Here is a 576,716-nt window from a genome sequence, read left to right as displayed (position 1 = left end):
TGGTCCATCCTCCACAAGGCTGTCAGCATCACTGTTCTAGAACAAATCACTCCTGTTTAAAAACTGTCTAAGACAATAATAACAACTAACATTTATTGCGAGTTCCCTGTGCTAAAACAGTATAGGTGTCATTTCATGAATTCTGTAAGAAATGTGAGGAAACAGACGGTCTCAGGAGTTAGGTGGCCTCCCAAGAGCCACACAGTAAATTTGCAGATCCAAGGGGCAACGCAGACCCACCTTATCCTTGGTGTCTCACGGACACTCAACGGCTCCTTGGACAGTGGGGCTCCCCTACAGACACAGCCAGGAAGGGAATCAGATGACAATTCATGGAGGTCTTGGAGGCAATGGAGAATCTTTGGCGGTCTTTCAGCAAGGGAGTGGCTTAGACGGACATGGATACCATGGGACACATTGGCTGGGGCCATCCTGGAGGGAAGGAGGCTGCTGGCACCATCCAGGAGAAAGGTGAGGGTGCCCTGGCGGAGCAATGGAGGGGAAGGGGAGAGCACAGCTGTGAAGGGTAATGCAGTGGCACCATCAGCAAGACAGAAGGCAGAACCCACAAGAAGCTGAGCATCAGATGGCTTTAGCCATCTGTCAACTTCACACAGCTCTGAAGTAATGGAGCCCTAACTTGAGCTCAGCTCCTCCCAATCTAAGTTCCCTGGAGCTTCTCTCTCCTAAGTAGGTTTCCATGTACTGTGGCAGGTACAGCCCTTCTAGGACCACAGTCTTCACCTAGAGCAAAAGCAGGAATGAATGGCACCACAAGTTCAATTTTGTGAATATGTAAAAATATAATAAATAAGCTACATTGCACATCAGCAGTTTATTGGACATTGCACATAATACCCAGTACTTTATACTCTTTATGACATCCTTACTCTGAGGTAGGTATTAGGACCCCTGCTTTACAGATGAGGAGACTGAGGTTCAGAGTGGTAAAATGACTTGCTCTGAAGTTGTGGAGACAGGATTACAACCTGACCTACCTGATTCCAGAGGAACAGGCTTTCACCAACCTGTCTTCCATGTTTCTCATGCAGTGAGTTTATAAAAAGTAAACTAAAATTTATTCTTTCTCTGTGTGTTAACATAGGGAGTTATTAGGTTCAAATGGTGTATTTTGAACAGTGTGGGCACCTCCTGTTGTTGCTAATAGCCTCTTCAATTAGCCTTCAGCCCATAATTTTGAGCTATTTTTTTAAATCCTTGTGTGCAATCTACTTTCAACCATGCATAATTCCAGCAGAGCCCTTGTGGAAGCAGGAAATTATTAGAAAGGTAGATAAGTCACCTTCAAGGAGTAGAAAAGGACAAAGATGTGGCCGGTCCATACCACCACCAAACGCTCATAAATCCAGTTTCATCTAATCCTCACAACAAGGGATTTTTATCATCATTTTGTTGATAAAGAACATGAGGCTTAGAAAAGTTAAGGGATTTTCCCAAGGACACACAGCTCCAAACAGCAGGGGAGGATCTGAACTCAAGGCCTCTTACATCAAAGATCATGCATTTTCCACTCCACTAGGCTGGGTGTGAAAATAACTGCTTCCTGACCTCTCTGCTCACTGAAGCTTCTGATGGGGAAACTTCTCTCCCACATTTGAGCTGCTTACTTGTGGATATGCACTAATGCAGTGGTGACCACGGTGCAGCTCACTATGATGGTACACAGCGCACCCCCTTCCCCCCACTGAGGAAGTACAAGCCCCAGCAAAGGTCCCCTTCACCATGCTGCATGCACACTGCTGGGAAACTGCAAGGACTGGGCCTGCAGCTTGCCAGCAGAAACAGAATGTCTCGTGGCAGATGAGGGTTTGAAAGTTAGGAGGCCTAGTTACTAAACCAGGATTCCTTTCTTATAGGTGCTCTGATCACAGTCAAACTCCTTAAGCTCTCTCAGTTTCAGCTTCTTGGCTGTCAAATGGGAGTAGTGATATCTTGCTGGGGTATTAGTGAGAATTTAGAAGTAGGTTAAAGCAGCTAGAAACGCCTATCAGCAACTTTCATGTAACAGATGTTTCATCAGGATCCCTCTTCTTACCCTGTGAGTGACAGGACTCCCCTCCCTGTATTTCCTACCCTCAAGAAAGCCCCATTGCAACTGTGCGCTCTGCCTGGCTCTCAGAGAAGCTCATACAAGGATCTGGCCCGACTTCAATGAGACCTCACTGGCTCAGTCCCTGCTGTGAGGATGGGGAGGATCAAGCATATAAAGCACGTTGTGGACACAAGGACCTGTGTGCAGGTGTGACAGCCACTGTGAGCAGGATAGAAGATAGGATCTGGGGCCATGAGGAGTGTGAATCCTGATTTTGCTCCTTATTGGCTTTATGCTCCTGTAAAAATCACCCCACCTTCTAAAGCCCCTGAATTTCCTCACTTGCAAAAAGAGAAAATGCCTCTGAGACGGACTGGAGATAGTACACTCCAGTGGCTGGCAGCTCCTCTGGCCACTGCAACAACAGAGGGCAAATCTCTGTTGAACACCACGATATGCACCCAAAACATGGCAAGCAATGAAAAATAAATGGTTCCTTTATAAAGCAAAAATGAGTTCCATTGAGAAGAGCACTGTGGAAAATGCATTTATTTTCTGAAGTTCCCTTGATAAAAATAGAATATGTAACAAAGACAGAAGGTAAGAACAGAGAGCCCTGCTCTGGACACACAGGCCACAGTGCAGCCAGGTGTGGCAGGGATGTGAGCTGGGGGCCGGGGTCTCCTCCAGACTGTGGGGAGGTGGGACTGAGAGCAACAGGTGCTCAGGGGCTGGACCTGTGTGCCCTCATGATGGTGACGCTGGAGAGAGGGCCATTGGGGAATTCATGAGACCAGACTAAACCGAGCCCCTGAAAGTCACAGGCGTGGGTGTCGGGGATGTCTGCATCTTCTGCAGGTGCAGTTTGTGTCTGTGAGCTTTATAAACACACACACACACTCACACACACACGTCATGGCCTTCAGACTCGCTAGAGCTTTCCTTTGGGTTAGTCCATGCCCAAGGCCCAAGTGGCCTTTTTGGCATTCAGAAAGTTCTTCTTTTTCCTGGAAGGAATATGCAATGAGATCTCCGGCTCCTTTGGATTTCTGAATATAAAGAGCTTCTCGCCTGTGTTTAATACATCCATGGCTTCTGCCCCTACAACTGGCACAGCGGCCAGCTCACCGACGGACTCCAGGGACAGGTGTGGCCAACTTCCTTTTCCAGAGAACTTCAGCCTCTCTCTGAGAGGGGGGCATGTCTTCTTTAATATGCTAAAGAAAAAACAGAACGTCAGATTTGATGTTTTGGCAACTGCCCCCCTGAGTATCCTGATAGAATTCTCCAGAAGAAACCCCATCTTGGCTCCTGAGGTCCCCGAACAAGTGTCATTTTAAAGGAAGCCTTTTTCTCTGTGGTCACCAGATTGCCTCTAAAATTAGCTGAAGCCTGTGGCAGTGGTGTGCGCCAGACAACTCTTACCGACTCATGACTGCTAAATTCTTAGGATTTTTGCAAGCCTGTTGTCCTCATGTTGTTAGCCTGAAATCAGCCACGGTCAGAGTGAGCATATGAATCTGGGCAAAAATGTTTCGGTCTCCCATATTTCCACCATAGATCCAGTGCTTCCAGGCAGAGCACAGGCTGGCACAGTGGCCAGGAGAGTGGGGCCAGCACATCTTCTGATCTGTCTGTACTTGACTTACATTAGTGCAGGCTTGGAAAGCCATTGCTCCCCCACTCTCATCGTGAGGAACTGACTTCTGCTCCTTAGTGGAGCACTTTACAGTTCTATACCTTGAATTTAGTTTTCTTCCTTTGGGCTCAATATCCTGATCTAACTTCTTTGGGACTAAATGCTGATATCCAGCCTACTATCGATGGCTGCAAGATTTTTATCATGGATAATCCCTAAAGCTTGGTCTCAGGACCCCTTCACCTGAGCTCTGAGAAATTACGCAAGGGGCAGGAGTCAGTGTGGACACTTCCCTTGGGCATCTGCTGTCTCTAGAGCACACACTGAATATCACTTTTTAACCCACTATGAATCTACCAGACATCATTCTTTCTCCAAATCTTTTCTACTGGGAAGCTCTGCACACACTTGGTCAACTGTTCATAGCAATCTTAAACTACTCTGCCCCTAACTTTCCTCCGGTCTCCAGGTATGCAAAAACCACAGCTAAAACAGTGAGAAGAACACTGGCCTGGAATTCTGGGGAAATAAAAGGGTTGGTCAAATGGTCCCAAATCCCAAGGCCACTATATATCAGCTGCAGGCTCGGCGCCTCTACACCTGACCTCCCCGAGTGCCAGTTTGATCAGCCCCCCTTTCTAGAAGGCTGACAGGCTCATTGCAACAAGACAGGGCAGGGTTTTGTAAACTATAAAGTCTGAACGGCTGTATGGAAATAGTCTCCTTTTAATGATAGCCCATAAAATAGCCACTAGTCAAAAGAAATCATTAAAATGCTAATAAATAATAAGAGTACATTCTCCCACTGATAGCTACAGATTTATCTGGAGTTTTTAAACCAAGACTGCCTTGAATCAAGATTGCATTTTTCAGGGAAGGAAGGATGGTATGTTGCAGTGACCCTCCGGTCCCCCCACCCCCCATCTTGGCCCACAGGTTTGGCTGACCTCCCCCAGCCCCCCTGAGCAGGAGCCCAGCATTACCTCTCCTTCCTCTGGTGAGCCCAGAGCATCTTTTCCAATCCTCTGCTTATCAGTTCTGTACGCAGTCTGCTTTCTAAGGCTTGCCACCAGCTCTGGTGCTTCCTGAACACAAGAAGGGAATATCTCATATTTCCAAAAAGAACAGACTCTTTAAGAGATCCATAATCCTAAAGGGCCTCCTGGGGCTCCACCCCTCTATGATCCTTCTATGATCAGTGCATACTGATCAGCCACCTTCTCTGGTCAAGACACAATCTCTGCCCTCAAGTAGCCCCAGCCCAAGGGTCACAAAGGGTAACAGGTGACATCAGAGGGGCCAGTTGCCCAGACGTGGGGACTCCGGAGCTGGTCTTGGCCTCCCAGCAGAGGGTGCACATGGAGACTCACATGTTGGCTTGGGACTGCCCACCTCCCCTACTGGAGGGGCCTCCACGCAGGCGGGCTCTGTCTCTTACTCACTGGCACATTAGTGCCGAAGAGGGTGCACATGCTAGCCCAGCAGTGTTTTATGAATATATTGAGAATGCTGGAAAAGCAGTGGAAGCTTGGAAAGGGGGCTAGGCAGGGAGCCCTAATGCCCTGGAGAGCGTGGTTCTGGACAGGCTGGGTGCCATGCGGAACAGTGAGAGGATGTCCCCGGGCTTGGGGCTCAAGGGAAGTCAACAAAGACAGCTGGGACCTGCTCTGGCCCAGCTCATGCTTGGCCTCAGCTGGTTCACACTGCCTGGCTGCGGCTGGAGCTGGATCCTCCGGCGCTGGGCCAGGCCCTCTCCCCCAGGGCCTAACTCCCGGGCAGAGACTGATGTTCCTGAGGGCAACACCCCAGAGAGGATGCCCTTTACTCCCCTCCCATCCCGGAAACTGGGCATTCAGCTCTTCTGGATTCTGACAGGTCCCTCGCCCACCCTTTCTTGCTGAGATAAGTCAATTTGTTTTTTGAAACCCAAAACCCCATACTGTTTATCTGACCAGACACCTGGCTCTTGGGACAAACAAATAGTGACTGCCCTGCTCTCAGCGTTTACGGCAAGTGGCCTGGGACTCCAGAAACCTCCTGTCCTCTTGGCCACGGGGCCAGGCAGAGAAGGGGCTGCTCCTGCCCCACACTCATGGTGACAGCCACCCTGAGAGCTCTTGCCTCGACCCACATCGGCCCGCCCATCTCTGGCCACCACACCAACCCGGCAGGAGGTGCAGCCCCATAAACGAGGTCTCATGGGTGGCCCGCAGGCAGACGCAGCTCCCCTGCGGCCATGCACATTCCTGCTCCAGGGTCACCTCCTACACCTGCCCTCTGCAGGTCCCTCCCTGGCTGTGACATGCGCTCTCTGACCCTGTCCACACCAAGGCCTCTAGCCCCGCCCATATCCAGCCATGACCACACCCACACCTGGCACTCTAGCCACGCAGCCTGCGCTCCACGATGGACTTATTCTAGCCTCTGCGGACCCCACCCGACTCCATCGCGTAGGCCCCACGCTCCCACCCTGCGGCTCACCCCAGCAGGCCTTCTTAGCTTTCTGCACCAGGATCCTCTTTACAACTCCGACAAAGGACACTGCCCTTTTCTCAGGAAAATGATGCACGTGCACACTGCTCGCACAGGCCTGAGGTCCTCCGCTCTGCCCGCCCTCCCCGGACCCTGGCTTCCAGCCTGCTGCTCACCACCCTCAGGTGCGCGTGGATGGCTAGTCCTCAGCATCGTCCCCCACAAACTATTGTCACGTGGCCCTGCAGGCTGCCCCCAACCCGCGTCACTCCTCACTCCCACTCAGTGCCTGTGGCTTTGCCGACCAAATTCACACCTGGAACCAGATCCTAAAGAAAAGTGTCTACGCTGCATCACCCACAGTTGGGGAAAGAATGCGTCCAAACGAACAAACAGCCTGGTAGGCCACGCACACCGGGCTGCACAGCCCACTGGACTCTCAGTCATCGGAGTAAATCTAGGAAGGTGTTTCAATGACTGCAAAAAGGATGGGTTTTAATTGATAATAAAAGTTAACAGGTAAGATGGTCTAAATGGTGTGATAATTACTGTGGGGAAAGACTTCTGCACATGGACAGGAGATGAAAGGAAATAAGCGAACCTGCTTCTGCTAAAAGGCTCTCAAAAAAACGTAAGGCTGTTTATACTGGAACTACTGCACACACACATATTCCTCCAGATTCTCTCTCCCTCTCTCACACACACACACACACACACACACACACACACACACACACACCACACTCACAAAATCCAACCAAGAAACACATTCTGGATGAAGAAGTAACAAAATGCTGACAGCCATTTTCTGGAACTACTGCACACACACATATTCCTCCAGATTCTCTCTCCCTCTCACACACACACACACACACACACACACACACACACACACACACTACTGCACACACACATATTCCTCCAGATTCTCTCTCCCTCTCACACACACACACACACACACACACACACACACACACACACACACACACACACACACACACACACACACACCACACTCACAAAATCCAACCAAGAAACACATTCTGGATGAAGAAGTAACAAAATGATGACAGCCATTTTCTCCAGGTGGTAGACCATGGATATTTCTTCCTCTTCTTTTTCTTTTTAGGTATTTTTAACATTTTCTTTGATGTGTGTGTATGACATGTTTATGGCCTGGGGAAATGTATTTTAAGATTCTACTAGAAAAATTACTTGATGACAAAAAATCACCAGTCTGGACAGAACACTTAGGCCTGACACGACTTGACAAGGGTCACGGTGGCTCTGCCGATGCCTCCTGCCAGTGAGAACGTTTCTGCACCTGCAGGGGTCCTGCCTCCCTGCACCTGCGCACTCCAGGGGATCTTGCTCCTCGCTGCTTCCAAAGCAGCAGCCCCGACCGCGCACACTCACCCCCTCCTGCCCAGGTCAGCCTGCTCCCCGCCACCGTCACTCTCCACCGCATGGTCCGGATGCTTCTGGCTGAGGGAGTCCAGCACGGCCAGGAGCTCAGGCTGCGAGACTGCAGGCAGAGCCACGCTCAGGAGCCGGCGCAGTGTGCCCCCGGGCACCATGGTCAGCCGGGCCAGGTAGGATGCCAGTCTCAGCTCCTGGGGGGACAAGGCAGCAAGCTCAGGCCCTCGCGCTCCACCCTTGCTGCACAAGTTTCAATGCACTACGGTACGAGGGCCTTTTGTCCCAGGGAGAGAAGTATCTTAGTCGCTCAGTCTGAACCATGCTCCCAAGGTTCACAGAGCTTTTTCCAAAAAAACCTGTTTGGTCAGCAACGCTTGCTCCCCAGGATGCTTCCAAAGACTCACCCACCCCTCCGAGCTACTCCCGACCCCCTGGCCACCGCTAAGGCTCTGGCCTGCAGCAGGGCCCAGCACAGGCTCGGCAATGTCCCCAGCCTAGGGGTGGTTAAGGAAATGATGCTATGGCCACACTGCGGAATTCTGCTGTGCAACAAAAAGGAAGAACTGGGTGGATTTCAAGGGCGTTATGTCACGTGGGAAGAGCCCATCTCCATACAGTCACACCCTGTGTGGTTTCATGTATGTAACATTCCAGAAGTGACTAAATGGAGAGATGGAGAAGTGTCATGGTTGCCAGGCTGCGGGGGAGAGAGGAGTGGGCGTAACTGTAAAGGGTCTCACAGGGCAGATCTTTGTGGTGACAAAATAGTTCTACATCTTGATGGCAGTGCTGCCTACATGAGTCTGCACATGATAAAATGACATAAAACTACACATTTGTTTCTTATCAATGTCACTTCCCTGCTTTTGATACTGTTCTAGTTTTGTAAAATGCAACCATGGAGGAAACTGAGAAAAACATGGGGTAGGGTGCTGGAACTCTCTATCCTAGCTTTGCAAATTCTTGTGAACCTGAAATTATTTGAAAATTAAAGATTGAAGAGAGAGAGAGTACAGGCTATACACCAGAAAACCTGTGTTGACTTCCCAGCCCCACTGCATAGACGGGTCACTGTGTCCTTGGGCAACGTCCTTATTCTTCCTTGTGCCTCAGCTTCCTCGTCTGTAAAATGGGGCAACAATAATACCTCATCCAAGAGGTCTGTGGGTACAAAATGAGCTGGGTATGTAAACCCGTTCTGAGTTGGGAGGCCAGCAGCAATGGGGGGGTGCGGGCGGCAGGCCTGGCCAATCTGAGCTCCTTCCGGGGATTCTATGCAGCAAAGCTGGGGGGGGAGAAGCACTTCCTACAGCAAAGCCAGGACAGACGGATGCCAAAAGGCCACCGGCTCAGGGCTGCTGGGTGCCATGTCCCTCCCTTCTGTGGGCAAAGCTAGCAGTGGTCACAAAGAAATGGGAGAGATGGAGAAGCAGAGACCCAGCAAGGTCTTTCGCTGCTCAAGCCCTTGGAGCTCGGCCTTGTCGTTCAGGGAACAGCCAGGGTCTTGCAGTTTCCTTTTCCATTCATTCTAGTTTGAGATGAATTCCTGTTACCTCCTCTTACAAAGAATTCTGACTTTCCAAAACCTCTAAGTGCAGCGCAGGATGAACACTGGGCACCCGGCTAGGGCCACATGCTGCTGCTGTTATGGTATTTCTGAGTTTCTGGTTGTGGCTGTGACGCATCACCACGAACTCGGCGGCTTCAACAGCACACGTTTATCCCTCCGTGCCGGAGGACGGGAGTCTGCAGGCAGCCTCGCTGGGCTGGGGAGCAGTCGTCAGCAGGGCCGGCTCCTCCCGAGGGCTCAGAGAAGGACACATCCCGGCGCTCCCGGCTTCCAGCTGCCGCCTGCGGTCCTGGGCTCTGGCCCCTCCTCCTTCACCAGAGCGCGTCCCTTCAGTCTCTGCGGGTCACTGTCGCGTGGCCTTCTCTTCCCACTGTGACTCCTCCTACCTCCCTCCATCCTGCTCTGCTTCACCACAGCTGCACTTGGCGTGGATTTCTGTTGTCTGGGTGTTCTTGACATATTTCATCCTTGTCTTTATTTTTAAGAAATATTGCTTAGTTTAAGGAATTTAAGCAATGCAGAACACAAAGATTAATGTTACAATGACTTTTCCAAATGCCATTATCCAGAAAAGATTTCAGTAACATCAGGTAAACACCACTCCAAGCATCCTGCTAGGCATACCAGTGGGTGGATGGATGGATGGATGGAGGGACTGACGGGTGGGTAGGTGGACGGACAATGGATGGTGGGTGGTTAGATGTGTCGACTTGTCTGGGCCCTGAGGCCAAATTATTTGGTCAAACACTATTCTGGATGTTTCTGTCATGCTTTTGGATGAGATTAACAATTAAACTGGGGGACTCTGAGTAAAGCAGATGACCTTCCACAATGTGGTGGGCCTCATCCAGTCAGGTGAAGGCCTAAATGGACTAAATGACTGACCCTGTCAAGGCAAAGAGGGTGCCCTGCCAGCAGACGGCCTTCAGCCTTAAAAGCACACCAGCTCTTCCCAGGTCTGCAGACAGCTGACCTGCCCTGCCAGCCTCCATCATCACGTGAGCTGATTCCTTAAGGTAAATCTCTCACTCACTCTCTATGCACACACACCTTACAGGTTCTGTTTCTCAGGGGCACCCTCCCTAACACACAGGGGCTGTTAAGAAAGAAATGCAGTTGAGTAGATATTCTTGGGGGGTGTCTACAAGGTCTGGGGTGGAGGGCAAGAGCCGCAACACCCCTGACTGGCCCCTGATGCCCAGGCCTTCCACTCCAGCAGCAATTACTCCTCAGGGTGAACTCTGAGCTCACGATTTAAATGAACCAAGCGTGCAGAAGTGAACTGGGATGGAATTCCGCATGTGACACTCTAGCCTTCTGTTAAGTCTCTGAGTGACAAAGAAGAAAAAGGATCAGAGTGCGGGTAGGAGACCTGGCCAGGCATTGGCTGCTCTGCAGGGAAACACCGGCGTGCAGCCGGTGTGGCCCCCAGCTCTGAGCTGAGTCCCAAACCCCCAGGAGCAGCGGCGTGCCTCGTGCCCTCCTGCCACCGCCACCTCTGTGACTCGCCTCAGCTCCTCAATTCATAAGACGGAGAGGACGCTCCCCACTGCCCAGCTTTCTGCAAGGATTGAATGAGTAGCAGAGAGAAGCGCCCAGGATAATCCTTGGTGCACAGAGGACCTGATGATGATTCAGCTCCTCCCCCATCCCCGGCCAGAGCTCAGGCAATTCTCCGAGAAGTGCAGGGTAGGAAGAAAGTGGGCTCCGATCCTAGCTCCCCATAGGTCCTCAGAACCTGGGCAAGACTTTCGCCTCTGTCCTTAAGGGGGATGATGACAGACCCTGCCTGACACTGAGATGACAAGTACTTTGCCTGGGTCCTGCCACAGAGCACGTGTTCTTTTGCTGTATCTAGCAAGCCCAGGTCAGCTCTCACGCCAAGCGGGAGAGAGCACAATAGATTCACCACTGACCTTGAGCCTGCTAATACTAACCTTGACTTCTTTTTTAGTGAAGTGGGCAGAAAAATGAGCCACCACTATTTCTATGCCCTGGTCCCAGAATGTGCGAATGTCACCTGATACAACAAAGGGATTTTGCAGATGGGATTAAAGCTAAGGATCTTGACTGAGATTGTCCCAGATTATCCAGATTACCCAGATTATTACCTCATCATCATATGGGTCCTTAAAAGCAGAGCAGCTTTCCTGGAAGGCAACCACAAGCCAAGGAATGCAGGTACCTCTAGAAGCTGCGACCAGCCAGCAAAGAAACAGGGACCTCAGGTCTATAGTGCAGTGAACCAAATTCAGCCAGTCACAAGAATGAGCAGGAACCCTTCTCCCCAGAGCCTCCAGAAGGAACGCAAAGCTGCCTTGCACTTCCTGTGGGACTTCTGACTACTGAACTACACGGTAATAAACGTGTGCTCTTGGGGGATCACTGTGTCTGTGGTCTGTTAGAGCAGCAGGAAGAAACGACTGCCATCTGGGAAGCCGTGTGTGCCTGTGGACACTGTGGCCAATTCTGCTGGCTGGACACATCAAAGGACTCCTTTGTGCCTGCTGACCCCGTTCTTGGAGGCTGAGGAAGCACCGGACTTGGAGCCGCGGCGCACAGGCCAGTTCTCCCGCGGGCATGAGTAGAATCCGCAGTGCGACCAGGGGGCGTTTACTTTCTTGGAAAGAAAAAGCAGGTGGAGATTGTGTTCTTTTCCTTCTTCACCTCAACACAGACACAGCGCTGGGTCTGCAGGAGGAGAGGCGGGAGGACCCGCAGAGCATGACCCCGACATCACTCAACTCCCGAAGCAAAGTCAGCAAGCCCCTCCCGCCAGGTGTGTGACTGCCGTCAGCCACCGTCATAAGCCATGCTTCCTGGTAGGTACAGACGCGGGGAAGCCCACCTCAGGATGCATATAAAACACAACAACAGACTTGGAAGTCACTCTGCACATGGCAACCTGCACACAGCCTGGGAGCTCCACCTCGGAAAGGGAGGTGGGAGCTGCCAACTGGCCACGAACGAGACGATCAGCCCATCTCAACTCAGAGAAGCTGAAACGTGGGGTGTGATCTCACTGGCCCCTTCGTGCGGCCGATTTCCATGGCCAGCTTTGTTCCTGGTGGAACCTACTCTGTGCCTATTGAACTTACTGAGGGTTGGGAAGAGGAGGCGCTTTTGGGTTCCTGTAGAATCACAAAAAAACTGACCAGGGCAAAAATTACTGTGGTCATTGTTGCTGTCGTTAACGCCTGATCGAATGTCCCCCCTCTGCCTGCCTGTGCCAGGGCCTTTCTATAAACCCTTTCTGCAGTCCCTGAGGTCTGCGTTATCCCCATCGTACGGGCCAGGAAGTGTGGACTCTGAGAAGAAGGTGAGGCGACGTGCTGGCGAGGGCTGGAGCAGAACCGGCTAAGGTGCTCTCACCTGGCCATACAGGGTCACAAAGGTGTCGTTCTCCATTTTCTCCAGCAGGTCTTCAAGCACAGCACTGGCCTCTTGCTCCTCTCTCAAACTAGAGTGAAAATAAACTCTACGTGAGTCCAGTTGTGTTATAAAGTGATACTATGAGAAGATCATCCAGTTATTTAAGTAACAAAGCATCACAAATCCAATCTACACTACTGTTTTAAAAATCCATTGAAAGCGAGGCCAGAAGAGGCTTACCTCTTCGTGCCTAGATTACTTGGCAAATAATGTATCACAGAAGGCCCAAGCAGGCCAGAGGGCTCCTCAAAGCAAGAAGTTTCGTGGGAGCTGTATGGAGACTTTCTGTGGCTTTGCAGGGTGATCTGGGATCCTGATTTGAAAACTCAGGATGGGCTGTCACAGCCGTGCTCAAGAAGACTACAGTCTGGGGGCTTCGTCCACCACGTGCTCATGCACAGAACCGTTGAACCATTTTCTGAGCATCGCCCTGGGGCTGACCACACAGGCTTGGGGCACCTTTTCCAGCGAGGGTCTCCATCAGGCTTCCTGAGTTCCACAGCGGGGGTCTTATCCCTTAACTGATAAAGGTGACATCATGGATTATCCGCCCTGCATTCTTGCTGGTCTATACACCCAAACTCCTATCAAAAGCTTGATCCCATCAACAATTTCCTTCAGGAAGCACAGAGCACACAGGGGTAGCATATACCCTGAACTCCTGGCCTAAATCAAGCCAACATCTCTGATCACATGATTAAACCTCTCATACAATTATTTCCATGGAACTGAATTGTACTTTGATGTTATGTTTACCCAGGAAACCATAATCAAATAAATTAAAATCACCCATAATCTCACCATCCAGAAATCACATCCATTACAGTTTAGTCCATTTCCTTCCAATTAAATGTGCTTGTGTGTTTTAAAAAATGGAATCACACTGTGTATATAGTTGGCACCCTATCCTTTCCACAGCAACGTTATATTCACAGTGGAAAATTATGAAGCTATTGAAAATTAATTATGTTTTCCCACAGTTCTTAATGCCATCGGCAAAGGCTCATTGTCTGTTAATTGGAAAAATTGCAAAAAATTACCCAAAAAGAAGATGGGGGTTCTGTTTTATAATTTTGTCAAAGCAGGACATAAAATACTACATTTATGGTGAGGTCTCAGAAGGCTTGTCGTCATTACATTGCGCCAATGTCAGTCCCTGGTTGGACAGTGAGGTGTGATTCCGTAAGACGTAGCTTTGGGGGAAGCTGGGTAAAGGGCACGCGCAACTTCTGTGCACTATTTTGCAACTCCTTGTGAATCTGCAATTATTTCAAAATAAAAAGTTTGAAAGTACTATGCTCATTAACCTTCAATGATACTCAAAAGAAAAAAAGTGAAGCATAGAAAGATGTCAGGGAAAATGTATGCTCCAAAGTTAGCGGTTTGGGCTGGGCGCTGAGAGGCCCCTCAGACAGGAGCGTGGGAGCCCCAGGGGGCCACGTCCAGATGAATCTGAGAGGCTGCCTGCCTCCAGGCCTGCAGGGGCCTGACACCACGCTGCCCCCGGGCGCTCTGCTCACCTCTGCTGGCGGTGCTCCAGCAGCCTCTGGCGCTTGCTCAGGGCTCGCTGCAGGATGGCAGAGACCTGCCTTTCAGAATCCGTCTCCTCTGGCTCGTCCAGAAGCCCGGGCCCATCGCCCGCCCCCGGCTGCCGACCTGCCAGAGCCCGCTGCAGCTGGGCTGCCTCCTGGTGTGCCAGCTCCTCCTCCAGCTTCCTCTCCAGCTCCTGGAGCTCCTGCACACAGGGGGAAGGCAATGAGCACAGAGCAAATGGGCTGCAGGAGGGAGTCTGGCCCCTGGGCATGGCCCTGAAGCCTGGCACCACCTGCTCTTGCCTGCCTTCCCCACCCAGCCAGGCCAAGCAGAGCTCCCGGGCTCCACCAGCACCTCTCCTGCCTCTGTGCCTCCACACGCCCTGCTCCCCCCGCCAGCCGTACCTTTCCCTATCCTGCTGGAGTGTGAGCTCCTGGGGGCAGGGCCGCATCTCCCTGCTGCCGTCTGCAGCCCTCAGCTCTGTGCCTGGCAGCCGGCGCCTGTCCCTGACACGTGGGGATCTGCATGCCTCCAGCACGGACAGAGGCTGCTCTGGAGCACAGCGACGTGGCTGACACGAACTCACTCAGGGCCTGCCAGCACGAGTCTGAGTGCTTTACAATGTTAATCTCACTGAATCCCTGTAACAATCCTATGGAATATGTAGTCTTATTTCCCATTTCAGATAAGAATTTAGAGACAGAGGGAGTTGAAGTAATTTGCCACCTTCCGCAGTTTTTAAGTGGCAGAGTCAGAATTCGAGACCAGGCCAGCTGGCTCCACGGTTTACCTTTAGCCATCAGCCTATCCTGCCTCTTCTTGGTCAAAGAGAAGAAATCTGCATTCTTAGGCCACCAGAATCAGATAAGCAGTATCCACAGCCTGCTCAGGTGGGTAAGAGGCAGGCAGCAGTTCGTAGCATGCAAACACTGAATCCTTTATTTGCCAGATTGGCCAGTGTTCTAAGTGTGCGTGAGGGTCTGGGTGGGGTTTAGCTTGGCTGGGCTCCATGCGGGGATGGTGGTCCCTGATCCTCCTACGATATGTGCAACATGGGCTGACTTTTCACAGAGGAGCCAAAGCTTGCATGAATTTCTCAAAGGGGTCCCAAAGCCCCCCCAAGGCTCAGAAAGAGCCAAGATAGAAGGGAAGATGGACAGAGAGGTGAACCAAGATCATAGTGTGGGGAGAGCATCTGGAAGCCTTTGAACAGCCCCAAGCACGGGCATCTCACACGCTGAGATCTCTCATTTTGACCATGGGTCTGGCTGCAGCATCCCAAATGGAAACAACCACACACACAGGTTGTACCAGTGCTAATGAGTTTCCGACAGTGTGACCTGTCAGCACTCTGGGGGCCTGGTCACAGACCAGACTTCCACTGAGGTGCCAGTCCCAGCCCACTGCACAGGGAAGGCTCGAACCCCCTCCTGCCAGCATTTCCCAAACTGAGGCAGAGCACAGAGGGCTGGCGTGTCGCTTTCCTCTTCCTAGACGGGGTGAGCCTGGGCTGGGAAGAGAAAATGAGGTGGAAATGCGTCCTGCAGGTTAGCTGGTGATGGTAAGTTCTCCCAGACGTCAGCTTACCACTTAACACATGTGGAATTCAAGACGTGGTTCTGGAATTGTCTCCCTTAATGCCTGCTCTCCTCATTGGACTTTACACGCTGAGGGCAGGGACCCTGGGACTGCAGCTGGCGTGTCCACCCCTCTGCCCAGCAGGGACCAGCGCCTGGCTGTGGAAGAGGAAACAGCTGCCGACATCATCAGCATCTTGGCCCTCATGAGGATGAGGATGAGCCTAGTAATGGCAGCCGGCAGGTACTGCATGCCTGCGCTGAGCAAGGTTCGATTCCCAGTGTCTCTACGTGAATTAATTTATTTAATCTTCACAAAGCAGCAGAAGGGAGGAATTTGTTACCATCACGTTTTATAGATAAGATAGCTGAGACACAGAGAATAGCAGTAAATCTCCTGAAATCAAGGTGCTGGGCAAGAGCCACAGCGAGGAGTGACTTCAGGTTTCTCTGACTCGGGGCCCCACCTCCCAGATCTCTCGCCTCCAGGAAGCACTCCAGAGGCGCTGTGGGATGGGGGGATAGACGGGTAGATAATGGAGACAGACAGACAGACAGACAGATAGATAGATATAGATATAGATAGATGACAGACAATAGATAGACAGATGATAGATAGATAGATAGATAGATAGATAGATAGATAGAGATAAACTAGATAGATTGACCAACAGACAGACAGTCCCAGCTTTTTATTGGGCACAGGGACTAAGGGCTGAATGGGACAGGGCCCCTAGACTCTGGAAACTTACTCTGGTGTGGAAGACAGCTGTGCAAATAGTCCTGTGATGGGTAATGACCATCATCCACTATGGCAGAGGCTGCAGGTGGGAGGCTGTTGAGAGCAAAACTGGCAGATACCAACTCTGCCCAGAGGAACCACAATGGCTTCACAGAGGCAACTTCTGACTTGTCTTAGAATATGGATGGGAATTTGAAGGGGTGCGGCAGAAACTTACTAGGCAGAGGTCCCTCAGAGGCCGCAATGTCTCATGTTCAGGAGTAGCGAGAAAGTTGGGGGGCTAACCCGCAGGGTCTGAGAGTGGTGGTGGTGAGATTTTTAAATACGGACCTGGGAATAGGACTGTCTGTGATCCTTCTTATTTTTTAGAAAGATTCCGCTGGCTGCATTTTGGAGGGGACCACAGTAGGGAGAGGGACGAGGCAGGAAGCGACGTGAGGAGAGGAGCTGGGCTCTGCCGGCAGGAGGAGAAGGCTCGCTCTGCTTTCCAGCTCTGGGGCCTTGGTGCACTGACCTGTCCTTTCTAGGCCTCACCCCTTCATCTGTAGAATGGGTATAAAAATATCATGGGACTGGTGGAAGGCTTGAACCTTATGCAACATGATGCTTTGAACTTAATGAGAGCTGAACTGCTGCGAGCGACTTACTTTTAGTGTTTTCTTTATTTTTCGGGTCTAGATTCATCACAGCAGTGAAGCTGGGCAGCAAAAATCAGAAGTGAGGAAATTTAGGCAGAATCCAGACTGGATGACTAGCGGCAGGTGGGCCGTAAGCAGGAGTTAAAAGCGAGGAAGACGCCCGTTCAGGCCTGGAAAAGTGGAACAGGCCTTGGAAAAGGATGCAAAGCAATTTAAATGGAAATGCAAATACAGTGCGTGCAGTTAGTTTGGGGTCACCCTGTCTGCTATGGGTAAGTCCGTACTATTTAAATTTGCCCATCACTGTCACTTGGCACTGTGATTCACTTATGCCTTATCTATGTTCCAATTTCACAAAGTGAGTCTAAATCTTTCAACAAATGAGGTGCATTTGATAGAGTTTTCTTAAGAGTCATTTCTTCCAAAGCATTTCATTTCATGCTTTTTTAACTCTCCTGAATGCTTAACAGCTTCAAAGCCTGTTCCCAACGGAAAAGCGGTTTTCACAGAACACGTTTGTCTTCCTTCCAAATGTAAATCAAGAAAAAAATGGCATCATATCCATCACTTTACCACCGATTTAATAATACAGAATCATGTGATTTATTATTAGTTGCTTCCAATTCCAGACACCTTAATGCTTCTATTCTAAACACACTTGACAATAAGGAAGCTTTGACTATACTCAAAACGACTCTCAGGTAAAACTGACATGCCAGTGCTACACTACCCAGTTACTAATAGAAATCAGGGTGGCTCAAGGAAAAGGGGCCCTTAGGCTTTTCAGGGTGGACCTGAGGGTGTTCCTCAGGGCACTTACCCCGAAGGGCTCCTACTGTCTTCACTTCACACCTGGCCTTGGACCCACCCCTCTGAAGGCCCCATCTCTTCACCTATGATTCAGGGCAGTGGCCCACCCCCATGCCAGTCACCCTGCAGAGTGACCCCTGCTGTAGGGTTTGGGTAAATATCCTGGAGAGGTTTCCTCCTGTTATAAACTTACTAAGAGTTTCATCTTGGATGGGTGTTGATTTGATAAAATATTTGTTCTGTTACACTGAAATGATCATGAGTTTTTCTCTTTTCTTCTTTGATCTGTTAATCTGGTGACTTCTGTAGGATATTCTAATGTCAAACCAACTTTATATTCCTAGGGTAAATCTAACCTGGCCATGTTGCATTAACTTTTTTAATCATGTATGGCTGGATTATGTTAGTAATGTTTTGTTTATGGATTGTATATAGATATTCAAGGGCTGGAATGTAATCGTTCTTTCTCACACTACTCATGTCTGGTTTTGGTGTGAAGGTTATCTGAGTTTCATAAAATGAGAAACAGTCCCTATTTTTTGTAACATCAGGAATAATTTATATGTGAAATTGGAAAAATTTGCTACCTTAAAGTTTGGTGGGGATCACCTATACGAAACTACCGGGGTTAGGTGTTTTCTGTGTGTGTCAGCAGATTTTTAACTACTAAACCAATTTCTTCCATGGTAATATGATTATATAGACTGCTTTTTTGCTTGAGTTGATTTCGGCAATTTATATTTTTCTACAAAAATTTCCCTTTCATTCCAGTTCTCAAATTCATCTGCATAAACTTGATCACAGAATTTAACTTTTTAAAACCCAACTGTATAGTTCTGTTGTTTTATACTTCTGGTGTTATTTGCTTATCCCGTCTCACTTTTTAAAATGTCTTTTCTTTTTTTTAAAGGCCAGATATTTGTTATTTAAGAAAATTCAACTTTTTACTTTATTCTTTCTTTGGTAGTTTTGTTTTTTGGGTTTTTTTTTTTTGGCAATTTTGCGGTTTTTATTTTATTTATCCTATCTTCCTTCCCTCTACTTTCTACAGGCTCAATGCTGTTTTTCTCCTAACTTTTTAATGTGAACTTAATTGTCAGAATTTCTACTTGTCTAATATATATTAGTTTAGGGCACAAACTGTCCTCTAAACACTGCTTTAGCTGAATGCTGCAAATTTTAATGTATATTTCAAATTTTACATTATGATTTCTTTGACCCATGAATTATTCAGAAGGATGCTTTAAGACTTCCAAAGAAAGGGCTTTTGGTAATAATCTTTTTAAACCCTGACTTAAACTTAATTACCCTTTTACAAAAAGGTGGTCAAAATGATACTGTGTAATCAATTACTTTTAACTGTTCCAATGTGGGCTGAAGGAAAATATATATTTATTAACTGTTGGCTGTGAGATTCTGTAGATGTACATTAAATACAGGTTGTTCAGTGTGGTATTCAATTCACTTATATCTCTACTTGTGTTTCAGTTGATTAGCCAATCAACCATGGAAAGAGATGTGCTGCAATTTCCCTCTACAATGACAGACTTACCAATTTCTCCTTGCAATTTTTCTTCTGTTATTTTGGATCTTTTATTACCTATATGCGAGTTTAGAATGGCTCTGCTCTCTGGGTGAATGAAATTTTAAAATCATTTTGGTATTATCTTTAATCATTTCTTAAATCATTATTTTATATTCCATACTGATAATTCAGGCATCTCGAGTCTTTGGGGGATTTTAATCTGTTATTTTTCTGTTGTTCCTGTAATAGGTCCTCTCACCCTGCTTCTTTATGTGTTCAATAACTTTTTCTAATTTTAACTGTGAACTCCTATTTGGCTGAACCTCACTGGTAGAAATCCAGAGCTGCCCAGACTGAGAATATTTTTCTCTGGAGAGAATTTGCTTTTGTTGTGGCCGTGCACCAGGGCAGCTGTCCAACCTGGAACCATGGTAATTTATCATTCTGGATATTTCCTGACTTAATGGCCAAAGTACTTTTGGATTCCTTCCTCACCAGCAGAAGCTTCTGAATACCAGTTCTCAAGGAAGACATCCCCCTCCTGAGTCACTTCCTTCCCCTTCTCCCGCACCCCTGCCTGCAGCAGGGCAAGAGAGAGCCGGCTTTCCCTCGTGGTGCCTTCTGGCAGCAGGTAGCTTTCTGGGTGTTCTGCACCCTCAGAACATCCCACATGTCCTGCGTTCCAGGTTGCAGCCTCTGGCCCTGGATTTCGGCCTCTGCATCTGCTTTCATGTCCCTCTGAAGTCAGCTTTCTCTGGGATATCCTTGGCCCTTGGGGATTTTCCACATTCTCTTGTGAACTCACAAAGCATTAAAAAGTATTTATCTAGCATATGGGTGCTCTGTGCTGGAATACCCACTTCCTTTCTATCCCCCAAAACAGCTGTCATAGTGCAAGGGGCATAATGTTCATGGGGAAAACAGTCTTAGACTCGTCAGCATCTAATGTTATTTATGACTTTTAAAAAGAAATTATGGGAAACCCTGCTGGCAAGATCCGCTGGGATAGTCCACGAATGTGATGTAGCAGGTTGACGTCACAAACACATTGCACTTCTGGCTCCTGGCATTTATTAGCTACATGGACTTCACAAAGAACTTGACCTGCACCTTGACCTGCCCGAACCTCCATTTCTTTACTGAGAATTAAGCAATTATGTGCCTACTTCACAGAATGGCTCAATAATTAAGTAGTATGGGGCATGACAACAAACACATTGTGAAGCAGTGTAAAATTGTGCTTAATATTAATCACAGGCAATTGATCATCTTCTGATGCATGATTATGAGTTATTAGTGCTTCAGGGAGAGCGCAGCCATTCCCAGCTTGTCAGTGCTTGCCTGCAACATACTTGGCACTCAGTGAATGGGAGTTCCTCTTTCTTACTATAAGTATTATAATAATAATAATGATGTGTGAAATTCTAAAATCTACACAGAAGGGACCTAAAGTTAGTCCTCAAAAACACTTACTTTCAAAGCTTTTGTTTTATGACTATACCTCTCAAGCCTTGAAAAAAATGCACCATGTAGGAATAATGGTAATAATTAGAATTGTAACAATTAACAACAATCTGATATTTCATTGCATCTAAAGTAGCATTAATTGAATGATACACTCTTACTTTCCGTAGCACTATGACAGAAACCACTGTTGTTCACGTGCATGTAGGATGCACATTCCAGTTTCAGAGATGTTAAAAGTGTTTAAATTCAAAAGGTTTGCCTCTGAGAGAATGAAATCGAGCAGCCTCAGGTGGCAAGGGTGGCCGCGTGCTCCCGGTACCTCCCTTAGGCGTCACCACGACCCTGAGGACAGACGGGACGGGTGACCACCTACCTGAAGAACAGAGGCGGCCACAGAAGGAGCCACCGGGTGCGGTGTGGGCTCCTACCCACCCTCCTTCCCGCCGACCCTGCACTCACCGGGCTGTGGGACTCCAGGATCCGTGCGCAGGCCGACTTCGTCAGGGTCCCCGACTCGCCCAGCTCCTGCAGGAGCAGGTCCTGGACGCTCAGGAGGGCGGTGTACGCCCACAGGGTCTTGACTGTCCTGGCTGCTTTCTGGAACTGCAGGGAGACAAGGGCCTCCACAAAGCGTCCCTCCTGGGCCTCCAGCTGCTGCCGTCTCTCCCGTAGCAATTCTCCCCGAACCTGGATGTGGGGCGGCAGCCAGGAGCCAGAAAGTGTGAGTGGAGGGCAGCCTGCGCCTTATAGGCAGCACCTGTCAGACATGGTTGTCATGAATTCAGGACTTGGTGACAAGCGGTCATGCACTCAGGACTCTGGATTCATGAAGGCCTCACCCATTTGCAAAGAGGCGGCGCGGCGCTGGCCTCTACAGCAGGCAGCTGAAGCCCGCAGGGGGCAGCTCTACTTAGAAAGATGCTACAGGTCTATGGCTGTTTTGTTTTGTTCTTAGATTCCACTTCTAAGTGAAATGATATGGTATTTGTCCACTCAATAATAATATAAGTTAGTCATGGGGATAAAAAGTACAACATAGAGAATACAGTCAATAAATAGTTCTTTAACATCTTTCTGTGTTGACAGAACTGTGCTACTGAGGGTGAGCATTTAATAAAGTATGTAACTGCTGAATCACTATGTTGTATACCTGAAAGCAATATAATACTGTGTATCAACTACACTTTCATGCAAAAAAAGACCACGGGGCTTTTGGAGTCAAGCTGTTCATTCCGCATTTATCACTCTCAAAGGTAAATGGGACCGTGTTGCTATTCAGTGCAAAATTCTTCAAGGCCCTCACCCTAGAGGAAGTTCACGCTTCCTAAAACAGGCCCTGGGGCCCTGATCCCAGCTAGGTGTTGCCTGGAAAGGTTCTCCTGCCCCCTCTCCACCCACCCACACAGCTGCCTGCTCAAAGCCTGGAAGCTCTTTGGGGCAGGATGGTGGGGCAATCACAGGGCTCCATGCCTGTCTTCCCGCTCCTCAGGGACCACGTCTGACTGCTGTCCGCTGTCCTGAAGACCACTGCTTCGTGTAGTTCGTTCATTTTTTTGTTTCAGGTGATGTGGGTGATTTGAGCCTTTCTATTCTGTCCTGGCCAAGAGCAGGAGTCCCTCACAGGGACACTGTGATCACTGTAGCATCTACTGCTTTTGTCTAGAACAGTGACACACTGGAGTGTTCAATACATGCTAGCTCTTGTGGTATTTTTGTTGGCATTAACATTACTATTACAGGCAGAACCACTGGTGCTGTGAGGGTGGTCTGTAAACGTGCTAGGCGTGGTTGAGAGGACGGAGGGGGCGGAGGGCTCCGGGAAGCTGGTGGGGACACTGGCATCTGAACTGGGTGTTGAAGGACCCAGGCATGCAGGGCGGGAGTGGTGCCACCTGAGGCCTTGAGGCAGGAGTGCCTGGGGCCTGAAGGGATGAGAGGGTGGATTAGACCAAAGCTGGGAGGGAGCGGGGGAGATGAGGCCCTGCGGGACGGAGAAACCAGGTTGCGGGACGGAGAAACCAGGTTGCGGTCCTGGTGTCGGCTGCAGGAAGGGAGTCTCTCCCCCGAGGCAGTGGGAAGGGCCATGGCAAAACTCCAGAAAGTCCTGGAAGCGGGAAAACACAGGTGATGGGCAGGTGGACCAGGAACGGATGAGAGGCTCCCTTAATACACCCCTGCCACGAGCTCTCCTCCTGTTACCCCCTGTGGTCTCACGCTTCCCACCTTTGGATGCGAGGTGGCCCAAATATCCTACAGTGCAGAGGTGCAGGGCAGATGAGGTAGCATGGGGGATACCTCAAGTTTTATTTATGCAAATTCACACCTAAATTCGGGGGTAAGGGTAAATCCTTTTGTATGTGTTGTAAGAACAACGTAGGCAGTGAGTTTAGGAAAAGAAAGATTCTCCAAAATCCTTTCCTCCTCTTCTTTGGAGCTTAATTTGTTAACTGCAGCACCATAAGACTGTGTCTCTAGAGAGGCTTCTCATCCTTGCCTGAAAGAACTCCTGGGAAAGGAAACAGATCTGCATTTCTATGCAATATTAATGACAGGCTTCATTAAATATTCAAGCCAGCTAAATTAATAAAAATTCATTTTCAAAATAATATGCTGCTAAATACTCTTATGTTAAATGGGAATTTCAAACAACTTCCTTATTCCCTGACAAGCATGCGTGTTTCAAAGGTGTAATTTCTTCCACGTAGTGTGATGTCCTTAAAATGCAAAATAAAACGAACTCCTGTCGACTAGCAGAGTTACTGGGATTCTTAGGAGTTCAAGATGTCTCAACTGTCGGGGTTTGGAAACAAATACAACCAGATGTATGGGTGAGCCACAGACATGCCAAATGATGGCTTTAAAATTGATGAAAACTAGATCGGACAATGTGGCTCAGATGTTTGCCCAAAAGAATGCACACTCCCCCAACTAGCAGGCCTCCTCATCAAACTCAGCACATCACGGAGGGAGCCGGGTGCTCCCTGCAGGCAGGCTGGCTTCGAGAGAGGAGGGACCGCACTGGGCATGCCCAGTTCCTTCTGCAAACCCACCAATCAGAGAACACCCTCCTTAGAGAAAAGTGGGCAACGGAGGGAGAGAGGCCGGGATGTCACTAGCGACGGCCCTCCAAGCGGAAAGAGAGTGGTCACATTAAGAACCTTATATCCAAATGCTGGGAAGAGAAGGCTGAGGCAACGCTCTTTAGATGTAAGTATGTGTGTGTGTTCCTGCCAAAAAGCAGATCAGTTTAACCCATGCTTTGCTGGATGGGTTCAAAATTTAAGACTTTCTCCACCACCTTCCATCAGTAAAGTGTATTATTTGTTAAATGAAATATATCACTCTGGTAAATAAACATCATTAGTGCTTAAATTTAGAGAGAAAAATTTAATTCTATGTCTGGAAGGACATTGTTATCTACAAAGTGCAAAAATCTCTGGTTTAAGGATGCCTGCCTTAAACCAGTCAGCACAGTTTTGTCTGTTTTTTTTATGGTTATCTGTTGTCTCTGATATACAGGCTTACCACTTAACTAGGTTGTGTGACCTAGACAAGTTACTTAACCTCTCTGAGTCTGTTTTGTGTGTGAAAAAGAAACAATAAAACAACAGGAAATAATGGCTAGTCTCTGGTACCTAATGAGCCCGTAATGAAGAGCAGCTGCCATATTATTACCACTATTACTACTTTTATTAGCAGTATTATAATTAGCTAAGTAGAGTCTCCTTTGGCTGCAGGAAAAGGTAAAAATAATGGTTTGTAATGCTGGGGGGTTTTCTTTCCTACTTTAAAAAAGTTTCTTCATTTCTAATCATAAAATACATGTACAATGTAAAATATTAATGAATAATTCTGGTGAAAGATTGCAGATTTCTAACACATATTTCCATTTTCTTTAAGGCAGAAGGGAAAGATGGGGGAAAATGAGAGAGAAAACAAAATGTGCAACAAAATATGAAAAGCTGGAAAGTAGATGATGGAGTAGCAAAGCACTTAGTAGTTCCCCAAAAGCTGGATTCTGAGCCAGCAAGGGAGAACGCCAAGAGACAGCATCATTTATACTGCGGGGTCCCCACGTCTCAGAGAAGGCAGGCAGATCCGGAGCCGGGGGTAAAAGCCAAAGGGAACCAAGAAGAAAGGCTGCACATCTCACTAAAAGCTCTCCCAGAACTCCCCCAACCCAGCCTTCTGCCCAGCAGACAACTGCTCCTCCCTCAGCCTAGCAGGTAACTGGGGATTTATTCTCTGGAAAAGTCTCTGCACTTAGAGAAACCAGGTTCCCAACTGCAAACAGAGAGCTCAAGTAAAATTTTATATACTAACTACTAGAAGCCCAGCTTTCCCCCAGTTTAGCTCCTCAAATGTGAGCAGCCAGGCCTTTATCTTCAGAGCAGGAGCCTGGTCGTCCCTGGAGACTCAGACCAGCCTCCAGGAAAGACCTGAAGATACTAGCATTGCCTTCTGCTCCTCTCCCCAGTAAACGGTCCAGCCCAGTCACACCAGAAGGAAGGTCACAGGCTACAGGTTCCATCTACAGGCTCAGACCCTGCAAGCAGCTTTTAAGTATCCCACTACCAAACATGAGGAGACCGCCACGGATGACCACTCACTTGGGAAAACCTCTAATGAACGCAGAGGTAACAGTAAAAATGCAGGAATTTTTTAGCAAATAACTTTAAAAGACATTAATGTTCTCAGAGATCCAAGAAGTTACTGTAGCCTTAAAACAACAAGAGAATGTTAATTCCTTAAGAAAAGAGCATTCAGAAAGAAAAAAACTCTCTTGAAAAATTAGAAAAAAAAAATAAAAACTCAAGGATCTGGAAGATAAAACTTAGGATATTCTCCAGAAAGTAAAACAAAAGAACAGAGAGAAGGAAAATAGTAAAAAGAAAAAGGGGAAACAGAAAACAAATGTACAGAAGGTCTAACATCTGATTAATTATATATCTAGGAACAGAGATAAGAGGAGTTAATCATCAAAATAACTCAAGAAGATTTTTCCAAATTCTAAGACTGGTCAAACTATCCAACAGTAATTAAAACATTTTCAATCATGCACAATTTCAAAATATTAAATCCCCCATGGCTCTTTCCTGGGAAACTAATAGAGGAAGTATCTCACTGAAAAAAAGAACAAATCACAAAAGAGAAAGGTGAAGGAAATTCATAGCATGAACCCAGGATGGCCCTGTGTATAAGGCATAGAGGACAACATCTAGATTGGGGCACACCAGAGGCGCAAAGAAAGACATCCTCAAAAGATGGAATTATTAGAAAGCATGAGTCATGTTGTGGTCCTGATAGGATATTTGGTCAACTGTCAAGATGTAGACTGAACTAGTGGTAAGTACATAGAAAAAGTAATCAAAAAGAAACCAAAGGACAATATTAAGTCTAGGAAAAACAAAAAGTTATACAGGAAAGTAAATCTCAGTTTTTATATGGTTCAGATGTGAATAACATTTAAATACTCATAATAACAGAAACCTATTGTGCCTGAAAGAAGAAAGACAGCTAAATCTTATCTTCCGTAAAGAAAAGTGAGTAGGTAACACCCTAAGTAGAGAAATCAAGAGACTGCAAGACAAGCATATTATTAGAGATACAGAGGTAGACACCAAAAGATCAAGCTGAAAAATTAAATCATCACTCCTGGGGATTCGAAAATGTGTGCATGTGTGTGCATGCATGTGTGTGTGTGTGTGTGTCTACAAGGAGCTGCATTTTTTTCAGCACAAATCATATAGAATTATTTTACTCTTTAAAAGAATGCATATGTAAGTTTGATAAAAATGGAAAGTAAAATATTTAAGTGAATAATGTAGGAAAAAGTTACTACATTCAAGCCATCCAAAGATAACTATGCTAACACTTTAGCATGTGAAAGATAGAGTGGAACAGAAGACTAGACGGTAAGCTGAAGACTGTGAGGCCTTTGAATGCGTGCTCAGGAATCAGGATTTGGTTTCGGGGAAGAGGGAAGCAATGAAATTTCCCTCAGAATGGCGCTTCAGTAAGATGACTTTGACAGAGACTGTCTCCAGGGATAAAAAAGGGGTGAGAGCAGACGTGAAGTGAAACATCTAGAGGTTGCCCCAGTCTTTGTGGACAGATGGATTTTCTCTCCCCTTCCTGAAGTGCATTCCCTTTCAATACACCTATTGTTTAAGCTTTGTAAGGACCCGTGCCATCATTTTCTTTCGTTAGGTCATCTGAAAATGAGCACATTATTCTCATGCTTAAAATCTAGTCACTTATGAAATGACAGTAGTGTGAAGAGCTGTTCCTGACAGGAGTGCCAGCCACCTCTGCATAATTGCTGAGGCAGCTGCAGAGACACAATAGGACGTGTAGCCAATTGCAGGGCAGGAGTTCCGCTCCAGAACGAGGGGACTGCTAATGAACTGGGCATGCAGAGTGTAGCGTGAAACCTGGCTAGTGAATGCATAATGAATGGGTGAATGGCTACTTGGTAGATGTGCCATCCAGACAGAGGGCAGCATCACTAAAACACCAGAATAGAAGTAAAATACCAGAAATGGCAGGTGAGCAGAAAATACAATCATGTCATTTTCATTTATATTTAAATGTTCCTAGGAATTTATGTATACTCTGCAAAACCAGCAGCAGAACAGGCCAAGGATAAACTGAGACGTTCCTTTCATTTTTGGATTCACCGGATACGTCTGCCGCTAGGACACAGGGACCTGCGCTCAGGCTCCACTCCACCACCTGCCGGCTGAGCGACCTTGGACAGGCCTCTCGACCTTTCTGAGTCTCAGTATTCCCATCTCTTAAGTGGAAACAGTAATAGTTGCTCCACCTGTTTCCCTACAGAGGTTATAGGATATATACAGAGATTCCAAGATTTCTCGAAATATCAAGGGATTGAAAAGAACCTAAATGTCCATTAATTGAGAGCTGGTTATATAATGTAAGGTTCACAGCACCTTGAAATGCTGCTACCATAAAAAGCAAGGCAAAAGCTCTTATGAACGAATAGGGGAACTCTTCAAGCCTTAGTGTGGGGTAAAGAGCAGAGATAGATGGTAGATAGGTAGGTAGGTAGGTAGGTAGGTAGGTAGGTAGATAGATAGATAGACAGATAGACAGACAGACAGACAAGTAGGTAGGTAGATAGATAGATAGACAAGTAGATAGATAGATAGATAGATAGATAGATAGATAGATAGATAGATAGATAGATAGATAGATAGATAGATAGATAGATAGACAGATAGATAGATAGATAGATAGACAAGTAGGTAGGTAGGTAGATAGATAGATAGATAGATAGATAGATAGATAGATAGATAGATAGATAGATAGATAGATAGAAAGATAGATAGATAGACAGATAGACAGACAAGTAGGTAGGTAGGTAGGTAGATAGATAGATAGACAAGTAGATAGATAGATAGATAGATAGATAGATAGATAGATAGATAGATAGATAGATAGATAGATAGACAGACAAGTAGGTAGATAGATAGATAGATAGATAGATAGATAGATAGATAGATAGATAGATAGATAGATAGATAGATGGGTAGATAGGTAGATAGACAAGCAGACAGATAGATAGATGACAGATAGATAGATAGATTATAGATAGACAAGTAGATAGATAGATAGATAGATAGATAGACAGATAGACAAGTAGGTAGGTAGATAGATAGATAGATAGACAGACATTTCTAAAAACTGGAAAGTAAAAATGAGGCACATAATTTGTGCTGTGTATTCACTGTTTGTGGGTTGGTCTAGGCTTCGGGACAAGAGGAAAACACATTCTCTGTCCTGATCAACATTAAGTAAGTCAGACCCTGGCCAGGTGCCATTTGCAGTGGCAGCCTTCCAGTCCTACAGGCCCCAAGCTGGTGAGTGTCCTGGAGGTCAGGGAAGGGGCCCAAATGTCCTTCACCAACAGGCACCCACCTCCAGGCTGCCCTCCTTGGTTGTTCTGTCTCTTTCTTGCCAAGCCCACAAGGGAACCTTAGCCTGGCTGAGGAGTCTGGTCTCAGGGAACCTCAGGGATCAAGCCATTTCTTAGGAGGGGCTGGGACTGCTACCCTATATTCCACGTCCCACTTGCAAACAGAAGGGAAAGAACAGGCCAGCCTGTCACAAGACCCCGATCCCCTGCAGCCAAGGAGGGCGAGCTCAGGAGAGGAGCACTGCCTCATGGAGCCTCCTTACAGAGCTCCTGATGAATACACACCCAAGCTGCTCACAACAGAGTGCCTCAGTCTTCCCAGTGTTGCCTCAGAGGTCTGAGCCCCTTAGGGCAGCCTTCCAGGCCTCTGTGACCTGGCTCCGACCTGCCTCCAAGCACTCCCTTCTCCATACCCAACAGAAAATACTCAGCCTTTTTGAAGACAAATGAAATACCTTTCAAACCAGACCTAGTATAAAGCCACAAGGTTAGCTTCAGGAAATTCCAAAGCATCATTACCATGTACACTTTATTTTCTAACTAAAATGTAACAAAATAAAAAGTCAATACAAAACACTAGATTAAATATTTCCACTTCTGGTCGTGATGGAAGTACAGAGGGGTGATTACTCTCTTACCAGACTGACTCTCCTATAATTAGAAAACCAGATAAGGTATATGATCCCATAGTTTTCAGACAGTGGGACTCTTGAGAAAAAGGAAATAAATAGACAAGTGGAGCCCCCCAGCTGCCCTCCCTTCCTGCCTGGATGCAGTTCCCAGGACACACGTGCGGTGGAGGACCCAGGAGGAACCGGCAGGCTCAGCAGGTTAAGAAAACAAAGTCAGAGTTTGGAAGGCCACTCTGTCCAGAATTTGTGGGGCCGAGTCTGAAAGAGAGGAAGCAGAGAAAGAGATACAGAAAGAGACGGAGCTCCAGAGATGTGCAGGGCTGTCCTCGAGTCTTTGGGTGAGTTTTGTGCATGCTTGGGGAAAAAAAAACTACACTAGGCCAGGGGAAGAACCACCAGAAACAACAGGCAGAACAATTTCCAGAGCTCACAGAGAGCCGGGAGAGTCTGTGCCCCAATGAGCCAGAGAGAAAAGACGCCGTGGCACACAAGGAAGCAGGGGCCGTCCTCGGGACGGCCCCACCTCAGCAGTGGGCGTGAGCTAGCCCTCTGCTACAGGTGCTCATGACTGAACCTACCAAGGCTTAAAAGCAAGTCTGGGAAGGATAAAACTAAACCCAAGTAACATACTTACATGTCAGAGCTCCAGCACTATTAAAGGAAAAAACAACAAAATCTAGTTCTCAATATGTGAAATCTACAATGCCTAGTATCCAAGCAAAAATTACCACACATGCAAAGAAGGAGGAAAATAGGACCCATACCCAGAGGAAAATCAATCAATAGAAATGAGAGATGATGATGAAACAAGCAGGTGAGGACACGGAAACGGCAGTAAGAACAAGAAAAGAGGCATAAGGATTGAGGGGAGGCTGTAAGCTGTGATTATCTGCAGACATTATGACCCTATGCAGAAAACCAAGAGAATCAACAGACAGGCCTGTGTAACAGTCCTAAGAGGTAGGTCCTCCATTATCCACACTTAAAGGATGAGTATCCTAGGCCACATAGCAGTTAGTAACCTGCTCAAGGTCACACAGTTAGAAACTGGCAGAGCTAGGACTTGGAACTAGTGGTCAGCTCCTGAGCTAGAATAAGGGAGTCTAGAAAGACTTAAAAAGTTAGTAACATTCCCTTATACCAGTACTGAATAAGTAAAAAAAGAATTGAACAGGTTATCATTTATAACTGCAGCGAAATCTATCACGTAACTGGAATCACCACAAAGAATACACAAGACCTATGTGTAAAGTGACCATGTGATTTATCCCTCAAGTTGAGAGTGAAAGGGAGATCTAATGGGAAAGGACATGGGGATGACAGGGGAGACTGGGCAGTTTCAAGCAAACCAAGATGTATGGTCACCCCACATACAGAAACAATTGCAGAAGTCTATTAAAGATCCTAAAACCAGATCCAAATAAGATAGGAAACCTCCCATCTTTTTGGATGGGTGGACATTCTCAAGTTAACCTGTAAGTTTCATGCCATCACAACACAAATTTATTTAGGAACCTGATCACCTTATTCTAAGACATATATGCCCTCTAAAGTCTTCCAAGTTTAAAACTGTGAATCTGTGAGTTTATAGTGAGCCCATCAGAAGGCCTGGATGTCTGTGGCTACGGATCCCATTTCGATCACAGGCACACTCCAGCCTTGCAGGACAGCTGCCGGTGACTGGAGCTGACACCCTGCTACATTAACCCATCGCTGCACGGACAGAGCGGGCAGGCAAGAAGCCCACGACTTTCAGTCCGTCTCTCTGTCCCTGAATCAGTCATACTGTTTCTGAATGAGTCACATGACCATTCATTCCCGGGGGAGCTCAGATGAGTCAGGTGGCCATCCAGCTGAAACAGGATGCGAACCTCCAAATGGCTGATGCATAAATTGGCGGCTCATCCAAAACAGGGTAACACCTCAAGGGCAGAAACCTACAAGAGTGCCTGGCCCAGAGGAAACATGCCACACAATGTTCCTTAAAGGAGGGAGTGGACAGAGAATGGGAGAAAGGAGAGGGATGGGGGAAGTGCACCCGAGACCCACTGTCACAGCTCACTGGGGTCACCATGTGACAGAAAGGGCATGGGCGACAGGGGCAGGCGCGTCCTGTCCAACTCCCACTCCAGCACTCACTGCCCCTGAGCCCAGCCTCTTCAGGTGGGTAAGTCCAGACAAGGCATATGTCAACCTGGGGTTGAGGGCTGGGGGCATATCTGACAGATTGTAGTAAAGAGAGGAGGCACCCAGGCAGGTGTTCCGGGCATGCTCCACAGCCCAGCTGTGAAGCCAGAGTTCCTTTGGTGACACTGCATTGTCTGCCAGTCTGGGGCATTCCAGTGGCCTTTGATTCCGTCCACCTTTACAGCTGCATGAGCCCTGAGGGACTCCCAGTCCCCACACAAATTGCACAACTCACGGTTGCTAGCACTCAAACTGACGGCTGTCATTTCTCTCTGCAATTACCCTGCAAATAAAGAATCTTCACAACTGCCACTCAGATGCTAAGAGGCAATCGATCAGTTTTGGGAGGAACATCAAAGCTGATGACTCACGAATGCCTATTCACTCAGTGAAATGGCCAGTTGTGAAGATGGCCTGTCATTAAAAGGTCACAGCCGACAAATGCCTCTTGTCTGCCCTTCTCCAGGTTATGGTGCATATGGACCTGCTCTGTTATTGGGAAAATCTAGCATTGCAGCCGGCTCCAAACTCAAAAAGAGCCTTCCCACCCATTTGCTCCTCCTAAAACCCTGCGACTAGAGGGTTATCATCACCCCAGCCCTCCTTTTACGGGCGTGGGAGCCACGGCATGTTTGTCCCACACTGTAAATTGCAGGAAACAATCAGTCCATGAGAACGTTCCCTGTCAATCCTATAAGGGCGTTTGGTCAGGACAAAGAGGGACAGAGAGAGAGAATGCTTTAGGATCAATGCTGGACCCACCACTGCCTGGCTGCAAGAACCTGGGGAAATTCCCTCACCTCTCTGGGACTCAGTTTCTGCCTCTGTAAAACAGGGATATTCTTTTTAAGGAAGCTGGCAGCATTAAAGCACATAATGGGTTGAATGAGAGACAGGCTAGTGTGGTGGCAAAAACAGTCAGAGGCCAGAACGCCTGCCTGTGACCCTGGAGCCACGTCAGCCTCTGTGTCTCAGATTCCTTGCCTCTAGTACAGGCGCAGCCATGGGGCTTATATTATGGGATGCATGATGATGAAAGAACACGTAGGAACTTAGCTCTGAAATCACATTAGCTTTTATAAAGATACTGCACACATCTGATACATGTACATGCTGTGTGTACCTACTACATGCACGTAATATATATGTATATATACAGGGTTTAGCAAGGTGCCTGGCATGCCACAGGCACTCAAAACCTAACACCAAAGGAACACTATTCCCATGAAAATGTTACATCTTTGAGGGGAGTTAAGTTCTTAAATCAGTACACAGCACAAAGATAAAACACAGAGCACCTTGTACATAGTTCTCCTCCAGAGCTGGGCAGATGGCTGCGTCTTCCCTCAACAGCAAGAGTCTGACTTGTGCTTAGGGACAAATGCACGTCTCACATGCAAGTGACAGAAGTGAACTCAAGGTGGGGCAGGCTGCTGAGTCTAACTCAGGGAGCTGCAGGGACAGGACGTCACTGTCCCCAGTCACCCAGTTTCTCCCTGTCCCCCTCCCATATCGATGAGGTGCCAGTGAGACGGCTCATCTTCTCGGCCTGGCAGCCGAGACCCTGCACCCCAGGTCTGCTCTCCCAGCCCCTCGGGAGCCCCACACTCCAGCAGGCAGCCTTTCCGTGGGGCTGCAGACTCCCTGAGCTCCCCCACACCTGTACCATGTCCCTGACAATGGCTCAGGCCACCCCCCAAACTGAATCCCAGCTTCCCCTTCTCCAACAGCCTCCCCTAAGGTCCTGCCACTCACAGAGGGTCGCGAGCCAGCCTGTGTTGCAGGAAAGCCGCCCTGCTGCTCTCCCTCCCACGCGGTCCCTGCCTCTCCCCAGCTGTCTCCTCCCTCTCCCCGGGGACCTGAGCACGCTGGGCATGCCTGACTCGGCACAGCTCTGGGAGCTCCCTTCTGCCCTGCTGCTCAGGGGGGCGGCCCCCAGGCCCCCAGGAGTACGCGACTGGGTGGCGCGTCTGTTGTATTCTGGGGTTGTCAGCAAGCCCAGCTGGCTCTCACGTGAATTCTTATCTCCAGAATGTGCCTTTAACAATAAGAAAGATGCTGTGTTCGCCTCTACCTGCCTTAGTCTTTGTCTTATTTCTCAATTTTATAGAGAACACTTGTGGGCATAGGGGTGCTACTTCTTGAATCCCTTAAGACATCAAGCACCTGGATACCCCTGTCAGGAGCCACTGATCTTGCCCAGAGCAAGTTCTATGGCTCTTTGCCAGATTTGTGATTGTGTCTGGAGAAATACACCTACATAAAAAGAAATAATAAAAAAACTAGACAAAGGACAAGGGCAGGAGGTAGGAAGAAACATCAGCAGCTCTCAGTTATGGTTTGATCTATCCATTCCCTGAACATACGCCCCTCGGGACCTACGCTTTGCTGATGCTGGGGGAGCAGCAGGCCGCCAGCCGTGAGAACACGGGCCCAACTCCTCAATGTCACCTCCTCAGAAAGGCCGAGACTGACTCTCCTACCTGCAGGTGGTCCCGCCGCCCCTGCCCTGGGCACGATCACGCCGCCCTATTCATTTCCTTAACAGCATGGATCACCGTCTATAATTCTAAGTGCTTTTTGTCCCTCCCCCATTAGAATGTGTGCCCCACGGCATGGGGACAAGGACTGCCTCTGTCACTGCGGCAGCCCTGGGTTTGTTCACACAATGTCTGGGACATGGTTGCCTCCTCAGAAGGCTGGTGGAATGGACAGTGTGATGCGTGACCCAGTAAGAGGGGGAGCTGGGGTGGGGAATAAGGATAAGCCAGGAAGGCTTCTTGGAAGAGGCAACACCCAAGGACAGCTAAGGAGAAAGTTCATTTATTCATTTATTGGGGTGGGGGCGTCTTGAGGGGAGCACAGGGCAGGCTCCATGTGCTCGTGCATGGTGTGCAGGGGAGCATAATGTGTAAGTGGGGAGTGAGGAGTTGGGGGGTGTGGAGGGGGCGTGCAAGATAAACAGCGAGACAGGAGCCAAGCCAGGCCTGCGAGTGCCTCGGTGCAGGCATGCAGTAACCACGGGGCGGAGGAGGCACGCAGGTGAGGCCCGAGGACAAATGGGAGGTCTCGGTGGAGGAGGGGGGGTCCCACACAGAGGGACCAGGTGGAAAGGCAAGGGAGGGGGTGGTCCATGCAGGACCACAGCTTGAAAACACGGCGCTTGGGCAAGTTGGACAGCAGCTCCCGCCACATGGGGCAGCTGCCAGCCCTGCCGCACACAGTGACAAAGGACAGACGAGGCAGATGCACTGACCTTTTCAACCAGGTCTTCGGGGGCCTGTTCCTCAAAGAGCTGGATCTTATCTTCAATGCACTTCTTCAAAAGGTCTATCTTGCTTTTATTCCTGGAGCGTGGCTTTTTCGCCTTGGACTGCTGCTGGAGAGACGTGAGAGAAAACGTCGGCAAGGAAGTGACACCAGCGGTTCTCGCAGCCCCCAGTCTCCCGAGCTCGCAGGGCTGCACAGCTGTCTCAGGCTGGAAGAAAGATGGACAGTGTCCTGGAACGGGCTCAGTTCTCAGGCCACCGAAGGGAACAGAGGGAGCCTGATGGGCAGAGCAGAGCTTTGCAATCAAGCCAACAGTGGAATCGACCTGGGGGTCCGCCTCCTTCCCAGCGGCGGGACCTCAACCTGTCGGCCTCTCTGAGCACAGAACAGCCCGCAGGAGGCCCTGTCCTTGGGAAGCCAACGCAACAGTGAATAAAGTATCAGCAAACACCAAACAAACAACTAACAGAGATGCTCCCAGATGGCAATGGCACTACGTAAGATGGGGACACAATGAGAGCGCCTGGGGGTTGTCTGCGTTGGTGGACAGGGGAAACGTTTGCAGAGGGGGATGCTGGGCAGCAGAGCTGCACATGTCCGTTCAAGGAAGCGCTGTGCACACGATGACCACAGAGGCACCCGCCCTGGATAACAGTGTGCACCACACACATGTGCTTCCTCACAGATGCGAGGGACCAACACTGCAGCTCAGACCCAAACGACAAGGTGGTGTCAGGAGTGTGCCGATCTGGGAGCACAGCACTCTACACCATGAAGACCTGAAGCCTGCAGCAAGGGTGAGAGTGGTGGCAGACAAGGTCAGGGGTGCTCAGCAGACTGTCATTCAATGAATGGACGAAGCAGATGCTACAACCTGAGCCTCCATTTGCACACCTGGAAAATGGGGATAATCGCACCCACCTCGTGGGATTACTACAAGAACAGAACACATGTAACATAAACAGGACAACATAACAAAACAAACAGAAGGACACAGCACAGCACAGCACACCCGGTCACATCACAGGTCACACCAGCTCAGCAGAATGTGATGGGACATGACAGGGTGTGACAGCATGTGACATGGCAGAGCAATGAGAACACAGCACAGCACAGCCTAAAGGAACACAATTAGCACAGCACAGCGCCCCCGAGACGCCCAGTGCAGAGGGTGGCAGGTCACTCTGAGCTCCCCATGGAGAGCTAGTGTCCTTCCCTTCGCAGCCTGCCCGCCACCCTCTCCTCCATGTCACATCCCTTGAGGTCCCACAGCATCCGAGAGCCTACTGTGGACGTGGCCTTGGGCCCAGACTCTAACCTAGGCTCCCAAGCGATCCCTCAGACTGGCCACGGGGATAACACGAGAGAGGACCCACATCCTCAGTGTCTGCCCGGCGCACTCAGAAGAAGCATGCACCCACAGTGACCCACTATGCCCGACATCCCCATCGACAGAGTGGAGACAGGACGGCAGCGCAGGAACGGTGGCCTAAAGCCACATCACGGGAGCCCCTAGGACTTGACCTCAAGTTTGCTGACTCCTGAGCTCAGTATCTTTAAATACTCAGGGCTCAGCTAACACCATGAATTAACTAGTTTTCATCTCCTGATCTAACAGGGATAATACCAAAAAGAGGGAAATTGTTGGTCAATGCTGCTTAGGAAAGAGCCAGGCTGGTGGGCACGACCCTCAAGCCCAGAACCAGGACTGGGACTGGGAGAGGACAACGCTAAGAGGGCAGGGGCAGGGGCAGGGGCGACTGTGCACATGTGCTGATGTCAAACTGGTAGCCCAACACAGGCCTTGGAAGGAGCCCTTACACCAGGGAAACGGGCAAACGATGCAGATCAGGGCTTCTCACCTCCCTGAACCCAGCGAGGGTCAGCTGCCAGCATGTGTGGCCAGGGGCCAGGCCGTGTGGGGCCCCGAGGTCACGGAGGATGTGAAGAACTGAAGAAAGAGGGCGGCAAACCCGACCTGGACATCTCTTAGTGATTACGAGGGCCTTTGAAAGGCATTTGCATACATGGCCTGAGAGCCCTGGGAGCCACTGGCAGATCTGTCAGCCGTGAGATACTCCCCCTGTTCAGGGTCCTGGATCCAAACAGGCCAACAGGCAGGAAACTGAGGGGTTACCTAGTGGGAGGAGAAAGACGGGTGGGGAAGGCCCAAGGGAATGGTGACAGACTGAGCACTGCTAATTCTGCTTTGCATGTGACACCACCAATTCCCACAATAAACTCCCACCCCACCTGCACTATCTCAGAGCAGTACTTGGGAAGGGAGCCAGGCTCAGTCACTCGCAGGAGCCCACCCCTGCCAGTTGTGCACTCCTGCCAAAGGGCACTGAGCTTACACACTTCACGCCACGGCAGACACCCCTGCCCCTCCGAGGCACCTGTTCTCTTTCACACCAAGCCCTGGAACAACTTTAGAGTCAAATACTTAATTCCTGCCAAGACAGGTCCTTGTCAGCTCAAAAGCAGAGGAAACGCCTCACTTCGATTATGTGAAAACATCGTTATTCATTGTTCCAAAACCTTTTAAAACTCTTTTGATAAAGATCCCTTACTATTTATCTACCACCATGTTATACATTCTGCACCCTTCTAAGGACAGAGATGAAAAAATAGAATGTGAAAGAATTTTTTTAGAATGTGAAAGAATGTAAAAGCTCCTGAAAGTACCCACTGTTTTTTAATTCAGAAAGCATATGTCTGCATTTCTTTTTCTTCCCCTATGGGAAAAGCAGCAGGTTTAAAGTCAGAAAACACCAGCCCCCCCCGCAGTTCTCCCACCCCCTGCCTGCCTTGGTCAATTCACCTTTCCTCTGCTGGTCATTTTTCTCATCTGAAGAATGGGTGTATAATACTGACCTCTCAGCACTACTGGGATCTTCAGGTGAGAAAATGTGAGCTAAAGTGTTCCGAATGTTTTCAGTCTCAACATACCACCTCAAGAGAAGCCCCACCATTTTGCACACATCCAGGGGTTGGCTGCTTGGGTCACATGGATTGCATGCTTATTATGTGCTGGGCCCTTTCTAGGTGCTGGGGGTGGAAGGCAGAACAGGTCAGGGAGCTGGTAGTGGGGGCATGGAAATGAACAAGTCCAGAAACCAGGACGTTTCAGACAGTGACCAACTACAGCAAGGCATGGAGCGCAGCACATGCTGGAGATGACCGGGAAGGGATTATATGGGAGGGGCGCTTGGAGCATCTCGGCACAGGTGACACCATGCTGAGATGTCACTGGGCCACCAAGAGCTGGATCTGTGCTGTTCTGGGGAAAGCATGCACTTGGCAGAAGAAAGAGCAAGTTCAACGGCCTGCTTGGGTGGGAGTCCCCAGGGGCAGAGCTGGAGACGGGGACTGGGGTGCACACAACTTCCTGAGAGAGGAACTCAGAGCATTGTGTAGGCAGTGAGGGAATCAGACCAGGAGGGGGAAGGGCCATGCCATGCAGGGGCCTCAGGTAAGGCCTCGGGCCAACTGGTCTGCAGGTGGCTCTGGAGCACACACAGCGTCTGAGAGTTGTCAGCCTGAGGCACCAGAGAGGTGCCCAAGAAAGGCAGCTGTCAATCACCACCCTGTAAGGCCCATGTGAGTGCCTTTTCTGACCCTCCTGAGCTGACGGGAGCATTCTCCTGGTGCCACGCAAGGACCAGCCTCTGTGCCCCGAGACCCTGGCTTTGGGAGCAGCTGAGGAAGCAGGAGGCACAGGCACCTCTCAGGCCAGGTGGCCCCCGTCACTGAGGTTGATGCCCCGGAGAGGGTGTGGCTCTGAACCATGAGCAGCAGACATGCATGGCCACCAGGGACAGTCACAGGACCTGGGTAACAGGACTTAGGCTGGGCACTGGTGTGTCTGTCACCAGGGGCCTTCAGAGGTTGGGTTAACAAGCCTGACAGTTCTGGAAACAGCCAGATGCCGACACGGCTAGGGAGGAGAGGACAGGGGCGGGAGATGAGATGGGCCCCGGCCGGGCAGTGGGGCAGGAGCCTATGGGATCAGCAGCTGGCAGGTGCCCCACCTCTGCAGCCAGGAGGCCACGGAGACGTCCATCCTACCTGCAGCTCAGGGGCAGTCAGGGCCTGGTCCAGTCTCAGGAACTCTGCTTCTCTCCAAGCAGTCTGAAATCGCTGCAGCAGGACGCGGGCCCGGATCTTGGGGAGGGCCAGGCTCCTGTCCATCTGAGCAAAGCAGCCCTGAACCTCCTGCCTCATGTGGAGCAGCTCCTCTTCAGACAGGGAGAAGGCTGAGGAGCAGAGCTTCCTGGAAAGGCAAGGAGGGCGATGTGGGTGAGCTCGCATCAAGAGGAAGCAGTGGGTGCTGGGGAGCAGGAGAGCTGGGCAGCTCTCATCTTCAAAGAGCAGCCCCATCAGTGAGATCCACGTCTGGGAAAACACACACCCTCTGCCCATCGCACATTCTCTCCACGAGCAGCCCTTGAGCACCAGATGCAGGTCGTCTTAGATGACGTCTCATGGGAGCTGAGACTGGGTGTGTCTGTGGGCAGGTTTCCAGCATTTGTGACCTTGAGGACAACCTGGTCTTGCTTTAGAAATAGACATGGAAACAAGGAACTGTCTGCTCAGCCTGGCCAGCAGCAAGCAGAGACCGGTGGCCCAGAGGACAGATGCCCAGCTCAGCTCAGGTGCACAGGGACACGGGCAGCCTTGCACCCAGTCTTCGAGGAGGATGACAGGCAACTCTCAGGTAGAGAAATCCTGTTCACACTGGAAACCATGATTTGCTCTTAAGGGTTGACTTGTACCCCCTCAAAAGGATGTCCAAGTCTGGACCCTGGGTACCTGTGCAAATGGTCTTATGTGGAAATGGGGTCTTTGCACATGCAGTTAAGAAGTAAGCTAAGATGAAGTCCTCTTGAAGTAGGGGGCCCTTAATCCACTCTGACTGGTGTCCTGGTAAGAGAAGAAAGACGCCCAGGGAGGAGGCCAGGTGACAGCGTGGACAGGGTCTGGGATGTCCTTCTCATTCTTCCCGCTGTGAATGAGGTGTGTCTGTTCATGTGTTCATTTACAAATATCCTCTGCAATGTCTGATCGACAGTGTACAAAATAAGCATTGTGGATGCTTTACATGCAGAAATATCTGCAGTCTACTACTGCGGGGGGCCAGGGCCAGCCCCACCATGCCCAAATCTCAGTGGGAGAGGGCCGTGCTGTGGCTCAGCGAGGAAGTTCTCCCATGGAAATAGAACAGGCCCTTCAGGGCTGACGGGGCCCCAAACACCAAGAGTCTGAAGGTGCCCGGCCCATGTTGCTGACACCTGCCTTGGGTTTCTCACTTCACGGGGTCCCCCAACTTTTTTAAAGGGACCTCAGGAAGGTGCAGCTCCTCTCTCGTACCTCATCTCTTGGGGAACTTTTGGCCCCCGTCTGCTAGGTGCGTGGGATCCGAGTGAAAGTGACTCTGAAATGGATCTGGGCTGTTACTCCTGCCCACCTTCGAACTGAATCAGCCCTGGGTGTCTCGCCTTAAGTCTCTATTAGGAGCCAGGAGGACACAGAAATATGGGAGACAGGATCTTTACCCTATAGTAGTTTAAAACCCATCTAGGAGTTTTGGAAAGAAGTCTCAAAGGGATGCTCCCCTCCTGGCAAAAATCTGCATCCTTATTAATTGCTACTTAATCTGACCAGGTGTACGGCAACTTTATGCTGCTTGAAATCAGGACGCTTACACAGATATGTTTCAAAACTACTGTTCAAAGCTATTTTTACACAATGCCTCAGAAATAAAGCCGCCACCTTTTAAAACCTTAGGTCAGCAAAGTATATAAGCATATTCACATCATGTGCTTCACCAGTTGACCCACTTTAACCCACAGAAAAATCAAAAAGAGTTTTCTGACAGCAAAGTGAGATTCCTCCTCCTCTGCTGACTAAGTCAGCAGCAGAGTTAGTAACACTCTGCAAAATGGACCCAAATGCAATTGAAGAAAACACCATCTGGCAACGGGAATGTCAAGTCTAATTCATATGCTTCAACGAGTCCAAAGCAGGTTGGAACGTGTAAAGTGACAATGGTTGAATGTAGATTGAGCTGAATCACTCCTGTTGAGAGCAATTCATGGGAAAAGGAACTGATGTTTAAATATCTGATTTTTTCAGGCTTAGAGAAGACAGCATCTTGTGTGTTCAAGAAAATAAACACTAACAGAGATTGGGAAACACACGAGCACAGAAACATGAGAGAGAGAAAAGGAAGAGCTGAGAGCTCGCCGTCCAAACCGAGACAACACTGCTCTCTGCAAACCCCCGGGGACCTATTGTCCCCGGGTCCCTGCCGCAAGTCAGTCCCCGGGAAGAGCCTCTGTAGGAAGAGGCGTGAAATCCTTGAGGCCAAGAAGATCCTGGTCCAGGGGAGGTACTGCCTCCAACACCAGGCGGGCACTGCACAAAGATGCTCTGCTGTGATGCCCAGCACAGGGCTCAAGGTCGCGCAGGCCTCCCGACCACGGACGCTGAGCAGAGCCTTCGGGATCCACGGGGAAGAGACGGACAGGCTGACCAGATGCCCTGGAGAGCTCTCCCTCCCTCCCTCCTCTGCTCCTGGCCACCACGCCCCCTCCACCATCCTGTCAGTGCAACTGCTTCTAATAAAAGGGCTTAGATTCAGAATTTAAATTATCATGAGATTGGACTTAAACTGTGGAGTGTCTACACCAGAAAAGAATACTGAAAGGGCCTGGGTTTGGTTTGGTTACTGGCATGAATGGGGTTTTCTGGGTGGCCAGTTGGTTTGTTGAAAGAAAAAACAACTGTATGGAATATTGGTTGAAGGGCAGAGAGGCCCTGTGTTACTGCCAAATGGGCACCATCCTGTCCTCTGTGTAAATGCTTATGTAGTGACTCTGAACCATCTATTGGGGGTATTGCTTATCTCCACTGTGCCGCTGTTGGTTTGATCTGTCCCACACCAGTCAGACCCGTCTCCCCGCGTCACACCCACAGAGGACCAGGATCTCCTACCAGGCTGCTCCCCCCACATCTTGCTGCCTCTCAGCAAAGTGCAGTGGCCCCCTGCCCACTCATCTCTGGCTCCCAGTCCCACGTCGGTGGCTGGCACACAAAACGTGCCTCCTCCGGAGTCTGGCAAAGATCTCAACGCTCCACTATGGACCCAATTCAGTGAACTGCTTATGCCCTGCTTACCATAACCACCTAATTATGTGACTCCCTTCCTCCCGACAATCTGAGCTCTTCCAGCACAGGAATGACAGAATTAATGGCAGCAACTACCACTTACTATCCACTTATTGTGGACCAGGGACTGGGTTAGAAGATTTAAATGTGTTAACTCAGGTAATCCTTCATCGATGCTAGGAAGGTGGCATCTTGCTAGACAGCGTGGTGACCTAACCTACAGTCACTTCCTTACACCTTGTCAACTCAGCTTCTGTTCAGAGGGGCTGCCCTCCAACAACGTGGGGAAAGGAACACCGCTCACAGCCCTGGGGAGGGACTCTTCATTGGTGCAAGGCTGGAACTGGCAACGGTGGCTCATGGACCAACTCCAGCCCCCTGCCTGCTTTCATTAGTAAGGTTCTACTGGAATTCAGTCACATTCACAAGTTTACAGACTGTCTACTGCTGCTTTCTCACTACCACGGTAGAGATGACTAGTTTTAACCAAAACTATATAGCCCTCAGAGCCCAAGATCTTTAATGTCTGGCACTCAATAGATAAAGTTCACAGACAATCATAGGTATTTCAGTTTCCTTGTCAGCGGATGGTTTGGACCTGGGCTTGTAATGTAGTCCTGTCCAGTGGGATCAGAAGGATCAATGCCTCAGACATTAAAATGATGAATGTGACACCAGGAGCCACAGCAGCCATACTGAAACCATGAGGAGATGGACCCAAAGACCAAGGAAGCACAGTGACAACAGAGCACAAAGATGGCAGGAGCTGGGTCCCTGACCAAAGCACGAGCCACTGAATCTAACTTGGAAACATGTACCTCCAGACTTTTTCATATAAAATATTTCTTAATAATCTGATATCATGTGCTGTTAAAGGCACCCTAAATGATTTAGTACTGTCATCCCATCTTACAAGCAAGATGAGGCTCAGAGAGGTTAAGTAACATTCTTGCACTCAGACAGCTGGTGGTGGGACTTCACCCAGGCTTTTTGGTTCATGCTGTACACACCTCATTCCTCCCTATAACATCATACTGGCCATGTTTGGAACATCTGAAATTTCCAATCTGACGTGCCAGCCTCAAACAATTGCCAAAAGCTCTGTTGTCACTCTTACACCACATTTTGAGCCACATCTCAGTCTGCACAAAGACTTGGCAAATGTTGCAGGGAAGTAAAGGCCTGTGGAGCACTGGTCCCTCTGCAATTGGCTTCACCTAGTCCTCACGGCTTCCACAGCTCTCCCACGCCTTTTAAAACATCACTGTGCAATTTATCTGTTATTTTCTAGTTATCACTGTAGGAGTGCTGGCTATCTCGAGAAGTGAGTGTCATCACATGGTTCCTGGATTAGTAATTGAAATAAATAGCCCAGTGACTGACTGACTGACTGAATGAATGAATGAATGAGTGAAGAGGCCAGGTGAAGACATGCGGCAGGAAGGGGTAACCCCAACACTAAGTGCTGCCTGACATATGATGAAACTGGGAGGGCTGTGAATGGCCTCGTGGCAAGTTTGCCTTCCCACTCTGCTCCGCGGATAAGGTCCCCTTATCAAACCACACTTGTCACTGCAGGGACCAGAGGCAGTTCCTGCTCATTCCTGCCAGCCCGTGGAATTATCCAACAAACCAATCATATCCTCCCTTGAGAACCAGGGGGCACCCTGCCCTTTTGTTACTACAAGCCTGCCTCCCGCTGGCCCTGGCTGTTACTGCTGAGTGGCCCTAGGTGGCCTGCAGTGTCCTCCCTGGGCTGTGAGGACACGTGACCAATAGGCTGCCACCCATCTCATCTGTGCAGCAGTCGGTGCTGTCTGTTCGGCTACCCCCGTGACCACAGGGCAGGACCTGCCCTCACGGTGGGTGGAGGGAGGTGGTGAAAACGCCCGGGGAAACTCACATAAAGATCAGGTGCTCCCAGCGTCTCAGCTCCGCCTGCTCCTCCGTGGAGGCCTCCAGAGCGCCGTCCTTCAGCCTCTGCCTCACGCTCTGGACGCCCTCCCGGTCCCGGTCCCGCTCCTCGCCCTCGAGCTGCTCAGCCCGGGTAGCCATCTCCTTGCCGTGCTCCTCCAGGATCTGCTGCAGGAAGAGCCAGGGCACGCTGCGCTTGAGCAGCTCCTGCGTCATCCCCGAGTTCTGGAGGCGCCGCAGCTCCTCGGTGGCCCTCTCGGACAGCAGCAGGGTCAGGGCCCTGAAGTCGTCCCGGGCGGCCTGGTCCAGGCGCTCCTGCAGCTCCTCCAGGGCGGCACTGTGGTCCAGCATCAGGCTCTTCCACTGGCCCAGGTACTGGCCCACATCCTCAGCAGCTCGGAGGGCTTCCCCGAGGGACAGCTGCTCCTTGCGCTGCTCCCTGTGCTAGGGGGGATTTCAGAACAGAAAATTCAGCGGGGACGGGGCTTTCTCCTAGGAGAAGGAACGCAGGTATAAAGGCCCTGTGGTGGAGAGAAAGCCGACATACATAAAGATGTCCGTCTTGGTGTTATTTGTAACAGTGGGCCTGCAGACAGCCTTGGTTCTACTTTGCGAGGACATGGGACAGTCTGCCTTTTGTTGGTGGGTCCTGGTGACCAGAGTATCAATTCCTTCATTCTACAAATATTTGTTGAGCGCTTATTATATTCATAGCACTGGGGATACAACTTAAACCTTTGCCTTTATGGAGCTATATCCAAACTGCTGCTCACAAGATTTATCAAAAACAGCAGCAAGAAAAGGTATCTCTGGAGAATGGCTGGAATCTGCAGTTCTCATCCTTCTGGACCCCAACTTTGAATCACGCCAGATCATCAGAGAAATATGGTCTCTGATAAAAAACAGTTTCCACTGATAAAATTAAAAGGTTGTTCTGTGTCCCCTTCCCTCCCTCCTGAATGGTACCAGACAATCACCACATGTAGGTATCATGCTGCATTTCCCATATACCCCCCTAAATCCGTCCAGATGGGCTCTTGTCAGCTCCTACCTGGCCACGTGCTAGAGCCTCCCCGGGGTTTGTAACTCCAGCCCCCTCCGGCTCTGACACGCTCCTCACATGAGCTTCCTAAACCCCAAATCTGATCATGTCCTTCTCTTCTCAAAAACCATTTCATGTTCCCGACCGTCCTGGGATGAAGGGTGAACCCTGTGCCTGGCACACCTGGCTCTCGCTGATGTGGCACAGCCCCCTGGGCAAGCCCCCAGCTCCTACCCTCGTGTCCCTGCCCGCTCCACCTGCACTCTCACACCTCTCAAACACGGCTGTGCCACCTACTCGAGTGCTCCCCCTTAGAACAAGACGCCTCCCACCACCCGCAATGTCCTTCCTGGCCTTGTACACACCAAACACACATTTGCCCTCCTGGACTCAGTTCACCTGCACTTGCTCTGCAAAGCCACCTCCAGCAGGAAGAGTAGCCTCCTCTTGGCATTACTGGCTTGCACTGCATGTGGCGTGAAGTGAGTACCACGTGATGCATTTATGTGTTTACCTGTTGGTCGTTTCTCCCTCAAGGTGAGCAAACAGCTGAGCAGCTTAGTGTCAAGAATGAGGGTTAGGCCCTAAGTCAGCCACAGGTTCAGGCCCATGTCGGCCACTTATTACATATTTGACCTTGGCGACATTACTTAATACTGTGATCGGATTATCCATGGCCCAGACATTCCTCTGTGGAAATCTAATGCCTGACGTGGGCGGATGGAGGTGGGCCTTCAGGAGGCACACAGGTCATGAGGACAGGGCCTCCATGCTGGAACTTCACCCTTATGAATGAGGCCCCACAGAGCTCCCCTGGCCCTCGCACCAGGTGCAGACACAGCAGGGAGTCAGCAGTCTGCAACCCAGAGAGGGTCCTCCCAAGAACCCCCACACTGGCACCCCAATCTCAGACCTCCAGCCTCTAGTACTGTGAGCTATAAATGTCTGTTGTGTATATGCCCCCAGTCTGTGGGATTTTGTTATAGCAGCCCGACCAGATGAAGACACCTATGCTCTCTAATCTTCAGAGTTTTCATTAAAAAAAAAACAAAAACATTAGTATCTACCTTATAGGGTCAGTGTAAGGATTAGATACGGTACCTTATGAAACACACTCAGCACAGTGCTAAGTAAGCTCAATAAATGTGACAGCACCTATTGCTGTCATTACTCACTCACCCACAATCCTATGCCCTCACCAGGCAGACACAACTAATCTACCTCGACCCCCTGCTTTGCTGAGGCCAGGGGGGACCCTCGACACAGAATTCCAGGAAGTGACTGCCAACTGATCGTTGGTGGCCCATCGTGATGCCTGAACACCTCAGCTCTCTGACAGCAATGCCTGGCCTGGGACTTGTGTACGTTCAAAATGGTTATGCCAAGAATAAATAGCATGATTCCTTATATACCTTTTGCAGCAACTCTCGTCTTCTCTTAATAATTAATTTTTGGTGGAGTTTTCTCTTTTCATGCTTTAAGTCGTTGTCCAGCTTCTGTTTTATGGAAAAAACTTCTGTCTGAGCCCGCTCCAATAGCACTTCCATCTGATCTTCATCCAGGTATCCGGCTCTAGACGCAAAAGCAGCAGTTAGTCAGTGTGCCCCCCACACTCACCTCTGGCTTGACTGGCATGTGGCTTGAATCAGAAAAGCCTTTACTCTGAAGAAGGAGGGCAGAACGGGCAGCTAAGACCCTGCTGAGATGCAAGAAGGGAAGGGTCGGCACCATTCGAGATGCACAGAGGAGGCTCAGCATCAGGAGAGAAATCACCTCTTCGGGCAGAGAGCGGCCAAGGTCTGAGAGAAAGTAACATTCAAAAGACCACAGTGGTACAGAAAGGATTTTCCAGGAGGAGATGGTAGATTAGGAATTCTTGGTGACAAAATGGCCCAAGCAAAGTCCAGGAGGCAAACGCAGGGAACACCGTGTGAAGGCTGGTTCTGTGGGTCCATGTGGCTGGCCAAGCATGCCCAGATCTGAACAGTATTTCTGAGGGTGTCTGTGAGGCTGTTTCCAGCTGAGATTATCGTTTCGATGGGTGGGCTCAGGAGAGCAGACAGCCCTCTTCGATGTGGGTGGGCATCATGCAAGTTGTTGAGGGCTTAAACAGAAGAAAAGGCAGAGAAAGGAGGAATTCACCCCCTTTTCTCTGCCTCTGTGTTGGAATTGGGGTGACTCTCCTCATCTCCTGTTGTCAGACTGGGATTGCCCTGTTCTCAGGCCCACAGACTCAGACTGAATCACCACACAGGCTCTCCTGGGCCTCCGACTTGCAGACGGCAGACTGTGGCTCTTCTCAGCCTCCACAGCCACATGAGCCAACTCTTCATTCATACCTTAGTGGTTCCGTTTGCCTGGAGAATCCTGACTGCCGCGCTGTGTACTGCCACTATTAGCACCACCCTTCCCAGTCTGTCAGCATCACTGTGCCAGGCCCCCTGCTTGGCAAAGGTAGATTCTCCATGGAATCTTCTTAGAGGAATGAACAGGTGAATGAAAGCATGGCATATACATATTTTAGAAATACAAGTCTGTGCCAGCCTTTCAACATAAAATTCAAAAATCAGAGGTCAAACACATTTCCCTGGTGACTGCTCACTCGGTACAACCATCTGTCAGGCAATACAGCTCCAGGCAAGGAACTGTTTCTTTTACTTGAGTGAAAATTGATCAGGAAGGTCAAGCCAATTGCAGTGACAAACTCATCAGCATCTCTGGGTGGGGAGCAGCCACACAGTTCACACCTTACCGAATCCTCCTTATACAGAACAAGTGGCGAAGTCCTAATGAAACTACCTAGGAATTAGAACCAATTCATAAAACCGTGGATCATGATTTTTAAAAAACAACAGCTTTAGAGTCATGTCCCTATTCATGTTAGAACTTCTCATCACCTAACAAGAATAAATTTGATGGTTTATGATTAAAAGTCTCAAAGGCTAGCTGACCTCTGTGGTGGTGGGGTGGGCTGTACTGATGAAAACCTGCATCTCTATCACTTACCCGACAGGCTGTGACCCGGGTGCTGCTGAGGAAGCCCATTCGGAATCCAAGACAGGCAACTACGTATTTCTACTTCACCCCAAAGGAGAACCCCGAGTCGGCAGAGCACCACAGCTCAGAGGAGCGGGTGTGACCAGCACATGTTCCCGTAAGCCTCCACCGCTCATTTCCCAGTGAAGTGCTGGGGATTGCTTTAAAATAACTCAGGTGGGGATGGGCTACATCACGATCAGCCAGCAGTTGGTACCGACTGAAGTTGAGTGGCAAGCACCTGGGGGTTCACTGTGTGGCTGCCTCCACTATCGTGTGTGTTTCTGTGATTCTACAATGCAGAGGAGTCTTACAACTGGAGAATTCTCCTTAAGAAATAAGCAAGGAGCAGCCAGGGCACCCAATGAACGAACAGCGGTGGATGGTCTTTGATGAGGGATGTTGGGGTGAAGCAATAGGTCTGCATCATGCTGCAGTTCTGGGGCTTTACCTCTCATGTTTCTGGATGAGGAGGGTCAGCTGGGCAGCAGCCGTGCTCAGAAGGCCTTGCACACGGGTTTCTGATGACTGTATATTCTGGACCAGGTACTCCCTGTGGCCAAATCTTTTACTTAGATGGTATCTCTTATTAGCCTGGAAAAAGTCCATTAACTCTTCTACATTCTCCTGTTAAAAAAAATTTAAGTACATTTATGAAAATGAAATTAATTAAAATCTAGAGAAAATTCTTTCTAGACATTTCAAGTACTGCATTTCCTTTCCGAAGAAATGCACAGGAATAGAAGCACTGGGATTAACACCTTAACCTCCCTGCCCTTGACAGAGGCTTAGAAAAAAATTACAGACTGGTGAGAAGTGAGGGCTTTGGAAAGTGTGTGTTATCAAAACACCTCCACTGCTCCAAGAAATGGAACGTCCCCTCTATCCGTGCACACATGCACACCCGTGGAGTTCCCAAAATACAACCGCAGATGGGCTGAAGTTCTGGGATAAATCAGCCACCAGCCGTTTCCCACGGGACCCCCACACTCCCCGAGGAGATGAGGCGGTCACACTCACAAAGAGCGGCAGGAAGTTTTCTCGGCCTACAAAGCGAACAAAACCCAACCCAACACCGAGAGCAGTAGTAACCTAGCGCATGCCGGCTGTTTTATCACGTCCACTGGGCCCAGAGTGTTTCTTAACTTACCTAATCCAGTCTAGGGAGCAAATACTATTATTCCCCTTTCACAGAGGAGGGAAGTGAGTCCACATCGCACAACCGGTAAGGGACGGAGCAGGGATTTGAACTCAATCTGACTGAAGGACCTGTGCTCTGACTTCCTAGTAGGTTGTCCCTCAAATCCAGTTTTAACCAGTGGCACTGTCATTAGATCAGCTGTAATTAAAATACTGGCCTCCGCGGTATTATCCCGGCCAATTAAGATGGGCTGTGCTGTCTCTTTTCTGTCGGTGGAAACACCGTCCATGCAGGTTACCAAAAAGATCAACACTTCGTTCAACCGGAAGCGGCTGACGCACAGCCTCCTTTCCACACATAAGCGAAAACCTCTCTAGTTCCTGACACCTGAGAATTCGCACTGTCCAGACAGTGACAGCTGGTTGGTCAGATGCGGCTGACCTCTGCCACGTCTCCCTGAGAGTTACGGGCAGCGGAATCAGTATGACAGGAATACTGTGGCAATACTGCTCTTCTGCGTGGAGCTGGATCCGTGCTGGCTGACCCGAGCCCGTCACGTAAGGCGACCCATCACTGGCACCCTCGAGCACTCACGCAGCTGGGGTCAGACAAGTCTGTGTCATGGCCCTATTATCACCCATGGCAGCTATTTCTCTGACTCCAGCATTATGAGTAACAACATGCATTCTTTCTAACCTGGATGCCCTAGTGCTGAGTCATCCATTACCCACCGGAAGTCGAAAAATGACTGTGAAATCTGTTAATACTTAAGTGGTGCCATGGGGTCTGAAAACCTTACTAGGGAAACAACAGAATTTTTAATCTACTCTCACTGATACTTTAGTGGGAAAAATCTAGAGCAAAATGGAGAGGCTGGCTGGTTCTCTCCAGGCCCAAGGCTCACCCTGGTCTCCTCCTGGCATGGCCCTGCCCCATTGCAGCCCTCACTCCCTGGGCCTGGGTCAGGACCAAAAGCTGCCGTGTGACTGCACTGTGTGTGTGTGTGTGTGTGTGTGTGTGTGTGTGTGTGTCTCCACTTGCATAAGAAATTCTGCAGCAGTGTTGACTGTTTCCTATAAACTATTTTCACTATCATCTAGAATTTATTCAGATTAGTAACATTCACACCCAAGCTTACATGCAAGAACATACACAAATTCTCTCAGGCATATTGAGACACATCACAAACTCTAGCTATACATCACACACACATGCACACACACACACACATCTATACATATGTTTATACATTTTTAATTACCATATACATCAAATATGTATTGTGCTAAACACTGGCTTTCCAGGAATCAGCTCGTTAAACTTTCATCACACCCTGTGTGGATTCTATTGGCCCCATTTTACAGGTGAGGAAACTGAGGCTCAGAGAAGTTAGGCAAGGTGCTTAAATTCACACAGCTGATGGGGGATGGGACTGGAATTCGAGTCGAAGGCCTGTGCTTCAAGACACCTCTGCCCCGCTTACTAGAAACTCACTCACACATCAAGTAGAAGGAAGAGCCTAGCTCACTCGTTCATGGCACTAAAGAAGAGACAGGATTTAATTCTGGGAGAGGAGAAATTTACAGCTAAGGGGAATTACTCTCCCTTCAGAGCAATTTGAATCATTACCTGTATTTTAGAGTAATCTTGCAGTAGCACTTTAGCCGCCTCTGGCTTCAGTTCCCCTTTGAAAATAGCACTTTTTATCTGGGTAAAAAAGATATTGTGCAGCTCGCTTCTCTGGAAAATGGCCAGCTGCCTGTGGGCCTTGGCAAAGTCCTCCTCTTGCTGCAGGCTGAGCGAGCCCCTCAGGTGCTCCTGCTCTAGGCCGTGGAGGGTCCGCAGGAGGTCACTGCACTCAACAGCCAGCTACAGGGAGAAGAGCAGACGTGAGACTGACGCACTGAGCAGGCATGTGCACATGGCATATACACACACACATGATGCACAGAATGCATACACATACACACAACACACAGGGCATGTGCACACACACTCACATGAAACACATATGTACACACACACACACAATGTCCCAAATTGATAATGATGAAGCTGCTAAGCTCTGGGAAATGCTATCACAACCTGTCCATCTCTGTCATCGTAATGTTTTCCAGAGCGACCTCAAAGCACAAAATTCACAAGGGTGGAATTTTGCAAATCAAACTGCCTAAAAATAGCCTGCAAAATGGAAGCATCAGTGGACTGTGCTGTCAGCTCTCAGGCTTACGTCCATCATCTTTCATTCTTAAATTAGTTGAAGAGAAAAGTATCAGCCATCAGGCCCAAGTTGAGATCATTTAGGTAAAAAGGGAGGCAAAGAGGAGTTAAGAGATGGCTACCTGGATGCCTGCACTTCACATGGTGCCCATGAGGGAAGGAGGGGAGGCACACCTTTGCTGGCTCCTGACGCCTTCACACCACTACCCCAAAGGCCCACGCCCCAGGAGAGGAGTGGCACCGATTCCACAGGCAGAGGCAGAATTCTAGGATGGTCTCCCAGAGCCCCAGCTCCCAGTGTGCTCAGCACAGAAACCCTCCCTGTGGGAGTGGATGTAAACTTAATGCAATGGACCGTCATTCAGGATCGGCTATTACACACCCAAGGCGAAGGGGTCTTGATGATGTGATCAGGTCCCTAATGAGCTGACCCTGAGTTACTGGAAGGGAAATTATCCTGGGTGGGCCTGACTTAATGAGATGAGTGTGCAGGGGAGAGAGGTGCTGTCCTGCAACAGCTGGCAGCACGCTGGGAGCCGAGGTGGAGGCGGCACGCCTGGAGGAGCCGAGGGCCTCGGTCCTACAACTGCAAAGAAGTGAATTCTGCCGACAACCCCGGGCTCCAAGAGTGGGAGGGAAGGCAGCCTGGATGGGACCCGGAGGGCAAGCGTGCACAGAGACCCGGCTGAGCCACGCCCAGACCCCGGACCAAGGAAACGGTGACGATAAGCGGTGTTGAGTTGCTAGATATGGGGGCTTTTGCCGTGCAGCTGTAGCAATCAACACACACCGCCTCCCAAGTGAAGGATCACAACTCAGGGAAGCCAGGTCTTTTCCTGGTTCTTGGCAGGGCTCGGGGGAGGAGAGAGGCAGCTGCAGCCCCAGCTTCAGGCTCCAAGTTCTGGGACCACTCAGACGTCAGGCAGTGCCACACGCTGGAGCAGAGTCGGGGCAAAGGGTACGAGGCAGAGGGCTCTAGCCCAGCAGACAAGGTCAAGAGGACACAGGCTCGGGTGCAGGGGACACGGCGTGGTGGCTGTGACTAGGCTGAGGCAGAAGGGTGGTGATTCAGCAGCGGGAAGGCCCGTACCTCCTCCCACTGGACATGATGGGAACGAGCCACCCTCACAGGCGCAGCGCCACGTCCCCAGTCCCCCAAGTCACAGACCTGCCCACCTCCTCCTCCAGTCACTCACAAAGGCCTATGAAGGGGACATACGCCCATCTTTCCAGCAACTTTTACTTTTCAATCTGTTCAGAATCGGGCTCAGAAAGGGGAGTGTTATGTACATACCCTCCCCACCAAGAAGCCCAGCAGGCACCTAAGGGTGCTCCCAGGTCCATGGCCCAGAAGCCAAAGGACATTGCTGGCATCCTCCTGGCCCCATCTCCAGAATCCATCCCAATATTAACGGTTTGCCTCAGCCACCAGAAAACACCATCTTTTCTAAAAGCTGGTTTTATAAAAATGACCAGATTAGACTTTTCTGAGTCACCCTTCCAGAGAACAGTGGTCATTCACAGCTACTTTCTCTAAATTAGAGGCTGTACCTCACCCCCGACTCAGTACGGCAGGGACGTTTGCTCGAGAGAGCAGCTGCTGCCCTGTTGGGGCGATTCGTCCGTCAAAGTGACCTTCCTTTCGGGCAGTATGAAATTTGACAAACCCAAACCTCAATTTATTTTAATGAATAGGAATGAAATCTGGGGTGAAATACATTCAGCTTTTCACAGCGAGGACAAAATGCACATGTGAACACACACATGCAAATCCTAAAATGACATGACCTGCCCTTGTTTAGAGCACAAGGGAACGATATGTTTGTACCATAATGAGACACACTCTGAAATACAGTTTGATGGGAGCCTTCCACTTCCATGTCCAAGGCCCCTCAGAGGGGGTCCAGAAACCTGCAGAAATGCATTCAACCACTGACCTGGGTCAGTCCTCCCCTGAGAAGCCTAAACCCTAAAGCACGGGACACCCCCACTCACCTTGCCAAGCATGGGAGGATATGTACGGAAATGAGTGATGGCCTGGTATGAGAGGCACTAGGGAGTGGTGAGGACTGGGGCAAAGTGGAGAACAAGCTCTGCCTACAAGGCCAGTATTGTTCAGCCCCCCAGTGGGGGCTCTGCAGTTATGTGGACCCAGTGCGGCCACATTTTCCCACTTTTTAGAGAAACTGGAAGTCTGGATTTTTATATGAAATGTTGTATTTTAAATAGTGACAATTATGTGCAACTTAAAAGGTATATTAAAGTAATGGTCACTGACTCCCAAGTCCCTATTGAACTTTCCACTAAAATGGACATTTCAGGGAAACAAGACAAGTTTATCCTGTGACTTCAAGTGTTCCTAAAACAGCAACTTGTCCTGCAGAGGGGTCAGGGGTAGACCAGAAGGGGACTTCCATTATGGTTTGAGAACCAGAGGCTGTGCCAGGCTGCTCCGGAGCAACAGCAGTTCATAACACTGACTCTGCGACGTCGAAAATGTGAAATCATGGCTGTACTGAGTTATAGAACCTGTACTCAGTTTAAGAAGACCAGCAAATTGTAAAAATGGTTTTATAGAAATAAATGGATCAGAGATGGTTACAGCCTCTGATTGTTAAGCTTAAGAGTAAGAGTTCTGGCTCTGAAGGAATCTTTGCCTTTAAGACACTCACAAAGGTATCAGGGAGCCTCGGGGGGCCCAGGGCTGGACGCGCTCCTTGCTGCCTCTTCCTCGGGTGGCTGCGAAGCACCTGGGTCTAGCAGAGTTCCCACACAGAGGACGCACCCCGGACCGCCTGCCGGCAGCTGCCTGCAGGAAGTGGGGCACACCGCTTCCCCTGGGCCTGGGCTTCCCCAACTCAAAGTGGAAACACTTCACTTTCTCTGGCTGTTCCGTGTCACGGGCTTCTTTGAGGACTACACTAAGCGACGACTCATCGTAAACTCTAGCGCAGGGCCGGCACTGCCAGGCACTGGTCTAAGGGCTACACAAGTATTAACAGCCCTAGAATACGGGCATCATTATTATCCCAAATTTAAGGAAGGGGAAACTGAGGCCTGGGGAGACTGATCAATGTACCTCTGGAAGAACAGAGTGAGGGTCTAAACCCAAGCCATCTGCCAGCAGAATCTAGAGCCATCACCACTCTCCCAGGGCCTTTCGAGGGAGAAATGCTTTGAAAACTAAAGGATTACATAGGCATTTAAATGTGAATAGCTTTCATCTCTAATTACTGGACTTCCTAAACTCTGCTCCAAAAAATAGTGATACTGCCCATTTTGCTTTTTTTAAAACGAATTCTTGGTGGAATAACATGTCCAAAATATTTCCATGCATTTTACTTAAAGATGACCACAATAAATGTGTAGCTAAATATAAAGCCATTGGCAGTTTTGTAAAACGGGGTGGCCGGCACAGCTTGGAAGGGAAATACCTCTATTAACTTTTACAATTCAGATGCCGTTTTTGGAAGCAGATCAGCTCACATACTTCGACTTGTCTCTGAACAGGACCGCTATGGGATTCAGAGCCATGGTGATGTCCCCACTGCACGCCAGCAGGCACGGGGGTGAGGGCAGGCACAGGGGCACAGCAGGACCCCTGTCCTGTCACCCCTGCTCCATGCCCCCAAATCAATGTAAATAATGAGGATACACTGAAAATGCATGCCCCAGGCAGTCTGTTGGGAGCAAAAGCGTGGACCGGTGGAAGCCCACCAGGATGGGTTAACCTGGCACCCAGCAGGAAGGGGACATAATGCCCACTGCACCAGGGAGGCAGAGGCGCAGCGGTTGAGGGGCCCTGACAGGGCATGTGTCTTGGCCCCACCTATGTGCTCTCGGACAGGTGACCTTTGCATCTGTTTTCTCACCTGTAAAACTGGGATCCTATCAGCTTCGACCTCACTGACTTGGTGTGAACATTTGATGAGAAGGTCCATGTGATGTGCTTAGAACAGTGCCTGGCATGTGGTGAATGCTAAATAAGCGTAGGAGCGTTTAATTCAATCAGAAAGTGTGTATACTGTGATGGTAAGTGAAAACAAACAAGATATACAATCTATGAACTGTATAAACCTAACTTTGTTAATAAAAAATGCATAAAGCAAAAGACTAAAATGTATGCCGAAACCCAAGGACAGCAGCGGGGCCACCTGAGCATCAGTCCCTCCAGAGTCGGGTGCACAGTGGGAACTCTGTAAATAGGCTGGTTGGGTGCTCGTCTGACTTTGGCGGGATGGCTTCCACTTTTTCCCTGAGGTTTTTCTTTGTATGCTTTGGAGCTGAATCAGCAAACTTCTCCATAAAGGACCAGATAGATATTTTAGGCTTTGTAGGCCCCATAAGGCCTCTGCCACATATTCTTCTACTTTCTTTTTTTGCTTTATTTTTGTTCTGTACAATCCTTTAAAAATATAAACACTTCTCAACCCATGGGCTATACAAAAACAGGCCAGGCAGGGGTGGGCTGATGGATCTAGTTTGCTGACCCTGCTTTCTAGTACTTTCCAAGTCTCCCTCAATTGAATGTGTATTATTTTTACAGGAACAAAAATTATAACTCATTTAGGAAAGAAGAGAAAGACGGAGACCATGAGATTATTTAGGGGCTGGATCACTGAACAGTGAGTTCAACGCACTCTTCTTAGGTGGACATGTTATTCCACCAAGAATTCGTTTTAAAAGTACCTATGGGCACAAAAAACTACAGTGTTATGATCACAATCACGGACAGAGATGAGACAATGGGGTGGGCTAGTGGAACTGTGCCTGAACAGTGTCCCCAAATGATATGACTATAGCCTAATCCCAGAACCTGGTCATGCGCCCTTATTTGGAAGAGGATATGTGCAGGTGTAATTAAGTTAATATCTCATGAGATCATCCCAGATTATTTGGGTGATCCCTAACTTCAAAGACAAGTGTCCTTATAAGGACCAGAAGAGGAAATGACAGAGCCACGGGAGAGCTGATCACAGGAAGACGGAAGTCAAGACTGGAGCAAAGTGGCCACAAGCCCAGGAACGTCGGAGCCACCCGGAGCTGGAGGAGACGGGAAAGGACCCTCCCCTGGAGCAGAGGGAACAGGCCCGCCCGACACCTTAATTTTCGACTTCTGGCCTCCACATCCTGAAAGAATACATACCTGTTGTTTTAAGTCTCCAGGTCTGCGGTCATTTGTTACAGCGGCCACAGGTAATTCACACAGGAACCAAACAGAAAATAAGCCACACCCTAAATTGACATGCATGTCAAGGCAAGGGGGGGCCCCAGCTGCAAGGAAGCAGGTGGGGGTGAGAGTGTGAATCTCGCCTCCATTCTTACTGCCCAGCCCGAGGTCTGACCACAGGTGACCGCCTAAGAGCCACAGCCATCATCCTAGGAGCTATTTACTCACTTGCAGGGAATTCTGTGGATGGCAGAATGGAAGTCAGGGGAATGGAAAGTGAGCATTCAGAAGCCTGTTCCTCAGCAGATATTGGACTTCCCTAGGATGACAGATTCTCCAAATAGCGTATGTGGGCTCACGGGGACTGAGCAAGTCATCTCCTCCACAGAGGAAGATGGAATCAGCTCGATGTGGTTATGCTCAGAAAAATCTCTGGCATGATTCCTTCCAAGACAGCAACTGACACAACTTCCAGAAAAATGAGAGTTGATCTCAGACCCACACGGGCCAGCCCTGGGAAGGCGGAGGGGTCAGAACCCGGAGCGGGGCACTGCATGCACCGAGAGCCTGCTGCAGCCGCACTCGGCAGCTGGCCCCCGGCAGTACGTCTCCCAGGCTGAGCCCTGCTTCACAGACCTACAGAGGCCAGTTAAGCCCTGAGGAGCAGAGCTGGAACCTGCCAGAATGTGAGTCCAGGCTTGACTGTCTCCAGAGCCCACACTGGAGAGAACTGTGATCTAGCACAGTGCAGTCCAGACAGACAGACGTGTGTGTGGACGTCACAGCCGCCCGAGCCATGTGTTCTGCGGGTGTGTGCTCTGTGAATGAAGCCATTCTACTCACCCCCTGACCTTCCATGACACTGTGAACATGGCTCTATTATAGTCGAACGAGGTCACTTTTTTTATATGTTAGGATCCTTCACTAGACTATGAACTTCTTGAATGCAAGAACCATGTCTCATATTCCTTGGTACCTTCAGTGCCCAGTCCAGTGCCTGGGAAACAATAAATGCTTTCCAAATGAATTCTGGATGGATGGATAGATGGATGTGTAAATGGTGGACAGGTTTTGAGGAGGGAGGGAGGGATGGATGGATGGGTGGATGGATGGATGGATGGGTGGGTGGGTGGATGAATGGATGACGGACAAACAGGTGGGTGGATGGGTGAGTGGACGGGTGAGTAGATGGATGGGTGGGTGGGTGGATGAAGGGATGGATGGGTGGGTGGATGAAGGGATGGGCGGGTGGGTGGGTGGGTGGGTGGATGAATGGATGACGGACAAACAGGTGGGTGGATGGGTGAGTGGACGGGTGAGTAGATGGATGGGTGGGTGGGTGGATGAAGGGATGGGCGGGTGGGTGGGTGGATGAAGGGGTGGGTGGGTGGGTGGATGGGTAGATGAAGGGATGGGTGGGTGGGTGGATGGATAAAGGGCACATCTTGGAGAGAAAGGAGAGAGGCAACACAAAGCCTCCCTTTCAGAGCTGCCTCACCCTCTCACTAACACGCTTCAGGAACTCTTCCGCTCCCTCCACTGCTGCCATCTCCCGCTGGTACTGGTTTTCTGTCTTCTTCCTTGCTTCTAGGTCGCATTCAGCCGTCAGTGCCACCATCTTCCGATCGTATTCCTCCCGTATCTCCTTCTCCAGCAACAGGAACTGCTTTTTGAAGGCAGCGCCCATCCTCCGCTCCGCCTCGGGGGAGAGGTGGCCACAGCTGGTCAGATTCCTCAGCAGAAGGGCAATGATGTCTTTGCTGATCTGGGTCCGACAGGCCTCCAGGTCTGAGTCTGCACGGCTCAGGGTCGCCACCTCCAGCCTGGGAGACACAGAGATCAAGAGGATCCACTACATAAAGTCCCCACAGAAACTGCAGGTCTCTCAAAGCTCTCAGGCTTTAAATTATCCTTTTCTTTTTCTTTCCCCTTTTCCCTCATTCTCTTCCTTTCCTCCAGCCAGTTTTTGATGGCCAGCAACTAAATTCACAGATTCTTATTTACTTAATTCACAGGGGACCATGCTGGCTACTGTAAGGGATATAACCACAGTCTTCGTCAACAATAGGTCAACAACAAGGAGAGCAAAGGAAAAGTGAATAGTTAATATATTTGGAGGATTTTTAAATAAAATGTATTTTACTTTTTTTCTTATTAAAAATGTATGAACATGACAACTAAACACAATGTGCTAGGACAGAAAAAGGACATTAGATAAAAAAGTAGGGAAATCCAAATCAAGCGTGGGCTTCTAGTAACTATCAATATTGATTCATGAATTGTAACAAATTTCCAAAGTAATGTAAAGTTAGTAGTGATAGGGGAAATCGGGTACAGGGCATGTGGGAATTCTCTGTGTCATCTTAGCCATTTTCTGTAAATGTAAAACTGCTCAAAAACACAAGGTCTACTCAAGAAGATCTTTCACAGGATCCCAGGTTCAAAACGTGATTGGGATGGTACTGTATGTTGGCAGTAACATACCAGACTGTACTTGGAAGTGGGTGAGTTTTATGGTATGTTAACCACACCTCTTATAAAGCTGTGAAAAAGATGCACAGGAAAAAGTAACTTGTGTTCATTGTAGAAAATATGGAAAACAACAATAAATAGAAAAACACCCCATTCTTTGTAGGTCCGACATTCCTGCAGAACCAACAAAGGCATTTTGTTCTATTTGCTCCCAGTTTTTTCCTCTATGCGTGCTTTTTTCATAGATGTCCACCATTTACATAGACACAAGTACAATTCTGTCCTTTTGTTTCTCAACTAACATTGTCACAGGCATCTTCCAGTGGTGTTTAAAAATCATGACAGTTTCCTGTATAATGGCTGCAAAATACTTCATGATGACATACGCCATGATTCAATTAACCATTGTCTTAGTGCTGCACATTTGGGTTACTTGCAAAATTCGAAATCTAAAATAACCCTGAAGTAAACATCTTTGCAAAGAGTTTTTGATATTCGCAATGATTTCCTCAGTAGGATTCACACAGGGTCATGACAGGAAATGTTAGCGACACTTTGAGGCCTCCTAGAATGTCCTACCACACCACTTTCCAGAAAAGTTCCCCCAGAAATGCAATAGGATCCTTATTTCACCCCTCCCTCTACAAGGTTTACAACTATTTTATGAGAAAATGGCATCAGTTTGTAAAAATGTAAGTCTTAAGCAAACTATTATGGAAATTTTCAAGCATTTAAAAGTAGAGAGAATAGTATGACTCATGTGACCATGACTCAACTTCAAAATCTGTCGACATTTACCAAGCTTGTTTCAGTTACTCCCTTCAACTTTCGCCTGGTCATCGTAAAGCGAATCCCAGATTTTTCATTTTAGCTATAAATTCCCTAGTGAGCTTCTCTAACTGTCAAGGACATATAGATATGCGTGTGCATGTGTATATCTATATGTGTAGACATGTATTTACCTAGCTTTGATGCCACCATCACATTAAGTATCATATTATCATATCACATTTAAAATATGAACAGTACTTCCAATAATTAATACCAGTCATTATTCAAACTATCTCAAAGGGTCCCGAATCATTTTTACTGTTGAAGGTTTAATTCAAGATTTAAACAAAATCCCACAATGTTGGCTAGTTCACATTCTTCCGTAACATTCCACCCTCCCCATTTTTCTCTTCTGTCATTGATTTGTTGGGAAAACCAGGTTACTCATCCTGCAGGGTGTCCCACATTCTGGATTTGGCTGCTTGCTTCCAAGTGGTTTCATTGTTCCTCCATCCCATGTATTTCCTGTAAACTACTAGTTAGGTCTTAGGACTTGATTAGTGGCAGACTGAACTAGTTCTCCAAAATACCCCATATGCGGTGCCATGCGCTTCCTACAGGATCACACTTCAGGTGTGGTGTCATAGGTACAGGATGCTGAGGGGGCAATAGGTTCCGTTGGTCAAGGTGATCCCTGCTCTATACAACTTCCTATCGACTTTTCACCCAATGGCTTTAGCATCCATGTGTAACTGGGTTGAAAAATGTACCTTTCCTACTTCTATCACTTCTGCATTTTTAAAGCTGGGATTCTTCAAAAAGAAGAACTTTCTGTCCGCAATAATCTAGTTACTCTGACATAAAGTTCATAGACAAAACAGATGTTTCATTCCTTGCAAATTAAAGAGTTTGTGTCACCGTACCTTCCAATGGTGACAAATGAATTTGGATCTGTTTGTTTAGTTGCTGGTATTTATTGTTTTCTTTTGTTTTAGTATGAGGGCAAAAGGTTAATAGAACCCTTCCCAAGACTCCTGAGAATCTGAGCTTTGGCTCACTTCTGCCAGGGAACCTCGTAAGAGGAAAAACATCACATATTGCTACCAGGCAACATGGCCAGTTACACCCAGGCGGCAGGACTGTCAATGAACCATAACTTCTAACGGGGAAGCCAAACTTCGAACTTCCTGGGGTGACTCTTGGAACTGGACATGTCCCTTGTCACACAGGATACAGGTCCCTGTGGGGTACAATGCTCTTAGGCCAGAAAGGCTCCCACACCTGCCTGAGGTGTGAGGATCACATCTCCCTGCACTTGGGCTGTGTCTCCTGGGGAGAAAATACCCCCCAGAGAGCATGTGGGCTGCAGTGCGACCTGCAGCAAGGTCACCCACTGAACACCTGACGTCCTCAGCAAGCAGAATGTTTCCGCCCTCCAGCCTTTTGTACACGTGGGCTCCAGAGTGGCCAATGGGAGTCTTGTGAGGCCCAGGAAGACCCCCTCCCTATGCACAACATCACCCTGAAATCACAGATTTCAATATATATTTGGTGGGCTGCAATCACATGCAGTCATTATCCATTTTGATGCTCAAATTTTACCATCTTACACCAAAATGGCTCCTGTGTCCTTTAAACACAGCCCATTATGTCTAGTTTTAGATAACTCATTCGTTTTGTCCCTCCATTTTTCTCTGGATATGGACACAAGCAGAGAGAAGAACAAGAGAGCCTCTCGGCACAGCATGCAGGTTAAACATCTGGTGAAACAAGTTATATTCCACAGTCAGGAAAAAAAGTACTTCTCCACTAAGACAAAGTAATTTCACACCTTTAATGAAGCTCTTAGTGGTAGGGAAGACAATGCCCCACCCGCCAAATGTCCAAATCCTAGTTAATCCCCAGAACTTGTGAATATGTATGTTACACAGCAAAGGAGAAATAAGGTGGAATTAAGGTTGCTAATCAGCTGACCTTATGGCAGAGACATTAGTATCAAGGATCATTAAAAGTGGAGAAGGGAACAGAAGAGGAACGGGAATCAAGGGGTTGGCATTATAGCATCACTGGCTTTGGGGATGGAGGAGGGGCCCTGAGCCAGGGAAGGCGAGGAGCCTCAAGAAGCTGCACAAGAAAGGAAGTGGGTCCCCCCTACTGCTGGCATCTTGATTTTTCCTGAAGTCCCATTTTGGACCCTGACCTCCAGAACTATAATATATTTGCATTGTTTTAAGCCACCAAATTTACGGTAATTTGTTACAGCTAAATATGAAGCTCATACACCTTACCTAACCACTCCATCCATCACTGATTCATTCACTCATTCATTAACTTATCAGAAACTGCTGTAGCCATTGGTTGGGTAAACTGCAAGTGCTTTACCACATACACAGGGATTAAAATGCACAAGAGGACATCTCTGTAGATCTTTGCTGCCAAACTACATACTAGCTAAGGGGCCTGGGGGAAGGACTTCATTTCTGTGGATAAAGTGAAGGTTCCTGTGGCCAGGATTCTCACCTGGCCCTGGTCGGCTAGCTCACTACACACGTGTGGGCAATGCATTGTTATTCACTCTATATATAAAGAGCTCCGCCCAGTGCTCTGGGCGACACTGTGGCACAGCTGCTGGCACCGCAACAGGAGAGCAGAGGCGGGAGTGGTGGCAGCGCCGAGGACAGAGACTGAGATGGCTGCGGGGGTGGAGAGGCCCAGAGGCAGAGACCGCTTGCTGCCTGCAGACTTGCTCTGAGTGGACAGGATTCTAGTGACTGACCTGCCACCATGGAAATAAAGTTGGGTATAAACTCTTTCACCCCAAGAATGTTCTACTGTCATTTCTTAGGTCTCATTGAATGCATAGTGAACTTGCCCGGGGCTGAAGCCCACTGGCACGACAGTTTCTGAGCAGCATTATGGGAACTGCCCTCAGAGGTTCAAAGAAGTAAGTGATATAAAATGCATGGCATAGAGCCTGGCATTTTGTTAGTTCTAAATAATTACAGTTTCCTTATTCTTTGCTATTCTCTCTCCTAGGAGACAGGCTGCAGAACAGAGCCAGTGCCCACAGCTCACCCTTTCCAATTACCTGGAAGACAACTTCATAGGCACTTTGTGTTTTAACAGTTTTAGTGTTAATCACCATGGATAAACTGTCAGAAGGGGCAACAATAAAAACGGCTAGGGTGTTCCAAAGCCACGAAGAAAGAAAAATGTCCCTTGAAGCCAATTAAAATACCATGCAATTAATGAAGCTAACTCTCATCTATTAATTTCCCAAATGGCCACAGGAGAGGAAAATAAATATTAAGAACTGTCTATATACAGGCTTGGGTCTGCTGAAGAAGTCAATGCCCACCACCCGCCATGGCATTTGAAATCATTCAGACAACAATGAAGTACATAGATTTCCCCATCCTCCAAGACAGGCCCTAACGGTTCCATGAGACAAAGACATTTGAGTTACACCTGCTGGGCTGGGATTCTTAAACTTCTTGACTACTTTGACACGTTGACAAGGTTGGCAGGATTCAAACACTGCTTTCTCAGGGAACATTCACGTTTCTGAGGTCACAGAAATGTCCCCTTGTCACTAGACTTTAATGAATGTATTTGCTCAGGCCAGTTTGTCTGCACTGTACACACGATACCCCACCTGTAAAGCAGCGACTTCACCCAGGAGTTTGTAACAATGTGTAGCACACAGGAAGCCCTTAATAAACGTGAGCCACTGCAATGTACCAACAGGCTTACCCATGAAAATATCTTCTAAAAAGAAACTGCACAGCTTCGATCATCCCAGAACTGATCGTAGTTTGATTGGCTACTGATGATAAAGAGAGCGAGAATGACATTGGTCTTCTTTCCCCATTTATTTCATATAAAAATCAATCAAGTTCTCTGAAAATGGCAGACAAGGTGTCAGAACAAATCAGGATAGAATTTCATGCACAGGCAGTAAATGTTCTCCTGAATGTGAACGACGACTCGTTGACATAGAGGATAACTGACTCAGAAGGAAAACGAAATGGCCACGGCCATTTTTTACAACATAAAATGGTTGTCGTCAAGTCAGCTGGTGTAAGCATAACAGATGTACAAGGACAGTTCAGCATTGGTGAAACTCACATTTTCCTCATAGGAGCCCATTTCCAGGGACAGATAATACTGCAGCAAGATCCCATGTCGGGACCATAAATCATGTTTGTATATCATCCATTTGAGGGCCCGGACAATGCCAATTTAGGGGGGGAAATGTCTGATTATCTTCAGTGTCAGAATTCTAATGGGAGGTTAGATTGGAGTAAAAATAGTGCATGTGAGCAAAACATCAGTGAAAGTTATGAGAAACCATGTTTTTGGTTTGGCACAAACTCAGACAGACCGTAAGATACAAGGGCTCAGCAGTCTGCATCCCTCCTATGGGACATTTCTCCTCTTAAAGATCTGTTTACAGGTCGGACTGGGCCTCCTCTGCGTGTCTGGAGCTGCTCCCTGAAGGGTGTGTGGGTGCAGAGATGCTGGAGCTCCCCTCTCCTGCAGCTTTCCCCCCGCCACCCACTCCTCTCCCCACCCGACTCCTTGAGGAACCTTCTTCCCAGCTCCCCTCTGAAGTGCACACTGATGACCTTTTCCCGGGAGGTGGCAGGTATTTCATTATGTCTGACTGCATAACGAACTTGTGTGTCACACCAACTTAGCTGCCAGTCTCGGCTTCACTCCTTCACAACTGGGAGACTCGTGACTTATCTGGTGCCTCTGAGCCTAGTTGCCTGCCTGGTTAATGGAATATTACCATCTGCGTCAAATGAAGGTCATCGAGAGGATTAATAACAGTGCCCCGGTGTATCAGTTTGTATCGGTCACTTTACAAATATTAAACATTTGATCCTCACAACCATCTTAGAAGGTAAGTGGTAATTCCTTTTTTACACGTGAAGAAACTGATGCACAGCTGGTTCCTTCTGAGCACTCTGAGGAGACTCCAGCCAGGGTCTCTCTCCTGGCTTCTGGTGTTGCCAGGAACTGACAGGTGCTCAGCCTGGGGCCCAGCATCACATTTGTCTCCATGTCATCCTCTGATGAACGCCTATCTCCCCACTAGACTACGAGCTGCAGGGGGCCAGGACTCTGCCTGTGAGGCCCACAGTTGCATTTCCAGCCTTGCTACCCCTGTGGGTGTCACGCCCAAGCAGAGCGATGAATAAAAAGCTGGGAGTCACCAAGTTACTGCCGTCCTGTTCTGAAAAATCTACAAAGCTGAGCCACAGAAAGAAACCATGGGGTTCAATGTGCAGAAGAGAGCCAAGAGCCGGCAGGGCTAGACACAGGTGAATCGCTTCCTAGGAGCGGGGCACCCCCTGTTCTCAGCCCTGAGCTCATTTACCCTCACCTCCCATGGGGCTGTAGCCATCCCTGTGTTCAGATGAGGACATTGAGGCACAGGGGGGTGACAGATTGTACTCACGGTCCTCAAATGACTAAGTGGCAGAGCCAAGAGTTGGGGATGAGCATTGCAACTCAAGCAGTCCAGCGCTAAGTCCAGGCCACCTCCTCTGGTCACCAGACAAGGAAACACAAGCCCGTTTAACCTTCGGAAAAATGTCCAGCCTCGTGTACTATGAGAGAAGTGCCGGTGGAAGTTGCAGGGACGGGCCATGGCTTCTGTACAAGGGTACAAAGGCCAGCCCCTATGACTAGAGAGTATGTTACAGGGACTTCCCTGTGCTGGGATGGTCAACTGGTCTGGCCTCTATGGTGGGCAACCTGACAACACCTATTAAAAACACATATATACACAATAATGCAACAATTCCACTTCGAAGGACTCATGCTACAGATAACCTTGCACACGTGCATAAAGATGTGCCTGGATGTGCACTTCAGTTCTGCCTCAGAGCGCAGACAGCCAGGATCAACTGCACAGCCTTCAGTGGGGAGTGGCTAAGACTCCCATCACTGGGGGCTTGGGAGCACAGTGGTTAAGACCCCCTGGGCTCACATCATCTTACCAGCCTTGTGATTTGGGGCAAATGACTTCAATTTTTTGTGCTTTTAATTCCTCATCCATAAATAACACTTATCTCAGAGGCTGCTCTGAGCAGTAAATCAGTTAATGTACATAAAACATCAGAGCTCTGTCTCATTCATACTAAATTCTCAAAAAATTCAGTAATCACTACTGTTATTGGAACATTATGCAGCCTCTTAAACAAACAGGTAGTTCTATAGATATGGATATTGAATAATCTCCAAGATTGTTACAAAGTGGGAGAAAAGGGAATAAAACAGTGTGTAAAGTATGCTGTTTTGCATTTCAAAAAAGGAGTTTATGTGTAAATATGCACATAGCCACAGTCTCCCAAGGATACATGACATGGGTAATGGACTGACTTCAGGGATGACAAGTCAATATGATTTTCAGGGCATGGCCTTCTATGATATTCTAATTCTTTGCCATGTTCATTATTTATTATTCAAAAAATTAACTGAGTAAAGAGAAAGAAAATGGAATCATGGACATTATCAGAGTCAGGGACTCTGTGCATCACCTGGTCAGGACAGCTTGAGTTTCTGGGTTGCTTTTGACAACCTCTTGTTTGACTCTGCTCCATGGCTGGTGCCAGACCTACCATGTACAGTGAAGGTCAAGGTTGTGGCCCAGGGCAGGACCCCAGAGGTCTGCTGGTAGCACCACCGTCCTCAGAAAAGTTGGCTCTCCCCCTGCCAGCATGCAGTGACTTCTGGTTTGTGGAAGTGTCCCTTGGCTGAAAGTGCCTAGCCTACGCAGGCAGTGCTGGGGAAGGGCTGTGTGCCTCTCTCCCTCTCCTACGGCCCCTCCAGGTAGGGGAGCTCTGAGAGTGACATTGACACTGGGTGGGTGGCTGGGACTCTGCAGGGGCAGCCTGGGCCCTGCTGACCAGGAGCATGAGCCACCTGCAGTGTCTCACTGTGGAGCTTGTTACGCCTGCAGATAAAAGCTGCATCCTCCACCCTCACTTTTCTAAATAAAGGTGATGGGTGATTTTGGGGGCTAGGCTGGAAACATGTTTGATGCATATGTTACTTCCCAATTGGTTCAGAACCCAAGGCTGGGGTAGGGTGCATGGGAGCTCTGTACAGACCCCCTCAGACACTCCCAACAGTCGAGATGCTTCCTCTCGTCTCTAAGATTCCCTAAGAGGATGCATGCGCGTCGTGGTCTAGAGGGGTGGCTTGGAGAGGGTGGGATGCTGAGTCACAAAGTCTCAGCAAACCCCATGCAGATCACTGGCACACCGTGGAGGTGGAGTTCGGTAAGGGCGGTGACGGGGAAGCCAGCGTGCGTGTCTTACTGGACTGGCCTCATCCGCCGGCAAGCTGTTTCTCCGTGTTGATGGCGGGCACCTTGGGGACCCTGCCTTTCCTCTCAGCTTCCTCTCCAGCACCTCACCAGCTCAGGGCCAGCCGCTCAGCAGGAGCTCTGCAAACACTCACTGAAAGGAGGGAGTATTTGTTGCACACAGGGGCCCTGGAGGAAAGCTTCGCCTTGCTGGGAAGATGACAGAGAAGGTTACCAGGGAAACCAGATGGGCGGTGCCGCCGCTCTGCTCTGCAGCGGTCCCCATTACGGCCCCCATGGAAATCCGGCTCTGGCTCGGCGGGCACTGCCGGGAACCCAGCGCCTCACAGGAGCCCCACCATGGGGCACAGTGTGAGGGCAGGGCTGCTTTCTACCCCAGTTGGCCTGTGCAGCAAGGATGCTCTGCCCGTCGCCTGGTGCTCTAGGGGAACTCTGACATCCATCCTTCTGGAAATACAGGAAGAGAGGACATGGGTTATCTGAATCACCTGTGGGCCAGGGCTGGGGGGGGTATTCAGGGTCTGGGTGCCCTCCTTAAGAGACGAAGGGCCCTTCCCCAACACCCTCCTGAAGACCCTCTGCACCTGTGGGCACAGCAGGCCCTCTCACACCCCCAGGCCCACACACACAGGTTCCCTCTGCTGAGAAACCCCCCACTCACTTCCTGGAGATGTCCCAAAGACCCTTCAAGGCCCAGTGCAAATTTCAGCCCCTCATTCTTTCACAGGACACCTCCTGATGCTCTCCTAGTGCCACCAGACTGGTTTCACCCAAGGGCTCGGGGTGTAATGTGGGAAACGGACACACACTGAGCACGGCGAGGCCCCGGTGGGTGGGGGCCCAAAGTAGGGAGCACGTGACTCTTGTTTGTATCCCTACAATGCTGGACAGAGCCTGGCATATACTAGGTGCTTAATCAATACAGGAAGAAAAAACGAGAGAGCGCGGGGAGGGGTGGGGGGAAAGTATCTTTAAAGTAGTTTGGAACTTGGGAAGAAAAGAGAAGGGCATTATTTATTGGCCTCTGAAGGCCACCGCCACCCGACAAGAAGCTCAGTGGAATATCGGGCCACAGGTCATGAAGCAAATGTATTCAATGCCACAGTTTTTTTTGAACCCTGCCACGTGCACAGAAGCACAGTGGGACGTGATCCGTTCACACCCAGGGAAGAGGACAGCACCCTGGCCCCGGAAAGAGCAGCCGCCTGTGGAAAGGGCCCCTTCCCGAGCTTCCTCTTGCCCAGCCTGAGATGAATCTCCGTCAGACGGTCTGCAGACAGCGAGGAAGCACCAGAGGGCCCCCACCTTGGCGAAAGAAGACTCGGGTGTGAGCCCCAACCAACCACTTACTAATGGAGAGCTGGCCATTTCCAAGGGCTCCTGTCTGAAAAGAACCCTCAGGAACATTCCAGAAACAATTCTATGGCCCACTTCATTGAACCCTGCACCCCAAAGTCTCCCCTCAAGTCTCCACCTGCCCTCCTCAGCCTCTTGAGATTTTCTGGTCGCTTCCTGGAAAAGCAGCCACCCAAGGAGATCAGGTCCTAATCCCTGGAATCTGTAAACTGCAGCCTTGTAACAAAAAAGGCCTCTGCAGATGTAAAGAAGTGAAGGATCAGGACAAAGGAAAGTTATTCCTGGATTATCTGGTGGGTCCTACTAAATCCAGTCACGAGCGTCTTCCCAAAACACAGGCAGAGGGAGATTCGACACAAACAGAGGAGGAGCCCCGTGGGGGCCAGGCTGACATGGGGGCCAGGCTGACGCGGCCGCCAGCCAAGGGCTGTGGGCAGGCAGCCCCAGGGGCAGGAAGGTCAGCAAGGGCTCTCCCCTGAGTATCCGAGGGCATTCGGCCCTGCTGACACTTCAGTTTTAGCGCAGTGACACTGGCTCTGGACGTCTGGCCTCCAGCACCATGCGAGAATAGATTGCTGCTGTCTGGAGCCACCCAGCTTGTGGCTGTTTGTCACAGCGGCCTGCCCCTCCTTGTGTCTCTCCTGCTCACCAAGAAAAGCCCTTGTCATGCAGGGCATGGGGCCAGCTACTGCCCTAGCACCCCAGGAGGTGGCCACGGCCGTCCCAGTTTTATAGATAAGGCAGTTAGAGTCACCCAACAGTAAGCGGCAGTGCTGGGACTCAAACTACGCAGTCTTGTACTCAGCCTGATTTTTCTCAGCCACCATCTGATCTTCAGCCGCCTCTGAACCCCCATGCGGAGCAGAGCGGGAGGGGGTCCCTCATCCGGGCAGGCTGGGCACTGGCCTCAAACAAGCACTCCCCTGCCCGGCAATTCTTTTGGGTCTCACTAATGAGCCACTTCCCCACCCTGGCAGGAGAATTCCTTACTTGTCTATGGTTTTACCCTCTACCGCCCCACGTCCTCACCTTGTACTCCACCGAGAAGCGTCAGACAGGCGTGTGTTCGCACCTCCATGCACACACCTCACGCCCCTACACGTGGTCTGGGCCTTCCTTCCCGAGGTGCTTCCACAGGGGCCTGGCTCTCACTCCACCTCCCTAGTGCCCTCTCTTCTGCACTAGTCCCTGGTCCCTCCTGCACCGTTGCTCGTTCCTTCCCTGTACCAGACAACCCCCACCAGAGGGCTCAGATACTCCGGGGTCACTGTAAACATCCCTCTCGGGGCCCCTGAAGCTACTGCTCCGTACCTCCGCTCCCCTTCACAGCAAAGAGCCCTGAAAAGAGTTGTCTATTTATAGTCACCGTTCTGCACACCCTGTTCCTGCTTTCTGCCCCCACCCTTGCCCAAACCTGCTCTTGTCATTAGTGACATCTTGGTAGCAAAAAAGCAAGCCGCTTCTCAGTCCTCATTGGACTCGTGGTTGGCCACCTGCTCTTCCAGGCCCCCTCTGCCCTGGGCTTTCCTGACCTCGGTCTCCCGGTTTCCTCCTGCTTCTCTGACCTCTAAGTGCTGGGACCCCCTCAGGCTCGTCCTGGCTGCCCTTCCCGATCTGTCCTCTCTCCACGGGTTCCTCTCACTGACCACCCCCAGACCGACTTCATCTCAGAGCAGACCTGTGGCCCCGACGGCCCTCGGACATCTCCATGGGGGTGTCAAAAGCATCTTTAAGCCTCTGAGTCCACAAACAAGTCCCGATCTTTTCCTCAAAGCCCGCTCCTCCCCTCTTTCCGCATCTTAGGGAACGGTACCACAATCTCCCCACCGCTCAGCCTGGAACGTGACATTGTCCCTCACGGTTTTTCCCTCAAACCCCTGCCCTCCCAGCCCATCAGCACGATTCTCTCTCATTCATCCTGGATCCCACAGACACATATGGAGCCTGCAGGATGGAAGCCAGACAGACCGAGGTCCTGGGGGTCCTCCCGAGAAACTGGCCTTCACGTGGCCCTGAGCGCCCAGCCCGACAGGATGGATGGGAGGGAGTGGAAATGGCTCTGAGCCGACGGCAAAGAGCCTGTGGCTCCCAGTGGAATGTGACTCTACAGGGGTGTCCCAGCGGCGGCTGGGTGTCCTCAGGGACTCTGGGCACCTGTGAGGCCAGGTCATGTCTGGGAACACGCCTTGCTATCTTCCGCTTTGAGTAACGTTGAACCTTCCTGTGATCTTCGCTATCACATTACCCAAAGAGCCTTGAACTTTCCTGCCGGCGACTCTCTGTCCAGCACATCACAGTAGTGTCACATCAACCTCACAAGCACCTACTGTGTGCCACGCATTGTTGGAGGCACTGGAGAGAAACCAGTAAACAGGACTAAAACACCCCAACCCTGTGAACTTACTATCCAGAAGGGGAAGACAGAACACGGCAACACTAAAAAATAAAAATAAATAAAAAAATTTAAAAAAAAGTAAAAATAAGGTGGCTTCCAAAAGCCTTGTGTGATATGAAGCAAATCAGGGTCTTCGTGTAAACAGTGGAGGTGGTGCTGCCCTAGTCACACTTCCCGCCGGCCTGGCCTGACCCTTTAGTCCACCTCCACATGCTCCTGTCACCCTGGCATGCCCTTTTCCAGATCCCCCAACACCTGTGTCCCTTCACGGGCTCCCCCCACGGAGTGCCAGTTCACTGAACCTCCCTTTGAGGGACCTCCCAGGGTCCCCAGGGCTAATGCGGGCCTGCTTACTACTTACTGGGGCCTGGGCTCCTGCAGCCCTTGCCCCAGGGTGCAGCTGCATCTTCATGGATGGATTTGTTTGTATTCTGCTTGTGTGAGCTCCAGCCAGGACCTACCACAGTGCCTGGCACAGGACAGGCCCTCAGCAAGCATCTGCTGGAATAATCCATTTTTTTCAGTTATTGCATGCATGAATAGACAACGCATAAAAGAACAAATGAACAAAAGAAACTTGGACAAGTTGCTCAACTTCCCTGGGCTTCAGGGTATTAGGGATGAGGAACAAAATCATATCTCTTCAGCATGTAGAATAAAAAGGATGGTAGTTGTAAGAAACATTTCATACGGTTGGCACATAAAAACCACTCGATACGCGTATTTTTAAAACCCTCACTGTAACAAATACTTGTTGAACCTACTTTGTACAAAACATAATTCTGAGACGGTTCAGAAGGTGATCGAGGTTGCATCAAAAGATGGTGACAAGTTTCCTTCTAGTAACAGGAAATAAACACAAGCCTGGACTTTTTATCTTTTGTCTTTGCTTCTTCAAAAATACCTGACCTCAGTCTTTTTTTTAAAAAAGCTATTATGTCAGCAGAGCAGTGGATTTGAAAGCACAAAGGCCTGGGCCCAAATCCATTAGCACTTTTGTGACCTGGGGCAGAACCAATAAACTATTCTGAACACCAGCTTCCTTGTGAGTTGCTGTGAGAATTAGGAGATCACGGGAGAGATGCGCGGGCAGTGGGCAGGGCCAGGGCAAGGCCCTGTCAGTGCGGGCACTCCGTGCCTTTAGAAGCCTCTGGGGCCAGCCACGCCCTCCTCCTCCTTCCTCCTGTGCCAGCGCACCTGGGGCTGAGCCACCTCCATTTTGAGCCACCTCCATTATGACAAGAGTCAAGGAGCCTGACAAAAATCAAAGGAAATATCCCTTCCTCAGATCCTCTCTGCAAGAGGCAGCTTATGAATAAACAATGTAAAAGATAACCAAGTAAACTAAAGAAATGCCCTTTGTCAGAAGTAAATCAGCAAAAGAGAGCAAAACCATGGCTCTGATGGGCCTTGGAAATGAGGTGGCAATCAAGTCATCTAATGGTATATTTAGAATCCCAGCTAAAGCTCATGTAAGAATTACAAATGGGATAAACTATTTGCTAGAGAAATAAGCTATTTTTAGTGGAGAGACCATCACAGATTTCCATGCTTACTAAACGCTGACATTCTGAGCGACATTTTCTTTCAGGGAGCTCCTAAGCCTGATATAAGTCAAGATGGAAAGATTAAAAGTAAGTGACAAGGCTACGATTAAAAAAAAAATCACCAGGTCCCTCCGACGACCAGCCTGCCACAGTTCCCGAAATGAGATTGGGGTTCAATAAATATTGAATGTCAGCATGTGGAGAGAGAATGGAAAACGGAGAGGGGAGGGAGGAATAATGAATTCGGGTCTCAAGACGCGCCCCAAGTCATGCCTGATAATCAACGTTCAACACTCTTCAGGTAAAATCAAGGAGAAACAAATATTAAATTCCAGAGTTACTAGGTGACTTACAGGAATATAACATCCCGGTAGACCTCAGCGTCCCTCCTGCATGCACACACCAGGCCCAGCACACTGCAGCGGTGGCCGCGCTGCCACAGAATGTAGGGATAAAAGAAGCCTGTGCTTCTTACACGCCGTCACTTCTTGACTCAAAAACAAAGACAGGATGACGAACGCTTTTGTTTGGTGGTACTAATTACTCCGCTCAGAAGGTCACACAGTACTACCTACTTGCAAATTAAATATGCAGGTGCTGATCACACAAATCAAATCATTTCACTCTACTTTCCATTTTCATGTTTCGGAAGAAAAGACGTTTGCTAGGAAATATTTTGATAATCACCTGCTTATACCGCTTAATGTAATTACAGACATTTATGCATCTCTGCCAGTAACCAGCTCCCTTCCTCCCCACGGCCCACCCATTCCTCGTCATGTGGCAAATTTTAATTAGTCTCTCTTGGCATTCTGATTAGGAAAACTAAGCTAAAGTGAAAGATCACTTCTGAACAGCGGCACAAAGTTCCGTTAGCCAAGCAGCCCGTGCAGGAGCAGAGATGGACGAACAAGGCCTGATGCCCAGTGCAGGGCAAGGTCAGCCCTACACTCATGGAGCTGAAGGTCTGCAGGGGGCGAGGGCAGTCCGCTGGGAAGGGGCACCCTGTCACGCAGGATGAACGTCCCTCTCAGCCTAGAACACCCACTCGGCTCACAGGGTGCCATGAGTCAGACGCACAGGGCTCTTCTCGCAGGCCAGCAGCAGTCAGGCCTACGTAAGAGGTCGCCACGCCCTCTGTCTCTGCTCTATCTTGGGTCCATCTCTATTTGCCACAGGACATTGTTTCCAGGTTCCGGGGAGACAGGGTCAGAGAGCTACTCAATTTTGCTTCCAAGCTCTCCCATTTCAGCTGCTGTTTGCACTGCTTTTGAGAAAGACCCAAAAGTACTGATCACCTTGAACCTTCTCATTAGAATCTGTTCATCTCCCTTCAAATCAGACCCGGGTTCAGAGGCAACATGAGGGCATATGTCTGGCCCATATCATTAACATCTGTGGTATCCCAATGTAGTAGTTCATAGTTTCCCCAGGAAAGAGATGAGGAAACTGAGGCTCAGAGAATATTGGTAAAATATAATATGCCTGGGATTGAACACTGAGAGAGCTCAATCCTATTTCCTCCCTTACCAGATGTGTGACTAGGGATAAACCTCTTTACCTAGCTGAGCACCCATGTGCTCAGGGGCCTTACTGCTCTACGCTATTCTGAGCCAGGTCTGTTTCCATGTCTATCTGCCCCACAGGCTACCTGTGCTGGCAGGGGCTTGTCTGGTTCGTCACCTAGAATATGGTTACACAGGGATGGGTTCTGGTTCTATTAAGGGTTGTCTAGGCAATTTGGGCAAACTACCCCATCAAAAAATCAGTTGGAGAGCATCTGAGAAGTAGCAAGGAGTGAGAAAAACGTGAGGTTAAGATCTAGGAAAACAAAGGAATTCAGAGGGGGGAGTTCCACATTTGGGGCCACTCTTTTCCTGAGGGTATTTGCTAATCCTAGAAGAGGCAGCCCAGAGGCTGCTACATTCAGCAGAATTTTCAAAAAACTTGTGCAACCAGGGAGATGAAAACTGCAGTCTGAAAAGTCCAAGGGCAGGTTACCCTGATAAGAATCCCTTGGCCTTTCAGCCGGTACAAACCCCTCAGAAGTAAAGATACACCAGAAATAGACCGGCCTTGGAAGGAACTGAAGCCCCACTTTGAATGATTTCAATCTCAATTGGATTGAGGTGATCCATACTCACACCCCTGCCTGCCTGGGAGAAAATAACATCAGCTTAGTCCTCAACTGTCTTCTCAGTTTTTACATCCGATGTCTGCCATGTCTGGCATGGGGCCAGACGGCCTGGGTTTAAAACCTGGCTCTCTCATTTCCTAGTGTGTGGGCTGGGGCAAGCTCCTCCACCTCTCAAATGCTCCCCCACGAGGTGGTAAAGACAGCAATACGTGGTTCCTGGGGTGGTTAAGATACTGTGATAGTGTTTATTAAGTTCTTAGAAACATGTCTGGCTCTGCATTTGATTGTACGTAAGTGGCACATTATAAGTATTTGCTATATAAATAAAAAGAACAGAATTCAGTTCAGCAATCACATTGCCTGGTCTGGCCTCTCTCTCGGGCTGCCTCTTCCTTTATTAGTACTGTACTCAACACCCCGATCCACACATCAACCGCACTGAGCTACTTACCCTTCATTAAAGGCATCCTGCCCATTTCCCATCCTTGAAGCTGCCTCAGGAGCCTTTCTTCCCCTAATCAACTTAGGAAACTTCTACCCATGCTTCAAAAATTAGTTAAAATATCATCTCCTCTGGAAAGCATTTCTGTGACCCTCTCAGAGGTCATTACTTCCTCTTCTGGGCTCGGCTACCCCGCTCTTCCCCTTAGCATGGCGCTCACCAAGCTTTTACAGTCACTTCTGTTGGTGTTTGTCTCCCCCACAAGATGAGGCAGCCTTACCGCATGAACTATGTCTTATTCATCCCTTTTCCAGAATACCAAGCATAGCAGTTGTTCCATTATGACTACCGAGAGACGAATGAGTAACTGAATAAATGAATGAATGAAATATACTCAGTGTTCGCTGTCATGCCACTGTAGTTAAAGCATTGGAATCTGAGGAATTATGATGGGATTTAGAATGCTTACTCTTCTAAGGCCTGAAGCATGCTCCCGGGGTCCTCTGAAGAGAGAATGTCAATCATCTGGTCATTCAGAGCAAGATCCTCGTTCACGCCATCGGCCGAGGTGAACTGAGGGTGCTCCGGCTTGCTCTCGTGATGCCGAACCTTCAGGAGAATTTCAGAAACAACAACTGAGTGGCTTTCTTGTGAATGTTACGTGCTAGAAAAGCCATGATGGAAGGTGTGGACCTGAAGTCAGAGAACCTGGCTGACTCCACCACTTGTGAGCACGGTAAACTCAGGCAAAATAATGGATTTCCCTGAGCCTCCATTTTCCCATTAAAGAAATGGGATCATAATTCCAGTAGCCCTGCACTAGGTTGTTTTGTGGACAAAATGAAACAATGAGTGCCAAGTCCTTTGCAACCTGTAAAGACCTATAGAAATTCTGCACCACTATCATCATCACCATAATAATCACCATCACCACCAGCATCATTACCACCACAATCATCATCACCATAATAATCATCACCACCAGCATCATCTCCACCATCACCACCACCACCATCACCACAAGCATCATCACCACCAGCATCATCACTACCACCATCACATCACCACCATCACCACCATCATCATCACCATCACCACCATCACCATCATCACCACCAGCAGCATCACCACGACCACCACCACTATCATCACCATCAAAATCATCCTCACCATCACCACCACCACCATCAGCACAATCAACACCATCACCACAAGCATCATCACCTTGTACTATTGGCAGATGGACTTCAACATCATAGTTAAGTCTGTCTGGTTTCTAATTAGAATATAGAATTGTAAAATGGAAGAGACATCAATAATTAAGCCCAACCGTCTGATCGGATAATGATGTATTTGTTTTGTCCCTAATATTAATTGTGCAGAAATGGGTGGTAATGATAGCTAACATTTAAGAAGTCCTGTCCCTGTGCCTTGTGTGATTATATTATAAAACTATCACAACAAAATAAGTGTTGTTCCCTCTACTTTACATATAAAGAAACTGCAGCTCAGGGAGGTAACATAACATTACCTAAGTCCACACAGTTCATAAAGAGTCGGGCTGGTGTTTGATCCTGAGCTGATCTAACTCTGAGCGCTCTCTCCTGTTTTACAGCATTTTGTCTCACTGGTTGCCACCACACAGGCAAAAATAAAGAAAAATGTGAAGAGTTCATTCTGTGATGTAGGAAGAAAATACTGAGAGGGTCTTCAGACCGTAAATCAAATTAATACTTTGCTTTTGTCTCTGCAGTTGTGATGATCAGCTTTTAATCTCCAGGGAATGATTCCTCGTCTTTCATCAAAGCAACAGGGTAAATTTTGCTCTTCTGTGATTGATAACAGCTTTGGGAAAGGAAGTAGAATGTCTGTTTATATGGGCCATTTTTCGTTTCCTCACTTCAGCCTGCCAAGGAGATTGAGGGCTGATCTCAGTTTGAAATGACAATCCTCCGCTCTGGGAAGCTGGAACAAAATGAGCCACGGGACAGGATTTATAGCCTCCAGGGAGGGGGCCCCAGGCCAGGGCCCTGCACTTGGCCCCTGGAAGCAAGCTATCTAACTCCATGGGCCTGCTTCCAGGGGGAAGGGGGACAGATGTCCAAGGCGCTGGACCTCTGCGTGACACTGAGTCACAGGGGCTCTGGCCCTCTGGGACCCGAGAGAAATGACCCGCAAGGGCACTCAGTCTCGGCAGTGCCTTCTGGAAGCAGCTCCACAGGGCTCGTCTCACCCTGCGAACTGCCACCCTGTCTTCTTTCCTCTGTCTGTCCACCCACTGATCAGCCAGGGGCTCATTTCTTCCTTCGCACACTTACTGAGTGCCCTGTAAGTGCCAGGCTCCATACCAGGCCATGGAGGCTATAGCAGACACCATCCATTTCTGCCCATGTCCCCTCACTCTGGCCTCTTCAGCGCCCCGTAGCCCAGATCCACCAGCCAATACCTACGCTTCCTTCCCTGAAGGCTTTTGCGGGCCCCGCATGACCCATTAGAGCCCATGACCGGGAACTAATGTCACCTTTGTCCTGGCCCTCTTGCCCCTTGTCCTCAACTGATGACCAGTGGGACTTGCTGGATAAATACCCCAGCTCCTGCTCCCCTGAGGCAGGATGACTTTGAAGCTAGCCCTACAGTGTCCCCGGAGCTCCTGCGCAAGGCCGAGCCCAAGGTGCCCACGGTGGCAACTAACCGGCTGCCTTCCCTTCTGGCCCACTTCCTGCCCCTGGGATCACTTCCACTCCAAATTACTTGCTTCTGGATCCTGGTCTCAGGAACCCAGAACAAGACAGGAATTCAGGGCCTGGGGAGTTCACCGACGGGCCTCACAGACTAGGGTAAGTGCCGGGGGGTGTACAGAAGCTAGTGTAGGAACCCAAAGAGAGGGCCCCACCTAGCCAGAAAGCGGTGGGGAGAGAAGGCCCGAGCTGAGCATCACAGGACGGGTAAGAACCACACTCCCTGAGGAGCGGGCAGAGGACGGAGGCGCATCCAGCGTGCGTGCGGAGTGCTCGGCGCTCCGGGGGAAATGCCGTTACCGGGTGGAGTGGACGCTGAGCTGCGAGGCAGGAAGGGGCCGGAGAGGGGGCAGAAAATGGACCTCGGGGGCTTATAAGCCATTCCAAGGAGTCCAGCCTTCCCCAAGGGAAAGGGAGTGAGCCCCCAGAGACTTCTCAGCAGAGGGTACACGAGGACCTGATTTGGGGTGTGGCATGAACACAAAGCTGGCCGTGCAGGGGGTGCTCAGCTGTCCAGCTAGACTGCAGGGGTTCTCAGCTCTGGCCGTTCGCCAGAATGACTAATGATGGGGACACATCCCGGGCAATCTAATCAGACTCTCTGCAGATGGGTCTGGACATGAGCGTTGGAGCACAGCTCCCCAGGGGAGTCTGACATCCACCCAGGGTTGAGGCCATCGCAGTGAGGGATAAACTTCCACCTCACATCTCCCTCCAGCCACACTACCCTCTGGGAAGAAGACGGGACGAGGACACTCACCTGACATCCGGCGAGCATGTTTCCCTTCAAACACTCGTACCGAACAAGCAAGAAAAGTGAGACCCAGGTGAGCCCGAGGGAGCCGATGAAGGCCGTGCAGAACCCTGCAGCATGAAGACCATGGTCTGGCAGAACCTACGGGGACAGGAGAGAGGGATTCGCCCGTGGTCACACTTTCCACCTTTCAAGTCAAGTTACAACTAAGCGTTACAGAGGAACAAGCCCAGAGTCCGTGAGATGCTACCTGGGTTTGGCCCCAGTGCTGCCACCTTCTGGCTGCCTTGAGACAGGCCCTGGACCTCCCCAGCCTGCTTCCTTACAGTGTGGCTTCCACAGAGCACATTTATAAATGTTAAATGGGACAATACTTCAAGGAGCTGAGCACGGCGGCTTTCATCACAGCAGGGCCATCGCCCCAAGCCTGCCACATCACAGGCACTCAAGAATGTGACATTCCCAGACCAGACATGTGACAAATATAAGGCAGCACCTGGGACCCAAGAAAAGTCCCGAGTTGGGGGCAGTTCTGCAGAGGCCGGAGGAGGGAAGGGGGGTGCTCTGGCCCTCCCTTGATGCTGCCTGCTCCCCCTGCCCTGGAACCCTTCCCGTGCGAGGTGAGCCCACCCTGGACTTCAGGATGACGTTGGGGGACGCACATGTCAGGGAAGCATCACGATGGGAGGCAGGCCAGCTGCTGGGCAATGGAGGGACCCGGCCGCGGACCTTAGAGCCCGTGGGCTTCACGTGCCCAGTCTGCACCTCTCTACCCCAAGGCTCCTCAGGACTCAGCCAGCCACAGCCCGGAGCATCTGGCCTTAAACAACTGTGAGAAGCAGGTGAGTTCTAGACACTCCACGTTTTGCTCCACCTCCATCATTTCTTTGGCATCCAGAAAGTGATGGCAGCAGCAGCAGGTGCTGTGCAGGCTGTCTGTGTGGGGCAGGCTTTGGGCAAGGCTGTGCTCTCATATCTGAGCAGGCATCACAACTCCCCGGAGGGGCTCCCCCTGAGAGAATGGATTGCTGGGCCCCACCCTCTGAGTTTCTGCCTCTCTAGACCTGGGCCAGGGCCTGAGAAGTGGCATTTCTAACAAGTTCCCAGGGGATCCTGCCGTACTGCTTGTACAGGGGCCATACTCTGAGAACCTGTGGGCTGCGAAGGGTTTCACAAACATTAACTCTAGAATCTCCCCACAACACTCTGAGCAAAATAAAGAGCTCTGGATTTCAAATCCTACAGGCCTGAAATGAATACCGCCTGTGTCAAAACAACTCTGATACCTTGGGAAAATGGCTTGACCTTTGGAAACCTCAGTTGTCTTGTCTGAAAAATGGGGATAAAAATACTTCACAGCATGATGATTAAATAAAATGATAGAGAGGCGCTTAGTGCAAAGCTTGGGGCATCTATTTAACCAACAAATATTTACTGGGTGTCTACCGCGTACCAGGCTATGAGCTCGAAGTTAATCAGAAAGGGATTCTCTCTCCAGTAATGTGAGTATACCCTTCATGTGGGCAGTGACTGGGTCTGACCCAGGTCCATTTCCTTTTCACAGGTAAGGGAGGACTCTGGACCCCCACGTATGTGTGGTACCCATCTCTGCCCCTCACTGGGCATGGGGCATTGGGCAAATTGCTTCATCTCTCTTTGCCTCCGCTCCTTCCCTTGTAAGACGTACAGGAGTCCTCCAAGGATTGTACTAAGGAATAGAAGCACAGAATCAAGTCGGATGAAATTGTTGAAAGATGTCGGGCCCAAATACTTGCTCCCTAAATTCGAGTGAATCTGGCCCTGCCTTCCTTTGGGGCTTGGAATTGAGGGCAAACCCTCTGGTATGGTAACAGAGAAGTCGTGTGGAGGCCATTAATCCATTATGCTGTCAGAAGGTGGCCTCAAAAAAAGGTCTGGACTAGGACCCACACTTGTGATCATACTTTCATCCTATGGAGTGTTTACACCAAAATGTCTACACCTGAAAATAAAAGGGAAAAAATGCCTCTGTCCCTAACAAGAAGCCTTAACGTGGCCAACCCTTCAGCCCAGCAATTTCATATCTAGGATTTTCTCCTCAGGAAACAATTCAAACTATGCAGAGGGATTTATAGACAAGGTTGGTTTGATCCAAAAATATGCACAAGGATGTATTTATATATAAAGCTGTTTTACAGAGGATTACATAAAGTAACAGACATGTGTATGTATCCTAAATGCCCCATGATAGGGAAAATGGTTAAATATTTTAAGCTTCTATAAATTACTCCATCCATATAATGGGCAATAATGCAGCCATTTTATTAGAGTTAAGAAGCAGAATAATGTCTGCACACTAGGGGGAGAAAGTTTTTAACAGAAGCCAAGGGTTTAAAAAGCAAAGCAAATTTCCTGGGTTATGCTCTCCTATTGACTTCTAATCCTGCTCCCAGAGGCATCTTAAACCCGTACTGTTTTTCGTTTCTATGGCTTAATTAACCAGACGGGCTAGTTAACTTAAATACTCTAAAAACTGCGCATGTGTCTTTATTTCTTGATTTACCAACATTACACATTACTTGCTGAATTCCTGCTATGACAGGTATGGATTTAAGTCACAAATTTTTTGCCCTACAAATTTGTAGTTTATAACCTATATATATCCCTCCCCATATTTCCTACCAATTTTATTGGTTATTTTTCATTTTTCCATTAGCTACTTTTGTAACTGTAAATTAAAAAGTAAACCAGTATTTACAGCATTAAGTTTGCAGAGTATCTATCTATCTTCTTGTCTTTTTTGCTAACAAAGATGCTGAAATTAGTGCCCCACACCTGGCTCACCTCTCTTTCCCCAACTCTTCCTTCTGGAATTTATTAGGTTTTTTTTAGCAAGTATGTTTTGTTCTGCTACCACAATAAAGTCTTTGAGGTCTTTATAGATTAATTCTAAAAACTAAAAATAAAAAGTGTAAGAAGGCAGTATTCTTATTATGAATAGGCAAATGTTATTCACTGCAGAACAAAGTAATTGGATGTAACCCTATGTTATGTTTGTAAATATCTGCCCCTCAAAGTGGTCTAATTCTAATGCAGTCCCTTTTTCATACTTCATCAGTTATTCAAAATCATACCATGTCTTTAGTGCCCTTCAATTTGGACCAACACTTCTTTTTGTGTAGCTTTTTCTTTTTCCTGAGGTTTCTCATTCCCTTTCTCTTCTCTTCTGATTTATACCCATTTCCTTAATGATATTATTTGTTGTAGGGAATGAATTTTTTTTTTTCCTTAAAGTCATCATTCCTGGAGTTCTTTGACATTCTGATCTAATCAGGGCTGGTTACTTCCTGGGCTTGCTGACTGCTGTCACTTGGAGCTCTCTCTCTCTTTATAGCTTTCTATATTGTCACAACATTGTGGATTCAAGTAAAGCTATGTTTCTTGGATCATATTCTTTTTTTTTTTCCAATTTGATGGAATATTCTCAGTATTTATTTGTTCTCAATTAAATTTGTTTAGAAAATACTTTTTATCTGTCATGTCTTAAAATACTGCTGCTTTGACCTCGTCTGACTGATAGCTTGGCTAGATCTATAACTCAGGTCCATAATCATTTTCCTTCAGAACACTGGAAGCACCACTCCAGGGTCTTGTGTCATAAGTGTGCCTGATGAGCTCTCAGAAGGATCTGTTTTTGCTTTCTAGGAGTTTCAAGTTTTCCCTGTTCCCTTGGAGTTCTGAATATTCAACCATTTAAATGAAGATTTATAATATTTTTTAAATGTAGTAAAATACGTGTAACACAACATTTACCCTCTTAACCATTTTTAGGTGACCAGTTCAGTTGTAGTAAGTACAACCATATTGTTCTGCAACCATCACCACCAACCATCTTCAGTTTTTATCTTGCAAAACTGAAACACTGTCCCCATTAAACAACTCCCCATTCCACCTTTCCCTCCCCCCAGGCCCTGGCAATACCATTCACTTTCTGTCTCATGAATTTGACTATTCTAAGGACCTCATATAAATGAAGTCATTCAGTATTCATCTTTTTTGACTCACTTACATAACTAATACCCTGAAGGTTCATCCATGTTGTAGCCTATGTTAGAATGTCTTTCCTTTTTTAGACTGAATAATATTCCATTGTATGAACAGACCACATTTTGCTTATATTCTCATCCATCAATGGACACTTGGGTTGTTACCACCTTCTACCTATTGTGAATAATGCTGAAGACAGTGTGTCAACTTTGGGGTATATATACTCAAAAGTGGAATTGTGGATCACCTAGTAATTTTATCTTTAATATTTTGAGAAACAGCTATACTGTTTCCTTATTGGCTGCACCATTTTACATTCCAACTAACAGTGCACAAGGATGCTAATTTTTCCACATTTCATCAATGCTTACATTCTGGTTTTGTTTTGTTTTCTTTTGTTTGATGGCAGCCATCTTAATAGGTATGAGGTGGTATCTCATTGTAGCTTTTATTTGCATTTCCCTAATTAGTGATGTTGAGCATCTTTTCATGTGCTTACTGGACATTTGTATGTCTTCTTTGGAGACATGTCTATTCAAGTCCTCTGCCCATTTTGTAATGAAGTTGCTTTTTATTATTGTTGAGTCGATGACATTATGGGCTGAATGTTTTGTGTTCCTCCAAAATTCATAGGATGAAATCCTAACCCCCAATGTGCTGTTATTAGGAGGTGGGGCCTTTGGAAAGGTAATCAGGTCAAGAAGGTAGTGCCCTCATGGATGGAATTAGTCTTCTTACAAGGGAATAAAAAGGCCAGAGCTCTTTCTGCTCTCTGCTGTGTGAGGGTACAATGATAAGATGGCCATCTACAAACCAGGAAGTGGGCTCTCACCAGAAACCGTATCTGCCGGCACTTCGATCTTGGACTTACCAGCCTAAAGAACTGTGAAAATAAGTGTATGTTGCTTAAGCCACCCAGTCTATGGTAGTTTGCTATAGCAGACTAAACCGACTAAGACATAGGAGTATTTTATGTGGTATAAATGTTAACCCATTGTCAGTTGCACAATTTGTAAATATCTTCTCCTATTCCATGGGTTGCCTTTTCACTCTGCTGACTCTATCTTGTAATGCACAGTTTGTAACTTTGATGTAGTCCAACTTCTCTTTTTTTTCTTTTGTGGCAGTGCTATTGGTGTCATATCCAAGAATCATGCCAAATCCAGTGTCATGAAAGTTTGCCCCTAAGTTTTCTTCTAAGAGTTTTATAGTGTCAGCTCTTACATTTAAGTTTTTGATCCATTTTGGTTAATTTTTTGTATATGCTGAAAGGTAAGGGCCCAGCTTCATTCTTATGTGTATAGCCAGTTTCCCCAACATCATTTGTTGAAATGACTGTCCCTTCCACATTGAATTGTCTTGCCATTCTTGTTGAAAATCATTTGACTTTCATGCAAGGTTTTTTTTCCTGGGCACTTGATTCTGTTCCATTGGTCTATTTGTCTGTCTTGATGCCAGTACCACACTGTTTTGATTATTGTAACTTTGTAGTACGTTTTGAAGTCTGGAGGTGTGAGACCACCTCTTTGTCCTTTTCTAAGACTGTGTTTGCTATTCAGGTTCCCTTGAGATTCTATATTTATGTTAGAATAGGTTTTTCTATTTTCACAAAAAATGCCACTGGGATTCTGACAGATATTGTACTGAATCTGTAGATCATACCCTATGAAATCTTCCAGTTGATGTACCTGGGATGACTCCCATTTATTTGTGTCTTCTTTAATTTCTCTCAGCAGTGCTTGGTAGTTTTTAGTGTATAAGTCTTTGGCCTCCTGGTTAATTCCAAGTATTTCATTCTCTTTGATGCTGCTATAAATGAAATTGTCTTAATTTCCTTTTTGGATTGTTCACTATTAGTGTGTATAAACACAACTGATCTTTGTGTGTTGAATTTTTAATAGTATTTTTAATGCTTATATCTTAATGTTAAATTTTTAAAGAAGATACAAAACTGTATACACAATAAAATCCTAATTTCATTAAAATAAAAATAATCAGTGTGCTGACAATCATACCACCTATTGTGGTAAGCATTTAGCGATGTATACAACTGTTGAATCACTATGTTATACACTTGAAACCAATATAACATTATGATTCAGCCATATTTTAATTAAAAAAATAAAGAGAATCTGGGGGAAAATAAATAAAATGAAATAAAAATAATACATATGCACACATATACATATGTAACCTATGAGGAAAATCCTCCAGAATTGTGTTGAGTGTGATTACTTGACAAATTTTTCTTTATGTTTCTGTGTTTTCTAAGCTCTCTACAATGGGCATGTATTACTAGGAGGACTCACAAAACTCAGCATACAATCATTCTCATAGCTATGGTTTATCACACCCAGAATATACAAAGCAAAATGGGCAAAGGGAAAAGAGATGTGAGGTGAAATCCTGAGGAAACCTGGAGAGAGCTTCCAGAGCCCTCTCCCAGTGGAATCACATAGGACATGCTTAATTCCTCCAGCAATGGGTGTGACATCTCATGTGAAATGTCCATCACGGAAGCACATCAGAGACTCACTGCTGTGCTTTTTATTCAGGACTGATCACTTAGACATCCTCTGCCTGGCAGGTACCAAAATTTCCAACTGCAGAAGGAAAGCAGCTGTTTAGCATAAAAACACTGTTTATAACAACAGCTCAGGCACAGTGAGCCCGTCTTACAGTTTGGGGAATGGTGTCAACCCTCCTAAAATCCAAATTCCCAGATGCCAACCAAGCTTGCAAGCAGATCTTTTCAAAGATAGCAGTCTCAGGCCAGAGAAAGTAACTGTTAAGCATTTTACATCCCAAACTCTGTCTCAGCATCTGCTTTCAAAGAAGCCAACCTGTGACAAGTTTAATTAAAAATTTCTGCAGATTATTAAATGTATTATTTAGGAGCTGGAGAACAACAACTCATTTCTCACTGGTAATGATGCAGGCTGTAGTCAAGATTAAGTCTTTCTGACAGAACAACAAGGCCAACCTGACCTTCCAGACAGTCAAAGCCAAGTTAGGGCAGAAACAGGAGCTTTGGTGACATGTATTGGAATCTGAATCAATGTGATGCCACATAATGACTTGCCTTTGATGCATCAGTCTCTGTTCACAGAGGCTGTTATCAGAGACGGTCAGAGAACCAAGTCGGTTCCCTTATTTAACATCCTCCTGATTCTAAAAATCTTATATTTTGATAAGTACCAAAATGAAACGCAAGGTCTCCACTGTGCTGGAAATAATCCTCTGCATCCTGATTTGTGTACCTACTAGATAAGGAAAAAACATCAATAAACCAGATAAATATGAACAGCACTGCAAAGAGGTTGCATTAAAATATTGATGGAAAGGAGACAAAAAATCTGTGTCTAAAGAGAAAAATGGGGTTATAGATCAGAGATCTACTTTCAAGGTTGCTCTTTCACAGAAGGCTTTTTTTAGCTTTAGAAAGAATGGGGAGGTAATGGGAATTATTGGGTCACCAACAACATGCCCGTCCCTGGGGTAGGTGCACATAGTTGGTTGAACTGTGTTCTCCAAAAAGATATATGCTGAAGTCTTAAACTCCAGTTCCAATCAATGTGACCATATTTGTAAATAAGATCTTTATAGACATAATTAACTTAAGATGAGGTCATACTGGACTAGGGTGGGTCCTAAATCCAATGACTGTGTCCTTAGAAGGATGGGGAGATGTGAAGACAGACACACAAGGAAGGCTGTACAACCACGGGGGCAGAGCCTGGAGTGATGTAGCTAGAAGCAAGGATTTCCAGGAACCACCACAAGCTAGGAGAGACCCAGAAGGACTCTTCTCTAGAGCCAAAGGGAGCGTGGCCCTGCCCACACCTTGATTCCAGACTTCCAGCCTCCAGAACTGTGACAGAATAACTTTTTGTTATTCTAAGCTCCCCAGTTTGTGATCATTTGTTACGGCAGCCCCAGGAAACTCATGAAGCGTTTTACATGCTTCTTACCATTCAATCTCCATCAGTCCCACCGGGGATGTATTATCCCCACTCTACTGACACATGGATATGCAGAGAGATTAAATAATCAATCGAAGTCCACAGCTAAAAAATGAGAGCTAGCTCTGCTTGACTCCAAAGAGTGTGTGTTTCCCCACTAGATCACACTGCTTACTGTCCGGAGGGCTGTGTAGTTTTCTAAAACCATTTCAGTCGCAACCTCTCACGCCATGGTAGAAGTTACATGCCTGATTGATGAGAACCAGAAACAAGGACTGGGACAGAGTCAGAGGCAGGCAGGGTCAGTGTACCAAGAACAGCTCTGTGTCTCTGTCTGCCTCTCTCTTTCTCTCATTCCTCCCTATTTCATGAAGTAGAACTGGCTAGCTGCATGAGGCCACTTCACTTCTCTTCCTCGTCCCACCTCCATCTTCTCTGAACCTCCACCTAGAGGGCTGGCCTTCCACCCTGCCAGTCACATGACCAAGAGAATGTGAAAAGTAGAGGCAGTGTGGCAGGGCAGGGGAGCAGGGCCTAGCTTAAGTTAGCCACACAGATGCGGGAATGAATGCTTATATCTAGGAGACGGCAAGGCCGGGACCAGCTCTGCAGACCCCAGGGTCTCTGTCCACTTCCTCTCTGCAATCCCTGCTTCCACTGGTGCTAAGCGACAAGCAAATCGAGGTGGGGACTGCCTCCTATGGGCACCCACTGACAACTCTCATTTGCTTTTTCTCAACCTTACTGATCAGTGTTGCTACATTAAGCTAGATCCTTGCTCCCTTGACTTGCACAAAATGCCTCCACTCTTCAACTTTCTTCCTCCATGAAGATGGCTAAAGAAGAGTAAGATCTCAAGTTGTAGTTTTATGGGAAGGAGGAGGCTCCACATTATCCCTACCACCTTTATCACCATCATCACTGTCACCATCACCATCCCCAACACCACCACTGCCGCCACCACCACCGCTGCCACCACCACCACCACCACCATCACCATCACTGTAGCTAACATGTGTTGAGAAGACACTGAGCACCAGAGATGGTTCCAAGCGCTTTACACACATGAATCCATTTACTTCCCACAATACTATTAACTGAGCACTGTTTGGGTCTATATTTTATCAAACCAGCTAGAATGCCAAAGTACAGGTAAGTCACATAAATAGCCCGAGCTCACACAGCCAGCCCATAGTGGACCTGGGATTCACACCCAGCAGTCGGGGCCAGTGGCCCTCCTCCCACAGCCGCCTCTGTGGGGCTCAGGTTCCAGCCCGGCCTGTCACCAGGAGTCCCGCACTGGGTCACGAGGGGCCTGAGCCACTCTGAACATTGTGATTCCCACTCTGCATATACAGCTCACCCTTTTGGAGTGAGTGACTCGCAGGGTAGGATTTTAGAATCCCTGAGTCTCCAGACAAAAGCCTTCACAACCCCTTCAAAACTATTCTTGACCACCGAATCTTTATTGAATTTTCACCAGAGGCCACATCTTACTCCCTTTTTAGTCTTTCAAGCAACACTCTAAACTCAGAATTCTTACCTGCATTTCATTTATGTGCAAAAACCAAGCTCTACGATAATCCTGTTTGCCTGAAACTCTCACTTAAGTGGGTACATCACAACGGGCTGCCGAGCTTGATAGTGTTTGGACGCAGTGGTGAACTTCCCTGACGTGTAGTTAATTCAGATTTGATGACCCCCATGCTGGATGCTGGAAGGACTAGAAGAAGCCAGAGCCAGGCCCTGCTCCAGGGAGTTCACAGTCTACAGAGGAGCTGACAGGCAAGCCGGCCACATGACACAGTGGAACTGGGGCAGAGCTGGGGGCGCCTGGAAGCCTGGGGGTGGGGGAGCGGAGGCCCCTAACCTTCTCAAAGGACAAAGAAGGCTTTCCATGAGGTGGTGCCTGGGCAGAGGATAGTGAGCCAGGCCAGGAGGAGGGTGACCAGGCAGAGGAAATGGCATGAGCAGGATCACAGGTGGCAAAAGACACAGCCCGGGTTCTGAAAGGCCTGCAAGAGCAGGCTAGCGACTTGCAACATCATCCGAAAGGCTTAGGGGGCCATCACCACAGGGTTTTAAGCCAGGAAGTAACAAGGCCAGATGGGTATTTTTCAAAGATAAATCTGACTACTGTGTGACTTCAGCCTGGAGGAGGATAAACCTGGCCACCACAGCCAAGGAACCCTGGGTCCCCACTCACAGTTCCCCCCCTATGAAGTGAAGATAAGAAAAGTGCCTATGGTTCCTCAGTAAGTTCAACATAGAATGTCTACACAACCAGCGACTACACTTCTGGGTACCCACCCAGAAGAACTAAAAACAGGTGTTCAAACAAAAACCTGTACTCAAACTTTCACAGCAGCACTGTTCCCAAGAGCTAAACGACGGGAGAAGTCCAATGTCCACCAGCTGATGAACAGACAAACAAAATGTGGTGCACCCAGCCAAGGAGTATCACTCAGCCAGAAAGCGAATGGAGTAGTGCCGCATGATGCAACGTGGACGGACCTTGAAAACAGTAGCGAAGTGAAGGAAGCCAGACACAGGAGGCCACAAACTGTGTGACCCCATTATCTGAAATGCTCAGAACAGGCAAATCTATAGGGACAGCACACAGCTTGGTGGTTGCCAGGAGCTGGTGGGGAGAGAAGAATGGAGAGCAACGGCTTAATGGGAGAAGTTTCATTCTGGGGTGGTGACAATGTTCTAGAACTAGATAGTGGTGAAGGTTGTATAGCACACTGAATGTCAATAGTGGTAAATTTTACGTTAGTTTACTGAACTGCACACAAAAAATACAGCCTACTGCCTAGGGTTATAGCACATAGAAACCAATCAATCTGAGCTGCCATTACTATTCCTACTCTCAGGCTTAGGGAAAGACTCAGATTAGAGGAATATTTAGAGGACAAGAGTCAAAAGGGCATATAGTGACTGAGTCACAGGATGGACGCACAGGGAGCCAGAAATGGGCGAAGCAAGAACGTCCCCAGATGTCTTGTTGGGGAAGCTGGGTGCTGGTGGGACCCACCATCACAGTGACAATTGCAGAAATCAAAGCAGCTGAGAGCACTAGACATCAGCCCAAGTTAGTCATGCTTTTAAGATTTCCCCTAAAAACCCTGCAGTGCAGCCAAATTCTGCTGATAATCATTATCACCACAGGCTTCAAGGAGCCTATTTACTGAAACTTCATTATCTAAGGACAAAGAATAACAAGTGGCTCGGCGATCCCAGCTTCCCAATCCCCAGCGCTCCCACTTTCTTTCTTATCTCTGGAAAAGAATCTTAGGTTATTAGTACCCCTTTAATCACATGTGGGCTGATCGCAGACTCCTTTGATGAGTCTCATCACTGCATTTATGAAAAGCGGTGCTAAACGCAAAGGCCTTTCAAGAGGAATGCTTTCATGCTTCAAATACAACACTGAGTTACAAAAGCATGAGGAAGACTTGTTTATATAGTTTGACTTAAATTATGTAATAAATACATCCACAGACTTGCAGAAGACCAGAAGCTAAGATGCTAGTAATGGTTCTCTCTGGTGGTGGGATTCTAAGGTAATGCTATTTTATTCTTCAAACTTTCTTGCTCTGTGTGTGTGTGTGTGTGTGTGTGTGTGTGTGTGTAGCGGGGTGTTCCATCAAAATGTCCACAATAGGCATGTATTAATCCCACTCACCCCCTAAAAAACAGAAAAAGTTTGAAGAAAACTGGAGGCACTTTGAGCTAAAGATCCAAGGAACAGAGCAGGTCGGTGACTTACTGACCCCTGTCCCACAGCCCTTGAGAGGCAACTCTGAGGGCGAAGAAACTCTTAGCTTCCAGGCGAATTCAGGCAGGAGTGAGAGCTTGAAAGCAATCACAGGTAGAGACAATCACACTTATTGACAGAGCTTTTGCTAAGGCACCAGTCTAGTGAATACGTGGATTCAAAAAACATTTGCACAGCATGATTCTGTCCCTGAAGCTTCAGGACCTCGGCCAGTTCTCAGGGTCAACATACAGGTGCTTTTTACTCTCAAAGGAGGAAGTGAAACTGGATCATCTTTACTCTCCTCCAGGGCAAAAAGTCATTTCTGATGTCAACAGAAATGTACTAAGTGCCAACCAGAGGAATAATCTCAATGTCACAGTAGTAAAGCAATGCTGAGAACACAGGGACTGAGCAGTACTGGGAGAGCGAAGAGGCCAACTTCCCTGATGGATCCTGAATACTAACCAAATTGAGGGAATTGAGCTTAACGTAGTAGGCAACAGGGAGTCCTCCAGAACAAAGTGAGCAGGTCTGTGTCTTAAGATCACTACAGTGAGGACAACGGGCTGGACGGGAGTAGGACTGGACAGGCAGGAGGCTGTAATTCAAACAAGAGGTGACACAGAGAAGACAGACGTGATAGTATGGATTGCACACCTCTAGTCCTCTGAGTGCAACTCAAAGCCACGGGATTTTGCCAACACAGATACACGCTCCCTCTACTGTGCACACATTGGAAATCCTTGTGACTGAAAGATTCTCATGCTGTATACAACTATCTACTGAGGCATTCTTCTCCTTATTAATAGGGGCTCTTTATGTATTATAGACATTCATCTTTTTTGTGTATGTTTGTTATAAGTTTTTCCCCAAGTTTGTCACTTAGCCTTCTTAATACTATTTTTAAATGTAATGTTTCAACTCTTTTGTACTCAAATCCATAGTTTCCTTCATGGTTTTCTTGTAACATAGTATTAACCTATATTTGCTTTTTACAAGTTGTTTTTAGCATTTAGATTTTCCTTTGATGGGGGAATTTATCTTTATTTTTCTTCCCAAAGGTCCAGCCAGTTGCCCCCAAATTTATGAGTGGTACATTCTTTTCCCATTGACTTGAAATACCGTTAGGCACACGTATGTGTGGATGTTCTAATTTGCCCCACGGGTCTGACTTTTCTTGCAGTAGTTGCACAGTGCATTCATGTAGCTTTATGATTTTTTGTATCTGCTAGGACAAATTCTCCCATATTACTTTTCATTTTCAAAATGCTTTTATCTAGTTTCATAAATTTATATCTTCAGTATCTTCAGGTGGAATTCAGATTGATTTGACCGCATTCCTCCACTGCCCCCAATTCCACTGGAGTTATTATTGGAACTGCCCTCTAGATGAACGTGGGCAACAGAGCAATCGACCTAAATGCCTCTCGTCATTAGATCTGAGGTCCTTGTTCTCCCGTTGCCTGGCAGAGTGAGCAACCCTGTCCTGGGTGCATGTGATTAACTCACAAAGCTGCAGTGACATCTAGCGCATCTCAACACTGGCACTCAATGTCCAACACAGGGCACAGCAATTTTTTTCCTCTCAAAGAGACGCACTGTTCACTTAGGAGACAGAAAGCCCAAGAGGACTTCTTGAGACAAAACGGGAACAATGTCTTGGGGTCCCTCTCTTTGGCTAACATATGTCAGTTTTGCCCTCAGGAAAGTAACAAGAAATGAAGGAGTGTTTCAGAATCCCAGCTTACACAATGGATGACTCAGGTTCTTCGTATTTTTTAAGTGCACGGGGAAAACATCGCCTCTGTCCTCACTGCAGAGCTCCTCCTGTTCATCACCAGCACGCTTTTCTAGTTTAATCAAGTTGTCTCAGCAGATGCCCAGGTCGGCCCTGCCAGGCACACACTACAGTTGTTCTGGGCCCTGTCTCATCCTTACGTGCATCTCAAAGGTGCCAGGCACTGTGCCTGCACCCAGCAAACCTCCATCACATCCACCCGACAGTCAAGCTGGCTTAACCTTGATGTCAAATCTTCAGCTTCATATTTTAGAACACTTTTCTTCCACCTTTAACTAAATCTTTCCTTTAAGGTCCAGCTGAATTCCTACCTCCTCCAAGAAGCCTGCCATCCACCCAGGTCTCTTTCCTGTCAGTATCCACAGAGTCTATGACCTTTATCTTGGGTCACAACATCACAAATGCAGTCACAGCAGTTGTACATTACTTGACCTTTTGTTTTTCATTTCACGTCTCGGTGTGGGTAGGGGGACAGTGGCTGATGGGTGATGAGTCTCCAGGCTATGCCAGACTCCACTACCCCCTGGACTCTGGTGCTGGGCCTGACTCACACACTGCTAGCCCCTGTGTGGGCTCCGTGGGCATCTGAGCTTGAGGTCCTGAGACATAACATTCATTCACGAGTATCACAGAACACGTAGAGCGGTGTGGTCTGCATGCGTGCGGAGTCATCCGGACGGCAGCCTCAGCGGATGCCAGGCACCATGCTGACTGCTTTACACGCACTGACCCACTGACTCTGACAACCACCCTATGCAGCATCGTCACCGATTCTCATTTCACAGCGAGGAAACCGAGGCCCAGGAAAGCAAGCAATGTGCCCAAGGTCACATACAATTAGTAGAGGGACAGGGGTTTAAAGCCAGGTCTCTGGTCCAAGGCCCTGCTGTCCCCACACTGCAGGGCCATCACGTTCGTGTGCCCCTCTCCCCACTCATGGTGACCTCCTCGAACGTGGCCCACAGCTCACACACCTGGACCAGGGTTGCTAGGGCTGACGTCCAACCCACTGCCGAGCCTTGCACTCTTGGGTCTGCAGCCCAGAGTGGGCACCTATTCCTGTTTCTCCTGAAGGCAGTGTGGGGGCCAGAGGCAGCCGCGAAGACCTGGGTAGGTTATCTCCATCCACAAGAGAGGGCCTGGGCCATGCCGGAGGGCTCATGAATATGGATTAAAGGAACATTCTCTGAGTTTTTACAATCACACGGCAACCAGACACCTCCTCCGCTGAGCAGCTATCGCTAGCATTGATAACAATCAGCTCAATGGAGGGATATTTGCCCACTGAGTGCCATCCACAATGCACAATGCAAGGCCCAGTGGGGACTCAGGAGCAGGGCACACAGGGCACCACCCTCCAGGAGCTCATAGAGTAGCCAAAGAATTGTTTGCCCCTGTGTTTCTGACCCGGCTGTCAGCTTGGTGTAGCTGGACTCAGACAGTGTGGCCCACGGCCCTAAGCAGGCCTCTCAAGCCAGGGGCCTGGTTCATGTCCTGGTTCTGACACCCACCAGCCGTGCAGAGAAGAGCTTGCACACCTGGCCCAAGACTGCTGCCCTCTGAGAGGTCTCTGCACTTGGATTTCAGGAGGGCCCCCACCATTCCCTGAGAAGGGGGCTCCCTCTGCCTAAATTGTGCAAGGGGTGTGGTTTAGGCTGAACACCAGCCTTCCTTCTGGGAGTCTGGGCTCTCGGTGCGTGCCAGGCAGAGGGTGCCCATGTGACTGACCCCTGCAAAACCTGGCACTGGGTCTCTAACCAGCTTCCCCAGCAGACAGCAGATCAGACGTGCTGTTACTCGACGCTGTGGGAATTAAAGGTGTCCCATGTGACTCCACGGGAGAGGCCTCCAGAAGCTTGGGCCTGGTGGCCTCTGGACTTCGCCCCATATGCCTTCTCCCCTTGGAGTTCTGGTTTGCACCCCTCTCTCTAGCAAATCAGCCCTGAGTACGACAGTATGTGGGGTCCCGTGTGTCCTCCCAGTGAATCACTGAACCAGGGAGTGGTCCTGGAAACCTTGACACACTAGCCATTTTCTCTTGGGCAAATCACTAGACCCAGCTGTGCCTCAGTTTCCCTATCTACAAAGTGGGGGTGATTTAAAAATAGATTTCATCATCTCCCAAGATTACAGTGAAGGTTACCTGATTCAGCATGGGTGATTTACTTAGAATGCCTGGCACCTAGCAGGTGCTTAAGAAACATGAAGTGTGGTTACGTGGTAAGTAAACATGAACAAGTGAACATGTGAGCTGTGAGTGATCAAACTCACAGATGGACAAAAAAGGAATAATAGTAATGGTGAACAGCAGAAGCAGGGAAACCTGCCCATGGGCTGCAGTTTTCTGGAAAGATCCAAGAAGGTAAAACAAGACCACCTGCTGGCCCCCGCAGCCAGCCCTGCAGGCAGGCGTGAGTGTGGCTGAAAAAATGCACAGACGGGTGGGTGGCCTCAGCCTGTCCAGTGACTAAGCCATCTGGGAAACCAGCCAGACAGCCTCAGGCCACACTGGGGACCCCAGGCTGCTCAAAGGCCCCAGCCTCAGTGCATATCTAGGCCACCAAGGCCCCTCCCCTTGGCTCTGAGGCATGCAAAGACCCCCTGGGGGCACAAGGAGGGGGTCCAGGTCAAATATTTTCTCTTACCTTTATATTTTCTTCTGTTGTTATGGTGAAGAGAGCTTTTAGCTGTGTTCTGTTCTAGAAAAAGAGAATAGCAAACATTTTCATTAACAGGTTTTGGAGTCTAACACACAGGGTAACATTTGGGACATTCCCAACTCACAGCGCCTAGAGCTACAGTGGGCCCCTGACTGTGGGGGTCAGTCCCTTTCAGGGGCAAGGTCTGTGGAGCTATGACCCTTCCCTCCCAAAGGCTTGTGGGAAATCCACACACCTGCTTCCCTAATTGCCCAGAAAAGCACTAGCAGTTTCGTTCTGGTGGAGCCTCCGGGGTTGGGGTTGGACTGGACTGGGTTTGAGGGCTGACCCCAAAGCCTAGCAGCCCTGGCCTGGTGCAGCTGTTCGCCCTCTCCTGTCTGCCTCTCTAGGCAAAGCGGGGCTATGCTAGGACTGCTGAGCGCCCCTCTCATTCTAATGTGCCCAACCCAGCAAACCCGCCTCCCTTTGGGTCTAATCCGGATGCCTTCTGACATTCCTCTGCTCAGAAGACACAGGAAACAGAAACACGAGGGGCGAGCGCACAACAGCCATTTGTCTGTCCAACCACGGGAACACTTCTTCCCCGGGATAGAGGAAGAATACCTTGCAGCTGAAAGGGGGCACAGGGTAGTGGAGAGCCCTGTGCCAGACTGCCCGGCATTCACTCCACCACTCAGCAGCAGTCTGACTTTAGGCAAGGGATTGACCTCTCTGTGCCTCAGTTTTCTCACCCGTGCAATGGGAATCACATGCAGCTCACAATGTTGCTGTGGGATTCACTTAGCTAGCATAGGCTCTGGTAGCGTGGCCGGCACACAGGGAGAGCTCTAACAGTGTTACTTCTAGTGGCTGCAGTTGGTGGGGTGGGGGTGGGGGGCTACTGTACTTAACCCAGTCCAGGGAGCAAGGTAACCCCGCGTGATTCTATCATGGTCAGGACTGAGGCATTTCCCCCAACCTGCACTGCGGTCCACACGAGGGAGAAACCCCCCGATCCAAGCTCCACAGCTCTTAGAGCAGCAGCCCTGGGGGGCACAACGGCATCCCCAGACCATGCGGGCTACAGGCGACCGAGTGCAGGTTTGGAGAGGAAGTCAAAACATGCCAGGTTCTCTTTTCCGGGGGGAAATAGAATTTTTTTTTAAATGTGAATCTTTAAAGAAGAGACAGCTATGAAGCCACCACTTGGCCCTGTCCATTCCTCGATTGCCTCTGCTTCAGGATATTCATGGTGGCTGTGAGTTTCGGGGTTCCCCGAGCTGGATGCATGAGGCTGTGTCCAGAGGCCACATTCAGTTACGTTTTCCATACTCTTTGCTCCCTCCGGCCCCTCCTTCCCTGTGTTTTCTGACATCCGAGATCTAAGCAAAGAGGAGCTTGAAGTGTGTAACGGGGCTTGTCTTCATCTCGCTGCAAAATGTCAATCCTCAGCCCTGTGCTTCCTGCACAAAGGTCAGGGCCTGAGCAACATGTGACAGAGCAGGGCATGAAGCCAGAAGCACGAGCCCAGACAGCATGACGCATCAAGTGGGATGTAGCGACGGTTTTATAAGGTGGGCACGATGTTTGTACAATACACTGTAAGGAACTTGAAATGAATATTCTAGGCTTTTCCCTCCTGACCTCTCTTCATCTAGGTCCTGTTTCATTTAACTCTGTATGAATTTGGGATGTGTGTGTGTGTGAGATTAGAAATGACTTTCCAGACCCCAACACTGCATTTCTGACTATGCCCACCTCTTGCTCTGAGGATAAATGAGCAGGAAGTTTAGTCGCCCCCATTTATCCATGGGGCATACATTCTAAGGCCGCCAAGGAATGCCTGAAACTAGACAGTACTGAACCCTATATATGCTGTTTATTCCTAGACACACATACCTATGATAAAGTTTAATTTATAAATTAGACATATTAAGATTATCAACAATAATAAAATAGAGCAATTAAAACCATATGTTGTAATAAGTTATGTGGATGTGGTATCTTTCTCCCCCAAAACATCGTACTGGGCTGCACTCACCCCTCTTGTGATGATGCGAGTTGATAAACCCCCCTGCGAGGAGATGAAGGGAGGTGACGATGCAGGTATTGCGCCCAGCGTTAGGCTGCACTGACATCCTCAGCATGGGCAGGACAAGCATCTGCTTCCAGACCACGTATAACCGTGAGTAACTGAAATCGCGGTTACGGGCTTTCCGCAGTGGGTATGGCCTCTCCCATTACACTCACGCAATTCTAAAATGTCACAACCAGAGGGATTGGGGGAGATTCTTCCTAACCGCTCTTTCCTGGAAGGGTAACTGACGCCCAGAGGAGCTGCCCCCTGCTTCTGACCACTACCTGGTAGGGCAGGGAATCCCAGCAGGGCAGCAGACGCCACCTCCACACAGGAAGGAATGCATGCCATCGAGCACTTGCATTTTTAAATAATTCCAGTTTCCTACTTGCAAGCGTAAGGTTTATGACTGAGAAGCAGAGCAAACCAGTGCCCTCCTGCAGAGTCGATGGAAGTCTCACTCATACTTTAGGCCTGATCACTTTCAGCCCCAAATATACTTGGCACATCACTAGGTAGCCCCAGTGGCCCCTCCAGGGACTGTGAAGCCCAACTCAAGTGAAGTGAAGCAATTTGAGAGCCAGGCAACACTTATTCGCTCATCAAATACTGGGCTTCCATGAGTCATTTCCATGGCAGGGTCTAGGCAGGGGAGATGCTGATGGTCTGACAGGACAGCAGGCGGCCCCCCAGAACGCAGCCAGCGAAGCCTGGAACTCTGGAATCTTCAGGTGGACGTGGGCTCACCCTCTGCCCCAGAACTGCCCTGAAGGGTTGGAAGGGGAAGGAAACTGCAGGCCGTCTGCATGTTCACATCATCCCATTTATCCCCAGCAAACACTGGAGACGTTCCCAGAACAATCTTTTTGTGGATGAGAAACCCTAGGCTCAGAGAGGTTAAAAAATAAAATAAAACTTGCCCAAGATCCATTGGTTTCTTCATTTGTTTATTCCTTTATTCAGTGAATATTCACGAAGTTCCTGGTGTGTGCAGGGGGCAGGTGGGTGGGTTGGGGGGGCTCTATTTTCAGCACTGAGGACGCAGGCATGAATAGGAAAGAAAAGGTCCCCGCTCTCCTGGAGCTACTAGGGGCTGGGGGCTTCCTGGGGGGACAGAGTCCATGTGACAACAGCAGAGTAACAGACAGGACCTTTCGGGGCTGCCGGCTGGGAGGTGGCCCTGCAGAGAGGGCACCCCCCGCCCTGCCCAGGCACTTCCAGACCCAAGCTCCTGGGCTCCAGCACTAGGAGGTGGAGGCTCCCAGAGGCCTCACTGAGTTCCTGAGGTTCTCAGCGTCGGTCTGTCTTAAATTCTGATTTTAACTTGGTTTCCCGCCCTGAGACTGGGATGGCACTTCTTCTGGGCCCTGTTATCTCCATTGCTGGTCCTTCTCAGTCTTCTGCTCTTGGCTCTCTCCCTAACTATTTTCGGAGATGTGTCTTTTCTGCCAGTTTTATACCATTTTCTTCTATCTGGTCTTATCTTCTTGGAATCTTCCATTTTATCTCATTTTATCTAGGATTTTTTTTTCTTACTGCTACAGCTGTGTCACACACAGGCCCTGCAGCTTCAGGGTGCACAGAGCAGGCAGCCATGGGTCCTATGCTGATTCTGCCACATGCCTGGGATAATCATGCTCTGGGCCTCAGTTCCCTCACCTTTTAAAAGGTACTTTCTCCTGGGGCAGAAGTCAGAACAAAATGACTACAGTAATTCGAGCAAAGGGTCCTTGAGGACAAGGCTGAATCCCTTCCTCCTGTATCCCCAGGGTGTGCACAGCACCTGGACCATGACATGAAACCAGCCATTCACTGCGTATGTGGATTACAGAAGGTGAATGAAAAATGAAGATAACACCGGTGTTACAGACTGAATCATGTCCCTCCCAAAATCCATATGTTAAAGCCCTAACCCCCAATACCTCCAGATGTGACTGTATTTGGAAGAATGGGCTTTAAAAAAGGTAATCTGGGTAAAATGAAGCCATTAGGGTAGTCTTAATCCAATCTGATTGGTGTCCTTATAAGAAAAGGAGATTAGGACACAGACGTGCACAGAGGGACGACCATGTGAAGACCAGGGAGAAGACCTTGGCTGTCTACAACCTAAGGAGAGAGGCCTCAGGAGAAACCGGCCCTGCCCACACCTTGATCTTGGACATCCAGCCTCCGGGACTGGGAGACGATACACGTCTGTTGTTTTTAAGCCTCTGGTCTACAGCGCTTTGTCACGGCAGCTCTAGCCAATGAATACAAACGCAGCTAGAGGTTGACTGCTTATAGCGCAAGACACGGTGATGAGAAGTTAACACCCACTGCTTACTTGTCCTTATAATAACCCCATGTTAGGCCAACAGAGGTTAAGTAACACTCAAGATCACAATGAGCTGCTAAGGGAGCGAGGTGCGTGCAGCGGCTGACACTCCAGGCCCGCGCACTTACCCAGAGCTCGGTATCAAGGAAGCAAGGATGGAAAAAGTGAACTAAAAAGGACACTGTGCCCTAGGTGTTCATGTTTCTAGAACAACAGTGATAAAACGGAAATGAAAGCAACAAGAAAGTACCGCTGATGAAGTCTGGAAGGTGAGCAGTGCAGGAAGCATCAGGACCTCTCCACTCCCGACGGCTCCGGCCTTGAGCGAGGCTGTGTAGCTGACTGAGAAGGAGTCCCCAGCTGCTCAGAGAGAAAAGGCACGTGTGAGTCACCAGAGGCCCCAGCCACGCCGGAGAGCTACGCACCAGAAGGAGGCTGACGGCTCCAGCAGGGAGCCTTTGGGATTTCACATACCTGTTAGGGCAAAACTTGTGGCCTCGGATTTTAATTCCTTTTGGACTTGAATATATTTGGATTTCAATTTGCAGGAGATTCATTCCTAAGATTTTCATTTCTCCCTGAGAATTTGCAAAAGGGAAGTGTTGGCAGGTCATGTTGGAAGGTCTTCATGTGAATGAACTCAGGGCTGTCCTTTAATCCCACTGCAAAATCCCTGATGTACCTTGATAAGTGGCATGGCTGGACGTGAGTTCCAAGGGTTTAGAGCTGTGGGGAGAATTCCCAGCCGGGGGGAACATAGCAGTGTTTGAGTTTATTTCAGTAACTTAATACTCTGAGTCATTTCCAAAGCCTTCACAGGGCAGGGAGAGTAAAATCTCTTCTAACCACAAGCAGTCCCAGAGGGACACACACAGGGGCAGCGGGGAGGGGGCTTGAGTTCTTCCCCCAGGGGCCAGCCACACCCCAACAGTCTTCAGATTAACAAGAGGCCCAGGGGGTTTGTTGAACAAAATGATAGATATCATCAGGGAGGCCATGCTCATCACCCCTGATGCTCCTTCCCGTGAGCATGGCACCTTCCTGACTCAGGGCTGGCCTCTCCCACCCCTCCTCCCTAGGGGGCACACCTCATCTGATCCCAGGTTTGGGTGCACATTGCCAGTCAGCCCTCCTTACGCATGGGAGGAGGCTGCCAGCAAGAAGAACAGCCCAGCCCCCATGGGACTGGGGGCACTGGCCGGACACGGCCGGTGGGTGACTGGCCCATCCAACTTTGCCAGTCAGTCAGTTGGACCACATGACCCCAACCAAGCGTGTTCTCCAACTTTGCCTTCATCCGTAATGGGGGTTATGACATGATAATAAGCTACAATTTGCTTCATTTCTCAATGCATTGAGAGCGCAAAAAATTAAAAAAAAAAAAAAACACAGGCAAAAAGAGCACCGAGCTTATGGAATCATTAGGACTTTTGTTGTAAAAGTCCTCAACATCTTCATTTTATTTTTACATAATGAGAAAAGCTAGGATCATAAAGATAAGGTGATAGGAATAATCCTGGTGGCGGTCATTATCAGACTTTACCCTGGCACAATGATTTTATTACCCGCACAGTGTCTGCATGTGTGCCAACCCAGTTGAACCCCCAGGGGTGCCCTGAGATAGATGGAGGAACGTTATTTTCTGCAACATACAGAAGAGGAAAGTGAGATGGACGTGAAGTGATTTGTTTAGATTCACCCCCGGTTAATAAGCAGGAAGCCACCTACCCTCTAGGGCCCATTGTCATTTCTCTAAATGGCAGTGGCTTTGATAAAAGAAAAGCACCAAATAACGATGATGATGACAGTACACAGGGTCAAGGGCTGGGGTCTGCTGGTCATCTGATTTTATAGGTATATACTTATTCTTTGGAAAGAAGTGTCCTGTCCGTTTAGTTGAAAACCATGTCAGTCACATCCCTCAACTAAGTGGGGGGGTTCCCAGACAAACACATTCCGATGCTGCCGTCAGGGCCTGTGGAGGTCCGCGGCAGAGGTGAAGCATGCAAATACCTGACCATGAAGACGCAGCAGCAAGAATGACAGTAGTTGCAAGGGGCTGGGAGGAGTGGGGAATGGAGAGCTGCGTCCAATAGGTACAGAGTTTCGGTTACACAGGGTGAAAAAGTTCTAGAGGTCTGCTGTGCAACATGGATACAATTCACAATACTGTAGTGTGTATTTAGTATATTTAATAGATACACTGTATCCTTAAAAGTTTAAGAAGGCAGGTTGTGTGTGATTCTTAGCACACACACACAAAAAGGATAAAAATAATCCCAATAAAAGAACTACTGACACAGGCTGCGTGGGGGGCACTGGCAGGGAACCAGCCAGAGCTCCGGGTCACGTCACCTTGTTCAGTCTCTGCCGTGGCTCTGTAGCAGTTGTAACATGACACCTGAAGCTCAGAGAAAGTCAGTACTTTCCGGAGGCCATGCGGCTCCTAAGTGGTCAAGCTAGGGGTCAAATCTAGGTCTGCCTGTGCTCTGCTCGTGACCCCATGCTCCGTTCTCTGAACACTAGCTTAAGAACTGGGAGCACTTCTCCTACATCTTTGAAGTAAGGTACTGAAGATCACTTAGCTGGGATGTATCATAAATGTTTCTATGACATTGCTAAACCATAGCCAGCAAAGAAAGGGGTCAGCACTTGTGGGCCAGCTCCACCGGTAGCTTGTCAATAGTACGGTGTTAAGAAGGATTCTGAGGTCTCACCTAGGCTCAGACAGGAGTGGCATGATCTCTGAGCAATGGGGGCCATGCATACAGAACGGGGAAGGTCAGTAAGGGTCCTCGGCCTGTGAGAGGAGCTACAGCAACATGGTTACAGGGAGGGCAGAGGGGCCAGACTGCCTGCGTGTGAATCTCAGCCCTGACCACTAGCCCTACAGCCGTGGGCAAGGTCCTCACCACCTCAGCCTCTGCCTGTGTAACTAACACAGCTCCTCAGAATAAAAGAAGCCTCCCCCTCCCGGGAAAACTGACAGTTCTGAAGCCACAGCAACAACTGAATCCCAGCATTACCTTAAACCCACTTAATTAACCAATGGCAACTCGCCTTAGGAAACACACCTCTGAAAGCCAGCCAATCAGCAGTGGAGGTGCTCCAACTTAACACGTGTGAACAGCATGAACACACATGAACATCTCATGAGCACCCTTCCAGGGCTAATACTGCACCACTTCCCCCTCTATCCAGCATACCCCAAAACTAACTGCATTTTACTGAGATTACTGAAATTTTATTACTAATAATTTTGGTCATCTGGAGATGGATACACTGGGATTCACTATAAACTCCGTTTTTATAGTATCTGCTTGAAACTGTTGTAAGAAAAACTGAATGTGTCTATTTGTAAAACACTTTCTCTGAATTCCACCTCTAACTTCAGTAACAAATCCAGCTTTTTGGTGGCAGGTATTGAGTGCTGGCTTCCCTCCGTGACACCCCAGGAGTAAAATCCCCTGTGAGGGGGAGCCTACTGGGCACACGTAACATGGTTATGAATGCACCTGTTATGCATCATGTGCTCTGCAAGTATGTGAGCGTCTCCATAGTCGTCCATCCGGACAGCACACTCTGCTATTACCTGGCAGAAAGTCCTTTCGGAAAGCCTGGAATCCCCCAGAGGTCTCGCCTCCGGCCGACTCCCTGATGATGAGGCCCGTAACATTGTCAAGAAGGAGCAGGTCTGATAGGTTGGCCGCCCCGGGAGTCCTGGGGTTGTTCACAAGCAGTCGCACCTGGGCCGTCTGCCAGTCGCTCTGCCCGGAGACCTGGGACAGGGATGAAATGAGGGTGCACTTCCCACATCTGAAAACGAGGCCCCAGTTCCACTTTGCACATCAGGGCAGAGAGGGCACTACGGTCTCAGGAGGGTTCCGAGCATTTCTCAGGTCTGACTTCAAAGGCCCCAGGGGAGCTCTGACTCGTGTTTGCCAAGCTGCTGCTTGGTGACAGTTTCAAAGTAACTGGGACCTAAAAAGCAGTGAAATCATTCCTGCAGAGAAACTTAGAAGAAAACCTATCCAAGCACAGAACCACAGTCAGGGTGGGAGACTGTGACAACTGGTGTCACCAGGAAGAGCAGAGCAGGGCTGTTTCTTACTTCGTTATCTTAAGACTCAGCCCAGGCCCCAAGCCCTTCTCAGGGCTCCTGACTGCCATCTGTCTCCAAGATCTCCCCGAACTGGTCTCCTGCCCCGGCCATCTGCCCCTCCAGGTTCTGCCTGGCCACAGGTCTGAACGGCTTTGCTATTGGAAGCCACCCAGTGGCCCAGGTCGCTTGGCTCCCCACCTTGTCCTGCCCCCTCTGATCTCCCACCAGCCTGCCCCTCCTTCACCCCAGCTCTGCTGGAAGAGATGCAGCAGCTGAGCAAAGAGAGGGAAGCACTGTGTGTGCAAAGGAGAGTGAGCACAGGGTCATAGTTGGTAAAAAATAAATAAATAAATAAATAAGCAAGTTACAGAACTCTGCATATAGTACACTACCACCTATGCACAAAGGGGAAGAAAGAAGGCACACGTATGTATACATGCAGGTATACACACATGCACACACTCATAATTAAATGCATATGACAGAAAACAGGAAGACATGAAAAACTAGTAGCACCCACTGGACCCAGGCGAGGGGACAAGAGAGCTGAGGCATGAGACAGGAAGAGGGTTGGGCAGTAAAGGGTTAACTCAGCAGGCTTGGGCTGCCCACACCTGCACGTGCCAAAGGGAGGACTGGCCTTTGATGAGCTCCTTGACCAGAGGGAGATTAACCTCTAAAGTCCTTGGATTATCCTGCCTGGTACACGTGTCTTTACATCCCCGAGGCCTGGTGGGCTATGCTAACACCGTGATTCACAGGAGGGCCCTGGGGCCAGGCTGTGTCGGGGTGACCCCTGGAGGGGCTGGAGAGTGAATGACTGCGGTCAGCTCTGTGGGTGCTCCACGCCTCCGTGACTGCCCGTAATAAATATCCTGGACACCAAAGCTTGGCTAAGTGTCCCTGGTTGACAAGACTTCGTACATGATGTCACACATCTTACTGGGAAAAGGAAACACTGTCCATTTTCCTTCATCAGGAGTGGACAGCGGGAAGCTGGCGCCTGGTCTCCCCACACTGGCCTTTTGTGGCTTTGGCTTTGCTGACTGGAATCTGTATCCTTTCACTGCAGCTTTTCTGAGTTCTGTGAGTCCTTCCAGTGAATCATGGAACCCGAGGCCCTCCAACAGAGATAATATGAAAAGCCCTCTCATGGGATTAGTAAGGGCCAAAAACTTAAAAGACATTAAATAAAATTTTTAAACTATCATGCACTGTATTAATGTTAAAATCTGAAAGAAAATATATTTTCTTTCCCATTCTAAATGGCCACAGTGGATTTTCACTAACAGTAACCTGTTACCAAGAAAATCTTAGTCCTGATACTATGATACAAAATACAGGATCCCTTTCAGGGCACCTCACCACTAATATGTCCTGATGTGGGTAGACACCTCAGACATTTCCACCCTTGCCAGCTCTTAAATATGTAACTCTACTAATACAGGATTTGGGCAAATCCAATTATTTTCTCCTCAAGTGCCTATGGACACTTACCACTGCACATTTCTGAAAAATTACTCCAGTCTCAGAAGTTCCTTGTACGTCCCTTAAAATGTCTCCATACTACAATAAAATAAATAAATCGTTAGAAAACAAAAAACAGTGCATGCTACATATGTTTAATACAAGTAAAAGACAAATTTTTAAAAGGGGGATAGATGATCCCTTCTGCTAGGCAGTCCAGTAACTGCCGCCTTAACTAATTTTGGAGATTTTTCCTTTTTAAGTATTAAAGGATTGGAACTTAACACCTACAAGGAATGAGGAATGTGGCCGTGGTCACACGGTGGCTTTTTTCCAGTCTGGAGGTACGCGTGAATGACACTTGTAAAGGGGACACAGCAAACCAGGGCTGACGCTTCAGCAAAAGGAATGTGAGCAGGGGTATGGGGAAATCCTCTGCCGGCTGTGTGCTCTGTATGCCACCTGCAGCATGACAGGGGGAACGTGGATCACAGGGAGCTGCGGCAGCCTCCCCAGGGCGGGACCCACCAGCAGTGTGGACAGTTCCCCCAGCTCTGGCCTCCTCCAGCCCTGCAGTGGTTCCCCCGGAAAAATTCCAAAGGACAGCCAGGGCTCACCCACCAGAGGCCAGGCCTCACTGCCTCTCAAAATCACAACCAATATCTGTTCACTTACGCCCTCACCACATCCCCTCTGACCCCAGGACCCAGACCCCACAGTATGAACACATCTTTTAATGTGAACCGGACTCTGACCTCACTGAGAATGCTTTCCTTGGCCACACCTCCCCAGTGTCTGCCCCGCCCACCAATCTCCTGGTCAGCCTATGGCATCTCTCAGTGTTATTAATAATATTAACAATAGCTATTGTTTCCAAGGGCAGGTGTACGTCTACCACTTCACATACTTGAATTCTATTTCTCCCATTTTACAGATGAGAAAGCTAAGGCTCATGAAGGCTGACTCACTTTCCCAAGGTCGCAGAGGAAGGAAGCAAGAACTCTCTCCTGGCCTCCATATCTTATGATTCTCCCACAAAGCACATCCCCTCTCCAGAGCGTGACTTTCTTGTTGTACAGAAACACAGACGCAGACAGGGGAAGTGAGAATGTGCTGACAACAGGCAGCAGCAGCAGCCTGCCCGGGACGCTGACTCCGGCCGAGCTTTCTGTCTACCACCTCCCCTAATGTTGCTTTGACATGCCAGGGCTCCAAGGAGTTTCTGAGAACCCTTTGGCAGGCACCTGGCTTTCCATTCTTCTGACCCTCATGTAGCATCAATGCACACAGCTTTTAAGCACTTACAGGCAGGAGCAGCAGCTAAGCACATGGGTGCTGCTGGGAGAGCCCAGGGTCATGTCACCACTAACAGAGGAGAGTGAGAACAATGGTGGCCACTGTCGGGGTTGAACAACAGCTCCCAAAAGGAGGTGTCCACTCCCTGGGACCCATAACCCAGGGGCAGGGCCTTATTTGGAAAAGGGGCTTTGAAGATGTAATTAAGCTAGGATCTCAAGAGGAGATCACACTGGATTTAGGCAGATTGGGTTGCAGTGACAAATGCCCTTACTAGCAATAGAAAAGGAGAAGACACAGATGCAGAGAAAAAAGCCATGGGAAGATGAAAGCAGTGTGACAGTAAACCTGACGTGTCCCTTTGGCTAGGCTGGGATACCCAGGTATTTAGTCAAAGACATCCAGGTGTCACATGAAGGTGTTTCTTGGATGAGATTAACACTTTAATCAGTGGGCTGTGAGTGACACAGACAGCATCATTTATAATGGGGGTGCGCCTCCCCCATGAACAAAACGACTGCCCTCCCCCGGGGCAGAGGGCCTCGGCAGCAGATGCCTTTCTCACCTGAGCTGCAACGCCAGCTCCTCCCTGGGGCTGCAGCCCGCCCTGCGGATTCTGGACTTGCCAGGCCCCACAATCACAGGAGCCAACTCCTTAAAGTAATCTCTCTCCCCTGTGTCTTTCTCTCTCGGTACATATACATTCTGCTCTGTTTTTCTGGAGAATCCTAATACAGAGCTTGGACTGATGTGGCCACAGGCCAAAGACCGTTACCAGAAGCTCGAACAGAGAAGCAAGCAAGGATCCTCCCCTACAGCCTCCGGGGGGGTGTGTGGCTCTGCCAAAACCTTGATTTTGAACTTCTGTTCTCCACAACTGTCACGGAATACATCCCACTGTTTTAAGTTAAGTTTGTGGTAATGTTTCTCAGTGCTAGGAAACTGGTTCAACCACTCAGCAGGGGGCAAAAGGGGGCTTGTGGCCATGGAAGCCCATTGGCCAAGCTAAATGGTCTTCACACGATTTTAAGTACTGGTCTGTGTGAAGCCAACACATAGAAGACAATATAAAGAACAGCAGGGCAAGAACAGAGGCTAAGGGCAGTGGCTCTGATTTCTGGCTCTGCCACGTCTACCTCTCGGACCCTGACCAAATTTCTTAATCTCTCTAATCCTGAAGTTCCTGTCTGTGAAATGGGAATAAAAATAGTAGCTGTTTAAGGAACTTGTAATGAGGTTCCAGTGAGATGATGCACAGAAGTGCTAAGCCCAGTGCCTGGTATGTAGTACAGATTTCCTAGATGCTCACCATTATTATCAGTAATAGCATTTTTATAAAAGCTAGAAGTGAATCAGTCTGGTTAAAGCAGAACCCAGAGCCCCAAAGCTTTAGAACCAACAGACAAGGCAGTACAATGCTCAGATTCAAACATCCTATTCATCTAAATACTTGATATTGTACAAAAGAAACAGTTCTTCAGAAAGATAGATATGCTCCTCCATGATAACTATATTTAGTCAAAGAGAAGGAATAGGCTTTTTTAAGGAAGAAGAGCTGTGACATTTTATATACAGTTGACCCCAAACTGGTTTCTTTCCAATTTCTGGTATTTCAGTTAAAGTACTGAATGTGTTACTTACCAGGTGGTGTGTTATAGGAGATTCTCTTTTAAACAAGGTCTTCTTGGGTCCTGAGGGTAGAAAAGCAAACATGGATTGGGTCCACAGCCCACCAGAGGCTGCAGAAGTTGGGAGTGCATTAAAGACTTCAATTGTCCTGTTTGAATTTCATTCCAAGAGGCGCTTCCAGGACAGAAGAGCAATGCACATGGCTTACATGACGCAGAAAGCCAGTGAGATGCAGAAGCTAAGCCCTGGAGGAGAACACGTGGTATGTGGAAGGTACTTGAAAAACATTCGCTGAATAAATGAGTAAATGAATGAATGGATGGATGGATGACGTATAATCTATTTGGCAGGAAAATGAGACGTGCTCACTTGGGGGTCTATAGAGCTTAAGGAGGGTGTCTCTCAAAGTGTGTGACCCAGATCTTGGCTGGGTCATCACAGCCATTCCTGGGCCCACCCCAGACCCTGGGCCCACCCCAGACCTCCAGTCAGAACCACCAGGCAAAGGAAATGCCCCAGTGATTCTTAAACACACAGCATCAGATAGCCCTGGGTTCAAATCCCATCTCCACCACTAACCTCTTTGTGCCTCAGTTTCCCTAACTCCACAATGTAAAGAACAGTAATTCTTACCCCACGGCGTCCCTCTGATGACCTGTCTCCTGCAGAACAAGCCCTCAAGAGCACCCATGATCGCCATGATCAAGGAGGATCAGGCCATCACCAGACACAGGGTCTGCCAGGCCATCCAACGTGGGTCGACTCCCTCTAGGATTTGCAGTATAATTTGAAAATGCATGAGGACCACGTATAACAGAAATATCCCATAAAAGGTACTGACTGGGTGTCAGGAGTGGTCCTGAGTGGGTGCTGCTCTGTCGCTGATCAGCTGGGTGACCCACAAAGGTCAGCTGAGTGTCCCTCACTTGGCAATGTGGTTAAATATATTAATTAGACAGGATTGCCTAAGGAGCAAATTAAATGACATGCTCTACGTGAAAGGGCTTATGACTAATAAATGCTTGGAGTTATAAATTTGTATTTTTGAAATACAAATTGACCTGGGTTGCAGGGTTGTGCCTTTTCCACCATCTATTTATATCCAAATACAAACTGTATTTTGACTAAAGATGAATTTATTTTCAGACTTTCTTACACAGTGTACTGACAGAAAAGCCTTTAGAAGTGCTCCTGGAAGCTCTCATAGAATTCTAAAATACATGTAGAAAGGAATTAGAACTTGGGGAAAAAAGGTGTGAAACCGGATCCCAGATAAATTTGGTATCTTCTTCCCTGGAATAGTATCTGTGGTTGGTTCAGTTCATGAAGCTGGAACGGGGACAAAGGTGAGCACCAGGGAACTGATGGCCCTCAGCATGGAAACAGGAAGGCCTGTTCCCTGGCCAGCTGCTGACTCAGTCAGACAGGAAGTGGGACTGGACCCCCGCCCAGCCCCTCGGGCAAGGGACAAATGCTTTTCAGCAGGGCTGGGTGCACGTGAAATCGCACAGCCACGCCGGGGCACGTATTTATGCCCCACAGCGCTCCTCTTGGCCCTCAGAAAACCTGGCCACGGGCTTGGGTGAAGGCCAGAAAGGCAGGCCTACTGGTGCTGGTGGACAGTATAGAAGGAATCAAGCCATAAAGTGACTGTCACCACCCCACCCACATTGCAGGAGGGGCCTCCCCACTACTGCCACCAGCACAGGGGTCACCTGCACCATTTGTGCATGTCTTTGGATGTATCCACGTTTTCTCACCTCTGGGCAGCCAAATGCCTGGAAGCCTCTCCCTCCATCCCCTGTCCTGCTAACTGCCACTCCTCAGGACTCAGCTGAGGGGCACCTCCTCCAGGAAGTCCTCCCTGAAGCCCCTCCCAGTGGCCTTACTCCTACATCCCTTGTTTTTACTACAATCACAGCCCTTAGAAAGCTGTGTTCCCTTTGACCAACAAGTTTGCTTCCTCAGTGCATAAAAGGTCTCCATGACTGTGCTTCTATCACTTCAATCTATCTTAAGTGAAAACACATGATTTCGTAAAATGTAAATACTGCAGAGAGTAAAAGACACAGGAAATACTATTAACTCCAGAGGTAAATGAAATACGTTTATCTGTGGTATAAAACAGGATCCTTGAGGCAAGCATATTCATAATCTGTGCCGAGTAGACTCTGGATGGAAAGGCTTGGCTGTCTGCCCTGCATCCCCCTTCAAAGAGGCCCTGCCTCTAGCCAGCACGAATCCTGCTTGGTCTATACAGACAAGCAGGGCCAACCTGGGCCTCAGCCCATCCTGGTCCCCAGGAGGCAGAATCAGGCACAGGACCCAGACACTCCACTCCCAGCCCAAGTGACGGAGTCAGGGCACCAGGCTGAGCCCTGGTCTTCCCTGGAACTTTGGCTGAGCTACTGGGAAGTCTTCAGATCTGCCCATGCCAGCCGTGAGGCTCCTGGAAGCCGGATGCCAGCAGCTGTCCTCCACACCACACGGGCAGAAAGTGCGTGGGAACGACATGACCAGAGAGCAGGGGCCGAGGGGGAGAGGGAAGGCCAAGCCCCAAGAGCACACGCTCCTGCATCAGGCAGGGCCCGGGCTGGCATAGCTTGGTCACCGTGCCACCAAAGTCCCTTCTGCTTAGGTTAGTTTTGGTTGAATTTCTGTGACCTGGGATGGTGGGCTGAATAATGGCCCCAAAGATACCCAGGTACAAGTCTCGGGAACCTGTGAATATGTTACCTTGTATGGGAACAGGGCCTTTGCAGGTGTGACTAAATTAAGGGCCTTGAGATCGGGAGCTGACGGGGACTACCAGGTGGCCATCAATGTCCTCCCAGGAGCCTTTCTTAGAGGGGAGTGGTGGGGAGCTATGGCAGGTTTGACGAAACAAGATGCCACAGTGAAGGCTCTGCAGATGAAGGAGGGGCCAGGACCTAGGGGACACAAGGAAAGCAGCTCTAGACACTAGAAAAGGGTGAAAGGTAGTCTCCCCAGGCCCCTGGGGGCGCAGCCCCACCAACACCGTGACGTCAGCCCAGCTCGACTGATTTCAGGCTTAGGCCTTCAGAGACATGAGAGAATAAACCTGTGCTGCTTTAAGCCACTCAGTTTGTGACAATTTGTAGAGCAGCCCTAGGAAACTCATACCTGGGGCTCATGTGCATCTTCTGTATGTTATTAATCAGGCTCTTTAGGAGAGAAGCAAGACAGGCCTCCCCCTGCAGCCTGTTCTGGGCACCCAAGCTCCCGCTGCCGCGGGGGAGGAGCAGCATGCTGCCCTCGCTCTGTCACATCAGGGGTGACCGACCTGCCCGAGCTCCGCAGACCTCGGGTGGAAAGAGGTGGAAGGAGGCTGGAGGCAGAAGGGCTGCAGCTTTAGGGCCGGATTCTCTTTCTTGGTCAAAGCAACGAAAAATCAACCAAAAGAAAAACTTACCTGCAGTCTTAAAGTGAGAGCTTTCCACATTGGGCCAGATCCTTCGGGGCAAGTCCTAAAAAATTCAAAAGGCGCAACATCATGAACTGAAGAACACACAGCTTTTTAAGTGAGATGCGGCCCACTAAGAAGGGGCTGAAAGTCATTTGCATAAATGGCTCCCACGGAGATGAGCAGCATTTTAAGTCTGAAGGACATTTTTCTAAGTCAACCAACTCCACCAGATTTGAGTGCAAGATTATATCTTCTCTTTCCCACACAGACCTTCTACTCAGTCAACCTGCACTTCCGGGAGCTGTCTAGGGAGGCAGCTCCCATGTGGTCAAAACTTCACTGAGTCAGACAGCCCTGGGTTCAAATCCCAGCTCTGCTTTTCACTAAACCCTGTGATGCAGCTGAGCCTTGATCCTCTGAATTCCCAAGACCCTGCAAGTTTTCAGAGTGACACATAAAATACTGGATAAGGAGTCCAGAGGACTGAGTTCTAGCTGGAACCGTGAACTTGCTGTGTGTCCTTGGCAAGGTCCCTTAGCCTCTCTGAGCCTCAGATCCCGACTCTAAAAAGTGAAGACCTCAAAGCCTCTTCCCAGCTTGCTTCACCTCATTCAGTGGTGAAATTTGTCCACATGGAGGGCCCAGTCGACTTCTTCACCTTTGTAAGATCCTGGGCCCTGGAAACGTCCAGGCCTCCCTACAGTAAAGCACCACTGACAGTAAAGCTGTCCCAGCTGGAGACCTTGAAACAGGCCTGGTCCCATGCTGTGCATGCCAAGTGAATTAGCCACAGTCTTCATAATCACCCAGCGAAGTGACACCCTCCAGTTTACAGTAAAATCCCCAGGCCCAAGGTCACTAGGTAGCTCACTCCAGGTCCCACAGGTGGGAAGCGCTGGAGACCAGCTTTGAACCCAGATGGCCTGGCTCTGGACACACTGGTTTCTCCGTGATGGAAGGAGAAGGATGTGCCAGGCAGCAGAGACCAGGAGCTGAGAGGGATGCTCGGGCCCGGCTCAGAGCCCAGTTCCCAGGGCTGTTCCCATGGCTGATGTTTACAGTGCCCTCAAGTGGGCAGGACACCATGGAAAGCAGGCCATTCAGTGGGACAGAGAGGGAACTGCTGTGCCTTCTGTCTTTGCCTTCTTGGAAAGCTTTCCCCGTGTCCTTGCTCATAATCAGAGTAGGCCTGTCCTCTTGGCCACAGAGTGCCACATATGTTGGGCCTAGTCCCTATAGGCAAAGCGGCTTTACTGGGATGACATAAGCCAGCCCCTCCAGCTGCACAGATGAGGCCCATCCAAGGGCTGGGACAAGAGGCACAAAGACTGGGCAATGGGAAATGCAGGGAGGACAGAGACAAGCTGGACCCAGCCAGCCTCATACCAAACCCACCCCAGAACCACCCATTCCTCTTGCCCTCCCCGACTGTGACCTCACAGCGTTCAAATGCACGAGTGAGACCCCCTCCTTCTGCATGTGTGCTCTCCCCAAATTCCCCATGGAGACAACTTGCCCAAGGTCCTCTCTCTCTGCTCCCCATCTGTTGGTGGGGCCTGATCCCTAGGCACTCCCCCCACAGGCCCCCTGCGCGGTGGGCCTCCTCCTCCAGGACCTGGGGGTCTAATCCATCACTTTCATTCCATACACCCCTCCATGGTGTCAGTATGTGTCCATACATACTGAGCGTCAGAAAACCCCATATCCAGTTGTACAATAATTCCTCACAACACGGGGGGCGTACCCAAGAGGACTGGAGTGGGCTCACAGAGATATCCACATGCCCGTGTTCATGACAGCCATACCCACAAGTCACATGTGGAAGCGGCCCACGAGTCCACGGACAGGAGATGGGGAAAGACAGCGTGCTCTACCCATGCAGTGCGGTGTGACGCAGCCCTCACAAGGAAGGACATCTGACACCCGCTGCCCTGTGGACCAGCCTGGAGGACATGATGCTCAGTGAGCTAAGCCAGTCGCAAAAGGACAAACACCATGTGATGCCACTTTCCTAAGGTCCCCAGGGCAGGCACATTCTCGGAGCAGGGAAGCAGAAGGGTGGGGGCTCAGGGAGGGAGCACAGGGAGCTGCTGTTAATAGTTGCTACTGATGTTTAACAGAGTTTCAGCTTTGCAAGATAGAGGTCTGGAGACCCGTGGTGGTGACCACCATACCACAGTGTGAACGCACTGAATGCCACTGAACTGCACAATGAAAAATGGTTAAGATGGTAAATTTTGTTAGGTGTATTTTATCGCAATTATAAATGTGATTGAATAAATAAAGCAGATCTATGTTTACCTAGAAATAATGTTAAGATACATCAAGTGAAATCACTAGATCACAATATCATGAGTATGATCCCATTTAATAAAAATGGGATTTTTTAAACACTTAATATATTATTTTATATTTAATAACATTTACATGCTTATTTTAATAAGAGCATATTTATATATATATTTATTTTATTTATACATATATTCATATATGTATATTTATTGATATGTTTAATAATTTAAAAACTATGGGGGTACTTAGTATATTTATTTCATATTAATTATTGATGAAGTTAACAGTATAACACATGGCACATCATATCCACGGACTACTCTGAAAAGCCTGGGAAGGGCTGTGCTGCCTGCTGGCCTTGGCGACCTGGGGAAATGAGGGGTGTCAGAGCCACCAGTGGAGGGAGGCTCCCTTTTCTCCATGTCACTGGTTTTAATTTCTTGTAACACGGAGCACACGCTCATGTGTCATTGCAACAGCAGGAAAACCATGAACAGAGATGAAGTGACAGGTGCCATGCACAGGGCGGCTCTACAAGCCTGCCCCTTGGTGTCCTCCAGGACCCCCCCACCTGACACAAACGTTGTCGCCAAAGCCTCCTTGGACAGATGTGTGTGAGCAGCATGGCCCCAAGTCCATGAAGAGCTGATGAGGGTGAAGTAAGCCTTTACTACCATCTGGCAGGAGAAAAACCTCCTGACGAAAACATCCTTCCAGGCTGTGCACAGGGACCTCCTCTACAAGCACAGGCAGAAAGTGGGGAGAAAGCTGACCAGCGTGACCACAGCAGGAGGTCACAGCCAGCACCAACGCCACGAGGGCCCACAGCTAGGATGCACCTGCACAAATCCCAAGAGACCAGGCATGAAACACCGACCAGCGCCGCCCAGAACCGCCGAGGCCATCAGAAACACGGGACGTCTGCAGGACTGCCACAGTCAGGAGGAGCCCTGATGAGTCACACCCAAGGGAAGTGTCGCAACTAAATGTACTATGGCGCCCTGGATGCAATCCCAGAGCAGAAATAGGGCATTAGGTTAAAAAAAAGTGAGGAAATCTGAATTAACTACGGACTTTAATAAAAATCTACCACTATGAGTTCATTGATCATAAAAATGCACCACACTAATGTAAGCTGTTAATAAGGGGGGAAGCTGTGTTGGTGGGGGGTGATGCCCAGGTTCTTGTTCAGGGTCGAAGAATGAACTTCACAAACACTCAAAGCAGGAGAGCAAGTGAGGGGCTTTTTAAATTTAGAGATAAAGTAAGAGGGAAAAGCCCCTGGCTTGCACCAGGAAGACAAGAGAGCAAGACAGCCCCGGGGTGGTACATGTCTGGGGATTTACAGACAGTTGAGAGACAAAGGGCTAGGGATGCAGACCTGCCAGATGGTCCCAAAATGCTTATCTTTGAAGAGGTACTAAGTTTCTTATCAGTGGGTCATTTTTCAAAATTAGCTTAACACAAGAAATTTACTGCTTTGATTTTTTTTTTTTTTTAGGATATCAGCTTCTGTCTGGAAGCGTATTAATCAAGACTGTCTGCCTTGCCTCCAGTGTGAGCTGAGCCCCTGTCCCATTTGATTCAAATACAATCTCAGCTATAAGATAGAATTCTTCCTGAATAAGCTGGGCCTTTGAGCAGGTGCTTAAGTAAATTTTACAGTGGTATGTTTTAACTGACACAGTGAAAATATAGGCTATGCTGAGATGCTTTTTTATTATCTGGGGAGTATTCAAACTTCTAGGTCAAGTTGCTCTTGGCTTTTTAGTTTTAACTAATTTCATTGAAGAATGCTTATGTTTCTAGTTTGATATTTTACTTTAGAGAATTAATGTGACTCTGACTGCTTCATTATTTAACATGGAGTTTTGGGAGGGGTCTTCTTCCCGAGGCCCTCACCTAACTCTGTCTAAGCCCATGGTCCCTGTCTCAGGGGAGGCGATATATAGGAACGTTCTGTACTTTGTTCTACCTTTTTCTAAAATCTAAAACTACTTTGAAAAATAAAACCTATTAAGTAAAAAAAGAAAACATTCACGAGGTCTCAAGTGAACAGAGGCTCCACGGTGCACCCAGCAGACACACAACCGCACGTCTGTACAATGCCACCCCTGGAACTTTCCACCCACTCTTTCCATCAGCATTGCTACCCGGCAGCTCTGTGCCAGGCGCCTCGTGGAGAGCAAAGCAGACCTGGCCCCTGACCTCTCAGAGGGACAAAGAACTCCTTACCGACTAACATTTCCTCCTGGGAGGGAGGGGCAGGTGTGAAGGGAGCAAAAAACCCAGGAAGGCCTCCGGGATGGCCCTGGGGGCCAGGGACCCTTGGCGGTGGCCCCCAGGCTCTGGCTGGCTTCTGGCCAACACCAGCCTGGGGGCTGCCTCTCTGGGGCTCCATGGTGGCTGAGGGCAGCCGTGCTTTCACAGACCATGCCCAGGGCCACCTTCCAATGCCCTGCCTTCCCCTCCCCGCTCATCCCTCTCTCCAGGATGACACAGCCCTCGACAAGGTCACCATGACCTCTACAAGGCCCTGTTCAACGACTTCTCCATTCTTACCACATACAACTTAGCAGCAGCATTTGATCTACAGTGAGAGTATTAGCTTCCTATTGCTGCTGTAACAAATCGCCACAGACTTAGTAGCTTAAAACAACACACATTTATTACCTTACTGGTCTGGAGGCCAAAAGTCTGACATGGGCCTCACCCCGCTAAAATCAGTGTCAGCAGGGCTGCCTTCTTTTCTGGAGGCTCTAGTGGGTAATCCACGCCTTGCCTTTCCAGCATCTAGAGGTGCCCACGTGCCTAGGCGCATGGCCCCTCCTGCACCTTCTCACCGGCAGCAGCAGGCTGAGTCCTTCTCACACGGCGGCCCTCCAGCCTTCCTCCAATGCCACATCTCCTTCCAAACTCTCTCTTCCGCCCCCCTCTTCCATTCTTAAGGGCCCCTGCGATTACACTGGGACCCCCGGGATAATCCAGGATAGCCTCTTTTTAAGATCAGCTGATTAGAACCTGAATTCCATCTGCAAGGCTAATTCCCACCGGCAGGCCACCTACCCTACTCGCAAGTCCTGGGGGCCAGAACGTGGACCTTCTGGGGGTGGGGGGAAGCATCATTCTGCCTACAGGGAGCCCTCCCTCCCTGAAGGGCTCTCCTCCCTTGGCTTCCAGGTCACATTCTTGGTTCCCTTCCTGTCACACCAGCCGCACTTTCTCATCTCCTCTGCTGGATGCCCCCCCTTCCCAGCCTCTGGCCCTAGCACTGCTCCAGGGCTCTGGCCTAGGGCCTCACTTCCCATTCCAGACACACTCCCAAGGCGAGCTCAGCCAGGCTCTCTGCAGCTGAAGGCACTTACACCCTGACCTCCGCGGTGTAAATCCCCAGCTCAGATTTCTCCCCCAAATCCAGTCCTACCCAACCAGCACGCTACCCTACATCCCTACCTGGACGCCTCCCGGGCACGTCAAACTCAACAAGACCAAAACAGAGTCCCCGGTCGCCTCCCCGAGGCTTCTGCATATTAGCTCTTGGCATCTCTCTTTGCTCAAGCGGGAAATCCTTGGTCCCATCCTTGACTCCTCTCTCTCTCTCTCTCTCTCTCTCTCTCTCTGTCCAATCCAATCGCAGCAGGCCCCACAGCTCTACCTTCAAAATATATCTGAAATCTCACAACTTCTCAGCAGCCCTCCATGAGCCCTCGTGGTCCAGCTCACCCCCTCGTTTCCCTGGCCTCCCCCCCACCTCCCTTGCTCTACCTCCATTCTCACCCCTGCCACAGGGACGCTTTAAAAAGATGGCTCAGCACGTTGCCTCCCTGCTCAAAGCCCGGCCACAGCTTCCACGCACTCTGAGTAAGAGCCGGAGTCCCGACCACGGCCACGGGGTCTTTCCTGACCCGCCTTTTATGGCCTCACCTCCTCCCGCCTCCCCCACCCAGCTCCTGGCTGGCTGTGGACCACACCGAGCACACCCTGCCTCTGGCCTTTCCTGTCATCGCAGGGAAAGCTCTTCCAGGCAAGCCCTGGCCCTCCCTCACTCCACTCAGGCCCCACTCAACTGCCACCCATCTCCACAGGGCTCACCTCCGCCTCGCTCGCTCCACCTCACCCACTGCTTTTCTCTCTACAAGCCTAAGCCACCAACCGCTGCATCACAGACTGACGTCATTATTTCGTGTCTTGCTGTTTGGTTCTCTTGCATCCCAGGCCCCCAGAACAGAGCCTGGCTCCCAGAGGGCCCTCCATACACACCGGGCACAAGTGGTCTACCAGAAGCCTCTTGTCCACTCAGCGCTTTACTGCTCTCTCTCCTTCCAATGAACTCCCAACAGAACTTTCCACAGGGACGGGATGTTCTACAGTGTGAGCCATCCATTAGCACATGGGGCCACTGAGCACTTAAAATATTTAAATTTAAATAGCCACATGTCACTGATGGACAGTGACTGAAATGGGGCATGGGGGGGGACTCGATATGGGAGAATGTAGTATCTACATTGTTTTTCATGTGAAACCTTCATTAAGAGTGTGTATGTATCAACAATACCTTAATAAAAAATAAATAAGTAAATAAGTCCAATAAATAAATAAATAGCCGCACGCGGCTAGTGGCTACTGTATTAGACAGAACACCTTTAGGCCATCTGGGAAATGACCCTAACTGCCTGTAAGTTTACCCTCCAAGAGGGGATAAATAATATGTTAACACTGAGCATTTATGTTCCAGTTTTAAAGCACTTTCTTGCAGAGCATAACAACGTTCACCAGAATGTTTAGCACTGGCTTCTCAGAGAGAAAAGTAAGTGCAAAGCAGGTAAGGCTGAGTGAGTGGACTCTGAACATGGGGGCCAGGGAGAGAACACAGAACAGACCTGAGGGTGGGGCTCCCTGGGCCTCAGTTTTCTCATCTGCAAAACGGGCCAGATACTGCCATCCGTGCACAGGCACAGGTGAGAGGACCTTGTGAACATGTTCAGTCAAGGGATTTTCTAAGGGCTCAGTAAATTGACCCAGTATTATTATTTCTTCTTTGGTGAAAACCTAAGAACTAGTAATCGAAAGTGAACAGAACCTCCTTTAAGAGACCTAAAAATCTGTCACTGGGGTAACATGCACCCTGAGGCCTGCAGGCAGAGAACTCAACAGGCCTAGGGGAGGGGAGCTGGGCGGATCTCAAGACAGCCAGAGGCCAGGCCACGGGTCAGGGAGGGCAGTCCAGGGAACAGAAGCCTGGGTCAGCAGGGGAGGAGTGGAAAGGGTGGGAGCAAGGGAGGGAAGTGGTCAGAGGTACACAGGGACCAATCACCCCCCTAGAGGGCTGGGGGAAATGGATGGGAAAGAGCACGCAGTAGGAGGGTGGGGGAGACCCAGAGGAAACGGTCACCGAGGCCGGAGGACGAGGGTGCAGACTGAACCGAGGCTGGAGGTGGGGATGGGGGAGGTGGAGACAATTAGGAGACAAAGGCAGTGCGACTGGTGACCAGCTTTTGGAGAGTTGTCGGGGGACCTAGGGTGGCAGCCAGGGCTCCCTGCCTTCCCAAGTTTGGGACCACAGAGGGAGGGGCAGGTGAAGTGGAAAGTGGCTAAATTCATCAGCCAGGAGAGTACAGTCACGTGAACTCCAGCCAACAATTCCAAACTGTTCTATCAGCCGCTACCCTCGGGCAGAATGCTCGCCAAAGCGAACGCTCTGCGGACAGACTACCTGCCTCACGTCGAGCCCTGGGGGGACCCCGCACGGGGCTACAGAGCAGGAAACGGAGGCACAGCAGGGAAGCGACCTGCCCTAGGTCACGGGGCTCTTACGCTGCAGGCGGCATGCGACCCGGGCCGCGGGCGAAGGTCCAAGCCCTGGGCCGCCACGAGGCTCCCCCAGGCCCGGGAGCGCTCCCACCGCAGGCGAGCGGCACGGAGGAGCACCGAGGCACCGACTCTGATCCCGCGCTTTCCAATCAATCTCCGGATCGGAAGGGCCTCCCCGCCGCCGGTGTGGGCGGTGCCCAGCCGCGGGGTCCCGCCTGAGCCTGGGCGCGGGCCTCCTTACCTGTGCCGGGCGCTGGGGCCCCGCCCCGGGAGGATCCCCGAGAGGCTGCGCGCCGAGGGAGCCCAGGAGCGGACGCGGGCCCGCAGGGGGCCAGCCTCGGCCCCCAGGCCCAGCGGGCAGCGCCAGGGCGGCAGCCAGGATGGCCCCGGCCAGAACCCACGTGACTCGCCCGGGTTCTCCAGCCGAACCCATCGCCGGCAGGAGCCCGCGACCCCAGAGGGGCGGCCCCAGGGAGTCGCCGGAGCTTCCGGACCCCGGGCCCGCCCTGCCCCTCCCGCCCCCGAGCATGCTCAGTGCGAGCCGCCACGGAAAGTTTTCTGGAGCAAACTCGGCCCCTGGAGCTGGGCGGCGGGGAGGCGGCTGACGCGGCGAAGGGGGAGGGAGCAAGGGGGCGTGGCAGGCCGCCCCACGCAAGGGCTCCCTCTACCCCAGTTATACGGGGTCACTCCCTGCTCCCAAAGATTTCAGGAGCTCCAAGTGCCCCTACATAATGCCTGCTCGGCTCTCTTGAGTCTCAGCTCAGACCCACCGCCTCCAGGCAGCCTTCCCTGACACACACACTTGACCGAATCAGGAACCTGCCTCAGATTCACCATCCCCCTATTGGGTAACTGAGATGCATTTGGAGGGCACAGTAAATAGAGGGGCTGGGAGGGAGTCTGGCAGCCCAGGGGCCAGAGGGAAAGGCCACTCCCATTTCCTGTTGGGTTCAGTTCAGCACAGTTGGGTTCCCACTGCCTGAGTACTTGCTGCGGATTAACCCTTGGACCTGCCCAGGTACCCACGGGGGTGCGGGTGGAGGGGCTAGTCAGGCCCGCTGCTGTGCACGTCAGTGAGGAGACAGGGGAGTTGGTTTGGGAGCCAGGAGGCAGCAACTGAGCAAAGGCCCGGAACTCTCCAGGCAGGCAGGGCTGTTTCGTGCCCTGGGGGAAGGAGGGGTGGGAAGAGACTGGGAAGAGCTTGGTAGGGTAGTGTCTTGGCTTTCTCCTGCTTCCCCTGGGCCCTCAGTGACAGCTCACACCTATTCATGGGAAGAGGGCCCTCTTCTGTGCCTTCCTGCACGAAAGTGATGTGGCCTCAGGCCAGGAAGCCCGGCACCTGTCAGCCCCTTCCCCTGCCCCTCCAAGGCTAGGCCTTCCCTGACTTGACATGGTTAAGGCAGTGGGGTTTGGTAACCTGAGAATATATTAGCCAAGTTTCCCACATGGGGTACGCTGCCCTTGGGGGTAGCCGGCAGCGTGCTAGAAGTGAGAAGAGGTCAAAGGGTAAATGCTAACATACTGTGGGAGCATCAATTCTATTTGACAGTGAGTAATTTAAAGGATAATTTTAATATTCAAACAACTTTATAATGAAGTACAATGCAAAGAACACTATACTCTTTAAAACTGAAGACTGAGTATCCAAGGAAATAGCCAGCATAACGCAAGAACTGGGTTATTGCCCCCAACGCATTTCCAAGAGCCTTGGAGATGCTGCTATGGGAACATTTAAGAAGCACCGCGTACAGAGAGTGTGAGCCCCGAAGCCAGACAGGCACAGCTGTTAATTTATCTGTCATTTCCTAGTTGCAAGACCTTGATCGAGCCACTTCTTTCTGGCTGTCAGTTTCTTCACCCATAAGAAGTAAATCTGAATAATAGTTCTCATGTTGCCCACCTGGAAGGACTGATGAGTAAATGATGCAACAACTAGAAACTTACCTGGTCGTCCAGGTAAAGCACAGAGAAGCCCTTTTCTGTTGAAGTGGATCCCCATGGTACCCTTGCCCTGACCCTTATGGGAGATGGTAAACTCCAAAGGGCAGGAGGGTGCGGATGTGTGTGTGTTCACTGCTGTATCCCTGCTCCCAGGAAACAACCTAGCATCTAGTAGCTGCTCAGGAAATGTTTGCTTCAAGAAAGATGTTGAAGTCATGTGGTTGTTTAGGACCCTACACGGCCTTGAGACCCTCAGTGCATGCCCCTTTTGTGGTTCCTTGCTGGGCTGGTGCTGGCCCCCTCAGCAGGCTCTATGTAAATGCCAAGTGAATGAATGACTCCAGTGTCTGGTTCCTTGACGGCGGCTGGGTGAAACATTCTCTCTGCACACTTAGAACCCAGAATTGACTATCAGTGGAAGCAAGTAGAATCAAAACAGGAGTCTTCAGGTGAACAAGTTCAGAGGCAGAGCTGCACTATGTGGCCCAAGGGTGACCAGTTGGTAGAGGTTAGGAGCAAGGCTGGAGTCCAGCTTGCACTGGGTCACTTAATGGCTCTGATCCTGAGCTTCCTCATCAGGAGGAGAGGCAATGATGGTGCCCATCTCCGAGGGTTGCTGAGAAATTACTTAAATCATCGGACTAAATGCTTAGCATATCCGAAGCCCTCAACTTAACCCAGCAACACCCTCCTCCGTGGCTGGGGGCCCCCTTCTCTCCTAGGACGTCGGGAGTCCCCGGGTAAATCACTGCTCCTCCGAAATGTCCCCTGGCTGCCAGCGCGCCTCTCGCGGGGCATGCTCAGTACAGACGCAGGGCCGGCCCGGGCGGAGAGGCTGGAAGTTTTGGGCGGACGGTCCAGGCTCCTCCCCACGGCGAAGGGTCGCGCTGGGGAGCCGAGAGGAGCGGGAGGAAGGAGGCTGCACAGGCCGCGCGCCCGGGATCGGAGTCCGCACCGCCGGTCTGGCGGGGACAGTGCCCCGGGCAGCGGGCCGGGGCCGCGCGCGGCGGCAGGAGGGATGCGGCCAGCCCGCCGCCTGAGCGCCCGCGATGGCCCGCGAGGCGGCGGCCTGCGGGGGCGACGCGCGTCTGCAGCTGAGCCGGGACGCGGTGCGGCCGGCCCCCGCCCTGCTGGTCCCCGCCGTGCTGCTGGGCGCCGCGCTCGGCCTGAGCCTCGGCCTCTGGCTGGGCTGCCGCGCCGCCCGCCGGCGTCCGCGGCACCAGGTGGGTCGGCCGCGCGGCAGCGGGGTTGTCGGAGCTCGGGGCGCGGTCCCCCTCGGCCTGCATCAAGGCCTGGGCTGTGCGTCCACTTGAGCGTAATCCAGGGCGCACCGGGTTCCCCTTCTACTCCGGGAGCGGGCTGGAGACAATGGTTTCAGAGGGAGGCGGCAGAGTGAGCGAAGGGCCCTGGCCTGGGGTCCCCCAGGAAGGCCTGCGCCATCCGACTCCGCGGTGTGATCACAGACAGCAGCTAGAGCCTCCGTCCCCTCCTCTGTAGCACCAGGGCTTTGGACCCGAAGCTGGCAGAGGTCCCTGCTCCGCGTGGTGGATAGAAGGGCTGTGGCTGGCCACCCCTGGGGGTGTCCATTGCTGTGTGGATTATCTAGCTAGCCTCTCATGAGTCCCAACTGCCCCACTGGCACTCATTCATTCATTCATTCGTTCATTCATTCATTCACCCCAGCAGCATGTTTGATAAACATCTTATACTGCCAGCCACTGGTCTGGGGTTTTAGACGCCACTTCAGTGTGCAGGATAGACCCTGCCCTTCCTGAATGCTGCTCACAACATTCAGAAGACAAGCAGATTACACGTAAACATTGTTTATAACAGCCTGACGAGTTCTGTGATGGGGAGATGATAATGCTAGTGCTTACTGATTGCTGATGAGTGCAGAGCCTGAGCTGGACCCGCTACCTGTATTGTCTCACTGAATCCCCAAAACAGCTTTGTGAGTTTGTTCTATGCATGTCCTCATTTTGCAGATGAGAAAACTGAGGCACAGACAGGCTAAGTTGCCAAAATGACAGTCATGTGTCTAAGCCCAAAGTCACTATATTCTATGGCAGGGGCAGTGGTCACGGGTGGCTGTCAGAAGAGCATCACATGACAGTTGTTATTATGTTGTGTGGCAATGTCTGGCATACAGCCGGCATTTGCTCTGTGGTGGTGTGATCAGTATCTTTGGTCGTTGCAGCCTTGACCTCTTTAAAGGATGAGGTCTGGGAGAATCTGAGATTAGGTGGCAGGGTCTTGTTGTCCCCTACCCCCGGCCCTCCATTCCTGCCCACACACAGAAAAGACAAGTCCAGCAGAAGTAGGCAGGGCTCCTTCACACTGCAGGTGACTTCTGGGAGTGCCGTGCTGTAGAGCGGTGAGTAAGGCGGAAACTAAAATAGTGCAAGATGCTTGCGGGTTAAGTGTCAGGTTGTCACATCCCGCTGGTGACTGGGAGAGACTGAGAGACGCTGGCTTCCTGTGTGAATGCACTGGTCCAGGCCCCTGCTGAGTGTGTTCATTTGGTTCTGCATCCTTACTCCAAGCCTGGGAGTGGGGTGACTGTCCTTGTCCTCACTTTCCTCTGCAAGATTGTTCTTTGTACAGGGCAATGAATCAGCACGATGGATAAACAACAGGGCTGGATTTCAGCCCTGGTCTGTCCGAACCCCTACCGGTCTGCTACCTGGTGAGGTGGCAGTTAGTACCTGTCTTTGTCTGTTCAGGCTGCTTTTACAAAAGTACGTAGACTGGGTGGCTTATAAACAACAGAAATTATTTCTCTAAGTTCTGGAGGGTGGAAATCCTTTTTTTTTTAACTTGGAAAATAACTTTATTTTGTTTGAGGGAGTGGTCAGGTGTCCTGCCTCAGAACTGCTGAAATTGCTTCTCGGTGTCTGAAGCCTTGGTGACCTTGAGCGTGGGTGCACGCTCTGGCGAAGGCCCCCCTTCTAAGTTGCAGAGTGCCGACTTCCTGCTGTGTCCTTGGAGACTGGAAGAGGAGAGGGAGCTCTCTGGAATCTCTTTTCTGAGAGCACTCCTCACCTCCCAAAGGCCCCAACTCCAAATACCATCATGTGGGGAGCTGGGATTTCAACATACAAATTGGGGGAACACAAACTTTCAGACCCATTTCATCGCTGAGTAGGCTGAGGCTCACAGGGGTTAACCAAGCTGTCTGTGTTTGCACAGCTCCAGGGTAGGGCTGAGGGGATTTTCTCGTGGCTTGAATGTGATCCTTGCAGCAACCTCCTTTGTAACTCCTTTCTTCTGTCCCCTCCCTCTAGTCTGTTTCTAAAATGCACATCTGACGGTATGACTCTCCTGGCTAAAAACCTCCAGTGACTCCTGATTACCTACGAAAGATGATGTGCAATTTCCTAGCTTGGGCCACTGGACCTGCTCCAAGGCATCCCGACAACACACCGGGGCCCATGCATACGGCACATCCTGCTCTCTAGCCTTCTGGAACTCCTCGATCCCCGGATGCCTCTGTGCTTCTGCGCATCTGTTCTCTCTGCCTGTGGCAGCCTTTCTCTACCTCTGGTCCCGCTCATCCTTCAGGACTCACAGGAGACCAGGCGAGACCACGCACTTGCTCCCTCATGTTTCCTGGGCACTTTGTGCTCCTCGGGTCCAAGTCAGGCAGCTGATAATTTTATCTTGCACCACTTTCCTTTCTCATTTTTGTTTGAGTTTTATTTATTTCATCATTATGTTTTATTTGCATCAAGTTATGCATGCACATGATTTAAAGTGTTCATTTACAAGCAGCCACACCCCACCTATTTCCCAGTTCTCAGAATCCACCATGTCCAATTCTTTTTTTGGCTGTTTTGGTGATGTACTTCCCATTTCTAAATAACTTGCCTACATGGCTGCTTCTTGCATTTGGGGCTCTAGGCAATAGCCACTGACCTCCCATGCTGCAGAGGGGGGTCATTCAGCCCTCTCCTCTCCTTCCTCATATGCACCACTGCCCAAACACCGCCCCCACCCCCTCTGAGTGGTTAGACGGTAATTTTGGTTAAATGAGCATTCATTCTTTCTGTTATGACTCTATAAACATGTTTCACTGTAACTCAAGGATCTGCTGTGATCATGACTACTTTCCCGTTTGGCACAATATGTTGTTTTCCCTAAAATGGATAATAGTCATCCAGATTTTTTCCACTTGCTTAGATTCTATGTGCTTATCAATCACTTAACACTAAGGTCTCCCCCATTTATGTACATTTCCCTTCTGGACATTTAAATACATTAAGTATTTAATCAATTTTATCTTCTCAAAAATCGTCTCTCCCAGAAAACCAGTCTCTGCCGCTCCAGTCTGAGCTGGTTGCTCCTTAGACCACGGCTGCTCTCAGTGTGGACCAAACCAGCTGCAGCAGAGGCGTCTGGGAGCTCGATAGTAAGGCCAGTTCTTGGGCCCCACACGGGACTCACTGATGAGAACCTCCGGAGGGGGCCCAACCGGCTGTGTTTTGCAAGCCGTCCCAGTGATCTCTTTGTTCCGGAAGTCCAAGCAGCAGCTGCTCTAGGCTTTTACTGCCGCCTTTGGGACCTCTCCGGGCCATCGTGCCGGAGGTCCTTCACCTCTCTCCTGGGCTGGATGCCCTTTCTGGGATCCCCGGCACTGTCCCTCTTGGCTAATTCCCTCATTTGGGTGGAAGTTCTTTTGAGAATGTCTATGTCTGAAAATACCTACATTCTTCTATCTTGTTCTTACTTGGGTTAGAGTAGTTAGGTTATAGAATTCCAAGATGGAAATAATTTTCCAGAATTTTAAGGCATTTTTTTCTGATTATCTTCGAACTTCCATTGTTGAAGTTGAGAAATTGGATTCTATTCTGATCCTTGACATTTTGCATGGAAACTTTTTCTCTTTGGCTCCTCTTTTCTGTGCTCCCAGTTTGTGAAATGCACCGGGTGGGTCTCGGCAGCTGGCTGATTGCCGTCCATTATGCTGTGTGTTCAGAAGGCCCTTTCAACCTAGAAACTCATTTTCTTGGTATCTTTGATGATTCTTTTCTTTTTATGTGTTTCGTTGTTTCTTTCAGGAACTCCTGTCCTTTTTTGGTTGAATTGGGTCTCTGATTATCTGCCTTCTCTCTTATTTTCATCTCTTTGTCTTTTTATGATGCTTTCTGCAAGACCTTTCTTTCTCACCTTTATGCTTGTATTGAGTTTTCAATATTTTTAATTTTCAACAGTTCTTTTTTGTCCTCAGAATATTCTGTGCTTATACTATCCTGTTCTTATTTTGTGAATGTAGTATCTTCTTGTATTTCTCTGAGGATATTATACTTATTTGTTGTAAGTTCTCTTCCCCATGCAGCATCTATCTCCTGCTTGCTTTATCCTTTTGTTTGTTTTAGGGTTTGTCTGTCCTCCAGTGACTATTGATCCTTGGCCTCCTGGTCATTTTTAACTGGGGAGCAAAAAAACTGATGGTCCCTCACCGGGTAGGTGAGATTTTTCTCCTGGAGTCTCTATTGTAGCATGATCTGACTCGGTCCTTCCCCACAGAGCCCTTGTACTGGTCAGCTACGATGCTAAACAAACAACACCCAAAGGGCTGGCTTCATAACCACCCCTGACTGCTCCAGCCATGTGAGCTTCCCTGGATATTCTGAGCATGCTCCTGCCTCAGGGCCTTTGCACATGCTGTGCCTTCTCGTTGGAATGCTTGTCCTTGAAATATCTGAATGGCTTACCCTCTCACTTCCTTAAGTTTCTTCTCAAATGCCACCTTGTCTAAGAGGCCTTCCCCTCCCATTGCTTTGCCATTTTTCCCCTGCCTCTGCCATTTTTCTCTATAGCACTATTGCATCTGATGTACCATGTCTTTATTTATTTGTTTGTTTGTGGCTTTCTTCTGTCACTAGAATGTAAACTCCACAAAGGCAGGGACATGTTTTTTTTTTCAGTACTGAATGCCCAGTGACTAGCATAAGGTGTGACTCTTAGTTGATGCTCTGTAATGGTTGCTAACTCAGTGACAAACTTGTAATATTTCTTTAGTTCTTCAGTTAAAAGTTTATATCCATGAGCAGCCAGCAGGCAAAGAGAGGCTCCGTAAGTGTCTCTGGCATACAATCGATCATTTTAAATGCAGTTGATAATTATGTTCTAGAAAATTACTGCAAACACAGAATCAGCAAATACTGAACCATTGCTCCTGGGGAAATATGGGGTTAGGCTTTCGCAAGACTCTGGTCCCAACATTTGCATTCGCTGATCAACACCTAACCTTGCTTTATGTGGGTCTCTGTTTAAAGACACCTTATTTCATGTACATCATTGATTCATTACCAGTGAACTCCCAGCCTCCAGCACTGTAACTCATACCAGAATGAAGTGCATCTGACACGTGCATTTTCTCCATCAGGCACATCCCAGCTTTCTCGTGCTTAGGAACACAGGACAGGACTTCAGTACTGCACCTAGGGGTCATTTTAAACAACTAGCTCACCAACAAAAAGGACAAAGATATGAAAAAGAATGGCACTAAATAAAACACGAAAAGGATGTGTTTACAGTTTGAGCCCTGGAACCAGAGGGCAGAGCGTCGCCTTGTTCAATCTCAGTTGGGCGACTCAAATTTCTCACTGTTACTGCACGTGGTCCAGGAATGACCACAGAGGCACCAAAAGTGTTGGTCTTGGTGTTGCAAATACATTTCAGCAAGTAGGCAACTTTGCAAATACAGAATCCACAAATGATGAGGATCAGTTGTAGTTCACATCTTATAATTTAAGTGTCCCTGTAGTAGTTCCTTAAAAAAATCATCTAATGCCATCATTGGAAATCATAGGAAATGTACTGTTTATGTGCCATGTCCCATGTTAAGCTGTTATCCCCAAGGAGCTCACAGGTTGTCAGGGACCACCAAGCCAGAGGATAGAAGGAGCTTTGGTTCAGATGTTGCCTCTGAGTCCTGAGGACATACTGAGATGGGGTTTCAGGGGGTCTTCTCAGGAAGGCGGCATCTGGACAGTCATGAAGGATGTGTAGCTGACCCCAGGTGGGTGGGGGAGGGCCAGGCAGAAGCACAGAGATGAACAGACAGGACTGCCGGGGTGGGGGTTGATGGCCAAAGTCAGAAGGCACCGGGCTGACCCACTTCAATGTGTTTTCTGCCTCTCCACCAACCACCACCACCTTTGGATTTTAGAAAGATGATGCTCAAAGTCTGCTCAAGAATTTGGAGTGTAACGTACAGACCCCCTCAGAAACCGGTTCCCCACCCAGGAGGCGGAAGAGAGAAGCACAGACATCGAAGGACGAGGAGGCCCTGGATGTACGTAAGCTGGGCGTTTGGGTTGATTGACCGGGGCACACTCTGGGTGTTGTAGGCCCCACCTGGCAGCACAGATGTCACCTAGCCAAGCTTCAGACAGCTGTCATTTACCAATAGCTTCTTTTTTGTAGTATAATTTACATACAGCAAAATGTACAGATTTTAAGTTTACAGTGCGATGAGTGACAAGCGTATGTGCCCTTGTAATCGATACCCCGATCGGGAGCGTTGCATCACCCCACAAGTCCTCCAGCGCCCCTCTCTGCTGAGATTCGCATCAGCGTGGTTGATTTTGCTGTTCTAGAATCTTACGTAAGTGGAATCACATGCTTTCTTGTGTCTGTGTTCAGCCCCTCAGCACATGGCTTGGGATTTACCCATGTCATTGCCCTGACCGATAATCCATCCTTTTAATTGCTGGGTCTGTTTTGGGGATACGCCACCATGTGGGCTGTTTCCGGTGTGTGGCTCTTCTGAATAAGGCTTCTGTGAATGTTCATGTGTAAGTTTGCTTGTTTATTTGTTTTCATTTCATTCTATTTTTTTTAAGTGAGTATTAAGTAAATACCCAGGAGTGGGAATTCCGGGCCTCTGACCACAGTGCTAACAGATGGGTCCTCCCCGTTCCTTCCTTCCTGGCCCCCGCTCTGTCCAGCCCGAGCCTGCTCATGGGGCGCTGCTTCCTGTCTGAGCTCCATGGATGGAGGCGGTGTTTCTTCCAAAGATGTGATATTTCTAGACACTTCCTGGTCCCCAGAAAGTACAGCAGACTCCAGTCATTCAGCCTCAGTTGCCCAAAAGTGAATATAGATATTTAGACAGGTAGATAGGTAAATCGAGACAGATCCTGGGGAACGGGGAGAACTGAAGTAAGCATTTTTTTGTGGCCACTGAGTGCCAGACATGTTCACATATATCAGTTTGAGTGATGTGAACATGCAAGTGAATCATGCCATGCAGTTCTCTCAGCAGCCCATGATGTAGATCCTAGTTATGTCCCCGTTTTCCAAATGAGGGAGCTGAGGCTTAGGGACACAGGTCACTGTCCTGAGCCGCACAGCTGAGGTTTGGGTCTGTTTGGCCTCCACTTGGGGAGGGCCGCCTCCCGCCCACCCTGCTGCCCTGCACCCTCGTGGCCAGGTTCAGCAGGGGTGGGTGTTTCAAGTGTATAACAAATTTTACCAAGAATTTTGAAATCAGTAGGAGGAAGTTTCTAGTTAAGATGAAAAATCAGTTTCTAAGTCTCCCAAGGATTCTGGAGACAGAGCTTCCCTTCCCCATGCTGGGTGGGACCCCATGGGAAGGTTAGCTGCCCTCCCCAGGGCTGACCCAGGAGCTGGGGGGAGAGAGTCACGGCCATCCCAGGGGCAGTGGCTTGCCCAGGATAGGTCGGCACTTGCTCATATGTGCTGTGCATCTCCAGCACCTGCTCCCCGTCTCCCTGTTACAGGTGCTCTCTGTGTGTGCATGTGTAGGGGTGCACCCTCTGTATGTCCATCTCTCTTTTTCTGTGCTTCTCTCCACGTGTATCTCTGAGGGCCTGTGTGTGTGTGTATGTGTGTGTGTGTGGTGTCTCTCTGTCCCAATTCTCTCTTTCCTTCACTTCTCTCTATCCTTGTATCCCGCTCACTGCATATCGTGGAGACCCTGATCACAGAAATGAAAACGTATATCCCTGCAAAAATGTGTACACAGATACTCATAACAGCCCTACATATGCGAGGCAAAATGAGGGGACCCAAATGTGTGTCAGGGGTGGATGACTAAACAAAGCGTGGTCTGGCCATGCAGCGTAGTACGGGTCAGCATTAAAAAGGAATGGAGTCCTGACATCACAGCTAACTGGAAAGAAGCCCAAAGGCCACATATTGTAGGATTCCCCTCAAATGAAATGTCTGAAACAGGTACATTTATAGACAAAAAGTAGACTGGTGTTTACTTAGGGTGGGGACAGGGAATGGGAGGGATAAAGGGCACTGGGTTTCTTTTTGAGATGGTAAAAATGTTCTAAAATTCACTGTGGTAATGGCCGCACATATCTGGGAATACACTGATAATTATTAAATTGTACACTTTGCATGGTTCAGTTGCATGGTGTGTGAGTTATATCTCAATACAACTATTTAGAAAGACAAAAAATCTGCTCCCACAGTGGACAGCCTTGGTGGTGATAAAAACAACACTGGCTTTGGTATCCAGAATCTTGGACCCTGTCCCAGCTCTGCCACCTTTTGCTGTGTAATGTTGAGCAAGAAACATAACCTCTCTGAGCCTTAGTTTCCCCAGCTTTGCAATAACAGGAATGATGATGGCCCCCCAGGGTCACCCATGAGTCAACTCCGAACATTCCAGTCCCGGAAGAAGTGCTCGATCACTGTTTGCAGGAGAGCTAAGTCTTCCTACCTCCCCAAATGGCCCACTCATTTTTTCTATCTAGTAATGTTTTACCTGTTAACTATTTACCCATGCCTAGTTGATTCCCTTTTTCAAGCTAATGATTGCCATGAGTGAAGTTAAAGATCTGCCTGTCCCAGGGACTGGCTTGTCAAAAAGCCCCTCCCTGCCTTCTGCAGGCTGAGCTTGTCCAGGACTGTGGACAAGACTGATTTTGTCAGGGGGAGTTGAGCTCTCACCCCGATGTCTTTGAATGCATAGAAATCAAAGCGTTTGTGGTTCACGCCACTCCTTGCAAGAGTTCAGTTTTGACTGAATAGCTCATGTTGGCCAAACACAAACAAAATTCCAGAAGACTCTGAAACGTGCCACTGCCCAGCCCTGGCCTCTCTCCATCCTTTCCTTTTGCTTTGCTTTGGAGGACGGAGAGGGGATAGCGTTTTAATGGATGCGTTTGTGCACCCACTGGTAGAACACCTTTGTGTCGGTGAGGGAAATGGCTTTTCTTTTCCTACAATTATGCTTTCACTAATTTTCTGAATAATTGCATTGCTTCAGCTGAAGAAGTTTTACATTGTAAATGTGGGCTACAACCAATTTTCTGAATAATTGTATTGCTACGGTTGGGGAGATGATCGGAATTCAAAGGACATCTGAACTTACTAAGAAAAGCTTTCAAAATTAAACACAGCACATCCTGTTCAGGTAGCAGAAGCCTGCTGCCTACTTGATTCCATTGGCCAAGTGCTTCTTCGTCCCCCGACAAACACCAGGACTGCGATGTGCCCTGCCCTGGAGGGGACTGCAGTCTGCAGGCAGGTGGGTTGGAAAGCCACGGCACTGCCGGGTTCCCAGACAGCTAGGTAATGCCGTCAGCTAGCATTGTGTTTTAATGCACAATCCAGGCTCCCGTGCCCAGCTCCTGCTTCCAAATTGCTCAGGTGGGTCCTGGTATCTACATCCCTTTCTTCTTCTGTTTTTTGCATTAAATGCAATTTTTGTTTTGTGTTTTCTCTTTGGAAGATGAACTCCAGAAGGCAGAAACGCCTCCTCTCATTTTTCACCCCTTAAACTCTGTCCTTTCTTTTCACCTCCATTTGTAAGAAGCAGAGTACTTAAAAAAGCACAGTGTCCTTTGTGTTTTTGCATCTTTCCCTGAGCAAGTGTGTCTCTGCTTCAAAATCAGCCAGGGCTGGTCTCCTCAGCATGCAGCCTGTGCCATCACACAGGACCCATGCTCAACCAGGCTCCACCCCTAGTTTCTGGAGTTTGTTGTCCTGCGATGTGTAATTGTTTTCAATAAGGACCTCCCCATTTTCATTTTGCACTGGGCCCCACAAATTATGTAACCAGTTGTGAAATCAGCCCTTTAAATCTTACTGCCATTCTTCACTATTGTACCAAGATAGCTTCAAGCAGAGAGTTGGACTGGGGGCTGGGGGCTGAGGGTGGGAGGCTAGGCCCTGGGGCCTGGGGGCTGGGGGTTGGAGGCTAGGCCCTGGGGGCTGGCCATGCTCTGCCTTGGGGTCAAAGAGAGGCAGGAGGGGTTTTAAGCTGGGCAATGATGGGAAGTGCATGTTTAAAAGATCATAGGATTGTCATGTGCAGAGTGGATGGGAAGATGTTGACCTCTGAGCCTTGCTTTGCCTCTGCATAAAGTCAGGATGGTCATAATAGTACTGACCTCCCCAAGCTGACTGTTGTATCATAATTAAATGAGAAAATGTGCATAAGGTGCCTAGCACATAGTAGGCCCTCAGAACATGGATTTGGAGCAGGTTAGGAGGATTTTGTAGCCCTTAGAGTAACTATGGCAGTGGCTTTGGCCAGGGCTCTGGATTTGAGAGCTATTTGAAGGTTAAGCTGGGGGATCTGTGGTTGATTAGAGTGGCAGGTGGGAGTGTGGGTGTGACAGAGCAGCTGAGGGTCCATCTCATGTGCCTGAGCCATGGTGAGGCCTTGTCCAGGGCCCTTTCTACCGAACTCCACGCCCCTTTTAATTCCGTGGCTCTTACTTGTATCATGTTGAAGGAGACAGAATGGTTTCCACCCAAAAGGAGGACTCTGAGCCAGGAAATCTGAGTTCAAGTCCTAGTTGTGGCATTTATTAGCTGTGTGGCTTGGGCACACAGCTTAACGTCTCTGTGTCTCATCTTCCCCATGTGGAAACAGAGGCAGTAGCCTCCATGGCAGGGCCCTTGGAAGCTAAAGGAGGTGCCGCATGGTGGTGGTCATCCCCACCCCCATCATCTCAGTCCATTTTGAGTCCTAAGGTATAGATACAGATGACGAGGACCAGGGCCCTCCCCACGGCACTTCTGTCCCTGCCCTGCTCGACAGACTCCACGGTGAAACCCTCTCTGGACGCACCTTTGGGCCAGGTTGCTGGCTGGGTCAGGTGCTGCTTCAATGCTCCACCTCCTGAGGAAGCGATAAGTCCTTCTGCATTCCCCATGATAGGTCACTCAGCAATTGGGAATCAATTATCTGTTATGGAGGTCTTTGTCCAAGAGTTAGTTGGAAAGCATTGAAACAGATGTGGACGTGGTTTTCACCCATCCGCCTGTTCGTAACTGTTGAGCAGGGATTTCTCACGGTCTGGAGTGCCAGCTCCTGACTTGTCTGCCTGCTCGCCTTTTTCCACTTGCTGATTGTTTCCAAAGCATGTATTCAGCAGGAACTTTGCAAGGTGCACGGGGTGACCCTCACAGAAGGAAGGCACAGACAGGATGTAGGAATGTAAAGCAGGCTGTGAATAAGTGCGCCCAGCGACGGTCCAGGAAGGCTCCCCAGGAGAGACAGTCCCTGAACAGGGCTTGAAAGCAGCTCCCCACCATGGCCACTGAGAGCTGCCTTTGCCCCGCTTCTCTTCTGTCCCAGCCGCTCTGCTGGGGGCCTTATCCACAGGGTCCTGGGGGCGGACACACTGCCAGTTAACTGTCAACGAAGTCTGAGGCTCAGGAAAGTGAAGACTTGCCTGACTTCATCTTTTCATTTAAGGGTCTAATCCAAAGCCTTGGTGAATATTGCTGCGTGCAAGTATTTACAGCCCTGGCAATGCAAAAATTATTCTTTTTCCTTTTTCCAGTAAAGGTGGTTCACAATTTTTAGGAGAACTTGTGTTAATTATTGTCACGTTATCTAAATACTTATTTCTTCCAAAGCTGAAGACTTGGGATTAAATGAAGAATATGCTATTTAACAGCTATCCACCCACCCATTCATAGATCCTTCCACCCATCCATCTGTCCATCCACCCTTCCACCCACCCATCCATCCATCCATCCATCCATCCATCCATCCATCCACCCATCCACACATACACCCACCCACCACCCATCCATCCATCCACCCACCCACCACCCATCCATCTGTCCATCCATCCACCTGTCTATCCACCTATCTCTCCATCCATCCGCCATCCATCCATCCTCCCATCTGTCTCTCTCTCCATCATCCATCCGTCCATCCATCCATCTGTCCACCCACCCTTCCGTCTACCTGTCCATCCATCCAACCATCCTTTTAGCAAATGAGCACTTACTTGGATCGAAATGGGCCCATTTTGGTCCCTTCCTGAGTCCTCTGTTACAAATGGGATGTGGCATTTTGGAAACTCTTGGTGGTGTATCCTTCATTTTACAGAAAGCCCCATGCCATTTGTTTTCCTTCCTTCCCAGGAACGTGAGCCGTCTTTCAACAGCAATATCACAGCATTTGCACTGAAGGCAAAAGTCGTGTATCCCATCAATCAGAAGTTCCGGGTGAGAGTCATGAGCTCCATCCTAGAAACACGATTATTCAGTAATGTCCTGGAGACTGGGGTAGGAATAGGGGGGTTAAATGTGTGATTTGGGGTCCAATTTGAGGGGTTTATGGAAAGTCATTTTAACAGGGATAATTTTGAGGCTTTGTAATGGAGCAAAACTTGAGGGTTATCCATTTTATGACAGCATTGTCAGAGACAGGGCATGCCCATGTCTAGCAAGGTATCCCCAGGGACACCAGGAGACAGCCCAGTAGGGCAGCAGCCACCCTGCTTTTTTAACACGAATACAAATGCTGATACTGACACAGTTACTAACATTCATCCTCGTTCACACACCCCAGGACAGACGCCAGCAGCTGATACTGAACAGCTATGTGGGATTGGCACCGTGCTAAACCTGTGCCATGCACTAGGCATTTCAACCTCATACATTCCTCTGAGGTCAATAATATTGTCACCTCCACTTTACGCATAAGGAAACTGAGGCCCAAGGAGGCAAGTGCAGCAAGTGATAGGACCAGAGTCATCCCTCTCCCCGCCTGGCTATGGGTCTTACACCCAAAAGCAGGTGTACGCACCTGGGGCAAGGAGTTTTGCCAAAAGTATGTTCTCCATGGTCCTTCAAGAGCATTGGCCTATGAGATGCTCTGAAACAAAATGTTTCCTGAGCAGGAAAGTTGAGGAAAATGCTGCCTGCCCTCCAGGGTCTGGAGCCACATAGATTCAGCTGTAACTTCCAACTCAGCCATTTGCTCTTGGCTATTTCCTGACTTCTTGGGACCATTTCCTCATCCATGAAATGGGGGTAATGGACCTCCTGCCTCATCCAGTTGTTTTAAGGGTCAAATGGAATAGACATAAGGGCTTGGAATACTGTGTGACATCTAGATGTCAGTACATGCTCAGGTTTCTAAATTATCATATGCTTTTGAAGACAGCCAGATCATATCAAAGGCTCTGAGAATTCCTGCACCAAATAAATGATTCCACTGTGTTTAACATGGACTTGCCCAAATTAATTTTTCTGCAGTACCCTTTTGGTGAGCAGTAACTGGTTACAGTTCATGAAACTGTTCCCCAGAACACTCACTGAGAACCACTTCTCTCTTGGCTGTGAGGTGGGTGGTTTAAGGGGCAGAACTCCCAGCCCAGGGCATTTATTTATCGTCAGCACCTGTTGCTGGGCTGGCTCTGTGGTAGGGACCGGGGATTATCCAGGGTCATGTCCAGAGGGGAGTCACCTCAAAAGGCCTGGGGCACAAGGGTTACACCCACATCAGAGTAGGTGGAGAAGAGCAGGTGGTTGGGGGCCAGTGGGCAGAGGAGAGCCAGGGTGGAGAGAGCAGAGAGACGTGGGTGGCCGGCCACCTTCTGTGGAGGAGGTCAGAGCGGTCAGCTGCGCGTGGGGTGCGGGTGGGCCATCGGGGAGCAGAGCCAGGCTAATAGCTGAGGGGGAGGAGCTCGGTGCAGAGGGTCTGGTCTCGAGGGACAAGGGCTGTGATACAGGCCCCTGGAGTGTGGGTGTGGCCGTGACCCTGGGGCAGAAGCTCTACCACGTCCGGCCACGCTCCTGCCCACCTGCCCGGCCTGGCCTTCCTGCAGCCGCGCCGCATCACGCATCCCGGGCGGAGTCATGAAACGGGGTGGGAGAGTGTCTGGACTGAAAGTGTGCTTCCCTTCTGCCCCCCAGCCTCTGGCCGACGGCTCCTCCAACCCATCTCTGCACGAAAACATAAAGCAGGCTGCCTTGCCGAACCAGCCAGGGGAGGCGTCCCCCTCCAGCAGCCTGGGGAGCCTGAGTCAGGCCGAGAAGGATGACGGCAGCTCGGCGTCCAGCGTCCGCTCGGCCACCAGCGACGACAGGTTCCTCGGCCGCTCCTTCCTCGGGGCCAGCAGCTTTCCCGAGGTGCTGATCCATGAGGGGTAAGGAGGGGGCAGGACGGAGGACGCAGATCCACGGGCCAGGTCACTGTCAGCAGAAATAGAGGCCCAGAGAAGTTAAGCAGCTTAGCCACTGACACACAGCAACCCAGTGTCAGAGCTGGAGCTCACCTTGTGGGGTTGGCCAGCACGGGGTGGTGGGGTCAGGCCTGGGCCCTGGGAGATACGTCGGGGGGCCTCGTTTAATCACTGACAGCCCCGCGCATTGCCGAGCAGCAGCTACCCTGGTGAGGTGCCTGCTGTGCCCTGGGTCGAGAGCTGAGCACCGGGTGGGTGGTGCCTTCACGAGCAGGAGGACCAGGTCTGTGGTGTGCACTGTGGTGTCGCTGTTGCCCACTGGGAGCCTGGGACAGGTCCAGTGATGAGCAAATATTAACCAATCCTTGAATTAATTCCGCTTACCCATCCTTTGAAATAAGTGCTGTTATTGCCCTCATTTTACGAAGAAAGTGAGACAGAGGCTGAGTGACTTGCTTGAGGCAACAGCAGGCGAGAGATGGATTCAGGTTTGACCCCAGTGCCTATTTTCAAAGCCCACGGTCGGAGTCACCAAACCACCCGGCCCCGAGCGGCCCTGGGCACATGGCGGGGGTTCAAGATGCTCAGTCAGCTGGCCTGTGCACCTGTGCGGGCCTCTCCCTCCCCTACAGTCTGGGGACTCCCATGGACCCTGGGAGAGACGGAACAGGCACGGTCTCTGCTCAGGCTGCGGACAGAGTGGGCCCCGAACCCTGACCTTGGTGGTGACCCTGAGGTGGCCCAGGGAACAGGGAGCCTCCTTGGGGCGGCGCACATGGCTGAAAAAGGCTGTTTATGAGCTTTTGGACCTAGCTGACTTGTAACAGTTTGGATGGGAGTGTAGTCATCTAAAGTACACTTGCTTTTGAAGGACAAAAGGTCAAAGGCCTTTACGCCCTGCCACTTCTCTGCACCCCGTGGCTGTGTGTCGGCTATTAATGACTCTGACCCTGACTTCCTCCTCTGTGAAATGGGCATGAGAATATATCCATGTGGCACTTAAGAAAGATGACATTGACATGTGACATAGATATGAAAAAGCCCTGGAGGGGCTGGGGTCAAGGAGGTGTGATTTTCCATTTCTCTCATCTTCTGTCTCTTCCTGTTTTGTCCTGATGTCTCAGGCAGCTATTCCAGTGGGTTTCAGATAACTCCTCTGATTCCTCGGGTGGCTGTTAGGAATCTCCGCAGACCGCACACTTTAAAATCTGGAGTCAGGGTGCACCGTGGCTTGTCTGGAGCAGGGATGTGCTAGAACTGCGTAGTAACCTCACTCCCCATGTCAAATTCGCTAACGGTCTTGTCTGTTTCTCTTTTGACTTTTCAGTGTGGACCTTGACTTGTGTATCTATAACCTTCACTTAAAGGACCTTCTGCATCTGGACACGGCACTGAGGCAGGAGAAGCACATGGTAGGTGGTGAGGTGACCCTCTCCGTGTCACCGGTCAGGAACAGGGAGACTAGGCTTGCTGAGTGCAGCGAGTTCCGGACACCCTCAAGAAGCGGGCATGGGTGACCCGAGAGCCACCATGAAGGGCAGGGAGAGCAGCGCTGGGCATGTGCCATAGAGCGGAGGAGCAGTTTGTGCCCGCTAATGGGGCACAGGCTTTACTTCACCCAGAGCCGTGGGGACCGAGCAGAACGTTGAGCAGCTGCTGTCAGGTGCACCTCCTGATGGAGACAGATCAAAGGTATTGAAAAGAGAGCCGTATTTTTAAAGGAGTGGCGATAGTGACGATAATACTCATGAGCACTGACTTTACAGAGCACCCGCTCTGTGCCAGGCCCTGGGGGTGTTTGCAGGTGGGTCCCTTTAAGCCTCAGCACATCCTGGAGAGGAGGGTGTCATCACTGTGTACAACTGACAGGAGGCCTCGCCCACGTCGTGAAGCTCTCAGCTGGAGCCCACGTGGGAAGTCCAGTGCCCCCTGTGGGCAGGCGTTCTCTGAGTGACTGAAGGCGGAATGAGAGCAGTGGGCATTGGGAGAGTTAGGCTAGTCCCTGCCACACGCACCCAGTGAAGCCAGGCTGCGGGACGTGAGAGAACTGGGTCCCACTGAGGCTGCAGAACCCGGTGGGTTAGCCAGGTGTCAAGGCCACAGGTGTTAAAAAGAGGAATCATTTCTCCCTCAGGCGTATTCTCTGGATTACTGAAAGAGGGGTGAGACTTCCAGAGAGAAGGGGGAAGAGAGAAGGCATATTGGAAGGAGGGAGGGAGGCGGGTAGGTGGAGAGGGTGACAGGGAGGTGGAAACAGACACCGACAGATTTTCCCACGGGTGCTTTGTTATAATCTGGAGAAAAAAAAGAATACCAAAGTGGGGATGCAGCAAAGAGAAGTGTGGGCTGCGTGGGCCGAACAGGCCTCATGACGGGGGGCCAGCATTTGAAACTGTAAAGCATGCCAGGATTCCATAAAAGGAGCCTGTCCTGGCAGCCCCACCCACCCCACTCCTGCAGAGGCCCATGGACATGAGGCTCCTGTACCTGGAGCTACGCCCAGCTTTCATTCAGGCCCACATGGGGGCAGGTGGCCCTGGCAATGTTCTCAAAGGCTCTGTGCTCCTGGGAGGTGGATTATTTCTGTACTCAGGGCCCCATCCAGCTGGCGAGTGATGTGGTTCTGCACAGCCTTGCCTCTGGAGCAGCCTGCTGTCCCGGAGAGAGCACCGCCGTCACTCATCTGCCCAGTCACCTGTGGGCAGCCTCCCCTCCTGCCGTGCACAAGACCAGGGACAGCGCCTGCCTGGTCAGGGAGGAGATGGTGGAAAACAGCACAAATGCACAATGGCAGACAGTATGACAAAGCAGGAGATGGAGGACCATGGGTGTGCAAGAGGGCACGTGGGCGAATGTGCGGAGATGGCCAGGCATCCCTGGAGGGAGACATGTCAGCTGGAACCTGGGGTCCCAGGAGCACCGGATTCCAAGTCAGAGACTTGGGTCCTAGGCCACCCTGACATATGAGAGCTGTGTGACCATGGCTGGGCACTTCCCTCCCCTCTCGGGGCCATTTTAGGGAAGTGTCAAGATAATATCCTTCTAGCTCTTACCCCATGGAATTACTGGGAAGTCACATTGTCCCACTTTGAAAGGTCTCTGTGGGCGAAGCTCTGGGCCCAGCGTTGTCACAGCACCTCATTAAGCACTTTTGCTCTGTGAGGCTAAGCAATTTTAATGTCTGATCTCAGGGAAGCCTCACAGTTTCACTCTTGTGGAGCCTGAGGCTCCGAGAGGTGGCATCTGTTGCCCAAGATCACACAGCTGGAGAGTGGCAGAGTGAAAACCTGAAAGAGGTCTGTCTGGGTGCACAGTCCACGTGTCCCAAGAGCCCCACACAGTGTACAGGACCCTTACACATAGTAGGTGCTCCATCAAGACGTGCTGGCTGGCAGTGACACCACCCTGGGAGAGCTGTTTCCTGCCGGGCCTTTCATTCACTGGGGGGCACAACTTAATCACACGCAGGATCTGTAGAGCCCCAGTGAGCAGGAGGGAGCCACGTTCCACGAGTTTCCTTTCTGTGGTAGAGATCCATCGTCACAGGTCAGAAGTGACGCAGACCAGATGGGACTGTCATGCAGCCCAGGAGCTCAGAGCTCCCGGTGGCCCTGGAGGGAAAGAAACTGGCCCTGGGCTTGTCCTGCAGGTGGAGAGCAGCTGCAGTTGAAACCTTTGAAAGCAGAATGGCAGAGCTGAGAACAGATGAGGGACATGTGTGGGGGTCATGAGGTAATGAGCAGGAGCCCCAGAACTAGGGGTTTCTCTTGGTGCTGGAATGTTCTCTGTCTTGACTCTGGCAGTGATTACATAAATCTGCACATGGGTTAAAACCACATAGAATCACACACACACACAAATGAGCGCATGTAAAAATGGGTGAAAATGAGTAGGGTCTACAATCACCTGTATTGTAATTAGCTACTGCCAGTTTCTGGCTTTGATACTGTGCTATGGGGATGTAAGATGCCACCCCTGGGGGAAGGGCACATGGGGCCCTGTACTGTTTTTGCACCTTCTTCTGAGTCTATAATTATTATTCCCAAAGCGAAAGTTTTTAAAATGGAAAAGAATGGGACAAGAACTGCAGACATGACTGATTCAGTCTGGGGTCAAAAAGAAAATGGATTTGAGACTAACATTTTGGGAAAAGAATGGTACCAGTCACAGCCTCGGATTACAGTGGGTAAGAGGCTGGGATTACATGTATCTTCTGGGCGCCTAGCCTATTAGCTTTTGCAAATACAGTGAAGGTTGATGTAAAGAGGTCTGGGTTCTGTCCCTCATGGCTGTTCCTTGCAAGAGGAGGCCATTTGTCCACGTTTCTCAGCTGAGAGCTCTTTATCGGTAACATGGGGAAGATCATACCAACCTCCTGCATCCCATGCAGATCAAATGAGATAATATATATATTAGCCTGGCACAGAGGAATGTTTAACAAACCTTTAGAAGAGGGTTGCAAACTATGGCTCTTGGGTTGCTCCACCCACACTTGCCTTTGACATGTTACCTATGGCTGGCTTCTGGCTGTAACAGCAGGGTTCAATAGCTGTGAGAGGGACAGCACAGCCTACAAACTCAAGATATTTAGTATGTGGCCCTTTACAGAAAAACATTTCCTAACCCCTGTGCCTTAAAACAGATGTATGTAACTGACCTTTGACAAAAGTGTAAAAGCAATTCAGTAGAGGAGAGATGAGCTTTTCAATGAATGGTACTGGAGCAACCGGATATCCAGAAGTCAACAAAAATGAACCTGATACTAGACCTCACATCGCATACCAAAGTTAACTCTAAATGCATCATGCACTTCAATGTAGAATATAAAACTATAAGTCTTTTAGAAAAGAAAAAATGGGAAGAGATCTTCAGGATCTAGACCTAGGTAAAGAGTTCTTAGACTTAACACCAAAAGTGTGACGCATAAGACAGAAAACTAATTGATTGAACCTCATCAAAATTGAAAAGCTCCTGCTCTGCAAAACATCCTGTTATGAAGATGAAAAGAATGAGAGAAAATACTTGCAAACCACGTAGCAACAGAGGACTTACACCTAGAATATATGAGGAAGTCTCAAACCATAGAAGAAATAAGTAATCAATTAGAAAATTGGGAAAAGACATGAGGAGATATTTCACCAAAAAGGGTATACAGTTGGCAAGCAGTACACACACACAAATCACATAAAAAGATGTTCAACATTGGAGAGGATTAAAGATGGTAGCATGAGAGATAAGACAGAGGACTCCTCCCCAAACCACATATAATATGAAAATATGATTAATACAACTAATCCTGAAAGAGCAACAGGAAAGAAGCCTGCACCAGACTGCACACACCTGGAGAACACAGCAGACCTCACAGAACAGGGTAATGTACCAAAGCCATGATCCGGCAGGACCCAAGCCCTTTCCCCACCCCAGTGAGCTGGTGGAAAGAAGAGAAACAGAGCAGGGAGGGAGTGGAAGCCTAGGACTGCTGAACACCCAGCCCTGGAGATCTGCTCTGGGAGTACAAACCTACGTTGCATAGTGATCTGGTGATCAGTGGGGTGGAAAGCTAAGACAGGCAGAATACCTGAAGAGACTGAGATTTCAGCTGCTTGTTTAAAACAGGGATCCATATCTGACTACTCTGGGACAAAAGAAAGGCAGGCAGTCTGAGAGACTTCCTAACAGTGAGAGGGCTGCTAAAGGGGCAAGGATTGCACAGAGCTTGCTGCTCAGAAAGAAGGACAGGTGGACAAAATTGTCCGAGCGCACTCTGCCCAGCAGGTTGGGAACTTTCAGGAGCTTCAGGTGCTCCAGGCCCCTGGCTGGATACACAGCTCCAAGGACCCCACTATGATACACAGCCTGCTGCACCTTCCTCCTGGCCAGCCTGCACCTGGCTCACAAACTGGCAACTCCTACCCTGCTGTCAGGCCAGCCAGAGGGAAGCCCCACCTATGGCAGCTAAAAATGCAAAGCACAGAGGCTTACACCTGTGTGTTCAGCCCACTGGTTCAGGCAGTGGAGACAGGCAGAGCAGCCGGAAAGCAGGAAACAGCTCTTTCCTCCCCTGAGGCACAAGCGCCACTCCCCTGCGACCCCAGACTTCACTCCAGGTGCTGAGCAGCTCCAGAGAGTAGAGCTTCTAGGCACTAAAGAGTGCCACATACAAATATGAAATGTCAAAGGAACCTGATTCAAACCAAAATCCCACAAACACCAGAAAAAGGATCAAGTGAAACTGAATTCATCAATCTTCCTGAAAGGGATTTCAAAATAAAAATCATAAACATGCTCATGGAGGAACAGAACATATTCAAGAACTCAGGAACAAATTCAGGATGGAGATCCAATCATTACAGAATAAAATGGAGGGATTTAAAAGCAGATTAGATACTATGGAGGAGACGATAATGAAATAGAAATTAGAAAAGAGGACTACAAAGAAGCTGAGGCACAGAGAGGAAAAAGGATCTCTAGGAATGAAAGAATATTAAGAGAACCGTGTGACCAATCCAAATGGAACAATATTCATATTATAGGGGTACCAGAAGAAGAGAGAAAGGGATAGAAAGTGTCTTTGAGGAGGTAATTGCTGAAAACTTCCCCAATCTGGGGAAGGACATAGTCTCTTAGGCAATGGAGGTGCACAGACCTCCCAACACAAGGGACCCAAGGAAGACAATGGCAAGACATATAATAATTAAAATGGCAAAGATCAAGGATAAGGACAGACTATTAAAAGCAGCCAGAGAGAGAAACAATATCACCTACAAAGGAAAACCCATCAGGCAATCATCAAACTTCTCAGCAAAAACTTTACAGGCCAGAAGGGAGTGGCATGATGTATTTAATGCCATGAAGCAGAAGGGCCTGGAACCAAGATTACTTTATCCAGCAAGATTATCATTTAAATTTGAAGGAGGGATTAAACAATTTCCAGATAAGCAAAAGCTGAGAGAATTTACTTCCCACAAACCATCTCTACAGTGTATTTTAGAAGGACTGCTACAGATGGAAGTGTTCCTAAGGCTAAATAGCTGTCACCAGAGGTAATAAAATCACAGTAAAGAAAGTAGAACAATCAATTACTAAGCAAATGCAAAATTAAATCAACTACCCCCAAAGTCAGTCAAGGGATAGACAAAGAGTACAGAATATGATACCTAATGTATAAAGAATGGAGGAGGAGGAAAAAAAAGAACCTTTAGATTGTGTTTGTAACAGCATACTAAGTGAGTTAAGTTAGACTCTTAGATAGTAAGGAAGTTACCCTTGAACCTTTGGTAACCATGATCGAAAACCTGCAATGGCAGTAAGTACATACTATCGATAATCACCCTAAATGTAAGTGGTCTGAATGCACCAATCAAAAGACACAGAGTCACTGAATGGATAAAAGAACAAGACCCAACTATATGCTTCCTAGAAGAGACTCACCTCAAACCCAAAAACATACTTAGACTAAAAGTGAAGAGATGGAAAAAGATATTTCATGCAACTAATAGGGAGAAAAAAAAGCGGGAGTTGCAGTACTTATATCAAACAAAACAGACTTCAAAACAAAGAAAATCACAAGATACAAAGGACATTACATAATGTTAAAGGGGTCAATCCAACAAGAGGATATAACCATTATAAATACCTATGCACCCAACACAGGAGCACCTACATATGGGAAACACATACTAACAGAATTAAAAGGGGAAATAGAATGCAATGCATTCATTCTAGTAGACTTCAACACTCACTCCAAAGGACAGATCAACCAGACAAAATAAGTAAGGAGACAGAGGCACTGAACAACATATTAGAACAGATGGACCTAATAGACATCTAAAGAACACTCCATCCAAAAGCAACAGGATACACATTCTTCTCAAGTGCACATGGAACATTTTCAAGAATAGATGATATACTAGGCCACAAAAAGAGCCTCAGTAAATTCAAAAAAATTGAAATTGTACCAACCAGCTATTCAGACCACAAAGATATGAAACTAGAAATAAATTACACAAAGAAAATGAAAAAGCCCTCAAACACATGGAGGCTTCACAACATGCTCCTAAATAACATAACCAATGGATCAATGACCAAATAAAAACAGAGGTCAAGCAATATATGGCAACAAATGACAACAATAATTCAACACTGCAAAATCTGTGGGACACAGCAAAGGCTGTGCTAAGAGGGAAGTATATTGCAATACAGGCCTACCTCAGGAAAGAAGAACAATCCCATATGAAGAGTCTAAACTCACAATTATTGAAACTAGAAAAAGAAGAGAGGCCCAAAGTCAATAGAAAGAGGGACATAATAAAGATTAGAGCATAAATAAAATTGAGAAGAATAAACAATAGAAAGAATCAAGGAAAGCAGAAGCTGGTTCTTTGAGAAAATAAACAAAATAGATAAACCCTTATCCAGACTTATCAAGAAAAAAAGAGAGTCTACATACATAAACAGAATCAGTAATGAGAAAGGAAAAATCACTATGGACACCACAGAAATACAAAGAATTATTAGAGAATACTATGAAAAAGTATATGCCAACAAACTGGATAATCTAGAAGAAATGGACAGCTTTCTAGAAAAATACAACCTTCCAAGGCTGACCCAAAAAAGAAACAGAAAATCTGAACTGACCAATTACCACCAATGAAATTGAATTAGTAATCCAAAAACTACCTAAGAACAAAATCCCTGGACCAGATGGTTTCACTGCTGAATTTTATCAAACATTTAGTGAGGACGTAATACCCATCCTCCTAAAAGCTTTCCAAAAAGTAAAAGAGGAGGGAATACTCCCAAACTCATTCTATGAGGCCAACATCACTCTAATACCAAAACCAGGCAAAAATACCACAAGGAAAGAAAATTACAGACCAATATCCCTGATGAACATAGATGCAAAAATACTCAACAAAATATTAGCAAACTGAATTCAAAAATACATCAAAAAGATCATCCATCATGATCAAGTAGGATTAATTCCAGGGATGCAAGGATGGTACAACATTAGAAAATACATCAACATCATCCACCACGTCAAGAAAAAGAAGAACAAAAACCACATGATCATCTCCATAGATGCCAAAAAAGCATTTGACAAAATTCAACATCCATTCATGATAAAAACTCCCAACAAAATGGGTATAGAGAGCAAGTACCTTAACAAAATAAAGGCCATATATGACAAACCCACAGCCAACATCATACTTAACAGTGAGAAGCTGAAAGCCTTTCCTTTAAGATCTGGAAAAAGACAAGGATGCCCACTCTCCCCACTTTTATTCAACACAGTACTGGAGGTCCTTAGCCATGGCAATCAGATAACACAAAGAAATAAAAAGCATCCAGATTGGTAAAGAAGAAGTTAAACTCACTGTTTGCAGATGACATGATATTGTACATAAAAAAACCTAAAGAAACCACTCCAAAACTACTAGATCTAATATTTGAATTCAGCAAAGTTGCAGGATACAAAATTAATATGCAAAGATCTGTTGCATTCCTATACACTAATGATGAACTAGCAGAAAGAGAAATCAGAATAACAATTCCATTCACAATTGCATCAAAAAGAATAAAATACCTAAGAATAAACCTAACCAAGGAAGTGAAAGACCTATACTCTGAAAACTACAAGACACTCATAAGAGAAATTAAGGAAGATACCAATATATGGAAATGCATCCCCTGCTCATGGATAGGAAGAATTAATATTGTCGAAATGGCCATGCTGCCTAAAGTAATCTACAGATTCAATGCAATACCTATCAAAATACCAACAGCATTCTTCAACGAACTAGAGCAAATAGTTTTAAAATTCATATGGCACCACTAAAGACCCTGAATAGCCAAAGCAATTCTGAGAAGGAAAAGTAAAGCACGGGGGATTATGCTCCCCGACTTCAAGCTCTAGTACAAAGCCACAGTAATCAAGACCATTTCATGCTGGCACAAGAACAGAACCATAGACCAATGGAACAGACTAGAGAGCACAGATATAAACCCAACCATATATAGTCAATTAATATAGGATAAAGGAGCCATGAACATACAATGGGGAAATGACAGCCTCTTCAACAACTGGTGCTGGCAAAACTGGACAGCTACATGCAAGAGAATGAAACTAGTTTATTGTCTAATCCCACACACAAAAGTAAACTTGAAATGGATCAAAGACCTGAATGTAAGTCATGAAACCATAAAACTCTTAGAAGACAACATAGCAAAAATCTCCTGAATATAAACATGAGCAACTTTTTCCTGAATGCATCTCCTCGAGCAAGGGAAACAAAAGCAAAAATGAACATATGGGACTACATCAAACTAAAAAGCTTCTGTACAGCATAGGACAGCATCAACAGAACAAAAAGGCATCCTACAGTATGGGAGAATATATTTGTAAACAAAATATCTGACAAGGGATTAACATCCAAAATATATAAAGAACTCACATGCCTCAACAACCAAAAAGCAAATAACCCTATTAAAAAATGGAAAGAGGATATGAACAGACAATTCTCCAAAGAAGAAATTAAGATGGCCAACAGGCACATGAAAAGATGCTCTATATCACTAATTATCAGGGAAATGCAAAATAAAAACCACCGTGAGATATCACCTCACACCAGTAAGGATGGCCAGCATCGAAAAGACTAAGAGCAACAAATGTTGGCAAGGATGTGGAGAAAGGGGAACCCTCCTACACTGCTGGTGGGAATGTAAATTAGTTCAACCATTGTGGAAAGCAATATGGAGGTTCCTCAAAAAACTAAAAATAGAAATACCATTTGACCTGGGAATTCCACTCCTAGGAATTTACCCAAAGAATACAAGTTCTCCGATTCAAAAAGGCATATGCACCACTATGTTTGCTGCAGCACTATTTACAATAGCCAAGATATAGAAGCAATTTAAGTGTCCATCAGTAGATGAATGGATAAAGAAGATGTGGTACATATACACAATGGAATACTATTCAGCCATAAGAAAGAAACAAATCCTACCATTTGCAACAACATGGATGGAGGTAGAGAATATTATGCTCAGTGAAATAAGCCAGGTGGAGAAAGACAAGTGCCAAATGATTTTCCTCATTTGTGGAGTATAACAACAAAGCAAAACTGAAGGAACAAAACAGCGGCAGACTCACAGACTCCAAGAAGGGACTAGTGGTTACCAAAGGGGATGGGTGGGAAGGGTGGGTGGGGAGGGAGGGAGAAGGGGATTGAGGAGTATTTTGTGATTGGCACCCATGGTGTATGGGGGGTCATGGGGAAGACAGCGTAGCACAGAGAAGACAAGTAGTGACTCTGTGGCATCCTACTACACTGATGGGCAGTGACTGCAATGGGGTATGGCGGGGGACTCGATAATATGTAGTAGCACATCGTTTTTTATGTGAAACCTTGATAAGAGTGTATATCAATAATACCTTAATAAAAAACTAAAGATGTTCAACATCATTAAGCCACTAGAGACGTGCAGGTCAAAGCCACAAGAAGATACTACTACACATCTATCAGAGCAATGTGAAAAATAGTGACCATACCAAATTCTGCTGAGGATATGAAGACACCGAGTCACTCATACATTGCTGGTGGGGATGTAAAATGCCACACTGAAAAACAGGCAAGATCTCCTAAAGCTAAACATGCAATTCCCAGAAGACTCTGTAAGTGCACTCTTGTGCATTTACCCCAGAGAGACATACGTTTACACAGAAACCTGTACATGGATGTTCACTTCAGTTACATTCATAATAGAAATATCCAAATGTGCTACAAACTGTGAAGACAGTACCCTCAGACTTCATTGAGTATCTGCACTTACGGGAAGACGCTTCCTGGTTTAGAGGACATCTCCATCCATGGATTCAGGAGGCTGGTCACATCCCAGTCCACACACCTGTCTCTCTAATTCTTTCCACAAAGAAGCAATCCCCCCTTTGCCTTTCATGTTGTCTAGACTCCTATGGAGCAGGGAATATGACAGGCTAACACTGAGGTCGCACCGAATGAATATTGAGTAAATGAAGAAATGAGGCATTTTTCTAGAAGCTTCATGAAAATGCAATCCATTATGGGCCATTGTCGTGATTTATTATCTGAGGTCCTCTCCTATAGAAAAATGTCTGTGTGTAGAGAGAGAGGGAGATAAAGAGAAGGGAGGGAGGGCGATAATCATTGTTTAAAACTTTCTCTTCGTTTTGTTTCCTTTTTTGGCAATAGATGTTCATTCAGATTTTTAAAATGTGCCTTCTGGAACTTTTTCCTAAAAAGAAGTCTGATGATGAATTATACCAGAAGATTCTTAAAAAACAAGAAAATGTAAGTCTCCAACCTGTATTTCAAGGAAACTTAAAAATAGTTTATTATAATATATTAAACATAATACATGAAATTACTTTTGCTTTCATATATAAAAATAGTTTATAACAATGTATACTTTTTAACACAATATAATTATATGGAAGACTATGTGTACAAGTATTAAAATGACAATGCATATTGTCAAAATTTAGAAAAATAATTTGAAGCAAAAAAATAGTGTTGGTCATATCTAGTCCCCCAAAGACAACGGCTGTTCATGTTACCTTCTGCACAAGTTTGGGGTGTTTTTCAATATGTCTATTTGTTTATTGGTTCTATCTGTTTATACAACTTTGTATTCTCCTCCTCAGTTATTTTATACAAAGTTTACATTGTTTCATGAACAGCAAAATGGGTCAGGGCTTGGAGTCAGGTTGGTGGAGGTTGAGATCCTGGTTCCATCGTCCTCAGAATCCCAGGGGTGATGGGACAATAATTCCCGTCCCACGCACTGACAAAAAGGATAAGGGCCATGTGTGGGAAGAACCGAGCAAACTAACAGACCCAGGAAGCATGGAAGCCGCCGTCTCCCTCGTCACCACCGCACGTCAGCCACCACCATCATCACCAGTCACCCTCGTCACCACTGCACATCAGCCACAGCTCCGCCATGCCCGTCACCACGGTCACCATCCTCAGTACCATCATCCCCACCGTCAGGTTCCTGATTGTCATCACTATCACCAGGAGATTTGGGGGTTGCAAGGAGCATTCTATCCCCACCCTCTGGCTTCCATGGGGAAGGGCTACTCGCTCCATCCAGGGAGAGGCGGATCATCACCAATGTCGTCACCCCTCAGTACCCCCACACCCACGATTGTTGTCGGCAGGTAGCACATGAACTGCATTATTTTCTCACACATTATTTTATTTTACTCTGCGCACCAGCCCTGTGATTAGCCATTATTATTATTGCTTACAGCAAAGGAAACTGAGCTTAAATGACTCTCCAGTGACGAAAGTACTGATAATGGTGGTGATACTTGTACTACAGTTGACCCTTGAACAACAAGGGGGTGGGGGGTGCCAACCCCCACCCCGTGCTGCAGAAAATCTGCATATAACTTGACTCACCAAAAACTTCACCTCTAGCAGTCTACTGTTGATGATAAAATAGACTAGTATCTACGCATATTTTAGGCCTTCAGGACATACCTAATTTGTTCTTATTTTTATTTGGTATTTCTATGCAAGACGGTTCACTTGTGAACTTTTTCAAATTGTCCCACGTCTCCCCAAAATTTTCCAGTATATTTATTGGTTCCAGATGTCATGACATTTTCCAGGACTTCATGAGGATCGAAAGATACTATTTCACTGTTTTTTAAGTATGGTCTGTTTTTTGGGGTGGGGGATGGGGGGAGGAAGAATATAGAAAAAAATTATACATTCTTCTTCAGGATCTATGGTTAATAAAAAAAATAGATTTCTGTTACCAAACCTTCAGTAGGACAATTCCTAGAGCATTTAATTATGGTTAAGAAATGTTTTATGGTGATGTGGTAAAAAACAAAAACATTTCTTTTCTAGAATTTAAGATACATTAGATTTTTTTTCTCTGTTTATTTGCATTTTTTTTGTTTTTTTCCCCCAGGATCTGGAGGAATTAGAAAAGGGACTTCAGGTCCAACTGTCAAATACGGCAATGCTGGGTGCTGAGGATGCTGAGTACATCACCCTGGCGGACGTGGAAAAGAAGGAGAGGGAATTCTCTGAGCAGCTAATAGACAATGTACGTGGTGGATTTTCTTTCCTGCATAAATACCACAGTTTCTGGGACCATTACATTGGCGAGATTAAGGCGATAGTGCCTGGAAGCATGTCTAATGGTTGCGTTCCCTGTCGTGTTCTGCCCTGCAGACAGGGATCCAGTTTCTGAAGTCAAGCGATACGGAAGGTCTAATTAAGGGGCCAAGAGTTACAGAGACTCTTTTTTTAAAAATGAAGTCCTGTTGTTTAAATTTTAGATTGCTCTGTTTTATCATCCAAAGTGAAGATTGCTCTGATGCTCTCTGTCGTTGCTGCCCCATGGGCCAGAGCTGATGCCGGCTGCTCACTTCTCAGACCCGAGGCATCTCTCACAAGAGCCTGTTTTAAATTCCAGAGAAGATGGTGTCCCTAAATATCTTTTTTGCTTTTGGGTTCCACTACCCCCTGTTCATTTATTATGTATTTAGCCAACATTTTGTTGGCAGCCGGTGTTGCGCAGGACCCTGCGGTTTCAAAGGGAAGTCAGTCCTGGCGCTGGGGGAGAGATGCTCAGGCCAGCATGGTGGGGGGCCAGCGGGTGGGCAGCGGGGACTTCATGGGCTCCAGGAGTTGTGAGGGAAGAAAACACCAGGAGGACAGGCAGAAAGGGGAGAGGAGCTCATCTTACCCCGGGGTTCGGGCAGTCTTCACAGCTGAAAGGGCCACCGAGAGACCTTGGGAGGAGTGTGGATGGACGGATGCTGGCCGGTGGCCAGGCGGAGAAGGGGGCCAGGGACGGCTGCGAGGCAGACAGAGGGAGATAAAGCCAGAGATCTGGCCTGAGGGTTTCATCTCCTGCCAAGGAGGTGGGAGCCACTGAGGGTTGCAGGGGAGGGTGGCTGGGTCTCTTTTCTGTTTTAGGACCTCGCAGGCTGCTGGGTGAGGGCAGTCATGAGCTCTGGGGCTGGTGCAGTGGGAATTCCCTGAAGGCAGCTGCATCTGGGATGGAGATGCAGTAAGATGCGATGAGAGGGTGGCCTGTAATGAGCAAGGGGGCGGGGGCAGGGAGGACGGGGCTGAGGATCAGAAAGGGAAATCAAGACCCTGGAAGCAAAAGCAAGCTGGCAAGAGTGGGGGATGCCCAGGACGGGGAGCCTCCACTAGGCTCAGCTGGGAGGGCATGGAGAGGGGGCATGTGCGAACTGGCGCCTCTCTCAGAGTTTGGTGTCCACCTCTGGCGCCTCATGCAGCTCAGTGAACAGGTTTGGCCCTCTGGCTGTCGCCAGCCCCTGGGAGGGGGCTGCTCGGGTTGACGCAGCATCTCAGGCGGCCATTTCCCCCCACCCTCATCAGCCTCGGCTTCTGGTCCCACTAAGCCCTGACCCCTCCTGTGCCCTGTCCTGTAAGAGGTGTCTGTTCCCGCATCTGACAGGCAGAGCCAAATCGGAGGAAATCACGGCTGGGGAGCTGACTGGGCCGGAACCAGGCCTGCCTCTGCCTCTGTTAGCTCTGTGGCCTCACAAATAACCTAAGTTTCTGAGCTGCTTTCTGGCCCTCCCAATACATATTTCACCTTGAAGTAAAATGCATGGAGTACCGAATCTGGCACAGAACCTGCGTGCCATAAGGAAAGTTGTTCTGACTCTTCGTATCACTGTTCTTGTAGCAGCAAGAAGGCACAATTAAGCCATGTGGAGAGTCCCACTTCCACTCCTGATAAGATGGGAGGAAAGGAAAAAGACTTTAAGTAGAATGTTCTCGTGGTCAGCATCATCTTTGCCATATTTCTCTTTAGTACTTGTAGGACAGTAACTAATATTTCAATGGCCGTTTGTGCTTTTATTTCCAGGACAGGTTTAATCTCTTTCAAAGATCTGGACCCTTCCAGGGGCCCACTGTCAAATTTCATGCACCTCAGGCAGCAGCCACGATCTGTTTAAGAGTCTTTAAGCTGTGTAAGCGGGTCTCGTGCTTTCGTTTCTGATCAGTAGGGCACTGATGTTGGCTGAAAAGCCACCCCAAACTGACTGGCACGTACAATAGCACCAGGAGGAAACTCTCTGTAGAATGTGATGATTGTCAAGGTAAACTCGCTCCCATTGTAGAACTGTTCAGAATCTCACTTTGTGATAAGGAACGAATTGTGATTCCCAGGCCTGAACCATCTAGCTTTATAGCTTTCTTAAATAAGTTTTCTCCCCCTACCTCTCGCTTCTCGTTCTCATTTCACAGATGGAAGCTTTCTGGAAACAGATGGAAAACATCCAGCACTTTCTTGTGGACCAGTTTAAGTGTTCTGGCACCAAAGCCCGACAGCTCGTGCTGACGCTCACGGGAAGCATGATTTCGGCCGAAGGGCTGTTGCGTGACTCTCAGGATCTGCAGGCTCTGGTAATGCTGCAGGGGGCAGGGAGGGGACATGGCGATGCTCAAACGGGAGATGTGGGACCCAGAGCTTGAAGCCCTGTAGAGATGATAAAGGTGAAGGCCTTCGCACTGTAGGTGGGCATACAGAGCCCAGAGGAAAGCAGTGAATCCTTCCATCTGCCTGTCCATCCCTCTATCCGTCCATCCGGTCCATACGTGGAGATGCTGGCCAGCTCAGTACTACGGCGGCCTAGAGCACTGGTTCTCAGTCCTGCCTGCACATTGAAATGATCTGGGGAACTTTAAAAAGTGCTGACATCTGGGTCCCTGATGGGTCCCCACCCCAGAGAGTCTGACTTAATCATTCTGTTTTTTATAAGCCCCAGGGGGCCACAGCGAGCCATCATTGTTGATGCCTACTGGTGTGAACTGAGCTCTGATTTGCTCCCGACTTCCCCATGAATCTCCTGGGGAGCTTTTTAGTAAAAGGCCAAAGACTTATATGATCTGAAGAGAAACCAGAGTGTATCCTGGGCACTTTCTAAAAATGGCTGGCTGGGCCTTGTGGCCAAACATCCAATCTGATTGGCCTGAAGGGGAGGCCCTGGCACTGCTGGTTTTAAAACTCCCCACTTGGTCCTGATGTGTGACTGGGGGTGCAAGCCGCTGGTGTAGTGCAATCTGCACATCCGACTTTGAGCGTCAAGGCTCACTTGAAGCTGTGTGACCTTGAGCTGGTTACTTAACCCCTCTGAGCTCCATTACTCTTACTTATAAAAGGAGTTGCTGTAGACAGAGCCTGGGGAGGTGCCTGGTGATCTGTAACACCCTCATTACCAGGAGCTTTCTCTGTGGAGGTCTTGGTCTGCCCTGCCAGGTGCAAGGCCCTGGGTGCCATGCACCCACTGCCTTGTCCTCTGACCTTGGGAACTCATGCATTACATTTCACACCTGCACACTCAGCCAGCTCAGAAACCCCCAGTGGCTGCCCTGCCCTCAGCACAGACTTAGCTCCTCAGGCCTGTGGAGCTTGCCCTGCTGAGCCGGGCGGGGCCCTGCCACTTACTTCTCTGCAAACCACCCCGCCGCTCAGCACGGTCCACAGACCAGGGGCATCAGCCTCCCCTGCGAGCTGGTTAGAAGTGCGGAACCTCCCCTCCCAAATCAGGATCCATATTTAACAGACTCCCAGATGCACACAGCTATGTGAAAACTTTATACGTTTTTGCTAATCATGTGCACATATAGTCTCCTTTTCCTCCTCCGCACTGCTAAGACAGGCAGGGATATTTGACTCACCACGAGCAGAGAAGGAGTCACTGAGTGGCTCACCAGGCTCCCTGTCCCGTCCAGTGGCATTGCCAAGCCTGGGCGCCCAGCCTCCTGCTTTGCTGTCCAACACCCTTTGAATTGGATTTTAATTTGATAAGGGTGCCAATATGAATGCTCATCGAAGGAGAAAGACTTTTTCTTTTCTTTTTATTTGAAAATCCTGTCAGCAGGGTATTGATGAAAAAAAAATGTATCCTTAGCTGACTCTGGTCAAAGTATTAGCCAGTAAGTTCCAAATAGAATGAAGGGGAAGAATTATCCAGGTTGTCCATATGTCCTCACTTCAGCCAACACTTAATGAGCACCTACTGTGCGCCACATTGTTTCAGAAACTGTGCTACACACTCGAACTAGAAAGCTGAGCTCAGGTTTGCCGCTTTTTAGCTCCAAGTCCGTGAGCTGTTACTTAACCTTTCTAGGATTCAGTTTTGTTACCTGTAAAGGGGGCATCAGAATAACACCAGCTCTGAGAGTGCTAGAGTGACAATACATAATTCCTGTAGAGCAGGTCTCGGCACATGCCAAGTGTTCAGTATGTGTCAGAGATCAGACTCTGCAGGCCACATGCCAGCGGGCCAAATGGACGTAAACAAATCATCAGAACGATGCGTGGGAAGGGCTACAATCAAGGTACAGAAGAGGGACGGATTAGCTTTGCCTGTGTCCCAAGTATCCAAAAAAAAAAAGAATTTAAATTCTCAGACTGGCATCTGGGTAATTCTGGCCTGGGTGGAATGCTCACACGCCATCACTGAGTATCGGCCTGTAAGAACCCTGCAGAGGGCCGAAAGGTCATCAGAATCAGTCTTTTAGGATGTAAGAAAAAGGAGATGCCAAGAGAGGCGGAGGACCTTCTGTAGGTCATTATGAGAGCAGCTTGCCTTCATGAGCGCCTGTGCTCTGGCCACTGTTTTAAATGCTTTACATATCTTGACCTAATTAATTCTCACAGCAAGTCTGTAAATTGGTGTCAGACGAGGACGCCGCCCAGGGCCGCGCAGCCAAGCTCAGTGCCGGGGCTGGACGCTGCCTGGCCCCCAGCCGGCGGGCCCTGGCCCCCCGACCTCCCTCTGCACCCCCCGCCTTCCCGCTGATGCCCCCCCCGCTCAGGCTCACCTCTTTCCACTCCGGTCTTCCCTGGAGTATAAATCAGAGGTTGCGCCGTCAGCGGGGCAGCCTCACCGTGCGACCTCCCAGGAGGCTGCCCCGGAAGGTGGGCGCCTCCCTCCCCGCCTGGGTCAAGGCGGGGCAGAGCCGCCCCTCCGCGCGCACCTGGCCCCGGGCGCTTATCCTCTCGCGCCCCCTTGTGGTCGCGGGCCCTTGTTTACTTGGAGGCAAGGAAGGTTCCAAGCTGCCGTCCCTGGGCTAGTATGTCGCCTCCGGAATAAAGCTCAGCCTTCATCCTGTTCACACACTGATAGAACACGTTCCTGTGCGGTTCAGCAAACAGGGAGGCCCAGCGCTGGGCGGAGGGTGGCTCTGTCTTCGTGAGCTCTCAGTCCAGCCTGGGACGGCCCTGGTGATTAGGGGCCGTGGAGCCCAGGGGTGGGGGCTGGTGGGGGGCAGAGATCAGGGAAGGTGCCACACAGCCCGGAGGGGGAGAGCGTTCAGGTGGGAGGGCCGTGTGCACAGAGGCCCCGCGGAGCTGAGAGTCGGGTGTGCCCCGCAGCCGGGAGCAAGGAGACAAGCCAGGCCTGGTTCTGAAGGGCCTGCAGGGCCCAGTGCACCGCGCCCAGGCGCCTAGACGTGGTTTGAAGGCAGAGCCTGGACAGTCTGCGTGCCATGTCTGCATCTCGCAGAGGCCCTGCCTGCCTTGCGGGAGTGGAGCCTCGAGGGGACAGGTGGGAGGCTGGGAGAGCAGGAGTGGACAGTGGCTGCAGGCCAGGGCAGGAGGGAGCAGGGCCTGTGCTGGGTGTGGCTGTGGGCCCGTGGGAAGTGGGTGGGTGGGGGCGTGAATGAGGCATGATTGCCCCTGTTGTGGGCAGAAGGGGGCTGAGGCCAACTGGGGCCTCTGCCAGAGCCAGGTGGCTGGTGGGGCCATTGCCGGGTGGGAAGGCATCCTCCCCTGAGACGCAGGGCCACCGCTTGAACGTGCCCCGGGGTTGCTGTGGCCCCCCCACTGGTCCCAACAACATCCGGGCTCATTGTGCGGCCTTCCTGAGCAGCTGCTCCCTGCGGACAGGCACGCTGACCTAGGGCACCCGGCCCTGCCTCCGCCAACCTTGTCCCTCCCAAGCCTGCTTTCCTATGGGATGATAACGGCAGGGCAGGGTGGGCCAGTTCTGAGGCTGACCCCGGGCACACCCCTTAAAGCCAGTCTTGCCCTTGGAATCTCTTAAATCCTGGCACTCAAGCTCTCTGAGGCTTGAAAGCCAAGAACTCCTATACCTTGGTTATTTCTCTCGAGTTCCATTTCCAGGGCTGTGGACGACAAAGGCCCAGTGGGCTGGGGAGGAGGACCGTTAGGAATTTCCCTCTGTGGCCAAGTGCAGGCACTGAATGCCTCTCCAGAGGAGCGCTCACGATGCACTAAGCACCATGTCACCCTGTGTCAGCCTCGCCACATCCCAGTGGGGGATGACTTCGTCCCCCTCTGAGGAGCGGCACAGGAGGCCCGGAAGGAGGGCCAAGTCGTCTGTGCTCTGCTCACGGGGAGGTGGGGCGCCGGGACAGAGCCCCTTGCCGTCCACAGACCCTTACATCTGCGCCGACCCAGGATGCCCCAGCACGTCATCCCGTGTGTCTCTCCTTAGGACACCCTGGAGAGAACGCTGGGGCGGGTGCACATGGCAAAAATGATGGAGTCTCTGAAGCTGCAAATCCAGGAGGAGACCAGATGCCGGCTGGCCGCCATCTCCCACGGCCTGGAGCTGCTGACCATCGAGGGGAAGCTCTCCGGGCGGCAGAAGGAGGAGCTGTTGACCGAGCAGCACAAGGCCTTCTGGGGGGAGGCAGAACTCTTCGGCAGGGGTGAGCGAGCCAGGGCCTGGGGCGGGCGCAGTCCTTCTGGGGTCCCTGGTGCTGCAGGGCGTGGGGGCCAGGGCTGGGGGCAGCCCTTGCAAGCTTGCCAGAGGAGGAGCAGCACCCATGAGACCAGTGCCACCTGCGCCAGCCATCGACGATTCAGGCTGACGGGGGCCCTGGCATCCTGCAGCAGAGCTACCTGGGACGTGAGGAGGGCAAAGGAGGGTGGAAGGCCAGCAGTGACGTGCCGCTCAGCTGCAGCCCGAGGCCCTGCAGGGGTCCCAGGCTGTGCTAAGCTGCAGGTGGGCAGTGGGCTTGCGTGTGGGGCAGGAGAGGCAAGCCAACATGGCTGTTCCCGGCTCCCCTTCTGCTCCTGGCTCCGACCCTGGGAGGTGGGCAAGTCAGGGCTCGACACATCAAGGGCATCTGAGACTCAGTCCAGGTCATCACTCATGGGACCCGTGAGAAGAAACCCAGGTCTTTTATTGGCAGGGAGGAAACTACTTCTGCAGCAATGCCAGCATCCTGGCACCCCTGGCAGGAGACTCATCCACATCCCCTGGGCTGGTTCAAGGGGGCATGAGCATCCGGGGCCTGTCTGGGTCTCGGTCAGGACTTCTATAAGGCATGGAATCTGTGTGCTGAACAGGTCCCACAGCAGGGCTGGGCACTGCAGGACCAGGGAGCCTCCAGGTGTCTCAGTCAGCTCGGGCCACCACCAGATGCCACAGACTTCAGGGCTAAAACAACAGGCTTATTCTTTCACAGTTCTGGAGGCTGGAAGTTCAAGAAGGGTGCCGGCTGAATCCATGCCCGTAGCAGCCTGCTTGCGGGCTTGCAGATGGCCACCTTTCAGCTGTGTCCTCACATGGCAGAGAGGGAGCTGTTGTGCACCTCTTCCTCTTCGGGTCATGACTGTTAGGGTTATGATTAGCCTTCTGGCCTCATTCAACCTTATTACCTCCTTGTAGGCCCCATCTCCAGATGCTGTCCCGTGCATTTAGATTCAGTGCATCAGTTGCAGAACACAGTTCACTGCACAGCACCAGGTTTCCATAGCGGCATATGACCTGGTCCCCTCTGCCCTTTGGAGATGGGTCAGAGGGCAGGCCCTCAGCAATGGGACATCAGGACTCCAACTGGACCATTCTACAAGGTCCTTATGTCACTTGTCATCACAGCTGCTGTGCCCATGTGGAAGCCTGCTGTTGGCTGGCACGCTGGACTGTATAGCACCCAAATGCATCTGGCCTCAGGGCCACTGGGTCATCACACACAGTGGCCTGGGCTTCACTAGCTGGAGGAGACCCCACCAGCAGACAACAGGAAGGATGCTGAAGGGCTTCCCTTGGCAGTCTGTTGAGCTTGGATGAGGTGGGGGAGGCAAAGAGATGGTCGGTGGAGGGAGGACCCTGGATTTGGGGGGCTCTGGTCTCTCCTGGTGACCTGCCTCCTCTCCCAGGAGTCTTCTCTGCTGGCCACACTGCCTGCCCCCTCCTCTCCATCCTCTGCCATGTCCCTCCCCTAGCATGGCCCTGGCCCCGCCTGCTGCTGTTCTCACCCTCCCTGACGGGCAGGTCGGGAGTTGGGTTGGGCCCTGCTCACAGGCAGACCCCAGCGCCTGGGTCTGTGCTTGGCTTGCCTCTAGCCGAGTGCCCTTGGCAGGCTGGAGGGAGTTTAGATCCCAGCCCCTGCTGGCTGCCTGTTCACCTGCCCCTCCGTTCCCTCCTTCCTGCAGCTCCCAGCCCACCACCCTCCTGGTCTGCTTATCTGATCACCCGTCCTGTGGTTTCTAGGCCTGCTCCAGCCTGAGGTGTCACTGTCTTCCTGCAGACTTGGGCTCCCGGTCCTCTCTGGTCCCCTCTGCTCCCTGTGCCACCCACACCTCCCTCACCCTCTTCCCCAGGAAAAGGCCTCTTTTTAAGTCTCCTGGTTGGGTTGGCCGGCTGCCCTGCACAGCAGCTAAATAAACCTCTTGTGGCGTCCTGAGCCCTGGGCCCACAGGGAAGTGGGGGTCCCTTCAAATACCATGGGCCTGTGGGCTTTGAGGGGCCAGGGGCTGCTAAGACTGGTTTTTGGAAGCGCACGTGCCTAAAAGATAGAACAAAAAGGGAAATGGAGTTTGCCCCTGTGACTCTTATGCACAGAAGGAGCCACTGAAGGCATTGCCAGGAGAGTGACCTGTGTTGTCCCTATGGCTTTTTTTGATGTCAGAGTTTGTCCAGCGAGGCAAAGACCTGGTGAAGGCGTCGCTGGCTCACCAGGCAGAGGAGACGGCAAAGCTCACATCGGCACAAGAAGCAGAGCAGAGGAGCTTCCTGGCTGAGGCCCAGCTGACTGCCGACCCCGAAGAGTTCCTCCAGGTGACCCTGTCCCGAACCCCCCTCACCCCCTGCCCCACTGACAGGCCCAGGCACAACCACCCGGGAGCAGCCTCTTGGGTCGAGCGGCGTGGCTCCGTTGCCATTACCGTGCAAGGAAAGCCAGGGACTTTGGCATCTGCCAGACACGAGGTCAACTCTCTGGCTTCCACATGTCAGCCCAGTGACCTTAGCAAGTCCCTTAAGCCCTGTGTCCCCAGCTTCTTCCTCTGTAAGCCAGTGATGACAGCAGCACCACCCTCACTGGGCTGCAGGGAAGAGGGGCAGGAGAGTCCGCGGAGAGAGCTTTGCACACCCTGACGCAGGGGAGGGGGCAGCCAGCGTGCACCAAGGGGGTGCTGTGTGGACCAGAGGGCACAGGCGTGTCCCTGGGGTATAATGCAGGCGCACACTCGGGATGGGACTTGGCTGGGCCAGGTGGCAAGTCCAGGGGAAGGGAGGACACTGCAGGTGGGGCTGAGTGGGCAGGACCAGGGACATGGCCAAGCTAGAAAAGGCCTTTGGTCTTGACCGGGAAGGGGACAAGGAGACCCTCAGGAGGTCAGGAAGCAAGACGTCACCTGCCTTGAGGGAAAAGAACGAGCTGGCACCGTGCAGGCGGGATGGGCCAGGACCCGCGGTTCCCATAGAGGGGGCAGGGTTCGGCCTTCCCCTCTGTACGCCCTGCTGACGGGCCGAGGCCGGGCCAGGGCTGCTTGGCTGAGGCCCTTCTGTGCGGTGGCTGAGCATCTGGGTGCTGGGGCCACTGGCAGTGTGCTGGGACACTGACTGCACTGCCAACTAGCCGGGTGACCCTGGTACATTGCTCACCCCCGCCCCCAGCTTCCTCCTTTGTGCAGCGGGAATGATAGTACCCCTCATGCGCTCGTTCAGATTCAGCTAGACTGGAAGGGCAGCCTGGCCCTGTGTCTGGGTCCCTCACTGGGGCCGCCCTGGGCGCAGCTCCCTCGGCTCTCCCAGGGGGTGCGGATCCAGGCTGGGCTGGAGCTGTGGGCTCTGTCCTCCTTGGGGCCAGCGTGGTGACATCAGCACCACAGGGGGAGCCAGGGGAGGGGCCCTCCAAGGACGGAGGAGGGTCCTGCTGCCTCTCACGTCAGGCCCCTTCCAAGTCAGACTGGCAGGGGAGGTGGGGAGGCCTGAAGGAGCAGAGAGGTGCTGTTTATATCTTCAAGAAGATCATTTGAAATCAGAGTGAGAAGACCCGGTATTACTGCTCTTTGTCCCTCTGGGATTCCAGGCCCCTGTCTTGACTTCACATCGCCCCACCTTGCATGGGGAGAAGGCGGCCGAGCCAGCTCAGGAAGGCAGGGTTGAAGGAGTGCCGAATGGATGCACACACACTCGCGCTGCGGCCGTGCCCCCCACATCCAGCCCGCAAGGCTCACCCTCTGCTCTGCCCCCGTCAAGGCCAGGTGGCCCCTTACTCCCTGCTGCGGCCGCTCCAGGCTGCGTGGCTCCTGTCTTCCCTCCAGGGAACTGTCCTTGTCCTTGAAGACTCACCTTACCCGGCAGTTTTCCCGTGGACTCTAAGAGAAGCCCCCTCCCCTGTCACTCTGCCCCTGTGGTAGTGTCGGGGGCCCTGACATGCACTGGTGCTGCCCCGTCTCCCACTTAGAGCCCAGCCGCATGGGCGCAGCGGGCCTGCTGGTCGCTGACCACATTGACCTCATGGCCCATGTGCATCGGCCTGGCTAGGCTGTGGGCTCCGCTAGTGGGTTTCCAGGGCCTGGGGGGTGGCCCCCAGCAGCTGAAATCAGAGAATGACATCTGGGTGGCTTGTGGCCAAGTGGTCACGTTTGCTGGTCTTACTTTAGTTTGCAAGCCATGCAAGCCATGCGACGTCTCCGGGTCTCTGTTCCCTTGTGCACGACTCAGGGATGGACAGCTTCCAGTCTGAGAGGCAGGGATCCGGTGGGGAGAATTTCCTGTGAAAAAAATCCTCATTTTTCTAATTGATTCAGCTTCTGTTTTACTCACAGGCTTTTCACGAGGTCCTGGAGAGGCACAGGTTGGCCCAGAGTTACCTGGAGGAGGAGGCGAACATGAGAAGCACCGAGGCCATGGCTGCGCTCTGCCAGGTGTGTGGTCTCCAGGTTGGATGGGCAGACAACCCCAGCGCGTGTGTGTGCAGGAGAAGCTCACCTCCTTCTGGGCGGGGGACTCCTCTGGCTGGGTGACCCAGGCAAGCCACATCCCCTCCACAGGTCCTGCCCGTGTCTGATACCAGGGGCGTATCTGAGGCATCTGCCGTTTCTGGGGTACTTGGGACTTCCTCCTCCAGATGTCCCTGGAGGCAAAGGTTTCAGAAGTCAGTTCGCCCAGGATGAAAAGTAGGCGTTGTCTGTGAGGTTGTCAGTGTACAGCAGCGTCAGAGGACACCGTGGGCCTGGCACAGGGAGGCCTGGGTCCGATCGCCAGGACCACCTCTTCCTCCCTGGGCAACCTCTGGAATGGAATGGAGAGGTGCAGCCTGCCTCAAGGGCACTGCGGCCCCAGAGGCCACGCACGCCTCTGGGACGTGCCCGTTCTCAGACCTTGGCTGGGCACTGCCCCAGCCCTGTTAGCTCTTCAGGACTTCTATGATGACTTAATAAACATTCATCCAACTTTTCATTTCATTCCTCCTCAGCAGGGAGTTGGGCCAGATTACCTGGCTGACCATTCCCAGTAGGATCACTAAATCGTCTTAAAAGGATGTAAGTCCCTTCTGCCCCTGTCATGGTCACTTTATTCTGAACCAAGTCCAGCTTGGCCATGAGCTTCTTAGAGTGGGGCATTCACTGTCTTTGATAAATATTGATTTGATTTAAATTTAACTTACATATTCATTGAGCACACCAAGTATGACCTAGGTACAAGATACTAGGTGCTAAGAATGTGTTTATTTTTCTTTCAAAAGGCCAATTATCCTCGTGGCATATGGTTAAAAACAAGAGTCCTATAGTCCAGTGGCCGGGACCCTCTGCAAAACTGCATTGGGTTATTCATCCTCTCTATGCCTCGTTTCCCCATCTGTACAATGATGGTAATTATAATAGAACATCTTCCTTAGACTGTTGGAAGGATTGAATGAGATAATACAAGAAAAGTGTTTATGACACTCTCTGGCACATGGTAGGAATTCATAATTATTACCAGTTATGAAATTGTTGCCTGCTATTTGCCAGGTACCATAAGAGGCCCTGCAGATGCTAAGGCAGGACTTTGTTCTTAGGAAGCCTCATGGCCCAGTCCGTGAGCAGGGCAGCAGAGCAGCTGGTGACCACAAAGGATGGCAAGTGCTAGGAGGGTAAAAGCAAAGGATGGGCACCTCTGTTGGGGTCCCCGGGACACACTCAGGTTTGATGATTCGCTAGGAGGACTCAACAGGACCTAGTAGTTAGTCCCACCCATATCCAGATTTATTACAGCAAAAAGGATTCAAAGCAAAATCAGTCAAGGGAAAAGGCACATGGGGTGAAATCCAGAGGAAAGCAGGCCGAGCTTCCAGCGTCTCTGCCCGCAGACTGGTGCTTAATCCCCCCACCCTGCCACAATGAGTTGCAATAATTCATGTGAAGTGTTGTCCACCGGGGAAGCTCTCCTGAGTTTAGGAGCCCCAGGTATTTATTGGGGGTGGCAGGCCAATCACATGGACACCCTCTGCCTGACATGTACCAAGATTCCAGACTCCCAGAAGGCAGGCAGGCAGGTGTTCGGCTTAAATCGCACTGCCTCACTGAACCCTGCAGTCAGGAGGCCTTCCTGGGAGAGGAGACCCTAGGCTGAGTTTTGGAATATGTGCCGGGAATTCCTACACAGAGCAGGGGGATGGGCATTCTATATTATGTCTGTGGGTGAAGCATTCAGGTGCTTGGCCTGGGAGGATGTGAGACATGGGTGCAGGTGTATCATGCGGCCTCCACCCTTGGGGAGCTGTGGGCTGGGAGGTGATGGATAAATTGTAGTTGAGACGCCCGGTGGGGCTGACCAAAGAGCTGTGGGGCTCAGGGTCAGAGATGCCCATGTTAGTCTGACAGACCCAGGGATATTATCTAGGGGCTTTTGTTTTCCATAACTTAATGAAATACTTTTTAGAGAGAGACTAGAGTGGGGGAGGTGGGCTAAAGGGAACAGAATGGTGGGAATGAGGGGGGACCTCCTGGGAGGCCTGCCTAGTGACCTGGGTGGTGATGCGCAGAGGCATTCCAAGCCGCTGAACCAGAATGACAGTAGGATCTGGGGCTTGTGCAATAACTTGCCTAAGGGTGGAGGACGGAAGGAGGCAGAGAAGCCAGCTGGGGTGGTGAGAATAATTTGACAGGCGTTTGCAGGAGTCCCTAGAGATTAAGGCCTCGTTGGGTCAGGAGGGCACGTCTGGGGCTTGACTGCGTGGAGGTGGGAGGCCTGGAAGGCAGGGGCGTTGCCCAAGACTGTGTGTGTGATGTGAGAGTCCTCTTTGCTGGATCCCCGTGTCCCGTGGGAAGCTCACACCCTGCCTGTAGTGAGGACAGGACTCGTAACCCCAGCATGTGGCTCTTGGCTTCAGGAGCTGTTTCGTGGCACCGTGCAAACATTCCAGAGGTTTGTGGACGTCCTGTTCCTTCAGACGCTCCCGGGTGTGACCGGCCTCAGTGGGACAGAGTGTGAGTACCTGAGGCAGGAAGTCCAAGAGAACACCGCCTGGCAGCTGGGGAAGTCGGATCGCTTCCGGAAACAGCAGTGGAAACTCTTCCAGGACCTCCTGGAGCAGGAAAAGCAGGTGCGGGCCATTTGCCAGACTGGGTCTAGAGGCTGCATTTTTTACACTTATGAAGACTGATGAGACGTTTCGTGCATGGAACGTCCTCTAGGGCCTATGCGAGGCACTGTGTCAAGATGCTGGTTGCTGACCTTTCCCAACCAAGGCGGGTGGGAGAAGAGAGCAGAGGCCCCTCCCGGGATAGTAGGTGCGATAACACCTTCAGCTGATCCATCAAGAGAGGGCAGCAAAGCCTGTCCCTTCGAATAATAGAAATAAACGACAGAAGGTGGTTCACAGGGGAGGGGCTCCTGTTTTTCAGGGAAGTCTGTCTCATTATTAAAACTAAAACTATACATGAGGTGGATAGAATAATGCCCCCAAAGATGTCCACATCCTAATCCTCAGAACCTGTGACTGACCATGTCACCTAACTTGGTAAAAGGGAATTTGCAAATGAGATTAAATTAAGGATTTTGAGGTATGGAGATTAGTGTGGATTATGCAGGTGGGCCCAGTGTAACCACAAGGGTCCTTACAAGAGAGGAGGGAGGTCAGAGTCGGAGGAGGCGAGCCGAGACCCGAGCAGTGGCTGGAACGATGCTGCCGTTAGCCAAGGAGCGCAGCCTCTAGAAGCTGAAAAAGGCAGAACAGATTCCCCCCCCGGGGCTCCAGAGGGGGCCAGCCCTCGATTGTGGCCCAGTAAGACCCATTTCAAACTTCTGAATTCCGGAACTGTAAGATAATAAATTTGTGTTGTTTTAGGCCACAGTTTGTAGTAATGTCTAACAACAATAGAAAACTAATGTACATTAATTTTAGTTAAAAAAAAATTTTAATTGCAAAAAAGGAGGAATTTTAAACGTAAGAAACAACAAAATACACCCAAATTTCCTCTCTCCCTCGCTTTCCTGCACGCTAGAGGCTCAGTGTCCTGGTACGTGGCAGTGGCCAAGCGACACAGTTCTGGCCTGTGAGACAAGGTGTGTCACCTGCAAAGAGCTTCTCTCTCCTAGTGCAAAAGCCCAGTGCTGCCGGGAGAGGCCCCTCCCGCAGGCGCCCCGTTCCTCCCGCCCAGCGTAGGTGCTGAAGGCCTGGAGGGCGCCAGCCTGCTTTCACACGGAGGCAGATTGCCGGAGAGCGGAGGCTGACGTGCTCAGGATGGTGGGGCAGAGAGGCAGGCCGCCACTGTCCCAGCCCCTGACGGCCCGCCCCAGGGGCTTGTTCTAGGAGGAAACCCCTGTCTCCTTGCTTGGGTGGCCACTTAGTTACAGAGAAGCTCTCCCTGATGCTGCATCTACCCAGGGGTTCTACACCAACACCCCGGACGGTCCAGAGGACCAAGTAAACAAAGACGAGCATTGTGTAGCCCATGGCCGTGCACTGCCATGGGGCTGCACAGGGCCTAGTGCCCTGCCTGCCTATCTTGCCAATGGGTTTTAGCCCCGGGCAAGTTCACTATGGATTCAATGACACCGAGGACTGACGATCAATGGAACGTTCTTAGGGTGAAAGGGTTTATACCCAACTTTATTCCCACAGTGGCAAGTCAATCCCATCCACTCAGAGAGTCTGCAGGCAGCAAGCCTGTCTCTGCGTCTGGGCCTCTTCATCCCCCGCAGCCATCTCAGTCTCTGTCCTCAGTGCTGCCACCACTCCAGTCTCTGCTCTCCTGCAGCCGTGCAGCCATCCAGAGCACTGGGCGGAGCTCTTTATATAGAGTCAATAACAATGTATTGACCACACATGTGTAGTGAGCTAGCCAACCAGGGCCAGGTGAGAATCCTGGCCACAGGAACCTTCACTTTATCCACACTCCACCCCTCCAGGATTCTCTCCTCTCAATCTATGTGCCCTCAGTCTTCTGCAGTGGTCCCTGTGCAAGGAAGCTGGAGCATTGTAACCAAATTCCATAATAACATAATGCAATATACAATAACAAAACTTAGGACAAATTATAATAACCCTCAAGCCTGAGGAGATCCATTGCCACCAAGTGGTCATCCTGGCTGTATGCAAACCAGTTCTACCAAAAGGACCACAGGTGGGCCTCACAGCACCCACCTTCTCCAGCCTCTCCAGCAGAAAGTCCTGCAGACACACAGGCCGATCCCGCCGCCCTGGCCCCAACCGCTGGCACAGCTCCAGCAGGGGGCCACCTGACCCTCCATCCAGTCTCCCTCCTTCTGTTCCTGCCTTTATCACATCAGCCCACACCTGGGTCCTCGTGACCTTCACGGGCCCTTTAAATTCTCCCTCCGAGTGACAGACCGTATTTCCTTCTGTGCCTTCATTGCTTGAGCCTGAGGACAGGAGCGGGGCATGGAGCGCTCCCCGACCTGGGGACGGGGCTGCACCTCCCCTGGAGAAACCCTCGGTTGTTGAGTCTTTCTTTCCGGCTTTCCACTAGCTTTCAACTGGGTGGGGTTTCAACCGAGGAGGGGCTGATGCCTCCGGCACCGGCAGGGCCCCCACCCCCACCTGTTGTGAAACCTCCGCTCCATCCCCGGGCTGATGGCCCCACTACACCCTCCACCTGCCCCTCAGCACCTGGCGGCCTGCGCTCCTCTCGGGCTCCTTCTCAGGCTACCATGATCCTTTACCATGTCCACAGCACCTCGCAGTGACGCCATTTCAACCACAAACAAGTTTCTTACCTCCACAACTGCACCTCGCAGCTCAGTCTCATCTCTTCTCGGGCTTCCTGCAGGAGGGCGTCTTTCTCCCTACGGCCTTTCTCAGCACTGTGCGGAGAAAACTGGCCATGGCTCCCGCCGCCTCACGGGCGCTGTTTCTCAAGGGGCCTACTTACTATACCAAGGGCCTGTCCTGCTGCCTCAGATGTCACCTCCATCCCTTCCCAGCCTCGGGGTGGGGCCCAGTCCTCCAGGAGGCAAGCCACGCCGGACCACATGTCCGCTGGGGGACACTCGGATGTCCCCCCGTCCATAGGGGCAGCCGCGGGCACACTCTCCCATGAGGGCAGCCCGTTCTGTTCCTCAGTCCACAGTGAATCCTGCTGACTGTCACCAATTGTCTTGTCAATGGGTTTCAGCCCCGGGCAAGTTCACTATGGATTCAGTGAGACTGAAGAATGACTATGGAACATTCTTGGGGTGAAAGGGTTATACCCAACTTTATTCCCACGGTGGCAGGTCAGTCACTAGAATCCCATCCACTCAGAGCGAGTCGCAGGCAGCAAGCCTGTCTCTGCCTCTGGGCCTCTCTGCCCCTGCAGCCGTCTCAGTCTCTGTCCTCGGTGCCACCACCACTCCAGCCTCTACTCGGCTCTCCTGCAGCCATGCGGCTGTGCCGCCATGTCGTCCAGAGCACTGGGCGGAGCTCTTTATATAGAGTCAATAGCAACGTACTGCCCACATGTGTGTAGTGAGCCAGCCGACCAGGGCCAGGTGAGATGCTGGCCACAGGAACCTTTACTTTAACCACACATCAGATTGATCAGACCTGCTTCTAGTCATTTTCAGTGTTCCGCCAGCTGCATCCTGTTATGCTGTCATCAGTAACTTGTCTGTTTCCTGCATTTGGCTCTAAGTTTCTGGAGGAAGCAACACTGCTGTTCATTTTTACATTACCTTGTTCAAAGCCCAGGGGTTGGGATAAAATAAGTGCTTAGGAAACATTTGCTCTATTTCCATCAATGATAATGCAGCTTTGGAAATGATGACAGGGTCACCTTGACCCTGTAGTCTTCCAAGGGATGAAAATGAAGCAGAATTCATCTGATTCATACCGATCTGGGCCTCAGACCACTTAATTTATATTTTCTAGAGAAGGTGGGGGAACTTGGGTCTGAGAGTCTAATGTCCGTTGATGTAGCCACCCCCACGCCCACCCCCACCCCAGATGGCGGTGATGGCTCTTCAGGGACAGCTGCAGTTTGCAGGCAGGCCTCTGATTTTGGAAGCTGAATGCTTGGGTTTGAACCAGAGCAACTCCATTAATGGGCTGGGTGACTTTAGCCAGTTAGCTGACCTCCCGTAACTCTGGGATTTTGCACAACTTGCTAAATGCCTCAGAACTTCAGCTTCTATTTGAAAAATAGGGATCAAAATACCCAACAGGGTTGCTGTGAGATAATTGAAGTTAAGGCTTTTTGCACAGTGTTTAATCACTTAATGGTGCTGACATTGAAAAAATCAAGGACTTTATTTCCAATAAATTATGAGACAAATACCCATGATTCATCTAAAACCCTCTGGTTACAAGTCTTAAGCTATTGTCAGCATACCAGATAATGCATAGCTTCTGGTTTTCGTTTTTTACTTATTTGGTTTGTAAGTATATGAATACGTGTGAATTTTCCATGGCTTGTGTAGAATTATTGCAAGAAGAGTTTTGCATGCAAGAAGCAAGCAAAATAGTTAATGACCTCATCCACTGATTAAATAAGTATGACCCAAGACTGTTTTCCCAAGGTGTATATGTCATAATTAATCTACTGACTGATTAATTGCCATAAATTACCACAAGGTATTTAGAGATCCATGTTCTCTCACATTCCATTTTTCCACTGTGATGATAAAAATGAGGGTTGGACTTTTTGTGAATCAGATGAAAATTTAGTCATGAGAAGAAAGGCACCCACAAACTACTCATAGAACATCAGGCGCAAACCCAGACTGTGACATTCATTTCCCACATTGTTTTCTATTCAAAGGCCTTGGTAATTTCATATTCTATTATTCAGGGAAGTTATCAGTATTATAGAATCTGTGAATTACACAATTGGAACCGTTTGTAGAATGGTGGTTCTTAAAATGTAATTAAACCTATAAAATTCAGGTTTCTAGGCTTCTTTCCAGTCCACTATGTTAGTTACAGAAATGCCTAATGCCCCCCAGAGATGTCCCCGTCCTAATTCTCAGAAGCTGTGAATATGTTATGATGGAAGTTTCTAACACCCCATCTTAATTACAGAGAATGATAGGCAGATTGGGTCGTAAGTCAGGCCATAACAATAAGATCTGAAAAACACAATCAGTGGTGGTGCTTTAATGCCCTTATATAGAATTCTTCTGTATGGTATGAATGTTTCCATGGAAAAGCCAAAAGAATCTGCAAACTGTCACAACTATTAAGATTGCTAAGTAAGCTTGCAGGGTGCAAATCAGTATCCCCATCCAGTAGATCTCTTACGTACCCCAACACCTTGATAAGATAAAGATCCTTTTCAGAATCAGAGCTGTAGGGTGCCTAATAATAAATCTGACCAATGCATCTAAGAGCTTTATGGAGAAGTTTATAAATATTATTGAAGGCCTAAAGTAAGACTTGAGAGAAATGCCATGTTCTTGGATGGGAACACTCAATTTTGGAAAGATGGTGGTTCTCTCCAAACTAATCTATAAATTCAATCCAGTTATAAAATCCAAACAAGATGTTTTCCTCAACTTGATAAATGGGTCCTAAAGTCTGTAGTGCTATATTTCATAAACTGATCCTAAAATTCAAAAGCAAGGCAACCCAGACTCACTAGCACAGTTATTTATGAAGGAACATGGGCGGCCTTGCCTAGCAGCTGTGCAGTCTTGCTCTAATGACAGCTATTAAAACAGTGTAATTGGTGCAGAAAAAGACAGACCCACAGAATAAAAGAAAGAGTCTGGAACAACATACATGTGTATATGGAAACTACGTCAAGACAAGGTGGCATGACAGGCTGGTGATAAAAAAATTAATTATGTCAGAAACAGTGCTGAGACAATTAGTAACCGCTTATACTGAGAAAATTAGACCCTATCCTCATGCCACAGAAAATAAATATTGCTTTAAGATGTAAATGCAAACGGGGAAATTTAAAAATCTTCAGAAGCAACTTTTATAAGAGAAAAATTTGAATGACATCAGGGGAGAACAGGATTTAAAAAAAAAAAGAAACAAGATGCATGTTCCAGTGAAGCAGGGATGGGTAAAATGAGCTTGAGTTCACCCCGTCCCTCTGTTCTGGGGTTCAGGTGTGGATGGAGGAGCATGCTTTGTCCACTGTGCTGCAGACACACATCCGGGAAGGCCACGACAGCACCATCCGCCGAGTCTTGGACCAGCTTGGTGGCCTCAGTGAAGAGTGAGTGCAGCCTTCTGAAGGGTCAGGGCCCGTGTCCTGTGTGGTACGCCGTTCTACCCTCATGTTCTCCCTGTAGGGTGGACACGTAACTGCCCCCTGCATCTCTTACAAACTGGTTTTGAAACAAAGGAAATTGTAAATGTAAATATGGAGTAGAGAGATAGCTGAGTGCATGGACAAAGGCTTAGAATCGAATTGATCTGGGCAAATGACTTACCCTTTCTTATCCTCAATTTCCTCATCTATAAATGGGGCTAATATTATCTACTTTATAGAATTGTCTTTCAAAGGAATTTTTAAACACCATTTTTTAGGTAAAATTTATGTATATTATTTTAAGTGTACAATTCAATTACTTTTAGCAAATTTACAGAGCTCTGTACCCATCACCATGATCCAAATTTAGAACAGTTCCATCACCCCAAATAGACTCCTTGTGCCCCTTTTCAGTCACTCCCCATTTATTGATAAATGTATATTTTTTATATCTTTTCTGTAGCTATTAGTGAAGTGTCACTTTTTTCAGCTTACTGAAAAACATTTTTTCCTTTTTTCATATGAGAAAAGTTATTTTGATATAACCATTTTTCTAGTTGCCCAGCCTTTTCCAGGAACTAATTTGTGTGCCCATCAAGATGCAGGTGGATAACTATTACATGCTAATACAGAGAAGTGTCAGGAGAGGATGGAAACAGGGCAAACCTGTGAGCCCTGCCAAGGACAATAGTGAGCAATCAGAAGATTTGTCTGGCTTGAAAGTCTGTGTCTTTTAATTATACTAACAGTTAATTGCACATTTATATTTGATGTAAATCCTAATGCTAGTGTATTTGGATTTTTAACCTAACATCTTACTGTTTGTTTTATTTTTGTCCCCTCTGTTCTGTGTTCCTTTTTCTCACTTTTCTTGCCTTCTTTTGGATTAGGTGTTTATTTATTATTCTTTCTTTTCCTCTTTTTTGGCTTGTTGGTTATATATTCTTTTACTATCCTTTTTGTGGTTCAAGATTTTTAATTGCATCTGTGATATGTCAAAATCTAATATACATTAATATAGTCTTTCTTCCAAGACAGTGCAGACACCTTAGAACACTTCAATTCCACTTATTCCTCCCTACAGATTATGCTTTTCTTAATGGGTATTTTATTTCTCTCTATATTCTAACCCTATGAGACATTAATATTATTGTTGTTTTATGCAATCAGTATTCATTTAGATTTACTCACACATTTACCCTTTCTGTTGCTCTTGGTTCCTTCCTGTATCTTTAAGCCTCTATCTAGGATTATTTTCCTCTACATGAAGGTTCTTTATTTTAGATCTGCTAGTGACCAATTCTTTTAGGTTTTGTTTGTCTGAAAAAATCTTTATTTTTGAGGAATATTTTCACTGGGTATAGAATCCAAGTTTGGTTATTACTTCAAAAATATTTTTAAAGGTAATTTTTTGTCTTCTGATTTCAGTTGTTTCTAGCTGCTTTTAAGATTTTCTTTTGCTCTTTGATTTTCATCCGCTTACTGATATGCCTGAACATGTACTTGGTCTGGTGTGCATTTCTTGTTAGTCTAATAAACCTGTAGTGCTTCTTGAATCTGTGATTTGGTGTCTTTCATCAGTTTTTGAAAATTCTGTCATTATCTCTTTAAATATTCCATTTACCCATTCTCTCCCTGCCCTTTCTGGGGCTCCAATTATATATTTATTAGACCTTTTTGCCTTATCCTGTATGTCTTACAAGTTCTTCTAAGTTTTTCATTCTTTTGTCCTCTGTGGCTCAGTCTAGATACTTATTTTGAGCTATCTTCCAGTTAGTGCTCACTTCAGCTATGTCATTTCTGCTGTTAAATCCATCTCCTGAGTTTTTTTTAAATTTTGGTATCATTAATCTACAATTACATGAAGAACTTTATGTTTACTAGGCTCCCCCCTTCACCAAGTCCCCACACACACTCCATTACAGTCACTGTCCATCAGCGTAGTAAGATGCTATAGAATCACTACTTGTCTTCTCTTTGTTGCACAGCCCTCCCCGTACCACCCCCCACATTATACATGCTAATCATAATGCCCCCTTTATTCCCCCCCCTTATCCCTCCCTTCCCACCCCTCTTTCCCAGTCCCTTTCCCTTTGGTAACCTTTAGTCCATTCTTGGGTTCTGTGATTCTGCTGCTGTTTTGTTCCTTCAGTTTTTCTTTGTTCTTATTCTCCACAGATGAGGGAAATCATTTGGTACTTGTCTTTCTCCACCTGGCTTATTTCACTGAGCATAATACCCTCTAGCTCCATCCATGTTGTTGCAAATTGTACATCTCCTGAGTTTTTAATGTCAGTTACTGTGTCTTCATTTATAGAATTTTCATTTGACTCTTTTCGTAGTATTTAGTTATCTCCTGAATTTCTTCATCTTATCATTTAATTTCTTAAACATATTCATTGTAATTATTTTAAAGTTCATGTCTGATTATTCCAATATCCAGCATCTTGTGGATATGTTTCTGTTGTCTGCTTTTCCTCTTTATTTTTGGCCAACTCTTACCTGTTTGCAAGTCTGGTTATATTTACTGAATGCTGGAAAATTGTGATAGGAAATTGTAGATAATCCAAGACTTTGAATGATGGGATCTTTCTCCAGAGAGGCTTTCTCTTCTAGCAGGGATTTCAGATAGTAGCAGATCAGCTATTCCATTTGTGAATTTAATTGGTTCAAAATCAAAACTCTGGGGAAGGATGATTCCATAGTCTTGGGATGAGGGCCCCCGACTGAAAGCGTGGGGTGTTTGCCAGGTCTCTCCACCTTGGTAGGCTGATTTTCACTGCTCTGCTCAGCTTTTCAGGCTGCCAGCAAATACCTCAAGCTACAAAACCAATGTTGGAGCTCTCTGGCAGACCAAGGGTTTCGTTTGAGTCACCGAGATAGGAACTCAAAAATAGCTCAAGATTTCGGTTTGGGATATGTTCATTTTCAGAGTTCTGTAAGAAATTCAAGTGGCCATGTACTGAAGGCAGCTGCACATATGCATCTGAAACTTGGGGTAGGATGTGATAAAGTTAAAAAGGTTATAAAAAACAGATGGCTGAATAGGTGAGCACCCATGTCTCACCAAGGCAGCGGAAAATGGGGTAACTCCAGCCTACCTCCTGGAAGTGCTCCCTATGGAATGGGACTATTTGGGGAATTTCTTGATAACTCAGTGTATTAGGGTTGTCCCAAGAGCGAATGTGTATTTTCAGTCCTAAGTCTGAAGGCTTGAGAACCAGGAGCTCCAATGGCGTAAGTTCTAGACTGAAAGTCAGTAGTCTCAAGACCCACAAAGAGCTGATGTTTTAGGTCAAGTCCAAAGGCAGGAAAAATCCCATGTCCCAGCTGAATGCAGTCCTGCAGAAGGAGTTCCCTCTTACTTGTAGGGTGTCAGCTTTTTCTTATCTGCAGGCTCTAAACTGATTGAATGAGGCCCACCACATTAGGCGGGGCAATCTGCTCTACCCAGTCTACTGAGTCTAATGTTAATCTCATCCAGAAACACCCAGAATAATTTTTGACCAGATGTTCACGCACCACGTGGCCCAGTCATACTGACAAATAAAATTAACCATTGCACTCAGTGAAGCAAAGAGCACTGACTCCAGCCCCCTGCCCGCTTTCATCAAAGGTCCACATGGCGCATCCTGCAGGGGCATGACCTGCTACTGCGCTCGGCCCTCCGGAGGCTGGCTCTCCGTGGCAGCGCCGTCACCACCCTGACCCAGATGAGGCTGTCCGGGAAGAAGAGCCTTCTCCAGGAGCTGCGTGAGCAGCACGCCCTTGAGCAGGCCCCCTCCCAGTGCCTGGATGAGCATCGGTGGCAGCTGCTCAGAGCCTTGGTAAGATGGGCATCTCAGCCCCCCACCATCCTGGACAGGCAGTGCACCTCTACTGGGTTCCCGGTTCAGCCATGTTTGCCCAAACCCGAGTCCTGCCACCCCTGTGGTTGCAGGCTGGGGACAGGGGCAGCCCTGCGTGGTGTTGGAGCAGGGCACCCATGTGCCAGAAGGCTGTAGTGTGTGCTTTAGGGAGAATTATGCTAAAAATGCACATGAAATCAGAGCACAGATAGGTACAGTCATCCTCAGGGGGTTGGAAGAAAGGGGTCCTATAATCAGTTTTAAGGTTTTAAAAAATTGAAAGGAAGAATTTGTAAATTGCAGGGCTGGGATTTAAACCCAAGCAGGCTGAGTCTAGGTCTTAGGTAGCTACTGAATTATAGGACCGGCTGACGTTTTCTGACTCATTGATGAGAGATAAACTCAGTCTCTTGCTCTGCCCAGAAAAGCTTGGTGGGAAGCAGGCAGGACTTGTTGCCTGGCTCCGACTCCCCCACCTTCTCCGACTCGTTCCTGCACAGACAGGCCATCCCTCGGGCCCCACGTGCCCTGCCCTGGCTCCCACGAAGTCCCAGACTAGTCTCAGACTCAGATCTGCCTTCAAAACCCGGCTCTACTTTTAGGAAGTTACTTAAGGTCTGAGCCTCTGCGGCCTCATTATTCCTAGTGTTTAGGCCTCCCAGTGTTCTAGAAGAAAGAAGAAATCTGTGTATGTGTGAGAGCCACAGCTGGCACTGGGTACAGAGTTGGTGCTCAATAAATGCCTTAGTGGGGGTCTTCAGCAGACACCCAGGCTCGTATCCCTTGTTGACCTTCGTAAGCCCAGAGGTCCCCTCTTTCTGCCTCTTCCCCATCCCTTCCCTCACCTTCCCGGGGTCCCGGGCAGGGCTGACCCCACATCCTGGCCCTGGCCCTGGTCCTGGCCCTGGCCAGAGTGTCTGTGCAGGAAAGCGGGGGACTTCCTCCTCTCCTGCGCTGTCCTTTCCAGGAGGCCCGCGTTCTGGAGGAGGCCAGCCGGCTGGAGGAGGCGGCTCAGCAGACGCGTCTGCAGCTTCAGCAGCAGCTCCTGGCAGAGGCTCAGGAGGTCGGGCGGCTCCTGAAGCAGCACACGGAGCAGGCCATCGGGCAGGCGCTGCTGGGCCACGCGCGGAACGTGGCCGCCAAGAGCCGGTCCAAGGACAGGGATGACTTCAAGGTACGTGCCAGCCTTGGCCCCCAGGGAGCCTCAGGAGCAGAGGGGTTGGCGGGGTGGGGCCGGGGCAGACCGGAGGCAGGGTCTGCACCAAGCAGAGGCATGCATCCTTGCTACACCCTGCACCAGAGCTCCTGGCCTGGCAGAGGTTACCCGGCTTCTCGGGACCGCCTTTTCCTCATCCAGAAGAGGGCATCACCTCCCTTGCAGAATGGTGAGGCTTCTGCCTACCGCTGCCCTGTGACACGGCATTCTGAGCACTGGCTTGGCCCTCACAGCCACTCTGAGAGGTCCCGCCTGGACCTCCCTGCAGGTCAGTGGCAGATCTGAACCCAAGCCCCTCTCCCAGGGAGAAACGTGGGCCTTCCCTGCCCCCGGCCACCTCTGCAGAGGCAGCTGAGCAACGCAGCTAAAACCAGCATGGCCGATAGGCGGTGACTTACTCCCTGGGTCATCCATGATGACAGACCACAGGGATGGAATTAACAGTGGCGCTTCTCCATCTTCATGCTTTGCCCACCTCGTCTCATGGGGCTCTTACCACAACCTGTGCACAGCCAGAGTAAGTCTTCTCCCCACTGTTCAGAAGGAAAAACTGAGGCTTATCACTGGGCAAAAGACATGCTTAAAGCCTCGCAGCTGTAGTGGGTGGGAAAGGGGACCAGAGCCAGTTGTGCCCTGTGTGGCCAGAACATACCCTGCTTCTCCGTGGCTGCCTTCTGACTCAACCCATAAGGAAGGGGGAGACACCCCCACTCGCTGTAGACAGTTACAGAAAGAGTGTCTGTGGTCGGCACACAGGGGAGGTGTTGCAGCCGGCTGGCATTGTGATGGGCCAAGAGTCCTTTCAGTGAAATAAAGTCACTTTACTCATATGCCCAGCAAAGAGATTGGACCCATTTCTGTGACACCCCATATCATTCCAGATTATTTCAGCCCTGCCAAGGGCCTTCCAGACATCAGGACTGTGCCTAACATGTGACATTGGGAAGGTGACCTCCTTGCCCCCAAATTCTACAACTCGTATCTATCAAATGCTCGTGGCCACGAGCATATTTTGATGGAAGCAGTACATGAGCCAGGAAAGCCGATGAGGAGAAGAGAAGCGAGGCCAGGACAGAGGCCTGGAGAGGGAAAGATGGGTGGGACGCAGAAGACAGGTGGCAGGAAGACAGGCGGACAGAGGCGTGATGGTGCTGGCGGGTTCGCTAACTTGAGCATGAAGAAGAGTGACTTCCTGTCTCCTGGAGTCCATGTTCCAAGTGAAATTCAAAGAAGGTATGCATGGCCAGAGTCCGCTCGGCAGGTGGCCTTGGAGCCCCGTCTGGCTCATTGGGAGGTCAGGCAGAGTGGCAGAGAGAACCAGCCACGGTGAGGATGGGCAGGGCCCTGGGAGTGGGCACCGGCTCAGACCTGTACTGCCAGCCTGGGCTGGACACTCCCTTCATCCCCACAGCCTCTGCCCTTACCAGTGGAATCGGCACATTTCTCAGACAGTACTGTGCAAATAAAGTGAATTGTGCAGCCCCCAGAACTTAACCAATCACTCAACATAATAAAAAAAAAATGGGCATTTTCTTCTTGTCCAAAGCCTGGAACCATTTAATAAATGTTGAAGTGGAGAGAGACTTTTGAGTCTGACTTTTGCCCATCACCTTATAAAGTAAAGGATGGTGACTTAGCCAGCACACAGCCAGCACATCCCTGTGACGAGCATTTCCTCTCTCTCCTGCTTTGAGGCTGAAGGTGTATCATTTAAGAATGCATCATTGCTGCAAGTACCAGGAAGCCTACCAAAATGGCAAATAAACAGAGGTTCCTGATCCCACATAGGCAGTGTGGAGGGAGGTGGTTCCAGGCGGGCACTGAGGCTCTGTGATGGGACCAAGGACCAGGCTTTCTGATCCACCATTCTTGGTGTTAGTTTGTTGCCTCATAGTCTCAAAGTGGCCACTGCCCCTCCAAACATCAGGCCTTGCCTTCCAGGAAGAGGGAAACAGCAAAGTCTTATACCCACACCAAGGCTTTGCCTTCGTGTTCAGAAAAGGAAGGCTTCCCAGCGGACTTTCCCTAACATGGCAACTCACTGGACAGAACTGGGTCATGGAGCCAGCCCCAGACCATCCTTAACCAAGGAAAATAAGATCATCAAGACTGGTTTAAACCAACCACACACCTTCTGCTGCTCCCTGACCGATCAGGGCTGGGAGTGGGTGGGACATAAGAACCAAGGAAGGGAAAGTGGGGGCCACGCGTGACCCCCCTGCCGAGTCTCCCTCCCGCCCACAGAGGTCACTGATGGAGGCGGCTGTGGACAGCGTGTACGTGACCAGCGCTGGCGTCAGCCAGCTCGTGCGAGAGTACTACCGGCAGGTCGGGGGGGCCACGCAGGCCCACGAGGAGAGGACAGCGCAGCATCTGAAGGCTCTGCACGGTACGCAGCCCGCTGCTCGGAAGCCCGCGTGCAAGGAGCCTTAGGTCTGACTTTTGCCCATCACCACATTGCACCTTGAGTCTGACTTTTGCCCATCACCTGAAGCCCTGTATGTAGGGTGCAATGTGCTCTTAGGATGGGACAAAATGAGATGGTGGGTTTTTCAAATTTTGTTTTTGGGGATTCAAGTTTTAAAAATGTTTCACTTATTTATTGATTGCCTGCTTTGTCCCCCAAAGGCTTTTTAAGAGGCATTTAAAGAAACATATACATAAAGTACGATAGGATTTTTTTAAAAGATAAATCAGGACAAAGACAAGGACAGGACAGGGAGCTAGAGTTAGGGTGAGGTCATTATCTGGGACATATGCCATCACATCCCTATGTAGTGGTGACATGGTTTTGGCTCTGGACTTCCTGGTGGCCAAAGAGAAGGAAACCTCATTCATTGAAGCTGTCACAGTGACCTTGAGTAAGAACAGACCAGTGGCTTATAAATTGCCCAAAGACCCAGAGAACTTTCCCCTTGGGCTCTCATGAGAGGCCACCCCACGTGATGGAATACACAGTATCCCAATGACCAGCAATAACGTGCGTATGACAATAGACAAAAGCCAGTGTCTTGAAGGGCTCTTCTGTGACATCTTTCCCTACATCTAGGGCTTCAGAACAGGCTGGGGTCCCACATTCTCTGATGGGCTTTGCCTGTATTGTCCAAGGATTGGCGATGAACGGATGCCTAGATGAATGATGGGCAGCAGGTCCTGGGGACAGTCTTCCGTGAATCTCGTTTTTCTCAATGGGCTCAGCTTCCGCCTTTACCATCCCCTCGTCCTGGGAATTTGAGCCCCAGATTCAAATAAAATCTGGCACATGGACAGAAAAATGCCTGACAGCTGCAGATCCCCTCATTGCGGATTTTCAGATGTCAGGGTTGATCTCATTCAGCAGGAGAGAGGCGTGACCCGTTGCCACAGCAGAGCATTTAGGAACCGGGGTCCCCGTCCCCTCCCAGCCTGGGTCTCCCCGTTGATGGGATAAGGCCTGGGCTCACCCACCGTAGGGCTTCTCAGCTCTGACGTCCTGCTTGCCTGGTTCCCCTTCTAACGTGAGGACCTCCTGCTAAATGCACTGGAAAGATGCCACTGATCTGACCACAGTATCTCCTTTGTCCTGATTCCGTAAGAGTCAAACAACGTCATGCCCCTAGAGACCATCCAGGTTAGACGGCTCCATAAGTCACAGGAAGCCCAGGTCCAGCGAGGTCAGTAGCCTGTTGGACGTCTGGCGGCCAGGTTGCTGGGGCAGCCAGGTCAGTGTGAGCGAGCTCGGATGTGCAGTCCAGCGCCTCACACTCCAGCGGCCAAACGTCCCAGCCCCTGGAAGGCCCAGGTCCGCGCCCATCTGCCCAGCCAGCCGTGCTCTGTGGGCCGAGTGCCCTCCTCCCTGGTGAGGGTTCAGCTCCTTGTGGCTGGGTAGTGCTGCATCTTGTTCACATCCCCTTTGGGGGAGCAGGGGATGCGTTCCTCCTGGAGGCCCACTCTGTGCGGACGCCCTCCCCCAGGGGACTGCGGTGCTGGGGCAGATGGTGTGCCCACTGGGAGGGCGTGTGCTGCTGACCCGTGCACCCCAGCATGCACTGTACACCTGCCCCAGAGTCGGCTCCTCAGATGTGCACCTTGAGTGTCACGCTGTGTGTTAATGGTCTAGATGAGAGAATGGAAAATTACAAGCTGCGGAAAAAGCAAGAACTCAGCAATCCTGCATCAGAGGTCAAGGTGGCCGGTGGAGTCCAGGAGGCGTGCCAAGCTGTCCACCAGAGGTGAGGTCTCCCCTTTAGTCCGTGTGGCCCCTGCTGCCTCATGCTTCTCTGTTGCCCACTCAGCACTGCCGCTGCATGCCTCTGTCTGCCCATCCTGCCCAGGTGCCTCTGCCAGCCTCCCTGCCCCACGCGCAGCCCCTAGGGCCTGGCACGGAGGGACAGGTGATCAAGGGGTGGGGGGTTCCCCAGAAGAGACCCTGACATGAGGGTTGCGGGCAGGTGTTTGTGGGTCAGCTGACCACGGGAAGCCCAGTGGTGGAGCAGGGGCGTGAGACAGACGGCTGCTCCCTGTCACTACCATAACCACCCCCGCCATGTGCCCTATGAATGACTGCCCCCGTCAGAAGACAGAGGAGCTCCTAGGGTCTCCTGTGGCCAAAGTCAGGGAGTCGGCCGGGTGCTGGAGGCTCTGGGAAGGCTCCTCCAGGCTCACGCATACTGGTGGCAGTGTTACAACACAGCCCTGCGGGTACAGGCGTGAGCTCTGTGCTGCGCCCCAAAGTGAACTCCAGCCCCCATTTGACTGCTTCCTTAGGAAACAAGAACCACAGTGTCCCCCACCCCAGAAATCCTCTGAGTGGCCATTAACCAGCAGTCAGCGACCGTCCTGCCCTTGGGGTGCAAGGTCTGGACTTGCCCTGACTGACGCACACCTGGCACATGACCATCTGGCAGTTCTCGGAGTAGGGGAGCCTCCCTCCATCTTACGTGGCTTTCCTGCTGAACGTGCAGATCCTGGGCCGCACACCTGGACACTGAGACTCAGAGGCTTTGAGCAGGGGGCCTAGGAATCTGCATGGTTGACACATTTCTCCCCAGGTATTCTGATGGATGTGGTCCTAGGGCTTCACCTTGAGCCCGGTGACGGTGACGCAAGAGGAGGGGCCTCAGCTGGTCCAACCCCCACCAGGTTTATGACATGAAAGCAAAACCCAGTGGGGTTGCAGGGGCGTCCCCCAGTCTCACTGTGATGCAGAGGCGCACACGTAGCCCTTAACGCCCTGCGCTCCCTGCCCGTGTCCTTGAATTCGTAAGTGTAGTTTCTAGTCACAGTCAGCAGGAGCTCTGGCAGCAAGGTAGAGTGACGACAGAGACTGATTTAAGAACCATGTGAGCACAAGCACATGAAGTCGTTCTCAGGCTGAGGGCAGGTTTCCAGTCACATCTCTGGGGAGGGTAGGATGGTGGGAGGGCCCTGAGGGCTGGCGGGGGTGCCATGAACGTGTGGCTCCTTCCATCACGCCCAGCCTCACGGTCCCCATCCGTAAAGTAGGGTTGCAGCAGCTCCTAGTCACAGATGCATTGTTGTGCAGAGGAGCCACTTAATGCCCACACACTGCCCATGTGCCCACGCCCATGGTTACCATCACCCCCCAGCCTACTGCGCGGCACAGGGGCAGCCTGGGTGGAAACCATTCTAGAATCAATTCTATAGGTGTTTTTAAAATCTCCATTTCCATAATCAAATATGGGTCCAAATTTAAGGAGTTTATGAGCTTATGTACCCATCTAGGTGGGTCCCACAGCCAGGCCCACAGTCAGGCCTTCCCTCCTTCCAGAAGCTTCCAAGAGAATCAGCAGTCCTGCAGGGGCTCCTGCTCTGCAACCAGGGAAGCACGCGACTGTCCCAACAAATCCTCTGTCTCTGCGGGTGGGACTGTGCACAGCGCGGCTCCCTCTCGGCTGTCTCAGGCCCTGGTCACCCCCTTCTGGCCCAGAGCTGCAGCCTCTGGCTCCCATCTCACCGTGCCCTCAGCACTGCCACCAGAACACCGCTCAAACGTGGACCAGCTTGTGTCACAGGCTCCCTTGGTTTCTCCCGGCTGCCCAGGACCAGCAGGATGAAGCCCCCAGAGGGACCCCAGCACACAAGCCCTTCCTGGGCAGCCCTGTGAGCTCCTGGCATGCCCAGGAGCTGAGTCCCTGAGGGAGCCAGACAAACAGGTGTGGCAGCTGAGCGACCAGGGCTGCTGGCAGAGCGGGCACACGACTGAGGCTGCACCCTGCAGGGAGCCACCCAGCCTCTGCGCTGGGCAAATAGGGCCCAAATGAGGTGTCCCTGTCTAAACCCTGGCACCTGTGCATGTGGCCTTACTTGGAAAAAAGGTCTTGGCAGATATCACTAAGTCAAAGATCTTGTGATGAGAAGATGGGCCTGGGTGAGCCCAGTGCGTCCTGATTTCTGTGGCGAGTAAGACACAGGGTGACCTGACCACACACGGAGAAGACAATGTGAAAACGAGGCAGAGGCTGGAGTGATGTGGCCTGAGCCCAGGGGCGCCGGCAGCACCAGAAGCTGGAAGAGGCAGGAATGGGTCCTCCAGAACCTTCCGAGGGGGCGTGGCCGTGCCAACACCTTGAATGGGGACATCTGGCACCTAGAACTGGGAGAGTATTTATGTCGTTCAAAAGCCCCAGTGTGTGGCCATTTGTTAGAGCAGCCCCAGGAAATCCATGCAGCCTCCATGAGGGTGTGGGAGAGATCGTACCCCAGAGCCCTGGCCTCGGCGGCATCACGTGTGTGTTGGGTATCTCTCCCCACCCCCAGCTCAAAGTGGAACTCCAAGAAGGTGGGGCTCTGAGTCTCTTGCTCACATCTGCAACTTCAAAACCCAGCCTAGCACCTGATACATCAGATACTTTGTGAATAAATGATGGAGTGAATGAATGGATGGATAATGGATGATGGGGTCTTGTAGGATGAATAGGGGTTTACTTGTAAACCAAAGAAGGGAAAACCATTACGGGCAGAAATAAGACCCTGAAGCAAGAGCCAGGTGGAATTCTGTGCCTTCAGAAACCTCCAGACAGCTGCCTTTGATGCTAAAGGTGGCTTCTGCCGTCAGGTCTAGAAACTCAGCTTCTTTCAGAAAATCAGTCATGAAGAGACTGAAAGGAAGAAGGCAGAGAGCTCCAGACAAGGAGGTGCCGCTCTGCCAGCCAGGCACCCTGCTTCTGCCCCTACTCTGTCCTGCTGTGTCACCAAGCCATCCCGAGGATCAGGTGAAGATGGGCATGTGAGATTCTGTAAACGCCCGAGTGTTAATCAGATGGCGTCCACTTTTATGGTGAGTCAGCCCGCTGGTGGGGGGGCTCGAGCAGCGTCTGCTGCCTGTGGCCTCCGTGAACTGTGCCAGCGATGGCCATTCTTCTGTCACCGCTCCGAGGGCTCCAGGGCGGCCATCAGCACCAGTTCCCAGGACTCGGCAGGCCCTCGGGAAAGGCCTGTGCCGGGTCTCTGATTAACCTGCTGGCCAGGGCAGTGTTGACAGCCTTCACTCCTTCCTCCAGGATGTGGGCGCTGCAGAAGAAGTTCCTGGCCCAGTTCACCGTGCACCAGCAGAGCCGCCTGGACGCTCGGAAGCAGAAGGCCAGAGTCATGGACCACCTGGAAGCCCAGCTCGAGACCCAGCTCCAGGTGAAGTTTCAGAAGCAGGCCTTTGCAAAGAAGGCTGGTTCTTAAGAGAGGTGGAAATGGCAAAACAGGTCAGCAGTGGAGTCTGGTGGGAGCACCAGCCGCCCCTGCTCAGCACCCCCTCACCCTCCGCGGAGTGTCACTGGCTGATGCACCAGCCTGGCTGCTCCCCTGTGAGCCTCAAGGCCAGCAGGGCCCTGTGGATTCCCGTGTTTCTGCAGCACCCAGCTCAGGGAGAGGCCCCCAACACGCTGACTGTGTGCACATACATCGCTGCCATGTGGGCTCGGTGTCAGGGCTGACATCAGAGGCATCTAGGCAGTGACAGGTGGCTGAGGCTCTCACTTGGTCTAGAACATACAGGAAGCTCAGCCCCTGTGATATAATCTGCATATTTCATCACAGAAAAACCTCATCAGTGTGTGATTATAGTGTGGCTACAAAGCAAAGTGGCTACCTTTGAGAAAGTAGAACATTCCAGAATGGAGGCACTTCACAGAGTGTCAGCCACCAGTGTGGGTGTCTCTGCGGTGAGGATGGTCATGGTGACTAACGCCTGTTGATGAGGGTCTATTTCAGACAGCACTGGGCTGAGAGCCTCACACACACTGCGTCGTGTCATCTCCAACCACGAGGGGAAGGTTGCTTTGTTCTCCAGTTATAGGTGGGGAGGCCGAGGGCACGGGAGGCCAACTCACGACCCAGCATGTCAGCCAGGAAGTCCTCGAACCCGGGTGTGTCTGGCTACACCACGCCGTTGGCAGTTAGGAACCCAGACCCAGGAGTCAGGCAGAAGTGGGCTGGGGCCTGGTTCTGTGCCGCCACCTCCGTGGCCCTCATGGAGCCCTCCACCTCTGTGTGCCCTGTAAAATGGGACCCATGGCTGGCGCGAGGAAGGGTGGGCAGGGGCCTGGCAGGAGCTGGCAGATGTGAGCCCCTCCCTCACATGCTCTGCCCTGCTCCTGGCCTCTGTGGGGTGCTTCCTGGAGAATCCTCCTCTGTGCTGGGGACACATCCCGCCAGCCCTCCAGAGCGTCAGCCCCGTGCTGGCAGAGGGGGACTCGGGGAGGCGGCACAGGGCAGAGGGGGCCAGCCGACCCTGTCTCTTTGCACTCAGGACGCTGAGCAGAGCTTCATCAGTGAGCTGGCAGCGCTGGCCCGGGTGCCCATTGCCGAAAGCAAACTGTTTTCGAGTAAGCGTGGACTGTCAGGTAAGGCGGGAAAGGCGGGGCGCTGCAGCGGCAGGTCCCCGGGGGGAGCACAGGTTCCCGTCCCCTGTCTGCCACTAACTAGCTGTGTGACCTTTGAGTACCATACATACCCTCTCTGGGCTTTGCGTCCCTGTGTGGAAACGAGCAGGCTCAGGAAAGGCTCTGGGCTGATTCGTGGGTCTGCAGCTCACCAGCTGTGTCTCCTCTCCGGCTCTTTCCCCATCTGTAAAATGGGGAAGTAATCCTCCTTTCCTGCCAGCGGCAACTTCAGCGACAACCGCGGTGTGTTGCCTGCCAACGGATAGTGACGGGAAGGTGTGTGAACATAGAGGGCTCTTCAAGTCAGGGCTCCTGCACTGGCGACCTGTCGTCAGGTTCCCACAGCTTCCCGAGTCTGCGACCCGAGTTCGAACCCCAGCTCTGCCACTTATGGGCTGTGGGGGCTTCGGAAAGCACTGTACCTGCCTGGCCTTACTTTCCTTGTAAGTCAGTGGGTATCGAGTGCATTCTTGGCCCACAGAGGAATTTGAAAACGCCATGAGTTGGAGTGAGGTGCAGAGAAGCTGTGACGTGCTGAAGCCACAGAGCCAATGTCTGCATGCACGTGTCTCCTGCAGAGAAGCCCCTAAGGACCAAGAGGAAGAAGCCCCCACCCCGGGAGAAAGGGGGGCCCGGTGACGAGACCCCTGCCTCAGGCGGCCAGCCCTCAGGATCGCTCAGGTACAAGGGGGCCCCAGCTTACCGTTCCCCTACTGTGTGTGCACCTGGACAGACCTGGGCAGAGTCCTGACTGGCTGCTTTGCTTCCCTGTTTTAAGCAGCAAAAGGCTGAGCCAGCAAGAAGGTGGAACTGGTGATGGTGAGAATTCCAAGAAGATGCTGAAGAAAAGGAGCAATTTGTAGTTTGAGGTCGGTTGGGACCGACCCTGCAGACCTGGTCTGCGTGCTGCCTGCCCATCCCCCAGCCATGCTGTCTTACCAATGGATTTCAGCCCCGGGCAAGTTCACTATGGATTCAGTGACACTGAGGACTGACAATGGAACGTTCTTGGGGTGAAAGGGTTATACCTAACTTTATTCCCACGGTGGCAGGTCAGTCACTAGAATCCCACCCACTCAGAGCAAGTCTGTGTGCAGCAAGCCAGTCTCTGCCTCTGGGCCTCTCTGTCCTTGGTGCCGCCACCACCCCAGCCTCTGCTCTGCTCTCCTGCTGCCTTGCAGCTCTGCCACCATGTTGCCCAGAGCACTGGGCAGAGCTCTTTTATATAGAGTCAATAACAACGTATTGCCCACAGGTGTGTCATGAGCTAGCCAACCAGGGCCAGGTGAGAATCCTGGCTACAGGAGCCTTCACTTTATCCACAGAGTCTATTTTGACTTCCCATCCAGTCTCCCTCCGTCTGCTCCTGCCTTTATCACATCAGCCCACACCTGGGTCCTCGTGACCTTCACGGGCCCTTTAAATTCTCCCTCCGAGTGGCAGACCGAATTTCCTTCTGTGCCTTCATTGCTTGAACCTGAGGACAGGAGCGGGGCATGGAGCGCTCCCCGACCTGGGGACGGGGCTGCACCTCTCCTGGAGAAACCCACAGTTGCCAAGTCTTTATTTTTTTTCTGGCTTTCCACCAACTTTCAGCTGGGTTTCCTCCGGACCAGCAGGGCCTCCGTTCCCACCTGTTTGTCAAACCTCCGCTCCTCCATCCCTGGGCTGATGGCCCCACTACACCCTCCACCTGTCCCTCGGTACCTGGCGGCCTGCGCTCCTCTCGGGCTCCTTCTCAGGCCACCATGATCCTTTACCATGTCCACAGCACCTCGCAGTGACGCCATTTCAGCCACAAACAAGTTTCTTACCTCCACAACTGCACCTCGCAGCTCAGGTCTCGTGCTCTCTTCTCGGGCTTCCTGCAGGAGGGCGTCTTTCTCCCTACGGCCTTTCTCAGCACTGTGCGGAGAAAACTGGCCATGGCTCCCGCCGCCTCACGGGCGCTGTTTCTCAAGGGGCCTACTTACTATACCAAGGGCCTGTCCTGCTGCCTCAGATGTCACCTCCATCCCTTCCCAGCCTCGGGGCAGGGCCCAGTCCTCCAGGAGGCAAGCCACGCCGGACCACATGTCCGCTGGGGGACACTCGGATGTCCCCCCGTCCATAGGGGCAGCCACGGGCACACTCTCCCATGAGGGCAGCCCGTTCTGTTCCTCAGTCCACAGTGAATCCTGCTGACTGTCACCAATTGTCTTGTCAATGGGTTTCAGCCCCAGGCAAGTTCACTATGAATTGAGACCGAAGAATGACAATGGAATATTCTTGGGGTGAAACAGTTTTATACCCACTTTAGTCCCACAGTGGCAGGTCAGTCACTAGAACCCGTCTGCTCAGAGCGAGTCTGCGTGCAGCAAGCTGGTCTCTGCCTCTGGGCCTCTCTGGCCCCCAGCAGCCATCCCAGTCTCTGTCCTCGGTGCTGCCACCACTCCAGCCTCTGCTCTGCTCTCCTGCAGCTGTGCAGCAGCTGTACCACCATGTCACCCAGAGCACCAGGCAGAGCTCTTTCTATAGAGTCAATAACAACGCATTGCCCACACATGCGTAGTGAGCTAGCCAACCAGGGCCAGGTGGGAATCCTGGCCACAGGAACCTTCCCTTTATCCACACGTGTGAAGAGCACAGTTAGGACCCAGCCACCTGGGGACAAGGAGGGGTCTCCCCTGTGCCTCATGGGCTTGTTGTGCAGGGGACGAGGAATGGATGTAGAAGTGCCGGAAAAGGCCTAAGTGAATGTGGCACACCTCGGAGCCTGAGAGAATCAGAAGACCCGGTTGGAAACACGTCTGCAAGCTTTGTGTCTCTTTGGCTTCAAGAAGGGGCTTCATTCCCTGGGGACCTCTTCCTCCCTGCCTTCTGTACCCCCCTCCGCACTGCCGATGTCACCCCGAGCCTCCCTTCCCAGCATGGGGCGTCTCATTCGGGCCTTAGGGCCTCTGCTCTCCAGCCTCTTGGTGAGCCTCTGCTGGGCGCTGGGTCTCCAAGCACCGCTGGTGTTTTCTGGGTCTCAGCCTTCGCCTTCCCCATCGCCCTCACCCTCTGTCCCGTGCACCAAGGCCACTGGCTGCCACAGCATCTCAGCAGGACCCACTCCCGGCCTTGGCTCAGCCAGCAGCTAAGGCCTGGTCAGTGGGGAAGGTCTGAGTTTGAAGGCCCGGGACCCCGACGCAGACCATGGGAGCCCTGGCCTGCAGGCCGCCTTCACCCGCCCTGGGGGCCTGAGGACCCGCAGACACACAGCCACACCAGCCGCTGCGTCTTCTGTGGGAGGCACTTCCCTCGCTCAGGAGCTGGCCCAGCGCTCAGACTTCACCGGAGGGGATGGGCTCTCCTGCCAGACAACACTCCAGGGGTACGGCTTCTCCCAAGGGATGGTGAGAACCTCCAGAAGCTTCCAGGTGCCACACATAAACCACTGCCAGGAGGGGCCCTTGCCACCCTCACGGCACCCGTGTGGGCAACACATTGTTATTGACTCTATATAAAGAGCTCCGCCCAGCGCTCTGGGTGACACGGTGGCACCTGGGAAGAAATTGCTCTTTTTTTTGTGATCAGGGTTGTACAACCTCAGCGCCAGGGACATTTTGGGTGAGCTCGTTGTTATTTGGGGCCGGCCTGTCCTCTTGTGCGATGGTTAGCAGCACCGTTGGCCTGCACCCACCAGATGCCAGGGGCACTTCCCCGCTGTGGCAACCCAAACTGTCCTCGGACGTTGTCAGACGTCCCTGGGGGGCACCACCATGGCCTAGGCCACAGTGTGCCGGCCAGGGCAAACCACGGTGGCTCCAGAATCTGGGAGACCTTGTCTTGGGATTTTCTGGACCATTTATAGCCTGAATTTTTACTTCTTAAAACCTAAATTAGACTCTCTTAGGAAAGAGTGGCTCCTTAACAGCAGTGATCCAAAATAATATTTACATGGTTTGTTAAGGACACTGACCATCAGAGCCCAGCGTCAGGAGGGCGGCAGGTGGGATTCCCAAGCGTAACCAACAGCCCCCTCTTGTGGCTGAAGAAAAGATTTCCTCCTGCAGCGTCTTCTACAGGCTGTGGCTTCTTTGCAGTATTCTGAGAGCTTGGTGGACATAGAAATCACTTTTGTCACATGGGGCCTTTACACAGAGGCATTCTGGAGGCAAGTGACTCCGATGCTGGGAGTGTCTAATTTGGGGACGTGAATGTGGCAGATGCAGACTCCCTGAGAGCACGAGCACCTCTGGGAAACGGCAGGCATACGGGTGCGGTCTGCCTGGCTGCTTCGGCCTCTGCCGATCTTGTGGGGTTAAGTGTTTTGCTTCTTAAGTGCAGCTTCCTTCACCCAAAGGAATATGTCACACGTCACAAGCTGCTGCACCCTCTCCACCCGGCTACGGCTCTTGGCACAGTTAGGGGCATGGAACTACCGATAAAGACTGGGCTGATGCTGTCACATTCTGTTGAATATGAGCAGGAGCACAGATGTGCCTTCATGACGCACTTGCCTCCCAGATCAAAATAAAACGTGCCTATTAAGACACTCAGCAGTGTGGGGCACAGGTGCTGAGACACCTGGATTCGGGTGTGGGCTTACAGGCTGGGACTGAGCTGTGTGACCACCACACACCTGGGCAGGGGAGAGCGGGTCAGCGAGGAGCCCCCGGGGACACCTCTCAACTGCTGTCCCTCCATTGGGGTTCCATGCCCCAGTTCTCAATAAGTGTTCTGGGTTGTTACAGTCACGGAAGGAGATGAGCCAGGAAGGGAATCACGAGGGCTGCTGTACGGAGGAGTGAGGTAATTCCTTCCTGCACATCTGCCTGCTGATCTGAGCCCCAGCTGCTGGGGCAGAGCCAGTGGGGTGTGTAAGGTCAGCAGCCCCAGAGCAGTCCTCCAGCCAGCCTGCAGCTCTCCTCGCTCTTGCCTCTGGCACTGATCTTGCTGCTCCTGCAGAAGCCTCCCAAGTGCCCTGCCTCCTCCCTCCAGCCTTGCCCATCCTCCTCTTACCTGGTCACTGATGCTCCTCAGCAGTACTCCTCACCTCTTGGGAGGAAAAGCAAAATCTGTAACACAGACCACAGGGCCCTGCAAGGTCTGGTATCAACCAGCCCACCTGATGCCCTCACCCAGGACCTAGCCTGTCTCCTCTCATGGCCTCACATGTGCCATGCCCCCTGCCTACCACTGGGCCTTTGCACATGACCTTCATGCTGCCTGCCACACCCTGCCCCAGCCCCAGCCCCTTTGCTGCATCCGCTACTCTTGTTCACATCTCGACAACGGAACTCTTGCCTTCCAGAACCTCCCCTGCACCCCCCAGATGAGATCAGACCCCCCTCTTATGCTCTTTGCCCTGTGTATACTGCTGCAAGAATGGCCAGGCTTAGGGGATAAGTAACATTCCTGTATTTCCTGTGCAAGTTTGGAACCAGTTGAGCTACAGGCAAGGCAGTCAGAGATCTGTGTATCTGCTTTGTAACAAGGAACTCAGCAAAGGGCTTGCTCACCTTCCCCTCTAGTAAACTTGCCCCCAAGTCCCACAGACATGGCTCTGCTGTCTCCAGCACGAGGACACCCCTAGGGCACAGGGAGGGGGGTGGGCAGGGAGCCCAGACTGAGTGGGCTGGAACTTGCCCATTCAGGGGAGGAGAGCTTCATCAAAAGCAGAATGACAAAAGGTATCAAAGAGAAGATATGATTAGAATGGGGGAGGAGACAAGGACAAATGATATTAATTTTAAAAACCTGAGGCATTCCACAAAATCACCAATTCAAGAACAAAATAATTTTGAAATCAATGAATTGCCTAACCCACATCTGTACCACCTTGTTCTAATACTTCTCCACACGAAATTCCACACAGCTGACGGCTGGGTGATTCTCCACGGACTGGCAGCCTCTGGCTCCATGCAGCTCAGCACCCCTCCCCAGTGCTGTCCACTTCTGGTGCTGGGTGCTCAGGACACGTCTGTGTCATGACCTCTGGCCCCATTGTGTCACAATGCAGGGCAGGTGGCACGGGGGTGGCCATGTGTGCCTGGGCTGGTCAGCAACACCTCAACTATGCACATCATTGTGCCCACTGGACCCAGCTCAGCCTGCTCGAACCCAGGTCCCAGAAAGGCCCACACCTCCCAGGGTTACTGATCTGCAGGGACACTGAGTGAAACAGTGGTCTTAGACCATTGCCGTTGGACTAGCTGACTGGTGAACTGCAAAACGCATGTCCGCGGGCACGTCTAAGCCCTTCCCTGGGCCTGGCTGGGGTCTGCGTGCACACACCTTAGCTTCGTGGGAAACCGTTTCCTGTGGCTGGCCGTGTCCACAGAGGGAGGAAGACTCCATTGAGCATGCTCAGCTCCTCTCCACACTGTGCAGTTGGCTGTTTCTCTGGGGAGGAGAGAAGCCAGGGGAGCCCCCACCCCGCCCTTAGGGAGTGGCGCCATCCCGTCTCTGCAGACGTGAGGACCTGGAGGTCCGGGCTCCCTCCAAAGTGCTCCCAACACAGCCCTTGGCAGAGCACAGTTAGATGGCTATCTGACCTGCACAGGCTAGGGGGTGATGTGGGAGAGAGGAGACCTCCAGGGACCAGGTGGGTAATTAACTGCTCCAAATTTACTCTTCTGGAAGCTTCTGTGTTGCCCTTGAATAGCCCAAATGGGCAAAGACCAAACACCAAAGTTCTGCCCTCCGTTCTTGACCTTCCCAGTATTTAGTCTTGTTTTGAGAAAGCCCATAATGGACCCTGAGCCAACACCTCTTTGGACTTAACCAAGGTATCCTAACCCAGCTGGGGGCAGAAGACACGGCCCTGTCACGTCTGCTAAGTAGACACAGGACCGTGCAGGGCCATCCTGCCTCAAGTGACATTAAATCTTAGCATTTAGGAGCAAGGAGCTTTGGACTTTGGGTCAAACTGTGCGGGTTCAAATACTGGTTCTGCGTCTTCCTAACTGATCTTAGGGGAGTTACTGACCTCTGGGACTCATCTGTAAAGTGGGGATAATAACAGTGCTGACTCCACAGCACCGGACGTGTGCCTGCGTCATCACCATCACTACCAACAGACAGACGAGGAACATGGCTTGAGTTTTTACTTCTCTGAAGCATGTGCATCTGCTGGTGGGGCTGGAGGGAAGAAATGGGAAGTTGAGGACACTCAAGATTCTGACCTACACCTGACCACATAGTGCACAGGGAGAGGGATGTGCCAGGAGAGGGAATGGATGGGTGCTTTCAGCCCACTACACAGGGGCCCCCCACTGCCACCTCTCTCCCTCCCTCCCACGGTCGCAGGGTCAGGGACCCAGCTCTCCAGAAGTCACGATGGGCTCTCTCCTCCTTCCTTGGCCACCCCCACCCACCAAGAGGGAGTCCTCAGGAAGCACCCACTACCAGCCGGTTACTGAAGGGGGACCACCGAGCACGTGCACCCAACCCAGTGACTGCCACTTAAATGAAAGAAAACACCCCATCAGGCCAGCGCGCCACTTACTTTATTTCCTCACAAGCTTTGAATTCAGAAATAAGAGCCACAGTAAAGTTGTTAAGTAAAAATGGGGGTGATTACAAAGGAAAACTTTGTACAAAACTTTAAAAATCTGACTGCCCCATCAACTGCCTCAAAGGGACCCGGACTCGGGTGACCGCGGGCAGCGGCTGCCCCACCACTGTGGCCTGGATGGGGGCAGGGAGACCCCTTCCGGAGTGGGAACCCGGCTCGGCCTGAAGTCCAGAGCAGGCAGGAAGGACACACGCAGACCAGAGAGCTGAGTCGTGGTAACAAGCGCCACAGAGACCAGGGCTTCTGACACGGGTGTGGGATGTTCTCTGCGGGCAATGGAGGGCTGCCCTGCTCTCTGGGAATTCCCAGATCCCGATGTGGGCGGGGTTGGGGGGCACTTGGGGTGAGCAATGAGCAAACATCTCCATGTTGCATGTTTTGGAACTGCCCCTGAGGGCTTGCGGTTTGGGCACCGCGTCCCGTCGGTCCTGGGTGGTGGTCCAGCACACGCACTCACAGACTTGCATACATAATTTAGTAACATGCATCAACTATCCTAGAACAGCTACAGGGGTGCAAAGGAACCGCCCCGAGAATCTCGGAGCCCGTGAAGTCAGAAGTGGAAGGGACAGTACGAGACGATGCTGGGACCTTTCACTAAGGAGGGGAACACAGACACCATGCTCTGAGGTGCAGTCAGCGTGAACACACAACTGTGGGCCAGGGAGGGTCCGAGCAAACACACCACGCTAGTACCACTTCTTCCTAAACAGAAAAGGAACGATCGTCATTCAATTATCCCCCCATCAGTACCAAATAAAACCGGGTTTCCAAACACTGGCAGGGAAAGGAATGGACATTATTCCCAGACTCCTTCGCTGCAGCTCATCCACTCGTCTGCCTTCAGCCAAGGCTGGTGATGTTGGAGCGGCCGCCGGGAGGCGCCACGATGCGGTGGCCAGTGCGCCTCGGATTGCTGTCATCTATCTGGGCACCTGAAGGAGACACAGCCGTCACTGCTGATGAACCTGTTGACGCCAGTTCCACCTGGTGCTCGCCCACATCCCCAGCCTTTGGGGTGCTGAGCGCTGGTCTCCACGTGCCTTCCAGCCTCCAGCCTTTGGGACGCAGTCCAGGCTTACCTCTGGGAAGGCCCCAGACCTCCATGAGGCTCTCTGCTCAATCCTCTGGGTCCCCTCATGCCTGCGTCACCCGCTGGCCGCCCTGACCACCTTGTGCTTTTCTTGGCTGGCTTCATGTTCTTGAGACAGGTGGGCAAACAGTCACTGAGTGCCTGCTGTGTGTAGGCACCAATCTGGTGCTTTAACATATGTTGCTGAGTTTAGAGCACACACAAGGGGGTGTTTTCACCAATTTACAGATGATGAATTTGGGGGTCAGGTCCTGCATCTCGGAGGACACAGCTAGATGGTGGGGAAGCCAGAAGCCTAGCCTCAGCTGGTTTGTTTTCAAAGCCCTGACTCCTTCCAAACAGTCAGAACAACACTCAGCTCCGGGCCCGATGCTCCAATGGAGTTTTACGATGGTATGTGTGGGAGTGCGTGTATGTGCAATGGTGCCTGTGTGTGTGTGTGATATATCTATAGATGTGTGTGCACTACCGGGAGCTGAACTAACCCACTTTGTTTGCAATGCGCATATCTGCAGGAGGTGGCAGCATTTTTAGTCTTAAATCTGCAAAACCATCCATTCTAATCTCGTGCATTCTTGTAAAATTCCAGCCTCAAGCCTAGTGCCTGGCACTCCCTACTTGTGTATTGAAAGAATGAAGAGCGGGTGATGTTCAGCTGAAAGGAGCATTGTGGAGAAGGCCCTGGGGTCCGTCAGGAGGCTCAGGCTCCAGTACAAAGCAGGCCTGGAATCTGGGTAATTTGGATCCAGACACTCCCTCTCCCCCTTGGTCTCACTTCCTTTTCCATAAAATAATAGAACAGATGAGGCCCCTTGACCTCTGACGTCATGTGATCCGTGTGAGCCGCGGAGAATTTGGTCTAGTGTACCAACTTTGATTTTCTCTCATTGCTCCTTTCTTGACACTGTGTCTTTCTGGTAACTCAGGACCCTCCTTAAAGGCCCAGAAATCAGAGATCAGGCCTCGTGCTTAATCCCTTTTTCCCTCATAATCATCTGCACCTTGCTGGCTCCATGCAGGTACTTTGAAAACACCTGGGGGACAAGGGTCCCTGGGGCGGTAGATCAGCTACCTGTCTATAATGGCGCGTCACACAGATACTTAAAAGGGCGTTCATGAGGTAGTTCCTGACATGGAAAACATCTACATTGTTGATAGCAAATGAAGCCACCTGTCCACCTGCCATGAGGCTGGCCAAGGGCAGTGTTGTGGGCCTTTCAAGCAGACTTTTTATTTCATTGCTTTCCTTGTTGTATAAGGGAGGGATTTTCTCTCCGTGTTTAACAGCAATTGCAAAATGCGTAACTTGAGAATAGAGATCCAGGTTGCAAACTCCCTAAGAGGTGGCGTGTGGTCCCGACCCAGTTGACACCGCATTCTATCCCTGTTTTTGTTGACTAAGCATCAGGTGATGTATTTGAGTTGTGTTTCTGGGCCATTTGTGCAAAAGTACTAGTTATTTTTAAGCACTGGAGTCACACTCATTGTGCGAGCTCTTCCATGGAAGGCTCGTGGAAAGTGAGGTGGACTGGACTGGGGGACCCCCCAGTGAAGTCCCCCACTGCATTATCGCTGAGGCAGACGCTCCCTGAATGGATGGCAGGGATTTAAATCGACGTTGCATCTTCCTCTCTGCACCATCCACTCTCTCCTGCAAAGCATACCGCCTATTCTGTCTGAATGTGCTTCACCCCTGCCAGGCCAAGAGCCAGCAAACTGCGGACCACAGACAAAACTCAGCCCACCACCTGTTTCTGAGAGTCCACGAGCTAAATATTTTACATTTGTAAGCGGTTTCGTTTTAAATGGCTATTCAACAATATCCTAGATTTTGTCTCTTGGCTCACAAAGCATAAAATGTTTACTATCTAGTCCTTTAAGAAAGTTTGCTGACCCCAGGCTAGACAGACGGCTGCCCAGCACTGTCTTATTCATACCATATTCCTAGAACCGAGCACAGCATATAATACATGCTAACCCTCAAATATTTTTCAAGGCAAAATCCCAATCCAACACCCCCGACATGTGCGACTCTGCCCTCGTGCGGCCCTCTGCTGAAATTGCGGATACCTGTCTGGGGTCTGCAGAGAATCCAAGGGACCCACCCACTTTCCATTTCGCCCACATGAGGGGCTGAGCAGCACCAAGTCCTGATGTTTTGACACTGAATTTCTCGGGGCCTCAATTTTCTTCTTAAAGAAATAGGACTAATACCACTGGACACACAGGGTTGTTGTGAAGAGCAAACCATCATGAGCTACAAAGCCATGATACACAGCAACAGACTGAAGGCCCTGCTCACAGTGGCCACTCCCAGTCACCAGTGCATGTGCAGCTTTCCAGGGAGGGGTGTAAAAACGTCCCAAGTGTGCTTAAGGACGAGCACAGGGCCAGTGTCCATAAACCAGAGTCACGCGTCTGTGTTGCACTCGCGGACCCTCTGCTTTGGGACTCCCCCACCCGCTCTGCCCCGCCCTGGGGAGGCAGAGGGGGAGGGGCTTCCCCAGCCCGTCCTTGCTTCCTTGTCACCAGCTTGAGGCCCTGGTCCCCTCTGCAGGAGTGTGGGCCTCCTTACCTGATAAGCTGAAGTTGGACTGGTGGAGATTCCTGATGGGCGGAGGCTGGTGTTTGGAAGGTGAGGATTTGGCGGAAGGAGCTGGAGTTGCATATTTGGGGGTGGCTGGCACCTCGTACACAGGCCCATCGTACATGCCCCTGGGAACTCCTTGCAACCCAGAAACCTAAAGAGACAGAGGGGGAAAGGCACTGATGAACAAGACGCACAGGTGGCCCCCTTTCAGGTGGGTGGGCCCTATGGAGGGGAGAGTGACTTGAGGTCACCTTGGGGACGCACACAGGCACACATACACCCACTCACTACACATACACACATTCATACACACCTATAACACAATCCAACACATGTAAAAAGATATGTACAACATGCAAACAGTTCACACATGTACATGGGCACAATGTGCGTACATACACACGCGCAGAGGCACACACGTGCAGACAACACATATGCACCCTCACAAATCACACACACGAACATGCATGTGTGCACATACCATACATTATATATACAATCCAACACATGCACACATGCATATATACGTGTATGTGCACGCACACACACTTGTGTGCATGCACACACATGCACAGCTTCGTGAGGAAGGACCCCAAAGCCATCTCCAAAAGGAAAGCACCTCCCCTGACCCTCCCCACTGCCCCTTGGGATGCTGAACCAGGGACGGGTGGCCTCAGGGGGCCTGTCTTTGCGGTCTTGCAGAAGTTGATCCCAAGACAAGGATTTGGGGGCAGGTGGTTTGTTTGGGAGGTGATCCCACGAAAGAGGAGAGAGAAAGGGAGAAGACCCTCCACGGAGAGGGATGACAGGCCGGCCACCTCTGGGGGGCCGTGCAGAGGAGCGCGGGAAGCAAACACCGGCACCAGCCCTCTGGAGGGTGAGAAGAGGCCACGGCCTCAGTCCCCACACACGGGGGACAGAGAAAGCCCTGAGGCAGGGATGCTGAGGGCCTCCGGGGGAGTGGGAGGCTGTGTGCCTGCCGGGAACCCCCTGCTGCCGACAGGGAGCTCAGAGGCCGGGGAGTCCAGCCCAGGCGTACACAGCACGTTCCCACTGGTCACGGACGGCATCCTGCCCCCAGCCCGGGCTCCCTCCTCTAGAGCAGGGGGCCCATGTTCAGCACCAAGACCAGGGACCTGGCACACCCTGGTGACCTCCTCCCTCCACCCCAGGAGCCCCACGTCCCTGACCACCCAAGTCTGGCCACCTTTCTGTCCCACGCCTCTCAATATGTGCCCCTCCTCAGTTCCAGCAGGTTCCACACCCGCCTGCCTTTCTAAGCCCTTCAGTCACCTCCTCCAAGTTCAGCTCAGCCAGAGGCGGGTTCTGGGGCAGGCTCGGTCCCTCACCTGGCCTGGCTTCTGTCCTCTGTCCCCAGGTATGCGGGGAGGGAGAGCCCTGTGTTGAGGGAGTTGGACCTTCTGGCTATTGCAAATGATGGCCTGGTACAGAGGCCAGGCACCCTTCTGTTACTGGCATGACTGCTGGCTATGGGCCCAGGCTCGCACCGGTTTAGAGGGAAGGAAGCCAGCCAGGGTGTGCACCTGCCCCTCGGTGCATATCGGCTCATGTCCCTTTGCCTCTCAGCAGCCCGCAGTGGGGAGGCGGCCACCCCAGCTCCCCAGGCCATGTCTCGGGTCTGACTTGTTAAATTCTCCACACCTGTTCTGTCCCATCTGATGCATAACATCTGTGCAGTTTGGTGTCTTTGACCTGGGGTCTGGAATGCTCTGGACTTTTCCCATCAGAATTGGTGGTGGTGCCACTTATGAAGCACGAAAAGCCGCACACAGGCGGGCATATGTATATGTGTATACACACACACACACACACACACACACACACAAGCTGGCCTTTCTGGTGAACGCCACCAGCTGTTTAGTGTGGGCAGCAGGTTGTCATGGTGATGGGAGGGACCCCTAGGGGAGACGATGGACCCCAGGCCCTCCTGAGTCCAGCTAAGACTCTTCAAGGAAAAGAGGGAAAGAAAGATGAGGCCTGGGGGAGGGAGAGAAGAGGGCGGGCCTTCTGGGCGTCTGGATGCCGTTCTGCCGTCCCTTGAGGGTGCAGGGCACTGCGTACTTTTCCGCAAAGGCCAACACCATAGGGCTTCTGGGCTCTCCCAGCTGTGTGATGCTGCTCGGCCCACTGCTTTGAGCACCAGGTGCTCATTTTCAGGAGAGCCATGGCATCTCAAAGCGGGGGTGGTGAGGACCCCGAGATGGAGCAGGATGCACACCCTGAAGCAGCCCAGTCAGCGCTAACCTCCCCCACCCTCCCACCCTCCCACCCCCACATGTGCACACCCTCTACAGTTTGCAAAGCCCAGGGACCGCACGGTCTAGCTCAGAGACACAGGCAGGGTGGTGTCACAGCTCAGTGACATGTGAGGACAGTGAGGCTTGGACAGCTATACTTGTTAACTCCGCACAAAACAGAGTCCGGCCCTCACACCTTGTTCCTGATTCGGACGCGCTGGTAGAGGTGCTCGGGGAAAGGCTTCCGCGGGATGAAGCGGCCCACGCCCTTGCTGACGTTAATGTTGCCGTCCTCAAAGACGATCTTGCCCTGGCTGATGACCACCAGCGGGGCGCCGTGGCACTCCATGCCTTCGAAGATATTGTACTCCACAGCCTGCGGGAAGACCCACACCACGTTACCGCCGTCCGCACGTGCCAGGCTGCTCACGGTGTCTCAACACCCAGCAGACACATTTCCGGTGCCCCCTCTCTCTGAAAACCTCTTCTTTAGTTCTGTCTAATATTCCGTCATGTGCTCTTGTGCTAGTACAACCAACCCCTCACCGTCGGGCATTTAGGTTGTGGGTGGTCTTCATGCAACAAATATTGTGAGGCATCATGAGGTGAATGTGGCTGCTCTGACTATAATGGACACTTTTGTGTCTTTTCTAAAAAAATAATTTCTTTAGGGTAGTTTTCTAAAATTAAATTACTGCTCAAGGGTTATGAGCTTTCTCAAGACGCTCTTTGCAGACGGCCAAATTACCTTCCAAAGGCACCAGACTGACTGACATGACAGCGGTCACGCAGCAGAGAGACGCCATGACTTCAGGCCTACGAAACCCCTCCAGCACTGGGCAAGGGCGTTTTTATTTACTTTTCTGCTAATTTGAAAGCCAAAACATGTCCTTAAAAACAAGCATTCTTTTTATTATTCTTAAAGTGAACACAATGACCACTAGCCAACTGCTTTCTATTTATTACTTAAAAAGTAGGTCATATAAATGATAAAAGAAAAATAAAACAGTACAAAAGATATTTGACATTTAACAAGTGGGTCTCTCTTCTACCCCAGACTGAAACAAATGCCTCCACAAGATTCTCATGAGCCCCAGATATTTTCCATGTGTCACTAGTGCAGACATCGCAAGAGTACTGAACCTATGCTTTTCACCTTAATTTTCTGCTTACCTCAGAAATTGTTCCATATTAGCAATGCACATGGCTTAATGTTTTTAAGATGCTTTAAACTGCTATGGCTATTCCAGCACAGGGACATACTATCATTTATTTATCTAGTTCCAGGAACAAACACATGAAACCTACTTCTGCGTGTCTGCCTGGCAGGTGTTGAACGATGTGGAGTCTGGATTAAAATAGATTTCAACTGTGATAAATCGTCCTCCCAAAGGGTGGCAGCGTTTCCATTTCCAGCAAAACTCTGTGAGCTTGTCTGCCTCCCACCGTGTGGCCACACCCGTGTCCTAATAACCCCCTGGCCCTCAGTCACTGGCACCAGGTGAAAAACGGCATCTCTACTATTGTGATTGGAATTATAAGTGTGACTAGGTTTGTTTTTAAATCACCACAAACCAACTTCTAGAAGTGTATGTCTTCTTGTGTAACTGCATCTTTTTACCCTGCCGTATTTATTAGGTTTTTGATATTTTCTTGGTGGTTTCCAAGGATGTATTCAACGTTAAGGGATTTATCCGTGTGCCGGTCGTGTGTATTGCAAATACCTCCCCTGTCTGTCCTCTGCCTTCTGATGTCATACAAGGGAATAATGTTACTGTTGTTTTGCCCTACACGAGGTTTTTTGTTTAATTTGTATGTGGCCAATGCCCAAACAGACCACTCTCCTTTTTACATTTTCTAAGTTTTCTGTCTTGCTTAGACAGGTCTCCCTTTCAAAAGTATAAATTTAAAACCTGTATTTTATTCTATTCCTTTCAAAACTTTATTTCAGTCTTAGATCCATTTTGAATTTCTTCTGTGCTAAAGACCATAGCAGAGAGCCGGCCGGCACTCTAACACAAAACTGGTTGAATGGCCGCCTGTGGTCTGACTGTAACTGTCTCCGTCACTGGAAACCATGTTCCAATACTGTAATCCACTTTCAGGCTTCAGGGGGGCATGGCCTTGCCGATACCCTGATTTCTTAACTTCTGGCATCCAAACCAGGAGAAAATTTATTTCTGTTGTGTTAAGCCACCAGGTTGTGATACTTTGTTACGGCAGCCACAGAAAACTAACCCAGAGCCTCTGTCCATTTCTTATTTGTCAGTAACAGGACACCTAACTTAGACTGCTGTGAGTTAACGGTAAGTGTGGTGATGCATGGAGAGCGGACATGCTAAGCACAGAATAACTACACAAAATACTTGGCTGGATTTAGTAAGAACTGGAACCCCCAGGCGTGAGCCTAAGACCTGCATGGCCACTGAGCGTGCACTGCGATAAGAAGGGCGACAGGCCCATGTGTGCCTGGCTCAGCCTCCTTCCAACCCCGTCTCCCTTTCCAGGCACCAGGATGAGAGCCTTTATTGAGCAGCCAACCGGGCCGCCTTCCACTCTGGGCCATGATCACCTCGTGAGCTAAGGGCCACCCTGGCAGCAGGTGCGGTGGGGCTGTGCACTCACCCGTGAGACTTTCTCAAATGTCCTCGCACCGGGACACCTTCCTGACACCCCGAGGGAATGGTGGGGCCCTTCTATGTTGCCAGACCCCACAGGACCACAGTAGTTACAATGGATTTGTGCACCTGCTGGGCAGTGAGTGGAGAAGCCGTGGCCCCAGGGACGCCACCTAAGGCTTGTTTCCTCCTGACCCTGTTCCTGGGGATGGGGTGTGGGAAGCCAGCGTGTCACCAGGAGCACTGGTTACTGTAAGCATGACCATGACTGGTGAGCTGGACAAGAGCTCTGGGTCCCCATGCTGTGTCTCCTGTGGCCGAGTGGGGACGTGGGGGTCATGCTCATGAGCTGCTACAGGTTTTTCTTGATCACTTTCTTACGAGACTTCCTGGCACCCAGGGTCCTGTTCCCACCATGTGGTCTCACCCCTCCCGAGGGAGCTCCAGGCAGACTGGGATGTGGTGCCCACATGGCCATGGCAACCCCATCACAGGGCAATGCCGTGTGTACAAGCTCTGCCTCTAGGCCTGTGTCCCGAACAGAGTTGAAGGAGCTGGAACTAGGCTGTGGCCTGTGTTATTGTGGACGCTGATCTAGACCCCAGACCACAGCTGGTCTTGCAGAGTGGGTTTGAAGCAGGCACTAGGGGAGGGAAGATGCCATGTCTCTCTGCACCCTCGGGTTTGCTGGGTGAGTGCAGAAAGCAAGGGCATGTGAGAGACAAGCACGGAGATAACCCACCACCAAGGCTCGGAGCCTGCAAGACGGGACAGTGTGCAGCCCTGGGGTGTGCTCGAACAGCTCGCTGTAGGTCCAGCCCCGTGCTCTGAGACTGTTAGCAGTGGACCACAAGACGTATCAGGTCAAACCCTTTCCAGCTTGACAACTAAGTTGGGGAGAGAAGCTTGCAGGTGGTACGTCCCCTCTCTGAACCTAAGAATGCATGTATTTGAGGGCGGGGCCACCGAGAGAGGGGGAGAAAGAGAGAGAGAAAACGCATGCAAAGGTATCAGAGCAGCTTGGCTAAACCTGCTCAAACCCCATCTCTCCAACTGGAAGAGAAATTCAAATGACTTATTCATGCCAGGTAACTAACTGATCATATCCTGGTTGGAAACTCCATAAATCACTTTTAACCAGAAGCTTCTAAAATGATTGCAAAGGAAGAATTGCTTATGCAAAGCAGGAGCATCAGGGGCAACCAGGACTTACCGACTTGTGACTCTTGGCTGTGACGGTCTTCACTTTGTCCGGGTCCCAGATGACCACATCAGCGTCCGAGCCCACGGCGATCCGCCCTTTCCTGGGGTACAGGTTAAAGATCTTGGCTGCACTGGTGCTGGTGACAGCGACAAACTGGTTCTCGTCCATCTTCCCAGTAGCCTAAGGGAAGGACCCACCGATGAGGGCGTCCCGTAAAAGGCCAAGAGCAGGGCAGGCAGCACAGACCCCAGCCTGCTGACAGAGTCCTTGCGAGGAACTGGGAATTTCCTTCTCTCCCCAGATGAAAACAGGCCACCCGGGAAGAGGACCAAGGGCCTGGTCTCCTCAGATCAGAAATTTAGTTAACAGCTCAGAGGTATGTTTACATTTGTATAACAGCCACTACAGCATCTTGTCAGTTTCACTGGGCCTGAGTTTAACAGAAAATAGAAATGTCTGCTTTCAAGCCAGTGTCAGAATGTGACCCTGGGGGCTTCCCTACCCAACAGAAGACTCCTCGTATCCACCTGACCCCTCATCCCAAACACACACAGTTTACAAAGTCATTTTTACAGGAACTCAAACTGTGGTTAAAAACAAAACGAGACATTTCCATCCTTAAAGCGTAAAGGACCTATGCTTCAAGAGTCACTGTTTCCTCGCATGCCCGTCTGGTACATCTGCCTCTGCCTTGAAGTGAGAGACGAAGGAAAGTTCCCAGGGGCTGGGGAGAGACGGGGTCCCGCCTTACCACCGCCTTGTCCCAGACGACAGTCATCCGCTCCTCTACCCCGTTGACGCCCTCGGGGATCAGAGTGAAGTTATCCTTGCCCACCGCCTTCTGGGCAGTGCTGTAGGGACAGTGGCCGCTGCCTGTAACCTGCAGGTCCCCACTGGCAAGGATGAAAACAAGGGGGGGTCCAGACCTGAGTTCAGGTCGAAGGGCAAACCCCGACCTCAGACTCTCAACGAGGTTGTGAAGTTGAAACCCCAAGGATTCTGGGGAGAGGATATCAGGACACGCCGTGGGCATCCGTGAGTGATAGCAGAAAGCCCTTTGACCTTTGGTGTCTTGTTCAAAACTGGGAAGAGCCCTGGGTGTCCAGAGAAGGTTCCATGCCACGTGGGCTGCGGGCTGGTCTGGGTAAGGTTCCCCAGGTGGGCCTCCTCTTCCCCAGCTGGGAGAGGGGCTCCGACCCCAGAGATGCCAGGCTGTCCTGCCCTGAAATGCTCTGCCCTGGGACAGTGGGGTCTGCTCTGCACCTCCTGGGGACAAGAGCACCAAGAGGCTGTGGGTGGGCACTCTCGGGGCTGAGAAAGAAGTCGGGAGAGCCAAAGGTGCCAGAGGCCGATGGGGTGCCCGCTGCCATGTGCCTCCCACAACCACAAACAGCCCGCTCTGATGCAATGAGGCCCTGCAATCCCGACAGGCCTGTTTAGATCCTGGCTCTGCCTGGCTGGGCAAGTCGCTACCCTTGTCTTCATGGGCAAAATGGACAGAATGGAACCTTCCATCAAGGATCAGTGGAGCCATTTCCTGGCCTCACCCAGCACACGGCAGGTGCTGAAAATGCTAACTACCCTCCTTCTCTCTCCTCTACCTGCTACCTCTTCCCTTTAAAATTGAGTGTGTGTGAATTTCATGTTGTGTGACTTTCAGCTCAATACTTTAAAAAGGAGAAGAAAAAACTGAGTGCAGCCAATGAATGAATGAATGGGTGGCTAGATGAAGGAATATGTGAGTGTGTGAGTAAAAACCGCAGCCCCCAGTCAGTTCCTGTGTGTCTCACAGTCAGACATTTGCCCTGGAAGAAGGTCAGGTCCCGGGCCCATGTTCTGCAAGTCCACAGGGGGCATGTCGTGTGCTGACATGGGGCTGCTTGCTGCCAGGCAGGGGGTGGCAGGGCTGGCTGCTGTTTTGCGCTGTGCTTGCAGGACAAATTGCTCTTTGTTGGGTGTGGCAAAGTGACACATCTACTGGATTTGCTTTTCCTTCTCTCAGGCTTTAAGATAAAAATACCCTGTGGCTATAAACAAGGGCAAATGCATGCAGTCTAAGGGACCAGCAGTGCATTATTCTGATTATGAATGCAGCAGGCGGAGGCGTCCTCCAATTCAGAGCCCTAGATGAGCAATCATCTAGATGCATGGAAATATATCAGGTGGGATATCCACTCGTTTATCCAACAGAGATGTGCGGCTCACTCCCCCATGCGCTGCCTTTGGAGGCAACAGGGAGGTGCCGAAGAACAGAAAGGAAAGTTCCTCCTACGTCCACCGGCTGGCACTCCAGGGGGGACCCGGGGAGTGATGTGAGAATGAGTGGCGTTTACAACAAATTGGGGGTAGGGCTGGGGCTACTTTTTAAAGCGGGTGACCAGAAATAGCTCATTGAGAAGGAATCTTCCAGCAAAGATCTGGAGATGGCAAAGAGGAAACCACGGGATGTCTCAGAAAAGAGGGCTGGCGGGGGTAACAGCAGGCACGCGGTCAGGAGTTTCTGCATCATGTGGGGGAAGGAAATGTCATGGTGGGTCACACCCTCACCCGACTGAGGCTCCTCCTGAATAGAAGCCCTACGTAGCCTCGCCCACGGGGAAAACTCGCTCATCCCCCAGCTGCAGGCCTGACGGCACCTCCTCCATGAAGCCTCCAAGTCTCTTGGTTCTGAGCGTACCTCAGCGTCTGGAGCAGCCGCACACCTGGCCCTGGAGCCATCTCTGAGGCTTTAGGTGTTCTTGTCCCGCATTGGCTGATAGGCAAACGACTAAAGTAGCCGTGCTCCTACTGTGTGTACACACCTAGCAGGTGCTCTGCAAGCGACAGTGGCCACTTGGTGAGCTCTGAATTCCACACCTTTTGCCTACCTTGTGTCAGAACCAGCTCTGTGGTCAGTACTACAGTGTCCCTGCTTTGACAGTGAGTAACCCAGAGAGCCATCACAGGTTATGTGACATGCCCAGGGTGACAGAGCCAACTAGTGGTTGAAGCGGGATTTGACTCAGCTCTCTTCCTAACTCTGGGTCCTTCCCAATATCCCACAGCACCGGGCACCCAGGTGCAGCGTGAAGAGGCCCCTCTGGCCCCCGGGGCCTGCCTTGAACAGTCGAGAGCCTTGTTCTGAGCACCCAGAGCTTCCAGCCCAAGGCTTCCTGCGTAAGAGCATCTCCACCACCTCCCCAGAAGGCCCTGCCCGCGTGCCCTCCACGCCCCAGGGCTCTCACCAGGCCAGCAGGGAGGTCAGGTAGCCGGGCGTGGTGGGGTCCGGGCTCAGGGGAGGGGAGGTCACGAACGCCGCTGCCTTGGCCCAGTTCCTGCTCCAGTAATGCGTGCCGTCGGTCCCCAGGCTGGCGGCGATGGGCTCGCCGAAAACGAGGGGGCCTTGGGGGCAAACACAAGTGCAGGCTTCAGAGCGAGTGGTCTCTCGGGGATGCTTATGGCACAAAAGCAGGTCTCTGAGGCTGTGCCAGGGAATGAGACTGGCCCAAGGCAGTAGGTCCTTCATCCTTGTCCCAGAACTCACCACGCACACTCCAGTGCCCCCGGCCACTGGGCACTCGGCACCCAGACCACCCGCTCAGCCACCTTCTGGATAGCTAATGCTCTGAGTATCCAGGGATGACTATCATCTCCTTCTACAGATTTCTCAACTGGAGCACAGAGATGTCATCAGCTATCTTAGTTTGGGTTCTGCCAGAAGCAGTTCTTCAAATAAGGAATCAAGTTCAAGTGTTATATTTGGGAGGTGATTCCAGGGAACATTGGCTGGGGATAAGGAAGTGACGTAAGGCAGACACAGGAGGTGAGTTTTCACCAGTCACGGCAGCGCTGCGGCCCAGTACAGCTGGAGACCCATGGAACCCCCGGCCCATGCCCAGGGGAGGGAGAGCTGGGCTATGCGGCCCCAACCCACTGCTCGAGGGCTGCTTCCAGAGCATTCACTTTCCAGAAATCTCCGTTTGCTTTCCAGGGAGTGGGCCAGATATGCTATTGCCAGAACTTAAGGTCACAGACAGTCTCAGGGCTGCCCAGTAAGAATCTCTGGTGCAGAGACAAATGCCAGGGGACAGGGGCCAATGAGACTGCTGCGTTTGCCCAAGGCCACCCTGCAGGCGGGCGGGACGGGCTTTGAGCTCTGCAGGCAGGCTCTGGAGCAGCACCATCCAACAGCACGCCCTGTGGCAATGTTCTGTACTGTGCCATCCAAGACGGCAGCCACTGGCCACATGTGGCTCTTGAGCGTGTCAAATGTGGCTTGTACAACTGAGGAATGAACTTGAAATTGTATGTCATCTGACTGAATGTAAATTGAAGTAGCCACACGTGGCCAGTGGTCACCATTTCTCAGCATAAGCCTAGGACCTGTGTGCATAACTCCCCTGCTCTCTCCTGCACCCTCTGAGCCTCGGTTTCCACATCTGAGGTGGAGCTAACCCCGAACGAGCTGTCTCTAGAGAGCGCCCCCTACAGAATGCCTGCATTTGTCAGCTTGCTCTTAAGAATACTAAAATAAAGGATTGTGGGCTCAGAGCTACCCTGCCCAGCGTGGTGACCACCAGAGCCCATGGCTTTTAAGCACTTGAAGCTGGGGTTGGTCTGAGTGCAGATGCGCTGTATGTGTGAAATACATGCGGATTTCCAAGGCAGGACAGAAAAAATAATGCAAAGCATTTCATTAGTCATTTTTATATTGATTACATGCTGACATAATATTTTAAATATATCAGCTTAAATAAAATACATTATTTAAGATTTTTAAAAATTGAGCTAGTAATACTTCCCTTTTAGGTTTCCTGAGAGAAATAAGAAGTATGATATACACAGAGTACAGTGGGCACTCAGTGGTTGTGGTGGTGTTTATTTCCACCTGGCCATACCCACTGACCCATGGCTCCCTGGTCCGCCTCGCGTGCCTTGGAGGACACGGGCAGACTTTGTCCAGGTGGCACATGTCCTTGGGGAACATCCACCAACACAAAAGGACCCCAGCCACAGTCTCTGTGTAATGGGCACTACCCCCTCCTCTTTCTGTCTGTCTCTCTTTCTGAGCTTGGGAAGGCAGGCTGCTCAGGGCATCCTTCTTCATTCTCAGCCTGGGATTGCAGGGCAATGTGGCCTCGCTGTCAGGAAGGCCTGGGACTGGCCCTCAGGCCCTCCTCTGAGACTCCTAGGGAGAAGCCACTGAGCCAGTTAAAGCCAGTTAGAGCACCTCCAGCTGTGGCCTTACCCCCACAGTCCCCAGGCAGGCAGCCTGGTCCCAAGGCCCCAGCTGAGACACAGAGAGCAAGGGAGGAAGTGAATGGCTGAGCTGGAGCTGAGATCGGCACCAACCAGCAGCTGCAGAGCCCTCAGGACCACCAGGAACTCTGCCAAGTGCTTCACGTCTACAGCCCACCAGGTCTGCTCAGGGGTGAAGCAACAGAGGCCCAAAGTCAGGTTGTGCGTGTCCAGTCTCAGAGCTGGCGCTGACTTCCTGGACCACACTCCCCTGGTGTCCAGCACAGGGCTGCCCCCAGGCCTTCTGGGTGTGGAAGGAAGCCTTCCTCCTTCCAAAGCCACAGATGAGACTGTGTGTGGACCCCATTGTGGACCCTGGGTGCAGTCATCCTAACTACAAATGAGGACACCGAGGCTCAGAACACCACTTACCAAGGTCACACACTGAGCACATGGCACCCCAGGAATCAAGCCTAAAACCAGCTGCACATCCTGTGTCCTTCCCACCATCCCGTCCTCCCTTTTCAGAACAGGCAGAAGGCCCGTGGGGCTCAGGCGGCTGTCAACCGGCACGGTGTCTCTGCCCTGGGCAGTGTTCCCATCAGTGAGCCTGAACCTGCTGGACACCCCACTCCCCTCGGCCCAGCTGCCCCGCAGGAGGCCTGGCGCCGGGCTGCGCACCTTTCTTCCTGGCCAGGGTGATGATGTCGGCCGCGCTCTTGCTCATCACCTTGGTGATGTACACGGGGCAGTTGATCCGGCCCGCAATGGTGATGGCCCGGAACACGGCCTCGGCCTCCAGCTGGGAACACAGCAAACACACGGGTCACGAGAGGCAGGGGCAGCGGGGGGCGCCATTCGCCCCGGGTTCCCAGGGCTCTCCCCGCATCAACGTCCTCGGACTTTCCTTAACTAACTGTGGTTAGAGGAAAACCTACAGCATTAAGGAGGTAGATTTTAAGAGAGAAAGAAAAAAATAAGTCAAAATGTATTTGCTTAGAAAAAGGCAGGATTATGTCATGCTTGCTTGGAAAAACTTTGCATGTTATGTCAGAAGGGGACAGACTCAGAATTAAGGCTCCAGAAGGCTCATAAAGTGGTCTGTTACTCATAGAATGGGCGATGCAATACATATCCTTCACTAGGTGACCACGTGAAAGTGCCACTGGCTGGTTTGGCCCTGCCCCCTCCAGACCAGGGCTTCCCAAACAAAAGGTCCAGTTACGTTTTGTACTCTTTTGAATTTCCAGTCTGGCCTGCGACATGTGGCCCCACTGTCCTGTGATCAGATACACAAAGTCCTCGGTAAGGTTCCTTAGCTGGTTGGAGCCCTGGAGCGCCCAGGGGCCGTAGGGTGAACTTCCTGGCCCTTTTCTGGGCTCCTCTGATTGACTTGCAGCCCCCAGGGCTTCTGAGTCAGAGGGCAGCCCCTGGGGAAGGCCACATGTGCTGGGATGCTCTTGTAGGCAGAAGCAGCGGAGACAGGACAGGGACTCTGGCTGCGCTGTTCCAGCTGGAACAGTATCTGTGAGGGGAGCACCCAGCAACATTAGAGTTTCTTTTACCCAAACAAAGTCTCCTTTACCTCTTCAGGTCTGCTCAGAGCATGGCCCTCAGGACCTGAGATGCCCATCTCTAAGATCCGCTTTTGTTCCTACAAGACAAGAACAGCCAGCAATTACAGGACGTTAGAGCCGGGAGAGGCCAGTCCTCCAACCGCCAGTCGGACACACAGAGCAGCTGAAGCCCGAAGGGTGAGCGGTTTGTGTGGGGACTGGGCCAGTGCCTCTTGGCTCCCTCCACTACTCCTGTGCCCCTTCCCCCTCTGCAGCCCTGGGTGTCTACACCCATACCTAGGAGGCGAGGCGGCAGAGTATTAAGGACCACGCAGCCCTGCTCGGATCTCCGAGTCTCTGCTGCAGGGCTCTCCTTTGGGAAGCAAGGCCGTGTCTGGGTGTGGCATGGATGTGGAAGTCAAAGAGCTTGACCACTTTTCGACTTTGGGCAAGCTGGGCAAGCTCTCTGGCCTCGGTCTTCCTGTCTTTACATCGGGGCCAACAGTGCCTGCATCCCAGAGTTACCACAATGACCTGCAGCCCCCAGGGCTTGTGAGGGGCTGCACATGTGAAATGCCTGCACAATACCTGGTGTATAATGCGGCTCATGAATGGGCTGCGGGCGTTCATTATGGAGTCCCTTCCACGGTCTCCTCCTCTCGGTACCTGTTTTTTTCGCAGCCAACCTCCTCCTCAAGCTTATCCTCTGACCTTGAAATGGGTCCTGAGTTAATGGCCCAAATTCAAACCCATCTGCTCCAAGATTTGCTTTCCTAGGAATACCTGAATTTCTTTAAATAAGGAATGTTTTTTTTTTATCACCCAGATGTCAGTTGTGCTGCTAATTTTAACTTCCACAATTTCTGAGTCATCACGCCTGGACACGTCCCTACCGTGAGCCCTGTACCCTCACAGTCATGAAGACAAAAATCACAATTTCAACTGCACCTGTGGTTATTACTATGCTGGAGCTTATTTTAAGAACATAAACTGAAAACGGTTTCAAGATCTAAGAGCTGGGTGGATTTTTAAGTAAACAATGGAATCATTTCAGCTATTGAAGACGGTGTTTACAAAGCATTTTTGTAAACTGTTTATAGAAAGATTTTATAATATGGAGAGATACCTATGCAAGTTTCAATGTCAGTTACTGTTTCTGTTGGAAGGAAGGAAGAACGGAAGGGGACATAATGGCAGGAAAACAGACCCCCAAAGGCTGGCGCGGGGTTTCCAGTTAGGGACCATGGGCGGAGCCCATGCATGATCTTCGCTCCTTTCTGAAATCCCACTCAAGTGAGAGGAAGGGCACCAAAGCCCAGAGAACGCAGCGAAGATGACAGAAACAGAATCCGCGAGGCCGGGAGGCAGGCTGCAGAAAGCAGCAGCTTTACAGGAGCCGGGAAAGCTCAATCTGAGGTTGGCAGAGAGGAAAGCTAGGAAACCGCGATGCGAACCTTAAGAGCTGGGGGCCCCGCACCAAGCTTCTCGTGCCAGTGTGCGCACGCTCTGGAAAGAGGCTTAGCAGCAACCACGAAGGCCGAACACATGCACGCCCGTCACCCAGCAAGCCCACAGCTAGGTATACACCCACACAAATGCAAGCATCTGTTTGGCCAAAGACCACACAAGAACGTTCTTGGAAGCTTTACACACAATGGTCCCAAATTTGAAACTATCCAAATATCCATCTATCAGAGAATAAATTGTGACATTTTCATGCAGTGGAATTCTGCACCGTAATGAAGAAGAAAGGCTGTTGCTTCATGTAACAAGAGGAATGAACTGAGCAGACCCAGTATAGAGGAGAAGCAGCCAGCCCTGAAGGGGTACGTGCTGTGTGGCACCGTTTTTATGACGCGCAAACCCAGCCACTGGGAAGTGTGTGGCAGGCGCTCCTGCCAGGATCCTGGCGAGCCCACCAAGCCCACCTCCTGGTGTCTGGGCTCTGGTGCGATCCCCTCCCCCAGGTGGGCTGGACCTCGCACCCTGCTTCTACTGAGCAGCACCCAGAAGTAGGGTGTCACTTCTCAGATTAGGTTACAGGATGCCTCCGGCTTCCCCCGGCCCACCTCTCACTCTCTCATCTGCTCACTTGGAAGGCACAAGTCCTGCCGCTGCCCTCATGGCAAGGGACCAAGAGGGCCCCTGGCTAAGGGCCTGGGAAGACCGAGGCCATCCGTCGGACCGCCTGCAAGGAACTGCACCTGCAAACCACTGCCTGAGTGAGGCTGGGAGTGAATCCTGCCCCAGTCCAGCCTTGAGCTGACCAAACCCTGGCCCAAGACCTTCCCTGCAGCCTGTGAGAGGCCTGGGGCCAGAAGACCCGCCAGCCACACCTGGATCCTGACCCACAGGCCCATGAGACAGTAAACATTCACTGTTTAAAGAGGCTAAATTTTGGGGTAATCTGTTGTTAGGTAGCCATACAGAACTAATTTAGATTTTGGTACCCAAAAATACTATGTTCCCATAAAAATTACCTAAAAATGTGGGAGTGGTTTTGGAACCAGGCAGTGAATAGAGGCTGGAAGACTGTAAGCAGCCTACTGGAGGAAGCCCAGAACAGTCTGGAATGGACTGTCGGACTTGGGGACATTGCCGTCAGGGCTCAAAAGGAAATGAGGGCATGTTACTGGAAGCTGGAGCTTGTTATGAAGTAGCAGAAAATAGGACACTATCACCTGCAGCAAGGTGGGAGCAGAAAAGATCCCACGTCCCACGGAACCGGGGCACCTGGCCAAGGAGACTTCCCGGCAAACTGCTGACGGCTCTGCCTGGCTTCTGCTTGCTGCACACAGTGTCATGGGAGAGAGAAGGAACGTTAAGTAATAAGGAACCAGGACCTGATGGTTTTCAAAATTCTCAGCCTCTCCAAAGAGCATAATAGAGTGAAATGAAGAAAAGGCTTCTGAGCAAATCTCCAGCCCAGGACAGTGGCAAATACACAGAGATCTAGTGAGCAAGCTAAGGGGGTGACCTGATCACCTTTTGTTAAGAGCCAGAAAGATGAAGGTGGCGCCACTGTATTACTCAGCCACCAAAACACAGGCCCTTTGAAGAGGCTGAGGGTGTGTCCACAGACCCTCTCAAACAAATATAGAACCTCCTGGAAGCTCCAGGGCTGTCTGACCAGGGTAGAGGAGGGCTTATCTGGAAGAAAGCAGCAGGGGCCGGATGGAGTGAAGCCCAGTGGGACTCACACAAAGGTACTGGGAGAATCATTTCAGCAAAACACCGGCAGCCTGGGCTGAGTGGGATGAGACATCTGAAATGAAAGGAGGCAGCTGGAACCCCAAAACTCTACTGGGTAGAGAACTGAGAGGCTGAGAACACCACTCAGTGGCAAGCACGTGCTACTTTTCATGAAAAGGGGGACGACTCAGGAGGGAACCAAAAGCCAGAAGGCGGAGCCGAGAGCCCGGAGAACTACTCACGGGCGTTGAGACCCAGTCAAGCGGCTGCCAACATTTGCCTGACTGGATTTCAGAACTGCTGTGGGCCAGTGAATCCCGATGCCCTCCATTTTCCCTGGTGAGTAGGAATGTCTGCTCCACTACTGTGTGCTGTATGTTAAAAGTTTGTGGAGGGCAGATAACTTGCCTCTTTATCTCCAGAGACCCACAGATTACAGGAACTACACCCGAGGAGCCTCCTCTACAGCTAGAGCTGACTTAGATGGTTCCAGACTCGGATGCTGTGATGAGCTGAGAGCCCGGAGGAGCTTGGGAAGGGATGGATGTGTTTTGCATGTGAGAGGGACATCAATCACTGGGGCCAGAGGACAACTGGCAGACAATCTCTGATAGGGTTCCCAGCGATCTTCACTTCTTGTCATTCACACCCTTGTGTAGTCCCAACATTCCAGGTGTGGGCCAGACTCAGAGACTTGTGAATATGACTAAAATACTGCTGTTGGATGGGACTGAGGCACTGTTTGCTTTTCACTTTGAATTTGAAGGAATATGAGCTTACTAGAAAACCGCAAGGACACAAATGAGAGGTAAAGCCAAAAGCTCACCTTAATAATAGAGAAGCTTCAGATCTCATGCACTTAACCGTCATGGTGTAACTGCTGTGCTTTGGAACCAGACGGAACACATTAACATCCTGGCTGGGCTGCCCCATGGAACAGTCAGCAAGTTACGAATATCTGAGCCTCCGTTTGCCTATCTATAAAACGTGGATACTCATACCTGTGTCACGGAGTAGTTGTGAACATCAATATGTGAAGTCCCCGGCATCATGCCTGGCATTCAGTACTTTCATCGGATGCAGCCGAATCTTCCCCTGTGGCATCACCATCAAGCCCAAGCCTCCACACCAGAGACCAGGTGGCCACCCCTGGCCTCCTCCTCTTCTTCCCCATATGATCAGTCAGTGAGTCCCGTAGACTGTGTTCCCTCCCTAGCACCCTCTCCCCTCTTCTACCTCCTCTCTCTATCCCCTCTCTTTATTTCTTATGTGAATTGTTAGAGCAAAACCTAGCTGGTTACCCCAACTCTATCCTTTTCCCATCAGATTCTCCACTGTACAGCCAGAATGATCACAATGGGTTCATGTCTCACTCTACCCAAAACTTCCGCATGGCTACAGCCTATTATGTGTCACTGAACTTCACATACATGGTATCATTTAATGCCCATAAGGTAGGTGTTTCTGGATAAAGAACAAGAGACTTGGTGGAGTAATTCCTTGCCCAAGGTCAGAGGGCTGGGAGATACAGAATACCTGTCTAAGGCTGGGCTCTGGCCATTATCCCTACTCCTAAGTTCTCCAAGATGATGAGCAACACCAGCTTCAATGTGCATCACTTCTGGTCCCCAGGTTTGCAAAGCATTTTCTTTTGGACCCGTATTTGTCCCTCATGCAAACCGACTGAGGTTCACAGGGTGACCTATCATCCCCATTTTACACTGAGATTCAAGAGGCACTGTGACCTGCTAAAGACCGCCCTGCATTTAATGTGTGCACAGCTCCTACCCAGAGTGCCTGATACGCCACCCAGTCCTTGGCTAGACCCTCCAGCCTAGTCTGCTCACTGATTAATGCCTTGGCTCCTTGAATCCCCTTTACAACAGGAGGAGACTTTGCTGGCAGGGCTGACGTTCACATCACTCACCTGAGCTATCAAATCTCCATTCTCTGCGTGGACCAGGATCACAGCTCCCAGCCCCTTAAGGAAGGTGAAGGCTTCATAGAGCTGAGGAGGGGTACACAGGGATGGGGGAGACAAAGAGATGCATGAGCACCTGCAAAGATTACTCTTCTGCTCACAAGGTCAGCCACCCACCACTTGCATTCAATCATGTAATCCTCTGACAACCTCTGGGAGGCAGGTGCTACTATGTGCCTTGCGCACAGAGAGGTTAGGAAAGCTGGCCCAGGCTGCACAGCAAGGCCAGGGCTTGTAGTCAAGCATTCTGGCTCTAGCATCCATGCCGTTTGCCACTATGTTGCCCCAGCTTTTTAACAAGCAGAGGGCAGGACAATGATAACAAAACAACACCAGGAGTCCCAGTGGTATGAGAAGGCAGGTGCCCACTACACAGTTAATTCCTGTACTTGTACTGCTCAGAACATCATCTTCCATAGCTCCTTTCAGCCACAACACCATGGTATGAAACTGGGGGGACAGAGATGATTACATCCTAAGATGAGAAACTGGGATAGGAAGTGACTTACACTTGGCTTGAGAGATAGCCAGGGCTCTGCCCCCCAGCTCGGAGCTGATGAAGTGGCCCCTGAACTTGCCTGAGCCCCAGAAACAACCGCAGAGCTTTGGGAAAAGACAGATGCGAGCCCTACCCCCAAGCCTCTGTGATGGGATCTTAGAGTCTGTCTTCTTAATGAGCTTTTTAGGTGATGCTAAGGATGGGCCAGGCTTGGGACCACCAAGCAAGGTCACCCTCTCCGCTCAACTCCAGTAGCCAGAGAAGGATGCGGGCCCGGCGGGAATGACCCACCTGGGTCACACGGCCATTCAGTGTCAGAGCCGGCACGTGAACCCAGGGCTCTCCCCTGCCAGTTCTCACATCCCCCTGCCCTGTGCTGCCGTGCCTGACAAGGTGGCCTGTTCCTGCCCAGGTGCAGAGGGGAGGTGTGCAGAAGCACCCACCTGGCTATCGGACATTTGGTAGAGATCCTTATAGGCCATGTAGACTTGGAAGGAATTGACACCTGTTTTAAGAGATAAAAAAGAGAACAGAAAAATGTGTTCAAAAGAAGCATGTCTTTCCAGCAAGTCGAAGACCACAGTACAGAGTGGCAATCACTAGAAGGGCACCACTGGCATTCACAGTCGGGGCACCTGCCCCAGCCTGGGGGTGTGGGCGAGGGTCAGAGGCTTCCAGGGAATGTCACAGGCAAACTGAGTCTCAAGAAGGAAGAGGAGGTGGAGGCGGCGGTTGCAGGGGGAGAGGAAGGAGGGGGAACATAAAGTGGGGGAGGGGAACTATCTGGGCTGCGAGTGGGGTGTGCAGGGCATGGACAGTGAGGAGGGTGAAAGCATAACCTGTGCAGGTGCTTGAAAGGTGCTATGGCTGGATCCAAGGGAGAATGTGCTTTTTAAAAATAATCCCCTATTTTTCTACTATGGTAAAAAAGCCATAGAATTCACCATCACAATCATTTTGAAGTGTCATTCACACAACTTTAATGCTGTGCACCAATCACCACTACCTAGCAGGGTGTTTGCTTTTAAAGTAAGGGAGTGACATGAGACCATTCTGTCTCAGAAAGACTATTCTGGAAGCAGTATAGAGGATTGCTTTGCAGAACAGCAAGGAGAAATGGCAAAAGGTAGGGAAAAGCTATCTCAGATTAGAAGATACTGCAAAAAAAAATAACAAATCACAACAGATTTGACTTGCTTTAAATGGAAACATTTTTGTAACTAGTTCTTAAAAACTCAGTATAAAAAGCAAACAATCAACATGGTAAACACACCTGCAATGAATTTAACAGAGGTTTTAAGAAACTCTGTTTTTGTAAAAACACTGGACAACAGTTACTGTTGAGGGGAGGAAGGGGTGGTGGCAACGTGGCTCATGGAGTAGTGGGGGGACCGGGGGTGGCTGGCAAAGTTCTGTTTCTCGCCTGAGTGGGGTAACTTCATAATACATAAAGCCTGTTTATGATTTGTGTGGTTTTCTGTATGCTTTATTTTACGCCAAAAAAAGATTAAAGTAAAAGCAAAGAAGCAAGAAACACCAAAGGCAAACTGTATTTTTTGACAATTTAAGAAAATCAACCCAATGGTTACCTAATAAAGATAAAAAGATTTGGTCTTATTTGTAATCAAAGATAATCAGATTAAAACCTCAGTATTGAACTGCATTTTAAAATATGTTGCCCAATGCTAGCAATGCATCAGACTGCGTACGGAGCAGTCTCATGAAAAGCATCACGACAATTGGCACAACCAATTTACACCTGCATAGAAAATCAATTAAGCAATGCAAATCAAGAGTAGTAAATGTTTCCATGTGTTTGGCCCAACAATTTTAGTACCAGCAACAGAGCCTCAGGAACGCAGCAGGCTCCGGCACTCGCAAAACCTCCCCAAGTCACAAATACCACCGTCAGAGTTTTCCTCCGAAGAGGCTGCGTGGAACACCGATTCTAAAGGACTGCACTGAACACCTATAGGGCTGTCAACCCATTCATAAAACCTTCCAGTTCTCAGAACTTTCTTAAACTTCCCAGTAACTGCTCTCTTCCTCTATCCACCCAGTAACCCTGGAAGCAGCTATGTTCATACCAGGTTGACTCCAGACCCCAGACACGAGTCCAGGACTGAGCACCTGACGGATGCTGAGTCAGGAGAGGAACAGTCCAAGTGACACCAAAGGAGCGCTCTCTGAAACAGACATGTGCACCCAGACGAAGGCTGGGCAGTTGCCTTCCACCACAGAAACTTCTGGAGTACAGACTGCAGGTCGAGCGGGAGAAGGGCGTGGGCTTAAAGGGAAGGCAGAGGTGAGCAAAAGGGAAGATTCCCTGGTGGGGGACCTTTGACATTCCCCATCATTAGGGCAGATCTGCTCCTTAGCTTAAGCCAAGCTCTGGAGGGACTCTGTTCACAACCAAACACGATCAACAGGGATGTTGATATCTACTGGTGAAGAAAAACTGGGTGCACCAACAACAAATGGGTTCCTTACTGCCAGGCTTCTCAGGGATGTTAACCTGATGATGTGCATTAAGAATTTCAAGAACAGAGTAAACAGACATTTCCCAAATGTACTGAACTCCAGAAGCCCTTTGTATGGAGTATTTATTTTCTCACTCCTCAAGTATTTACTGAGCACTTACTAAATTCGAGCAGCTTTCTAGAAGCAGTTCATAGTGCAGCTGTGAACTGGGCAGCAGGGATCCCTGCCTGCATTCTACTGGGAATAAGCAATAAGCAGACAAACAAATAACACAACTGCATGTAGAAATGGGAGCTAGAGAGCATCTAAACACACTGGCCAATTTTTAAAAATTTCACAAAAGTTTTACAGTGACTCCCATGAAGAGGTAGAGCCTATTTCCCCACCCCCTGAATATGGGCTGGACTTAAGACTTGCTCTGACCAGCAGAATGAAGAAGTGGCCACTGTACAAGTTCAGAGGCTTGGCCTCACAGACTCGCAGCTTCACTCCCCCTCTCAGAACCAGCACGTGAAGGAGCTTGTGAGCCTGTGGAATCACAGCTCACGGAGACATACGCTCACCCATCAACGGACACTTGGGTTGCTCTACCTTTTGGCTACTGTGACTAATGCTATCAACGCGGCTGCACAGATATGTCTTCAAGTCCCTGCTTTCAATGCTTTTGGGTCAATACCCAGCAGTGGAATTTCGGGATCATAAGGCAGTTCTATTTTTAATTTTTTGAGGCACCTCATACTGTTTCCTATAGCAGCTGCCCCAATTTCATCCTCATTGACAGTGCACAAGGGTTCCGATTTCCCCACATCCTGGCCGGCCCTTGGTATTTCGTTTCTTTGGGATAGCAGCCATCCTAATGCGTGTGAGGTGGTATTTTACTGTTGTTTTAAGACACTAGATTTGGTGGGTTTTAACAGTTGTTTTAAGACACTAGATTTGGAGTGCTTTGTTAAGAGGCCAAGGCTAACTGATACAGAAGCCAGGGCCTAGAGGTTGGGGGCTTCAGTAGCTAACCCCTGAATCCTGTAGTATTGGCTCTGGGGCTGGGTAGTGGGTGAAGGTCAGAAGAATTCTAAGGAAATTGAAAGCAGAGGCTTGGAAAATGCAGCCAAGCTGTTGGTAGAGAGTGGAGAAGGGGTGACTTACATTTGGTAGTTGCAAAACAGCTAGAAAAAACTGCCACCTCTGGTGACTTGGAGGAAAATGTACCCAGAGAATTTATGAATTTGGTTAAGGTGATTTCCATGGAGAACGTGGTTAAGGTTAAGTGTCAACCAGCCTCTTTAAGCTACGTATGATGAAGTACAGGAAGCGAGAGATCAAAAAGGCAACAGAGAGACAGATAAAGGAGGAGCTGTCAGAATGCAAGCAGAGTTTAGTGGACACACGGGGCTGCTTCTCATTTCCACTCTTGCCGACAGACCATTCTCAAAGCAAAAAATGGCCTCAAGTCAAGATTAAATCAAGGGTTTATCTGGGACTCTAATTTAAGGATCCCATAAAAATCTAAAATCATGCCCAGTAAACTTCCTCAGCTGGAGAAAGGGGCTTCTAAGAATCTTGATGGCACCACACTGACACTTCCTAAAGTAGAGAGAAGTTTGTCTCAAAAAGGTCTGTCCAATGGGGTGAACTGTAATTTGATCTACTGGGAATCCACAACATTTTTAAGAAAACTGCACTATCATTGACTAAAAGAAACCGAGGCTGCTCAAAATGAACTGGGGCCTGTGGGTAAAATTGTAACACTTCCAGAATATCTCGCCTGGCTTTAGTGCATTTGCATATCCTCAGGGGTGGAGAAGTTCATCTCTATGTCAGTGGGTAATTACCTGGGCAACCGAGGGCGTGTCTGAAACTGAGAGGTTAAGGGGAGGGGCTGGTTTGCTTGCTGGCTTCTTCCGGAGCAGAGGAGAGAGATGGCCCTGGGTTGCAGTTTGTAAGCAATAAACGGATTCTAAAATTTACTTCTCCCTTTGACTGATTTCGATTTTTAGAGGTATTTTGCCCCGGTATTTCCTCTCCCCAGACTTACACCTGGCGTTAGTCAGCAGGGTTCCTCTGAACCCAAAATCTGTCATAATGGGTGTGACCTTTGGGAGGGCAACCCCTAGAAATGATGGGGAGAAGTGGCGCTCGCGCTGAAGGACATGTGTTTACAGGCACCACCACCGCTGCTGGCTGCTCCAACCCCAACCCGTGGCCCGAGCCTAAGGCTACTGCTTCTGTCACTGCTGCTGTTCCTGCTGCCAGCTGGAGCCCGGTCACAACTATGGAAAGGAGCAGAGGTCCGGGTCACCTTGACAGAGAAGCAACTGGCTGCTGTGTACCAGGCCTTGCTGGCTACGGAGCCCATCTCCGGAACAGCTCCGACCAAGGTAATAACCACCTATCCCATCGCGGGGTGGGTGTGAGACCAGATGGAAAGGCCACAGAGTAGCGTGGCACAGACACCTACCTCATATCATGCGACTGGCCACCTGCCTTTGGCATCCCCAGGGAATGGTGAAGCAGATACACTGGCCCAGGTGTGCTGGCTGAAAGGAAAGCCTGCCTCTGATGTGGCCCAATGGCTACAGCAGCATTTGTTGCATGTGGGGCAAAAGACAATGTGGTTGGAAAAAAAAAAAAAGACAATGTGGGCCTGTCAGTGGGGCTTGACATTGACCTTTGAAGAAGTCAGCCAAGCCCGGAAGGAGTGTCCTGCACATTGTGCAGATCAGCAAACCACCAAGAGGGGCCTAGAGCATCTCTTTGCAGCCAATGGCTGGTCACCAGTGATTGAGAGCGATCAAGGCACCCACTTTATTGCCCATGTGTTGCAAGGATGGGTGCAGCAATTAGGAATAAAATGGACATAGCCCTGGATATTTTGACACATGGACTGGTGATGGCTGGCTCTTCTAGCACCTTGGGGAAAAGGCCTGGAAGCTGGCTTCCTGTGTATTCCTGGAATAACAGCAAAGTGGTCCCCCAAATAAATCATGGTTATTTGCTTCTACAGTCCTTGTGGCCTGGATGCGCCCCCTGGCTTCAGGTGCCATGTGATGGCTGGAATGGATGAACTTTGAACTTAATCTGCATGGGACTTTGAACCTAGCTGAATTCTCTGGCTTGAGAATTATCATGATTGTATTGCTGTTGTCAAGAAAAAAAATGCTTTAAGAGAGGCTTGACTTTGTCTAATGTTTGGTAAGTTTTGTGAGCAATCTAGCATGGTTGTTAGGAATGAGTAAACAAGTGTAGAAATATATCTTGTGCTTAGTGAGAGATTGTGCTGTAAAGTACATTTACTTAATCTGCATAGGATGAATCCTCTGGTTTGAGGATTATCATGATTTATTGCTGTTGCTATTGTATGTCATTAGTTTGATCAGAAGAGGGGGAACGAATAAATTGTAAAAGTGAGATTTCTGCAGGGGCAGCCTGTGGGTAAAATTGTAGTATTTCCAGAATATCTCGCCTGGCTTTAGTACACCTGCATATCAATAGGTGTTCAAAGGTAGAAAGAAGTCTGGCTTTAGTGCATTTGCATCATTCCTCAGGGGTGGAGAGAAGTTCATCTCCATATCAACGGGTAATGACCTGGGCAAGGAGGGCTTACCTGTACCTGAGAGGTGAGGGGGAGGGCCGGTTTTGCTTCTGCTGGAGCAGGAAAGAGGGAAACGGCCCCAGACTGCAGTTTGTAAGCAATAAATGGATTCTAAACTTTATTTCTCCGTTTGACTGGTTTCGGTTTTTAAAGGTATTTTGCCCCGGGATTTCCTTTCCCAGACTTACAGGGCCTCTGGGCCACCGACTCTCTATAGGTGGGAAAAAGGCTGAGAAAGGTTCTCAGCTGCAAACATGGGCCATGTTATGGAAAATGATCTAAATATCTGATGAGGGTCAAGCCCAGAGTCCAGAAGGTAAAACCTGAGCTTTGCAAAACAAAAACACAGACAGGAGATGGCAAACTTTTCTGTAAAAGGCCAGACAGTAAATGTTTCAGGCTTTGTGCACTACATATAGTCTCTATCCTATATTCTTTGTTTTTCTGTTATTTGTTTTCTTCTGTTTTTAAAAACCCTTAAGACTGTAAAACATATTCTTAGTTCATGGGTCAGACAGAAACAGGCCACAGGCCAGATCTGTCCCACAGATTAGAGTTTGCCAACTCCTAAGCTTGGGCACTACCCGAGGAGGAAGACTGGACCCCGAAGAGGGAGTACTCTCTATCCCCAGGAAAGGCGGGCCTGGCAGTATGTGTCCAGCTCGGTTCCAGAATTTCTACGGAGTTACGACTATGTGCCACTCACTTTCTCTCTTTTCAAATGGGAGTGTTTACTTATTGTTATCCTGTCCCAGTCTCACCACCATATGTTGGGTGCAAGGAGTGGGGAGGCACATAACTTATCTCTTATGTTCACAAGTGTTTGGATCAAAAGAAGTGACACCCAAGGACCCTCACCCACATCCTAGGTAGGTGTTCACAATGAGATACTGGACTTGGAGGCTGATGCCATAACTGGATGGGAATTTTGGAGTTGCTGGGTGGAGATAGGTGTCTTGAACAGAGGGGGACTATCAACAGTTGTGGCCAAAATGAGACACTATGATTAAAATGATTATAATGACCACAAGTGCTTCCAGGTCCTTCCTGGCAGAGGTGGAGTCTTTTCCCCCCACCCCTTGAATCTGGGCTAGACTTATGACTTGATTTGACCAACAGGATGCAAATGAAATGATACTGTGTGAGTTCTAAGCTCAAGACTCCTCACAGGCCTTTCAGCTTCTCTGCTCACCTATAACACTACCACCAAGTGAAAGGTCCCAGACAGCCTGTTAGAGGATGAGATCCTATGTGGAGCCACCCCAGCCACCTCTGCTGAGGCCCAAATATTTTAGTGAGCCCGGGAAAGATCAGTACAAGAAATGTTCAGTTAAGCGCAGCTACGACTGCCGACCTAGAGAATCAAAAAGTAATGAATGATTGTTCTCTAAATCCTAGGTTGGGAGTGGTTTGTTACACAGCAGGCCTAGCTGTCACACTAGGTAATGTGATAAAGACACAACGGAAGTCCTTGAAGAAAGACTCAGGAGGTTCATAGCAAAAAAGTGGCCCGACACCATTCCCTCGCAACTGCTGTTCTCAGAAAATGGCCATGTGACATAGGCAAGCGCTTGGCCAGTGTGAGTTCCTTTCCTCTTCACTGAGCTGTCTTTTTTTCCTCTTTTTCAATGGTTTCTAAATTAAGGTCTCTATTTTGAGACTGAAATGCTGCTGACATCCAACAAACCAGTAATCATTATTAATAGTGTTTGGGGTCTGTGCTTAGAAATCCCAGGCAGGATGCCCCTGTCAGTGGTTTGTAATAAGCTCCACCCCAGGGAAGCCATCACCCCTGCCAAGTCCACACAACACTCTGGCACCACTGTATTCTACAAGTTCCTCCTGTATTTTGAGATTTCTAAAAGAAGTTATGAGTCACTTGGCCTAAGGATGGATTCAAGTGCTGAACGATGACCTCACGTCGCCAGGGCTGAGCCTGCCCTTGAGAGCGGCAGTGTGGTGCTGTTCCGGCAGGCTACATGTGGCGCAAACACGCCTGACGGGGAGGTCAGGGGCTGGGCATCAGCTCTGAGAAGATGCAAGCTATGCCCTGCACCAGGGCTCCCAGCAAAGGGAGCACCCAAGGGGCTACGCCAGCCCGAGACCCAGCCGCGTCCCTGTGCCCAACAGAGGGGTGTGTTCTTGCCGCAGACCCACCCAGGAGGGGGCCTTTTTGAAATTCTCACAAACACACCAAAGTACCAGCAGCAGCCATCCCAGGGACAGCCATGTCCAAGGGCTAGTTGCTGTGTGATGCTGGGGAAGTCACTACAACCTCTCTGGGTTTCAGTTTCCCCATTTCTAGAATAGGAGATTGAACTGAATGAGCTCTCAATTGATTTACTGTCCTGAAAATTTCCTGCCCTTGAATTTACAGGGCAGTCACGTTGCCCATCAAGACTGCTGAGCAAGCCCTTCTGACTTCGAGAGGCACATGCTAAATTCTTAGGGAAAGGAAGCCAGACACGTTTCTCCCTCCCTCCTGCTCTCCTTTCCTTCCCTAACATATTCTTTCGTGCAATAAACATTTACTGAGACTCACTCTATGCCGGGCGCGTGCTGAGTACTTGGGATACAGAAGTCAGGACGGGCATCTTCCAGGAAGCCAGGGAGCACCCAGTATTTGCTGCACCTCTCCTACATGCAGGCTCCTGAGGATAGACCCTCAGAGGCCACAAGAAACGTGGAACTTCCCCAGGGGATCCTGTGGAGCAGCTGCAGGCATTCATGCTGCCTTTTTAAAATCCCACATCTATGACTGTGGGGAGAATTTACTGGAGGGGGTAGGACTGCGGGCAGAGCCCAGTGATGAGGCTGAGGTCAAATCTGGACACAATGAGCCCCACATGACAGAAGGGAGCATTGGGGAGATCTATGGGCAGCTCTGCCCAGAGGCAAAGCCCAGTGGCAAGGATGGATGGGAGGGGACAGCGTGGGAAGGGCGCATGAAGAACCACCGTGGATGTGGTCCCCAGCTTCTGCCTGGAGTGAGGGGCTGGGCGGTGGTGCCCCGCGCTGAGACAGGGCCCTGCAGTCACAGAGGGCGGAGCTCACAGACTGCAAGTTTAGGAAGACCTGGTAAGTCTGAGCCACTGGTGGGCACCTAGGGAGCCATGTCCAACATGGGCCTAGGCTGGGGTCACAGGCAGGTGGATGGCGAGGACACTGGCAGCCAGGGCGGGCCTCAGGAAGGAGAGCCAGAGGTCTCCACAACTTACTGAGCACCGGGCATGGGGAGGCTTCTTAACTGGGACCCCACCTGTTCTGATGGGGGCTACAGGTACATGAGGAAGGGAGGAGCCTTCGGCCAAGCTTCCCCAAGACAGCGACGCCTGACCTGGGAATGAGTAGGGGACAGTGTGCTTAGGGGCCCTGATAACGATATTCTCGGTAACCCATCCGCTCACACTCAGACACAGGGCTGCCGGACAGGACACACAGGGCAAGGCTGAGCACCCTGGACGGGGGCGCATCTTGTTTCCCTCAGGCCCTCTGGTCCAAGAATGCTGACAGCCTGTCTGTGCTAACCCTCTGGGCTCCAGAAGAGCCCTCTGCCAGCCCACCCATCCAAGGGTAGAGGGTTCGGGTCTGGGGATCTACTACCTGTGACTTGGCCTTGGGCCTGGGGTTGAAGGATGATGGTGCTCCTCTGGGTCATTCCTGGAACCCTGACATGGGCTGGGCGCAGCACAGGCCCTGGGAGTCATTTAGCTGGTGGTCCCAGCCCTGTTCTGCAGGACAACGCCTGGGTTTTAAAACGTGTGTCTTGAACTCCCCTACAGCAGGCCTGGGGAGGAGCAATGACTCCAGCACCCGCTTACTAAGAGCTCCCTGGCCAGGGTGGGGAACCGCTGACCTAATCCAAGTGCAGCACACTTCAGATGAGACTGCGGGAGCCGGGGTGGGGAGGAAGGGGGCAGGGGTGCTGCTGTGGGCCGGCACGGACTAGCAAGAGAAGACCAACCTCCTCCTGGGGTGGCCACAGTCCAGGGGCTGCAGGAGATGGGCTCAGTGAGAGCCCGGAGCCCCCCCTCCCCACACTGCTGGCTGCAGGGGCTCCGCGGGCACCCCAGCCCAGAACAGGGAGCAAGCAGGAAAGGATGCTGGCAGCTGTGGCCACTTCAGCCCATCCTGGAAGACGCTGGTTGGGGGTCTCCCTGCACTGTGTCAATCATACCATGACTAAATAGCCATTGTGTCTGACCTGGGTACCACCAAGCCACGAAGGAGGCTGAAGACCTGGGCACGAGGGGGGTCTGAGGCTGCTGCCCGGGGGACTGCACTGCCGCAGACCCCTGGGGAGGGCAGAGGGGTGGTGGGTGTGAGCCCCAGAGCTGACGGGCTGCTTCCCGCCCAAGCTCCTCTGCCGAGTTCACTGCCTCGGCGGCCTTCTCTCTGCGGCTGCTGCTCTGGCAGAGGCCGCCGAGTGTGGACACAGGCCAGGCCCAGCAGCCCTTCTCCACGCCTGCCCTCTCCCTTCAGCAGGGCCTCTCTCCACAGAGGGCTCGCCCTCTCCCTTCTCCCCATGGGGAGTGTCAAGAGAGACGCGGGCAGCAAGCCTGGGCTCCCAGCGCCTGGCCCAGCTGGACTGGGCGGACCCCAGTCCACGGCGCCTCCTGAAGAGCAATTCTTATCGCACGAGGCCTGCTCCCCGGGGTTGTGATGACAGGACCCAGGGGGTCAGGGTGCGAGTTAATGATGAGCTCAAACTGTGGGTGCTGCACCTGGCGCCATGGCCCTGATGCTACGATGAGAGGCCACTGAACAACCCCAGAAGTCAGCTGGGTGACCTGCCCCGTGTCACTCAGCCTGGAAGTAAAAGAGCAGGATTTGAACCCAGGCAGCCCAACCGCTCAGATCTTCCCATATCCTGCCTCTTCCTGTGAGGCATGAGATACTTCCAAGTTGTTTCCATGTGCCCTTACGAGAAAGGGGATTATAATGCTGCCCAGCTTTAGGAGACAAAACGAGGTTAGAGACAAAGCCAGTGGCGTGGCCTCCTGGTGGAGGTGGGTGGAGACGGCTGAGCTCCCGCCTGGCCTGTGCTCCTGGAAGCAACCTCTTTACCACTGCTCCCCACTGCACCACCCCCAAGAGCCCCCACACAGATAGGGGCAGGGAGCACCCTACGTCTACGTCCAGCTATGCCCTATAGAAACAGCTGCAAAGCAAACATTGGTAGCTTTACAAAGATGCTCCCCATAACACTGTCTGAAGTTGCAAACGATTGGGAAGAGCCTGTAGTGGCTCCCAAGAGGGGCCCCAAGATCCCCCTTCAGGAACGAAAGACTCCTTCCCCACCCCCAGCCCAGATGCAGGGAGAGGCAGCCCAGTCGGAACCACCCCTCACTAAGAGCTGCCTAGCCCAAGGTCACCCCCTTCCTGAAGAGGTCATGCCCAACGCCTAGCTGACATGGGGTGTGACGTCCCCACCCCCTTGCCCCTCCTTGGGTTCAATCTGAAGGGTGTCCGGGTTGCAGAGCACCCAACGGCCAGTCCCATTTCCTTCACTTCTTTTACAGAGGTGGATCCTATGATCACTCTGAGGGAGGGAGAATAATGGCCCCCAAGGGTGTCCATGCCCGAACCCCCAGACCCTGGGAGCCCATTCCCTCCTAGCCAATGGAATCTGCAGAGCGCATTAGATGAGGAACCCTGAGATGAGAGATCGTCCTGGACGACCTGAGGGGGCCTAAGGTCATCACCCAGGTCCTTTTAAATGGAAGAAGGAGGTAGGAGGTCAGAGAAGAAGGAATGAGGGGGGCATAGGCTGGTATGATGCAGGACCACGGGCCTGGGAGCGAGGGCGGCTGCAGCGTGGAACGGCCACACAGGGCTCCCCAGAGCCTCCAGGAGGAGCACGCCTTGCCGACACCTTGACCTCAGCCCTGAGACCCATCTCACACTTCTCACCTGCAGGACTACCATTCGTGCTGTTCAACCATAAGCTGGTGGGTTTTGTTAGAGCAGCAACAGCCAAGTGACACACTGACCCCCCTGCAGGCCAATCTCTGCCTCGGTTTGCTCCCTGGGAGCCTGACTACACAACAGGAGGCACATCAACCCTGATAGCGTCCCCAAAGGACTGCATGCTCTGGAGGTCGCATGCAAAAGCAGGTGTGTGCCATGCTGTCATGGAATCATCATGAAAGTATTAGCTGCTAATATAAAGTCCTTACCACGGGCCGGCCCTGTTCTAAGTACTTTATGTATATCCGCACATTTGTTCTTCAAAGTGACCTTTCTGTTGTCTCCATTTTCCAGGTGGGGAAACAGGTACAGAGAGGTGGAGGGACTAGCCCAAGGTCACACAGCTGCTAAGTGGATGGGCCTGGTTGTCCATGACATTTATTGAATGAGAAAAGCATACTGCAGAATATTATATTATAGTTGTTTATGTCAAAATTATGCATATGTGAGTACACACATATACAAATAAGACAGGTATATGAGTATTCAAAGGTTTTGTATATGTATGTAAAATAGGAAAAATGTCTAGGAAAACAAACATCAAATTATCACTTTTTACTTTGGACACCTTTCCAAATTCTTTCAATAAACATGTACTAATTCTGAAACGTAGATCAAAAGAAAGTATTTTACAATGCTGGGTAGACACTTAAATCCCACAAGTGCACCTAAAAACTTCCCCACATCCTTTCCTCGTAAGTTCTGGTCAAGGAGAAAACAGTTCTCTGCCCTATTCTGGGACAAGGCCATCAACAGGACCCCAGAGAGCCCCTTCCCCGCAGGGCTGTGGCACTCTCTCCGTGACAGTTTTGTGACCCTGTATTCCACCCGACCCCTCTCCACATTCCCAGTCAAGCTGTTAAAACAGATGGGATGAGGCCCATGGGGTAAACGGACAGCTCCTCAGGACTCAACATTAGGTGATGAGAGCAAGATACAAAATTGTCAGTTTCCCTGGATTTTGATTCTGGACAAAACAAGAGTGTGATTCTCAGCAACTGCACTGGATGGACAATGCCCCCTTGGTATGGAGAGCCCACATATAAACCACCCAAACTGGTAAGTGGGCAAAGAATATAATCAGACATCCACACAGGGAAAAGCATACACAAAATGTAAATATCACTAGCGATTAAAGACCTGCCGTGTACAATGGTGGATTGACTTTTCAACCATCAAATCAGCAAGGACTTTGTAGAAGATTAACACCCAGTGGTGCAAACACGCAAGGAGACAGAGACATGGGGCTTGTGGGCATACAAGTGGGTGCATCTTTCAGGAACGAATTTGGCAGTAAGTGCATGATTTTGAAAAATGTTAAAACCTTGGCCTCGTAATTCCATTTCTGGAAATCTAAGGAAACAATAAGAAATGAAAACAAATGTTTATATAAGAAGATGCTCACCACAGCGTGGTTTACAGTAAAGCAAACAGAAAACCTAAGTGCCAAATAAAAAGAAACTAGCTAAGCAAATTAGCCATCACATCATATATTAGGGCCATTAAAAAGTTATTAATGAAGAGTAATGATTACTCATCAAATGCTGTGAAAAAAGGAGGATTTCAAAAACAACTGCTGTCATATAACTGTATAAGGTCAAAATCGCCTGAATAGACAGGAAATGCAAAGAAATAATCTTTAATATTAATGGTAAGTGGTAAGTGGGGGTAGGACCAGAGGAAGAAATGTTTTCCCATCTCTGGATTTTGACTTTTTGTATTACAGTGGTGCTACTTTTATTATGAGAAAATACAGCACATACATATTAAAAATCGCAAACAAGCCCTTGCTGGCCTTGAAGCGTCTCATTCATTTGAAGCTGCCTCCTCAGGGAGCCTAGGGGCCTGTCCTCTCCGGACTGACCATTCCTGCATCTCTCCTCTTGTCCTTTGCCTCTGTGTTGTCAGGTCAATTCATGTCGATGTAAAGCAAACTGTAAAGTGTCTATGCTGTGCGGGGGCACCTGGTGTGAGGTCATACAGAGGGCAGCCAGGGTGGGATACGGAGTATGTATACACACAATCCCTCCCTCACAAAGCACGGGGCTTCACAGGAGAGCCAGATGGGCACTGAGAGTCCCCGTAACCCAGGAACAATGAAAAAGGTGCCCCAAAAGAAGCCCGAGTAACCTTCTATGGATACTCAAGGAGTGAAGCAATTCTGACTGGGGCAACGAGAAGAGGAGAGTTGAGCTGTGTAGCAGAGTAGAAGAAAGGGCATTCCTAAGGGGAGACAGCATGAGCAAAGGCCCAGAGGTGCAGCGGGTTTTAGGGGACAGCATCCAGGATAACAAGTACCCAGATGAGCTTAAGCAGAGAAGGAAAAGTGTGTCTGGATCAGTGAGAGCCTCGTGTGCCAGGCTCAGGACACTGGGCTTTCTTCCGTGAAGAAGGGGACACCTACGAAGGGCCTGAAGAAGAACTGGACAGACTCCTGCAAGAGGATCCCGTTTTCCCAGGGCTTACGTGCAGAGTGCAGCTCACAGCTGGGACTACTGATGCAGTCAAGGGAGTGCTGACTCCACACACGCAGACCCACCGAAGAACCGGCGATTCCAGAGCTCTGCCCCATCCTGGGGCTTCAGCTCACCTTTGTCCTGCACCAGCACCTCCAGCTCCTCCCGGACGCCGTCGTACCAGCTTGTGATGTCCACATGGAGGGAGTAGTCACAGCAGGACTTGGTGTCAGCTGCCTCATGCCACTTCTCAAAGGAGGTCAGCAGGCTGGACCCGGGTTCCGGGACAACGTGGTCAACTGGGGCAGGAAAATATGTGTCACATTCCAAGTGCTTAGGACCCAAGCTGTTCCCATGGTAAAGTCTTAACTACCACCATCGTGACCATCCCCATCAGCACTGTCACCACCACCACTGTGACCATCCCCATCATCCATGCCACCATCAGTGCCATCAACACCATCACCACCACCGTCACCGCCACTGTCACTCCAGCACCACCACTCCTATTGTCAAGATCATCACCACCGTTTTCATCACTACTCCTGCATCATCAAATGTCAGTAGTGCCACCACTGTCACCACCAGCACCGGCAGTCTTCCTTACCTCTGTCAGCACCTGTTACCATCACCTTCAGCAGCAGCACATCGACTGAAAGCTTACTTCGCATCTCAGTCTGGGGGAGACAGCCGGTCCTCACCCCCCTGGGCCTCCTGGGGACAGTGACTCACTCCCACCTTCTCTCCCCGAGCCCTCGGCCTCACACCACAAAGCACTTCGCACCTTTCTTCGCAGCACTAGCCGCAGTACACGGTCTGCCCCCACAAGACTGCAAGCCCCTGGAGAACGCGCACCCTGTCTGCTTTGTTCATTCTCTCCCCAGCCACCCAGCACCATGCCGGGCACAGAGAGACCCTCAATAACTATCCGCTGCGTGAAGAAATGGGGAGGGGACTCAGAACCTCCCTGTCCCCTTCCATCCCCCTTACCACGGTCCTCCTGGTGCTTTCACAGGTTCTTAAAACACAGAGGTGTTCATAAGACACATTTTGAAAACCATCCTTTGGTAGATGAGGAGGATGAGGCCACAGGTTGGGGGCTGGTAATGGGGAAAGAGCAAAGGGAGACTCCAGGGATCCTGACCACTCGCCCAGCGCTCTGTCCTCCACCCCGCACAGCACCCCTGAGCCTGAAACTGCCATCTCCACCTCTCGGAACCGTCCAAGCTCATTTTAAAGCACTCGCCATGGGTGTGCCCTGCCCAAAGGCGCTTCCTGTACGTCTCCCCATAATCCTAGGGTATTCCTATTATCAAGCCCATGTTACAGAGAAAGCTGAGGCTCAGAGAGGCTAAACACCACCCACAGTCATGCCGTTGCTGAGTAGCAGTGATCTGGTTCAAACCCCGGCAGCTGGTCCAAGTGCAAGTCTGCCCAGGTCCAAGATCTGGGTTCCTCCTGCTTCCCTAAACAGCAGACACAAGGGATTCTTTTTGGGTTAAGGGATCAGGACCGTGGCTGCCTCCCGAGCTAGGCCACACCTCCTGGGTCAGGGAGCTGGGGCCGCTCTGACCCACGCGCTGCACCCCGGGCAGCTGGCTCCAGCCTGCACTGTGCTCCCAAAGGGACTCCTAGGACAGGGACAGGGGCGGGGCTGGGGGCAGCTCAGGGACAAGCGGCCTGGACGTGGAGAGCTCAACAACTGAAAGAACATTTAAACTCAATGGTTGCCTATTCAATTAAATATAATCCAAGCAGTGAATGTAGTAACCATACGGTTTTTCTTGTGAAACCTTCGTAAGAGTGTGTATCAATACCTTAATAAAAAAAAAATGTAATCCAAACAAAAAGAGCTATTTAAAAAAATACAATAATCAGGCTTCAACGGGCAGTAGAGGAAGAGTCAGCGTCCCAGAGGGACCACTGTGGTAGATGATCTTATTTCTACAGTTCCTTCCCAGAACCCCCACCACGGTTCACGGTGGGCAGGGTGCAGCCCCCGTGACCTTGGGCTTATCCATGCGAGCTGCTTCGGCCAAGAGAATGAGGTGGCAGTCAGCAAGCGCGGACATGAGGCGGCGAGAGCAGTGGAAGCTTCCGTCAGAGCCCTCTGGCGTTTCTGCTGCCCATCAGAAGAGCATGGTCCAGCTGGTCACTGATTCAAAAATGGGGGACGCACGGTGCCCCGAGCCCGACCCACAGCAGGAAGCAGACCCACTCCAGTCCTGCTCCTATTCCCAGGGACCCTCAACTAAGAAAAACAAGTGTTGCTTGAAGCTGGGAACTGTTTATTATGCAGCATTATCACAACATCAATACTCACTGATATAATAACCACTTCCCAGCTGTGCAACCTTCAGCAACTTACTTGGCCTCTCTGAGCCTCCACTTCCCAATCTGTCATAATACTATTTATATCACTGGTTCCCAAACTTTAGCATCTGCATACAAGGTTCAGGAATTTTTTGCTTTATCTTCCTTATAATCCATATCATTCTTTACTTAACATTTTTCTTTAAATCAGTTAACAGTTTGTAAAAATCTAAATGCTGACTTGTCTCACCCTAATAATACCCAGGATGTGCTAGTTGTTTTATTTCAATATGCACTAAAATAACTAAACTTTTTAAATGTCTACATTGCCTATGATGTCATCTGTGCACCACCAGTGGCGCACATAATGTCCTGACCTTTATAATAGTGTTGTAGTGAGAATTACATAGAAAGTGATCCTGAGCAAAGTGCCCAGTGCACTGAGCACTGTGGTGTTGCTAATGATGCTGGTAATGAGGAGAAGCCACCGTCTGTGTGCCGAGGCAGGGGTGCAACTCACTGATCATTGTGGTCCCGCCCGCCAGGGCCGCCTTGGTGCCTTGGAAGAAGTCGTCGGCAGCAGTCATCCCCTGGGAGGGCTTCTGCAGATACGTGTTGGTGTCAATGCCCCCAGGAATGACCATCCGCCCATTGGCCTCGATGGTCTTCACTCCACCAGGAACGATTAAGTTCTCTCCTATTTGCCTAGAAACAAACAACAGAGCCAACTTTTGGTTCTTAAAAGAAAAACAAAGTGGCCATCACTGTGTAGTGTCAGTTCCATTAGATAAACACTTCCAGGCCAGGTCCCAACCAGGGCGCTGGGTGGACAGAGGTAACTCGGGTGGGCTCCCTGCCCTTGAGGGGCTCACGGCCTGATGAGGAGGACAGACCTGCAGGCAGATGTTTACAACCCGACAGAGCAGAGGGCTGGGGAGCAGGCGGGCCCCTCCACCAGCCTGGCTATCAGAGGAGGTTTCCGGGGGGAGGCGGTGGCAGGGCTGAATCCAAGAGGCGAGACCAGCAGCTCTCTCACGTGGCAGGGTTCCTAACAGGCCGGCCCTCAGCAGTCCTCACACACTCGGGCAACCGCCTCGGGGACACAGAGCAGAGTGATGACAGCAGGACACAGAGAAAAGCCCTTGGCTCTGAGGGAGGCAAAGCTCTGGGCTAAACTGTTACCTTCCCAAAACCCGTGGTGGAATCCTCACCCCCAGCGCTCAGAATGTGACTGTACTCAGAGGAGATTAAGGTAAACTGAGGCGGGGTGGGTGGGCCCTGATCGAGGATGGCGGATGTCCTTAGAAGAAGGGGATTGGGAAGACCATGTGAGCACACAGGCAGGAGGTGGTCGTGTCCATGCCATGGGGGGCGGGCCGAGGAGGAAACCAACCCTGCCAACACCCTGACCTTGGACACCAGCCCCCAGACCATGGTTGGAACTGCCCAGTCTGTGGCGCCATTACGGCAGCCCTGGAGAGCAGCCCGGACAGGCACTGGATTCTCCTTCCAGCCTCATGACCGCCGGCCTCAGGAACGTCTCAGCAGCCACAAGACAAAGCCACCAACACTTTCACACCTGCCGTGAGGGAATCACACCGGGGTGGAGAGTTCCGGGGAACGTGCTGACCACCACTTCTGATCCCCAATCAAAGATGCCTGCCAACTTCCACCAGGAGGAAAAACGCCAACCAAAGAGAAGAGGGAGAAGAGCCTGAGAAATCCGAGCCTTGCCCCCTGGGTGACAGCTGTCCTATCTGGTGGCACCAGCATCAGGAGGCGGGTCCAGGTGCTGGGGGAGGGGCTCAGCCAGGACGGACTCAACAGCCTCCACGGTCAGCAGCTGGCTGAGACCACGAGACCCGCACACGAGCAATTCTTATTTTGAAAACATCCAGTTGTTCTAATTCTGGGGGTTGGGCAGCAATATTAGTTTTTTTAAGTCACACAAAACAGCAGCAATGAAGACACAGGAAATGTTGCTTAAGGGACCACAGGGTCAGGCCCCAAACAGAACCACAGGAGGCGGAGGTGGAGGCCCCCACTCTTCTGGCCTCTGAGCCGCGCTGGCCCAGGTGAGCTGGGTGGCAGCACAGAGGTGATGGTGCTGTGCCTAGGGCTCTCCCACAGGACTGGGCATCACACACTGCCCTGAAACGGGAAACGGGGCTGTAAAAGCACCGTGCCAGGGTCATGGCGAGCCCCAGGGAATGTCAGCATTGCTGCGGCCACCCCTGCCTCTAATCGCCAGCCCCTCGGTTTCCATCTTCACTTACAGAATCCTGCCTTGGCCAATCCTCCCACCATCCATCTCCAAACACAAGGCCATACGTTGGGAGCTGAAGGGCAGGGGGTTCAGGAAGAGACACCCCCAAACCTTATAACAAGAGCAGTTAACTGCTATTAAGCACCAACCATAGGACGTTCTTCTAAGCACTCACAGATGATCTCACTTAATGCTCACAACTAGGTTTTTAAGAGGATGGGGTCATGTCCAAAACGTTTAACACTGGCAAAGGCACGGGCATACCCCAATCAGAATGGGGACTGCATCGGGGAGCCTGATTTGAATGGGACCCAGTCACGGTGCAGGGACGCCAATGAATACTATTGTCCAGGGTCCCCGTTCTTACCAGGCAGGAACATCATAAGCTCTCTGACCTGCCAACAATTCATGAGTAAGTATTCACATTTTGCAAGACCGGAAAATGGAGCCCAGAGAGGTACAGTGATGTGTCCAAGGCCACACAGCAGGTCAGTGGTGGGTCTGGATTCAAGCCAGGTCTCCCCAGGTCTAACGTCAGGGCTCTCCCCACATCAGCTTTACTGCCTCCCTGCCTCCCTTAGGTAGAAGCAGCACATTCTCCTCAGACTGGGATCAAACTAAATGGAACACCCAACGAATTAGGAGGGAGCCTCCCTGAATGGTTCTCAATGGCAGTGTGGGTGGCAGGGAAATGGAGGGTGGGGGGCAGCTCAGGGGATTAGACACTTCCCCCCACCCCCATGCCACCCTCACCACGACTCAGAAAAGGCCTCAGCGACTAACATTTGATTCACCAACGCCTAGCAAATTGGATGAAAGCTCAGCGAATCTTACTGGATTCTGTACAAACACAGCTGAAAAGCTTTTAGGAAAACCTGGCAAATGGCCACAAAATGAAAGAATTCTTGGGGTTTCATCAAAGTGAAAGGAAACATCTGAGTCTCCTGAGGCCAGGTGTGCCTGGGGCGGCGCCCGCGGCTCTTACCCCCGACACCTGCTTCTCAGCCCGCGGGATTCATGCTGCACACGACCATCTGCATCCCTGCTAGGCACCCAGTCACGGCCATGTCTGCTGTGCTTAGCAAAGTGGGAAGAGCAGCAACAGGAGCCTCTCCATTATATGTATATATATATATAAATACACACTTATATATTTAAAATAAAAAGGGGGTTCCAACTAGAGTAGCTGATGAATGGATTTATTTATGGAAACTGCTTATTTCCCGAACCTAGTTAGCCAAAGTCCTAAGGCTCCACGTGTTCACACATCACAGCAAGCACTTAATTAATGCAGCCCAACCCATGAGCACTTGCTCCGACTGTACAGGTACTAGATTGCAAACCTCTTCGGGGGCTAACCTCAGACTATGTGTGTCTGGCAGGAAGGGGGCTCGGTGACACTTCAACATCATGCCCTGGAACCCCAAGCAGGGAGCTCACCCCAGAGTGGCCGTCTCCTTATCTAAGCAGTACTTGACAGAAATCTCGCTCCCCAACCCCGATCCGATCAGCCTTTATCCGTCTGGTTCCAGGATGTACTGTGGTGGAGACCAGGTCCCACCATCTGGCGTGTCAGGGTTCATTTGCTACACTTATCACCAACCAGCACCCCTCGATCCCAGCTCTGCACCTGGCACTGTGCCAGGTCCCAGGGTGGAGAGGCAACAGGGCCCCTGGTCGGTGGCCCACGCAGCTGGCAGGCGCTGTGGCCGACACACAGACTGGCCAGCACGGAGGAATGCAGCCAGCACTGAGTCTGGGAAGGCTTCCTGGAGGAGGAACCACAAGCTGAGCGCATAGGAAAATAGGAGTTGGGGAACAGGGGAACAGAATGAGAATGGGGGAGGGCAGAGGCAGTCCAGGTGGGAAATTTCTGGGCAAAAGGTTCCCAGGTGAGAGCTTCTCGGCCAAGTTCTCCAACGGCAAGTTTCCAGTGTGGCTGGGACGAGGGAACAAGGAGAGGGAAGGGAGGAGGGGTGAGGCCTGAGCTGGGCTTGAAGGGGTCAGAGTCTGGGACTAGAGCTGTGGGGAGGCAGAGAAGGGCTGGCATCATCCTGGGCACCTGGTCTTCCCTGGGCACTTTGCATAGAGGGCCTCTTAATGCTCACCACTGCCCACACCTCCTCTTGTCCACTCCCACCCCCTCCTCCTCACCACAGCACAGGTGGGCACGGGGATGGGCTTGCTAGCAGACCCCATTCCTGTCTGACCTCTGTACTAGAGTGCCCTGCGCCTGCCTTCCTGTGCCAGCCACCCCAGCTGGGCCCTGACAGTCCCTGACCCAACTCTCCGAGGCCCCTGGGAGGAGGCGGAGCAGCCAGCTAACCAGGGCACTTGTCCTGTGAAGAGATCAGACCCTCCCCACAACCAGCCAGTAAAATGTGGAAGCCACATAAAACCCGTACTAGTCCAGTGTTACATGCTCCCCAAATTCATATTTGGGGACACCTAGCACCTCGGAATTTGCCTATATTTGGAGACAGAGCCTTTGAAGAGGTAAGGTAACTAAGTTAAAATGGGGCTGTTAGGGTGAGGCCTGACCCAATGGGACTGTGTCCTTCTAAGGAGTGGAAAAGCCACCAGGAGTACACGTGCACAGAGGGACGGCCATGTGAGGGTGAGGGCATGGAAAGAAGACAGGCAGCCGAGCCAGGGGGTGGGGTGAGGCCTCCGGGGGCCCCGCCCTGCCAGCACCTTGGTCCAGGACTTCCGGCCTCCAGGACTGTGAGGATAAATTTCTGCTGTTGCTGTGCCCCGTCCGGGGTATTGCTGCGCAGCCCTGCTGCCTAACGCACTAGGACGTCCCTGCAGGGCAAAGAGGGAGCAACAGGGAGAAAGCAGAAGCTGCACTCCCAACAGCGTCTCTTCTTTAAGTGCCAAGGCTCTGGAGCCGAACACACTGCCTTTCTCTCCTGGCCCCTCAACCCGATTCCGGTAACTCTGGGCAGGTACAAGAAACAGCTGTGAATGCAGTCAGCTGTACTAAGTCACAGTCTGCCCTTGCCCCTAACTAGGACTGTAATGTGGGGGGGTTACCACCCCACTTCCACAACAGAACAGAGGCCACAGGGTCTGCCCCGCATGAGCCAGATGGCTTTCACAAGTGCTGTGGCAGAGGACCTGACATGGGGTGGGGTATGGTGGGGGGCACTCGATAAATGCCAGTCCCTTCTGCACAGGTAGTTTGAACCTCCCCACATCTCTCCATGCCTGCCGTTCACAGGAACACGGCACAAAACAGCAGCCTTCCAGCCCCTCTAAGGGCCGGGCAGCCTGTGGAGACTCGCTTCCTAGGGGGTGTGTTCGGGTCGACCCACTTTATGAGTCCATCTTCCAGGTAGACATCCGCGTAGAAGGACTGGTCATCGTTGATGATCCGTCCACCTTTGATGAGGAGTCGGTCACTCTGAAAAGCCAAGCAAAGCATTAAGTGTCACTGGGGAGAAGCCAGGAGCTTTTTTCCCCTTTTAACCTTAATACAAAATTATTCAAGTATTTTTCAAAAGAAATGGCATTAAAAAGCCCCCTCATATCCATCAACCAGATTCAAAAGCTTCAATATTTTGCCATTCTCATTTCATCTACTCCCCTGCATCAGTACTTTTGTTTTTTGCTGAGGTAATTTAAAATAAATCCCAAGCACTGGATCATCTTGCCTGTAACTATTCATTGTACATCTCTAACCGCTAAGGGGTTTTCAAGTAAACATAACCTCAAGCCATTATTCCATCAAACCCAAGTAGCATTAATTCCTTCATATCAATCAACAATCAGGCCATGCTCAATTGCACCTGACTGTCACAAAAATGTCCTCACAGTGGGCTGGTCTGAATCAGAATCCATCCAAGTCCCCACACTGCACCTGGCCCTTGGGTCTCTGCAGTCTGTCAGATCTGTACCGAGCCTCCCCCCTTTTAATGGCATTCACTTGTTGAAGAAATGAGACCATTTGTGGAACTTCTTAAGGCATTATTATCGAATATAATAAAACTCAATTTAGGTTTAAAAATATAGTGAAAAGACTATGAAATAAACAATTCCCACAGCACAATCTCCACCTGGTATTCTGATGTTTTATTCCATCTTTTCCCTGAATTTTCCACAGCTGCCATTAGAGCACACATCTCCCTTCACTCACCCATGAGCCCAGAAGGTGCTGGCCGACGGCCTCGGCTCCAACCCCAAGGAGCCAGGAGGCGCCAGGGGCAAGCTGGAGGTGCTCTCCCGGCGCGCATGTGGGGACAGACAGGTTTTGCAATCATGGGGTGTACAGGATTACAGACATGCAGGGTGCCTGCCAAGCACAGGGGCTGCCAACCATATTGAGGGTCAGGCAAGGCAGGCTCAGACCTAGAGAATAAGTCGAGAGCTGCTGGGCCAACCAAAGCAAACAGTGAGGAAGGCCAAGTGGGATGAATGTTCAGTGTCTGGGCAGAAAGAGTTGGTGGGCAAGGTCCAGCAGCAGCAAGGAGTGCAGCAAACTCTAGGAGCGAAAAAGAACACACTTGGTGTCCTTTGTGCATTTTATAGTAAGTGTGTCCCAACTTATTATACGTTCTTCAAAAAACATACTTTTTAAATTACAGATACACAATAAATTAATTACTCACACATTGCTGGACATTAAAGTAATTTTCAATGTTTCACGATGATACATATCACTGCAATGAACATCTCTGCCCACAAAGCTTTTCCTTTACCTTGGATTATTTGTTTGGCTAAATTCTCAGAAGTTTAACAACTGGGTCAAACAGTGTAAAAAAACCTCATTTGTGGCTCTCAATAAATATGACCAGATTACTTTCCAAAAGTATCGTCCCCATTTGCCACACGTGAGATCACCAAGCACCCTTATCATTAATACTTGTTAACTGGCATTTCTTGGAGGCTGGAAATTTTTTGCCATGTGCTAATGTATTATTTGCATTATCTCCTAGCTGGAGTTGTGGTGATGAATAAAACACTCTCTTGTTCTTAGGCTCCACCCCTTGGGTAGGGAAAGAGACAGTAAACAGATGATAACAATTCATGGTAGCCACTCCTGAGGAAGTGTCTTGAACGGGGTCCCCTGAAAGCAGAGCCTGAGGCAAGGATTTGGAGGCAGGTAGTTCATGTGGGAGATGATTCCAGGAATTGGAGTGAGGAAGTGGAGACAGGGAGGCAGGCAGGGATTTCCAATACAGCGTGTGCACTGATCTGGCCAACACAGCAGGCAATGGGGGCTGGATCCCACCAGGATCCTCTGAGTTGCTGTACAGAATGCACCAGTGGTCCCAATGGTCTCACGACATCAACCATGAGAGGAAGGCGGAGGATGTTCTGCAAGCCCAGAGAAGAAGGGTTTAATAACAAGAGGAGGAATCAGGGAAGGCTTGCTGAGCAGAAACAGAGTGTGCAGCCTGCTGCTCAGAACCCTCTGGTCAGTACTGAATTTCCCTCAGAGTGAAGCCAAAGTGAGTAAGACCTTACCTAATCTGTAATCCCACTATTTAGGCAAAGGTCACTCTCCCACTTGCTTCAAGTGTCTGCTCAATGTGATTTACCTGAGAGCCTTCCCCTTGGCTGCCCTGCCTGGAACACCATACATCACTGCCCTGCCAGCAGACCCCCCACCCCTTACCCACTTTATGTTTGCACAGTACATCTGACATGCAATTCACCTGTGTGTTTGTGTGACTTGCTCTACTGACAGCCATGGTGTTACCCCACTCGCTGTACCAGGCACAATTCACAGACCAGTGACATACATACTGATGTAGATGGACAGTGCCACCTAGAGTTGTCCCCAGATGTTTCCTTACAAGACTGTTAGCCCCGTGACACAGAGATTTCATCTATTTTCTTCACTGCTGCATCTCTAATATCTTGGACGTAGCCTGGCTAGATGGATGGATGGATAGATGGGTAGATGGGTGGATGGGAAGATGGGTGGATGGATGGATGGGACGGACGAACAGACAGACGGACGGGTGGATGGACAGAAGGATGGTTGGGTGGATGGATGGATGGATGATTGGGTGGGTGGATGGATGGATGGATGGATGGATGGATGGATGGATGGATGGATGGACGGACAGGTGGATGGACAGAAGGATGGTTGGGTGGATGGAAAGAATAATGGATGGATGGATGGATGGATGGATGGATGGGATGATGGATGGCACAGATGAATGGACAGATGGATGGGCAGATGGACAGAAAGACGGTTGGGTGGATGGATGGGTGGACGAACGGACGGATGGACGGACGGACGGACGGATGGGTGGATGGATGGGTGGGTGGATGGATGCCTGAACTGATTCCTGAAGGATGAATTGGTTAGGTGGAAAGAAAAGGCACCACAGCAATGAGACATGGAGAAGAAGACTGAACCAGCGTCCTGTTCCCCAGCAGGAGGGTCTCTGCAGGAAGGGGCTTCAAGCTCAATCACTCCCAGGCCCAATAACCTGCTTCTAACCCCTGAAATAGAAGCCAGTCACAATTTGTGTATCCCAGGGAGGAGACTCACCAAGCCCTCTGGAGGGTACTCCAGGATCAAGGGAAAGGGCAGGACCAGGCTCAGCATTCCCAGAAGCCGGGACGAGCTGGTGTGCACATTTCCCCAGCACAAAAACGCAGGAAAACCTGAGTCATCAGCAGCTAGCACATGGCTTCTGGAACACGGCCTCCATGGGCAACTGTCTGCCTTGTCAGACTTAATAGAGGGCTTTCCAGGCTCAGCGTGAAAGGTGGTATTTAATGCAGCCCCGCCCTGCTCTGCTCTTCCTAGAATCAAATAGTGGAGCTTGTGCTCAAGTCCACCCCCTCCTCCACTCCCAGCAGAGAGTGTGTTCAGCCACCGTGAGGGGCCACGCTCCTGATGTGCTGGGGGCTGGCGTACTTCTTAAAAATAAGCCTGTAATAGGGCAAGAGCTGATGTGACTTCATTTGCTTCCTTAAAATCAGAAGTGCCTTTGCCGTGTAACTGGCATTTTCAAAATCATTTTCTTTGAAACTCTAGCTCAGAGGGGTTTAAGCAGACATTGTTACAAAAGGAGATTCCCAGGAGAAGTTCAGAAAACGCTGGGTTAAACAGAAGCAAAGGTTGTCTTTATGCCAGGAATTCCCAGACCCTTCACTCTGCAGATGTGTAATGTGAATATTCAAGAGAGGACTGAATGTACGTATTTTCCAAATGCAGATCCTTTCGTTTTGTGGAAAACTTGACAAGGACACTTTTCCCCAGAAGACATCTGAGGAAGTGTGCTGTATAGTTACGCTCTTCACAGTATCTGTGCCAAAAGATTCTTCTAGAATGTCAGGTCTGATCGGACCTCAGACGGAAATGGGGCTTAGAGAGGACAGCTGCCTGAGTTCCCACAACTAACAAGGGTGTAGGCCAGACCCAAGCCTTCCTAGCTTCCTGACCAGCATTTCACTCCGTCAAACAGAATTCTGTTATATTTTAAAGCATTTTCACACTCTAGAAAACACGACATGCCATAATCAGATACAATTAAGAAAGAACATGAGATCTGTAATCCAAGGATATAACACTTGAGAGCTCCCTTTCTTCATGCAGGAAATGTAAATGTAAAATCTCACACAACTGTGCGCCAAAAAAGAGTGAATTTTATCATACATAATTTTTAAGAATTTAATAAAAGTCAAACATTTAAAGGAAAAATGATACCCTGCCTCTCCCAGGATTATCATGAGGAGCAAACGGACAACATATATGAGTAATGACAAGCTTGGCATAAAAATCCCTGTTTAAAGACTGTGAGGAAAATGAAATATCTAATTAAAAATTCAATGAAAATCTAACAGCTAGGGTGTGCTGGACACTGCCAGCTCATTCTGTGGTCACAGCAGGGACACAATGTGAGTTACGCTTAGCACGGCTGGGACTGGTGTAGAGTGAGAATAAAACATCCAATGTCAGAGAGATGTGGGTTCTGATCCCTGCCCACTTAACCATGTGACTCACCCTCTCCTAGCCTCAGTTTCCTCATCTGTAAATGAGGGTGATTATTCATGCCTCACAGGGTCACAGGGAGAACTCCACGGGGTGTATATACATAAACTGCTGAGCACAGGCCTGGCAGGTACAAATACTCAGCAGAGTTATACATTGTTTATTCTTTGCCATTTTCTGTAGCGGGAACTACACGCAATAAACATTTAAGGAAGGAGTGTGTGCAGTTAGAAGTGGTAGGTCTTGCCCTTGAGTTCTCAGGCTACTGGGGGAGACTGAGTCATAAGCGGGCCTTTGCACTCCCAACCCCCACCAGGTGGGAAAGGCTAGGACAGAGCTAAGTGCAGAGACTGGGGGGAACACAAAGGAGGCCCCCACTCCAGCTCTTCCCGGGAATATTGTTTATTCTGTGCTGGAAGAACGAGTAGGAATCAGCCTGCAGGAGGCAAAGGAGAAAAAGCTTCCAGAGAGAGGGAGTGGCGTGGGGAGGCCCAGGGGCAGGGAGGAGCCTGCTGGGCGTGGGGACTGTCTGGCTGAAGTATGACCTCAGAGTGGAGAATGTGGGGAGATACGCAGGCGCCAGCCTGCAGCGACTCTAAGGCCATGCACAGAAGGGAGTTTGGGCTGGTTACGAAATGGCAGGGTTTTCATCAGAGAAGAACTCAAAACTATAAGAGTTTCTGAACTAATGTATACACTGGGTGGAAGACGAAGAAGGGAAACATCATCTTTGTATTTTGCTCAAAGCTGGGGTTTCTGTGTAAGAACAGGTGCCAGCCAAGTCTGCAAAATGTACCACGGGCCTTAACGTTGTGGTGACTTCTGACCTAGAAGTTTAGTGCTATGCTGGGATTCTGTCTTCAGGAAAATATCCCAAGTAGGATAAAAGAGTTACACACAAAGATGTGATCCCGAATTACTTACAACCATATAGCCACACTGCTGATGGGGAATCATTCAGCTACTAAAATATTTCCTGGGGATTTGTAAGGATAAATGAAGTCCTGGACAATAAAATTTTAGGTGAAAAAGCAAAATACCAAACTCTCTATATGGTAATTATTTGTAGGGAGTAGGTCTTTTTTTGGGTAGTAACTGGCTTCCCTCAGCAGAGACTTTGGGAAGCCCTCTGCACCCTCCCCCAGCCCCTTGCACAGCCCTCTCCCACAAACTCATCACACATCCCAGCCGTCATTCGCCTGTTCCTCTCCTGCTGGGCTTGACTCCTCTTCACAGCCAGGAGAGGCTGCGTGAGTCACCCCCAGATCCCCAGGGACCAGTCAGGGACCCAACACAGGGTTCAGCTCAGTTTAGCTGAGCTGGAAGAAAGGGGGGGACAGGAGAGAGGGAAGAGGAAGAAATGCTTGGAAAGACAAGGAGAGAAAAGAATGAGACAAAAGTGATAAAGATGGAAGGGAAAATGCAAGAAAGGAAGACAGAAAGGCATGAAAGGAGGGAGGGAGAAACAAAGGGAAAGGGAGAATAGGGTAGACAGATCAGGAGCCTCTTGTTTCAGCTCTTAAAATTCCCTGAAAGCCCAGTCAGCTGCCTGGGAATAGAAGCGTGCTTAACATAAAGCCTCCGTACAGATGCTGAAAGGGCCCCTCACATGGGACCCACCCAAACTTTGGTGCTGGGCGGTGATCATGTCTCCACTGCCCGATGTCTCTGGAGTCAGCAGACACCCAGGGAAGGGAGGGGCTGCTTCCCCAAACCTGCTATTACCTCCCATCCAGCCCCAACTGGGAGGAGAGAGCTGGTGTAGGCAGGACACCTTTGTTCTCTGTACAAACACTAAGAACTATGTTGAGCGCGGCTTCCAAAAATCAGCCTTTAAAGCTTCAGACATTCTTAGCCCTACCATGGCAAAATAACAACAGCCTAGCCTCGTGAGGAGGTGGGGTCTGGACCACAGCGAATGTTTTGCATCATTGTCTATCCCCGAGTGAAGCATTAGGCCTTCCTGCTTCTGTTCTCCCACCTGCATGGTGAAAAACACAATCTGTCGTCTCCACCGCACAGTCAGAGGAACGGAAAATCCCTTAAGGTTTGGGGAGCCCCAGAAGAAAAGAGAGGTGCAATTCTCATCAAACCAACACTTATCCCAAAACCACTATAGCAACCTTGGCTATCTGGAGAACAGCAGAGGAGCAAAGCTGTTGTTAGACGCAGAGAAAGACAGTGACTATGTCGTCAAGGAGGGGACATTTGAGTTGGGTTCTGAAATAAGAGAAGCTCACGAAGCCAAGAAGTGGGAGAGAAGGACAGCACTCCAGCAAAATACACATGTACAGGCACAGTGTTCTCAGAGTCCCCAGGTCCCTGGCACTAAATGAGGAACGGAGAGGGGGAGGTGTGTGCTCTCCATGGTCCTGAAACGACGCTGGGCGCCTGGAAAGAGGGGTTTCTCTGCACCCTGGGAGGCTGATGATCCCTTTCCGTCCTGTCTCACCCAGCCTTGTAGTTAGTTCCTCACTGCTTTTCCTTCTCAGCTCACTGGCATATCTGTAATCTTTACATTCCCAAAGAACAAAAACATATGTTTTACAATGTATGTAATGTAGTTGGTTTCAAGTACTTTTAACTCAGTACCACCCCTTCAATACATTAATTCTCCCACCCCAGGAAGTTGAGGGAAGGGCATGTGACTCCCCCACCCCCATCCCTCTCCTACAATGCTTCACTAATGCAGAGATGGAATCTGGGATCAAGGCATACAAGAGTGTCCAAAAAATATCTCAGTGTGTGGTCTTCATACCAAGAAGGCAGCTCCACCCAGGGGCTGCTGGGTGCACACAGATTCTGACAAGGTTGACTGTTTTATCAGTGGTAAGGGGCTCAGAGTGACTCCACGACCAACCACTCCCAGAAAAATGAAGAATCCCTTCCTCTCTAAAGGGCAAGGATGGAAATGAATCCCAAAGAGATCAGGGAAGCATCATTTTGGTAGAAATGTGCTTGGCCCAGGCATTAAATGAAGGTAGAACTGCTTTTTCTTAAGATAAACAGAATGTCAAAGTGAGCACTGAAAGTTATTAGTCCTTCAAACTGTACAAGCCACTGGTGTTGAGGGTCTTAGATTTGTAACTCCAACATTTAACAGGACAAGTGGACACACCTCACTCATGTACGTACAGCTCACAACACGGCACCGGAGCCTAGATGATCCTCACAGCCCACTGGGAATGGCTGTTTAAAATTCCAATCCAGGCCATTTTTGTCAAGATTTTCATTTACCAGATCTAGCTTATGGGCCAGGAATTTGTTATTAGCAAACTCCCCAGATGATCCTGACGTAGACTGCCTGTGACAGTGGGTGTTATTTGCTCTCCCTGCCCCACTGACTGCAGGCATGCCCACGTGACTTGCTCTTGTTAGGAAAGAGTACAAAACCTAAATGTGATTTATTCCCACTAGGATGTTTAAACATTTTAACAGTAAGGTATTAACAAAGAGCCACGTGGTGGAGGCTGCTTGGACTGAGAGTGGGAGTGGGGGAATTGATAAGGGCCTGGCAATACCTGTTTGAGTTTTTTATACCTACCAATATTAAGACAAATGTAAAGGAAAGATATAACCGGCTTAGGCGACATCCAGGAAAGAATGTGAACCCTGTAGTACTTAGCCAATGAGGAACCAGGGGAGGGACTCGCATACTAGGAGATTAATTATTGGCGCCAAACTCCCCAGGTGTGCCTGCCCACCAGACACCTGATCTTGCAAGACTGTCATTAAAGCCTCCCTCCGCTGTTCTCTTTGTCTCCGTGTCCACTTATTGAATTTGGACCAGTGAGTGTGCTTCTCACACTCTGACCAAGAGAATGACAGTGGGTGTGAGGACATCAGTCTGCGCACAAGCTTTAACAAGCAGGCAGGTTTCAGCTCAGTCTTTGGAGTGAGCATCTACCCTCCTCCATGAAAACACATGGCCCAAGGATGGCTCTCCTTCACCCTGAGTCCCAGAGGGAGATGACAGGAGGAGCACACCTGACCCAAACAGAAGCCTGAAGACACATCTAGCCGAGCCCTGCTAGGCCTCTCCACCCACAGACCTGTAAGCAGTAACTATTTGCTGTTGTAAGCCATGGACTTATGGGGCTGTTTGTTATGCAGCATCATTCCATCAAAGCATATTGATACACCAGTGAGGTTCGGTGCTGGGAGCCACAGCCACAGAGATTGTAGCATGAGAGACATTGTAGCTCAAATACTTCATAACTCCAGGATGCACTTCCTTCCCTGAACAACCAAAGCCCCCTTATTTTCAGGCCCCCCTCACTGACCTCCCGAAGAGCCGGCAGCAGGGAGTGCTGCCATCCAGTGCCACGGCCCACTCACATTTATTCTCGGGAAAGAGCCCGTTTGCCTTCAGTTTTGCCACAGGGGGCAGCCTGTCAGCAGGTGGCCTTTTGCCACACTTTCCAGGAAAGCAGCCCTGCCAGCGGTAACCGGCCTGCGCCCAAACCTAATTAACTCACATTGTTCTCTACTCACATGCGCGGGGCACGGTGGCATTTTCCTCCTTCACGAATTAGAAATACAGGTGGCCTCCAGGGACTGCGTGCCTTTTCTGCAAGCTCAGGCCCATTTCTATGGCAACAACAGTTTTAACAGCAAGATCGCAGGCTTCACCATACCCAGTTGAATTCAGGAAATACTCCCTGATGGATTGAATACCCGGTTTTAAAATAACACCGTCATCATGACCCGGGTTGGACAGAGCCCTCAGGCCGTCTACAGGAGGATGGCAGCTACAGCTGTTAGCTACGTTAGACTCATTCCTGTGTTTCCTTGTTTCTGCTTTTTACCTTATATCCAATTAGAAATCCTTTGCGTTTAAGAAAATCACCTTCCTTGGTGCATACTAAGCGTCAGATCTGCATTACATGGAGTTCATTTTTAATAAGTAAGTCACCTTAAGAAGTGGGTATGATTGCCACAAATGAGGAAACTCAGAGAAGTGAAGTAATTCACTCAAGGTCACATGGCCAGAAGGTGGTAGAGCCCAATTTGAACCTACTTCCACCTGGTACCTACATCGTGACAGCCCCATTGCCCCCTGGTGGCTTTCCCAGTGTTCTCCTCACTGTGCCTAGTTAACATGTCTAGGCCTCAGTTCTCTCCTCTACAAAATGCGGATAAACAAGAAGAGACCATATATATCCACTTAGCCATTTATCAAGTACATTCCCAATGCCAAGTGCCTCACCTGCCCTCCTGATATGACTGTTGCAATTGTGGCCAAAAGGGAGTGAAGCCGACTAAGGCTCGCTAAGTTGCAAAAGGCTATCCTTACCAAGATGGTAAATGCAGAGGCCTATTTGCCTAATAAACATTGACAATGCCTCCTGTGAGCCAATTTCACACTTAAATGAGATGCTTTCACACTTATTATCTCATTTAACAAAGAGGCAGAGTGCCTGCTGGTGAAGCACGTGGGTGCAGAGGCTGACTGCCTGAGCTCTCATCTGGGCCCACATGTACACACTCTGTGCTTGAGGCAAGTTCACCTCTCCAGGCTTTGGTTTCCCATCTGTAATGACAGGACTGTTTTGTTTTGTTTTTAATTACAGTATCACTGATACACAACCTTATGTTGGTTTCAATTATACCACACAGTGGTTCCACAGTTACCCATATTACTAAATCCCCACCTTCCAGTGTGGTCACTATTCATGAACATAGTAAGATGTTACAGAATCATTAACTGTATTCTCTGTGCTATACTATCGTCTCAGTGACTTACACTGTGACTGCAAACTATTGTGGACAGGGCTGTTTTGAAAGTTAAATGAATTAAAATGTGGACAGAGCTTGAAACAGTGTCATTTTTTTTTAAACTTCTGCAGCAAGGGGTAAAGGATCTCATTCAAATGCAGTCCCATTAACCACTCTCTAACCTCCTGCACCCCAAACCCAAGTCTTTCCTTAGCTGGGTGCATCTGCTCCAGAAAAGTCCTCATAGCCCCCTGCTGGTTTCCACTATCCACTGCACCCGCCCCAGGGCAGCCCTCACCACCTGTCTCCCTGCCGCCTGTCTTGTCCCCTCCACAGGACAGCCGGTAAGCTTTCTGAAATGCAGATGCAACCATATCAGGGCTCTCCACGAAGCCATCTGCCAGCCTGTCCTCACGTACAGGACAAAGTACACTGTCCTGGGCTCTCCCTGACCTGCCCCTCCCCTCTCCCACCTGCGTCACCACGTTCATCTACGCACACAGCACCCCGGCTCCAGAAACTGCCCCTGTGCACCAGTTTAACTCCCTGTGGTCTGCCTGCTGCCTGGACTTCCTGCCAGCCCTGCCCTGCCCTCTGATTTCCTGCTCGCCCTCTCAGGTACAGTGTCCTGGCTCCAGGAACACGTGATCACCCCTCGGAGTTCCCACAGCAGGGCGCTTGCACCCATGGGAAACCATGTCCTGACTTCATAATGCTTCATCTCCCGGCTTTTGCTTTATATGTCTATTTTACCCCTGAGACTGAGATCCTTCACACCAGAGATGACAACTTATTCCCACACAGCTTTTTAGCTCGGGGACCTGTGGCAAGACACCTCACCTGGGTGTGCTTCAGTCTCATCGTAAACAAACTAATCAAAGTGCCTACCACAAAAGATGTAAAATCACTGCATACACTGAATACTGGACTATGAAGTCCACTATTTATGCCAGATGTTCTGTGTCCATGCATGTGAGGAGGCACAGGAAAGTTTCCATTGCTTTGATCAGCTTCTCAAAGCAGTCTATGATCCTGGAAAGTGTTTAAGCCAGTTTAAAAGATGCCCAACAATTAAAGGTTTATTTTTAACTTATTTTTTTCTTCATGCCCAGAAATAAAAAGACAGGAAAGAAAAACCCAACACTGTATCTGGAAATTGTACTAGATAAGGAATAAAGAACTGGGGACATTTTGGAAAAGAGAAAGCCCCAGGTAACTGGAAATATCTCCCAGAGCCTCTAGGAACATCAGAGTAGAAAAGGGAGAAAGCTGGGAAAATTCTGAGGGCAGAGGTAAAGCAAGAGGCAGACTCTCAGGCCACACACACAAGAACTTTCCCGAAACAGAGCTGTCCTAGAGTAAAGCAGGCTGGTGTGTAAAGTGGTGATCTCCCTATCACTTGAGGTATGTAAGGAGAAAGTATTTAGAATTCTTACACCAGAGGGAGATGGGGGTGAAGGAGAAGCAATGGACACTGCTTTCTGCTTCCTCAAATGCACAAATGCTGAAACTTTTACATAATTTAAAAGGTCCCTTTCAATTGTGAGGTTGTATAAATCAAAGATTTGCTGAGATTGTATTAGGGCTTAAGCCCTAAGCGTCTGTGAATATGATGTGATATAAAATACATTGTAGTGTAATTTGTGAACAGCTACAATATCTCAGCCCCGTCTGTTCTATGCACTTCTGCGTCAGATCCGGTAAGTCTGCCTGTGGAACTGACCCTAAGTTCTGACACCAAGTCATTACTCAGTCAGGAACCTGGGGAGACGTGTGCTGTGATGTTCCGATGAAGAAGACTCTTATTGTAAAATCCTGCTTTTCACTGTGGAATGCAGTGAAGCCCATCAGTAAGTCAGAACTGCCCTTTCCCTACCGCCAAAGTACAACTTGGGAAGCCCTTTCCTGGAGCTCCAAAACCCATCACACCACCCTCATCTCTTTCTAGATGGTAACTAACTCAATGTGAAATCTGTGGATAGGACATTTGTTGAGGAAAGTCAAAGGCAGGAGTGGCCCAGATCTCACTCAGGAAAGCAGCAGTTTGCAGCCTGTCTCTGTTCGTCGGCTCACACAGCACAGAGCCCCTGCTATGAGCCGCTGGTGTACCAGAGAGCTCCCGAGGACACGCCGAGGAGACGGAGACACTGTCCCAGTCCTCCAAGTGCTCAGTCAAGTGGACAAAGCTGATCTAAAGTTACAGATGTAGGAGTGCTCGCGATTTCCAGCGCCTGGGGAAGGATCCTCCGTGGAGAACGGGCAGAGCCTACACAAACCAAAGGGCCAGAGATGATAAGCCTGGTCAGAACAGTCCGGGTGCCTGGGCACACGCCCAAGGGCCAAGGAGTCAGGCGCCTCAACTTCATGTCCGTAGCCATCCCCTCCTTCCTTTTACTTGCTCACACATTTCCTAAACCACCCTCTCTACGAAGCATCTTAGATCCCACTCCATTTCCCAAACCACCAACATCAGGGCAAAGCTGCCTTCACCCAGAGCAAAGTTACGCATCTCTCTAGGTCAATGAATCTCAGCCTTCTGTATTTGCAGCATTCTTGAAGAGATTAAAGACCTAAAAAACACCAAGTAAGTCAGAGACCGTTACCATGCCTTCCCTGCCCCAGTACGACCATCTGTCTCTCAAGGCCTCTAACGCCTGTGGACTCTGGTGCTGTCCACTGCCTGACTTATCTTATTTCATGCTCAAGGGGCAAAGCCCTCAGATGTCCCCTTTGCATGGAAGAATGTTCTTTTTACTCACAAAAAATTAGACTCTTCAATATTTCTGAGTGTGCCGGGCTCCATCTGATAGATGTCACTCCAACCCTTTGTACACTTGTTTGTTGGAAACATCAACTTTAAATGCTGATCAAAATTCAGCGGCACATCTGCAGAGGAATTTTAAATACCCAACCGTGTTCAGAGCACATGGAATGAGAACCACTGGCTGCTGGAATTCCTCACATTTTCTATCTTCTACCAGTGCACCTCTTGTTCAAGGGACCCTAATCTCTAACTCTGGCCCTTGCCTCTCACCCATACTCCAGTCTGGATTTCTAATTGCCCATTAATACACCTTGATTTGGTGCATATTCCCAACTCCAATTCAACGTAAGAACTGATGCAGGACTTGCCTTCCAAACTCACCCCCGTACATCCTGCCTGTCCCAGCATCAGCTCCAGTAGGTGTTTACTGGCTTCTTTTCTGTGCCAGACTTACCCATATAATCCTTGTATGTCCTCCAGAAACACTAACATTGACTGAGGCCTTGGTCACGGGACCTGCTTTGGCCAGCAGACTATGAACGGATATGAAGTGTGCCGTGTTTGAGTGGAAGTTCTGAAGGCATTTCAGGTTGCTTCCTGTCTCCTGCACCTCCTCCCTCTGCTCCTTCAGCCTGGGTCTCAAAGTGAGGGGAGACAAGGAGCAGACACACTGTTCACACCCAGGGGCAAAGGTCCAGCCAATCCAAGGCCCTCATACAGCAGAGCAAGAAATACATGTATGTTGTTGAAAACTTCTGAAGATGCTGGGTTTGTTTGCAATGGAACAAAGCTGATTCATACACCTTCCACACCAAAAAGAACAGTTAACCTAGAGAGGATGCAGTATGTCAGGCACTTCTCTAAGCATCTTATATATATTAAGTCATTTAATTCCAGGAAAAAGCCCTATGGAGTATTACTATTACTCTCATTTTACAGATGAGAAAATTAACACAGAGAGAATATCAGTGACTTGTCCGGATGACACAGCTACCAAGTGGAACAGCCAGGAGTGAAAACCCAGATGCTCTGGTTTCCCAGTCCACGTTCTTACATGCTGCCTCTATCACACCATCCCCCTTGCTCAGACCTCCCGCGGTTTCCTGTTACCCATGGAATAAAGTCGGCGTCCTGTAACTCAGAATTGAACTCTCTAACCCAGCTCTGTGGAGAAAAAGAATCTGAAGTCTAGGAAGAGGAAGTAACCTGCCGAAGATCAAATATCCCACTCGCCTTTGAGTCAGACTTAGAACCCATTGTTTCGGTCACCCTGGTGCATTCCACGAGACATCTGAGGCCTTGTGAATCCCCCATACTCCCGTCCACTCTCGTTTCTTTCACATTCCTCACCCTCTGACTGGTATAAAACTCCTCACTTTTCTGACCATATTCGTTCCCCAGCCCAGGTCTCGTTCAGGCTGTTCCACCTGCCTTATATGCTCTTCCCCTGTCCCCACCAGGCAAAGCCTTCAATGTCCAGCTCGTGCCATCCCTCAAGCCCCAAGACGCCTCCTCCTGTTGCTTCTGCGAAAGCTGAGCCCTCCCTTCTCTGGGCTCCTCTAATATCAGGGGCTCTGTCCCTCAGTTTACCTTCTCATCATTCTTAGCTCTTGCATGTGTGTGTGCTCACTAAGTGTGTAAGCACCCTAATGTCAGGGACCAAAAAAGATGTTTTAACTGACGTCACACCTCACACGGTTCAAGAAACAGAACTTGCTGGTTAGCTACCATTCTGAATTTTCATGTCCTTGAAGAGCGCGCCTGAGTTTGGGGAAGGGAACTACGAGCTGCCAGGCCCACTCCTGTATGTCGTATTGTGTGTTCCGTGTATTCAGTCTTGGCCGGCTTATTACAGGCAACAGGCACACAGGGGGACATTGCACAGTCATGTTACGGAACATGGCATAACCAGTGTCACTTCCATCCCCACTGAAACACTCTCCAAGAATTTAATTTAAACAAGATGATTTTTCCCCTAAGCATATGGCCCATTTCCCCTCTCTGATCATGAACTTGACGTAACTGAGGGTGTTTCCTTCTCTGCCCTGGGTGACAGTATCAGATGCCCAGTGACACAACTCCAGAGAGCCGTGTCACCAGCAGGTTTGTTCTCTGCTCCTCCTTGACCCTCAGTTCACCTGAGTTCACGATCTGCATGGCCATCACCATGGGCATCTCAAATCCTCTGTGTAAAAAAGTCAGAACAATAAACGGAATACCAAGATAGGCTGAGTATCACCCTCAGGAAAAGCACAACAGGCCTCATGCTTTTTTCTGGCATACTTGCACATTAGAGTAATTCAGCCCAATGTGATTTTTGCTGAATGATCTCTTTCTTCCCTGCTTATCTTCACTGACTGATCACACACACACTTTAATCAAGTGTTTTTCTTAGTAGGGGGATCAGCCCATCACCCCACCTGCTTGATTCTTTGAGCCCTTCACTCCTCCACAGGCCTCTGCAAGAACCTTTGTCAGTAGATATCTGTGAACCTGAATTTACCTTTTGAAAAACCCAGGTGACAGAGCTCGCCTGCCTTCCTCCAAGGACTGCTCTGAAAACCAAATGAGAGATGGTGGAGGTCATGCTGAATGCTGTAGCCGCCTGCGAAGTCACACCTGATCAGTACTCATGAAGTCTTATTTTTAGTAATATTTCTTAACCATTGTGGTGGCCTTCTCCCCCTCCACAATTAAGCAGGTCTCCCAAGAGCCTCTGCAGGGCCACAAAGCCGTGTGCCTTGGTTTCCTCTGAGCCGCACCCGGGATGCTCTACTCACCGAACCACTTCAGTGGGTACGAGAAACAGCTTCGGCTAAGTTAGTCCCTGGCGGTGCCATTAATTTTTTAAAAAGCCACACATGAAAGAGGCTTTATAGATATTCTAAACAATTCTTGGGGGCTGAAGCTTAAGTGTTTCTGCTTTTTCCCTCATCCCTATCAGGCTACTTTATTATCTCAGAAAAGAAGCTGAGGTGGAGGAAAAAACACCACGTTTGTAGTCAACCCAAGCAGAGTGATTTCATGGTTGAGCCACCTCCCTTCCTTGGTCCACACTGTGCCCTGCCTGAGGTGTCCCTTCTCCTCCTCGGCTCAAGTACCCTCTCGCCTATCTCTGAAGTCACTGGCAGAGCTGCCACCTTATCCCCATTGTCCAGACAGGAAAGCTGAGACTCACAAAGGCACAGAGTGACCCAGCATCAAGCAGATGGGGACCTGGGGATGCAACTAAGAACTCTATCTTGGTCCTTTTTCAAGCCCCTGGGACCCTCCACAGGCCACATATACCATGGCTACCAAAAACACACTAAGCATCTGCAGGATCCGCTTCACCTGCACAGCGAAGCCACACTCGGCTGCAGAGAGGGGGCTCCTGCACTGCTTAATTCTCTTCAGTTTCGCCAGCTTGCTCATGCCCGCCTGCATCTGGGCCTTCCTTCACTTCCTTCCCCCATCCTTCCTGCCTCCCCTGACCCAGGACTGGATTGCGAGTCCCTGCTGTGTTCCCCTTTAGCAGTCCCCACACACTGTGCAATTTCAGGCTGAAATGTCAGTCTTTGCTAAACTCCGGGAAGGCAAGGGCAAGCCCACCTCATTCCCACTTTCCCTTGCACCCAGCACAGACAGCGCATGGCACAAAGCAGGGCTCGTTACTACTATTAGCTTACCAAGTGAGCACTATAAACAGGTCAGGGCGCAGCGGTGGGAGAGCCACAGTTTCCATCCCCTCACCTAAGAGCATTCAGGTCCTGTTACAACCTGCACATTATCAGCAAAAGGTCCTCAGGAATCTAAAGAGCTCCATCCAAATCCACCCTCTCTGCTTTGTTGTTTCTCCTTTAAACCACAAATCTTTCAGCTGGAGTGGGCTATGTGGAGCACACACAACACAAGTGCACATCAAGGGCCTCCTTCCCAGGAACTAAGCATACTTTTCAGCATCTCTCTCTGCGAGCTACTGAAGCTGCTGGAACTCTCCATTGGGTTCTCTTTACACACAGGTCGGCTACCTGCTTTGCACGAAGACAGAAGCAGCAGGATCAGCCAGCAGCTCCAAAGCCCATGCTTTGCACCTAACACACTCTAAGCACTTGGCCAGGCTCCTCCTGGGTGCTCACAGATCCTGAGAAGGGGCCAGTGCTGGCTCACTTTGGGTGTCAGAGCACAGAGGCTCAGTGAGGTGGCACAGAAGGGATGCACACCCAGATCGCCTGGTACAAAAGCCTTGGCAGTCATCTCCAGTCCAGGGTGGAGGGGGTCACAGCTGGAAGGCAGGGTGTCCCCTCCAGCTGTGCACACTGAGATCTGTACAACTCCAGGGGTACCACTGCCACAGACCTGCCTCAAATGTCATCTCGCTAAGTTTCCTTCTTAGATACTGGGGTCCTGAGAGAGTATAGCCTGCCTTGGGCCACAGCCACCAAGGGACCCAGGGCTCCTGTCCATCAGTGTCCCAAGGACGGTGGCAGTTCATACAAGTACCCCCTGCTTCCCTCAGCCACAGCCTAGCCTGGAGCAACCACATCCCTCCCACTAATTCTTAGCCAACTAGTGTCCAGGGACCGGCCACTTACAGCTCGCCATCTTGGAGGGCAGGGATCAGAAGCAGGGCAATTTCTAGATCAGATAATAGAAATATAATTGCAGTTACAAAGAACTTCATGGAGAAAGGTGTGGATGAGTTGAGAGCTGGTCCCCATTCTCAGGGGTCACCGCCTCTGGATGGGAACGCACGGACGGTCTGCTGGCAGGACCTAAAGCTGGGCCCAGGGGGAGTTTTCTAAAGGAAGTCTCAGCCCAGAGTTGAACAGGATAAGGGATCTTCTGTGCAGGCAGGGGGCCTGGTGCCCCTCAACCTTCCCCTCACCTATGACCCCAGCCAGTGCTCTAGCCTCTGGGAGCTTTATGTGCACAATGTCTCCTTCAAATAATTTACTGAGAAGATTCAATAAAACAAGGTCTCCAATATGCTGCTCAGGCAAGTGGGAAATGTCAGCTCCCTCCCTCTACCGGAAACTGCCCTCTTATAGATGCCCTGCAGCCTTCCCAACGCCGGGGTTCGGGATAAAGGAGGATGCTGCGTTTCCTATCCTCAAAGCTTGGGCGTCACCCGGGAGGATTCTGTAGGACCCGAATCCCGTCTACCCACGCCCTGGCCGTTCACGCTCAGCACTCAGTCACCCAGAGGGGCTTCCCCAGGGCCTGCGGTCAACATCCCACAGGAATGGTTTGGTTCCACCACTCCGGTGCCAGGCAGAGAATGGGGTGGGGTCTCCCCGGCGCTGCAGCCCCAGCTCCCCACCCCAAGGCAAAGCGTTAAGACCAGGGATTCTTTGTTTCTGGCCACACCCAGGGCCCCAGCGAGCTGCTCAGCGCCACTACCACCCCCACGCCCCACTGTTAACCCTTCTAGGGCCACAGCTGCCAGCACCACCCCATTAGGTTATTTTCAGCTGCGGCGAGGAATGGGAGGGGCGCCTCCATCATGGCGCTGACTCTAGGTCCGGACTTGCACTCCATCAGAAGGGCGGGGGAGTGGGGGCGGGGGTCGAGGTTCCTCCTTCCTCTGGCGGGGAAGAAATTCCGACCGCGAGGTGCAAGAGCTGGACCGTGCGGCGGCCGCACGCGGGGACGCAGGCCCCCTCCGCACCGCGGCTCCGGGGACGGAGGGAGGGAGTCCGGCCCCCGGCGCCCCTCCTTCTTTTGTTCAGCTCCGCGTCCTCCAGTCCACGCCATCGTCGGGCACTTCCCGTGGCGGGGAGGGGGGTCTGCCAGCCCACGGGGAGAGGGACTCGAGGCTCCAGCCCCGCCCCGCGGAGCTCCCCACCACCATTGTCCCCAGAGACTGGGGGGAGGGGGCTGCAAGGCCGAGGCGGGCCCCGCCCCCACCCGTCGCGACGCCGCCAGCCTCGGGGGCCGCCCCTGCTGTCCCCGGGCGGATCCCGACCCTGGCGACGGCCACCCCGCTCCACAAAGAGCGGCCGGCGGGGCGGGGCGGGGCGGGGCGGGGGCCCGGCTTACCGTGATGTGCGGAATGCTCTTCTTGCCCTGGTAAGACATGGCCCCTCTGGCGCCCGCGGCCCTGCCGCCGGACCCGCGGGCTGCCTTTCGCTCGTCCGGCTGCTCTCTCGGCCCCGCTCCCCGCGGGAGCGGTGACAAAGGCCCGGGGCCGGTGAAGAGAGGGACGGAGGGTCGGCGCCCGCGCGCCGCTGCCCACGCGCCTGCTGCCCCGCCGCTCGGCCCGCCGCCGCCGCTCCGGCTGCCAGCGCCGCCCGGCTCCGCGAGGAGGGCGGGGGGAGGAGGGAGGGCGAGCGAGGGCGGGAGGAGGGGGCTGCAGACAGACAGCTCCTCCCGGCGGCGCGGAGCCGAGCCCGATTCGCCCCTCTCGGCTCGAACCAGGAAGCGCTTCCCTTCCGATCCCCCGCTCCGCCCCCGCCCGCCGACCCCCGCCCCGCGCGCACGCCCGCGGCCGCCCGGCCTCGCTCTGGCGGTGGGGAAGGGCTGCTGCTCAGCGTTCTTTCAGTCGCCAGCGGCGGCCTGCGGACGCGCAGACAGAGCCCGCGGGCTGCGCCACAGGTGCGCAGAGCGCATCTGGGAACCTCCCGGAACGCCTGCATGGGGGAGGGAGTGCGGGCCGCGCTCAGAGGACCCGCCCCGGCTCTCTTCGGGTTCGCGCCCCACGACCGCCCCCCTCAGGCCTCCGGCTTCCACGGCCTCCGTTTGGGTCCATCTGCCTCACCCAAGCACTTTACCATCTCCAACTCCAAGCCTTTATTCAAACTGTACCAGAATATCTCACCCCAAAGGGTTATCCATTCTCCCAGACTCATCGCTGATGGCTTCTCCATAAAGCCTTTCCCTGCCACCCTCCACCCGCTCCCCCATCACTGAACCTGCCTCCCTGAGGGCTCAGCAGGAGCCTAAGAGTGGGCACGGATGGAGAGCCAAGGCCACAATTAAGGGCTGACCTGCTCTGCACCCTGCAAGAGCTTCTCATCACCCAGCGGCTGAGCACCGGGGCCACCAGGCCACCCCCCGAGTCTTGCCTCCCAGACTGATTGCTCAGAGCGCCAGACCACTGGTACCAAGGTCCTCACAGCCCCAGAACAGGCTGGGGGACAAGAGGAGGAATAGGACATCTGGCCTTCCAGTGGATGGTGGACACCAGACCCAGATGTTGCTCCAGGGAGAGGTGGGCAGTAGGCCAGGGTACAACTTGACACATTTCATGCCAGGAGAGAAGAAAAGAGGGAAGAGAGAGAAAGGAGGAGCCCCAGCAAGCCCTCACAGCATGGGACAGGTGCCCCAAATCTCCAGGCAGAATAAAATTCCAACTTTTTCTGCCCCTCACTTTACACCAGGAAAATCCAAACCTGCAGTCTCTTTAAAGAGAGCCATCTTCTTTACTCTCAAGTTGTCACCCAAAGGGAGGGTGTGCTAGGGGTGGTAAAGCTCCCACCACGAAGGTTGGGCCTGAAGCCCTTACCTCCACTGTCACCGGAACACTCTTACACTAGACCAGGACAGGAGGCCCGAGATGCCTTGGCTTTAAAATGGACGTGGGGTTGTAAGTTCACAAAGGAAAAGCAGCTTCGTATTCCAGGAACACTGAGCTATAATTTTCCCATTTTATAGGCAGGAAATTGAGGCTTACAGAGGTAAACTAGTACCTCAGGGGCAAAGCACACTAGCTGCAGCAGAGCCGTATCTGGAAGCCAGCTTTCCGCACATCTTGTCTAGAGCTCATTCCCCGCTTCAGCCCAGGGCTGGACCCTAAATCCTTGTTGATGACTGGAATTTGCTGGTCTTTCACCCCCGGCTCCAACCTTCCCTTCCTCGGCATTAAGTCGTTTGCTCTAAACACGACGTCAGGGAAGCTCTGGAGCTGGGGCAAGACCACGTGCGTATCGGGGGAGGGGCACCGGTCCGCGACTGGCCAAACAGAACGCTGCTCCCAAGCCGACTTCCCGGGTACAAAGCCCCGCAGTCGCTCAGCCTCGGACCTCGGCAAATGCTGCGCCTGCGCCGCAGATACCCCTCCCCTCCACCCCAGGAAAGAGCCTAATGGGCATTGGGAGGGACCCGGGCACCAGCAACCGCAGCTAAGCACAGGAGCGGAGCGGCAAAGGTCCTCTCGGTCTGCAGAAAGTAAAACGCTTCCCCTGGGGAGAAATCTCAAGCCCCTCGGTTCTACAGTCCCGAGCCCCGAGTGCTTCCTGAGCCCTAGGCGCGCCAGTGTCGCCGCCTTTTGTCCAGTTCCCGAGAAGCCATGGAGAACGAGAGACAGGGCCAGAGCGGGAGAGAAAGGAGTGGAATTGCTGAGGCGACCAGCGTCCCCAAGCGCCAAAGCGCGGCTGAGGGGTGCGCGCAGTCCGGCGTAGATGCTGACGCTGGTGACACTAACCGTGACTCCACCAGGGACGTGCTTCCAGACAGTTCCCGGCCGTGCACAAAGCGCCCCGTCCTCCCTGACACCCCACCACACCTTGAAGGAGGCAGGGAGTGGAATGGCAACTCCATTTCGTAGATGGAGAAGCGGAGGCCCAAGAGAGCAAAGCGCCTTTGCTGGAAACCGGGGCTCCCGGTACTGGCGCTGGCTTCTCTGTCCGCGGCCCTGAAGCCTCCCGCTCCAGCTCGGAAGCCTGGATCCCAAACGAGGCTGGCCGCCAAGGAAGGAGTTGGGCAGGGAGAGATACAGAAGGGGTAGAGAGAAAGAGACGGTTCTCTGGATCCCTCCTTCCTTCGCCCCCCAGCCCACCACACACACCCTCCTTGTAGACCTGCCCTTGGCGGGGCGCTGGATTCAGAACCATGGAGAGTTCCGAGCTACTTGGATAGAGAGCCGCACGTGAGGGAGGGAATGGTCGCAGCCGGACACCCTTTACTGCATCCCAGCAGCCCGGGCCGACCCAGTCTCCACTCCTCCAGGAAGCCCTCCCAGATTTCTGTCCAGATCAAGCTCTGCCTCCTTCAGCCCACTTTATACATTTAAGGGGAGGAGGGTTAATAGAATAGTCAACAACGAACATTTATTGAATAGTCGCTACCTAGCGGCATTAACTAATTTAATTCTCACCATCTGTCGGCCACAACGGCCTGGGGTGCCGAGCCTACCAGGGGTCTGGGACCTGAGCAGTGCACAGACATACATTTCTGAGCTAAGCCAACAACTCACCCATCTTCTGGGGCTCCAACTTATATTTTCCAGGCAACTGGCCCTGATCCTTACAGGCATCCCAAAGCTGTGCCTTCTATCCGTGCATCTTCCCCCAAATCCCTGGCAACCTGCAGCTCAAGGGAGAAGAGACACGGGGCCCAGGGCCTGGCATTCTCTCTCCTGATGCTTCCTCCACTTTCAGGGGGGAAAACCCCTAAGTCTAAGAAGCTAGAGATCTGGGTTCAGCTCCCCACTCTGCCTCCAACTTGCTGTGTGAAGTGAGCACACTGTCGTCGTCCTGTGGAACTCGGGAGCGTTCCCTGAAGATGTCCGTGCTCGGGGGTAGCGGTGCTCCGTTCTACCTGACCGACGACCTACATCTTTAACCGAATCCCCGCCCCAGAAAGCGTAGGGGCAGCACTCGGGAAGGGCTCCTTTCAGCTGTGCGGACACAGGCGTCTCACCGAGCCTCTCCCAGCGCCCAGCACAGACTAAGCGCTCCGCCATTGCTAATGGGTGAATAAGTGAACGGACAAATGTGAAACGGAGCTCCCCTTATTCTCATAAAGCAGAAAATGGGGATCCCTGAATTGAATTCACCACAGAGGTCCCTTCGCGTTTTAAGGGTCCGTGTAGCGGCTTCAGCCAACTTACCTCCCTTCTCAGCACCTCGCTCTCCCGTCTGCAGAAGAGAAGCGTGGGACTGGATCCCCAGGACCCCGTGGAGTCTCAGGGACTGTGCTGGCCAACCCTCTCCGAACCAGATGTGTGCGGAGTGGGGGAGGGGCCCTCCCGCCTTCCCGAGCCCGGTGGCGGCGCCCCTGCACGCCGGCCGGTCCCTGCCCTCCGGCGGCTCCGCGGGTCCCGCCCCCCGTCCCGTCCGCGCGCGCCCTGAGGGTACCTGGCCATTGTCCCGGCCGAGTGGCAGGTCGCGGGGCGCTGGGCAGCGGATGCGCAGCGCGGGCGGTCGCTCGTCGCGCTCGCCCGGCGAGCTAACGGCCGAGCCGGAGAGCTCGCTCACGTCGCTGGCGGTGTCCTCGCTGCCGCCGGGCCCCGGCAGGCCGACCGCGTCGGGTCGGCCAGCACTGCGCGGTGTGCGCGCCGAGCCGCGGCGGCCCACGCTGTACGCGTCGAAGTCGATGGTCTTGTTCTCGTAGGCGCCCTCCACCGCGGCGAACATGCCGCCGTACTTCTGGCGCGGGGTCTGCGCCGCGCTGCCCGGCCGCGCCAGGTACACTGGCAGGTCGTCCTCCGTGTTCCAGGCGCGCCGCCGGTCCGCCATACCGGTCCAAGGCAGGTCGCCAGCCCGCGCGCCCGCCCGCCCGCCCGCGTGAGCCGCGCTCCGCGCTGGGTGCGGGCCCGCGGCGGCCCAGGCGCGACTGCGGCCCGGGAGGGCGGGGCGGGGCGGGGCGTGAGGCGGGGCGGGGCCTGCGGGCGGCTGCCGCCAAGCGCAGCAGCCAGCTACAAAGGACCGGGAGGCGGCAAGGGCGGGGAGGGACAGTGACGTGCCCTCGCCGCAGCGCAGAGGGCTGGCAGCCGATCCGCAGTGCCCTCGCCGCACCCCCAATCCCCGCCCCCAGGCCAAGCGCAGGGCGCGAGGGGAGCAGGGGTGGGAGCCGCATGCATGCACACACACGAGCGTGCACACACATACACACACACTCTCCTGAGCCACACACAGGTTCGCAGCAGCACACCAGACAATTACGCCATATAAACACGTGAAAATGCACAAATTTGCTGGCACACACACGAGAGGCGGTTATACTCACGATCCCCAGACACACATAGCTCATTTGTGCGCATCACAGACACTTTTGCACAGACATACAAATCCTGCTCCAAGTCAATTACACACACACACACGGAGACATTCTCATGGTCACCCAACGCGGTTCATACACAGCATCAAACCAGATGAACTGCACAATCGGAGAGACACACATATCACACAACATTCATTCATTCAGCACTATTGTACTGAGTGCCCGCTGCTACCTAGCACGTTCTTGGTGCTGGGACAGCGCCATAAACAAAATAGACAAAGCCCTGCCCTCTGGGAGCTGACATTCTAAAGAAGAGGAGACACACACAGGAGTACTGGGCTGCGCTAAGTGCCAGGAAGGATGCTAAGGCCAGGCAAGAACATGTAGGACCACATGCAGGCCGACGAGAAACACACTCTTGCCAGAGAACCAGTGACGCACGCACGTTTGCGATATTCACTCCTGCAACGCCCACACAACAAAGAGATATTCACACGCTCACACCAAAAGCAAACTCACTAAGTGACTCCACACATAAACCCCGACAGGACGCCCACACACACATTCACACCAGAAATAAAAATCAGCTTAAATAGGTACGGTCAGTCACCCAGGCAAATATTCCACATTCTAGGGTCATCTCCCACAACCTTAAAGGCACAGCCGACCCTTACTGGGCCAGGAGCTCGTAACCTGTGGGGATCCCGGGCCTCCCCTTACTAGGGTCAGGTGGACGGTGTGGGGACCTGAAGGTCGCGTTGCTGGGGCTCCCCTCTACCTCTTTTCAAAGCCAGACTTCATGTGCCTCCCCTACACACTGTCCCTCATTTCTCCATGATTATTATCAGGCAGAAGGTCCTAAGGAGTCCTTGGGGACCTCGCAGTCCCAGCTGCTCTTTCTGGACAGAGGGAACCGCCAGCTGCCGACTCCCTCTGCGCGGGCAAGTCCAGACCCGCGGCATCGCGGTTGGGTGGGGGGCCCCAGCGCGGAGCATCAGAGCCTCTCCCTGCCGCCCCTCCCGGATGGGGAGCTGTCCTTTCAGCACCAGGCCTCACTGGCTCTCGGCGGTCCAGACAGAGGGTCGGATTCACTCTGCCTCCCGTGACTGCTGGAACCCGTGGATTGATGATTCTCGGGACATGAGCTCCATAGCTTAGCTGACACTCCCCGCATTTGCTGTCTTTCAGCTCTGAAACAAGCTGGTCTGTGTAGTAAGTAGATATTATTACTTCCCCGCTGGGCAGGTGAGGAAGCGGGAAGGGAGAGGTGGAGACCCCGCCCAACGCCGCTGATCCCACTGCTGGTGGGCCAGGCTTAGAGCTCAACGGGCACTAAGCAAGTCCCTTTCCTGTGCTTAGGAAAGAAAGTAGTGCTGGGAACACAGAGATGAATATTTATAAAGTCCCTGCCTTCAAGAAGCATATATTATAGTAGAGGGGAGACTACTGGCCATAAATAAGAACAGAGACTACCAACCCCCTATCCATTCTGTTCCATCCACCCATCTCCCATCCTGACCTCCTCCTTCCTTTTGTCCTCGGTCACCCTGCATGGGTTTCTGTGACAGATAATCCTCTGGAGGTATGGAGGATTCTAGATGTCATTGCAAGTGTTTTCAATGAAAACTTCTATCTGTCCTGTGAAATGCTAATCCCAGCACAGTCCAGGAAAGAAAATTTCATGTTGAAGACCACCTAGAAATTTATTCTAAAGGCCCACAGATATTCATAGTAACTAAACACATAAAAATATCAGAGAATCCTAGAATCTGAGTTAGAAATTTTGAGGTCAGTTCTCACAATCTATGCTTCAATCTGCTCTCAACATCCTGAAGAGACAATCTCTCCTCCAGCTTTGCTTAAATGCTCCTGGTAATGGATCCTTACCTTCCAAAAAAACCCTTTCCATTGTGAGAAAGGGCTGGGCGGTTCTCAAGACTAGGAGAGAGGGACACAAATGAGAGAAAAGGTTATCTTTATGCTGAAGCAAAAAAAAAGATAATAGTAGTTCCCACTTACAGAGAATTACTACATGTCAGGGACCATTGTAGGCACTGTACATACAGTAACTCTTTTCAGCCTCACAGAACTTCTGAGGTAGGCACCATTTTAGCCTCACTGTACAGCTGAGAAAACTGAGGCCCAGAGAGAAAAGCAACTTGCCTAGGGTCACAGCTGATCAATGATGCCACTTAGGATGTAAACACAGAAGTCTGCTCCCAGTGTCTGCATCTCCACCAGCACCCTTTGCCCTCCCCTAAGAATCCTGGCTAAAGGAGTCCCATTGGCAGAGGGGAGGTAAAGTTAGGGGAATCTAGATTTTTCAGTTAGAATCCTGTCCTTCATGCAACCTTGGGCAACTAATCATTCAGCATTCATCCAACATACATTTTGTGTGTCCACTGTGTGTCACACACTTTATATTATTACTCCTCACCACCCCTCTGTTCACCTAAGGGGAGGGGATCTGACTTTTACCAAGTGCCTACCGTATATAAGGGTCTTGGCACACATTGTTCATTTCCACACCTTATGTTCTGCTTTACACACTATCCGCTCTTTCAGCAGCCCCATGCAGTGGACAGTGCTACTTCTGTTTCTGGGCTGGAGTGCTGAGACTGACAAACCTTAAACCCACTGCTCAAATTAACCGCCAGGAAGTGATCATACCGAGATTCAACTCTGGATTGTCTGAGTCCCTCCTACAACATCTCATTCAAGGCCTGTAACCATAGTGTAGCAGGAAAAGGCAGGCAGGATACAAAGCCAGGGGTACACATCAGGAAATGAGCCCACCAGCCTGCAGGAAGGCCAAAGGGAGCAGCATCTGGCAGAGGCCAACAGCAGGAAGCCCAGGAAACCTGAACAAAGTGCACTGGGTCCAGAGGATGGCATGACTTTCTGCAACCTATCCTCCTTTTCAGTCCTCCGGGGAAGGAGTGTTCATAAGTGAATTAAACCATGACATTTGGTGAAAGAGAAGCAGGAGCCCCCATCCTACCAGATCATGAAGGCTTCCCGCGTGGGAGCAAAGAACAGAGAGAGGGCACGTCCAATGGCAGCAGAAAGAGGACAGAATATTCTTCATCAGGGCATTTTTTTTTTGGAAAAAGAAAAAAAAAGATTTTTAAAAGAACATCAGTTGTAAAAAAAAAAAAAATGTTTTCCAAAACTGAGGGAAAGGGAATTATAGTTTATTGTTAGGTATAAAATACTTTTAGCAAGTTTGTGAGGCAGGTAATGAATGGATTATTACATTCATTTTGGAAAATAGAAAAGAGGCTCAGAGAAGCTAATCAAGCTTCCCAAAGTCACATGGCCAGCAAGTGGCAGAGATACAGTTTGAATTCAGGCCCATTTGATTCTAAAATGTCCACTTTTTTTTCTGCCGCTTCCAAATCATTTCATAGGAGGTTGTGGTAGGCAGAAGAATACCCTCCTTCCAAAGATGTCCAGTTCCAAATCCCCAGAAATTCTGTATGTGTTTCCTTACCTGGATAAAGGGAATTTGCAGGTGTAATAAAGTTAAGGATCTGGCAAAGGGAAGATTATCCTGGATTATCCAGTTTGCCCTAATATAATCACAAGAGTCCTTATAAGTGCAAGAGGGAGGCAGGAGGATCACAACCAGAGAAGGAGATGTGACAGCGGAAGCAGGTGTCAGAGTCAGAGAGAGATTTGAAGATACTACACTGCTGGCTTTGAGGTGGAGGAAGAGAGCATAAGCCGAAACGAGCAGTCAGCTTTCAGAACCTGGAGAAGGCAAGGTGGCAACTCGTCCCTTCAGGCTCCTGAAGGAACGCCGCCCTGGCCGCACTCTGACTGGAGCCCAGTGAGACCCATCTCAGACTTTGAATCTCCGGAATGGTAAGATAACAAGCACGTGTTGTTTTAAGCTCCTAGGTTAGTGGTAACTTGTTAAAGGAACAATAATAAACTAATACAAGCCCATAATGGGTCATAAAGGAAATCACTTCATTATTTGTGCAAAGTGGATTTGACTTATGAGAAGGTCATTTATTCCCCACCCAAAATCGAGAGCTGCCTTTTTGTATTGTGTCAGGGTCTATAACAGTTTGTAATGAACTATCAAGAAGTAAAACATTCGAAAGGGAAAAAAAAAACCTTTAATTGTGGAAAAGCATACATTTTAATGTACAAAATTGCACAATTATACATTTAAGTAGCTTAGAAAAATACATCTTGGTAACAAGAGAAAATGCCAGCCTATTTTACAGAAGATGAGCAATCATTGCTAATCCTGAAAACCCAGAAGGGAGTGTTAAGCCCAATTCACAACTGGTCAGAAATCCAATGAGCATCTCCAGGAACTCACTGCTCTGTGCACGTCCCTGTGGGCAGGAGTTGGGAATAGCCACTGCTCTTGGACCCAAGGGAGGGTCCTCCTGAAGGACATACAGAAGGAAGGGGAGTCTGCTCATGTTGCCAGACCACTCCTATGTGAACCAACACTTCTTTACTGGGGAGAGGGGTTGAACCTGGATTGCCAAAATTCTGACCCTGTATTTATCAATGGAGACATATAATGTAGGAGTCCTTTTAGACTTATACAATTGCAACGTGTAGAGCTACTGTGCATTGGGGATCGAATGGGAAAGTACAGTTTCCAAACTGTTATCTGTGCTTCAGTGTTCATTTGATATCTGCCCAGGATTCAGCCAGGCAGAGTAAGGAGACGAGGGAGGTTCTGCCAAAATGAATTCACAAGCCTTATCCACCGCCTTTGTCAGTGACACCCAAGTTCCTTTACTGCTTCATCATTAAAAGTTGGCTGTGCAAACCTGAACTTTGAGCGATCATCTTGGTCAATCAACTCAGGTTGGTGGTACACGCCGAGCCATTGCACTGAGACACATCTGGGTGTTTTCAGAAAGCTGAGGGAGGGCTCCCAACATCTGCAGAGCATAATATGTGCCCATGCTTTAGAAAACACATGCTCTCTCCTCCATACTCACACCTTCCCTGGCATTTCCATGTAGGACATTGAAACAGAGAGGTAAGTACACTCTATGAGCTTATACAACTAGCTGGAGTCAGAGTGGTAGTTCAGACCCAGTACGTCTGGCCCACGACTCATTCTCTGATATCTACTAGAGGCAGATCTTAACCTTGTCTCAATAAAAACTTTGAGTTAATAGTTATAACATCACGGCATAGGTATTTATTTCCCCTATCCTGTTCAATGTATATTTACACTCATTGTATTATATTACGTTACTTTAAAAAAGAAAAGAATGATACAGAGTTGATATCAGGTTCTCAGTCATTTTTAATAATCCCAGTCATTTTTTTGCTCTTCCTTTGTTCTACCAATACATAAAGGTGTCATCAGTCCATTCTGGGCATAGCTTCATGATGTTCTTTAAAGATAAACAAATGGTTTTGGAACCAAGCTTATTTTGATGGTATCAATTCTCCCATTAGTGTTTCCACGACTCTGTGTAGTATATTTGTGTCATGGATGCAAAAGTCAGATTTGAATGGGAGCTGTGCTTGCTGAAACGAGAGTAGGATTTAGGAATGATGAAATAGGATTTTTAAAAGCCCGACCTTCCATTCTAAGCCTATTGGCTTCTGAAAAGCAGTTTTAGATCCAAGGCATGTACTGTGTTTTTCTAGAAATTCTCATAAAATAAGGAAGAGGACTAAACAAATTAACAAAGCCCAAGGGGTTTTCCTTCTCCACCTCCTTAAGGCACCAAATAATGCATTTCAAAGCTAGGCAGGAATAGTTGGCCACTGGTGCAGAGGCTGAATGGACATCTGCTTCTGTTTGATCATAGAACTAGGGAATTTATATATCATGGTATCTTGGAATATCTAGCTCTGGAAGACTTTAGGATGCAAGCAACTGTATGTAAGAGATTCATTTTGTGTGACTATTGCTTCGCCCAATGTATTATCTGAGCTTTTATGTAACTTTGCCATGATCAGCCTCCAAGAGCTCAGCAACCAGGTTCTGCCATATCGGAGGTAAATGTTACAGCAAGCCATGCATTTCATTTTCATGAGGATCATGGCTGCTTAAAAGGACCTCCAAAGGTGAACTTACAAAGCCCACTCATGGTCAGATATATTCCAAAGATAAGAAGTTTCCTCTTGTCAACTCTGAGTACACATTTCTTTCCCAGCAAAGAGCAAAAACAAATATGAGCCCCACCCCAGACAACCTGACTGATGTGGCCTGAGAGGTTACTGAATCCTTGTTTTTTTTTTAAGAAGCTCTGCAGGTGAGTCCAACGTGTACCCGGGATAAAGAATCACACTTAGAGTGCAATCTTTCTACCCTACAAAGGGCCTAGGTGGAGGGAGGGGATGAACTCGTGCTATACCCCCTCCCCTCCCCTCCCCACCCCAGAGCCCTTCCCATGGTTAAGGCACCGTCTGAATAGAGAAAAAAAGGTTGAGTATCTAAAACATGTCAGAAATGTCTAGCACCCTATTCTCAGAAGTTGACTGAGTTCTCAAAAAGTTTCACATTTCAGACCTGGAATTTCACCCTGGAATTAAACAAGAGCTGTGAATCTCTGAAAGGAAGCTCATCAGCCTGAAGGTAAAAAGGCCCCTCAAGTTTGTGAAGTTCACTCAATAAATTGCTGAGTAACACAAATAGAAAGAAAGTAACTCATCTTTTAAAGGATTTGGGGTCCCTGTCCTCTGCAATGATGGGCAAGTAAACTCACAGAACAATCCCATCGCATAGTGATTCATCATAGTGATTCATAGGGTAGGCTGTGGAGCGGTGGATTTAAACCGCAGTTATCTTAGCCTAGCCAAAAAGTAGGTGAGTTTCCATATCTTGGGATTCAGGGCTTCCCCAGAGAGAAATGGACGCATGTGTTCCACCCAAAAGGAAAAATGCCTTGATGTAACATGTTGCTAAGGGATGCCATGTAGATTGTAACCCATTTGAAAATGAACTGAATCGGACCCAGATCTAGAATTCCAAATCAGAAGAGTGTGCATTGTGGCACTTTTGGAAAATCTTCCATAAAAGACATCAGGACCAGATTCAATCACATCAGTGACTGTGTGACCAAAGGTCTGTCCCTTAACTTCTCTGGGCTTCAGTGTCCTCTCCTGTAAAATGGAGGAAACCTAGGGTGTTGGTTCACACTAGATAGTCTCCGGTTCTGTCACAGGCATTACTGCACCGCTGGCCAGGTTGGAAAGGGCGGCGGCTCACCCACACCAGGCACACGGGCACCAGACCCTGCTCCCTCCGCGTCTTTCCGCTGTCGCCACACCTCTGGTGAACCTATTTTAAGTATACTGCCTAGCAGTTCATGGGGAAATGTTGCCATGCCAACTCGCTGGCTGTTGCTAATCATAATCTATGAATGTGCAGCACAACCATCTGACAGGCAATTCTTTTCTTTCTTAGCCTGCGGTCCCTTTCCAAATTGTCGTAAGACCGACCACCCTGTTCATAAGGGCACACAGTAGGCACGTGACAGGTATGCATTGAATTAATGACACAAATGAAGCATATGCACAAGTCTGCCAAGTGCCTTCCCACCCAGTTTTTCTGTTAATGTCCCAGCAGGTGCTGAGGCAGGTACTTCATTACCCCATTTGCCAGGTGGGAGGTGACTTTCTCAGGATCTTGGAGGTCGGAAGTTGCAGAACTGGACTCCAGCCCAGTGATTCAGCTTTATATGTTAATCTCTTTCTCCCATACCAGGTGGCCTCTCATCCCTCTAGCATGTGAAAGGCAAACCCTGTATATTCACACAGAGAGTGGGAGTTTGCCAAGAGCTTTCTCCACTCACACTGCCTTTTCGTTCAAAGCCTAAAGGTAAAGAGGCAGGGCTCTGCCGGGGGTCCACACCTGGCCCCTCAGGATTTCCCAGGTGCCTCACTGGCCTCCAAGTTGCTCAGAGGCCCCTGTTGGAGGCCTCCAGAAAGGACTGAGGTACAGAAGCAAGAGGTGGGCAAAAAAGACCAGTGGTGGGACATGATCAGGGGCCCAGGACAAGCGTGCCATCTGGGGCTGGCAGAGGAGCAGGCAGTGCCCAGATATGGAGGCAGCTCACATCCGGCAGCAGAGCCTTGAAGGTAAGACCAGGGTCCTCAGAAGAGGCCCTTAATGAGTGTGGACAGACCGGCGGCCTGGCGGACAGAAAATCCCTCGCAAAGAGAAGAGCTTTGGTCTCTGTTCTTTCCTGTACCGCCAGGGCCTTTGGTGGTGCCTGGCACCTAGTGGTGCTCAATAAACGCTTACTGGTTGAATGAATGGATGAATCCCAGTGAGGGACAAACCTCAACCCCAAGAACATGTGAGCCCTGGGATGCTCCAGTGGGAGGCTAGAAACAGCATTCTTCTTCTTTTTTCGGTGGTGAGGGCCAATATTCCGAAAACATGCCATCTTTTTCATCTCAGAGGCAGACTTCTGCTTGGGGAGGAAGGGAGGGAGAGGAATAAGCTCAGTGGAACACCTAGTACATGCCAGGCACCTTCCGTTTCTTATCTCCCCTAGGGCTGGTGAGGATAGCACCCCGCTTAACTTGGGGGTTTGCAGCTCAGATGGGCAGCTGACCTGCCTGGGGCCCCAGCAGGTAATAGGTGGATAGTGGGCTTTGAACTCAGGCTGGTGGACCCTGCAGCCTGTCCCCAGGACATCATGGCATCATGTCTCCGGCTGGGCTCTGCTCTGAGGGGATTTGGAGTCCTTGGACGTGGCCCTGCCTGGCTACAAAGTACCGTGTGAGCATGTGCTGGACACCAAGCCCTCTGTGGGACGCTTTATCTTCCCTTTCTCAGTTAATCTTCAAAGTCCCTTTTCCAATTCTGCAGAAGAGGAAACAGATACCCCAACTCTAAGTTGTTTCCCTCAGCCCTCCACATTGCAGGTACCATGTATCCATACCTCTGTCTTTACAGTCATTCCAGGGGGCTGCTGGAGAAGATATACCAACCTTTCCCATTCCTTGCCAAAGAGAAAACTTAGGCTCAGAATGGTCAAGGTCACTGGGGCGGGCAGTGGCAGAGTTGCTAGCAAAGCCCTGAACAGGTCTTTTCGGGTGACAGCAGTCACTCACCATCCCACCGTGACACCTTGGGCCTAGGGCCACAGGCCTCTCTGGGCCCTGTATTTTCACCCACACCATGAGAGTGTTTTGCAGACGGGGCAGGTTAGATAATGAGGGCAGGAGAAGGCTGTGGGGGGCCGGGGTCTAGGAAGGAGCAGCCTGACCTCATTCAACTCTGAGTGTGGCCAGGAAGAGAGGGGCCCTGAGTTGCCAGATCCACTATTTTTCCAAGTGAAGCTGAAAATTCAGATATTTATGAGAGATCTCTTGGTTTTCAAATATCACATGCTAATCCCCATATTAGTAAATACAACCTGGGTGCTTATACCCCCATGTTCACAGGAGCATTACTCACACAGGCCAAAAGGTGAAAGCAACCCAGTGTCCACCGACAGGTAGATGGATAAACCAAGTGTGGTCTCTCCATCCAATGGGATGTTATTTAGCCTTACAAAGAAAGGACGGTCTCATCTGCACGACAGTATGGGTGAAGCCTGAGGACATGCTGCCAAGTGAAATAAGCCAGTCCCCAAAGGACAAACGAAGGACCCACTCATAGGAGGTCCCTAGAGTTGCCGAATTCACAGAGACAGGCAGTAGGATGGAGGTTGCCGGGGGTGGGGCAGTGGGAATAGGGGGCAATGTTCAATGGGGACGGAGTTTCAGTCTGGGGAGATGGAAATGTTCCGGAGATGGATGGTGAGGGTGGTTGCCCAGCAATGTGAATGTACCTAATGCCACTGAACTAGGTGTTTAAAAATGGTAATTTAAGTTAGCACATTTTATGTTTTGTGTGTTTTACTACAATTAAAAAAAAAGGTGAGTCAGGCAAAACATGTTTATGAGCAAGACCTGGCCCAAAGGCTGCCTGTGTGCCCACTGTGGACTGAGAGCTCTCTCGGACTGTCCCCTGGGTCATGGCGCCAGTCTGTCGCTTAACCCCACTGAGCCCGCCCAGGCTCTGCTGAGGTCCGAGACATCGGGGCAGCCCGTCCACCAGCCTGCTTTCCTGCCACCAACCTCTGCCACAGCAGCAAGGGCAGGAAAGGACTCAGCCCATCGAGGCTGCACCGTATCCCAGCCTGCTTTTCATTCTGCCTTCCTGGAGGAGGCTTAGATTTCAATATCCCTGTTAGTCTCTAGCTGCTCAAGTAAGATGGCCTCACAATCCTGTGATTGACAAAGAAGTGTTTCTAGAGGGAACAAACCCCCCTGATGGCGGCACAGTGTTCCAGGCCATGATGCTCTTTATCTGCCCAGCCAAATGACTTGGCATGGGGACACTGCTTCGGGCATGCTGGGGTGCGGTGCTTACTCAGGGGCTCTGTGGACACAGTTGTCTGAAGTGACATGTGTTTAGAATAGAAGATCTCTCTGTTGCTCCGGAAGCCAGAAGGCCGGGCTTGGGACCCTCCCAGCAGGCCAGAGCCTGCCATGCAGTAGGAACCCAGTATTTGCGGTGGCAGGAAGAGTCCCCTGTCCGATGGAGGACACAAAGCAGGGAGCAGCTACAGACACATCAGAAGTCAGACTGAGAGGGATACTGGAAGGCATGTGGTTGCACCCATTTCACAGATGAAGAGCTGAGGTTCGGAGAAGCCAAGGGATGGCCTCAAAGTCATCAGCAAGTTAGAGGCAGAGCTGGGTCTCTGGGTTCCTTAATGGGATCTTTTCTCTCTAGGGGATGCTTGGCCCTTGGGGGCCCCAGTCTCATATGAGAATTTGATGAAATGCATGGCCCCTCTCCCTAGGGAAGTGCTTACATGTATACAAGTTTCTACAAGGTTAGAACCTCCCAAGCTTCTGCAGGAACTCTATAATATCAAGAAAACTACTAAGAAATTTTTAAAACCATTATCCTGCTATGCACCACATTACCCATCTTCTCTGGTAGCCACATAACAGTTAGTGTAATGTGTGCTCCAGAGAGACCATTAGTGATGTGAACGGGAGAAGATGGAATCACATTTCATACACAACTATGATCCCTGACATGTGGGAAGCATCTTACAGTGTCCAGGGCACTTCTACAGCCACTAGCTCCTTTGGTTGTCAGAACAAAGCTGTCAAGTAGGCATTAGGACCCTCCAACAAATGAAGAATGGAAGTTAAGGTAGGTGAGTAGTTTGGGCAAGTGACACAGCTTAGGAGTGGCAGAGCCGGCCAGGACCTTGGAATTCCAGGCCCCACTGCTACCCTGCGCTAATACCTATGGGCTCCTGCCAGTCAGCAGCCTTCTCTTCAGTCCCCTGGCTGGTGTTATTCAAAGTAGGGATGTTCCCATGAGTGACTGGAGATAGGGAGGTGGTCTTCGGGCTTGTCACGGAGCTTCCTAGAGCGGGTCGCAAACCATGCGGCAGCCTCTGCTCTGTCGGTCAGTCGGGAGGGATGTAATATTTTCCAGCTTGATGTGTTTGCCTCTGAGCTGTCTTCCTTCCTGCAACAACAGGAGCAAGATGAGTTCTTAAAGGAAACATACCAGCCTGGCATCTACAGGAAGCCATCCAAATGCACAAAGCCTTTAAGATGACCTCTAATTTCGTCTCTAAATGTGGTGGGCTTAAATCATATGTGTATACAATTCATCAGCTTCTCTCTCTAGAAAAGAATCTTAAGCTTGGAATTCATAGACAATGCCCTCTTTATTTGGGGTGTGTCTGAATGTTGAAATAATATGGACACTTTTTTGTGAAGGGTCATTGTGTATATTTGTTCAGAGAGGGTTTCAGGAGACTCTCAAAGGGGCCAACGGCCACAAGAAGGTTTAGAACAACTGATCCAAAGGAAGAAAGAGATTGAGGTCCTCAGGGCTGTCTTCCTTCATCCACTCAACCAACATTATTGGGTACCTGCTCTATGTCAGGCTCAGCGCTAGACCCTGGGGTTACAGTGTGGTCAAGGAGACAGGGGAATCTAGGAATCACAAAATAGATGTTATGTACCAGATGATAACTGTGAAGAAGGCAGCAGGATGAGACAACTGCAGGGGGACAGGAAGTACCAGTCAAGGTGGGGACAGCAGGAGTTGGGGGTGGGGGGCTTGCTTACCAGGCAGAGAACAGCTGTAGCCTGTGAAAAGGTCCTGCAGAGAGGGGGTGGGAGCACAAGAAGCCTGTGCGGAGAGAGAGCAGGAAAGCAAGGGGCAGCATGGCTGGAGACGGGGCTGGGAAGGTCTGTGTGGCAGGTGTGGGCTGGAGGGAAGATGGGGAGCTCCAGGGCAGTGCTGGAACACGGTAAGGCTCAACCAGTGAAGAACACAAGGAAGGAAGGAAGTGAAGGACGCAGAGGAAGAAGATTGCCTGGAGGTGCTGATGTTTGAGTGGAGACTTGGAGATTAACAGGAGCTTTCTGGGCAGAGGAATTGGCCTGGGCAGAGGCCAAGAAGTATGAAAGAATATGGCTTGGCATGGCCCACCAGCACCTTCATGGATGCTGCCAGATCGGTAAAGGTCCTTGGGCGATCTGGGGGTTTACAGAATGGGAGCCCCACCAGATAACAGCATTCCTTTGCAGTTCAACTATCACCCCCATAACTGATTTCACTGAGCGGGGCCTTGGAGTAACACTGAGGGTCTCCAGAGACAGACAAGAGCTCCTGCACAGCTCACGTCACATCCATGATATAGACGTCAGCAAGGGTGCCAACCACAGCACCAGCCCGTGTGCTCCCAGCCTCAGAGTAAGTAAAATCAGATCTCACTTGCTTAAGTTGTGTTTGTATAGGTATTTTTTTAGGTTCACTTTTTAAAATGTACTTACATATATATTGCAAGCTGCTTTAAATCTCTTTATTTGAAGGAGATAAACAAGACAGAAATAAATTCAATTCCAGTCTCAAAGCCTGTAGGACCACTGGTACCAAACTTTACTATACATCAAAATCATGGAGAACTTTTAAGAATTCAGATTCCTAGACTCAATCCCAGACTTGCAGTATCAGTATCCAGGAGGCAGATCTCAGAAATCTGTGTTACCAATGAGTTAATGCTCAAGCATTAAGCCAGGCAATTCTTATGCACTAAACTCATAATGAAGTACCTGGCATCTGGGCACTGCTTTGCTGGGCAATGCTTCAGCCTGAGGACAAAGCAGAATATTTACTGGAATCAAGTGAGTGGTGCCAAACACAAGAACTCATCCTGTCTTGCTTATATCAGGCATGAGGTTGATGTCCAAATCCTTGTATTGATCTTGCATTCATCAAGAAATTAATGTGACAACTCTTCCAGGATTAATGGACAGCATAGCATTCCTGCCATAGCCCATGTGGGTTAGTCACAGATGATAATTCCTGATAAAGTTACATTTAAAAAAATTATAACAACACGAAGATACTCAACTCCTGAGAGGTGGTCAGCAGGTACCCTAAATGGGAGAAATCACCATGGGAGGATTACATGTAAGAGGGATTCTAAAAAGGACTTTAAAATAAGAATGCCTGCAATAGTCACATATATTCTATAAATAAAAAATATAGTAACTGATATAAGACTTCAATGGGCAGGTTAAATGGTAGACCGGACACAGATAAAGAGAGATGTTTGTGGACTGGAAGACAGATCTGAAGTAATTACTTAGGATTCAGCCCAGAGAGATAAGAGGTGAAGGATCAGGGGAGGTCATTCTATACTGAGTGGTTAGAAATGGTCTTTCTGAGGAGGTGATATTTGAATTAAGACCCAAATGAGAGGGAAAATCCAACCATGGAAAGAAATGCGTGCCAAATGTCCTAGGCAGAAGGGACAGACGTGTGAAAGGCTTAAGGTAGGAACAGGCTTGGCAGGGACAGGTTGGCATATTTGAAGAACAGAAAGCAGGCCACGTGAGGAGCCACTCTCTCTTCAGGGTCAATGACTTCAGCTCGGAAGGAGGTGGTTAGCAGGGGGTGTTCCAGCTGAGGATAAAGAGCTGACCACGCTCTCGGCCCCTCACCTGCCCATTCATTCTCTTTACTCATTGCCAAGCACCTATTATATGCCAGGCACTGTGTTCAAGGCTTTGTGGGATGTTGGAAGGAATACAACACAGGCATCCTTGTTCTCAAGGGCCTCACATCTGAGTGGGTGAAACAGTAAACCGTGATCCAGACAGAATGGCACACTGGCGTCACAGAATGACTGTGGCTGTGGAGAGTCAGAGAAAGTCAGAAAACACCTGGACATTCAGAACTGGCTTTCTCTGCTGGGTCTCCCTCTCTCCTCTGCACGGCCATTCCCCAGCCCAGGCTATGGGGGGGCCTGGCCGAGGCATCGGGACGTCTTGGAGGAAGTGGAGAGCTCACTGCACTGCAGATGGGGGACCTCAGAGGGGGCTCCGGTATCTGGAGGAACATTTAACCAGGGAACACTAAGCCTCCTTCCAGCCCTGGGATGCAGGGAGTCCATAAACCTTGGCAGGTATTCACATACCCACCCCGAGGTGGGGACCACTGGCTCCAGCCTCTCTTCCTGGTCCAGTGGGTGAAGGAAGCAAGCGTACAGCAGCTGACAGCGGAGATCCCCAGCAGGAAGACGACCACATGATGGGAAGGGGGAGCCCTTGGGTATCAGAAAATGAGGGCAAAAATGGGGACACTAGTCCGTGCCCTACTTAGTTCCAGACCTCTGTGAAGACAGGAGCCCCTTGATGAGAGAATGCACTCGTATGGGAGGGGCCGTTGTGGAAGTGACTGTCCTTGACACCATTCACTCGGCCTCTCGCATCACACAGCCTTCTGCGGGGATGTACAAAGGAGACGGGAAGGCCAGACTTGGGGACCACTGGGTCACTGCCCCATCTCTCACTCTGATGTGTAAACGAAAGCAATGCCAACCTGACCTACTCCACAGATTAAAAACACCTGGAAATCCAGAACTGGTATTCTCTGCTCCATCTTCCTCTCCTCTGCCTGCACCCCCCAGTCCAGGCCACCCCCACTGGGACAGCTTCCTAGACAGGCTCCCTGCTTCCAGGTGGCCCCACTCCAATTCACTCTCCATGCAGCCGCCAGAAATACTAGAAAGCTGAATACATCACTCCTTTGCTTCCATTCCCTGTCTTTTTCTGCTCTTGGGATAAAGCCAGGCTCCTTAGAAAGACTTCCAGGACCCTGTAACATCCAGCCCTGCCCACCTCTCTCATCATCCTTGAAATTCAAACCCTCCCACTTCCTGGGACAGCCCCATGGGCTCCTTACGCTCTGGGCACCATCCAAGGTTCTCCCTTCGGGCTCTTTCTCTTCTTGGTGTTTGGGGTTTAGGAGCTTCCATTCTGTCGACACTGCATCAGGAGCAGATGGGCCAGAAATAGTTTCCCTTTTCATGCGTCCCTCATCTGATGTGAGGTCCGGCTCAGTCCATGAAGCAGGTGTTGGGCTCCCCATGGCACACTAGACACTGGGCTGGGTGCTAGGGATTTGCACTAATGCAGTTTATTCCCCCAGGAGCTTGCTGGACAGAAGGGCCAGCAGACTCTGCAGAGCAACTGGGACCATGAGGAGGGGAGCCCGGGTAAATGGGGGTGAGGAGGGTTAAGTGGGAGTACCTGCCCCGGGACCCAGGGCTCCAGGTGGGAGGACCAGCAGGGGAGGAAGCTAATAATCCATGAGTTGCAGAGACAGCAACCCTGGACCACACCTACCCCACGTCAGCCACCGCCCTGGGCCCTTGACAGATGTTGCCACACAATCCTCATGACTTCCCATCATGCACGCTTAGCATTTTTCCCCATTTACAGAGGAGGACTGCAGTTAGAAAGAAATTACCGTAAGGTCCCAGGTAAGTGGTGCAGCTAGGATTTTACACAAGACCCAACAGACTCCAGGGCCCACAGAGAAACATGTGTGAATGCGCCCAAGGGGAGGAAAAACTGCTTCTGAAGGGTGGGTGCTGACACAGGACAGACTGAACCCGGATCAACCTAATGTGACTCCCATTGAATGCGGCCTGCTCCAACATATTTCCTCAGAGAGTATTCAGCATTTTCTTGCAGGTAAAGGGAATCAAATGCAAAATTCATGGTGTGTTGTTTTTTTTTTTCCCCCAAACAAAAGCCTTCAAAATTTAAACATCTACTCAGTCTGCTCCATCTGGCCACTAATTTGTATATTTTATATTTTAAATGCTGTTTGTGATCTGCAATATGCTATAAACAGGTTTGGTGTGAATCACGGTGTTTTAATTAGAATATTAGTTATTCTAAGAAGTTATCTAAAATGAATCTTCATGTAATTAGCTGAGGAAACAGATCCCCAGAGAGAAAGTGACCCCACAGTGATCACCCGGCTTGATAATGGCCAAGCTTGAAATGGCTTCCTAACCCTCCAGCCATTGCCCTCTCTGCCTCACCCCTGCCCACATTCCAGAACTCAGTTTCTCCCAGCACTGGGCAAGGGGGTTCAGGGGGATGTAAGATGAAGGCCTTGCCCTCAAACTGTCTATTTTTTTTACATTTGTCGGTGTCTCTATTGAACTTGGAAGTGGTACCATGTCCCTGTTTCTTTAACAGGTGTTTCCCCAGAGCTAGGCTCCTTTCTCTCTATGCCTTCTGAACTTGGGGGGTCTTCTGGCCCTTCTGAAAGCCAGAAGCCCCCCTCCATCAAGCATCTGGGATGGAATTTGTTCAAACTCTTCTTGGATACATATTCCCATGGGGAACTCACCATCTGTGCTGGTGAGCCACTGGACAGCTCTGACTGTTGGGAAATTCCAGTGTGTTTTTTCCAACACTGCCAAGTAATTCTCTAGTTCTCAGTGGACATTGACTGGGTGTCTGTAATTCCAAGCTGGAGGGGGTTCCAACTCTGGGTAAGTTCACTCTGGATTCGGTAAGACTGTAAAATGACAACAGAACACTGAGGGTAGGAAGGGCTTACACCAAGCCTTATTCTCATGGTGGCAAGTCAAGCGCTAGAATCCCATCTGCCTCCTTCCCTGCCTCTGCTCCAGCCTCTGCTTCAGGTGCTGCCTCCACTCTAGGCTCTGCTCTGGCCTCCAGCCTCTCCTCTCCAATTAGCCCTGAGTGGGGCTCTTTTTACAGCAATTCAGGCAAAAATGGCTTATCGCCAATGGGTATGCAAGCACACAGCTGTGCAGTAGGCTCAGTATTACATCATTGCATGGGCACAGTGGGTGAGAAGGTTAGGAGCAGGTGAGGATCCCGGCCATGGAACTTACAGTCTCCCTGCAATGTCCTACACTTTAGCTCTGCTCTGGCACTACCTGCCTGGAGATAGTATCAGACCCCACAGGTTCAGGGCTCAGTCCCACAGGATGTGGGGGCCAGCCACAAGTGCAGGTCATCACCTTGCTTCTGGCTATAAATTGGAGGTTCCCGTGACCCCCTCCCCAGGTTCGATTAATCTGATAGAAGGGCTCACAGAACTCTAAACATTTGCTTGCATTTACCAATTTACTATATAAAGGATAGAGATGAAGAAGTACACAGGGTGAGCATAGATGCTTCTTTCGCACGGGGTTTGGGGTGCACCACTTCCCAGCATGTGGATGCATCTGGTTCACCAACCCCAAGGCTCTCTGAACTCCATACTCTTGAGTTTTTATGGAAAGTTCATTTCATAGACATGATTGGTTAAATCTTTGGTCATTGGCAATTGCCCTGAACCTCCAGCTTCACTCCTCTCCCCAGGGGCTCTGGGCTTCGACTGCAAGTCCAGCCTTCTAGTCACAGGGTTGGTTAGGTTAACTAGCTTCAGTTCAAAAGTCATCTCATTAACACAACAAAAGACACCTTCATCACTCTCAACACTTAGGAAATTCCAAGGACTTTAGGAGTTAAGGGCCAGGAACAGTGGAGGAAAAAGAAATGATATTTATTAAAAATCACAATACCTCAGAAATTCATCACTGATGGAATTAAAATGAGACTTGCTAGAATGTGACCAAAGCTATGGCGAGCTCTGTCATGCATAGTTACAACCCCACGCTGGGTCCACTCGCAGAGAGGGGCCCCTTTTCAGAATCTCAGAACTGGGTCCAGGTGCCCCTGGCCACCTTGTGGTTTCCTCAGAAAGAAAGGAACACTTTCTTGTCCTGAAAACTGCCCTGTTTCACCTGCCCAGAGCAGCCTTGGCCAGGCTGTCTGCCACAGGGTGCAAAGATCAAGGGGTGACCCGCTGCCCTCAGGCCCTGGTGGGGCACAGGAAAGGGGAACCACTGGTGAGCTGGTAAATGTTAAGGGGGGAAAAATAAAAGGACCAGATTTTTTAGCATTTACCAGTTTGGGTGGTGTAAACATTCCCACCGTGGCAGGTTTCAAGCCACCAACGGCATATCAGTGAGGAGCTGGTAAGAGGTGCCCCCAGTTAGCTCGAGAGCCAGGGGGAGCCGGCTGCAGCACCCCATTGTGCTGTGTGCACGTGGGGAAAGCTGGCCCATAAGAGAGAGAGAGAGAGAAAGAAAGAAAGAGAGAGAGAGAGAGAGAGAGAGAGAGAGAGAGAAGAAAGGAAGGAAGGAAGGAAGGAAGGAAGGAAGGAAGGAAGGAAGGAAGGAAGGAAGGAAGGAAGGAAAGAAAGAAAGAAAGAAAGAAAGAAGGATACCAACTTTGCAGAAGTGATAGGAGAGAACTGTATGAACAGAATGCTTTTATAACTGCAGTAGATACAACTTTACCAATAAAAGAAATTGGGATCAGTGTTAAAGCATTTTAAGCAGCTTCACCAAATTACTTTTAAAGAATCATGCCTATCTTTTCATAAAGAGACATGATAACAAAGTGCGTTGGCTTCATAACTTAACTGCCTCTGTAATCTCGGGCATGTTACTTAATATGTCTCTTCGTTTCCCCATCTGTAAAATGACGGTGATAATACCCATCTCACAGGGCTTGTGTGAGGAAGGCACCACTCAGGGCCTAGCAAATGGCAGAGCTAGCAGCTGAGACGTGACAGATCATGGAGACCCCAAACTATGTAGCTCCTTGAGGAGAAGCCATATCCCCAGCTCCTTACACAATTCCCAGAGCCTGGCAGACATCCGATGATTATGCTTGAAATAAATTTTGAGTAAGGTAGTGGAGATGGGTGTGCCGCTGTGTGATGTGGAAAGAGTACACACCATGAGACAGGTGAAACTCCACTCAGTTTCCATGAGCTCCCTGATCATATGGGACCCAGAAAATGCAGATAAGGATGCAATGCTTTTCCCCCCAGAATGCCCTCATCTGTATTTCAATATCAAGATTCATTGTGGCCATTTTCACTTTCACTGTTTTTAACATTCCGGTCTAATTGATGGATTTGTTCATGAGTCGAGGCCCCTCTGAATCTCATTACACTGGGACTCCTGGGCTTATTGATCCTATTTAGAAATAAGGCAATAAATCGTCTACAGACATAATGACCGAGCCCACAGGCTGTCAAGGGAGAGGATGCAGAAAGCAGGGCTTTTTCCCACATTGTCTTTAGGTTTTACCACAAGTTTGAATTTCTGAAGGAGCAATAGGTATCAGTGGCTTTAAAAATGTTTGTTCCCTTTGAGATTACAGTAATTCCATTTCTGAGAATCAATCTCCAAGAAATAGCCACCTATAAAGACAAACATTTATATACATTATATATACATTATACATATTTTATATAATTATGTTATTTATTACAGGAAAAAAGGAAGCTATTCAATTGTTCAATAACAGGGTCAAGAACATTTCGTGTTATGTAACCATGGAGAGTGAGGTTTATGATGATTACCTAAGCATGAGGAAAATGCCTATGAGATTAGATGAAAAAGTCATGCATGAAATTGTGCATTGATTATGATTATGAATGTTGTAGGGAAACTTACCCATAACAATAATAAAGGACATGACCAAAACGTTTGTATTGATTTTGATTGCATGGTTTTTAATGTTTTCTTAACTTTTTTCTATTTTCTATTTTTTTGGTAATAAGGTTACATCACTTGTAATAATCTTCATAATTTGAATTTCTCAATAGGTATGTAAGAATGTTATGACCTCTCTTTCAAAGCCAGGGGACCTATAGGAAGGGACATGTACAATGGTACCTCTTACTTTTCACTTGTTAGCTATATTTAGAGAGTCTAATGTCCTTTTCCATAGTGTTAAAGTAATTTGAACTCACCCTCCCTTGGATGGAACCTTGAGCTGGTTTTACATGGCGGAGTCAGGAGCTTAATGGGGCCTGGGATTTGCTTTTGCACAGAAATGCAGGGAAATGCGGCTGTCCATTAGAGCCAAACTGGGGTGTAGGTGCCACAGGCTATTCCCCAGGAGGACAAATTCTCCTTTATTTCTCATGAGTATTAGTTTAGTCTCATTTGTCCAGTCACTGCCTTCATTCCATAAGCAGCTCAGAAAGGAGTTACTATAAATTCTAAGCCTGCAATATTATCCTCAGTTCACAGCATGGGCACTGAACTCCCTTCTCACCTACTTCCAGTCGACTCTCCTCGAAACCACAATCCAGGTAATAGCCGGGGTGATCGTGCCTGAGTGTAAATCTAGTCCTGACTCTCCTCCACCTGGCCTCTGGGGGCCCCCGTCGCCACCGCGGGCCCTCCTTCATCTTGCCGGCTGGCATCAGTTATTTCCTACCCTACCCACAAGCTCTAAGGTCCACTCATACCCAGTGCCCGCCATTCCCAGACACAGCATGCTCTTACACCGTGTGTGCTCATGCTACTAGGGAGACACCAGGTGTCGGCCAATCCAGGTATTCGCAATCCCTTTTTCCCTTGCCACCTCCCAGCCCGAGGTTGAAAAGATAGAAATTGTCTCTCAAATAGGAATGGCCATGGGACACATTTATGGGCAGATGTGGCCAATGGCCACAAAGCAAAGTCAGTTAGAGGCAGGCATCTGGGAAAGATTTCTCTTCCCTCCTCTTGGGACAAAGATGTGAAGCCTGAAGTTGCAGCAGCTCTCTTGTGACCATGAAGCAATAATCACCAAGAAGAAACCCCAATAAGCTGAGGACAGTGGATCTGAAGGGTAGAAAGCCACTGAGTAGTTGATGGTTATCACTGAGATGCCGGCCCAGCCTTGAGGCCTTGCAGCTGTCTCCTTGTTAAGCGAGATGAGGTAGCCTGTTGTGGCAGCTACATTTGTCTTTCTGGACTCACTCTTCCCTCACGTTAGAATATGTAAGTAAAGTGGTGAGTTCAGTGCCTGGAATATTCTGGAAACTCAGTCATGTTAGTTCCTTCTCCTATTTTTCCTGGGTGTTCCTTTTGGGCCATACTTACACACCTGTTGGCAATACATTATACCTAGAACTAAATATTTTACTGAGATACGCTAGGTTGTATATCTGTATGCACAACTTAACTGCCTGTGCTAGAAACCAGATTGAGGTGACTTAGGCAAAATGGGAGTTTTGGCAAGGACAGCTCCCATAGCTGAAGGGCAGGGTGAGCAGCTGTAGCCAGGAAGCTCTCACCACCTTTCTGTTTCTCCTTGGCTGCCACTTTTTTCTTTCTTACTTTGCACTGCCTTCCTTCTCTATGACAGGGACACTGCACGAAGTTACTATGAGGCTCATATCCAGAGAGACCATTCCAGTTTCAGAGTAAAAAATCCTAGAAGAATTTTGATTGGCCTGCTTGGGGCAGACGTCTGTCTGGCTGTGGGCCAATCAAACCTGGGCTTGAGGTGGGCGCAAGGTGGCCTGAGCTCGTGTGGAACAACTTACTGCAGCTGAGGACAGAGTCAGGCTTGGGGGACGTGGCACGGTGCCCTAAATAGGTCTGCCACACAGGCCAAGGAGGATGGCATTCCAGAGCTGCCTTTTTTCTTAGAAGGGCCCCTGCCTAGGTTCAGAATTCGCGGACCTAAATAAGAACTTGGCCAAACAAAAGTAGACCGAGGATTTCCAGACCACCTATATTGTGTCTGCTCTACCAGATGTCCTCATTGTTTTTGCAGGGTAATTCACTGATCCTATGATTGTTGTATTCTCATCCCCAAGTTATAGATGAGAAAACTGAGATGTCAAGTCACCTGCCCAAAGTCACCCAGCTGGAAAGTGAGCAAAACCAACATTTGAATCCAGGTCTGCCTCGCTCCCAGGCTCAGACTCCCACAGAGCACCTCACGTCCCCAGAAAGCCTCAGCCCAAAGGGAAGGCTGAGTGAGAGCCAGTCCCTGAGAGAAGGTGGCTTCGTTCATACCGTCCTGCTCAGGCAGCCAAGTATTGCAAAAGCTAGACATTTTTAACATTGCCTTAAGGTAGAATAAAACATGCAGGAAAGCATAGCCAAAAAATATCAGGGATCTTTCAAAAAAAGAATAACAACCTTGGGCCGGTAATGCAGGCAAGTGGAGGGTTTTGGTTCCTCTGTTTCCGCTGAGGTCTACCACGTGTCTGCTCCTTGGGCCCTGAGGCACATGCCCAACCCCAGGGGGGGCATTTCATTTTTGAGCACAGGTCTCCGTCCGCCCAGGTTGTCTGGAGACGTCTGTAAATCACTGCAGGCCACGCAGAGACCCAGGGTGAGTGGCACGATCAGCTCAGAGTATAGCGAGATACGGCCGGCCATTCATCAGAGAGCCCAGGGCCCAACCGACACAAATGATCACTAAGAAAAATGATTCCAGGGCCTGAAGGGTGAGGCGCATAATGAAAGGGCAACATTTGGGAAGGAAACCACACTGTCGCTTCTGTCATCATGAAGGTCCAGGCAGCAGCACCCAGACACAGGAGACCCCAAACACTCAACAGCAAGGAGCAAAACCGGAGAGGCTTCCTGGCACGAGCCCTCCCCTGCAGCAGAGGGGAGCAGCCCTGGCTAGTTACTGTGCAGGAGGAAGAGTGGTTGGCTGTGGGTTAGAATCCCTCTTTGTGTATCATGTGAAAATTCAGGTGAAGCAACATGGGTGGGCCCTGAGACACAGCACTGTCCAATCAAGCTCCTTCTTTCCCCAACCATCACCTGCAGCCCCCGTTCTCCCTGAACAGGATGATTTTGTCAGTTGGCCTTTTTAGCTCCTTGGTGACACTCACAGTACCCTGGGGCTCCCTAACCGGTTCTTCCCTTCCTCACAACCATTCATGACCCTGCGCAGCTGCCCTGAAAAACCCCAGGACAGATCACACCCCTGCTTTAAAAGTCCCCAGTGGCGTCCTATTGCACTTCCTAACGCAAAGACCCGCCTTGGCCCACAGGGCCCCCAACGACCAGCTCACATCCACGTCCCTGGCCACATCCCTCCCAGCACCCGCCCCTGTGCTTACTGCCAGGCAGGGACCCAGGCCTCCGCGCGGGCCCTTGAGTAGCCAGGTTCTCTCCTGCCTCGAAGACCTGTGTGTGCTGCTTGCTCTGCGGGAATGCTGCCGCCACAGCACCCAGAGCGTCTCTGCCCCTCCTTCAGACCTCAGCTCAGATGTCACTTCCTCTGGATGTTTCCCCATCCAGCATCCCTGTCATACCTCACGGCAATTACAATAATGGAAATAGATTGATTTCTTATGTAAGCATTTATGTACCAGCTAAGCCTGCGGTGAGTTCCGTGTGGACATGATGGCTGTGCGCCTCAGTTACGGCTGGAGCCGCTACACTGAGCCCAGCACCTGCACGTAGGAAGCACACGATAAATATTGCTAAATAATGAATGCCACTTATCCTGGACAGATGAGATGTCACCCTGGGTTAAGAGCCTTTCAAACGAGTTCTCTTTTCTTCATTCAGCTTTGAGTTTTAATGTTTAACCATCTTTCTTTTAAGAGAAACACCCAACCAAGGACAAAAGAAAGAACGCTGCAACCTTTCCCTGACAATTAGCGTCAGCGGGCATCTCTCCTCTCAGGGGTGGCAGTCATGATCGCGCACCAACCGCAGGCATCACGGTGAGCTATGCCGGCTTTGGCTTGGGTGACTCCCCCGCCACTGCCCTGGAGGTGGCCCTGCCTCGCCTCCCATTTCAGAGGATGAAGTGGAATCATGGCGCTGAGCACCTCAGTCGCCCATCTCGAAAGCGGTTAGCTAGCGTTCAAATCTTGGTAGCTCTGCTTCCAACTGGCTCACAGCCCCCGCTTTGGAAAGAAAAATACTAAGAACCCAATCTCTTCCCACGGCAAAGCCTTTGCGCATGGCTCAGGCGGCTGCAGTTCATCTGTAACGACCTAGGGCCCTGCTCTGTGCTGGCCCCTGTGGACTGTGCCTGGCCCCCACTCGCCCTGTCATTCAGAAGAAAGTGTCCAGGAGAAATCAAATCGCATCTCAGCAGGTGGCTGGTAAAACAGCTGTCGCTGCTTCCAGCACTCAAAGGCACAACAGCTCCCGTGGCCCTTCCGCATTGAATATGGTTCCTTTGCAAGCGGCTCCTAGAGCTTCCCAGCGACCCAGGAGGCCCCACATCAGCAGAGGGTGCTTGGGCCAGGCTTCATGTCAAAATGTCCTGGGAATCTTTCAAAAGTGATAAGCCCCAGCTCCCCAGACCTAGTGGACACAATCTCTGGGCCTGGGACCCAAGGCATCAAGCTCCCCTGGGGTTTCCAAGCTCCCCTGGGGTCCTGATGTGCAGCCAGGGCTGAGAGCCGCTGGTCCAGAGCACGGCACAGGCCTCCCGATGTGGATGGAGGAACAGAGACTGGAGATGCCAAGGACTTGCTCAAAGTCCATGAGGCTTGGCAGTTTTCAAAGCGAATTTGCTGTTCAGCTCCTAGTCAGGATGGACCTTAGTCTTTCCCCCAGATGAGGACATCGGTGAGGGCAGGGCGGGGCTGACATCACATCTCAGGACTCCCCTTCCATGTTCAGGGTCCCTCGGTTGTGCCATTTCCAGAGCTGGGTGTGCCGTCCCTGACTCTGAGGCCTGTTTTCAGTTCAGAGGAAGCCCCAGGTTGGAGAACTGGCAGATCCAGTGCCAGTTTCCATGGATACTGAAGTTCAGGAAGGTTCTGGAAGTCTGGATGTGCTAAGTCAGGGTGACACATCAAGTCTGCTTCACTCATTCCTTATAAGCAGTGGACTGAGGCAGGAGCAGGTGGGGCTGGTATGGGGGTCCTGCCCCTTTTTAAGGGGACTCATCTGCCTCGGTGCCTCACACAGCCCTACTGAGCCCCTGCAAGGAGGCTGGGTTGAGGACGCCCCCAGAAGGCTCCCTGGAAGGCAGAAGAGTGAATGGAAAGGACCATCATTCTGTTCCCAGAGCCTCCTTTCTAATGCCACCACCCTGATGGGGTCACGTTGTGAAACGCAGCTGGGTCAGCCCTCACCACGCTGAGTGGGAGTGCCTTCTGCAGGGCTTGCTGCTGGGAGCGTGACACAGGTTGGTGCCAGCAGGCTCGGGAAGGGCCACACCAGGTGAAACTGCTGCTGGAAGGGAGGTGGGTGGAAAAGGAAATGCTCACTCACTGAGCTGCTACAAAGCACAAAGTGTAAGATGCTTTACCTGAATCAATCCTGGATTCAGGATTTCCTAAGATACATTCATGATATTTTTATTGCATAGCAGTTAGGAGCTCAGGCTCTGGAATCAGACTTTCGGGGTTCAAATCCTACCTCCGCCACTCACTAGCTGCGTGACGTTGGGCAAGTTAATTAAACTCTCTGTTTCCACATTTATAAAGTGGTATCTGCTTCACACAGTTGTCATGGTTAAGTGACTTTATGTGTGCTAAGTGTTTAAAACAAAGCCTAGAACATTATAAGCACTTACTACATGTTGTTGTCTCAGTCCATTTGAACTATTAAAACAAAGCACCTTGGACGGGTGGCATGTAAGGCAACAGAAGCAAAAGTAAACAAGTGGGACCACATCAGACTAGAAAGCTTCTGCACAGCAAAGGGAGCCATCAACAAAATGAGAAGGCAACCTACCAAGTGGGAGAAAATATTTGCAAATCATGTATCTGATAAGGGGCTAATAGCCAAAATATATCGAGAACTCATACAACTCAGTAGGAAAAAAGAAAACAATACAATTAAAAAATGGGCAGAAAATCTGGATAAACATTTTTGTAGGGAAGACATACCAGCAGGCCCATGAATAGATGCTCAGCATCAGTAACCATCAGGGAAATGCACGTCAAAGCCACAGTGAGATCTCCCCTCCCACCAGTCAGAAGGGCTAGTACCAAAAAGACAAGAGATAACAAGTGTTGATGAGGATGTGGAGAAAAGGGAGGCCTTGTGCACTGTTGATGGCAGTGTAAATTGGTGCAGCCACTGTGGAAAATAGTATGGAGGTTCCTCAAAAATTGAAAACAAATAACCATACTACCCAGCAATTCTACTTCTGAGCATTTAACAAAGAAAATGAAAACATTAACTGGAGAAGACACATGCACCCCTATATTCACTGCAGCACTATTTACCATAGCCAAGACATGGAAACAGCCCAAGCGTCCATCCATGGATGAATGGATAAAGATACGGCATATATATCACACACACACAATGGAATATTAATTAAGCCATAAAAAGGAAGGAAATCTTGCTGTATGTGACAACATGAATGGACCTTGAGGAAATTATGCTAAGTGAAAAAATTCAGAAAGAGAAAGGCCAATACTGTGTGATCTCACTAATATGTGGAATCTAAAAACAAAAACAAAACCAAGCTCATAGATACAGAGAATAGATCTAGCAGAGATGGCAGGTGTGGGGTGGGCAAAATGGGTGAAGGGGTTGAAAGATACAAATTATAAAATAAATTAAGTCCTGGGGATGTATGTACAGCATGGTGACTATAGATAATATGTTCTGCACATTTGAAAGCTGCTAAGAAAGTAGATCTTAGAAGTTCTCATCCTGAGAGAAAGCATTCTAACTATGCAAGATGATGGATGATAACTAGACTTACTGTGGAGATCATTAGGCAATACAGACCAACAGCGAAACATTATGTTGTACACCTGAAACTAACATAACATTATATGTCAATTAGGTCTCAACCAAAAACCTGGAATGTATTTCTCACTGTTCTGGAGGCTGGAAGTCCAAGATCAAGGTGCCAGCACAGCTGGGCTCTAGTAAGGCCCACTTCCAGGTTGCAGACTACCACCTTCTAGCTGTGACCTCACATGGCAGAAGGAGGGCAAGCTGGCTCTCTGGGGTCCCTTTTACAAGGGGACTAATCCCATCATGGGGGCTCCACACCCTCCCTCAGCACCTGCAGTGGCCCTACCTCCTAACACCATCACACGGGGGCTTAGGGCTTCAACTGTGAATTGTGTGTGGGGAGACACAGACCTTCAGTCCAAAACAGCTATAATATTGTTTCAGCTTGCATGATGAAGCAGGTTAATAAATACTGAATTTGGATTTCAATTGCATGTATCCAAGTGATAGTAGAGCAAAAGTAAACCACTTTATACTCACGAGCAGTTACTGACTGCAGAGATGTGGTGGTAATTCCACAGGTGACTAAATATTGGTCCCCCTGGGCAGGGCAGAGAGGCTGAGCTCCTAGGGAGCCTCAGCCAGAGAGGTGCCCCATAAGGGGCAGGAGCCCCAGACAGTCGCCCTTAGAGCACAGAGCTCTGGCCATAGGTCGGGGTTACTGTGGGACGTGACCTAGTTTGGATGAAAACTTTAGACTGGGGCAAGCAGCTGGGCAGGAGTCTAGAAGGGAATCGCTCACTTCCATCTATTTTTTCCTGTGCTCTCTCATTTCAAGAGAAGATTTCAGAAAAGCAGAAATGACCCAAGGGGGTTGTTGTTTACTGTAACGTGAAAGATGGACTCTCCCTCCCAGCCAGTTCTCCATTGGTCAGGACTGCTTGGGTGGGTGGAGGCTTTTGGAGACTCAGAGGGAACCCAAGGGCTACCTCCTGGGTGGGTGGTGGGCTGGGGAAAAGAGATATGAGTCTCATGCACACAGGCGCCTGAGGTCCTGGGACAAGTGGCATCTGGGACAGGCATGTCAGTGTATTCTGTGATGGCACATGTCTTCATGTGCACACGGGGGAAGAGGTGCATGCTGTCAGTGAGTGCAGACATGGGGACGGAGTGCAGGGCTAGAGAGGCTGCCAGTGGGTGGGAGCCACCCCAGCCTTGGAGGAGAAGGGGCTCTGAGGCAGCACCCAGGGGCAGGAGGGTTTAGACACAGGGAAGCCGAGGGGGGCGTGTGTGGGGAGGCACAGGACGTGTCCTGGGAAGAGCCCCTGGGTTGTGTGTGTTGGCACACAGGGCTGCAGGGACAGGAGGAGAAGGGGAAACTGGAGAGAGGCTTTGAAGGCCGAGCTAAGGAGACTGGACTTTTTCCTGAGATAGCAGTGACACAGATACAGGAGGTATTTCTGCAGCAAAGTGGTATAAAATGAGCTGCTCTACTAAAGAAAAGTCAGTGTGATGGCCGTGCTGGGAGGTAAGGAAGTGGGGCAGGGAGAGCTGGACTGAGTGTGGGGGCGGAGGGCTGGTGGGGGAGGCAGAGAGGGCTCAGCCTCTCGGGTAGACACAGGGCGACCAAGCAGCTCTCAACGCACTCGGACAGTCCCCTCAGGAACCAGCTGGCTGGGAGCCACAACAGCCCAGGGCTCTGCCCCCAGCACACAGGTTTCTGCCTAAGTGGGGAAGTGATGGGAACCCAGAGAAAATGCCGACTTGAAGGATCTCGGGTCCCAGCACAGCCAGAGACAGGTGAGTAACCTTGTGTGTCAGGGCGACACATGCCTGAGTCCTGCTGCTCAGAGGCCAGCTTTCATCAACTTAGCTCGACTTGACATTCACCTGCCCGGATCTCCAGGTGCCGACACATCTGCTCATACCTGTAGGCACTGGGGATACCCAGGGAAAGAGAGTCCTTGGCCTCAAGGGGTTTGTAGTCTAGGAGCTGGGGTGCAGAATGAACCCACAAAAAGGGGCGGCACTGCATGTGACAGGTGATGTCCTAAAGGAGGTCTTTTGGGAAAGGGTTCTCACTTCCGAACTGCTTTCCTAGCTGTCTCACCCATGGACTGCCAGTGCTTGGAGGGCAGGAGCGGGGCTGTCCTTCAGTGCCAGCACCCCCAGCTGTGCCAGGCACAGGGCGACACTCATGGCATATTCACTGAACGGATGCACAGAGGCGAAGGTGTGGAAGGAGCCAGGGAGTCCTTCGTGCTCCAACTAACACACAACTCAGTCTCCTAATTGGATGTCTTTTCTCACTCTGTGTCTATAAAAGACCCTCAGAAGGCAGCAGGATAGAGCTGCATCTCACACCATGCTTCCCTCCTGGCTGCCCTCAATTTTAATTAGTCATAATCATTATAAACATGTTTATAGCACTTTAGCATTTACAAGCCACTTTCCACACATCATCTCCCTGGGACCTCACACAGCTCCTAAAGAGGAACGGATGAGCAACCTCACCAAGGGTTTTCATGATTTCCCTGGTTCCAGGAGGGAAGGGAACTAATATTGGACATGTGCCCTCATGCACTGGTTGGCTATTATCAGTTTTACTTTCACACATGTGATTTTTTAAATTACCTCAGCAACAATACCAGGTATTTATTATGATTCCTCTTTTACAGATGAGAAATTGATATTCAGAGAGGTCAAGCATCTTGCCCGAGGATACACAAGCCAGAGAATTGGGATTCGAACCTGGTTCCATCTGACTCCAAGTTTAGTAATGATAATAAAGGCCACGGCGATGATGATAGTGGTGGTGGGCACTTAATGAGGGTCAGTGCTGGGCCACACGCTGAGCCTGGCACTTTACATGGTTTATTAATTTAATGCTCAATTACTATTAATTCAATAGTCACCCAATACTAATTTAATACTCCTGACAGTCCCATAGGGGAGCTACTATTATTCTCCACCATGGTGCTTTCACTGGGCCACATGCAATCTGGGACCGTGTTTGGGGAGTGACAGGGGGCTGCTACCCGATGCTGGCATCTGGAGCTCCAGGTGTAATACAGCGCGACCAGTTCAGGACTCAGCATGCGTGGTGGCAACGTGTGGGAAACAGAAAAGCAGCAGATGCATGGAGACAGCCCCCCAAGAAGCATAACGGAAGCATCTCGGCTTGATAGCATTTCAGTTTTGTTTTCAGTATACTTATCCTTACAGACCCAGAGAAGGATGACGTCAGCTCTGAAGAATATAGAGATTATTCTAAGAATTCAAGGTCTTTTGGAGTAGAGTGGGCTGCCTGGGGCAACAGCAAGCTCCCTGTCACCAGAGATGGCCAGGTTAAGAGTGACTGACAAGGCTGACCACCTGGAGGGCACTTCCGCTCCTGGGAGCTGGTCCCTCCACGGAAGGGCAGGTAAGTGTCTGCAAGTCCTTGGTAAAGGGAAGGGCGACCCCGAGAGCTGCCATGCCCAGCAGGGCGCTGTCAGGGACAGGGGTGAAGCTAGCCGCTCTCACAGCCACGGGCCATTTCACAGACCACCACCACCGACTGGGCCCCTCGGGGCCTGAGATGAAGTGAAACCAGAAACCAGGCTGTCGCTTCACCTCTGGGAACTGACACAAGACCACTGTGCAACCACAGAAATGGCAAACGTCCCCCACAAGGGCTGTGTTCATTTCCTACACAATTCACGCAAACCCAGTGCCCTGACACAAATGCAGCCTCTTACAGGACTGGGGCCAGAAGCTGAGATGCACCTCCCTGGCTAGGACCTGGGTGTCACTGGGCTGAGTTCCTCCTGGAGTCCCCCAGACAATCTGTGTCCAGGCCTTTCCCAGCTTCTAAAAGGCGCCTGCAACCCTGGGCCGTGGCCCCTGCTCCGTCTTCACAGGGACGGCAGGCCAGCGCTTCCTCTTTCTGCACCCTCCTCCACATCCAAGGGTCTTGGGATGACACTGGGCCCACCTGGAGCCTCAGTCACCTCTGCGTCCCAGTTATAGCCGGTCAGGGGGGTCTGCAAATGTGGAGCTGAAATTAACATGTGGAATTTGCAATATTAAGGAACATAAAGTTTATAGTCTATAAAAGTTAACTGTTCATAATACACCTGATAATTTAACTGAGATAGAGCTCATTAAGTCAAAAATAGAAATAAAAATAAAAATCTTTCACAAAATGTCCCTGAACGGTGTGCCTTCATTCATCTTATATTCAGTGAATGTCTACCGTAGGCAGGATCCTGGAATACAAACTGCCAGGTATTTAATCTTATAAGGTCAAAGGCGAAATCAGTAAACAAAGGCTTGTGGAGGGCTGGCTCGCTCACCCTGCGCACGCGCACACGGAAAGCTAACCTCTGACCGCAGCCGCTGGACTCTCGGTCACCAGGGAGCGCGCAGAGCAGATGATGAAGTACCTTTGTTTGCTCTGGCCTGTGCTGTAGGGAAGCTAGCGGGCCTGGCTGCCTGTTGAAATGGACAGGAACAGAGAAGATGAGATTCTCCATGAGCTTCTGCAGGAAGAGGGGCAGGAACAAGCATGAGCTGGCGCACAGATGCCCCGCACACTTCCCGGGGAGGAGCAGCAACCTGGGGCCGGGCGCCGGTCTGACCTTGGGGACCCTTCCCGTGTCACTCCTAGAGGGACAGTGCTTTCTGACACGCAGACACAATTCCTCATAGTGGCATCTCCAGAGGAATATGTCAAATGCTTTTTAAAAGCTTTGTTTTTTTTCCCCCCACTATAGACTTTTTATGTGCACCTTAAAGATATTTGAGGAAATATTAACAAAAAAGGTCAGCTTCCTAGAAACCACATTTGTGGTGTGTTTGCAACAAAATTGAGATCACAAAAATTCCACAGGGGGCTTTGACTTAGCATTGTGAGATTTCCTCAAAGCATCGTGCTCAGAGCAGCCATTGTTAATGGCCGCAAAATGTGCCAGTTCATCGTAGCACACCCACCTGCTAACACTGCCCTGGGTACGCAACTGGCACTCGGTAAATGTGTACTGTATGAAGGTTAGGTAGCCAATATTTCATTGAGAGCCTATATCACTATTTACTTAACCATTTCCTGAAGCTGGGCATTTAAGCTGTTCCTAATAACTTGCTATTATAAATCACACTGTGATAAATTATGCAATTAGTGCATCTGGGTCTCAATGATCAACCAAGAAAAGAATCCCCAAAAAGGGCTGTTATTCAGCCAAAGCGTATGGACATTTTTCAGGCTGCTGATTCATCTGCCAGCAGACATTTTTTTTCAAGCCCAGTATCTGCATTATTTTAAAGGCTGGAAGTTATGTAAAAACTCCTTTATCCCAAATCCAACAGCTAAGTTACCTAGAATTTACATGTTGTTGTGCAAAAGCAAGTGCCTTCTCCTTTAGGAATAACATTAAATTTTCTTGACTTTTATGCCCAGTATGAAATATGCACTTTTGGGAAGCCCAAGAGAACTGACTCTGAAGTGAATTGTGTCTTAATAACAGTGACTTGTGTTGGAAGCAAGGGGACAGAAAGAAAGGTGAAAGGAAATTTACAATTTCCTTCTTTCAAACAGAAAAATAAAAGTGAGAAACTCAGGGAAACGAGGCTCTTGTAAATTAAGCATGTCTTGAGTAAATACAGTAGCTATAAGCGAGCTGTGAACCGCCCGGGGCTCTGCTTTGGCCAGACCCAGAATGCGCCTGTGAAATTTTCCTTCTGCGCGTGTCACCATAGTAATGGGAGAGCGCGAAGAGTTCAAGTACTGGCTCCAGTTTCCTAATTCGGCTATAATCTAATAGAGGGTAATTAAGCGTTGAAGATGCTCCATCATTAAGTGCTGCTGTGACAGTAAACAGCTTTAAATCTTAGCTGCCCCAAGTGGGCACCCTTTGTTGGGCTCTGTGAGAGAAGTGTGGTTTCAGATGCTTTTACATGATAGGTTTACAGCCTTATGAATGTTTATGGCCTTTAGATTTTGTTCCTGTGTTTATAGGACTCAGATGATGCCTCCAGGCAGGATGACAATCCCATGTTGGTACAGAAATTGTTGGGTCCCAGCAGAGGCTGCCCATATTGGGTGGAGGGGGTGCAGGACTGAGAGTCAGAGGACCTGGGCTCTGCACCCTGTCCCGGCTCCACCACTGATGTGCTCTGGGACCTTGTTCATGGGGCTGCCTCTCCCTGGGCCTCAGATTCATCCTCCCTGCAGCGAGCATGTGAGACTGGAGGGTGTGTGTACCTTTCCATTTCTTTGGAAAATAGCGACTAGTCTTAACAGCCATTATTGGATGTTTATTATGTGCCAGTTGCTGTTTCAAAAGTTCAGTGGGGGTGACCCTTGGCCCCCTGGTTCTGTCCTGAGCTCTTTTTTGCATCACTTTAGACTGACTCTGACTTCAAGTGTTGGCTCAAACCATCATCAAACTTTTCTGACATTTTTTTTGGTCAATTGGCAATCTTATAAAGTTGCTAGGAGAGTCAAAACATGGAGGTTTTGTAAGCCCTAAAATACTCAACAATTTTAGAATTTTCATCAACACGTAGCTGAGCAAGCCCCCTCCCAGTGTCAAACTGTGGGGACCGGCGCAGCAACTTTGTATATGGGGTGCCCAACCTGGGGGGTCAGATGGCTCCCTCCAGAACCTGGGTCACCATCCCTTAGGATGCACAAGTGTATTCACAGCTTAGAGTGCTGCAGCCGACCCCAGTGTCTGTCCCCGCTGGGAGCATGTGACCACCTTGGGGCAGGAACCACATTCAGATTCAATTCTGCCATCCATGACACCTGACCTGGGCCTGGTAGATGCTCAAAAAATATTGAAAGATGTAAGTGGAAGGAGAGGGTGAGGAGGGGACAAAGGAAGGAGTGGAGGGAGGGTCAGGCTGCAGAGGAATGAACTAAGGCCTGTGCACCAGCGAGCAAGCAGTTTGGGCCTGGCTGGCACACTCACCACGAGGGCAAGAGCGCCCAAAGCTCTCCCGGTGAGGCGGAATTAGGTCCCCCCTAACCCCACCCCCCAACTCCGCAGGTCCCTGGGTGCCGTCTCTGTCAGGCCCAGGGAAAAGACACTCCCAGCTCAAAACAGCCCCTGGAATGAGCCCCAGGCCTTACCATTAAGGCTGCCTGGCTGGTGTGTTCCCATGACCTGGGCGGTTTGTATCCAGCAGAGGAAAGAGAGAACGAGGCGGCCTCTGAACAGCGGGCGCACGCCTCTCTCGGGGTCTGCCTGGGGCTGGGGGACACTGCTCAGCTGCCCGTGTAGAGAACGCATCCTCCCATTGGCGAGGCCCTGTCACTGTCGGTCTCCCATGGGGGAGAGGGAATATTTCTCATTATTCCCATTTCACAGAAGGCAACAAAGGCTTAGGGACAGAGCCATTTTCCCCTGAGGTTGTGCAGCTTAAGAGGCCAAGCAGAACCCCAAACCTGCCCTGTTGACCTGAGTTCCACTCTGCAAACACATGCTCAGGCTTTGCTCTTACTGTCTCCACTCACTTCCGGGATGGCCCTGCTCCACTGCTTCACTCTCTCCACAGGAGGATTCAAGCCCACCTCCTCCAGGAAGTCTTCTCAGATTACTCATGCCTGCACCCTCCATCTACCCACTTACCCAAGGCTAGATCCAGACCTCGTCCTGTGGGCTTTTATACAGAACTCACCACCCTGTGTCACTGTCTCCTTAAATGCCATTTCTTCCCTTGGTTCATGTAGTCAAGAAAATTTACAGAGCACCATAAAATGGAGAGACTGAGTCTGGGAACTGGGCCAAACTGTGCAAGGCCACAGAGAACGCTAGACTAGACACCAAGCAACTATATATCCATCCAGGGACTATTTAGAGAGAGTCGCCACATGACCCCCAAATGCTAAGCTCTTTCCAAAACCTGCCTCTCCGTGGGGGCTCATTTCTACACGATGTTTGGACTTCTACCCATCTTCCTGGGTCAGGATGGCAGGTGTGACTTAGAAACCTACCAGGTATTAGCCCAGCAGCCACCTGTCTTCACAGGCAGATGAGCCACGCCCCCAGCTCTTGGCTGAGTGCCCCAGAGAACAGAAGTGTCCCATTTCCACCGTAGTTCCTTCCTCCCTTCAGTGCATGTACAGAGCGCCCACACGGGCAGGTAGGCTGGGCTCCTTACGGAATCCAACCATCCGAGAGGGGCATTTACCTCCCAGATCTGCCACCAAACAGAAAGCAGCTTAACTCTTTGTAACTTCAGTTTCCTTTGCTGTGAGATGAGAATATCACTGCAAGATCGTTACCGGAGATGCATTCATAAGGTGGAGTGCAGCTCCAGCATTCAGCAAGCACTTGAGAAGGGCAAAAATATTATTATTATCGTTCCATGTGATCACTTTGATTACTGTTCTACAGCTTTTGTAAATAAGCTTCCTTTCAGCAGAGCCATCCCCACGCTCAGGGATCAGGAGCGCTGAGGTGAGAAGTCTGGACCGGAGCCGATTCTGCTGCGACAACTGTAAACACCCAGCAGATCCCCTCGTCCTTCTGCTGTGGTTTTCCTATCTGCAAAATGGGCACTACCTCACCTGCCCGCCTCTCTCAGGGAGGGTGAAGCCGGGAGCAGATGCTAGGATGTACCTGACAACACTTTTTTAAAGTGCTTTTTAAAATTCGCTTCACAGAACACAAATATATGCCCCGCTTAAAATCTCCGGACGGCTCCCCACTGATTCTGGGAGAAGATCCAAATTCTCCAGGCACCATTCATGGACTGGGTGGTTGGGCTTTTTCTGCTTCTCTAGCTGCTTTGAATGGCAGGGCCTGCCTGCCACAGCCCATCCCCACCCCCTGTCCCCCATCTGCCACCCAGGGACTCCCCTGACCCCTACTCTCCCAATGTGCATCCGTCACATCAGACTACACTCCAACGACTTGCTCATGTGACAGGAGCCCCTGAGCGCTGGCGCTGTCATGCCTGGGTCATGCACCAACCCTCGGCTCAATGTCTGGCCCAAGAATGAAGTGGGGGTGGGGAGACGCTCTCAGGAAGGAGCCTGTTTTTGTCTTGTCTGCAGTGACTGCCCCCTGTGGGGCTCAGGCTGGGGCAGCAGCAATGTCCTCTGGCCTAGGCCCACACTCAGGACGCTTTTGTCCAGGCTGGTGCTCGGCAGCCCTGGAAGCTGGGAAGTGAGCCAGAGGCGGGTGAAAGCCCCACTTTGGGAAAGAAAGGGATCCTGGCACCAAGCCTGCCTGGGGAGAGGTGGGAGGAGAAGGGGAAGGGATGGCTTCATGAGAGGGGGGGCCGCCTCCCCCACTTGCGCTCCACCTGGCAAGGCCATGTGGTGTGGGGGTCGAGCACGGACTCCAGAACCAACCCCGTCTCCACCCGGGGCCCTGGACGGTTTCCTCACCTGAAAAGAAGGTTCCTCACAGCGGAGCCCCTGTGCAGGGCTGTGGAGATTAAGTGGCCGACTAGCAGTGGGAGCTTAGAACAGTGCCTGGCGAGGGAGTGTCAGCTGCTGTTTTGAAAATTCATGAACCATTCAAACCTATTGATGCTTTCTGCATCTCCTCTGTCTTTATTAGCTTTTTGCCCAAATAGCACCAATACAAATTTTCTTTAAGTTTCCTTTTATGGGAAAACTCAACACAGAATTGAGCTTTAAAAAAAAAAATCAAATCAAATCACCACTCCTCAACTCAAGAACTTTTCACAGCTTCTCATTTGCTGCAGGAGAAATTCCGCACGCCTTGGTCGGGCCTCCGCCGTCCTCCGTTATCTGGCCCGGTCTGCCTCTTCTCTGGGTCCTGCTCTCGTTGGTGAATCCTCTGCTGGACCCACAGAACCCTCGCACTTTCTCTGCCCATGACTTCGCTTAAAATCACCTGCCACCATCTCAGCTATCCTACCAAATTCCCCTTGTCCTCTAAGGCACATCTCGTACATCACTTGCTTCCTTCTACCCATGTATCTGGGTCTCCAGGGCCATGAGCTCTCAAGGCCTGGGAACAGGTTTACTCGTAAATAATAAATACTAGCAGTTATCATCATAGTAGTAATAATAAGAGTAATACTAACAATAATGACATTTACAATAATGTTAATGGCCAATACCATGTACTCACTTCTACGGGCCAGTGACCATGCAAAGATTATTCCTATAGCCTGGGAGACAGAATGGTGTTGGCTTGACAGCCTGGACTTGGACCTAAACTGCCTGTTTCAAATCCCAGCCAGTTACTGACAGCTCTGCGCCTGTTTTACAGCTGTAAACCAGGGCCGGTGATTACGTGCACGTATGGCTGTTGTTGGGCTAAACGGATAATCTCCAGTAACGCTGGGAATGGTGTGGCCCGTGGGAAGCCCCAAATCCAGGCTGCTGTTAAAGGCTGTCCCCTTTGGCTCCCCGCAGTGGTCTAGGAGGAAAGTGTTTGCAGATGAGGAGCCGAGGCCCACAGGGAGAAAGACCTGACCGGGGCCCAGCGGGGGAAGGTGCCACACAGGATAGGGCCATTTCTTTGACTCCAAAGCCTGTGTTGCCCTTTGCTCCACATGGCTCCTCCACAGAATCAGTTTGTGTTCACCAGAAATGCAGAATCACAGACCCGGACCCCCTCTGCCTGTTGACAAGACCCCCAGGTGATTGTATGCACTTTGACATTTGAGAAGTGCTGTCCCACAGGACAGGCACTCACTACCCCGAAGGTCAGCTTACAGCTGCCTTAGCGACCGCTATGCTCAGGCCTAGACAACATGAGCCATGCAGGAGGTGCCCAAGTAACACTGGTAGCTAACCACAGGAGGAGTACCATACCCTCCAATTAAATTCTTGTTGTCCTCTTCCAGACATAGTCTCTTGGGCTTAGGACCAGACTTCTGAGCAGACGCCGATGTGTCCCCAGGTACTGGTCAAGGCCTGGGCTCTGATGTGTCCTGTCACCCAGTCTGCCCTTTATGTCCTGAGACCCACCTCAAGATGAGCTGCATGCAAGGTGTGAGGTTATGCAGACCCTGGAAGGCTTTGGTGTCCTGCAGCATGGTGGACTGCCGCATTGCAGGGTGGAGTACTTAGAGCACCTTCCATGTAAAAGGTTGGATTCACAATCCAGCAAAGGGAATATGCACAAGAGGATGCCACCACTGCCCCTGGAAGGCGCGCTGGTCAGTGTGAATTCAGGGAGTGGGGTTTAACACATATGCAGAGAGAGTCAGGGACCTGCAACGAGACCACCACATAAAGCCAGCACCCTTGAAGGGCTATTCCCTCAGCAAAAGAATAGATTGGGTGGGGAAATCCCACCTTTAGCACAGAAGATCACAAGGAAGTTTGTTTTTCTTAGTCTGAGCTCTAGGTAGGAAAAAAAATCACCCTGGAGAATATGTGATCACAGGGCTATCTATATCCCATGGGAATTTGGGATTGAACCCGTACCCTCCAAATGGCTCACAGACCTCCAGTCAGTAAATGAACAGGAAAAGGTACCCTGAGCTAGAGAAACCCCAGCCAGTGATATTCCTGATACTCCTGGACGAGTAATAGCCCTGACATTCTTAGCCTATGATACCCTTAAAGCTGAAGCTGAGACACACAGGATGCTTAGTGATAAAGTCCCAGAGGCCAAGATGACAGAATACCCAAGGAAAGAATGTTTCATGAGTGGAGACATATGACATACAATAGCAGGGTTAAGTTCCCCAAGAACATCAGCTAATAGAATTATTAGAGCCCATAAAGTAGATTCTTAGAATAATTAAAATGATGACTGATTTTTAGACAACACTTACTAAGGGCCAGGTACTTCTTTAAGAGTTTTATATATATTGACTCACTTAGCCTCAAAATAATTTCAGGTAGGTAGATTTTATTGTAATTTACACTTTAAAGATGATAAAACAGAGGCACAGAAAGGTCACATGGCCTAAATTTGAGCCCCAATAGGCTGGCCACAGAGTCTCCGTTCTGCAGGAAAAAAACAGTGAACATGTAGTGGTGGTGGGGGTGGGGATATGGGGAAGGCAGTACAACACAGAGAAACAAGTAGTGACCCTATAGCATCTTACTACACTGATGGACAGTGACTGTAATGGGGTATGGGGTGGGGACTTGATAATACAGGGAGTCTAGTAACCATAATATTGTTCATGTAATTGTACCTTAATAATAGCAAAATTTAAAAAAACATTGAACATGAAGATTCATCTGAGGAAATTATGTGGGATGTTACTTGGAGAGAGAGAGTTAGAAAACATGAAAGTGATTATAAGCCACAGAGGAAAAACAAGACAGTCCAACAATGTTACTATGAGCTTCAGGAAAAATGAAGGGAGAAAGGGAGGGCAATATTTAAATATATAATAACAGAATTTTCCAGAAATTCTGAAAGATATAAATCCTCAGATTCAGGTATTACAAGTTCCAAGTAGGAAAGATAAAGATAAATATGTTTTGTAGCAGAACTCTAGAAACCCAAAGACACAGAGAAGATCCTAAAAGCAACAACAGAGACAAATTACCTAAAAATATATGACAATTACACCAATAGCAGGCATGTTGATAGAAGCCAGAAGATAATGGAGTAACACTGTCACATTACCAAGAAGAAATAACTGAGGATCTAGAATTCTATATCCAGCTAAATGGTCACTCAAAGATGAAAACAAAGACATTTTCAGGCAAAGACTGGGAAAGTTTACTGCTAAAATGCCTCACTGATAAAGTATTGGTAAAGAAGGTGCTCCAGGTAGAACTAAATTAAACCCAAAAGGAAAAAATTTATATAAGAAGGAATGATAAGCAAAGAGATTGGTAATATAAACAAGTATTGACTATACAAAATAATAATGACTAATTTGAGAAGCATAAACATACAGAGTGAAAATACATTGCTGGTCAATATTAAAGATACAGAAGGAGGTATCAGATTTAAAACCACCTAGGATCTGCGTACAGGAGGAAGGTAGAGATCTTAAGCCAAGAAGAAGAATATAAATATAATGTGTACCTGGGGTGAAAGGTGGAATAAATAAAACTTAATCAATTTTATAGACAGCAAGAGAAAAGAAAAACAGAAAGCACAGCAAAGGCAGGGTAAACAATAGGCACAAAATATAGATGATGGAAATAAATGTATGTATCAGTTATCATAATAAGTATAAATGGACCAAACTCCCCATTAAAAAGACAGGGATCATCCTATTTGATTTCTGAAACACAGCTACATGGTGTTACCAGAGACATACCTAAAATATAAGAGCAAAGAAAGGTTGACTGTAAAAGAATGCGAAAAGTTGTTCTAAGTAAATACTAACCAAAAGAAACTCAATATAGATATATTAACGTCAAACAGAATAAACTTGAAAGCATAAAGCAGTATTAAAGATAAAGAGAGTCATTCATTGTAAAACAAATATTCATAGCATAACAGAAAAATACCAGACTAGTATGCATTGAATAACCATACTAAAATTCCAATAAGGACAAATAAAATTTGAAGAACACAAGTAACGAGCTATATATACCTGAAACCAATAATAACCAAATGCATTTTATTTTCAAACACAGATGGATATTTGCAAGAAGTGATCATAATCTTGAAAATAGAACAAGTCCCCACAAATGAAAAAGATATTAGTGGGGGTTTGTAATCAGTGTACTGGGTCCCTTGAATAAGTCATTTTTCTCCCTAGACCTCAGTTTCCTCACATGAGACAGCTGAGTTGATTCATCTCCAGTCTCAAATAACTGCTTTACTATTTTCCAACTTAATTTGGATCTATCCCCAGTTTCATTTCTACTTAATGTTACACAGATCAAGACAAATTCTTCTCTCCTAAAAACCTGTCAAACCCTTTCATAATATAATGTCAGTTTTCTTTTCTTTCTTATCATTTAAGACAAATGATGCCTCTTTCTGCTCTGGCTTCACCCTAATCTTCCTGTTTTGCTGCAGAGACAGATGGCCCATTCATCAAGTAAGCATGCCTTCCTCTGTCTGCTCATGTTTATCTGCTTCTTTGATTTGTGAAAGAAATGGAACCAATCAATCACCATGCAGACCCTCAATCATTGTCCACAACCGGGCAGCACCCTCTCACACCATCCCATCTCCTCCATTCTCTTGTCCCCTCCCATCCTTTCTCCACACTGGATCCACAATGATCATTTTGCAACACAGTCATTCCTGTGCTGGGATCATTCTCCGTGGCTGCCAGAATCCACCAGTTCAACACCTAGAGCAGCCAGGTGAGGACCCAGTATGATCACTGGGTTCTTTCTCCGGAAAAGCCTGAACACTGATCCTTTGCTTCTCAGCATCCAGACTATGGAAAACTCTGCTCTTCTGCTCAGAGCCTTTCTTACTAGTTTATTTACCCCCCGCCCTGCACAGATTAGAATCTGACAAATGTCTGAAGGAGAAAATCAACCAGGTGTTTGAAGCTCCTCCAATCCCTAGTCTCTAATTTCATCTCTTCGGCCCTATCGGGGGGTGGGGGTCTCTCTATCCCCAGCAGTGCATCGACTGGACCAGGCCTGGACTCACAGCCTTGCCCCCAGATCACAAAAGACCCCAGAGAAAAAGCCACAGCAGGCCTTCCCTGGTTCTCCCCTCTCCACGCCTGGTTCCTCTAGTCCTCACTCTTCAGCAGCTCCTGAGAACATAAGTGGGTAATTTTTATATTTTATATAACACAGCTTTGCTTGTAGTTCTGGGCAGGAGTGGCTGTCTGCTGCTAACAACTCCATTCTACCCAGAACCACATCCCATTTTCTAAAAACTCACTGGCTTTGAAAGCCCAGAGGCAGGAGCCATGAGGTGGGATAGGAAAACCGTTGCTTCCACACTCACCCTGATTAGCAGTCACGACATTAAAAAGTAAACTCACCAAGAGCTCCTACGAGACAGACAGACTGGATCATTCTATTCCCAGTGTCAATTAAGGCCCCTCAAAAAGCATACACCTCTCTCTCCCTTAGTGCCCGGGGAGGCCCACATGCCTCTGCTGATATTCATGTTTCTCTTCAGCAAAATCAACATGACCTGGTGATCCTACCACTCAGTAGAAATCCTGCCATAATCAAGTTTGCTATGATGTGGGCTGTTTTGAATCCTGCAGTTCTGACTGACAGAAAGAACCCTAGGTGCCCCCACTCCCAGGCCCTAGTCTACAGCCTTCCCATCTCAGTCATTTTAAGGGCTCTGCAGACTGGGCTTGAGTTTTCCTAACGCAGCAAAGTCCTTGCCTTGCCTGGAGTGAATTTTGCTGTGCTGATAAGGGCCAAGTCGATGTGCCTGGCAAGTCAGCAGGGCCTCAAAAATGTTAGCTCCCTGTGTAGAAGACCGTTTGCAAAGCTGGATGCAGGAATGCCTCCCACCTCTGTGTACACATACATTTACAGTGACTCCTCTTCTCCTTCCAGCAAGAGAGGATGGGGCTCCCTACTGCTTGGGCTGGCCTTGTCATGGGCTTGCACCAATAGAAAGAGACAGAAGTGATACTGTGGGTGTTCTGAGCCTGGACCTCGGGAGGCCTTGACGCATCTGCTCTCTCCTCTGGAATGCTGCCTTTAGACAGCCACATGCAGGAGCCTGAGCTAGCCTCCTGTAGGGTGAGAGGCCACATGGAGCAGGGGCGAGCATCCTAGCCAACAGACCAGCCAGCTGATGGCTGGCACCAGCTGTCAGAACACAAGGCCGTCTTAGACACCCGGCCCCAGTCAGGCTGTCTGATGAGCACGGCCATGTGAATGACCCAGTTGATACCAGCAAAAAGCCACCCCGTAGAGCCAATCCAAACTGCTAACCCATGTGAGTGAATAAATAAAACAGTGGCGGAGTTAAGCCAGTAAGCTTTAGGGTGGTTTATTACCCAACAATACACAACTAATACTCCTTCCTTCTGCCAACTAATAGAAAGTCCTGGTGATGATAATTTATATAAACTGGGTGCTTCCTTAGTGCCAGGCTGTGAGTGTTGTACAAGATTAAAGCTCTTACAATTCATTCAATATCCCTATGAGTTGAGGACTATTCTTGTCCCTATTTACTAATGGGACAGGAGGCTGAGGCCCCAGAGATGGGGTGGTTTGCATAAGGCTGCAGAGGCAGCAGGTGGCAGAGCAGGGCCTGGAGCTATCCCCTGGGGTGCTGGCCCCAGTCTGCGATCACCTCGCTTTCCTCTCATCCTGTGACCACCCCCAGCTCCCCACTCCCTCAGCCCACCTCCCCGTAACTTCCCTCTGGGACTTGTGTAGACTCTGGCATGGAAGGAAGAACACACCATTTATTTATTTATTAAATATTCATTTATACAATAACGTTTCCTAACATCTGCTGTGTGCCCAGTATTTTTCTAGAAATTAAGGATAGCAATTTCTAGAACACAGTACACAAGACCTCTACTCTTAAGGGTCTAAACACGTGCCCAGCGCACCCAACCAGCCCGAGCATGTTCTCCTCTGCGGTTCTTGCTGCGCCTTGTGGGGTAGGTGGCACCGTCCCCATCTCACAGATGAGCCTGAGGGAAACGGGGCACTTGCTCACAGGTCACAGGGACTGACACCCAGCTGGCCTGACCCCAGACCTGGGTTTTCCCAGTTTACCATTGGACCACCCCTGACCTTGCCCCACAGCTCCTTGGATATGAATGTCCCAAGTCTTCTCCAAACTAAAGACTCCATTTTCTCTCTTTGTCCTTCTTAGGTCATGGTTTCAGTCCTAAGAGCCTCCAAACATTTGTTAATGTTTGTTTGCAAAGAGTGCCTTTCAGCTCAGTTGTGCACAACTTATGGAGCCCTGGGCATCTACCAGCACTGGGGAAAGGGCTGGCTGTCGGGGGTGATTCCAGTCCCAGGTGCCTAAGAAAACTGCAGGGAGAGATGGCAGCTAATTTGCAATAATGGGATCAGGGAACGGGTCACAAACAGGCTGAAAAGCCTTTCCTTTCTGTACACGCTGGCTCTGGAAGCAGCACCAATCAATGGTAGACAGATCAGCAGTGGGATCTACTGCACCGATCTGGTTTGCTCAGAGCCAAGAGCGAGCAGGGTGTCCAAAAATGGGCTCGGGATTCGGGAGTCAGGCTGGACCCAAAGGGGCTGGAATCTTGCCTTTGCCAATCACTCCGTGACTCAGTGAGTGACTTGTCTGCTCTGAGTCTTAGTTTCAACATCTGTGAAATGGGACACAGTATTGATTTGGCATCCTTACAGAAATTAAATGTGGCAACATGAGCAGAAAGGCCTTGGAAAATGCCCAGCATCAAGTCAGTAGCTGGTGTGTCTTAAATAACTTTACCAAAAGTAGTAATACCATCAAATATTTGGTGAGGACTATCTATGCCAGACTCTATTCCAACCAGGTTACCTATTGACTTCATTTATGCCTATACGTGACTCAGAGAGGTGCTGGGCTCATCACCATGGAGACAGACAGGCAGGGAGCAAATTGTCCATAGCTGGTAGCCGGCCTGCAAGACTAGCTCCAGAGTCCATTATTTAACCAATACGCTATCCTGCCCCTAAAAATAATGTGATGCTAGTGCAATGTTGAAAGAGAAATACTATTAAAGATCGTTACACACAGTATGATGTCAAGTTGTAAAAAGTCTGGCTGCAGAAGGATAAATGTCAAAATGTTGAAAATGAACATCTCCTAATGGTGGGATTCCATGTGTTCTTGATTCTTAATTTTTGTATTTTCCAAATTTACTCAAATAAACGTATATTGATTTTTATAAGCAAGGAAAATTGTTATTGAATACAAACTCTGCCAGGCTTGGTAGGGCACTGGGCATATTTTAAAGGATATTACATTATCCTAGATTTTCAGGCACTATCTGAAAAGCTTCTAGCCTGACACATAGTAGATGCTCGTAAATGCTTGGCTTCATTCCTCATGACAACGGCTTTCCCATGACACCCAGCGTCTCGTGAGGCACCCGAGGCAGGCTCCCTCGTAAAGCGGCCACAGAGTCCCTAAAATGTTCTGAACACAACAGAACCAAACAATACCTTAATGATTGTGTTTCTGTACATTCATGCTGGAGAGAAGCCCCCAAGTTTTCTCAGAGGTCCACCCGTTCAATTTTTGGATTTAATTTTTGCTTTACGTTTGGATCCCCCAGTTTAATTTTTGGATGTCGCTGGGGGTGCACCTTTGGGTTGATGTCCAGGCACCGGCAGGTGAAACCCAGTATAGCGGGGAGGTACGTGGTGTCCCTTCCAGGTCATTCCTGGGCAGGGATGAGGTCAGAATTAAGCTATCCTCTGCCTTTCTCCTCAACCGTGCGAACTGGGGCAGATCACACATAACCCTCCTTGAGCCTCAGTTTCCTGATCCTTAAAATGGGTGCTCTTTCCCTTATGCCTCATCTGGTTATTGGGAAGCTCAACAAGAGCACAAGCAAGGAAACACCTTCCAAACTGTAAAGTCTCATCCAGAAACAAGAGGTGGGAAGTACTTTGGAGGACTTCAGCCAGGCAGCCTCTGAGACGCTGCCATGGTCTGAGTGCTTGCGGACACCAGAATTCATACGTTGAAATGCTGACGTCCAGTGTGATGGTGTCAGGAGGTAGGGTCTTCGGGAGGTACTTAGGCCGTGAGGGTGGAGCTCCTGCAAATGGAACTAGTGCCCTTAGAAACGTCACCATGTGAGGACACAGCCGGAAGTCAGCCTCCCGCAAGAACCTGACCGTGCTGACACCCTGATCTCAGACTGTTGGAACTATGAGAAATCTGTTCCTGCTGTTGCCGAGCCCCGCAGCCTGTTCCCAAGGCAACAGCCAAGACACAGTGGTTAGAAAACAGGTGGGAAATTGGGACCCTGACAATAATTCCCTTCAACTCAGGAAATCACATTCCATTAAGGAATCACTGCCCTATATATATTTTACTCACTGAAGTGCATTTTATTTCTCAATCTGCAAGTTCTTTGGGAGTGAAGATCACCCACCACCCTATAGCTGCCTAGATATGAGATGGGTCTCAAGGAAGGTCCAACAGTGGGGGTCAAAGGCCCCCATACCCGTGGGTGGAGGTAACAGAACAACTGTCCCTTCAGGAGGCCTCTCCGCGCCCACTGAGCTCCCCCATCCCTCCTGCAAACGTCTCTGACACCCTATGGCTTTGCCATGGGGCACCATCCTGGGCAGCAAGCCCTGAGGCCTGCACTGCAGTCACCACATGCCACTGGGCCCCACGTCCCTCATTTGCCCCCTGGACGGTCAGAGGGGACAGCCAGCCTCTCAGTTCTCTCTCGCTCTCAAAGCCTGGGTCCTCAGCACCTCCTGGGCTTTACCTGGCAGCTCCTCCCTAGCCCCCCATGGGGTCAGAGGACCCCTGCACCCCACCGCCTACTGCAGGGGGTGGCGTTTATATGGCCATCTCTCTCTCCCCCTGGGAGTGCTCACTCCCTCTTCTCTGCCTCCTGGCACCTCGGAGACGCTGGTGAATGTTTGTGAAATGAACAAATGGAAGGAGTGACAGATGGAGCAAACAGCGAGGCAGAAAATGTCACCCAGAGTAGCTCGGCACATCCTCCACTCTGACTGGCAAGTAAAAGCCACAGCCTTGTTAACACCTTGGAGAACCTTCTGGAACCTCCTAGTGGAGGAAGAAGCCCTGCCCTCCTAGGCTGTGTGGGGTGGAAGATACAAAGATGAGCAAGATGGGTCCACACCCTTGGAAAGCAGAGCCTCAGAGAGACGACAGGTGACAAGTCAACAGAGAACAAGTCAGCAGGGAGAGGGCTCCTCTGTGCACTGGGGAGTGCAAGCCGGGGGCCCAGTGGCATAGGCAGAGGGTCCTGGGAAGATTCCAGGAACTGGAAGATCAGAGGGGAGAGGACTTACACTTTCCAAGAACTAAAGAGAGGCCAGACACTGGTTCCAATTTACTTATTCCTTATGAAAACTTATTTTACAGGGAGGGAAACTGAGTCACCTGCCCAAGGCCCCTTAGCTGGTAAGTGGTGAGGCAGGAATTCACTCCCAGGCATGTCTGGCCCCCAGCCTGTCCTTGGATTTATAAACTAAATCTTGATAAAAGGCTACTGGCTCGATCACTTGAGTCTGCACAGGGAGGTGCTCTGGGATGAAATTTTAAACATGAAGGTGAAGCAGAAACATCTTCCTGGGTCCTGGGAACCCCAGCCCCACTGCATCAAGGGGGCCACGCGGAGAGCAGAGGGTTTCCCTCAGTGAGGGACCTGGCGCCAGCATGACATCGTGACCTTCACTCGGGCTATTTGCCATCCAGCTTGCACACGGCCTCCCCAGGGGCTGAGCCGCCCGCGGGGCCGCAGGTCCTGGCTGAGGCCAACCCTCAGGGACCCACTTCATGTTTCCCCATGTCATCTTCCCCAGCTTTGATTAGTCTGCCAGAGGTCCAAGGAGGGAAAGCCCTCCACCGTGTTCCCAGGTGTGCTTCCTGACTGCGAGCGCTGAGCGTCCATACATTCTGTGCCTGGCAGAGCAGGGCCTCCTGGGCAAGGTGGGCCGTGGGCTGTCCCGGAGCCGCTCACCTGAGGACGCACGGCTGGGACGTGCCTGGGCCTCCTGAGTCCTTGAAAAGGCTCTTCTGTAAGTGGCTCTGTTGATCATTTGAGGGAAACTGAAATTTGTCCTGAGTATCTACCATGGGCCTGGGCTCTGCTTGCCCCCGGCTGGCTGAATCGCCCACCTGTGTTTCCATACACTCTGCCTTCCTGGGTCCCAGCTCTGAGCATTCTCCAGGCCTCAGGAGACTGAACCCCTAAAGACGACAACAGGAGGTTGACCCCAAGGATTGCATCTCCTTTGTCTCTGGCTTCCGCTTTGGTTCAGCCAATGAGAGGTGCACAGAGGAGTCTGGAGGGAAGGTTCCAGAATTTATTCTCTGTCCCACCGGGTCAGGCAGTGGCTGGGCTCCTCTACTGTAGCCCTGCAGGAGCAGCAGGGCCCTCTCCTGGCTCCGCAGCCCTTGGTGGTGGCGGCTTCCTGCTCTTCCTTCTCATAGCAAATACAGCCCCTTCAATCACCTGCTAGGGGATGTCGCCTCTCCTGCCAGGACTCAGTCTGTGAGAAAGGAGAACTGTATGACCTCCAAGAAGACATTCCCCTTCCCATTGGCCCAAATTCTACCAGCGGGAGAGTTTTGTTGCTGAGCCTCCTCTAGTGGTGCAGATACGGGGAGAAGAATTCAGTGACCATCACCTCTCACTCCTTGGAGTAGGTGAATGCAGCCAGGTGAGATGCATGGATGGAGCCAGAAGTTCCCTGGAGGAAAAGACTTAAGAAATGGTGAGCTTGGGGCACCTTAGAGCAGAGAATGAAGCATCCAAAAGTAACCACGGGAGCTAAGTAACGGTCACAGCAGCTCTTGGCAGAACGTAAGCTCCCAGCAGTGACAGTAAGGCATTTGGACCCAAGTGACAGATGGGAAAATGGAGGCTCTAAGAGGTACAGAAGCTTCCCCCAAACTCCATGACTGGAGAGAGGCAGGGTCAGTGGGGTCTGCCTGAGGCCAGGTCCTCCCACCCCAGCCCTAGGCACCTCCCGTGTCTGGCAGCCCTGGGTTCCTGCAGGGGAGCCCACCTGCCCCTGGGCATCCTGAGGCCCTGAAGCCCCACACACCGCTGCGTGCAGCCTCTAACCTAACCCTCCGCTGAGTCTGGGGGAAGGGAACCGCGCCCCCAGGAGCACCAGCTGGGTCTGTCCCTCTGTGAGCCTGATAAAATCAGGAACGCTTTATGTGCATCTCAGCTTTAAAGACTCAATTTAGAAAGTCTAACAGCGTGAGCTCTCAGCCAGACCAGCAGGGACCCAGGTCAGCAAGCTGACCTTCACCATCTGCTAATGACTGCAGGAGATGAGGCTGACCCAGATGTTCCCATTACAGTCTCTCTCCAGGCACCCCAGCCTCTGTGCACCCATGAGATCTGTTAACCCCTCTACGACTGGGACTTGTCTCTCTCCTTCTGTTCTGCGACCACATATGCTTCATCTTTCCAAGACCAGCCAGCCCCCAAAGCAGACACTTGGTAAATGTTGGTGAGTGAGTGAGTGAGTGAGTGAGTGAGTGAGTGAGTGAGTGAGTGAATGAGTGAGTGAGTGAGTGAGTGAGTGAGTGAGCAAATGAATGAATAGGGAATGAGTAAATGAAGAGTGAATGAATGAGAGAGTGAGTGAGTGAGAATGAATGGGTGAGTGAGTGAATGAGTGAACGAGTGAGTGGCTGAATGAATAGAGAATGAGTAAATGAGTGCGTGAATGAGTGAGTGAGAACTTAAGCATGTTAGCTTTGGAGGTGGACAAAAATTAAATAAGCAGAATAACTAGAAAGTAGGTGAGGGGAAGTTCCTCTTTGTGGAAATGGGAAGGAATGATAGACTATTTGGCAACTGCTAATGGATCCGTGCACCTGGGAGGTGAGCATCAGTGGGTGCCAACGTCACAGGAGGAGGGACAGCCAGACATGTGTATCCGGACAGAAGAACATAACATCACCTTTGCAAGAAAAAACCCAGCTGAGCCCGGATCATACCAAACCTCCAGGTCCGAGGGCCAATCCAAGGACATACAGAGGACAGGTCAACATGGACAACACCCATGGGGACACAACTGGCAGGAGCCTGCCATGGGAAGCTACAGAACCGGAGACCTGCTGCTTCAACAGAATATTCCAAGAAGATAAAAAAAAAGGACGAGAGGAACTTAGAGATAAAAAGAGTTGAAAAATACACCGCAAGGGTCCATTGGTGGGTGACTGGACAAACGGAATGTGGCACATGCATACGACTGAGTATGATTCAGCCTCAAAAAGGAAAGAAATTTGGACACATGCTACAACATGGAAGAACCTTGTGGATATGATGCCAAGGGAGAAAAGCCAGTCCTGTAGCCATAAGCACTGCATGATTCCAGTCATATGAGGCCCTAGAGGAGTCAGATGCACAGAGGCAGAGGGCAGAAAGGTGGGTTAGTATTTACTGGGCACAGTTTCATTTTGAGAAGATGAAGAAGTTCTGGGGATGGATGGTGACCATAGTTGCATAACAACATAGACTTAATGATTACAATGGTAAATGTTATGCTATGTATATTTTACCACAGAAAAACATGCCAGTCACAGTGTAAAGATCTTATTTAGATCCTGATTCAAACTGCAAAGAAATGTTTAACCATAAATTTATAAAATTAGAAACTTGAATACTGACCAAATATTTGATGAAATTAAGCAATCTATTTTTTTTTTTTGAAGCAGAGTAAAAGTTTTATTTAAAGTTGCTTAAAGAAAGAAGTGCAGCAGGTAACCTCATAAAGGAGAGGTGCCCTGAAAGGTTGGAGAGAGAAAGTTTAAGATTAAAAGGTTACACACTTAGGAAGTGCAGGCGACCTCAGAGAGAGGAGCGCCAGGAATCTACCTGGAGTATGATGACAGGATGATGGCTTAATAAACTATTTATGAATTAAGTGATAAGCTGTCTAATTTTAGTTCAATATAATATGTGGGGGGACCATGGGTGGTGTACAAATGAAACAAGGTTGTTCTTGAATTGATCCCTGTTGAAGCTGAATAACATCTACGTGGGAGTTTCTTTTGTTATTATGTCTACTCTTGAAAATGTTTGAATTTTTTCATAATAAAATGTTTCCAAAATGAGGTTGGATCTCAGTTCTGCCTCCTTCTGGCTGGGTTTTCTCGGGCAAGCCACTTCCCCACTCCCGGCACTCCTTCTTCGAGCCGTGTCCCCCTTCGGAATGCCCCCGGCTCTGAGCAGCCCCGGGGGACGGAGTTCTCTGTGGAAGAGCCCCCCTCATTTCCCAGCCGCCTCCCAGGCTCCTTCCCTCGCGGCATCAGCCACAACCTGAAATTACACCACATAAATTGTGTGTAACCTTTCTCTTCCCTGTGACTTGATCAGAGCAGCGTCTCCTACACCAAGAAGCCTGGGGTATCAGAGGTGATGGTCAAGTATTGCTCAAATGAGTGAATGCAGGGATCACCCATAAAATCGGAGCAGCCACACCCGCGCCTGAGGGCAGCGGGCTCGAGAGTAGGAAGAAGCCCTCAGCCACGGTCCCCTCGGGGCTGACTCAGCACCCCACCTTTCCTTCTCTCCATCTCAAAGCAACACATGCTTTTCTCACACTTGACATTCCTGAACCCACCGCTTCTGGCAGAGTGACTGTCTTTGTAAGTGTATGTGGCAAAAAACACAGGACACAGGCTTCATCATCTTAACCACTTGTAAGGGCACAGTTCAGTAGTGTTAGCTATATGCATATTGTTGTGCAACAGAGTTCCAGAACCTTTCCTTCTTGCAGAACTGAAACTCTGTAGCCATTGAACAATTCCCCTCCCTCTCCCAGACTCAGGCACCCACCATTCTACTTTCCCTCTCTATGAATGCAACGATATACCTCATGAAAGCGGAAGCATAAAGCATTTGTCTTTTTGTGACTGGCCTATTTCACTGAGCACAATGTCCCCAAGGCTCATCCATGCTGTAGCAGGGGTCAGGGAGTCCTCCCCTCCTAAGGCTGCATCATACCCCGTTGCACAAGGAAAGTACACTTTCTTTACCCATTTGCCCATCAATGGGCCTCTGGCTTGCTTGCACGTCTTGCTATTGTGCATACGCTGCTGTGAACGGAGGGACAGGTATCTCTCTGAGACTCTGATTTCATTGTTTTGGATATATACCCAGAAGTGGGATTGATGGATCATCTAGTAATTCTATTAACTTTTTGAGGAAACTGGCTGTGTTTTGACTGGAACTAGAGAGTTCTGGGTCTTTGAGACTGTGATGTAGCAAAAACACTCACCCCTAAAATACAACAGTGTGTGCGGGGCAACTTGCAACCTGCCAGTGGGAAACGTGGTATCATGGGAGGCTGACAGTTAAAGCAGCTCAGGAAAAAGGGGAAGGGCTGAATTGGCAGGAATAAAATTAACCCCACCGGGCTACACGTGGATGAGAACAGATGCAAAGGGCTCTCCGCACCGAGAGGGCCAGGCTCCTCAAAGTGACCCAGCTGAGAAGACTGGTCGTGGAAGCGTTCCAAGCTTAATAGGGGAAAAAAAGCTGGGAGAAGAGGCTGTGAGTAAGAAGGTCCATGTACAGATTCCTGAGTCGTAGAGAGAGAGGCAAGGGACATACAGGATGTATAGAAACATTGATGAAATGTAGGGGGGAGGGACAGAGCATTCTATCTCCTTGTGGAACTTCTCAGGTTCTCTCCGTTCTAACTTTTCACCAAGATAACAACGAATTTGTTCAGTTTTGTTGCTGACAACATAAATGGTGAGGCTGTGCTTGTGTTTGACCCTGAATCCAAATGTTCAGTGCCTTCCTGATTTTATACTGATGGAGCTGATGCTACCTGAGGCAGAGACATAGATGTCAATTCCATGGTCATTTCCCATTTGCTCTTTAGTAACAGGACACTAAATTTCTTCCGGAGTTGTCAAGTGGCCAGTAATAGACTATATGTCCAGCTTCTCATGAAGCTAAGTATGGTCATATGATGAAGTTCTGGACTTTGGAAAGTATCAGCAAAAGGTGCCTTCAAGGCCTCCTTAAAGGGATTCTCTTCTCCCCGCCCCCCACCAATAGCCTATTTTCTACTTCCTGGAACTTGGACTTAATGGATGATACTCCAGTAGCCACCTTGCATCATGAGGTAACTTGAGAACGGAAATCTTGAGTTGAGATGCGGGAGAACCCAGAAGGGGCCTGATGCCTATGGACCCTCCGTGAGATCCCTGGATGCCCACCCTGAGGTGGGGATAGAAGCTTCTATTTCACTAAAGCCACGATTATTTGGGACTTCATTATAGGCAGCCAAATCATTTTTAATTGAAACACCTTCCCTAGGTATTAGGTCCCATCCTGGCCTCAGGGTCACAGGGAGACTTGGAAGTTTGAGATGGACCAAAGTTTGCATGGGATTTAGGTCAACTACCCTGATTTTTTTCACTATCCTTCCAGTACTCAGGGCGTATAGCCCAGGCTCTGCCCCTGATGATTTCCTATTAAGTCAAGCCATGGGCCTTTCTTATGCTCATCTAGGCCCTCCTTCCCATCAGCAGCAGGAAGGAGGGCTGTTCTCTGGCCTCTGGAAGCTTCTGTGCAATGTGTGATATCATTCACTCCGTCCTTAATTCCTTCTGCTGTCCTGTTGGGCTGTTTGAAAACCCCAGCTCACTCATTTTCTCATTTTTTCCTACAAACGTGATCTGTGGTTTGTGTTAAGATTCAAATTGACATGGTTGATGGAAAGAAAGAAGACTGCACATGCTAAGGGATCATTACTGGGAGAGGAATTAAGCTCTTTCGTGTTGTAGTCTAAGCACACAGGTAAACTATGTTGATATGACACAGGTCTTTGCCCCAGGCAAAATGTTCCCCTCCATTGAACCCACGGAAAGAGTACCGCACAGCGGGAGTCAGGAGTCCTAGGCCTCATGCCCAGCTCTCTCCCTGGCTTCCTGTTGACTGAGGGAGCCACTCTCCCCTTCTCTGAGCCTTCTGTACCCTCAACTGTGGAGCGAGAGCAGTCAGAGGCACCACCTCATTTTATCTCACTGCCCTCAAATCTGCCAGATGAAATTTTCTCTGTGCTGATGAGCACCTTCTTCACAAATCCGAATGTCCCTAGAAACTATCAGTCAAACAAATGTTTGTTTGTGAAATAGTTAAACAAATGACTTTCCTAATAACAATTACCTGCGTTGAGGGAATGACCATTCCAATGACGAGGAGAGGGTTATGGGCATGAAGTAAAGGAAACTGTGGAGTGAGAAACAGGCTCCGAGAGGTTATGTCACCTTAGATCCCACACTAGTTAGTCACGGTTCTAGTACCGGTATTATAGTCTGTCTGTTCCAAGTTGCTGTCCATTATCCTGCAAACCAGCACTTGGAAATTAACCTGCATGATTTAAGAAATACAAATATATGGAGCTGAGAAAAGATGTCACTTTATACAGTGAAATTTATGGCCCTAATAATAATGGCACAGACAAAGCATGTATGAAATGGGCTAAGACAGATGGTATGTAATAAATACCAGTCTTTCCAATGGAAAAATTCCAAAGATGAAGAGTGAGTCTGAAGTTTCCTTGCACTACCCCCCCCGCCACCTCTGCTCACTTCTCCATTGCTTCCTAGAACAACCTCACGCTCTGACTCACCTTCCTTGTATTCCAGATCCCCTACAATCTGGGGGCTTTGTTCCTTCAGCACCTAATGGCAGAGTCCGTGTGTAGAGGAGCACGTTGGGGGCTGGGTTGGGATCCAGCTCCTCCTTCTGTTCTTGTTTGAATCATTCCCTTCCTAGTCTCTCCAATCCCAAAGCAAAAATGCAAAGGATAGTAATGTTTTCTCATCTAACAGAATCTGTGCTACATATAATCAGATATAGTAACACATGTGCTTAGAAGCACGTGAAAAGAAAACTGAGTGACCAACTCACACATTCATTTGGCAAATATGTATTGAGCCCCTAGGGCTACTAGGCACTATTCTAGGCACTGGGGATATGGCCACAAAATAAGTAGTGTTGTGGTGACCTGATCTTGGGTATATTCTGAAGGTAGAGCTGATCTGGGATTTGCACACACATCCACACACCTGTGCATGCACAGGAGATGTGAGAAGGAGAAGAGAGAGAACAAAAAGTAAGCTTTTCAGCTTTCTTTGCTGTACTGAAATCCTGCAGAAAGCCACAGGAAGCCTGGGCAGAATCCTAGAATTCTCATTCCTCACACTTCAGAATCCTGGAGAGGCTGGCGATGGGCCTGGGCACCTCTGAAAGTGGGAGGCAGAATGGGACTAAATACAGGAAGTCCCACTGAAATCTGTACACGCAGCACTACTATGGGCTGGAGCTCTGGGGTCCCTGCCCCCAGGCTGCTCAGCCAGGTGACCACCTCCTCCACCCTGGCCTCCAGGGAGGTTCCAGACCTGGGACATCAGGACACCCACCCCTTCCCACTCCTCTTCCCTTCTTTAGGGAACTTTGGGGACAATATTCCAGGCTTCCTAACAGATCAAGTGGTCAAGAAAAAGACTACCTGGCTCCTTCAAAAACTGATTTGATTCAATTATTCTTTTCTGAACATCTTGGTTTGTATCCGTTTGGAAAAGCCAGAAGGAAAGACAGATGTTTCCAGAAGGCCAAGTGGGGAGGAAGGAGACAATTCGGAGAAGAAAAATTAGCAGGCCTTCCACTGGGAGCACTTGCCCTGAAGGATGACTCCTGGGTACACACAGGGCCCTCTGCCCCTCGCTCCGCTCAGGGGGCGTGCATTTGCTATTGTGAATTTTGGTTTGGTTTGGAAATGGCTTGTGCCAATGTAAAGATATTCAAGGAAAGGCAAAGCAGGGAAGTAGAGAGAGCACGCAGCTGTGCCGCACCAGCTCTGTGACGGGCACTTGCATGTGGTCACTGCCCATTTTGACTGCTGCCCCACATGGGACGTGCTGAGGTCCCGCTATGAGAGGGCAGTAGGTGGGACTGTTCTGGTCAGTTCTTCCTCCTCTGGCTCCCCCCACGCCCGCCCCACCTCCCACTGCCCCACTGAAGTTCAAACTGTTCCTGTGGCTTATTTCTAGAGATGGAGTATCAGCCGCTCTGAGCCGAGGCCCTAGTGGTGGTGTGCGCTCTGTTCAGCCTCCTGGGGGCCAAAGACCAGCCCCAGGTGGCCAGGCAGTGAATCCCAGGAATTCCAAGGAGGACGCGGGGACGGGGGAGCCAGCCTAGTCTGTCCGCAGCCTAAACCCAGCCTGGTCAGCTGAGCCCCAGTCGAGCTGCAAACCTGAGCGTGTGAGAATATGGGTTTGAGTCACGGAGTATGCGCTAGTTTGTGCGCAGTAATAGTGAAGCTATAGATGATGGGCACAGAGAACTTAAGTGACTCACCTAGGGACACACAGCTACTAAGCAGCAGCCCAGCAACTAGGCCCAGGTCCCTGGCTCCCTGCCCAGTGGTCCTTCTCTCCCCTGAGGCTGGTGCTGGGGTAGAGTCACAGTCAGTGCCTAAGATGGTTCCCCAGGATGGTGGGCTCAGACTGTTTGGAGGTAATTGGTAGCCTAGCTGTATCCTAATCTCGCCAGTGAGCAGAGACCACCATCCCATGTCAGACCTGCTCCCAGGCCAGGCCCTGTGAAAGCTCTGGGGCTCCTATGTTGGGCCCAAAGGTTCAAGGGGACAGGACACGGCCCTCCAGCACTTCACTAGCTCGAGGGCGCCACTGGGAAAGCCCTGGGGGCACCCTGCCTCCTCTAAGACCCGCTGGCTTCAGCCTGCTGACTTGGCACCTCTGGGTCTGAGTCAGCACAAACATGGAGCGAGGCTACGGAGAGCCTTTGTGCAGAATTACGAAAAGACCCCTTCCAGGTGATTGTAGCTTGCAGGCCTCTGTGTGAACTTGTAAAGGGCACCGTGTCCTCCAGACAGGCACAGCCTCTTGGGAGAGAGGCAGACCTGGATTTCACCCCCTTTCTCCCCTGGACCTGATGCTTTGTTCAGTACACAACCTGAACAACCAAACACAGCAGCCCTGGAAGAGTGGGGAGGATGGCTGGCTGTTTGGTTCCTGCTGCCTGATGGTGAATCCTGCCCTCAGCCCCCTAGCAGGTGTGCTCTGATCTTGCCCTGCCTACCTTGAACCCAGGATGGCCCCAGCTTGTGGGTCCACAGTGCTGAATGAATGTCCAGTGACTGAACCATCCATAACCACAGGGAGATGGCTCCTCAGGCCATTGGGACGAACCCATCGGCTTCCGTCTGCAGGCCTCCCCCTAGGGGATACTGACTGGCGTCTGGTCCAGTGTGTGGCCAGTACCAGGGGGCCCTGGCCCTGGGGATGGGGTGGGGGAACCAGCAGCTGCAGCTGGTATTCGCCCCACTCTCTCCCACCTGGCCTTGCACCCGTGTCCCACGGCTAACTTACTCCCAAGCTGCTGGCCGTGGAGCTGGGTTCTGGAGGGCTTGGGGACCCGGGGAGCACCTGGCAGGTTTACGGCAGAGGGGGAAGATTGATGTGTGTGCAATGGGGCTGAATGCAGGAGGGGAGAGGGAACAGGAAGGGTGACTATCTGCAGGCAGTAAACCCAGTGGCGGCCTCCCCCAGCTGGGCAGTGCCGCGCGGGGACAGGACTTTGGAGCATGGCAGGCCTGTGCTGGTCATGAGAGCTTTGCTACTGCCACCCCCTCGCCAAGCCCAGTAAGCCGAGGGCAGAGCTGAGGCATCTCCCTGGGCCCGTCAGTGAAGGGCAGATAATGCTGTTGGGCCCAGGGATGGGTGAGAGCCCCGTGAAGCCTGGTGCGGACCCCGGGTACAGGGAGGCGGAGAGCTGCCTCTAATAGATGTGCCTTTCCTCTTCCAAGGTGGTGGAGGTGTGTCATCCGAGACATTCCTCACCTTTGCCCTCTGTTCACTGCACAGAGACCCTCAGGACCATTTCCCTAAGCCTTCAGAGCTGGAAGAGAAGTCCTCCAGCTCTGTCTCCTCCTGCCAGTAAGTCGGTGCATGAAACTCATTTATTCCCCCTTTGCCTCAACTCTCAGGAAGCTCAGACCTTACTTTTCCTAAGTGCCTGGTATAATTGTTCTCTCCTGTTTGACCCTAAGTTTCCACTCTTCTGTAATAAATTCTTCTCACTGAATCTGTGCCTTTTATTGCATGTGTTTTAACTCCTTCTGGGAAGTAGATAGAGACATAAGCAGCATGCATGGGGAAGGACTGCACCAGGACAGGCATGAGGCCCTACATGCTGGGCACCAGGATGTGAGCTTCAATAGAAGGAAAATTTATTTCTGAGTCAGAGGCAGAGATACTGGGACTCAAATCTCAGCTCAACCAGTCTGGGCATCTGGGATCCTCAGTTTCTTTAGCTGCAAGGTGGGGAGAAACCCTGTGCCTCACAGGCCAGTCTGTGAGCAAGTTCAGAGACACAGTGCGTTAGGGCCCAGCATGGGGCCTTGGGGGTGTGAGGGCCCAGGCGACCGTGGGTGATGCTTGGCCAGTGGAGGGCCCTGTGTGTCCGACTCCTGAGATGCAAAAGATCGATGCTGGCCCTGACTTTCACAGGTGGAGAATTTAACAGTAACAATAACAGGAGCGGACACAGTGAGCCAGCCTCTGCTTTAAGCCTCGCTGAATTATCTTCCTAAGATACGAGGTCCTGTAAGTGTCTTCACTGTACAGACAAGAACACTGAGGCCCAGAGGGGCTGACCTTGCCCGAGGTCATACAGAGCAGAAACAGCTGGTGTAATCTGATGCCAGAACCTGCTGTGAACCACCCTGTAACTGCTCTCAAAGACAGCAGGCCAGGCAGAGGGCACCGCAGGGCAAGCACTGAGAGGCGGGGTCAGTGGGCGCCCTTGGTGACCAGGTGGCTGGAGCAGGGCCCGGATGAAGCTGGAGAGGGTGTCTGTCAGATCCCTGAGGGGCTGAGGGCTGCGCCTGGGCTGGGCTTCGTGCTGCAGACCCGGACTCAGAGGAGGAAGCAGCCTGGGAAATCATTGTATATGCTTAACAGCAAATTCCTCGTTTCTGAAATTTGCTTTCTCTGGATGGCCCAGAAGATGATTCTCTACCTGAAGGAATGGTGGGAGCTGCACTTTAAAATAACATCGGCACCACAAACGGCTAAGAATCGGGCACTGGGCCTCTACCTGATCCTTCCAGAACACACTTTGTGAGGGGGATCCTGCTTCCGCATCATTTTCTAGAAGAAACAAGCACAGAGGAGTTGAGTCACTGCTCGAGGTCACACAGCTGGGGGGCGGCGGAGCTGGGGTTTCGTCCCAGGTGGGCCGGCAGCGGAGTCCGCTCTATACCCTCCTGCCTATGTTAGATCGGTTCATTTAGGAAGACGAAGTTAAACAAAAAGGACCGGCCCAAAGAGCAAAACTGAGCATTCTTCCAGATAAACCGACAGGGCCTTTCAGGCACTGGAAGACCCCCGGCTTGGCCCATCTCCAGAAGGGCCGGGGACACAGAAGCCCTCAAATCCACGGGAAGGGTTTTGAGGGACGTGGGCCAGTGAGAAGGGCCAAAGGTCCCACAGGGCCGGCGCAGGTCTGAGCCAGGGGTGGCATCGCTGCGAAGCCTCGGCCACAGGGCCTGAACTGCTACCTCAAGAATCCAGCTGACGAAGAAAAGCTCTCCCCAGGCTGGGGACAGTGCCTGGGAAAGCTGTGCTGCCTCACGGCCTGCGGGGGCCCCGAGCAGCCCACGGCTGCAGTGCGACGTGTCTCAGCACCTCGGCCTGGGCAGCGCCTCCCATCGCGAGCGCCACCTGCACCCGGGCCACCAAGCCGCCCCCGCCCTGCTGCCTCTCCTGATCTCCCTCAACTTAAGGGATTCTTTTTTATTCTGATTTTTTTAAATAACATGCACAGAGAGAAATTGGCGCAGGTCTGTAGCTGTTAAGCGTTCCAGGGCCTCTTCCTAGTGCTTCCTGGTGTTAACGCACACACTTCTCACAACCACCCTAGGACGTAGGCATCCCCGTTTGACAGATGGCAAAACAGAGGTGCGGTGAGGGGATGGGAGGAGAGCAGGCTCCCGACCCAGGCAGGGCGTGTGCTCGGCTCCTGGGCCTCCGGCCTCCCAGCACAGAGGGCCGCGCACTGGGGCTCAGAGGGCAGGGCTCCGGTCAGGGAAGGTGATGCCATGACTATGTACAGGGACACACCAAGCCTTCCGGGGCCTTGGCTCAGGCCCACGGCTGGAGCGGGTGCAGGTGGGCCCACGGTCCGTCCACACTGCTCAGGAGAGCAGGCCTGGAAACCAGCGGCTCCCTGGGCCCGTGCCTCCTCTGCCCTGGCCCTGCCCACCCACCTCTGGCTTCCTCTGCCCCAGCGTGGCTTCTACCTGCCCCCCCACCCCCACCCCACAGGAAATGAGAGCTGGAGGGTCTGCCTCTGGGCACAGTGCTTGACCTAGAAGCTCAGAAGCCCTAGGTCCCTTCCTGACCAGCCTCCACCTAGGTTGCCCGCTACCTCTGCTCTCAGAACATGACTGCGTTTTATGGATCACCCAAGTGTCGCCTTCTCTGCTCCCTCTTGGCCTCCAGCCTCCCCAGGACTTTATCATCTGTCTGTCCCTGAGTTGGGGCTGGTTCATTATGCAGTAATATTGAAGCTACAGGCAATCACAGGGAAATTAAATGGCTCGCTTAGGAACACGCAGCTATTAAGCAGCAGTCCTGTGACTAGGCCAAGGCCCCTTGGCTCCCTGGTGGCCGGATCCCAGCTCCCCTGCACTGAGGTACCCCAGGCCCATGCATCAGCCTCCCACTCAGGCTGTCAGGTCTGCAGGAGAGAAATGGTGGCCGTCCCTGGTTGGGGTCAGGAAGCAAGAGCCTGTCTGCTGACTCCCGTCTCACTGTGCTGAGGCATCCCGTGTGCGTAGGGTCCCCTCCTGTCTAGTTCACTGCCCCATTGTCAGGGCCCAAAAGTAGGTGAGTTGAAACAACACGTCACAGGGTGGGTGGTGATGGCAGGAGGGATCCCCAGCTTTGCAGGTGGGAGCAAAGCTGTGCCACCTCCAAGTGGCTGGGAGCAGGCTGGTCAGAGCCATCACATGACATGACATGACGAGTGCCTCTCTGCTTCACCCCAACAATTCCCCTTCTAGGAATTTACCCGCAGAGCTCTTCACACATATATGAACATATACGTCTCCAAGCATTTTCATAACAGTGCTGGTTTTAACAGCAAAAAATCAGAAATAACACAAGTGCCCATTGAAAAGGGACTGGTAGCATCCACATGATAGAAAACAATGCAACTGTTGAAAAAAATGCATGAAAAGCTATGTTCTGATGCAGAGTGATGGCCGTGATGAATGACAAACACCAGTGAAGGACAGAGTGGGTAGTAGGCTACCGTCAGCGTGGAAAGGGCATGTATGGTGTGTCTGCTTAGAGTTACAGCCTATCCCTGGAAAATTCCTAAGAAACTAGGGACATGCTTACCTCTAGGGCAGGGAACTGGGAAAAGGGGAGAGTCCTGCACTGTGCAGACCTCTATGCATTTGGAACTTTGAAGAATGAAAATGTCTTTCTATGCTAAAAAAAAATGTATGTTAAATAGAACAAGAAAGTCATAGCAGGATTGCAAAAGCCAGCACCTTCCTTCGGGTACCTTCCATTCCAGGATCAGAGAGGACACACATGACACCCCCGTTTCCTATTCCCCATGCTACCCCAGGTCCTGGCCTGCAAGGTCACCCTCCCCGGCTGACTCCGCTCATCTCTAGGGCCCACCTTGGCTGGCACTCCCACCAGGAAGCCCTCCCTGACTCCTTGTTGGTCAGCCACCCCTTGTGCCCCTGGGCCCTGCTTTCTCCCTGCCATACCCCGCTCATACCATGCACTCTTGGTCTTTTGCATATCTGCCCACCCTGGACCCTACAGGATGGGCACCTGAAGTCAGGCCCCTGTGACCCAGCCCTCAGCCCCTCACCTGCCCCGGCAGGTGCACAGGGGGGTATCTGCCGAGCAGAATGCCTCCCAGAGGGCAGGACACCGAGTCGGGCAGCAGGGAGAGACGCTGCACAGAGTACTTCACCGCCTGGCTGCGGGCCAGGCCAGCCCTCTACTGGATCTGCCTACAAGCCCAGGTGGGATCCTGAGCCGGAATGAGGGGGTGCGTTTACCTTGCTGGGCTCTGCAAAGCCTGGCCAGGTGCCCCCACAGAAGGCTATCACTGTTGCTTGCTCACAATGGCCCAGACTGGCCCATGTGGCTGCTCTGCTCTCCAGAGGCCTTGGGTCACTCTGGTGCTCCTGCTGAGTGGGGTGACCTGAGACCGGCTTCTGCATGCGGAGTTCCTGTCTGACCCCACTGGGTTGCCCGGCCTGGGAGCATGTGACCGGGCTGAACCCTGGCCACATCAGGTCCACCAAACAGGTGGCAGCGGAACATGGTGGCCCCTTCCAAGGGCCGGAGTCTATGGTCGAGGCAAGGAAATTGCCAGAGTCGGCCATCCTCCGCTGCCAAAGTGCCACCAGGGAATCACAGTGCAAAGCAACAGCCAGCGTGAGGCAGCCTGAAGTGCCAGCCCCAGGCGGGAATTCACAGCTCAGGTCGATCAGTGGCTTCCGGTGTCTGAACGTGATTTATTATGGAACCACCAAGTCCTGCTGCAAAGATCGCCTCGGCTTCCTTTAGAGGGTTTTCCCCAGTCTCTCTCCACCAAGGCCCAGAATGTGAGCAGCGGCAGGAGGGCGCATTCAAGCAACAAGACGCCTGGCATCTGAACCAGGCGGGAGCATCCTGGGGCCCGCGAGCCCGCGCTGCGTCCACCTGTGGCAGCACTGCGGCTCCGCTGGCTGTTTGCCCCACCCTCAGCCGGTTCACCTCTGCTTTTCATCATATTCCCCATGCGCAAAGCTGATGGCATTGTCCCCAAATAAAGGTAGGGAAAGGACCAAGCCGGGAGATCACACACCAGTGTTAGCGACCAGTTCTGCAGGACGCCGGGCAATTGGCAGTTACAGGGTCAGCTATGGTGGGTGAAATGGCAACATGAAATCACAACGTGGTTTCCAATCTTGGGACTCTGAGCAGTGGTCATGGGGCCAAAGGGTTTCCAGGGTGCTGGGAGGATGGAGATGGACAGCATCTTCTCTATTCCAGTTTCCCTGCACTTACCCGAGGACCCAGCACCCGAGGATATTTATCCCTAAATGCTTATTGAACAAATGAATGGGGGGTGGAGAGGGTCCACTGGTAAACCCATCCAAGGATACACGGATGGACAGGATGGCCCACCACACAGGCAGACTGAGACGGTAGCTGCTCAGCCTGCCTACCGCTCTTCTTATGAACCAGTGGCTCCCCATTCATTTCTGTCATGTACTATGCTTAGGTATACAGGACGTTAACATTAGCGCAAGCTGGGAGGAATGCATATGGGAGGTCTCTGCACAGTTCATTTCAACATAGAAAGTTAAAATGCACTAAAATAAAATCTACAGGCTTTGCCTCCTGCCCTGGGAGCCCCAGGTTTTTTGTCCTGGTCCTTCTTGTCCTTATATGACAAATGCTTCTAGGAGGGAAGAACTGGGAAGGTGACTCTGACCTTCCCCTCAAACCCCTCACCAGCCCCTTTCTAAGGAGAGAGACAATGTCTCCCACTCCTGGGTCCCATATCCAGGTCAAGGCCCAGGTCCTGGCCTCAGGGGGAGGAAGGGATGCTGGATAGAGTGAGGCAGCTGGCTTGGCAAGGGGCTGCTTTGCACACTCCCCCTCCAATGGCACACCCAAAGTTCAGTGTCATGCCTCAGAGCCTTTACACATGCCGTTCCCTCTGACTGTAACACCCTTCCCCACCTCACCCACGTGTTGGGCTAGGGACTCTGCTCAGTCATTTCCTTCCCAAATGACCTCCCATTCCTAAGGCCAGGCAGGACCGGCCTGTCTCTTCATCTCACTTAATAACTGACTGTGCAGAGATCTGCTCCATGTGTCTCTCCTGCAGCTCTGAGACCCCCTGGACCAGGGGCCAATGTTGACTCACCTCTTCTGCCCTCACATCACATTGCCTGGCATATACTGGGTGTCAACAAATGTTTGTTGAACGGATGGACTTACTAAAAAGTCATGATTGCTTTTAAAGTTTTAAAATGTGAAATATATAATTACTTAAATCAAGCCCTTCACTTAGCAGACAAGTATCTTTTAAAACATGGGGAGGGGGCCCAGGGGCAGGAAAATAACAAAACAGTTTCCCGTGGCTGACAAGGTTTAGGAGCTATTAGACCAGCCCAGCACTTCCCACCCCTGGCCCGTTGACGCTTGGGCTGGATAATTCTGTCTTGTGCATTACGGGATGCTCAGCGGCATCCCTGGCCCCTACCCACTGGCTGCCAGTAACAGCTTCCCAGCCACGACACCATCATGCCCAGCAGAGAACCACTGTGCCAGCCATTCGGTAGGTGTGGGGACAGTAAACGTTCCCTCTGCTGCCTTGGTATCGCCAAAGCCAAACTCCTCAGAATTTTCAGGACACAATCCTGTATTTCTCTTGTGCTCCAACAGTGAACACAAATCCCTGAGGCAGAGGCAAAACCACTTGCCACAGAATGAGGCTTTGATTGCTACCGATTTCTTAAAGCAGTCTCTGAAGGTTCTGCTTCAAATATTTATGGAGTCTATGAAATGGCCCCAGAGAGGGAGGGATCCTATTAAATTTATAACTCCAGCAGTGATTTATTGACCTGGAAATTGCTGCAAATGCTTTGTCTAAGCTCTCTGTGGAAAGCCAGATCCTTGTGGGACTCAGGAGCCCAGAGGGTTGGTGGGAGGCCGTCGGCTTGGAGGACAGGACAAGACACGCCTCCTTTTCCTTACAGACATTTTCAGAGAGTCCTGGCTCCAGAGGGGCTGCACTGGGCATATTTCAGGGTCAGGCAACAGCCCAGAGGGCAGTGGAAGCTGGAGGCGAGAGCATAAGGAAATGGCCTCTTCTTCTACATGTTTATAAAATCCCATCTGATGGCAATTTTATCCAAGGAAGAGAGGGTAATGATAACTAACATTTATTGAGCACTTTCTGTGCCTGGCAGCAAATGTTCCTCATGCATTATGGATAAAGAAACAGAGACTGGAATGGGGGATGGCTCATACTCCATGTCATCCAGCAGGTGCCTGACAAGACATTCATTGATGGGTAACCCCATAAAGCAGACGTCCTCCATTAATTTTCTTTCCCAGTAATAAGAGATTTTAATCTTCCCATTAACAGGAAGTCAATGTCTACTGGATGCCAACCTCATGCCTAGCACTGTCCAGGCTCTTTCAAATGTGCTGTTTCACTTGCTTTCATTTAATCCTCCCAATAGGCTATTATGAGGCCCACATTACACATGAGGAAAAAGTTACCCATTTCAATGGCTCTAAACAGCTCACCTAAATTCACGTAGCTCTGAAGTAGCTAGCTCAGTATTCAAACCCTAGCCCATCTGACTGCAAAGCCCCACTCTTTCTAGAGCTCCAGCAGCAGCTATTATACATGTGTTAGCCCTTCATGATCAGCACCTCACATTTATCAAGCACCTTCCCTAAAGATGGTAGGAAGGACCACTAGGTTCAGTAACATGAGTTCTCGAATGTCTTAGCTCTTCAGGAGAGTGTGACTACAGTGTAAGTAGAACGGAACGGACTTCTCCAGTGACCCAGCGGGCAGTCCACATGCTCAGAGCCTCCTGCCCCATCGGTGGAAGACTGCTGAGAAACAGGCATCGTTGATCATGGGTGTCCCATCTGGACTGGTCCCTTCCCCACGATGCCCCCAGTCCAGTGTGACACAGGCAAACAAGCATGCAGTCCCACTGCAGAGATCCAGCTGGAAGAGAGGCCCCCACAGGGCCACCCGAGCACCCAGGAGGGAGCGCGGCTGCACACCGAGCAGTGGGAAGGCCTCCTGGAGGAGGTGAGTGCCTGGGCTGGACTTTGGGGAAGGAGATGTGTTAAACTGTTATGTGCCACAACGGAAGCTCATGCCACACAGAATAATGTGCACATAGAATGCAAACGCCAATTTAAGGAGTCTGGACTTTATCTTGTCACAGACTATTTCATATTAGTTAACTATATGAAACCACAGATTTTGTAGGGAAAAGGTAACACAATATTGGCAATTTAATATGGTTCAACCTATGATGGTGAATATTTACTGAGCTCTTATGATGTGCCAGGCATTGTTCTAAGCAATTTACGCATATGGATTTATTCAATCTTTAACCCAGAGGTAAGTAATATTATTATCTCATTACACAGATGAAGAAACAGAGGCCCAGAGAGGCTAAAGGACTTCCCCAAAGCCACACAGCTAATAGGCTGTATGGCTTCTGAACCGACTCACCACTACAGTTTGCTGCTGGACACAGGAAGGAATGAAGGGTCTTCAGCGTGAAAATGACACTATCTGACTTATATTATAGAGGAATAAACATTTCTTGAACCACCAAAGGCTTAACAGCCTTTCATGATATTTTTGTGTATTTGTAGGCTTCCCCTACCCTTTTTTCCCCTCTAAGTTCAACCATAAAAAATTGTGCCATGTGAAAAATTTAGTTACTGTCCTTCAAAAATGACCTCGTTTGCTTATAGGTCACTAATCCCCTGGTGTAGTTATTTAACAAATTCATCCTCACCATAGGAAGCCCTTAGTCAGGCAGCCCAGACATACAGTTTATGATCTGTTTTTCTGCAGGGCAGAGAGCTCTGCCCCTCAATGCTCATTACAACTGAATAGAACCAAGACTTCAGGCGAAAATGCAATGCCAGGGACGAGGACAAGGTGCCCACATGACCTAGAGAAACAGCCCAACAGCACTCCCTTCCCCCCCATTATTCATCCAACATAGACTTTGGAAGCCCTCCTATTGGTCAGGTACTGTGTAAAGCATGGGAACAAAAGTGTCTAAATTAACATCCTGTGATCTCACTACAGAGAAACAAAAGTGTCCTGTGAACCTGAAATTATGTCCAATAAAGGAAGAGTTTTATCCAGTGTCATTCTACATTTTTTGAAGAAAGTCAGAGAACAACTGAGAAACTTAGAACTCTAGGAGTATTACGAAGCACTTTTGGTTCACTCGTTCGTTCGTTCGTTCATTCATTCATTCATTCATTCATGCTCCAACTATTTCCCCAGCAGGTTTGCTACTGGTTTGGGGCCAGTATCACCTAAAGTAGATTTTGAAGGGTTTTTTCTCACACTCAACTCCAGAGTGAACTTGGCAGGTGAGATCACTCCCATCCCCGGTGAAAGCCAGCATCATCTGGCCACACAATGACCAGAGTCTCAACTCTAGAGCCAGGCTGCGTGGGTTGGAATCCCAGCTCTGCCACTTCCTAGCTGTGTGACCTGGGGTTAGCTGTTACCTCCTCTGTGCCTCACCATTTCTCATAGGTAAAGTGGGGCTAATGCTGACATCTATTATATGGTGAATGATGAAAATGGATCACTTAATGCTTTGCATATAGTAAGCAGGCACACAGTAAGCATTAAGAAACGGGAGCGGGATTCTGTCCTCGTTGTTCTGATCACCCTCATCATTATGATCTCCTAGACTCCTCGCCCTGCCTTCTTACTTGATGCCACAGCCACAGGGAATTTCCTGGACTTCCCCCAGGACGTCACGTGCACTCACCCCCCTGTCTCGGCAGGTGTTCCCTTTGCCTAGAATGCCTTCTACCTGCTTGTGATTAGGCAGGCCTAACATCAAAAACCAGAGGTAATTTTCAGGAAAAGATCAAAGTTGGAAAGAAGTTCTCATTTCTAAGCAATAAGCCTATAGGCAAGTAATTAAAAGTCACCAGTCAGAAAAAAAAATTTTTTAATGGTCAATAATAGCTTTCATTTATTGAATGCTTCCCTTGTGCCAGACAGTAAATATGTTATATGCATGATTGCATTGAATTATCCCAACAACCCAGAGGGTAAATATTGCCTCTATTTCTTAGATTTTAAAAAATTAATATAATCTGGAGGCAGGACAGAAGCCACAGGAATAAAAGGTGGAAGAAAAACAATAGATCGAGATAAAATGCTAAGGATTAGTTTCCTCCTGAATAACGGCTATTTTTTTTCTTGAGCATCTCCTGTGCTCCAGACATAGGTCAGCTCTGCTCACCTGGTGTTATCCTCACATCAGCAGGGGGTAGTATTATCCCCATTTTACAGATGAGGAAAGTTCGGCACAGACACACTAAGTAATCTGCCCAACATCACATTGAATTACAGCTGGGATGTTAAATCAAGCCTGTAAGACTACAAATTTCATAAGCAAAATTAGTTTTCTCCAGGAAAACAGAGGACTGCTCTGACTTTGACTGATCAAGACATTTTAGGCCAATTCTCCAGTAAGTACAACTAGGAAAGCTGGACAAAATATAACAAAACATTTACTTAAACCATTCGAGAGCTACCAAGACTGTCAGGATTTGTGGGACTGAAGTTGAAAACAGGAGAAGCCAAGAGCAGCTCGTATAGCTTTGGAAGCTGTATTTCCCCTCCAGGTGAAGGCAGAGCCTGAACATGATGACGGCAGCAAGAGGCAGAAAGCTGAGCTTTTGACAGCCTCATGGGACTAACAGGGGCCAAGGGGGAAGGACACTGATAAACACTACAGACTTTTGGCTGAGCCCCCAAAATGCTATGCCCTAGGAGTAAAAGCAAACAAGAAATATAGCAGACCACATAAGGGGTGAAGCTCATCTCTGAGTCAGTCATGACATGAAGAACGGTCTATCCTGGCCTGGTTGCCTGTCAGAAGCAAAAGGAAGTCCTCCCTGGATGAAGGTACCTCAGATTTTAGCTTCCGGTTTTCACACATGATGCCCAGCTCTCAATAAAAAATAACCAGACACAAAACACACAATTGGACCAAACACAAATTTAAAAACAGATTAAAAAAAAAAAAAAGAAATTAGGAGGGGAAGCCAGCGGGGCCTTGTGGTGTTGGTCATTTTCTAGTTCTTTATGGGTACATATCACTCTGTGATAATTCATTGAGCTGTACGCTATGAATTATACCCTTTTCTGAATGTGTTATACTTTCAGTAAAAATGTTTAAGAAATTAACATGTCCTCTCACCTTCAGAAAGTCCAGTTGAGCTGTCTGTGCTGGCCACTCAGCCTTGGGAATAGTCAAGGACTCTGTATGCCAACGTCTTGGGAGGACACTGTCCATTTCAGGATTCAGGAGGTATTTCGGAGCTAGAAGAGAACATATGCAGTCAAGCCTCAACCTAGAAATCTCTTCTAAAAATGAACAAGTCTCTGAGCCCTGTAATAACTTTTTTCATTCTCACTTCTTCCTTGATTTTTACACCATGACAGAGGCCTTTGAACTCTCTGTGCATCTCATTCACACCCCCGTTGGTACTGTAATGGTCTTGGGTATCCTAGAAAACTGCCTACCTGCTCACCTTCCCCTACCCAGCTTCAAGCTCCTTCAGCACAGGGACCACCGCCTCTGCAAGCCCACTCATCTTTGTAAACCCTACAGTACCTCCAGGGGTCTGGCACATGGCAGCCTTCTAGAAATGTTAAATGAATGAATAACTCAATCAATCTAGTACAAGTCCTTTTAAAGATGAGGAGGCTGAGCCCAGACAAGGGAGGAGACTTGCACAAATGAGTGGCAGATGCACAACCTAGAACTGATGCCTTCCGAACCTGAAAAGAGATGCCAACTCAGACTGCAGGGACAGAAGACAAAGGTGCAGAAGGGCCAGTCCTGACCAGTGAAAGACTGAGAATAGATCTCTCTTCTGCACCAAGTACTAGTCACACCTGAGAAAGGGCATAGTATATCCTCTTTGTAAAGATAAGTGTCTGGGGCTCAGAGAACTCATTAACTCATCCAAGATCATACAGGTGATAAGAATAGAATCTAGTAATAAAAATTTCTAGATGACCAGAGAAGAGCAGCTCAATACCTAAAGGTAAGACCACCCATACTTTCTCCATGTCTTTACCAAGCACCTGATACAAACATAACCCTAAATAAATCCTCAGAAACCCTACCCCACCCCGTGCTGAAAGTACACTGCATTTGAAGAGAGATTCTGTCTGATCAGGTGGCATCTGAATTTCTTTTTTAATGATAACAGTAATAGAACAAAAGAAATCGCCCATGTTACCATCTTCCCCAGTAACCACTGTAAGTTTATTTCCTAGCCTAAGCTGCCAGTCATACACAGATGGGCATGTATAGTTATACCATTGTAGTTATCTGATACATTCCATTTCATATCTTTTTAAAAATTGAATAGAGTATAATTTTCATGCTATCACATGGTGCTTACCAGCATCATTTTAGTGACTAATATTTTATTGAGTATATGGGTTAATTAACAATACTGGAGACTTTTGCCCCAGTTTTTCACTATTATAAATGCCCTGGTATGAATACCCCTATCCACTGAGCTTTTTCACACATAAAGAATTATTTACTTATGATGAATTTCCAGGAGTAAAACTAGGGGCTGAAAAATTTGACCATTTTCGTAGAGGCAGTATTTTTCTACTGTGTTTACGTTGTGATACAATGCAGAGTGGAGTAAGGAGACAGTAGGGGTAAGTGGGGTCCAGTTTCCTATCAGTCTACACTTGCCAGGAGGCATTTTCCCACCCTTGCCTACCGGACACAGGTTGCCCTGCCGGCTCAGCCTGGGTCTGAGCACAGAGACTTTTCCTAATTGAAAGTCACACTGACCTTTCACAAGTGCTGTCCTCTCTGACTCCACAACCAGGTGGCAGCTTACCTGGAATAAAAGACCTCAGCATTACTGTGTGTGACACAGGAGGAAGCACCTTACACAGGTGACCGCGTCTGAGACAAAGCAGGGCCACTCACCTGTCCCTCCGTGGTCACGCCCTCCCTTCCTGTGCAGACAGCCCCCCTCCCCTTTCTGCCCCTACCCGTGAAGGAGTCCCGATCCGCAATCAGGAAATACAGGTACAAGGAAGTGTTTCCGTTTCCTTTGCTCAAATTAAATCTCCAAATGGCAACTGCAATAATGTGTTTTCGAAACTGCTGTTAAAAAGTGGAAAAAAATAAGGGCAGCTGAAGGGCCAAGTTTCCAGGAGAAATACTTTTTCTCCATGAAGGTCCTCTGACACTTTCTGAGAACTGATACCTGAGCTGCAACCAGGGCCCTGACCCCACCCAGGAATTCAGGTCAGCTTGAACCTAAGTCCTGTGAAAATTAGACAAAACCAAAGGAGTTCTGCCTCCCTGTCTTGCCAATGGGTTTCAGCCCCGGGCAAGTTCATTACAGACTCGGTGAGACCAAGGAGTGACAATGGAACGTTCTTGGGGTGAAAGGGTTTATACCCACTTTATTCCCATGGTGGCAGGTCAGTCACTAGAATCCCATCCACTCAGAGCAAATCTGCATGCAGCAGGCCAGTCTCTGCCTCTGGGCCTCTCTGCTCCTGCAGCCGCCTCAGTCTCTCTCCTCGGCGCTGTCACCACTCCAGCCATATGGCCATGCCACCGTGTCGCCCAGGGCACTGGTCAGAGCTCTCTATATAGAGTCAATAGCAACATATTGCCCACATGCATGTAGTGAGCCAGCCGACCAGGACCAGGTGAGAATCCTGGCCACAGGAACCTTCACTTTATCCACACTCTCCCAAATCCAGCGATGCCAGAAAATAGACGGATCCCAGCAGGCTAATTGAAGCCCAAACAAAGTGGAATCAGATGGTGATGTATTGACAGGAGGGAGGCCTGTCTTGCCTGAGGGTTTCAGCCCCAGGCACGATCACTCTGGATTCAGTAAGACCAAAGAAATAACAGTAGAACATTCTTGAGGTGGAAGGGTTATACCCAACTTTATTTCCACGGTGGCAGGTTAATCACTAGAATCTCATCTACTCAGAATGAGTCTGCATACAACAAGCCTGTCTCTGCCTCTGGGCCTCTGTCCTTGGCACTGCCACCACTCCAGCCTCTGCTCTGCTCTCCTGCAGCCTTGCAGCCCTGCCACTGTGTTGCCCAGAGCACTGGGTGGAGCTCTTTATATAGAGTTAATAACGATGCATTGCCCACACGTGTGTAGTGAGCTAGTCAACCAGGGTCAGGTGAGAATCCTGGCCACAGGAACCTTCACTTTATCCACAAGAATGTTTTGGGGAGGGTCTTACACCAAACTTTATTCTCATGATGGCATGTCAAGTGCTAAAATCACGCCTGCCTCCAGGGAGGTCTGCATGCATCAAGTCCGTCCTTGCCTTCTCCACAGCCTCACAGCCCCAGAGCACTGGGTGGAGCTCTTTACATAGGCCCATTGCCAACAGGTGTGCAAACAAACACCTGTGGACATTGCACATGAGCAGTGAGCAAGCAGAGGAGGGCCAGGTGAGGATCCTGGCCATGGAACTTCCATTTTCCCTACAAGGCCACAAACAGATTCTGAGTTCTTGGGAGACCCACAACATGAAGTCTATTCTCTAAAGCAGAACAGTCCCCAGCATGGTCCTGCCAGTGTGGCCAAAACAGATCCCAGCTGGCAAGTCAACCAATCAGCTGCCACTTGCACCAACCAATCAAGACATACCAAGCTTGCACCCCTTGCTGACCTTAGGGGCCCGTGTGGGACCTGGGCAGAAACTTTGACTCTCCTTGGAGCACACAGGGATCAGAGCCAAGGACGGTGCCTCCCCACTTTGCAAACTGTTTTTTTAGAAATAAAATTCTCCTTAACTGAATTTCCTGTTTTACAGACAGATCTGCTACCAGTCCCCTGCACCACCCCTTAGACTAGTGGTCCTCCTGGGTCCCCAGACCGCACAGAGGCTGTGAGGTGTTCCAGCCACGGTAACTCAGCTTCTCAGCACAGAGACCCCCAACTGCTGAACAAGAGCAACTGCTGCATTTCAGGGCAGGTTCAAGTTGATCCAGATCTTCTCCCTCTCAGGTGTTTGGTGGGGCAGGAGCCCCATGTCCAGGGTTGCTGTGGTATCTCCCCTCTCCAATCTCCACTGTGTCCTCCAGGTATTTGCATCAGCCACCCTTCTGTCTGGAAGACCCCTGCTCTCGCTTCCTTTCTTTGGTGAACTTCTATGTATACATCAAGACCTAATCCAAATGTCCCCTCTTGTGTGAGGTGTTCCCTGACTCCACCTAGCCGAGTTGAGTCACCTGCCTCTCACATACCCTTTACAGGCTGCATGAGACACCTGGGCTCTATGGCTGTCCCCACTAAAACAGATTGACTTCTTCGGGGACTAATACACAGCCATGAACTGTGGTTCAGCCCCATCTTCTAATACTAATCCAATCACACCACCACTTATTGGGAGCCTTCTGTACGAGGCCCCAGCACCTGTTCTTTTCCTCTGTTCTTAGAACGCTTTGCTAGTATCCCCTGGACCACCTCACTCATGATGACCATTCACACTGCCGGGCCTGTGAGTACGAGGTCTCCCAGCCTGGAGGGCCCCCACTCCATCCGTCCAGCGACCCAAACCCTCTTTTCACACCCTTAGTGGGTGCACTTTCTCCTTCAGGAAGCACTTCCCCAAGAAGCCTCCCTCTCCCTCTGCTCATTGCTGGTGCTTCAGGCAAGCACTTTTCCTGCACCCTGAGTGGAGTGAGCCCCCTGAGATGCAGACTCCTCCAGCAGCAGAGTGCAGGCTCGTTGACCTGCACATCCGCAGAGCAGCCTCACGGGCATTGCACTGACTTCGGGGGGCACCGCACTCAGTGTGTGACCCAGATCGACGGACCCCTCTCGGCTTTCCACTCCCTGTCTAGCCCGCTGGCCTGAAGAGGCTCAGAGCCAGAGGCGCTCTCGGGCTGGACCCTGGCCCTTCCACGTCACCGGCGTCACGGTCTCGGCCCCGCCCGCTGCTCCCCGAGCCCTGTGCTCTCCACCTGCAGAATGGAGATCCTAACACATCCCCTGCAGGCTTTCATTGGAATGAAATGAGAATGAATGTCTACTAAATGCTCTTGGAGCAGCAGAGAAATAAAGATTCATCCTACCTGCTCACTCCCCTGCCTCTCTCCCCATATAAACTTTTGGGGGGATATTCTAAACCTCAGAAAAGGCAGCAGCTAAAGAGAAAATAATAGTCTGGATCTGTGGAGGCCCAGGCTTGACATCACCGATGTACTGAATTGGGGGAGCTCAGGGCTCTGAGTCCCGCTCCTGCTTTTTAAGATGAGATTCCATTTCTGAAGGCCACACACGGATAAATCCCACTGGCTGCTTCCTGGAGGAGGAGGGAAAAGGGAAGAATAAGGCAAGAGCTGAAATTAGCAGCTTCCCTCAGGTCACGGGCGCCCCCCAAGGCAGCAGTCAGATGACCCTCCAGTGCGGGCACGCCAAGCCCCCGGCCCCCCTGGGGAGCACAGCTTCAGTTTTGCCCAGAGGGACCCTGCTGAGTGCCTGCGCTGCGCTGGGCATTTGGCACCGGGTCTTCCTCAGACCTCCCAGAGCCCTGCAGAGGGACTTCCCTGCCCCCTTGCCTAACCAGCCCTGGGGGAGGTTGTGCTGGCAGGGGCAGGGGGTGTGCTGCCACGGGAACCCTGTGAGCCCAGGTGAGCCCTGGGACCCTTCTCCACCTCCCTTTGGGCACCCGGGCATCTGCCTCTAAGGAGGGGCTCACACCCAGATGCAAACAACAAAGAAAGGAGCCTCTTTCTTGGCTGCCATCAGCCCAGATCCTGGCAGAAGCAAGGAGAAATAGGTGGCCTAGGGCTGGTGGCCGGGAGGAAATGAAAGTGTCCCTGAGAAGAAGCCAAAACAGGTCCACTGAAGCCAAGTTTGGGAGTGGGGTGGATTGAGAACCCAGAGAGGTGCTGGGAGCCCAGCAGTGGAAGGACCCCGCCTCCTCTTGCTCCCGTCCTCAGCTAAAGCCAGGGGCGTGGCGAGCCCCTGCATTCCCAGCGGCAAGACAGTGGGGGGCTGGCCACGCTGGCCTCCCGGGATCCCTCTGCCTCAGAAGCAGAGCCCGAGCTGGAGGAAGGACACCAGGGCGGGGGCAGGGCCCACCTGGGGCTGTCGATGGCCCGGGACGCCGAGGGAGACAGTGGGTCCGCAGATGCCAGCACAGGTCGATGGCAGCCCTGAGATCGGGAGGTCCCGCCCAACCCATGCAACCATCCTGGTTCCTAAGTGCCGTGCATGGACCGTCTGTGTCCCCCAAACCCACAAGCTGCAGCCTAATGCCATGCGGTGGCATTCGGAGGCAGGGCCTCCGGGAGGTGAACAGGCTGTGGTGGGGGGGAGGGGGTGTCTCATGACGGGGTGCGGGCCCTTGTGAGAAGGGGCACAGGAGAGCCTGCTTCTCTCTCCACTCTGTGCAGACGCAGCACGGGGGCGGCCGTCCGCGCGCCGGGAAGAGCCTTTCACCAGACGCCAGTCGAGCAGCGCCGCAGCCTCTGACTTCAGCCTCCAGAAAGGTAAGGAAGGAGTGTCTGTTGTCCAAGCCGCCCATCTGTGGGGTTTTGCTCTAGCAGACCGAGAGACCGGCACCTGGACGCAGCCCGGAGGCTCGGGGCCTCCCGCCCACCCCGCCTGGGGGAGGCGAGGGGAGCCGCGGGCGGAGGCGCTGCCCGGACAGCTGGCTGTGGGCGGGAGCACCCTCCTCCTGAAAGGGCAGAGCGGTTCCGGAGGGTGACCCTGGCCGGCCCTTACCCTCGCAATAGTTGGGAGGATGCGGTGAGTTAACCCCGGGGCAGTGCTGGCGGAAGGGCTGTCCGTCTGGGCCACCACACCGCTCCTGGTGGCTCCACAAACGGCAGCTGCCCAGCTGGGCCCCGCCCCGCCCGCCCCCATCCCGCCTCCACCCTGCGGTCAGTGTGCGGCGCCCCCAGGGCAGGGGTCAGAGCACGAGCCTCCAGGGATGCACCTGCGAAGCCCCACCTTGAAGGTGCGCCGGCCCTCCTCCTGCTCCCAGGAACCCTCTGCTCTGCACCCCATTCCACGCCCGTCAGCATCGCCCAGCCCACAGGCAGCCCTCCCGGGCTCCCCGCCAGAGCCGGACGCCTCCATCAGGAGTCCCGTCTGTCTGCCCTGCAACGAGAGTCTTTGCCCGTGAACCACTTCCCGCCTGGCGCCTGGCTGCCGGCGGAGGAGCCAATCCCTCCACGAGGGCTCCGCTCGGCTGCCTGGGCCCCGCGTCTTCGCGGCCAGAGCCATCTGCTGCCGAAACAGGCTCGGTGCACGGCCTGCCTGGGCCCTCGGCCACACACCCGCTGGAACAGTCTTCCTGACACACGTGGGTCCTGCCCCAGAAGCGCCGCTGTCTCCCCCAACACAAGAGAACCCCGTGCAGTGACCTCCCCTCCTCCTCCACTCTGGGCCCCCTCTCCTTCTTGGTTTCTTAAACATATCATGGAATTTTTTGCTTCCTTATATCTGCACATGGAGGGGTGGCCTTCCAGCGACAAGCGGGACAGACTGATTGAGGGCCTAGAATGTGCCAAGCCTCACGTGCCCCCAGCACCACACAGCACCCATTACCCCGCCTTCCCTGAGGCTGTGATGACACTGGCCGTGTGCAGAAGCTACTGCCTATGTCTGATCCCAGCTTTGTGTAGGCAGGCGACTTCACACACGAGCCGCGAGCTCGAAGGCTGCTTGCAGATGTGTGTCTGGGTGGACTTGTGACCTCTCTAAGTCTCAGTTTCCTCATCCAGAAAGGGAGATAGTAAGAGTGGTCTCCCGAGTTAGTTACACAAAGCACGTGGAAGGGCCCATGCATGTAAGTGTCCCCTCCTGAGGCCACAGAGCTAGACAGTGGCAGAGTGAAGATTTGAACCCAGGGCTCCCTGATGCCAGGGCCCACCCCCTTGACAAGTGACTATGCAGGGACCAGGTCCCCATCGTGTGGCTCAGCCCAGACAAGGTGCTTGTCATCTCACTCAGTTTTCATGCCAGGGCTACCAGGAGGTTGTGCTATTCCCATTTTAAAGATAAGAAAACTGAGGCTCAGAGCAGATAAGAGTCTCAGCTGGTCTGTGTCTGTCTTAGTCCCTGTTTGCCTCCTTCAGGACCCTTGCGACCTGAGATTGTTTCAGCCCCGTCCGCTAGTGCACAGCCGCCCATCTGGCCTGTCTGGTTGCCTTTTCTCCCCAGCACCTGGCACCCACCTGCGTCATTGGGTAGGTGCTCAGTAAACATCTGTGGAATGGAATATAGAGCCGGGTTTTTGTGGTTTGTGGAGGGAACAGTGAGGTGCTCCCCAGATCATGAAATGGGGATGCTCTTGGGGAGCTGAGTTGTAAAATAATGCAAAACAATTCGGGGCAGATTCAGAGCTAATGGGGGGGGGATGCAAGCTTGTAACTGGCTATGGCCTGTGACCAGTCTGGGGAGGACACCCTGGCCCAAAGGGAGGCATGTCCAGGCCCAGGAGCACATCCTCCCAGGAAATGAGCAAAGCAGGCCGAGGACACCTTCAATTCCCTGTTCTCATTCCAGGTTCCCAAATGACCTTCTGATTATAAATATTTATTGACCAGCACATGAACAAATGAATGAGTGAATGATCTTGGCTGCACTATAGGGGGAGAATATGCTGCCATTTTCATCTATCCATCCAGTACTTCAGCCTGCACACAGTTCTGTCTCTCAGGAAATTAATACGTTAGTGTCCAGTTTTATACATCAATCCCTGTGAATTTGGTCATTGTAAGTCAGCTTGTCCAATCCTAGTGAGCACTTCGGTGCTACTTTCAGAGCCTGCAAGACTATGGAGCAGCTCTTGGTGGGCAGGGCCCTCGTGGCTATGATGCCCTCTCAGTAGACAGCCGGCCGGCCCAGTGTCACTCGCAGGTGACACCTGTTGCATCTCGCACCCTGGAACTCTGGGTCAGTCCTGCCTCTGTCAGGGAGTGTGCCAGGCATCTCAACAGGTTGCTGACCTCTTTCTTAATCCCTATTCTGTCTCTGAAGAAGTTTGAACCCCTCAGAGAACAAATCAAGCACTGGACTGGGACTCCGGGTTCACACTCTGGCTCTGAAGCAAGTCGCCACGTAGCCCTGAGCCCTCAGCCCCTAGGTCTCCAGCTCCTGGGCTGTGTGGTGATTTGGTCCAGGGGGTCCCTAAGACTCTCTGAAGGCTGTGGGGTAAAGGCAGGGACAGAGAAGGGTGGCCCCACAGAGGCTGGGCTGGGAAGGGCTGTGGAGGGAGAGGCAGGCTGCATGTGGAGCTGCCAGAGGCAGGAGTGTGGAAAGCAGGGTGGGCTGCTTCTGTGGCAGGAACTGCATTTGACCCTTGCACCATCAGGAGCCAAGCTACTCTGGCAAGGGCATTGCTGGCTGGTCCCCAGGAACAGGGTTGCGTGCCTGGGCATGTGAGAGCCTGTGGGCACAGGCAGGCTCAGCTGAGCGCCACACACACCCAGGAGCACCTTTACCAGACCTCGGTCAGAACTGGCAGCCATCACCATCCACACCACCTGGGGGCTGTGTAGCTTTGAGTGAGATTCCCAACCTCTCTGAGCCTCAGTTTCCTCTTTCACTAACCATTAGGAGAGGAGATCCTCATTCATTTAGCTCATTATTTTATTCATTCAACAAATATTCCCTGAGCAGCTTCTCTGTGACAGGCACTAGGGAGACAGAAATGGTTATGGAATGACTCTGGCATCAACAGAGGTGCCAATAAAATTCCCCCAACAGCAGGGGAAATCCCTCCTACATGCCACATCACACATGTCGACATGCGTGGAGGACAGAGGGGATGTGTGATCTATGTCAGGCTCCCTGGACAAGGCACACTTGAGTGGTTCCCTAAGGAACGAGAGGAGGCCGTGGGGCAGACAAGAGTCCTGCTAGAGGAAGCAGCAGGTACTAAGGTCCTGAGCGGGTGTGAAAGAACTGCCTGGTGAGACAATGCCGTGGTGCTCATGTGACACCGACTTAAAGTCACTGTGTGTCTCCTGGGGGCTGTGTAGCTGTGAGTGAGATTCCCAGCCTCTGAGACTCAGTTTCCTCTCTCACTGACTGTGAGCACTTTTAGGGTTAGGGTGGCTAGATCACCTTCCTACAGCAGCCCCGAGCATGGGTGCTGGCACAGAGAAGGGGCTCAGGGCATGTTCTGGGGGGGGCAGTGGACAGAAGGAGGGAGGGACAGTTCAGGTCAGGCAGGTGGACAGGCAGGTCATGTGCCGGCAGCCCCCACAGGAAGAGGGACAGGGCTGTATGGGGGAATCTACCTCTGGTACCCTGGGAGCCAGGTAGGTGGCTGCGTATTCGGCAAGTGCCTCGTCATCCAGCACGCTCTGCACCGCGGCGGAGAGCAGGGGATCCGCCGCCCCGTGTCTGTGCAGCTCCTGCAGCAGGTGCACCATCAGGCCATTCCTCTTCCGGCACTTCCGGACCAGGGAAGCCAGCTTAGCCTGGAAGGGCGGGAGGAAAGCCGCAGCCGGGTGGGTCCATGGGGGAAGGGCTCGTGCAGGGGCAGGGGCTTTGGCTCTCTGCTCTGCATCCCCAGCACCGCCTTAGCTCAGCCCCTTCCCCGCAACCCCTCCCTCCACCCCAAAGCCAGAGCCAGCTTTGAAAGCCAGCAGCTGCATTGCCACCCCCCTGGGGTGGGACTCCCCACTGCCCTCTGATGGGGTCCAGGCTCAGGGGGACAGAGGCATGGACTTGGGCTCCGCCACTGACCAGCTCCATGACAGGCTCCTCTCTACACCTGTACTTGCTTATCTGTATGAAGGGCATTGACGACCTGGCTAGGCAGGCCTCCCTGCTACCCAGGCACTGTCACTGTGCCACCTGTGGGCACAAGATGGCCGTCGGCATGTTTTTACATGAATGATGTGTGTGAACTCCCTGCCATGAAATGGTCCCATGTCTGTGCATGTCTGGGGAGGGTGACAGACTCTCATCTTGAGCGTAGCCCTGGACTCGTCACCTTCCCACCTGTTGGCAGTGGGAATGACCCCTTCCTGCCAGGACCCCCTTCCCCCACCCCTCCCAGGGACTCAGGGACATTTGCGTCTCAGTTCCCGGGCAGGGCTGCCCAGGCGCCCAGTAAGGACAGGGGGTGGTCAGACCTGAAGACTGGGGCTCCCAGAGCACCTGGGTGGGGCTCCCCAGGCCCCCAGATCAGACCGCCCCAGACATCAGGGCCTCATCCATTCAGCCAGGCTCAGCTGAACATCTCCTGGCGCAGCTCCCCCGGGAAAGCGGCTACTGTGGGTGGTGACGGTGACACTCCCGTGCCCCTCATGAGGCTGGCCCGTGGAGATGCAGTGTGGCTGAGGGCAAGGCTGCAGCCTCTGGCAGCAGATGGAGCTGGGTTCAAATCTTGCCTCTGCTGCTGAGTAGCTCTGTGTGACTTTGGGCAAGTCACTTCACCTGTGAGCCTCAGTTTCCTCATGCAAAATAGGGCTCATGTTCCTCTTTCTGATGTGTTGAACTTAGAAGAAAATAGGCATGGGGTACCTGGTACACAGCAGGCACTCAGGGTGGTGGCTGTCACCATCATGAATCCTCCCCAAGCCCCCCACATCAGGTTAGGACTCACAATTCCCATTTGTGGATGAGAAAACTGAGGCCCCCGAGAGGTGAATGACGCCCCTGAGGAGGGGCTGGAAGTGGACCAGGTCTCCGTGGCTCCCCTGCGGAGTCCGACCTCTTCTGGGTCAGGCCCTGCCCTGTGTGACCAATATGGTGCTGGTACCGTGTGTTTCTGTTTGTCTTGCATTTATAAAGCACTTTGCAGTTTGCAAGGGATAATGGTCCTCTTTTAAGGAAACGGTACAGAGTAAGCAAGGAAAGCTCACTAGCTGAGCACTTTGCAGTTCACGCTCCACTTTTCCCCGGGTGGCACCTGCGGAGAGAGCAGCCCAGGGGGGTCCTGCTGCTTCATTTCACAGATGCCACCCTGAGGCTCAGACTGATATGGGGTTCTGGGATAGAAAAGGGCTTTAGGGATTGTGCAGCCCACATTTCTGGTTTAACGGCTAAGGAAACCGAGGCCCCAGAGGGAGACGGACTCGTAAGTCAGTGGGGTCCAGGGCTTAACCAAGTCCATCTAACTCCCAGGCCATGCCCACCCTTCCAGGTCCACTGCCCAAATCCAGATGCCGTATTTGAGGCTAAGCCTGCCATCAGCCAAACAACACGTCCAACTAGCAAAGAACCTATTAGACCCTGTGAGCTAGTGATGCCAGTTTCCAGGAAATTGTCCTAAAGGGATGTCTAGTTATCTGGGGAAAACTTTCCTAATAAAACACCTGCATCACGGCGTTTATATACAATAAGTGGGGTGAGGATGGACAGACAGACAGCAAGGGCGGCAGCTTGGGGAACTGCAGTGTCACTTGCTTTACGCACCAGGATGGACAGCAGCTTCAGAGGGAGGGGGAGACGGGACAGCCCCTCTAGGTTGCAGTGCTGGTTGGGAAAAGGGGGACAGACATGTAGGTACGGGGGAATCTCCAGCACATGTAAAATACGTGGAAGAAAATACACAGAAATGCTAGGGCCAGATGGGGATTTAGGGTGATGAATCTCTTTCATCTTCTTTCCAGTATTTTTATACCACAGACATGGACTGCTTTTACAAAGGGGAAAACACTAAGCCTCTTTTTCTTGAAAGAGGCATTTCATATTGATTTCACACATTACCTTCAAAGGAGACATGGCCAAATTTGCTTCATGCTGTTTCTTCTGAAGTTCGTTAAGCTGAAAGAGAACCCGTGTTTTGGGTAACGCTGAGCCCTCTTTTACAAGGCTTGTGCTTCCCAGGTCAGCCGGGCTCAGGGCGGTTGGCTCCTGTCTCCCCTATCCCACAGGGGTTCTCAGTGGGGAGCAGGGACCTTTCCCCTCACCTGCTCGGCAGGATCAGGGGATGGATGCTCTGAGCTCTGGAAGTGAGCTCTGCCAGGCTGGAGAGCCGGGCCAGCTGGGTGGCCTCTTCCTGCAGGAAGGAAGCCCTCCCGGAGCGCAGAGTCCCCACGCAGAGGCACCAGGGACTCCTGCTGTAGTGTCAAACCTACGGGCTCCCGAGCCAGCACCCTGGGTTCCGATCCCAGCCCAACCACTCACTACAACTGTGACCTTGTACGTCACATCTCTCTGCTCAGTTTTCTCTCCATAAACAGGACTAATACTAGTGCCCCCCCAATGGTGAGGGCTGTGTCAAGGACTCCGGGATCTGATTCCTGCAAAGTGCTCAGAAAAAGGTCTGGCATCCAGGCAACACTCAATGAATGTGAGCCATTGTTATTATTTGGGGCAGAGGTGCCAGGCATGTGAGCAAAGCCACCTAGGACCTTCCAGCCTAGCCCGGGGCCCAGCTAAGACTACCGAGTGATCGCCGGGATGCTCTGTGGAACAGAATTGCCTGGTGAGTCCTGCCTGAATAGCTGACCCACAAAATCCTAAGAGATAGTAAGATGGGACTTGACTTAGTCTCACTCTAGCTCCCTCTGCAGGCAGCACAAGAAAACTCTAGGAATAAAACTCCTTCCTCTCCCCCAGACGCTTCTGAACCCCAACTCTTCTTCCAGCCCTGTGTGTCCACGACCGGAATGCCTTTGTGTGCATATACACAGAGGAAACTCTACTATACAAAACGTTTTACATTCTGGGTCATTTAATTTAAAATAGTGGTGTTATTTCTATATTAACACATATAAACTGATTGCATTCTTCTAAAATCTTGCATACTGTTTTATCATGAGGCAGAAACATAACTTATTTAATCAATTCTTTGTTTATGAAAAAGTTTACTGTTTCTGTTTCTTTGCTGTATAAACAAGGCTTCAGTGGACATTTATATGTGTCTATTTTAGCATACCTTTCTGTGAATACTCAAAGAGTAAAATGCCAGCTCCAAGCAAACTCTTATATTTGAAAGGCACTCAGGAATATTTGCAGGATTAGGTTAAATCTCCCTGCTTTAGTTTAGGAAGTAGCACGAATAGATTGCTATGAATTTTGTACCTGGGCATTGGCAGCTAAAAACTGAATGAGAAGAATGTGAAAAGACAACAGAATGGGAGAAACTATTTGCAAATCATCTGTCTCATAAGGGACCTATATCTAGAATGGACAAAGGATCTGAAGAGACATTTCTCCAAAGAAGATACACAAATTAACAATAAGCACATGAAAAGATGCTCAACATTAGCCACTGAGAATGCAAATCAAAACCAAAAAGAGGTATCACTTCATCCCCACTAGGATGGTTACAATAAAAAAGACAGATAGGTACAAATGTTGGCAAGGTGTGGAAAAGGTGGGCCTTCAGACCCTGCTGGGGGAACATTACACGGAGCTGTCAGAGACAAATCTTAAAGCATGATTACAAGGCTCAATAATTGCATTATATGGATTTCATCAGAAAACTACTGGAAACTATAACAAAAAGAACCAGATGGACATTTGACGACTGAAAAATACCTAACTGAAATTAAGAACTAAAATAATGCCTTCAAGAGCAAATTTGAGTCCCCTAAGGGGAACTATTTAACTGGAGATAGATCAAAAGGAAATGTCCAAACTGCAGTGCAAAAAGAAAAAAACAGAATGAGAATAGTGGAAAAACAGACCTGAAAATATATTGGATACAATAAAGAGGCCTACCGTGTGTAACTAGAGTCACATTTTTTACATGTCAGTGTGAAACAGGAGATAAAAGGCATAATTCCTCCCACGTTGGTTGAGGGCACAGTGAAAAATATACTCTCATATATTGTTGGCTTCTTTGGAAATGGGTGCCAACACTTTGGAAAGCAAATTTGCAAAATATATTGAGAATCAACAATATCCCCACCCTCTGAATCAATCCTAGTTCTCTATTAAATATGAACAGTGATATATAAATTAACAGGAATAACTATAGACCCTATAATAGGGGAATGGAAATCACATTCACTCAAAAGATTACTGCACAGGCAACACAATAATGGACACAGAGGTTATGAAGAGACATGCACAAGGTATAGTGTATTCGATTATACAAAGACTGTGTGCGGAAGAGTCAGAAACACATCAAAATGTTGGTGGTATATTTTCCATCCATCAGCTTCTCAAAAAAATGTCAAGTGTGCTATCATTCAGGGTAACAAGTTGTGAGTCAATACACGTACTCATTTATTCCTGGTAGAAGTGTAAACGATGCAGCCATTCTGAAGGGTTATTTGTCATCATCTAAGTTAATTACCTACATATCCTTGACCCATGAGTTCTTCTGCTAGGAGACTCTCCTTTGAAATGCAACAGGAACATATCCCAAGATTGCTGTACAGAAATGTTCGCTGAAGCCTTATTTGTAAAGCAAAGTAACAGAAACAATTCAGATCTCCATAAACAAAGAATTGGTTAAGTAGGTTATGGTTTGGCTTCGTGAAGAAATAATACACGACGTTTTTAAAGAGTGAGGTCAGTTTGTATGTGTTGGAAATATCACCCAGATTTGTTAGTAAATAATAAAATTAAGATACAGAATATTTTTGTATGGTGGGATTTTATACACACACACACACACACACACACACAAATACTGAATGTGGGTAGATAGGGTTGAAAAAATACTGGGGAACAGAAGGGGCTGGGGTTGAGGGGAGGAAGGACTATTTTCTTTTAATTGAGATAATTATAGATTTATAGGCAGTTGGAAGAAAGAGATCCCTTGTACACTTGCCCAGTTTTTATCAATGGGAACATTGTGCAAAACAATAGTATGTTACAACTGTATAATGTCAATTATATTGACATTGATACAATCCACCAATCTTAGATCTCTCCAGTTTTACTTGTGAATGTGTTCATGCATGTGCACGTATGTGTCTTAAATGTCAAGTTCTGTGCATTTTATCACCAGGTACGGAACAGTTTTGACTCTACAAGGATGTCACCAGTGCCCTTTCATAGTCACACCCACTTCACTTCTACAGAAGGAAAGACTCTATTTACATAATATTTGAAAAACTGACTTTTTGAAAAACCATATACATGTAATCATTTTTTGATTTAGCAAAGCTTGGCTGAAGGGAGGGAGTAAAGGCTTTCTTTTCCTTTCCTATACTGTTCTAATCAATACTAACAAACTGCTGGCTGTGGTCAGTACGATCTTACCTGATTCTTTTTCCTATTCTCAAAACTTCCTGGAGGGTGGGAACAGCAGTTTAAAGGTGGGGAAGGAAGTGTGGGCCCAGCCTACCTGGGCCTTGAGCTCTTCCTGCAAGTGGGCATCCTCACCCCGAGCCGCCTGTAGCTGCCAGTGTAGGGAGCCCTGGTCTCTGAGCTGGCACTGCAGGGTGAGCACCTGGTGACAGAGCTGCCAGATGCACAGCCTGAGGTCCTCCTCGAGTGTCCCGGCCTCCGGGTCCTGGAGCTGTGGACATCAGAGATGTGAATGCAGTTCTTACGTTATCTTTCAAGTAATTTGCCTTAGCAAACAAAGAGTACCTGTTCTGCTTCTTGATTTATTTTCTCTCTGCTTACTTTTTCCTTGCAGTAAAACAAAAAAAAAATTTTTTTTGAAAATGAAGTAACAGAAATCAGTCCAAATCCTATGACCCAACACAATTGTCATTGTTATTCACACATTTTCTTCTGGTCTTTCTGCCCTGCCCTTCTGCAAGTGCACATATGAGGGTGTGCGGCCTGTGCTGGGTTTCTTGAGGTGAGATGTTGGAGAGGGTCTAGGGAATCTCAGATTAACATTCTAGAATATTATTTTCAAAAACATATGTTTTCAAAAATATGCTAAATGGTATGGCATTTCAGTCTGTGTTCATAGACGTCCATCACCGTTATACTGAAACACAGTCTGATGAATGAAATTTAATGTTCAAATCCAATTATGAGATCCTTATTACATTAAGGCTTTATACATTTATATAAAAAAGAGAAGATACTGCATTTTCCCCAAAGAATCCTCTTAAGTCAGTACAAAATAGCCTCTCACTCTTCTTGGGTCAAGCATGAGGTTTCAAATGGCCCTCAACAGAGGATTTCTGGGAGGGAGCAGGTGAGACAGAACAGGCTGATTTAACGGTGTGGGAGTGTGGTGAAGCGGTAGTGATGCTATTGTCCCCAATTTTTCTGGATTCTAACTTTTTGTAGTAACTTATATACATACTACATGCAAGCAGGCATATATACACATCACATTATATATATTTTTCTACGTAATGTTTAATATACCACATATATCTTTTCAATCTCACCTTTCTCCCTGAATACCACGTTGTGAGCATTTTTCCACATCATTAAATAATGTTGGAAACACGGCTGTTAGAATATCCGTAGCATTCTGAGTACATCCGCCCTGATGATGGTTCTGACATTTTGCTGCCGTCATGAGGGTTGCAATAAAGACCCGGACACATGACCACTCGACGTGCCTCTGACTCCTTCCCTGAGATCGTCAGAGGGGGGGTTTCTGGGTCAGGGGCCCGAGCATCGTTAGGCTCTCGGCTCACACTGCTGAGGGGGCCTCTTGACAGAAGCAGCACTGCTAAAACTAATGGAATTCCATCTGTGGGAGGCCAGAAACTCAGAGACTTCTCAAGCGCCCTCCCTCCGTGGTGGGGTGGCCTGTTTTTCCTTTGAAGCGCCACCCTGGGAATTTAAGGCCCATAAAGATCATCTCTTCCACGTGCTCCTGACCTGGGCGTGAGAAGGTAAGAGGAGGGGCCCGAGATTTTCTGTTGGGAGAGGGAACAGGAGATGGAGCAACAGAGGAGGGGTGAGCGGGCGGGATCAGTGTGGCTCGGTATCCCCCTTAGTAGCAAGGAATGTGACAGCAGAATGTGACATTTTTAATTACTAGAAATTCACAGAGCGTGGGCCTGAGAACCGCCGGCTGTGCCCCGTTGAGAACAGATGGGTGCTCCGAATGGCTCCGCAAAATCCAGCTCCAAGCCGTGCAAAACAACGTGGCCTTTCTGGGGAGTCTGGTGGCTCTGCCATGACTCGGACAAGGGCTTCGTCCCGAGGCCCCTAAGAGAGCATCTAGTGTGCCCTCAAGAGAATGGAAGTCACAGGCCTGCACCACACAGCAGCCCTTGAAGAGGGACACACGAATTTGTAGCCATGGCTGATTTCCACCATGTAAATCACCAACTACAAGCTACCAAATGACATCACTGAACGCGGCTTTAGCACAGCTTTGCACTGAATGGATCCTGGGGCACTGAGAGGAGATGACCCCAAAGTGAGACCTAGAGGATGAGCCGCCTTTCCGGCAGAAAGCTGGGGAGGACAGATCAAGGATGTAGGAGTGCAGAGGGTGGAGACCTACACAGCAAGAGCTCAAGTTCCCCGGGCTGGATTATGACTCAACAAAAGGAATGCGGATTTCATACCAGCGCAGTCAACAAGACACAGAGGGTTTTAAGCCAAATAGGAACATAATTTAGGACGATGGAAAGGAAAAGTTTTCTTCACTCTCTGCCTCCTATCCATCAACTCCTCTCATTGATGCCAACTCTAGATTTGTCTGGAATCCTGTCCTTTGGTGATACAACTGCAATATCATCTTGACTGTCCCCTTGTGCCCACCTGCACCCTCTCCCCACAGCAGACAATGATCTTTTTACAGCAGAAACTGAATCATGTTCTTCTCCTGCTTAAAACCCTCCAATGGCTGCCCCCCACAGCCACGTTTAGAAACGGTCATAACCAGGCCTGCAAGTCCTTCTGAGGTCCGTCCCATGACAACTTCTCCAACCTCATCTCATGCCATGCTCCAGCCTTGTCCAATGGGATCCAAAAATTCTTTCTGATTTTTCAACAAGCCAGGCTCATTCCTGCCTCAGAGCCCAGTCGTTTGCTTCTCCTTCTGTTGGAATGTTCTTCATCCACTGATCTTTTCAGACCTTGAAACCCTTAGCCTCAATATTCACCATCTCCTGACTAGCTGGGATCGGACAACTATAAAATATGGGGGAAATACATAAAAACATTTCTTTGAAGGCAAGGAATGGCAGCCGATGCAGAACTACAACCCTTGAGAAAAAAGGTACCCACTAAGGTGAGCTCTGCATTCTCCCTGGATTTCTCTCTGGAACATTTTCCAAACCATAATTTAGGAGTAGTGTCTAAGCTGAAGACAGTGGTCCTACTAGGTGGAGGAATCACAGACAAGTTCAGAGATGTTAGGATAGCTGTGGTGTTTGGGACAAGTAACAGGTCAATCCTAGGAACAGCCCATGGGGGCTTGGCTGAATTGCAAGCTGGGTAACATGATGCATGACTCTGAGGCCTAGCAGATGAGAGCACCTAGGAGGCTGTGGCTGAAGATTTCAGAGGTCATACGCTGCTGCAAAGATGGCGGAGTTGTGGCTGAGCCAAAATGGAGCGTCCTTGCTGAATGCCCCGGGAACCCTGCTGATGCCCACTGAAGGCTGGGCCGAGGAGCAAGCACCACACTGCGGGAGTACAACCAAGCCCCAGGAATAAAGACAAAACTGAAGTACACTTGCACATAGGTGCACCTAGGTGGGCCTGCGCAGTTCAAACCCTTGTTGCTCGAGGGTCACCTGTATATACCGTTTCTAAGACCCTCTTTAAATATAAAGATACAGGCTTAACAGCAAAAAGATGGATGGTATAAAATATGTTGTATACCATGAAAATACTAATGAAAAAAATGGATGTGGCCACATCAGTGGCAAATAAACTTAACTTCAGGGCAAGAAACATGACACATAATGAGAGACATTTTGTCATGATACAAGAGTCACGTCAGCAGGAATGCATGATCTTAAATCTGCATGTATCATCAATAATTTCAACATATATGAATAAAACCAATGTAACTAAAAGAAGAAATACACAGATGTGCACTCAAAGTTGGAGATTTCAAAAAGCATCAGGGTGGATGACAAAATAGACAACATGTCAATAAGGATACAGAAAGTTTATGAGAACAGCACATAAACTTGGTCTAATTAATACTCAACAACTGTAAAATATTCATTCTTTACAAGGGCACATAGGATATTTACCAAAATAGACCATAAAACACGGCCCATAAAACATCTTAAATTTTAAAAGATTAAAATAATATAGTGTATGTTTTCTAACAACAGTGAAGTAAAACTAGAAATCAATAACAAAAATATAACCAACAAAATCCTGCAGATGCTTGGAAATTCAGCAACATACTTCTAAATAACTCTTCAGAAGTCATAGTAGAAATCAGAAACTACTTTGAACTAAACAGACATAAAAAGTACAGCATATGAAAATGTGTGGGATGCAGCTAAAATAGTGCTTGCAGAGAAAGGCATAGATTTAAATGCATAGCTCACAAAAGAACAGTTGAAAAATCAATGATCCAGGCTCTTTAACACAAGAAGCGGGAAAAAGAGCGGCTAATTAAACCAAAAGTGGAAGAAAGGAAATAATGTAGATATAAGCAGAATCCTGTGAAATGAAGTACACACATACAATAAAGAAATCCACGAATCCCCAAGATGATCCTTTAAATGACTGATAAAATTGTTGAGGAAGGGAATGAGGGCGTACAAAGGGCTCAACACTAACCCTAAGACAGTCAAGACTATCGTGATGTAAGAACATCATGAGCACTTGAGCCTAGGAGTCCAGGAAGCCACGTATTGTCCACAGAGGAGGACCGTGACTCAGGGAAGTCTGCATCTTGGCTCGGAGTCGCAGACGGAGTAGGCACAGAGCTGGTTTGAACTCTGATGGAGTTCTGAAGCCCACGACTCTTCCCAACGATGCAAGACCCAAAGCGCAGAGTGACAGAGGGGTTAGCTAAAGCTGTGGTGGTGATCATATTGTAAGACATAATGTATCAAATCAGCACACTTTACACCCTGCAAATGCTACATGTCAGTTATACCTTATAATAAAAAAAAATTAAAGGCCCGATGTGCAGAATTAGGACTTGGACTACTTGAAAAACTCCTCTATATCTGAAAATAGAAGCTCTTTTCTTAAAGTGTAAACACCCCCTCCAAGTTCCACTGGACACCAGCTGAATAGCATAAATACAGGGGTGGGCTTATGCCTTATGTCCCAGGTAAGCATGGAGACTCTTGGAGCCAGACCATCCCAGTGAGAGTCCCAGCTCCACTCCTCCCTGCTGTGTGACTTTGGGCAAGTCACTTAACCTCTCTGAGCTTGCAGTTTCTCATCTGGTAAAGGACGGGGATGATGACGGCACCTCCCTCCCAGAGCTGCTGGAGATTACCCAGGTGGCCAGCACTCTAGAAGTGAGCAGTGTGATGACTAAGCAGCATGCAGAGAACCTACCTGGGGGCCACTGCTCGGGGACCTCAGAGCTCGCCTGCAGTCTGCAGAACTCCATGGGCTTTTCTCTGCTTTTTCCAAACGTGCTTCTTTTACTCCCATTCCACTGATGTTTCCTTTCAGGGTGCCTGGTGCGTCAGCATTTCCCCAGACCACTGATGGACAAGTAGGAGGGCCATGGCACCTGGAATTCTCCATGCCCAAGGAAGACCCCCCCCCCCGCAAACCCTCTGGCCAGCCCAGATTTGTCCTCCAAGGGCGGCCCGTGGTCTCTTGCAGCCAGTTGCCCTGAAAGCTGAGTCACCTGCACCCCCCTTTCGACAGAGTTCACCCTGCTCCCCCTCCACCTTGCTCTCTCCCTGGAGGCCCTCCTTTGCTCTCACCAGAAGTCCCTTGTCCCCACTCATCCCCAATGCCACTGTCTCCTCCAGGACCCGGATTCTGTGGAGAAGGTGTTCATTCTCCCCACTTAAGGCCTGGGTCATGTCTCCTATGCCCAGCACTACATCCTTTATCAGCTCTTTGTAACTGACCCCAGGCTCTGAAATCAGCCCCTGGAGCTCCCAGTTCTCCAGCGTGACATGCTTCACCATGCCTCTGGACTGCCTAACGCTCTCAGACGTGGCTTTCTGGACCTGGCCTAGACGCCCCTTCAGTTTTTCATTTTCCTCTTCGAGCTCAGAAATTGTGCTGTAACTTTTCCTATTGCAGTCTTCAAGGTCAGACATGACCTCCAAATATTGGTCCAGTTCCCCTTTTATGTGAGCGATGTCTCCCACCAGGACACAGTTATCCTGTTCAAGCACAGATATTTTTTTCACATTTGTCTCCCTCTCTTTTTCAAGGCCACGCAGCTTTTCATGGCACCTCTCTCGGTCTCCCTGAAGTTCGGCATCGTTGGGTAAGACTTCGCTTCTCTCTTTCTTCAGTTCAGAAACGAGCTGATGAAACTCTCTCCTCGGTCTCTCAAGGGCTCTCGGCTGCTGGGAGAGCCAGTTCTGACCCAGCTCAGAGGGCCGCTCTGGGCCTGGACTCACATCGTCCAAACCAGGCACCATCCCAGGAAGAACATCCCGGGTTCCCAGGGCCTCAGTCTCTCGTGGCCTGACATCTTCGCCGCTCTCCTTGGCTTTTCCTTCCATAGCAAAATGAATATTCAAACCCAGGTTTGCCAAGGCCTGTGGAGAACAAGCGTTCTCTTGGCAGCTGTGCCACTTCCAAGCAAAGCTCCCGTTCTCTCCTGCCAGCGTGGAAGCCTTCAGTCGATGACCGCCACTCCCAGGCTTCAGGACAGACAGTTGCTGGAAACAAGCCTCCACCTTCTTTGCAAATTTGTCTATTTTGAGCTCAGACCTGTCAGGTCCTCTGCTCGGAGCCCACGGGCTGCTGGTGGGGCTGGCCCCCTGGGGTGACAAGGGGAGTCTGGGAGACAGGGGCAAATCTTCCTCTTCCGCTAAGGGCCGAGGGCAGCAGGCAGGGCTCTCTGGAGCCCCAGCACCGCCCTCCCAGCCCAGGTTCTCTCGGCCGTCCTCACTTGGCGGGCGCTGGCCACCGCGCGCTTCCCCCTCCCTGCCCCAAGTCCTCCTCAGCCTCCTCTCCCCAGTTCTCTGCCCTGGGGCCCCTCTGCCCTCCCTCCGTGGGTCTTTAAGATCCTCGGGCCGCCTCCTGGGAAGTGGGTGACTTGGAATCTGTGGGGACTCCTGGCAGAGGGAGGCCTCGTGGCGCCTTGCACGGCGATGGTGCTGGCAGAGCTGCCCTGCGGCTTCGCGAGCAGGCAGGGGCCGGGCATCCAGCACCCGCTGGGTCTGGAGGTCTGCTGGGAAAGCCTCCCAGAGCTGCAGCACCCGCCGCTGGGGAACCGGGTCCCAGGCCGGCCCCCAGGGAGGGAGTGCTGATGTCTGAACCAGGAGACAGGACTCTGGGGCCAGGCCGGCTGCGGGCCTCTGCTCCAAAATCCAGGCCACGTCCGCGGGGAGGAGGGGGCTGCCCATGTGCTGCCCTGTGGGGCAGCGGCAGGTGAGGAGAAGGGTCTGCTCATTCGTGCTGGGCACAGCCGCTGTAAGCTGGGGATGGGAAAGGAGGGTGACGTGTGAGGCGACCCCAACCTCCATCCTCCCCTCCCCACTCTCTGACCTCAGGTCCTGACATGCTCGGCACATCCTCACCCAGCCACATAGGCTTCCCTAACAGCCAGGCCTGTTACCACCCAGGGCCCCGCACCTGCTCTGCCCTCAGCCCAGAACTCCCCTCTCCTGGGCCCCCTCTCCTGCTTCATTCACATCTCAGTGCAGACATGCCTTCCCCAAACGGACTACTGAGCCTGGCCACCACTCTGTCCATCTACCACCTCTCCCTCCCATCTTCCTGTGTAGCTACGGGTGTTGTCTAACGCCCCTGGGAAGAGCCTGCACTGTCAATTCAGTGGCCACAGGCCACGAGGGGCTTTTCAAATGTAAAACAATTAAATAAAAGTGAACATTCAGCTCTGCAGCCTCAGCAGCCACATTTCGAGAGCTCAGAAGCCATGTGTGGTTCACGGCCGCTCTGGATGCACAGGGATAGAACATCTCCCGCCTCACAGAAGGCTCTAGTGGACAGCACTGCTCCCCCAGGGCAGGGACCCTGGGCCTAGAACAGTGCCTGGCACACCGGATGTGTTTCATAGATATTCGTGAATACATGTCTATATTCACTTGTTCAGTGCATTTATCCAGAGCCGGGGACTGGCCCAGCTCGCAGAATAGACCCAGGCTGGACTGGAGCCTGGCCCTTCTGGAAGGAAAGGAGACCTGGGGGTGAGAGCTGGCTTCACCCAGGCCCACTGAGAGCCCTTGGGCTCCCACACGGCCATGGCCCACCCCTGCCCCACTCCACCCCAGGCCCCACTGGCTGTTCTCCGCCAGGCAGGTCTTCCTGTCCAACTCAGCCTCTCCACGGGGGTCCGGCTGCCCACGGGCTCTCCCTGCCCCAGAGACAGCCCTCAGTTCTCTCCTTGCTCTGCAGGTGGCACGCACCCAACACGAGGCCTCAGAGCTGGGCATGAAGGAATGCAGGAGCGAGTCAAGTCCCACTCTGTTTAGAGCCGTAGAACCACATCAAGGCCAGCGGGCCTTACACTGGGCCACGCACACCTCTGTTCTTTCATGACAGGGAGCAGAAGCTGAGTAAGGCACTGAGCGAGTCGGAACCAGGCTCCTGACCCTTAGGGGACACGTGCTGCAGAGACAGCAGCTACCGATCTGTCTCCAGGGCTGTGTGGCTCTGGGAAAGCACAGCCTCCTCTCCAGAACAGGGGTCAGGCCGCTGTCACACAGGTGGTCAGAGGGGCCAAGGAGATCGAGTCTGCTGCGTGGCAGCCGGGCCCGGGCCCACAGTTGGGTGCCCCTCCTGCCCACTCCCCGCCAGGCCTCTGCATTCCAGCCCATCTCCTCCCGTCTTCCCTTGTTATTTCTATAATGGTCTTTCAAACCCAGAGCCTCTTTACCCTGCTCTCCTACATCCCGTGTGGTGGCCACAGTGCACGTGCACGTAGTAGGGCTGATTGGACCCAGCTGGTGCCCTGGGCATGCAGAAAGCCTCTGGCCTCACCTGGCGGTGAAACAGAGGGGGTCTGTCCAGCCCCAGCACAGCCCTGGGTGCCGGGCCCCTCGGAGGGCTGGCCTGGGGAGCAACAGGGCCCAGGGTTAGGAAGGCCTTCCTGGGAGCGGCCTCGGGACTGCCCCTTGCAGCTGAGCCACAGGCTGTCAGGACAAGATGGCCCTTCTCTCCGACCCAGGGCCTTGGAGTCCCACAGGCGCCCGGTGATCACCATTGTCGCCGGGTGAGGGGGCCAAGGCTCAGAGGCAGGAAATGACCATCCGCTGAGGAGCAGGAGAACTGGGCCTGGAAGCTGCCCCCACCAACCGCCGAGCCCACACAGGGGGCATCGCCCTCCACACCCCCTCAGCCCAGCACCTGGAGGGCCGCATGGAGTTGTGACCGCTGCCCCCACCCCCCACACGGTCAGCGCGAGGACGAAGGGGCCTCCCCACCACCCAGGCCCCTCCTCCTTCTCTAGGACAGCTTTGACCTTGCTTGAACTGTCAGCTCTGCTCCTCAGAAATGGGACAGGGGACGTCAGCCTTGCCAGCCAGCAGCACCACGGGTTCTTGGTGACCCCCTCACCCATGAACTGCTTTTGGCCTCAAAGGACTGTAAGTAAACCACAGACACCCAGGGGGACGGTGTGGCTTTGGGGGTCCCTGAGTGCAGTGGCTCTGGAAGCAGGGACACTCAAAGCCATTTCCAGCAGTGTGATAAGAGACATTGGTCCCCATTAGGGACAAGTTCAGACAAGAGGCTTCTAATCCCCAGTAGCTACCAGACCTTGAACCTGTCTACACCTGCGATGTCACTGGGATAGACTCGCTCCTGGTCATTACATGGTCTTCTGCAAAGGCAACTCCCCTAGAGAACACCTGCTGCCCCATGCTGGCATGTGTCACCTTCTAAGGCTGCAGAGTGAGCCTAAGTCAAGGACCTTCTCGTGGGCTCACGGACTCTGATCTCACCTTTACCAGCTGTGTGGCACGAGCAAGCAACACGACCTCTCTGAGCCTCCCTTCCCACCTGTAGAGCAGAAGCAACCACCCCCTGCATCATCGGGGTGTCGCAGGCATGCTAGCTCATTGGTGTGTGTCCATGCGGGCACCCATGTCCCACACACCTGCTGAGCCCCTCGGCCCAGGGCCACCATCGGAGAGGAGGCAGGTCCGCCAGCCTCGGCTTCTACAGGCATTCAGTGCCTCGTCACTGGGTTGGGGCAGCGGTTTGTCCTGAACACGGCTCAGGGCATCCTTGAAGAAAACACAAGAAGTCAGGAGAGCTATGTGTCCCTGGCTGGGGTGCTCCCTCCAAGCTGGTCCTCCCAGGTCCCTCCCAATGACCCCAGGAGGGAGTTGGGTCCCCTCCCTGGGTGAGGAGAGCAGGGGGCACGTGGTTTGGCCTTGCCAAATGGCCCTCTGGGTCCTGCAGGCAAACTGTTCCCATGCACTAGACAATGAGGAGCAGCAGTCACTTCTCCGAGGAGCTACTGGGCTTCCTACTCCCTAAAGTGGCGTGAAGGCTCCCAGGCCCCTCTGCTTCCTGCACAGAAGCTCCCTCTGTGTCCCACCAACGGAGGTGGGTGCCTGCCCAGGGGCTCCAAGTGGTCCTGTCCCTCAACTGTCAACAAGTCCCGAACAGCCAGATGTCTTTGGACAGCGCTCCCTCCCCTCAGCCACACCCTAAAAGGCAAGCCAGCTGTGCTTGGAGGAGCACCCCCAAGCCGGTGCCTTCCCTCCCTGCAGAGCCCTATTGAAAGGCAGACCTTCACTGCTGCCACTGTGATGGAGGCGGGGCTGGCAGCAAAGCCCAGCTCTCACCCACCCAGGTTCCCTCTGTCCCCCAGGCTACTTGTACGAGGCTCTAAAGGTTGCTGAGTGCACACCCACCCACCTCCCCCAGACCGTGAGGTCCTTCAGGAAGGAAATTTGCCTTCACTCGGTCTGCACCCTCACCTTAGCCTGGCACACACTAGGTGCTTAATATGTGTTTGATGGTTGGATGGACAGACAGATCTGCAGGAAGGCAGGCGTTTCAGATTTACTAGTGCATTTACTCAGCAAACACTTCCCAGGCTCCCACGGAGTGTCAGGTGCTGCTCTAGGTAAGGGGGAAATGACCAGGAAATGCCCATACCCTCCTCACCTGTCCCCAGGTCCTCAGCTCTGCTCTCAGCTGACCCCTGCATCAGTGCTGGGCCTACTGTCACCCCTCCCGCCCTGCTCCCCACAGGCTACAGGATCAGTTCAAATGCTGAAATAAGGCACCAAGCGCTGCCCACGGGCTGTCGGGGTGCCGCCAACCCTCCTAACCCTGACTTCCACTCAGAGTGGCCTCTCTGCCCCCTCCCCGCCCTGGTTCTCCCCAGCCTCCACACCTCCGCATGTGCTGTTCCTCCTGCCCCGCTGGTCTGTCCCCTGGGAAGACTCTGGGATGCCTGCTGCCCGCACATCTTGCCTGCCAACCTGCTCCCCGCTGGGCTGGGCTTAAAGGCCAGATCTTAAGGAGGCCCCGGCCGACCTCCCCCAGATTAAACCCATTCCCTCTTCAAGCACCAGCACCTCCCCTCCAAGTTTTGACCCTGCAGTTATCCGCGTGATGGTCTGTGTCACGTCCAGTTCTCCTCATAGACCAGGCATCTCAACCCAGGCCAACCTGCGAATCACCCAGAAGCTTTTAACAGGTCTGAGGCAGGGCCTCCGCCCGAATGAGTGAGCCGAGGGCCCAGGCATCCGCTCCGCCCCAAGTCCCCCCGGCCTGGCCCGCGCTGGGCCTCCTGCTCGCCGCCCCTGGGCTCCCTCTTGTTTTTATTTGTTTGCCTCCCACTCGATCAGAACTAACATTTTTGTCAGCACTGTAAAACCACTGTTGGAATGAGGCGGAGAAGAGGGAATAAAGGAGAAAGAGAAAGCCAAAGAGAGAGAAAGTAAATGAGAAGGAAAAAGAAGGGATAGGATGGAGAAAGGAGGAGACAGAACTTCAGTGAAGTGAGACAGGCAGGGGTGAGGGGTGGAAGGACGAGAAAGGGACAGAGAAAGGCGTGTCAAAGGGCACCATGGTTGCACTGTTATTCTGTTTGGATTTTGCTCCAATACCCAAGTTGACTTCAGTTCAACAAATCCTTCTTGAGCACCTACTATGTGGCAGGCCCTGCTCTGGAGCTGGGGACACAGCCACAGATAAAACACACACAGACTGCTGCCTCGAGGATGTAAGATCCAGTGGGGGACATCTTAGAAGATGATGTGACCCTCCCCTCCTCCACCCCGCTTCCTTCACAAATGATGAAATCAGTACTCAGAGAGGGAGAGTGACTTGTCTAAGATCACACAGCACACACAGTGGGAGAGCGGGACTACAGCCCAGAGCTTCCAAGTTGACCCGAGCTTTCTCTCCCTTCCTGCTCCTCTCTGCTCATTTTTGCCAATCCTCATTCTTTTCAACATTCACAGGAGCATTTGCCTGTAACTTTACATGGCTTTAGCTTTAACATGTAATTATTCTGAAAGGTAGGCCAAAAGAAGAAAGTGAGGAATACAGTGAAACCCAGGCACAAACGTGATGAAATTAGAATTTACCCTTCCAAGCTTTTTCTATACATAGACATTTAAATTCTTTCAAAAGTGTGTTTCTATAAAATGTCGATTTTTGCTTCATTCATTTTTATCCTTTGATATTATGAGAGGATTATTTCTCCCCAAGTTCTTCTGCACTTTGGTATTTAACTTGTCCAACTATCTCTGACATGAAGAATGCCTTCATTTACCAAATCAGTTCCTTCTTATTGGACATTTAGGCTGTTTCCAATTTTTACCAACTCTCAGCAGTGCCAAGGTACTTTTAATATTTGACAAATATTCAGAATAAAATTGAATATTGAGGTTTTGCACATTGGTATTTATCTTATAACTAGTAGGGCTGACCTTTCTGTGTAAGACCACTGGCTATTTGTATTCCTTTTATATTATTTGTGTATTCATGACTTTTGCCTATGTTTCATTTTTTGACATTATTGGCACTGTGTTCTAAAGCCCTTGTTTGCTGCTGGAGTGAGTAACAAACAAATGTGTCATGTATACTTTTGCATACATGCAAGCCGTGAGCTGCCTGGAACTCTCTGAACAAGAAGAGATTCTTGTAACTGCCACTGGGGGTCGCTCTACTCACACTGTGGAGCAGGGAGGCTGGCAGAGCGTCCAGTATTCCTGATACTGCTGTCAATGTGGAACAAGATCTCAGCTCTAGGATGACAGCCTGACACTGATATTTTTACAAGTGTGACTTTCCGTCTCCCTGCGTGAGCCTCCTGTCACCCTTTAGGCCTGGTCTCAGCCCTAGGCTGTCCCCTGCCTTAGCAATTTGCAGCCCGAATCACCACTGTCCACACCTGTGTCTGTCTTGCCTGTGGGCTTTCAAAGACCAGGGTCACCTGTCCAGCCCAGTGCCTGGCACAGGGCCTGGGCCGTGGCAGGTGCCCAGTGCCCACTTGCTAAAGAACATTCACATGCATCCGCTGGTATGCCTTACTTATCTTACAAATCACAGTCCTTTCAGATTTCCTTTCACCCAGGACCCTGAGCAGAATCCCCCTCCCCAAATGCCGTCCCAGTTGGGGTTTGTCCTTGGAATGGTCCGTGTCTTCAGGGACCTGGGCTCCAATGACTTTGCTCTAGAAACTGTAAACATTGAGATCCCTGGCAAGGCATGTCCTCTGGGCTGTGGGATTGGGAACAAGGACACTGATCTCTGCCCGACTACTGCCCTGCATTGATGAGATCCTGTCTGGGAAAGTGCTTTGTAAATATGAAGTAAATAGAATATCTTCTCACGGTGATTACTCTCACCGTAATTTACACCATGACGCCCAGAGCCCAGCAGATAAAACCAACAGGCCCTTCTGGGTGGGCGCCCTGACGTCTCTCATGACTTTCTATCTGATGCACACTTCCCTAGGGCTCAGCCTTCGTTAGGTTTTCAATTTCACAGCCCATGGCGAGGGGCTGGTATGCGGGGCTGAATCAGTACCAGCTGGTAGTGACGAGGAACACACAGCTGTGGGCATGGGCTCCAGGCCCAGCCCAGCAGGAGTCAGAGCTTCCAGGCATGGGTCAGGTCGCTAAGGGAGAAGGTCAGGGAAGCCTCGAGGGCAGTACTGAATTGAGAGAAAGTAGTGGAGGTTTACCCCGCCATTGAGGGGAAAGGGCAGTAGAAGCTTCTAGATGTATGGAAGGCAGGCAGGCAGGAAGAGCCCCGCATATTCAGGAGGAGCCTGCAGAAGCTCAGTGAAGCTGGGACAGGGTCAGGGGAAGGAGTGGGCAGTGGGGCTGGAGAAGGATCCCAGCCCAGAGCAGCGGGGGCCTCCAAAACTGGGGGCAGGAATTTGAACTTGCTCACAGGCGATGGGAGTCAGGGAATTTGTAAAGGGAGATGATCTGGGGGTTGCCTCAGTTCCCTGGCTCCTCCCTCCCTGGGTCCCGGCCCCTTCAGAAATGCACTGTCACTTTGGGAAATCACACACATGTGCGATGCTCTCAAAACCCTGCCTATGATTTCCTAGGTACACAGCCACGGCCACGGGCACTGAGGTTGACACAACTCCAGACCAAGACCCTGAGGAGCCACGTCTGGCTTTGCAGTTTGCTTATCAGTAGGTTCTAGTATTTAAATTCTAAAATCTCCGGCTACACTGCCTGAGAGCTGGTGACCGGCTGGCACTTCACATCCTCCCAGGGGCCTTCTCAGGGGGACGTCCTCCTCTCAAGGTGGCCCAAGACAGAGCTGTCAGGCGCTCTGAGAGTAGCACAGAGCCTGGCAGCCCCTGCCACACCCCACGGCCCTGGGTCCAGGCCCATTCCTAGCACCAGGGCCCCAGCAGTGACCCACAGGCTATTGGGCCCCTCCTCTCACCATCCTCTGTCCCCACCCCTCTATGCAGGTGCTTGTCACCCCATGAGGCAGGGGTTTCTCATGCACTTCCCTGCCCCTGGATGCAGCTCAGGTTCATGGAGTTAGGCACCAAGTGGGCACCCACGGAATACTGATCACTGACCCACTGACCAGCATTTATAGGAGGAGCAAAGCGTGCTGCTCGCAGCACACTTATGGGATCAGCCCATGGGGCACAGATCCTGGCCCAACACTGAATACCCATGTGACCGTGGGCAGGTTATGAACCTCTCGGAATCTCCACTTCCTCATCTGCAAAATGGGGACAAAAGAGTGCCTTCCTCTAAAGGTCAGTAAGGGACTAAACGCGTCAACAACAGATAGAGGGCAGGGGAAGGGGAAGTGCACGAAGACACCGCCATACACCTTGGGGACTGTCCACATCCGCATACGGAGCTGAAGTAGCCCGTGTCGCCCACCGTCAGGGAATTGGACCTGACAGTTTTACCCTATCCTGGGGCCTCAGAACAGCTGATCCAGAGGGGGTCTTGTTATGGGCTGAATTGTGTTCCCCCAAACTTCAGGAGTTGAGCTTCTGGATTCCAGGACCTCAGAAGGTGACCTGGTTTGGACATACAGTCTCCACAGACGTACCTAGCTAGGATAGGCCTCAATCCAGTAGAGCTGGTGTCCTTCTAAAAGGGACCGTTTGGATACAGAGGCAGACATGCCCAGAGGGACGACCTGTGCACCCCCCACCCTGCCCTCATGGCCCACCTCATGTGTGGTCCTTTGCCAAGCAGCCCCAGGAAACTCACTCAGTGCCTAGGTCCCCATTTGATCGATAAGGAAATGGAGACAAAGATATGAAACGACTCAAAAAGCTTACAGGGTCCCAAGAAGTAGAGCCAGGCACTGGCCCCCCGAGGTGGGAGAATCTCTGAGCTGTACGTGTCTCCCCCTGGGGGAACTGTTATTGTCTGGCTTTAACAGGAAGCTGCTCCCTGCAGGGCTGAGTCCCCCTGGGAGGGATCTTCAGCAAGTGGGATGAGAGCCTACCTCCCCTGCAAGTCAGAGCATGTGATGCAAGAAACACACAAGCCACGATCAAGCGGACACAGAGAAGCAAGCTCTCTCCTCGCGGGACCTCTCCCAGCCTGGGTTCTCACAGGGCTCCGTTTCAGATTGCTAGAAGCCAGATGGGTGAGCGCCCAATGACGCTTACGCTGGAAATGTTACCCGACTTACGTTCCATCTTTACAGGGCTCTTGGTAGACAGCAAGCTCTGCTACCCTGGGGCCCAGCAGAATCCACAGGCGCTAAAGCCATCCTGAGCTCACAGTGTCAACCACTGGCCGGGAATGCAGCTCCTCTGATTCTCAGCCTCACAGGGGCCTGCCCGCAGCCACGGGGCTCCAGTAACTGAGAATAGGGTGCACCTCCCTCCCTCCTCCTCGGGGAAGCACTTGGTAAATGTTTACCAAGCTCTTTCCAGTGCCAAGTGCTGTGCAGAGCAGAGGATGCGACGAAAGATCAAGAGGGCAGTGCTGTCCTGAAAGGGTCCGCTTTTGTTGGAAGGAAGACAGGAGTAAAGGAACAAGTAAGGCAGGGTAGGCAGTGCACAGTCACACAGGCTGCTCTTGGGGAAGGGCTTGCATTCACACGACCCCAAGGGGGTGACATGGGTCCAGAAATGGTTTCATGTGCTTGTTGCCAGGATGACCACCCTGCACATGGGTCCTTAAGGGGTGACGGCTGGAGCAGGCCGAGGCACCCTGGCTCCCCCCAGTGCTGTCTCCGCAGCTCACCCTGTGCACTCCCCACCCCAGTCCTGGCTGGTGACAGTGCTCCCACAGGGCCATGAGAAGGGAAGCCTGGGGACCTCTGGAGGACCAGAAGAGGGAACACCACCTGAAGGAGGTGGGGGGGAGGCCTGAGCTGTCACCTGCCACATAACATTTGTCTCCCTAAGTCATGTTCAGGTCCTACCTCTGTTCCCCCCTGTACCTGTGAATGCGGCCTTTTGCAGATGTAAGTTAAGATGAGCTGATACTGGGGCAGGGGGCCCTAATCCACTACAACTTGTCCTGAGAAGTGACACAGGCACACAGGGAGGAGGCCGAGTGAGGACAGAGGCGGAGACTGGGGTGATGGGGCCAGGAGCCGGGTCACCCCTGCAGCCCTAGAGGCCGGAAGAGGCCTCCAGGGGGAGCACACCCTGCTGACTCGTTGGGGTTCTGGCCTCCAGGCCTCGAGAACCGTGAAAGACTAAATGTCTGTGGCTGTAAGGCACTCAGTTCGCCTAGGGCTGCTGACACTCCCAGGAGCAGTTCCTCCAGGAGCAATCAGGGTGACGCGGCCCTTCCTGCCCCTGAGCTCCAGCCAGGCGGGTGCACCTGGCAGGGCACAATTGCACATGGTCTCTTGGGTGGCCTCTCCTGAGGCCCTCCAGGCTGGCTGGGGCCTCCTGCTCGCCTCCCTTGGACAAGGCCCTGGCTGCTCAGTGTTCTGTGTCATTTCTGCATCCCTCCTACCTTCTGTGTCACTTCCTGCCCCAAGGTGGTCTCAGAAGCCCAGCAGCCCAAGTTCAGGAGCTGCAGGGCCATTCCAATCCACCACTAGGGGTCTGCACGCGGAGGCATGAGCAACAGAAACTGCCTGGGAAATTCCCAACCCAGAGGCTGGCTGGACATGAAGGAACAGCAAGGGTTGGGATTAAACCCCCTCGCTCCTGAGCTGCATGACCCTGGGTCCCCACTTCCCCGTCTATGAAGCAGGCAGAACATCAGCCTGGTGGCAGGTCTTATGTACTTGTTATGAATATAAGAGGGCCCAGTTCCAAGGATGAAGGCCAGTCTCCTTCCCTCCCCGGGTCTCCTGACAGCGAGGGAGCCTCACCCACCTCACCCCTCCTGCAGGCTGACCCTTACCTCCCAGCACAGGTTCTCCGACGCTCACCAGGAGAACCACACTGGAGGCAGCCCTCTCCAGGGGGCCCCTGCAGCGGAGGAGCTGGTGACCACAGGCCCTGTGCACTCCCAGCCTTTGAGCCCAGGCAGCCCCCACAGATCATGGTGATGAATCACGGTCACACTTAACCTACTCCAGTCCAGGAGAAGCCCTGGACAAGCAAAAGACCAAGCGAGAGAGGAACTAGGATGTAGGCAGAGTGGGTGATCCCACCCGACATCCCACCGGACGACCACAAGCCCAGGCAGATGGCACTGGTGATGGGGACAGAAGCCAGATGTGACAGGTCACTCACGATGTATGGGGTGTGGCACTAAGAGCCTTCCCCGTACCTTCCTTTTCATCCTCATAATCACACTAGAAAGCCAGTCTCAGTATCATTTCCGTTTCACACCTGGGAACACTGAGGCACAGAAAGGTCTAGTAACCTGCCCAGAGGCATCACGGTGGGTAAGAGGCAGAGGCGCACTGGCGTCTGCTTGGGGTCCCCCCTGCCTCTCACGCATGAGCATCTCACCCGCCCTGGCTCCGACCCTGCGAGAGGCTCCGATGCTGAGGGACCCACTTTTCTCTTCCACAGGTTCCTAAACAGCAGCCCCAACTTCCTCTGCTGACAAGGGGCTGGCTTCTCCCAACGTTAGAGGAGGGCTGGCTGGGGACCACGACTGATGGGCAATTTAGGGAATTTTCAAGAGGCTTTTGACAGTGCACAGCATCTCCAGCAAAACCTCAAGAGCATGAGCCCCATGTGAGATGCAGTCCCCAGAGCACTGGGACCTATAACCGGCAAGTGTGAAACACCGAGGTCACAGATGCGTCACGGGGGGCTTGCGAACTGGTGGCCCACCAACTCCTGAATCCAGCCACCGACACGGCCCCAGACGCTCAGGAACAAACTCTGGCCCCAGGGTCTCCAGGCAACGGCAGCAGCTTGCAGTCCCAGCTCTGATCTGGCCCATGTCCCCATGCTGGCCCCAGTACTTTGTAGCTGGGTGCCTGTGGCCAAGTCCCTTAACCTCCCGGGTCTTGGCTATCCCAGCTACTCGGTGGGATAACAGCCCCTGGCTCACAGGCTGTTCTAGGGATTACATGAGAGAACACAGAACGTCCAAAATATTAGCAGGAGTCCCTTAGAGTTTAGGTATTCAGCTTTTCCTTAGAAGAAAGAATGAGTCGCAGTGTCTGGAGAGACTGAGAGATGGGGAGAATAAAGTCTTAAGCCACAGCCTGAAATTTCAATCTTACTTTTAGGAAAATTACAGAAAGAATTCTGAATGACAATTTCCATCTACACATGATTTATTTTCCAAAATTACATGTTGCCAATATTAAACACTCACTGTTTTCCTTTTATCGGATGGACACAATGGAGAAAGAACACGGCAGCAGATGAGCAACAACAGGCAGATGACAGAGTAGACAGACAGACAAAATACAACCACAGACAAACTCAGCACTAAAATGATCTTGGCAGGATAAACTTCACTATCTTAAGAAAAGAAAATGGAGATGGTTTAAAGTTCCATTTAATTTAAAATAGATTGTCTGAATCCAAAGACAAATTTGATTTTTTTGAATAACCAGTCCCCTTTGGGTAAGGTGGCTCTCATTTTCCCTTAAGTGCCAACTGACCCAGGGGAGAGAAGCAGGGATGCCTAGCTTTTGGAGGGAAGCTGAGTTAACGCGCTCTTTCCGGGGAGGCAGCCTGGTGCAGGAAAACAGGGTACTTTGGAAGCCCATCAAATCTGGATCAAATTCCAGTTCGGCCTCTTGCTAGCTGTGTGACAGCAGGCCAGGGCACCACCTCCCTGAACCTCAGCCTCCCCATCATGGTGTGCATGAGCATTAGATGGAACAACGGCTTTGAAAGGACCCCATTGGGGGCCAAGCACATGGCAGGAATATATTAAATGCAAATTTTTATTATTCTGTCAGTCAAGTGAATAAATAAATACCCAGTCTGCCCTTGCTTCCAGAGCTTAAGAAACGTGCCCAGGCTCACACAGCTAGTAAACAGGAGAATCAGCAAGGGACCCAACCCCATGTGCTTTCCACTGCCCAGTCCTGGGGGCCTCCTGTGCGCTGCTGCCAGGCATGGCTGCAAAGACCCGTCAGACCCGGGCCCTGCCCTCAAGGGGCTCACAGTCTAAGGAAGGAGAAATGAAGACCATGTGAGGAACTGCTGTGCAGGGAACCGCCGTCACCTTTGGAGATGGGAAGGAGGAAAAGGGGTTGACTGCTTTCGGCAGGGAGCGCGTGGAGCAGGGAAACGGCCCCAGTGCGTGGCAGTGCCATGCACTGCACACCAAGGAGCTCCCCTAGACAGGGCCGGGCACACGGCAGGAACCCATGGAATGTCGGATAGATGGACGGTCTGGAGGGAACACATGTGAGGGACAGAGAGAAGCTGACTGGCTGCCTGGAGAGATGGACAAGCAGATGGTGGGGAAGGAGGGAAGGGAGCACGGGTGGACAAGCGGATGGCTGGGTGCGCAAGTGAATGGGCGTGAGGGTGGGTAGGTGGGCGGGTGGATGAGCAGGGGCGCAGGTGGGGAGTGAGGGCGTGGTGCAGAGAATGGGTGGGTGAGGGTGCATGGGTAGGACCATGGGGCAGACGGTTGTAGGTGGCTGGATGGGAATAAGGATGGATGGATGGGACAGGCAGGTGAATAGGAAGACTGGACACCGAAAGAGTAATTAAGTAAGTGACTTAAGCAAGTGGCTGTACCAGAACTTTAGAAAAAAAGCGATAAATCACTCGTGCCCTGGCTTGAGGCCACTTACCAGGCTACAGTGACCAGCAGAGGCGATGCTGGGCGCTCTGTCCCTGGGGGCCTGGGCTCCCAGCTCCTGCCGCAGGTTCCTGTTTTGCTGGACGAGGTCCTCCAACCGGCCCTGCAGGCCGATCTCCGACAACTTCAGCTCATAGATGCGGCAGCGCAGCTCCTCCAGCTGCCCGCGGAGCCGGCGCTCCGTGGCGCGCTGCTCCCGCAGGCGGCGCGCCGCCTCGTCCCGCTCGCGCTCGCCGCGCTCAGCCCTCGCCTGCAGGGCGCGCAGCTCCGCGGCCTCGTCGACGACGACCGGGAGCCCGGCCGGGCCCGGGGCGTCCAGCTCGGCCAGCAGGAGGCCCGCGGCGCGGCAGAGGCGCCGCACGCCCAGCTCCAGCCGCTGCACCTGCTCCCGCAGGCCGCGCTCCTGCTCGCGCACCAGCCCCAGCTGGCGCCGCTGGGTCCGCCGGCAGCGCTCCAGGGCAGCCGCCTGCCGCCCCAGCGCCGCGTCCTTGCGCCGCAGCCGCTCCCGCAGATGCCGCAGCCGCCCTCGCTGCCGCCGGGCCGCGCGCTCCTTCTCCAGAACCTGCAAGTCGGCGGCGGAGGAGGGCGTCAGGAAGCCAGCCCAGGGGCAGACCGCTTGCATCGATCTGTCGTTGTGTAAACTTCGGTATTGTGTTCATCATGGATTTTTTTTGCATAGAAATACTCCTTCAAAATATTATTTATCTTGCTTACTGTTTTTTTTTTTTTTACGTTCCCTTAGATTTTGCAGTGGAGGCGAGTGTCTTGCTCAGCTCTCCACAGCAGGGGCCTGCACGCCTGTGGGCTCCCCAAGTCCTGGGAAGGAAACCGCAGCGGGCAGGATAGGCGTCAACTGGGGCGCGTCTGTTGCGCTGCTCCAGGGCTTCCACTACTGAGTACCTCCGCGCCAGTTTGCAAAGTCCGCCTGGACCCCCTGAGCCTCCCCACTTTCACCCCAGGACCTCCCGGATCTCCCCATTTCCCGGCGCCTGAAGATTAATACTCGGCCCAGCAAGGGTCAGCTGGCCTCGGCTTCTGGCTGGTGAGACAGGACCACCAGGTCATAGTGGCTGCTCAGTACTGTGAATGGAGCTAGGAACTGCTGACCCCTCAGGACATACACTCATGTGACTTGCACAACTTATCACCCTAAAAGTCACTGCAGTCAGGGGCCAGCCTCCATGTAACTGACTCGTGGCCTGGAGCGCACCCTCCCTGCTCTCAAACCTTGCCTTCCCCCGACCCATGTGAGCTGGGCGGGGGTGACCCAGCCACTGCGAAATGGGAGTCCTTGGCTCATTTTCAGAATTAATTTAAGCGCACAGGTACAACTGCCTCTGTGCTAAATTCTCTCTCAGCTGCTGGTACCTGTGCTGCTTCTCCACGTGGGGAGCTTGCAGAAGCCAGAGCAAAACCACAAGTGCAAACAGGACACAGGCACGTCGGGAGCAGCTCGGCAGGCTTGACAGCTTGATCTGGCGGGATATGGGGTAGATGAACCTGGGGTCACATTCCCTGGGAGGAAAACTGCCCTGGTCTGCCTGACGGTGTGGATCCCGTAATCAGTGGTGCTGAGCACATGGTGGTGGGCTGCCTAGACGGATCTGCCTCGGTCAGCTTTCAGAATGAAAACAGATCACTACAGAAATCAGCTCTCTTTGTATGCAAATGCTTGCTGGGAATATTGACAACAATTGAGTGAACCTGCCCTGTGGAAGCTATCAAGCGCAAAGGGCAGAGACAACTCATTCACGCACTCTGACAAAACGTGCTGTGAAATGCGGGTGCCTCTAGCGAGAGATTTAGGCCAAGTGGTTGCTGAGGGAGCCTGAGCAAACCCCCTTACCACCCTGAACTTCTGCCCCTCACCTGGAAGTGGGGTTTCATGACAGGCCTCTCCCAGGAGCATACAGACGGCAATGAGAATGTAGTACAGGGATGTGTGCGGAAAAGGGCTTATTCAACTGAGAAGTGCTGGTCCTGCTGTGCCTCTGAGCCCCACAGCACCTCCCCCGCTGGGCACCCGCGTCCTCTGTCTCCCCATCATGCTGTGTACATCTCATGATTGCAGGTCTGTGTGTCTGGCTCACCTTGGAAATCTGACATGTATATAGGGAATGGCTAAAAAATTTTTATGAAACTCATTCCCACAGAGCGAGTCCATTTTTGGTGGAATCCCACACCCCACCACCTTATCTAGTGCTGAGACCTCTGAGGCTGCTGATGCGCCAGCCAAGGAGCATTAAGTCGCCTTTTGGCATGTGAAGAGTTCAATATAAAGGGGGAAAAAACGGCGCTGACATGTCTTCCTGACATCTCAGACTGATTTCAATTTAATTGAACTCCTTATCTTTCCACACCCTAGTTCACTGGCTAAACCAGTGTTTCTTGAACTTGTTCGACTGTCCCCCACTATAAGAAACACATTTTAGCACCATGCACATTACACGCATGCACACACACACAGCTGAGACAGAAGTTTCATGAAATAGCTCCCCCCTTCATACATGTGGTGCCTATTCATGTTTCCTAGTCAATTCCGCTTTTTAAATGCTGGTTGTGACTCAAGGAATTGATTTCACCACCCACTGTGGGAGTCAACCTGCAACTCGACACTCTTTACACTGGACTGTAAGCAGCAATTCACGGAAACAGTGTTTCTGGGGATCATTGGTGCCGCACACAGCTGCCCTCCGATTCCTAAACTTGCCCTACCTCCAGCCTTCATCATCTCTCCCCTGGAGTATTTCAATACAGGCTAATAATTATGAAAGTGGCCCGTGTTGTCTAAATGCCTACTGCTGTGAGTGGTTTACACATTCGAACTCAACCCACACAAGGCCCGATGGTGTGGCTGCTCTATCATCCCACTTCACAGATAAGGAAACTGAGGCCCAGAGAGGTTAAGTCACTTGCCCTAGGTCACTTGCTCTCACTAATGAGTGGCAGGGTCAGGGTTTGACCTCCAGCATCTGTCCCATTGCCTTCAGAATGTGGTCCACACTGTGGCCCTGGGGTTCGGTCCCTCTGGAACACCAGTGCCCTCTCCCCACCCGCACCCTCTGCTCTGGGCTGGGTATGCTCGCCCACCCGCCCCTGCCTTTGCCCATGCTGTTACCCACGCTTCACATGCCCTTCCACAAGGCCCAAATCAGATGTCTCCATTCTCTACGGCTTCCCCCACGTACACACACGCTGTGCCAGTGCCTCCCTCATGGCACCCAGCGTCCAGCTGTGGAGTGACTGGTGTCCTGTCTCCCCACCTGCACAAGGCTCCTGAGGGAGGGTCACTGCATCACCCATCAGCTCATGTTAGGCCAGAGCCGGCTCCTGTTGTCAGGCACTAAGGCCACAGAACGAATCTCTGACAAGAGCTCCCAGCAGGTGCCCAGCCCCGACAGGTCACCCAAAGCACTGGCACAGTGCACGGGGATCCCATCTTACAGACGAGGCTGCTGAGGCCCACAGAGGCCACGTGACCTTGCCGCAGACCCCACAGCTCCTGCCTGCTCTGTTGGAATTAGGATCCCTCTAACCCCCCAGCTGGCTCTCCCGGGCTGGCCCAAATATATGGGGTCACCCTGCTGGGCTGGAACCTGGGCAGAGAAGGAAAACAGTACCTGGCTGACAAGCTCCCCCTGCAGCGCTTGGAGCTTCTCCTGGGCCCGGAGAGAGGCGCTTCTTTCCTGGACCACGCGGGCGCTCAGCTGGTCCACCCTCTGGAGAAGGTCCCTCTCAGACAGCTCCAGCTCCTGAATTCTGCAGCATTGAGGCAGGGAGCACTTACTCAGGATGTAGTAAACACGGCCTAAGGTTTTCACACACATCGAGGTCAACCTTTTTTTTTTTTGTCACTTGGCCAATTTGACATTCTGACAAAATTGCATTTTGTAAAACATTCATATGTATTTTTTCAAGATGATCTAAAATACTTCAGAGACATCTCTTGAGTGCTAATGCACCCACATCAGTACTCTTAAGGTGTCCTTATCCCTAAACCAGTGCCCCAAGGTCTGCTGGTCCCACCTAAGGGGACTGAGCCTGAGCCCTGTAGGCTAAGCGCTTATCTGCATTGTCACAAGTAATCCTCTTGTTACCAGCCTGTGATGAGTTCCCTTACCCCTACTTCACACACAAGGAAACTGAGGATCAGAGAGGCCAGCCAACTGGCCCATGGTCACACAGCATTTTAGAGTCCACACCATCTGACTCCCAAACTCATGCTTTTGACCCTGTGCTCCATTGCCCCCCATTTGAGCTATGCCCTTGTGAAACTCTTCTGAGGAAAGGATTGAAATTCAGGAAAAATAAAAAAAAGTTTCTGCAAGTAAAAGAATTCATCTTTGTAGTACCTAGAAAAGTGCAAAGTTGGAACCAGCCTACCTGTCTAACAGTTAGGGACCTGAAGACTTTTTAATTATCCTGGGGAGATGGTGGAGCTTGGGTCTCACACAAAGTGGTACCCAGACTGGATGTGAACCCAGACAGACTGCAGCTACATAGAGAGGAAACGCATGCGGGGATGGAAAGAAGCCTGGAGGGAAAAGTCTGGGCTGCTGGTACCACAGTCTGGCCTCTCTTCTCCTAGTTCAAATCCCCTTAATGGGCCAATCTTACCTCTCTTATAGGAAACCAGGAAACATGAAAAGTGTGCTCACAGCCTACATGGACAAGCTCTGTGTAGCCCCTCTCCTTTTCTCCTTTCCCCAAGTCCAGGCCAGGCGACCTGCTACTCGAGGACAAACGCTGCCTCCCTGGCTGAGGACCTGTCTTTGCCTCCTGATTGCCACGTACCAGCCGTGGGGCCTTAACTGAGCTTGTTCACCACTATGTAAAATAGAAATAATTGCCCCTTATTCAGAGGGTTGTTGTGAAGATTAAATAAAATGATGCATTAGTATGAATAATAAGGCCAAGAGCCCCCTCTTCTACTCTAGTTCTGAGGCCCTGGGGGAGCGTCTCGGGAGTGACAGAAGGGAGTGTGCCCTCTTGTGTGGTTTATAATCAAGCTCCTTCCAAAGCGAACCTGAGGCGTGGCCCCAGGTTAATCAGAGTCAGGCTGAGTGCCTTCTGACTGTGTAAAATGTGGTGATATCTGAAAGAGACAAGAAAAGCCTCTCTTTTTAGTTTTTGAGTCCAGCCTGAAACATTAAATATAAAACAATACTTAATTCTGTTATTATTCTTATACCTTAAGCAGAAAGTGACTGACCTCACTGTGGCCGACCGAATAACAGCCCCTAAATTATAACCAGCCTCTAATCCCTGCAACCTTTGGGTGTCACCTAAAATGCAAAAGGGACTGTAGGGGTGATTAAGCTGAAGATCTTGGGATGGAGAAATGAACCTGGATTATCCAGGTGGGCCCTACCTGCAATCTCAGGTGTCTTTACAAGAGGGAGGTGGGAGATTAGCTACAAGAGGTGAAGGCCATGTGACCACGGAGGCAGGTGCTGTTTGTTGGCTTTGAAGCTGAAGGAAGGGGCCAGGAGCCAAAGAATTCAAGGAATGCAGCTATAGAAGCTGGAAAAGGGAAGGAAACGGATTCCCCCCACCCACTACCGCCACTGGGGAGAGCCTGGCCCTCCAGACGCCCTGACCCACCCAGTGACCGGGCTTTAGGGCTTCTGCCTCCAGAAGGGCAAAACTATGCATGTGTGTTGTTTTAAGTCACCCAGTTCATTGTGATTTTTTTAGCAGCCATAGGAAACAAACACACTCCCAAACAGGAAATAGACACTGAAGCACAACTTTTCACTGATTAATGACGAGTTAAAAAATATTAATATTTGCAGGGCTGCGAAGAGTGCTGTGAAAGTCTCTTGCCCCTCCAGGGCAGCAGGATAAGGTGGTCCTTCCTGACTGCAGTCACCATTCTGGGCAGGCTGCCTGGGTTCGAGTCCCAGCTCCCCACGTAGCTGGGTCGTGACCCTGAAGTTACTTAACTACCCAGCAGCTTTATTTCCCCACCTGTAAATTGAAAATACCACTGTTACCTCCTTGTTAGTTTTGTTTTAATGATTAAATCTCTTGATCCATGCCAAGCATGTGACTGTGCCTATCAGGGACCGAGCCCTCCACGCCTGTGCAGCTATTGGTAATCCTGTTGCATTTGGATTAGAAATGAATTTGCAACGAAAGTGTCATGAAAATGGGTGTGCGTTTAATTTCCCAAATTTCTCACAATGCTGTTCATTATTTTTATAAATATTTTGAAATTTTAAGCCTTTAACTGAAGTCCAATGTATGCTACCAACCTTTACCCTCCCTGGCTAGACCAAACCCATTGGGAAATCAGCCTGAAATCTATATTCAGACCCTGGCCTCAGTTCTCAGTGACTCTGGGTAATGCATTTCATCCTCTTAGCCTCAGTTTCCCACGTGGGAAAGGGGATTGGTCATAGCCTCTGTGTGTCACTGGGTTAGAGGGCGCGATGATGGAGCACGTGCAGGGCCAGCCCTGAGCCGGCACCTGGTGGGCTCTTGGTGAGTGTTGACGTCTTTTTCTTCTCCACCCCAGCCACAGATCCAGCCCCCCTCCCTGCTCCCCGCTCCTGCAAGATGGTGCACCCTGCCCTCAGGGGACAGAAGGTACAGCCCCCATTTCCCCACGGGCAGGCCCAGGTGGGCCTCTCCCAGGCCCCTGCAGCAGAGGCCCCCTCCTCTCCACTGCTCAGGGTGTGCCCGGGGCCCCGTCCCTCCCTCACATGGGAAGTCTCCTTTGGCAGGGTTTCCCATCCACCTTCCTCTAGCCTGCTGACCTTCTGGCATTCACTGCCAACCTTTCTGGAGGAAGATTTGAGTGCATGACCATGTGTGGGTTGCACGCTCATCTCCAGGGCTGGGGCCCCAACTTCCCCATCTCTCAACCCCTACGAATGATGTTATGGGCAGATTTGTGACCCCCAAATTCATATGTGGAAGTCTTAACCCCCAGTACCTTAGAATGTGACTGTATTTGGAGAAAGTGTCTTCAAAAAAATAAGTTAAAACGAGGTCACGAGGGTGGGCCCTGATACAGCTGGTGTCCTTATAGAAGAGATTAGGGCATAGACACACAGAGAGGGACAACCATCTGAAGTCACAGGGAGAAGACAGACATCTGAAAGTCGAGGAGAGAGGCCTCAGAAGGACCCAGCCCTGCCCACACTGTGATCTTGGACTTCCCGGCCTTCAGGACTGGGAGAAAATGCATTTCTGTTATTTAAGCCCCCAGGCTGTGGGACTTTGTTACAGTGGCCTGAGCAACTCATAGTACTTGGTACATGACTCTTGGTGGGTGGGGGTAAGTGCGGGTTGTAGAATGAATGAATGAGTGAGAGAAGGAATGAATGAGTGAATGAAAAGGGAATGAGTGAGTGAGTGACGAATGAGTGAGGGAATGAGTGAATGGACAATCACATAGAGTAACAAAATAATTTTTCTGATAAGTGAATTTCTTCATGTGAAAAGTTTCACATAAAGGGAAAAAAAGTAAAGCACATGTAAATACACATTTAATGACTTGATTTTATTAAAGTGAAGGAAAGTACAAGAAAATGGTGACGTCCCAGATAGATTTAGGACACTTGGCTTCTGGAATATTGGTGAGCCTATCAGAATCGATTCCAGCTACACCCATACTTCATTTCCACGCTGTTTCTCCTCTTACAAACATGCAAGGCCCCACCTCTTCCTGCTGTCCTAGGTATCAAAAAATGACCTGGAAAGAGCATGGGCTTTGAATCTTTGAGAGAGATCTAAACTCAAGTGACCAACTTCTGGCCCATGTTCATTCCCCCAGGAAAACAGAGCCCACCCCTGGGAGTTTAGCAGCAAGAAACAAACTCAGAGAATCTGCTACAAAGGAGACAGAAGATGTGAAAGGCCAGACAAATGCCAGGCACCCCAGAGATTCCCAACTGCTTGGAGCCACTTCTGTCCCCAGGGCTGGTGGGACGCACAGGGAGGAAGTGGTGGGTTCCAGGGGCCAGGCCACCCAGCAGGGGCAGGACCACAGGAGGCAGACGGGGTGACTGAGGACAGCCACAGCTGGAGGTGAGCCTCAGAGCAGAAGAGAGGGGGAAATACCCTCGCTTCTCCCTTCCTCCTCCCTTTGGTGCCTCCCACTGGCTGGGCCCAGATGGAAGCCAGTGCGCAAGGGAGCCTGGGAAACTGCTTGGCAGGCTCAGCCCCTGAGACATGGAGCGGAGGACGGGAAGGACAGAAGGGACTGAGAGCAGGCGACGGACCGGAGGTGAGCCAGCTTCCTCAGCCACGGAAGCGATGCAACACACCATCTAACATGATGATGACGCCCTGGGAGTATACAGAGAAGAGGTCCAAATGGCATAGTTACCTGCTCTGCAGCCTGGACGCCGACATCACGGATTTGCCCACAGCTGGCAACAGCTTCTGCTCTGAGGAGTCCAGCTGCTTCCTGAGCGCCCCTCTATCCACACCGGGCCTTCGGGCTGCTTCTTCCGGAGGACATCCGTGCTCCTCACCACCATCTTCTATGTCCTGGAATATCCAGGACGTGTCAATCTTCACATCAACATTCATTGTATCAAACCCGTCACTGCTGGGGGCTCTGACAACATAGCTGAAACGTTTTTCAGTCTGTCCTTTAGCTGCTGGCTCCATCCCGTACATAGTTCACGTGGGTCAAGACTTAATAAAATTAAGTGAATTTATACACTGACTTTCTGGAGATTTCGAGGCAGCTGCAGGGCCTTCAGATTGTGCAGGAAAACATCCTTTGAGGAGGGCAAAAACAGGTGGATTATTTATGAGCGGGGGCCTTGGGTTTCATTTGCACACGTCATACAATATAAATGAAAGCCTCTCGCTTTACAAGCCAGCATGCCAGAACTCACCCAAAGCAAGAAAGTCACAGAAGAGTCACTTGGAATTAAACACTTAATATTGTGCGTACAAAGAGGTGAAATAAGATTTCCAGGGAGGACCATCAGAATGTCATAAATTCTCAATAGTAAAGCTCAAGTCTTCACTCCAGTGAATGAAGTTCTACACCTCCTCTCTGGGCACATCAAATGTTTACCAAGGACCCAGAACTCGCCGGGTAAAAGGCATGGGGACTGTCGATGCCCTGGGCGTCATCTCATCTTACCCACTCCAGTCCTTCCGGAAAGCCTATGTGTAGTGGCCAACGTGTAGGGGTGGCCCGGGGCTCGCACAGACACAGCGCGGTCAGAGGCAGCAGGGCGCCTGCTGGCTCAGGGGGTGTAGCGGAGACACTCAGATCTCAGCCAGACTGCCTGGGCTCTAAGCCAGCCTCTATCATTTCTCAGTGGCATCCTGGACAAATTATTTAACTTCTCAGGTAAGGGTGGGTAAAAATAGTCCCTGACTCAACATCTGCGGAGGGATAAATGAGTTGATCTATGCAAAGCGCTCTGCACAGTGCCGAGCACGCAGAAATGCAGCACGCTAGCTGTGGGCCGATGGGTGAGGCACCGTTGTGTGGTTCCGGACCAGCTATCTGGGCTGTGAGGTCTGCTACCTGCTTGCAGAGATCTTAGGCAATTAACTCTGCCCCTTGCAAAGAAGATGGACAGCCGTCCCCTCCCTGCCACTGTATGAGTCATGAGCCCCCAAGTGCCTGGTCCTATGGCTGGTACGGCCCCACCCAGGGACATTAGCTTGAAGAGCATCCTGGAGCAGCAGTGACCGACAGCTGCATGCAGCCCAGTGCTCACCTGAATGGCCTGTCTGTGAGGAGGAGGAAGCAGGTATTCCAGCCACTTCTCAGGACAGCAGCCCCAAGGGAAGGCATATCCTCTCTCCTCCTCCAGGACAGGTAAACAGAGGTGCTTGCACCCCAGGCCTCAGCCTAGGGAATTCTCCTGAGGCTCATTTTGGTAAGTTACTGAGATCCTGAGGTTCAGTTGGAATGAGCCCTCTCCATCTTAGGGAGATAAACAGGAACGTGGCCTGTCTGTGGGGTATCAACCCCTGCGGGCATCCCAGGGGTGGAAACCTGGGTAGGGAGGGGAACAGACAAGCCTAGGGCAGCTGTAAGGACAGGACCTTACAAGGAGCGGTTCCGTAAGGCTGAGAGTGGTCACAGGAGGGGTACAGACCCTGGCTGAGAGCAGGGCACTGGAGTCTGCCCTTCATACGGAATGGCAACCCCAGAGAGATGGAGGAGGGAAGGAGAGGGGGCCAGCCCAGCAGTCTGAGGGCCACGGCCACACCTGCCACAGAGATGGAATCTGGGGCATAGTTTGGGTCTAAGGAAGCCCCTAGGGGTTCTTAGACAACCTCAAGGAAGAGCACCCCAAACCTCACACCCAATCTGGCAGGCTTCCAGCAGGTTCTGGTAAAATGTGAGAAAACAAACAAAAACAAACATGCCATTGTTTGTACGGGGGGCATCGGGCAAGATTCTGTCATAAGCTGGTCATGGAGGGAGACCAGACTGTGAGGCCGCCAGCCTGCAGCGTGGGAGGGTGGCCAGGGAAGGGGGCAAGAGCGGCCCATGGAAGGAAAGGTAGTGAATTCACTTAGAAAGGCACTAAAGCTTGTTCTAAGGCACGGGGTCCCACTCTCTGAGGCAACCACAGTCCCCTACGAGGGTCAGGGAAGGCACCCACCGCTCCTCTCCGAGGCCCCCCAGTGCTGGGTGCAGTCACAAAATCTGGGACCTCTGGGTTGAGCTAACTTGAGAAGCATCAGCTCAGCACAGCCCCACCCTCTGCATTTCCCTCACGGGGGAGTGAGGGGTCAGGGTGGTCATGCATTTAAGCCACACTGTGTGGCTGTCCCTATGCAGGAGAACGTGGCCCAGGCTCTCTGTTCATCCTCCCAGTAGATCGGTGGGAGGGTGGTGGGGAAGGGTGGGCTCAGCCCTTTTCCCTTCTGCATGAGAAATTAACATTGTGTTCTGCTGACCTTAGAGCTCAGCTTCCCTAGAAACCACACACACGTAGAACACCAGCTGTGTTACTAGGCAACAGCCACAATCCTGAGGTGTGTACCTCACCCGGGCACGGAGGGCTGTGGCTGAAGTAGAAGTGCACTCCCGGTGGGTTGCCCGAGCTCTGAGGCCCTCTCGGTGCAAGGGTGCTTGGAACCAAGCCGGTCCCTCACAGGAACCTTAAAAGCTATGCCTGGGACTATCCTAAGAAGTGCTCCTATGAGGGACTCTGGGTCCCTAAGCAGGGGCAGCTCTCATACCTGCCTCGTCGTTCCCTTGCACCTGCGCGGTGTCCACGGGGGCCGAAGAGAACGGCTCCCGGTCCCGCGTTGGCTGTATGGTCTCCTTTGAGGAGGACGCCCACTGGGGAGCAGCGGGTGCTGCCTGTTGTGCCTCCTGCCGGCACCCAGGAGTCTTGTAGGTCTGGTTGTGTGTGAAGAAGGCCTTCTGTGAGGTGTTGCAGGGGAGCCATCACCCCCACTCCACAGAGGAGGAAATTAAGACTCAGAGCAGCAAGTACTTGACCAGCATCTGCTGGAGGGAAGCAGCCAGGCTGGGAGTGAACCCGGGTGGGTCTGACTTCAAAGTCAGTGCCATTCCTGTCCTGTTGCCTGGGTGGGGGAGCTGAGCAGACAGGACAGGGACAGGAGGGCATGAGGACCACCCTCCAGCACGCTCCTGCAGCAGGGAGAGGATGGACACTCCGTGCGGGCAGAGCAGCTCCTTGGAGACACGTGCGCTGCCAGGGCTTCTGCCTGTTAATTCAGCAAAGCAGTGCTCCGTGCGCCTCCTCGGCCCAGAGAGCGCAGAGGCGCCCTTCATTCTTGCCTACTGCCTGCTTCCCCACCCCCACCCCCACCCCCACCTGGAGTGCTCAGATGCCTGCTTTTTCAAGCAAAACTTCAGTCTGTTCACATTTGGTCACCACGTGTTGGTGAGTCAATGGAGGCTAGTGTAGCAGGTGCTTGGAGTGTAGGCTTCACAAGAGAATGGTCTCTTCTCAGTTGTCCTGGTGTGCACTTGCTGAGAGCCCCCCAATCCTTTGGTTTGGTTTGAACGTCCCTCCCCATCTGGCTGGGGGGCCCCTTCTGTGCTTATCATCATGTCCTTCTTCATCCTGGGATTTGCCTTTCTAAGAATTTTCAGCCCCTCTTCTGGGTTCCCTGCCCCACGGATCCCTCAGTGGCCCGAATTGCAGTAATTTTAGTTTTCTCTGAAGGTTCTTCCCACTAGAAATAACGGGACTGCTCTTGCAGCCCAAAAAACATGGAGCAGGGACTCTCCCCATCCTTGGGGTCACCCCATCCTCGCCCTCATCAGGTTCTTCAACATAGACACTGTCACCCCTTCTTTCACATTCACTATCATCTATTTCACTTGATATATTCTGACTCCTTCCAAAAGTTTGGGAGAGGACAGTCATGTGAGCAGGTGCCTCTTCTGGGGATGCCCCCCTCCCGCCCACCCACGAATAACAACAGCAAAAACATCCAAAAGTAACTTCCTTTCTCCAGGATTCCCTCCGGGGCTTGAGTCTGACCGACTGGCGCCCTGCCCTCTGGCTGCCGCACCCCCTCTCCTGGGAGGCTTGGCTCAGGGACCAGTCTCCCCAGATCAGGAAGGGCTCCTTCCTTGTCCATGACTGTAAGAGAGCAGACCTGGTCTCAGACGCTTTGAAAGGGGCCTTGTTCCCGCGCGCGCTCCAAGGGCACTTCAGTGGCCACCATTTCTTCCTGGACAGCCTCCTGCAAACCACAACCAAGATGTAAGACAGCCCAAGCATGGTCTAGTAAGGGCTGTGTCCGCCTCTCAGTCCTCTTTCCGCACGGCCCCAGGGACAGTCATGCTCTGGGACTTGCACCGCGTCATGCCTGTGAAAGGGATGGATCCTGTGGCTTCCGCCTTAGAAATCTGTGGCCCCCAGGGTCTCCTCTGCAGTGGGCAGGGCTCCAGCCCCGCGTCAGCGTCCTGCTCTCTCCTGCTGGCTGCCAGATGCTGAGTCCAGCTGCACGTGGATCTGGAAGGCTTTGCTGGCTGGGGCTTGACTTTGGGTTCAGATCATAAGGACATTTGTAAGTCACTCTGGCCGACAGATCCCAGATGCACAGAGCACAGTTCTGGAGACACGAGTACACGGGTCTGTGTTCAGCCAGGTGTGCCACCGTGGCCCGGGAGGGCAGGCAGAGGAGGGCCAAGGACTCCGGCCGGGCCCCAGACAGTGCGGTGGCTCTCTGGTGACTCAGGTTCCCGTAATGGCACTTAGTTTCCTGCTGTTCGGGTCTCTGCCCCTTGGGCTCTCGAAGGTGCCACAGTGGGGACTCAGATGTGGCCCCGAGCTTGACAAAATCCCCATGGTCCCTGTGGAACTCCTTCAGCCCCTCCGAGCCAGGGCCCAGCCACAGGTCCACAAGGCCTCCCGTTCAGGCTGTCACCAAGTACACGTGAATTCTGATTTCAGTCTCTGGGCTTGGAATAGCTTGCTTTGCTGCTGAATCTTGGTTTGAATGGGGTTGGGGTTGCTGTAGGGACTCAGTTTATTCCATAAACTCTTTTCCTATCCTGTAAGATTAAAAAATAGTTAGAAATGACTCAAGAACTAAGGGTTAAAATGGTGGACAAAGCCCCTAGATCGTCGGCCTCCCTACCCCCACTGCTGTCCTGAACTACACAGCCCCCCTGAGAGGCCTCCCCAGCAATCCAGTGGAGGAGAAGACAGGCTAGGCAGGGTCCCTGTCCTCCGGGCAGCCCCCCCACCCCCGATGGCTGCTCCACTCCCAATGTGATGAGTCCTGGAATCATTCCTCTACTCACTGCACAAACCTGAACGAGCACCAGCCTGTGCCAGGCACTGGCCGAGGCCCAGGGACACAGAAGATACAGGCGAGGGCTGTGCGTACAGGGCTCGGCTCAGGGCAATGACATCAGGACCAGGACCGGGGGATCCAGGCAGCCAGGGAGCACTGCAGGCACCCCCAGAGCTCACAGTGCTCTCAGCTGGATTCAAGGCCAGAAGTCTAGACTTTAGAGGCCCTGGGAGACCCATCGGCCCCAAGCCCCAAGGGGGGCAATCAGAGCAGAGAGAAGGGCAAGGACTTGGTGCCAAAACAGGAAGCTGGGGGAGAGCCAGGTCCTGGGGCCGCCCAGGGCCCAGTGATCAGAGGAGGACCAAATGCTTATGACTTCCACCGGAAGGTCCCCGAGCACGGCACAGACATCAAAGCCAGGCTTCGGGGTCAAGGGCAAGGGGACCAGGAGGAGCACGGAGTGGGGGGCTCTTTACCCAGGCTTCCTGGGCATTTTTCATGCAGGTCCTGTACTTGCACTGCGGCTTCCTGCTCCTGCAGACCTCTGACCCCGGGAGCCCACTATGGTCAGGACCCTACAGAGGCTTTACTGACCTACAGGCCATGTAAACCACCGGAAGCTGAAGACAAAATGGACAGAACCTTTGCCCTTTTCAAGATTAAATACAGTGGGAAGCAGCCAGGGCCCCACTGCCCTTTCACAGCGAGCTCTCCTGACCTGCTTCCCAGGGGTGGGACTCCCCAGGGACCCCAGGCTGCCCCACCCTCTGGGCCCAGTGAGCCAGAGAACCGAGGAGTCAGCCACCAGGCCGCCCTGCATGGCCCCTTGTCGCTCAGGGAATGTCACATTAGCGTCGGAAGACTGCCCCCTTTTTGGAAAATCACCACTTTTATCCATGAAAATGAAAGGATACCAACCCGAGTTCTTGGCTCGCTGAAGTCGTCAAGGCCACAGAATGAATGCTAGTGAGAAAAACAAAAAAAGGAATAGAAACTATAAAATAAGACCAAAAGAAAATGAGGGAAAAGAAAAGAAAGGAAAAAAAACATGTGAGATTATGTAGTACGGACAAGGACAGCATTTTACAAGAACTACAACCCCGGGTTCAGAAGGAGAAACAGGGAGTAAACGGGCTTCAGGAGCGGGTTGCACCTGGGAAACCCAGTCTACAGGATGCCACGGCCAGGGCGGGGTGTCCCTGTGCACTCCCCAAACACCTCGTTAACTCAGACGGAGGGGCTGACACCGTGCACCAGGGCTCCTTGGTGCTGAGATGAGGCCTTCTTGCAGCACCTTGGCGGGCGGGACGCCTTACAAGGAGAGGAGGGGCCCCTCTGATCGTCGTGGCTGCCCCAGCAAGCGCCGTGCACACAAGGGTCACGGAGGCCCCACTCGGGGTCACAGGTTACCCCGTCCAGCCCGCAGACAAACAGAACCCCCTCCCCCTGCACCATCCCTGCCAGGACCTGCTCTCCCAAGAGAAGTCCCTGTTGAAAAAATCTTCTGGACCATTTGATTAGTTTACTTTAAGAAAAACAAGCGCAAGAGTTGGGGGAAGGGGAGGGGGGAGGGATTTAAAGGAAGGAAAAATTATACAAGTCAGTTTGAAAGTAGATTTTGACATTATCTGAGACTCTGAAAAAGAATTCTCTTTCTTTTTTAGCCAAAACAAGGTAATAACTTTTAATTTAAAAATTAAAATCCAAACGGACAGCAGCCAACTTTCAAATTTTAGAATCATCGTAAGTCAGGGCTAGAAGGGGCCTGTGCAATCACCCAGCTCTTCATTTCCCACGTGGGAAAACAGGCCCGGGGGCTTGGGGGCGGAGGACTTGCGCGGACCACCCAGCGGGGTGCGGCAGGGAGGGGGTTGGAAAGGACAAAGCCCCCTGACAATGGCGCTGGAGTCGCTCTTCCAGCAGCACAGGCCGGCCGTGCCCGTGGCGGGGGCGTGCTGACGTGCGTGCACACATCTCTGGGTGTTTCTGGCCCTACAGGAGGCCGTCTGCTCTGTGTGCCAGCCTCGGCAACTCCCTTCTGTGACAAAAGCAGATAGACCGATCCACACACGTTTTCTTTGAGAAAAGAGTGAAAAAGAGCCAGAAAGAGGATTCAGGCATTTCTCTCCTGGACCAAGGGCATAGCCAGTGCCGTCTCATGGGTGTGCCGCTCCCGTCTGATTTAGGAATCCACTGGGGCCGGAATTCCCGCGGGGGCCGCCACGGCTCTGGCTGGAACACCCGCCCCAAACCCCTGCCCCTGGGGCCTCCAGCCGCGACTCTCGGCTGCCCCCCTGAGGACACTGCTGGGGGTGCAGGCCAGAGGCACTGGGCTCCCGGTGGATTCAGCCTGCCTGCGGGCGGGCTCATGACGCTGGTGTGGCATCTGAAGAGCTGGCCTGTCCCTTCGGGCACACTGTCTTTGATTCCCTCCAGGACAGGCAGGGGCTGTCACCCTAGTTTTAGATAGCCCTGAAATCTGTCCTCGGGCGACTCCTGTGACTTTGTTCCTACTTTGTGGAATGGGCTGGCTTCCTCTCTCAGACACCTGACGCCCCCAAATGCCCCTTCCCACTCTTCCCCGCAATGGCTGCACACACAGGGACTCGCCTCTGTGCACAGAATGCTTACTGTTTTTCTCTCTACTCGGCTGTTACTTGCCCACAAACATGTGATGCTGCCCTGCTCTCTAGCCAGAACTGTCTTGGATGAAGGCATGAATAAAAGCTGGTCCCTGTCCCCAAGCAGACATACGGGAGGTGGTAAGTGCCGCAACAAAGATGGTGCACACAGGGTCCCGAGCAGGACTCACGTGTCTGTGTCAAGGTGTGGGCAGCAGGCCCCTGGAGACCCCAGCTATCCCTTCCAAGCTGTGGGGTCAGGGACAATGTCTGACTCTATCTCAGGCTCAGTTTTCTCACCCCTAAAATGGAAATACCCATAGAAAGACAGATGGGGCTTGGTGTCAACCTGCGACAGGTCAGCCTGGCTTGCTTCTGGGAGGGAAGAGACTTCCAAGAACCCACAGCTATTCAGTTTGGTGCATACAGGAGTCATTCAACGTAAATGAGTCCATGGGAGATAACCAATGTCTGTGGCAAGTGTGTGTCACCAGCCTAACCACAGCCTGACCTGACTTATCACTCCAAAAAAAGGGTCGCTTCATTTTTCCTAGTGAGGTAGTGTCAGAGGGCTTCAGCAGAAGGTCTTTTGTGAGGAAAAGGAGACATGCCCCCATGCCACCCCACAGATAGTTGGTCCCAAACTGCACTTTTCTTCCCTAGAGAAGTGCTTGAAGGAGCTACTTAGTGCTGGGGGGCGGGGTGACGGGGATCGGGGCAGGGAAGGGAGGGCTGGGGGCGCAGCCTTGTCTTGGGGCATCAGGACGCTGGCAGGAGGGAGAGAAGGTTTCGTGCTAACACCTCCTGGAAAGAAGCCCGTGACCGGCCCTAACCCGGCCACCTACCTTCTCCTCCAGTTCTTTCAGGTGGCGCTTCTGGGCCTCCAGCTTATCCTCCAGTTCCCGGATTCTCTGAAACACAGTAGGTTATGTATCAGGACAAGTAACATTTCTAGATTCAGAACTTTACCTTTCATTTCCTACCGTGGTGTAGCACATGAGCAATGAGGCATCTATATACTCAGTGGGCAGCTTGACTCACTTTTCTACATGCACCCAAGTCACGAGAGACAGCCTCTCTGTGCCTGGGAGGCGCCCTCGGACGCCCAGGGCAACTCCATCCTGACCGCTATCCCCAAAGATCGATTTGCCTGCTCTTGAAATAGAATTAGGCAGAGCACGCTCTTAAGACAGGATCTCTGAAAACTACAAGTCACTCTTAAGAGAAATTAAAGGGGACACTAACAGATGGAAACTCATCCCATGCTCGTGGCTAGGAAGAATTAATATCGTCAAAATGGCCATCCTGTCCAAAGCAATATACAGATTTGATGCAATCCCTATGAAACTACCAGCAACATTCTTCAATGAACTGGAACAAATAATTCAAAAATTCATATGGAAACACCAAAGACCCCGAAGAGCCAAAGCAATCCTGAGAAAGAAGAATAAAGTAGGGGGGATCTCACTCCCCAACTTCAAGCTCTACTATAAAGCCATAGTAATCAAGACAATTTGGTACTGGCACAAGAGCAGAGCCACAGACCAATGGAACAGACTAGAGAATCCAGACATTAACCCAGACATATATGGTCAATTAATATTTGATAAAGGAGCCATGGACATAAAATGGCGAAATGACAGTCTCTTCAACAGGTGGTGCTGACAAAACTGGACAGCTACATGTAGGAGAATGAAACTGGACCATTGTCTAACCCCATATACAAAAGTAAACTCAAAATGGATCAAAGACCTGAATGTAAGTCATGAAACCACTAAACTCTTAGAAGAAAACATAGGCAAAAACCTCTTAGACATAAACATGAGTGACCTCTTCTTGAACATATCTCCCCGGGCAAGGAAAACAACAGCAAAAATGAGTAAGTGGGACTATATTAAGCTGAAAAGCTTCTGTACAGCAAAAGACACCATCAATAGAACAAAAAGGAACCCTACAGTATGGGAGAATATATCTGAAAATGACACATCCGATAAAGGCTTGACGTCCCGAATATATAAAGAGCTCACACGCCTCAACAAACAAAAAACAAATAACCCAATTAAAAAATGGGCAGAGGAACTGAACAGACGGTTCTCCAAAAAAGAAATACAGATGGCCAACAGACACATGAAAAGATGCTCCACACCGCTAATTATCAGAGAAATGCAAATTAAAACTACAATGAGGTATCACCTCACACCAGTAAGGATGGCTGCCATCCAAAAGACAAACAACAACAAATGTTGGCGAGGCTGTGGAGAAAGGGGAACCCTCCTACACTGCTGGTGGGAATGTAAGTTAGTTCAACCACTGTGGAAAGCAGTATGGAGGTACATCAAAATGCTCAAAAAAGACTTACCATTTGACCCAGGAATTGCACTCCTAGGAATTTACCCTAAGAATGCAGCAATCAAGTTTGAGAAAGACCAATGCACCCCTATGTTTATCGCAGCACTATTTACAATAGCCAAGAATTGGAAGCAACCTAAATGTCCATCGATAGATGAATGGATAAAGAAGATGTGGTACATATACACAATGGAATACTACTCAGCCATAAGAAAAGGGCAAATCCTACCATTTGCAGCAACATGGATGGAGCTGGAGGGTATTTTGCTCAGTGAAACAAGCCAAGCGGAGAAAGAGAAATACCAAATGATTTCACTTATCTGTGGAATATAAGAACAAAGGAAAAACTGAAGGAACAAAACAGCAGCAGAATCACAGAACTCAAGAATGGACTAACAGTTACCAAAGGGAAAGGGACTGGGGAGGATGGGTGGGTAGGGAGGGATAAGGGGGGGGAGAAGTAGGGGGGTATTAAGATTAGCATCCATAGGGGGGTGGGAGAAAGGGGAGGGCTGTACAACACAGAGAAGGCAAGTAGTGATTCTACAACATTTTGCTATGCTGATGGACAGTGACTATAAAGGGGTTTATAGGGGGGACCTGGTATAGGGGAGAGCCTAATAAACATAATATTCATCCTGTAAGTGTAGATTAGTGATACCAAAAAAAAAAAAAAAAAAAGGGCAGTTCCTGTGTAGTAACCTCCAACGAGTTCTACACAAGGGTATAAAGGGCATATAAAAGTGTAGGCAAAGGGTCTATTTTGTTTATACAGAGGATCAAAGCCTAATTGGGCTACCCCGAAAATGAACTAAGATACGATATGGAAAAGAACTTCCAACATCAGCACTCTCGGGAAGACTCATGACAGAAGATGATCAGCAAAAAAAAAAAACCCCAACAAAGATCCACACACTGCCACAGGTGTAGATGCACTCATCCCACCAGTTCCTGGACTTGCCATGGGAATGAGGAAGGAGATATCTAAGCTGGCCTGTGCATACAGTAAAACAACAAATTTGACCGGATCTATACTGTTGGAACTCAACCAAGAATTAGGAGAAGTGCAAATTGTAGCGCTCCAAAATCTTACAACTACAGACTATTTACTGTTAAAAGAACATAAGGGATGTGAACAGTCCCCAGGAATGGGTTGTTTTAATTTGTCTGATTTCTCTCAGACTGTTCAAGTTCAGTTGGACAATATCCACCATATCATAGATAAGTTTTCACAAATGCCTAAGGTGCCTAACTGGTTTTCTTGGTTTCACTGGAGATGGCTGGTAATTACAGGTATGCTTTGGTTATGTAACTATACTCCTATTATGTTAATGTGTGTGCACAATTTAAGTAGTAGCTTAAAACCTATACATGCTGAAGTTACTCTACAAGAAGATATGTCAAAGAAATAATCAATCTTCCCATGTTTTCTTCCGCCTGCTACTTCTATAGCTTTTCTTCTTCCTTCCTAATTACAACCCTTAAATAGAATTCGTGCCTCATATCAAATTTACCGAGTATCATAATTCTTCCAAGTGGTAAAGATACCTTAGGACAAATGCTGGGCATAGAAGCTACAGGGCATAAATATGCAAAGAAGTAAAAAGCTAACCTTTTCAAACAATAAGGCTTCCCTCTCACTTACCAACTTCACATTTCCCTGTATGGCCCCGGAAGATGACTGGTTAGCCAGAGACGGGTAAGATTCCTCAAGGGAGGAACAACCTAAGACAGGCACAGTCGCAGGGGGGTCATCAGGTGAGAAATTGGGGATCAACAGAGGTGAGGCTTAGAACCTCACCCCCCCGTTCTGAGAGAAATCTTCTGCATACGTGGATGTTTTATTGCCCTGGTCTAGCTTGGATTAACACATAGTCTACAGGCACACACCTGATCATCTACATGTGCTCTCTTACAACACTAAACTATGTTTTCTACCTTTATTTTGTATCTACCTACCACTTCAGCATTTTATTAAAAATAATAATAATAAAGAGAGAAATGTGGTATCCACATATAAATCAAGTATAAAAATCAAATGAGTATTCATATTTTAACTGACTGTTTATAGTTCATAATGCATGAGCAAAACCGAAGGTTTCTGTGATGACTGCCCTTGCACTGTTCACCATGTAAGAACTTATTCACTATGTAAGAATTTGTTCTCCATGTAAGAACTTGTTTGTTATGCCTCAGAAGATTGGAGACTGACAAAAATTAGGCTTGGGGTGGATTAATGATTGTGCATTGAGCATTGACTCCCCTACACAGAATTTTATTGTCGTTAACAACCATTTGATCAATAAATATGAGAGATGCCCTCACACACAAAAAAAAGTACACACTTCCAATGGTAAAATAATAAGTAACCGGGATGTAATGTATAGCATAAGGAATATAGTCAAGATATAACAGCTTGGTATGGTGAAAGCTGTTACCTAGAATTGTCATGTATATAAATGTTGTATCACTATGTTGTACACCTGAAACTAATGTAATGTAATACTGTGTGTCAACTACCCTTCAATAAAAAATAATTATCTACAAAAAAAAAAAAAAAAAAGACAGGATCTCTTTGAAATGTAAACATCCACCTGGACCAAGACATGGAGGCCCCTGTGCAGGCTCATGAAGCTCAGGGATTGGAAGAGGCACCAAAGGGTGTGCTTGTCCAAGATTTATTTCACTGGGCCATTGCTCACCCACCCGGCACTGCACCTGCCGAGTGCCCACTGGGGTGCCCACCGCCCTCAGTGGTTTTCCGATCCATGCCAGTCCTGCACAGCAGTCAAACCAGGGGATCTGGCAAGTGTGGCCTTTCCAGTTTGCCGTATGCCCCCTAGGACTTCATCACCCCTCAAGGGCTTGTCTCCCACAAAACTGCCCAGCCGTCTGCAGCCTTGCCAGGCCTGAGCATAGATGGAGACCTCACTCCCTGAGAGAACGCTGTCAGGCTGGAGGGCAGGCAGAAAGGTCAGCCCAAAGAAGCACACGGCCTCCACAGACCCTGAAGCAGTCCCGGCGAAGCCTTCCGGGCATTCTGTTCTCAAACTTGGGTCAGTGTCACCTGGAGGGCTTGCTGAACAGAGATTGCTGGGCCCCTGCACTGCAGTTTCTGACTCAGCAAGTCTGAGGACTGAGCTTGAGCAGCTGCATTTCCAGCAGCTTCCTGGGTGAGGTGGAGGCCGCTGGTCCAGGGACTCCACTTGGTGAACCACCACTGTGAACACATTCACCCACTCTGCAAAAATAGCTCCAGATGCCCAGGACCTCCAGGTGTCTGTAGTTCAGTGGGGATTCAGACAAAAGCATTATGCAAGTACTGGGTAAATACAAATGTCATGGAGAAAATTTAGCAAGGTTAGGGAGGTCGTGGGGGTATTTTATGTGGGTGCTCAGGAAAGGTCACACTTGAACTGAGAGGTGAGGAGGGTGAGGGATTCAGCTGTGGGCTGGGGGAGCCCAGAGGAGGTGTGGGACCCAGCCTGAGGCCCACAGCAGTTTGCCAGAAGCAGAGGGAGAAGAATTCCAAGCAGCGGGAACAGTATGTGCAGGGACCCAGGGAGGGAGGTGAGCCAGGGCCAGAGCCGCTGTCTAAAGTGCTACGCCCCGCTGGACGGCCACTGGGCATCTTCTTCTTTGTCTTCAGAACCTGGCTCAGCTGGCCCCAGCAGCAGGAGGCTTCCAGCCTCCCCAGGAAAGAGACCCCCCCATACTCCCTCAGCACTTGATGCATGCAGACAGAAGAGCCACAGCCACACGAGGTGGTCAGGATCTGTTGTGTGTCTGGGCCCCCCACCCATCTGGGGGGTGCCTCCGGGGACTTCCCCTAGTGATATGACCCTAACAGAGATGGTTCAGTGACAGCAACTGCAAATGCAAAGGCCCCGTGCCTGCATCCCTGCACCAAGATCTCTTTGATGGTAACTGGCCGTAAGGCCCTCCTCCCCTCTCCTCTCTGCAGTGTCCTGCTCCGGACCAGGCCGCCCATCACTCTGCTCACTGTCACTGCAAATTCTGGGTCTCCATCCTCAGGGGCCTGACCTGCACCAGCAACATGCCCGCCCACCTGGGCTGCAGGGATTCCAAGCCCTCCCTTCCCCCTCCCTCCACCACACCATGTGCCCCTGTGTGAGCAACGTGGGCCCCTTCTTCTTCCCTCAGGACACGGGGCGGAGCTGAGCACCATCAGCTGGCCCTGCCAGTGGGTACAGACCCGCAGCTTCACCGCTGTGTCCTCCTTCCCCAACCCCCTGCGTTTGTCCAGAAGGGGCTGCGCCTTCCGCGTTACCTGCCAGGCCACACTCTGGGTCTCGCCCAGCCCTCTGCCATCAGACCCTCTTGGTGCTTCTCCCTTCTCTGCCCTGGTCTCCAGCCAGTCTCCTGCCTGCTGTGCCCCCTTGACACTCCAGCATAAACAGGAACCTCCCACGGTAACAAGACCTCTGCCTCCATCCTGCACAGGGCACACGTGCACACTCTGGAGACGTGCTGCATCGGAGCCGGGCTGCTCGGGAGCAGGGAAGCAGGTGGCGTGAGCACAGAGTGGGCAGCTCAGGGGTGGAGGCGAGAGCTCGGGCAGAGGGCCACCTTTCAGCCCAATCAAATCATGGGTGGAGAGTCCTTCATACCCTGATGGTTGCTCCCTCTCCCCTTCCTCGTCTCCTTTCACTCGGAAGCCTGATGCAGCCTGGCTGTGCCCCCCATGCCCTCTCCTCCAATCCTCCGGGACCCGTGCTTCCCAGTCCCGATGGAGACTCCGGCGGCTTCATCTCTCCCTGCTCCTCCTTGACACTCTCTGCCTTCAGTGAGGCCGCTCCCCATGGTTGCCTCACTCCCTTCTCGCTGGTGTGACTCCCGTCTGGCTTTGTGACCTTCAGGCACACAAATTAACCTTCCCGAGCCTCAGTTTTCTCATCAGGGAAATGGACATCATAATCCCCAGCCCACAGGGGTACCTTGAAATAAAGGGTCTAAAACAGTGAGCGTCTGACACGTGCCAGGGCATGCTGCCCCCTCCTTGCACTCATTATTGCTGGGGACACCTGGGACCCCCAGCAGCACATGACACGCACAGGGGACACCAAACCTTGGAATACATTCAGGTTTGCAGAGTCAACCACTGATGCAACTTCCGGGTCCCACCCTCAAATGAACCGCATCACAAACTGACAGCCAAAAAGCAAACCGTTCAGCGGTGACTCCTGGTTTAAGAACTGGACTGTGGAGCTGAACACAGATACGAGAGGAAGATGGCCGAAAGGACCACTTGCCTTGGTTTGGGTGACTGCTTAGCAAGGCTGGGGACCCTGTTGTTTAAATGTGTGCTAGGGAAAGAGTTCGCCGTGCCTCCCTCCCCTTTGCTGCCAAGCACACCTGCCCTGTTACAAGGGCACCATGAGAAGACTGCCCTCGCTGCACAGGAACTCGCTTTCCCACCAGCTCCCCATAGAATGCACCTGGGACAGCCACACGCCCGTCTGAGATGTCCGAGCGCCCATGGGGGCTGGGGGTGGGTGGGAACGCGCCGTGCCAGGCCCCCGCCCGTACCTGCTGGGCCTGCTGCAGCAGCTCCATGCGCTCCCGCAGGATCTGGCTGTCGAACTCCCGGCTCTGCCTCAGGATCTGCCTGCGCACCTTCTCCACGGCGGCCTGCAGGGCCTCCCGCTGGCCCTCGCTCAGCGCCTCGCTGGCCCTGCGCCCCGGCTCCTGCTGCAGCGCATTGTACAGTGTGGCCTCGAGCTCCTGGATTTTCTGGGTGGCCCAAATCACACAGACAGGGGAAGGTCACAGAGGGTGGACAGCAGCGGCCAGGAGCTGCCCTTGGGGCAGGCAGAGTCAAGGGGTCTTGGGCAGGGAGGGGAGGCATGCAGGGGCTCAGCAGAGCAGCCGGCAGCCGCGGGGGGCTGAGGAGACGCGTCTTACGCTATTCAGTCAAGATGCCTTACTCCATACAAGAGGGAACAAGGGCAATAAGACGAAGTAATTACAACCACCCCTTCAAATGTGTGATTCAAAAGAGGTTTGCTTCGATTGTGTTTTTAAATCTTTGGTCCAGATTTATTGCCCCCACCTTCGGAACAAACGTCCCTTTCATCATGGATGCCAGTGGGAAAATATGACTCCAACTGCACACATTTGTTTTTTAGCTGGAGTCAGGAATGCAGTTTTAACCCAAAGCAAATAGTGACAATGTTCTAATTGTCCCATCTCTGCTAAAAGAGTAAGACACCCTTTGTTAGCAAAGCAAATGAGAGGTCAGCTGCCAACTGGGGGCCTCTGTTTTCATCATTATTAGAGGAAGAGGTTTCATCTACACAGCAAGATGCTTGAACATCATTACTGTAGGGGAGTGTGTAGGGATAAAGGAGAGAATCACCTCCTTTCCCACCTACCTCAATCCCCACTCACATCCCTTACTAAGGAACCTCAACTTCTCTTCCTAAGATGGTGTAGACCAATCATCGATTTGGAAAGAAACTGTTAAGAAGAGGCAAGAGGTGGTTTGAGGCTGGCGGCAACATGGGTACACTCGGCAGCCTGCTCTTCCAGCCTTCGCTTGCTTCAACACAGCCATCCTAACTCCCAAGAGGACTCACAGGCCCACCAGGCCAGGGCCAGTTCTGCCAACAGGCCTGGTCACATCCCCTCCAGACCCCAGCGCTGCCCCTGGGAATTAGCAGGTGGAAGCCTGGCCACTGGCACGGCCGAGCCCCACCTGGGCTCTGTGTGGAGTGGGAGCTGCCCACTTCCTGCGGCCTCAGCGGCTCCATTCTGCAGCCGAGCTTCTAGGAAACCCGTATCTCCAGCCACCCTGCATCAGGCGATTCTGGAGAGCCCATCATGGACCTGCCCCATCTCAGCTGCCACTCAGTGTGATGCCAGAGGAACCCAGACCTACAGGGGGCACCTGCCATCCTGACTCCTGCCCAGGCACGCGGCACTGCCATCCTCTTGGCACATTTTACTTTCCTGGCTGTTAGAGTCAGTCTAGCGTGGCATCAGAACTCCAGTCTGGTCGTGTGCCTGACGTCCCCCTTGAGGCTTTGAAACATTCTTTGGGTATGAATGTAGCTTCTACATGGCGGCAGGGCTAGCACGCCCAGGACTCTGACAGTTCCCCAAGGCCTGGCTGCAGGTGGTACTTAGACAACAGAGGATGGGCACCAAGCCTGCCGACGCGTGCTGGGAAACAGCAGTCTTGCATGATGTTCCTTGAAAAGAGGGCCCCATGACCCAGTGAACTTGGCAAACTGCTATGTTCCTCCCGGGGTCTTAGCCCACCCTTCATCATATTAAGGACCCAAGAAGTCCTTTAGGATTCTCCTGTTATTCTATGGCAGCCCACCCTGCTTTGGGGTGCCTATGGCATCTCCTGAAATCATGTCCCTCAGGGCTCTCTGGGAAGTGCTCAGGGAGGGCAGAGCTAAGGGACAGAAACGGTGTGTAGTGCCGGGGCAGGATGTTTGCAGGGGGACAGGGTCTGGACAGAATCAAGGGTGACCAGAAATGGGAAAGGGCGAGAGCAGGATGAGTACATTCTCTTTTTTAAATTGCCCAAACCTGTTACAGCACTGTAAGCCCAGAAATAAGACCCGGGAGGGAAATGCCAGGTCCTGATGAAGCTCAATCCATTCTGACTTCTACACCATCTGCTCCTGCCCTGCGGCATTCGAGCCTCAGAGCCAGAGCGCAAAGGACCAAGGGTCTCAGTGAGGTGGACCAGCCTTCACGCCCCGAACCCCCGTCTACACGTGCTCAGGCTACCTGCTCTGTCTTCCTGGAGATGCTCATGGAAACAAGGGTGTGAAAGTTACTCTTCAGTTACTGACCCTGCATTTCTTAGGGACAAACACATTTTGTAAAGTGATTTTTAATTGCAAACGATCCGGGCAGATTCGCGCCAGATTTTGTAAATTACGCTGCCACTTCTTGCAAGGAGTGACACTGAACTCTAAATTCTCTTTGCTGTGGGGACATTCTGGGAACGCCCGTGATCTCAGTATCTCAGTGCCAGAAGACATGGCCTTGAGGGTCCCCACAGCCATCTGACATGTGAACATGAACATCATCCCATTTTACATTGATCACCAGGAAGCCCAGAACGAATTTTGTGACCCATACACAATATTGCAAGGACCTCACAACGAGTCACTTCTGTTCTGATGATTACCCTGCCTCTGCTCACTGCTTTACCTCTGCGTTCCTTTGTGGCTGTCTCTTCTTCCTATTTTACGAGAAAACTTGCTTTGGGGCTTTAAGCATAAATAAATATTTAAGTATAAACATACACATAAGAAAAAGCTGCTTTTCATTCATCTCAAATGAATACTGGAATTGAATAAGTGTGTCTAAAGAAACCATCAAGCTATTTTTGAAAATCATGATTGGTTTGGAAAAAGTGGCAGTTTCTCTGTACAATCATTCCAGTCGCAACATGGCGACGGCGTTCTGATCTCACCCACGCAGCTGGCAAGGACCCTAAAACGCGGGGTCAGGCGAAGGGAAAGCTGCCTCTAATGGTGAGTCTAAGAGTCAAGGTGTCCAACCCACTTCCGGCCCTACCAGGTAAGCCTGGTCGAGGGCTTGCTTCCTGTAGTCCAGCTCCTCCTCCAGGTAACCCTTCTGCCTGCTGAACAGGTCCTGGAAAAGAGAGGCACCACAGTCAAGACCAACGTGAGGGCCTGTCCCAGGGCAGCTCCTCAGAGCTTACCTGCTCCCCTCCCCCAGACGGAGCCAGCCTCCCCCAGGTGGGCACTACCAGGTGCTCAGGTGAGCAGGGCAGTGGTGGGCTGCCCTGCCTGCTCCCTGCTCGAACCCCCTAGCAGGAGCTCCACAGGCCCCGGAGCCGGGATCCTGTCCCAGCCAATCCAGGCTTCCTTCCTCCTGGGTGTCTGCGGTGAAGGGACACCCCCTCCAACCCGGCTCCTAAGCCCGGACGGCACAAACCCTCCAGAATGCAAGTCTTTCTAGTACTCGTTTGAGGGTTCCGGGTTAGTGCTCGTCTGTTACAGCCACTTGATTTTAGAGACGAGGAAACAGAGGGCCAGAGAGGACCAGTGTCTTGCCCTAGATGCCCCAGCTCACTGGTGACAGAGGTGAGACTGGGACCCGGCCTTGGGATTCCAGGTCGGGGCTCTCTCTAGGCCATGCGCTGCTCCCGGCCTCATGCTGTTCCTTCGGTCCTTCCTTCCTCGCCTCTCATTTCTACTTGGAGAACACCCCGTCTCTCACGGGAAACCTTCTCTGACATTCCCAGGCTGGGTAAAATGGCCCCCGACATGCTCATAGCTTGGGAAAGGCTGTGTGCCTAGTGTCTCATCTCTGCAGCCTGGCGAGGCAGAGACCGGAACGCCCTTTTATCGATGAGGAAACTAAGAACCATGGGTCTCCCAAACTCTCACGGCCGTAAGGGGCAGGGTGAAGGTCCGGGCCCTGTCTGCGTGTCCCATCGCCAGCATGCCCGCCTTGTGTTCCCGTGAGCACAGTGCCCACAGGCCTGCGAGCTGGCTGCTCCGGGCAAGGACCCCGCTTGGGCATGACAGAGCCTCTAATCCTGGCATGACACCTGGATGGCACAGGCTCCAAAAATACGTATTGAGTGAATATCTGAGAGAGTGAAAAAGTAAGTGAATGGATGAGAATTTCCCAGAACAAATGTGAAATTGACAAATGCATGCAAATCAACGCATACAGCAATAGAAGCAAAGCCTTCCTAGGAGGCCAGTTATCTGGGCCTCTTCCATCCTCCTCCCTTCCAGGGCCCAAGTCTTACCTTTTCCTTCTCAAGATCCAGCATCTTCTGCGTCAGGGCTGCCTCGGTTCCCTCTATTTGCTTCAGCCACTGGAAAACAGCAGGGACAGGGGCCAGCCAATGAGAACCATCTCCCGCTGGGGGCCTTCCCCAAACCGAGTGTGCAGGGGATTGTCTCCTAGACACTCCCCTAGCCCTGACAGGGTCCCCGTCATATCCTAGGGTGGTCCTCCAACTGGAATTTCAGTCTGTATAGAGGTTTTGGCTTTGACGGGCATTTGCTCAGGGATCAACCTGGTCACAGATGTGCACGAATGTGTGTGCATGTGGATGGGGGTGTGTGGGGGGTGCCTAGGCCAGCCCGTATGCAAGTGAGGAGGTGGTGTGCATGGGGTGGGAGCCTGATTCAGTGTGCGGCCAGCACCAGGGTGTGTGCAGCTGGGTGGGCGGTGTCACTGAGGCCTGTGCTGCCAAGTGCTGTGACGGTGGCTTCACGCCTGGGCCCTCCCATGTCCACCCCCTGGCATAGGCAGCACCCATTCTGCAGGCAAAGACATGGGAGGTGTGGTGAAGCCACTGATCCAAGGTCACACCAGTGGGAAGCAGGGACTTTGGACCCAGCCCCTGCTGCCCCGTGGAGCGCAGACGGTGAGGGCTGAGAGCCTGGGCACGGGTCACCGGGCCTCTGCCTCTTCTGGGATCTGGGATTGAGTGAGCAGGTGGCGGCAGCTGTGGGGACATAGCTGTGACTTTACAAGAAGCCGAAGAGCCAGCAGGCAGTCCGCACAACAGGGTGGCTAGGCCAGCGGGGGTGTCCACAGACCAGAGGGCATCAGGTTTGACAACGTGCATGAACGTGCATGTCCAGCACTGCAGATGACCCCCTGCCCGGTGCGCCGCGCCCTGGCCCTTAGCTGCCCCAAGCTCCCCACCTCCTGCCTCCCTGCCAGCCGTGGCTCCTCACCCTCGCCTACCTCTGGAACCCTGGTGCCCTCAGGGCCCTGCCCTCAGCCTGCCCCTTTGGCCCCCACTCCCCTCAGGCTCCTGCCACCCCTACACCCTCCAGCCAGATGCGCAACCCCCCAACTCATCTCCCCTCTGACCCTCACTAGCCTCCCCATCCCTCTGTCAGGAAGGAGCCCCATTCCCCCAAATCAGAGAGCCAGGGGCCACGTGCTCCTGCTTCTCCATCACACCCCACACGGAGGGTCCTTCCCCTCCCATTTCAAAGCCCACCCTCCACACTCCACCGCCTCGATCCAGCGCAGCCCCCTCTCAGCCTCCAGGCTCCTGTACTCAGGAGCTTTCCTGCTCCTGCTCCAAGCCTCAAGGAAATCCCACTGCCCCAAGAGCCTGCTGGCTGAGAAGCCAAGTCTTCCTTCACTGCAGGGCCTCTGAATATGCTGCTCTCTGCCTAGGCTCTCACTAGCTCTCCCATCCCCAGCCACGGCCCCAGGCCTTTACCAAGCTAAGACCTACCCACCCTTTCGGCCAAGTTAGCCACCACCTCCAGGAAGCCTGCCCTGCTTCCTGAGCCCGTGGCCCAGGGGCCCTGCATGGATCCCCACGTCCACGTGTGAATGCCGGCCACAGCACTCACCTGATGGGTCGCTGTTGTCTGCTTCTTCCCATAGAAGCCCCCAAAAGTGGGGACCACACTGACATGTTCTGTTAAATTTCCTTACTTGGCACAGGGCCTGGCACAAAGCAGGTGCCTAGCAAACATTTGCTGAAGGGAAGCAGACACGAGGGTGTGGAGATTGGAGGGGTGTGTGCCAGCTCCACAGAGGGGACAAGACTGGGTAAAGCTCTGACCTCAGAAGCTCCCAGCATCACGGTCAGCTTGGCCCCTGAGAGGGGCCCGCAGAGCCGCAGCAGAAGCAGGTAGCAGTGGGGCCTCTCCTGAGACGCTGATGGGTGTGCAGCGTCTTAGAAATAGGTGAGCACACTTTTGACAGGGAATGAAAAATATTTCATTTTTAATATCCCAGTGCAAGTGGTCGTAAAATGAATACAGTGAAAATGGAAGACAAAATCCAGTTCTGAATCATAATAACAAGCTGCCCTTAGAACATGTTTGTTGAACACGGTGTCCAGTTTTTTCTTATTGTTAAAAAAATTTTTTCATCACATATAATGTATGTGAAGCAGAAACTTGACAAGTCCTTTTTAGTGACTGGGAGAGAGAGTAACGTGAGGACGGAAGTGCGGGCCGTGAGCACCCCGGGCACGTGAGGTCACAGATTCCATGTTGAAGACGCTGGCCAGGCATCTACTGGGCCTCAGCCCAGGAGTGAGGCCCTGGCCGCTCATGGCTCTGTGGCACCCTCAGGAGGCGGCAGGAGTGCCCGCCTTCCCCCAGACCTTCAGGAAGTGAGCCAGCGGACAGGGGGCAGCGGAGGACTCTCTGTGGGGAGCCGGGCTGTGATGCCCAGAGCTGCCCTCTCTCCTCCAAGACCCAACTGTCCCTCCAGAGAAGGGCCCCAAGGCCTCGGCTCCAGGCGGATTGTCGGAAAGCTTCACTGTGGCCTCAAGGCTAACCCTCATTCTCCGAACTGTTGTTACCAGTGAGAACACAGATTTTTTTTTTTTTAAACTTCCATCTTTCTGATTGCCTTTGAACTATTTCTCAGTTGGCTTTGAACTTGAGGAAGACTCACAAAGAAGAGACGTGCCCCGTGACCTGCAAACCCTCCTATGTCCTACATACACGCTTCTCTGATCAGCATGTGTGGTGTGCGGGGGGAGCAAGACACGGCCCCGGCTTTGGGCTCGGCTGGCTGGGGGCAGGAGCTGGCAGGGCTGGAACGGCTTGTTTGCCAGAAGCGTCAAGGCGGACCAGGGCTTCCCCAGGTGGGGATGGGAGGAAGGCTGGCACCCAGGGGGGGAGGCCGTGGGCAGCAAGGTCATCCGGGAGCATCAGGTGCCATCCCTAATTAGCCTGAGCTGCTCTTCATTTACATGCTATGAAAGCGGCTTTGTGCCTCCAAATAGAAAACTGCAACTGACCTTGTCTGCTCGGGTACCAGTACTGAACTGCAGCTTTAAAACATGAGATGCTTTGGTTGGCAGGGGGCTGACTGAGGCCATAGCTTTTCTCCAATGTCTGTCAGCTCCAGAGCGACCAACCTGGTCCTATGTGCCCAGGAATGTCCATTCCAGCACTGAATTTCCCACATCCAGGAAGCCCCTGGCCCCAGGCCTCAGCGTTTAGGGTGCAGAGCATGGTGCCAGGCCAACCAGCTTGGTGGGGTTCTGGTTGGTGGTCAGCAACAGATGGGCAGCAGCTGGCAGGGCTGGTGAAGGTGGGCAGGGTAACACAGTCAGTAGCTGTGTGCCAGGCAGGTGGACAAGGACACATTGCACAAAAGCTAAGAGGAGGCGCGAGCCCTGGGGATACACAGCTGTGGGTCTGGAACACCCACTGTTTGCTGGGGTTGGAGAAGAGGCATATCAGCAAGGGCCCAGCAGGGCGAACATGGCGCCTGGCAAAAGGCTGTTCTCAGTGAGGCCATGAACATCCTACAGACTGCCACCCTCCCGGACACCCCCCTCTGCCTGCTGCCCCATCCCCACCCCAAGGCACTGCATCCTCTGATTTCCATTCACCAGCCACACTGACCAGACGCCTCTGGGAACCCAGCGTCGCCCAGGTTCTCAGCAGCAATGCTTAGATCTACTTAGACAACGCCACGTCTGGAGTCCCCACACAGACCCTGCAAGGCACACAGGCGCTCCGTGGCTCAGGGGGACACAAGCCAACATGCCGGGCTCCCTAATGTGGGCCAGTGGTGGGCCGAGAGGCCGCCTGGGGGCGCCTGAAGACCCGGAGGGAAGTAGGAAGTCTGATGCAGTCACGCCATCCAGGGCCTGCTGGGCAGCTGGCGCTCAGAGGCTCTTAGTGAATGTTTGAGTGAATGGAGTCATCGGTGTTTACTTGGCACTTTATGTAACACTCCCCAGAACCCTGCTGCAGGAGGACAGTCAGTCACGTCTGTGTTTGTTGGTGAGAAGGACGTTTGCTGACCGCACACCATGTGCCTAACACTGTCAGGTTTCCTGCATCTGATGAGCCCACCAGCCAGCCACGTGTGAGCCGTCATCATCCCCATTGACCACCTGAAGATGCAGACTCAGCCAGGGGAGTGACTTGGGAGGTGACTTACCCACTGCATGGCCTCAGGCAAGGCTCTGCCACAGTCTGCTACCAACACTTAGTGCCCTTTACATGACTGGGAGATGGACAGGAGCTCAAGACAGAAAACTCTATTTTAAATGTCCTTCCAAAGGTTCTGGAAGGAATCTTGATTAAGATCATTAAGACCTCATCATTACTGAACTAGCATTTTAAAGTTTAACATACGTGCCTTGAAAGAAAAGATCTATAGGTGGGACTACACAAAGGGTTGTCTACACGTAAGATATCCTAAACAAATATAAAAGGTCGATAAACCATGAATATATTTTTAACAAGTATGGCAATAAATTATCTTTCAGATGTAGAGCATACAGAGAAAACCATACTTAATGACAAATACATATTGAATGAATGAATGAATATGTGAATGAATGAATAACAAACAAACCCAGTGGAAAATGGTCAAAACAAATGTAATTACAATTCACAATGGAGAAGAAAGTAGATAACATACAATAAAAAACTCAGTATCACCAGCACTCGAATAAATGGAAATTAAAAGAATGCCGTCAGAGTTCCTTAGCGGTGAAACGCCATGTTGAACACGAAACCAGCAATGTGGCAGCACTGAAGTAGGAGGGGAACTGGTACCACTTTCTGAGAACTATTTTGATGATATCAGAGCTTTAAAAAACGTCCTTACCAATCAGCTCAGTGATTCCACATCCAGAATCTGTGCTGTGGAAGTGTTTTAAAATGTAGATAGAACTTATGTATAAAGAGGTTCACTGTTGCATGACGGTAAATAGGACAAAAAATGTGGAAACGCACTCAATAGCTACAGCTTAGAAATAATTAAGTTATGGTTCAACTGTACAGTGAAGTCACAGGGGTCACTAAACCGTATGGTAGAAGCAGCTCCTGAAGAGGGATTAAAAACTAGATGCCAAGTATGATTTCAACTAAGTTTCAAACATGGGCAAGCGAAAACACCGGAAGGAATGTTGCAGGTGGTTTCCTCGACGGGCTGTTCATTTGCTTCTGCGGTCTCTAAGTTTCTACAAAGACCGTGTGTGACATTCAGTCAGAAAATGAACAGGCATGCGCGTGCACATGCAGACGCAGACAGACCGACGCGCATGCTTCCAGAACAAAGCGAGACACCAATGTACAGTTTCTTGTATGGTGCTGGGAAGCTCTGACAAGGTGTATGGACAGAAATGCCACTGGGCTGTACCTTTTCGCACAGGGCAAGCACAGTTCCAGCTTGGATTATTGCAACCTGTTCTTCATTTCTCAAATTCTAAAACACAAAAATGGGCAAGGGCATTTTACACTGGACCCCACACCACGTGCAGACAGCGCGAAACACCTCTGATGCTCCTCTGGGGAGGAGCCCCCAGATATCAGCCCCACTTTCTAAAGGGGCCAGTGTTTAAAGGCCGATGTGTCATGTCTGAGGACTGGCCCTCTGGCTGGGGACATTTCACACTGGGGCACCAAGCCTTTTAGAAGTAGGGCCTCATCCAAGCCAATCTTTTAAGAAGGCAAAGCTCTTACATTCTGATTTCAGAGATCCTGAGGGAGCCCCTTTCCCTCTGGGCATTGGTTTGATGCTCCACCCACCAGAACTCACAGGTGTAGGATGCCCTAACTTCACAGCCCACTGCCGGCCAGTGCGGACCCGACCACCCACACGGGAACATGGCCATACAGAAGCTTTACATTGTACTTAACAGATCTCTTAAGTTAGGAAGAAATTAAAACACAACAAAACAAAAGCCACACAGAGTACACCCGCATCAAAACAAGAACACAAGACCAGAAACCGATCGCTCATAGTTACCCCATTATCGCCAAGGATATCTAATTTCTTCATAAGTTCAGAAATATTCACATCCTGGAAGAGATTGTCAATGTTCACTTTTGTGTGAGCTACAAAGGCTGTCCACACCAATCTCCAGAGCCATGGCCTCCTTGATAAGACAGCATGCCCTTCCTTTCCTCGGGGCACGGTGAGCTGGGCCAGTGGGATCTTAGCAGTTCCATCGGGGAGCAAGGGAGAGGAGGCCGAGTTCTATGTGGGCACAAACGCTGTTTTCTAGAAAGGCTCATGGAATCATGTGGGCCGGAAGGACCACCTTTGTGCCGCCCCGGGGCCTAGCAAGACTGCAGACAAACGGCTACATTCAGCTGTTGGCGTGACCACAGCCACCATCGGCACTGCGCTGAGTTCTCACTAATTTACTGGTCACACCTGCTTTCCCAGGGTGGGTAAAGCCGCTCAGATCTCACAGGCAGGGGGCTGGGACTGAGGCTCTGAGAGCTTGCAGGCCAGAGCCAGGAAGTGGCCAAGGTGGGGTTTGTGCCCAAGGCCACATCACAAATGGGGGCTCTTTTAACACGGTACCAACAGAGTGACATTTGGTGACCCTCTAAAAAATGAACCAACTATGGACTTTAGAAACATGGGGAGGACACGGGTCTCTTGTTAAAATCAATTCCATGGCTGACCCGAGAGCACGATCCCCCCGCACAGTGGGGCCTGGCTCCAAGCAGGCCCTTGGCTGCCAGTCCAGCGGAGGCACCCCAAGCACGCTACCTTAACTCCTTCCTGGTGACAGAACAGCTGGAGAGCGCTGCTGTTGTTCTCAGGGAAGGTGCTGATTTGGAGGTTAAATGCTGGCGACCTTCGCTCTCTCTCCTGGGGAAAAGATTTGGTTTAAGAACAGAACTTTATTGGATTATTTACCACTTGCCACTTTCCCATGTTACTCAGCAACAATCAATGGCTTCCAGCTGGCCAAGGGGTCACTACAGTGCACATTCAGACTAGGGTCTCCTCGTCCAGAAAAGGGCACGTGGCTGTCCCTCCAGTGCACCACGATCTGTGCTAACACGTGTGCTCCTTACCCAGTCTGCTAGGAAGAGATGGCTTACAGTGTCACCAGCCAGGAAGACACACCATCACCATACCACGTGGTTAAGAACAAGTGCAGGAGATCTCAGCAGAGAGCAAAGCTAGCACGTACCCTGGTGTGTTGTTAAGTGTGCTCTGGGCTTGTCCTTATCTCAGTCAACCCTCACACAAGCCCTCGGAGCACACATGACTGCTTTCATATTGTAGACAAAGAGACCGAGGTTCAGAGAGGCCCGTGCTGAGGTCCCACACTAGTGAGTGGTGGGGCCCAAACACAAAGCCTCACTTCACTTTTTTTTCCCAATATAATTTGCTGATTTTGTTCACAATATTTTTTTAACTGAGCTAACACATCAATGATTATTCTGTCCCTGCTTTAGATTGATAGTCACGTGTCAATCACTAAGGAAGGAAAAGCAGGCATTTTCCCAGAAAAGGAATTTGTTGATCATATGTAAAATGACACGTCTTTAAAAAGGACAGGAGAAGCCAAATTACTTACAGGGAAAAAATCCACAGCAGAATGGTACTGTGGTTTCTAATGTGTTTCTTATATAATCTTTCTTTAAACATTGAGTAATAGGCAGGTTAGCATTAGCATGATGGGAGGGCCAGCAGAGGAGACCTTTTCAAAGTATATTTTATTTTCTTAAAATTACAGTAAGGTAAGTAAGCCTGCTTTAGCCCAGTCCTGCAGAATCTAGCTTCAGAACCAATGGTGTTCTTTAGCTTTCCACTAAGAAGTTAACCAAGATGAGCACTAATTTAGGTGACACGTCTTGGGTAGATGCTCTGGGATGAGCACAAGGGAGAGAGGAACGGCAGGGTCATCAATTAATATCCAAGGAACCCCAACCAGGCTAACCTGTATTGAAAACAGTTTAGAGAGAAAACCTCATTTCTGTTATTAGCCAAAAAGAAAAATTTCACAGTGGTTCTGTTCTACAGACGCCTTTCTACCTTTGATACTTAAATGGAGTCTCCATAGAAAAGGCGACAAGAGAAAATTCATCCTTTACATGCATGTAAGTCAGAAATTGGATTTCTAATGGCTCTGGAGGACGGTGGAGATACTCGAAGAAAATTCTAGTCAACTGAACAACACTTACGGAAATCTCATGAGAAAGACATATAACAAAGACCGGAGAGAGAATTTCTAATGGCGGCAGAGGCTCTAACAGGGACCTCGTGACACTTCCAGCCTCTGCTGCTTAAACGAATTACTCAGGTCACACTCGCAAGAGCTGTGGAAGCCAGGAAGAGACGGTTTACAGTGTCACCAGCCAGGAAGCCACACCATCATCATTAGACACTCGGCAAGACATTCAGGCCATGGTCCGTGCCAACATGACAAAGTACAAGATGGTTAAATTCTAGTGCAAATAGTTTTAACTGAAGCCAGGAGGAGCAAACAGAAACCAGACACACCAGCATCACCAAGGCACCCACTTTTACCGAGGTCCCACACATGCAGGGGTTTCAGCTGAGGAAGAGCAGAGCCGTGTCACTAGGTGCTTAGAGACACTAGTCACAAACTTTGGTGATGTTTAAAATGTAGATGATTTTTAAATGGAAACCAAAACAAAAAACAAAAAAAAAGGCTTATGAAGTAATATGGTAGCAAGGCGATCCAGTGACACACCCAAGGCGAGATTTCAGCTAGAAGCAAGAAAGCCATCAGTATTCACACTGGGTCCAACTTCGTGTGCTGGAGAAGTTAGTGAGGGTTCAGAACGTGATTTCTGCCCGTGAACAGCACTCAATCTCCCTCTGTGCTAAGTAGCCGTTTTGAATTGCAGTTTGAGTTAGTCATTTTTTAGACCAATACTGCTGCTATGTGCAGGCCTGTTCTTACTGGATTAAAGAGCTGGAGCCACGTAACAGCTTTCTTAAACACCTACGCAAATACTTACCTTGTGTTTACCTTGGCAAATAGAAAATGGGGGGGTCAAACTAGCAGTAAACACATTATAGAGTCAGTTGGGGGCCAGGTCAGACCCTGCTTTTTCAAAAGGTGAGATTCACTGCATGCAAGGTCACTTGAAAAGGTGTGTTATTAATTGCAACAGGGCTTCTCTCCGGGTTTGTAGAATGCATACCAGGTGACGATGCATGCAGGAAAGAAGTAGTTTATGGGAATGAAACACAAATAAAAAAGGCAAAATATTGCAAAAACAAATTATTTTATTAAGTGCAAAACAAGCCGTAGGCAATAAATATATTCTTAGCTCTGGTACATGTCCAAGGACTTCAGTGAGCATTCTCTCCAGAACATATTAAGGCAGTGAAATTACTCCAAACATACAGATTTAAAAAAAAAAAAGAAAGAAAGAAACAACTACACCACATCCCTTTACACATGCTTGAAAACATCTGGGAGCTTTACATGAATTTCAGTTTGGGCTCAAAGAGAATGTCTGTTCCATTTGAGAGTTTACAACAGATAGAGTCTCTTACTTCGAGTTCTAGCACTCTGAATTCTAACAGCTCGTTCTGATCCTTGGCGTCTTGCATTTCGTTCTTCAGCTGGTTCTCTTCCATTTCCAGCCTATAAATCTAGAGCAAAGACATCCAGGGATTAATGGGCGGGAGAACCACTGTCTCCCACCGGGGGCCCTGAGAGACGAGGCCCCTGATCACAGACCACATTGGTTGTTGGCCAGAGGGAACAGGGAAGGGCTGGGATGGGAAGGGTCTGCAGCGTGTGTATGAGGAGGCACTGCAGGCCCTTTCTGCAAAGGTGGGTAGGAATGCCCCAGCCAGAGGTTCCTGCTTTATCCCTGCAGCCCTGAGCCTGGCCCAGAGTAGGGGGTCCTCATGTATTTGCTGAATAAATGAATGACGGGGAGACTGAGGCACCGAGCTATTAAGTCCCTTCCCTATGGCCAAACAGGAGGGAAGCAAGAGTATAATACGGGCACTTCTGATCCCAAAGTCTGTGTGTGTTCTTTCCATGTTCTGTAGGGCCCTCCCGGGGCGAGACCCCCAGACAGAGTCCAGCAGACAGCTGCACGAAGGCACATATTTCTTTCACCTTCCCAGAGGGCTCTTACAGGCAGCTCCCCGGAAGCACCGTCAGTCTGCGAAGGTGGCCTGCCTGGGCCCCGAGCCCACTGGGAGACCCTGGGCCAGCTGCCTAGCTGCTCCGTGCCTCCGCCTCCGTCCAAGGAGCAGAGCAGCAGCCCGCCTCCACCGGCTGCGGCGGGACCAGGATGAGGCGGGTCAACATGTAAGTCATGGGAACCTTCGTGTCCTCCCCGCTGGGAGGGCGGCCAAGGAGGGCTTCCCCACTGAGCTGGTACCGCCCACAGCAGAGCATTTGGAAGCAGTGTTTTCTCCGCGGCTCCCAGATTTAGCCAGCAGGGCCAAGGGCCTGACGGCTCTCCCAGCACACAGGGCAGTGACGGTCCTGTCCCAGTGCCCCAAGGGCAGTGGAGAAACACAGGCAGGGAACAGCCCACAGCAGGTCAGGGACAGAGCTGGGACTGGACCGAGGCCCCCCCTGAGGCGGCACGACCAGGCCGCTAAGGCCCAACCAAGGCCCGAGTCCACCAGGGTGGAAGGTCCAGAAAAAGTGGAAGGGACAGAAAGTAGGCTGGTGGCGGCCAGGGCCTGAGGGGCAGGAAACAGGGAGTGCCTACAAATGGGCACAAGGGATCTTTATGGGAAGCTGAGAATGTTCTAGAATTATGCTATAGTGATAGATGTACACCTCCGTAAGTGTACTTAAAAAAAAATCGCTGAATTGTACACAAATAATAACAAGTAAAGCCAGGTTCTTGTCCCATAGCATTAGATCCACTCCCCATGCCTACTGCTTCAGAATGCTCTGGAGAGTTCCAGGACCAGAAAAGGAAGGGCAGGCTGCATCCTGCCAGTGCCACGGCCTCCAGTACATGAACAGACTGTGGTGGCCTCAGAGCCCGCCCATCTGCCATGCCCTGAGGCCTGCCACGTGGGAAGAGAGGGGCTCTGGAGCCTCAGAGCCCTGGCAGAGGCAGCCGGGAAGCCCCCCGTCAAGAGCTCAGGCTGCCTCGCCGTGCCCGCAGGTGCCCCAGGGGACGGGCGGCCTGGCCAAGCCCACAGAGTAGTCTGACCCAGCTCTGCAGGCCTGACCTCCCGGGACAGAGCCAGGCCCAGCATCTGGGAGCCCCAGGAATCAGGCTCTGACCCAACACGAGGAAAATGTCCCCCCTCTGAGAGCCGGCCTGGACGCAGGGGGCCTTCCAGGAGAGGCGCTGGGCGAGGCTCACGTGGTCAGAGCGGGCCTCTGAGGTCCCTGTCGGCCCCGGCCCTGTGGTTCTCTGGGGCAGCCATCCGGGTATTTACACCCACATACCTTTTCTAGCAAGTCTTGGTTTGTTCTGATGAGCAGCTGCTTCTCTTCAACCCATTTGGAATCCTAAGGAAAAGTACTAAATATGTTCACTCTCATTGAAGCAAACAGATGGTTAAATAACAAAGTGTCGGTGAAAGGTCACTTGATATGAACTTTCTATGGAAAGGTCAGAGGAAAGGACAGCGGTCAGAACAGCCTCATCACCCTTTGAAACTTTAAACCCAAAGGGGACATGGCAGGGGTGTGGGGTGTCCTGCCTCGGCCGTTCACACTCCTGAAATTACGGGCATCCCTTGTCTACCACTGACAGACATGTGGCTGCAGTGGGCTGCATGGGCACCAGCAGGCAGACTCCTGGCTGGCTCACTGAAGCCTGCGGGCCGGCGTGGGGCCACACCCTGAGGGCTGGCCACCGACCGGGACCTGGCATTGTCAAGGTAACACAAGTGTGTGCATTCTGGTCCCTCTGCCCATGACGCCCAGCCGTGCCTCTGCCTGGTCAGGGCCGACGCAGGTAAGTTCTGTGAGCACCTGGCACTAAGTCCGTCGATTCACCAGCACCTAGCATGGTGCCTGGCACACAGCCAGCATGTGGTAAATACCAAAGGGCAGATGAAAGAAGGAAGGAGTGGATGGACTTTGTTCCCTTCTCTCACCAGCGGCCTCCTGGGCTTCCTTCTACCTAACAATAATCGCCCTGTGTTGTCACTGGGTTGGCACACAGTGAGGCCCTGTGAGGCCGTGAGGCCCGTGGGGATGGAGCCATGTTCCATTCAGCTCATGTTTTTATCAGTGACAGATTGCCAGCAATGAGCCCTCCCATCTGTGCGCACATGCTCCTTTGCAATGTGAGTTTGCAGATCCTCCCACTGGGAGACGGCATGGACTGCTCTAACCGTGAAGCTAGGCTTGGCTGCAGCATGCTTTGGCCGCTGGGATATTAGCAAACAGGATGCAGAGGCCTAGAATGTACTTGTGCATCAGGGCCTGCTCTTTCTTCCTGCCCGCAGACCACCAGGTAAAGAAGCCAGGTTAACTTCCTTGAGGAAAGGTCTGGCCAACAGCTGGCACCAATACCCAGACTGGACGGTGAGGCCATCTCAGGCCACCGAGCCCCAGGTGACATACTGACAGTGCAGTGCCTAGAATGACTCCAGGTGAGACCAGCAGAAGAACCACATAGCTGAGCCCAGCCCAATGGGCTGACCCACAGACTTGTAAGCAAATAAAAATTTTGTCATTTTTAACAAGTTTTGAGGTGGCTTGTTATGCAGCGATAGCTCACTGATACATGATCCTGCTCACCAGGCACAGAGCCTGGTAAAGGGAAGGGCTCTGTTGAGTGTTTGATGAATAAAGGGCCCTTTGTTTTGCCCCAAACTGGCCCCTTCACTTAGCAGGTGCTGAGGGCACAGCAGGCCCATCAACACAGGGCCCTGGAACCTCAGGAGGGAGGTTAACTGACTTGTAGACTGTGGTCAGGCAGTGGGAGAGCTTGGCCTGGAAGAGGTCAATGGCAAGTTAGGACAGGAGTTTGAAAACAGCCTTATTCCACCTGGCCTCTGCCCCAGCTACTGCTGAGTCTCCCCACTCCCCTTCCCCAGTGTGTCACTTCCTATTATTAGCCCCATTTTAAAGATGAGGAAACTGAGTCACAAAGAGATCATGTAACTTGCCCACAGTCACGTGACAAGTCAGCAGCAGGGCTGGCATTCGAACCAAGAGCCTGTGCTCTTCACCACGCTCCTGCCGCCTCAGAGCATTCCGGAGCTCGGTATGTAACCGGTTCCCGAGCTGGTCGCCCGCCCGGCCCCAGGTCAGGCCCAGTACGAATGGTGCTGCAGTGAACGCTTTCTGGAGGTCTGCCTCTTTTGAATCTCACTCACCAGCCGAGCGCTTGTCCCACCAGCACTGGACACAGTCAGAGTTCTAAGCCATCGGCTCTGTGGCTCTTCCTGAAGCCCCCGGTCAGCCTGCTTGGGACCTCTTATAGACCCTACCCTTGACACCCACACCCCCAGTCCCTGGTCCTGCCCTACGGCCTCTGGTAGCCCTTGCCAGACCTCCTCAGTCCCCACTGCCATCAGATGCGCTGGGATGGGGTGCAGCGGGCACCTCACCTGCCCACATGCTCGTTGGGCCCTTACAGTTAGGCAGGACCAAGTGACTGTTTTGGCCAAGGAAATGGGCTGGGGCAGCAGACAGCCTCTCTGGTGCCCTGCCAAGGAAGGCATGCTGTAGACAGGGCAGTTATGAGAGGGTGGTGCCTGCAGCTGGAGCCCCAGGTAACCCCAGAGAGCAAATGACCTCTGCCTACAGAACAGGCAGGCAGAGCGCTCAGTAGGAAGAAAACCTTGTTGCGCGAAGCCATGAGAATTGTTACCTCTTCCCACAGAGCCCCTGGCTGGGCGTAGCCTCTGGACGCTGTGCTCTGAGAGGCTGGACCTCCACCCAGAGCCCCCTCCAACATCTCCCCCACCCCAGGGGAGTGGGCTGGGCCCAGACTTCACCTCCCTACTACGTCCTGCGGTCAACCAGGCCCAATCAAACTGCAAGCATGCACACATGGAAGTGACTCCAACCTAGCACTCAAGGGCCCCGGGGTTTCTGGTTCACAGACACAGCTAGAATCCTGATACACAGCCTCTGCTATAGTTCAGAGCCAGTGGCAGGGGCTGGTCTATTTCTGCAGTTCAGTCCTGATCAACTAGGGCAGCTTACCTTCGGATTCAAGTCAAAAAATATTTTGGTCACCACTTTGATTTTAGAATTGTCTCCCAGTTTTTGTGTGTTTGGCAAACAAAGAAAAAGCCAAATTAGAATTTAATAACGTGTTTTGATTTTTTAAGACTCCATAAATAGGCACATTAGCTAGGATATTCTCACCTGGGTTTTGCTAGTTTTTTTTTCTTCTAGGATTTCTGGAGCAAACACTACAAATCTACAGAACATTCCCCTCGGCACCAAGGCCACAGGGACACCGCCAAGGGGACAGAAACACAAAGAGTCACAGAGCGAGGGACCATTCCTGCTCACCTGTCCCTTCTCAGCCAGTAACTTCTCCAGATCTTCAATTTTGGCCTGACACCTCAGCAGATCAGCTTGCAGCTGTTCCCGAGTCTAGAATAAAACCAGAAAGTGATTAGGTCCCCTTGAATGGGTGACAAAGACGTGGAGAGGACCATGCTGCAGTCCAGACCTTAGCAACAGGTCCAGCGGTGCAAACCTGGCCCACATGGCTCTTTCCCCTAGAGATGTAAAACTCTTAAGAACTAGAAGGCTTTGAGAGGTCACCTGTTCTAACCCCTCCTTAATAGATAAGGAAACTGACACCTGGGGAGGGGATCAGTTTCTTCAAGTGAGTGAGCCAGAAGCCACACACGCCAGGGTCCCCACCTTGGCCTCTGACCAAGTTCAGTGGTTGTAATCGCCAACACTATGGCACCTTCATACCTGATCAGCCCATTTCATGGGCCTTTATCACCTACAGCAAGAGCTGGAAACCAAAATACCTCAAAGACCAGGCAGGTAATGCAAATAAAGGAAACTGACAGTGGGGTAATAGGGAGTGGTGGCAACTGTAGCCAATTGGAGGCACATCTCAGAGGAAACTGCCACTCAGACCAGCGTGACCACGTAGATCAAGGCTGGTGTTGCCAGATATCCTGAGCTTTCAGGAGCAGCCAGGAATCTGGATTTCTATGTGAAGTCTCTTGGCTTTTAAACATTGGCAACTAGATGAAATTTTCAATAAAAACCACAAGATTCAGCCCAAATGAAACCCAGCCATTTACCTCCTTTGACCTATAGGGCACAGCCGAACTCTTTGGTGGCACAAAGAGTGGCTTCCCTCCCTGGCAGCCTCAGTGCCACCTCCTACCTCACGGGCTGTTGTGGGAATGACATGGAGGCCACGCTAGGTAAAGCTCTGCCACCAGGCGGTGAGCGCTCTTTCCCTTGTCCCCTCACTTTCAGAAGGAAGGACAAGCAGCCCCTGGACTATGTGACTCCCAAAGGGCCGGTTAGTGGAAGTCACTGGAGGGCAGAGCTCAGCCCAGGATGAGGGCCGGGGTGACCCAGACCCGGTGGCCGGCAGAGACCAGAGTGCCTGAGGGCTGGAAGCGCCGCAGCAGTCTCTGCAGGGGCGCCACGGGGACAGCCGGGGGGCTTCTCAGCTTGCGAGGGAGAGGAGTATAAAGTCTGCGGGGTCACCGGGCCCGTGATTTCATTCCTGACCCAGATTCTGAGGCCGTCCTGCAAACAGCTGCATGTTAGACAGCAGCACCATTTCTTCTGGCAACATGTGCGTCACACCGAGGATGGAAAGATGGTTCCCGCTGGGTTTGCCAGATTCTGGGACACTGCCACAAGGGACGCTTTGCTATGTGTCCTCGTCACCTCCCAAAGGCCCCTCCAAGTGCCAAAGGCAGAGAAACCACGATCGACTCACACGGCTGGCAAGAGCATGGGTAGGGGGGCCTTCTGCGCAGTCCCGCCCCTGCCCTGGGCCCGCCGCACTTACCCGGGCCTCCCTCTCAGCATCCAGCGTCCCCCCGACCTGCTCCTGGAGCAGCGCGTAGGCCCGCTGCAGGGCCTGGTACTCCCGGGTCAGCTGGCAGAACCTCAGGTCCGCCTCCTCTCTGCTCGTCGTCTTACACCACCGAGAAGAAAATCATAATGAGGTACGTGACTTGTGTGGCCCCGAGCACCAGGGCCCAGGTAGCAAAAGCGAACGTCCAGCCCTTACAACTGCTGCCAACAAGCACTTAAACCGGTCTCTGCCAGGACGCACTGGGACCCTGGAGGGAAGGGCTGTGGGGAGACGCCGCCTCCGCTGCCAGCGCGCAGCCCTGGGCTCCTGGAGGCCCTGGGAATCGCCTTAGTCACACACCGGGGAAAGGCGAGGGGACCCGGGGCCAGCGCAGCTCCTGGGGGTGTTCACACCATGCCCTCCCCTGGCTCTTCTTCTGCAGGGGGCTCCTGCAAGGAGATAACTGAAATGTGCAAAGGGGCAAATGCGGAGTGAGCATTGGCATGCTGCCCGCAGTTGTGAACAACTGGAACCGTGAGCTCCCGTCATGGGAGCCCGTTCATTAGCGCACTGTTTGAGCCCATGCATGAGAGAGAGACAGAGGGAGAGAGGGAGAGAGGCCCCGCGTGCTGGTGCAGCGGCGGTGTGGGGCGTGCCGCCTTGCAGAGAGAGGCCCGCCACATGCCGTTGGTGAGAGCGGCAGATCAGAAAGCCTGTGTCTGGAGCGGGCATGTTTTACTCAGTCCTAGGAGAGGTCAACCAGGAGGGGCGGGTGGGGGAGAGCAAAGCCCCTCCTTTGTGGGTCCAGCTCACTCAGGGCCGCCGTCGTGAACCTGCGTGTGCACAGGCAGTCAGGAAAGCTTAAGGATGGGAGACTCGGGGTGAGCGGGCTTCAGCTGCTTTTCATGCTCCTCTGCCCTTGTCAGCGCCACCTGGATCTGCTCCTACAACGCCACGTCACCTTATCATGACAAGGCAGCCACACGGTTTCTACAGGGTGCTGTGCCGGGTGAGTGCGTGTATGTGCACGGGGGTCCAGGGACAGACCAGCAAGCAGCAATTTTAATTGCAAAGGGTAAGTAACCAAGACCACCCCAGATTTCCTCTATGAAACAAGTTCTGGGGGAAGGAAAGGGACCCCCCCACGTGCTGCCAGCACCCGCTTCGCCATCCACTGGCCTGCCTGTGTGGGGACTGCCTTGCCACTAGTCTGTGGCACGGGTTTACTCTTTAGGTAGTAGAGCAACGCTGGCATCTGCCAGAGGCCGGATGTGCCCCCGCAGCGTCTCAGGGGTAACGTGCTCACATCGTCCAGGTCTTCTTCAGGCGTGGCTGGGGCCCTGTCCGTCCTGTCTGTGTTGCAGGATGTTTCTGACAATGTTTCTGAGTCCACAGACTCCTCATCAAATCCAAAAAATGTCTCCACAACATGCTTCTGTAAAAGGCAATGTGTATGACATTAGCAAAGGACTCAAAATTGCTAAGTCCCCCAGCCCCACAACCCCAGGGCAGAGAGGGCTGCCATGGGCATCTTGGCCACAAAAGCATCCCAAGGGATGGTTGGGGGTTTGTAACTGACTGGGTGGGAAAGGGGCGAAGGTGGTGGGGTGGGTGGCATGCAGCAGAGTGCGCTGGCCCGACCCGGCTCCAGGCTCGGGAGCTTCTGACCTTTGGCAAGTCACCTAGTCTCTAGGAGCACCAGCCTTCTCGTTCATCGAACACACGGAGCCCCAGCTCACCCACGAGCACAGAGTGAGGTCAAGCCTAGCTCTGTACACAAAAGGGTCAGATGCACCCTGGGGCTCAGACCAGCCAGGTAAGTGGGTGGCCCAGGTCCTCACCACGCTTGCATTAAGAGGCAGTTTTTAACATTTTATTTTAGAAAACTTGGAACATTTATAAAATTAGAAAGTAGTACAATGGACCCTCACTCACCCATCACTCAGAGTAAGGCCACCTTGATGCTCTGTGTGCCAGCCTCCCGGCTACCCTACCCAGCACTCTACCCCAAATGCCACAGAACATGGGGCTTCATTCATTCATGCATTCATGCAACAGCAGACACCTGACTGAGCACCTCCTATGGGTCAGACGTGGGGTTGGGGCCCAGCAAGTGCAACCGGGTCAACGCCCGGGGGTCCCTGCCGCAAGGAGCCTCAGTCCCCTGGGGGCTGCAGACATCAACCACCAGGTACCCGACCAGCTTCCCATGTTTCAGGAATGTTGGCTTTTTGTGTTTACAAAATAGCCCTGGAAAAAGGACTTTTATTTGTTTTTATAATCAATGAATGCTTTTCCCAACCATGAAGAAAGAACCCTAACTAAACCCAGAGCCCAGCCCCAGGCTTCCACTGTTCCATCCAGAACCTGGCTTTTCCCAGAGCCTCTCCACACGCCGCAGCCCACAGAGGGGTCGGGGCGCTCCTGCCCTGCTTGTTGACGCCGGTACATGCCTGCGACCTCAGGCACTCAAATGTAAGGGCAATGTGGCTGGTCCCACAATGAATAACGTCATTAACAAATGATTCAGACATCAGAGGGGGAAAGATTGGGCTTTCTTTGTCTCCTTGTACAGTTAGTGTTTCTGAAGAGGCTCTGGAGGCACCTGGCGGCAGAGTGTCACCCACACGGTTCTTGCATTTGGCATCTGTCCTTCTGGGGACCGACTGCACCTTGGGCCCCGTTTCTGTTGTTTTAGCACACGTGGGGCAGGTACTGCTCGCCCTGAGCTCCTGGCTCATGAGCTGGCCACCTCAACAGCTCTGTGGGGGTCTAGTGGACAGCGACTCACCCCTAAAACCTGCTGTTTCCACAATCAAGCACATGCTTGTCACTGGCCTCTCCGGCCTTTTAGCTGCTTAGGCCAAAGATCTGGATGCCTCCCGGCCCCCACTTGCTCTCTGACAGCTCTCTGGGAGAAAGTCAACTCAGAAACCCAACCCTTCACCCCCTCTATCAATAGGTAACCCCCTCCTGGTCCACGCCCCATCATCTCTCACAGAGGTCATTAAAACCACCTCCTACTGTTCTCCCCTGCTCCTGCCCTCATCCCTCAACCTGGTGGTCAGAGGGCCTGTTTTGAAATGGAAGTGATGTCATGTTGGTCCTTTGCTCACAACCCAGTGGCTCTCCATCTACCCGGGTAAAAGCCAGTGTCCGCGCTGCAGTCCACAGGCTCTGCGTGACTCGCCTCCCCACCCGCTCCGGCCTCAGCCCCTCCTCCACCTCTAGGCTCCAGCCACACTGGGGAGCATACTCCTGCCCCTTTCACACGTCTGCTCCAGGGCCTTTGTGCTGTCCAGATGCTCTTCCCTGGAATCTACATGGCTCTCTCCTCACTTCCCTGGGGTGAAGAGGCTTCCCTGACCCCCACGTCGAAGCCCCTCCTGACCTATCCCACCCGGTCTCTCACTCCTTCTTCCTTGTTTCTGCCCATCACCACCTGACACCAGACATGTTTTGTTTATGTGTTTACTCCTGTCTCCCCCCTCAAGAATGTAAGCCCCATGTGAATAGGGATTCTGCTCCCTACTGTAGCCTGCAGCCTGGGATGCTCATGAAATACTGGCTGCTAACTGAGTGTTTGCAAACATGACTCTGGTAATGAACTCAAAGCCAAGCTAACTTGTTTACCCACAAGTAGTTTTAGGCTTGCTCATGGCCTCCCTGTCCTCCGCTCACACAGCCAGCACCAGCTGGGCAGCCACCTGTACCCAGGTGAATCTACCCGGTAGGAATATGAGGACCTGTTAGGCTGCATCAATTTCCAATGATTCCTTCTCTCCAAGCAGAGGTCGGAGACAATCATATACTCAAATTTCCCTTCCAGGTGAGAAACCCCACTTGAGTTTATGCATCAAAAACGCTGCCGATGCTCTCTGGGAGGCAGTGACAGTGACCTATTTGCAGCAGTCAAAGCTCCTCGGTACACATGCAGGTCATCTTCCTGAGCCCCAGGCTCCTCATTTCTCTGGGAAGCCACTCAGCCAACCTTATTTCTCGTAAACACCATTAATTGCAAGGCCTCTTGAGACAGGTCTGTGTGAGCTGTTGTGCCAACTGGCAGTGAGCTGCGGTGCAGGGAGAGCCCAGCCTGGCACACTGATGAAGCCCCAGGAACCATCAGGCCACACACGCTCCAAAGGATCCGGACACGACACCGAGCTGTGACCGCCCACTGTCAGCACTGCGGATCATTCTGGGGGCTAATGATTCAGTGTCCCATCACCCAGGAGGATTCACTTTTCGGTAGTTCATAGGGCAGGAAGTTAGGTACTCAATCACACGCCCTAACATAGGGCTTTAAATGCAGACATTGCACACGTACTTTGAAAGTACAACTGCTTTGCTAAACAGCCTGTCCCCAGACCCAAGTGGAGCCTCCTGAAGTATGTGGCCCCAGAGACAAAGACTCCCTGGAAGCGTGCTGCCGGAGATTAAACACAAACTATAATCCGGTGACACAAGGCGGCGGATCCACAGCTGTGCAGCCCACACTTCCCACAGCAGCACTCGGTGGCGTGGTGGACCACCCAGGAAAACCTTGTGTAACGTACGGGTTGGGTTACTTTGTTTCCTCTAAGGGTTAGTTGTGTTTTTTTTTTAATGACTACATTACATGGAAGCCAAAATGTACTACAAATGTATGTTTGTTAATAAAAAAAAACACAATAGAAAAAGACATTTTAATACTTAAAGTGAGAATCTGCTGGCTGTCTTTCTTTGAGGACAATCAGTTACTCATGTTTTCAAAACACATGAGAAAATGACAACACCTGCTTCCAAGGAATGAGGAGAGAATTGCTTCTCATTCTCAGAAAAAAAAGGGAAAAACATCATTTCCTCTAATGCTGGCTCATAGTGGGCTTTTTTTTTAAAGCGCAGCATGAAAGAAATGGTGGAGTTCTCAGTCTCCTTCATCCTCATATTCTCTGGGCATCTCCTAAGAAAAGATACTTTAAGAGCATACATTTTCATCTCTGCTCATTCCAAGCACGTCCTCTATGTAAAGGGGGGGCTCACTCCTGCAGATGTCCGTTGCTTTACCCCCAAAGTCTTGCCTTGCTGACTCCTTCCTACAAACCAATCCAAATTTTTTAAATGCAGTTTGGGCAAAAATGACTAAAAAATAAATGTTTCTTTCCCATGTATACTTCAAATACACAGAGGCACTAATTTAGGATATCCAATAGGACCTTGAGGAAAAGAGGGGGGGTGCCTCCAAAACAAACAGTTCCCACCTGACTCCAACTGCTGCCACGGGGAAGAGCCCCAGTCACGGCCACTAACTTTCACAGAACCGCAAACCGTTCCCCAAAGCCGGCTGCTTACCTTCGTGCTTATAGGTCATCTCCTGGCAGCCAGAAAAGTACAGACACACCAGGGCACAGAGACAGAGAAAGAAGGAGAAGTACAGCACGAACAGGATGTACTCCATGGCCGGGATGCGGCTGCAGGACCCGCTAGCCTGTGTGTGTCGGCGGAGCCACGAGCCACATCCCTGACATCGATGTCCAGGCCTCGCTCAAGTCCTAGGAGAAAGTACCAGCTCTTCCCCAAAGCTCTCTTTTCCTCTGCCACTGTCTCTGAGGCTTACTGCAGACCCGTCTGCTGCAGAGTCCTGGGAACAGGGGTGCTCACAAGATGCACCTTTACGCACGGGGATGCGAGCTCTAGGGCCGATCCAGGAGCCAGGCTGGGGCGCTTTATCACACAGAATGGCTTCCACACTGGTTGATTCTCTCGGGGTTTTCCTCCCGGCCCCCGGCTCCCTCAGCTGCCCTGTTGTCAGTGCCACTCCATAGGCCCAGGTCCCTGGGTGATCACAAGAGCCCCTGGGCAGATCACGAGCAGCTGCGACACGGAGAAGCCTTCTTCAGGACCAGAGATGCGTACGAGGAGGTGCCTTCTGCCTCCCGTGCTTGGGAAATGGCTGCACTGATCCCTGAATACCCCATGTGCATCCGGAGCAACAAAAGGCATTGGCTTCTCAGAACCCCCTTCTTCAGCATTTGTTTTACCATTTTTATAGACTGACACAAACACTCCCCAGCAGAAAAACAGCAGCGGGACCAGCCTTCAGTGCCCCGCCCATTTCTCATAGAAGCTTCTCTAGACATCACCTCAAAGGTAAAAAGCCCATATTGGAAAAGAATAGACAGATTTTACCATAAAAAAATAAAATCTCCTGTACTTTGATAGATATTAAAGCAACATCAAAAGGCAAAGTGTAAATTATAAAAGAAAAAATACATATAGCCAAGCTCATATATATATATATATATATTGCAACTTTCATAATACTTGATACTCTGTGCCTTTCAAAGCATCCATGATATGAGCTCATGTAACCATATCATGCTGTTCGATTCAGTGCTAAGTCTTTAAGTCATGTTTCTAAGTGAGTGTCCCCAGCAGAGGTCGGATTGGTTAAGGGATGAGCTGAGACTGAGCTGAGCCACGCAGCACCAGCCTGGGCCTTTTGCTGGGAACACTGAGAAGGAAAGATGCCCTCTTACCACAGGGGCTGCCAGGCATGTACACAGCTAACCTGGAGCTGCTGAGGCTGTTCAGGCTACATGAGGAGAGCCTGCTTGATAAAGAGCCAGCCCAGAGGAAAGCAGAGTTAAAAGATTCAGAGACACAGGTTTCTGACAATTTGGGTAAGTAGCTAGATCCAGCCATGCCTGAAGCTAGACATCTCTAGACTTCTCAGTAACATAAATTCTTTCTTTGCTTAAATGACTTTGATTTTTTGAAACCAGCAGTAGAAAGAATCTTGGCTAATGGAGGAGTAGGAGGTAATCCTAGAAACCAAGCCGTCTGCAGGCTGTTGAGCTCTGGAACTGGCCTAAAGGCTGATTTCTCCCCAAGCTGCTTTGCATCTGGACCTTCAAGAAAAGCCCAAGACAGTCTTTGCCTGGCGAATGGATTCCTGGCTCTGTGGAAACCCTGAGATGTACCCCTTTGGGCTGGCTGCTGGACCCACTTAGACCCCCAAGCCTGAAGCTCCTCAGGAGTGGAGACACCCCACTATGCCCTGCCATCTGACATTCGTCATGGTCAAGGCAGATGCTCCACAGAGAATGACACAAGGTTAGGGGGCTGGGAGAAGCTGAGAGCCACACTGTCTTGGCCTTGACCACTGAGCCCTCAGTGGACACGAGTAGCCACAGGCCCTGCGCCAGTTCAGGCAGAGCAGGATGTCTCATGACAATGACCTTTACTTTTTCCCCAGCACCTGACCCAGAGAGCCCGACTGGGGAGCCCAGGCTGGATTCCGGCACTGCTCCCTGGGCTGCCGGGCAGAGTATGTGGCCCCCATCATCCCTCCCTCAACCTCAGGCATCTCACGAGTCCCCCCAGCACTGAGCCCCAGAGAGAGCAGGTGAGGAACTGACAGTAAGATGCTATACCATGCGCCATGACAGAAGGGGCAGGTGGCTGAGGACCCCAAAGAAAGGGGTCCAACCCCATGGGAGGGGCGAAGGCTCGGAGGAAAAGGACAGCAAAGCCGAACTTGAAGGAGTAGGGGCAGCAAGCAGAGAAGCGCGGGGCGCTGGCCCAAGTGGGGGTCTGGAGATGAGGCGGCCCGGCAGGTCCAGGGATGGGAGCTGGGCTCTGCAGGAGGGGAATAAAGCAGGTGGGCAGGGCTGCATCCCGGAGGCCTTGAGGGCCTGGCCAAGGAGCTCCAACTTCACGTCCTGGGGAATGCGGAGCCGGCAGAGGGTTTACGGGAAGATGGCAGGGTCAGACTTGTGCCTCAAAAAGACTGTTCTGGCAGCTTTGAAGGGGAGGGAAGATGCTGGAGGCAGGGGAGCAGCCAGGGAGCCGGTTCAGTGATCCCAGGACAAGCAGACAAGGGCCTAAAGGAAGGCACTGCAGGCAGGCAGGGGAGCAGAGGCCAGGAGGGACAGGCCGGGAATCAGGGAGCTCTCGCTTCAGGTCCCTCCTCACCGGGCCTGGGGTGCCCCCCCAACCCCAGGCAGGCGGCCCAGGAACTGCAGACCTGCCCCAGCCAGCTCCTCTCCCTCCCGAGGACTGAGGCTCACCCGCACGCTCACTCCCAGGCCCGGGGTTTCCTGCCCCGTTGGACACATTGCCTGGAACCACCATAACTTCCTGTCCCTTCCAAAGTCTTCAGGGGTGACCTGGATGTCCCCTTGGCCATTGCCATGCGGGACGAAGTACCCTGAGCAGGCTCTGCTCTCCGGCTTCCCGGCACTGCCCAGCGGCCCTCAACGCCCCCCCAGGCCGGGATCCTACAGTCCATGTGCATGGCTGTGCTGCTCAGCTGCACAGGTGAAGCCCAGGACACAAGCCCTGTGTCCTCACAATTGCCTCCAGGACCCAAATCTTCCCCCAAGTGCTTTACCAAAGGGCCCATGAGCCCAGCCCCTGGGGGCCCCACATGCTCCTGCTATGGGACTCAGTCACCCACCTGACTGGTTGTGGAGGAGAGGACAGGTGACAGGGACACTGCCCAGCTTATGGAACAAGTCCTTGTCCCTTTCAGGAAATGAATACCCAGCAAAACCCCTCAGCTGCATGCCACCCACAGGGGGCCACGCAGACAGGCAGGACTCGGACAAATAATATTCCCTTAGTTGATGTCACGAGCCGGCTGTAGGGGGCGCGGTGCTGGGAGCTGCATGTAGATGGATAAACAAGGCGCGATGCAGCGCTCACCTCACTCAAAGGCTGATGACAGGGTCATGGGGAAGGGCTGTTCAGGGCCAAAGTCAAGTGGAAACAACCATAAAGAAAAAACAAGATCCTTTAGCTACTTCATAAAGGAGAACGTGTGCACCTGACGAAACGTGCTGGGGTGTCCCAGCCAGGCGGGGGCAGTGCACACTGGCTTCCACTGGCGCCCCAGTCCTCCCCTCCACCAGGTAGCAGGCTTGGCCTTGAGGGGTGCAGGGGCAACTCTGGAAAGACCCTAAGTGTCCTGTCAGAATGGATGCAGGACCCACTGACCAGCGGTGACCTGCCAGAAGCTCCACAGGCACCAGCCACTTCTCGGTGACAACAGAGCAGCGCGCATTGGGGAGGTGGGGACGGCGGCACTGGGGCCTGGGGTCAAGGCAGGGCCGACCCTCCCGGTGGCGCTTTGATTCCCAGGGATCCTCCCAACCAGCCCTGGAAGGGGAGCAACTGCCCTGAGCCTTTGGAGGCCTTTCCTTCCTGCTGCCTGAGGCTGCCCGTAACACGGAGGACAGGCGTGAGACTGGGAGGGCCTGGGAATCCGCATTGGATGGGCCTGCCAAAGGGGAGCAGTTGATTTATGGCGAGGGGAGAAGCAGGAACTGTAACTTACTGATCCTGACGGCATGTCAGGCACAGAGCCAGAAGCGGCATTTGACCCCATGGATGTGATATTTGTTTTAAGAACCAGGAAATCGACGTTCCCAGAGATCACTGCCACATGGCTTGGAGCTGGGTGGGACTCCCACATGGCTGCAGGCTGCACCTTCTCATCAGGACCCCAGTTCCACTTCCGCTAAGGTGTGGGAGCAAACCGTACTCGTTCTAGCCATTGCTCACGTGCTCAGCTCTCTCCCGAAACAACCGTCTGTGGCTAGATAGCAAGTTTTGAAGGCAGCTGATGCAATACCAGTGGAGGGTTGTCCGGATTAGGCCCGATGCCAGCCCTTGCACAGAGAAGTCCCCTCCCCAGACAGGGCCTGAGAACTGGTTAGGGTCTTTCTCCTGCAACCCCTCACTGGGGGCTGAACTAGTAGGGACCCAGGCAGAGTCAGCCAATGGCAGCCTTGCCCCCAGAAGCCCAGTGAGGCAGGACCAGCCACCCTCAGGGATGTGAACCCCCCTGGAGTTTGAGGGCTCTGATCTTCAACAAACTGCTGTGTGGGTGTGGAACTGGAGAAGCCCCTTCACGGGGAACCTGCAGAGTCCAAGGAGGCATGCAATAGCCAGAGGACACAGATGGGCTGTCAGACTTCTGGAAAATTCTGGAACCTTCAATGCATTCAGTGTGATACTCTGTTAAGCAGAGACCTTGACAAGGCGGCAAAGTGCATGGATGCACAGGGAACAGACGATGGAGGCATTTGCAGGGAAACAGAACTACGGAATCTATGAGGCCTGTGGAGGAGCAGAAAGGGGAGCTGGATGGAACCCCCATGTGTGAGAGGCGGCCCTGGGGGACTGCAGACCTGCTCAGGTCCCTGATGGATCCATATATCCAGCCCATCTGGCCCCAGACAATGCCAGGATAGACTAGGAGCATGGGCAGAAAGCTGTTCTGCACTGAATCTTGATAAAAAAGGGAAGATGCAGGGGTTTACAGCAACAGTAAGTAAGAGAGACCCTGAACCAGGGCAGCGGCGCCCTCACGGAGATTCCCAAACTCCACTTGTAGTGGCACTGGACTATGTTGATCACAGTGACCAAACATCCACAGCCCTCTGGGATGATGCCGTGTTGTGCAAGTGCATTTTTCCGGTGAAAGCAATTTGTTTACTCAGTCAACAAGGCTTCAGGGATGCCTCCTCTGTGCAGACAGTGAACAGGACACAGCGAGAAGCGCAAGGGCACTGCCCTCCTTGCCTGCCACACACGAGAGCCTAGCAGACCCCAAGTCAGCTCCGGGCCTCTGTAAAGTTCTCTCCCCATAAACACTCAGGAGTCAGGAGAAGGGAAAACAAAATCTTTTCTTAGTCCAGGCATTCTGATACAGGTTTGAAAAAATACAGTCATGGACCAATAGTGGGTTTCCCGAAAACCCTACCCAGAAGCTTTATGGGACAAACTAAGAGCTTTAGATTGTTGCTTTTTAAACAAATGTCCCATGGTGAAAATGGCACTCACAGACATTCCTGGCAGCTGTACAGCAGAGGGGGGCATATGCTCCCCATCAAAGCCTTCGCCCTCTTGTCCCCATTTCAGCTTCTGGGAACCTATCCATGGGAGCGATCCAGACTACCGACGACACAGGACAAAAGGAGTGTGCAGTGGCAACGGTTTACAGGAGCAGAAAGTCTAACAGTAGGGAAGGGGTGGTCACCTAATGAAACGTCAACACTCGGGGACTAAAGCGGAAGCAGTGCAGAAAGAGCTGTCTCCTGGGCACAGACACATCTACCCAGCGTTACTCAAACCTGTGAGGCACAGAAGGCAACCAGGCCCGACAGACATAGAACGTAAACAAAGCTATGGCCCATCTACTCCACGGATTATGTAGCCATAAAAATTGGTATTTATGATGACAGCATTGTAACATGGATAAATGCTTTATAGTATAACGTTAGGTAAAATGCCAGGGGGCGAGAGTGTGTCCAGCAGTTACAGTTAGATTATGAAGGCAAGGAACAGCAGAACGCGGATGGGGTGGGGAGAGGGCATTGCATTAAAATACTGACCCTGTTACGTGGGGAGGGACTGCTGGGGCGGGGCAATCACGGGCCATTTCCCAGGTAGTCTGTAGTGCAGTTATAAAGCTTCCGTCATAAAAATATGTATTTAAACAAGTTCTGCCAGGCCACTTCCCATTTCTAGGTTTCTAATGTCAGGGCGTAGAGATCAGTACCCCGTTCAGCTTGACTCAGTGGTACAAACTTGGGCCTTGGAGCACCAGAGGGGTTTGAATCTCAGTCTTGTCAGTTCACTTTGTCCCTCTGAGTCATTTCTATATTCTGTATTCAGATGCTTCCTGTTCCATAAAATGCACAGGGTGACACCTACCTCCCAGGGTTGCTATGAGGATTAAATGAGATGGTATAAATACCCACTTATCCAAATGTCCAAATTTGGCCTCCATATATATGGTATTTGGCCCACAGTGCATTATAAACATCTGCCCCAACATTTAAAATTCTCGGGTTTTACATAGACCAAGGTATTATGGGTTGACTTGGGTCCCCCCCAAAAGATCTACAGAAGTCTACCCCCAATACTGCAGAATGTGATCGTATTTGAAAAGAAGGTCTGTTCAGAGAGGTCATACTGGAGTGGGGTGGACCTGATCCATTATGATGGTGTCTTGATAAGAAGATGGCCACATGCAGACAGGGACACACAGAGAAAATGGCATGTGACCCTGAAAGCAGGGGTCAGAGTTACGCAGCTGCAAGACAAAGTAAGTCACCAGAACCAGAAAGAGGCCAGGAGGGAACCACTACAGGGTTCAGAGGGAGCGCAGCCCCGCCAACACCCAGATTTTGGACTTCCAACCTCCAAAACTGTGAGGCAATAAATGTCTATTGCCTTCAGCCTCCCAGTTCATGGTGCTTTGGAACAGCAGCCCTAGGATACAAATGCATAAGGGTTTCCACTTCTCTTGGAAGACTGAACTATCTGACACCACCTGGCTCACTGTCTTACAGCAACTGATATTCAGGGCCCAGTTTGCCACAGTCCCCACCACTCCCTGCTGTCACCCTGATGCTGAAGTCATATGTCTGTGGCCATTCAGTATCACATCTATGCTTCTGTTTTCCATTAGAGAAGAGAAATAGGTCTCTGTAACCATATCTCTATCAAAAGATAAGCCAAGGGGGTATCTGGTTCAATAAAAAAGAGCAGGCCCACATCTTTGTGGCAGTGAAAAACAATGTTTATGCATTTAAGTGCAAACTAAGTCTTTTTTTATACCTGCCCTAATTTGCTCTTTTTCAGTGCAGGTTGGTCCTGGGGGTGTCTGAGCTTTCCAGGCCCAGCTCTGCTCTCTCTGCCAGGACATTTGGATACTATCTCTATAAAAACACATTTTGCAAAAAGAATACTCTTCTACATTATTCCAGAAAATCTCAAAGCTCCTGATTTTTCAGAACAGAGTATATAAGATGTTGTAAACCAAGCCTGAGTGTCCTTTAAATCCTTCAAAAGCTCTAAGTATTTATGTTTTTAATTTTGGTGAGCAGCCCCTGAAGCCTAAATACAGAATTACCCTTAAGTTTTCCATGAATAAATTATAACAACCAGGTCCATGCCATAATTTCTGTTGCTTTGAGAGCTGGAAATGACAAGTTTTTTAACCATCAAACATGCAGAAATGTGAGTGTCTCTGCTCCCAGACCCCTCTATGGATTGCTAGCCTCTTCCCTCTCCCTGGACCATGTGCCCTGCAGATCCTGGGCACACAGGCTCACCTTGGGGGGCTTCAGGTTTTTCCCACGATGTCTTTTGGAGCGCAAGAGCCGTTCTCTCTCCTAGAAGGAAACACAACTGTTGGCATTTCCAGCCAGCCTCATGTTACACCAAGCAGCCCAGCTGGTGCTCCAAGCACTCACAGAGCTGCTGAGCATACCTGCCTGCACTGGGCACAGGTTAGCCCGGGTTCTGCACACCCAAGTGATGGCTGTTTCTTAGAACCGAGAGCTATGGAGCCATATCATTTACTGAAGTCCTTAACCGGACTTGGCCTGTTCTGGAAAAAAGGCCAGAATTTGCCAGTCCCATTAAACTCCAGCCGGTCTGCTTTGGGGGCTGGAAGCTGTGAATCCCTAGGCAGTGTTGACCAGATGTCTGCTCTGTTGGTGACCACAGCAGAGAATGAAAGGCTTGTGGCTTTGAGCTCAGACAGAGGCGGGACCAAACCCCCATGGGTCTCCTCCTAGCTGGGGATGGGTTCATTTCTCTGATCCCCAGGTTCTTCCTTGCTATCTGGGGCTGGAACCTGCAGTACTTCCTGAAGAAAAAAACAAGAGACTGTGGGTGCCTGGTGGCTGCTGACAGTAAAAAGAGCGCCTGAAGGGTAGTAGCAGGAGGAGCAGCATTCTGCCCAGGACAAAATCAGTAAATTCTCCCCTTTCTAATCAAGTCTTGCTTTTCCCTTTGGCTGCCAGGAAACTCAGACAAATCTGGTGCCTGGCTACAGCCCTTATGGTCCACCCAGTTGTCCCTCCGGATCCTGACTGATGCTGTTCTCTACTTATCTACTTCCTCTCGTCTTACTAGTTGTTTATTATTCCTCCTCTAACTATATTCTTGTTATTGTTATAGTGTGTGGTTTTTTTTCATCTTATGTTGCATCAAGTCTTTTGTGTAATGAAGGAAGGTGGATAAATGGATGGAAGGAAGGAAGGAAGGTAGGTAAGAAGGGAGGGAGGGGAGGATGGAAGGAGAGAAAGAGGAGGATGGGAAGAGAGGAGGACGCATGCATGCCCAGGAAGATGGACAAAGGGACGGCAGGGATGGACGGATGGGTGGAAGGAAGGAAGGAAGGAGTTAAAGAGATAGATAGGCAAGCAAAGTGACTTTGACAATTAGAATCAAAGCCTTTTCTAGAATTTTGATCCCTGGCTTTTGTACTCTTTCAAGACCCATGGATGGAACCATCAATTCCCTGTTGAGCAAGCAGAACACACTTTTCTCCTACGATCCATCTAAAGTTTACTAGGGATGCTCCCTCACTGGTACCTAAGCTCCTTTCGCAGGGAACTGCAGGAATTCTCTGGATACAGCGCTCCATCCACTTAAGACATACTTACCACTCCCCTTAATCTTATACACACACACACACAGTCTTAGCAAGCCCTTCAAATTCTAATCTAATGATAAGGTTCAGGTTTCAAGTTCATGGTCTGCAACAACTAAGCTAAAACAAAAAAATTAAACTTCCCGGGGACAGATCACACCCACTCTGTAAAGGCCAGAAGACTCATTCTCAAAGCTGAGGCTGCTGCCTAACAGCAGCACACCAGGGAGAAGAGCCGAGGCAAAGAGCAGCCATGGAAACCGTTCCCAGGCACTAGTGATGTCATCGAGACCAAGTCGAGGCTGCCTCCGGCAGAAGAAAGCAGGGAGACACCCATGAGGATGGACTCGGGGGACCCCCTGCACTTGGGTCGTGTCTCCCTGAGGCTGTGATGCCATTCCTGACACCGGGTCACTTGGCAAGCCACCAAGTGTAGACGTACCAGTGAAAGGTCCTCAATGACGTGCTGTTGCTCCAGCACCTGCAGCCGCAGGAACTCGATCTCCTGCTCGTCCCTCGTCAGGCTGAGGTCATTCAAGGAAGTGTGGCGCTTCAGGGAGGCCTGTGCAGACAGTTTCTCTTTCTGCAGCCAAAGGGGAGAGAACACTGCAGGGCCACGCATCCCACGGCATGTGTGAGGACCCACTGTGCATCAGGGTGGGTGCCAGGACACGGAAGGAAGGGCGGAGGGGTGACGGCCACCTAGTCCCCAGGCTGGAGGAGAGGACGACTGCAGACGAGAATGCAGCCTGAGGCGCAGCTGACAGGGCCCCTGCCCGGAAAGGGTGGGTAGGCAGTGGGGGTGGGAGGCCTTGGCAGCCGGGAGGTGAGCAGGCCATGTACTGTAATCACACACCTGGACCCACAGGGGCACAGGGGAAAGGTGTCCCATCTCTCAAAGCCTCAGCGGTCAAGTGGGGGTGAGCCACAGGGCTCTGGACAATGCACCTCAGTGTAGTCTATCCGCCACCAGCCCCAGGGCGCCACCCTGGCCGCAAAGACCCATCACTGCTGTGAAAGCAAATGTAAACCCCTTATGCACAGGGGCACACACGGTCATGGGGTCGCTGACCGAGCTTCCAGAAGGAGCCGGCTGTTCCGCGAGGCCCTTCTATGCTGTTTTTCCTGCCTCTCGACAACCCCATCAGCTGCAGACATTTTCACTGATCATTTTGATATTTTCATTCCCATTTTACAGGTGAAGACCCTGAGGCACAGAGGGAATTCAGTGTGTGCCTGAGTGCATGGGGGCAGCAATCAGAGCTGAGGGGTAGACGAGCTGCCTGGTGTCACCTGGCGGGGACCCTCCAGGCAGCAGCCCTGTACAGTCCAGAGAAGCAGACAGGAGGGACGGGTGCAGACAGACGGCTCAGGAGCTTCCCGGCGGAGGTGATGGGAGCGTCCCAGGGAACGCGGAGGGCGAGGGGCGGGGCGGAGAATCCCAGCAGAGACAGAATTCCAGGGCTGGCGCGCAGCGGCCAACGACTTACCATCTCCACGTTTTCCCTCGTGAGGTTCTTGATTTTCTCCTCCATCCTCTGGATACTGTGCAGCAAATCCTCATTCTTCTTGTTCATCCGCTTGTTCTTCTCCACAAGGGGCTTCAGCTGGATCTCAGTCTCACGGGAGCGTTTGAGCTATGATCGGAAAGACACAGAGGCCAGGCGGCTGTGAGGCCCAGCGGACTGCTGACGTCCCAGCGCAGAGGCCCACGGAGATCTGACCGGGCCTTCCTCAGGACCGGGCTGCCGCTGTGAGAACACATTACCAGATGGTGCAAACACCAAAAGGAGCCCACAGGCCCCTGGCTTCCCGATGGTGTCCCACTGGGGCCTCCAAGGGCCTTGGGTAAGGTAGGGTGGGGGGAGCTGCTGCCCCACCAGCGAGGCCACGGCCCCGCCTCCAGGTGACCTGCTGGCAAGCGACCTGTGCCGTGTGCCCCGGTCACACTTCCTTCACCTCTGGGCACACTCCCGCTACCTAGCTCCTCCTGGACACCTGTCCTCCCCAGGTGCAGATGCAGCAGAAAGCACAACACTCTTCAGGCAACAGGTAACACCTGAGCCCCCCAGTGCCAGGCTCAGTGCTGGGGGTACAGAGGTCACTGTGGCAGTATCTGCCCACTGGGATGCCCAAGTCCCTCTGATGGGCGGGGTGTCCTTCCCCTCTCATCTGATCAGCATCAGGGGGGCCCTCTTGTGCCTGGGTGCCGTGCTGGGGGCTGGGTTAAAGGGATGCCATGACAGATGCCCATCCAACAGATGGGGGAAGAGGGCACAGGCAGTAATGAGGCAATAACACAGTGAGACGGCCGTGGGTGGACGTTTCACGGGGAGCCACGTGTCCAGAGGTCAGCAGGGCCAAGGACACGGCTGTTGGTGCAGCTACCCTCAGTGCAGCAGGAACCCAGAGGGCGTGGTGGGCAGAGAAGTGGTGGGGGACGTGACCCCGATCTAGGGAGCTGGAGAGCCCTGTCATCTGATTTCCACGCCCAGCCCCTGAGGGCTTTGAAATGGGAGCACTCTGTGGCTGGGCCTGACATCCAGAACAATCCCTCACTCTGCTGTGTGGAGGCCAGTCCAGTGAGACAGAAATGTGAGAAATGACAGCAGACAGAGGTCAGCAGGGGAGCAGGGACCAGGGAGCCTGCACACTCAGAGGCACCCCTTTTCCATCTGAGGATAGCGTCCTCGGGGACACGTTCATATTCTAGCTGCATGACCATCACCAACTCCTCAGCCTCAGTTTCATCATCTATAAAATAGGAACAAAGACAGTGCCTGCATCATAGACTTGTAAGAATCAGAGGAACAGGAGGCGGAGCCAACATGGTGGCGTGAGTAGGACAGTGGGAATCTCCTCCCAAAAACATATATACTTTTGAAAATACAACAAACACAACTAGCCCTAAAAGAGAGACCAGAAGACGCAGGACAGTGGCCAGACTGCAGCTACACCAGCGAGAACCCAGCGACTGGTGAAAGGGGTAAGATACAAGCCCCGGCCCGGCGGGACCCGAGCGCCCCTCCCCCCAGCTCCCGGCGGGAGAACAATAGGCAGAGCGGGAGGGAGACGGAGCCCAGGACTGCCGAACACCCAGCCCCAGCCATCCGGGCCAGAGCGCAGACACAGTACATGCCCAGGGGGCCCTGGATACTGGGAGAACAGGGGGTAAGACCTCTGAGCGGGTGCCGAAGCTGATGCCCCTGTGACAAAGAAAAGCAGGGGCTTTTTGAAAGTCTTAAAGGGACAGGGACTTAAAAGCTTGACGGAAACAACCCAGGTCACAGCCCAGTGGCTGGAAATTACAGGGAAAACCGGGCGCACTAACCCCCTGGGCAACAGCTCTGAGACCCCTCACGGAGGCAAACAGTCAAACAGCCCCCCCATCCATCACCCCTCCGGGCGCTGCGAAAGCAGAGAAACAGCCTAAGGCAAACCCCGCCCACAGAAAAGGAAATTCCTCCCTTCCGGCCAGACAAGACACAAAGACCCACTCTACACGCAATTACCCAACACACGCCACTAGGGGTCGCAGTTGTCCCAGTAAAGAAAGGCCAGTAGCAAGTGAAAAGTTTGGCCCTCCCAGCTGACAGTCAATAGCACCTGTCAACATGAAAAGGCAAAAAAATATGATCCAGACAAGACTAACCCAGACAGCTTCGGCATCTGCTACATCTTCCCCTGAGAAGGAACCTGGGGAGACAGATTTAGCCAGTCTTCCTGAAAAAGAATTCAAAACAAAAGTCATAACCATGCTGATGGACTTGCAGAGAAATATGCAAGAACTAAGGAAGGAGAATACAGAAATAAAACAAGCTCTGGAAGGACTTCAAAGCAGAATGGACGAGATGCAAGAGACCATTAATGGACTAGAAAACAGAGAACAGGAACGCAGAGAAGCTGATGCAGAGAGAGATAAAAGGACCTCCAGGAATGAAAGAATTCTAAGAGAGCTGAGTGACCAATCGAAAAGGAACAATATAAGAATTATAGGTATCCCAGAAGAAGTAGAGAGAGAAAAAGGGATAGAAAATGTCTTTGAAGAAATAATTGCCAAAAACTTCCCCAAACTAGGGGAAGAAATGGCCTCTCAGACCACAGAGGTACACAGAACTCCCATGACAAGGGATCCAAGGAGGGCAACACCAAGACACATAATAATTAAAATGGCAAAGATCAAAGACAAGGACAAAGTATTAAAGGCAGCCAGAGAGAAAAAAAAGGTTACCTACAAAGGAAAACCCATCAGGCTATCATCAGACTTCTCAACAGAAACCCTACAGGCCAGAAGAGAATGGCATGATATACTTAATGCAATGAAACAGAAGGGCCTCGAACCAAGACTACTGTATCCAGCACGAATATCATTTAAATATGAAGGAGGGATTAAACAATTCCCAGACAAGCAAAAGTTGAGGGAATTTGCCTCCCACAAACCACCTCTACAGGGCATCCTACAGGGACTGCTCTAGATGGGAGCACTCCTAAAAAGAGCACAGAACAAAACACCCAACATATGAAGAAGGGAGGAGGAGGAATAAGAAGGGAGGGAAATAAAGAATCATCAGACCGCGTTTATAATAGCTCAACAAGCGAGTTAAGTTAGACAGTAAGATAGTAAAGAAGCTAACTCTGAACCTTTGGTAACCACAAACTTAAAGCCTGCAATTGCAATAAATTCATACCTTTCAATAATCACCCTAAATGTAAATGGACTGAATGTACCAATCAAAAGACACAGAGTAATAGAATGGATAAAAAAGCAAGATCCATCCATATGCTGCTTATAAGAGACTCACCTCAAACCCAAAGACACGCACAGACTTAAAGTCAAGGGATGGAAAAAGATATTTCAAGCAAACAACAAAGAGAAGAAAGCAGGTGTTGCGATTCTGGTATCAGACAAAACAGACTTCAAAATAAAGTAACAAAAGACAAAGAAGGACATTACATAATGATAAAGGACTCAGTCCATCAAGAGGACATAACCATTATAAATATATATGCACCCAATACAGGAGCACCAACATACCTGAAACAAATACTAACAGAATGAAAGGAGGAAATAGAATGCAATGCATTCATTCTAGGAGACTTCAACACACCACTCACTCCAAAGGAGAGATCCACCAGACAGAAAATAAGTAAGGACACAGAGGCACTGAACAACACACTAGAACAGATGGACCTAATAGACATCTACAGAACTCTACATCCAAAAGCAACAGGATACACATTCTTCTCAAGTGCACATGGAACATTCTCCAGAATAGACCACATACTAGGACACAAAAAGAGCCTCAGTAAATTCCAAAAGATTGAAATCCTACCAACCAACTTTTCAGACTACAAAGGCATTAAACTAGAAATAAACTGTTCAAAGAAAGCAAAAAGGCTCACAAACACATGGAGGCTAAACAACACGCTCCTAAATAATCAATGGATCAATAACCAAATCAAAATGGAGATCCAGCAATATATGGAAACAAATGACAACAACAACACTAAGCCCCAAATTCTGTGGGACACAGCAAAAGCAGTCTTAAGAGGAAAGTATATAGCAATCCAAGCATATTTAAAAAAGGAAGAACAAGCCCAAATGAACGGTCTAATGTCACAATTATCGAAATTGGAAAAAGAAGAACAGATGAGGCCTAAAGTCAGCAGAAGGAGGGACATAATAAAGATCAGAGAAGAAATAAATAAAATTGAGAAGAATAAAACAATAGCAAAAATCAATGAAACCAAGAGCTGGTTCTTCGAGAAAATAAACAAAATAGATAAGCCTCTAGCCAGACTTATTAAGAGGAAAAGAGAGTCAACACAAATCAACAGTATCAGAAACGAGAAAGGAAAAATCACGACGGACCCCACAGAAATACAAAGAATTATTAGAGAATACTATGAAAACCTATATGCTAACAAGCTGGGAAACCTAGGAGAAATGGACAACTTCCTAGAAAAATACAACCTTCCAAGACTGACCCAAAAAGAAACAGAAAATCTAAACAGACCAATTAGCAGCAATGAAATTGAAGCGGTAATCAAAAAACTACCAAAGAACAAAACCCCCGGGCCAGATGGATTTACCTCGGAATTTTATCAGACATACAGGGAAGACATAATACCCATTCTCCTTAAAGTTTTCCAAAAAATAGAAGAGGAAGGGATACTCCCAAACTCATTCTATGAAGCTAACATCACCCTAATACCAAAACCAGGCAAAGACACCACCAAAAAAGAAAACTACAGACCAATATCCCTGATGAACGTAGACGCAAAAATACTCAACAAAATTTTAGCAAACCGAATTCAAAAATACATCAAAAGGATCGTACACCATGACCAAGTGGGATTCATCCCAGGGATGCAAGGATGGCACAACATTCGAAAGTCCATCAACATCATCCACCACATCAACAAAAAGAAAGACAAAAACCACATGATCATCTCCATAGATGCTGAAAAAGCATTTGACAAAGTTCAACATCCATTCATGATAAAAACTCTCAGCAAAATGGGAATAGAGAGCAAGTACCTCAACATAATAAAGGCCATCTATGATAAACCCACAGCCAACATTATATTGAACAGCGAGAAGCTGAAAGCATTTCCGCTGAGATCGGGAACTAGACAGGGATGCCCACTCTCTCCACTGTTATTTAACATAGTACTGGAGGTCCTAGCCACGGCAATCAGACAAAACAAAAAAATACAAGGAATCCAGATTGGTAAAGAAGAAGTTAAACTGTCACTATTTGCAGATGACATGATACTGTACATAAAAAACCCTAAAGACTCCACCCCAGAACTACTAGAACTGATACCGGAATACAGCAAAGTTGCAGGATACAAAATTAACACACAGAAATCTGTGGCTTTCCTATACACCAACAATGAACCAACAGAAAGAGAAATCAGGAAAACAACTCCATTCACAATTACATCAAAAAAAATAAAATACCTAGGAATAAACCTAACCAAAGAAGTGAAAGACTTATACTCTGAAAACTACAAGTCACTCTTAAAAGAAATTAAAGGGGACACTAGCAGATGGAAACGCATCCCATGCTCATGGCTAGGAAGAATTAATATCGTCAAAATGGCCATCCTGCCCAAAGCAATATACAGATTTGATGCAATCCCTATGAAACTACCAGCAACATTCTTCAATGAACTGGAACAAATAATTCAAAAATTCATATGGAAACACAAAAGACCCCGAATAGCCAAAGCAATCCTGAGAAAGAAGAATAAAGTAGGGGGGATCTCACTCCCCAACTTCAAGCTCTATTATAAAGCCATAGTAATCAAGACAATTTGGTACTGGCACAAGAACAGAGCCACAGACCAATGGAACAGACTAGAGAATCCAGACATTAACCCAGACATATATGGTCAACTAATATTTGATAAAGGAGCCATGGACATACAACGGCGAAATGACAGTCTCTTCAACAGATGGTGCTGGCAAAACTGGACAGCTACATGTAGGAGAATGAAACTGGACCATTGTCTAACCCCATATACAAAAGTAAACTCAAAATGGATCAAAGACCTGAATGTAAATCATGAAACCATTAAACTCTTGGAAGAAAACATAGGCAAAAACCTCTTAGACATAAACATGAGTGACCTCTTCTTGAACATATCTCCCGGGCAAGGAAAACAACAGCAAAAATGAACAAGTGGGACTATATTAAGCTGAAAAGCTTCTGTACAGCAAAAGACACCATCAATAGAACAAAAAGGAACCCTACAGTATGGGAGAATATATTTGAAAATGACACATCCGATAAAGGCTTGACATCCAGAATATATAAAGAGCTCACACGCCTCAACAAACAAAAAACAAATAACCCAATTAAAAAATGGGCAGAGGAACTGAACAGACGGTTCTCCAAAAAAGAAATACAGATGGCCAACAGACACATGAAAAGATGCTCCACACCGCTAATTATCAGAGAAATGCAAATTAAAACTACAATGAGGTATCACCTCACACCAGTAAGGATGGCTGCCATCCAAAAGACAAACAACAACAAATGTTGGTGAGGCTGTGGAGAAAGGGGAACCCTCCTACACCGCTGATGGGAATGTAAATTACTTCAACCATTGTGGAAAGCAGTATGGAGGTACATCAAAATGCTCAAAACAGACTTACCATTTGACCCAGGAATTGCACTCCTAGGAATTTACCCTAAGAACGCAGCAATCAAGTTTGAGAAAGACCAATGCACCCCTATGTTTATTGCAGCACTATTTACAATAGCCAAGAATTGGAAGCAACCTAAATGTCCATTGATAGATGAATGGATAAAGAAGATGTGGTACATATACACAGTGGAATACTACTCAGCCATAAGAAAAGGGCAAATCCTGCCATTTGCAGCAACATGGATGGAGCTGGAGGGTATTATGCTCAGTGAAACAAGCCAAGAGGAGAAAGAGAAATACCAAATGATTTCACTCATTTGTGAAGTATAAGAACAAAGGAAAAACTGAAGGAACAAAACAGCAGCAGAATCACAGAACCCAAGAATGGACTAACAGGTACCAAAGGGAAAGGGACTGGGGAGGATGGGTGGGTAGGGAGGGATAAGGGGGGGAGAAGTAGGGGGGTATTAAGATTAGCATCCATAGGGGGGGTGGGAGAAAGGGGAGGGCTGTACAACACAGAGAAGACAAGTAGTGATTCTACAACAGTTTGCTATGCTGATGGACAGTGACTGTAAAGGAGTATATAGGGGGGACCTGGTATAGGGGAGAGCCTAGTAAACAAAGTATTCATCATGTAAGTGTAGATTAATGATTAAAAAAAAAAGCAGTTCCTGTGTGGTGACCTCCAATGAGTTCTACACAATGATATAAAGGGCATATAAAAGTGTAGGCAAAGGGTCTGTTTGTGTTTATACAGAGGATCAAAGCCTAATTGGGCTACCCCGAAAATGAACTAAGATACGATATGAAAAAGAACTTCCAACATCAGCACTCTCAGGAAGACTCATGACAGAAGATGATCAGCAAAAAAAAACCCCAACAAAGATCCACGCACTGCTACAGCTGTAGATGCACTCATCCCACCAGTTCCTGGACTTGCCATGGGAATGAGGAAGGAGATATCTAAGCTGGCCTGTACATACAGTAAAACAACAAATTTGACTGGATCTATACTGTTGGAACTCAACCAAAAATTAGGAGAAGTGCAACTTGTAGCGCTCCAAAATCTTACAACCACAGACTATTTACTGTTAAAAGAACATATGGGATGTGAACAGTCCCCAGGAATGGGTTGTTTTAATTTATCTGAATTCTCTCAGACTGTTCAAGTTCAGTTGGACAATATCTACCATATCATAGATAAGTTTTCACAAATGCCTAAGGTGCTTATAACTGGTTTTCTTGGTTTCACTGGAGATGGATGGTAATTACAGGTATGCTTTGGTTACATAACTGTATTCCTATTATGTTAATGTGTGCACACAATTTAATTAGTAGTTTAAAACCTATCCATGCTGAAGTTACTCTACAAGAAGATATGTCAAAGAAATAATCAATCTTCCCAGGTTTTCTTCCGCCTGCTACTTCTATAGCTTTTCTTCTTCCTACCTAATTACAACCCTTAAATAGAATTCGTGCCTCATATCAAATTTACCAAGTATCATAATTCTTCCAAGTGGTAAAGACACCTCAAGACAAATGCTGGGCATAGAAGCCACAGGGCATAAATATGCAAAGAAGTAAAAAGCTAACCTTTTCAAACAATAAGGCTTCTCTCTCACTTACCAACTTTACATTTCCCTGTATGGCCCCGGAAGATGACTGGTTAGCCAGAGACGGGTAAGATTTCTCAAGGGAGGAACAACCTAAGACGGGCACAGTCGCAGGGGGGCCATCAGGTGAGAAATTGGGGATCAACAGAGGTGAGGCTTAGAACCTCACCCCCCCTGTTTTGAGAGAAATCTTCTGCATCCGTGGATGTTTTATTGCCCTTGTCTAGCTCGGATTAACACATAGTCTACAGGCACACACCTGATCATCTACATTTGCTCTCTTACAACACTAAACTCTGTTTTCTACCTTTATCTCGTATCTACCTACCACTTCAGCATTTTATTAAAAATAATAATAATAAAGAGAGAAATGTGGTATCCACATATAAATCAAGTATAAAAATCAAATGAATATTCATATTTGAACTGACTGTTTATAGTTCATAATGCATGAACGAAACTGAAAGCTTCTGTGATGACTGCCCTTGCACTGTTCACCATGTAACTTATTCACTATGTAAGAATTTGTTCTCCATGTAAGAACTTGTTCATTATGCATCAGAAGATTGGAGACTGACGAAAATTAGGCTTGGGGTGGATTAATGATTGTGCATTGAGTATTGACCCCCCTATACAGAATTTTATTGTTGTTAACAACCATTTGATCAATAAATATGAGAGATGCCCTCACAAAAAAATAAAATAAAATAAAAAAAGAATCAGAGGAATGGTGATGGTCTTTGCAGGGTTATTTTAATGGAGGAAAACTAGAAACAACTGAACTATCCATCGGTATCACAACCACCATGAGAGCCTGGATCAAGTACTGGCCACGTCCCACACCAGGCCAGCCCTGCCAGGCAACCTCTCTCATTCCCCTCACCACAACCCCGGGAGGGGGGCTATCCCACCCCCAGTCAGAGACCACAGACGGGGGGGTGATGTGCTCATGGTCACACAGGAAGTGCTAAAACCAAGAATCAAATGCAGGGACTGATGGCAGACCCCTGCTTTTAGCCACCTGGCTGGGAATGTTAAGATAAAACACTGATGTTATCCACTACAACATAAAATGTGCCTTTGACCCACACATTCTACTTGTGGAAATCTACCCCACAGCAAGAAAGGTTCATGTGAGCAAAGAGAGAATTCTATCTACTGTGTGGCATGGTTTATAACACCAAAGAAACCCGGAACAGTCTAACCACCTGCTGGGGGCAGCGTGGGGGGGCGGGGGAGGAGTGACTGAAGCACGGTGTGTCCACACCGTGGGGGACGATGCAGCTCTGAGCAGAGACAGGCATCTTTAGGCATTGATGGGGGGGGTGCTGTAATCCATAAATCAGGCCAAAAAAGCCAGCTGAGGCATAGGGAAAATATCCTGTTTCTAACCACAAAACAATAAAAAATCTCCTGGAGGGGGTTGATTTTTACATAAGCATTAAGAACATGTAAGAATGACCTCAAACTGTTAACTACAGTTATCTCATGATTTTAAGTTTTAAGTGCTGGCAAGCTTATCAATTTTTACTTTAAACACTGCAGTGAGGCCTGAATTATTTCAAGCAAAATGTATTTTTTTCCTGATCTACTTAGTAAACTATAATGCAGCTCATGAGAGATTTTTCTCAATCACCTGAATATTTAAGTGAAAAATGGAAACATAATATTAGATGTCCAGTATGATTAAAGCCATCTGAAAATACCTCTTTAAAAATACCAAAGGAAATGGATTTTTGATCCTGTTAAAATTGTGAAAAGGTGACACTTAACATTTTCCATCTCCCATGTTTTCCAAATATTATATAGATACATTTATTTTCATAATAAAATTTAGAATAAACAGAAATATTATGAGCATTTGCCAGGAAGTGTATGTACTCACTGCCATCATATAAAAATTAGTTGAGCTGTTTATCCAGCAAATTTAAACACATTCAAGAAATTGCTATTTTAGCTAGTTTTTTTTTTTAACCAGAAGTCCATGTTCATTATTTTTTAAATTAGGAATTTGCAAACTTTTACGCAAAAAAAAAAGTAGATATGCAATCAGTAAAAATTATCCATAACCACACTGCCTAAAACAACTTTCAACACCCAGGATAATGAAGTGTATTTTTGTTCTATAAACTGCTTTTATCATTTAATTTACCATGAGCAGATTTCCACGGCAATTTAATCTGATTTATGTCATCATTCTAAATGACTACATGCAATTCACTGTATAAATGTCCCATAACTACTCGGACCAAAAGTGAGTATTGAACAACTGGGCTGCTGGGTGGTCTCAGTTTGGTGCTGTTATAAACACTGCATTGATCATGTTCTCCATGCTGCCCACTTAACTTCTCCAGTTCTTTTCTCAGGATAAACTCCTGCAGAAACAAAGGGCAGTAGTGGTCTTCTTCAATAAGCATGCGTTAGATTTTTAATCAGAAAGCAAGCAAAGAAAACCAGCAGGCCTCTGCATCAACTTTATGTTCCAGGCGTGTTTGTAGCCCGGGGCTGCTTCCTCCTATCCTACAAGGCGCCAGCTGTCCCCCCGGGGGGCTGATTACCAGTTCATTCCTCTCATCTGCCAAGAGGGTGTTTCTGTCTTCCAGCTTCCGTATCACTGAATTGAGTTCAGCAATTTTTAGTTGAAATCGCCGCACATCTCGCTCATCCATATGTTGATCCTAAAAAGAGTCAAGATACAAGTGAGCTCTGCGGCAGCTTCAATGATCCGGAGCCCTTCAGAGACCCTTCTTAGAAAATCCACAGCACATGACGGGTGAGCTCCTTGTCAGCAGGACCTCACGCCACGCTGGGGCGCCCCTAAGTCGAGCGGCAGGGACGACACCCTGAAGCCCTGCCAGGGACTGGCAGAGACGTCATCTCAAAGGTGATGAGGCTTCACACCCTCCAATGGCTCCTAAGTGAAACACGGTCTCTGGGGACCTTCACGTTCAAGCCCCTGCCCCCTGTGCACCTCCTATGAAGGCCCATCACTGACGTGCCAGGACATTCCTCCAGATCTGCCATGCCCATCTTGCTCACCACTGAGAACCAGCACCTTGTATGGTGTCTGCGCACAGCACATGTGACAGACACACGAATATTTAGGGAGGGAATGAAGGGAGGGAGGGAGAAAGGAAGGAAGGAAGGCTGACAGGCTGCTTCAGCCTCCTCTGTGCCTGCTGAGTACCAAGCTGTGGCCCCAAATGCCCTCATCGGCTGGCTAAGCCCCTACTCATCCTTCAGGACTGTGACTTTAAGTCATGTCCTGTGTTGCCTGGGCCCCTGTCTGTGCTCTCACTGTACCCTCTGCCCTGATGTCTTCATTTCTTTCTTTTCAACAAGCTCAAGACCACTGGAGACAAAAGCAGCCAGCTGTTCACCCCAGTGCCCAGCACCAAGCCTAGTACGTAGTGACTGTCAGCAAATCTAGGGAGGAGGGGGTAAGGAAGGGTGGACAGATGGGTGGAGGGGAGGGAGAAAGAATAGGGGCAGCAGGCAGGCAAGGTGACTGGAAGAATGGCCCGCAGAGGGAAGGACAGAGCTCCCACAGGCTACTGTCCCCTCACCTGGATGCCCATGAGCTCTGTCATATCCCCTGTGCCAGGCGGGAGCTCCCTCTTTGGGCTACTGTGGTGCCGCTCAGCCTCTTTGGCCTGAACCAGCTGCTCATCCAAGGCCTCCTTCTGCAGAAGCAGCTTCTGGGTCTGCCCAGTCTGTGCGCCAAGTTCCTTCTCCAAGGCCAGGATCACACGGTCTTTCCCTTTGATCTCATCCATCTGTAAAAGAAAAAGGTGGAATGAGCATTCAACCACAGAGGCTGTGACCAGGGCCATCTCTCCCTTGCTGGCCTCAGGCCCTGAGAAAGGCTCAGCAGCTCCACAGACGTAGGCCAGCTGAAATTGGCAAACTCAGAGCAGAATCCGCAGTCTGCAGCCCAGGCCCGCTCCCGTCACTGCCCTGAACACAGAATTAAATGCATTAACACATGGAAAGTGCCTGGCACAGAACAGGCATTCAATAAATGTTAGCCCTACTCATGCATGGCACACCATAGGTCTCAATAAAGAGTACTTCCTGCCTTCCTAGACTCCTGTCCCCTTTAGGTATTCAAATATTAAGGAAATGAATGAACACTGCAATGGTTTGAATTGTGGTCCCTACAAAGATACATCCATGTCCTAACTCCAGATTCCTGTGAATGTGATCCTATTTGGGGAAAGGGTCTTCATAGACATAGTTAAGGAGAGTAGGATGAGGGGATCATCGTGGATTCATGGGCTGCCAATAACAAGTGCCCTTATAAGAAGAAAAGACAGAGAGAAGAAGAGGAGAGAAAGTCAGGGAGGGGCCACTTGAAGAAAGGCTGAGGTCAGAGTGACACAGCCACAAACCCAGGGTTGCCCATAGCCCCAAAACCTGGGAGGCAGGAAGGAAGCTCCCTGAAGCCTCTGGTGTGGCACAGCCAAGCCCACACCATGACTTCCAACTTCTGGCTCCCAGAGCTGGGAGAGAACAAATTTCTGTTGTGTTCAGCCACTAAGTCTGTAGCTGTTAAGAAAGCCCTGGACAAAGACCCCACAAGAAAAGAAAATTACAGACCAATATCCCTGATGAACATAGATGCAAAAATACTCAACAAAATAGTAGCAAACTGAATTCAAAAACACATAAGGAGGACCATACACCATGATCAAGACCTCAGGAATGCAAGGATGGTACAACATTCGAAAATCCATCAACATCATCCACCACATCAACAAAAAGGACAAAAACCACATGATCATCTCCATAGATGCTGAAAAAGCATTCGACAAAATTCAACATCCATTCATGATAAAAACTCTCAACAAAATGGGGATAGAGGGCAAGTACCTCAACATAATAAAGGCCATCTATGACAAACCCACAGCTAATATCATACTTAACAACAAGAAGCTGAAAACTTTTCACCTACAATCAGGAACAAGACAGGGATGCCCATTCTCCCCACTTTTATTCAACATGGTACTGGAGGTCCTAGCCACGGGAATCAGACAAAACAAAGACATGAAAGGCATCCAGATTGGTAAAGAAGAAGTCCAAATGTCACTATTTGCAGATGACATGATATTGTACATAAAAAACCCTAAAGACTCCACTCCCAAACTACTAGAACTAATATCTGAATTCAGCAAAGTTTCAGGATACAAAATTAATACACAGGAATCTGTTGCTTTCCTGTACATGAATGATGAACTAGCAGAAAGAGAAATCAGGAAAACAATTCCATTCACAACTGCATCAAAGAATAAAATATCTAGGAATAAATCTAACCAAGGAAGTGAAAGACCTATACCCTGAAAACTATAAGACACTCTTAGGAGAAATTAAAGAGGACACAAACAAATGGAAACTCATCCCATGCTCTTGAGTAAGAAGAATTAATATTGTCAAAATGGCCATCCTGCCTAAAATAATCTACAGATTCAATGCAATCCCTATCAAAATACCTATAGCATTCTTCAACAAACTGGAACAAATAGTTCTAAAATTCATATGGAACCACAAAAGACCCCTAATAGCCAAAGCAATCCTGAGAAGGAAGAATAAAGCAGGGGGGATCACGCTTCCCAACTTCAAGCTCTACTACAAAGCCACCGTAATCAAGACAATTTGGTACTGGCACAAGAACAGACCCACAGACCAGTGAAACAGACTAGACAGCCCAAATATAAACCCAAACATACATGGTCAATTAACATACAATAAAGAAGCCATGGATATATAATGGGGAAATGACAGCCTCTTCACAGCTGGTGTTGGCAAAACTGGACAGCTACATGTAAGAGAATGAAACTGGATTATTGTCTAACCCCATACATAAAAATAAATTCAAAATGGATCAAAGACCTGAATGTAAGTCATGAAACCATAAAACTCCTAGAAAAAAACATAGGCAAAAATCTCTTGGACATAAACATGAGCAACTTCTTCATGAACCTGTCTCTCTGGGCAAGGGAAACAAAAGAAAAAATGAACAAGTGGGACTATATCAAGCTGAAAAGCTTCTGTACAGCAAAGGACACCATCAATAGAACAAAAAGGCATCCTACAGTATGGGAGAATATATTCATAAATGACATAAATGACATATTCGATAAAAGGTTGATATCCAAAATATATAAAGAGCTCAGACACCTCAACAAACAAAAAGCAAATAATCCCATTTAAAAATGGGTAGAGGATCTGAACAGACACTTCTCCAAAGAAGAAATTCAGATGGCCAACAGGCCCATAAAAAGATGCTCCACATCGCTAATCATCAGAGAAATGCAAATTAAAACCACAATGAGATATCACCTCACACCAGTTAGAATGGCCATCATCCAAAATATAAATAACAATAAATGTTGGCAAGGATGTGGAGAAAAGGGAACCCTCCTACACTGCTGGTGGGAATGTAAATTAGTTCAACAATTGTGGAAAGCAGTATGGAGGTTCATCAAAAAGCTCAAAATAGAAATACCATTTGACCCAGGAATTCTATTTCCAGGAATTTACCCCAAGAATTCAGCAGCCCAGTTTGAAAAAGACAGATGCACCCCTATGTTTATCACAGCACTATTTACAATAGCCAAGAAATGGAAGCAACCTAAGTGTCCATCAGTAGATGAATGGATAAAGAAGATGTGGTACATATATACAATGGAATACTACTCAGCCATAAGAAGAAAACAAATCCTACCATTTGCAACAACATGGATGGAGCTGGAGGGTATTATGCTCAGTGAAATAAGCCAGGCAGAGAAAGACAAGTATCAAATGATTTCCCTCATCTGTGGAGTATAAGAACAAAGCAAAAACTGAAGGAACAAAACAGCATCAGACTCACAGAACCCAAGAATGGACTAACAGGTACCAAAGGGAAAGGGACTGGGGAGGATGGGTGGGAAGGGAGGGAGAAGGGAGAAAAAGGGGCATTACAATTAGCACACATAATGTACAGGGTGGGGGGCATGGGGAAGGCAGTATAACACAGAGAAGACAAGTAGTGACTCTACAGCATCTTACTACACTGATGGACAGTGACTGTAATGGGGCATGTGGGGGGGGCTTGGTGATGGGGGGAGTCTAGTAACCATAATGTTGCTCATGTAATTGTAGATTAATGATACCAAAATAAAAAATAAGAAAGCCCTGGACACTAATACAAGTGCCGGGACTCAGCACCCTCACAGGGTGTGACAAATCGCAGTTGACTGTGACGTGAAACTCTTCCTTCTGGATCTCTCCCCTCGAGTTCAGACAGGGCACCACAGCAGAGAATGCCGGTGAGGAGCTCTGCTCTGGCAGCAGATGCTCAGATCCCCTGCCCTCCTACCGTGTGACTGGGCAGGTGGGGCCACCATCAGGCTTGGCATCAGCCTCTGTAAACTGGGGCCACTGAGATCAGTCTAGAACCTAACCCTATGCAACTGCAGGGAGATTCAGATTTTAGCACAGAGCCTGATACATGATAAGCATGCAGTCAGTGTAGTTGCCACCATTAATCCATTTTAGCTCTTGGTTAATGTAAAGCCACTGAGATTCTAGGAGGAGGGACATGATACCAGCAAATTCCACAATGGGAAGTTCTCAAGCAAAGTCCTATAGTTCCGACAAGCTCTCTGAGCCACCTTTCTCTGGAAGAAGACAGGACGCTTCGCTCCTCCCGCAAGCCCACCCTCCCCATAACCATCTCCAGAACTCCATCCAAGAGCGCCTGCTGCGGCTTCTCCTTGAAGAGCGGCAGAACATGCCTGCAGCTCCCCCTGGTGACAGTCCGCCTGGTGACAGTCCCTCCTTGGCCAAATGCCCTCTGAATGTGCAGGAGCACCTCCTGGCTGTAGGGAAGCATTCTTAAAGATGCAGAAAATGTCGCCACTGCAGATGCCAACCCAGAAGCATAAGTATGTGAAAGGAGCTCATTAATGCAAACCACTCAAATGTGCTTTCATTGCTGCTGGCCAACATGAGTGAGCAAAACAGATCAGAGTCCTGTCCCCAGAGCTTCCATGGTGGGAGGTAGCCAATAAGCATAACAGATAAGTCAGCACTGCAGTAGATCAGAGAGTGATCAGCGCTTGAAGAAAAATATACAGTGAGGGGAATCAGTGGTGCCAGTTGGGGGTATTGCATGTTAACCATAAGGGTCCCGTCTGTCCACCTCAGCATCCCCAACATACACGTCTTGCTTGGCACTGCAGCCCAGAAGTGGAGCCCACCTCCAAGTTGCACCACCTCCTCCCAGAAAAAGCAGCAGCATTGCAAGCAAGGTATCTCTGGAATCCCAAATCTGCACGCTAGGCGAGCACCAATCCCCTACTTATCCTAGTCAGTGGGCAGAGGGCTTATGCCCCGTTGCCATGAAAAATGTTCCTAGAAACAGTCTCCACAAGCAGAGGTGACATGCAGGAAGGGATGGACAATATGGAATATAGTCTGGAGTCAGCATTTGCTAGGTTATCTTTCCCCAGTCAGAGTCTTGAGGGTCCAGAGATTAGGAGACCTGCCAAGCTCACACAGCTGATGGCAGGCATGCTGTTTGCTGACTTTAAGTCTGACCCCCAGGCTGAGCTCTCAGTGATCCTGGCCCCTGCCCCCAGCACCTTGACAAAGCTGTGACACTCGGACACTGAGATCACCTGACTGCAGCACCTGGGTGTGCAGGACGTCCCTTCGTCTACACTGACAGTCTCGGCATAGGGCTTAGGAAAGGGGTGGAGCTGAAACCACTCCAAGCTCCCAGGTCAGGCCCTGATTGGCTCACACCACACACAGGTCCCCATGCCCTGATGGCAATTGGCTCTGGGATGGCTACATGACCCAATTAGAGCCAACAGCCTGAAGAGGGCATGGCTCGGACCCCCCTGTTAGACCCATTTCATTACAAAGCTTAGGGAACCAAAGAACAAAGCAGAGGTTGCTACCACAACACCCATTCTCACTCTCCTCCTTGGTACCCATGGTGAATAGTGTCCCCAAAACATCCTATCTACCCCAGAGTCCGAATGTGATCTTACTTGGAAATAGGGTCTGCAGGTGTAATTAAGATGTAATTTAAGATGAGGTCACACCAGATCAGGGTGTGACTAGATCCCATAAGGACTGGTGTCCTTGTAAGCAGTCCAGACACACAAACAGAGGAGACAGCCACACAGAGGCAGAGACTAGGTGAGATCCAGCTCCCAGCCGAGGAGCGCCAAGGACTCCCAGTGACCGCCAGAGCCAGACCAGGTGAGAAAGGCTTGTCCCCTGGGGACCGCCAGTGGAGCGTGCGCCTGCTGACACCTTGAGTTCAGACTTGCAGCTTCCAGAACTATGAGAGAATAAATCGCTGTGGTTGAGGCCACTGAGTTTGTGGTAATTTGTTACAGCAGCCCTGGAAGGCAATATAATACCTCACCAGGGTTTGTTAGGAGCTCCCGAGTGCTCAGTAAAGGACCACATTTCCCAGCACCCCATGCAGCTAGTAGGTCAGGCTGGGTGAGCATGTTCTGGCCAAAGATGCAGAAGCATATGGAACTTTCAGAAAGTATTCTTCAGTGGAGACCACACCCTTCTTCATCTGCCCTCCCACGGACACCCTGGGATGAAGAGGTGACGGCTGGTGTTTCATGGGGATGAGAAGCCATGAGGATCAGGGCCACATCCCAGAGCCCCTTCTGAGGAGAAAGCTGTGAGGTCCCTGTATCCCTCACTACTCTGTGGCGCCCCACAAGGGCCCTTTCCAGAATCCACACGTGAGAAAGAAACTTCCAATTTTTAAGCCCCTGTGTATTGGGGGGGTCATCTGTACCGTGCAAACAGACCAATCCCACTGGTCCAAGAAATGAGTCCAGAAATGCGAGGTTACTGCCCATGTTGACCATAACTGCCTTTTCTTCTAGACTTTTCTTGTGTCAGCAGAAGACTAAAAGCCTTCTTGCATGCCCAATCCAATCCAGCTGACAAAGAAATAAAATGCAGACTGAACACACTGCCATGAGCTATGGACCTGCTCATGAGTGACATTTTTCAAACTAGGGGGTACCTGGGAAAATGGATATTTGTTCTCCCACTAGAATGTCCTGTGTGGGCCATTTGAAGTAAAACCCACACATACACTGAGAATACCTGAATGAGGGCTATTTCTGTTGGGTGCTGAGATGGAAACAGACAGCAAATCCTCGGTATACTCAAATTAAGCTCAAGCAGTCTCTTATACAAATACTTGCTTTTTCCCCATTTTATGTACCTTAAATACAAATTTTCCTGTAACAGAGGGATATTTTATAGGTCTTCCATTATAGGAACCCTAAGCTGCTGGTAGGTGCTGTAATTCACTTAATTCTTATAACCCTGGGGCAGATATTTGATTATCCCCATTTTACAGATCAGATACCAGAGGCTCAGAGACAGTAGGCAACTTGACTGGGGTCACACAGCAAACAAGCTGGGGAGTCTGGATTCAGACCCAGAGCAGACTTTCCCCAAAGACTTCTCTTATCATTACATGATAAGACCTCCACTAAACACACACACACACACACACAGGACTGGAGAATGCTTCTGAGAGCTTAGAATTGGCATGTGCTTAGATGTTCTATAAATTAGAAATATAAAATCGGCACATCTCTTCCGCCATTCTTGGTACTAGATTATTAAAACGTGACCTGACCCTCTGCCACTACTGGGTTACCAGTCTAAGCTGGACAGAGACTTCAAGACGTCACCTGGTCACTTAAATCTCCCACAGAGAGCCCCCCTGCCTCTACTTACACTCTCCCCAGGCTGGGGCACTCACTACCTTCCCAGAAAGCTTGTAGCTCTGACCCCCAGGGCCTTTGGAATCTCCAATCTTTCAGATATTGAGGGTGAAGAACAAATGAACATGTGTTCCAACCATCAAAATGAGAGACACTCCCCACCCCCATTTTCAGTGCTTGTCACCCTCTGTCTTCCTAACCACCCTCACGTAAAAGCACGTTGCAGGCGCGCCGGGGTCCTGGCACCCAGAGGGGCTTGGTGCTGTCAGTGAGCAAGTGACCCGTCCGGGCACAGGAGCACTCTGCTCTGAGGTCACTCACCTTTCCTGGACATGCTTCTTGCTCCTCAAAAGGAGACAGTGGTCAAAGGACCACTCTGCAAATGAAAATGTGTTGGGGAGGCAGAGAGAACAGGAAAAGGCTGAGGGACCTGACGCTCCCCCCAACCTCAGCCATCCCTCCTCACCTTCCCGCAGCCACATCCCCTGCCCTCCCCCTCTGGGGCTCCGTGAGACCACAGAGGGCCCTTCATACCCACGGAAAGGGCACTTCATGTTGTGCCGGCTCTGAGAGTTTACGGGAAGAAAAGCCAACATAAGCAACATGCCTGTCATCACTTTTCTGCTGGCTAAGGCTTCTGTGCCTACTGCGATGAGGTCTGCAGGGAACAGGACCCACTTTTGAAACGTGTCCTTGACCACAGGTCATCGGGAGGCAGAATACCCTTCACGGCTACATGCACAGGAAGTGAATCATTCACTCCAAATTCAGGGGGTGGGGCTGGAGGCGGGCAGGGGTTTCGACTATATTTGTGATGCTTCCATTCATCCACTGCATGGTGGGAAAACCTGATCCATACTTTTTGCAGGAAATATTTCATAATATAAAAACTTTCGTTAAGGAAAATATAGAGTCTCCAGTACTTGACAATGGTAGGTTCAACTGTATTTTCATTTAATGCTTTACTGGGAATCCAAGTACCCAAAACATCAGCATAGCTATTAGAGATTTACGGCAAAAATGATCCCACTATGCACCTGCCTGACCTCCAGTATTTTCCCCTCAGCATGCAATGCAGACAAACTCCTATTCATTCTCCACAGCCTGGATCGGACCTCACTTCCTCCGTGAAACTCGTGGGTCCAAACACCAGAGTCGCCACATCCTCTTCTTAGTTGCCTCTCAGGGTCGTGTGGCTCCGTCACTGAGCGGGGCTCCCCACACTGTAATCATCTGTCTGTCAGCACTCCTGCCACCTGGCTGAATGCCAGCTCTTTGCTTCAGGCTCACATCTTATTTCCCTCTGCAGCTCTGGTGCCAAGGCCAGTGCTGAAGCTCAGGCAAACCACCGTTCAGCTGAAGGGATCTGCTCTGTACCTGCTCTGGGCCACAGTCGTGGAGCAATTGCATGTCCGTAGGTGCTGTTTACAGCACCAGCTGTTTCATTCCTTTGCACTGCTGAAGAGTGTCCCGTTATATGAACACACTACATCTTATCCATTCATCACCTGATGGGCATGCGGAGTGTTTCCATTTTTGTACCGTGATGAGTAATGCTGCTGTGAACACAGGCAAGTCTTCCTGTAGACAAGTGTCTTCATTTCTCTTGGGAATAAACTAGGAGCAGGATTGCTGGGTCAGTGGGTAAATCTACATTTTAACAAATGGCCAAATCATTTTCCTAAGAGGCTGTACCATTTTACAATCCCACCAGCAATGTCTAAGGGTTCGCCTGCTCTACATCCTGGCCAGGGTTTGTTACTGTGTGTCTTTACTATACCCACTGCAGTGAGTATGAAATGGGATCTAGTTGTCATTTCACGTTTCTCTGATAATCAGAGTGGTCAGGGCTTTCTCACATGTTTATCAGTCATTTAAATACACATTCTCTTGTTGACGTTTCCTTTCAAGCCTTTGCTCATTTTTAATTGTGATTTTTCTTATTGTTTTATAGTTGTTTTATTATCTGAGTAAAAGCTCTTTGTGATATACACATTAAAAATGACTTCTCCCAGTCTGTACTTTGCCTCTTCTTTCTTAGTGTCTTTTGATGAACAAAATTTCTTCTTTGAACGTTTGGTGTACAACCTGAAGAAGAGTGCACTAATATGAATAAAGCATTTGTGTCTTGAGAAATACTTACTGCCCCAAGATCATGAAAATATTGCTCCGTTTTGTTCTATTATCTTCATCATTTTACTTTTTAACATTTGGGTCTATGGTCCATTTTGAATTCATCTTTGCAGATGATATGATGCTGGAGCCAAAACTGTTTTAAAGCTTTTTTCTTATGGATATGACCTACTTCCACACTGTTTATTGAAAGACCACCCTCTCCTTACTGAATGGCTGTGGTATCTTTTCCCTGAATCAAGTAACCACATATGTAGAGATCTGTGGCTGGACATTTCTGTTCCATTGACTTATCCATCTACCCTTCAGCCTGTCTTGACTGTTACACCCTCACAGTAAGCTTTGTTATATAGTGAGACCTCCAATTTTTTTCTTTTTCAAAACTGCAATGCCAGTCCTTCAAATTTTCATGCCAAATTTAGAATGTATTTGCCAATGTCTATTTTTTAAAAAGCACACTGAGATTTTGACAGAAATTACATTGAATCTATAAATCAATGACAGAAGAATCAATATCTCAGTATCTTAGGACCCACAGCTTCTCTCTCCATCGACTAGGGCTCCTTTGTTTTTCTTCAGCAACGTTTTGTTGTTTTCAGGGTAGAAATCTAACACAACTTTCATTAGATTTATTCCTAGGAATTCAAAATTTTAAATGTCTGTTGTAAAGAGTATTTTTTAAAGTTTCATTTTCCAATTGTTCATTGTTACTCTAGAGAAATGCTATTTTTCTATATTTACCTTCTATCTGGAGATTTTGATAGATTTGCTTCCTAATTCGAATAGTTTGTCGAGTCTCTATGATTTCCAACATCACAATGACAGCCTCTGTAAATAAGCCCAGTTCCCTTTCTTTCCCCCAACTTTGAAATTTTTATTTCTTTTTATTGCATTTGTATGTGAGGTCCTAGCCAGCGTGACGTTGAATTGAAGTAGTGACCGCGGACATGTTGTTTCGTCCTTGAATTCAGTGGGAAACATTCGCTACTTCATCAATATATATGTTTAGTAGATATTTGGTAGACCTCTTTATCAGATTAGGGAAATTCTCTTCCTCATTTGCTGAGAGTTTATATCATGAAGTTGAATTTTACCGAATGTCTTTCCTGCATCTATTACATAGGTTTTTTTCTCCTTTATTCTATCACTAATTGAATTATATTCACTATCTTTTGAATATCAATTTTTGTATTCCTAGGATAAACTTAACTTGGTCATGGTTATTAGCCGTTTTATATATTGCTGGATTTGACTTGTTAATATCTTATTTTGTACTCCTGTGTCTGTTCATAAGAGGTAATCTAAAATTTTCCTTTTCCTATAATATCATTGGTTTTAAGACCAATGTTATGCTGTCTTTATAAAACATAAAAATAGAGTGTTCCCTATTTCTTTATTTTCCAAAAGAGCTTGTGTAGAATTAGTTTTATTTCTCCCTTAAATACTTGGAAAAATTACCTGTGAGGCCTCTGGGAAAAAATCATTAATTACAGGCTTAATTTCTTTACAGCTCTAGGACTATTCAATTTTCCATTTCTTGTGGTGTCAGCTCTGGGAAGTTGTATTTGTTCAAGGCATATGCCCATTTGAACCAAGTTTCAAACCGATTGGCAGATGCTATTCATCACGTACTCTTACTGTCTTCTCAATTTGTACAGGAGTAGTGGTGGTTCCCCTTTTATGTTTTTATATTGGGGACATAGAGTCTCTTTTTGCCTTTGTCAGTTTACTCAGGCTTCATCAACTTGTCAACTTTATTTAACTTATGAAGGCATTGATTTTCTTTATGGGTTCACTTCAGTGATTCTTGTGCTTTACGACCCTTCACATGGAAGCTTAGATGTTTCATTTTCAGCATTCCTTTGTTTACCTGAAACCTGTTTTGCACTAAGGATTGATTTGATTATAGCCCACAAATTCTGCAAGTGCATCACATCCCCTTGAAAAGAACAGTATTCTACAGCTGCTGAAATACTGTACTGTCAGGTTAGTTCCAATTGGTTATTTAAATCTTGTATTTCTTCATTCATTTCTCCTATCACTTGCTGAGATACATATGCTCTTCTCCAATTAGAATTGTGGATTTGTCTGTTTCTCCTTATAGTTTCTGATGTTTCTTTTGTATGCATTTTGAAGTTTTGTTATTAAGTGCATCCTTATTGAATCGACCCTCTTATTATTAAGAACCACCCCTACTTGTCTTCAGTATTACTTCTTGTCTTAAAGTCTTTGACATTAATACATAAGCCAACTTTCTTTTGGTTAGTGTTTAGATGATGGATCTTTTTCCATCCTTTTATGTTCAATCTAACTGCATCCTCATAATCAAGATATATCTCTTGTAAATGTCTGTTGCTGCAGCTGACTCTAGTCCGAGAGTCTTAGCTTATTTGGCTTTTTAGCCTCCTGCACCACACAGGTTCAAAGTCTGAGAAGTGTCTTGAGGGGCAGACTGGTGGTGTGTTTGCTGCAGGTCACCTCCATTTGCAAAGCCTTATCTCTGAAGTAGATGGCTCTGGGAAAATTTCACCCTGTCTTTCTGTCCCAACTTGCTGGTCCCCACATCCCCCCAGAACCAATGACCATCTATGGTACAAACTGACCAGGCCTTTGGGGCCCCCCCTAGTTTCCCATCTTTCATGGCACCCTGAGGGGTGGCAGTTAAGTCCTCCTCACCTCTCTACTTTCAGTGGGGTCTCTGCTGGGGGAAGCCCAATTCCCCAGCCCACATCCAGGACCAGCAAATGACCGCCAGGGAAGAAAGTGGCTGGTCACTGTCAGCTCACCTGGGAGGGACTCTTTCTCCATCCCTTTGAAGTTTTAATTCTTCTAGACTTATGGTTTCCACAGTTCTTCAATCTTTAAAAATATGATAGTTTGCAATTTATGCTTTTCTCTACTTGTTGCAACGAGATGGCTGGTCTGTCCCAACCTACCAGATCTTACCTGGAAATGTAAGTGTAATCACATGGTTTATTAATTATGTGGGTAAGTAACTGCCCAGCACTTTTGATATGCTACCGTATCCTTTCTTACAAGGACCCTGCCCATTATCTATTAACCTCATTTTACAGGTGACAAGCTTGTCCTTTTGGGCTATTCAGTGACCTGCCAAAGATTAAACACCTATTGAGGAGAGACTCGCTGCCCAAAGCCTCCTTATTACCCCTAGGGGGGCAGGAACGTGCTGGAAGCCCAGTGCCTAGAACGATGCCTGGGGCGTAGGGGGTCCTCCAAAGTCCATCTCTACTGCACTTGGACAGAAAGGAAAGGATATAAACGTAGGTTAGGGAACGCATGCATCATGCAGGCGGCGAGGAAATGATGTGCGGCAGGTGGGGAGGGGCGCGGAGGCACATACCAGCCTGCGGATGTCACGCTCGCACTCGCGCTTGATGCGGTGCACCTCGTCCTGGTGCGCCTGGTAGGCGGCGCGCAGGTCGGCCGCCTTGGCCTTGTCGGCTTGCATGCAGTTGCTGAGCGCCTCCTCCGCCTGCTTGCGCGCCGCCTTGAGCTCCAGGATCTCCTGCTGCAGCCGGAGACGCTCGCCGTCGAAGGTCCTGCGCGCCTCCTCGCGCGCATCGGCCAGCAGTGCGGTCTTGACCTTATCGGCCGCGCCGTCGCGCAGGACGTTCAGCATGGCCTGCAGCCTCTGCAGCTCGCCATCCTTGATCTTGGCAGTGCGCGCCGTCTCCTGCTCATGCTGCCGGATGAGCACCTCGCGCAGCGCCTGCAGCTCCTTGGTCTTCTCCTCGTGCAGCTTGGCTCTGAGCTCCGAGATGTAGGCCGTGTGCCGCCGCTGCTCCTGCTCGCGCTCCAGCTTGGCCTCCTGCAGCCGCTCGCGCAGCTTGCCCACCTGCAACCGGGGCAGCGAGACAGGTGGTGGGGGTCGGGGTCAGAGTCATGCCTGCGCATCACCCCCCACGTCCCTTGGTGCCTGACCACCCCTGAGACCTTGCCTGAAACCTTCCTGGGTACCCACGCCAATTCCCTCTCCCATCACCCCCCAGTCCTGACCTCATCAGCCCCACCCAGAAACTTTGCTATTTTCTTGAGGTTTTCCCTAGAGGTGGAGGAACATCTGGAGATGCTGGCGAGGAGAGCAAGCCTTTGACGTCCTCATGACAGTCCAACAGTCACAAAACACAAGGCACCGGCAGAAATCGTCTCTCTCATCAAAGCTGAACAAATTTCAGACCAAATACATTTCTAATGCCCATGCATGAACCCTGGAGTTAGAGAAGACAGAGCAGGCAGCCACAGAGACGGGCAGGGAGAGGGCACCATCCTTGCTGTGGACTCCGAGGCACCCCCACATTAGCTTCCCATAGCCTCAGGAGGGAGGTAACTGTTCCATCCCAAGGCAGCTAAGGTGCAGAGATGTCTCAGGAATCAGGAGCAGAGCCAGCCTTCACCCCCAGACACCAGGACCCAGTGTCAGTACTGCACAGATGCCAGGCTGCCAATCCCACCTGAGTGTATCCATCTAATCAGCAAACAATTTAAAACATTATTTGTAAAATGTGCCGAGGAAGCGTTTTCCTAAAATACTCCAAAAGGCTTCATCTGACCTTTCCATTTTAAACATAATATATACATTCTGCAAGCACTCTTTCCAGTCATTTGTTTGCTAATACCAGCCTCCAAAGAACCAGAACAAATGGTCTCCCACGAACAAGCTGCTGCTCCCGTGGCAAACGGAGACGTTTTCCCTAGAGCACACTTTACTACATGCCAACACGTGGAAATTAATTTCAGGTGAGGAGCTATATGATGTCCCTGGGTGTTGATAAATCTTTACTTACAGAAGCAAATAAAACCAACCTGGGCAAGCAAGATCAACATCTCCTTACAATAAACACTCACAAGAACAGAAATAAGAGGAAGGACTGGTCAGTCTCTGGCCCACCTCACCCAAGGGCTAGAATCGGAGTCTTTTCCTAACAAATTCAGTGCCAGGGAGCCAGAACTGAAATATTTGACATGATTTCTCCAGCTGGCAACTAAATGCTTCTGGCATTGTCCTTTCTAGGAGGCAGCACCGTTCTGGCCTCCCAAGGCAATGTCGACAGTGATTTGCGGCCCAAAGGATGGGACCCCAGATCCCACATCTGCACTGAGGAGTGTGTTTCCCTCAGCAAATTGTCGAACCTGAGGTGTGGCATGTCAGCTCGGCAGGGCCATGGTACCACATCATTTGGCCAAATGCCAGGCTAGGTGTCGCTGTGAAAGTATTTTTAAAGATGTGATTAACATTTAAGTCAGTAGACCTTCAATGAAGGATCTGGACTCTAAATGCAGCAAGAGCAAACCAACTGGGAGAGGGAAGCACCCCAGGTGGCAGGGGGCTGGTGGAGGGGATGCGTCTGAGCCGCCTGCCGCTGGACCAGAATGGTGACGTCAGCCTCTGCTTGCCCCTCGCCTGAGCTCCTCCCATGCATCAGGGAGACTCTATTTCCAAGCCTGACCCCATCCCCCCATTTCCTGTGACCACCCGAGACCAAGCCGCTGGTGGCAGCTGTCCCCAGACCACAGCCACCACCTCCTCCCCAATCCCCTGTCCGCCCGATGGCGTGGTCTTCCCCAGGTCAGGGATTTTGCCCCGGCCTCGGCCTCGGCACGCCCGCCTGGTGCCCAGAATGCTCACAGGCGTTGCTGGACATGTGTGAGCGCTGCTCCCTCCCTCGCCAGCAGGCAAAACCCTCAAAAGCTGATCCCAACCGCCTCTGCAAGCCTTCCCAGGCCCCTCTCGCCACTGCACTGTTTCTTAAAATCTCCTTTGCTACGTGCCAAGTGCTGCCTGCTGCTGGCTCCCTGAGGGCCTGTGCACCCAAGGGCAGGGGCTTTTCTGAGGCCCTGGTAACAGGGAAGCAACTTCCCATAGGCCTGGCTTCAAACCCTGTGCCGCCACCTGAAACTGGGCTGACCTGCTGTCAAGGGCTGGATTGCCCCTCCCCACCCCACCCCACCCCAGCCAAATTCTTACGCGGGGCCCTTAACCCCAGGACCTCAGAATGGGACTGGATTTGGAGATAGATTCTTAAAAGAAGTAATTAAGTTAAATGAGGTCACTAGGGTGGGCCCTGATCCAATACAGATGGTGTCATGTCCTAAGAAGGGATCAAGACACACATGTGCACAGAGGTGCCACCTTGTGAGGACACAGGGAGAAGGCAGCTGTCTACATCCCAAGCAGGGAGGCCTCAGGAGAGCCAGCCCTGTCCACAGCTCGATCTCAGATGTCCAGCCTCTGGAACTGGGAGAAAATACCTGTCTGTTGCTTAAGCCACCATCTGTGGTGCTTTGTTATAGTGGCCCCAGGAAGCTAGTACACCAGGGCAGGTCACCATTGTCTCTGACCCTCGGTTTGCTCACCTATAAAACGGGGAAAGCCCCCCTGCCCTCACAGGTCACACCACCAGGTCAGGAGGCACCTCTAAGGCACTGCTGTGGTCTGCACAGTAGACACATGCCAGACAACTGTGCAGGGATTGCACGTGACAGGCAGCATCTAGGCCATGTATGTAACGGTCATTCATTCCTCAAACCCAGACGTGACCCTGTTTAACAGATGGGGAAACTGAGGCATGGGGTGTTTAAAACTTGCCAAGACCTCAAGGCAAGTTATGGTGGAGTTATGGCAGACCTCAAGTGCTGGAGGTCGGATGGAGCCCTGGCAGAACAACCTTGGCTCTGTAGCTTCCCTGTTGCTACTTCTCGGTCAGACCTGCCAGGCCCAAGGGGTCCCGGGCAGTGACTCCCTCCTGAACTGGGCAGGGTGCAGACCAGCGGGCACCATGCCAGGAGGGCGTGACTGCCCTAAGCCTGGAATCCTGAGTGGGATTGGGAAGGGGCACAACTGGGGCCTGGAGAGTTAAGTAGCTGGTCCAAGGTCACAGTGAGATGGGTCAGGGCCAGGATATGCACCCAGGTGGTACTACCTCTGATGTTATACCCATTTAAACAAGAGACAAGCTGAGGCTCAGAGAGATGGAGCACCCACCCCAGGCTAGGAACATGCCCTCCACTCATGCCCGAGGGGCAACTCTGACCATGGGGAAATTCTCAGCCCATCTGCTGCCAAGCTAGGAGGCTGCCTACCTTGCTCTTTTCCTGCTGGAACTCAATCTGAATGCTGGTCAACTTGGCCCGCAGCTCTTCGTTGGCCATCTGCACCGCGTCTGCCTCCATCTCAGGCTTCTCGCCCTTGCTCCGGCCTTTCTTAGACATGCTTCTCCTCAGGTGGAGATGCTGAGATCCCGTGGTTCACGCCCGCCAGCCAGCAGGCACCACTCCGAGCTCCGTGGTGCTAACCAGTTGCGCAGCGCTCAGCTCGCCCTCTGCGTAAACTACCATCACTTGGGATCCTGTGGGCGGAAGGAAGCCAGGTTAGCAGAGAGAGAGAGAGGCTGGTGTCCTGCTTGTCTGGGCTCTCAAACATGTGACAGCCAGCGTTTGCTGATGCCTCCCTCCCAGGGCCAGGCACCTGCTCATCCCCAGGATGTCCTGCCACTGTCAACGCTAACCTGGCCATTCTCAAGCTGGGGCTGCATCAGACTCACCTGGCAGCTTCTTAGGCACAGGGCCCACCTGGGCCCACCCCCAGAGAATCTGATTTGCATTTCCACAAGCTCCCAGGTGTTGCTCGCAGATAACCACCCCTTGAATAGCTCTGGCCCCGTCCTGCCCTCATCAAGGTGAGGTGCACCTGAGCAACCTGTAGCCGGTGGGCTGCAAACATCAGTGGGCCACCTGGGTGGGCTGCTTGTTTCAAAGCGCAGGTCAAGCTTAGGCACAGCGGTGCAGTGGGGCCAGGGAATCTGGATGTCCCATCTATGCTCCCAGGGAATTCTGGGCAGGGTCTGAGAACCACTCAAAAAACAGGCTGTTAGACTTCCTAAAGGTCAGTGGTTTCCTCCCCTACACCCCCAAAAGACTAGTCCAGCACCGGTCACCCCAAGCTGTCAGCTCTGGGCCCAGCGGTGGCATCGGCAGGCCTCCGGGCCTCTGAGCTGTCCTGGCCAGGTCTGAGCTGGTTACCTGGTTGACAGGGGTGCCCTGACAAGCTAAGGGCTCTTCCAGCACACACATTCCTCTGGGGGATGCCGGGACCTTTTGGGTAAGGCTGCCCCCATGGCCCACTTGGCAAAGCCAAAGCCCTTAGAGCAAGGCCTGCAGCAGCAGCCAGGACCACTGCATACCGGATACCATGCCCATGTCACCTCACAGTAATCGGCACAACCACCCTCCAAGGTCGGTGACATTGCCCAGCATCACATCACACATGAGGAAACACACACAGGGGTTGAGTGCTAGAAGGTGACACAGCCCAAAAGAGGAAACGGTATCAACCAGTCAATGTGCACGACTGGATGTTGTGAGCTGGGATGGAACCCAGCCCCCAGCTCCGAGCCCGGCCCCGGCCCGGCCCCAGCGGCACTGCCCTGCAAGCCCACCTCTGGTCCCCTTTGCCCTGGCTCTGCCTGACTACTGTCTCCCATATGACAGACCACGCACGTGTTTTGTTACCTCTTTCTCCCCTACACTAGGCTGTGAGTTGCAAGCAAGCAGGCCTGGGTCTGTTTTGTTCCTCACTGTAGCCCCTATGCCTAGAACAGCCATGCATGCAAAAGCACTCCATAAATACCTGTTGAATGAGTTAATGAGTGAGTGGCAACAGAAAACAGTTAATGAAGCACTTAGAATGTGCCAAGTCCTATGATAGCAGCCTGGAGCAGGTAATCCTTGCAGCCCTGGTGACGATGGCATAGTTAGTAAGCCCATTTTAGGAATGAGGCAATTGAGGCACAGAGAGGTTAAATAAGCTACCTAAAGTCACAGAGCCCAGTAAGTGGTGGTAGGACTAGATCACTTGGGAGAAAATACAGTGAGAGGGGAACGTTCCAGCAGGAAGGAATGCCAGCCTTTGGACCTACAGCAGAAGAGAGAACCGGCAAGGAAGCCCATAAACAAGAAGCCTGTCAGCTGATGGGGAACGAGGAGAGCAGGGAAGCCAGGAGAAGAATCTGTTTCAGGTAGAAGGAAGGAGTTGAGGGGGCAGCTCCTCAGAGGCCAGGCTGAGGATGGGAAATGCCATCTGGTGCAGGACCAGGGGGTCAGCGGCCTCGGCAGGAGCTGCTTTGTGGGTGGGAGTCGGGGGTCAGGTGGGCAGATGTGGAAAGTGCGGACAGGGAGCGAAGCTGCAGTCGGTCTCACCAATGCCGGCATGACCGGCAAGCTGTAGACACTCAGCGGCCATGAACTAAAGTTAGTGGGACCTGCCAGCATGGGAAACTGGGATGTGCCCCAAACAGAACATTCCGGAAGGCAATGATGCAGGCCCGTCATACCCCTCTGCAGCAGCAGAGGGCACTGGTTCTCAACATGCCGGGAAAGATCATTCAGGGATAATCAACATCCCTGCTGATGGATTTCAGAAAGGAACACTGTCTTCAGATAAATATGGACTCCATTTGCTTTGATTTGACTTATTAGGGCTAATCCATAATCCATTCCTCGCTCCGCTGACCTGCCGCCTTTTACAACCAGAGCGGTTCTCAGAGATCAGCCCGGGCTTCACGCATCTTGCCCACCCCTGGTGAGCGGGAAGCCCTCTGCTGTACAGCGCCCAGGACGGGGGAGTTTTCTCCTTTTTATTCCATCCTCTGGACCAACGACACCTCTTCTAGGGGGAACACCCGATAAGAAACCAACCAGAGATACAGTCTGTATAAACACGGTGTTCTTCCCAACCACAGGGCGCTCAGCCATAAGGGACAGTTACATAAACTGCATAAAGCCATGGCCGCAAACTCCACGTGGCAGAAGGCGGACGTCTAGGGAGCAACAGGGCGCAGTGAAAAAACAAATACAATTTGTCAGGGCAATTTTCTGAACATTATGCATAGCTGTTCATTTTTTTAAACTGGCCACAAATATTTTGGGGGGACACGATGGTGAGGATTGGATAGCCACGCCTCCCAAATGTTAGCAGTGACTGCCTGCATGGTGTGATCATTGGTGACATCTTCTTTATGCTCTTCCAGATAAAGCAAAGTTTCTATTCCTAGGACAGCTTTACAGGAATCAACGAGGCCGGTTTTTCAAAGGCAGGCAAGCAAGTTTCAGAAGGCCCTCTGGGTCCTGCTGGGAAGGATGCAAGAAGGAAGAGGCAGCGAGGGGCCCCGCCCCGGGCACGGCCGGGTGCCGGTCAGGCTGCCTGACTCTCCCTGCACAGTCGCAAGTGGCTCTGTCTCCTCCTGACTCCCAGGGCTGCCCATAAGGAAGAGATGCTCCCAAGGGTGGGGGACATGGGTACACCCCCAGGACACAGCTGACCGTTCTGCAGGAAGACCATGTCACCCAGCCAAGGGCTGTCCCACAGGGCAAGGTGGATGTGGGGCTGACTCAGCTCATGCTCCCCTGGCTGGGTGGTTCTGAGAAAGTCACTCACGTTCTCCATGACCCGGTTTTCTCATGTGATTCATGGGACCCCTGGCAGTGTGACTGCACAAGTGCAAGGCCTGCCGAGGCCCACACCCATGATCTGCCAGGAGCCCAGGGGAGACAGTGCACAAAACAAAGCCAAATTCATCAGGGGTAATGCCAGCCTCCCAGTAATGTCGCCATGAAGGTCAAGGTGACACGTGCTGGGACTGGACACTGCTGCAGCCACGTGGCAAGGTGCGGCCCAGCTGGCGTCACAGAGTCACAGCTTGGCAGAGGCTCAGGCCATCCTGAAGGCCCGGTTCCTTTCCCAGCGGCCCCTCCCATGGCCACTGCAGATGCTGGGGAGGAAGGGGGTAAACGAAGCACATGGGCCTCGGAGGCAAAGCGCTGGCCCGAAACAACCCAGCAGGCCAGACACAGGCAGCCAAGCAGATGGTTCCTTGGGGAGGCCCTGGGGCAGCAGCGCCCCAGCCAGGAGCACAGCATGTGGGGAGGCGGCCCCCCAGGGGCATCTGGGGCACCACAGAACAGAGGCTGGTGCAGCCTCGAGGGCCGGTCCCAGGCTGCGCATTTTTACCAGAGCCCCCAAGGCCCCCTCGCCAGGCTTTCAAGACCCCAGAAACAGAAGGGCCAAAGGGCAGAGGCAGACAGGCACAGGCCAGGCCGGACCCCCGAGCAGAGGCCCTCCAGGGCAGCCCAGTCTCTCGCCCCAGCCATAGCACCCCGAAAGCTGTGTTTACACCGTCCTCAGTAGAACTGCAGCCCCCTTCTCCTGCTCTTGGTTTCACTGAGCAGCAATCTCAGCAGTCTGGTCTCTACTTTGCAGATGAGAAAACTGAGGTCCCAGGGGAAAGTGGCTCAGTATATGGAGTCACAAAGCTGGGACCTCCTGGTGAGAAGCCATCAAAGGCTTGACCACCTCTGAAGAAAGCCGAGCCTCTGGGGGCTTCAGGCCCGACTGCCTGCCAACCCCCCAACACTCCATCCTGGCACATGCCCAGCAGGTCACAGTACATTCAGCTCTCCATGGAGAAAACCACTCTCCCACCCCCTTTCAGGCCAACTTCCATTTCACCTCCTCCAGGAAGCCTCCCCTGGTGTCCTCCATGTTGGTCAGACACCTCCTCTGAGCTCCCACAACTGCAGGCTGAGGGCTACCCTGTAGTTTTCTTATCAATCAGCCCTTCACATGGAGGCCCTTGACTGCCATCTTTACAGGCCTCACCCCATGCCCAGCCCAAAGTCCAAGCTCGGTGTTTCCTGGATGAATGAATTCCAATGAGCTAACAACACCAAGCTTACTGGTCTCAACAGCCACCCTCAACATGTGCCAGGCCAGGGCCTCGATAAATGTGGACATGAAGGGACGCAGAAGGGTGTGATGCCCAAAGGCCTGGGCCAAGGCAAACTCAGGGCTGATGGTGGGTCCAGGCAGCTGGCCTCGCCAAGGCCACACCCGTGGCTGATCCTGCCCAAGCCTCTGAGTGCCACTCGGCCTCCCTATAGTCACCCCAAAGCTGCAGACCTCCATGAGGCCTCACCCGCAGGAGCAACAGCAGGCCTGCTCCGGCCTGAGGTGCACTTGGTGCTGCTGTGTGCCAGGAGTGCTCCTTTCTGAGCTCACAACGGCTGCATGCCGCGGGGCAGGTGGAGCAGCCCAGGGCCCACAGAGGGAGCCAGAAGAGGCGCCTTGAGGCGATGTGAGCGCTCAAGGCCATCCCCAGGGGCAGGGCCGGAGCCGACAGGTGCATTCCGGGGAGGCAGCACTGAGCACCTGGCCCCGTGCCAGCTCTGGGATGAACGGAGGACCAGCCAAGGTCCCAGCAGCCACAGAACCTTCCAGCTGCGGAGACAACTACAGAAATGAGTACATAAAATAACCATGGATGTAATTGGTGCTGGAAAGAACAAGTAAACAGGGTATTGTGATACCTTTATCAAATATCACCAAAGCCGCCGGCATGGGGAGGGAGGAAGGGCGCAAGCTTCCAGACCCCGCAGAGGTTGTAGACCACGGACAGGGTCAAGGTCAGCTGCACAGTTTGCAGCCCACTGCGAAATGGAAATGCAGGCCTTCCTGTTTGGAGATTATTCAGACTCTCTGGTGGCAACAGCAGAGCATTAAACAAGCGCGAGGCCATCTGCGTGCAGGGCGCTGTGTGCTGCACAGCGGTCCCCCCTGAAGCTGCCCTGCGTGGGTCACAGCACGGCTGAGGGCTGCGGGGCTGCAGTGGGCTCAGACTCGGGCTTGTGCACCCCTGGAACATAGAGGACAACGGCTCTACCCTTAGAGGGAGGGGAGGGTGAAATGGGTCCGTGCCCCCAACACAGGAAGCACTGAGGAGGCCTTGCTACTGTCCAGCTCGCCAGAAACTTCCCTGCCTCATTAAAGCACAGTTTGTTGGTGACGAGGTTTAGCAGTGAGCAGAAGGACGGGGACTTTGGTCTGAGGTTGACGGAGGCAAGGGCCAGAGCTTCGGTGGGAAGCATGTCCCCAGCAACACAGCTTGCCTTTTGGTGATGACGGCTATAGTGGGCTGGTGGTGCCCCCAAAAAGGTATGTCCACACTCCTGGAACCTGGTAATTTTCCTCAGGAAAAGGGTCTTTGCGGATGTCGTAAAGTTAAAGATCTTGAGGTGAGCTCATCCTGGATTAGGGTGGGCCCCACATCCCATGACAAGTATCCTTAAGAAGAGACGCACAGAAGAGACATGCCGAAGGGAAGGCGGTGGGAACAGACCAGAGATGGGGTGACACAGCCGCTGCTCAGGAGGCCAAGAACCCTGAACCAAGAGCCGCGGGAGCCAGAGTGGTGGGAGGGCACCTCCCCAGGACCCGCACAGCCAGCACGGCCCTGCGCACACCTTGCCTTTGACTCCTGGCCTCCAAAACCGAGACAGTACATTTCCATTGTTTTAAGGTCCCAGATCATGGAAATCCTTCATGGAAACCACAGGAAACAGGCACACAGGCAAGCAGGAGTAAACACTCCCGGAGCACGCTCGGCGCTCAGCTGAAGGGCTTCAGATAGGCAGCTCGGCCCCGCTTGGGGCTGTGCCAGCCCTCCCTCTCTCCGCGCTGCCCCGACCCAGTAACAGTGTAACGTGGCCCTTCTGAACATGGCAGGTTCACATCCCTTCCTGTTTGCCCTTCCACACACGGGAGGTGAGACAGGAAGGGGCCTCACCTCCAATCTGCAGGTGAAGACAGTGAGGCTCAGAAAACGAGCGTAAACTCCCCCCAGTTACCCAGTTATCCAGTGGCTGCTCTGGGATTCCAGCTCAGCTCCCTGCCTCCACCCCAGTGCAGCCTGTTACCTTTACAACAAGATTCACATACGCAGGCACAAAGCAAAGTCAGCTCCTAGAAGGCAACCAAGATCCAGTAACATCTCATCAACACAAGTTGCAGCCCAGCAAAGGGCCTTCTTGGCAACACTTCGCTCATTTCACCAAAAATTATCTGAAGACCCCAAAAGTCCCTTTGGCAAAAATACGAAGGCTGTGTATTTGTAGGGTCAAATCCTTTCTGTGAGCATGAAACAGTTTATCTCGAAAAATCTAGCCCCACTTTCTTTTAATAACAAACATTCATATTTAATTGGCCCTTAAAAAAAACTCTAAGTGCATGCCTTTGGTTTAAATAACTAAATCCAAAAAGATTGTGCTGACTTACAAAGCCCAGACTCTGTAATCTGTTCCTGGGGAATTTATTCTAAGGAAATCATTCCCTAAAGGAAAAAGGCCCAGGGCGGCTGAATAAAGGATGGCACTCCAGCCAACCACGCCGGGACCTGGGCAGAGCCCGCCGGCCTTGGGCAGAGCCCAGGGGAGACGGAGAGGGCGCTCTCCATCAGTCCACTCTGGGCGATTTCTAGGTTTCAGTTTGCATCCTGTGATCGCTGTAATGCTGTGTGTGCCATCAATAAACATAACGAAAGAGAAGGTGCTGGGCTGTCTTTTGAGCTCGAGCTGAAACACCAGTGTGAGGCCTGTGCCCCAAGCCAGCCTCTACCCCTGCCAGTAATTCCCTGCCATCCCCACTGTAGCGGGGGTTGTCGGAGTCCCTGCTGCCCAGCCCTGTTGGGCGGTTAAATGACTCAATGTTATTACAGCCGTTGGCACAGCAATGCTCAAAAATGCCAGCTGCTGCTTCATCACCATCATCACTCTGGATGCCTCCTGTGGGAGCTCCTTGCCCTATAAAATTGCACAGAGAGGTGGAGTTCCTTGCCCAAGGTCACACAGCTGATAGAGCCGAGGTTCTGGCTGACGCAGTCCATCGTTCTGCCCCTGTGCTCCTACCCTCTGCCTGCCCTCCGCTGACCCTCACATGTGCGGGTGAGGGTATGTGCCCTGGTCAAGAGGACTGGGGTGCGCCCAGCACCGGACCCTTCTCCTGCCATGGTGGCAGCCCAGCTCCAGCCGATGCTCAGCAGTGACTCGGAAGGACTGGACTAGAGATAGCAGAAGTGATTTCCATGTGAAATCCCCAATATTTATATGTTAGAAACTAACTCCAAAAAACGTTTTGTCAAAAATTGGGCAGTCCAAACCGAACTCAGTGTGTGCACTTGGGGGTGGGCTTGATCTAAGTGAGGGCATTTAAAACAGCCCAGGTGAAGGACTCTTTCCCAAGTGAGAGTGGATTTCCCTGGAGGTCATAAGGATCCCTGGGTTTTTTCATTTGTTTGATTTGATATTTCTCTAGATATCTTTTCTAAAGTATCTACAAAGACTCTGTGCTGCATCGTTAGCATGATAAACAATAAAGAATCTCTGTTGTTTTCGAAAGATGGTACTGAGAACCAGGAAATGGCAGAGGCCTCGTGAAGCAAAACCACGCGGCATGATAGAAAGTGAAGGGGTTCGAGCTGCGCAGCCGCCAAGCTGACTCAGGCGCCCCCGAGGCCAGCGCGGGCGGTGGGATGGGAGATACTTCGTTCTGTCTCATTTCACGTCACTGAGCTGTAGGTTCCTCACCTGCAGGATGTGGCCCAGCCCGTACATGTGAGGGTCAGCGGAGGGCAGGCAGGGGGTTAGGAGCGCAGGGGCACAATGATGGGCTCCATCAGCCGGAACCTCAGCTCTATCAGCTGTGTGACCTCAGGCAAGGAGCTTCACCTCCCTGTGCTCGGTCGCCTCACCTGAAAATGAAGCTAATAACAACCCCATGTTATTGGCGGAGGCCATGGGGATGACATGGCTCACTCTCTAACAGCGCCCAGAACATGGCCCAAACCACATCAAGCAAGAGGGAAGTGTTAACAATTATAATAATTAGCAGACTACAAAGTCCTTTAAACACAAGACGTCACTTGTTAACGTGACATGCATTTGGCAACGGGAAAGTCTCCGTGCCCTTCCCAATCTGCCCCTTCCTGCGCGTGGGGATTGCTCCATTCTGAATCCCACTCCTGCAATCCTCCTCTTTTGCTTTAATGCTGCTTGTTTGCGTCCTTCCCCGGAAAAGGAATCGCTCTGCTGGAGGGCACCGTGGGCAACCGTGGTGCCGCAGACAGGAGCTGTGACCACGCGGGTGGAGACCCGGCTTCTGAGGGGCCAACATCCCCCCACAGCCAGTGCAGTCCTCCCGCCCCTCGCGCACAGCCTACTACCTCACGGTTCGCATGCAGCGCGGGCATGTTCCCCCAGCCCAGCGCACCAGGGAACCCGGAAGAGGCTGCTTTGTGAAAGGCACACACACAGACAGGAAAAGGGAGAGAGCGAAGATTTCCACACCACACCCACCAAGAGTAAGACAGTAAATAATAATTCCCCTGACACTTAAAGAAGAATATTAACTTTTTTAGGAGACTTGCTTCTCCAATTACAGCAAATTCATAAGGCGCTTGCTGGCCAGCCTCCTTATATTGGAGCAAAACCGCCAGGGGTGGTTTAAAAAAAAAAGAAACCTTCCATAAAACTTAATAAATAAAATCAACCAAGTCAGGTTTTCCAAACACATATTCTGGACTTGGGGGTGCAGTGCTGTTGCAAAGATGAGGAGCAGGAGGCTCAGCTGCTCACGCATGGCCGGACCCCCACCGGTCCTCTCCCCATGCAGGAGCCTCCGCTGCTGGAAGGGAGCCGGCCGGGCCCGTGGCCCTGCGTGGGGGCAGAGCTGTGTGCCACACAAGGCCAGAGCAGGCCACCTGCAGCCAGGTCTAAGGCCCCGGGGTCCCACCACAGACCCCAGAATCTCGGTTCTGGCTGGCCATAGAGGTGATGACAGGACAGCCACCTGCCCCAGCACATTTGGGGCTGGGCTACCCAGGCACTGGTCCAAGCCCTCTCTGTGGCAGCCCGGTCCACACACTGGCTCGCTGACCCTCAGGGTCCAGCTGCCAAGCCTTGTCCCCCTCACCAGTTCTGAAGCGTCCCCTCCTGCCACCGCTCAACCCATCCTGCCAGGACCAGGGATCCCTGGTCTTCTGAGCCCACACACTGCCTTACCCAGGCTCCAGGGGCAGTAGGAGTGAGCTTCCCCACCATTCCCTGTGATGACCTGCAGGGGACAGTGCCCACAGCTCAGCAGCCAGCCCTCGGTGCCCTGCCCTGCTCTACGGCCTGGCCTGAGCAGTGGTGGCCCCTGTGGGCCTGCCTACCGTCCCCTACAATCTCAGGCATGTGCCTCTTCCTGCCACGCAGGGCCACGCAGCAGGCGAGCCCAACCCGACTCTTGTCTGCTGGCCAGCCTCGGCCCACCTCACCCCAGCTGAGCCCCAGAGCCACGCAGTGAAGGCAGGACAAAGGCCCTTCTCCCGATCTAGGAAGATGACGAAACTGAGACTGAGACACACACACTGAAGAGTCTCATCATTGGGTTTGCTGAAAAGCCAGGTATTCTGGAAGGAAAGGGGTAAGCCGAGGAGAAAGGGGCACAGGCTGTGCCCTGGAGCAGAGGCAACTGGGCAGCCAGCCCCAGGCTCCTGGCCGAGTCAGGCCCGTGGCCTCCCAGCACACTGGTAGGGACCCAACGGGAGAGTGGGTGTGACAGCATGTGGGAGGCCGTGGAGCATCCCAGAAACAGGGCTCTTCACTGTGTGATGAACAAATAGTGCAAAGGAAGACGAGGCCAGCCACAGGGTACAGGGAGGCTGGCACGCAGAGGCCCCGCGGGTCATTCCTCCTGGGGGAGAGACGGTCCTCGGTCCCAGACATGCAGCCACAGCTTCTCGTGAAAGTCCTTCCAATGAAAGGAAGGATCCCAGGGGGATCCCTGCTCCCCTGCGGTAGCCCCTCTACTGTAGAAAGCACCCTTATTTCAAGCCAGAAACAAACAAAATAGGGGCCTCTTTATACCTTCTGCTATTGCCTGCTCCATTCGGAAGCCACCCAGAAACGAGGGCATGCTGCCTCCCACACAGGGGACCCCTGTAGAGATTTGGGGATTCCAATCTTTTCTTCTCCATGAAACATGGCAGAGTAAGAGGGAGTGTTTATTGAGCACATACTGATACCAGGCACCACAATCAACCTTCTACAGGATGATCCCATCTAAGCCTCCCAGCAATGCTAGAACGCTAGTACCTATTACCCCACCTCATGGATGGAGAGATTGAGGCTCAAAGGCAGTAAGTAACTTGACATCAGTGTGCTTAGAAAAGCACCAGGCAGAGGTGGGTTCAAATCCAAGGTCAGTCCCTGCAATCTGGGGAAGGTTATCTGAGTTCTCTGGGCCTTGGTTTCCTCCTCTGTGAAATGGAGATCGTCCACCGTTACAAAGCTCCTGGGGAGCAGGTGCTCAGTCAGGGCAGCCCTCTGTGGGATGGGGCAGGGCAGCTTCCGTGGGTGTTTGTCCAAACGTGCGGACAGAGCTGAGGCTGTGTGCTGTGGAACGCGCCCCAAGGGGCACGGATGGAGTGGGGCAAGGGGAAAGTTTACTGGCCCCAGGTCTGGAACTGGCCTGGGAATTTGTCCCCACCATGGGAGACCCGTCTGGTGGTGCATGTGCTTCTTCAAAAGGAGAGGGGAGAGTGGCAGCATCGTCTACCATACAAACCCCAGCTGGGTGCCCCTGGGCAGGTGCCCTCCTGCACCCACCCTCCTGGGGTGCCACGCAAGCCCCTAGGTCTACTGGCCAGTCCTCCACACCACCCTCCCTGCCTCCTGCAGCCTGACCGCTTCAGAAGCTCCTATCAGCCTCCCTGATGCTCCTGCTCCCAGCCCATGCCCCCAGCCACCAAGGGCACCCCCTGAGGCACAGGTCAGCCCAAAGCCCACCCCTGAGCAGAATATAATCACAACAATAATAACAGATCAACCTGGTATGACTCTTTGCCTAGGGGAGGCCACACCACACAGTGAGATGCCTGCTCTAGCCCCTTGCCCCCTCTCCTACCACCCTGCCTACATGTCTGCTGACCTGCCGGGTCCTCCACTCCTTCTAACCCACCTTCTTCACCAGCCAAGCAAAGGGTCTGCCCAGAGCAGACGCTCAATGACGTAAGCCCCCCGCCTTGGACAAGTTTTCCTTTCACACCCACCCCCATGGAGTATCTTACAAAGTTCAGACATAAGGACACATGAGATCTTTCAAGGGATGAGGGTTTCCTGAGCCCCTGGTAAAAATAATCGCCCATTCCATGAAGCCAAGTATAACTACCTAAGAATTGGCTTGTGTGTAGACAGAGAGGTTAGTGCCCGGTGATGGGCTTGGCTCACCTACCAGTTGGTTCCTCTCCATGCCAGCAGGGCACCCTTGATACTTGTGGCCCATGGCCAAATGACAAGATAGCACTACAGACTTTGGGTCCTGCTCTTGGCCAAACAAAGCTGTGCGAGAGGAGCTCAGCCATTGGACATGTTGTTCTGTCATTTGTTTAGCACAAGTTTACTGCATGCCTCCTACATGCAGGCACCGTGCTGGGCATGGAGACTGCAGCACTGAGCTGCCCTTGTGATGCTGGCGGCCTCTCCTTCCCTAAGCTTCTTCCTCTCAGAATCCTGCACATGTGCTCTTTTCAACCTCTCCATACGTAGATCAGAAGGAAGCCTTCCCTTTGCATCCTAAATACAGCCCCAGGAGGGGACGTGAGATTTCTCTGAGGGCCACCACTCTTCCATCTCTAGAAGTATTATGAGGTCAGAACAGCCCTGCTTTCTCTGGCTGCGCTGTCTGCCATGGTCACATGTCCTCATCATCCCAGTCACAGAATAAGCACGGTCATCTCTGAAGCTCAGAGCCACATGGAGGGCTGAAGCTGACACAGCAGCAGGTGCACAGTAAGGACACTGCCTTCAGCAAAGAGCCAGGAGTGCCCAAGAACCTTTGAACAGCCTCCATCTCCTTGTTCTAGAACATCCATCTCGGTATGTCCTAAAGCAGGAAAGTGCAGCCATGTTCAGGTAAAGGAGCTCTATATTCAGCAGACTCTGGAATTCCAGGCCTTATGGCCAGGGAAGCACAGAGCCCAGGTCTGAACTCGTGATGCCACCCACACAGACCCCAAAACAATCTCACTGAAACCCCAGTTACCTGCCCCACGGCTGCTTTGGGAAAGTCCCACCCAGTACATATGTGGGGTGGGTGCTACCCAGGAGCAAGAAGGGGGCAGAGAAGGAAGGAAAAAAAACAGGGGAGTAAGGGATGGAAGTAAGGAGGGAAGGAGGACACAGATTTAATTGAACTTAATTCTGGTCTAGCATGAAAGGAGCTTGGAAGTCATCACTCCCATCCCTACAGTAAGAATAAAGCTGAACAAACTGTAAATCAGTAACTTTTCTTATATCCATCAGAGACCTGAGATCACGATGCAAATACTGCTGCAAAATGTGGAGAGCCAGACAGACAGACACAGAGAATAACAACCTACAAGAGTAGAAACCTCCATGGGAACCACCTCAGATTCCCTTTACCAAGGACCTCCTGCCTAACTTTCAGCAACAAGAAAAATTACAAGGCATACTAAAAGGCAAAACACCCAGTTTGGAGAGACAGAGCAAGCAGCAGAACCAGACTGATGGGGCAGTGATGTGGGAATTATCAGACCAGGACTTTAAAATGACTATGGTTAATATGCTAAGGGCTCTAATGGAGAAAGTAGACAACATGCAAGAACAGATATGGCTGATGGGAGCAGAGACGGAAGGTCTAATAAAAGACCAGAAAGAAACACTAGAGATCAAAACCAATAACAAAAACTGAAGAATGCCTTTAGTGGGCTCATTAGAGGACTGGACACAGCTGAGGAAAAAAACCAGTGAGTCTGAAGACTTTCCAAACTGAATGAACAGCAACGGAAGAAAAGCCTGATATAGAACATGTGGGACAATTATAAAAGGTGTAACATATGTATAATGGGAATACCAGAAAGAGAAGTGAGAAAGGAACAGAAGAAATATTGGAAGGATAATGTCTGAGAATCTTCAAAAATTAATGTCAGACACCAACCACAGATTTAGGAAGCTCACAGAACACCAAGCAGGATAAATGCCAAAACACCACACTTACACAAATCATATTCAAACTGCAGAAAATCAAAGATAAATAACACAATTTTGAAAAAAAGCCAGTGGGAGCAGAGAGAACATCTTACCAATAGAGGAACAAAGATAATAATTATATCAGACTTCTCTTCAGAAACCATGTGAGCAAGAAAAGAGGAGTAGAACTTAAAGCACTGAGAGCAAAACAAGGGGAGGTGTGAGAATGCAAAATGAGAGGGAGGAAAGCAAACAATACCCCATGAAAAAACACAATGTGAAACTCCGAGGTGTCTACCCGCCACCAGGGGCAGCCTCTCCTCTGTCTCTGCAGGGTCCCTGTACTTTCGCTTTGCTAGATACAAAACCCTTTGAGGCTTTAACTCTCTATCTAAAGTCTCTCAACTGAATTCTTTCCTTCACAACGACAAGCACCAAGGAATTCCACATTCCACTGCCCAGGAACCAACAGTCTTGCTGAAGGCAGCATGGCCAAAAAAACCTTCCATTTGAAAAAAAAAAACATAGTATCTGCAAAATGCAATAAAGCAAAGTGCAATACAATGAGGCACACCTGTACAACTGATATGCTTGGGAAGGAGAGAGGCGTGGAAACACACAAAATGCTCAGCTGAAACTATAGAAGGCAGAAAAGCACGGGAAGACAGAAATAGGAACAAAGAGCAGGACGACAGAAAAGTAACAAATTCTGTAGGTATTAACCCAACTCTCTCGAGAATCACTTTAAATGTCAATGGTCTAAATGCACCAATTAAAAGACAGAGACTGTCAGAGAGGATCAAAAAACAAGACTCAACCATATGTTGTCTACAAGAAAGCGCTGAACTTCAGGACCTGTATGCAAAGAGCCAGCCAACTTCTGAACGTTCCTAGCAACCAAAGGAAATGACAGCACAAATCAATTCCCAGCCACTGTTAATCTGCCAATGTTGACACAACCTCTAACCTACAGCCAAAAGAACAAACTCGGCCCTTTTCAAATTACAGAAAGATCTTCATAATACAGTCAGTAAGATAAAAATTACATTATGCAAATGACACTCAAGGAGAGCATTAGGAAATGTGACCCAAAGAACAAAAAAAAATCATCATGATGAATCTAAATTAAAATCACAAGAAAAGACAAAGCCCTTGCCAGTAAGAATGGTGAAGTTTGCAAGGCAGGAGCTCCCAGCGGATGCTCCTGAGCATTTGCTCAGCAGGCTCCAGGCCCTCTGCCAGCATCGCCTGTGACTCTGCCCACAGCTTCTTTGTAAGGCTTAGAAGACGCATAACATGAAGATTGCATTTCCATATGAAAAAGTCTATAATAGGTACTCCATCTTACTTATCTTTCCAAGAAAGGAAGGGTGAGCAAGAGACAGACAGGGCCAGTGTGAAACCTAACTCCTTAAAAAAGTAAGTCGTCAATGAAATTACTCCTCCCCTCCATGTTGTCAACAGGCTCCTTTACCCTTTGAATTCTGTTCCTTCTGTGGGTCTCTTTCCCAGCCACAGTATCAATGCCTAGCAGTGACAGGGCAGGGGTGAGAAGTGGTTGGGTGGCCAGTCATGTTCTCTAGAGTTTCTTGCAGAGCTAAGGTTCTGGGGATAACTAAAAAGGTGTAACATATATGTAATGGGAATACCAGAAGGAGAAGAGAGAAAGGAACAGAAGAAATACTTGAGGGATAATGTCTGAGTATTACTCTCCAATCCCCTGCTCCTCTGGAAGTGGGGTCCCTGTGTGCTCAACAAATCCCCCCATGCTTCCTCTATTTTTTAGATGGCCTTGCAGTAGGTGAGGGAGTCACGTGACTAGCCCTGGCCAATGATGTACAAACAGCATGACGTGTCACTTCTGGGCTGAGCCCAGGTGACTCCCCTTTGGTCTTTCTGGGTACAGGGACCTTAGAAGCCACTGTTGAGATGGTAGCAAGACCAGCTGGGGAGGGCTGGATCCCTGAACCACCTACTGGAGGAGAGCCCAGTGGCCTCACCAGAGCATGAACTGCCCTTGCAGGGTCTTTGCTATTGCAGCAGGGCCACACCCTTCCTGGAATGCTCCTCCCCTTCTTCTCACCTGTCCATCTTCTTCAAAATTCAGCTTGGCACCACCTCCTCTGGGAGGTTTTGTCTGGTGCTACTTCCTACCTCCAGGCTGGGTGAGGGCTTCCCTGAATGCCCACAACCCCCCAAGCCTCCCTTCCTCACCAACTGAGCCATGTTGGCACCACCTTTCTGCCCACCAGACCAGGCACTCATGTTTGCCTCAACCTCCCGAGAGCCTCACTTAGTACCCGTCCCCCAGTGAAACCAGCCGGCAAGTGCCTGTGAAATGGACACTCACACATGCACACAGAGACAGAGCAAAGCCCTCCTCCATGCACACAAACAATGCCAGCCACTGCACAAGGCCTGGGGATACGGTGGTGACCCCACCCAGGTCATGCCCTCCCCTCCTCCCACCAGATCCTCCGCCCAGCAGGGGAGAGGTGCTGTGTCCGTAATCACAGCCCGTAGTGGGCACCCAGAGGCAGGAGAGGTGCCTTCTAGCGGGGGCACTCGAAGGAGGATGCGTGTGAGCGGGCCGCAGCCGGACCCTAGGACTAGCCAGGACAAAAGACAGAGCCCCTCTGTTTGGAGTTTGGGGGCTGGGCCAGGGCTGCTGGGTCTCCTTGGGGACTACTGCTCCCCCTCCTCAAGCTGTGGGATGTGCCAGGAGCCAGCCCAGACCACCCCAGGATGGGCACTTCCCCGGCCCAGCCTGGCCCCCCTCCACGGAGCCACGATGCACAGGGCGCATCAGAGTAAACTCATCCGGCTGCCCTCTGCTCACAGTGTCAACTGTCAATCCTTCTGAGAAGTCATTCGGCCCCATTTTACACAGGAGAACACAGAGGCCCCGAGAGCCACAGCCAGCCTGGACTTGAACTCAAACCCTGAGAGTCCGGTCCACGGGTTCTTCCTGAACCACTCACTGCCTACTAGCACAGCTGTAGCTCACAGGGAAGTTCATACAGACATTTTCAAATTATCAGCTAACACTCTGGCAGAGACTGGTGTCGTGGGAATTAAGAAATGGTGGGGGTGGGATCCCATGGCGAACAGCCAGCCCTTAACACTTCCGGGAGCGCTCTGACTGCCACAGGCAGCCACGGATGATTCACATTCTGGTCCATTTAAACCAGGTCACCACGAGAGTATTTCAGCACTTTGGAAGTCCTATTTCAGCACCAGAGACAGTGTTGCCCTCGGGGAGCAGGAAGGAGGCAGCACCGATAGGGACCCATTAGAATGTGCTGGGTGTCCGTCCGCACAGGACCATCTGTTGAACCCTCTGAAGGTCCTGAGAGGGAGGCCTGGTCCTCCGCACTTGGTAATGAGCCTGCTGCAGCAGAGGGACTCAGCCACTGCCCACGCTGCACAGCCACACAGCCCTGCCGTTGCCCTGCTCAGGGAGCCCTTTCTCGTGGGCTTTTCTGATGGTTGATGGTGTGATTACTACTAGTCAGGAGCCAAACTAACATAATCTAGATTTCCAATGAATGGCCTGCCCAGAAAAAACTAAGCCAGTGAGGTCCCGCGATTCCAGGGGTGGATGGGAACCCCAAGACAGCAGGCCCTGCCTGTGCTCAGGAGGCGCTTGCAGGTACCACACAGAAATCAAACAACAGCACCTGGCCACAGGGCAACTCACAATATACCAGGCACCTAGCAGAAAACTGGATCTAACAAGCTCAGAGAACTCCATGACTACCCCCATTGCACGGAGTGGGAAACTGAGGCTCGTGGCAGTGAGGTGGGGAGCCAAGCTCCCTCCACACCAGCCTGACTCCACGGCCTGTCCCCTCCAGGCCTCCTCTGCTCCACGATTCGGGGGACCCTCCGGGTTCCCCCGGGGTAGGTGGCCGACTCCTCCCACACGCTGTTGTTCACAGCAAAGAGCCACCTGTTGCTTTGCCTTACGTCACCTCCTCTGCCAGTCGCCAGAATACAGCCACCTGTGTCTCTGCGCCTCCACAGGGCTTCACAGGTCTGTCTTCTCAGTGCCCATGCAGGTCAGCTGAACCTAAGCAGCTGGCATCGGCGTGCTGTCCTGCCAGGGCCCAGATCGGGTGTCCCTGCACGCTCCATCCTCTCTGGAATTCCGGAAATTCACGAGGCTCTGCCCTGTGGAAGCTTAACTGTCACACTGCTGCAGCTCCTGCAAAGCGCCTCACCCGCCAGGCGACAGCACGTGCCGGAGCCCCTGCCAGCCCTGTGCCCCAGGAAAACAGGCAACTGTGACGGGCTCAAAGACTCGGGATGGCAGCACCTCGAAATACATACTCTCATCACCCTGAGTAATGACTCCACAGGGGCCCAGATGTGCCATCCTCAACTGAGGAGGCAAGGAAGCTCAAACTCCCTGCCCCAGACTCCCTCAGAGCTCCGCAGGATTCTGCATGGGACTTACGTCCCATCATTCATCCAGTTCACTCATTCAGACAAGATCGGCCCATCTGCTGGAGTGCGCCTGGCAGGTGTGGGCGCCCTGGTGCTCTTGGGGTCTGGCCATCACCTCTGCTCAGGTGGGGCTGCAGCCAGTTCCGGTGCAGGGGCTTCCGACCGCCCTGCTGGTGGGCAACTGCAGGGGGTCATTCTGGGGACAAGCCTAAGGCCCGGCTGAGACCCTGCCCTTCCACCTGCCAACCACACCATCAGGACTTCCCTGTGTCACATCCTTCCGTTTAAAGTAGCCCAACAGAGTGGCTTTTGTATCTGCAGCTGAGCACAGATGGAAACTGGGTGTCCCAGAAACCTGAGCTGAAACTAAAGAGAGACACACAAAACAATTTTAATGACAACAGAAGACATGACGCTTTGTTCTTGCTCCCAACAGTAGGCCCTACCCACACCCACACTCCACTGAAGGGACTTCACATTCTAGAACCTCGGAGTGGCGGTGGGCGGAGCGTTCCCCAAGGCTGCCTCTGGCACCAGACCGCGCCAGAACCAGGGCCCTACCCTCTGCTAGCTGTGTGTCCCTAGCCAGGCAGCTTGTCCTCTCCAGGCTTCAGTTTCTCCACCTGGAAAAATGATACCTACCTCACAGGGTTGCAGTGTTTTGAGTACAGCATGAGTTGTATTAACTTATTAATATTTTAATTACTAATTGATATTGTTAATATTAATGTATATTAACAATTAATAAGTATTACATGCTTACTGTGGAATATTTGGAGAAGACAGATAAAGAAGAAATTAAAACCCGCTTACTTCCTATCTTTCCAGGAGCAGTGGGGGACAATTTATTAATTATTAACTATGAATCATTTCATTAGTTAATAGTAATAGTTAATACTGATTAACACACACCTGCACCTATGTGCATACAGCACAGCAAAGGCAGGCCTGCTCTTCTCTGGACGCCTCTGATACATGGGCACATGCCCCCTCCCCAACTTTAACCTGATTTGGGGGGTTTTCAATGGCTCCTGCTGGGGGCAGAGATCAGGATGATGCTTCCACACACTGAGGAATGCCAAAGACCGCCAGTAAAGCCCCAGAAGCTGGCAGAGAGGCGGGACCTTATGGCCTGGGAGAAACCAGCCCTGCCAACACAGATGTCAGACTTCCAGCCTCCGGAACCGGGAGAGAATCAGTGTCTGTTGTGTAAGTTCCCAGTCAGCGGCACCTTCCCGCAGCAGCCCTAAGAAATGAATACAATGTATTTATTAAGAACTGGGAACAACATAGGAAATGCTGTCCCAATTTTTTTAAGGGAACCATGCCATACACACGCATGCACACACACACACAGAGAGAGAAGAGACTGGCTGGGAGGAGAACCAAGCCTTAGAAGAGCCCACCCGCCCCCTCTGGGTGTCCCCTACGGTTCTTTATTCCTGTCTTTTTGTGGGGAGGAGGTGCTATCACAGTTGCGTGATAGATATCCTTCCACAAACAGCACAGCGTATGTCTGATGACTTCATGCCATTGACTGCCAAGCAGAGTAGCTGGCTGAGCTGCAGGGATGCGTGCCAGCTGCCCCCTGAAGGGCTGTCCCACAGGCCGTCACTTCAGGGTGCGCCAAGTGCCTATTTTGCTAATCCCAGGCTTTACAGACTCGGTCCCCTGGGCCCACTTGATGCTAGCCCCATGGGGGTAGATGGGTCTTTCTGCTGGGCCAGACACGTCCACTTGCCGAATAACAGCGGAACCTGGTGCCAGGACCCCTTTGTGGACCTCTGTCCCCACTGGAGGGGATGAGGTTCTTGGAGGGGAGAGGAAGTAAGTGACTTGAAATCTTGTTATGTGTCTTCTCAAAATCTTCCAACTTTACAAAATGAACATGCAATGCTTCTGCATATGAAGGAGATAAAAGAGTGCCCCAGGCAACGTGGTAGAAAAGCATCTCTGGCATCTGCTAGTATCCTTTGGGTATCAAGAAAATGCAATTAAGAAGGAATTGCAGTACGATAATTAACGTCCCAAAGTCAAAGGCAGGCACCTACCAGAGTGCCTATGCTAAGCACCTCAGCTCAGGGCCAGGAATGCAGTAAGCACTCAGAGAGTCCTTTCCTCCCCACCCTTTACAGAATCAGAAACTGGGCTTCCAAGAGGGAAGAACACTTCCCCAAGACCCCTGAGCTGAGCAATGCGGGGGCCAGGTCTGTGGGACCCATAACCCCAGCACAGAGCCAGCACCCAGTGCTGGGCACCACAGTGAGGGGAACATTCAAGAATCACATCGCAGAGGACGAGGGAGAGCTGCCAGCATCAAACATGCTAAAGGAAACCCTTCCCAAGGGACTCCTTTATAAAACAAACACCCACCACACCCCTCAGCACCCCTCCGTAAAACCAGGGCTCCTGCTCCCCAGGGCCTGGCCTAATGAACCCCCGTCCCCAGCCCAGATCCGGGAGATGTTCCTTCCTCTTAGCTCATTCGGTTTTCCCATGACCTCACCCACAGAAGCAGGTGAACAGAGAGCTAGACCTGCACTGAGTGGAAAGTGCCCCAGGACACCGATGCCGAGGAAGGCCCCATGGGCTGTGGGCTCCTCCACGACCTTGACGACCACTGAGCAGCCCGGCGGGAGAAGTGTTCATGGGGAACCTGCTCTGGGCCCTGGAAAGGGAACATTCTGTGCTCAGGCATCTAGAGGAGTTTATGCTTTGTAATAGTACTAACCGGTTTTACCCTTCATTTTAAGAATCAGGCACACCCCATCAAGACAGTTGGGAAAACATGGTCAAGGAAAGGGAGAAAAAGCCGCTTCTCTCACATCCCACTGTCCCATGCCGCAGTGCCCTGAACATCTGCTCGCTCCCTTCTCATGTTTCCCCACGTAGACTTTTCTTACATATCAGACTCATCTCATGTCTGCTGGTCACCTTCTATCCTCTCTTCTCCACTTCACACAAAACGAGTTATTTTGCAAGATACTCTGAAGAGTGGTGGAGCCACACTGCCTCCGTCATTCCCTGCTTTGTGGCATTTCAGGTATTTCCATGCTTCCTTGCTGAAGGGAGCTGCAGTGGACGTCCCTTTGCAGGGACTTCTGTGCACATTTAGAATTCCTCCCTTCCCAGGGGTCACTGGCCAAACACAGCAGCCTTTCAAAGGGGCTTGTCCCAGGTAGACCTGCACAGGCCAGGTTAGCAGGCCCAGCCTGGTGTCTGTGTATTAATAAGGTAGTTTCTCATATCTGGCTTTTCCTGAGCCTAGAGCTTTTTAAGTGACTTTTTTTTCACCTTTGAGCAGAGCATTGCATGGATTTGTCATGCAATAACATTTCCAAGTAGACTCAGCCATTCTAAAAAGCTGTATCTTTTCATTTTGTTTCATATTACTGGTAAATTTGTAAGCTGACATATCTGCAGTCCAATCTTGAATCCTGGGACTATATTCAGTGTCTTGCTCTCCACTGCGCTCAGCCTTAGGAGACAGCTGGGGGTCAAATGGCCTCGGAGTCCACTGCTGCTCCTCCCACTTGCAGCTGCCATGAGGGTCCCACGAGACAAAGATGGGAAGCCCCCAGCACATGGCCTGGCCACCAGCAGTGCTCTATCTACAGCGGCAGATGGAATAGGACTGACCCACCAAATGATATGATCATCTACAGCCTGGCACTGTCTCCAAGGTTTCTGAGAAACGACAAATGCTGTGGTGGGATTTTCAATGACCTCGGACATTACAGCTGACCCTCACCTCGGACATTATAGTAGACCCACCTGGAAGAGACAGAGCTCAGCCTAGAGTCCTGGTTCCCCTCAGTCCAGCACTGTGTGTGTGCGCGTGTGTGGCATTTGTGTGTGTGTATGTGGCCGCTTGTCTCTGAACACGCTATCAACAGAAAGAGAAAAACTACTGATGCCTTCTGGAGGCAGCCTGGTGGACCCTGGGAGACTCAGGTTCCACACCCGCTCTGGCTCTGTCTAGCGGTGTGACTTTGGGAAAGTTATGTAACCTCTCTGAGCCTCAGTTTCCCATCTAAAGTAGAGACCACCAGAGCCCACCCTGAGAGGCTTAGGCAAACTAGCCTGTGAAAACACTCTTCACAGTGCCTGATGCCTGGAAGGTCTGCAGAAAAGATGAAGCCATTTTTGTTCTGCCTTTATTTCCTTTACATACATTCTGAAAGCTTTCTGAACAGGCTTGGAGGCTATGTGTCTTCCTGACCGACTCTTGGTCAGCTCTTGGACTTGGGGGGCCTCCTCCTGCCATCACCAGAGCCTCAAGGCTCAGCTCCCACAGGCTCTCCCGGGCCCATCTCTGCACTCTGATAAGAGTGACCAGGAATTTAAGGATTAAAGATGGCGGCATGAGAGGTGAGACAGAGGCCTCCTCCTAAAACCGCATATAATACAAAAATATAATTAATGCAACTAATCCTGAAAGAGCAACAGGAAAGAGGGTTGCACCAGACTGCATACACCTGGAGAAAAGAATACCCTGACGAAACAGGGTAATGTACCATAGCTGTGGCCCAGTGGGACCCGAGCCCCTCCCCCACCCCAGCTCTCAGGCGGGAGGAAGAGAAACAGAGCAGGGAGGGAGTGGAGGCCTGGAACTGCTGAACACCTAGCTCTGGAGATCTGCTCCGGGAGCACAAACCTACATTGCATGGTGCTCTGGTGAATAGGGGGGTTGGAAAGCTAAGACAGGAAGAATACCTGGAGAGACTGAGATTCCAGCTGCTTGTGGAAAGCAGGGATTCAGATCCAGCTGCTCTGGGACAAAAGAAAGGCGGGCAGTTGGAGAGACTTCCTAACAGCGAGAGGGCTGCTAAAGGGGCAAGGATTGCACAGAGCTTACTGCTCAGGAGAAAGGACAGGTAGACAAAACTGTCTGGGTGCACTCTGCCCAGCAGGTTGCGAACTTTCAGTGTCTTCAGGTGCTCCAGCCTGGGGCTGGCTACACAGCTCCAAGGCCCCCCACCATGATACGCAGCCTGCTGCGCCTTTCTACCGGCCAGCCCCACCTGGCCTGCAAACCAGCAAACCCTACCCTGGTGTCAGGCCAGCCAGAGGGAAGCCCCACCTACAGCAGCTACAAACACAAAGCACAGAGGCTTATACCTGTGTGCTTGGCCCACTGGTTCTGGCAGTGGAGACAGGCATACCAGCCAGGAAGGAGGAAACGGCTCTTTCCTCCCCAGAGGCACCAAAACCGCACCTCTGCAACCCCAGACATTGCTCCAGGTGGGGAGCAGCTCCAGAGAGCAGAGCTTCTGGACACTAGAGGGCGCCACATACAAATATGAAACATCAAAGGAACCTGGGTCAAAGCAAAATCATACATACATGAGAGAAAGAGTTAAATGAAACCAACCTCATGAATCTTCCTGAAAGAGATTTCAAAATAAAAATCATAAACACGCTCATGGAGGTACAGAAAAATATTCAAAAACTCAGGAATGAATTCTGGTCAGAGATCCAATCATTATGGAACACAGTATCAGAAATGAAACATACAATGGAAGGTGTTAAAAGCAGATTAGATACAGTGGAGGAGACGATAAATGAAATAAAAATTAGAGAAGAGGAATACAAAGAAGCTGAGGCACAGAGAGAAAAAAAGGATCTCTAAGAATGAAAGAATACTGAGAGAACTGTGTGACCAATCCAAGTGGAACAATATAGGGGTACCAGAAGAAGAAGAGAGAGAAAAAGGGATATAAAGTGTCTTTGAGGAGGTAATTGCTGAACACTTCCCATCTGGGGAAGGAGATAGTCTCTGAGGCCATGGAGGTGCACAGATCTCCCAACACAAGGGACCCAAGGAAGACAACACCAAGACATATAATAATTAAAATGGCAAAGATCAAGGATAAGGACAGACTATTAAAAGCAGCCAGAGACAGAAATAAGATCACATACAAAGGAAACCCCATCAGGTGATCATCAGACTTCTCAGCAGAAACCTTACAGGCCAGAAAGGAGTGGCATGATGTATTTAATGCAATGAAGCAGAAGGGCCTCAAACCAAGAATACTATATCTGGCAAGATTACCATTTAAATTTGAAGGAAGTATTGAACAATTTCCAGATAAGCAAAAGCTGAGAGAATTTACCTCCCACAAACCATCTCTACAGTGTATTTTGGAGGGACTGTTATAGACAGAAGTGTTCCTAAGGTTTAATAGCTGTAACCAGAGGTAATAAAACCACAGTAAAGAAAGTAGAACAGTTAATTACTAAGCAAATGCAAAATAAAATAAACTAAGGGATAGAAAAAGAGTACAGAATATCATACCTAATATATAAAGAATGGAAGAGGAAGAAAAAGGAAAAAAGAAAAAGAACCTTTAGCTTGTGTTTGTAATAGCATACTAAGTGAGTTAAATTAGACTCTTAGATAGTAAGGAAGTTAACCTTGAACTTTTAGTAACCACGAATCTAAAGCCTGCAATGGCAATAAGTACATACCTATTGATAATCACCCTAAATGTAAATGGTCTCAATGTACCAATCAAAAGACATAGAGTCACTGAATAGGTAAAAAAAAACAAGACCCATCTATATGCCGCCTACAAGAGACTCACTTTAAAACCAAAGACATGCACAGACTAAAAGTGAAGGGATGGAAAAAGATATTTCATGCAGCTAATAGGGAGAAAAAAGTAGGAGTTGCAGTATTTGTATCAGACAAAATAGACATTAAAACAAAGAAAGTCACAAGAGATAAAGAAGGACATTACATAATGATAAAGGGGTCAATCCAACAAGAAGATATAACCATTATAAATATATATGCTCTCAACACAGGAGCACCTACATATGTGAAACAAATACTAACAGGATCAAAAGGGGAAATAGAATGCAATGTATTCATTCTAAGAGACTTCAACACTCCACTCACTGCAAAGGACAGATCAAGGAGACAGAAAATACGTAAGGAGACAGAGGCACTGAACAACACATTAGAACAGATGGACCTAACTGACATCTACAGAACTCTACACCCCAAAGCAACAGAATACACATTTTTCTCAAGTGCACATGGAACGTTTTCAAGAATAGATCATATACTAGGGAACAAAAAGAGCCTCAGTAAATTCAGAAAGATTGAAATTGTACCAACCAGTTTCTCAGACCACAAACGTATGAAACTAGAAATAAATTATGCAAAGAAAATGAAAAATCCCACAAACACATGGAGACTTCACAACATGCTCCTAAATAACCAATGGATCAATGACCAAATAAAAACAGAGATCAAGCAATATATGGAGACAAATGACAACAATAATTCAACACCACAAAATCTGTGGGATGCAGTGAAGGCTGTGCTAAAAGGAAAGTATATTGCAATACAGGCCTGCCTCAGGAAAGAAGAACAATCCCATATGAACAGCCTAAATTCACAATTAACGAAACTAGAAAAAGAAGAACAAATGAGGCCCAAAGTCAGTAGGACGAGGGACATAATAAAGATTACAGCAGAAATAAATAAAATCGAGAAGAATAAAACAATAGAAAGATTCAATGAAAGCAAGAGCTGGTTCTTCGAGAAAATAAACAAAATAGATAAACCCTAGCCAAATTTACCAGGAAAAAAAGAGAGTCTACACACATAAACAGAATCAGAAATGAAAAAGGAAAAATCACTATGGACACCACAGAAATACAAAAAATTATGGGAGAATACTATGAAAAATTATATGCTAACAAACTGGATAACCTAGAAGAAATGGACAACTTTCTAGAAAAATACAACTGTCTGTGGCTGACCCAGAAAGAAACAGAAAATTTGAACAAACCAATGACCAGCAACAAAATTGAATTGGTAATCAAAAACCTACCTAAGAACAAAACTCCTGGACCAGATGGCTTCACCGCTGAATTTTATCAAAACATTTAGTGAAGACCTAATACCCATCCTCCTTAAAGTTTTCCAAAAAGCAGAAGAGGGAATACTCCCAAACTCATTCTATGAAGCCAGCATCACTCTAATACCAAAACCAGGCAAAGACACCACAAAAATAAAAAATTACAGTCCAATATCCCTGATGAACATAGATGCAAAAACACTTGGCAAAATATCAGCAAACCAAATTTTAAAATTCATCAAAAAGATCATCCATCATGATCAAGTAGGATTTATGCCAAGGATGGTACAATATTAGAAAATCCATCAACATCATCTACCACATCAACAAAAAGAAGGACAAAAACCACATGATTATTTCCATAGATGCAAAAAAAGCATTTGACAAAATTCAACATCCATTCATGATAAAAACTCTCAACAAAATGGGTATAGAGGGCAAGTACCTCATCATAATAAAGGCCATATACAACAAACCCACAGCCAACATCATACTTAACAGGGGGAAGCTGAAAGCCTTTCCTTTAAGATCTGGAAGAAGACAAGGATGCCCACTCTCTCCACTGTTATTCAACATAGTACTGGAGGTCCTAGCCATGGCAATTAGACAACACAAAGAAATAAAGGGCATCCAGATTGGTAAGGAAGAAGTTAAACTTTCATTTGCAGATGACATGATATTGCACATAAAAACCCTAAAGAATCCATTCCAAAACTACTAGATCGAATACTTGAATTCATCAACGTTGCAGGATACAAAATTAATACACAGAAATCTGTTGCTTTCCTATACACTAACGATGAACTAGCAGAAAGAGAAATCAGAAACAATTCCACTCACAACTGCATCAATAAGAATAAAATACCTAGGAATAAACCTAACCAAGGAAGTGAAAGACCTATACTCTGAAAACTATAAGACACTCATGAGAGAAATTAAAGAAGATACCAATAAATGGAAACCCATCCCATGCTCATGGATAAGAAGAATTAATGTTGTCAAAATGGCCATCCTGCCTAAAGCAATCTACAGATTCAATGCAATCTCTATCAAAATACCAACAGCATTCTTCAATGAACTAGAGCAAATCATTCTAAAATTCATATGGAACCACAAAAGACCCCAAATAGCCAAAGCAATCCTGAGAAGGAAGAATAAAGCTGGGGGGATTACACTCCCCAACTTCAAGCTCTACTACAAAGCCACAGTAATCAAGACAATTTGGTACTGGCACAAGAACAGACCTATAGACCAATGGAACAGACTAGAGAGCCCAGATATAAACCCAAACATATATGGTCAATTAATATATGATAAAGGAACCATGGACATACAATGGGGAAATGACAGCCTCTTCAACAGCTGGTGTTGGCAAAACTGGACAGCTACATGCAAGAGAATGAAACTGGATTATTGTTTAATCCTATGCACAAAAGTAAACTTGAAATGGATCAAAGACCTGAATGTAAGTCATGAAACCATAAAACTCTTAGAAGACAACACAGGCAAAAATCTCCTGAATATAAACATGAGCAGCTTCTTCCTGAATGCATCTCCTTGAGCAAGGGAAACAAAAGCAAAATGAACTCATGGGACTACATCAAACTAAAAAGCTTCTGTACAGCAAAGGACACCATCAGCAGAACAAAAAGGCATCCTACAGTATGGGAGAATATATTTGTAAATGACAAATCCGATAAAGGGTTAACATCCAAAAGAACTCACATGCCTCAACACCCAAAAAGCAAATAACACGATTAAAAAATGGGTGGAGGATATGAAGAAACAATTCTCCAAAGAAGAAATTCAGATGGCCAACAGACACATGAAAAGATGCTCCACATCACTAATCATCAGGGAAATGCAAATTAAAACCACAATGAGATATCACCTCACACCAGTTAGGATGGCCAGCATGGAAAAACTAACAATAACAAATGCTGGCGAGGATGCGGAGAAAGGGGAACCCTCCTACACTGCCGGTGGGAATGTAAATTAGTTCAACCATTTTGGAAAGCAATATGGAGGTTCCTGAAAAAAACTAAAAATAGAAATACCATTTGACCCAGGAATTCCAGCCCTTGGAATTTACCCAAAGAATACAACTTCTCAGATTCAAAAAGACATATGCACCCCTATGTTTATCGCAGCACTATTTACAATAGCCAAGACATGGAAGCAACCTAAGTGTCCATCAGATGATGGACAGATAAAATGGATGAATAGATAAAAAAGATGTGGTACATATACACAATGGAATACTATTCAGCCATAAGAAAGAAACAAATCCTACCATTAGCAACAAAATGGATGGAGCTGAAGGGTATTATGCTCAGTGAAATAAGCCAGGCAGAAAAAGACAAGTGCCAAATGATTTCCCTCATTTGTGGAGCATAACAACAAAGCAAAACTGATGGAACAAAACAGCAGCAGACTCACAGACTCCAAGGAGGGTCTAGTGGGTTACCAAAGAGGAGGGCGGGTGGGGAGGGAGGGAGAAGGTAATTGAGGGGTATTATGTTTAGTACACATGGTGTGAGGGGTCACGGGGAAGACAGTGTAGCACAGAGAAGGCAAAAAGTGAATCTGTGGCATCTTACTACACTGATGGACAGTGACTCCAATGGGGTATGGGTGGGACTTGATAATATGGGTGAATGTAGTAACCACATTGTTTTTTCATGTGAAACCTTCGTAAGAGTGTATAGCAATAATACCTTAAAAAAAGAAAAAACAGTGACCAGACCCCCTCTGGGTCCAGCCTGTGCCACTTCACACTCCAAACAAAGACAGAGGGCAGGCCTGCTCTAGCCAACTCAGGTTCCCACTTAAACTCTGGCAGTTTTCCTATTGTCCTGCAATTAATTTTAGGATAACTTGGGCACTTCCCAGAACAATGGTTCTGTGTGGCTCTCTGCACATTAGCACCAGCATCATCTGAGAGCTCATTAGGAATTAAAATTCTTTTGACTCCAACCCCGACCTACTGAATCCGGATCTGGAGGTGGGCCTAACAGTGTGAGTTTTAATAAGCCCTCCCTCCACCCCAACCAAAGATTCTGGAACAAACACGTTTTTATTTAAATGGAGGCGAGAAAGAATAGTCTCACAGCCTCTCCCTCTGGTCAGCAGGGAGTAACAGAGGGCCTGTGGGGCCCAGGGGGAGGGGGGAGCGGGCGCTGGGCTGCACCCCCACCTGCCTCCCGGCTGACAGCTCCAGGAAAGCAGCCTCTGTCTTCTCAGTGTCCTCACCTGGGGCCCAGGACCGCAGCATCCCCCTCAGAGCACACTGTGAGCTAAAGGGCGATGCTGGCGCCCACCCGGCACAGAGCCCGGCGTGCACAGGAGGGCCAAGAAGGAGAGGAGGCGAGATACTGACGAAGGTCTGGTTTGCACAAGACACTTGCCTTCCTGCCCAGGCCTCCTTACATTAAGGAGAGTTGCAAACTTGATACAAACGGGCCCTTTAAAAACCTTGACCTTGTCAGCCCTTCCTTTCCAACTCAAGTAAAACTGTAATGCTCCAACGGGGAGTTGAAAACTGTAATATATTAAGCATTCTTCACACTTAGATACAAAGAAAACCCCGACCTTGATGGCTTCACGGGCGAATTCCACTACATGTTTAAACAATCGTTACCAAACTCTTCCAAAAAGTAGAAGAGGACAGTATTACCTGATCCCAAAACCAGGCAGAAACATCACAGGAGAAGAAATCTACAGACTAATATCCCTCATGCATATAGATACAAAATCCTCAACAGAATACTAGAAAACCAAATCCAGCAACATATAAAAAGAACCATACATCATGACCAGGTGAGACAATCCCAGGATGAAAGTGGGTGTGACACCCAAAACTAACCCCTGAAACAGACCATATTCACAGAATAAAGGACAACAAATCTCATGTTCATCTCAATAGATGCAGAAAAGCCATAACAACATCATACACCTCATCATGATAAAAGCATTCAACAAAGTAGGACTAGAGAGGAACTTCCTCAGATGTTCCTACAGAAACTCCCCAGCTAGCATCACACTCAGTGACAGCCTGAAAACTTTCCCTGGAAGATCACAGGCAAGGAGGCCTCCTTTCTCCACCGCTATTCAGTCTTGTTCTACAGGCTTATCCAAGGATATTAGGCAAGAAAAACCAAAAAAGGGCCAAATTGGAAAGGGAGACATAAGACTATCTCTCTTTGCAGGCGACATGACCTTGTGTATAGAAAAGCCTAAGGATCTACCAAAATACAAAAACAAAAAAAACCCCAGAAACTATTAGAACTAATAAATGAGTTCAGGAGGATGGCAGGATACCAGGTTAGTATACAAAAATAATTGTATTTCTACACATTAACAACAAGCAATGAGAAAACAAAACCAAGAAAACACCCAGATATAGTCCAGAGGACACGGGTCTGGGGGGGGTCACAGACACGGGTGTCTCCCCAGAGCAGCCAAGGTGATTCCAACGTGCAGCCTAGGTGCCAGGGCCAAGGGCATCGGCTCTGAGTGGTCGATGCAAGGGAAGCTCCCCTAGGGCGTCCCCCCCTTTACCCTACCTGAGCGGCAGGCTGCCCCAGGCAAGCAGGCTGTGATTTCTTTCAGCCACAACCCCTGGAATCCACTTAGAGACTCGGCCAGGCTGAACTCATCCTTAAATATGGCATATCTTAACTTTTTAACATTTTCCAAACATGAGCACTAGCTTGTGCAAGCAGTCATTATTTGTTTTTAAGAATCTACCTAAATAAATGGAATACCTCAAAGGACACATAAGGTGTTATTTCAAAAACACAGCCCTAAATTAGGTTGAGGCTGCAAGACTAGGACTCAGAAGACTCTGGTGCAGTTCCTAGCTCTGGACTTCCCACGTGTGTCCCAACACCCAGTGAGACAGGAATTATTACTGTCCCCAGTTCCTAGGCTAAGAAACAAGGAACTGAGGCTCAGACAGGTCAAGTGACAACTGCCCAAGGTCACACAGCTCATACCTAGCAGAAATTGGATTCAAACACTGAACTGATTAATGCCGAAGCCCTGGTCCTATCCACCAGACCCAGGTCCTCCTTTTGGACATGAAAATCCAAAAGCATGAAGGGAATGAACTTTAATTACTAGGTAACCTTTCCCCTGGAGCCAACGTGAATTAGAAAGTTTAATCAATACAGACCTTCTGGGCACTGACGTCCTCAGGTCAGGGGAGTTACATCATGTTGGGCGTGCCACAGCATTATCTCCCTTACCTTACCCCCACCAGAAGGCAGCTGTCACCCCTCCCCTACCCAACAACTGAGGACACTGCTCCCAGGTCACACTGGCACGAAACAGAGCAGGATTTGAACCCAGATCTGGGTTCTTCCCACCGTACACTTGAGGGGAGGGAAGCAAACGACACGAGAAGCATCTTACCTCATTCGGGCCATGGTGTGAGGATTCTGAAACACTAACTCTTAAACCTCAGTCTCCTAAGAGGCCCAACTCATATTTGTTCTTATTTTTTAAGTGCACATCGTTAACAAAGAAACACCAACTGGCTGCCCCAGAGAATGGATCTGGGCCAGTCACAGGAACAGGAAAGAAAGCGTGGCCAGCGCCCTGGTGGATTCATGGCTGAGGCGACGCTGGGCACTGAATAGGGCCTCGTCTGTTTCCCAGGCCCTGCTGGCCCCAGCTGTCTCCCGCGGCTTAAGGGACATCACGTCACCCCTCCGCCTGGACGCTCAGACGGCTCCCCAGACTCGGGGACCGGCCCAGCCCACTGGCCAGGCAGAAGGCTCTAACCATCCGCCTCCACTTCCCCTGAAGCCCAGTCAGCCCTCCAAAGGCTCACCCGTCTCTGCTCAGCCCCCACCCACTCCCAGTCCCACCGGGCGTGATTCTGCCACTGAGCCTCCCGCTGCCCAGGGCCTGGGCCCCAGCTGGGTGCTCCTCTTCAGCTCACGAGTCTCACCAGTCTCCTCGCCCAGAAGCTTCCCTACTCGGAGTCAGGGCACCCACAGCTCCTGTGCTTCCCTCGGCCCTGGCATCACCGACTGGCTTGTTCCCACCTGATCACTCATTCATTCCACTCAATCATTCATTCTGTGCAGATGTATTGAGCTTCCACTCTGCTGGCTGCTGTTCTCAGGACTGGAAACACAGAACAGATGTGAGTCCCTGCCACCCAGAGCTTACCCTCCCTGAACTCTCACTCATCCTTAGGAGCAACGACCTGGTCTGTTCAACAATGTGCTCCTGGACCTACGCCAGTGCCTGGCACTGAGCAGGTGCTCAGAGAATAGTGAGAGACAGAATGAAAATTAGGCGTGATTTCCACTGCACGACCGCTCTCTGGGTGACATGGGCACTGCTAATCGAACTCTAGCAAATTCCAAGTTGAATGCCAGCTGGAGTGCAATGATTTGAGGCTGTGGTGCATCTATTTCAGACCAAAAGTAGGGCAATTGAGTTTCCTGGTGAGATGCTCCATGCAGCCAATTTACTTACACTCCAGAATGCTGGCTCACAACCACATTTTCCCCCCAGCAGAGGGGTGCCATTTTACATCTGTTTCTTCCTAAGCAAGTGAGGATTTCAAGCGTCAGCCTCTGGACTCTGAACACGTATGTGCACATTACTTTTCTCCCCAACCCACTGCAATAAGAGGGACACCACTTGGATAGAAAGGCTTTCTGTGAGCATGAATGCTGCAAAGTCTGCCTTTTCAAGACAGCAGAAGCCAATTCCTTTCATTCTTCCACCCAGCTCGGTGTTTCCTGGGCCAGCCGTGTGTTCGGAGGTGGGAGCAAGACAAAGAGATTGCAACCTGTCCCTCCAGGACCTGTGCAAATGGTTGACTTGCATTTCCTGCTCATTTTTCATTTGCTTGCTGCTGCCCCACTTCCCCTGCACCCTCATCACACCCTGAGAATATAAAACCCAGGAGGCCAGGGCTTCATCTGGGGGTTTCCCCACAGCATCCTCTGTCCTGGATTATAAGTACTTGCTCTTTTTTAATGGATGGACTCATGCACAGACATGTAAGAAGGAGACAGACGTGACCCTAAACAGGGTCTGGAATCTGCTGAGTTGGGGGGAAAAGAGAGGACGTTGCCCACAGTTCTTACAGGAGGTGGGGGGGCTCCAAGAGGCCATGTGACTGACCCCTGAACACACACCCAGGGAAACGTGGGCCTGGGGTTTGCACCCTGGCCTGACTTTGTCCAGGCTCCCAGGGCTACATGGCTGGCCAGGGTCGACAGCCTGAGGCTCATGTTCATGGAGCAAAAGGCTTTGCCAAAGCCCAGGGTCCAAGTGTCTCCTTCCTGGTTGCCTGGGACATTTCAAGGCTCCAAAGCAGCACACAGCATCTGTCCACAGGCAGGGGCTCAGGAGTCCCACATTTTGCCACCTGTGGCCACAGGGTCAGTCCACAGAGGCAAAGGCACACGGAGCAGATGACTCTGTCAGGTCTTCTCTTTGTAAGTCATATTCTTGCAGATAAAAGAAAAATCATGCTGATCAAAGAAAAAAATGTGAGAATTTTCATCCCAGCCCCAGAAGGAAATGACAGAAGTGAATGGGCACCATGTCCAGGCCCAGCTCTGTACAGATGACCAAAGCATTTGGCCCTCAAGTCTTATAGTTGAAGAATGACTTTCATGCTCTACAGATGGGAAAACAGAGGTTCAGTGAAATCAGCTGATGGGGCCCCTGGCTGCCCAGGTAAGAAATACTGAGTCCAGGGTCTGAATCCAGCTCTGACTCTGAATCACAATGTGTTTCATGCACTCAAGACGGAGGAATGCCCATTCCATCGCTCTTCCAAAGTTTAAAAAACAAGGCAATAAAATTACTTCAAAGTCCATATTTTTATCTGCTCACCAAGCCCAAATGACATCATGTTCTCATCCCACCTGCAGGGCCTTTTCTCCCAGCCAGGTTGTAAGCTCCTTGCACATGGGCCAGGCCCAGGCTCCGCCCCTCCCCATCTCCCACCAGGGCAGCAGGCCCCCACTCGCCACCAGGCTGCAGACAGCGAGGCCAAACCCTTCTCATCTGGGCTCAGAAGCGGATCCCAGCCCCTCCGAGGCAGAGGGCGAGCAGCTGGCGGCAGGGATCTGTGGCGCGGCCCTGCTGACCTCTGCCCCGGGAAGCCTGGCTTCCACGCAGGCTGCGCTCCTCTGGCCTTTGCTCCTCTGGCCTTTGCTCCTCTGCTCCTTCCGTTCCCCCGCTTGCCGGCCTGAACACTGCCCCCCTTCCCAAGTCTCCACTCGCCTAAAGGCCAAATCCTCCAAGGCCAATGTCACATTCTTTCTTTCAACAATTACGGCACGAAGTTTGTGGCATGCCTGCCACGGGCCAAGCTCTGGAGGAAGGGGAATGTGACAGGCAGTGACCCCCAGCCCTGCCCTGACAGCACAGACGGCCCTCCTACGCTGCAGAGAGCGGGGAGCTCCCCCACGCAGGCTCCAGGCTCTATGCTGTCGGGCATCGGCTCAGGGAGCATCATGATTCTTTGAAAGAGATGCTCTTATTCCCCCATCCCACCCCCATCTCCCAGAAGGGGAAACTGTGACCAGGAGAAATTAAGAGACCTGCCCAGGATCACAGACTAGGAAGTGGCACCCCCGGCAGAGTTCCATCCACCTTTACTACTGTGCCGTGAACTTCAAGGGCAGCATCTGCAGCACACCCCAACCTCTGTGTCCCCAGGGCCCTACCCAGGGCCTTACGCAGCAGGGGCACAGCTCTGACTGCTGAGCAGCAGTTTCTGCATCCAGGAATAGCCACGAGCTCCCAGCCCAGCCTCTGAGCTAGCGATCCCAGCCCGCAGCGCCTCCCAGTCTTGTTGAATAGCCCACAAAGCCTGCATCAGCGTCTGGCTGGCTTCTTCCCTGAAACCCAGCAAGACTCCATCTGTACCCCAGAAAATCGCCCTGATGCTGCTGGAAGGAAGCAAAAATCTTTAAAAAGCACCTTTGAAAAGGTCTAAAATCAGCTTCCTAGACCACAGAAGGCAGGGAGAAGAGAACAGGGAGACCACCCCACAGCCCGCCATAAGGTCCCCGTTTCAGCAGGACACTCAATGTCTCCAAGCGGGACACAGAAGGGCTACACCTGAAGCACGTCGTCCTCCTGCGAGCTCAGGGACGCGCGTCCGTAACATGGGGTTCTCGAACAGCCATGGCTAACTCACACACAGTACTGGTGTGAGAAGTAAACGTGGTAACGGGGGGAGAGCAGTAACACCGGGCTGGGTGCCCCATGTCCTCTCGGGGCAGGCTAGCTGATGCCACTATGGGGACTTCACACGGCAGCCACCACAGTCCTCACCACTATGCCTGACACACTGTAAGCCACCTAAGAAGGGAGGGAGGGGGGAAAGAGAGAGACAGAGGGGCGTGGGGCGAGGGAGAAAAAGAGAGCAAAGGAGGAAGAAGGATCAACCTGGAATAAAACGGCCTAACCAACAGGCGGCGCCCTAAATGGCAGGAAAAGAGCCAGTTTCCTCGAATCCTGGCCAAGCGCCCCACCATGGCTCTGAGGAGTTGTCCACCTTCCCCAAACCTTGCTTCCGTCCCCTCCAGAGGCAGCTGCACCATCTAAGCGCATAGCGTCTGCTCCCAGGGTCCCCCACCACCAACACACCAGGCTGCTGAAGATCGTGCGGCTGCTCTGTGTGCTGTGAATGCAGAGATCAGACCCAGCATCGGATGGGGTCAGCCTTCAAAATGCAGGCAATCTCTAAAGCAGAAGCGTGCCACCCGGTACTGACAACCTGGGAGTGTTTACAGGACTCTGTAACCCCCAAGTTCAAACTCTGGTTCTTTGATCTTGAAATAGAACTTCACTCTTGTAATGGGATGTCTCCGAATCTCTCTTTTGCAATTCTAATAAACCCACACCCGCACCGCATCTAGGACAGCCTGTTTTCTGTAACAAGCCCCCAGCCCTGCCCATCCACCACTCGCAGCTCCCTTGAACAAAGGCAGGCTGATTCAGCTAATGCCTCAGAATGGAGCCCTGCCCAGACTCGCCTGCCTCTGGGCCCAACTCCTGGGCAGCAGTAGCCAGCACCCGCCTTGCCCCAGGCCCCCATCTCATCCTTTGAAAAATGAGCATTTGCACTGGTGGTGTCCCCAAACCTCAGTCATCCAGCTGATGCTGCCGTGATTTCTGCATGAAATCCGAACAACATGGACTTACTTTTTAAAATCGACTTTCCTGAGCTCTAGTTCACACTGTAAGTGTACAGCTCGAAGAGTTTTGGCAGTTAAGCTAGAGAGCATTTCTGGGAGCCCAAGAAGTTCCTTCATGCCCCTCCGCAACTTACAATTATTTGCTTAATATTATTCTTTAAAATTATTCACTTAAAATTCTTTACATACTACTTGAGCCTGATTCTAAGCAATAATATCTGAATAACGACAGACTTATTGCTATATTTTTGAGTTATACTTTCTCTAACATACACTGAAATAAATACTATAAGATAAAACCTGTTTGTCCCTAAAGCCTTCCTATATGCCCACAGATATGCCCACAGAGCCACACCCCCACGGAGAAATACTGAACAAAATGACCACTCCCTGAGTCCCCTTCCAGCTCAGAAAGTCTGAATTCCACCCCTCACTTGTCTGAGCCTCCTCTGACGTCCGTATACAGCAGGTGCTTACTAAATACTGGTTGCTGAACCAGAGTGATGATCCAAGTCCCAGCTTCTTTCTGCCTCTTCCCCCACCCCTGACGGAAGGCAGCCAGTGTGTGCTCTGTACAGCTGTAAGCGCTGCATTTGGGCACCCGCTCTAGAAGAGAAGGCTGAGCGGAACAGGGAAGCAGGCAGATGTGCGAGAGAAACAACTCAACAGAAGCGCAAAGAGGCTCCACTGGGGGGCTACTTCTAATTCTGTCTCCCACCTGCATTTTAGTCACTAAATTATTTTAGCAACTCAGCCACTTTCACAGAAAAACCTTTTGCAAGAAAAGCCTTCCAAGATGTCGCATCTGCATCCCCAGAAGGGATTTACCATGAAGAGTGTAAAGAAAGACTAGTCGCATTCCAACTCCCAGTTTCAAGACAAGCTAAATAACTGAAGGGACACCTTCTGGCCCTTTGCAATTAGGCAAGGAATTTTTTCAGATGTCTACAGCCCCTTAAAAAGCCAGAAATAGAAGAATAGGGGGGTACACTGCAGCCTAGAAAGAGGCGCTCCTGAAAAGGTGCTCGATGCAAAGACACTTAGGGCACCTTTTAGGAGCCCTACAAAGTGGAGTCCGCCACGTGCAGGAACCAGGGCCCAACTGTGCAGCCCATGGCCAGCGTCTGTGCAATTTACTTGTCGTCCAGCCCCACCCAAGCACCCTGCACCTGGCACAGCACTTTGTCCTTCTCCACCTGGAAAACTCCTATTCATTCCTCAACAGAATGATGGCCAAATTCAACCATCACCCCACAAGAAGACTCTTCTCAGAGAATCTTGTCCATTAAGAGAAGAGAAATACAGTCCATTAAGTGAATAATTTTAAAGAATAATATTAAGCAAATAATCGTAAGTTGCAGAGGGGCATGAGGGAACTTCTTGGGTTCCCAGAAATGCACAGAGCACCCAGGAGTGGGGGAGTATTAGATGGGGCTGGAGATGAGTTCCCCAGGGCCTCCTGCCTTCCTTGTCCACGGGTAAAAGAATTTACAGTCCATTCCCAGGCAGTGGGAAGTCAGAAAGAGATGTGAGCAGAGAAACATGTCCAGATCAGCATAGTGGGAGGCTACTTCTAGTGACAGTGTGGGACATGGACTGAGACTGGATCTGAGACGCTGAAGCGAATTCTCCAGCATCAAGTCCAGCATGCATGGCTACACATGCCCAGAGCTTCCCTGCAGAGCCGTGCTGTGTCTAGAGAGTGATGCAGGCACCACCGTGGGGAGGAGGCCAGGCTTCCTTCTCCACCTGCAGTCACTTTCACCATCAGCCACCACCCGCCTGCCCCAGCTAATATGTACCAGGCCTTACCTACACATAATCTTCACACGTAATCCTTATGATAACCCTAAAAAGCAGGTACTATTATTGCCCCATTTTAAGGATGAGAAAATTGGGGAAAATTGCAAGAACTTGCTCAAAAGTGTTCAGCCAATAAATGGGAAAGAAACCCAGGTGGTCAGGCCCCAGGGCCAGATACGGTGGCTGGGAGACCTGAAACAAACTCCTACCTCAGCCTTGAAAACTCAGCCCAAGTGCCCTTGCCCAACTTACCCTGAAGAAACCACGGAGAAGTTACACAAGTGTTTAGTTCCAGGGTCATTCATGGATGTGTTATTTACAATAAGAAAATAAGAAACCAACTAAGTATGTACTAAATACCCAACAACTGAATGTACTACAGGCCATTCACACAGTGGGGTACTATAAAGTCATTAACACTCAAGCTCTATGTCTTAAATTCCAGTTCAAAGTCCTCTTGCTGGTGATGCTGGGGAGCTTGTGGAAATGCAGATTCCTGGATCCTGCTCTAGGCCTAATGAATGGCAAAGTCTGGAAGTGAGGCGTGGCAATCAGAATTTTTCCATGTAGCTTTTTCTGCACAGCAATGTTTGAGGATTGCTGCTGGAGATGAACATTTACCGCCGTGAAAGAGCTCCATGAAAACCTTCGTTCACTGCAGGATCCCCAGTCCCTAGAACCATCCCTGGTACACAACAGGTGCTCAAGAAATACTTGGTGACCGAACGAATGCATCAATCAACAAATTGTTCTGAAAATACCTGTTAGCACGTCTAAGTTTCTGAGTAGTCTGCGTGCTCCTGGGAGCCGGGACTGTCAACACCCCACCCCATGGCGCCAGCAAAGCCAGCCCTCGGGAGTGAGCCCTCAGACGTGGTCCCTAACGCACTGAGGCTAAGGGACACATTGCCTCACTTCTCAACCTTTCTGAAATGAGAATGTGTCTGAGAACCTAACCCTGTCCTCCTTTAGCTGCTGGCATTATTTCTTCCCTTTCTTTAGCTGTACAAAAATAACAACACACCTCTCAAATAGTGAGATTAAGATTTAATAAAATATGGTAACTAACAGAGTCCGTAATTCTGATAAAAGAAAATGAAATCCGATGCTGGCATAGCTAACAGACTGCTGTGATTTACAGAACCGAATCCAGCACCCTCTGCCCTAAGCTTCTGGCGGCAGCTGCAGTGGTCCTGACCACCCACTGCTTAGCTGCTGAGGTACAAACTGAAGTGGCGACGCAAACGATGCGCTTGGGGAACTTCTGCCAACGTCAGCTGCATGGCTTTGCCACTTCTTCCTTGGAGGCTGCAGAGGGTACTCGTGGTCAGGTCTAGGCCACAGCGAGTTACATCCCAGCTCACCCACCCCTGGATGTCAGCCTGGCCCGTGGTCTGTCCGTGGCAGCTGGTGGTCCTGCTGACTTCTCAGCACTCAGCCGACTGGCACCCACTGGCCGCCACCCCACAGCCCTGCATTTACTGTATCTAGTCCCATGGCTAGTGAGAGAGTCAAATGCCCGGGGCAAGTTATTCTCATTGGCAAAAGAGGGATGGAGGTGGGAATCTGGCCCACTACACACGGTTGTTCTGAGAACCAAATGAGATTTGAAAATTCTCTGAAAAGCAGCAATTTCCATACAAGCTAATTTGTGACATTTAGGAAGCTAAATATGTGCAGATATAGAAGTCCTCTGACTTCCTGATAAAACATCAGCACATACTTTCCATCATAACACTTATCTTTCTTGGCTAAAATCCATCATCACCCTAACCTTTTCATGAGCCAGTGGCATGGACCCTCACAGCAGCTGAGAGCCAGGATCTCAGGCCAGAATCCCAGCTCGGCCACCACCCCATGTTGCTGTGGACACACCACGTAGGCTCTCTGAGCCCCCGCATGTGTGAGTTGGGGCTGTCTATGTCTCACATTCCCTGCACAGTTAGATCTGCCTCTCTGTAGAGCACCAGGCCCAGAGACTCGCACAGCGGGTCTGCGCACAGGGAGCGATTCCCAGCAATGTCATCATTTCCAACACTAGGCTGGCTCAGCTTCCCTTGGATGGGTCATTTCATTCCCCAAAAGAACAAAAGCTAACTAAGCTCCTACATCTTCAGAAGAGTGATTTGGGGCTGCATTTCTAGGGCCACAGCAGTAGAGAACAGTAGTATAAGATAAGGCCCTAGCTATCGGCTGGCTCTGCTCCTTTCCCCCAGTGGATCCTGACCAGGTTACCCTGCCTTCTCTGTCCCTGTCCTGTGACCTGGACAGCGAGGACAACAAGAACAGGCCAGCTCACAGAGCTGCTGGCAGGACTGCAGACAGATAACACAGCACACCCAGCATGCTCCAGGCACCCCAGCCTTCACAGTGCACGTTCCAGCCTCCCACCAGCGATCACAGCCTCAAACACGAAGCCCATGAAGGCCAAGAACCTTCCAGCATGGGGATAGCAGTGGGATGGTGGTGTCTGCCTGCCCATCTGCTTCCGGGCAGGAATCACAGAGATGCCACAGATGAACACAGGGCCACAGAGGCTCCTGGTGAGTGAAGAAAGGCCCCCGGGACTGTGGCTTCCGAAGCCCCTACTGAATTCATCTAGCCACCCCGGCCCAGGGCCTGGTCAGCGGAGATGGTGAGAAAATGTCTGCAGGTCAAACAGAGGTTTGGGTTGGCAGCTGTAGGCAGGGTGTGATTAGGCACAGGAGGAGGATGTGGGGGGAGCACACCCACAGGGTCTTTTGGGCTTCTCCAGAGACTAGTTGTCCTCAGATAGGAAGTCTATCTTTTCAGTTTAGGAGAGAAAATCTAGTTCGAAAACTTCAAACTGGAAGTTTGTGCCTCTCTCCCTAGGGATAAAAATTGAGCTGCTCAAGCGATCAATGAGATGGAAGAGAAAGCTCAAAAACAGCTTCAAGCCCGGGCACAGGAAATCAACAGTCATAAACGGGGCAAGGTAACCACTGCCCATAACCACTGTACTAGGATAAAGAACTGGTCTGTGGGAACAAATAAACTGGATCCTTACAGCCAAACATCTTTCACTGGGATTACAAAGTGAAATGCAAATAAAGAAATCTCGTAAAAGCAAATATTAAGGGGGCCAAAAAGGCTCAGCATCCAGGGAAGGCACAGATGTTAAACCTCCATGGAAGAAAAACATCACAGAGCAAATCATCAAACCACACGGAGGGAAAAATATGTGTAACATAGCACAGACCACAGGGTAATATTCTTAATAGATTAAGAGGTTTTACAAATCAAAGTTGTTTTAAGCAACATGCCAACAGAAAAATTGGTATAAATAATGAAGAAGCAATTCCCCAAAGAAGAAAAGTACGTGGCCCGTGCACACACGAGATGCTCAGCCTCACCGGGGGCCAAGGGACTGAGAACCAGACGAGAATCCTCACTCATCACATGGGCAAAGATTTTCAATATTCATCATCAGCAAGGCTCTGGGAAATCTCTGTTCTCAGTCCCAAGCGGTGGGCACAAACTGTCTCGGGTGCTACTTGGCAGTTTCTGTGAAAATTTTAAATATGCATCACTTTTGCTGGGTAGCATCGCTTCTAGCATCTACCCTGAGGGAATAATAGACAAGGGGATAATCCATAAAGATGGGAAGGGGACGGGACTGGCTAACTAATCCTGGGACAGACAGGCCACGGAAGCCGTGAGATCCGCCACTCTCTCTGTGGGACAAGCCAGCCCCGGTGTGATCCATCTCTCTGGGGAAAGCCCCACACCCGGACACTGACGTCACAGCCCTAACGAATGGGATAAACCAAGAAAGCTGCTTTTACTGGGGGACAGGGGGAGGAGGCTGTGTGGACAAAGGGATTCTTAGAAAGGGGAGGCGGAACGCTCCTAGAAGAACCGAGGAAGCAGGGGAGGGTAGGTTTCCGCCAAGAAAATACAGAGGGAGAAGAAATTAGGACAGACAGAAAGAAATGTCAACAGCACCGAGAAGGTGAAAGTCTCAATTTCTCTTCTAAAGTGTGCAAATGGGGTGTCAGGGTTGCCCAGGGCTACATAGGGGTGAAATGCCAAAAAACAACTGCTTTCTTTCCCAGACACCAGCAATAACCAAATCATGGATAAAACTGGGAAGTGATTCCATTTATAACCGAATCAAAGGGAGCTAGGAATAAACAGAGCAGAATGTTCAGGAGAGAGAAGAAAATAGCATTTCTTTATCAGGACACAGGAGAAAACAGAAGCAGGAACCAGACAGGCTCACCCTCAAGTCTGCACCCCCGAATGAACACCCCCTTCTCCCAGCCCCAGCCCCCTCCTCCTTCCCATGTTCCCCCAAACCTCCCCACTTTGTCCTGGCTGCCTGAGTATGCCTCCTCCCAGGCAGCCTCACCAACAGCTTTCAGCACCCTAAGGCCGTTCCCACGGCAAGGGAGCAGCCCACCCTCTCCCCAGCACCCGCCTCTGCCTCTCTCCACCCTCCGGGGTCCTCCAGGCTGTCTCCACCTGTCGTCTGGATGGCCTCCTCACTGCCCTACAGTGTGGCTTCTGCCTCCACTGCCCTCCACTGCCACCCCTGACCTCCATGCCACCAGACTGAGCCCACATTTGTAGTCTGACTTATTTGACCATTAAGTGGACTTCAATGTCACGAGCCCCAGCCTTCCTGCCTAGACACTCCTCCCTGCTAACCGGCCATGTTGAGCCCACGGCGGGACAATCCTGGCGGCCCGGGGCCCGAGTCCTTACCCTGCACAGGCAGTGGGCTAGAGCATTCTGGCCCCACCCTCCGAGGGGGTGCCCATACCGTGGTCACTTCATAAACAGGGAGCCCAAGGTACTAAGGGGTCAAGGAACATAACCTAGCCCAGCCCAGGCTCCTCCGTGACGAGGCCGTGTGATGGATGATACGGTGGGACACACGGAGATCAGACTCCAGGGAGAAGGACATCGTGGCAGGGGCCGAGCCACGCCGGCAGGCAGCCGCAGCCTCCCCGGGCCAGGAGCCACCGGGGCTGCCGCGTGCCCTGCCCAGAGACTGCGTGCAGCTGGACCACTACCGAGAGCACAAAGGGGAGGCCTGCCAGTGCAGGGCACCAGGGGCACCCTCCACCAACAAGCCCCCTCTGGCTGCTGGGTGGGCTGGATTTGAGGGCGTGAGGATGGAGGCAGGGTGAGGTGGAAGGGCACCTCCCAGACAGGCTGGCTGACAGTGCAGTCCCAGGATGGAAAAGGCACACTCTGGTGAGATAGGGTTTCCCTCAAACTCTGGCCAGGTCCTTGGTGATGTATGCCCCCCATCACCCCTCACATCCTCTCACTCATACTGTGCCCAGCAGCTCTGGCCTCTGACGGCCCTCAACCCGCCAAGTGTGCTCCCACCATAGGGCCTTTGCACTTGCTACTTCCTCTCCCCGAACCATTCTTCCCCCAAGTGCCTGCAGGGCTTCCCCTCTCTCCCTCTCCTGACCTCTCCTCACTAGTGCTCCTAGAACTCAGCACCACGTCAGTCACATGTCTGTTTATGTGCTTTCTCCTCACCAGTATATGAGTTCAGGGAGGGCCAGTGGTCTGTTGTGCTCACGTTGTACCCCAAGGCTAGCACACTGCCCGGCACACAGCAGGTGCTCAAGGTCATGAGGTCGCCTCATTCATGTCCCCACACCCAGCATGCATCTGCTCTGAGCAAGGCTCTGGAGGGCGCTGCCCCACCCCTGTGAAGCTGTCAGCCCAACAGGGAACATGACAGGAAGAGAGGATGTGGGAGCTCTGAGGGGGTATCCCGCAGTCCTGTGGGGCCCTGTGTTCAGGGAAGGTCCCAGAGAAAGTGGCCCTGAGATGCCTGAGAATGAGCACCAACAGGAGCCAGCCAGGTCTGGGGGCTTTCATCAGAGGGCAGGCTTAAAGCCCAGAGGACAAGGAAAGGCCGCTGTGCAAAGCAGGCGTGTGTATCTGGATTTCTCCAGGCATCTGGTGGGAGAACACTCACTCCCTGACCACCCCCCATGTGCCGGGCCCCGAGGGGCTGGAATCCAGGGTCCAGAAGGAACACATACAGGCCACCCTCACAGCATCCATGCTATCAACTGAGAGCAGCAGACGCTAGTCAGACAGACCTACACCAGAGCAGATGGTTGAGCCCCAGACGGGGGCTCTGAAAGAAAGGACACTGGCCAACAGCAAGGTCAAAGCATCCCGGGCACAGAGGTCGCCAAAGACTTTGACCAAGAAGTGATGCTGAGCTGAGTTCTGAAGGAATAAGGGCCACCCCTGAAAAAGAATGGAACATTCCAGGCACAGGGAGCTGATGCACACAGGCAAAGCAAGGAGCACAGGGAGGTGGGGAGGCACCGGCCATCAGGCTTGGTAAGGAGTCGGCACTGTGTTCATAGTGTAACCAGAAGCCCCTTGGGGCTCTGGGCAGGGCTGTGGCCTTTGGCCCTGGGGTATGAATGAGCCACTCTGGCTGCCTGGGAGGACTGGGGTAGACCAGGCAGCTGTCACCACATCCCAGAAAGATGCAGAAGCTTGGGCAGGAAGATTTGGACATGGAAGACATGCAGAGAAGGCCATGTGGGGACAGTAGAAGAGATATGAGTGATACAGCCCCAGGCCAAGAACTCATGGGGCCCCAGAGGCTAAAGAGGCAGGAAGGATGCACCCCCCCCCTCCACTCCCTGAGAGCCTTCAGAGGCAGCATGGCCCTGCTGACACCTTCATTTTGAACTTCTGGTCTCCAGATCTATGAGAGAATAAATTTCTGTTGTTTCTAGCTATCTGGTTTGTAGTCATTATGACAACCCTAGGAAACTAATGCAGACAGAATAAAGAAAATATAAATACAACCCACAGGAGAAAATATTTTCAAATTGTGTATCTGATAAGGGGCCAACACCCAGAATACATGAAGAACTCTCACGATTCAACAGTAAGAAGACAAACAAGCTCATTTTAAAATAGGCCAAGGATTTAAGTAGACATCCCTCCAAAGAAGACACGCAGATGACCAACAGGCACAGAAAAAGCTGCTGCTCACTGCCAGTCATCAAGGAAATGAAAATCAAAACCGCCAGGAGACAGCACTGCTCAGCCACCAGGATGGCTACAATAAAGACAGCCAATAATAAGTGTCAACAAGGATAAATGGTGCAACCACTTTGGAAAATAGTTTGGCAGTTACGCAAAATGTCAGAGTCACAGTGTGACCCTGTAATTCTATCCTGGCCTATACATCTGAGAGAACTGACAACACATGTCCACACAAAACCTTACACACACATGTCCACGGGAGCATTATTCAGTCAGCCAAGAAAAAGAATCAACCCAAAAGCCCATCAGTCACCAATGGGTAAATTAAACGTGGCATAGCAATACAGTGGAATATATCATAAATCACGTGAAGATTCATGCTAAAGCATGGATGAACCTTAAACATGATGCTAAGTGGGAGAAGCCTATCACAAGAGGCCACCGATTGCATGACTCCATCTGTATGAAGTATCTACAGCAGACAAATCCACCAAGACAGAAAGTAGATTGGTGACTGCCAGGGGCTACTAATGGGTATGGGGTTTTTTTCTAGGGTGATGAAATGTTCTGGAATGAGATAGTGGTGATGATTTCCAACTCTAAATATACTAAAAACCACTGAATTGTACATACTTTAAAAGTACAAATTTTATGGTGAGTTATGTCTCAATGAAGTTATTATTTTAAAAGTATAGATATGCATGTGTTGAAAGTGTCCTTCCAAAATCCATGTCCTTTTGGAAACCTATTTATGTGCAAATAGGGTTGTTGCAGATATAAATGGTTAAAATGAGATTATACTGAAGTAGGGTGGGCCCTTCACCAATATGACCAGCATCCTTATAAGAACAGAAGAGGCACAGGGGGCAGAAGGTCATGCTACGGTGGGGACAGAGACTGGAGTGATGTGTCAGCAAAGGAAGGCCATCAGCCGCCAGAAGTTGGGAGAGACGAGGAAGGACCCTCCCCTAGAGCCTCCAGCGGGAGCTCGGCCCTGCCGACACCTGGGCTTCGGACTTAGGGCCTCCAGACTGTGAGACAATAAATACCTGTTTGAAGCCACCCACTCGTGGTAATTTGTTAAGGCAGCCCTGAGAAATGTGTGTGTGTGTGTGTGTGTGTGTGTGTGTGTGTGTGTACATATACATGATTTACCTTCAAGTTGACTTTTAACCTTTAGACGAGTGACCCAAAGTCCTTAAGGCTGAGTGGACCCAGGGCCACACCCAGAGCCTGCCAGGAACAGCCGTGATGAGGCCTCGCTGGAGACATTAAACTATTAAATAGCGGCCCGAGAGAGGCAGCTTAAGGGGACATCAGGGAGGGAAAGGCAAAGAAACTGAGGACAGGAGTGACACTGCACAGAGGAGGCAGTGGTCAGAGACGGTTGAGAGTCACAGCCTGAGGGACAGAGCAGACTGTCAGCAAGACCCAGAGCCAGTTCACGGCACACAACGTCCCACCAGATGCCGCAAATGGATCTCCCTTCTATGACTGACTGTTAGCGAGATGGTGCAATACAAGCCGTGAGTCCTGAAGCCCCAGAGCCTGATGCAGAGACAGCAGGGATACAGCCCTGGGCTGTCCCATGAGTCTCAGACTCAGGTCTGCAGCTACCATGTGGACCTGCCCCGGCGGACCCACAGATACCTCAGACTGACAGCCCAGAACTGTGCTGCCGCCTGCCTTCTGCACGCTGTGCTCCTACCACACTCCTCACCCCCCAGAAGACCCCTCCAGCCCCCAGGCCAGAAATCTGGGTGTCCTTCCTCGCTACTGGTTAGTAATGGCCACCAGACCATCACAACAGTATCAGTGGTTGTCAGACTGCTGAGCAGAACCCTCGCAGGGCTAGTGACGCTCACAGGGATCCCGGGGATGCTCCTGCCACTGACCCTGCAGAGCCGCTGCATTTGGAAACCGTGTTACCCACACACACAGCCACTGCTCCTGGGGGCCTCCCGGATACAGGCGCTGGGCAAGCTGCCTAAGACATTATTTCCAAAGCAACTCTTTGGAGCAAACTGCTTGTTTCTCCCATTTGACAGATGAAGAAGGAACTCAAGAGAGGTGAACCACGCTGCTGGATGTCACACAGCCCCGCGGGAGAGCAGCAGAAGTGGAGGCTCCATGCAGGTCTCTGGGTGCAGGCGCTTCACCCGTCATGCAGGGAGGCTCAGAGCAAGGGCTTTTCGGGGTTCTTCTGGCGGCCAGGGAGACACGGGGGCCTGGCAGGAGCACTAGGTTCAGGGCAGCTGCTCTCAGCCCTCTGCCCACTGGGGACATCTGGAAAATGTACTGTTCAGGCCACTGCATGGCTCCAGCTGGCCACTGAATCAGAACTCTGCAGGCAGGCCCAAGATTGGCATTAGGCTGTTGTCTTGCCAGTGGGCAGGTTCACTATGGATTCAATGTGACCAAAGAAATGGTAGTAAAACATTTTTGGGGTGAAAGGCTTATACCCAACTTTATTCCCACGGTGGCAGGTCAATCACCAGAATCCCACCCACTCAGAGCGAGTCTGCACGCAGCAAGCCGGCCTCTGCCTCTGGGCCTCTCTGCCTGCACAGCTGTCCTCGGTGCTGCCACCACTCCCACCTCTGCTCTGCTCTCCTGCAGCCTTGCAGCCCTGCCACCGTGTCACCCAGAACACCAGGCAGAGCTCTTTATATGGAGTCAATAGCAACGTATTGCCCACAGGTGTGCAGTGAGCTAGCCAACCAGGGCCAGGTGAGGATCCTGGCCACAGGAACCTTCATTTTATCCACAGCTGTCACCTGCCCAGGCACCTAGGCAACTAGGGTAAAATGAACAGCACCGGAGCAGAGTGTCTCACCCCAGGCCGCACCTGAGAATCATCTGGAAACAGAATTCCCAATGCCAGGCTCCACTCAGGAGTGCTGACCCAGGATCTTGGAGTGGGGTCTGGCCTCTGTGGTTTTAAGGTTCCCAGGTGACTGCAGTGGGCATACGGAGTCCTGTAAGAGGTATGGCCTCAGACCCCACCAAATCAGAACCTGATTTTAACATCATCCAAAGCATGAGAGGCACCTGCCTTCCTCCTCGCCCCCTGCCCCCATCTGGATTAGATGCCCCCGCCTCACCAGGAGGGAGGTCTGGGTCCTGTTTAAAGGGTGCCCTACTGCTGGCAAGCCACTCTGAGTAACAACGCCAGAGTTCCGTGAGCCTGGGGCTAGGCTGGCTCAGGACTCGGGGCAGGACCTGTGCAGTTCAAGGCAGTGGTTCTCAAACTCTAACATGCCCAAGAACCACCCACCAAGTGCCTTGAATTCCCCTTAGCTGGCTCCCCTGGCTGACGCTGATCCCAAGGGCCGGGGGCCAGGAATCTGCATCTCCGCCGAGCTCCCAGGGGAGGCTGCCAGCCCCATGACCACACTTGGGTAACCCTGGTTTGGTGTGGGCTCTGAAGCTGGTCTATCAGCTCTGGCTGGCACTGGGTGGCCCTGTGACTCAGGTGTCTCACCTGGAAAATGGACCTAGTGGTGGTTACAACCTCATAAGAGGCAATGGATTCAGAGAGCTAACGTGCTTACAGGACTGCCTACTACACACCTGTAAGTTCAAGTTTTATTACTACTATGACCATTGCACCACCATTGTCCCACCATTATCAGCTCCCCAGCTCCACCTCCTCACTCACCACCAATGCCATAAACACCAACACCACCGCTGCCGCCACCATGAGCATCAACACCAGCCTTCAAAGAACATGTTCACAATACAGCCCCAGCCACCCATGAATGTCAGCTTAGGTGAATGAGCAGACGAGAAGCTGAGGGGAAGGACACAGAGCCTGTGGCCACATGCACCATCTCGTTTTGCTTCAGCGACTGTTGAGAAGCGCGTGCCACTGCATGAGCTCAAAACAGTGACTGGCGTGGGAAGACAGGTGAGGATGCTGGCTGGGGGAGAGTCCACCTCAAAACCCAGGTGTGCCCTGAGGGCAGGGCTGGCCTCCTCTCCTCTCAGAACTCCCACCCCCATGGGGCCCGGGGCCTGGCACAGACTCAGGAATGAGTCCACAGGCCTTGACTGTCTGAAGCCACTTCCTGGCTCATTAATGCCTCCACTGAATGGGGGGAATGCTTGTTTTGAGGCTGGTATAAAGTTTATATTCCTTCAAAGCTGTGTAGACATTTACTAGCCAAGCATTACTGATATTTATCAAGAAAAATCAACAACAAAAAAGCAAAACTTCTCAGTTCTCCACATGTTCCCAAATGATAATGACCATTCTCCCAGGACTCATCCCACCATGCCATGTGGGAATTCCCAGCCCCACTCACTTCTCGTAACATTAATCCTTCTGAAAAGATAGTCCAGTGCTCAGATGTCTACAATCCCACCATCAGACCAGCCAGGACCCCTCCAGCCTGGACTGATTGGCAGGCAAGACCCCTCCAGCTGGGACTGATTGGTGGGTGAGAACCCCACCCCCCACCGCTCCAGCCCGGACTGATTAGCAGGCCAGCTCAAGCAAGCTGCTCAAAGGATGCTTTTCTGTATGCTGCCCAAGTATAATGGCTGAAAATCCAGCCCCTCGGCTTTACATCCTGCTGAACTTTCAACTTCCTCGATTGCCGGTCTCCTGCTCCCTTGGCACCAGTCAGACGATCTGCAGATAACATTAATGAATCCCAGCTGCAGAAAACAGTGCCTCTCAGGAGGAAGGAGTCAGGATCGTAGAAAGATGAAGAGACCTGGGCCAGGGGCACATCTAAATCCTATGCCTCTCCAGCCCTGGCCTGTACCTCTTCCTGTCACCCCCAAGATCCCCAGCCGGCCAGGCCTTACTGGCCCTAGGGAGGAGAGAGGACCTGGCCCTATCCCAGCCCCTGGGTAGCTCTTGGCCATCCCGTCAGCCCAACTTACAAAGGGCATTCGTACTAGGACAGAATCATACAGGATACGGGAGCTCTGGGCTGGCTGTGGCCACGTTCCCCAAAGTGCCCTCTGTCCCCAGTCACCCCAGAACCCTGACACTCGTGTCCCAGGGGCTAGGAGGGACATGTGAGTGGAGAATCCTCTCTCACCTGCGGCGCTCTGCTCACGTGGCTTCCCCGCCCAGGACACCTGCCCTGCCCATCCACTCACTCCCAGTGCATCTCCTGGCTCCCAGCTTGAGGGCAGCCAGTAAACCGGTAACAGCTGCTGCCCTTGCATTATCCAGGATCTGGCAGGGAAGGCAGCTCGTAATCAGATGACTGCAATGGAGTGGGGTCAGTGCTTAGAGCCTGGGGGACTTCCAGGAGGAGGTGAAACCCAAGCTGCATCTTCAAAGAAAAGTAAGAGGCTAGTCAGATTAACAAATGATACAAAATGACAAGACACCTAGCCCTACTAGATGTCTGAGCACCGACCATTTAGGAGGTTCCACCTACCACTGCTCACCCCACAGGAGATGGAGAAAAAGAGGATCTATTCATGTCTTTATTCTCTTCTCTGTTTGGATACTTATTATAACAAATACTGCTTCAGCAATTTTAGAAAGCAATAAAACTTGAAGAAAAATGTAAGGGAAGAAGAGAAATGAAAATCTGAAGAGCAGTTGTTCTGAAAGTAAAGATTTTAAAGATGCACTGATTTGTCATAGAGGGAGGAATGAATTTCGTCCAAAGCCTCTACCACTATTTCAAAACTGTTCCCCAAGGAGGCTGCACAGCGCTGAACTGTGCAGTGAGCAGCTCTCTCCACCCCAAGGGCCACTGAGACATGGACAGGGCCAGAGAACAAAGGGCGGACAGGGGGACACCGTGAGCCTCAAAATGCTGCCCCGCGAACAGCACTTTTTATAAACATTTCATTTTGCAATGTTTCAAAAACTACAGAAAAGTTGCAAGAATAGTAAAAATCAACTCTATACACCATTATCTAGACTCATCAATGGTTCATATTTTTCCACAACTGCTTTATCTATCTGTCAAGACATGTTTTTACACATATATGTCTATTTTTAAGAACCATTTGAAAGTAAATCGCTGATATCTTGACATCTCGCCCTAAATGCTGTAGCCTTTATCTTTTTAGACCAAGGACATTATGAAATCACAACCCAGTGATCAAAACCAGGAAATTTTATCATTGATATGTTTCACATTCAAATGTCACCCATTGTTATAATAATGTCTATATAGCAAAATGATTACCTTTCTTGACCCGCCTCAGAACACTTATCAAAGACCAGTCGTATGCAGGATGCAGCAACATCTCTGAACTACAAACATCCCCAACACTAAAACATAATGATTATCAAGAATAACAGTCAGGTGGAGGGAGAACCAAGATGGCGGAGTGAGTAGAGCAGCAGAAATCTCCTCCCAAAACCATATATATCTTTGAAAATACAACAGATACAACTAATCCTAAAAGAGAGACCAGAAGACACAGAACAACAGCCAGACCACATCCGCACCCACGAGAACCCAGCGCCTCATGAAGGGGGTGAGATACAAGCCGCAGCCCGGTGGGAGCCGAGCGCCCCTCCCCCCAGCTCCCCGCGGGAGGAGAGGAGTCGGAGCGGGAGGGAGACGGAGCCCAGGACTGGCGAACACCCAGCCCCCGCCATCCACACCAGGAGCGCAGACACACACTGCATGGTGTGCTGGATACTAGGGAAACGGGACAGTAAGACCTGTGAGTGGGTCCCCGCAACCGACACCCCTGGGGCCAAGAAAAGTGAGTGCTTTTTGAAAGTCTTACAGGGACAGGGACCCCGCAGCTGGACAGAAGCGCCCTGGGACACTTAGCCCAGCATCTGCGAATCCCGGGGAACTCTGGGCACCCGAACCCCCGCAGCGCAGCTCGGAGGCCCCTCATCAAGATAAACAGCCTCCCACCTGTTCCCCCTCCGACGCAGCTCCGCCATATTGGAGCAGCAGCCTGAGGCTGAGGCAGGCCACGCCCACAGCAACTGCAGAGCTAAATAAACTCCATAGCGGCCAGGCCAGATCAGAAGCCCCGTCTGCGCGCAGCTGCCCAGCACAAGCCGCTAGAGGTCGCTGTCCTCCCAGGAGAGGAGGGCCACAAACCAACAAGAAGGGACTTTCTCTTACCCAACACACGCGCCAGCTCCCCACAAATATATCTATTGCCATGAAAAGGCAGAAGAAATTGATACAGACCAAGATCACAGAGACAAACCCTGGGAAGGAGATAGACCTAACCAGTCTTCCTGAAAAAGAATTAAAAATAAAGCTCATAACCATGCTGATGGAGCTGCAGAGAAATATGCAAGAGCTAAGGGATGAAGTCCGGAGGGAGATTACAGAAATGAAACAATCTCTTGAAGGAATTATAAACAGAATGGAGAAGATGCAAGAGGCCATTGATGGAAAAGAAACCAGAGAACAAGAATGCATAGAAGCTGATGCAGAGAGAGATAAAAGGATCTCCAGGAATGAAACAATATTAAGAGAACTGTGTGACCAATCTAAAAGGAACAATATCTGCATTATAGGGGTACCAGAAGAAGAGAGAGAAAAAGGAATAGAAAGAGTATTTGAAGAAATAATTGCTGAAAACTTCCCCAAACTGAGGGAGGAAATAATTGATCAGACCATGGAAGTGTACAGAACTCCCAACAGAAAGGACCCAAGGAGGACAACACCAAGACATATAATAATTAAAATGGCAAAGATCAAGGACAAGAACATAGTTTTAAAGGCAGCTAGAGAGAGAAAAAAAGTCACCTACAAAGGAAAACCCATCAGGCTGTCATCAGACTTCTCAACAGAAACCCTACAGGCCAGAAGAGAATGGCATGATATACTTAATGCAATGAAACAGAAGGGCCTTGAACCAAGGATACTGTATCCAGCACAACTATCATTTAAATATGAAGGAGGGACTAAACAATTTCCAGACAAGCAAAAGTTGAGGGAATTTGCTTCCCAGAAACCACCTCCACAGGGTATTTTAGAGGGACTGCTCTAGATGGGAGCACTTCTAAAGACTAAACAGATTTCACCAGAGAAAATAAAATCACAGCAAAGAAAGCAGACCAACCAAATACTAACTAAAGGCAAAAAATAAAATCAACTACCCACAAAAGCAGTTAAAGGAAGCACAAAAGAGCACAGAATAAAACAACCAACATATAAAGAACAGAGGAGGAGGAATAAGAAGGGAAAAAAATAAAGAATGACCAGACAGTGTTTAAAATAGCTCAATAAGCGAGTTAAGTTAGACAGTAAGATACTAAAGAGGCTAACCTTGAACCTTTGGCAAACACGAATCTAAAGCCTGCAATGGCAATAAGTACATATCTTTCAATAATCACCCTAAATGTAAATGGACTGAATGCACCAATCAAAAGACACAGAATAATAGAATGGATAAAAAAGCAAGACCCATCTCTATGCTGCTTACAAGAGACTCACCTCAAACCAAAGACTATAGGAACAAAGAAAGACTGAAGGAACAAAACAGCAGCAGAATCATAGAACCTAAGAATGGACTAACAGTTACCAAAGGGAAAGGGACTGAGGAGAAAGGGGGGGAAGGGAGGGATGAGGGTGGGGAAAAAAAAAGGGGACATTACGATTAGCATGTATAATGTGGGGGGGGCACGGGGAGGGCTGTGCAACACAGAGAAGACAAGCAGTGATTCTAAAGCATCTCACTACACTGATGGACAGTGACTGTAATGGGGTTTGTGGGGGGGACTTGGTGAAGGGGGGACCCTAGTAAACATAATATTCTTCAAAAAAAAAAAAAGAATAACAGTCAGGTGAAAAATAATCTTTGCCCAGTAATCAGGCCGGGCAGCTGGAAGGGGTTCTGGGCAAAGATGGAGGATTACTGTCTTTGGCTCTGGGTCTAAGAAAACGCAAGCCAGACAATGGGGTCCCCTCTGTCCTTAAGAGATGGCAGTGCAGACCAGGCAGGCCACAGCACAGAAAAGCAGGAGACCTAGGCTCATGCCTCTCAACCTGCTAAGTCACTGCAGAGAAGTACACAGCGGCTGTGGGCCTCGCTCTCCCCAGCTGTAAGGACCCAGCTCCCCCCGAGGGGCCTTGGAGCAGGTACAATGTGCCCCCAGGCCCTCCTGAAAGGGCTCCTGGGAGTGCAGAGCCCCACCCCACCTGGCCCACACCTTTGTCTCCCGTTCTGGCCCCTTGGCATTCCCCAACTTACACAATGACTCCCAACTCTCCCGGGATCACCAATCCTGCCGAGGACGGGTGTCTTCTGCCTCCCTGGTCGTTTGTCCCCCACTGGCCACTTCCTCACCCTCTGCCCCACCCGATGCAGCCACACCAGGGTCCTTTGACCCCGGTGCCTACCACTACTTCTCTGGAAATTAGAAACCAGTAAAATATATTCACAGACTGTCACCCTTGACTCCCTGCCAGATTCAGGACTCACACTCTTTCTCTCCAGTTAAGGTAATGAATGCTTCATGACTCCCTTTAAAGAGGTTAAGAGAGTAAGCACATATTTATTTAATGATCATTTTGAATCCCATCACGACCCTTGCCCTCTCTGAACCTCAGTTTCCTCATCCGTATAAGACGTAACAATACTGACATCCACAGGGTTGTAACCGAAATTCCTAATAGTGGATGAGGTACCCGCTCAGAAGACACACGATGATAAACAGCCTCATTACCACTTATTGAGAACCTATTAAGCGCCAGATATTTTCCCAGGCACCAAAGATGGAGATATGAACAAGGCACAGTTCTGCCCTGGAGTGACTGGAGGTCTACTGGGAGGGCCCAAGGAGCATAAATCCCTAAAGGGCTTGAACTTGACCTTGAGCACATCAGGGAGCCATGCAGAGGTTTATGCCTCAGAGGAAAAGGTCAGACACCTGTGCATTTCAGACCAGTTGCTCAAGGCCAACAGGGGCTACCTGGAGGGGGCCTCCTGGAGGCTCAGGCGTGATAAGCCTGCGTCCTCACTGGATGGAGGATGAAGCGGCCTGAGGTGAGCCATGACTCCGAATATTTTAGGAGGCAAAACCAGACGGGACTTACAGGCCAAGCAGACAGGGGCAGGGAAGAATTCCTAAAGCCCACGTGATGTTGGGTCATACCTATTAATCTATTTTTTAATCTCTCCAAACATTTACCAAACTCGTTATCACTCCTACCCGCAGAAATGGGAAGCAGCACTGCGCCATGTCACCCTGACCCACTCACAATGGGGCGGGGGCACTGGGGTCAAGGAAAATAAGGAGAGTGAGATAATACCTCCATGTTTACGGATAGGGAAATGGGGGCTCTGAGATGCATGGGTGGGCCTAAGTTTCCCCTGAACATGTGGGAAGACCAGGGATTTGACCCTGGCAGGCTCCAGGCGTCCCCCACTGAGTGAACCTCCTAGCAACACTGACAGTCTGAGGGGCCTGAAGAGCCGGAGTCTTTCTAAAAGGCGGGCAGGACACAGCCCTGGTCATGAGCAGTGACCCCTGCCTGGAGGCCCACTGGCATCCTAAAACCACAAAGGCAGCTCAAGAAGGGAGAGGGCGTTGATAGTCAGATGTCAGTCTTCCCAAAGGGAAAAACAGTCGGCAAACATGGATGTAAAGCAGGAGTGAGCTCCAGACCTGGAAGGGATGTTAAGAAAGGCCGTCGGGTCCCACCTCCGCATTGCACAGATGGGACATGGAGCCCAGGGAGGTGTCTAATCCAAAAGTACATGGGGAGGCAGGCTTTGAACCCAGCCTCTTCACTGCACCTCTGTGCTTGTCTTCCCCGGCCTCATACTTAGTTTAGTAAAGGTTTATAAGCCACATCGCCATCTGCTCCGGGAAGCCCTCCGTGATCACTAAAGCTCCAGCGCCTGAAGGCCCTGGTCTCCCCAGAACGCCGGAACTCCGTCGTCAGTCAGACCCAGAGTTGAATCCTGGCTCCATCCCTACTGCCTGTGGGCCCTGCATAAAGTCAAGCTGTTACCGGCTAAAATGCTGCTTTTTTTCCCAGGATCATGTCTCAGAGGCGATGAGGAATGAAGCCAGCAAACGAGTACGGAGCCACCGGTAGAAAAGAGAAAACTGCTACTCAGGAGGGGTTCCAAGGGAGGATGCTGGGAGGGCTGTGGGGTCTGCATTTTCAGGCTTCCAGAAAGAGGAAGTCCCACGCTCCATGGACCAAACAGAGAACTGAACTGATGACATCACAACCCACTCTTGATTGGCTGAAAGTACAATACTTCATTTGCATAGGGCATAACCAGTCAGTCGCTTGCATAGGGCATAAATTAGAGTTGAGGTCTATCTAAGTGTCCTTTTTGAGTGCCTAAGTTTGAGGGGAGCTTTTTTGAAACTTACAAGGGTCTTGAAACTTTAGGCGCCCTGAACTCTATCTGGGCTGCCTCCCTCTATTACCTGCCTCAATGTCACCTGAGCCAGAGATGATCCTGCCTCTGAGTCTGTTGCACATATTAGGTGCATTAAGGTGATCTGTGCACAATCTGATGAGAAGCAGCCCCGTCCACTGACTGACCCAGAGAACGGCCGTACAATTAGGACTGTGTCCCCCCATCATTAATGCAACCTCCTCCGTTCCCCTCCAAAGCCACGACCCATGTCAGAGCCACCACTCTGGGCCACCCATGACAAGAGCCTGAGAAGCACCTGGCTCCCAGCAGCCTCTGTGCCCCTCACACGCCACAGCCATCCCTCCGCCCGACTCCTCTCCTCCCCACCCCACCAAGCCACCCCAGCTCTGAAGGTGAGTCTGTACAGAACCATGCTGTGGTTAACCCTGACCCTCCAACAAACACTCTCCCTTCTGCTTCCGGGGTGTCCTGTCTTACTGCCTGCTACCGCCCATAAATCCTGGTCTAGCTCCTCCCCTTCTGCTTCCGGTCCTGCCCCACCCACACCCCCCTTGGCCACGCCCCGGCCAGCCCCAATTTCCACTCCTCCTCCCTGTGGATGGAGATCAGTGTGAAGGAGCAAGTCGCAGGGACCCCCTCAGGATGGACTGTTGTGTTCAAAATGTATGTCAGGTTACAAAGTTGGTACAGTATAACCCCGGTAAAGTACAAAATTTGCGTGTGTCCAGAGCAGGGGAAAAAAACTAGAAGGTGCTCCTCAAACACGGTTTGCTTGTTCATGAAATGAAGTCTGGCTCAGCAGTCCACATGAGGCTGCTCTGGGAAGGACCTACCGCCCAGACCGCAGCCTCCTACGCTACCTCTGCTCAACCCACCCAGAAAGCCCCGGTGCGGGTGGACGAGGGCACATTCTCATCCTGAGGCCCAAGACTAACTGACTCTGACCATTAAATGGCTGTGTAACCTCCGGGGCCCCAGCTTCCTCCTACCTTCTTGTGCAGAGGTTGAGAGGCCTACAGAGGAAGAAAAAGCAGCCGCCCAGGGGAACCTCCGTAAATGCACAGCTGAGGGGCACACTGAATGGAAGGTCAGGAAGCCCTGCCCAAGGCCAGTGGTGATGGGATGGGGGCAAGTGGGGGGGCTGGACTCCCCCAGGACACCCTGCACCATCCACCACCTGCCTCCTTGGCAGTCCTGAAACCCTCTAGGGTGTCATCAATGGGACAAGCTGCAAAGCCACAAACCCACAGGAAACCAGGCTTCTCACCCCCAGTCACAGGCATCTCCTCTGCAAACAGTAACCCTGCCCATTCTGCCAGGCAGAGGACAAGGAAGAGGAGGTGGCACTTAGTTAGGCTTTCTGGGTCTCTGGAGGCATCACTCCTGCCCCCGGGGCCCAAAGCAGCAGCTATATCAAGAGCTGCCATTTATCAGAGCCCTGTGCCAGAGAGTGACCTGGGCACACCCATCTCAGTCCATCCTCAAACCTCCCGGTCAAACAGCTAACACTGTTACACCAATTTGACAGATGAGAAAACTGAGGCTCAAAAAGGTGAAGTCATAGCTTGAATGGCAGAGTCAGGAATTGAATGGACTCAGGTCTGTGTGACTCTAAGGCCACTTCCCAGCTGCCAAAGAACTATGTCAGTTTTGCTTTCTATTCTCCATCCTGAGGACCCAGCACCATGCCAGGCATGTTCTTAGAGTGCACCCAAGAATATTTTTAGAGAGGAACAGTTGGGCTCCTTCTGTACACCATTCTATCACCTTCCAAGAACAAAGCATATTGACAGCAAATTAAACACCACTGAAATTAGCCCCAACACTCCCATAAAGCAATAGTTTCAGAATATCCCAGTTCATGAAAAGCTTCCAATATCATCAGAAAACCACCTACATCATTTCAATTTCTCACCAAACACACCCACAAACACAATTGCTGATAAAATTGCAACCATATTCAGAATCCACATAACAAAACTCTCATGAAATAGACGAATGAGAATTGTTTATCAACATTCACATTGATAACATGATGAAACTTTAGAACATTCTGTGCACATGTAGTTTCTTCTTTCTTTAGCTTTTCACTGTAAAATCTCACCAGACACTGAACAGGAGAGAAACTCTGAGGTGGGGAGGAGCAATGGGAATCATTATCTGTGCTTCAAGAAAAGCAAAACATCATGGCAGCACCCACACTCCTGTCCCAGCAGACAGAACTCACTACAATTCAACAAACATGCACCAAGTATGATAACAGCAGCCTCCACTTACATAGCTGTCATTCTGCCAGGACCTGTTCCAAAGTTTCCAAAGTATCTATTATTCCACAGCCCTATGACTTGGGTATTATTAGTGACCTCATTTTAGTGTCCCAGCAGGAAGGGGTGAAATACCCTGGCCAAGGTGACCCAGCTAGTAAGCAGGTGTGGAAATAGGTACCCAGGTAGTCTGGCTCCAGGGTCCATATTCTTACCTGCTCTGCTACATAGCTTCCAGCCCCAGCTTACATAAGCCCCAGCCATCTGCACGCCTAGGGGTAAAGCATCAGGTGCTTTATACATATCATCTCAGTGTGCGTAAGGTCTGGCCAGTCACTTGTTGTTTTACTCATTTCATAGGGAAAAAAATTCAGCTTACAGTAGGTCAAGTATTTGCTCAAGTAACCACCTGAATTCAAAGCTTTGCTCTTTCAGCTGAGACTTTCTGGTTCTCAGAAAACTTCCACTTTTGAATCTCCCCTTTACTGATACGCAAGGACCCCTTAAAAAGTTCCAGAAAAGCCCTGGCCATCAGGTCATTTCCATCCCACCTCTGATGAAATGAGTCAGAAGGCTGGCAAGTAATCACACCACTGAAAACAAGTGGGGGCAGCCAATGACTTTCAAGCAAACACCTTCATTTGTGGTTTCCACATCCTTTCTACCCCAGCCACTGAACTTGGCTTGAGATGCCTAAGACACTCCTCATCAGACACCTACAAGCACCTGCTGTATGCACAAAGTTTAAGGGTAAGGGGCACAGCTCATATGTCCTGGCTTCTCAAGAAAGTGACTCTAGAACAGAAGGAGGGGGGGATGAGGTGGGTAAGAGAGAGAGGGGCCTGGAGAGGGACACTCATCACAGGGCTAGGGTGCTCCTACTAAGATGAGCTCACTGCCAGGCTTCTCATGACCAGGTCATTACCAGCTCAGTGCGGGAAGAAGATGGTGAAGGACAACTTTAGCAGGTGCAGACATTTGCCAAGTCCCTTAGCCATGCTGGCCCAGGGCTTGGAGTCCTGATGGTTCCCCACACTCTTGAGAAGTTCTACTCAGGGAGACAGGCCAGGGAACAGACTGTAGCAGGCCCAGGTGACAACCAGGAGACCAGGGGCTGTGGGTCCCAGCAGGGTGAATGTAGGACATCTGCAGTGGGCCCTGGGGGTGGTGAGATGCAGACATGCAGATAAAGGAGCAGGTGTCACAGGAAGGTTGAATGGCACTTAGCAGAGCAGCAGGAGCACAAGCCCCATGCATACATTCGTTCATTCATTCAACACCCCAATGCCTGCCCATGCCAGGCTGTGCTGGGCACAGTGCCTCAAACTCAAATGCTGCATAGGCCCTGAGCTCCAGCCAGTGAGGAAGAAATGCAGTGGAAAACAACAGCCCCACAGCGTGACGAGAGCCTTGGGGGGGACCAGGGAAGTTGTTGAGATGAGCCTGAGCCACCGCTAGAGGCAGCAGAAAGGGCGTGTGGGAGGAAGGCACAGATATGCAAAGACGGGAGGAAGGGACTGGTCCGGGCAAGTTCAAAGGAGGCAGACGGTTCTGAGGTGGGGCTCAGTGTTATGAATGGCATGTTTGTCCCTCCCATTCACATGTTAAAGCTCTAACCCCCAGGGAGAGTACTTGGAGGTGGGGCCTCTGGGAGGTGAGTAGGGCTGGAAGAGCTCGTGAGGGTGGGACACCGGGATGAGATTAGTGGCCTTAAAAGAAGACACTCGAGAGCTTGCTTGTCTCCGGCCACCTGGTGAGCACGCAGGAAGAAAGCAGCTGCCCGTAAGCCGGGGGGCAAGCTCTCAGCAGACACCACATCTGCCAGCACCTTGATCTTGGCATCCAGCCTCCAGAACTGCGAGAGAGACATTCCTGCCACTGAGGCCCTAGTCTATGGCGTGTCTGTCACAGCAGCCTGAGCTGACTGAGGCAGTCAGCAAAAGCAGGAGCAGCAGGGACGGGTTCACGGACGTGACGACGAGAAGTGTTTGCTTCATCCTGGGCCATGGGGGGCCTGTGGGCAAAGAGGTGACACCGCCCAGTGTAGTTTCAGAAAAACATCTTCCCTTTCTTGGTATGACTGATCTTCTCCCCAAACACCCCATAACTCAAGAGCCATTCTGAGGAAGGAGTGAGCAGACAGGACCTTCGGACCCACTAGGAGGGCACTGGACCTTCCAGGTCTGGAGAGAGGGCGTGCCGACCCTCACACAGCTCTTCCGCCAGCTCTGCTCGGCTGAGCTGGTGACATTCTGGGACTCCACCTTCCCAGGTCCCAGGCTAAGGAACGTGGGGACACTTGGAACTTGAGACAGAACAAAGAACCAAATGGGATACCGATGGGCAAATGACAACACACAGACACAGGTGCATGGGCAGGGATAGCCTAAAATAAATGGGGCAGAACTGGCAGCACTGAGCATGCTGGGAGATGGTGACCGGGGTCTGTCTTCAAACCCTGTTCCATGGAACCCTGGTGTTCCATGAAGATGCTTGGGGCTCAGGGATCAGGGGTCTGGAGCAACAACTGTTTGATTCTACTTTTCTGGGTGTAGTAATTTTAGGCTACACAGGCAGCATACAAACTCACATGAGCTGTGCGCCAACTGTTAACCCTCTGTGGAGCCCGCATCATGGGCCTGGGCTGCCTGGGACGCACTCAGCTTCATGCAGGTCTTGGGGGACAGCCTCTCCTATCATCTCCAGCAAATGTACCCTGAGATGGCAAGACATATCATTGACAGAAACTTTACCAGTTGCAAATGTGGTAGATAAAGATTCTTAACACAGCCTAGTTTCACCACCACAGCCCAAGCCTGGTAAAGCTCAGGATGCCACAGCAATTAAGACCACAGCTGTCACTCCAAACTTCTCACTGTGAAAGTGATATTCATCAAAGCAACTTCACTGTTCTCAGGGACTGACCTTACAACTAGTAAGTGTTAGAAGTTTAAAGACCTAAAACAAATGTAATAATAAACCATCACTTTCCTGTTCTGTACATTGTATTGTTGGGATGGTTTAGCTGTTAAAAAAATTTTTTTGAAGACACTTCATTTCACAGATGGGGAAAGAGACCCAGAGAGAGGGAAGGTATCGCATTGTTCTGCACGACTGTCCTGCTCAAAGGGCTTTGAGAGGGCAGAAACCCAGTCCCTGGCACATGGCAGGCCCTGAGCGGTCCCCGTGGAAGGAAGGGCCACGCAGGGCATCACAGGCAGTCAGCAGGTGGGCAGGACTCAAACCCAGGCCTTGAAACTCCCAGCTCAGTGCTGTTCTTCACACTCTGCCACCTTCCCTCTTTCCCCAGAAGCAATGACACGGCCACGCCCACCATCACAAGGAGGGAGAGATGCAGCTGAATAAGGTCAGGGCATCATCTTCTTCCTTGGGAACCCACTGGAAGCCAAGCACACCCCCCACTCTGAGCACCGACGTGGAACACAGGCTTATCTGGACAGAGAGGAACTGCCCTTTTCACCCTAGGAAACCGCTCAGCTAGAGAGTCGGCGGGCCAGAGGGGTGATTCCTGCCTGTTGGAGGGAACCAGCCAGTTGTCAACAACTTCAGTAACAATGAGACAGACTGTGTCACTGCAGGATAAGTGGGGACCAGCCCTGCCTACCCTGGTTCTGACTGGAGGGAGTATCCCAATTTCCCAAAGGGCTTATCGAAAGTCAGACTGCTAGGCCCCAACCCAGTGCTTCTGACCCAGTAGCTCAGGGTGGGGCATTTCTAACACACACCCGGGTCACCCTGCTGCCGGTCCGGACCCCACGTGGAGAGCCACTGCTCGGCTCTGCCCTGCCCAGCGCACACTCTCCTCATCCTGGCTCACTATGGCAGATGTTCACTTAAGGCAGGCTGGGCAGGACGCAGCCTCAGGACCCAGGGTGGGGGTGGAGAAGGCCGAGGAAAGAGCATTGCAGGAGGTGGGGCAGCCTGAGCAAAGGTATGGACACTGGCAATAGCAGGCGGGGATGTCGGGAGTTCAGTCTGGCCAGGAAGTGAAGGGGTGAGTGGGGTGATGGAGGATCAGACCGGAATGGAAACAGAGTCTTGAACGTCAGGCTAAGGGTAGAACTGAGCAGCAGCTATAGGCCAGGCTGCTGTTGATTTCTAATTCCCTGCCCTGTGGTCAGAAAGCATACCCTGTGTTATTTCTGTCCTTCTAAATGTACTGAGGTTGTTTTACGGCGAGCATATAGTCTGTCCCGGAGAACGATCAATGTGCACGTGAGAACACATATTCTCATGGTGGTGGGGCACCGCGGATGGCTGCTGGGCCTGGCTGGCTTGGTGGGGTTCAAGATTCCGACTTCCTTGTTGATCTTCTACCTACTTGTTCTATCCATCATTGAAAGTAGTATCTGTACTTACAGATACATTTATAACTGCTCTAGCTTTCTGATGGAGTGGCCTGTTTGTCATTACATAATGTCCCTCTTTATCACTACTTTCTATTAAATCTCTTACATGGTACAAGTAAAGTCACTTTAGCGTTCTTCTGGTTTTGCTCTTTGCATAACATATCTTTTTCCACCCTCTTACTTTCAATCTATTTGTGTCTTTGAATCTGAAGATGTACGTCTCCTGTAGGTAGCATATACTTAGATCTTAGATCTCTGCCTTTGACTGGATTGTTTAAGCCATTTATCTTTAATGTTATTATTTATTACAGTTGAGTTTTTGTCTGCTGTTTCACTTTTTCTTTTCTGTATGTCTCATATCTTCTGGCTTCTCTGTTCCTCTTCTGCTGCATTCTTTTGCATTAAGTCAATCAGGCAGTGTCTTCGCATAAAATTCAGAGCAAGAACTTTGAAGGGCTAATTCTTTTTTAATTCAGATAGCAAAATTAACTGACAATTTTCAGCTTAATTGCTTGTTTTCCAATCAATCATAATTTTTTTTCCCCTGGTTCCAGCAATTGGGAGTAAGTCGATTATGCGTCCAGTAGTCATCAAACACCATGCACAGGAATGGCCAGTGCCAGCTTCCTGGGTTGGAAGATCTAAAGCTGCCACTTGACCTGCCCACAAGGAGGAGGATTGGGGCCATTCACGATGTTTGGGGAAGTCAGCTTCATGACCTTCATGACTACAAGTGTGGCTTCAGACCAAACTGGGAAGGGCTGGTCAGAATTGACAGAGGTCCACAGCATGGAATTCCCAAACGCCATGGCACTGTATTTGCAGACAGCTGACATCAATGCTAATGAAGATGTGGTGAGCAGAGGTGCTTTCTGTACCTGTCACAGTGAACACCATCCCACACTGATCAGCCCACACCCCTACCAGAGAGCGACTAAACGCACCTGCAAGCCATCTTCTTGTACTTGACCTTTTACTTTGCCTACAAAGCCCTCTGTTCATCAACAAACGAAGGGGAAGGCAAGCTACAACCCAGGAGCTTGTGAATTGTGAAATGCCAAATTCACAATTTATGTTACAAAACACCTGAGATCTAGGGCACTCAGCACCCTTCCCCATCTTCTGGCTGGAGCACCCCAATGCCCAGTAACCTAGCCAGCAACAGGACTTGCTTAATTAGGTCTTTATTCTGCAATGTTTTGCATTTGTTTTTAGCTCTCCCAACAGAAAACCTAAAAGGCCCAGGCTTCCTAAACTGGGCTTATCCTGGGTGACTGTCAAATTACAGGGAGATACAGATCATGTCAGTAAAGCTTCCCTTTGCCTGATGGCTTAAACAGATCAGGCACAATTTGGGGGCATCCAGGCTCTTATTCAAAATAAGGTATCTGTTTGGCAAGAAGAACCTCATTGGGCTCTGAGTCTGGAAGGCTCCAAGACGTGCCATAGACACCCAATGACCCCAGCTAAGCAGCTCACTCCCCAGCTGCCCCAGCCCCAGGAAGCAGCCCCGGCAACTTCTAAAACAATGGCAGGTCTTCCGAAGCGGATTCTGGGGCACAGCTTGGGAGAAAGGGAAAAATCAAACCAACTGAACAAGAAATAGCTCTTCTCTAAGCACAAGAACATGGCTGGGTTCTGATGAATAACTTTGCAATATTTTTCTGTCTCAAACTAAAAGCAGTAGGGTAGCAAGATCTCCTGTGCGGGGGCAGGAAGCCTTCTTACAGCCCACAGAAGCTTCACAATGCCATCTCTGGACTGACAGAGCTCCCTGGGGCATTCCAGCCCTGAGTTCTGTGCAATCTGAGGCTTCACAGCTCACTGTCCCTGGGGGTGGCCGCTGCAGAGAAAGGGGTCAGGCTTATTAGGGGGCAGAGTGGATGCAATACGAGCAACAGAGAGAACCCCCCGTGTCCCTGCTAAGACCCCTCCCAACACTGATGTTACAGGAATCTATGAGCCTCGAGGCTGAAATCTAGTGACCACCTACCTGTGCCAGGGTCCAGGGCAGTGACAGTGACAGAAGAATGCTTGGGGCAGTGAGAACCCTGGGGACATGCCTGACCTGGCCTGGAGATGGAAAGTTCTCTGGAGGAAGATGGATCCTTAGCACAAGCGGAAAACGCTCACCAGGTGGATGAAAGAGAGGAAGGCTGGTAGTGGGCAGACCCATCAGAGAACAGCGTGTGCAAAAGCCTGGCTCAGTCAGGAACAGCATGGTGACGTCCTACGGAACGCACGGTAGGCGGGCAAGAGAGCGCCACGCCCCCCTGGCGAGATCAGTTCAAGGAGAGGAAGCCCCTTTCGCCCACTCTTCTGCCTCCAGGCCGTTCCTCTCTTAGTCTGGCCCTAGTGACTCCTTTTACTCAAATCTCACTTACAGAACAAGCCAACGAGTCTCTCCTGGGGGCCCAGGAAGACGGAGGAAGTGACATCCAAGCTAGGCCACTGAGCAGGCAGGACTCCACAGGGGCAGGATGGGAGGCATTGCAGGCAGAGAGAGCTAGCAAGCCAGGGTCTGGAAGAAAGAGCCGTGCTCGAGGGGGAGGGAGAGTTTGCTGGGGTAGTAGCCGGAGCCGAGATGGGAGCAAGCCAGGCTACGGCGTCTGCACTCTTTTCCTAAGAAATTAAGTGCAGGAGTAGCCAGAGCAGGGGTGCCACCGCTGCCGTTCTACCTGGGCACCGTCAGCGAAGTCGCTCACCCTCCAGAAATGAGGTCCCAGTGGAGAGGGAGGCTTGCTCCTGACTTCAATAACCTACCCTGAGCATTTCCACCTGTTTGGGAGCACAGCCCATTCTGAGGCCCTGCCCCAGCAGGCTGCTGGCCACGAGGCACCTGCAGGCAGGTGTGGGTGTGTAAAAGACGGGTAAACATCAGCTGACCCCCGCAAAACTGGGACACAACCCTCCAGGGGCATCTCTCCACGTGGAGCACACCCACCCTGTGATGAAGAGGGGACGTTATGCCCCACGACGCTAAGCCCCCAGAGGTGAAGTGACTTGTCCCCGCTGTGGCTCCTGACTGGATTGGGAACTAAACCCAAATTCCTTCCCGGGCATGGCAGGAAGCAGAGGTGGGCTCCAGAGCAGAGCAGATGCACAAGCCCAGACTGCGACTGTGCCACGCCCCTAGAAGCAACTGCCCTCGTCCAACCAGAGCAGCCCTGGGGAAGATGCTTGGAGAGGTCTCCTGTATTCAGCGGCACGGAAAATACAAGTGGGGTTACACATTCTTCAGAGGACAACAAAATTCTGGTTTGGTTATTATACGCAGAGAGAGTAAAGAGCTAGAGCCATTGAGTGGAGGTGACTCTTAGTAGCTGAGCCCACCCCCAGGCGAGCACCGGGCTGCAGCTAGGGAGAGCCTACTATGCCCCAGGCTGACTAGATGCCTACCTGTTCTCATCACCAGGCCGAACTACAGACGTGGCTGTCATGGCGCATATGACTGTCCATGGTGCCTCCTTACTTACCTTCAGTCTTAGGGACTAGGTTTGTTTTATTTAGATTGTGAGATTGTGGGTCTCCCCTTCCCCAGAACGAGAGCTGCTGTGGGCAGGGATCTTGCCACGCCTCCACTTCATGGGGCCCTAGTTCCTTCCAGGGGCACACAGCAGGTCCTCAAATGTGCACTGTCATTGTTTGTCATCAGACTGGGCTTCTTGTTTATACAGGAAACTGAAGCACAGAAATAACTTACCTAACTTGCCTAAGGCCACACCTTTCATGCCCAGAGCCACCATCCTGCCCCGGGTCCCTGCCCTCCAGGCGCTTAGTCTAAAAGCAGCCCCACCCAGAAGGAATTCAATGTGACCCCCAAGGTAATTTTAAAATTTCTAGTAGCTGCCTTAAAAAATGCAAAAAGAAACAAGTGAAACTAAATTGAATGGTACATTTCACTTAGCCCAGTGCATCCAAAGTACTATCCGCTCAAGGTGTCATCAACGTTAGAATTTTCACCAGGCCCTTTAATGCTCTCCTCTTGCCACCAAGACTTGAAATCCCATGTGTATGTTTCCCCACCAGCCCAGGTCATTTGGGACAAGCCACATTTTGGTGTGCGACAGCTCCGAGTGAGGAGAGGAGGGTGGCTTGGCTCCAAGAAGCCTCCTTGGGGCAAGCATTTGACTCATTCATAGTCACTATGGCCTCATCTCCTACAACTACCACGGCAGAAGCTGACAAACACCTGCTGCGCAATGACAGGGCTCCGCGTGGCCTGCACGGGTAGTTTCTGACCCTCACATCAAGCCCACGAGGTGGGGACACTTGATGTTCTCCATATTGAACAAAAGAAGTCAAACTCAGAACGATTAGGTGAGTGCTTGAGAGCACAGAGCGAGCAAGGTGGCGTCAGGAATTAAGTCCTACCTGACCCCAAGCAACGGCAATGAATATCCGTGGAGCACCTCCCAAGTGCCGATCTGGTGCTGGGAGATGAAAGAAAACATGGCAGATGAGGGGCCAGCCCTCATGGGGCTGTCATTCTAGCTTATGGGGCAAGGCAGCGGGTGGGTATAACAATAAACCATTTCAGAGTATGATGATTTCAGAAGAAAACAGGGCGCTGAAGGGAGAGTGACCGTGGGGTGAAGGGGGCAAGCGGGCATCTACCTGGGGTAGGCCCAGAAGACCTCTCCAACATGTGGAAATTTAAGGTGAGACGTAAAGAATGAGCGCGTTCTTGCCAGGCAGGGGAGAGCATGCCAGACAGCAGGCAGCAAGCACAAACACTCCAAGCAGAAGAGTCCAGCCTGTTCAGGAACCAGCAGAAAGGAGGCCGGGCCCCCAGGGCTGTGCCAGCGGCCTCTCTGGGCCACTCAGTTGGCCGCTGCGCCTTCCCTCCTGCCTCGGGGCGCTCCCACGCTCCTTACAAAATGAGAAGCCAATGCACCATTCTCCAGCTGTCCGGAACAAGTCAGGCTGGACGCTGCCAGCCTGAAGCGCACAACCACGACCGTCTGAGAGCCGCGCAGATGAATTGGGGACAGGGGCAGGAGTGACCCGGGCAGCTGTGTCCCGGGAAGAAAGCTCCAGCCCTTTAAACACTTCAAAGCTTCAAGCACTATTCACGTGAGCCAAAAGGTGGAAACAACCCAAATACCTACCAACAGACAGATGGATAAACGCAATGTGGTCTGTCCACACGACGAGGGAGTATTATTGCCCGTGAAAGGACTGATGAGCTGACACACATTACAATGAGGGTGAACCTGAGGACGATGCTGGGGGGACGAAGCCAGTCGCAGGGGCCACAGATTACATGGTTTCACTGGCACAAAATGCCCAGAGCAGGGAAACCCAGAGACAGAGGCAGGCCCATGGGTGCCAGGACCTGGGGGCGGGGAGAGTGCCTGCTTAATGGATACAGGGTCCCCTTTGGGGGTGATGGAAATGTTTCGGAACTACATAGAGGTGATGGTTGCACAACACTGTGAATGTGCTAAATGCCACCAAGGTGTACACTTTAAATGGGTAATCTGATGTAGTGTGAATTTCACTTCAATTAAAAAAAGGGGAGGGGGAGAGAAAAAGGAATCGTTTCAACAGACAAGTCAGGTATGGATCCTGTTAAATGAAAACCTCGTGTCTCGGCAAGCAGACAGGAGTGACCAGCCTCCAGAAGAACAGGGCGGAATGGGAAGAGTGATGCAGTGTCTGAGGCTAAATGAAGTGGAAAGCTACTTTACCAGATCACTCCTCGATGCCCTCCACTGTCAACGCCTCAAAATCCTCACGGACTCCCTGTCCTCCAAGAGGTAAGGCACCCCTCAGGGGTGTGTCCCACCCTCTCCGTCTCTGAGGAAGGGACCGGGGCCAGTATAGGGCTTTGGAATCAAAATGCAGCCAGAGGTGCGGGGGCCAGTGGGCCGAGCCAGCACAACCCTGACCTGGCAGATACAGGGGCATTATTGCCACAACGAGCAGCCCTTGGCAGTCCCAGGATGGCCGCACACAGAACCTCCTTTCATTCCCTAAAGTGGCCCTTCAGCCAAGTCTGGGCTAGAGGGGACAGAAGACGGCAGGAGGCTGGGTCCTCCAAGGTCCAGGCAGGGGCTTCAGGACTCGCGTTGGGGCCTGGGATGCTTCCAGGACCTGGAAAGGATAAAGGGGACCCCACAGCCACATGGAGAGGACACCCAATACCCCAGCAAGGTGTGGTGGCCGAGGGAACAACACCGTAGCTACTGTCCCCTGCCTGAGGTGGACCTCCACCTCTGCTTCATTCCATCCTCACACCCATGGGATCTCACATAGTTAGAGTATGCAGACTCGCCCCATTTCCCAAGTGAGGACACTGAATCGTGGAGGGTTCAGAGGGGTGCATTTGCTCGTCCATGATCAGCTGGTAAATGACAGAGCTGACATTCATACCCAAGGCTGCAATCTAAGCCTCCCGTGCTATATTATATCAGATGCCAGGGATGTTTGCTTTTTTCTACAGAACTCCTGCAAAGCAGGATGGCATCATGTTAAGAATGTGGACTGCCAGAGGGCAATGATGGAGAAGTTCTGGAGATGGGTGGTGGTGATGGTGGCACAACACTGTGAATGTAGGTAATGACACTGAACTGCACACTTAAACCCAGTTAATATGTTCAACATTATTAAATATAAACATATATATTGAACACAAAGACATTTTAAGAAATGATCAGGTACCAGGCCATTAAAAAATTGGCAACAGTATTTTAAAAATAAATATCAAACAGACCACATTCTCTGAACATGGTAAGATTCAAGAAGAAGCTAATAAAAAATATAAATCCCTCCCAACCTGCCAAAAAAATATAACATGAGCTGCTTAGGTTCAAATCCCTGCTCCCGCTCTTACCAGCTTTGTGACCCTGGGCAGGCTTCAGAGCCTCTCTGTGCCCATCTGTAAAATGTGAAACGCAGGGCACCTCCCTTGGGACTTGTATCCATGACTGAATGAACTCAAATCAGGGGCAGCACAGACCAGGGGGCAGCAAATCCTTCTGTAAAGCACCAGAATGTACATGTTTCTAGTTTTATAGGCATCTACCACAGCTGCCCAACTCTGTCCGTACAGTGCAAAAGCATCCACAGACAAGAGACACAAACGGGCATGGCCATGTGCCAATAAAACTTTATTTACAAAAGCAACTCCTGGCATCACCCTGGCACTTGATAGGTGCTTGGCAAACGTCAACTGTTAGAATCAAGGAAAATGGCACTCATTTCAATTCATTTCTGTAGACCAATGAGAGGTACAAAATCAATACTCATACCAAAGGCAACAGCAGAGTCCTTGTCTCACTGGAGAGCAGCCCCTCCCACTCTCTGACACCCCAGGGTGCTTCCACCGCCCTGACCCCTCTGAGGTTTTCAGGGCAATTCTGGGCCAGTGTGCTAATTCCCTCCGTGGCTACTCCCTGCAAGCACCCCTCTCCTTGCCACGCTGGAGGGGCTCCTAAGCCTTGCGCCGCACGGCATAGGGCTCCCAGGCCACCTTCCTGTGGCCTGCCCCTCCCTGCGGGCCCTCAGCGCCTGGGCTGTCCACCTGGCCTTGGAAAGGCATTAGCAAAGAAAACATTTTCTGAACGCATCCAGGGAAGCCCCACTGCTGGCCAGCCCTGGGGTCCTTTTCTGAGCCTCAGACTACAGCCACACCAATGGCCACTCCGTGATTTAAAGTTACCTGTTTCTATAAAAAGCACTGAAAAGGCTCCGCTGATTGAGTTCTCTCACCAGCCCCACAGGAAGGTCGGCTTTCTGTTCCCAGGATCAGTGTGCTGGGCTGAGCAACACCTAAGCTCTGAGCACCTCCAGATGCAGCTGCCGCTTGTCAGGTGCTCACGTGATCCTTACCCCAGAGCAGTGCTGTGCAGCTTAAATAAGATACTTCACAGCAGGAGTGGGAGTTTAAGCAAGGGCAGCTATTTTCCTTATGCAAACATCATAGAGAAAGGAACTGAACACAGAGCAGTTAAGTGACTTGCCCAAGGTCACACAGTCAGTAGGGTCTGAACTCGTCCTCATTGCAGCTCCTCTGACCAGCTCTGCTCCTTCACAGCCCAGCTCACCTAGCAGGTAGCTGCCACTTACGATTATTAGTTCCATTAAGAGGTTTCCTAGGAACTGGGTGGAAATTACCGTCACTGCTTCACCCCAACCACTGAGCAAGACAGTCCAGGGGAAAGAGGCACAGGGACTATGTGGACTACAAATTTGGAATCCCTGCTCACGTTCTTAGCACCTTGTGGATAAAGTGAAGGTTCCTGTGTCCAGGATTCTCACCTGGCCCTGGTCGGCTAGCTCACTACACATGTGCGGGCAATACATTGTTATTGACTCTATATAAAGAGCTCTGCCCAGTGCTCTGGGTGACACAGTGACATGGCTGCATGGCTACAGGAGAGCAGGGATGAGACTGGAGTGGTGGCAGCACCGAGGGCAGAGACTGGGACGGCTGTAGGGGCAGAGAGGCCCAGAGGCAGAGACCGGCTTGCTGCATGCAGGCTCACTCTGAGTGGACAGGATTCTAGTGACTGACCTGCCACCATGGGAATAAAGTTGGGTATAACCCTTTCACCCCAAGAACGTTCTACTGTCATTTCTTTGGTCACATTGAATCCATAGTGAACTTGTCTGGGGCTGAAACCCACTGGCAAGACACACCTTCTTGAACAAGTCCGCACAATATGCATTAGCCAACACACAGCACCTGCTCCCGTCATCCTTCATTCCCACTTATTGAATATTTGGTTTATTGGCCTGACGTTAGCTAGGGAAGGAGAAGGACAAAGAAGGCCTCTAACTGGGGCCTTGGCTTCATGACCAAGCTAAAGAACCATTTTTTAACCACTTGCCACACATTCCTCATAATCATAACCACTTATTAAGTGCCTTCTGTGCCTGAGACCACTCCTCTGACCCCGACACCAAGCCAGAGGCCACTACCCCCACTTGTACAGGAAGTGGAAGCTCAGAGAGGTTAATCCTCTTGCCCAAGGTCACACCGCCATAAGGAATAGGACACAGCTGAGTCCTGCAGGTTGACCCAACCACTCCAGGGAGGAGACTGACCCAGGAGAACCAGAGTATGCTGAAGTCATTCCCAGTCTTTCTGGGGGAGGCACCCCCTCTTAGTTAGAAAGCCCAGATGGGAGGCACTTGCCCAATCCCGGCTGAGTGAGGTCCCAAACAGGTGCTCAGGCAGTCTGGCTCCAGAGCCTGTGGAGAGGCGGGGCCCCAACCTCAGGGCGTTAAATAGCCATAGCATGGAGTGGCTTATGCTTCCCTCAGAAATCGTCCCTTTCTCCTCCTTTCCCCATCCCAAACCACCCACACATGAAGACCGCGGGCCTCCACCCTGCCTCCTCCTCATGGGGCCTTCTGGTTGGGCTGACGGGAGACTGTCACACCTGCCCCCTCTCGGTGCATGCCAGCAGGGTCTGTGCCAGTGCGACCACCGCCCCAGGAAGATGCAGCCCTAATCAAAGCAGACCGCCTCTCAGGCCTCAGCGTCCCCCGTCTCTCGTGAGCAAGGTCTGCTTAAGGAAACGCTGCACAAATATTATACCATGTGTGGGTATGAAGTTGTAGGACAGCACAGAGGCAAGAGCCACACACCATCCGACGGAGTCAGGGAACACACAAAGACGGAACAGGACAGCTGGGCCTTATCATACGAATAGGAGTTCTCTGTCCAGGCAAGGGAGGCGAACAGTTCTGGCAGAAAACACAGCACGTGAGGAAAACCCAAATGTGAAGACATGTCTGGGGAACACAGAGGTGGCACATGTGGCTGAGACTGACAGTGTGGTGACGAGAGGGAGAGGGGGCCAAGGAAGCCAGAATGTGAGGAACCTGTGAGGTCGCAGGGGCGGTAGAAGCAAGGACGGTTTGTGAGGAAGGAAAATGGCAATTTGTTGGGCCTACAGCCTGATCCTATGAAGGGCTTCTCACTGTGAAAAAAATCAACGTGAGCGTTACCCCCAGACGCAGGGGCAAAGATGTTCAGCATTACAGACCATATGCAAGAATCTCAACAACAAAAAACTGTGCGACCATCCCTACAGCTCTGATGAGGTTTTCAGAGCAGCAGGTCTCCTGAGAGCTGACAGTGCCCCGCTAGGCAAATATCCTGGGTGGGGGGTCCTGGCCACCCCACCCCATCTCCAAACCTGCCCCACCTCCGTATTCACCTGCGTTCATGGAAGTGCCACCCTGCCACCTGCCCAAGGTCCTGGAGGAAAAGCCAGTTCCCACAGTCTCACCCCACACGAGTGGGTGACCATGAGTTAAGGGGGAGTCCCCCCAGGACGGTTATTTACTGTGGGTGGAGCCCTGCACAAGCAGTTCAGGCTGCCCCTGCCCTCCCAGACCTCCTGGTCTGGTCTGAGAGGCAGAAGCCATCAAGCAGGAGGGCAGGGTGTTCCATTCTGCCGTACACGGACGCGCAGGCTGCGACAAGGGGCTCTCCCTGACTTTGGTCTAGAAACAGCTGGCCAGCTGAAGGAAGGCATTCCGGGAGAGGGAACAGCAAGAGCAACGGCCAGGGACAGGGAGCCTGTGTGTGTGGAAGAGTGGGGGTGGCACAGGAGGACCAGCGGTGAGACACACTATCTCTGGGGCTTAAAGAGCCAAAGAGCCGGGCAGAGGCTGGCGAAGAGCTCAGGCCGGCGAAATCGTCAGGAGGATAGACAAGGGTGTGTGGGGAGGGGAGGTGGTGGTGATGGCAGGTGGTGCTGGTGGCGAGGGTGCTTCTAAGGCGAAAGGCTGCAGCCTGGGATGAAGAGGCCGGATCCTCTGAGCCTGCAGGAAGGAGGGTGGAGTGATGGAGTGATGGAGCGAGGGGGCTGGGGCCTGAGCACAGCGCACTAACGCAGGCCCGAAAGGCCGCTGGCCAGTACCCCGGGCACGCTGCACGGTGCCGGGCCCCGCGGAGGCCAATCCATGCGCACCATCTCCCGAGGTCGGGTGCGCCCAGGGCGCGCCGACCCGGCAGAAGGGTGGGTACCAGCCATTCTTTCCATCTTTCCAGCCTCCTCGCCGGCGCCCACGTGGGCGGAGCAGCGCCGGGGTGTACAAGGCAGGGGCCGCGGCAGCGTGTGCAGTGCGTGGGATGGGAGCGCCGGCAAGGCGGCCTCGCCCTCTCGGGCCCCTGCCACCGCGACGCACCCCGGGTCTCATCCTCTGTGCCACCTCGGCCGGGATCCAAGGGCCCTGACCTACTCGCCGGGTAGAACAACGCAGGAACCTGCCGGCCACGCCCCCCGCGCCACTCCCGAGAGGTGCTCGGTGGGCCCCCTCCCCCTCCTTGGCCCGGGGGCGTAATGGGGAGAGGAGTGGAAACAGAGGTGGCGTGAGCGAGAGAGCTGGGCTGGGGCGAAACGGGGAGGGGGCGTATAGAGGGAGGCGACGCAGAGTCCCGCTGGGAGACTTGGGAGGGGGCTGGGGGGTGGGAACGGCAGGGTGGAGGGGTCACTGAGGTGGTATACGGAGTGGCAGGGGTCCAGGAGGTTGAAGGAGGGGAAGGCGGGCGATGGGGCGGGGCGGCACCGTCACTGCGTCCCTTGCCGCCAGGTCCGCCCATCGGTCGCGGGGTCTGCGGGTCCCCTTTGGCCACCGCGCGCCTCCCGCCCCCCAGCGCACCTGTACCCACCTGCTCGGCGCTCAGGCCCGAGCCGGGCAGCAGCTGCGGGCGTAGCTAGCGCAGCCGCGCGCCGCATCCTCCGGCCGCCACCTCCCCGCCCCGAGCTTACGCTGCCGCCGCCCCCGCCTTAAAAAGGACAAAACGGAATAGAAAAAGGATGCATGCAAAATGATGCATGCAAATGAGGTAGACAGGAGAGGCGCGCACGGCTCCGCGGGGCAGGGGTCCAGGTGCAGCGGCGCGGGTGACTGTGCTCGGGGCAGCCGGCCGGCGCGTGCCGCAAGCTCCCGGCTGCAGGTCCCGCGGCCGCCCGGCGCCCGGCTCGCTGCGCGGCCCCGCCCCTCCCCCAGGGTGCCCTTAGGATTGGCCCGTGCTCCTGCCAGTCAGGGAGGAGGGCACAGTGCTCGCCCCGCCCCCGCCCGGGGCCGAAGCCGGTAGCGGTTCGGCAGCCTAGAGAGGTGGTACGAGGCGGCCCGAGCGTGCGCACTGGGCCTCGCGGCCTGCGCCCGGGAGGGCTGGGGTCGGCTTGCTGAGCGCCCGGCCCCGCTCTGGGTCGAGGCTGCCCTAGGGAGGGGTTTTCGGGCTCCACTTAGCGCCACGAGCGCCCAAAAGCCGTACCTGCCCCCAGGGGCTGAATCCAGGTTTTGGGAGCTTGTACGTATAGCCTGGGACTGTAGCCATCGATGGTCAGGGACGACACAAAGACTGTAAGTTCTATGTTTCCCCCTTTGTACAGTTGGAAATCTGAGGGTCGGAGGTTAAAGGTGGATATTGCCGGCAACACAGCCAGCAGCAAGTGGCAGAGCCAGAGTCTAACTGACCCCATAGACGTCAACACCAGGCAAAACCCCATCACCAGACATTAATGGAATGAATGATGCTGAGGCTTGAAGGAAAGGTAGAAGTTAACCAGGCAAAGATGCATAAATTCACTTTCATTCCACAAATACTTACTGAGCACCTATATGTACTAGGTAGCCATTAAGATCTAGGGTAGTACAGTGAACAACAGAGAAAGCCACTGCCCTTCTGGAGCTTACATTCTAGCAAAATAAAAAAAGCATCCACACAAAGGAAACATTCACACGGCCCTGGTAACCCCCTTGATTGAAGGAAAATTTGACATCTGAGAATCTAAAAAAGAACAGATGTCTCTGGGCCACAGAGAGGTGAGCGGGAAAGATGAGGATGGGAAGATGGGCAGAGGCCAGTCCGTGTAAGATCTAAGCGATGGGAAAAAATTTGGAATTTATCCTGAGTCTGTAACCGAGGAAGGTGGTCTGTATCCAGGACCGCTGTCAGATGCACAAGTTAACCTCTGTTAAGCCCAGTAACAACTCCAAAGTTTGTCTTCTTGCCTGCACTACACATCCCATCTGGGCCAGCAGGGGGCCCTGCTACCGGGAGTCCATCAGGAGCCCAGGGTAATGGAGACTGTCGCAACCGTGTACCCCTAGTCACTCGGCAGTATGAAGGAAAGGTAGCAAATTGTACTGGTTTTTAAAGCATCCACTCAGAAGAGACATCACTTCCCCTCACGGTACATTTGCTGGCCAAAACAGGTGACATGGCCATGCCTAATTTGAAACAAGGAGGCATGCAGACCTCCTGCACTCTAAGTAGAGGCAAGAACTGGAATTTCTATGAACAGGTCTGAGACTCATTAGCACATACCCAGGCTTCCTGTGGGGCAGGGCCAGAGGAGGCAGGTGCAGATCAAGGAGGCAGGGTGAACGTGGCCTTGGGGACAGGGGAAACAGCATTCAGAGAGGGTCAGGCAGTAGAATTGGCAAGACTTGCTCAAAGCCTGGACACAGAGAAGAGAGAGGAGGCGACAGGGACAAGGTGTTTGGATTGGATCATGTCAAAATCAACACTCAAAATGTGTTGAGGTCCTAAATCCTAGTACCTCAGAATGTGACCTTATCTGGAAATCGGGTTGCTGCAGATATGAGTAGTTAAGATGAGGTTGTACTGGGCCTTAATCTATATGGCTGGTGTCCTTATAAAAAGGGGAGATTTAGACGCAGAGACACTCACACAGGGAAGATGTGTGTGAACATGAAAGCAGAGATCAGGGTGGGGCTGCAACAGCAAGATGGCCAGCAAACCCTCAAATCCAGGTGAGAAGCCTGGAGCAGATCCTTCCCATAGCCTGCAGAGGGCTTCCGGAACTAGGAAACAATAGCTTCCAGATCTGGGAAACCTTACGTTTCTGTTGTTTAAGCCATTGAGTTTGGGATACTTTGATACATGTATATCAGTTAAAGATTATATTTGGCTGTGAGTAATCAAAATGTCAACTATATAGTGGCTTAAACAAATAAAAATAATTTTTTCCCACTCAACAAAAAACCCAAAGCTAAGCCAGCCCTTACTTCATTCTCTTCCACTCTTTCAATCCTCAGCATCCTCAGTAATTTTCTTCCTCATAGTAACTTCATGGTGGCAAGATGGCTGCCCTTCCCCCAGCATCCCATCACTATTCCAGTCAAGAAGGGGAAAAGGCACACTCCAACTGAGTTGGCTCCCTTTAACCACTTTCCTGGAAACTCTTCCCAGGGGCCTCTGTTGTATCTTTGACCACAAGTGTCACATGGCCACTCCTGGCATCAGAGGCAGCTGAGAAATTTAAAACAATAAATGTAAGGAGGGCACATTGCTGCCTGAAATAAAATCAGGGTTCTATTAATTAGGAGGAGGGGAGAATGGGTTTTGAGCAGGCAACTAGCAGTGGTAAATCCATCATAGGCCCTAGAGCTTCTATACATGGGGATGGGAGGGGGGAAGTTAAGAAAAAGAATAAAATATTATAAACATAAAATTAGATACAAAAGTGAATATTTATTAAAATAATAAAAAATTACAACAGATTTTCAGATGTTTCAGGTTGACAGATATCACAAACAAAAAATGCAGGACACATAATAACTTTAAAAATTGAATATATTTAAAATTATCCATCTTTTCTAATGTCTTTTATAAGGTTTTTTTTAGGCTTCTTCACCCTTTTGGATTATCTCTTCATAGAACAATGACTTTGTAATGTTTTTCCTAGGGAGAAAATAGATAATTCAGAGTACTCCTCTAATAATGGAGGGTTTTTTTTTTAATGTTGGTTAGAAAACTCTTTTAGTCTCGTAGCTCATTATTGATAGTCATGTTCATTCTTAGGATTGTTGTCAAATCTGGGAAAATCTCTATATCCGTTTGTAAATGAATACTATGATTTGGAGGAATTACTTTTTTTTTTTCAGTTTCCTTATTGGGATTGTATCCATTTAGCAATAAAAAGGCAACTGTACAAAGCCAAACCAGAAGATGGCTTATCCAGCACTCGCTAAACCTCAGCACCCCCCACAGGCATGTGGGGAGGCATATGAAAAATGCAGATGCCCAGGCTCCTCTGCATCCCACTGAAGTGGGGCCCTTAGTAACAGGGCCCAGAACTGGTATTTGACTGAGTGGATCCCAGCTGATGCCTGAGAGGTCCTGAATTAGGTGATTCCCAGCTTGCCTTATGACTCTGAAGGTCTGCAAATCCCAGTTTCCCCTGCTTGAAGAATAACCACTGGTGTCCCCTCCTCTACCCATATACTCCAGCACCAGGCACCATAGCACATGTTGCCATCTGGTGCCCCTGGCTTGGCACAGGGTGGGGGAGGCACTCCTGGAAGCCATTCTGTCCACTCAGGGGGCAGTAACTTGACCTATACAGACTGACTGAGAACCATATAAACATCTCCATGAACACCAATCAAGGCATCGTTGATTCAACTTCCCTTCAGCCACATCCCCCGAAAGCCCTTGGCCACCCAAGACCTCCCCAAATGAGAGGAAACACGAGGCCAGGAAGTCAGAGGGAAAGAGACAGCAGTTGTAGGCTGAAGTGTACTCCCCAAATTCAAACGGTCAAGCCCTCACCTCCAGCGCCTCCGAATGTAGCTGTACTTGGAGATCCGCCTTTAAAGAGGCGACCAAGACAGAACGAGGTTGAATGGGTGGCCCTAATCTGATAGGACCGGTGTCCTTGAAAAAAGAGTTGATTGGGACACAGACACGCAGAGGGTGGACGATGCAAGGACACAGGGAGGGGACGGCGCCCACATGCCAAGGTGAGGCTCGGAGAACCAACCTGCCCGCGCCTTGACCTCAGACTGGCAGCCTCCAGAATCGCGGGAAAAGGAGTTGCTGCGCCACCAAGTCTATGGTGCTTTGCCATGGCAGCCCTAGCAGCGGGCTTAACCAATTTCGCTTTAAAGCTCCCTTTGGCACATTTTCCAGAACTGCATGGCCGCCTGAAGCCACAGCTCAGGCCCTCCCGGGCCTCGGAGGGATCCGCAGCTTCAGCTTGCTTAGCTTTGCATTGAATCCCGCCTTCCTGCCACCAGGCGGCCGCCACACACCGTCTGCACGACCCTCCAGGCCGGCGGCACCGTCCCTCCGCCCCGGGCGGGGTGCGGCAGGGCGGGAGCAGCGCCCAGCCTGGAAGAGGCAAGAGCTACTCGGCGCAGCCTGCGGACAGGCGTTCTCGGGAGCGACGCCCTCCGTCTCCCGAGCAGCTGTGCCCGCCGTCCCGCGGCGGCCCTCGCGCGCGGGTGCTGGGGCGGGGTTCCCGCCGCCGGGGGTGGGGGCGGGGGTGAGCCGCGGTTGCTGCGCGAACTGCCCGGGTGGGATTCCGACCCTGCCTCTCACTAGCCGGTGACCCGAGGCAAGTTACTGACCCTTTGCTTTCCTCAGCTTCCTCATCTGTGAAATGGAGCTCATAATAGTAATAACCTCCTAGTTCGGGGTGGGCAGTAGATGGGTTTGTATGTATATGAATCTGTATTCGTTTTCTAAGCTCCCATAATAACCGCCACAAACTGGGAGGTTTAAAACAAACGTGTTCTCTCACCGTAGGGCAGAAGCCCCCACTCCCGGTGTTGGCAGCGGTGTGCCCCCTCTAGAGGCTCGGGGGCGGGGGGATTCTTTCTCGCCTCCCAGCTTCCTGCCGCTGCCAAGCATTCCTTGGCTTGCAAAGCAGCCTCTCTGCGGTCTCTGCGTCCATCCTCACAGGACTTCCTCTGTCTGTGTCTTATAAAGTCACGGTCACTGATTTCAGCGCCCCCCCCACCCCCACCCTAGGTAATCCAGCTTGATCTCATCTCAGGATCTTTGACTTAAATGACATCTGCAAAGATCCTTTTTTCAAATAAGGTCAGATTTACAGGTTCTGGGATGTAATCATAAATGACACGTTCGGCTACATTGCTAAGGAGGAGGAGGTCAGATAGCCTGGAGTGTGGCTTGGCCTGAGGGTTGGGAGCCCTCCTGGGGGAAGCCAGCTCTGGTTATTAGGCAGCTGGAAGGAGGGGAAGAGAGTATTCCAGAGAGCGGGAACGGTGGCGTGAAGGTGCGAGTTGGGCCTTGCCCTTCGGTGGAAAGGCAGCGCCATACGAGTTCCTGAGGATGGGTGTGAGTGACAGGGTTACAGAAGGCACAGTGGCAGGAGCAGAAGGGCAGGCGGGGACCAATGGCCCCACTGGCCCCACTGATGCTGCCTCAGAAGGTGGCAGGGACCAAAGTGGACTGTGATGATGGGTAGCCTGGGGTATTAGCAGTGCAGGGGAAGGAACTCCTAGGGCCATTTCAGGGAGTCAGGAGGGACTTCCTGGAGGAGGAAACACTTGCACTGAGCTTAGACAAGGAGTTAGGAAGCAGGTGTTGCAGGCAGAGGGAGCATGTGTGCTGGAGGCTGGTGAGGCCAAATCAGGAGGAACCTGAAGGGCACACAAGGCCATCTGGTGGTTAAGGAGTTTGGAACAGGGCATGGCACCATGGGCTCAGTTGGCAGGCTCTGGCATTTGCATGGAGGCTGGGTGAGAATGTGGAGGCAAGAAGCTGTTGAGTTAGTTGAGATGAGGGGGCTTGAGGGTCAGAACCCAGCAGTTTGAGCCATGGCCCCCGGAGGACAGGTCAGCACCCACACCCCAGCTGGGTGGTTGAAACTGATCCAACTTATAAGACTTACCTTCTGGGTGATGGGCTACGCTGGGGGTGGGTGGAAGGATTGTAATAGTAGCAAGAGCCAGCATTGGTCAGGCTTGCTTTGAGCAGGCCCCAGTGTAAGCACTGGGTACAGAGAGGTTAGGTAACTTGCCCCAGGTCACACAGCCAGTAGAGCCAAAATGTAAACCCCAGCATCCCGGCTGTGAGGATAAATAAATGATCACATCATTAATGATAACTAACACTTACTGAGCACTCACTGTGTACTAGGTACTGTCTGAGCTTCATATACATATACATTTTAATCCCCACTGAGAAATGTCAAGGTCAGCGACCTGCTAGGGTCACCAGCCAGGATGGAAGAGCCAGTTGGGACAGCCAGCCTGGCTCCTGCAGTGCCAGACGCACTATGGTTCTCTGTATCTCATAAATGGCAGGAAACTTTTTCTGTGCTGCAAAGGGAAAGACCCAGGCATCCCCCAGAGGCAGAGGGTGCAACAAAGCCAGTTCTGGGCAAGGAAGGGGGGACAGGAGGCTCTACATGGGCTGGGCCACAAATTAGCCATATCCCTCGGACAAGTCGCGTCACCTCTCTGAACCTTAGTCTCCTCCCTGTCAAATAGGAATGATGCCACACCACCCAGCCACCAGATGTCTGGGATTTGAATCCTGGTCCCACCGTTTGCTCCCCGTGCCTCCTGGGACCTCAGTTTCCTCATCTGAGTAATGGGAAGAACAGAACCTACTTCATAGGCTGGTTAGTCTATTAACATAATTATCACCAATAGTGGGGCACGTACCAGTTGGGGCCACTGGATTTGCTCAGTTGGTGAACGCTGCGGGTACTCACAGCAGAAGAGCTCATCGCCTCCCATCCCTGCAGAGCAGACATTGGGAAAGCCAAGTCACCCAGACAGAAAGGATCTGGAAACTATGGCCGGGTTTCTGTAACTCCAAGTCCATGCTTTCCATCAATTCACTTTGAAATCCAAAAGGACAATGATGGAGTTATGCTGAGTGAAACGGCTGCATCATTCTGTTTATACCACATTATCAATGACAAATTATAAAATAGAGAACTGATTAGTGGTTGCCAGGAGTTGAGGAGGGGAGAGCTGTGGCTAGGGTAGCAGGAGCCATCCTTGGATGGAACTGTTCTGTGTATTGACTGTGGTGGTGGGCTCATGAATCTACAGGTGTGATAAAATTGCATAGAGCTAAACATGCACACGTGCACACATGAGTTCATGTAAAACCAGAGAAATCTGCAGTAAGGTGGGTGGATTGTATTGATGTTAATTTTCTGGGTTGTGATACTGTACTATAGTTTTGCAAGGTGTAACCATAAGGGGAAACTGAATGAGGGGTATAAGTGTCTCTCTGTGTTGCTTCCTGCAGCGGCCTGTGAGTCTACAATGATCTCAGAATGTTTTTAAAGGAGACAGTATTGAAATCAAATTGAGCTGACGGAGCTCTCACCCCGGACAGCACTCCTCCACGGGGCAGGGAGCTGAGCATGGAAGCCTCATGGAGTGGCCAGGACGGGTGGGCGGGGGTGCCCCATCACCATCAGTGGGGGTCTGACCCCCTCAGTCACAAGGTTCTTATGCCTGACCAGGCTTCTTTCTTCTCATTTCCACCTTTCAATGAAAACAGCTTTCTGTGGGCTATTTCTGATTCTATGAAAAACAGATGCTCACTGTATAGAATTCAAACAGTATAGGCAGATAAAAAGAAAACAAAGGTCACCTTGAATCCTGTCACACCAAAGTGACTCCCACAAGCACTCGGTGGCTGGGCCTTCATGCCTCTCGTGTGCCAGGCATGCGTACCATCCACATGAGTGGGCTCCTGTTGTGCACGGGGGTGCTTCCCCCTCCCTGCTCCCACATCGCGTCCTACGCCACATTGCCCATGTCAACAGCCTCTCTTGTTTCAGATTTTTCTCCATAAGCATAAGTAAGCATATACTATATATAGACACACACACATTCGCCCACGCAGGGGCTGGGGGAGGGGGGGTCATAGTTTTACAAAACGAATCCAACATAATCACATTTATCTTCTTCTTACTTTTCATGCTCATCAACAGCTGGTGAAGATACCCCGTTGGCATCTGGATAGAATTAGATTCGTTCTTTTGAAAGGTTGATGGCATCCCTTGATACAGGCAACCTCTTTGTCCTTGCGAACTAGGACAGTGGGCAGTAAAGATCTTCACACTCGTACACCCAGGTATCTGTACTTTTATTTCTGCAGATGGATTCCCAGCAGCGGAATTGCTGGTTTGGAAGTTTAAACTTTTATTTTCATAGCTGCTGACAGATTACCTTCCCCAGACTCTGTGACACCTGGCCTTTCTGCCACAACACCTATATTTCCCATCAGCAACCAAAGCCACAGCTGCTGGGAACGTGGCCACCCCATGGGTGTGAAGTGGTGTATCTATATATATATTTTTGAGGTCGAGTCATACCTTTTGCCTATTTTTAGTTGGTTTTTTTTCTTTTGTCTGTTGCTAAGAGACCTCAGAAAGCAGTTACCCCTTTATCTGTCATCAGTGTTCAAGCCCTTTTCCCAGATCTAACATTCATCTCTTGACTTTGTGGCATCTTTTGCCACACAACAGACTTTATGCAGTCAGACACATAAATATGTCTCTCCCTTTCTTTTTCTTTTTAATACAGCTTTGGAGTGTCATTCTTGGTTAGAACATCTCCATGACACCTACAGATAGTCTCCTAGATTCTCTTGCAAGTACAAGAAAACTTGGTTTCCTTGGACCGTTGTCATGCAGTCTGTATACACAGTACAAAAAATAAAAACATGGTCTGCCTCGCAAATGTAATCCTATAAAATACCTTCAAGTAGTGGAGTTTCCAATTATTAAAAAAATACTTTTAGGATGAAATATTGCAAGAATACCAAATAATGGATATAATGTATGTTTTTCCCAAAGCTCAAAAAAGAGGTTTTCAGTTGGATTTCTATACAGCCTCAAAAAAAAAAGGTACACACACACACACACACACACACACACACAATAAAGTTATACTGTGCACAAGTGGCCCCAGAGGGACCTGAGAGAGCTTGGGTGGTCATAGCCCCTCCGCACAGTAATTCTGATCACCCTTTTTGAGAGCAGGGCTGGACAGAGGACAGGACTCAATCAGTTATTCTGTAACAGGAATTTCAAGATTTCACTATAATCAAGGAATAAAAGAGGATAAAAATAAAATCTGTTATACTGACCATTCAACTGAAGGAACAGAACATTAGCTGTACCCCACATATTCTCCCCAATCAGTAACCATTTTTCTCAAGTGTGTGGTTATCTTTTTCCTAATTTCGTATACCTTTTATCATATATGTTCTTGAACATTTTGCTTTTCACTTCACATCAAGTTTTTAAAATTCATCCATTTTAATACATGTGGCTGAACCATGAATAGACATCCTGGTGAATTTTTTTTTTATTTTAAAGCGTGGCTATGACATAGTGGATCTGTGGCATCTTGCTGCCCTGATGGACAGTGACTGCAATGGGGTGTGGGTGGGGACTTGATAATATGGGTAAATGTAGTAACCACATTGTTTTTTCATGTGAAACCTTCATAAGAGTGTATATCAATCATACCTTAATAAGAAAAAATTTTTTAAAGTGTGGCTACAGACATTTGCATTAATATCTTCTGATGCACAGAGAAAGGATTTCTAGAGCAGGATTTCTTAGCAGAACTCTTGACACTTTAGTCAAATAATTCTTTGTAGAGGAGCACTGTCCCTGGTCTCTACCCACTAACTGCCAGTAGCATCCACAGCCCTAGATGTGGCAATCCGAAGTGTCTCCAGATAGTGACAAATGTCCCCTCCAGACGGTCAGCCCTGGTCAAGAACTGTCTCTAGAGTTACGCCATAGGAATGGAATTGCTAGGTCATGAGGCATGAACATGTTCCGCTTTACAAGGCGCCACCAGAGAGTTGTCCAGAACGTTTGCGCCAATTTATGATTCAAACCACAATCTATAGAAATCCAGTCTCTACATCTTGGCCAGCACATGATATTAGCTAAGTGTTAAGTCACTACCAATCTGGTGAGAGTAAAAGGGTGTCTCAGAGCAACTGGACTGCATTTCTCTGACAGGAGCCCTTTGTGTGCTTTTGGCTGTTCATACTTCCTCTCAGCGAACATGCCTTTTCATGTACCTTGCCTGTTTTTCTACTGGGTTGCCTTTTTCTTACTGCTTTTCACGAATTCTTTATACTTTCCGGATACTAATGTTTCATTGGGCATATGTTTTGTACATGTCTTCTTTCAATTAAGGGCTTGCCATTTCATATTATTATAGTTTCTCTTGGGTGAATAGAAATATTAATTTTAATATAATCAATTTTTCAATATTTCCCTTTATGATTTGTGCTTTTTGTGTTTTCAGGCATTCTCCCCTATCTGGAGTCACTAAAAGGATTCTCCCATATGACCTTCTAACTGTTTTAAAGTTTTACTTGTTAGCCATGAGAATTAATGCCCCTGGAACTGAGCTTTATGTTCAGTGTGAGCTAGAGACCTATTTCATTTTTTTTCCCTTGTGGGACTAGGCGGTTGTCTCCCATTGCCTATTTAAAGCAAGTGACTTATAGCAAGTCTACATGTATTCATGGTCTGCTCATTTCATTCCGTTTGTCTGTTTTTCTGTCTCTGTCCATATCACACTGTCATAATTATTTTCCTTTACAGTAAGTCTCAGTATCTGTCAAAGCAAGTCCTCCCAGCTTGTCAACTTCAGGACCATTTAAGCTGTTCTTAGCCCTTTGCTCTTCCCCTTCCACTTTGGAACTAACTTGGAAAATTTGGCAAGAACCCCACTGGGATTCCGATGGGAACTTCATTAAATCTATCACCCAGTTTGGAGAGATACGGCATCTAATATCAAGTCCTCCGACTGATAAATCCCTCTTAGGTCTTCTTAAACATCTTTCAATATGGAATTATGGTTTTCTGTGTACAGGTCTTATATATCTGCCAATAGACATATCTCTCATTTTGCTATTGTAAATGGAATCTTTCTAAAAATTATAAATGTTCTTTATATTATAAATGGATGACTCCATAAATATTCATTTAATAAAGCCAATTAGTATTCTCTAGCTTTCCCAGCTCTTTTTTTTTTTACAATTTGGCTTATAAATTATTCAGAGGTACATTGGCACTTCACACTTATTTGGATAACTACTAATACTACTACTATCAAAAAAAACAAAACAAAACAAAGAATTACATGTTGGTGAGGATGTGGAGAAACTGGAACCCTCGTGCACTATTGGGGGGAATGTACAGTGGTGCAGCCACTGTGGGAAACAGTGTGGGGATTCATCAAAAAATCAAGCAGAATTCCCGTATGATCCAGCAGTTTCACTTCTGGATACACACCCACAAGAAGGGACTTGACCAGTAATTTGCACACTCATGCTAAGAGCAGCATTATTCAAAATAGCCAAATGGTAAACTCAACCCAAGCACCCATCACTAGATGAATGGATAAACACAATGTGATTTGACACACACACACTGGAACATTACTCACTCTTAAAAAGGAAGGAAGCATTGACACATGCTGCAACATGGATGATATTATGCTAAAAAGAGGTTGGCCAGTCATGAAAGGGCAGATGTTGCATTTACATGAGGTCCCCAGAGTAGTCAAATCCAGAGGTACGGAAAGTAGAAGGGTGGGTGTCGGGAGCAGGGAAGAGTGGAAAATGAGAAGTTAGTGTTTAATGGGGACAGAGTTTCAGTTTGGGAGGAGGAGAAGGTTCTGGAGACGATGGTGATGGTGGCTGCACAGCAATGTGAATGTATTTAATATCCCTGAACTAGACACTTAAAAATGGTTAAAATGGCAAACTTTATGTTATGCGTACTTTACCGCTATAAATTCAATTTTAAAAAGAGATGTTGGAACACCCCACTCACGTTTGTTTCTCCCAGTTCTCCCAGTCTTTGTTTCATGCACGACGCAAACGGTTCTAGAATGTGGTCTCTTCCTGATGAAGTCATTATTTGTAGTGATCCTCTTCATCCTAATGTGATTTAATCTGAAGTCTATTTTATCCAGTAAGCTACTGCAGCTTTCTTTCACATCATGCATCTTTCTTCATCCTTTGCCTCTAGCCTTCCTGTGTCCTCCTGACCCTGAAGGCGTATCTCATGCAAACAGCACAGAGCTGAGTTTGTGTTTGTGTCTCGCATGGCCTCTCTGGCGTACCCAGTCAGCTGTTCCTCCACATGGACTGTGACTATGGATATGTTTGGAGCTATTTCTACCCACCTGATTTTGTAATTTTTACATGTCCTGCTTTTTATTTGCAGCTCCTTTTCTCCATTTTTTTTTCTTCTTTTAGATTGCTCAAGCTTTTTTCCTTATTCCATTTTCCTCTGTTTGAAAATTATACAGTTCATTTCCATCTTTTCAGTGAGTAACCTAGAAGTTTTACCTGGTATGTTTTACAAAGCCTACATTAATCAATAAATATCTCAACCATCATTTCAAACCACAAATGCTTTGACCTCAATCACTTCCCTCCCAGGCCACATGGTTTTTGTTCAGTATTTTAGTTCTAAGCTTCTACTTTTTCAACTCTGCAAAGTAGACATCAATAATTTTATAGGCACAATATGTATCATCACACAGGTTTAGATATTTTCTGGTCCCCCCCCATTTCCAATCAATCCCTTGATTTCTTCTTTAACACATGTATTAATTAGAAAGTGTTGCTTAATTCCTAATATTTGGGGAATTTTGTAGACATCTTATTGTTACTAAGTTCTAATTTAATACTACTAAGTTCTAATTTAATACTAGTGTTGTCAAGAAACATGCTCTCTATGGTTTTGGTCCTTTTAAATGTATTGAGTTGTATTTTACGGTCAGGTCCATGTCTGTATCAGTGAATTTTTCATTTGCACTTGAAAAGATGCAATTTCTGCGACTATTGGGCAGAGGATCCTATGTCAGTTAGGTCAAGCTGGTGGACAGGACTGTCCAGATCTTATCATTGCCTACTGATTTTTGCTTTATTTTTCTATCAATTGCTGAGAGAGTGAGTAATGTTAAAAATCTGCAGCTGTAATTACAAATTTGTCTATTTCTGTTTTTGGTCCTATCCGTTTTGATTCATGTGTTTTGAAGCATTATTATTGCAGTTACACACATTTAAGGTTGTCATGTCCCCATCATGAATTGACCCTTTTATCATTATGAAATGTCTAGGGCAATATTCCTTCTTGTAAAGTCTGTTTCGACTGATACTTATATATCCATATGCAATTCCTGTCCTTAGGTTTTGCCTGGTCGAAGAGGGTCTCTGCCAGACAGCCTGTCACCGGGTCTTCCTATTCATCCAGTCGGACGATCTCTGTCTTTTCTGTGGAGCAGTTAATCCACTCATTTTCAGTGTCGGTGTTAATACGGTGGACTGCCGTCTGCCGGTTTGGTGTTTGCTTTTATTTTTCCCCCTGCTCTTTATTCCTTTCTCATCTTTCCCTTCTTTACTGCAATTCCTTGTGAATTAAGTGTTTTACTATCCTGTTTTATATTTTCTATTAACTTAGCAGCTACCTTTTTATTTTACCTTTTTTCACTGATTGGCATACAATTTATAATATGCGTCTTTAATTTAGCACAGTATAATTCAAATAACAGGTACCATTTCTCATGTATTATATGAACTTTATAACCTTATACTTTGGTTTTTCCCCCATTCCTTTGTGCTATTGTCAGCTATTTTACTTCTCTATTTCTTATAAATTCAAAAATGCAGGATAATTATTTTTGCTTAAAACTGTCAATTATGTTTCTGTCACAATTTTGTTGAAGTAAAATTAGTATAGATTTAGCAGCATATATATAAAATGTACATAAGTTTGGACACAAATAGGCACCTGGATAACCATCACCACAATCAAGATAATGAACATGTCCATCACCCCCCCCAACAGTGTTTCCTGGATCCCCTTTGTGACCCTTCCTGCCTCTTCCACCTCCCCACACCCAACTCTCATACCTGGCATCTTTCTTGGTCTTGTTTCACTACACAGTTATTTTGAGATTCATCCAGGTTGATGCATGTGTCAGTAGCTCACTCCCTTCAGTGCTCAGAACACCCCGTTGCACGGATGGACCAGTCTGTTTATCCAGTAGCACGTTAATGCCATTTGGATTGTTTCCAGTTTTTGGCTATTATAAATAAAGTTGCTGTGAACTCTTGTACATAAGTCTTTGTGTGGCGAGATACCTTCATTTCTTTTGGATTATTTACCTGGGTGCGAAATGTCCAGGCTATGTATTAAATGTCAGTAAATACATTTTAGCTCTTAACTTTTTAAGAACTGACACTGTTTTCTAAAGTGGTTGTACCATTTTCCATTCCAGCAGCGTGCAAGAGCTCCAGTCCCTCCACCCCCTCACAAAACCTGGTGTGAGCTGTAGACGTCCTCACAGGCCTGTGGTACTAGGGCCGTGTACTTCGCACTTGCATTTTGCATAATGAATGATGTGAGATATTCTCGTGCTCATTGCCATTTGTGTATCTGCTTAGTGACACGTCTATTCAAATATTTTGACTATTTTTCATGGGTTTGTTTGCTTTGCTATTGAGCTGTGAGAGTTGAGTGTGTACATATATAATTTCTCCCACTCTATAGCTGTCTTTTCACTGTTTTGACAATGTCTCATGCTTGTGGTATTGTATCAAAGATCTATACCCAACCTGGCCACAGCAATTTTCTCCCATGTTTTCTTCTGGAAGTTTAATGGTTCCAGTTTTTACATTTAGGTCTATGGCCCACTTTGAGATGATTTCCATATATGGTTCAAGGTATGGATCAAATTTCATTTTTGCATGGCTATCCAATTGTTCCCGCACTGTGGAAGATTATCCTTTCTGTACGGAATAGTTTTTCCTCCTTTGTGAAAACTCAATTGACCACATATGTGTAGGCCTATTTCTTGAGTCTGTTCTGTTCTGCTGACCTACTTTTCTGTCTTTGATGCCAGTACCATAGTTGTTAAAAGACTTTATAATGTATCTTGAAAGTCCAGCTAATGTAGGTCTTACAACCTTGCTCTGCTTTTTTGTAATATTTTCTCGGGCTACTTTTAAAATCATCTTTTTTTGTTGTTACTGATTTTTTAACAATCTGGTTTAGTTGTGCATTAGTGTGGTGTGTGTGCATGCATGTGTGTGTGTGTGTGTGTGTGTGTGTGTGTGTGTGTGTGTGTGTGTGTGTACCTATCCTGCTTGGGTTTGTTGAACTTTTTGGATCTCTGTGTTTGTAACTATCATAAAATTTTAAAATTTTTTGCTCATTATTTCTTCAAATATTATTTCCTGCTATACCTCTTCTAAGACTCTAATTATATGTAGCCACTTGATACTATCCCACATGACACTGAAGGTTTTTCCTTTTTTTCAGCTTTTATTTACTGCACTTCAGTTTGGATCATTGCCATTACTGCATGTTCATGTCCAAACATTCCAATTCTTTTTTTCTACTGTATCTAACCTTCAATGAAACTTATCCAGTGAATTTTTCATTTCTGGTATTGCATGCTTCAGTTCTACAAGTTCTGTTTGGTTCTGTTTTATCTATTAGCTCTTCATTAGTTTCATGTTTTTCTCTACACCCTTAAGCATATTAATAATAGTTATCATAAGTCCTCGACAGACAATTCCATCATCTCTGTCACATATGGTTCTTTTTCTATTGACTTTTTTTTCCTAGTTATGTTCACATCTCCATGATGCTTCATTTGTCTAGTTATTTTTTTCTGGATGCTGGACGTTGTGCTTGTTATATGGTTGAGTGTTTAGTTTTTGTTTTCTTCCTTTAAAGAATGCTTGGCCTCTTCTCTCAGATGGTGAATTTATTTTCAAATCAGTTTGATACTTTTGATGTTTAGTTTTACTCCTCATTGGGTTGAGTCCTAAGATTACTCTCACATTAGTGCTAGATGGGCCCTATTCCTAAGGCATGGCCATTCTGGGGTCTCAACTGAAGGCACTGGGGTATTCAACAAGGTCTGATTAAAGCTCAACTGTCTCCCAGCCATTTAAGAGATCCAGGAGTTGTTCAATTTTTAACTCCCTTGTAGCTTTTCTTTGCCTGGACTCAAGAAGTCTCACCTGATATCTGCTTGGCATGGAATTCATCCATGGACACAGAGAATGGCTCTGTAGAGTTGTGGACGTCTTTCTGTATGGTCCTCTCCTGGCTGGTGCTCTGCTTCTCAGATCCCAGCTCCCTCGGCTTCCCTCCCTTCTCTCTGTCTCTTCTCTGTCTCTGTCCTCAACTCTGCAAATCCAGGGTGCTCTGCTTTGACTCCTGTTTGTTGGATGGCAGTTGAGGAAGTGTCTCCAGGCAGGAAGCCAGGCGACCACTGAGTTCATTTCCTTTGCTTCTCTTCTCCAGGGATCATGGTTCTGTTCTGTCTGTTCAATATCTGAAAACAAATTTTTTCATATGGTTTGTGCAGTTTTCCTCAGGAACAGAAACAGAAACCTCAACTCTGTTTTTATTTTCTCTCAGCACTTTGAACTTGTTATTTTTGTCTTTGGGTTCCCACTGTTGCTGACACATGTGTGACCAGTCTACCATATTTCACTCCCTTTAGGACATCATTGCACATACTATCTGCCATTATTTTATAACCAGTAAGAAATATTCTTCCAGTTTGTCAGCTAGAATTGTAAGACTGCATCAGTAAGATTGGTCCCAATGTCAGACATGTTAAACAGTGAGAAAATATGCATCTTAAGAACTGATAAAATATGGTAATTTTCATCTTTTTGTAGAATATCTGTCTTTTCTGTGATTGTTTTTTGATATCTTCCATTTCCCCTGATATGCTTATGTGTCATTCTTTTTATTTATGCTTCTCACTGTACATTGTTTTTTCTAGATCTGAAATTTGGCATCTTTGAGCAAGTATGGAAAATTCTCAGCCACTATCTAAATACCGCTTCTTCTCCATTTTCTCTATTTTCATCTTGTGGAGCCCCAGTTAGACAAATGTTAAACTATTGTATCCTGTCATACACAGATAGAATAAAAGGGAAACCTCTCTCCCTATTTCCCTTTTCCTTGTCACTTTGAGTTGCCTTCTGGGTAAAATCTTAACATCTGCTTTCTAGTTAATTTTCTCTTCAGATGGTCACATGATTGAGGTTTTTATTGCAATTATTCTATTTCTTCCTTCAAGATGTTTTAGTTGATTATTTTTCAAATCTTCCTGGTCATTTTGTTTGCCCTTTGTTCTTAGAACGTTTTTATTCCATTTTGATTTCTTCTAACATTTTAAGTTTATACATCATCGTTTTTAGTCTGTGAATTCTAATATGTGACTATCAGAAATGCTTTTGAGGATCGAACCTGCTGTTATTCTGCAGCCTTTCCTGATATTGTGTTATTTCTTCCTGTCTTTGGTAATTTTTCTCATGAGCTCATGTTTTATATACGGTGACAGGCCTAGACTGAAGTAGCTTCTCTCCAGAGAGCCTTCGCATTTGCCCCTCCTAACCTCTAGGGGACCCTGCTAACTTGTAACTTTTAATTTACTTTGATGGGTGAGTTTTCTGTACCTTGGGGGCAGTTTAAATCTGAACCTCAAGCACACACGGGAGGAGTCCTCTGCCTACAAATTCTCAGGAGAGACTGTTTATTATACCATCTCTGGATTTTCCATCCAGAGGCAGCAGACACGGCAGATTTTTCACTAGTCCACTGCACCGGCACGAGGCCCTCGGACCAGAAGTCCCTTTGTAGACGGTTGTGCCCAGAGTGTTCATAACCACTCTGATTTGGCCTGATCATTCCTTTTGTGTGTGTGCGGAGAGGCATGGGCCTTGGGTATTTCCCCGGATTTTCCTGTGAGTTAAGCAGGGCATTGTAACGTGTTGTAAATAATTTTCCATCTCAGTATTTTCATCTGAGAGGGTGTCTGGTGAGCATATCTAGCTGAGCATTCTCTTGGGGTCCCAAAGTCTTCTAGCATGATTTTGATTGTTTGCTCTATTCATTTAGATCTTTAATCCATCTAGGGTTTACTTGTGTATTTGGAATGAGACTGGACTCCATCTCTTCCCTTTTAGATGGCTGGCCAGTTAATAGCAGCATTGATTAACAATTCATTCTTTTTCACTAATTGAACTACTGTGTTTATCATAAATTAACCTAGCACACGTTCTGGATTTAATTTTGGTTTTTAATTTAATGGTTCCGTCTTCTGTTCCAGTCATGTACTTGTGCATTCCTCTATCAATACCTTCCTGATTAGATTCCAGTGGCTCTATGTGTAGTCTGATGCATGAAAATGCAAGTCTCACTTAAATATTCTTCTATTGTGTAATTTTCATAGCCAATCTCAAGGGTTTATTTTCAAGGACTATTTTTTATTCATTTTTTCAAGGAGATTATCTCATCATGTATTTGTTGCATTTATTTGGACTGAACTGAGAAACTGCGTGGGGGTTTAGAAGGAACTCTACTCGGGCAAGCCACTTTCCCTCTGCAGGCCTCAGTTCTCTCCACTAGCCAAGGAGGGAATGGCGCTCTAGATTTCTGGGCTCCTTTCCTGCTTCAATTTGGTTGAAGCCCAGGTTGGCTCAGCCCTGGAGCTGCCCTGTGCCTATGGGACATCACCAGTCAGAGGGGCAGCTGTTCACATCATTGGCCACGTAATACACACCACACCTGGTTCTCAACCATTCTGGACCCTCTCCTCTGACAGCGTCTCATTTTAAACCTCAAGCACCCTGTAATGCTATTACTACTATTTCTGTTCTGTAGAGGAAGAAACTGAGGAACAGAGAGTGTTAGTGACTTGGTTGAAGCCCTGGGTTGGTTGAAATAAAAACGAGAGAATGGAGTGTGGAGCTCTGGGGGAGCATGGCGAGACCAAATTATGTTGCTGCACGATTATTGCTCATTTCCCTGATAACATGCCGAACGCCTCAGACATAGTAGCTGACATACCTGTCTTGTGCCTCCGATGTCCCGTAGGAGTACTAACTTGCCCATCCCATAACCATCCTGATTGTGTAGGCCCAGAAAGGCGAGGTAAACGGCCCAAGGTCACCAGCACAGGTAGCTGATGGGCCCGGACCCTCGGGCTCTAGAGGCTGTGCCATCCTACAGGCCCCCAGAGTGTGTGAAGCCCATGGCTGATCTGGGTCCCCTGCCCTAGGCCACCTGCCCCCCACAATGGAATATGTGATCGTGGAAGTGTTGCCATTGGAACAAGGGGGTGGAGCTCGTGCCTATTTCTAAATGTTCAGAACTATCTTTGATATTATATTTTGAATTTTTTTAACGTAAAGGAGGGTTACGGTAAATGGGTTAATAGTGGTTGGCTTTGAAGTGCAGGATTTCAGGAGAGTGGCTGCTCCGAATTCTCCAATTTCGCCCAGTGATACTCTGTTATGTATTGTGTGGCTTGAAAATATTGGAAGACATACTTCAGAGGAGAGCCGTCGCCGAGGGGGTCGTTCTCGCCCCTGGGGCGCCCCTACGTAACTGCGGGGCGGGCGGAGGGACCCGCTCAGCCAGGCGGGGGCCCGGGGCGGGGCCGCCTGACCTTCGTCCCGCCCCCTGGCCGCGCCCGGCCGCGGATGCTCGGAAAGCCGGGACCGCGGAGCGCCCTGCGGGCTGGGGCTCTCGCCCCTCGTGCCCGCCCAGGTCGACGCAATCCAGAGCGGACACAGCCAGCTCCCGGGCGTCCGCAGCGGCTGGGGGGCGGCAGTCCCGCCCCCGGCGCGGGGTGGAGCGGTGGGCGCAGGCGGACGCACCGGGTGGGCTGAGCAGGACAGGCGGGCGCGAGGCGGCGGGCGTGCAGCAGGACAGCGGCCGGGCTGCGAGTCAGTGGCTGGACTTGCGGCCCCTACCCCGTCGCGTGCGTCCCGCTGCCCGGGAAGTGGGGGGTCGTCCCCGGGGCGGGGTGTGTGCGCTCCTAGCAGCCCAGCCCCCGGCCAGGCCCTGGCACGTGACTCGGGCCTGCGCTTTGGCCCCTTATGCTGCCCGTGCCCCCGCAGTCCCCACCCGTGGTCGCCAGCGCTGCAGGAGGAACTGTCAGGCCGGAGCCGGCCTGCAGTCTGGCTGCCACTAGGGTCCCGGGCCGCGGTTCGGCATTGCCTCGTCTCCACACTGAGCGACTGTTCAGTGACCTGAATGCGACTCCACGGGTCTTTATGGGTGTAATGCGGATTCCAACCCAGTTCTGGGCGTGCCAGTGCTTCACGCCAAGCGTGCAGATATTGAAATTGACGCTGGAAAGGTTCTGGTCTCAGTCCAGAACTTTCCCTTAAGCAGAAAATACTATGTCCCAAACTTGTAGGATACTTAAGTGAAATTGGTGTAATTTGCTCAGGCTAATGTTTCACTCACGGGGGGCCATGCGGCATTGGGGCCTAAAGCTGAACCCACAGGCAGCGTCCTCACATTCCAACACAGAGTTAGTTAGAGCAACAGCAGTTCTTGCCTATAGCCTGCTTCCTGGGTGTCAGTCCTCAGTGTCCCCATGTTACAGGTGAGGACACTGAAGCACCAAGACGTGACATGCTGGTAGGTGGCGCAGCTGTCTCTGAAGCCAGGTGTTCTAAGTCACAGGTGTGACCAGGGCACTGTCCAGGTGCAGAGGCCGGGGCTCTGGGGCAGGCACCACCCTTCTCTGGGCCGGAGATCTTGAGCAAGTCACAGAGCCTTACCTAGCCTCGGTTTACCCAAAATTAAAAAGAGAGTAAGGCAAAGCCATCTCCATGACGTCACCTCCAGGGACCTGAGACTTGGTGCTGACTGAGAGCTCCCTGTGGGCCTTGCCGGTGGCTGTGTCTGTTTCTGCAGCCTCTGACTGGGGCCTAGCACTCTGTCCCACGCTGGTCCTTATGTCTGTCCACTGAATCAACTAATCAACGGAGGGCTGATTCCCAAATGGGCTCCTCGCTGCTGTTCGACTGTGCCTGGACTCTTGGAAAGGGGGCCAAGGCAGGGGGGTTGGGGCCTGGACCCATCAGGGTGAAATCAGGCAGTACTGGGTTGGAAAGGATGTCTGCTTCTGGGTGAGGTGGCTGGGGAGATGGAAAGAGGAGGCAGCCCAAGGTGGAGGGTCCCATCTGCCCCTGCCCTGCTGTGCACATTTGGGAAGGTCGCTGACCTCTCTGAGCTTCTTTCTCCACTTGTGGATCTCTCTGTGGTAATAAGCATCGTGCTGAAGATCACACAGGATAATATGTGTAAAGGATGTGATCGTTGTCTGTTTTGATTCCCACCTTTCAAAGTTAGTTGTATCAGTTGGATGAGTGTATGGCTGGAGGAGAGGTGAGGCCTAACCTCCTCAAGCCTTGAATACCAGGCTGGGGGACCTGAACTTCACATCCTGACATCAGAGGAAGCCATGGAGGGCTGTAAGCAGAGAGGGGAGTTCCTGGGACCCTCCTGTGGGCCCGGTGGCAATGATCCAGTGCTGTGGAGGAGAATGTGTCAGCCAGGGCCTATCTGGATTACAAAAACACATGCCCTTTGACCCAGCAATCCATTTCTTACAGAGCCCACTACATGCATGAAATGCCAGGTCTGAAGACCAGGAATCAGCTGCACCATTTACTAAGGGCTGCTAAGTGCATTGTGGCCGGGGCTAGAACACAATGCAGGCTCCCCCCAGAATGTGGCGGCTCTACATGCCCTGCAGAAAGAGCCCCAAGACGCAGGGAAATAAGCAGATTAAGTGCAGTGTGGGGGACAGAAGTGTTTGTAAATGCCCAGAATAGCTCTGGAAGGGCATGAGAAGGGCCCCTAACAGCGGTTGCCTCCAGGGAGTGGACTGGGTGCTGGAGGACCAGGGAGAAGTGAGCTCTGCTTTTTCCCATCACCCCTTGGGTGCCCCTTGATTTACGAGATTGAGCCATATCCACGAGTTACAGTTCACAACAAAATACCATTAAAAAATATAAGAATGGTGCCAGTGATGGATTCCAAGGCCTGGACCAGGTGTGGCCATGTGGGTACAGAAATAGCGACAGGCCAGGAAAGTTCTGGAACTCTAGGTTTGGTCAATCACCATTTGCCACATTTCCTCTTCCCAAGAAGCTGAGGAAATTACTGATTCTGTCCTCTCTCCCCTCAGATGAGTCGGTATTTGGATGGGTTTGCAGGGAGCATTTCCTGTATTGTGGTTTGTTAACTAACACTTAAGGAGAGAATGACGAGGTCGCACTTGAGGACAGTGCCTTGAGAGTTATTACCTTCTGCTCAGCATGAGGGACCACAGCTGGGACAGGTTGGAGGGGGCAGGACGGACCCCTGGGCAGGCAGCCTGGAGACCTCCGCTGGCCTCTCCCACTTGTGTGAGTCTGTGCAATCACTCTGCTTCCCTGTGCCTCAATTTCCCCATCTACACACAGGCCTGTGTGTGTGTGTTGGGGGTGGCGCAGGTAGGTAGGAGAAAACGTGGTTGCACGTGCACCTACTAGACCTGAACTATGCAGTGTCCTGTGCCTCCCTCCTCCCAGCTATAAAATGGGATCATTACTAGCCCGTCTCCTTCACAGAGGATCAGGGGATAACTTGACCACAGTCAACATTCTAAATGTTTTCGAGGGGTACATCTGCAAATGCAGCAATTTACAAAGCCACCAAAGTACAGTGCCATTAACTGAGAGCCTGCTGAGTGCCCTGTGCTGTTCCGAGGACTCCTCACGTTTAATTGAATCCCACCCCCAGCGTGAAAGCTCCAGGGGGACTGGACTGCTGTCTGCTCTGTACGCTGACGTCTGTGGTGCCCAGCTCACGGCAGGCAGCCTGCAAACACCTGTGTGTGAGTAGGCCTTTCTACAACTCTACAAAGGAAGCCTGGAAGTCTCCCTAACATGTAAAGACCTGTGAGCACAGTGTGTTGCTGAAGATACGAAGCTAACCGGTGGCAGCTGGCATCTGAGCCCGGATGGTCTGGGTACAGGAACCACACTCTCACTCCACAGGGTGAAGGGCCGCGCGCCAAGTCTGGCAGAGCAGAGCTGGATGACAGGCCCTGGCCCCTCGTGCCTGCTCACAGTGGATGGACTTGTTACTGTGCTCACCTCCTCAGTGTGGTTACCATTTGTGCCCCAGAAAAATAACCACCAACTCTGTGCCAGGTGTTCACTGTCACTCGTGGGCATTTAAAATGCAAATGTCACATCACAGAGTGCTTGTGCTGCACAGGGTCGGGGTGTCGGAGGTGGGGGTGGTTCCAATACCTCTCCTGTCATGGGGCCATTTCTTGCTGTTTCAGTGCCTGTGGGGCTCTTTCTCCCACCTCCAAGTGGGGCAGCCAGCCGGCCCCCTGGGAGCTCCGTGAGCCGTACCCATTGCCAGGACCTGGTGCCCCTGCACACATAGCACATCGTGCAGGGCAACCAGGGGGATGCAAAGGAGCAGGACACAGAGGAGGCAAAGGTGAGTGCTGTGCCCAGGCCAGGCACAGAGGGCCCCTGGCTGCCGGGCATGGGCCTGAGCCCTAACAGCCGCATGTTCAGTGTTTTCTGTGCTCCAAGCTTGGGGCGGGCACTCCTGTGTGCTCTCTTTGAATTCTCTCAGCCCTGGGAGGTTGGTATTTTTATCCCCACTTTTCAATGGGGATGAAATTGAGGCACAGAGAAGTCCAGGAACTTGCCCAGGGTCACACAGTAAAAGGCAGAGCAGGACTGAAGCTCAGAGTCTGGCTTGTGAGCCTAACCACTCGAGGGAACTTGGGGTTGCTGGCGAAGATTCTGGGATGAGGTGAGCAGTTCTCACTTGGGGGATGGCCCCAATCCTCTCTTTGTGGGAGAAGCAGCTGGTGAGGGGTGGGGTGGAGGGCAGCTGGTGGGGCTATGTGGGAGGTAGGTGGGCTTCAGAGGCCAATAAATGGGTATGGAAATCCCAGCTTTGCCACCTCCTAGCTGTGACACTTTCACAAGACATGTTAATTCTCCAGGCCTCAGGTCCTTCTTGGTAAAATGGGGATAACTTTGCCTACTTTAAAGGAATTTCTGAGGTTTAGATGACTGTTACCTACCAAATAACTGTCATTGTTCTGTAACAGGTGCACAACAAAAGTTTTTCTTTTTTCACCTTATTATTGTAATAGTTCAGGTGAGAGATGACCAGGTCTGCTTAGAAATACACAAATAAAAGCAGTAACCATCTCTATTAGTTAGGATCAGTCAGCTGTACATAACAAAAACTCCCCAAATAGTAGTGGTTTAACAAGATATTTTGTTTCTTTCTTTTTCATTAAATGACATCTGAAGGTAGGTAGGTCAGGGCTGGTATGGAGGTATCACAATCAGCAGGGCCCAGACTCCTTCCATCTCACTGCTTTGCTACTCTTAGCGTGCTACCTCATGATCCAATGTGGCTGCTTGAGCACCAGCCTTCATGTCTGCATTCTAGCCAGTGGGAAGGTGAAAAAGATGCCTTCCTTTTATGAAGATGTAGAAGTTGCCTGCAATCCTTCACATTACCCTTATATAACTTGGTCATATGGCCCCATCTGGCCGTGAGAGAGGCTGAGGAACATTTATTCCAGGTGGCCATGTGCCCAGCTGAAATTCAGAGCTCAATTCCTAATGAAGAAGGGCAGAATGGATACTGGGGAGACAGCTGGCCACAGAGAACTGTGCTGAGCTTAGCTCAGGGCCTTTGCTTTCTTAGAGCCAGAGCTGAGACCCAGTCAGAGCAGCACGGGTTTCGTCTAGACCTTCCCTGTGTGACCCTCACAATAAACAGGTGGAGGTCTAGGGCCTTTCCCGAGCTAATAGGTGGAGGAGGTGGTGGGGCAGGATTGGAATGTACTACGGCTGCCTCGTTACCTGAACAGCCGCTCTCAGGGCTTCTGGGGCCCTGGCGCCTGGCCCAGCTCTTTCAGCCCTCACAGCTAGTGAGGTAAGAGCTGGCATTCCACTGCACAGACGAGGACACTGGGCACAGAGAGGGTAGGTAATGTGCTCGGGGTTTCACAGCCAGTATGTGGAGACGTTGGGACTTGGATCTGGACAATCTTACTCCTGAACCCGTGCTTTAACCACCACCCTCCACTGTCACTTAGAATCATAAACTGTCTCTTTGGCATCTAGTCTGCAAACCTGGTTAAAGTTGGGATGAGAAATTAGGCATTGTCCTCCACTAAGAAATAGAAAAATATCTCTTGCCATTTTGGTTTATTTCAGAAATAAATGAATTAGAATTTTGACTTAAACCAGGACTGTGATATCTAAAGGCAACAACCCAGCCTTTAACTGTTTTACTTTTCTCATGGTGTCTAGAACCATGGGATGCAGACACCATCTGTGATAAACATCCTCATTGTTCACATGGGGAGGGGTGCTGCGTGCCCCTTAACAAGGCCACTGCTCTCATGCAAATAGCTGTGACCTAGACCTTGCTGGGGGAGCTGACTGCAAAACTCACAGAGGCCAAGAGCCTCTTCCTAACCATGATTATAATCATCAGAGTTTGGTCTGTTTTCCAAATGAATGACATGATAAGTTGCATAAACTGAAATATTTTTCTCCTTGAGACCTGCTCAGGTGCCTTGTAGAGTCCTGCTCATTAGCATTGTTCTTGACGTTCTCCCTCCCTGATAAGGAGAAGGAACACGAGTGCTGAATCCCTGCTGCGTGGCAGGCACATGCTGGCCCTTTACAAACATCAGCTCGTCCACCAGAAAGTCCACTTTGTGGTGTCACAGTTGGGAGCTGCAGAGGGAAAGGTGGCCTTTAAACTCAAGGGGTGTCCGAGCTGGGGGGTGAGCCCCTATCTGTCACCCCAGCCACTTGCCTCTTCTGCTCCAGCCTGCTGACTCCTAAAGGGGGTTTTCATTGTAAAAGAAAATTCTGTTCATAAAACTAAATATCCAAAATTCATTGTTGCACTGTGAACATGAAACACCTGTGACTGCCAAGAATCCTGTTGGAATGATTTTTTCCCCCTTGAATTTTGCCAATCAGCTGATTTCCTGCTGCAGGCTATGCTTTTAAAAATGAGTCTTCCCTTGCTCACTCATGTTCTACTTCGCCTTTTCCTTTTTAACTGATGCACTCAAGTGTGTGAGGAATGTTCTCCACCTCGATCACCCTGTGCTAATGATCAGCTCACCGGGTACGTGACTCTATTTAAGGCAGAGTCGATTTGGTATAAATCCTGTGTGAGAAATTCAGTGAGGACAAAAAGCTTCAGAGAAAAATATCCCTGCAGCCTTCCCAGCTGCCTGTGTCTTAGTAACTATGGTTTCTGGGCAAACTAAAACACACTCAGAAAGGATCTGCTTTTAATAAAGAAGCTGAAACAAAAGGCCGAGGATGGCGGTAAAATGATAAGCACATTTATTTTGATTTTTGACTTACAATACCAGAATATGGAGAAGTACAATAAAATACATTAAAATATTCCATCTAATTTTAAAAAACAACTTCCCCTCTGTGTACAGCAGAGGAGCTGAGCAGGGAGAGAGAAGGTGGCCGTTGTGCAGAGGGGTGAAGGGGACCTGGCCCATGTCCCACTTGACCCCAGGCAGCTGTGGGGCCCCCCTCAGGAGGCATGACTGAGGCGTGGGTGGTGTGCTCCTGGCTCTGGGGCATGGCCCTGCCACTCAGTGGCCAAATCACGTGATCTTTCCGAGTGTCTTCCTGTGGCATGGGATAATAATACTGGCTTTAGCTGGAGAATGGGAGCCTCACATGGACGTGTGTAGGAAAGCCCCCCCGGGGAACTGACTGTAGAAATGATTACTCTCAGTGTGTATTAGAGGAAATCAGAGTGGCTGGGAGCTCTCCAGGGTCCTGAAAGATTTGTCCATCCCCTTCAGGCTCCAGGCATCAACAGTGTGTGCATAGGAGGCAGCAAGGGAGAGTGTCATTATTGTGCACCTATGGCATGCTGGGTGCTCCGCAGGGCAATCTCATTAACACATGAGGTTACTGCCCAGTCTCTGCCTCTGCCTGGCTCGAGCTCTGCCCTCCTGCTCCTTAAGCCCTGGATGCCGTGCCCTGACCTCCGTGCTTTGGTCCCCAGCACATCTGTCCTGTCTGTGACAGCACCAAAGCCTCCCCCACTGGCCAGTTTTGTATCTCCTGGCCCAGGGAAGGCCGAAAACTATAAAGCTGAAACAGGTGAAACAGAGGCTTTAAAGGCCAGATTTTGATTACTGTCTGCCGTTTTGGACACATGCCCATGTTTGGTTTAGGAAACCTTGAAACTGAGCCCTGAAGGCAGGGGTGTTCAGGCTGTCACTCTGTAACTCCTCCCCCTGTAATGAATTGTTGTGATAATTTAATTACAAGTCAGCCTCCACTGTTAGACTGTGAGCTGCTTGAGGGCAGGGCCTGTGCCTCATCCAGCCCACAGCCTCTGAGCCTGGCCCAGGGCCCCATGACAGCAAGGCCCACAGGCATTGTTGATGAATCGAAATGTGCAGCAGGCGGGAGGGTCAGCCTGCAGCATGGGGGGGGGCTTCCCCCAAAAGTCAGCCTCAGCAGGGAGGGTGCTGTATTCGTTCACACTGGCCTGCATGTGGAAGGCACTTAATGGGTGCCTCGCTCTGTTCTGAAAACTACATGAGTATTAACACATTTCATCCTCTCTGCAACCCACAAGGTAAAGACTATTATGACCCCCATTTTACAAGTGGGGAAACTGAGGCGCAAGGATGTTACTAATTTGCCTGAGGCCCCGTGGCCGGTAAGTGGCAGAGCTGAGATGTGAACCCAGGCTGGGCAGCAGTCAAACTCAGATGTTAACCCTCTGCCCCTGCCCCTGAGGCGGGGGCTTGGTCCCCCTGCCTGTGAGCCTGGTTCCCTAAGCTGTGGGTTGCTTTCTTGATCGTGCCCAGTGACGGTTCCACAGCTCAGCCAGGGGGACCGTCCCCACTTCCACACCTGCGGGGGGACACCGGGCAGTGATCACATCTCTGCGTGCCTTGGTTCCCTCGTCTGCAGGGGATGATCCCTGCCACCCTGCAGAGGTGCTAGGAGGTCAGAGGCCACATAGATGAACGAGGAATGGACACCTCAGTATATCATCATTGTAAACTGGGATCCGAATGGGGTCAGTCGTTGATAGTCTTGAGGCTGTCCTCTGTGGTATTTCTGTCTCCAAAAAGGAAGGGGGGCTGGCCTAAAGGCAAGAAAAGGAGACCCTCCAGGGATCTTTCTGTCCCCCGTGCTCCTAGGACAGGATGAGATGGTTGGTTTCCTTACTGGGTGTTCAGTGACACTTAGCTCACCATGGGGCCTGTGCTGGGTGCTGGGCATGGCCGCTGTCCCGTCTCAGGCTTCATCTGTTTATCAGGGCCCTTGATTATTGGGGACCTCACACCTCAGGGAGAGAGGGCAGGGTGTTTGGTTCTTTAGCAAACAGTTCTTAATAATAAGGTTCGGGTGAGCTAGCTAACTATCACTGAGGCTCAAAATGCCCCTCCCAGTGCGCTGAGACCTCAGCCCTTGGCCCCTGGCATCTTGAGCTGAAGGGGGGAGGTCCCGTGCCTGCTACCCTCTGCTGTGAGCGTCGCCCTGCTCATCCAGAAGCACGCATGCTTTTCTCTTCATCCTCAGCGTTCACGCGTTTCTAAAGAGGGCCTTTCTCCCAGCGTTCCTGTTAACTCCTGCGGACAGGCCTTTTGGTCTGAAGACTGGTTTTTCTCACTCCAATGCCCACAGCCTTTCTCCTCCCCCAACACAAATCCTTCTTGATCAGGAGGGTAGGAGGCTCTGTTCCTAGAGAATGTGGGCTGCACAGCCCCGTGAACAGGTAGCATAATGTCCATTACACAGAAGGCGAATATGAGGCTCGCCCCTGTTTCATGCACCCCTGCCCCTCCCACAGGGAGCCCTACTTCTGGCCCCTCCATCTTTCTTCAGGCTCTGAATAAACCAGCCATTCCAGTATTTTCCCTTCTTAAATTAACCTCCATCTCATTGGTTAGATTCAAAAATATGGGCAACCTATGACTATTTATTTTTATAAAAACCAGAAAAGTAGAAATAACTGTTGACCTGCACTGAACTCCCCTCCCAGCCAAGTTGCTCAGAGCTGTCGAGTTCTTTCTGCTCCTGGTACAGGTATGTGATCTTCCTAAATGAGCAGAGAAGTCAGCTGAGGGCCAAGCACCCGGAACTGCCTTTTACAGAAATCACAAAGATGGTGGCCGCTCTGTGGGCTCAGCTGTCTCAAGAGAAAAAGCACATGAGTCCTTTTCTGAGTGAAACGAGGTCAGAAGGGGCCCCAGCTGTCTGCTGCCTCGATTAGGAGCTGTTCTCTCCAGGTCCATCTTTTCACACCACAGCGAGAGGGAAATTTCTGGAATGCAGGCATGAGGTGCCTCTCACCCGACTCCATAGAAGCAGCTACGGGGTCCCTATTGCTCTTGGCATCAACCGTCTCCCAAACTGGTTAAGCAGAATGACTGATCCATGAAACACGGGGAAGTTGTCAAATGAGTTTAGGAAATTCTGGAGTCAATTAAGTGAAATAGCTATTCCCCTCTGCAGGACTTTGGAGGATGTTATGTAATTCTCTTCATTTTAGAAATATTTCAGCTGAGTTCCACGCTCTTCTGGAGTGTGGTGTGGATGGAGAGATGGAGCAAAACATTTAGGGGCAGCAGAGTGGCATTTCTAGGATCAAACTAATTTCTACCTAATTGCACCATGGAACCGCCTTTCCACAGAGCCCAGGTCAACCTCCTCCAGAAGTATGTTCTCAAGGTCAGAGGAGAGGAAACTCCAACTTACACAGTCGAAGCTGTTTTAGCATGGCATACATGTCCGATGTCAACTTCTGCCCTTTGCCACCACTGTGGGATTCAGCCACACTGATTAAGCCATGCCTGCTCCAACGTCACCTCCAACAGGAAGCCCTCCCATACCCCTCCTAATTACGTCTGACCCTAAGGCGCATAGTTTTCCCAGCACAGCCCCCTGCCTGCAGAGTGTCATTTCTCCATGTTAAATGCAAAGACCCAGAGATGGTTTTCAAACTGCTGCTCTTTCAACTTGTTTGGGCCATACCAAGCCCTTGGTTCAAATTAGTACAGAGAAATCCTAATTTTGGGGGTGTCAATAACACCCCTCTCCTTCTTACACTGGTTTGCAGCAAAATAGGAAATAGGTGCAGTAGCCCGTCAGACACCTGGACAGCTCCAGGCCCTCCTGCTCGGGGCAGGCGCCCGACTGTGCAGCCGAGAGCAGGCCAGAGCCCTTGCTTGCTCCCTGCCAGCAGACCCCAGGAGGGAAGAGAGAAGGCGGGGCTCCGCAGGGCGGCTCTGGTTTTGACTCCCAGTTTACCTCTCAAACAAGCCCTTCCTTTCCACCCTGGAGGGGAGGGTGGGGCAGAGAAGGCCAGGAGGGCTAAGCTAAGGGAGCCCCGGTCTGTACAGCAGGAAACACCGGAGTGGGGAAGAAGAGCCCCCACCACATGCTCCCATGCCAGACAGATCGAAGCCAGGCCGCTGTGGATCAAGTAGGGTGACGCTGGGTAGAGCCGGTCACCGCCTGATACACTGACTTAAGCACTTGACGTCCCAGTTGGAGGGGTTGAGGCAAAATTACAATTGGCTTTGCAGATAAGCATCGTGGCTGCAAAGCCCAGGGCAGAGAGAGGCAGAACCTCCGAGCCAGCATTTCCGGGAGGTTCTGAGCTACTTGCACGATTTCAGAAATCCCTCACCCTCTCTCTGCCTCAGCTGCCATGCCTGGAGCTCCTGCAAGGCCTACGTTTAAAAGCCCTGTCTTATAACATGATCAACGGCCCCCTCAGTGGACTCAGACCCCTGCAGAACGGGACAGAGGCCGTGCACCACAGGCCCAGGGGAAAGAAGATCCAGAAGCCTGAGCAAAGAGGCCTGAGGGACTATCAGCTCCACGCTTTGCAAGACCAGCCCAACGTACCAATGTCTTAAAGACTTTTTACTTACTAACACAATCCTAATCCAAATTACCAGGTACTTAAGGTAAATGATCACTGTGTATATTAATTACCCCATGAGTATTCTTAAGGCAGACTTGGCACACACACACCCAGCCCCGTGCCAGCCTCTGGATGGAGATGAGTCAAAGGCCCTGCCTTCAGGAGCTCACAGTTTGGGAGCTGGGACCCCTGACTGGGCATGCACAGTCCAGGGTGAGGGGTGCCTGAGACAGAGGTCCGTACCCGCAGGAACCCCAGGAGCAGCTGAGTGTGGGAGAGCGTGGTGCAGGCTGGGGGCATCATAGAAAAGCTCTCGAGGAGGTGGACGTTCTGTGATGGGTAAGTACTATGTGGCCGGGGAGGAGCCGTGCTGCAGTGCCCCTGCAGCAGGTGTGGTAGCTTGGGCTGGTCCTGTGCTCCTTCTTGCAGGGGTACGTTTACCACGCGGATGAGGCCAGAAAGAGCTACCTCTGTGAGCTGCAGGCCTACCTGAGCTCCAGTGCTTTCCGTGCCTTCCTGCAGGGGTGGGTGGCGCAGAAGACGCAGGTGGTGAGCGGTGGTGGGGCTGGCCATGCAGGCTGGCGGCTCCCTGCCAGGCCCGGGCTCCCGGGTCATCTTACAACTAAGGCATGTCTGGAGGGCCCGTGGTTTTAGCCCCAGCCCAGTCAGCGTCCTGCCAGTCACCCCTGATTTAAAGCCACATTCTTCTATGTTTTGGCTATTAACCCCCATCAGACACACGGTTTGCAAACCTTTCCTCCCGTTCCGTGAGGTGCTTTCTCATTTTATCGGCAGTGCCCTTAGCCGTGCGGAAGCTTTTTGGTGTGGTGGAGTCCCACGGTTTGTTTTTGAACTTGAGCCTTTAGTGTCAAATCCAGAAAATCATTGCCAAGACCCAGCAGCGAAGAGCTTTGTCCTCATTTTTGTCCAGGAGTTACACAGTTTCAGGCCTTACAATTAAGTCTTTAAGCCATTTCAAGTAAGTTTGTGTGTATGGTGTCAGAGAGGGCCCAGTGGCATTCTTTTGCACGTGGCTGTTCAGCTTTCCCCGCGCGGTTTACTGAAGAGACAGTCCTGTCCCCGCCGTGTGCTGAAACCCGATGAGGGTAGATCCGCGGTGCTGTTGCCACACACAAAAGGCAACTGTGCGATTTAATTAACTTGGTTGCGGTAATCACGTAATGTAAAGGTATATCCTCGCATCACCTTGTACACTATAAATATATATTTTTTAAAATTTGCCTTTGACTCATCTCCATAAAGCCAGGGAGGGCGGGGGAGCCGTTCTTATCTACACAGAGCGGCGGGCATTACCGTCTTCCTCTCCGGCTCTTCAGGCCGGGATTAAGACAGCTCCTGAACCCCATTAAAGACAAGAGGCATCCCACTCTCTCCACCTTGGGAGAGCGGGCAGGTGGTGCTGGCGCCAAGGGTTTCCCTTTATCCTCAGAAATGGAAAGGAACCGGGGCGAGGGACCTCACGGCCTCTCAAACTCTACTGTGCTCAGATCCCGGGGAGCCTTGTCAAGATGTGGGTTCCGATCCGGCAGGTCGCGGTCTGCATTCCCACACGGCCCTGGTGCTGCTGATGCAGGGACCACACTCTCCATACACCGGGGTTCCGGGTCCCTACACACACGCCCCATGTGCCGGAGCCCTTCTGCAGGCCCCAGTGAGACAGGGACCCTGGGCTTAGACAGAGCAGGGTGAGGGCCTCTGGAAAAAAACGAAAGCAAGAGAATCCATGGTGGGATTTGCTCTGGCCTGCTGGGGGGCCCAGCTTGTTTTTCTAACTTTACCCAGGTGCTGCTTTTCTTCCTCCAGCCCTAAGCAGATGATTTGCAACTTGGGCAACGTAGCAAGCAAGCCCAAAACAATATAGTAAAAACAGGAAGGATTCCATCTTGAAAATAAGATTGCATCTTAAAACCTAATTAGTTAAAAAGTAAGTTTCTTAACAGACAGACAATAACTCAGCCCACCTTGGGAGCAAAGCAGGCAGCCTTGAGTTTCCTCTCTAAATAAAAGCCTCTGCCTGGCTCTCCTACCTTGACTGTTTGTGAAGTTCGTTCTTCGGCTCTGTGTACAAGGACCCCGGTATCACCAGCACTGGCTGGCCTGAGGCCCACCAGGATGCTGGGGGTTTCCATGGAGCATTCAGAAACTGGGCACACAGGAATCGGAGGATAAATACCCTAGCACCGCCCTCCCCCCTCCCCCCGACACACACACACACACACAGTGGGACAAATCCTAACACCTAGAGGCTCCCCAAGGTACTGTGCCCCACAGACTGCAGTGGCCCCTGTTCAGCCAGGCATCCCCGTGAGCTTTCTTCCCTACCCTCACTTGCTCCTCCCCTGCAAGTGCTCCTGGGATCAATGCCAAAAAACTACTTGTACCAAAATCCTTGGTCAGGGTCCACTCTGGAGCTCCCAGCCTAAGGAAGGGAAGGGCGCTCCATTCACTGAGTACCTACCCTGCCTTCAGCGTGGAGGGCACCTCCCCTCCATCCCCTTTTTCCTCCTTACTGGAAGCCGTACCAGTCACAGCACCAGGGCTGCATTTTACATTCAGACTCCTAGGGCTGCCACGGGCTACCCTTGGGGACTCCTCCTGGGGGCACATGCCCACAGGGTAGTGTCAGGAGTCCTCATCAGTGGGGTCTGCGTGCCAGTCTGTGGCCGTGCAGACACTGCTCAGGTCCAAGGAAAGGTCCTGGGTCCATCCTGAGTGTTCTTCCTTCCCTGTGCTGTCCATGCCTGGGGTTGTGCCAGCAGAGCCCATGGGCCCACACTGCTCCCCGTCGCTCCCACCTGGGCCTGGCAGAGAGAGCTGCCTCACAGTGGGCATGGTGTGGGCTCAGGAGCCCACATACCCCAGGTTGAATCCTGTCTCTTTCATATGTTGGCTCTGGGACCTCACACACACCACTGGAGCCCTCTGCTTCGGTTTCCTCATGAAAAACAGGGCTCTGACAAGAGCTTCTGCACAGAGCTTGGTGCCGATCAAGTGAATTAAACCAGAGGGGCCTTGGTGCTCAGTGTCCCACCCTGAGGTGCAGGCCCCCCACCCCAGCTTCATCAAGAGCAGGAATCAGCCAACTTCTAGAAAGGGCTGGATATTTTCTGTAAAGGGTACATATTTTAGGCTTTGTGGGCAACGAGTCTCTGTCACAACCATTCAACTCTATGGTTATAGCACAAAAGCAGCCATAAATGATGTGTGAATAAGTGGGCGTGGCTTGTGCCAATAAAATTTTACTTACAAAAACAAACGGAGGGCCGAGTTGGTCCACAGGCATCTCCAGTCTGGCCCATTGTACTTACTGAGTTTCCACCTAACATTAGTTTTCTATCAAGCATTAAAGATAAAAATAATCACCTGGAAAACCACTGGTCTAGCCTGTAGGTATGAGCCGATACACCCAACCCTCAAGCACAGCGGGGTCTCAGATGGTTCTGAAGAAGCTACAAAGCCTCTGGTCCTCATCATGAATGTCACAGCGAGGCAAATTCTGCCCTGACACCTCTGGCAGAGTCCTCCAAGAGCAGCTGTCATTCCCTGACCATGACTTTCTCCCTAAAAATGCCATTTGTCAGACTCAGTAGCCTCCTCCTAGGCTTTTCAGTTGTTTGTAGGCTGTCCTCATCACGTGAGACGCCAGGGTGTTACAAAGGCCACTCCAGCAGTGCTTGTATTAAACCAACAAAATGTGTTACTGCCTTATTTAAAATAGTAATTTTTAAAGTTTACTGTATGAAAATACAGAAGTTTAATAAACAATTTTTTAAATGACACCTAGAGTCTGCCATGTTAATAAAAAATAACTTTCCATGTGTCCTTGCTTCTCTCTGATCTTCACGCCATATGTGGGCAGGTGTCTGGAAATTGCAGGCAGAGATGTTTGGTGTTTCCTCTTGGTTTATAGGGATTTGGGGCCTCAGCTGAAATTGAGCAGCTCAGGTCAAGCACTGATCCTCCCGCTGTAAGCAGGAAGGACTCCCGAGACAGGTGTTTTTATCTTCTGACTCGGGACCCTCCACGTGGTCCTCCTGCCCCCAAATAAGGCTGAGCCCTATTCTGAGACAAACACTTTTTAGGATGATGCCATTTGTTTCTCTCTCAGGAACAGATACACCAGGAAGTGAATTTGAGAGTGAGGACCTTGACCTCTCAGCAATCCATGTGTTTGGTGGGGGAAGTGGTTTTAAAATAATCACCTTCATTTGGCATGGGAGGCTAATACGTTCCCTCCCATAAGGTCTGTAGGTCCTAATCCCTGGGACCTGCGACTGTGACCTTCTATGGTAAAGGGTGGGAAGTGGGTGTGTCTTTGAGGATGTGGTTAAATTAAACAGATTGGGGGGGGGGTTATACAGCCCACAGGGAGGGAGGCAGAGGGAGATTTGAAACAGACGAGAAGGCAATGTGACCGGGGAGGCAGGCGCTGGAGTGACGCGGCCAAGCCCCGGGACACCCCCAGCCACTAGGAGAGGCTGGAAGAGGCCTGGAATGGATTCTCCAGCCCCCAGAGGGAGCGTGGCTCTGCAGTTTTGGCTCGGTCAGGCCGATTTTGGACTTCTGGTCTCCAGAACTGTGAGAGAACAAATTCATGTTGTTTGAAGTTGCCAGGTTAGTGGTCATTGGTTAGAGCAGCCACAGGGCATGGGTGCATGTGGCACGGGATTTTACATATTTCTGGAGTGTGACCAGACAGCAGTCCCTTATGGAGGCCTTTCCATGATCCTTGGGTAAGAACGTACTGAGCCCAGCTCTGTGGTAGGCACAGGATGCAGAGGTGGGTGGAACATGGCAAGGGGCCCCCCAGGAAATTCCCAGAGGAAATGCTGGGCAAGGCAGAAGCAGACGGAAGCAAAGCAAAGAGGGTGCTCTGGGCAGAGGAACAAGACGTGCAAAGGCCAGGAGACAGTGCTGGGGAACCACGAGAGTTGGGTGCCTGGAGCAGGCAGTGTGCTGTGGGGACAGGGACGGGGCAGTGGTGACTGTGTCCATCAGGGGGACGAGCTAAATGTAACTGGTGGCATCTCCCCTTTGTGTTTTAATTAACAATGAAATATACATTTGATTAACAAAGAATAACAGAATGAGTTTTAAGGGGAAAATAGAGGTGTTTATAGTGGAATTCTCTGGAAGGTTAAATAAACTCTCACCTACAGTGAGTAAAAATGATGGGATATTGGGTGCCTTTCCCTTTTTACTTTACACCCTCCCTTTTTTTACTATTACTTTCAACATGCATTTATAATAACTTTTAAAGTTGTTTTATGTACACAACCTTTTATCATTAGAAAATGATTTGAGGTCCTAGAGTGCAGAGGATTCCTGAGGCTGTCATCTGCCTGAAAGGTCAGCCCTTGTGGTCACTCGCCCACCAGCCCAGCTGCCCTCTCCCTGGCACCTGCACTGGCTCCCTGTTGCCTGCAGTGTAAGCCTTCCATGACCTGGTGTCCATCTCCCTGTGCAGCCTCCTCTGCCCACTGTGTCCCCACTCACACAGAGGGATGCCGGCAGTGAGCACACCATGCCAGAGCCTCACCTTCCTTCCTTCTTCCTGTGACCTTAGACAAGCACCTTTCAGTCTGGGGCTGGCTTTCCTCATAACAACATGGAGCTCAGAGCGCAACTGTTGATGAATGTTGGAGCTGACCTTCATGAAGCATCAGGTGGCTGGCTCTTAGAAAGCACTGGAAAATATTAGCTGCTATGCTGTTTCTCTGTCCACCAGTGTAGTTGGCACCATATGTTACCATACCCACCATATGCTGCCTGTTAACACAGGAATGGAGGGGCCTGAAGCCGGGAGGCCAGGGACCAAGAGCTCAGTGCCTGGTACACCATGAATGTTCAGTTGCTTCCGGGTGAATGTGAGGGAAGACATGAGCTGACGCTGGAAGGTGAAGACCTCACACTTTCATTGAGAGCTATATGGCTATTTATAGAACTATGTTTATAGGATAAATGGTTCCCAGCTATTTTTATCCTTGACACTTTTTCTTGGGCATCTTGGATTCATTTTTTCTCAACAGTGGTTCCTAATCTCGGCTTCAGGTCGCAGAAGGATTTGTAGTAGAGATTATCTAAACAAATGTTGGGGCCCTTCCATGATTGTCCAAAAGGTCACCAGACCTGAAAGGCTTAGAACTACCACCCTGCTTTTCCATGTTTAACTGCACAGTAGTGATCGTCTACAAGCAAAAGTGAGCATATGGAGCTTTTTGTTGAGGTGCATGTGCCATTGGGGCATTCGATCTGCGGTCTGGGCACTAGTCACGGGGTGCTGGGGGCTTTCTCTGTGCTGCAGGCACTGCAGACCCCTCTCCCCTCAGGAAGCTCCCTCCGGATGCTGGATGCAGCACCCCCTCGGTCCCCCCACCTCTCTGCCTCCTTCTCTGGGGAGCTCCCAGGACACCCCTCCCTCACCCTCCTAACAGGGTCACTCTGCTCACTTAGAGGGAGAGCAGCCTCACGGAGAGTGTAGAGGAAACCCCACGGCTTCTTCCAGGGCAAGGCACGTCTCTGGGCTGAAGGTGCTCCCCTCTGATAAAGGGGAGCCTTCCTGCGCAGCAGGGCACTCTGAGCCCCGTCGGTGCCTGGCTGCTCTTGGCGAGAACAGATCAAGTCTTTGTCAAGAAACATCTCTTGTCAGAGTTTAGGGAGTTTTTGTATCTCTGAACTAATAAATGTAAGCAAATGCAGACAGCTACATATGCTTTTTAATTAACTAGGTTTTTCATTTAAAAAATTAATATGCATGCATGGTTAAAAAAAAAACAGAGCACAGAGGCCTACAGTGAGAGGTGGGGCCTGCTCGTGGGCCAGAGCCCCAGGCCCTCATGTCCCCTGCCCACCTCTGCATCCCAAGGCATCCAGGTGACCAGTTCTAGGGCATCTTCCAGAAATATTCCATGGGTATACAGGACCTACAGGTGAGTGCACAGATGGTCTGACAAAAGGACACGCCTGTGTCATTTAGTCAGAGTACATTTCTGGCTTTAGATTTCAAAGCAAACTCTTTGAAAATAAGCAAAACCCAGAACTGGTTGTGGGCTTTCTCGAGCAGCACCACCTATTCTCCTAAGTCAGGGTTGTTGCCTGTTTGCTGCATACCTAGTTCTTTCTTTCCTACCCAGTGAAGGTCTTGGGAAGATTTGAAATTCTCAGCTGTGCTTGGAAAAGCCTCAAAGTACCAAGTGACTTCACAGTGGGAAGGGACGAGCAGGACCTGGCCCAGCCCACATCAAGTCCACATGCCCTTTAAGCTAATCTCATGTGCAGGGAAAGCAGGGGCCCCTGTGCCCTCCCTACCCTGAATCCGTTTCTGTCCACAGGGGGTTGACAGTAATGATTTGTACTATCTGACCTGCAGGCAGTTCTTCAGTTCTCTGCATAACAAGAAGGAACACCTGCTGGGAAAGCAGCACCTGCAGAACCTCACAGGTAACCCACCCTGGCTGCCAGCCAGACCTGGGCTCCACCTGTACCCGGAGTTCATTATAATCTGCAGCCCATAGACACCTTGTTATTTAAATTTAATTTTAAGACAAGGCCTAATCAAATGCTCTTAGTGCCAGGTGGGTTTTGGGGAGGGGCGGGTCTTCCAGTCAGCTGTCACTTTCCCCAGGAAGCCAGCCTGTCACTGTGCGCAGCGGCCCACCTCCCTCCCTCACCCTCATTCCCCTGCTTATCCCCTGTCATTCCATCTCATGCTGTCAGCCTCCCTCCTTGCCCGTGGGTGGGGCTGTTTGCTGTCTGCCACCAGCGCACAACCCCTCGTGTTCAGGGCCTCCAGTTCCCTGGTGTGTTCCCTGAAGCATCCCCTGGCCAAGAGCCATGCCTGACATTCATGGTAGGCACGCGATGTGTGTTTATTGAGTGAATCAGTGAGTTCAATAGATTACTCCTGAGCACTTATTCCTTCCCAGGCACAGATCTGGGTGCTAGGGGCAGAGAAAGGGTAAGACAGAACTCTGTCCCAAAGAAACAGAAGTATCTGGATTAATGCCACATCTTTGCACCAAAACGTCTCACATTCAAGTGAATAAAATGTGGGTGTGCTCTGGGACCAGAAGAGGTCCTCTAGGAATGGAAACAGCTGTGTTAGGTGTTGGGCTGAGGGGGGGCATTTTTCTTTCCCACCTGTTCTTTAATGTTGTTGAGACAGAAACAGATCCAACTTGAGCTCCTACTCACCATGTGTGCTGAGTGGGGTGGGGCTGGTCACTTAACCTCCCTGTACATCGTCTGCCTCACCTGTAAAGCATGAACTCGCCTGCCTCCCAGGGCTCTTCAAGCATGTACGTCAGTGCCTCGTGTAGGCCTGGCACAGCAGAGATGCCCCCTCCCCCAGGAGGTCCTCCCTGATCCCCACCGTGGATGGGGCTCCCTCGGAGCGCCTGAGGCTCCTACATGTGCCTTTTGCTTTGTAACTGTTAACCCGTCACTGCCATCACCACCCCAGAACACGCGTCTGCCCTCCTGGAGGGAAGGAGCCACGTGGTTTAGGACACATCTCTGGCTCCATAGGCACTTGATGAAGGAATGTACAGACGTACAGGAAGCTCTCACATGGAGTCTGGTGTTTAAAAGGAAATAAACTGTTTCCAGTAATGTCTTGTTGAAGGTGAATAATAGCAATGAAGTAAAAATGCATCTCATTACCTGCTATTGAGTATAACCCCTGTGCTTGGATGCCAAGCTCGCATGCCGGGAGGTATGCTGTGTAAATTACCCACTGGAGGGGATTAAGGCTCATTTCAAAATCTATAAACCCATGTGCTGGGGGACCGGGAGGCTGTAGAGACATGTGGCTATGATCCGGTGTGACTCTCCAAGGGCTTGGCAGTTATTTCAGAGGAAACAGATGTGCGCAAGCCCTCCTCCATCTTCCCTCTAAGCCACCTGCAAGCTGTGCATCAGCGGCCGGGCTCCTGAGAGCGGTTCCCTTTCTGCTTGATGGCTGCGACTGGAGCGGGGCTCAGGGGAGCGGCGGCCTCGGAGGCGCTGGGGTCCGTCCTGACCGGAGGGCCCCGTTCGAAGCCCAGGTCTCGCCCAGCTCTAGTTGCCCAGGAATCGCCTGCTGCCACCGCCCCAGGAGACCCGAGCTGCCCCGTGCCCAGGACCCTCTTCCTGTCGGCAAAGCCAGGGCGCAGAGCAGATGTGGGTCTAGGGTCCCGGAGGACAGTTCAGCGGCTCTGGTAACTTTGGTAATCTGGGGTTTTATAATCCTGTTCTGAGTAGCCTAAGTAATAGGTTATAATAGTAAGTGGAACAAAAAGAAAGGCTGCCATTCTTTCTTATTTCAGAAAAACAATGAATAAAAATGATAATCTGATGAGAAATAATGGAGGGCGTCCACTGACCCAGGCACAGGTCTAAGCACTTATATAAATTACTTCCTAATTCTCATAAAAGTTCTATGAGGTCAGTAATAGTATCCCCTCCTTTTAAAATGAGGAGCGTGCAGCACAGAGAGGTTAAGTGACTTGTGCATGGTTGCAGAGCTGGTGAATGGCTGAGCTGAGATTTAAACCCAGGTCAAGACCCGTGTTCTTCACAACTTGCCCACGATCTCTAGTATGTAAAAGGACACATATGTAAATCCACATAAATGTTAACTGTGGTTATTTCTGGCGAGCAAGAGAAGGGTGTTATGTTTCTCTTTATTCCTTTTTGTATCTGCCACATTTCCCCCAATGGACAGATGTCCTTTAGATTATCAGAGAGAGAAATCAACTCTATCAGAAAGGATTTTGAGCACCATCTGCATGCACTGGGGTCCCAGCTGTTGCCTATGTGGGGTATGGGTCAAAGAGAATGGGAGGTTTTTGATGCAAAAGCAGAAAAGGTGGTCTGCCTCGCCTCCCAGTCAAGGAACTTGAGCTCCGAGAACTAAGGATGACTCTAGAAAGAGCTTGAGTGGAACAGGCAGCCCTGCAGAGGCAGCTGGTGGGGTTGCAGGTGAGGTGCCAGGTCGGGAGGCGCCCACATCACTGTCCCTCTAACTGGGCTCAGGAAGCGAGGGATGAAGACCACGTGGTCTACTTAAAGTAGCTCTTCACGAACCCAGGGTCTCTCACCTCCCCACCATTCATGCTAGAGCACGCGTGTCCTCAGTGTGTTGTCTCTGTGTTTCTGGTGTACGGAAATCATGCCGGGACCCCTTTGAGCTCTGTGCTTATTTCACTCAGTGCTCTGTGTTCATCCTCGCCGCCACGTGGTGTCTGGCCCATTACAGCAGTGGCAGCTGTACCCATCCCCTCGCGGGGCCCCCAGTCTGCCCCAGCTCCCCACGACCGCAGCTCAGGGTGTGGTGAGTATCTCGCATGTGCCTCTCATGTGAGAGCTGGTCTGGACCGCATACTTCGGAAGGGCCGCCTCGGGGTGGACCAGATACTCTGACACTGTTGGCATGTATGCAAAAGTTTATGCCTCAGTGGGTGGTACCCATGCTAATGAAAGCCAAGAGGAGAAAATGAGCTCAAACCATGCCTAAAGCTCCAATTTTTAAATGTGTTATTTTATTCTGGTTATAAAATTTTGAAATTTCAGAAGGGTAGACCAAGGAAACATAAATCCAGTCTTAGAGAAGCATCATGAACATTTCAGTGTAGCATCTTCTAGTCTAGTTTTTCATTAATATCTATATCTATATATAGACAACTGTGTCTGTATGTTATCTATATATTATTATATATCTATATCTAAATAAGTATGTCTATAGATGGAAGTAGATAGGTAGAAAGAAAGAGGCAGAGATGGCAAGGAAAAGTGGGGATGAAAATGCACAATTTTGACTCCCGTGGCTTCCATTTCATTATAAGGGAAGCATTCTCCTGTCTCCTGGGACGTTCTTTTACGAATGGCGTCTCGTGCCAGTGCAGCCTGTCTTCATACGGGCGAGCCATAACTAGCTCCTCACTTCCCAGTTGGTGGGCATTTTGGTTATATCCAGTTACTGTATCATAACTAGCTCTGTGCTGAGGATTCCTGTCTTCTCTGCCCCCATCGTCCGCAGCTCCCCCAGGACGGAGGCCGTACGAGGCCCACCTAACAGGACACTTAGGGAGGTCTGGCAAAGGTGGTGGCATCCGTGGGGCTCCCAGCCGGGCTCTGGCCCCAGCAGCTGTGCCAGGTGCCTCTCTTCACCTCTCCCTCCCGGCTCACCCGTGTCAGCTGGGGCGGCCGCAGGACTGCGCGCAGGGCAGTCATGAGCCATTAAGCGAGGGATCCTTGGCGTTCCTTCCGTGGGGCTGGGCAGGGTGCCTGGCACCCAGTGGCTGTCACCTTTTCTCACAATCACAGCATCACCCTTTGGGGGGCCAGCCCCTCCCACTGCCTCCAGGGGGCCCTTCGTCCCAGGCTTTTGTACACCCCGAAGTCCCATTGTGATTCCTGTTTCCTGTGAGTGGAGCTTAATTCCTTCCCTGCAGCTTGTTTAAGAACTCTGAAGCACACTGAATGTGCAAAGAAAAACAAGAACAGGAACGGGAACACCCCAGACACCCAGAGCTCCCTGGCCATGGCCCACCTGATGTAGGTCCCTGGGGAGCAGCCGGTCAGGGCTCCTCAGTCAGCAGCCTCGGGAGCCTAGAAGGGCTGGCTTGGAAATCAGGCCCCTGTGGCCCTGGGCTCCTCCCTGGCCTGCAGAGTGGGATGGTGCAGTGGGCCCCCAGGAGAGGGGGGTCTGTCACAAGGGGACTGTGTTGGACGGGCTGCTTCCTGGAGGAGGAGGGGTCGGGATGCCTGTGGCTCCCAGTGTCCCTATGAGAACAGTGCAAGGTCCTCTTTGTTTAATAGTTTATGTATTTATTTATTCATCTGTTTATTCATTTGCTTATTCAATTTGTATATTTACTTTCTTGCACTTATTACTTATTTGCCTAATTATTTATCGATGTAATTTTGACTTACATGTATTTACTTGGTTATTTTCTTACTTGCTATGTGCATATTTATTTACTTACTGGTTCAAGTCTCCCTCCCTCCCTCCCCCCCACTGGAGTGTCCTGCTCCCAGCGGAGGGCAGGCCAGCCTTGGCCACTGAGCTGTCCCTTTCAGGACCGGGGGCAGAGGCGGGAAGGGGAGCAGGTGGGCCTGAAGACCTACGGGGCGGTCCTGGAGATGGGGTTTGAGAACCTGAACGTGATACTGATCTGACCCACTTTGGCCTGCAAGTGATGGACCCAGGTGAGCCCACCTGGCCAGGGCAGCGCCCTGCTCCCTGGCCCCCTGCCACACACATGTTCCCTCTGGGGCCTCACTGGTCCATAAAACCAAGACCTGTCCGTTCACTCACTCATGCCCACATGCCCTCATTTCCTCACCAATGCACTTCCCCACGTGGCCAGCACATCCATACTCAGTGCCGGGCACTGGGGGTGTGGGGATGAACAGTGGTACAGGTTATCGTAAACCCAGCACCCAGTGGGTGCCAGGCCCTGAGCTGGCACCGCTGGGGGATGAAGAAGCCGAGAAGCCCCTGTCCTCAAGCTCCTGTCAGTTGCCAGGCTGGTGGGGCGCAGTGTTCTGAAGGAGGGCTGCCCTCCATGGGCCGGATGTTGTGGGCACTCAGGTGGGAGGTGATTCTTTATCTATGGGAGGTGGGCTTCTAGAAGGACTTGACAGAGGAAGGGCGTTCCAACTGGGCCCAGCAAGACCAAGTGGGGGCTTCCCTAAGGCAGAGTGGGACACAGGCACCCGGGCAGGAGGCCCAGTGTGTGCAAAGGCGGGAGGTCTGGAAGTGCAGGGTGAGGGCGGGAGCATAGCGGGCTGGCTGGGTCCTTGGCAGTACTGTGCAGATACGCTCTCCTTCCTAGAGACAGGCATGAATACATTTCACTATAAAATATCTCCATGTGCCCTTTGGAAGGAACATAAAGTGTGGCATTCCCCTTCACTCCCCCACCCCAAGTCGTTTCCCCTCCCTAGAAATGTTTCCTGTCAGCATCTTTGTGTATCTCCCTCCTTGCAGGCATTTTCCTATGTACCTGTGAGTGGGGGTGATACTAAAAGTTGTTCATCACTGGAGCTCCTAGGACCCTGCCGTGACCTTGGTGTGGGGTCCTCGGGCCCCTGCTGGACTGGAGGGGGGCCTTGGGCAGTTGGGGGCCCTTGGGTGGTGGCTGTTTACCCACCAGCCTGGCAGGTTTCAGTATTTCCAGATGTGGTGCAGCCTCACTGGCGCATTATGGGCCGGCCACCAGCTCTGTGCAGAGGAGATCGCCCGTGGCTTGTCTGTCTTCCAAGATGGGCAGCCTGACGCACATCATCCCTGGGGTGCTGCTCCATACATGTCCTAGAAATCTCTCCCATCTGTGCATGAAGCCCTCTCATTTTAACTGCACACAGAGTCGTATAGCACCCCCAGCCCCCAGTTCCCTGCTCATGCATGTAGGGTGGGGATGCCCAGGTTTCACCATCATTGTGAAGCAGTGACCCCGGACACAGCCCATCTGGGTACAGGGTGGAACGTTCCTGCCCTCCCAGATGGCAAAGCCTGGAGCCCACGGGCCCTGGCAGCCAGAGGCGTGGAGCAGGTCCTGCCACTGATGAAACGTGGAGACGCCCCCACCCCCACCCCAATCTAGAGTGAAAGCACTGAAGGGGGGTCACGCTGTGACACCCGGTGGGGCCTTCCTCTCAGGGCGAGCTGGGGCTGGGGGCCTCCTCCTTCAAGCATTCTTGTTGGTCTGTGTTCTCTGTCCAGGGCCCAGGGCATGGTGAGTCTCTGGGGGTTCAGATGACAGCCTGTGAATGAAGAGCAAGTGTCTGTGCTCGTATCTGACCCCGCCCTCGGCTCCATCGGTGCTTTCCTGGCAGTAACTGGTCTGCTCTGCCTTCCTGCCCTGCAGCATAAAGCTGCACCCCAGCCCTGCACCGCTGCGACCCCAGGACATCTCCCAGGGGTACTGGGCTCGGCTTTCTCAGAGGCATCACTCTCGGTGGAGAAAGGATGGAAGATCCTGGGGCCTTGTAGACGGGACAGTCAGGACAGCTGTATGGACGGAGAAGAAAATAAATCGTGTGTGTGTGTGTTTATGCAGCAGACTCGATCTGCCTTTTATGCCTGGGGCTGGGCAGCGGCTGCCCAGTAAGTACTTCTTTGGGGGGGCTGGTTGAGCAGCTTTGATTTGAGAAGGTTTGGGTAGAGTGCCCGTCTCCCGTGCCGGGTGGGGATGCCCAGCTCTCACCGGTGCACATGCCAGCAGCCCTGGGTCTGAACCCACGCCTCCCTCCTATGGTCAGTCTCTATGACTCGGGGCACGTTTTCATTTTCTGCTGAGTTGTAAAGACAACAGTTGCTGCCCATCAGCCTCAAAGGTAGGAGCCTCAAAGGTGGAGGCTGGAGAGCTACCTTGGTGATGGTGGGTGGCCCCCAGGAGCTGACCCTGAGATCAGGCTTTGCAGGGCTGTTTGGAAGGTGCTCCCAGGTAGGGGAGCAGAGAAGGGAGCACAGCCATGAACAGGTGCATTCTCAGGCCCACAAACCCGTGAAGGCTGTGCGGCTGCACCCACAAACCCGTGCAGGGCCGCGCCTGAGAGTGTCCGCCCGATGGCCAGGGAACTGGGGTGTTTATCCACCAGCTCCCTCAGTCATGGCTGGAGAGTGGCTCTCGGGAGGGATTATTTCCTGTCCTTCCAGCCTGCTCTGCAGGTTTCAAAGGAGGTCCAGGAGGCCAGGGAATAGAATGTTGCTGAGGGAAGACTGGCCGGCGTGCCCCCTGGGTGGCAAGGACGAGGGACGTGGGTGGGCACCAACAGTGTCTGTTACAGACCTGTTGTCGTGCCTTATAGCCTATTAATGGATGTGCAGCTACAAGATGAGGTGGGAGGTCATGGTCATTGCCGCCCACACATGGGTGTAGACATCAGGGACTGGGTCAGGCTGCCTGCAGCAGAGACCTGACCACAGTGGCTTCACCACATAATACAAAGTCCAGTGGCCAGCAGCAGGGGCTGGGATGGCTGCTATCAGAGGGGCCCAGCACCTGCCATCTACCCAGTGCCCCTGGCATGTGGTCTTGTGTGGCCACCCACCATCACCAAGGTAGCTCTCCAGCCTCCAGCACTGCATCTGCGCTCCAGGCAGGCCTGCGGCAAAGAGGAAGGAGGGACAAAATGCAGGTGCCGGCTGGTCTGCCTCCTTTTAAAGAGGTTGCAGCAGCCCCACTTTCCAGAAAGCCCTTCTTCTTGGGTCTCTGAGACCAAGAGGGCTGATTTTGACCATCCCAGCTACACGGGAGGCTGGGAAATGGTGTTTTAGAGGAAAATGAGGTGGCCGGGGCTAAGCTGGGTTGTTCAGTGAGAAGGAAGGTAGCAGAAAAGAATTGGGAGGCAGAAGGCAGTGTCTGTCCCAGCGGATACGATTTCTCTGGGAAGAAGCCGGTGTGTTGGGCCCGTGAAGGCCTGTGTGCGGTCTGACCAGAGTCCCAGCATCCCTCCACACTCCACACACATTGACAAGCGTCTCTGAGCACGTTCATGCCAGACACTCAGTCGTTCATGCCAATGCACTAGCTCGGCTGAAGGCCTGCTCCGGACTTGGTGCTTTGACACATCACTTCATTTAACGCACACAGCGCCCTTGTGAGCAGGTGTGGTTGAGCCATTTGTGTGTGGAAAGAGAAACCAAGTAATTCGCCCGAGATGCCATCAGCAAAGGGCCAGGCTGGCTTCCATGGAGCCCGGGGCCCATGGAAATCCAGCTCTTTGCTTTGAGCACGTGCTGCGGGGCTGTCAGCCTGCTGTCCAGAGGGACGTCACCCTGTCCAAAGCAGCTCAGCCTCTCCCTCCTTAGGTTCCTCATGCCTCTGTCCCCCAACTTACCTGCTGGCCCTGGTCACCATTCATTCTCCATCTGAAAAGTTACTGATTACCTGAAATTCAAATTTCACTGACATCTGATTTTTTCTGGTAGCCCTGACACAAAGGCCTCAAGGCCTCACTGGCCAGTAGCTTGTCTGGTGCGGTCCCTTCATTTCATGACCAGGAAAACAGGTGGGCTTCTCCCAGGATGGTCAGCAAATTGGTGTGGCCCCTGTACTGCCCCCAGATGCCAGGTCTGAGACCCCAGCATTTTCACAGAACAGCCAAGAGAAGTAGGGAGTGGCAGGTCCCCAGTGAGGAGGGGTGGGCGCCTCAGGTGGCAGGGAGCAGTTACCTGGGGATGGTGGACAGGTAGATTCGGGCCCCAGCTTTGCCTCCAGAAGTCTGCAGGTCCTGGAGTCTATCCCTTCATCTCCATTTCCCCACTTGCCCCACCAGAGATAGACCAGCTGGGGTATGACTTGAGTCTGATTGCCAGAAACACACCCACACCCAAATGCTATCTCTGCATGGGACTCTGAACAAGGCACTTTCTCTGAGCCTCAGTTTTCTTATCTGTAAAACAGGAATGTCAACACCTGGTGGGGTCACTGCAAGGATCAGGGGAGCTGCAGTTAATAAAGCACCCTGCAGAGCGCTTGGATGCTGTGAGACTCTAGACAAGGCTATTCCTGTTACTGTGACAATTGCTCAGCCAGGAACCATCCAGGACACATGGTGACAATAACACCTTATTGACCATCTCATCACACCTGTGCTGAGGCCCACTGTTTGGCTCACGCTTGTCCCCATGACCAAGCCTCTTTGCTGAAACAATTCCTTTCCCTGTGGGGGTGCTGGTGGAGGGAGAGGTGGTCAGGCTTAGGTTTGGGTTTCTCACACCCGGCACCACTGTCCTGGGTCAAATCCTGGGGCTTGGGTGGGGCTGGGGAACGCTGAGAAGCCAGGTTGCTGCAGTTATCCCGCACCTCTGCCCACAAGCCCTGCCCCTCCAAGGGGATGACCACAGGCCTTCCAGGCTGGGCACCTCCACAGCTCCAGGTCCAGGGCCTCCATGGGACATACTCTATGGAAAACAAATTGCTTGGGGTTATGGGGCTCTCAATGGACCCAGGATGCCCCATGACAGCAGAAATGGTGACCCCACTTCTGCAGCATGCCAGGGTGTGCCCCTGGTGAGCAGAGTGCAAACATAATTATCTTGTGTTCAAGGAGGCACAGAAAGAAATGGAATTTACATGTGATCCATCAGCACAAATAGAACTCAAACCAGACCCGTGCAAAACAGTAGTTACCCAGTTTGAGGAATACACTCTGACACTCTGTTT

At 50.5% G+C, this 576,716-nt stretch overlaps 5 protein-coding genes across 26 annotated transcripts; 1 reads left to right on the top strand and 4 right to left on the bottom strand.

Annotated features, from left to right (window-relative positions):
• Positions 1-2,587: 2,587 nt before the first annotated feature.
• EVC2 (EvC ciliary complex subunit 2) lies at positions 2,588-119,717 on the bottom strand. Of its 5 annotated transcripts, none has more exons than XM_036921138.2 (22): positions 119,400-119,716; positions 111,062-111,116; positions 107,641-107,690; positions 104,734-104,802; positions 102,727-102,913; positions 99,385-99,494; positions 94,750-94,803; positions 78,562-78,696; positions 75,533-75,672; positions 58,100-58,424; positions 50,841-51,080; positions 48,522-48,697; positions 46,447-46,606; positions 43,982-44,436; positions 38,977-39,181; positions 34,892-35,014; positions 21,337-21,564; positions 14,106-14,320; positions 12,526-12,613; positions 7,581-7,777; positions 4,676-4,777; positions 2,588-3,270 (listed from the first exon to the last, which is right to left on the bottom strand). In XM_036921138.2, exons 1-22 carry the CDS (start codon positions 119,685-119,687, stop codon positions 3,003-3,005), a joined length of 3,870 nt encoding a protein of 1,289 aa, XP_036777033.2. In that variant the 5' UTR covers positions 119,688-119,716; the 3' UTR covers positions 2,588-3,002. The 5 variants fall into 5 exon arrangements, with proteins under 5 accessions (XP_036777033.2, XP_036777035.2, XP_036777036.2 ...); XM_036921140.2 differs by having other exon boundaries at positions 34,892-35,011; XM_036921141.2 differs by lacking the exon at positions 104,734-104,802 and having other exon boundaries at positions 119,400-119,717.
• A 2,317-nt stretch (positions 119,718-122,034) lies between these two features.
• On the top strand, positions 122,035-331,726 carry EVC (EvC ciliary complex subunit 1). 16 transcript variants are annotated; one of them, XM_057502096.1, is made up of 22 exons: positions 122,036-122,322; positions 128,274-128,399; positions 134,474-134,617; positions 136,253-136,485; positions 137,849-137,933; positions 148,752-148,850; positions 150,487-150,624; positions 152,814-152,972; positions 157,034-157,250; positions 159,459-159,607; positions 161,605-161,703; positions 164,154-164,366; positions 170,321-170,430; positions 174,083-174,293; positions 175,282-175,488; positions 177,775-177,919; positions 179,630-179,741; positions 183,033-183,159; positions 184,274-184,367; positions 184,985-185,087; positions 185,188-185,275; positions 190,249-190,771. In XM_057502096.1, exons 1-21 carry the CDS (start codon positions 122,149-122,151, stop codon positions 185,267-185,269), a joined length of 3,027 nt encoding a protein of 1,008 aa, XP_057358079.1. In that variant the 5' UTR covers positions 122,036-122,148; the 3' UTR covers positions 185,270-185,275; positions 190,249-190,771. The 16 variants fall into 16 exon arrangements, 15 of the variants coding, with proteins under 15 accessions (XP_057358083.1, XP_057358084.1, XP_057358079.1 ...); XM_036921149.2 differs by lacking the exon at positions 190,249-190,771 and adding an exon at positions 188,718-188,852; XR_008997682.1 differs by lacking the exon at positions 190,249-190,771 and adding an exon at positions 331,708-331,726 and having other exon boundaries at positions 122,037-122,322; positions 185,185-185,427.
• On the bottom strand, positions 191,864-260,205 carry CRMP1 (collapsin response mediator protein 1). Of its 2 annotated transcripts, none has more exons than XM_036921155.2 (14): positions 259,733-260,205; positions 236,553-236,641; positions 231,490-231,674; positions 228,791-228,955; positions 214,601-214,662; positions 213,605-213,685; positions 208,515-208,583; positions 207,611-207,731; positions 204,937-205,093; positions 202,464-202,605; positions 201,722-201,892; positions 198,087-198,266; positions 195,618-195,783; positions 191,864-192,884 (listed from the first exon to the last, which is right to left on the bottom strand). In XM_036921155.2, the coding sequence occupies exons 1-14, from the start codon at positions 260,111-260,113 to the stop codon at positions 192,793-192,795; spliced, it is 2,061 nt and encodes a 686-aa protein (XP_036777050.2). In that variant the 5' UTR covers positions 260,114-260,205; the 3' UTR covers positions 191,864-192,792. The 2 variants fall into 2 exon arrangements, with proteins under 2 accessions (XP_036777050.2, XP_036777051.2); XM_036921156.2 differs by lacking the exon at positions 259,733-260,205 and adding an exon at positions 255,696-256,078.
• On the bottom strand, positions 268,673-374,055 carry C5H4orf50 (chromosome 5 C4orf50 homolog). The gene is given in 14 exon segments (XM_057503223.1): positions 268,673-272,088; positions 328,971-329,092; positions 330,597-330,645; positions 339,060-339,242; positions 345,023-345,196; positions 350,095-350,310; positions 350,312-350,437; positions 350,439-352,154; positions 353,680-353,751; positions 354,256-354,347; positions 354,797-354,926; positions 365,314-365,883; positions 368,942-369,080; positions 373,660-374,055. Coding segments are annotated over 14 exon segments (3,990 nt in total). The 5' UTR covers positions 373,956-374,055; the 3' UTR covers positions 268,673-271,983.
• Positions 374,056-377,736: 3,681 nt separating this feature from the next.
• JAKMIP1 (janus kinase and microtubule interacting protein 1) lies at positions 377,737-528,882 on the bottom strand. Of its 2 annotated transcripts, XM_036921157.2 has the most exons (22): positions 528,585-528,882; positions 453,912-454,177; positions 450,172-450,666; positions 437,478-437,687; positions 436,470-436,589; positions 425,626-425,772; positions 424,578-424,718; positions 422,808-422,867; positions 411,005-411,133; positions 409,690-409,818; positions 408,204-408,287; positions 405,168-405,230; positions 403,286-403,384; positions 400,511-400,612; positions 399,755-399,808; positions 399,146-399,211; positions 393,792-393,860; positions 392,582-392,659; positions 389,567-389,770; positions 382,513-382,578; positions 379,965-380,009; positions 377,737-378,801 (listed from the first exon to the last, which is right to left on the bottom strand). In XM_036921157.2, exons 2-22 carry the CDS (start codon positions 454,038-454,040, stop codon positions 378,772-378,774), a joined length of 2,520 nt encoding a protein of 839 aa, XP_036777052.2. In that variant the 5' UTR covers positions 454,041-454,177; positions 528,585-528,882; the 3' UTR covers positions 377,737-378,771. The 2 variants fall into 2 exon arrangements, with proteins under 2 accessions (XP_036777052.2, XP_036777055.2); XM_036921160.2 differs by lacking the exons at positions 377,737-378,801; positions 379,965-380,009; positions 382,513-382,578; ... (5 more) ...; positions 400,511-400,612; positions 450,172-450,666 and having other exon boundaries at positions 402,877-403,384.
• Positions 528,883-576,716: the final 47,834 nt, after the last annotated feature.

Source organism: Manis pentadactyla, chromosome 5 (genome assembly GCF_030020395.1).
Source record: "Manis pentadactyla isolate mManPen7 chromosome 5, mManPen7.hap1, whole genome shotgun sequence".
Lineage (NCBI taxonomy): Eukaryota > Metazoa > Chordata > Mammalia > Pholidota > Manidae > Manis > Manis pentadactyla.
The sequence above is the reverse complement of the archived record's forward strand: the minus strand, read 5'-3'. Positions and strand labels throughout refer to the sequence as shown.

Coding starts and splice junctions, on each gene's coding strand:
- JAKMIP1 (XM_036921157.2), bottom strand. CDS start 454,040: ATGTCTAAGAAAGGCCGGAGCAAGGGCGAGAAGCCTGAGATGGAGGCA. Junction 411,134..422,807: donor AAAACCTGAAGCCCCCCAAG/GTGAGCCTGTGT, acceptor TGCCTTTTACAG/AAGCATGTTGTGGAGACATT. Junction 403,385..405,167: donor ACCAAGACTTGCTAGAAAAG/GTATGTGGGTGT, acceptor TCTTTGCTCTAG/ATTTATAGGCTGGAAATGGA.
- CRMP1 (XM_036921155.2), bottom strand. CDS start 260,113: ATGGCGGACCGGCGGCGCGCCTGGAACACGGAGGACGACCTGCCAGTG. Junction 236,642..259,732: donor TCGGCCGGGACAATGGCCAG/GTACCCTCAGGG, acceptor TTGGCTTTTCAG/AGTGACCGACTCCTCATCAA. Junction 208,584..213,604: donor ATGGAGATTTGATAGCTCAG/GTGAGTGATGTG, acceptor CTTGTCTTGTAG/GAACAAAAGCGGATCTTAGA.
- EVC2 (XM_036921138.2), bottom strand. CDS start 119,687: ATGCTCGGGGGCGGGAGGGGCAGGGCGGGCCCGGGGTCCGGAAGCTCC. Junction 102,914..104,733: donor TTTTTCAGAAATGTGCAGTG/GTAAGTGTCCAT, acceptor TCCCTGTCCCAG/GTCTCCGGGCAGAGCGACTG. Junction 39,182..43,981: donor TGGGAGCACCTGATCTTTAT/GTGAGTTTCCCC, acceptor TTGCCTTTCCAG/GAAGCTCTGCTCCTCAGCCT.
- EVC (XM_036921147.2), top strand. CDS start 122,149: ATGGCCCGCGAGGCGGCGGCCTGCGGGGGCGACGCGCGTCTGCAGCTG. Junction 136,486..137,848: donor GAGGTGCTGATCCATGAGGG/GTAAGGAGGGGG, acceptor TTGACTTTTCAG/TGTGGACCTTGACTTGTGTA. Junction 184,368..184,984: donor GAGTAAGCGTGGACTGTCAG/GTAAGGCGGGAA, acceptor TGTCTCCTGCAG/AGAAGCCCCTAAGGACCAAG.